This window comes from Eleutherodactylus coqui, chromosome 3 (genome assembly GCF_035609145.1).
Source record: "Eleutherodactylus coqui strain aEleCoq1 chromosome 3, aEleCoq1.hap1, whole genome shotgun sequence".
Classification (NCBI taxonomy): Eukaryota; Metazoa; Chordata; class Amphibia; order Anura; family Eleutherodactylidae; genus Eleutherodactylus; species Eleutherodactylus coqui.
Genome location: NC_089839.1, coordinates 302,519,655 through 303,058,954, shown reverse-complemented (window position 1 = coordinate 303,058,954; position 539,300 = coordinate 302,519,655). Strand labels below are relative to the sequence as shown.

The window sequence follows — 539,300 nt, the reverse complement described above, 5'->3', positions numbered from 1 at the left end:
ATTTACTACATAGGAATAAAAAATATAAACTCACAAACTACAGATAGAGCAAACGGCTTTAACCCTTTCCAATCCACTGTCTGACGTCTAAAGACATTATGATTTAAGGCTGTACAGCTCCAATATTGGAAGATAATCGTCGGGGTTCTCTTACTGTATATTGCCAGCCTCTCTGCTGTTGGAGCCGATCTAACGTGTCACCTCATGCAGTACTGGCTTTAGCCAGCAGATAGCACCGTTTTATAACAGCAGGAAGAATAAGTATCCTAGGAAAACCAGGATACAAATTGGATTGGAAAGGGTTAAAGATTACCATTTGGCGCTCTATAATCTAAAAGATGACCCTTTCACATTTCCAAGTGCAGCACAATAAGTCCAAAGATTTTTACAAAAGATCAACCTTCCTCTTCTCTCTAAGAATCAAAAAATTACTTGATGCCAAAATCACAATTGCAGAAATACTCAAACATATCAACTTTCTACAGTTAGTAAATCAGCGGGCCCAGGTGGTCTCACAAAAATCCCCATCATTAGCGCTATTACATTTGGGTTGTCACACAATTCCATTCAAATATAGAATTTTAGGAAGCAAATGATTTGCCTTATCAAACATGCTCATAGTGAGACATTGGAAAAGTATCGATATTCTCAACACTGGTGAAACAATCGCATTGATCAACCAGACCTACATATATGAGGGAACGTTTCCTTGTAAGTAAGACATTGTCATTGTTTAAGTGTCACAATTAGAGATGAGCGAGCGTACTCAGAAAAGCACTACTCGCTCGAGTAATGTGCTTTATCCGAGTATCGCTGTGCTCGGGGCTGAAGATTCGGGTGCCGCTGCGGCTGACAGGCGAGTCGCAGCGGGGAGCAGGGGAGAGCGGGCGGGAGAGAGGGAGAGAAAGATCTCCCCTCCGTTCCTCCCCGCTCTCCCCTGCAGCTCCCCGCTCCGTGCCGGCACCCGAATCTTCAGACCCGAGCACAGCGATACTCGGATAAAGCAAATTACTCGAGCGAGTAGTGCTTTTCCGAGTACGCTCGCTCATCTCTATTCACAATATACGGTCTGCATGGAAAACTGCAACCAATGTGTCATGAATGATCAAAAGATTGAATAGGATTTCCTGCCTGAATGGTTCCTTTAAATACCCACAGAAGTTATCAGGAGCTACAGAAAAACACCTGACCTTTACCTGGTAGTTAAATACTTTACGGTATTATTTTCTAATAGTTATTCTGTTTCTTTAACCTCGGTATCATGACTATTTGGCTTCAGGCCCGCATCCAGAAAATGTACCACATATAGCTTGTGTTTTTATTTTATGAACATTGCAGCTGATCTTCACTTTGTATCTGATGTCCTACTGAGTCGACATGTTTGTTCTCCGTTCTGAAAATTGAAAAATGTAAAAAAAGCTGCTAAATGAAAAATCAGTTTTATAAACGCCTTTAAATCTAAACAATCATAATATAAATGAACCCTTCAAATATTCTTGTGTTGCAATGGAACAATGGTTACAATCAGCGGGAGGTCTCCTGCTATATCATTATCTCCTGCTGCATTATTATCGCCTGCTCTCTAAGTCGTTGTTGGGGTAGTTGCTACGGCCTGGTGGAGGGTAACAGCAGAGCACACTGCTCAGCCTCGTTGCAGAGAGGATTGTCTGATTGGTTGCCTTCTCTTAAAAATACTTTTGGTTTCTGCAGTGTAGTGCAGTTGATAGCTGTGGCAGCATGTGTTCTATCTAGTATTCCTTGTCCTAGTTTCTAGTACCTCATTCTGGTCCAGTCTTGTCTAGTCTGTCCAGTCAATGTACTGTATATTGCTCCTTGGTTTCCCAGTCTAGTCTGTTTCCTAGTTAGTGATTTGTCTAATCTTTTCTTGTTTATTTCTGTCTGCCTTCGGTCTTTCCAGAATTTACTTTTTTAGCCTTTTGTCTGGGTCCTACTGCCTTCCTGTTCTCAGGGATAGTATTTTAGACATGGTTATCTACAGGGACAACTTAGGGCTTGTTAGGGACAGTGGGGTATGGTGTTGAGGGATAGTGCCAGGAAAAGATTAGAGAGAGCAAGTGTTTGGGTCACCATTTTTCAGGTTAATTCAGTTCCATACCATCTGTTCCCGTCTCCACTGTCAGTTTCATTATTTTCATCATCATTCTCTCCTCATCACCCTCTTATCCTGTCATCTAATGGCGAGTCCCTCGTGTCATTTATCTTTTCACTGCATTGATCTGTGCTTCATATCTATATTTATTGCAACATCCATTTGTTACACTGTTTGGCTCTACTGGAAGTCTTGTGGGTATGGGAGTACTGGGAGATGGGGTTAGTATCCAGGAAAGGCAATGGCTAAAAGTGAAGCTGAATTCTGCTGTTTAGTGTCCAGTTGACCGTATCCCAACAATATAATAATCCACCGAATATTAACATATGTTCCAAATCAGAATTGCATGTTTGAGAGCCTTCCAATTTGCAAGTAGCAAGTGAAAGCTTCCCAGACCCCCTCCTGACTCTGAGAATCCAAAAATCACAAAGCAGCATCTACTAATAACCAAAATGAAAGGCAGAACTCCAACCAGGACTGGACAGTCATTACAATGAGGAGGAGCAGCACTGAGGTATCATCTATCTTCTGCTTTATTACAGTAACGCCCCCCCCTTCCATCTTGGCTTATTGATGAATATGCAGTAATAAGGTCACCTTTCCATTCTGGAAGAGCTAATGCGACCTTTACAATATCGTACGGCTCCGCATAAACCGCTGCACTCCTCAAGTCTGTAATTAGCGATTGTGCAGAATTACCGGACATGACAAAGGGATCTAAATCACAGTGACAATGTTTTATTGCATTTCTCAGCAGATAGTGCTGCACATACTGATATATTACTGGATGTGTATACTTCTGCCATAGGACAACCTCACGCCACTAATGCATTTAACCCATTAAAGACCGTCCCTTTTTTTTTCATTTTCGTTTTTTCCTCCTCACTTTCAAAAAATCATAACTCTTTTATTTATCCATCGACGTAGATGTCTGAGCGCTTGTTTTTGCAGGATGAGTTGTATTTTTTAATGCATTGTAGCAGCTTGGTTTGGTATTGCATTGAATTTAATGGGAGCTGTGCCCGCGCTACTAAACCGGGCTGCTGCAGTACGAATAGCACTATCTGTTTCATGTTATGTCCATACTGACAGCAGTGCCAAGATACAACTGATCGGTTGGGATCCCAAGCAGCAGACCACTGCCGATCATATATTGATGACTGACCCTGAGGATAATAGATACAGATGAGGGCAGCAGTCAGTAGGTGCAATGCAATATCCAAATGTATTCCATCTGTGACACAAAAAAGGACAACTTTCCAACTCAATGGGGGTCTTTGTCAACTTGTAGAAAAGCAGAAAAGCAGTTTTTAAAATCCAGTGCTGAATTCTAGCGGACTTCTTAGCAGTCAGGTGGGTGTACCTGAACCATGCCAGTCACCTGAAGGATTCCTTATGTCATCCACAAACCATTGATGATGCTAATGCCCCAGAAGTCATAGCAGGACTGGCACATGTGCAGAGGAGCCTGATGAGTCTGCCCATAAAAGGGCAAAACAGACTGCGCCGACCTCAATGCTGATCCATTGGGCTTGCTGACACCATGTACATGCATCAATTCTGAAAGTGTAGCACATACGCAGCTTGTAGAACACATGGCGTTTCCAGCTCGAGAGAGCTGCAGACATCAATCAAGAGTCGAGGGGCTTGTTTTAAGCTATTGGAGGGGGAAAGAGCTTGGATCAGTTCTGCAACTGAAATGCCCAATGGAGGGTTACAAGTAATTTATATACTGCACAAGCCACAAGAAAATGGAATTTGTGGGAATGTGGAGTGGCTGTGCAAGGAAAGGAATAGTATGGCTACAATTATCTCTACAGACTACTTTTTGGTGAAGTTTGCTTTATGATAGTAATTTTGGGTGACAGATTTCCTTTAAGAATGGATGCCCAAATTTAGGGTATTTTTACACAAGCTGGAAGATGGCCAAGTGATCATTCAGGGCAAGGGAGTGAGAGTCGCTCATTTGTTGGAGTCGCTTGGTTTTTGCTCACCTATAAGACTAGTAATTATCGTCCCGCGTCAACAGGCAGTCATTCATCTGTGATTGAGTGTCTGTTTACTCTGAATGGAGGCGGGTGGTTGGAAGAGATCTTCAGCATCTTCCACCTCCATTCAGCTAGTGATCATATCTCCCCTGTGTAAAAGCGCAGGAGCAATAGTCGTCGGGATGGCAGTCAGGGGCTTTGGTGCCTAATAGTTGTCCTGTGTCAAAGTTCCCTTAAAGAGTTTGCACAAAGACTGACTTTTATCACCTACCCACAGGATAGGTGCCAAGTTTGATCGGTGGGGGTCTTACCGCTGAAACACCTACCTATCCTGAGAATAAGCATACCATGTACCCTATCCTCCTCACTGCACATCCCCTTCCACAGTGAGGAGGAGACTGAATGGAGTGGTGGATGATCACGGATGGCGCCGATCCATTCATTTCATTAAGCCTGACAGAAATAGCCGAGTACAAGCGGTTGTCTATCTCCGACAGTCCGACTGAAGATGAACAGAGCAGCACCGCGCATGTGCAACCGTCGCTCCATTCATTCTCCTCCACGTTGTAGGGGGGAGTGTGCAGTAAGGAGCAGATGGGGACACGAGACCCCCGTTCTTGGGATTGGTGGTGGTCTCAGAAGTGAGATCCCTGCCTATCAGATGTTTTTCACCTATTCTGTAGATAGGTGACAAGTCAATCTTGTTACAATCCCTTAATATTTGGGGTCTTCCACACAACAACTGATAAATATTCCTACCGGCATCTAAAGATCACAATACTGCAGAAGATAGAAGTTCGCAGCCTGCAGGAACACGGAGCTCCTGATCACGTCCTCGGAGAGACTTTACATTTTATCTCTCTCGTTTATAACAATAAAACACAGCTTTCTGCTCTTAAAAATTGAAGACGCCGCGCCGCTTCCAGCTTCCTCGCTATTACTCTAAACTGCGACCTGCGAATACTTGATGAGCGTCTATAAGTCTCTGGTAAATGTACAATCATTATAGAACAGGTGAAGTCTCCACACGTAGACCCGGGGAGACGAGACTCGTTTTTCATAACGTCAAATTTAACAATAACAAGCTTTTGCGAGCCGTGGAATGTATCCCGCGAGCTGACCTGGTCCATTCTTCTACTGAGAGCTTAGACAAGATATCGCCAATTAAGATGAAAGCCTTCCCGTACTCTATGCGGACCGCCATCAGAACCCAACACAACGAACTAGTGATTATATAATAAGCACCCCCCTATAATCATTAGCACATATCCCCGGATGTTTCATCTCCAGTCTTATAATTAGACATTGTAATCAGCGCTCATTAGTGGCTCCTTTAATGATCAGATAGGGATATTTATTAACGATCCTATGGCAAAAGATCAAAGTCATTTGGCTGTAATTATGTTTAATTAGCTCCCGTGTATTATGTTTTATCTTGGGAGCTCATTTCTGATCTTCTGCGCGGGGTTGGACTAGTTCTCCGGAGGACGGGACCTGGATATCACAATTAGGTGTTTGTTTTACGAATATCAATTTCCTATCACTTCTATAAATTGTAATATAGTGCAGAGAGAATGATGAAGAGGTCTGCAGGGACGACTTTATGCAAATACTATTATTATAGGAGAATCTTGCTCTTTTAATTGGACAGCTGAAACCGTGTTGGATTACTTTGCTACAATGTAATGAGGGCACTGAAAGTAGAGTGTAACTTATAGTCTCATTAATTACTGTACACAAAAAAATCAAGCACTTAGAAGCAGTGGTCGTTTGGCTGCAGAACCCGGCATGCAGTTCCATCTCAGGCAGATCCGTAAATGATGAGAGTTGTGGTGATTAGATGAACGGTCTTGTCACCGGAGGCCCTAAAAGTGGTTCCCTGTTGGCCTATAAGAGGCTCTCGGAGGCTCCTTGTGTGTAGTGACCTCTTCTTCCTCTTGTGTAGAGCTTGTTGGCCACCAGACGTCTCTACGACGCAGAGAAGAGATTTCACCCCGTTACCAGAGTCTGAGAGGGGCGCATTATTGCGATGTGAGAAGCTGGATGGGTGTATCAACAAATTGCCACCACCACCAGGGCCGTTCTGTCCAGACTGTTAGGAGGTGTTGGGACCAGTGGATGTGTGAGGGCACACAAGGTGACCGGGCTCAGGACGCCCCCTACAGACCACCAGTAGAGAGGAGCATCTGACCAGACTGTTAGGAGGTGTTGGGACCAGTGGATGAGGGCACACAAGCTGACCGGGCTCAGGACGCCCCCTACAGACCATCAGTAGAGAGGAGTGTCTGACCAGACTGTTAGGAGATGTTGGGACCAGTGGATGAGGGCACACAAGGTGACCGGGCTCAGGACACCCCCTACAGACCATCAGTAGAGAGGAGTGTCTGACCCGACTGATAGGAGGTGTTGGGACCAGTGGATGGGGGCACACAAGGTGACCGGGCTCAGGACACCCCCTACAGACCATCAGTAGAGAGGAGTGTCTGATCGTCTGACAAGCACAGGGAGCTTAAACTTTTTTGTTGTCCGCCATCCAGAGACAGGGGCGCCATTGTTACACCCCTGTGTCATTCTGAACCATTTCCAGGCACTTGTCTGAAGGATATTTGATCTCATGACGACCATTACATGACACTCACCCACTGTCGCCTCCCTTTGCATGGGTGTTGTGAACGACAAAACGAAGTGGAACTGGGTTGTCTTCAGCGATAAATCCAGGCTCAGTTTGGGCACTGACAACGGTCAGATTTATCGCCGATACAACATGTATGGGACGATGTGGGATGCCAATTTTGACAGCCTAGGAGCTTGCACAATCTGAAGGCTCAGTTACAACAAATATAGAGTGATATGCTGCAGGATATCATACAGAACCTAAATATCTCCATGTCGCCCGTATCACATCTTGTATCCAAGCTAGAGGCGGTACCTGCCTGTATAACATCTTGTATCCAAGCTAGAGGCGGTATAACAGGGTCCATTACTGGTAGATCTGACACAGGTCCATACAAAGGAAAACACCATGTGAAAACTACCAAATTGTGCAGATGGCAGTTGTTGATAGACAGGCAAATGAAGCACAGATCTGAGCAGTGGTTGGCATCAGTCACCCCACTAACAACTGTAAACTGATTGCTCGAAGCTGAGTTGCATTCTCAGACCCCTATGCAGGGTGTTCCGTTAACCCGATTTCACGGTCAGTAACGGCTAACCTGGTGTACTGCTAGATGCAATTCTCTGTAGTGATGAGTCTCGATTCTGTCTGGGGCAAAGTTATAATCATCAGTATATCTGCCCAAGAATGGCCCGACCGTGCTGTGATTTCCGAGTGCCACACAGTTCCAACCCCTGAAGTCATTCTTAGGCAGTTATGACAGCGGGATTGAGTTGGTGGTTGTTGAAGGCACAATGACTTCCAGCATGTGGATAGAGTAATACACCCCATTGTCATACCCTTCATGACCACCATCCAATATGGTATCTTCCAACAGGATAATGCCGTCCACATACTGCATCCATCACAAGACAAGCCTTGTAAGGTGTAACGACCATGGAGTAGGCTGCGCGGTTCCCAGATTAATCCCCACTAGAGCTTGTCTGGGACGCTATAGGTATATACATTACCTCACATGACCACTCATCACAAACTGTACAACAACTGACTGTACAAGGCATGCAGGCATGGAAAGACCCCAACAAGAGTGTATAGGTGCTCATGGTGAGCACGCTGCTTACTGAAACCTGCTCTGTGTACGAGGATTAGATCCATAGATAATCTTAGGAAAGTTACAATGTTCCCAAAAACATTTGACTATTATGGCCAGTCATGCCTCTCTTCACCTTGCTCCCCCCCCCCCCCCCCCCCGCTGGTTGCGGCCAGTGACATTCTCAAAAAGCTTAAACAGCACATCTTAAATACCCAGCCTGCTATGAAATCTTTGACTGGGAGCAGGGGCGTAGCTAAAGGCTCATGGGCCCGGGTGCAAAAGTGAATCTTGGGGCCCCCAACTTATCTAAACCCCTTAACGCAGCAGAGACATAACTTGAAGCTCCTGAGCCCCAATGCAATACCTCTAACAGGGCCCCCAACTATAATGCTTTATTCATAGTACTGGGCTCCTTATATGGAGAAGAGAGGCCTTATGGGCCCCCTAAGGCTCCTCGGCCCGAGTGCAACTGCATCCCCTATAGTTATGCCAGTGCCTGGGAGAGACCTTGCTGATACCTTGTGTATTGTTACTGTGTTCAGTCTTGCCATGGAGAATAACCTGTGACATGTCTTCCACAACCTCACCTTTGTAGCAGAGTTTGTCTGGTCCTCACCCAGTCTTAAGCCTCCTATACAGCTGTTTCTGTTTTAGTTAATGACTGCATTTTAAGCTTTATGATCATTATTACATGTTTTATACAATTCATTAATCATACATTTGACTATAAATTTACAAGTGTCCCTATAGAACTGATACTGGTGTGAAGGGCGGTCGCACCAAATACTGATGGGATTTACATTTCTCTTTTGTTCAGTCATTTTGTATTTTGTTAATTGACAAAAATAAACTATTAACACTTCAGCCAGACGATATATGCTACGGTCTGATGCATTGGATTTCAATGCATCAGATCACATGGCCGTATTCCCGCGGCGCGAAAGCGGCCGGCCGGCCAATATAGCGCCAGGCGCTTTTACGCCAGGCCGAATAGATAGTCCTGGAACTATCTTTCCAGCTGGAATACGTCAGCCACTGCATGTGCTCCTTTGGGAGCCAATGACAGCAGCCGGAGAAGAGACATAGGAGGGAGTTTAGCAGTGTGACTGCTAAACTTCCTCCCTCTTCTCTCCTCCCCTCCGGCTGTTTGCAACGCTGGCTGCGGACAAGGGGCGGGGAGGTGCTAGGGCTTAGCTCCACCCCCATCCCGCCCACTCCCATTGCAAACAGCCAGAGTGAAGGAGAGAGGAGTTGATTCGCCGGGGCCGATGCCATCTGAACAGGCGTACAAACATTAGATTTGCACACCCGTTCATGCATTTTTATGGCGCCAGTGGGTGCACATAAAAACGTCTACGGCCGAGTGAAAGAGGCCTTAACGGGACTGTTGAGAAGTTTGCTAAAATCTCAGAAGTGCCAATATGTCTTAGAATGGGGGACAATTTTGCAATCCCAAAAGAAAGCTAGAGTTTTTGGATTAGTGGACTAATTAATCCTACTAAATGTCATATGGACACTGTGAGCTAATTGCATGTGAATCTAGAAGACAGAGTTGATGGTTTTGCACCTTCTGCAGATCTTATTAGCTTGTCATGAAATCCTTCAGTGTCACAGGAAGACGCTTCCCTAGTTATGAAGGAAATGAGATTCCAGGCTGCTGGAGGAGCCCATCCAGCTAATTAACGCTAATTGCTACCTGGAATCTTCCCAATGCAAGGAAACTAATTTACAACTGGCAGAAGGTGTTTGTGAACTCATTTCCATCTCAGCGGAGAACTTGTGCAGAAATCCTCAGATAGATCTCGTATATAATTGTATCCATCACAACAGCGTGTATCAGATCCAGCGGGCAACGCTTCCAGTTATCCCGTGCCAATTGCACCCGATACATTACATTGTATTCTACATTAGCAATTCCAGTCATGAAGCTGTAGGTGCTGGGAATGTCCAGATGTGATTACGGTGATGTCTCCACATGGGGTACCCCCAAAATGCAAAACTTGCATTAGGGTGCTACTCTTTGAGTGCCAGTATAAGGACACCAGTGGCTGCTACTAGCACTTGCAATATACTGATAATTCCTGAGCTCCCCTTGCGACTCCAAGTGCAGCCCAGCAAAACACGACAACTTGGGTCACAACCAAACATTGCTGTAAAAGGCTTTATTCACACAAGCGTTTTCTCAACGCTATTAGCCGCAAGAAAAAGTAGCCAGAAAATCGGTCAGATCCCGATTATTATTCTACTAATCGCTCATCATAACTGAGGAGTTATTAGATGATCTGCAATAAATAGCAAATACATTCCTTGTCATGAAGAACTTCAAGGAGAGAGATTTATTTGCTGTGAAGGAGGCTTCAGTGCATCCAAAAAAGTCCAGCAAGTGTGAGGACCGTCTCCTAAATGGGATTAGCTACATAATTGGTTCACAACCATTAGAGGACTGGCAGCAGGCGGGCGTTGGTGCATCTGCACACACAGTGAGGGCTCTTTCACATGAGCGTATATCGGCCACCATTTTCACGGACGGCCAATATACGCTACCATCTCAGGCATGAAAGCTCGTGAAGTGGCGCACAAATCTAACGTTTGTGCGCCCATTCAGATTGAATGGGCCGAGGCCACCATGCCGTTGCCCGTTCCCCGTCCCTCTCCCTTGCAGGCTCACCTTCACTCTCCTCCCTGCTGGCTGTTTGCAATGGGAAGGGTGCAGGGTGGAGCTAAGCTCTCGCCAAAAGGGGGGCAGAGGACTGGGGGAAAGTGATTTTTCTCTGATGAAGCCCCTTCAGACTTGGGGCATCTAGAAGAATGATTGTCCGGAGAAGACAAGGCGAGCGCTACCCTGAGTCCGGTGTCATGCCAGCAGTAAAGCATCCTCAGACCATTCATGTGTGGTATTACTTTTCATCCAAGGGAGTGGGCTCACTCACAGCCGAAGACCACCGCCATGAATGAAGAATAGGATCTAAACCTCCTCCAAGAACGACTTCTCCCAACCATCCTGGAGCAATCTGGTGATGAACAATGCTTTCCCCACCATGATGGAGCTCCATGTCACAAGGCAAAAGTAATAACTAACTGGCTCAGTGAACAAGACAAATTGTACCCTGCAGGACAAGCATGGAACACGAGCTGATGAGTAGAGCGCCAACCCAAGGGTATGTTCACATGTTGGGAATTTGCTGCAGTGGAAAAATCCACAGTAAATCCGCATGGAGATCTGAGTGGGAGACGAATTTGCTGCAGATTTTTTCCCTATGATGCACATGTAGGGGGCGATCACACGGCGGAATCCACTGCAAATATCCAACATACATTCTGCCTCTATAAACCGCGGCAAAATTCATCTGCCGCGGATCCACACACAGATATCACCAGTCAATGGGCAAAAGCTGTGTGTTGAATTCCTGAGTGTTTCTGAGTCAAGAAGTAACTTGTCACTTGTTGGCGCTGAAACGCGCTGAATTCTGCGTGTAGACTTATTTCTACGGCAAAAACTGTTGCATTAGGCGACGGATTTTGCTGTGTTTTTTAGAAGAGGAATTTGCATGGAAAATTGTGCAGCAAATTCCACTGGGTGAGCGCCCCCAAAGGGTGGAAACATACAGTGCAGCCGGCTGCGCCCAGCCGAACTATGGCACACAAATTAGTGGCAAAATTGGTGCTTATTGGTCAACGTGGGTGGGTGCGGTTTGGCCGTGTTAAGCCAGTTCTACCATTTTTCTACCATCCTCAACCTCATTAGAAATATGTCCAGGACTAACATCAGTGCGTAACTACACAGCACTAGAACCAAACTCAATACAGAAATACTGCACCAGAACCAAGCTCATAACATAACTACAGCACCAGAACCAAGCTCATAACATGAATGTAGCACAGAACTAAGCTCAATATAAAATACAGCACCAGAACCGAGCTCATAACATAAATATAGCACCAGAAGCAAGCTCATAACATAAATGTAGCACCAGAACTAAGCTCAATATAAAATACAGCACCAGGACCAAACTTGATGCATAACTACAGCACCAGGACCAATTCCCTATTGAACTACCAATAACCTCTGGACACAGCTTTTGTCGAAAAAAACTCTGACCAAAACCAGCCAGCATTAACCCCTTCATGACATGGCCTATTTTGGGCTTAAGGACGCAACAATTTTTGGCGGATTTTCTTCTCCGTTTATCAAAAGCCATAACTTTTTTATTTTTCCGTCGACGCGGCCGTATGAGGGCTTGTTTTTTGCGTGGCGAACTGTAGTTTTTATCATCAATGCCAATTTTGGGTACATACACTATATTGTAAAATTTTTTTTTTTTTTTTTAATGATAGCAGAGAGAGAAAACGCATCAATTCTGCCATAGATTTTTATTTTTTTTTTTTACACCGTTAATCATGCAGCATAAATGAGACTTTCCATTTTTTCTGCGGACCGGTAAGGTTACAACGATACCAAAATTCTAACATTTTTTTTAGGTTTTCCCACTTTTCTGCAGTAAAAACCCTTTTTTTTGGAAATCTTTTTTCTATTCTAAATTGCTGCATTCAAAGTCACGTAACTTTTTTATTTTTTGATGTACAGAGCTCTATGAGGGCTTATTTTTTGCGAGACGAGCTGTAGATTTTATTGGTACCATTTTGGCGTACATACGGCTTTTTTGATCACTTTTATTGCGTTTTTAGTGAGGCAAAATGCTAAAAATGAGCATTTTGCCTCAGTTTTTTAGCTTTTTTTTTAGCGTTTTTTTCCGTGCACAGTCAAAAGCATGTGCAACTTATTGTACGCATCGTTACGGACGCGACAATACCAAATATGTGGCGTTTTATTTTTTTTTTACCTTTTTTTATGCTAATCTGAGAAAAAGCATAAAAAATGTTTTTTTTACTCTTTTTTTTTACATTTTTTTTAATTCATTTTTTAAATCTTTCTTTTTTTTACACTGTTTGTGTCCCTCTGAGGGACTTTAACCACTGCCCTGATGATCGCTGTCATAAGGCATGGCAGAGCTACTGCTCTGCCATGCCTTATCGCTTATACAGCGATCTCAGGCATAGGCAATGTAGGACGCCAGTGTCTGGCGTCCTGTTGCCATGGTGACAGGCCGGGCTCTCGCGATGACATCGCGAGTTCCTGCTGGAGACACAGAGGGAGCCGCGCTCCCGCTGTGAACTCTTTCCCTGCCGCGATCTACTTAGATCGCGGCAGGGAAGGGGTTAACAGTGGCGGGCGCATCTCCGATGCCCCCCGCTGTTGCAGCGAGACACCGGCTGTGACTGACAGCCGGCTCCCGCTGCGGGATAGCGCTGGATCATATGTGATCCCGTGCTATCTCCAGGACGTAAGTTTACGCCCTGCAGCGGGAATGGGTTAAAAGCATAAAATGTGGCTTTTTTAAAAATAAAAGACTTGGTGGGGCGGATAATTCATTAATATGATTCCCACAGGCAAGAAAGTCCCAACGTACACAAAGGCCCATGCCTCTTCATACATCCAGTTCATCTCAGGACAATTGTTTCTTAACACTGCTGTGGCATAAGCTTTAGGCTTTATTCACATGAGTGTAAATCGCCCGTGTTTTCACGCCCGACTGATATACACGCCCATCTGAGGCATTGGTTTCCAATGCATTCGTTCACATGGGCGAATATACGGAGCGTAAAAACATTGCACTGTAAAAAATGGAACATACGCGGCCAAAATACAGGACTGATGCTTATATGGTGACCAAAAAGATAGTTCTGGTACTATCCTTTGACCGATATATGGCGGCAGCTTCCATAGACTCCTATGAAATCACCAGCCACCCCGCTGCGAGCCAACGATGCTCGCTCCTGTGCGGGGACGAGCGTCGGGCATCATTTCCCTGACAGTCGTCCCGTGTAAATGGGGCTTTATTATGTTATATTTAGTGAGTGGTGAAGGCTGTAAAATCAAAAACCCCAGAAATGGCGGAATTTCTGGATATTTTTGTCCATCTTCCCCATGAAAAAATGTCATAAAAGTTATACAGCACATTATATGTACCCCAGAGCAGTGCCATTAAAATCTACAAAAAAAGCTCCAAAAAAACAAGCCCTCATACGGCTATATCAATAAGTTCTGGCTCTTGTAATGCACCAATGAAAACAGCTTGGTCCTTAAGGCACAAAATAGGCTGGTCGCGAAGGGGTTAAACATAACAACATAGGGAATATAACAAAACAGCACCACTCTTGACCATAGGCTATGTCTGGTATTGCAGCCCATCTCCATTCTCTCGAAAGGGACTGAGCTGTAATACCAGACACAACCAATGCAAAAAAGTGGCGCTGTTTCTATTCTATCCCAATACAACTCCTCTAAGGACTGATAATAAACCGTATCAGTTGTTGTTGAGACAACCAGAGAAGCTTTTTATTGTATCAGAAGGATATTCGGAAACAGCTGGGACGCCGCCATCGTCACAATACAAGAATGGGGGTGGAAGAACATGTTTGTAGACGATGATGAAAGATGTCAGTGCGCTGCATGTAACAAGACACGCAACTGTTTTCGAGAGATCGCTACCTGCAGTTCAAGTGGGGATGAGGGGGCGGCGAGCACAATAGGAACATAACTCCGGCTCCTGGAATCAAATGCAGCGAATAAGAGACATTTAGAAAAATTCTTTCAATTTGCAAAACGGGAATCGGAAAGAAAAATCCCATTCTTCAGATGTGCAAAAGTGTTCTCAGACAGAAGGCAATTACCCCAGCGGTGCGGGAGCCGCTCGGCATAATAACACCATTCAGAACGGCTTAGCATGGCCAATTATGTGCCTCATTTACTCAAACCTGTCCTGGGTGGCACTGACAGCGCGAATGTTAGTGAACCAGGGGTCAGATAACCAGTGTGTGGCTCAGCGGGCGTGGATTCATTGTGTCACTGACTGACTTGACATTGGGCTATTCATGGTGGCTGTACCAAGGGATGCACTCATTTTCATCCTTTAACACCTTTTTGAGGGATGTGGTCTTGACTGGAGGACATGGGCTAGTCAGCGGTACTGAAGAGAGAGGTACGGATGTGGTTGACATAACACATGAAGGTCAAAACAGGCAGAGTTTATACCATACGGTGAGACAGGCAGAGGGCCAGTTGGCAATCAAGCAAATCAAGAACAAGCCGAGGTCAGGACATGCAGAAAACAGGAAAGCTGGGTACACAGGCAAAGGTAAAAACACAGAGTCAAAGAGGAAACAGGAACACATTTTCAGAACCAAACGTAACCTACTGCTCAGGCACCCTATAGTGCAGGAGGGTGAGTTACATAACTCAGGAAGCATCAGGTTGGGATGAGGCGGCAGGGGTGCGTGCTGGCTCTTTAAGAAGCAGGCTTAGTGTGTGCAAGTACCCTATGGGCAGAACTGACAGCCTAAGGTATAGAATGGCATTAGCCACACAGGGGATGTAGACGGCAGCATCTGGCAGGAGGGGGAGGTTTGGAGGGGCACCATTGGCCATGGATGGCAGCTAAAACACTGTGTTTTACAACCTACAGGCAACTGCATCTAAACCGTCTCTGGCTTCTAGTGTATTAAATGCATTTTATGAGTTTTTTAAAAATTCAGATTTTTTTTTTTTGCAGAAACAGTGCCACTCTTGTCCAGAGGCTGTGTCTGGTATTGCAGCTCAGCCTCATTCACTTACATTTGATACTGGACACATCTAGTTCTAATGCATGAAAAAAATGAAGGAGCTTGGCAAACAGCCTTAAAAGTGTAAAATTACAAATGTTGGTCCTATTTAGGATAAAAAGAAAAAGGAATACAGTGTAAACGAGAATGGTCACACCAGGAGAATTGTGTTGTGCTCCGTAGCATGCTACGCTATTAGTGTAGCATGCTACTGGGCAGCTGCATCAGCGGTGGAGTCACACTACTGGTTCAAAATATTGCAACACAGTTTCCATACTTGGCAATGCTGATTACTATTCAACAACACTGTCTTGGGTTATTGGCCCTCATGGAATCAGGTCGCAGTCTCTTCCAATATTCTCGGTCTTTTAGTTATTCAGCAGGCCTCATGTAAAGGCCCATTTAGACCCAACGAATCTCGCTCAAAATTCACTCAAAGCAGTCTTTTGAGAGTTAACTGTATCGACATGCACGGACATCGTGCAGTTTTCGTGCACGAGTCGTTCCTCGCTCAATTCTAGTTTTCTTGAAATGAGCAATGAACTCTTATCAGCGGTGCAGGCTGTTATCACAGTCGGCAGCGCTGATAAGATTCTTTCATCTTGTGTCCCGCTGATAGTTCACAGCAGGACGCGAGCTGTAATCGCGGAGAACAATACAGCTGTTTGCTTATGCACAACAGCTGTATTGTTCGCTGAGCGATAGGGGCGATGTCCCGCTCCGCCTGCATAGCTCTTAAGTAGCTACTTAGCTACTATAGACTATGCAAAGATGATTGCTCGAAACTGTCACTCAAACTGTCGTTTGAGCGACTTTTGAGCGGTCATCAGTCACGGTAAATAGAGTTTAACTCTGTGGATAATTTCAACAGTTCACAATGGTACACGCTCACAGTCTCTTATTGGCAGGCTTTCACCCTCTCAGCAATACTGTCAGTGCACAACCAGAGCTTCCTTAGCTATGATGGTCTGACTGACTGGGCACACTCAACCCCAACGAGGAGGCTCTAAGGCTTTCCACAAATGACACTCTCAAGTTGCATCAAACCTCTTCCACTGCAGGCTTCCAGGACTTTTCTTGAGGCTCACAACTCAGATCATAACTTACCCTGCATCGACCTCCTATACTTGCTTACTCAACCACTGCGGCCAACACAACATCTTGCGTTCCACACCTCACCTTTTGTACCAAACTCAGTGACTACCCCGAGGGGCGAGCCATGCACTACCATTCATCCATCAGATGCATAAGTCTTTTCAAGCATATTGCCCAATTATGCGAACCTACAATGGCCACTGTGCCTATGACTGAGACTTCTCATGCAATGTCCACACGGACCACGGCAGAGACTGTTACAATACTCTAACTGCATGGTCACACACAACCACTATCATTAGTTGTACAATACACAATAACCCCCATCAGTAATGCATTTCTCATAATATACCTCAGCATTTACATACTAATCATCAATCCTAGAGCATTTCCCCCAATATACGACAGCATTTATATCACTTTCCTATATAAGCACCAACACCTCTTCTAACAAACTCTAGCAAGTCTAGTATTTACCCGACTATGCTAGGTTAACTATTTCATCCCCTTTACACACATCTGTAGTGAACACTAATGGAACATATTCTCTACAACTGTATCAGAGAACTTTATATTCACAAACCACTTTCTTGGCCACAAGAGCTTGCAATCTAATTTTCCTATAACAGGCATAATGACACGCCTGGTCCTGATGAGTCAGGAACCAGCTATGAGTCAGCAGCACTCACAGGTTTTACAAAGCCTTCAAGCCACCAGGTCTTATGAGATCATCCCATCTGAGGAGACAAGCAATCCCCCAGTAGCTGGTAAAGCGAAGATATTATGCAGACATCGCAGCGTCTTGGATAAAGAGTGCGAACGAGCGCATGATAATACGACTCCGTAGGCTGCAGACACTAGTATCTTTGGCAGCTACGTTAAAGGGCAAACAATAAAAGGGTAGCACACAACATGACAGAGCAAGACGCAGACAGCAAGAAGGTCACTAATGCAGTCAGGCAAGTGACCAGATGTCACGGCAGCTGATGTGGATCCGCTGTGCCGCAGAAGTGACTTGACTTGGGGTTGGATATAGGAGCAGCACCTGGGATTCCCCGGTTTGCATCCTTTCACTCCAGCGATCAGGATCTGGTCGTTGCAGCAGGGTCCCTCAGACTGTTACCCTAGAAATGGTCTCAGTTAAGACGCAGCTCATGCACTTGGTCAGGTTATGCGGTACCGGAGGGTGTAGACATGGATGCGGTCATAGAACAGAGTCGAGGGATGTGGAAAACTTTTACAGCGTAGATCAGGCCAAGGGTCAGGTGAGGCAGCAGAAAATGTAGTCAAGTAATGAGCCAAGGTTAGGATCGATGAGGTCAGGAAAGCTGGGTGGCTGAGGCAGAGATCGAAACCAGGTAATGAGACAGAATCTCACTTGCGCCTTCACACAGTATTGAGACCAATTGCTGAGGCATCTGCTGGTGGGCAGAGTAGCTCTGAATAGCCCAGGACCTGTCACGATTGGTTGGGGACGGGAAAGTTGGGCGCACGTGCTGATCCTTTAAGAGGTGAGACAGGTGCGTGCACCCTATGGGGAACAGGGAACTGACAGTAAATGTTATGTCCAACACAGACAACTTAGGGGATATGGCGCTGGCCACTACTTATGGTAGGAAGAGGAAAAGGCCATCTTCGGCCATGGCCAGAGGTGAAGCTAGTGAATGCACAGCAGCTTGAGTTTTTTCAGTAGGAAACACATGCGAACTCCCATTAATCTCTATGGGAGTACATGTATAGCCTTCTAAAAAGAGTCAAGCTGCTGTGCTTGCACTGACTTTGCCAGGAGACAGCGCCGGAACGGAGAACAGGGCAAGTACGAAACGCAACTCTCCAGACTCCACATCACCTAAACTGTAAGCCCTGTAACTTAGTTTCCTTTAATGACAGGTTTCCTATAACGACAATCTGATCAGACAGCTCCCCGCAGGTGGAGGCGACAGCAATCAATCGTAATCTGTAAGAGAAGCAAGCCGCAGGTCTTCAATATCCCTGCAGTGAAGTGTCACTCTAGAGGAAATGCAGCATGACATAGCATCCAATGAAATCAATATGGCTGTCTGTGTAACGCATGGACGTGCCAGGTCCCCCATTCCCCATGACAGTCCTGGATGGGCGATGAGCTTTCCATTCTAGTAATAAGGTATTGTTCAAAACAGATCAGAGATCATCAGCATCAGAGAGTACAGTATAATGGAACAGAGTACTATGCAACTAATGGTTAAAGTATGTTGTTTATGGTTAATATGTAGTTGGATGTTTGTAACAGTCTCTGTCGAGGCCCATGTAGACACATGTGGTCTCAAACCCAGATTCGGCAACCACTGGAGGGTGTACTGCATGGGTCACCATGCCTGACGGGACTTGTTGCATCAGTGAAAGACACATTGTGTCATGCAGTCTGTTCCAGAGGGTGGTATATAATGCAGGGTGTGGCACGCAAGTTGGGTATGTAGCAGCATGGCTGAAGAGCATGAGTAGGTGTGAGCAAGTGGTCCACAAGAGAACCTGAAAGTCTGGGAGCTGTGAGAGATATCCTGGAGCCTCCTGTTTGGAGGAGTGTACCCAGACAGTGGACCGTAGAAGCCGAGGACCTCAGTCACTATTTGCTGTGTTGTTGAAAGCAAAAGAGGAACTTTCTCCACAAGGACTTGGCGTCAAAACACTGTGTAATGCGTTGAGTGTCCACCGTGCCACGAGTGGTCTACGTAGTGCTAAGAGACTGTAACTAAAGCGGTCTGCAACATAACTAAGTGACTGTGCATACACTTCAGAAGCGTAATAATTTGACACGGAACTGTGTTTCTGCTACAGACAGAAACTCGTCCCTGAGGTCAGCGAGGCGTAACCGTGTAGCTGAAGAACAAGTCAGGATTGCAAGTATACAAATCTGTTCCACCGTTCTGAAACTTTGTAACGAGTTGAAGTGAATGTACTGTCCGTTTAGTGACTGTATCACTGATTCAGCCGTCAAGTAAGGCTCATTGTTGGCTATCGGATTCCACGCTTTGTCTCTTACTCCACCCGCACATGAGGATCCCTCACGAGTTGCAGAATTTTTCGTTATGCATTGATTTGCTGTAGTTGCACACATAACCGGTTAATGTTATATAATATTATAGATTTTGCATTTATCGAACAATATTTTTATACATATTATGTCTCTTAGAACTCTTTCACATAGCCGTGAAATTTTTACATGCACCCGCTGGCGCCATAAACACGCGTGAACAGGCGCACAGATCTAACGTTTGTGCCCCCTTACAGATGGCACGGGCACCAGCGCGTATACGCTGAGGCCGGAATGCCGTTGCCTCCCCTTCTTTCCCCCTTGTCAGCTCACCTCCTCGCTCCTCCCCTTCGGCTGTTTGAAATGGAAGTGGATGGGACGGGGGTGGAGCTAAGCAACCATCTCTCCCATTCTCCGCAACCAGCAATGGGAGGGGGCGGAGTGGAGCTTAGCCCCATCCCCTTTCATTGGAAACAACCAGAGAGGAGGAGAGAAGAGGGTGTTTAGCAGTCATGCTGACATATTCTCTCCCATCGGAGCCCATGCAGCGCTCAACGTATTCCGGTCGGAAAGATAGTTCCAGGACTATCTTTTCGGCCTGGCGTGAAAGCGCCCGGCGCTATATTGTCTTTTACGCCGCGGGAATACAGCCATGTGATCTGATGCATTGGAATCCAATGCATTAAATCGTAGCATATATCGTAGCCGTGAAAACGGCGGCCGATATACGCTCATGTGAAAGAGCCCTTTATTAGATGGTTGGTGAGTTGCTCGATCGTTGTTGTGCTATTGAGTTTATAGCTCATTAGATTTTATGATTAGAGGAGTATTCCAGCCAGAAGTCTTTATCATCTTTCTACTGGATAGGTGATATAGGCTATATTGGTGGCGGTCCAACTGCAGGGACCCCACGGATATCCAGAATGGGCAATCCCTGTACTCCACATCTGCATCACCACAACCAGGAGGTATTTGGATGGACCATGCATTCTGCTGCTCTATCCAAAGTCTATGACTCTGATGGAACCACCTAAGCACTACTTCATTTGATCTGCTTCTAGCTGCGATGTTGCTGCCATGACACCCGGACGATACCCAACGATCTCACTGCGCAGGAGGGCGTGGGGCGTGCATTCCAATAGGGACATGTAGGGATAACAGCAGCTATCAGAGTTATCAGGCGGCAAACATGCCTCCTGAGCCAGCTCCTTACATTGTGTGTATTCACTACATACTTTATGCACCCATAGACTATAATGGTGCGTATTATGGGCATGATACACACCAACATGGGGCATGCAGTGAAAAGTGTAGGTCTGAATGGCCCAATGTAAAGCAATTGGATTTTAGCGCTGCGCACTTCGTCCGTAAAAACACCAGCACAATACACACCCGAAATACGCTCGTGGGAGCCCTGAGACCCAGAAGATAATATTCACTATCACACCCAGCAATCCGGTCTTCAACCAGTGAAAGATAAATAAGACAAAATTAATCTCCTACCCCGATAATTGCCCCCTTAATAGGGAATTTCTCCTGTAATGGGTTTTCGCTCCGAGGCTCGCGGCGCGTTCTGTGTGGGATCCTGACAATAATTAGACAAGACGTTTGTTGCTGCTCTTTTATCTGATGTGATTGCTCACTTTAGAATTCCCAGAATTCTCAGTAAAGATGTCTGTTCTCGCATTACAAACACAATAGCGAAAGTTCACCCTTTATAATATATGACGATATGTGACTAATAATGAGGAAATTCTGGTATTTGCAACCCACTCATATACTTGTATAATAGCCAAATCCCTTCTAGAGCAAGGCGATGCTACAGAAAGGCAATTAAGAGGTGACATAGTGACATAGACTACAGACCAGAGCTAAAACGTCTCTACAGCAGCCCTATAGAGAAACATGAAGGTTCAAGAACCGCAAAGGAAATCGCTCCCATGAAGAATAAACTGCTCCCATAGTCATAAGGTTTGAGCTCTTCAGTCATCTCAGGTTGTATAAATGACATTCTTAGGCTTCTTTCACACAAGCGTATATCAGCCCGCTGTTTTCACGGCCGGCCGATATACGCTACGTTGGGGGCGAAAAAACTTGTGAACGGGCGCACAAATCAAATGTTTGTGCGCCCGTTCATATGGCCTAGTGGCATATTAGCCTCTTACTCCCCACTTCTACACGAGACAACCTAAACAATCAATCACAGTGAACCAGCCAAACCAAATAACCAATCACCGGGAATGAGTAAATCCAAACAACCAATCAGGTTGCGAATGGTGTGCATTTACCCTTCCTATCCCCCTATTGCAGGCTTACCTCTCTTCCTCCCCACTCGGTCTGTGCAATGGGAGGGGGCGAGACGGGAGCAGAGCTAAGTGTCGGTCCACCCTGCCTCCTCCCATTGATGGCTATGGACAAGGGGCAGGGACAGGGCAGTCACTTAGCTCCGCCCATGTCCCGTCCCTTGTCCATAGCCATCAATGGGAGGAGGTGGGGTGGATCATCACTTAGCTACGCCCCACCCAGCACCCTCCCATTGCACAGACTGAGTAGGGAGGAAGAGAGGTAAGCCTGCACGGGGAAGGGGAGGAGAACAAAGGGAAGTAGTTTAGCAGCCACGCAGCTAAACTCCCACCTACGGCCGCTGCCATGGGCTCCCATAGGAGCCCATGCAGCGGCTGACATATTCCAGCCCAAAACATAGTTCCAGAACTATGTTTTGGGCTCAATGTAAAAACACCCGGAGCTATAATGGCCGGCCGGGCGTTTTTACGTTTCACAAATACACCCATGTGATCTGATGCATTGGAATCCAATGCATCATATCACAGCGCATATCGGCCGGTCATAAAATGGCCGGCCGATATGCGCTCATGTGAAAGAAGCCTTATGTTGAGTAACCACAAATTAAATTAGGGACTTTGAACTAGTTCCCCAAGGACTCATGGGTGTAATATTACATACCTTTCTACATACATTATTGTTTTGACGAACACCACGACTGCCATAAAATGGAAAATATCAATCTACAATATATCAACTTTTTCACAAGGAAAATTTTGAGCTCAGTAGGTTCTGGCATAAAAAAAAGTAACAGAAGTGATAGAGTGTATCAGAAGAAGGGTCAAGAATAGAGATGAGCGAGCACGCTCGGATAAGGCAGTTACTCGAGCGAGCATCGCTCTTCTCGAGTAACTGCATTCTCATCCAAGCAGGCTGGGGGGTGGGGGTCGGCGGGGGGTAGCAAGGGGGAGAGAGATCTCTCTCACTCTTCCCCCCCCCCCTCCCGCTGCCCCGAGCCTGCTCGGACGAGAATGCAGTTACTCAAGAAGAACGATGCTCTCTTGAGTAACTGCTTTATCCGAGCGTGCTCGCTCATCTCTAGTCAAGAACTTTGAGGAATATGACTCACAAATTAAGTCTATTGTTCTAATTTAATCAAGAACTGAGCTTCTTGGACATCACCGGGTACATAAATGTCCTTGAAGGATATTACTTTCATATTAAATAATGGGGAATAATATTGCAGGTGTTTTATTTGAGTAGTTCCTTAGCTCCCCAAGTATTCATAGATGTACACTAAATAACTACTTTATTAGAAACCCCAATCTAGTAGCATGTTGGACCTCCTCTAACCTTTAGAACCGTGGCAATTTGCAGGACTGTTGGCCCGTGCGGACAGGAAGTTTCTTGTAGTTGCTATAAATTATATAGAAGTGTTTATAGTTTTCAGCAAGTTGGCAGAAATAACTAATGAGTTTTCTGAAGAAGAGTCAAGACCTTAAAGGAGAAGACTTCTTAAAGGAATCTCATTATATTATGGATTTGGCTCCTCAGCCATCTCAGTTTGTATAAAGGTCCTTTATGGATATTATCATCTTGAGTTAGTTCCTCAGCTCCCCAAGTATTCATGGGTGCAAGATCCCATATCTATGTTCATTTTATACATATACTTTTGAACAATGCAAAACATTTCTTTATGATGAAAAATGGTCTTCCCATACAGTACAAATGGGAAATCTCATGCTCAATCGCTGCTGCCAAAACAAAACCACTTCAATATTTAATCTATACACTTTGTAAGGTTACTGGTGTAGAAAGACCTTACTAAATCCTAGCTTTACATTACATGAAGTGACTCAGATTATCCCTGCAAGTTTCCCTTAAGTAACCTTTCTGCACATTAAAAATTAAGTGACATTTCTGCCCAGACTGGCACAGGATGGCGATTATGTATGCATCGCGTAGAGTTCGTACAAGTTTCTGTTGCTGACTATACTTTTTTTTGCATACCAATTATGTACTTTCTGCGGCGTGCTTATGTCAGTGCTGAAATGTTAACATTTGCATCTCAGCGTCGGTAAATGGGTCATTAATGGCTTCTCTGTCCTAGGGGGACAGTCATTGACAAATGAACCAAACCTAAGTGGATTGTCTGATTTAGAGAGGAAATGTTGTCACTGTAAAGTGGTACCTGATTCTGGACCTTCATCTATTAGACAGAGAGGAGAACAGCTGTACAGTATCCTAGCAAAAGTAACTAGACCCCTGAGCAAGAATAAAAAGCAGTATTTATTTCCATACGTTAATACGTATTGGGGCTCCTTTAGCCTTAATTACATCTGATATTCTTCACTTCCTACTAACGTATGAAACACTTCAGCTGGTATTTCCCTCTATTCATCCTGCAAATGTATAGCGAATTCTCTAAAAGAATGGTGCAAGGAGTGTTGTCATTGGACAGTTATGCAATGGAAGAATGTTCTATGCAGTGACGAATCATGCTACTACATTTTCACAGCAGATGATGGTACCTGGGTGTGGAGGATCCTGGGAAACGCTGCTTGTCTGAGTTTGTTACACCAACAGTTGCATACGGCGGAGTTTCTATTATGGTCTGGGGATGTTTTACATGATACAGTCTCAGTCTGTTGGTTGTAGTGGCAAGAACCATGAACACTGAGGTGTACTCTGACATTCTAGGCAATAATGTGCTGCCGATACAGCTGTGCTACATGGTACATGCATTATGATCCCCAAACATCACACACAGCTCTACTACATCCATTCTGACCCAACCCATGACACACACACAGCTCTTCTACATCCATCCTAATTGCTCACACAGCACATTACACACACAGCTGTACTACATGCCACACACAGTTCTACTACATCCATCTTGATTCCCACACATTACATACACAGCACATTACACACACAGCTCTACTACATCCATCCTGACTCCACACATTACATACACAGAACATTATTCACAGAGCTCTAATACATCAATCCTGACCCCACACATCACACACACAGCACATGACACACACAGCTCTGCTACATCCTAATTCACACACACAGCTCTGGTACATGGTACATCCATTATGATCCCCACACATCATTCACACAGCTCTACTACATCCATCTTGATTCCATTACAATACACACACAGATCTGCTACATCCTGATTCACACACCCAGCTCTGCTACATGGTACATCCATTATCATCCCCACACGTTACACACACAACTCTACTACATCCATCTTGATTCTCACACACTACACACACAGCTCTACTACATACATCCTGACCCCACACATCAAACACACAGCACATGACACACACAGCCCTGCTACATCCTAATTCACACAAACACAGCTCTGCTACATTGCACATCCATTATGATCCCCACACATAACACACACAATTCTACTACATCTATCTTGATTCCCACACATTACTCATACAGCTCTGCTACATGGTACATTCAATATGATTCCCACACATCACACACACAACCCTGCTACATCCATCTTGATTCCCACACACTACACACACAGCACATGACACACACAGCTATGCTACATCCTGATCCCCATACATTAGACACGCAGCTCTACTACATCCATCTTGATTCCCACACATTACACACACAGCTCTGCTACAAGGTACAACCATTATGATCCCCACACATAACACACACAGCTCTACTACATCAATCTTGATTCCCACACATTACTCATACAGCTCTGCTACATGGTACATTCATTTTGATTCCCACACATCACACACACAATTCTGCTACATCCATATTGGTTCCCACACATTACACACACACAGCACATGACACACACAGCTTTGCTACATTCTGATCCCCACACATTACACACACAGCTTTACTACATCCATCTTGATTCCCACACATTACACACACAGCTTTGCTACATGGTACATCCATTATGATCCCCACACATCACACACACAGCTCTACTACATCTATCCAGACCTCACACATTACATACACAGAACATTACACACACAGCTCTACTACATCCATCCTGACCCCACAATTTACAAACACAGCACATGACACACACAGCTCTGCTAAATCCTAATTCACATACTTCACACACACAGCTCTACTACATCCATCGTGATTCACACACATGACACACAGCACATTACACACACAGCTCTACTACATCTATCCAGACCTCACACATTACATACACAGCACATTACACACACAGCTCTACTACATCCATCCTGACCCCACACATTACAAACACAGCACATGACACACACATCACACACACGGCTCTACTACATCCATCCTGATTCACACACATGACACACAGCACTGCTACATCCACATCCATCCTGATTTCCACACATCACCAGATGCCTGGATACGGTGATCTGCCCCATGTCAGGTGATTCCTGACTCCACCCACACAGGTGGTCACATGATGGTGATATTATCACAGGTCCTGGTAGCTGCTGTTGACTTTTCCAGTATACAGTAATTTCTACCAAACTGCACAATGGCTCCTCCCACAACAGTGAAATCACCGCAGGTCCTTCAGCCCACTGGATCTCTGAGGTGACGGTAGGTCAGTATCTTCTGTCAGGACTGCTGAGTTGTGTCTGACATAATAGCCGTTTAGTTGTATTATCATTGTGTTATTTTTGTCCTCCTCTTTTCAAGAGCCCTAACTGTGTTGTTCAGGCTCTGTGTTTTATATATGTTGTAGAACCTTCGATGACGTCACCAGGGTGGTGCTGGCAGGGGTAGCGCTGATGTCACCAGGGTGGTGGTGGTGGGGGTAGTGCTGATGTCACCAGGGTGGAGCATCAGAAGCACTTACTAACTGACAAGTGATCCTTAGTAGTTTGATGACCGCTTTCTTCCAAACACAGAGCTACGCCTGGCCACAGGTGTAGGTCCATTGAAGTGAATGAAGCTGAGCTGTACTACCACACATGACCTGTGGACAGGAGTGGGCCCATTTTTGGGGAAAAGCAGCCATGTTTTTCTAATACTGTTGAACCCCTTTAAGTTGGGCACACATCTTAGATAAATGTACAGTCACTGGGAGTACAACTGCTCAGATCTACAGGGATCATGAGAACAGCACACTCCGAGTCCTCCTAGTGAATGGAGCAGTGGTATGTACGTATGACCACCGCTCCATTCACTGTCTATGGAGATAGCCAAGAACTGCACTTGGCTATCTTCGTTATGTCGAATTCACACAGCCATGAGTTGCTCCCAAGTTCATCGGGTGCATTCAGTATTGGACAGCACACGGACGCACAGTATGTGGATAGTGAAGAGAAAACTCCAACTCAAGTCCTTTAGCTTCTTTTGATTTGGGATCTTTAAGGACAAGCAGCAGATGACACAAGGCAGCTTATTCAGAGCATCATCTGCTTTCTCTGTTTTCCTAAGCTGAGCCTCTCCGCATGAAGGAGCGTATTATATTTTTTCTTTCAAGACCGCTGTGCTGTAAACGTTGCGTCTTCACATGGTGAACAAGCAAAAGAATCAAACAGATTTGTGTTGGAAAAAAATTATGAAAAAACCAAAAAGTCAGAAGGAAGGAAAATGACGAGGAGGGAACATGGCGGAGCGCAAAGATGCGCAGATGGGATTGGGAAATACACTGGATGGCCCCTATATTAGAGCCCCGGCCCTCTCATGACTGGCTCGGCCCTGGATAGAAATTCTCTTGGTGACTCCGGAGTGAAACATAAAATCACGTGACAAGTTTTCCATGGATCAACAGATGCCCGACAGGTCGCCCCAGCAATGATAATTCCTGAGCTTTTACACAGGAGCGAGCATCACTGAGTGAATGGAGGCGGATTGGTCCGGGGATCGTCCCTGCTCACCCGTCTCCATTTATAATAAACAGGCAGCCGTTCATAAGTGATAACTGCCTGTTCACTCCAGCCGATCCAGCATGCAGGAACTGAACGACAAATGAGAAGTGAACAAATTCTCGCTCGTCGTCCAGTCGGGGTGTTTACACCGAAGGATAATTATTCAGATTCCCGCTGGATGCATGAATCTGAACGATTTATCACGTCGTGTAAAAGGGCCCTAGTCAATGGCAGTTTAGGGTCTCGGACATCCCCTTTAACGCTCCACTGAGGCTTTTTTCTATACATTAACTATGGAAAGGGCGACGGAAGAGGAGGATGATGAAGGCACGATCGCCGAAGTAGACAACGCTCCCAATTCCTAAGGCTGCTCCAATTATGGCAAATTAACAACAAGTCACAAGAACTAATTCATGAACGTCAAAAGAAACGAAAATCAGCAAAATACATTTACTGTACGGCTGCGACTCCAGAAAAGAACTTTATTTTTAAAAGAGCCCCACGGAGCAGATGGCGAGGAAGAATAGCGCACAAATGAATCACAGAGAGCGACAGACAACAGACACTCAGCTGTAAATTCATCACTGAGGAGAAAAAAAGCAATTAAAAGTTTTACAGAAGAATGAATCTCCTTCCATCTGCGCACCTCGGGGGGGACGGACCGATAGCCCCCTATTTAACAGGATGACGAATCGGCGGCTGTGAGTGCATTTTAATTACATTGATAAGAAAGTAATAAGATTCGTCGGCCCCTTGTTTACTGCGTTTAGCATATTCCATCTGTGAACTGCATGATAAATTGGGCGGCTCAAAAATCTGCCCCATCCATCCCATGAAGGGAACATCAGACACTTGCCCCCCCTGTTCCATCCCCTGTCGGGAGGTGGGGGTGCGATTCTCAGCCGCTATCTTCCTTCTGATGTTGAGGTGCGTCAGAGTCCTTGGTAGATTGGGATTGTCCCTATAGGGGTTGTGACTAGAGATGAGTGAGCCTACTCAGTAAGGCAGTTACTCGAGCGAGCATCGCTCTTCTCGAGTAACCGCTTAGTGATCCGAGCAGGCTCGGGTGGACTGGGGGAGGGTGGGGGGAGCGGAGCGGGAGGAAGAGTGAGAGAGATCTCTCTCTCGCTCTTCCCCCCGCTCCACTCCGCTCCCCCCCAGTGCCGCAGTGATTGGTTCTCAAGTGCCACAGCTCAGCCAATCACTGCGACACTCGATGAACCAATCACAGCCTTTCAATGCGATGGCTCTGATTTGGCTGAGCCGTGGCTCTTCAAAATCATCAAAGCAATCGCTACTTGGTGGCAGTGTTTTTAAACCTCGTTACCAGCATGTGATCTTCTGTCAGCGCTGAGAACTGCATGGAAGCCTGCCGGAACTGTGGGGATCAGCGGGAGGGACCCGGAAGGTGCCTGCTAGGTAAGTATTAGAAGACATGCCCAAAAAAGTAGACAGGGTCTTATTTTCGTGGAAACACGGTAGCATTTTCCACTTCTACCTCTTTCACAGCTGCTTTCTAACATTGGTCTGCATAAAGAAGCATGTCTGAATACACCAATTTGGTTATTAGGTCAGTGTGATGTTCCTATTCAATCAGTAAAAAATATGCCTTGAGTATGGACAAAAAATATCCACCTGTAAATGGGCAATTAGTCATACATTTCCAGGAGGAATAACAGAGGAAGTTCTAAGAAAAAATGTTGCAGAATCATTTTCTATTGAACTAGCTTACCCGTCGCGCGTTGCTGCGAACACAGACAGAGAGACATACATTCGTTTTTATATATATATATAGATAACAACCAATCACAGCACAGCAGCTTTCATGTAACCTCAGTAGTATAATATATAACAACCAATCACAGCGCACCTCTAGTTACCTCAGCGGTATAAGGAATAGCAACCAATCACAGCGCGCCTTTCATTTTACCTCAGCATTCTCAATATGCAGCAATTGTCTTGCGAAACGTTCGGCGGATGCATCATTTTGTGGTTGAACACTCATCCCGTTGCTCGTAATGCCTTTTGCTTTCGTGCTTGAAATGGAAATCAAACGATCTTTGTCTGGGGGGCATAACTGTCGACGATGCTCGCACGCGCGCCACCTATCGAAGGATAGTTGTACTATGCCAGTAATCTTCCCAGGAGTGTACTCAACAACTTCCCAAAGTCTCATGGTGATCGGATGAATGGTGTAGTAATGCATAAAGGACAAACAGACATACATTCATATATATATATAGATGACATCAGGAAGTGAGAGAATTACATTCCGTACGTAAAATTTTGACGCTAATTCTTTTGCTCATAGAATTGAATAATCAAGTTGGGACCCATTAGCTTTTTCTATTTATGACATAATCAATGCCCGTGCCAAATTTCAAATTTCTATGACATCGCGAAGTGAGAGAATTAGTGGCAGTGATGGAAATCGAACAATCTACGTGGGGGGTGTAACTGTCGACAATGCACGCACGCGCGCCATTTATCATAGGATAGTTGTACTATGCCTATAATCTTCCCAGGAGTGTACTCAGCAACTTCCCAAAGTTTCATGGCGATCGGATGAATGGTGTAGTAGCGCATAAAGGACAGACAGACAGACAGACATTTATATATGTATATAGAAGATTAAGACCACTGAGACTCTATGGACAAGCCCACACGATCCACAACACTGTTCGAGAAGCAATGCAGCTGCCTCGTGTAATGCCGCTACTGTTAACAAGGCATGCTATACTTTGATACCAGATACTGCAGCCCTCATGCCGGTGGATACCAGATACTGCATCCCCCATGCCGGGCAATACCAGATACTGCAGCCCCCATGCCAGGCAATGCCAGATACTGCATCCCCCATGCCGGGCAATACCAGATACTGCAGCCCCCATGCCAGGCAATACCATATACTGCAACCCCCATGCCGGGCAATACCAGATACTGCAGCCCCCATGCCGGGCAATACCAGATACTGCAGCCCCCATGCCGGGCAATACCAGATACTGCAGCCCCCATGCCAGGCAATACCAGATACTGCAGCCCCCATGCCAGGCAATACCAGATACTGCAGCCCCCATGCCAGGCAATACCAGATACTGCAGCCCCCATGCCGGGCAATACCAGATACTGCAGCCCCCATGCCGGGCAATACCAGATACTGCAGCCCCCATGCCGGGCAATACCAGATACTGCAACCCCCATGCCGGGCAATACCAGATACTGCAGCCCCCATGCCGGGGGATACCAGATACTGCAACCCCCATGCCGGGCAATACCAGATACTGCAACCCCCATGCCGGGGGATACCAGATACTGCAGCCCCCATGCCGGGGGATACGAGATACTGCAGCCCTCCATGCCGGGGGATACCAGATACTGCAGCCCTCCATGCCGGGGGATACCAGATACTGCAGCCCTCCATGCCGGGGGATACCAGACACTGCAGCCCCCATGCTGGGGGATACCAGACACTGCAGCCCCCATGCCGGGGGAAACCAGACACTGCAGCCCCCATGCCGGGGGATACCAGACACTGCAGCCCCCATGCCGGGGGATACCAGATACTGCAGCCCCCATGCCGGGGATAGCCAGATACTGGCAATGGCAAGTAACAATCATTAAAATTGAAGGAGGAAGAATGGAGGGGAAAGGTAACCCTCACCGCGTTGCTCAGACACAAAAATAAATCGGCCGGTCCTTTGAAGATGCGGTTCTGACACTGACGATTACTGACTCGCAGTGAAGCGTATCCAGACGGCCGCTGCTTACCGTGATAATGAGGCCTTTTTCCTGGAAGTAGTTGACCAGCGGGACTGCGTTTTGCTTGAAGTTCATTAATCTCCTCTGAATAGCTTTAAGGTTATCATCCGGTCGGCCTTGTTGCTCGGCGCGTTTCAGGAGTCGCTCCTTCAGTTTGTGATTGGCACAAGCGAGAAATACCACAAGATCCGGCGTGCAGATCTACATGGGAATAAATGGAGTCAATGCGGAAACCGTGACGGGAATAATAAGAGTTGTGTACAGATGTAGCAATCGCTAACATGACCGATACATTGTGAGAACTCGGTTTACAGTGATGAAGCTACGTAATCAGAATGTGTTAAATGTCAAGTTAACGGCTGCTACATCTGTACATGTAATCCTACTTTATAGGGCGGATCTAACTTAGATGATGACAACTTCCACATTTCACATAGCAAGCATCATAATGCACAGAATGGCCCACAGGGATTGTACTAGAATACATGTATCCACTGCTGAGACCCCCACTAATCCCAAGAAAGGGGTCCTGCCGCCCCCCCCCACCCCCCTGTGGGCTCACCGCACCCCTTGCAGTGAGGCGGAGATTAAATAGAGTTGCAGTTGTGCATGCACAGTTCCATTCAGTCTTCACATCACCGCAGGGGGGTGCAGCATGTCCACAGTAATGAGAAGCAGGGGACATGGGACCCCGGTTCTTGGGATTGCTGGGGGTCCCAGTGGTGAAACCAGCATCAATTAGACTATCGATAGGTGATAGAAGTGTGTTCTGGTACCAGGGGTGCCTTTAACATAAGGCTACCTGAGCCAATTGCCTTAGGCGGCATTCAGTAGGACCTTAGAAGGGTGGCGCTAGGGTTGCCATCTGGCCGGTAATTGGGTCTAAAGGCCAGAGCTGGGTTTTTTTGTTTTTTTTTTCACTGGCCATATTAATACTGAGATCACTAAGGGGGGACCCTATTATTACTTGGGCAACTATTACTTTCTTTTGGAGGGGGCTGGGGGTGGTCCCATTTCCCACAGAAAGGCTTGGCACACCCCTGTCTGGTAAAATCCATTTAACGGGTCACAATGTGTTGATTACCAAATTTGGACTGATCTACAAATTTTGCGTTATCTAATAATCAGGCTGAGAATCTAATCAATAAGGTACAAGAAAACAAAAAATTCTGACATTTTGATCTGCAAGTTGGAACATCTTTGCATGACCTACCGAACTCTGGGAGGTAACAGGCGGATCTCATCCTAGCCGGGTATAACGGAACGTGTATCTGTGCCGTCAGCGGCCATTGAGGGCGGCTTCACGCAAACATATCTGCAAATACGCTCACCTCAGCGCAACGTATTTGCGCAGTGAACAAGGTTGAGAAGGTCAATTTGCGCATGCATCTGCACAGAGTACCATGCTTTTTGCGCATGCAGGGCCAGTTCGCATCATGTGTGACACACCCCTTCTGTGGATTAAAAGGCTACTTAGACTAATGAAGTCCAGATGTGTTCTTTATTTCACGGCATTGCGCAGCATATTGAACGTTTCTGCGCATATGGATTGTGGCCTTTTGCACTTCAAATAGACTTCTATGGGGCCCTTTGCACGAAAATACACTGCAAAGCAGAGCAGCGCCTAAAACAACCCGGTGGCAATGAATCCACGACATCAATGGGTCCTATTCTGAGCGCATCGCGTGTGTATACGAAAAACATGCGCAAATACGATTGTGTGAAGAAGCCCTCATAGTGATGCAAATACAAACTGTTCTACAACTTAGCCGAGTTTCAAACATATTGCGACTGCATTTCTGCATCCATAAAAAGGTCGCCTGTTCGGACCGGTTCGCGAACTGTCAGCATCGTAGGAATCTATGATGGTGACCCGTTGGGACAGTAAAACCCCGCGGTGAGGCGAGGACACACATCCGTATGACGGACGCAGAAATGTGACTGCAGTACGCTTGTGCGAAACTAACCGTAAAGAAATAGCCCATGTGTCATGTGATTGGTGCTCAGATCACCTCTGATTAGGGGTCCTACAGTGCCGATAGGGGCGCTTGCACTGCTATAAGGAAGGTATGAACCCAATTTTAAGAACACGTCTGTAACTAAATAAGAGCGGCAGAGCGGCAGCCGCTGACACATTCTGCAATAACCAAACCTGCATCAAGTAAAGGCAGGCCGTGTATTGCAAGGTCCGCCGGATCGCCTCCCTTCTCCGCCATCGCTGTCTGAGCTGTAATCTTCTCCGAACCTCTTGCCTTAATATTTTGAGCATGAAGTAGTTTTCTAAAACCCTTCTGTAAGCAGCGGCGTCCAACGGAGATTGTGGGCAGTGCTAAGAGGACGCGAGACGCACGCTGAGGAGCGTCTAGAAATCACTCATCCCTCTACGTCCACTAAATGATGAATGCTCCCCCGCTGGCGGACACTGAAGGAGAACGCGGGCGATCGCTGCAGCGTACAACCGGGTACAAGATGTGTGTAATATATACAGCTCTGTCTGTATTAGGTCGGACTCACACAACCGGATTTGAATTGCGAATTTCGTGATCACCATCTGCGCGGACGATACGCGGGCAATGAAAGGCGCGGACTTTTGCTGGTTTACTCAGACGTGCGGGTAGGAATTGCAATTTCTGTGAGCGGAAGAAAAATCGCAGCATGCTCTATTCTAGCGCGGATTCTGCGCGTATGGGCTCGATTGATCTCTATGGATGAGAGCGATCCGCAGTGCATACGCCATTAACATTGCGAATGTGCACGGATTCCCTCGCAACTTGCTAGAAGACCAGATACAAAATTCAGAATTTTGGGGGGAGAGAAAGAGAGAGAATTATATCGCCTGGGCGGTCAACTACGTGATGTTATGATGGCATTCCCTGCTTGCGAGCTTTCTTCCACGCGGGTAATACGCTGTCCGTACACGTACATCTGCGTATTAACAAGCGTAAGTTCCGTCCACATCGCTATCGGATGGAACTCAAGCGTGAAACTCGCCCGTGTAAATGCTCTCTCAGGCTGTATTTCCACACACTTTTGCGCCATGTATTTGCGCAATGGGCGTTACATATCTGTGCATGGACGCATTTTACTGTACAAATAGTGCGCATTTTTACGTGCAAAACAAGACACAACCCTGCTGCTCCCTTCTTCCTGCTACAGCAATGATGTCACCAACACTAGGATCATGTGACTTTTGCAGCCAATCACTGGCTCAGCTTGGCTGGTGATTAGCTGCAGCAATCTCATGGTGGGAGGAATTACTGCTGCGGCAAGAAGTGGAGAGCAATGGGGGAGCGGGCACCGTTGGGTTTTTTAAAAATATTTTTCTATTACCCTGGGCAAGTTTCAGAAGATATTTGGGGGCTGGATAACCCCTTTAATACTAACATACATATATCACACACTACTCTGTCTGGTTAAATACTGGAGGACAGGATGGAAGCCAGACAAACCCATTATAGTGAATAGCACCCATCTGGTGGCATTCGGGGCGGCACTTCCGTTTTTTCTGTTGTTTAGCTCCTAGGATCGAGCCAAACAATGGAGAAAGTACATTTAATAGCGCTGCTGTCAATCAAACCTAGAGGGCTTCAGCCTGGAAAACCAGAAGATTGCATAGACAGATGGATACAATTGTAACAAACTCTCAGTGGTGAGAAGCAATGAAACAGTTGTACCAGATTAGACTTTTAAATGGAGCAGCCGCCGAGTATGTGCAATACCGCTTCATTCATTTTCAATGGGGCTGATGGAAATAGCTCCTGCAGTCCCACTGAAGATGGATGGAGTGGTGCTGCGCAGGGGCGACTGCAGCCCCATTCAATCTCCACGTCACTAGGGGGGGGGGGGGTGCACTGAGCCCCCGTACTTGAGAATGGTGGGAGTCTAAGCAGTGAGACCCCACTGATCAGACTCTTTTTACTTATTCTGTGGATAAGTGATAAGTCTATTCTGGTAGAACTTCTTTGAGTGTGCATTCACACGAGCAAGATGCACAATACTTGCACTGAAATAGACCCCATTGCTTCAGGGCTCCTTCACACTGACTCCTTCAGTAGCACCAGCCCCATTGAAAACTAATTGGAGGACATCGTGATCCCCTGCTATGGCAGTGATAGCAGCGGCAGGGGATTCCTTCATCCTCACAGGGAGTCCCCTCATCACTGAACATTGTGACAGCAGCGGCAGGGGATTCCTTCATCCTCACAGGGAGTTCCCTCATCACTGAACATTGTGAGAGCAGTGGCAGAGGATTCCTTCATCCTCACAGGGAGTCTCCTCATCACTGAACATTGTGAAAGCAGCGGCAGGGGATTCCTTCATCCTCACAGGGAGTCCCCTCATCACTGAACATTGTGAGAGCAGTGGCAGAGGATTCCTTCATCCTCACAGGGAGTCTCCTCATCACTGAACATTGTGACAGCAGCGGCAGGGGATTCCTTCATCCTCACAGGGAATCCCCTCATCACTGAACATTGTGAGAGCAGTGGCAGAGGATTCCTTCATCCTCACAGGGAGTCTCCTCATCACTGAACATTGTGACAGCAGCAGCAGGGGATTCCTTCATCCTCACAGGGAGTCCCATCATCTATCTCTTTGCTGTGTTTTTTGAGGAGAGAAACTGAAATTAAAAAAATGGATGCTTGCTTCCCGTTTTTTGAAACCCCACTGAAATCAATGGAGTAAAGAGCAGTAAAGCTTCCATTGGCTTCCATTCTCTCAGGTTTCCACTCTTTTAAATGGAATAATAGCGCAGTCTGCAGAGTTATTATTCCAACCAAAAAAACAAATCTCGCCTATTATTACAAATGGGTTAGAAAACAATAGCATGGCACTCGCACGTGTAAACGAGATGGGATTTTTATTTTTCCAGTTGAAAATACATGCGATTTTCACGCACGTTCAAAAATCGCATATTCTGAGATGTGATGTAATGTTCTCCAGAATCACTATGCAGTCGCAGTGAACATGTCAATTTTACAACCACAATATCGGTAATACTGGGGCCACTTATGGGGTATACTATTACTACTGAGGCTAATAACTGGGTCCACTAACGAGGTCAATACTATTAGTGGGGCCACTATAGGAATTACTATTGAGTTTACTAACAGAGGATCTAGTACTGGGGCCACCAATTGGGTCACTATTACTACTGAGTCCACTAATGAGGTTAGTATTACTACTGGGGCCATTAAGGGAGGCAATATTACTACTGGGGCTACTATAGGGCCCACTATTACTATGGAGGGCACTATTACTACTGTAGCCACTAGGGGGATTACTATTACTACTAGTGCCATTAATAAGGGCATTGTTACTTCTGGCACCACTATGTGAGGCAATATAACCCCTGGGGCCACTATGGGGTCACTATTTCTACTGGGGCTACTATGAAGGGCACTATTACTACTGTTGATACTAGGTGGATCATTATTACTACTGGTGCTATTAATGGGGACACTATTACTACTGTAGCCACTAGGTGGGTCACTATTACTACTGGTGCCATTAATGGGAACACCATTACTACTGGGGCCACTATAGGGGGCACTATTTCTGCTGTTGCCACTAACAGGGTCACTATTACTACCAGGGCCATTAATAAGGGCAATGTTACTACTGGCACCACTACGTGAGGCAATATTACCACTGGGGCCACTATGGGGTCACTATTTCTACTGGGGCTACTATAGGGGGCACTATTTCTGCTGTTGCCACTAACGGGGTCACTATTACTACTAGGGCCATTAAAAGAGCAATGTTACTACTGGCACCACTATGTGAGGCAATATTACCACTGGGGCCACTATGGGGGGTCACTATTTCTACTGGGGCTACTATGAAGGGCACTATTACTACTGTTGATACTAGGTGGATCATTATTACTACTGGGGCTATTAATGGGGACACTTACTACTGTAGCCACTAGGTGGGTCACTATTACTACTGGTGCCATTAATTGGAACACCATTACTACTTGGGCCACTATAGGGGGCACTATTTCTGCTGTTGCCACTAACGGGGTCACCATTACTACTGGGACAATTAAAAAGGTCACTATTACTACTTGGGCCATTAAGGGGGATCTCTATTACTATTGGGGCCTCTAAGGGGAACACTTACTATTGGAGCCAGTACTGGGGACACTGTTACTCCGTCACTTCAGACAATGGTTCAGACATGTGTTGGGTATCTTGAGTATTGGCACTTCCAATGCCGGAAAAATGAGTGCTTCTTTTTGCACGGGGGGGGGGGCGCCACTTCACAATTTGCCTCAGGCAGCACGAAGGCTTGGGGCACGTCTGATTACGGAATATTTGCGGTTATGGTAAGCCCTTTTTGCACAAGTTCACATAAAACGTTCAGCTGTTTGTGTCCCATTTAAATGCTAATTCCCGCTCCGGCACATATAAATATCCGTCGCTATTAACCTCCAGCTCCTCCGACGCGCTCCATCTCCAAAACACAACCTTCCTGCAGACGCCGTCCGCCTGGCAGAGAATAACCCATCAGATTCTTCACACGTCCCAAAACTTTCCACATGGACGAAGAGAAATGATTGCGAATGTTTAGTGACCTCATGCGGATCTCGTCTCGCAGCGACTGACACATCATCTCCGCGATCCCCCCTTTGATCTTGAGCATCACAGACTGAAGGAGACATGGAGACGTCTAAACATTCCGGGCACATCCCAGGAGAAGAGCGAAGCGTTACTTGGCACCAGCCTGCCAGGATGAGATAACCTTCGCCTGGTAAATACAGACACGGCGTGCCGCAGCGACGGCCGGCGGGATGCAAACACTGGCAATAAGGCCGCCGCTCGCCCGTTTCCTCCGCGGCTTCTTCTACTGCCAGGATTTGTGTTCCGCATTATATTACGTTCGTAATATCGCAATTAGCTGTTCAGTCTGTTTCCTTCTTGTCGGCTCGTAATCCTGAAATGACCGTTGTTACAGAAACAGATGTCACCGTGGCGCGGAGTCCGAAGGAAGTCAGATCCGATATCGCCATTACCGTATGCATTAGTAATGGGATAATCTCTTCCAAATCGCTGTGCAGAATAGGCCGTTCTTCCTGTAATAAAGGCTGTGCTATTATGTGTGCAACCTCCTCTACAGGAGATCTGTATACTGGTGTAGCAGAGCCGAGTTGGTCACATAGCACGATCTCTGCTGGACAACGTTTTGCATTCTCTCAGCTCTGCCCTGATATAGCCATAGATATTCTTCTTTATCGTGTGATCGCACGGAGGATGCTGGAGAGACGGTGAGCCCGGAGGTATTGGGGTGTGGATCCAACACCAATTATAAGACAAACCAGTAAACTGGGTGTACCACAATCCACGGGAAAGGGGATAACTTGCTGATTGGTGTGGTCTCAAAATCAGCACTCCCATGTTCACTATGTTGGTCGCTCTCCTCCAGCAGTGACATCAGCATGCATGGTCACCGCTCCATTCATTTCAATCGGGGCTGCTGGAAAGTGGGTGCCGCTCGGCTATCTCCACAGTGCCAATGAAAGTGAATGGAACGCTGACGCTCCTGCATGACCAACGCTCCATTCAGTCTCCTCCTCACTTCGGGGGTGCAATAAAAGGGACCCATGTTGTTGGGATCATCATGGAGACCCCCACCAATCAGCAAGTTATCCCCTATACTGTGGACAGGAAATAACTTGCAATTGTGGTACAGACCCTTTAAAGGCGTATTTCCAAAATCGACTTTTATCACTTAACCACAGGATAAAAGTTCGACCGATGGGGATCTCACCGATCCTGAGAATGGGGATGCCATGTTCCCCTCTTCTTGTCACTATGGGCTTGCTGTAGTGATGGGGAGACTGACTGGAGCAGCGATTGAGCATGTGCAGCGCCTCTCCTTTCATCTCAGTGGGGCTGATGGAGATAGCGGAGTACGAGCGCTCGGTTGTCTCCAGCGGTCCCATTGTAAATTAATGGAACAGCACCATACGTGCGTGACTGCCGTTCCATCCAATCTCCTTCTCCACTACATACGGTGCAATGAGCCTGCAGTCAGGAGGACAGGGGACCCCGGTTCTTGGGATCAGTGGGAGTCTCAGCAGAGACCCCACCAGTCAGACTTCTATGTTATAGGTGAGTGATAAAAGTCAATTTTGGGGTTGCCACTTTAAGTATTTTGTGCCAGGATGGCATCCCCTGTTCGTACCTGCTATTAGGACAGTGTCTCCCACACAGGACCCCTCTCTATGACTGGAAAGGAGAGCCACTCCATAAGGACTCCTTCACACGAGTATATGTGCAAATGTGCACGCTTCAGCACAACGCATTTGCGCTTTGAAGGAGGTTGATTCGCGTGTGTGTCGGTGCATTGTAATGTACCTTATGCGCACGCAGGGCATGTTCATCTGCATGCCGTAAATGAACAAGACCTGATTTAAATGGCTGTTTAGCCCAATGAAGTATAGATGTGATATTTTTTCTGCGGAATTACGCAGCATATTGTGCATTTGTTTCCGAGCAGGATTCCCCATGTGGAGTCTATGCATGCCCGTGGACATGAGGCCTAATAACATCATATTTTCTGCAGATCCAGAGTATTCGACCTGTGTAGACGTACCCTGAAAGTTAAAGTTGTCAGGATCTGTGAATGTGGAGCCGCTGTGCCACACACTGGCTAATCCAGAGGTGATACCTGAGAAACCCCAGTCAGTCTTCACCCTTTCACCCCACTAGTTGGGATCTGGACTTTTCACTGAGGGGTTCCCAGGCCGTTATACTAGAAGTGGTCCCAATTATGTGGCTGCTGATGCAACTAAAGACCAAGGTGTGAACAGAGGGGGTCAGGACTAGCAGAATGAAATCAGCATGGTATAAACAGGCCAGGAGTAGAGGCAGATAGGAGAATGGTCAATAAAGCACAAGGAGGTCAGGAGTGGAGAATGCAGAAAAGTTAGGAATAGCTGAAGTCAGAAACCAGGAAATCGGCAATAATGAGAAGCAACTTCAGCTGGACAAAGAGACCAAAACCTTAGGAACCGTTCTTATGGGAAAGGTCCATCATGATTGACAGGGGACAGAATAGAGGGGTACGCCCTGGCCATTTAAGACTGCAAACGTGCGCCCACACCCTTCAGGAAGCAAAGAGGGCCAAGCAGGAGGTTGTAGCCAAATGCCAAAGAGAAAATGTGCCACGGCCGCCAGTGGAGGGAGGTGAGGTAAGACAGCGGCCGCAGATTGTAACAAAAGTCTACCTTGAAATACACTTTATTTCTGAACTAGGTACAATCCCTTCCAGAAAGCAGCCCTTGAGGCAATCATCTGATCGCCGGGGGTCTCACTCTTGGCACCACTGACAAACAGATGATTGCTCCTCGAGGATTCCGGAGCACCGGGCATTTCAGATGAACGGATGTTTTTTTTACTACTAGGATGACTTGAGTCTGCAGGACATGAACTGCTCATAAAGAGTGGCTAATGAAGAGGTGCCTAGCAGGAGACCCCATCTATGACATCCATATGTCCTAGAAAACACACTTCAAAATGTCATTCTTCAGGCTACAATGTATTAAGTGGATGTACCAAGATCCGCTTTAATCGTCTTTCCATGGTGTGATCTCACTGCTGAGACCCCCACTGATCCCGAGAATGGGGTACTGTACTGTACCCCCCCCCCCCAGTGAGGAGTAGATTGAAATGGGACTACGGGAGATAGTGGTGCGTCAGCCTTACTGAAATGAATGGAGCAGCACCATGCATGTGCGACCGCCACTTGTTCGTCTTATATCGTATCCTGGCATGCTTACGAGCAGCTTATTACACACGATTCAGGCAGGACATCACTAAACGACCACAGAAGGAGCCTCATAAGGATAATCGTACATCTCCTTGCTGGTAAAGCCGGTATCGGAGATCAACCTGATTTGTTGCACATTGCTTCCTGCAAGAATCTCACAGCGCTATTGAAGAAGCGGATGAGAGCGGCGCTCACCTGGTCCTCGAAGGACAGCGCCTGAGCCACATCCCGAGGAAACCCGTCTATAACAATCCCCTCCGACTCTGGAATTTGCATTAATTTCTGTTTGATTTCAGTGATGGTGGTTTCCTTTAAGAGAGCGGAGAAGTGAAAGGGTCATTAATTGCTGCAGTGATTAATGCATTACGGTTAAGCGACTGGCAGAGGCGGCGCGGCGTTACCTGCGGAGCTAATTCTCCCGTGGTTATTATCTTAGCGATTAGACTCCATTTTCTGTTGCTACTCGTGTTGTGAATCTTTTTCCTCAGCAGTTCTCCTACTGAGATGTATTCAAATCCGTAGCGCTCTGCTATTTTCAGGCTCTGGGTCCCTTTACCGCTGCCGGGCCCACCTAGAAGGAAGAAAGACCCATCACTCATTAGTCTAGAATTAACCACATGAATACAAGCCGATTAGGGGCAGAAGAAAGAACTCGTCTGTGTGAGAGGGCGCTGCCAAGTAATGCCCACATACGGGGATCCGTCCATAACAATTACATGGATTACCCAGAACAAGTAGCGGGCTATTAGTGTAACCGTAAGGAAGAATTACAGGCTGCAAATGTACCCTGTAGTAGAAAAACTGAATGCCCCTTTATTAGAGCCCCCGGACCGCTCACGATTGGCGCTACCTACCTTGTATGAAAACTCTCCCCGTGACCCCGGAGTGCGGCATAAAATCACATGACAAGTTTTCCGTGGATCAGTTTCAGTGTGATGGGAAAATCCAGCGATCGGAGCGACTTCCAACAAGGCCAGTCATTGGCGCTAGACTAGTTGGGGCCTCACTGCCAACCTTGTAGGGTTTTCTCATGTAGCGATATGGGTAGTATACCAAAAATGGTGGGATGGGGAAAAACACCCATCAAAAGAGAGCAACTCGTAAGTGAAAGGGGTTAGAGGAGGATGTCAGGAATTGTTCTGATGAGCAGGCGCTGCACAATGTGACTATCACACTAGTGCTCTAATTAATGTGTCCAAATGCACAACTCATTGTTTCTTAGCACGGATGGGCTATAACAGCAGATGACCAGATGCAGCGCCATTGTGTTTAGGGCCCCTTTATATGCAAACATAAAAGCTTGAACTGCCAAGAATTGAACAAAATTCAACTGAGCTGTCGGCATTTTTGAACAACGAATTAATTGCTGTAATCATCTGTGTTTTCCTCCACGAATTGTTTGCTCAACTGGGCGTGTGTTTAGGCGACTGTTACTGCAAAAGCACTTTGTCCAGCTGAGCAAACATCTGGCCGGCACATCCTATTGTTCTCCTTGCAGCTGAGTACATTCAGTACATTCATTACATTGAACAAACTGCATTCAAACTGAAAGAATTTCCAGTGACCAAACGACGGATTGTATAGCACACTAAAAACCTTGGCTAACGATAATTGAAATAATGCACGAGTGCCCATGTACACATGTAATGATTATCACTCATTTTCGGCCGTTTGAACAAATTTTGAGTGATAATTGTTGCGTGTAAGAGAAACAGAAAGACGAGACTCCAGGGGGCAAAAGAACTCAAAACTTGTATCACTGAGCAGCGGAAAAACATCTCCTGGTCAGATGGATCCAGATTTCTGTTGCCCCGTGCTGATGGGAGGGCAGAATTTTGCACAAGCAGCATGAATCTCTGACCCCTCCCTGTCAGTTGGGCAGAACATGTCAGCACCACCATCTGATCTGCCGCAACTACAAGAAGCTTCCTGTCCGCAGGGGCCGATATTCCTGCAGAAGGATTTCATCACCGTGTGGCATCTACACCACGATGAACTGCTGCGGTTCTCAAGGGGAAAGGAGGTCCAAGGCGCTACTAGATGGGGGTCTCTAATAAAGTGGCTGCTCAGTCTATATGAATGTAGATCCTGCCCTCGTATACATAAGATATAGATGTGATGATTGGAAGGGATATTCTTTCTGCTGCTTGAATCTTCCTGTACTGCTTCACCTCCACTTTGTTCAGTTGCCCTAAAGAGACGTCATCTGCTACAGAGTAATGTATTTGCTCATGTCTTAATTAGCGCCTTTGTGACTAAACTAATTTTGACTCGGTTAATTAGCTGATGTCACACATGCCCTCAAAATGAAGAAATTAATTAAGGACAATGTGTAGTCACATGCAGTTCTGCCCTCGCTGACATAGAGGCGTGAATGGATAAGATTAGCGCAATCATCCTCTAAAATCCTCTGCGCTCGTACGGCTGGATGAAAACATTATTATTTCCTGACCTTCCAATTATCTCCATTGCCGTCCTTACACTGTGACACTGGTTCTGTCTCAAGATGTCTTGACCTCATTGACATAATTATCTAAGTGGACGGGTCACATGCTCCACCAGATCAGCACGCTCTTCTCCTGCTGCCGTCATCGTTATTTTACCAGTTTGCTGTACAATCTTCTTTCGTTCACGACAAACATAGCTCGGTCCTCCATAATATAATCACTTGACCGGTCACTGGCCCCCACCACTTCAGCACGCTCCTCTCCCGCTGCTGCTATCATTACCACAATCTAGATGACCACCGGATACTTTACCCCCATTCATCTCACAATACTGCTGCTTCCACATCCATTCATTCTAACCCAATCACAGGTCACTGACTCCCTCAAAGTGTGAGAGCTCCTCTGCTGCTGCGGATATTATTTCCCGTATCCACAGCATTCATAACACTCCACCATTGAGATTCTAACCCCTGTTCTTACAAACATAATCACATGAATGGACAGGGCACTGCTTCTGACAAGATGCGCACACTCCTCCTCTGCTGCTTTTGCCATTTCCATCACTGAGCTATTACACAATGTACTACAGCAGTGATGGCGAACCTTTTAGAGACCGAGGGCCCAAACTGCAACCCAAAACCCACCTATTTATCGCAAAGTGCCAACACGTCAGGGGGCGGGGCTTATCACAGCGTATGATTTTACCCCTGTCATTCTAAAAAGGACAGGGCCGCTTCAAAATAGACAGGGTGCAGATTTTGACTGCTTTTTGGATGTGGAAATACTGCCGAATGTCCTCAGCGGAAATTTCTGTAGAAAATTCTGCAGCATTTCTGCATCCAAAAAGCAGTCAAAATCTGCACCCTGTCTATTTTGAAACAGCCCTGCCCATTCCCGCTACATGTAAACATACCCCAGCGGTAATAGCAACACCCCACGGCGTACACCAGCGGTAATAGCGACACCCCATGGCGGCCCCCAGCGTAATAGTGACATCCCACGGCGGCCCCCAGCGTAATAGTGACATCCCACGGCGGCCCCCAGAGTAAAAGTGACATCCCACGGCAGCCCCCAGAGTAAAAGTGACATCCCACAGCGGCCCCTAGAGTAATACTGACATCCCATAGTCGGCCCCTAGAGTAATACTGACATCCCATAGTGGCCACCAGAGTAATAGTGACATGCCATAGCGGCCTCCCCTCCACCCCCCTCTGTCACTCAGTTGTGGTGCGCTCTCCTCCTGCGCCTCAGCCTCTGCAGCTCCCAGCATCGCCACTGTCCACTGTGCCAGGCCCAGCGCTCCCTCTGCCGGACTTTCCCAGCCTCGGGCCCGCCGCTCTCAGCCTTGCCGCAGTTCTCCGCCACCAGCCAATCAGAAGCTGGGGGTATGAATCAGTTGCTTGACAGGTGTATTATGTCGCCACCCTTTACTTGTGGTGGTGACATAATACACCAGTACCGAGGAGACATCAGGGGAAGAGGATCCCGGCTGCACACTGACGTCACAGTGTGCGCCAGGATCAGCACTACTAGCAGTGTAGCTGGGTGAATGCCAGCAGGGGAGCCGTGGCCCCTGCCAGTATTCACAAGTGGTGAGCGGCCGATGGCGGTGCATGCCAGTAGGGAGGGCTCTGCGTGCCGCCTCTGGCACGCGTGCCATAGGTTCGCCACCACTGTACTATGGTATGCACAATACAGCGGTTAAATGTAGCCCTGATCTTCTAAACATAATCACATGAATGGACAGGGCACTGCTTCTAACAAGATCAGCACACTCTTCTCCTGCTGCCGTCATCATCATTTTATCAGTTAGCTGCACAATTTCCTATAGTTGTGCATTCACGACAAACATAGCTCGGTCCTCCGTAATATAATCACTTGACCGGTCACTGGCCCCCACCACTTCAGCACGCTCCTCTCCCACTGCTGCTATCATTACCACAATCTAGATGACCACCGGATACTTTACCCCATTCATCTCACAATACTGCTGCTTCCACATACAGTCATTCTAACCCAATCACAGAAAGTACATTGATTTGCATTGGTCCATTCACATTTGCACATATTCATTGCATATAATACAATATATGTTCTATTTTACCGCGGTTTATGTGCAATACAGCCCTATTGTTCTCTATGGGCGCACAAAAAAAAAGCTGTACATACGTAATTACATTGCATATGGGTGGCGTTTATACGCAACGTCGCTAAGTGGCATGGCGGGGAATCAATAAAAATAATCAAGTCAGACTGCGCACAGCGGCGTGCGTGAGATACACTATCATGCGCACTGGAAAATAGTTCATCCGCCGGCTCACACAGCGGTTCTACAACTAGCGTTTTACATCACGCTGTCTGAGCGGCCTTACAAGCATCGGGGTGGAGCCCGCAGCGGCGGCAGAGCCCATGATGGAAAGCTCCGGGGAAATTTGGCCAAATTAATTATAGTTCTTAAATCAAATGCATATAAAACGGGTCTCGCTGTAATTTCTTGCGTTTCTTATGTCGGGGATACTGAGAATTACACTCAAATTACAGCAGCTTTTAAGCCAATTTAGTGCATATGGCTTTCACATTAATTGTCAAGGAACTTAAGTGGATTTCTGAGACTTTCTTACAAGCTGCGGTTTAATGGGATTAGGAATGTTATGAGGTCAATAGCCGCCATGTCCAGAGAATGGATTTAGTAAATGCGCTTGACTGCATGATGAGGGTATTGTAGCGTCAGGCCCCCCATACTGAGACCTCCCCTCAATAAACCCTGCTGAATGAATAAAGATGTTATAGAAGGTTTTCGATCAAATTGGGCACAGCAGCCATTTTATTAACAAATAACCACAAGTAAGGAGGGGAAAGGTCCTTGGAGCTACAAAGTCTGGCACCCAAAAACGTATTAAGAAGAACCAATATTTACTCCAGCTGACATCCACTTGGGGACTCCACCAGCCACCATGATGGCTGCCTTAATTAAACCGCCTATTTAGGACTCGTGCGATTCCCTCATGACCCAGACCAACTACAAGTACTCTATAAATTAAGGGGACCGCAAAACTCATGAAATCACCTTCCACCAATTTACAACCAACTCCAAGGACCCCCCCCCCCGCACACCCTCCACACAGCTGCCATGACATCATTTTGGTGCGATACAATAAAAAAACTTGTTCAATAGAATCCTAACTCTGTCACCATGGGAAAAGAAAAAAGGGAATAGAGGGCAGACTGCACCATCTGTTACAGTCGGGAGCGAGTTCAGAGCCTTGTATTGTAACCCGAGCAGGTAGGTAGTATAGTCAGGACTTAGCCGGAGGTCAGTAACTGTAGGTATCGGTTGCTGTACAAGGGAGGAGGCAGGTGGTGTAGTCAGGATTTAGCTGGAGGTTGGTAATGGTAGGTAGCAGAAATGATGTAGGGAGGAGGAGTAGAAGAGCTTGACTAAAGGCAAAGATCACAATAATCATGCACTGGGCAAGGTTAGGCAGGGGAGCTATCCAGTAGGCTGAATAACTCCTATAGAGAGTTCCCAGGTTTGAACCCTGACACATGACTGTGTCTAAATCACTATCTCTGAGAGCAGGAGGGGAATAAGACTCTCCTGTTCTCAGTGGCTAAAGAAGCAAATTCTCAAATGGCCCAAGAAAGACAGAAACAAAACAGGAAAATATTAGACAAACTAGAAACACAGACTGTACTAAAAAACCAAGGAGCAAGACACTGAGTGGACAGACGAGACAAGACTGTACTAGAACTAGGTGCTAGAAACTAGAACAAGGAATCCCGGATAGAACACATGCTGTCACAGCTATCAACCGCACTGCACTGCAGAAACTAGAAGTACTTATAGAGACAAACCAATTGGACATTCCTCTGTAATGAGTAATGTGGTCTGTTGATCTCCTCCAACAGCTCAGAACAATTGCATCAACAGTAACTTGAAAAGCAAGAGAAACAAAGGAAAAGAAAAGGGATTGAAAGAGTTTGGAAGGAAGAGCATGGCAATGGAGTGCTCAGAAGGACCAAAAAATGTAAATGTTGGTTATAGGCTATAATTTGACCAGATGACCTACTATCCCCTATTGAGACAATTTGCCTGCATCTGAAAATGCATATTATGTACAATGGAATGACTAATGAATGACCAATGAAGTCTGAAAAATGAATGGCCCACTCTAACATGGCCATCAAAGAGATGATCCAGATACTCAACCATCAGTTTGACGTCAGTAAGATCTGGCCCAGCCTTAGCATACGTTTAAAGAGGTTTATAACCTATCCACTCTATAGGTGCTAAATATTAGATCAGTGTGGGTCTGACTACGGCCGGGAGGAGGTTCTCAGCCCCATAGACTATGATCAATGCGGCGGTGCAAATGCTCAACTGCAGCTCTATTCCAACGCCTTCTTGCCACAATCATGTGATTGGAAAGCAGGAACTGGGATCCGCCGTTCCAGCAACGGTTGGGGTTTCAGTGACTGAAGCTCCACCGATTTAACACTGATTATTATCTGTCCATCAAATAGGTGATATATAGGGTATTTCACGTGATATTTCCATTATTATTCCAATTTTTTTCTCGCCGAGTGACTTTTGATCTGCGAGGACAATAATTACACAAACCACCAAAGCCGAGACATGGGCCGCCGTGTTGTCAGCGCTGTATCTACAAAGTTACATTACAGAGAGGAGCTAATTAAACATTCAATTAATAAAAAATGTACGCCATGTTCAGGACTTCGGGGACATCTTTGGGCCTTACACCAAACATCAGTCAGAAATTCTTCCACGTAACCTTAAAGGATGCAATAAAATATTTAGATGGAAAGGGCTTCAAATAACCGCTCTATAATTAATGGCGTGTCCTTCAAGCCAGAGAAGGAACCCAAACTCCCTGACTAGGCCAGATAACTTGTCTACGGTTATGCTCACATCTGCGCTAGTTCATTGCACTGAGGTTATCATCACTTTTGGCGGTAAGAATAGAGTAGCATGCAGTGATACTCTTACGGTCTAAGTCAGGGGTGTAACTATAGGGGGTGCAGGGGATGCGGTTGCATCCAGGCCCAGGAGCCTTAGGGGGCCCATAAGACCTCTCTTCTACATATTGGGAGCCCAGTACTATGAATAAAGCATTATAGTTGGGGGCCCTGTTACAGATTTTGCACCGGGGCCCAGAAGCTTCAAGTTACGCCTCTGGTCTAAGTCCTTATTCACATGAGCATTTGTATTAGCCACATAAAAAACGTTGCGCCGGAAATAATAGGACATAGCAAGACAAAATGGAAGAAATTGCAAAAAAGTCTAACATCCATTAGAGATCGAAGGCTTTGGTCATAGCATGCACTAATTTTTGGTGCAAGTGATGGTAAATCTATCTGTCTGCAGGAAGCCCCTCCTCTCTCACTAAACCTCACCCACTTTCGAAAAGTGGCGTGCATCATAATATACAACTTTTTGGCCATATAGGTTGCGTAAAACCTCCCTCTATTACGTTCAGTTTCCATATACTACTTGCTTCCCTGCAGCACTTTATAAGTCAGGCTGAGTCTTCTAGCTTGAGAATGAATGGGGTCTAGTGGAGTGAAGGTTCCTTCAATGTGATTTTAGACTTTTTCAAGGAGACTTTAAATAAGGAATCTCTGGAAATAAACTAATCACATAGTCTCCAATCACAAGGACCCCCAGCCATCACATGTAATCCGTAGAAGAGTATAGCAACGAATGTTCAAGTCCCCAGCAGCGCCCCCACAAGGAAGCTGAACCATTGCACGACGCTTATTCCATTAAGTTAAGTTGTTTTAATGTTCTTAGTCTTGAACCATTCACCAAAGTCAAGAAATAAAAACTTCAAGGAGATAAGATGTCCACCTACCGATCACCAGTATAATTTTGGGGTGTGGTCTTGAGGGATCGAAAACTTCATACTCTTCAATAAGTTCAGCCGTCTCTGAGAGGTCACTGTCACTTTCTATGGAGAACTGGTGAATAGGCGGCAGCCGGTCATATCGCCGATAAGGAAAATTACTACTTTCCGGCAACACTAAGGAAAGAGAAGAAGGTGAATGAGCACATAAATGACCCATATAGAAAGATACAGTGAAAAGCTGTCGCATGTACAGTTCCCTCAATGACAGGACTAGCCTTAACCCCTTGAGTGGCGGGTTTCCTACCACCCTGTCGTGCCCACCAGGGCAGGTTTTTTAAAATGGTCTAATCATTGAATTTCAACTAATTTTGCAGTTGCGTCTCAAGAGCCATAACTTTTTCATTTTTCCATTGACATGGCCATATGAGGGCTTGTTTTTTGCGGGACAAGTTGTGATTTTTTAAACAGGGGGGAGGGAAGAAAGAAAAAAAAGGGCCATGTCATTAAGGGGTTAAATAATGTATTAACTTCCTTCTCTGGGTCATTACGACACATGGATACCACATGTGTGATTGTATTTTTGATTTTTTTTTTACAAAGTAAAGGGAGACAAGTGTTTTTATAATTTGTTTAAATAATTTTTTAACTTTTATTTTTTTTAATTTTTTTTTTTTTGTCCCTTTAGGGGACTTCCACAGGGACCCATCAGGACCCCTGATCACATTCCGGGGGTCCGATGGCGACAGCCCTTTACATGCTGCAGTGACAGCCCTTTACATGCTGCAGTCACATAGACTGCAGCATGTAAAGGGTTAACACAGCAGAGATCAGAGGTTTTCTCTGATCTCTGCTGTAAGAGCTAGTACCTAGCTGTCCTCTGACAGCTAACAACCAGCTCTCCCTGCCACAGAGACCATCGGCTTGCTTCTGACAAGCCGATGGTCTCTATGGCAACCTGTAAACAAAGCAGGAGATTGCCGACATATCGGCAATATCTTCTGCTGGTTTTTCAAAGCCCTTGCTTTGTTCTCTGTGGGTCTGTGCAGGCAGAGCACAATGTCACAGCTTGTGGCATTGTGCTCTGCAGCTCCCATAGTGATACATAGCCCGGAAATCTTCCGGGCTATGTTGCTATGAGCAGTGGAGCTCGTCCCGGAAAATTTCCGGGCGTGCCACTCAAGGGGTTAAATGGGTTGCATCAAGATTGGCTTCTATTACCTAACCACAGGATGGGTTCTAAATGTCTGATCAATGGGGGTCTCGCCTCTGTGTCCCTCCCCTGCCCCCCCACTGATCCTGAGACCGAGGGTCCAGCATCCTCTTCTTCTCATCATTTCAAGCTCGCAGTGACGTGGAGATGGAGTGCTGGTTCCACATGTGCGACACTCTTCCATTCATTTCAATAGAGTCTGAAAGAAATAGAGTGGCACTGCGCCTGTGCGTCTGCTGCTCCACTCAATCTCCTCCCCACTGCCAGGAGTGCAGTGAGGAGGTGAAGAAGACACAGGACCCCACTTCTTGGAATCGGTGGGGTCTCGGCTGTGAGACCCCCACCAATCAGACGTTTATCACCGATCCTATGGATTGGCTATAAAAATTTAATTTTGGAATTTGCCAGACAAATACTAATAGGTCATCAATAGTTGATTGGCAGCAACCAATCAGCTGATGGGGTGCCTAATGTCAGCGCCATAACACACAGGGGTACAGAGGGGAAGCAGTTAGCTCTGACTCCTATGTAAGGCCGATGATATTAATTAAAGGCGCAACTGCGCCTGCAATTACCATCACTGGACACTACACAAGTGTCGGAGCTAACTCCATATAGCATGTAATGCTACATCTCCCCTGTGCTACTGCATTTGCTATAGTGTTTCTAGAAGTCTGTCCTATTAAAGTAACTAGAGATGAGCGAGCGTATTCGGTTCGGGTGTTTTTGCACTCGAGCACCTCTTTTTCCGAGTAACTGACTACTCGGACGAAAAGATTCTGGGGGCGGCGTGGTGGAGCCGGGGGTAGCAGTGGGGAACAGGGGGGAGCTCTCTCTCTCCCCCCCCCCCCCCCACTCCCCTCTGCAACCCCCCGCTCACCCCCGGCGCCCCCCGAATCTTTTCGTCCGAGTAGTTAGTTACTCGGAAAAAGAGGTGCTCGAGTGCAAAAACACCCGAACCGAGTACGCTCGCTCATCTCTAAAAGTAACGCAATATTTATCCCGTGTGGTGAACGACTCCAAGAACATTTTTTATAAACGGTAATCAAAGAGTTGTATGTACTCAAAATGCTACCAAAAAAAGTTACACTGTGCAACACACTTTTTGTAACCAATAAGCAGGTAGGTGGCTCACAGTAACTTTAGTGCGCTGAATTCAAATATGATATCCGTTTTTTTCTGCCATGTCAGGTTTGCCAATTATGGGGAATAATGTAATCCAATTGCCGCTGTATTGTATTTTTTGGAAATCTGCCGATACAATTAATCCAGTCGGCTCGCCATTAACCTTGCATAATAAAAAGAATAACAAAAGTGATTGTGCAACTATTTCGCAATCACTGTTAAACACTGCGCGCTGACTGAACACTATAAGGGTAGGTTTATGTAATATATAGGGTATGTCTCCACGTGCTGACTGAGCACTATAAGGGTAGGTTTATGTAACATATAGGGTATGTCTCCACGCGCTGACTGAACACTATAAGGGTAGCTTTATGTAACATATAGGGGATGTCTCCACATGCTGACTGAGCACTATAAGGGTAGATTTATGTAACCTATAGGGTATGTCTCCACATGCTGACTGAACACTATAAGGGTAGGTTTATGTAACATATAGGGTATGTCTCCACGTGTTGACTGAGCACTATAAGGGTAGGTTTATGTAACATATAGGGTATGTCTCCACATGCTGACTGAGCACTATAAGGGTAGGTTTATGTAACATATAGGGTATGTCTCCGTGTGCTGACTGAGCACTATAAGGGTAGGTTTATGTAACCTATAGGGTATGTCTCCACATGCTGACTGAGCACAATAAGGGTAGGTTTATGTAACATATAGGGTATGTCTCCACGTGCTGACTGAGCACTATAAGGGTAGGTTTATGTAACATATAGGGTATGTCTACACGTGGCGGAAACATTGAGGATCATCCACCAGTAAGCTGTAACTAATGAACTGGGTTTTTACAGGTCGTTGGTTAAACTGAATAAAAGAATCAAAATCATAAAACAAAAATACATGTTTAGTATCGCTGCGTCAGTAAAAGTCCGATCTATCAAAGTAACACATTATTTACTCCACATAGAGAACGTCGTCCGTTTGTTTTTTCATTTTACTCCAGTTTGAACTTTTAAAAGTTTTTCAGTACATTATATGGTACATTAAACAGCACCATTGAAAAATACAACTTGTCCCGCAAAAAACAATCCTTCATACAGCAACGCCGATGGATAAATAAAGGAGTTACGATTTTTTAAAATAGAGGAAAAAAAATGCTTGGTCACTAAGGGGTTAAATAACTTGTAAATGGGACGTGCGACTATTATTCCGTTTTACCAGTGGAATCGGCAGGTTTTAGTTTTACAGAAACAAATCAATTACTATGAATTTCCGGTTCTGAAAAATTTTTTAAAACTTTGTCGCACAGTATACCAGGAGGTCCCACAAAAAAACAGACCTATTTTTCTGGAAAAAACTAAATTGGAACAAAAGGGCCACGTCATTAGGGTCTCAAATATTAGTTATTTTATCACTTACCATTTCGGAAGAACGATCTTCGAGCTTGTCCACCATTGAGCGGAGGCAAGTTTCTTTTGTCCGGTCCCACAAACGTGTCCCACTTGACTTTTTCTGATCCTCCCAACTCCCTCACTTTCTGCAGACAGGTTTCCAAGTAATCCACGGGGTCGTCAGGTCTGTAGTACATTAATCCATTCAGAAGCCCCTGAGTAAGAAGAGACAGAATAGTCAGCATGAACCTCGGTTATACTCCACGCGCTCATCGTAATCCGCAAGTATTACCGCTTCTATGCGATTAACACGTCATAAGTGAGATAACGCGATTATAACGGAGAGACAGAAAATGACTTCTTAGATCGCTGGAATTTACAATCGAGACCTGATCTTCGAGGTTCGGATGGAAAAACGGTCTAGTTATTAGCAGTGATATCGGATCGGTGGTCTTCAGCATCTCTTTTGGCCGGGGATTGGAACATCCCCGCCTCCTAGAAGCGCTGACTCTGATTGGCTGAGTGCTGTGAGCTAGCACTCGATGCACCAGCCACAGCCATTGACAGCGCTCAGCCAATCAGAGGCAGCACTTTCAGAAGCAGGGATTTTTCAATCCCCGGCCAGAAGAGATGCTGAAGAGCAGTACCGGGGACCAGGAAGAAGCTGAAGTGGAGCCGGACAGCACTTCTAAGCTGATGTATTTTTTCCTGCAGCCAGGGCTTTGATAGTAGGATTTCCTACTGTCAAAGTTGCATCACACCGCATGAAAACCGCATTTTCGTGCGATGCGATGCAACAGAGAGAAAGTCTCCATCTTCCCTCCTTGTTTATTGCAGTGCACAAACTTGCGTTTTTCGTGCGATGTGATGCAATTTAAACACTAGAAAGTCCTATTAACTTTCTCGTTACAAAATGGCGGGCCGCAGCGACCTGATGCTTCATGAATCCCAAGAAAAAAGCATCCCTGACACTAAAAAATTGCGTGTACAGAGCAGCGATATCGCTGTCGCCTGTGTGAAAGAGGCCTTAGGCTGCATCCGCACGGGCCATTTTGTTGCGCTATTTTGTAGCAATACGACAATGCTACACATTACATGTATGCGGAGCCCGTGCTTTCCTGTGGGCTCATCCACACAAGCGATGTTTTGTAGTCTTATTCATTGCGAGACTACAAAATTGTGGCACGCTCTAAACAGCTGCAGTTTGCTATTTTTTGTAGTCCATGTTTCCCTATGGAGGCTGCTACTTTCTCGCATCGCAGCGCACAAACTTGTGACTTTCATGCGATGCAATTTTAACATTACGAGGTCCCATTAACTTTCTCGTTACAGCGATCTGATGCTACATGAATCCCAAGAAAAAAGCATCCCTGACACTACAAAATTGTGTGTACAGAGCAGCGATATCGCTGTAGCCCGTGCGGATACAGCCTTCGGCTCACTGTGTATAACCATGCAGTTTTTATGTGCAGGATACGCAGTTGGAAATCTCATAGACTTCAATGTTGTCGCTCACAAGAGCCGCACAAAATACGTGTGCAAAAAAAACATGCAGCATGCACGGTCTTGGTGCATACTACACGCACATACATACTAAGATCGTGTATGGGGATTCCGCTACGTGTAAACATACCCTAAGGGTGGACACCCACTGGCGTTTTTTCTCCAGTGCGCTGCGAGAGTAAAGTTAAAGTCTCGCATCGCAGTGCGAGAAAAAAGCTAAGATATAGCTATTCATGAATGAATAGCTAAGGGCAGTGTGTCATTGGCTGAGCGCTCAGCCAATAGCTAAGCAGTAGCTGCTATTGGCTGAGCCCTCAGCCAATCTGCACAGCCCTTTCAGGAGGCGGGGATTTTTAAATCCCCGACTGCTGAAAGAGCTTAATAGCAGTGCAGGAGAGCCACCAGGAGGACGCATCTGAGCGCCAGAGAGGTGAGTACATTTTTTTTTTACACACTTTTTGCTGTTTATCGGGGAAGGGCTTATATTTCAAGCCCTTCCCCGATAATCATTCCATGGGGCTTGCCAAAGCAGTGCTATCAATGGGATCGGCAGCAGTGCCGATCCCATTGAAAGCACTGGGATAGAATGCCGCGGACTTCTGCCACAGCTGTGACAGCTGTCACAGCTGTGGCAGAAGTCCGTGGCATTCTCCCTATGCTTTCAATGGGGCTAGCGGCGCTGCTGGCCCCATTGAAACCACTAGCGATATGCCGGTTCTATACCGGCGTCTTTCTTGTGCTGCGAGGCGAGAGTTTTCTCGTGCTCTCGCAGCGCAAGAGAGAAAATAACGCTAGTGAGTGTCCACCCTAATGCTGAGTCCACATGGGGATGATCTGCTGCAGACATTCAGCAGGAGATCAGCAGCAGAAAGTCTGCCTTAAAACCTGGTTTCGATGTGAGTTTTATTGCACATTTTTGAGTGGGGTTCACCCTCACATTGAATTCCGCAGCTGAAACGGCGATAAAATTGACATTCTGCTGAATAAAGTTCTGCATATCAATTTCGCACTCATTTTGTCCAGAATTTTCACACCGTTGTGGATGAGATTTTCATATTTTCATCCAATTTGCTGCTACTGTAAATCCGCCTGTGGGCCCTCGGGCTATTAATTCTCAGTTGGCCCCTTTCTATGTCTGCATTGGCTGTGATAGAAGGGCACTGGGTTAGCTATGATCATGAGCCAGCAGCCAAAACCTCAGCGATGTCACCAACAACAAGTGAACTCTTTTGCCCCCTTTTACCTATAGATGCCACATTTTGCCACGTTTACATGCCACCTTTTGACATAGAGTATGCTCTTATAAACATGTAATAAAATTACAGGGGCCACGGAGTCTGGAGGGGCCTACAGTGTACAGGGGTTCAGGAGAGGAAGGGGACCCGGGCTACTGATTAATAAACTTAAAAAGCGACATATTTAACTGCCCGGCAGCTGAAGTCAGCACCCCTGTCCCCGCTGACTTCCAGGTTGTGTGATCATTTGACACGTACATAATCGCTGTGGATATTCCCCGGTCTTAGCATTCACATGATCACACAACGCGGAAGTCAGCAGGGACAGCGGTACCGACTTCAGCTGGTGGGGAACAACAGGGGATGGGACTATGTAGTTGTAGTTGTTTTTTGTTTTTTTTTCAATTAGACTATATAAAATTAAAATCTGAGGCCCAACTGCTGCGCCTGATCCTGCAGCCCGGGTCTACTTCCCCTCCTGGAACCCTGTGCACTGTGGGACCCCCAGATGCAGTAGACCCAGCACCCACCCAGGCCTGCAAGATGCTGGCGCCGGCCCGTCTACATTCCTCGCACATGAGGAACAGGCGCCGATTTATTAAGGAGCAGCAGGAGATGTTTTATGAACTGTATGAAGACATTTGAATTTCATCTTTTCAATAGAGAAACTACATTTACTGCTTGAAAAGTGGCGCTGAAAGGTAAGAGATTTGTGGACAAAAGAGAAATCATTACATTCATGGATTATTATTAGCGAACGCTGCGGAACACGAAAACGTTTCCTGCAAATATTTTTTAGACATTTTCATTATTTGTCTCCATGGAAAAGTAACGACTTAAAGCGCAACTGACAGAAAATGCTTTTTTGTTACATTATGTGTTCAAACCACTCAATTCAGAGACTATAATAAAACCTGCGCGGCTACGGGTGATCCTGCTGGATTGTATCAGGGCTCATCAGTATGTTCACACGGGACGGATACTCTGCGGAATCCCGGCGTTCAATCCAAAGTGTTTTGAAATCCCAACTAAATGAATGCGTTTTACTAATTTTTCGCCTACATGGAGAGACAAGTATCCGCTGTCTAATTGTGCTTGCGGAGCGGATTTTAATGTTGTGGAAAAGCGCCGTATAAGCGATATTTTCTGTACGTTTTTGCAGTAGAAATTGATGTAGAGGTAATATAAAAGCCAGACCTCCATGCGTTCCCGCAAGGGTTTGGTCGCATTGTGAGTTTTAGTGCAGATCCACATGCAAAAATGGTGGATTCTGATGTGGATTTCACAGTGTGAATGGAGTTTTAGCATATCTGCAGACGCCAGGATTTACCATGTGAAATCCACCTTAAAAAAAGGTTTCAAAATCCACGGCTTTCCGGCGTTCCCTTACAAGCTGGTAGTCCACACCATGTACAGCCGCATGGGTTGCACATAGCCAAGGTCGGCTATAGAGAATATGTGTAGGGGATCATGTTAGTCTCTGATAGTCCATAGATTGGCGTGCTGTGGAGTTAGGGCCCTTTTACATGGGACGATTACACTGCTCAACAGCATTTTTGCATCTGGTGTGCGATATATCAATTCTTATGCATTTTTAGGTGTAGGATCTGAATTTACCTTTAGAAATTATGTATCACGTAAGGTTTTTATGTAATTTAGATTTTTTTTAAAGAGTTTTTGTGTTTGTGCTCCTTTTCTGGTGAATTATTTATATAATTAAATCAGTGACTGAGCTAAACTCTGTATTTGAATGTAATACACAGTGGATGAAGTTCTAAAAATGGTCACTAGATGGCAGAACAATGTAGTTGAGCAGGAAGGTTACCGACATGAGCCTATCTGTACTGCTGTTTAGTGTTTGTTGTAATCTGCATAAAGCACTTCTCTTCATTCTTACTTCAGCATATCGGTATTTTTTGAGTTTCATTCACAAATATATTACCAGAAAAACATTATTGAGTTCTGAGGGTTATTTTTTTTTGTATTTAAAACAAAACAATATTTGGCAGTACCGTATTATTGTCTGTGTAATAGTTCTGTGTATCTCAGAAATGTGACGTGATAGATAGAATCTGACTCTTCCACGGAACTCAGCACCCCAAAATTAGTTGAATCAACCTGTTGACCAGTGTTATCCTTCAAACCGTTGAATTGTGTGGATATGAACGATAGTTCTTCAATGTAAACATGGCCAACAGTTGTACGATGAATGATAATTCATTCACTTATAGTTCATCATTCATTTCATGCAGGCATAAAATCATCGTTCGTCGTTTGCCTATCGTTCCATATACAAGGCGATTGTTCAGTTGTTTGCAAACCATTCCCAGGACTCCCCTGAAAGACCAACGATGGACTGAATGAGCTGTGATGAAAAAATGGTTATGAACAACTTGTTCATTCATTCCAATGTTTAATCTCCACTAGTTCTAGAGTTGAATACTATCATATGGTGTCATACAGTTATGTACTATTCTAATTCTGTTCCAGATTTTTAAAAGGGGTTACCTAGCTGTAAACTACATATGGCCTATCCCATGACGGGTAATGAATAGTAGATCAGTTGGGGTTCTGCTTTTTGCAGAAAGAAGACAGCACCATTCTTACTGCAGTGACCAGGCTTGGTATTACAGGCATTGAAATGAATGGGAACTTGGCCTGCAATACTAAACTAGGCCACTACAGAAATCAGCTCAGTGAATGAACACGCTGACCTTGCCACACAGTTGATCAGTTGGGGTTAGGAGGGACCCAAGGTAAGGATAGGGCATAAATAGTTTACATTTTACCCCTATCCTTAAAAATCTATGAAAACACCCTGTAATTGACTAACAATACATAACTGGCTGTTGTAAAATCTGCAGCAAAATGTCATGTATTTATGTAGCCTAAGGGCTGATGTACATTATATATACATATCACACAGTTCCCTAATACAGTGGCCATAAACTGCTATTGGCCCATACTAGATCTCCATGTACCTCTGATTTAGTACAAAATCCACAGGATATAAGATATCTTGGGCTATTGGGGGAATAAAAGAATGCAGACTATCTGTAAGCAGAGATATGGTGAGGGAACACTTAGCTAACTTACATGAATTCACGTCTCAAGGTCCAGATGAATTATATCCTAGGATACTAAAGGAAGCAGCAGAGGTAATTGCTGAACCACTTGCCATAATCTTTGAAAATTCCTGGAGAACAGGTTTTCGGCATTACGCCCGCTTTGTACAGTGACCTTGAGTACTTGCGTGTGAATTCGCTTTGTTCCGTTGCCATGTATGGACGTGACGCAGTGTCATGGATCAGGTATTACTCCATGGAGTGACGAGCATACATCTGTGGGTCGGTGGCTGGAATGTATTAAAGGTTCTTAAAAACAAACCTTAGGCGTGAACTAATTACTAAGTATAAATATATACAAGGTCAATACAGAGATCTGGCTAATGATCTGTTCTATAATTAGGGCTATGGAGAGAACAGGGACATTGTGCTGCATCAGATAAATTTATCCTACATTACTTATCCTGTACTGATCCTGAGTTCCATCCTGTAGTATACTCCAGAGCTGCACTCACTATTCTGCTGGTGGAGTCACTGTGTACATACATTACTTATCCTGTACTGATCCTGAGTTGCATCCTGTATTATACTCAGGAGCTGCACTCACTATTCTGCTGGTGGAGTCACTGTGTACATACATTACTTATCCTGTACTGATCCTGAGTTACATCCTGTATTATACTCCAGAGCTGCACTCACTATTCTGCTGCTGGAGTCACTGTATACATACATTACTTATCCTGTACTGAACCTGAGTTATATCCTGTATTATACTCAGGAGCTGCACTCACTATTCTGCTGGTGGAGTCACTGTGTACATACATTACTTATCCTGTACTGATCCTGAGTTACATCCTGTATTATACCCCAGAGCTGCACTCACTATTCTGCTGGTGGAGTCACTGTGTACATACATTACTTATCCTGTACTGATCCTGAGTTACATTCTGTATTATACTCCAGAGCTGCACTCACTATTCTGCTGCTGGAGTCACTGTATACATACATTACTTATCCTGTACTGAACCTGAGTTATATACTGTATTATACTCAGGAGCTGCACTCACTATTCTGCCTGTGGAGTCACTGTATACATACATTACTTATCCTGTACTGATCCTGAGTTATATCCTGTATTATACTCAGGTGCTGCTCTCACTATTCTGCTGGTGAAGTCATAATGTGATATTTTCATATAGACCTTCACATACTATGCATACACATAAAATGAAATTATGCAAAATCCTAGCTTCCTGCAATCACCACTAGATGGAGCTCAGGAGTTTACTGTGTACATTTATACACTGAACTTTATAATACATATGCTTGAGACACCCCCTAGTGGTAGCTTCAGGCAGGCACAATTTTATCCTTTAACTCTATGTTCATGCAGAGAAGTTGAAGCTTTGTATATAAAAAAAAATGGTGCTCTGGCCGCTGTACAGCTGTATTCTGAAATTAATCAGCACAGACTGCTCTACCCCAAAACAACCCGGTCTTAAACGTTAAAGACTCACTTTAAGATCGGAGAAGTTCTGTAAGTTTGCACAACAACAGGCTGTAAGCGATTGACTTCATCATCGGATGGTCGTCTGGTTACAGGATTTACTTGACAGCCTGTTTCTATTCTGCAGCAGGGAGACCTGTGATTATATTCTGCATTATCCTCTCAGATGTCAGCAGCCTGCGGCTCCAGCTACATTAACGATGGCTCCCCGCTGTCCGGGAAAGACATGATATGCCTGCAGGGCCTTATTAGCAAGTAAGATGACCGTATCGCTACGTCTGGGCAGTTATGAAATAAACACATTGTGAAGGATACCTGGAGACGCTTGTAGAAGGAGCCGTTCCAGGGATGAGATGTGAGGGAACGGCTATATATGTACACGAGTCTCTTAGTGTATTCATAGGGCTCAGCATGGTTGGGCGCACACTTATACTTACATTGAATGGCCCCTTTATTAGAAGCCCCCATCTACAAGTGCCTTGGACCTCCTTCACATCTGCAGCAGCTCATCAGAGGTATCAGAGGACCTGGGGTGTGCCAAGAAAACCTTCCCCCCAACATTACTACATCTCCACCAGCTTCACAGGAAGGGGTCAGTGATTCATGCTGCTGGTACTGTTGTACCTTGATGCCACCGGAAGCTAGGGGCTGAGCGTGCTTTGGTGGAGTGAACGCCCCCTGTCCGGCCCCTAGCTTCCGATTGGCTATTAGTGCGGCAGGGAGGACATTGACAGCGGGCCTGCTTATTTCCCCCCCGATGCCGAACAACTCACACCTCTCCCCGCCGCTGTACTGCCACTGCCATTTCCGCTCCCGTCCAGGTTTCGGCCGCTGCAGGCGGGAGTGCTGTAACTCAGCTTCCCGCAGCTCTCGTCGGCAGACTGCCACCTCAACTTGCGTTCCCCCTGGTCGCCCCATCCAGGCTTCGGCACTGCAGGAGGGACCGCTATCACTCAGCTCCCTGCAGCTGTCCCCGGCGGACTAGCATCTCCACTGGCGTTCCCCTTGGTTGACCACTGCCGACGGGGAGCGGTGTACATTTGGTGTGGCCACTCCACATGCCTGGCATGTAATTGGGGTCCCCGCTCCTCTCCCCCCCCCCCCCCCACGGCCGGACTGTGTCACTCACAGTAGCTGCGAGGGACAAGTGTCGGCGGGGAGCGCTGTACATTTAGCACACGCTCCTCTTTTCTCGTGGTCACGTTCACCCTGCGGGCGCTTCAGGTGGCTGCGCTGTCACTGGGGTCCCTGCTCCTCTTCCCCCCAACTGGACTGTGTCACTCACAGCCGGGGACAAGTACATCAGGCCAGCAGCAGGGGCACAGCGCCGGAGCCCTGAGTGCAGACAATCAGGAAGTGGGGACACCTACCACTTCTGGTAGTGACATAATACAACAGTACTCATGCTGCTTGCACCAAATTCTGCCCTCCCATCAGCACGGTGCAACAAAGATCTGGATCCACCTGACTAGGAGACGTTTTTCAGCTGCTCAGTAATACAAGTTTTGCGCTGTTTCACCCGCTAGAGTCTCGTCTTTCTGTCTCTCGTAGACACAATGGTGCTGGAACTGGTCGTCTGCTCTAACACCCCATCTGTACTAAGAGCGCCTTCACACAGGTGTATGTAGAATTGCGCACGATTCAGTGCAATGTATTTGTGCCCTGAACAAAGCTTTTTTTTTTGCGCGTGTATCTCCATGCAGCAGGCCCATTTTGCCCCTGCAGGGCAGGGTTTTTTGTGCATGGGACACAACCACGCCCCGATTTAATGGCTAGTTAGCCTAATTAGTTCCAGAGGTGTTCTTTTTTCCAGTGGAATTACGCAGCATTTTTCCTTGTGTATTGCACTCGCATTAGTGCACCCCCCCATAGACTTCTATGGGGACTTTTAGTGCGCAAATGTGCACAAAAGTAGAGCATGCTGCTTTTTTTTTTTGCACAAAAAGGGGAGACATTAACAAACCCATTTATATCAATGGGTCCTATTCTCTATGTATGCATGCTCATGTTTTGCTTGCACAAATACACTCGTGTGAAACCGCCCTAGAAGAATTTGGGAATATAAGTTTATAACAACTTTTGACACTTTGAATAGTGGGTTAAATTCTTCATGAGGATTTATGTGTGAATGGGAGGTATAAGACATCTATAGCAAAGATAACACTGCTGGCCTGGTGAACCCCCCAACACTAATTCAGGGACCATAAAACTTTCACTCCCTTATCAGTGTCTAGTTAAAAAAGGTTTGTTTCTGTTGAAGTATTCCTTTAAGTGCAAACCAATCATATCCATGTCTGTGCCTTGTCATAAGCACTGGCGTAACTATAGGGGATGCAGGGGATGTGGTTACACCTGGGCCCATGAGCCTTAGGGGGCCCATAAGGCCTCTCTTCTCCTTATAGGGAGCCCAGTACTATGCATAAAGCATTATAGTTGGGGGCCCTGTTACAGGTTTTGCATTGGGGCCCAGGAGCTTCAAGTTACACCTCTGGTCATAAGTATGTGTGTATAAATAATTATGCCTCTTCGTATCTATTTCATTTAAGCCTGAAGAAGAACCCTGCGTTGGTTCGGAAACTCGCTGTAACATCATGTATTTTTGCTAGCCATTAACCCCTTGAGTGGCAGGTTTCCTACTACCCTGTCGTGCCCACCAGGGCAGGTTTTTTTAAATGGTCTAATCATTGAATTTCAACTAGTTTTGCAGTTGCGTCTCAAGAGCCATAACTTTTTCATTTTTCCATTGACATGGCCATATAAGGGCTTGTTTTTTGCGGGACAAGTTGTGATTTTTTAAACAGGGGGGAGGAAAAAAAGAAATGGGGAAAAAAGAAAAAAAGGGGCCATGTCATTAAGGGGTTAAATAATATATTAACTTCCTTCTCTGGGTCATTACGACGCACACGGATACCACATGTGTGATTGTATTTTTGATTTTTTACAAAGTAAAGGGAGACAAGTGTTTTTATTATTTTTTTTATAATTTTTTTACATTTTTTTTTTTTGTCCCTTTAGGGGACTTCCACAGGGACCCATCAGGACCCCTGATCACATTCCGGGGGTCCGATGGTGACAGCCCTTTACATGCTGCAGTGACAGCCCTTTACATGCTGCAGTCACATAGACTGCAGCATGTAAAGGGTTAACACAGCAGAGATCGGAGGTTTTCTCTGATCTCTGCTGTAAGAGCTGGTACCTAGCTGTCCTCTGACAGCTAACAACCAGCTCTCCCTGCCACAGAGACCATCGGCTTGCTTCTGACAAGCCGATGGTCTCTATGGCAACCTGTAAACAAACCAGTGCAGGAGATTGCCGACATATCTGCAATATCTTCTGCTCGTTTTTCAAAGCCCCTGCTTTGTTCTCTGTGGGTCTGTGCAGGCAGAGCACGCTGTCACAGCTTGTGGCATTGTGCTCTGCAGCTCCCATAGTGATACATAGCCCGGAAATCTTCCGGGCTATGTTGCTATGAACAGTGGAGCTCGTCCCTGGAAATTTTCCGGGCGTGCCACTCAAGGGGTTAAAAGGTATGATATCTACAAAATTACGTGATTTCTCTTGCTGGGAACAATCACAATAAGCCGCCCTAAGGAACGGCAAGTTGTACATTAGGACAAGTTAGCTGGAGCTCCAGCATCGTATTTGGCTGACTGTGCAGCACCTCTTGGTCAGAGTGATTCCTGACATCCTCCTCCGACCCTTTTGGTGATGAGTTGTTTCCGCACACAGAATCCCCTTTGTTGGATATTTTTCCTCAATCATGCCAATCTCTGGATACTCTCCACACTGTTACATGGAAACACCCCCTACTCCCCCGCAGTTGGCAGTAAAATCCCATCCCCGGCTAGTCTAGCACCGATGACCGGCCTCATTGAAAGTCGCTCCGATCACTGGATTTTCCCATCTAATGTGGATTCACACTGAAACTGATCCACAGAAAACTCGTCACATGATTTTATGCTGCACGCCGGGGTCACGGGGAGAATATCCATACAGGGAAGCGCCAATCATGAGAGGGCTCTAATAAAGGGGCCGGGGGCTCTAAGGCACCATTTAGTGCTTAGGTGTGAGGAGGATCCTAATATCAGGATGAACAAGCCGCAGTCTGTACACGGATACTGCAATACCAAGTCTGGTAGAAACTCTGAACCCTGAAGTTGCCTCCGACGCAGCACATGCATAGATAAGACCAACCTAATATGTCTTGGCCGTGTTCATGGGCTTTTACATCATCTTTTGCCGGCAACATGACCAAAATTATGGTTGGAAGAATTCCCAGTTCTTTAGTTAACAGGAGGAGATATAACTTGAATTTCCAGGGCTATAATGCAAAATATGCAACAGTTTCCCCCAACTATCATGTGTCATTTATAGTACGGGGTCAGAGGGATATTGTGGCCCCCTTTGGCTCCAGCGCCCTGAGTAACTGCACTTCACATGATTGTGCTTATTAGAAGGCCACAGCTGGCGGAATTCTCCTGTCATGGATTTTGTTGCAAATTTGTGTCGATCCCGCAGCAAAATCTTATTGTGGGACGTGAGGATTTGCTGCTGATCCACTGGGGATTTTGTCCCCGTACATTGGGGAGGGAGGGGGGGGGGGGGGGGTGTCTTCGACATTCTGCAATTTAATGACTTGAGAATCTACAGCACGCTCAATTTTCTCTGCAGACTTTTTTCTCTAGAAGAGACTTACGTTTTCAATTCCCCATCCACGTGTATTTACGGTAATTTGCAGTGCAGAACACGTACCGCAAATCCACCACGTCTGAACTCGCCCTCAGGCTAGATTCACACGGACAATTTTAACATCCAAGTTTGAAAGTGCCTGAACTCGGACTCATTAAAATCAGTGAGTGTACTTGTAAGCGGTCGCGGGTCGTCACAGGTCCCAGATGGCGTCGCAATGACAGGCAGAGGCAATACGAAGCAATTTTACTGAATCAACAGTTTAATTAGCACTTTCGCTCCACAGGGGGTGCAAATCCTTTAAATGTTCCGTAAACATAAACCGGAAGTCACCCACCAATAACAGGTATCTCCGTCCTCGTATTTCGCAGCATGCGGGTAATTTGCACCGTAGATGCCCGGGTATTTTCTTCTCCTTCCTCTGGGCGACAAGGAACTTCATACCATCCAGTGACTCACATCTTAGTAGTAATACTCCAACGTTGTACTCCATAGTATTTCAAAGGTCCATAACATCACTACCTCGCGGACTACGCACTGTAGGCGCCAGAGTACATCCTAAATTTCAGAGCTCCGCCCCACTGCGGACTCATGCACCTAGGTGCTAACAGACAGGTACATTTTGGTCACACATCTCTCAATGGCACATAGCGCTGTTAACCCCGAAGTGTCCTGTCCTCCGTAACACTGCCTTGCACATCACATTAATGAACCTCTTATGCAATTCCTGCCTCTTGTCATTCCTAGGTCCACCATGCTGTCAGCGGCTTTCAGGGACCGAGTCCTCTGTGGGATGGGAGACTCCTTCCCCTTCCATGCGGTCTGTCTTGGCCCCCCGATCGTCAGGGTGATTCTGGTCATCTGTTGAGCGCTGCCTTCCCCCACTATGGAGGCAGCACTAGAGTTCCCACACTCACTGGCCGCTGCCATGAACTAAACTGTCCTACTTTTCTGCTGCATCTGCCACACAAGACCTGCTGCTGACTGGCACACACACACTGCTGCTCCTGGCCTTTGTGTCTGGGACTGAAGCTGTGACACAGCTACAGCCCTTCTATATGCCCCCTGTAGGTGCTAGAATCTCCCGCGCTTAGCGGTGGGGAGAGGGCGGGGCTTCACATGTGCCAACATTGGTTCTCACGTGTAAGGGAATCTTCTCCTGCGCCTTCGCAAAGGGCCTTCTACATACTTACATACATAATGTTTTTCACGGACCAAAGGTCTATGTAAGAGATCGCAGCATGTCCCATTCTGATGCCATTCTAGAACCAGAATTACCCATTCAATTCACTTGGTGCGTTAAAAAAATGGAATGCACTTATATGGCATGTGTCTGCATTCCTTTTTTCCATGAACCCATTGACTTCAATACGAGTATTAAATTACATCAATTGTGCCACCTTCCATTTTTTCTTGACACATCTAACAGATTACACTTGGATGACACTCGCATGTTAAGAACTGAAGAAAAACTGTTGGAGAATGCATGAACACCGACACTTAAAGTGACCCTCCAATTCAAGGACAGAGGGGTTTGTAACATTGTCTGCTGTTGGTCCTATGCGCCATTCTTCAGTGGATCTGCTGGTTCCGGGCCCCATTTTTGGCCATCCAAGATGGTCAGTACAATCTTCGACTACCTAATCCACGCTGTGCATAGGTATCGGGTTGGACTACCATTGCACTACACCTGCTATAGCACCAGCCAATCAGAGCGGAGCATGAAGTGTCTCGGACCACCGAAGCACCGTGTTAGAAGAGTGCGGTGGCCATTACTGACGAGCTCTTCTCACGCAGGTGCGTTGGTCTCACTCGTCCATTGATCCAGGCATCCAACTTAAAACAATCTTTATGTTGCAAGTTCTCAAAAACAAGTGAAGACGAGATCAGAAGATATGGAGAATTTAAAGGGCCAGAAAACCATCCGCTGATGGCGCAATCTACAGCTCTGAGTGATAGAAAGCAGTAGAGGCCTAAAATAAGACTCAGTTAGTCTACTGATGATGGGGGATGGGCGCACAATAAGATATATATGGCGGAACAAGCCAGACGCAATACAAGAAGTACGCAGAATATACTTAGTAACATAGTGTGAAAGGCAGCTCTCAACCTGCATTGGGGTCACTTCAGGGTTTCCATCTCTTTGCTCCATTTTTGGAGGCGAGAAACTGAAATAAAACTTAATACAAAGATATAAGACGGGTTTTTTTTGTCTCCTGGATTCCTGCAATATTCCGCCGGACGCCAAATTATGGGGACATTCTTCCCTAGAAACTGTGCCTGGTACATGCAGTGGGTAATCCGTTGAATGGAGGCACAAGGATGCCAAGTGTGCACAGGATGTCTTACAGCTCCCAAAAGTGTCGTCACCCAGCTTTCTCTTTGTCACCAATAGTGATCCGCCTCTTCTATTAAAGGGGTATTCGCACCCTACTTGTTGGTTTCCGTAACTCCCATAGAAGTGAATGGAGAAAGCCACGTGGCCACCACTCCACTCATTGTCTGTCGGGACCCTCATTCTGGATTAACGTGCGGGTCCTGGGAGGGGACCAGCATCTACCAGACATTGATAGCATGTGCTGGTTCTTACACCATAGTGTCTACAGTGCCAATACCTCTTTAACTTTCTTGGCAGATTTGCCATTCAAGTCTTGAGTCATCAGCTCTAGTGAAAGCAACTGTTCCACCCAAAACCCAAAAGTCACCAGTAATAGTTGTTCTCTGCCATCATTTCGTAGTTATATTACTTTCTGGGAAAGCAGAGTGACAATCAGTATGGTTGTCATTAGAGCTCCAGCTTTCTCACAGTCCTGACTGGTAATTCCACAGTATGGTTTACCAATAAGGTGTATCACTAGTACAGAATAGAATGTACAGACTGGCACATAACGGGTATCCTGGCACAGCATTCATCGAGGACATTTAGGAATAAACCACAATGACGAGGTGACACTGGCATCATGAATATGTCATTTATCATTGACTCTGGATGACACAGAAGGCAACGAGCCGTGCAGAAATGGTTAATCCACAGTAGTATATATTGAGCACTGGCTGACACGGTGTATACCGAGCTGCTAGACACACTGGAGTTATATTCTATCACAGCATGAAGTATATTTACAATCAACATTGAAATTGCAACACTTTTCCTTGACTTTTCCTTCTTGTTGCAATTTCAATGTCGAGGAGTGTCTACAATGTATCATGAGCCGCTCAACAGAGGAATCAGATGGCACATTATGGTGTACTGGCACATTGCCCTTTAATATGGCACAAGGATTAGTCAGATACTAGGGCAAACATCATCCTAAAATCCACTGCTACCTATACAGCATTGTACTATAGGGTGGCTGATACAGGTATAAGGTTGTCACACTAGTTGTGTAGGCTACATTGCCACATAGGTACTAAGAAGGGTACACAGTCATATTGGCAGTAGGTAGGCGACATAGTATAGTTATATTGGTAGTAGGAGGACTACACTGTCATAGTAGCACTATAAAAGGTACATAGTCATAGTGGAACTAGGTAGGTTACATTGTCATAGTGGCACTAGGTAGGTTACATTGTCATAGTGGCACTAGGTAGGTTACATTGTCATAGTGGCACTAAGTAGGTTACATTGTCATAGTGGCACTAAGTAGGTTACATTGTCATAGTGGCACTAGGTAGGTTACATTGTCATAGTGGAACTAGGTAGGTTACATTGTCATAGTGGCACTAGGTAGGTTACATTGTCATAGTGGCACTGGGTAGGTTACATTGTCATAGTGGCACTAAGTAGGTTACATTGTCATAGTGGCACTAGGTAGGTTACATTGTCATAGTGGCACTAAGTAGGTTACATTGTCATAGTGGCACTAGGTAGGTTACATTGTCATAGTGGAACTAGGTAGGTTACATTGTCATAGTGGCACTAGGTAGGTTACATTGTCATAGTGGAACTAGGTAGGTTACATTGTCATAGTGGAACTAGGTAGGTTACATTGTCATAGTGGAACTAGGTAGGTTACATTGTCATAGTGGCACTAGGTAGGTTACATTGTCATAGTGGCACTAGGTAGGTTACATTGCTGTAGTGGTACTAGGTAAATATATGGTTATAGTGGTACTAGGTAGTTACGGTTGTCATAGAAGCAGTAGGTAGGTTACATTGTATAGTGACACTAGAAAGGTTACAATGTTGCATTTATACTGTCATGACATAACATGCTAGATTGGCAGAAAGTATAATTTGAAGAATGCAGTTCCATGTGGAGTAAGGTAGGTTACATTGTCATAGTGGCACTAGGTAGGTTACATTGTCATAGTGGCACTAGGTAGGTTACATTGCTGTAGTGGTACTAGGTAAATATATGGTTATAGTGGTACTAGGTAGTTACGGTTGTCATAGAAGCAGTAGGTAGGTTACATTGTATAGTGACACTAGAAAGGTTACAATGTTGCATTTATACTGTCATGACATAACATGCTAGATTGGCAGAAAGTATAATTTGAAGAATGCAGTTCCATGTGGAGTAAGGTAGGTTACATTATCATAGTAGCACAAGGTAGGTTACATGGTCATAGTAGTTCTAATAGATATATTGTCACAGTGGTACTAGGTCGCCATGGTTGTCATAGCGGCACTAGAAAAGGTACAATGTCACAATGTGGCTTTTATGCTGACATGACATAACATGCTGGATTGGCACAAAGCCTGTTAAATTTCAAGAATACATTTGCAGGGGCGCCAGGAAGGGTACATTATCATAGTGGCACTAGGAAGGGTACATTATCATAGTGGCACTAGGAAGGGTACATTATCATAGTGGCACTAGGAAGGGTACATTGTTATAGTGGCACTAGGAAGGGTACATTATCATAGTGGCACTAGGAAGGGTACATTGTTATAGTGGCACTAGGAAGGGTACATTGTCTTTAGTGATACTCCGTAGACATCATGTCATTCTGGTAATAGGTGGCTACATTGTGATAGTGGCACTAGAAAGGGTACAATGTCACAATGTGGCTTTTATGTCAGCAGGGCATAACATGCTGGATTGGCACAAAGCTGATTACATTTGCAGTGGCACAATATAGCTTAATGATAGAAGTACTCCGGTGCATAATACAATATAATGCTCCAGCAGCCCCTTACATAATGCATCAGGTGGACTAGTAAAAGAAATACCATAGCGGAGAACTAGAAGCCCCTTACCTCAAATAGCTGGGGGATCTCTCTCCTGGTCAGGTACTCCTTGGGGTCAGTGCTGTTCATGTCTGCAGACAGTTGATGTGGTCAGTCCTCTAGTGTCCCCTCAGTGTCACCAGTGTCCCCAAACTCCCAGCAGTGTCCAGGCATCAGTTGCAGGAATCAGTGTGTAGACATTTGTCAGCAGCTCCTCCTGTCCCAGTAACTCCCAGTGACTCCCAGTCCTCCCAGTGTCCCCAGCAATGTGTGCAGAGCTCAGCAGCTTGTAGGCAGCGCTCACACATGCAGCCAGACACAGGATCTGCCAGCCCTGCCAGCCCTGCCACCCAGCAGCGATCCTCCCACATTCCCATCCACTAATGTGCGTCTCCTGCCTCATCAGGGGTCACTGCTTCACAGTTTTGGAGCCTGGAAGATAACAATAGAAATCTCTGCTGTAGCTGAGCGATCGGCGCAAATCTGTTTGTGTAATTAGGGCTGGGAATTAGGATTTGGCATTGTGATGTTAACCCTTTAATGATGAGCTTATTTTTTGCCTTCACCCCTTAGGGACATGGTCCTTTTTTTTTCTTGCATTTTCGCTTTTCCTCCCCCCTTTTATTTATCCATCGACGTAGATGTCTGAGGGCTTGTTGTTTGCGGGATGGATTGTACTTTTAATGTAGCATATAATGTAATGAAAAACTTTTAATATAAAAATTCTAAGTGGAGTGAAATGGAAGAAAAACGAAATTCCGCCATCTTTGGGTGCGTCTTGTTTCTGCGACGTACAAACTGCAACAAAAATGATCTGATCCCTTTATTTTGTGGGTCAGTACGATTACTACCATACCAAATATATAGGTTTCTTTTTTTTTTGCTGGACTACTTAAAGGGGTTGTCCCGCACCGAAACGGCTTTTTTTTTTTTTTCAATAGGCCCCCCGTTCGGCGCGAGACAAACACAAGGGATGGGTTAAAAAAAAAAAAAGTTTAGTACTTACCCGAATCCCCGCTCTGCGGCTACTTCTTACTTACCTTACCAAGATGGCCGCCGGGATCTTCACCCACGATGCACCGCGGGTCTTCTCCCATGGTGCACCGTGGGCTCTGTGCGGTCCATTGCCGATTCCAGCCTCCTGATTGGCTGGAATCGGCACACGTGATGGGGCGGAGCTACGCAATGACACGTAGAAGGGGCGGAGACAGAACTCCGCTCGTGCCGAGACCCAAGAGAAGGGAGAAGACCCTTCTGCGCAAGCGCGTCTAATCGGGAGATTAGACGCTGAAATTAGACGGCACCATGGCGACGGGGACGCCAGCAACGGAACAGGTAAGTGAATAACTTCTGTATGGCTCATAATTAATGCACAATGTACATTACAAAGTGCATTAATATGGCCATACAGAAGTGCTTACCCCCCACTTGCTTTCTCGGGACAACCCCTTTAAATTTTTTTTCAAAGATATTTACTTTTTTAAATTATTTTCTGGCGCCATCTTCTGACAGCTATATTTTTTCCCTTTTTCGTAGACATAGTTGGGCAAGTGCTCATTATGTGCGGGACGTCCTGTAGTTACCGTTGGTACCATTTTGGAATACATACCACTTTTTGATACCTTTTTAATATATTTTTTCTTGGAGACGGGGGGACCAAAATAGCGCAGTTCTGGTGTTCTTCATTTTTTTATCTGACGGCGTTCACAGTGTGCGGTAAATAATAAATGCCTTTTATAGATCAGGCTTTTACGGAAGCAGCGATACCAAATATGTATTTTTGTTTTATTATTATGTAGATTACTAGATTGCTCCGATGTTCGCTACGCAAACATAAAATGGTGGGAGAAATACTTCTAAATATTTTAAGAACTGCTCCTTCCAGTGCTGCTGTGATTGGCTGAGCTGTGCTGGATGAACCAATCACACCCGTCGTGGAGGCATGATCTTTTAATTGGATGATCCGCTGCTGTCTGGCGATGAGCCACGCCTTTTCTTTCTGAAAGGTTCTGGGCCAGAGGGGGTGTCAGGCAATGATGGGCGGGACGTCAACGGCCTCTTCTATCCTTTTGTCACAGGGGTTGGCTGGAGCACATGGATGAGTCGTGGCAGTCTAAATTAAATTGTCCATTCAACACTGCCCCTCTCCTTCAGTGTCGCCCGCTGTCCCTGCAGCACCACCCGCTCTCCTTCAGCGCTGCCCGCTGTCCCTTCAGCACCGCTCCCTCTCCTACAGCACTAACTGCTCTCCTTCAGCATCGCCCGCTGTCCCTTCAGCACCACCCCCTCTCCTACAGCTCCGCCTGCTGTCCCTTCAGCACCGCCCCCTCTCCTACAGCTCCGCCTGCTGTCCCTTCAGCACTGCCCCCTCTCCTACAGCGCCACCTGCTGTCCCTTCAGTACTGCCCCTCTCCTTCAGCACCGCTCGCTCCAGTGTAGCACCACCTGCTCTCCATCAGCGCTGCCCGCTGTCCGTTCAGCACCGCCTGCTGGCCATTCTGTGCCGCTTTCTCTCTTTCAGCGCTGCTCACTGTCCCTTCTGCGCCACCTGCTCTCCTCCAGCGCCGCCTGCTGTCCCTTCTGCACCACCTGCTCTGCTACAACACCACCCGCTGTCCCTTCTGCATTGCCTGCTCGTCTTCTGCGCCGCCCGCTGTCTCTTCTGCACTGCCCGTTCTCCTTCAGCGCTGACTGCTGTCCATTCTGTGCTGCTCGCTGTTCCTTCTGCACCACCCGCTCTCCTTCAGCGCTGCCCGCTGTCCTTTCTGTGCCGCCTGCTGTCCCTTCTGCACCGCCTGCTCTCCTTCAGTGCTGCCATACTGTTTTTCAGCGCCGCCCGCTGCCCTTTAGTAGCGGCTGCTCCAGATCAGCATCGGCCGCTCTGCTTCAGTAACACCCGCTCGCGCTTGCTTAGCAATGGTTCACTGTCCCCAGGCACACGCCTATAGACTTAGCATAGGAAGTTTGGGCTTCCCTCACAGGTCACTCGCTGTACCAATCTCCAATTTTAGGATTTTATGGCGCCTGTGAGGATGTCATTAATCTAATGACACCAAAATCGGCCAACAAAAGTCAGACAAAGGGGTCAAAGTGTGGTGCAGGGAAAAGCCTGTAAGCTTATTTATATTAGACTAGCTTACCCGTCGTGCGTTGCTGCGAAGACAGACAGACATACATTCGTTTTTATATATTGTGAGACAGTGACTGACAAAGTGCTGGAGGGTGGATACGTGCCACCGAGCGGCCTGGGCTCGGTGGAGGAAGCCAGCATTTCTGTGTCAGTAACGCTATGTTACTGACACGTTGTAGTTTTGTAAGTGGCTCCAAGCCGCATAGTCCGGGCCGGCTTTTCCTGGAGTGGTCAAAGCGAAGGGTGGGATGGCCACTCCCACGTACCAAGTGAGGCTGGTACCAGGCCTTATAAAGCCTGGGCCTGCAGGTTAGAGAGAGAGAGAGCGTCTGGCTGAGAGCCAGAGAGAGGGCTCTGTGGAGCAAGGAGCCCGGCTAGCCCAGCGTGTGGGCTGAGAGAGCCAAAGGCGAGGTTGCCAGGGTGATGCCCCTAACCTCAACACCCAGGAGGGTGTGGTGAGACCTCCACAGGTCTGAGGACCGGACTGGCTGTGTGCAGCAAGCAAGAAGTATTCTGACAGTGAGTAATCAGGAACAAGCAGATGTATAGTGAGCGCTCAGACGAGCAGGTGTTTATTTCCGTTTTGATTTTGTTTCTGCTGCAATAAACCCAGGCAAAGCCTGGACTAAAGAACGTTGTTGCCCGGTGTCACTGTCTCTGGCTGCGGATGCCCACGCTGCTACTGCCCCTAAACGCTAATCCCTCACATATGGTGGAGGATGCGGGCAGCGGTCTTAAAGAGACATACACCAATTAATGGACATTCTGCTGCGACAAATGGAGAACCGTTGCTAAGGGCAGCCGCCCAAAGAGAGATTGTCTGAGCGTGCCATAACCCCATGTCCCGGGTGGACGCTGCAACAGTGCAGCAACCAGATACAGCCAGTATGGAGGAATGGCTGAAGCAATGGATGCCAGAGATAATGCTGCAACAGGAGACCATAGCTCAGCAGCGGAAAGCACAACAGGAGGCCATGGCTCAGCAGCTGAAAGCCCATGGAGAGGCTATGCGGGTGCAGCAGGAGGAAAGGCAATGCCTAATAAAGCAGTTGGCTACACTGACAGAGTCACCCAAGACTACAGGGAATGAGCCCCTTATACGACAAACTGAAACGGATCACACGGCTGTGTTGAGAGAACAAGCCCCTAAGTGTGAAAAGTTGAAAACACAGTTTGAGAAAGAAACTAGCCTTCAAGAGGTGGAGCAGCTGAAGACAAAAAGTGCAGCTCTCTTAAAGGAGAAGGAGCATTTTGAGAGGTTGGCTAAGGAGGAAGCTGATCGCCGAGTGTTGCTGCAACAGATGAATGTTCAGTATGAACAGCGCTTAAAAGAGATGAGAAGTAAGAAAGAAAAGTTAAAGGGATATCTTTCATCAGCCCATGAAGAGATACAAGATCTCAGAGATGTAGCCAGAGATGAGGCTGAACGCAGAGTATGTCTGGAGGCACAAGCTGCGCAGTATGAACAGGACTGTAAGAAACTGCAAATGAAAACCCAAGAGTTGAAAATGCAGCTAGCAAAGAAAAATGGTGACTGGGATTGCCAAGTAAGTCAGCTCAAGGAAGAGCTGGAAATACAGAAAGCTGCGTGCAGTAAGACCAAAAAGCAAGCAGAGTTCTTGGAAGACTTACTGGGTCACAAGGAAAACCAGGAAGTGCTGCTTGAGAGACTGGTGTCCCAGCTATAGATGAGCTTGGATGAGGAAGCTGAAGTACATGGAACCCAAATCCAGGAGCTGGAACGGAGTCATGCTGTAGCTGTGGGGAAACTGTCCAAGCTGTTGAAGCAACTTGAAAAGGTGAAAGAAACATTGGAAAATGAGTGTCTTGAGCTGTCCCAAAAGGTGAAGGGGTTGTTGGAAGACAAGTGTGCATATGAATGCAAGAAAGACACAGTAGAGATGCAGCTTCAAGAGCTACAAATAAAAATAGCCGAAGGTGACCGTGTGCAGACAGCGTTGTCTGAGCAGGTGAGCAGGCTGCAGGAGAAGCTGGAAGCTCAGACTGAAGAGTCTCAGAAGTTACTGCAAGAAGAAAAGCAGCAGAAGCTTGGCCTCAGCGCACACCTGAAGGCTATGCAAGATGAGAAAAATGTGCTCCTCAAGCAAGTAGGGGAGGATGCAAAAGCTAAGAGAAACCAATCAGAGCAGATTGCAACACTTCAGGCTGAGGTGGTGGATCTGGAAGATAGACTGGAGAAGAGTGCTTTGTGTCTGGATTCTGTGGAAGAGCAGAAAAGAGAAATACAAGGAGAATTAGAAACTACAAGGCAGCAGTGTGAAGAGAAGACAGCTGCCTGTGATAAGCTCGAGAAGGTTAAAGTACATCTTCAGCAAGAGATAGAAGGTGCTTCTGTGAAGCTTGGTCTCCAAAAGGACCTTGTGTCCAAACTAAGAAAGACACAGCAACTATGTGAACAGCAGCTCACAGAAGAGAAAATCAGGTCAGCAAGATGTGTCACTGAATGTGAGCGTGCTGAAGAAAGGGTCTGTAAGAAAGAGACCGAAGTGTTAACTTTAACGCACACCCTGAAAATGAAGCCCAAAGGTGTGTTCCAACGACCGGTAGCAGAAATGGAGATCCTGCTGGAGAATATTAAAGGGGTTGTCCCGCGGCAGCAAGTGGGTCTATACACTTCTGTATGGCCATATTAATGCACTTTGTAATATACATTGTGCATTAATTATGAGCCATACAGAAGTTATAAAAAGTTTTATACTTACCTGCTCCGTTGCTGGCGTCCTCGTCTCCATGGTGCCGACTAATTTTCGGCCTCTGATGGCCAAATTAACCGCGCTTGCGCAGTCCGCGTCTTCTGCTTTCTTTTATGGAGCCTCTCGTGCAGGATGCTGGCTCCGTGTAGCTCCGCCCCGTCACGTGCCGATTCCAGCCAATCGGGAGGCTGGAATCGGCAATGGACCGCACAGAAGAGCTGCGGTCCACGGAGGAAGAGGATCCCGGTGGCCATCTTCACCGGTAAGTATAGAAGTCACCGGAGCGCGGGGATTAAGGTAAGCGCTCCGGTAAGCTTTCTTTACGTCCCTGCATCGGGGTTGTCTCGCGCCGAGCGGGGGGGGGGGGGGGTTGAAAAAAAAAAAACCCCGTTTCGGCGCGGGACAACCCCTTTAAGAAAGAGACTGAAGCGCTAACCCTGAAGCGCCCCCTGAAGGTAGTGTCAGGCAAAGCAGAGCTTCAGCAGTTCTCAGAGAAGTTGTGCACGAAGATAAAATGCTGTAAATCAGATAGCCAAGCAGCTGAAAGAAGTGTTCTGAGACCAGACATGTCTAAAACCCAGTTCAGACAGAAAAGAAAAAAGGGGATTTTGTTAAAGAATCTGAAAAAGTTACAAGTAGTAAAGAGTGCCAATTTATGTTTACAAAAGGAGACTACTGAGGCTCAGAAGGTCTCACAAGTGGACGCAGAAGTCTTGAAAGAACTGCAGCAAAAGAATAGTGACGTACAAAAGCAAACCCCAAAAGTGAAGAAACTGTTTGTCCAAGTGGTAGAAGCCTATCACAGGGATGCTGGCTCCAAGGACCAGCTCATCAGTGAACTGAATACTACCAAGAAAAAGTCAGAGTCAGAGGTAAAGGAACTGGAAGAACACAGAGACAAGGTTCTTGCACTAGAAAGATACCCCCGAGCCTGGAGCTTTGACCCTGGAGGGCCAAGAAGAAAAGACTTTGAGCATGGGACCGAAGCCCAACACCCAGGCCTCGTCAAGGATGCATTTCAGGACAGCTAAGTGTCCGAACCCACGGGCTCGAACAGAGGGGGAGGGTATGTGAGACAGTGACTGACAAAGTGCTGGAGGGTGGATACGTGCCACCGAGCGGCCTGGGCTCGGTGGAGGAAGCCAGCATTTCTGTGTCAGTAACGCTATGTTACTGACACGTTGTAGTTTTGTAAGTGGCTCCAAGCCGCATAGTCCGGGCCGGCTTTTCCTGGAGTGGTCAAAGCAAAGGGTGGGATGGCCACTCCCACGTACCAGGTGAGGCTGGTACCAGGCCTTATAAAGCCTGGGCCTGCAGGTTAGAGAGAGAGAGAGCGTCTGGCTGAGAGCCAGAGAGAGGGCTCTGTGGAGCAAGGAGCCCGGCTAGCCCAGCGTGTGGGCTGAGAGAGCCAAAGGCGAGGTTGACAGGGTGATGCCCCTAACCTCAAAACACAGGAGGGTGTGGTGAGACCTCCACAGGTCTGAGGACCGGACTGGCTGTGTGCAGCAAGCAAGAAGTATTCTGACAGTGAGTAATCAGGAACAAGCAGATGTATAGTGAGCGCTCAGACGAGCAGGTGTTTATTTCCGTTTTGGTTTTGTTTCTGCTGCAATAAACCCAGGCAAAGCCTGGACTAAAGAACGTTGTTGCCTGGTGTCACTGTCTCTGGCCGCGGATGCCCACGCTGCTACTGCCCCTAAACGCTAATCCCTCACAATATCTAGATAACAACCAATTTCAGCGTAGCTTTCAAGTTACCTCAGCGTTATAATATATAACAACAAATCACAGCACACTTTCATGTTGCCTCAGCAGTATAATATATAGCAACCAATCACAGCACAGCTTTCATTTTACCTCAGGATTCTCAATATCCAGCAATTGTCTTGCGAAACGTTCGTCGGATGCATCATTTTATAGTTGAACACTTATCCCGTTGCTCGTAATGCCTTTTGCTTTCGTGCTTGAGATGGAAATCAAACTATCTTTGTCTGGGGGGCATAACTGTTGACGATGCTCACACGTGTGCCACCTATCGTAGGATAGATGTACTATGCCAGAAACTGTCGCAGGAGTGTACTCAACAACTTCCCAAAGTTTCATGGCGATTATATGAATGGTGTAGTAAAGCATAAAGGACAGACAGACATACAGTCATTCATATTTATATATATATATATGACATCAGGAAGTGAGAGAATTCGATTCCGTACGTAAAATTTGGATGCTAATTCTTTTGCACATAGAATTAATTAATCGAGTTAGGACCAATTAACTTTTCCTATTTATGACATAATCAATGCTCGTGCCAAATTTCAAGTATCTATGACATCGGGAAGCGAGAAAATTAGATTCCGTACGTAAAATTTGGATGCTAATTCTTTGGCGCTTAGAATTGAATAATCGAGTTGGGACCCATTAACGTTTCCTATTTATGACATAATCAATGCTCGTGCCAAATTTCATGTTTCTACCACATCGGGAAGTGAGAGAATTATTGGCAATGATGGAAATCGAACGATCTACGTGGGGGGGGGGGGTAACTGTCGATGACGCTCGCACGCGCGCCATTTATCGTAGGATAGTTGTACTATGCCTATAATCTTCCCAGGAGTGCACTCAACAACTTCCCAAAGTTTCATGGCGATCGGATGAATGGTGTAGTAGCGCATAAAGGACAAACAGACAGACACGCAGACAGACAGACAGACACGCAGACATACATTCAATTTTATATATATAGATTTGATTATAAATATGGCAAAAGGTTTTTTTTTTACTTTTAGTTTTTTTCAAAAATTTGTTAAACTAATTTTTAGTTTTTTTAGCCCCCAGAGGGGACAACAACTTCCGCTGCTTTGATCGCTCCTGCAATATAATGTAATTGCAGAGCATTACATTACAATCTTGCAGGCAATCTAGCAAACCACGCCACGGGCATGGCTAGATAGGCAGTTAGCAATGACAGCCCTGGGGCCTTTAAGAAGGTCCCAGCTGCCATGACACCCGCATAGCAACCAGCGATCTCATCGTGGGGGGCAGTGCAGGACCCCCGAACAGTGGTCTGGGTATTTAAATGCTGCTGTCAGAGTTAACAGCTCTGATGAGCTGCTGCGGGCGGGTAAGAAACAGCCGCCACCCGTGGTGCGTGGTGCCAGATCGACCTGCGCTCCCCCTTCATACATACCCCGAAGCTGCAGGACGTAACTGTACAACCCGCAGCGTTAAGGGGTTAAAGAATGCTCGCACTTTTAAAAAAAATGTACAGTGATTTTCATTGTCCAGTTGAGGTCGCTGTGTGCGGTTGTTTTTGGGGACGAGTTGTTCTTTCTGATGACCCCCCTCCGGGTACATGGAATGTGTTTTATAACTTTATTAATTTTTTTGGAGGGGAAATGGAAAAACCATTCAGAAATCTCGCCATAGTTTTGGGGTTTTGTTTTTGCGGCGATCACCTTATCTGATCAGCCCAATTACTGCGACACCGAGTTTATAGAGATTTCACATTTTTTACCACTTATGCACAATAAAAACACATTTTTAAAGAAAAACCATTGCCTCTGCATCGCCGCATTCGGAGATCCAGCACTTTTTTATTTTCAATGAGGGAGCGACTTCAGCACCAAAATCTGCATTAAAAGCTTCTGATTGAGATGCGCCTTTCAGCTGCGGATCTGCTGCAGAACGTCCGCTACAGATATTGTGCAGCAAACACGCCCCGTGTGAACATGCCCTTAGGGCTCGTACCCATGGGCGTATGTGTAATGCGCTGCGGGGTCTTCCTGCAGCGTTTCAGCCATACGCTGTGCCGGCAGAGGCCGCATGGCTGCCTGTAAACTGTGCATGCTCACGTATCACACGCACACGGACATGCGCCGTTAAAACGTCTGACGCATGTGAAAACACTGCGCATACGCAATGTATTGTATATGGACATACGCAGCCCTTACAAGGGTATAGGCCTCACGCAGCATACGTACGCAGAGAAATAGAGGCGCTGCGGTTTATTTCTCTTGTGTGGATACGCAGTGCGAATACGCCGGTGTGCATGGAAGAATATAAGTCCGTTGACTCGAGTCATCGTGTATCACTTGTCCGTGCAACGCACATGTAACGCGCGGTGAAAACATGGCAGTGGACATGAGCCCTTGGTGTGCGCTCCGATGTTACAGGTACGGGCTGGCAGTTGCGATTCCACTCAGCCGCGCTTGCCAGTGGAAGCACCATCGTGCAGCTCTTGGCAGCCACAACTGGGCGGAGTCTCAGCCCCAAGCCAGTACCCGTTATGCCCTCATCGGCACCTCGAGCGACCCTCCTCTTGTGGACAAACAAAGATGGCTGAACCGCTCCTCTGACTACCTGATGCATGCTGTGTATTTGCCTGTCTCGGTAGTCTGTGATTATCAACTGATTAATTGTGAAAACAGCGATTTTCTGCTCTAGTCGTCCCATGTCAACGAAGCGACTAGCGAGCAACTTCTCGCTCCGTGTAAACAGGAGTTGTTCAGTCTTTGTGGCTGACAGTCATCCTTTAGCACAAATGCGCACGCTTCAATGCAACGTATCTGCGCTAAGAAAAGGTGCGTCTGTGCATTGAACGGTACTTTTTGCGCACGCAGGGCCTGTTCATATGTGCGCACAATGTACGCCCAGATTTGTCCTTTTCACAGAATTGCGCAGCGCATTGCGCATTTGTGTTTGCATTGTGCACACATTTGCGCACCTTCCATAGACATCTATGGGGACCTTTGGTCAGCAAATACGCATAAAATAGCATGGTTAATTCCACAAAGTCGCAGCATTGAGACGCGCAAATACGGATATGTTCATGGGTGGAGGGCCGTAGACCTGCAGATTTTGGTGGGGATTCTGCAGCTGTGGATTGGGCGGCGGCCTGTGGCGTAATTACGTCCCGTGCAAAAGGTCCCTTAAGGAACAATTATTTCTTTGTGAAGGAGCTCTGATTTATTTCCTAAGACGGAATTAGTCGGTGCGGACCTTTCTGCATCACAGTGTTATCCCTATGGGGCTGGAATTCCGCAACTGTTAAAATCTGCGCGAGATTAAATTCTGTAACGAAAGCACCAGATATTCCGCAAGATGTTCTGAAAGAACGCACTCCGCGGTCAAAAATGGAACAAAATCTGCACTAATTGATAAAATCCACATCTGCGCTGCGTCTTGCGGACAAAAAATCAGCTCATTTTGTAAATCAGCTCAAAGGATTTCATATTCGCGCATGTTTTGCATAAAATTTGTGCGAGTTTCTCGCTTGTGTGAATAAGCCCTCGGGCTGCTATTCTCCAGCTCCGCTGACTGCGACGGTCTACTCAACAGCATGATGCATCCGGGTGCGAGCGGCAGTCAGCGGAGGCCTGCCGTGTAGCAGCATCGTTAGGATGGTGATCAGCGGAGGGTCGTTAGTATTCGCACGCACCTCCTGCGTAGTGTAATAACACAGAATAAGGGCGCACTAACACGGGTGGCTTCTGGCCGTGAAATATACAGCATTTTCATGGACTGAAACTTTGCGTATTTGGATGTAATTGCGTTTTTGTGCGCGCCTATTCATTGCGTTCCTAACACACAAAACGCAAAAAGGCCCCGTTGACTTCTCCGGGGTATGAACTGTCTGCGTTACACACCTAATATGCGTCAAACATACGCTGTGTGAATGCGCGTTATACTCACCTGCCCTCGCTGTGGTGGCTGGTCACATGATGTCTTCACTTCCGGGTACATGTCCCAGTAGTGATGTGACTGCTGCAACAACTTTGGCGCAAGCAGCATGAACCGATGACCCCTTCCTGTCAGCCGGTCAGAACATGTGAGCACCTCCATCTAATGTGCTACAGCTACAGGAAGCTTCCTGTCCACAGGGGCCGATATTCCTGCAGGACAATTTAATCATCGAGTGGAATCTACGCCACAACGAATCGCTGCGGTTCTGAAGGTCAAAGGAGTCCAACATGCCACTAGATGGGGGATTATAGATATACGTATATCTAATGCTATCGGCGCCCCCTGTATATCTACTGCAAAAAAGTTGCAAATGTTTGCGCACATGGGCATTTGCTCGCCGTGTGAATGTAGCCTAAGACTGGTGTCAAAAATGCCGGGATTAGTACATTTTCCCCTTGGCATTTACATGCATACTTATAGAGCTGAAGAGGGGCCTGCAGGCCCCCCAGATGTGGATCCCAGATGGGCCCCCAGCAATGTTAGCAGGACCTCCTGTAACGGTGTTTGTTAAAGATTAGCGCAAAAATACATTTCTGTCTGTCCCTTAATGAGAAGGAACAAACGTACCGGATGTATCTCGTACCGTACGCGGGTAACAGGCTATTAGGACTACAAACGTGCGCCAAAGAGGAGCCTGGTAGCGGAGATCATCCGCGCTAATTAATAGTCAGATCAGTAAACTGTTACATGTCTGAGCTCCACAGATGATCATCTTCTTCGCTCGCTGCTTGATTCATCGCTGGCAGTGACGAGAATAGCGCGGAGGAGCCAAGCTGCGAGATGCAGACACTTCCAAGGCAACTGCCGGCTTCGGTGGGAGACGGGCGCAGGAACATGTCTGCTTCATGCACTGAAATCTTATGAAGTTTGGAGCTCTGCTACGATGTATCTTGGCGAGATTATTAACCCCTTAGTGTGTCTGCAATCTGCCTTTTTACGGTGGTCACTACTGGGCTTTAAACCTGCACATACATCTTTATAATCACTGCTGACGGCCAGGCTCCTGCTCTAACAGCCAGGAATGGAGAAACCTCCGATCCAGGCAGTTTAACTCATAAATAGCATCAACAAAGGTCAATAAAGTTGGTAAAGGGTTGGTATATAAATGGGAATGGTTGGTCTGGGTGAGAATGTGTGTAAGTGGGTAAGTAACTGGTCAGTGATAGAAAGCAGAGGGAGTTATTAATGGTACATATTCTGATTGGGTCACCGTTACTAGTGGGGTACCATAGGGGGCAGTATTAGAGGGATCACCGTTACTAGTGGGGTACCACAGGGGGCAGTATTAGAGAGATCACCGTTAGTAGTGGGGTACCACAGGGGGCAGTATTACAGGGGTCAGTGTTACTAGTGATGTACCACAGGGGGCAGTATTAGAGGGATCAACGTTACTAGTAGGGTACCACAGGGGGCAGCATTAGAGGGGCCACCGTTACTAGTAGGGTACCACAGGGGGCAGCATTAGAGGGGCCACCGTTACTAGTAGGGTACCACAGGGGGCAGTATTGGAGGGGTCACTGTTAGTAGTGGGGTACCACAGGGGATAGTATTAGAGGGGGTCACCGTTACAAGTAGGGTACCACAGGGGGCAGTGTTAGAGGAGTCACTGTTACTAGTGGGGTACCACTGGGGGCAGTATTAGAGGGGTCACTGTTACTAGTGGGGTCCCACAGGGGGCAGTATTTGAGGAGTCACCATTACTAGTGAGGTACAACAGGGGGCAGTATTGGAGGGTCACTGTTACTAGTAGGGTACCACAGGGGGGCGGTATTACAGGGGTCAGTGTTACTAGTGGGGTACCACAAGGGAAATATTGGAGGGGTCACTGCTACTAGTGGGGTACCACAGGGGGCGGTATTACAGGGGTCAGTGTTACTAGTGGGGTATCACAAGGGAAATATTGGAGGGGTCACTGTTAGTAGTGGGGTACCACAGGGGGCAGTATTGGAGGGGTCACTGGTACTAGTGGGGCACCACAGGGGGCAATATTGGAGGGGTCACTGTTAGTAGTGGGATACAACAGGGTGCAGTATTGGAGGGGTCACTGGTACTAGTGGGGTATCACAGGGGGCAGTATTGGAGGGGTCACTGTTACTAGTGGGGTACCACAGGGGGGCAGTATTGGAGGGGTCACTGCTACTAGTGGGGTACCACAGGGAGCAGTAATACAGGGGTCAGTGTTACTAGTGGGGTACCACAGGGGAAATATTGGAGGGGTTACTGTTAGTAGTGGGGTACCACAGGGGGCAGTATTGGAGGGGTCACTGTTACTAGTGGGGTCCCACAGGGGGCAGTATTTGAGGGGTCACTGGTACTAGTGGGGTACCACAGGGGGCAGTATTGGAGGGGTCACTGTTACTAGTGGGGTACCACAGGGGGGCAGTATTGGAGGGGTCACTGCTACTAGTGGGGTACCACAGGGAGCAGTAATACAGTGGTCAGTGTTACTAGTGGGGTACCATGGGGAAATATTGGAGGGGTCACTGTTAGTAGTGGGGTACCACAGGGGGCAGTATTGGAGGGGTCACTGGTACTAGTGGGGTAACACAGGGGGCAGTATTGGAGGGGTCACTGGTACTAGTGGGGTACCACAGGGGGCAGTATTGGAGGGGTCACTAGTACTAGTGGGGTACCACAGGGGAAGTATTGGAGGGGTCACTGTTAGTAGTGGGATACCACAGGGGGCAGTATTGGAGGGGGTCACTGTTACTAGTGGGGTACCACAGGGGGGCAGTATTGGAGGGGTCACTGTTACTAGTGGGGTACCACAGGGGGGCAGTATTGGAGGGGTCACTGTTACCAGTGGGGTACCACAGGGGGCAGTATTGGAGTGGTCACTGTTACTAGTGAGGTACCACAGGGGGCAGTATTACAGGGGTCAGTGTTACTAGTGGGGTACCACAGGGGGCAGTATTGGAGGGGTCACTGGTACTAGTGGGGCACCACAGGGGGCAGTATTGGAGGGGTCACTGTTAGTAGTGGGATACCACAGGGGGCAGTATTGGAGGGGGTCACTGCTACTAGTGGGGTACAACAGGAGGAAGTATTGGAGGGGTCACTGTTACTAGTGGGGTACCACTGGGGGCAGTATTGGAGGGGTCACTTTTACCAGTGGGTACCACAGGGGGCAGTATTGGAGGGGTCACTGTTACTAGTGAGGTACCACAGGGGGCAGTATTACATGGGTCAGTGTTACTAGTGGGGTACCACATGGGGCAGTATTAGAGGGTCACCGTTACTAGTGGGGTACCACAGGGGCCAGTATTGGAGGGGTCACTGGTACTAGTGGGGCACCACAGGGGCCAGTATTGGAGGGGTCACTGTTAGTAGTGGGATACCACAGGGGGCAGTATTGGAGGGGTCACTGCTACTAGTGGGGTACAACAGGGGGCAGTATTGGAGGGGTCACTGGTACTAGTGGGGTAACACAGGGGGCAGTATTGGAGGGGTCACTGGTACTAGTGGGGTACCACAGGGGGCAGTATTGGAGGGGTCACTAGTACTAGTGGGGTACCACAGGGGAAGTATTGGAGGGGTCACTGTTAGTAGTGGGATACCACAGGGGGCAGTATTGGAGGGGGTCACTGTTACTAGTGGGGTACCACAGGGGGCAGTATTGGAGGGGTCACTGTTACTAGTGGGGTACCACAGGGGGGCAGTATTGGAGGGGTCACTGTTACCAGTGGGGTACCACAGGGGGCAGTATTGGAGTGGTCACTGTTACTAGTGAGGTACCACAAGGGGCAGTATTACAGGGGTCAGTGTTACTAGTGGGGTACCACAGGGGGCAGTATTGGAGGGGTCACTGGTACTAGTGGGGCACCACAGGGGGCAGTATTGGAGGGGTCACTGTTAGTAGTGGGGTACCACAGGGGGCAGTATTGGAGGGGTCACTGGTACTAGTGGGGCACCACAGGGGGCAGTATTGGAGGGGTCACTGTTAGTAGTGGGATACCACAGGGGGCAGTATTGGAGGGGTCACTGTTAGTAGTGGGGTACCACAGGGGGCAGTATTGGAGGGGTCACTGGTACTAGTGGGGCACCACAGGGGGCAGTATTGGAGGGGTCACTGTTAGTAGTGGGATACCACAGGGGGCAGTATTGGAGGGGGTCACTGCTACTAGTGGGGTACAACAGGAGGCAGTATTGGAGGGGTCACTGTTACTAGTGGGGTACCACTGGGGGCAGTATTGGAGGGGTCACTTTTACCAGTGGGTACCACAGGGGGCAGTATTGGAGGGGTCACTGTTACTAGTGAGGTACCACAGGGGGCAGTATTACAGGGGTCAGTGTTACTAGTGGGGTACCACATGGGGCAGTATTAGAGGGTCACCGTTACTAGTGGGGTACCACAGGGGGGCAGTATTGGAGGGGTCACTGGTACTAGTGGGGCACCACAGGGGCCAGTATTGGAGGGGTCACTGTTAGTAGTGGGATACCACAGGGGGCAGTATTGGAGGGGTCACTGCTACTAGTGGGGTACAACAGGGGGCAGTATTGGAGGGGTCACTGTTACTAGTGGGGTACCACAGGGGGGCAGTATTGGAGGGGTCACTGTTACTAGTGGGGTACCACAGGGAGCAGTATTACAGGGGTCAGTGTTACTAGTGGGGTACCACAGGGGAAATATTGGAGGGGTCACTGTTAGTAGTGGGGTACCATAGGGGGCAGTATTGGAGGGGTCACTGGTACTAGTGGGGTAACACAGGGGGCAGTATTGGAGGTGGGTCACTGGTACTAGTGGGGTAACACAGGGGGCAGTATTGGAGGGGTCACTGTTACCAGTGGGGTACCACAGGGGAAGTATTGGAGGGGTCACTGTTACCAGTGGGGTACCACAGGGGGCAGTATTGGAGGGGTCACTGTTACTAGTGAGGTACCACAGGGGGCAGTATTACAGGGGTCACTGTTAGTAGTGGGGTACCACAAGGGTTGGTTTTTATTAATGAGCTGGTAGAAGGATTATGCAGAGAAAACAGAGGAAAAACAGGTATTTAAAAAAAATCTGTACTGCGCATGACTGATGGTAAGCTTCCGCGGTCACCCCAATTATACAAAAAGCAGGGGTCGCCAGCCGTGGTCAGAGTCGATTTCCGCTGCGGGCTGCCATCCGCCCAGGTGAGAGCGGCCTAAGTTGTATATTTTGGTCGGTGACAGAAGCCATCTTGAAGTTTACTGTATTATGAGATTTCAGGACCATGGACCGAAAAGAGGAGAAGCGTAAGCGCTCATTATTCACACGTTGTATGCAATTACGACCCGTGAAATATACAGCATTTAACCTGCATGTATATATGTGTATTTGGTGCGCGTATTCACTGCATTTTTCACGCCTGTAAAACAGAAATGCAAAAAGGACCAATTAACTCCTTAGTGACCACACTAAAGTGTTTTAACGTCCTGCCATTGCAGGTTGTGTATGGAGGGAGATCGCGCTGTGACCTCCCTCCATACATCGCGGCTGTCATCTATTTCTTACAGCTGACACCTGCGGGCAACATCTCCGACAAGCTGCGCTGCCGATTGGGGCTATTGTCAAATCTGACAGCGGCATTTAAATCCCCCGAACATCGTTACGCCCCCCCCCCCCCGCTTCCCCCCGCGATGAGATCGGGAGAGCCATACCTTTCAAGCCGTCCCCGTAGGGTGGATAGACTGCCTGTCAAATCGCAGTATGATGCAATGCTATGGCTATGACATCATACTGCAAGAGCGATCAAAGCATCTAACAGAAAATGGAAATATAAGAACAATAAAAGTTATAAAAGTTAAAAAAAAACACTTTTGCCATATTTACATTAAACAAAATCAAAATACTAAAACAAAAATACATATTTGGTATCGCTGCGTCCGTAAAAGTCTGATCTATCAAAGTGATACATTATTTACCGCGCACGGCGAATGTCATCTGAAGAAAAAATAAAGAATGCCAGAAAGGCGCTTTTTTGGTCACCCTGTTGCCAAGAAAAAAATCTAATAAACAGCGATCAAAAAGTCTTATGTATTCAAAAATGGTACCAACAGAAACGACAGGACGTCCCGCACAAAACGAGCCCCCACACAACTAGGTCGACGACAAGATAAAAAAGTTATTGTGCGCAGAAGATGGAGACAGGAAATAATATGAAAAAATTAATTCTCTTTAAGAAATATATATAAGTAGTGCAGCAAAAAAAAAAACTATATAATTTCGGCATTGAAGCAATCGTACCGATCCATAGAATAAAGTTATCATGCAGTTTGTGCACCGAAGAAACAAGATGCACCGAAAGATGGCGGAATGGGCTCTTTTTTTCATTTTACTCCACTTAGAATTTTTTAAAAGTTTATCAGTACATTTAAGGGGTTGTCCCGCGGCAGCAAGTGGGGGTATACACTTCTGTATGGCCATATTAATGCACTTTGTAATATACATCGTGCATTAATTATGAGCCATACAGAAGTTATTCACTTACCTGCTCCGTTGCTGGCGTCCCCGTCTCCATGGTGCCGTCTAATTTCAGCGTCTAATCGCCAGATTAGAATCGCTTGCGCAGAAGGGTCTTCTCCCTTCTCTTGGGTCTTGGCACGAGCGGTGTTCTGGCTCCGCCCCCTTCCACGCGGCATCGCGTAGCTCCGCCCCATCACGTGTGCCGATTCCAGCCAATCAGGAGGCTGGAATCGGCAATGGACCGCACAGAGCCCACGGTGCACCATGGGAGAAGACCCGCGGTGCATTGTGGGTGAAGATCCCGGCGGCCATCTTGGTAAGGTAAGAAGTCGCCGCAGAGCGGGGATTTGGGTAAGTACTAAACTTTTTTTTTTTTTAACCCATCCCTTGTGTTTGTCTCGCGCCTATTGAAAAAAAAAAAAAGCCGTTTCGGCGCGGGACAACCCCTTTAAATAGCACCATTGAAAACCACAACTCGTCCCGCTAAAAACGAGCCCTCATACAGCGACGCCGATGGATAAATGAAGGAGTTATGATTTTTGTAAAAGGGAGTAGGAAAAAACGAAAATGGAAAAAAGAAACAAAGCTTGGTCAATGTCCTTTCGCTGTCCGGACTCCATGAGTAAACAATCGCAGCGTTGTTTTACCACTCGCTGAGACGCGACGCACTGCTATTTTTTTCACGCCTGTAATAGACACGTGTAAAAAATGCAGGTCAAAATACACCAATGCAAAACAATGGCGGCCCGTATAAGGGATATGCAGAAGAGCGTATGCGCAAAAACACTCGCCACAGCGCAACGTATTTGCATACGAACGAGGTTTTTGAGGTACATTTGCGCGTGTCTCTGCGCACAGTACTGTACCTTTTGCGCACGCAGAGCCAGTTCACATGCCGCAGATTAAAAGGCTACTTATCCTAAAGAGGTCCAGTTATTTCCCTCGTGTTTTGCGCAGAGTTTCACGCTTCCTCTTGCATATTTGCGCACCTTCTGTAGACTTCTATGGGGCCTTTGATGCACAAAACACAAAAGGGGGAGCGGGTCTTACTTTATTCCGCGCGAATGAAATCTGTGCACAAAAGACGCTCGTAAAAACGATGGGTCCTATTCTGTGTTTATAGAGAATACACGCGTGATACGGGCCGAATATACAGCCCTTCGGGTTCGCATACGCCCCGGGGAGCCCGCTACACCTGCTGATTTCCATGGGACCAGCTATCTAGGATATATATATACATACTTGGTATTGTCGCATCTGTAAATGTACGATTCATTAAAATAGCGCATTATTTATCGCCATCAGGAAGAAAAACACGAAAGACCAGAAGTCATCAAGTCATTTATGTCGCAGGGTTTACGCTATTAGAAGATCCCCAAAATGGCAGAATTCCATTTCTCTACAGTTCATTCCATTTTTTTTACTCATTCATTATACAACGTGTCAAACTGAAGGCCCGCCGGCCGAATCTAGGCTGCCATGTGGCCCGCAAAGAGGTCTGAACCAAGAGGGATGCAGCCAGTGCTGGGAGCGGGGGCCATCTTGGCTTCTGAGCTGCGGCGCGCCTCCACAGCGCTCTGTTGAGCAGCTCACAGTTGGTGGCTCAGCTCCGACCCCCCACCTGGCACCCCGGCCACCCGCCATGGTAGGAAGCGCCGTGCTAGAGAGGTGGAAGGGAGGAACCCATCATAGCGCAGAGAGCGCCAGAGCCATGTAGTTACATTTTGGGCTCATCCACACGGCGTAATCGTGAAATACGCAGCGCTTTCATGGGCCAACATTGTGCGCAGTCACTACTAGTCGCTGGATATTTGGACCTTCTTGCATTTTTTTGCGCATATTCACAGCATTTTTCATAAAAACCGCAAAAAGAATTCAACGCGGTCCCGTCGATTTCTCCTGCCTTCATGCGTAAATCCGCAATTATCGCGTATATTCCGTGTATTTACGGAATCTCAGAGACGTTAACGGGGAATTTCATTCAGACCAAGATAGAACGCTGCGATTTTATTCCCACTTGTAAAATACACGGATGAGAAGCGCGTCTGCTGCCCCGATGCCTCCACAGGCTGTCCGTGTTACACGTACTCCGCAGCGCAAAATACGCCGGTGTGAATGAGCCCTAACACGGTCCGCTGAAGGCAACCGTGAGGGCAAAAACACATGGGTGCGTGCGCTAACACGCTCGCCGATACGGAGTGTATTAGCACATGAACCGCGGTTTGTATCAGACGATTCGAACTCCACGCTATTGTACGCAAGTTTTAAAAAAAACAACACAAGATAATCGGTCCGGCCGCATCTTTTTCGCACGTAGCGATAACGCGCGACAATCCTGAAAGCGAAACCATTGAAATCAGAGGTTTCGGTTCGTGCCGTTATGCGGCCGTGAATTTCACGATCGTATAACAGGAGTAACAGGACCATCTGTTGCAGCCCTAACATAGTAACATAGTATGGAAGGCCGAATGAAGACAATGGCCATCTAGTCCAGCCTGTCTATCCTACTGTGTTGATCCAGAAGAAGGCAAAAAACCCCAAAGGCAGGAGCCAATTGGCCCTTTTGGGGAAAACATTCCTTCCCGACTCCCTAATGGCAATCAGACTAATCCCTGAATCAACCCCTAATAGTTCCTACCTGCCTGTATACCCGGATTAACAAATAACCTAAGATTTATATCCTATAATGTCCTTCTTCTCCAGAAAGACATCAAGTCCCCTTTTAAACTCCTCTATGGATTCTGCCATCACCATGTCCTCAGGCAGAGAGTTCCACAGTCTCACTGCTCTTACAGTAAAGAACCCCCTTCTGTGTTGGTGATGAAACCTGCTTTCCTCTAAACGTAGCGGATGTCCTCTTGTTACCGTCGCAGTCCTGGGTGTAAACAGATCATGGGAGATCCTTGTATCATCCCCTCATGTACTTATACAGAGTTATTTGGTCGCCCCTTAGCCGTCTTTTTTCCGGGGTGAATAATCCCAGTTTTGGTGCCTCTCTGGGTATTCCGGTCCCCTCATTCCATGTATTAGTTTAGTTGCCCTTCTTTGAACCCCTCAAGCACTGTAACATCTTTCCTGAGCGCCGGTGACCAGAACTGTACGCAGTATTCCATGTGAGGCCTGACTAGTGCCTTATATAGTGGGAGGATAATGTTCTCGTCCCTCGCCCCTATACCTCTTTTAATGCACCCCAAGACTTTATTAGCTTTTGCAGCAGCTGACTGGCATTGGTTGCTCCAGTTTAGTCTACAGTCCACTAGTACCCCCATGTCTTTTCCCTAGCTGTACCCCATTAGTGTATATTGGTGACATCCGTTCCTCCTGCCCATGTGCATAGCCTTACATTTATCAACATTGAACCTCATTTGCCATTTTTCTCCCCAGCCCCCAGCTTATCTCGGTCCGTTTGTAGCCGCACATTGTCCTGATACTGATGAGGCCCTCGGTGACGACGCGTCTGACGCGCCTGCACGATATGGTACAGTAAATAGCGCCAATGGAAAGTAGACCCTGCTCTGTGGAGCCCCGGGGGCTGCAGCCAGCGAAGAAGGAAATATCGAAAGTGCGAGGCGATAGTAAACTGAAAAAAAAAAATATGGCCGCAGCAGGAATGGGTTAATGCCGTATTTACACGGCCGACAGAGAGCGGCGGCGGAGATTTTCAGCATACAACAGCGCCCATTCTCGCACGAGTCACACGAAAATTGGACTGTCCTCAGTTTTTTCATCTTGCACTATCGGTGTGATAGGAATCGCACATGTAAATTAAGGGGTTAATAGCGCGTCCTGGGCATCATGTCCACGGGCGGATCGGATTCTGCTGACCCATCTGGGTCTTGTATTTCCTGCTCTGTGGATGTGTGCGCAGGTGTTGGCCAGTGCGCATGCGCAGTTTTTTGTTTTTTTTTTACTTTTGCTTTCCTGTGGAATCCGCGCCCGTCCGCAATTCAGTTGCCAATGTGCCGCAGATCGGATGGCTTCATTGACCAGGATCCATATTGAAATGGCGCGCGCTGCAATTTGTTTTCCGGACCAAAGATCCGCAAAACAAATCCGCCAGCTTTATTTCATTTGCCGGCGCCCGCGATTCCCAATGGGCGGCTTTATTTGTGGATTCCGCAAATCAAACCCCTCCCCCCCCGGCGATCATTGCGCCTCACACAGAAATCACCCTTTTTTCGCGGCTGTGTAAATACGGCCGACTGGTTTCGCACGAGCGTATTCATATCCACACGGACGCTTCCAGACATTAAATTGACTAATGATGAGTCTGATGAGTTCCAGAGGTTTTTTTCCTGCCCGATTCCGCAGCGTTTCACGCATCTCCCAGGTATTCCGCACACATTTGCGCATCCCCGCAGACTTCTATAGGGAATTTTGGCGTGCAAATGCGCAGGAAAATAGAGCGTGCTGTTTTGAAAGACTGAAATGCGCAGGGAAATATGCTGAACGGGTTCTGTTTATTGCGCAGCCGCCCATGCGAGTGTTTGGACACTCCTGATGGAGCTCCTGATTCCTAGTGATCCCTTATGTACAAATACTAGTGGAGGAAATAATTGGTGCAGTTGCCCCTAGCAACCAGATTGAGTACAAAATAAAAGTCTCGATCTGATTGGTTGCTCTGGCTTCACTGGCCGCCATATACGGGACTGAACGTCTCATCTCAGCTGTTGTGGAACCTCAGATTCTGGGATTTGTTGTGCAGCAAAAAAAAACAAAAAAAAAACACAGAACCGCAAGGGGCGCTGATGAGCTTCCACCCCCCAGCATGCACCGCGTTTTGTAGCTTGACAACAAGCAGCCGGCGACGAGCGTCACGTGACGTACTCAGCTGGTCATGTGACCCGGAAGTGAGCGGTCTGACACCGGGAAAAGATGGCGGCGCTCAGCAGCGGTTGCCTGGTGACGGTGTGCGCGGCGCTGGTGGCTGTCAGCGCTCAGTATACCGAGGTGAGAGCCGGGAGGAGGGGGCCGCCATTGTACGCCGTGTGGCTGCATGTATATATATATATATATATCTGCTCCTATGTTATCAGCCCTGCTGCCCCAGAGGCTGACGAAGCGACTGTTGCTTTACATGTCGTTCACATGTGGCGTTTTTTTGGTGCAGATTTCAATTGCGGTTGAGCCTGGCCACAGACCCCTGCGGTCCGCTCGTGGGGCGGAGTTGCTACAGAGGTTTCCGCGCCTTTTTGTACCTCAAAGAAATGCATCAAAATCCAACGTATTCTGCCGCAGTTTCCGCCGCCGATCCACGTGCGCAATTTGCTGTGTTATTCGGTCAAACCTGCGTGTGGAATTCCGATGCAGAAAATCGCATTTCCGCCTAAAGAGGCGACTTCTGGATCCGTTGCCGCAGACCGTGACACGGTTTTCTGAGGTGGCGTGTACGTCTGCGCGGTGACCGCACTTTCAGGCCGCTCACACTCGTGCACTTTTTACCGCGATTACCGCGGCGTTTTGAACGGTCTAACGCTTCCACTGATTTCAGTGCTTTCTGATTTTCTGCTGTATTTTGCCGCGTTTTGTGTGCTGTTTGTCGCACCTCATCACGATAACGGGGGATGGGGGGCGTTAAAAAACGCCGTCAGGTGCAGTAACCTGCCCCGAAACCGGCTGTAAAATCGCAGCAATCAAAATTGCGGCGTTTTGGCGATGCCGTGTGTGAGAGCGGCTGCAGGCGCGGGCACACCGAGCGGAAAGGCTGCAGATTTTCCACAGTATTTTCACATAAAAAAAAACGTCAAAATCTGCATCACTTTGACCATAAATGGCGGCCTACGTCGCTCCGCGCCCCTCCCGATATTGGGCGCTTTTGTACCAGAGCGCAGCATCTACTGCTGGCGATCATGTGATCCTGCTTCTACATCACGTGACCAGCAGCGGCGCTCAGGAGTCGGGGTGCGCTGTATCGGGAGGGCGGCGCGGATTTTGAGGGTTTTGATGTGGAGACGCTGCTGGTTTCTGCGCTGCGTGTGAGCGAATTCTTATACAGACGACGGCGTTTTCAGAAACGTTTTGCAGGCATGAAAATGACGCCTGCAAAATGTGATGAAGCAAAGACATTTATTTTGTGTTTTTCATGCGTTTTTTTTTTTCTTGCACACGAGAGAATCCAGACCTCGCCTCCTTGCACAGAGTTTTTATACGCATAGGAAGAACGGGGCGCGGCCCAAAGTTTGCACGCTAAAAAGATGCCTTTGAATGGTTCAGTCCAAATCTGTTCCGTAGCGGCGAGTGTATTTCCGCAGACGTTCGTCTCTCGATGCCCCCATTGAATCTTCTACAATGCCTTCTTATGGGCTGATGCCCGCGGACGGGTTTCTGCTGTGTTTCCCGCAGCTCTTAGGTTCTATTGAGCCTAATAGTTTTCCTGCTGCCAACGCTCACATGCGCAGTTCTGCCACGCATTTCCTCTGCAGGAAAAAAATCGCGACGTTCTTTTTCACCGCAGATTTTTGCAGCGGGAGGTCTCCATTAATATAGTATTAATGGAGACCGTGGGAATCTGTGGCGGAATTCCGCGATCACTCGTGTTTTTAAACGTGACGCTCCCGCAGCGGAGATCCGCGATGCTCGTGGGCAGGAGCCCCGAAGGGATATTTCAGGACTTTAAATTATAAAAAAAAATTCTATTGCTGACTGCCATGGAGCGTTCGATCAGCTGATTCCTGGTGCGACTGTCACTGCAGTCAGCGTTGGCTATGGCGCGGCGGCCCAGGTGGTACTGCCAGCGCAGCTCCCATTGAGTTCAATGCAATACCTGTGCTGCTTGCTTGCTGTGAATTGTGTATTTTGCATTTCATCTGTTTGCATCGGCACGTTCATTTCTGTACCATCCCACCACTCCAAGCTGAACTCCAACTATCTCCCTCTGCTTAAATCCTCTGTGCTGCTTGCTTGCTGTGAATTGTGTATTTTGCATTTCATCTGTTTGCATCGGTAAATGAAACTTTACTTTTAGTCACCTCTGCCATCCACCTCCCCCAAATGGCATCTTTCACCCATCCTTGCAGTGATGCTTTCCTTATCTAAGGAGAGCAATAAATTTCATACGCTACGGCTTTTCCGCCCGCTGTCCATGCGAGTAGCAGTTATCTATTGCCCCCCAGGTGCTGCTCGCCTGTTTTTGGACCACTTTGCTGCCTGGCTCCCCCACTTCCTATCCTGTGAAATTCCAACCCTCATCTTAGGTGATTTTAACATCCCCATAAATGACCCCAACTCCCCATCTGCCTCTCAGCTTCTATCACTTACCTCCTCCCTTGGTCTCTCTCAACTCACAGGGATGGCAATACCCTGGATCTGGTCTTCCTCTGGCTCTGCTCTGCTTCCAGCTTCACTAACTCCCCTCTCCCGCTCTCGGATCATAACCTCCTCTCTTTCTCTGTCACGCTCCCTAACATCTCTCCAGACCCACCTACCTATCGTACCTACAGGAACCTTAAGGCCATTCACACCCAGGACTTTGCTGAATCCCTACAGTCCTCTCTGTCCCTTATCTCTCTCCTCACCTGCCCCAACCTGGCTGCCGCTCGCTACAACACCGCTCTCAAACATGCCCTGGATGAAGCGGCGCCCCCCAGGACCCGAGCCATCCGATGTAGAACGTGGCAACCCTGGCTCACGCCTCAAACGCGCTTCATCCGGCGGTGCTCTAGAAGTGCTGAACGGCTGTGGAGGAAATCGCAAACGTCCGCAGACTTCCTCCACTACAAATTCATGCTCAGAACCTACAACCTCGCCCTCCACCATGCCAAACAAGTCTACTTCACCTCTCTAGTCTCCTCACTATCGCACAACCCTAAACGGCTCTTTGATACTTTTCACTCCCTTCTCAGCCCTAAACCGCAGCCCCCTGTGACGGATCTCAGTGCTGAAGAGTTGGCTGCTTACTTCAAAAAGAAAATAGACGACATCCGTCAGGAAATAACTTCCCAATCCCAGACTAGCCCTGACCCTAGTCTTGTCAGCACTGCATCTAGCTCCTGGTCACTGTCTGTACTCAGACCAGCGACAGAGGAAGAAGTCTCCAAATTGCTCTTCTCTGCTCGCCCCACCACCTGCGCTAGCGACCCTCTCCCTTCACACCTCCTCCGTTCCTTCTCCCCAGTGGTCATCTCCCATCTCACCACTATATACAACCTCTCTCTGACCTCTTCTTTCAAACACGCCATCATATCCCCACTGCTAAAGAAGCCGACTCTGGACGCGACTGATGCTGCCAACTACCGGCCCATCTCAAACCTCCCCTTCATCTCCAAACTACTAGAACGCCTGGTTTACTCCCGCCTTGTAAGCTACCTATCAGAGCCCTCTCTCCTAGACCCCCTACAGTCTGGCTTTCGACCTCATCACTCGACAAACTGCCATTACAAGGGTATCCAATGACCTACTGACAGCCAAATCGAGGGGCGATTACTCCCTACTGATCCTCCTCGACCTCTCCGCAGCATTTGACACTGTTGACCACAAACTCCTCCTCAGTATGCTACGCTCCATTTGCCTAAAGGACACTGCCCTCTCCTGGTTCTCCTCCTACCTATCTGACTGCTCTTTCAGTGTCTCCTTTGCTGGCTCTACCTCCCCTCCTCTTCCCCTTGCTGTTGGGGTCCCCCAGGGCTCGGTCCTTGGCCTCTTCTTTTCTCTATCTACACAGCCCCTATTGGACAAACCATCAGGAGTTTTGGCCTCCAATACCACCTGTATGCTGATGACACCCAGCTATACACCTCTGCCCGTGACATCTCTGCGCCTTTACTCCAAAACATCACTAACTGTCTGTCCGCTGTCTCTAACACCATGTCCTCTCTCTACCTAAAACTAAACCTCTCTAAAACTGACCTGCTGGTATTTCCACCCTCCACTAACCTCATCCTGACATCTCCATAACTCCCAGCATGCCCGCTGCCTTGGGGTCATATTTGATTCTGATCTCTCTTTTGCCCCCTACATCCAATCTCTGGCCCGAACATGTCAGCTGCACCTCAAGAACATCGCAAGAATCTGCTCTTTTCTCACCGTGGACCCGCTAAAAACGCTTACTGTTGCCCTCATCCACTCCCAGCTCGATTATTGCAATTCGTTGCTGATCGGCCTCCCCTGCCCCAGACTCTACCCTCTCCAATCCATCCTGAATGCGGCAGCCAGGCTCATCTTTCTGTCCAGCCGCTACTCGGACGCCTCTGTCCTGTGCCAGTCACTGCACTGGCTGCCCGTTAAATACAGAATTCAATTTAAACTCACTACCTTCATCCCTCCACAGCGCAGCGCCCCCCTATATCGCCTCCCTCATCTCAATCCATCACCCAGCCCGGGGTCTCCGCTCTAACGAAACCAGACTGAGTGCCCCTTTAATTCGAACTTCTCATTCCCGCCTCCAAGACTTCTCCAGAGCAGCCCTGGTCCTCTGGAACGCGCTACCAAAGGCTACCCGGGCAATCCAGGACTCGCAGAACTTCAGGCGTGCTCTAAAAACGCACCTCTTCAGGGAGGCATACCGCATTCCCTAAACAAACCCCTCTGTTCTCCGCCTGATAACATGCTCCCTGACCTACTGACTGCAATCCCTGCTAGCCATCATAAACCGCTCCTGCAGTCACACCGATTCTGCCATCACACGGCTAAATATCTGACCATTGTCTATGTGTATATCACCCCTCACTCTCCACCCCCCCATACCGTGCACATCTCCACCCCGCCATACCGTGCACATCTCCAGCCCTTTACCTTCTGTATCACCCCACTATTCGTAGTATGTAAGCTCATTGGAGCAGGACCCTCACCCCTATTGTTTCCATCAACTGATTACTATATGTAACCGTGGTTCTGTAATGTTTGTACTTTTGTCATTCTGTACCCCCCCTGTCTATGTAAGCGCTGCGGAATATTTTGGCGCTATACAAGTAAAGATTATTATTATTATTACCAACCCAGGCCGCTGTGCTATTGTCAACGCTTCCTGCAGTGACGGCCGCACCGCGAATCTGATCATCAAAATATACAGGAGCTGAATCTGGTGTAAAGAGCGACTGCGGCGTTATGTGGCGCTGTAATGTCACACGGTGTCCCCGACAAGGGCTCATCCTCTCTTGCATGTCTAGTGAAGACCTGATGCTTCTCACAGCTGAGGCTTTGTTACAGTTGTGTCCAGACGATTCTCTGCAGTCAGACTCGCATCTGGAAAACCGGTTGCAGAAATCTGAAGCCTTCGAATTTCTGCCACAGATTCGTATTTTACATCAACATGCAGCCTGAGCTTCATTCAGTGGGGCAAACCCACATGTAGCCCCCCATCGTGGTTTGTGCGGGTAAACTGCGTCAGGAATGGAAATATCAGATTTTTTTCCCCACGATGCCCACTCTGTGCGGGCGCGTCGGCAGCCTACCTGCACGCGGGCACATGCGATTTCACAGCGATGGGAGGAGTTTATGGTAAAAAACGCCTTCAATCACTTCTATAAAGTGGAAATCCTCTCCGCCGCGTCAGAGGATCAGCAAGGGATTCCCATTCTTTCAATGAAAACGCTGCACCACGCTTTCGTTCAGATCGTACGCCGTGTGATGTGGTTTCCTGTGCCACTGAAAACTGGGCGCTGCGTTCCGAGGAACGAGATAAGGCGGGGCGTGCCGCCGCTTTTTTTCCTGGATTTAGTTTTTTGCACCTGAGGAGAACACAGTGAATACAAAAAAAAATCTGTATGAACCAAATCTGCACATATCCATGCAGTAAAAGTGCTGCGTATTTATTTTACGGAGCGAGATTGCATTCATCCACATGAACGAGCCCTTATTCACGCGGCAGGATGTGCGTTGGATTTTCCGTCAGATTTACGGCAGACGCGGTGATTTCTGCAGCGGATTTAGCGTTTCAATGACCAAATCTGCGTGTGGAATTCCTAATGAGGATTTAACGTGGAATCGGTTTTAAGAAGTAACATCACTTCTGTTTTTTTTTTTCTTTTTTTTGCACAAGTTTGTAATCTGCCGTATAGACTTCGGCCCAGATTTACGTTCAGGTGACTGCAACCCTTAGCTGGGGTGAATTTGCCGCGGATTTGCTAAGGAATTCGCTGTAAACCTCCTCGCTGCGAATACACCTTAGAAGCTACTGAAAGCAGCGGAAAGTGTCTCGGACCACCAGTGTACCCCACGTAGTGAGAGGGGTCTCCAGCAGGACAGCACAATGCGGTGGTCTCCGCCTCACGCACTAAACACTGTGATTCCGTCCAGCGCTCCTTCTTTGCCCAGTTTCCTGCATAGAAGAAGGGAATGCAGGACGGAGATGGGGAGGCGGAGTCGCGGTGTGAAAGGCGCCTGCTGATTGGTGCAGAAGTTGGTCTCTAAGTTTTGATGTGAAGTAACTTTTCTCTTTCTCTTGTAGAACCGCGCAGAACATTTCTTTAGAAGCGGACACACCAATAACTGGGCGGTGCTGGTGAGTATTACCGTTTCCTTTTTTTCTTTGTAGGAAGATGCGGTTCAGTGTCGCGCTATGTGTCACTAATGGCGCCATAGATGGCTGTGCTTCCGCTAAGGATTCTCTTCTGTTAAAGTTCCTTTACACGGGCCAATTATCACCTAAGTTCGTTGGGCTTTAATCGCCCATATAAAGGTACCCTTAGCCAGAGCAGAGGGCCTCAGCTCCCCCTCATCCTCAGCCCTGGGGTCGTTATACTGAGAGAAGCACTTCCGATGGTTTATCATTATTGTCGTTGTTTCAGTAAATTCAGATACAGATTTCTTTTAAAGGAATTTTCCAACCTTAATAGGCTATTAATATTGTATTGGTGGGGGTTCGCTGCTCGAGACCCCCGCTGATCAGCTGATTGAAGTGATGCGCAGCTGAATGCCGCGGTTCTACTGTATGTAGAAAGTTTGTGACTGTAGGAAAGTTTAACTTGACACTTTAGGGTGAATGCACACGGGCGGCTTTGAATTGCAGATTCCGCAGCAAATACCACCTATAGCATGCAATGCAAAAACTATTCCTCACGCACACGAGCGGAAGCCAATCGCGGTTTCCGCTTACGAGTGAAAAATCGCAGGATGCTCCATTTTCCGGAGATTCCGCACGGATGGCTTCCATTGAAGTCAGTGAAAGCCGACCGACCTGCGGCATGTCCACAATCGACATTGCGGACAGGCCGCAGATTCCAAAATCTGTACTGCACATGTCCAACAGCGAGCCGTGCGGACCATACGCAGTACAGAGAAGAAGAAAATACAGGTACGTGTGGATGCCAGCTGGACACGGGTGTCGGATTCCGCTGCGGGCTCCTGCATGCGGAATCCGACCTGCCCGTGTGCATGCGGCCTAAAGCATCCCGCTGATCCTGGACAGATGAAGATGGCCACACCGCTTCTCTGACTGCCTGCTGCACACATTAGTAAGACCCTGCAGGCTGGTGACTGGTGAGCACTGCTCTCTGCACAACCAGCTGGGTTGGCTCACATGCCCAGTCGGCACTGTTTTGCTGTCTACTGATTTTCTATAACATAGGTTTAGCTTGAATTATGTATATTTCTACCTTTTGTAAGTCTTGCATGTGAGCTTCTTCCCTTCAGAAGACCTCATTGCTCCATGCTGTGTTCTTCTCTGGTGCGCCCTGCAGACAGTTGGGCATACCTGGTTGATGGGGCTTTTGAAAAGGGTTATTCTATCATTCATCACCTTGGACTGATCTGTACTGGTTCTGTTTTCACACCTATGGGAGGCTAAACCTCATCTGTATAGCAGGGTGCTGGTGGAACGGCGCCCCCAGAGGGTCCGTCTAGACCTGCAGATTTCTCATTTGAACGGGCAAACAATGTCCGATTTATTTAACCCCTTCACAGCAGGGTACTTTGGTCTTAAAGGACCAGACACTTTTTAGGGATTTTACCAATGTGGTGGTTTTACTGCCCTATTTTCAATTTTTTTTTTCTTGAGCTACCAAAATTATTTTTGCTGCATTTTTCCATGACGTGAGTTCATTTTTTTTTTTTATGTCTTTTTTTTCACAGACTTATTTTCCTGTTTTTTTAATATTAATAAGTGTACAAAGTAGAGATGAGCGAGTAGTGCCTTAGCCGAGTATCTCCCCGGTCATCTCTAAAGATTCGGGGGCCGGCGGGGGGCAGGGAGCGGCGGGGGAGAGCGAGGAGGAACGGAGGGGAGATCTCTCTCTCCCTCTCTCTCTCTCACCCGCGCCGGCCCCCGAAATCTTTAGAGACGAGCGGGGAGATACTCGGCTAAGGCACTACTCGCTCGAGTGATGTGCCTTAGAGAGTATACTCGCTCATCTCTATTAAAAAGCTAAAAGAAAAAATGATTTAAAAAAAAAAAAAAGTATTCTTGTTTATTTTTAAAATGAGTAAATTTACGCTAAAATAAAATTCAGGAATGGGTTCCCCATTTTGTTTCGGACATTTTGATTCATAATTTGTATAGTTTTGGATTACAGGGAGCATATGGTGACGATTTTGGTTGGTGTCGGCGGTGGGTCTTTTGTTTTTTATGTATACATTTTTATATTATTATATTATGTATTTTTACCATCTATGTCCCCCATGATGTCATTTAAGACCTCTGGGGAACATTTAGAATTTTTTTAATTTTTTAATTTTTTTTTTTTTTAACTTCATACTTTTAGGCCTCATGCCCATGGCCGTGACGGACTCCGCCAGTGGAATTCCACAGCGGAGTCCGTAACCCCTCCCCCAAAGACACCATACTTACCTCCCGGATCCGCTGTGTGAAGTCCCGCATGATACTGCCGGCGGTGGGTGGGGAAGAGTATTCACGTTATACTTCCGCTGTGCTACTGCAGAAGTATAGCGTGACGGCCGGCTTTCATTGACGACAATGGAAGCCGGCCACGGGTATTCCCGCAGCATTTAGAAGATGCCGCGGTTTATTTCACGCAGTGGAATTCCGCTGTGTGAGCATTGAGCTATTAGGTGCAATAGAACTTAATAACTGCGGGACAACGCTGCGGATTTCCGTCGTGTAAAACGCGGCAGAAATTCAGCCGTGGGCATTAGCTCTTACCCTGTAGTTGAGGCATCCATAGGAGCCCAAGTTACAGAGGAAAACATCCCCTAGTAGTGACATCACTAACAGAGCTGATCAGGGTCTGCTAGGACCCTGCAGCTCTTCTGTAACAGGGGGCACCCAGTGGTCACATGAGCACCATGTAGCATGAAAAGGAGATTGAAGAAGCGGTTAAAAGCTGTGTCTGACCACTGAAGACCCCGACCTGCTCCTGCTTGATTGCAGGAGAGAATCTTTAATCCCGCGCCGGAATTAAAGCCCAGTACCAAGCACTAAATTTACGGTGCTTGGTACTTAAGAATTTATTGTTAAATCGCTGGCTGCGTTCGCACGGATTATGTTTATTTTTACTCGTTTGAACGCTAATTGTTCCGTGTAAAGGTGCCGTTCGCTTTTAAATTGTTGATCTATGTTAAAATTCTTGCCATTTGCTGATAAATATCCCATGCCTGTAGCGATGGGTCTGGATGACCTCCAGATAAAGCGGTGATATCGCTGCAACTTACCATCAGAGATTTCTCAGGGAAGGTTAGTACATTTATGATGCCGTAAACAACAAAGCCTGACTTGGCGCGAAGGCTGAAGTAGGCGCTGTGTGGCTTTGCTTTCTGTTAGCTGCTGTAAATAGACTGTAGTACCATTCGTCTCTCATAGATGGCGCTATATATGAAGCTTCCAGGCTTTGTAGAGTCCTAGTCTCAGACTATGTAGTCTCTGCCTTCTCTTTGTGCGGGCAGGACATGTGATGGAGACATTATATGGAGCTTCAGGTACAGATCAAACACGTGGGCTTCTGCTCCCCTCATCCGCCACGGCAGGCGCTTTTGATCTTATGGTTGCTGCTCCTCTGTAGCGACCCGCTGGGATCCAGGCGGCACGTTGGGAGGATCACACATTTAAAGAAACGGGAGCTGCTGTTGGCGCACCGCAGTCCGAGCAGGGAAGTATAAACTTCTTTACTTACAGCTGAGGCAGGAAACCACCCGTTTCAGGACCCCGCACTGCACCCGCTTCAGGTAAGTTCCTTTGTGAAGAGCGGTGACTTACCTGATGGTGTTCAGTAGGTCTCCGCTCTTAGTAAAGACGTTACCTGCTTTGTCCGTGGTGTGCGCCAAAAGCAGCTCCTGTTTCCTAAACTGCGCGATTCAAGTGTTGATGAGAACTTGAGATCTTCGCTATTTTGTGGAAGCCTTTACACTGGCGGACGATCTGCCAGCAACGGACCCCCATGAGTGTTTCTGCAGGTTTGTCGGGGGTCCTCAGCTGCAGTAGGGTGATTAGTACTGCTGACCATACAATCATTCCCGCACATACAGTTCTAGTTGTTGGCGGCAGCACACTCCTTGCTTACACGGGGCGGTGTGCTGCTGGCAGCGGCATCTTTTACATGGCAACGAAAACCCTGTCACCCAACAAACGACCTTGTGCTCACTTTTTTCAAATGTTTGGCGGCCCTTCACACGGGCAGATGATCCAGTGAGCAAACATCCATGTAAAACAGGGGTCCCCAACTCACTCCAGTCCTCAGGGACCACCAACAGGTCATGTTTTCAGAATATCCTATGGTAAGAACACCTGTGGCAATGTCTGAGGTGAAGACAATAATTACATCACCTGTGCAACACTGAGGAAATCCTGAAAACATGGCCTGTTGGCGGTCCCTGAGGACTGGAATTGGGGGACACTGATGTAAAAGACTCTCCAGGTCTCGTGTTACAGAACCATATAGGATGTGTAATACATCACCTATAGCACTCTTGGGGCCCAGAGGTGGCGGTGCAGCAAGTAGTATGTAGATCCGGCACAGTGTGTTCTAATGGGCCATCAGCTTCCGCCATTTGATCTGCAAGGGCTTCTGCACAAGTACCCTATCTGGTCGGCAACTTACTAACCTTCAGTACTTTTCTTTTTCAGGTTTGTACCTCTCGGTTTTGGTTCAATTACCGGCATGTGGCGAATACTCTTTCCGTGTACCGAAGTGTTAAAAGACTTGGAATTCCTGATAGGTGAGAGACTATTTTTTTGGCATGTACAGTATGGATTATCCTCTCCATATAGGGGACTTGTATATAACATTTAGGGGGTTTATTTTGGGCTTTAGTTTTTTCAGTGTTTAACACCTGATAACTTTCCTATCTGATCGACACGATTACTGAGTTTATACAGATCCATCTGTTACTGCTTTAGCATAAGAAAAACACATTTTTAACTCCTTCCCGCTCCTGGACGTACCTGGTACGTCATGGCAGCCTGGTACTTCCCGCAACATGACGTACCTGGTACGTCCTGGAGATAGCACGGGATCACATGTGATCCCGCGCTATCCCGCAGCGGGAGTCGGCTGTCAGTCACAGCCGGCGTCCCGCTCCAACAGCGGGGGGACATCGGAGATGCGCCCGCCGCTGTTAACCCCTTCCCTGCCGCGATCTAAGTAGATCGCGGCAGGGAAAGAGTTCACAGAGGGATCGCGATCCCTGTGTGTCTCCGGCCGGAACTCGCGATGTTATCGCGAGAGCCCGGCCTGTCACCATGGCAACAGGACGCCAGACACTGGCGTCCTGTATTGCCTGTGCCTATAATCGCTGTACAAGCGATAAGGCATGGCAGAGCAGTAGCTCTGCCATGCCTTATGACAGCGATCATAGGCACAGTGATGTAAGTCCCTCAGAGGGACTCAAATAGTATAAAAAAAAGAAAAGAAAAGTGTAAAAAAAAGAAAAATGTAAAAAAAAAAATGTAAAAAACCCCTTTTTTATGCTTTTTCTAATATTAGCATAAAAAAAGGGAAAAAAAACTAAAACCCCACATATTGGGTATTGACGCGTCCGTAACGACGTGTACAAAAAGTTGAACGCGCTTTTTATTTTGTACGACAAAAAGCGTAAAAAAAAACGCTAAAAAACAGAGGCAAAATGCTAATTTTTAGCATTTTGCCTCACAAAAAATGCAATAAAAGTGATCAAAAAAGCCGTACATTTCCCAAAATGGTACCAATAAAAACTACAGCTCGTCTCGCAAAAAATAAGCCCTTAAAGAGCTCCGTACATAGAAAAATAAAAAAGTTACAGGACTTTGAATGCAGCTATAGAGAAAAAAAAAAGATTTCCAAAAAAAGGGGTAAAAGTGTAAAAACCTAAAAAAATATAACAATTTTGGTATCGTTGTTACCGTACCGACCCGCAGAAAAATTTTAGTGTGTCATTTATGCTGCATGATTAACGCTGTAAAAAAAAAAAAAAATCTATGGCAGAATTGATGCGTTTTCTCTCCCTGTTATTAAAAAAATAAAATAAAAAATTTACGATATTGTCTATATACCCAAAAGTGGCACCGATAAAAACTACAGATCGCCACGCAAAAAACAAGCCCTTACACGGCCGCGTCCACGGAAAAATAAAAAAGTTATGGCTTTTGAAAAATGGAGATGGAAAAATACCAAAAAATCGCTTGGTCCTCAACGCCAAAATAGGCCATGTCATTAAGGGGTTAAAGAAAAATAATTGACTGTGCTTCGCCGCATTTAAAGACGCAGAACGTTTTTATTTTTCCGGTGATAGAGCGATATGAGGGCTTGTTTTTTGCAGGATGAGTTGTAGTTTTTGTTGGTACCATTTTGGGGTACACATGACTTGTGGATTGCTTTTTATTGGGAGGTAAATAGAATAAATATAGCAATTCTGGCATTACTTCTTAAAATTCTTCTTACAGCGTTCACCAAGCGAGATATATATATATATAGCAAAATATTGTCATTGGTTGGGACTTTACTGGAGGTGAGCGAGTAGTGCCTTAGTCGAGTATCCTCCCGCTCGTCTGTAAAGAGGGAGAGGGGGGCGGGGGAGAGCAGGGAGGAACGGAGGGGAGATCTCTCTCTCCCTCGCTCCCCCCCCCGCTCGCCACCGCAACTCGCCTGTCACCCGCGCCGACAGCCGAATCTTTAGAGACGAGCGGGCAGATACTTGAGTAAGGCACTACTCACTCAAGTAGTTAGCCTTAGCGAGTATACTTGCTTATCTCTCGTCTTTACGAACGCAGTAAAACTTTTTTTTTTTGCTTTTTTTTTTTTTTTTCCAAAGGCTTGGGATGGTGTAAAATAATCAAATACATCACCCACCTTACTGATCCCTACTACTCCCATTCCAATGGTTCCTCCTTCTGTCCTTACTCCCTGGTTCCACTCAGTATGGACATGTGGCCGCTGCAGTCAGCTGGCCACAGCGCTGACCCCAGTCAAGATTGACCAGAAGTAGAGACTGGCTGGAGACCAGAGAAGTGTTGGAACAAGAACATCAGGGAATTAGTAATATGGATTAAAGGGACACTCCAATAAAAGCACATTTCTCCATACCTGCACATCTCTTTTAATTGTCTGTTACTCTCGAGGTACCGTGTTTCCCTGATAATAAGCCCTAGCTAAACTACATGGAAAAAAACAAAACCTCAATACTCGCCTAGCTCGCGGCGTCTGAGTCCCTCGTGCTGATCTCCGGCGCTGCAGCAGGCTTCCGTGTCGTCTGCGCTAACATATCACTCTTTCTGGTGACGGGGCTTTGAATACCCCACCTCCAGCAAGCGAGTGCTGTGATTGGATCGAGCTCCAGCCAATCAGAGCTGGTGCTCGATCAATCAGTGAATGACATCACTGAATGGCTGTAATTGTTTCATTGACCGCCGGCTCTGATTGGCTGAGCCAGCAGCGCTCGTGATCCAATCACAGCACTCACTTGCTCAAGGTGGGGTATTCAAAGCCCCATCACCCGAAAGAGAGTGATATGTCAGCGCAGAGGACACGGAAACCTGCCGCAGCATCGGAGATCAGCGCAAGGGACTCGGACGCCGCAGGCCAGGTGAGTAAAATAAGACACTGTGCCTCTTTTGGGGCGAAAATTAATATAAGACAGTGTCGTATTTTGGGGTAAACACTGTATTTTCTATGTAGATTGCATTCACATCCACGCTGTGCATCCTCCTGTTTGATGCTTATCAGACAACATCTTGCTTTTCATTTTTTCTACTGTTTTCTATTCTGCTATGCCGTGCTAACCATTTCATGATGCTTCAGCACAGCATCACATGACCAGCTAGAAACAGTACCATCTCTGCCTGCTGGGAAGGCAGTGTTCATATCATTAGCTTATTTGGGAGAATATAGAGGATAAGGATCATAAATGTACAGTCAGGAGAATGAGCGATCCTCTCCATTATTATGGGGTGCACACTGGAGTATGTAGGCCATCCATTTTTCACATCTGCAAAAAACAAACTGAAACACGTCCAATTCTTTTTTTTTTTTTTTTTTGTCAATTTAAAAACAAAAAACAGCACGCTGACTTAAATTGGAGAGTCTCTTGCATGAAGTGGATCAGAATTATTCATTCAATTACTTTTTTCAGGCAGCCTTGCTGGTGTGTTGCTACATTGAGTAATATGTGGCTAGTGTGCCAGAGGCCTAACTGTGGTAGGAGTTTCTGTCCCCCCCCTGTGGAGAGCCTGTGTGGTACAGGGCATGCAGCGACATCATGTGACTGAAATAGTGACTCCTGGAGAGAACAGACATACAAGTAATGCCCAGACGGTCACCATGAGATAACATGAACTACCTGAAGAGGATTTTCAGATACAAAGGAGTGACTAACTGATTATACTTGGGGGACTAGTTATATAACGTAAGAAAATATTTCACCGGTTTGGCTTTATTTAGAGAATTTTAAGGATATTTTAATTAGCTGGAAAAACTCTACTATTATAGTGCAACTGCAACCTCTTGCCTCTCTCAGTGCATGCTGGGCATTGTAGTTTTGCAATGTTGGGGAGCCACAGACTTCGGCCCTGAACACGTATCAATGCGCCGTAGTGCGATGAGCCGCTGGGGGGTACAAGGTCTCTGCTGTTCTGTCACCTTGAGATTTTTGCATTTAGTTGAACATTGCGAGCCGCGAGGAAATAAATTGTTATAAGAAAATACACGGGGACATCACTAAAGTCATCGCCGCCTCCTAAACGCCAGAAGCGTCCTTTCTAGTCTTTGTGTTGCTGCAGAACAGTTTTTGGAACAGAAAGTACAGAACGTTCCTTCAGTCTTTTATTATCTGCCTGTCAGCGGATAAAAGGAAGCTGCGCCTCTTTCCCCGGGTAATCACTTGAAAGGTGAATCATAATCCGGCAGCTTCCTCCAGAGGACTCGTTTCTACATACGTACAGCGCAATGTTTTCATTCCCAAGTCCTATCGTATCAGATCAAATGCCTCCGCAATCCCCCGTCCGCTTGCAGCCATGATTGGGGGCGCTCCGGCCACCTTTTATTTGAAGTTATCCACAAAGCGTGAGTCAGGAGTCGGGCAGCGGCATCTCGCCAATTTACTTGAGATATTTTTGGAACAGATTGCTGGAGAAGCAGCAAGCCAAGGAGACGTACAGGAGAACATCGCCTTCATGTACCGGAGCGTCTCGCAGGTTCTAGACCACGGTGAATAGAGATGGTAATTGGCACATTCAGGAGACCTTGGGAAAACTCTGGAAAATATCTGCTTTAACCCCTTCCAATCCACTGTCTGACGTCTAAAGATATTCTGATTGAAGGCTGTACAGCTCCCATGTCGGAAGGCGTCCGGCAGGGTATTCTTACTGTAGATTACTGGCCGCTCTGCTGTCGTGGGGCCTCTCCAGCATGTCCAATACAGCAGTACTGGCCCTAGCCAGCAGATGGCGCCATTGTGTAATGGCAGAAAGAGAGAGCCCCCTAGGAAACCCTGAATCCAAAATTGGATTGCAAAGGGTTAAACCTCTTCCCAATTATCTGTGTATTATTTGCTGCTACCAGGGCGCCACTGTTCCTGGTCGCTTATGAGTCTTATATTGTGTTGACAGGTCCTGGCAACACCCGACAGGTCCTGACAGTGCCATATATATATGCGTTACGTCTCACTGGGTGCCCAGGAACCTTTCTAAGTGTTGTAGAGCAGAGCCCGCCTCTGGAGGGGTCTACAACCTGCACATCTGTCTAGTATCTATCACTACTAGGAGGCATGCCACTGGTCTTTATGGCACAAATCCATGGAAGGCTGATGCACAGAAGAAGGCTAAATTAAAGGGGTTGTCTTACTTCTTGCTGCTTTGCTGTAGGAAGCAGGCGGCTCTTTACTCTTCACAGTGACCTGGGTTGGTACTGCAAGCTGAATCCTATTGAAGTGAATGGGACTCGGGCTGCAGTACCAACCCAGGCCACTGTGCAGTCCACGGAGCTATCTATTTCCTGCAGCATAACAGCTAGAAGTGGGAAAACCCCTGTAAAGTCTGAAACTATTGATGACCTATCCTCAGGATAGGTGATCAATGGGAATACACAGCTTTGGACCCCCTAGTTGTTGTCAAGCACTTTCAGTATGGATGAAGCCGGAAACTGACAGCTCTGTTTACATTGTAGTGGCCTGGGTTGGTATTACATTGAATGCAGTTAGCCTGCACTACCAGCCCGGTTGTTACCGCATGGACAGAGCCGTCATCTTCCAGCACTGTTCACACTGACTGCCACCTAAAGAATAGCTGATTTTCCCAGATCCAGAGCTGCAGACTACTGATGATTAACTATTGACGACCTATATCAAGGATAGATCATTAATAGAGATGAGCGAACGTTTCGAGTAATTACTCGTTCGAGCATCGCTATTTTCGAGTACCTGGCTACTCGGGTGCAAAGATTCTGGGAGGCGCCGGGGAGCGGGGAATGGCGTGGTGGAGCAGGGGGTAGCAGTGGGGAACAGGGGGGAGCTCTCTCTCTCTAACTCCCCCCCCCCCCCTCCCCTCTGCAACCCCCCACTCACCCACGGCGCCCCCCGAATCTTTTCACCCGAGTAGAGAAGTACTCGAAAATCGCGGTGCTCGAGTGAAAAAGAGGCGTGGCCGAGTACGTTCGCTCATCTCTAATCCTTAATCATTTCACACCTGGACTACCCCTTTAAGCCTCACAATGGGGAGCTCCTTTCAGAAGCGGGCTCTGAGATGACCAGCTGATCTACTAAATTGCAGTCCTGGCTGGAGCAAAATTGGTGCCAGTCAGGCGATTTACTTTGCAGCGACCACTGCAGGGGAAATGTACTATGTGGCTAGTCAGATAAATGGCCGTCCATGGTGGGTCTGCTGCAACGGTATCTCCTATTACAGAGAGGGTCTCTGATCTGCAGTTAGGGAAACCCTACATGGTGTACCTCCCCCCCCCCCCCCCCCCCCAATATGACATCCATACACCCACATAGGATATATAGACCTACGTTGTCAACACCTTTTTATAGAAGGGCCCCATCCAACCTACCCGAGCCAGTTGGACCAATCCAGGAGCCAATTTGAAACTTGTAGCCGAGCCGCAAGAATTTCCATAGCTATCAATTGGAACTAGCCACAAGCTGTAGGCACCTAGGAGCGTCGCCTCCGCCTGACCTCTTATCCAGATGTATTTTACATGCATCTGTGTGAGTATACATATATTTTTATGTTGCATATAAAAGGGTGAGGTAATGGAGAGATGCCAGATGTTAAAGGGGATGTCCGAGACCCGAAGCCTCTATTCCACTCGTTGGGTTGCACAGAACAAACTTGCAGTCAAGTCGCTGTTGTAAAAGCTGCCTTTAACCTGGTTGGAACTGCGATCCGTCTAGGTGGGGCCATCATTTCATTTACATGTGCCGATCTGGACTAGACATCAGCTCACACTTCGACTGAAAGGACGTCCCCACCGAGGCGGACATACCCACACGCCAAGCTGCAGAGACTCATGGGGGTCTGTACATGTGACGTCAGTGGGACCTGGGAAATCGAAACTCGTCGCAGCAGCAGATTTGTTCACTAACGTAAAGCCAGGGTAATAAATGGTGGTTTGGGGTCTCGGGCACACCTTTACGTATTATCCATTGATTACTTACAGACACGCCATTTATAAAGCCTTTTTTTGTCCTAGTTCCCCGTCCCTTTCACAGGGGCTCTTGGCGCTCATCTGTTCTGCAGCCCAAACAATTATGTTTTAATTGCATTCTAATTAGGATGGCGAGTCTCCCAGCAACAGAACGATGCGCCGTATCATCCGCCATGAAGAATTTAGGAGATTCGTCAGCCTCCTCTCGGTATTGTTTGCTGCGCCTCGCCAGTCGCTCCATGTTTTGCGCACACTGCGTCTAATTATAATAAAGCAATCAAAACCAAAATGGCTCCAATTAAGCGGCTACCCAAGAGAGAAACCGTAGAAGGATGTGAAGTGATTGTTATCGCTCTGTAGGTCTGCAGGGAGTAAGGAGGTATTCCCAGGATTCACATGCAGGAGGCGCCCCGTTGTCTGATTGATTGGAGCAATTTCTGCATGTTTTTGGGATTGTGGTAGAATATCGGAGCATGCCGTATAAAGCACGCGCTGTGCTCTAGATAGCGGTGCCAACGGTTAGCTACCCGCGGTCACTGACACTGGGTCATTTTATGATTGCAGCATCTGCAGGGCGTGACCCACTCTCCCGGGTCGGGAAGGGATCCTTTCTACATATGGAGAGAACCGAGAAGCGAGGAGACTTGTAAGGCCATGCATGCTCCTCTGGGAAATATGCAAATGGCAAGATGGAACAATACCTCTGCAGCGCCACCTATAGGAAGGCAGCATTCCTGCAAGTCAATGTTAGGCCCAATGTCCATGGACGGATTTTTTTTTTTTAATGAATCCGTGCGGGTCTCCTGCAGCTCTTGCCGCCTATTGAGAAGCATCGAGCATCTGCACTTCATTTAAGTCCTGCGGATGCCACGTACGGATAATAAATCGCAGCATGCTCCATTTGACTACGGATCACCTGCGGATCTGGCTCCATTCATCTCTATGGAAGCTTAGGATCCGCAGTGCATCCGCAAATACATTTAAATACATCTGTGGATCCGCTGTGGATTTGAAGGTTAGAAGCAATTAAAAACGTGGGGTTGTGGAAAAATGCGTGATTTCCTGCAAGAAAAAAAAATCAATTTTAAGATGACCCGGAAATCTGCATGAAATATGCGCACGTGCCGTGGATGTGAGGCCTTAAACAAGTCTTGTAATAACGACTGGGAGTTGTTCCATCTTCAGCAGCTGGTGCTTCATAAAAACATCACAATTGGTTATTAGAGAACATCTTCCTCCAAAAAAACGGAAACCGTACTGCACCTCTACCCATTGGGGTTCCATCGCAGACCGTAGTATCTCTGGGGTCTTAAACTCCAGTCAGTTCAATAAAAGGTAAGTGTATCATCCAGCAATGTATTTGGCGAACCTCCCCCCCCCCCCCCCCATTGGACAACCGCTCTCTCTTCCAACGCCCCAATAGCTATGCGCGTTCTGATCAGTTGTGTGTGTGTCAGTGTGTGTCAGGGGAAAGAGAAGAATAGGATTCTGCCAGACACCTCGATTGGCTTATCTCCCTGGTGAGCAAAAGTCTGGTACGTTGAACTCCAACATGCTGGATCGTTCTTTCCCTGTTGGCAGAGGCCTGCCAGGCTGCCCCCTGTACGTGCTGGCTGTGTCTTCATTAGTGTCTGTGAGCTTGGCACTTTAAGACTGTGAATCTAATTCCATAGCTCCTAAAGGGGGTTTCTTTTCCACTGCCCAATGATCGTCAATGAACATTCGCTACAAAGTACGTTCACTCAGTCATTGCCCCAACCTTGTGGGAGTAGGGGATGAAAATGTATGAGCAATTGTATTAAAGAGGTTGTCAGGTTGTAAACTTTCGATGGCCTATCCTTGTTAGATCAGCAGCAGTCCACCATTAGAGACCCCTGCCAATCATCTGTTCTCTGGGCAGGTGCACTCATGCACTGAGCTGGCTTCTGCAGGAAGTAGATGGCTCCATTTCCACAGCAGTGGCCAGGCTTGCTATTGCAGGTCAAGTCCCAATTGAAATGAATAGGCCTGCAATACCAAGCCTGGCCACTACTGTGGGAATGGAGCTGTCTGCGTCCTTCAGAAATCGGCTCAGTGCACGCGTTGGCTGAGCCAACAACAGATCAGTGGGGGTCCTGGGTGATGGACCGCTGCTGATCTGCTATTGGTGACCTATCCTGAGGAAAGGCCATCAATAGTTTACAACTGGACAACCCCTTTGACGATAGTTTATACCCCCATATATACTGTGTTGGCCTGTGCACAGGCCATTTTAAATGAGCACTGATTTCTCCATTCACAACCAAAGCTGCATTTGAAAGTCTGCTGGTTTCCAGTATTCTGGCTGCATGGCCTCTGTAAGCTCCTGTGTCTAGGACTGGTTCCCTTGCGGTGCCATGTTGGACTGGACTAGTTTAAGAGTCTGAAGACACATAAATGAAAGCCATGTCTGCTCAGTGCATTACAGGATCTCGGCGTCGTGGATGAATGCGAGACCCCAAAAATACCGCCACAGTTGCTCCAGCCGGCGCGGTCACGTCGCCCTGATCTTCCGCATGACAATAACTTGAAAGAAGACCTTCCTTTGTGACGGCGGCTTTCATGCACTTTGATGTGAGCGCCGACTGAACAAGGAACCTATTAAAGCCTCCTTGGCTGGTTACCGCTCCGCACAACACATTCTTATTTAATGTATTCTCTTTCTTTTTTGGCGACCGATTAAATTAATTTGCCTTTTCCCAGGCGGATGAAGGAGGGAAGTCGCTGAATTTTGCATTATATTCTTTGTTCAAGGGGAAGAATAGAAGTTATTTTTTCCTTGTAGTGCTAATGAGCCCGGCACCGGCGAGGAGTTCTGGAATTTCGGATGTGGTCCCGTCCAGAGGAGACGAGCCCTAACATTCACTAGCGGACTAATAATGTGCAGTACTTGCAGTATGCGCTCGGATTGGTGGCTCCCACGATCCCTGGTAGACCAATGTCAAGTGGTGCTGATAGATTTGAAATGCTGAAAAGGGAAATCCGCCTTTTACCGTCGCCTCATTTTTACATCTGTAATTCTATGCTGATTAATCTCTTCATAGGAGGGACGAATGGGCAAACTGCCCGTCGGGCACCATAAGGAGCACCCTGTGGCCTCCAGGAAGAATTGGTAGTATTAGGGGTGACGTACATCTAGGTAGTTAGACAGAGAGGCTGCTCTCTCCGTGCCCATCAGCCCCCCGCAAATGTTATCTTGGGATGGCGATGGGTAGGGGATTAAAGGGTTAACAGCTCCAATGAGCGGCGCGACTTATCGGAGCTGTTGCCGGTGGGTGTCAGCTATAAGAAACCGCCAGTACCTGTAATGTATGGAGCGAGACCGCCCCGCGATCTCCATGCATACCCCCGAACGTGCAGGACATAACTGTACACCCTGCAGGGTTAAGGGGTCAAAGGGAACCAGATCATGGTTTTTGTTTTTTTTTAATACTCTCCTGTTCCTGTAATCCAGCACTGCTCCCCTCTGAAGTTGTCGTGCGGCAAAAAAATCTGTCTGTCTTCAGAGTACCGTGCACGCTCTCCTATACAAGTCTATGGGAGAGCGCTAGACTCTGAAAAGAGTCAGATTTTCTTGCCGCACAACAACTTCAGAGAGGAACAGCGCTGGATCACAGGAACGGGCAAGTATTAAAAAAAAATCACTGACCCGGCTCCCTATTGCGTCCCCTAACAGCACCAAGTTGCTGTTCAAGTCATAAGATAACCTAAATACTCTTTATATACACGAAAAGCCCTTTAACATGGGCCCATTACCAAGCCTGAACATTCCTCTGATTGCCCGCCTGACGATTGGGTCATGTACAAGGACTAATGATCAGCCTATGAACGACTGAATGCTCAATAACTGGCTGACCGTTTAGTTTAAGCGAGCATAAAAATGCTTACTGATTGGCTGAACCTTTTCCCATGTGAACAGGGAGGTGTACAGCCAGCCAATGGGGACGAACGGTGATAATTACAATCATTCCATACTGCCCTTAAGCCTATTCTCAGCCCGTATAAAGGGAAATCAAACGAGCGCCTGATCGACATGCATTTAATCAGCATCGTTACATCAGGCGGAGAACTCCGTCTGTGTAAAAGGACCATCCCTACGCACTGGCCAAGTCTCTCCATGTCCGTTCATCCTGATTTTGCACCCTTGTAGCTCCAGTATTGCCGGGAGGTTGTCGGGGTGGCCCTGCACCTGGGAACTCGTTACACACGCCTGTTCTGTGTGCTCTGCACTCGTCGCGGGAGCCGCCTGCACAGTAGCATTCGTGTTAATGTGCATGTGACCTTTTACTGCAGAGACACGAGGAGAGTATGCGCTACTGAGTGGGGGACATCTGCGCATGCGGCGCAAACTACTGTTGGATGGCCCCTGGCAACAGGAAGAAAAGCATGATGGAGTTTCTGCGGCGGGGTGAAAACACTTTATATTTGCAAACACTTAGGATTTGGGACAACCCCTTTAAGGAAAAACACGTCTGATGCAGAGTTTTCACCCCAAAGTAACCTGTTTGTTATATATGCGCCCAGTGTTTTGTTCTAGGACTGTTTGTGTTGGTCGGCTCACCAGTATGGCTCTCGTGTTGTTCCTTTGTATGACGCTCCCTCCTCTCTCCCCTCTTACAGTCACATCATCCTGATGCTTGCGGACGACATGGCGTGTAACTCCAGGAACCCCAAACCAGCCACAGTGTTCAGCCACAAGAACATGGAGCTGAATGTCTACGGAGATAACGTGGAAGTGGACTACAGGGGTTACGAGGTAACAGAAAATGGGGCAAAAACTCACTTTTTTTAAAAATAGGCTTTAATTGCGTATGTAAATGCTCCCAGCCCTGCCGGTTGCTCTGTTTCAGGAAACTGCAGTGGTTCCAGGTAAACTGGGAGAGGATTTGGGGAATTGCAGGTTGATGCCAGGTTGCAGGTTGATGCAGTTTCTTTGCCATAAACTGGAGTGGTTCCTGGAGGGAAGAACATCAAGTTGCACTGAGAGAACTTGAGTGAAAGCTTTCCTAAGACTAAAGGGAACTTGTCATCAAGTCTTTACATTGCAATCCATGATGAACCTTTAACATCCCTGCTAATGAGATTTCCTTCTTGCTGTTTGGTTCTGCACTCCGCGCCCCGCTACCTTCACATTCTGCTTTTGAAGTTTTGTAGCGCTGTATTCCAATGAGCTGAGAGGACATAAACGTTTCCCTCCCCCCTGCGCCGGGCTCATCCCTCTTCTTCATTGGCATGCATACTGATTTCTTGGCTGTAATTCTGCGCAGGTGTATCAGTTTCGTGCAGAGGTTGTTGGATCCAGTGACGCACCATGATATGCCATCACCTCTTAGCATGGTGGTAGCCATGTTAATGCCAGGGTCATTCAAGTTCTAAGGTGGTCTCCTAATATTTTTTCTAAACAACTGCTTACCCCAGAAACCCGGCAGTCTCGTCACTTCTCAACATAACAGGGAGATTAACGCGCGCATTTTTCACGAAGTCGATGCCGTGATTGCATGATCAATTAGGGGTGGAAAATCATTGATGCCAGAGTGGTAAAACGTGCGACCGTGGAGAGCATTCTTCATAGTTGGAAAAGGCCATAGATCGCTAGGTGCAAGGTCAGGTGGGTAGGGAGCGTGAGGAACCACTTCTAAGTTGTCATGAAGAAATCCTTGAATAAGGGACCCCGATGAGCCAAAGCGTAGTCCTGATGGATTCGCGGTACGAAGCCTTGTATGAGCTGTGAAGGCATCATGCACTAAATCTGCCAAAACACTCACTCAGGAGGTCTCACGGGCCATTGGGACATCCATTGGTACCAGAACCATCCATAGGGAATGGCATGTGAAGGGTTACCATGGACGAGCGGCTGCACACAACATCACAGCAGTGAATGCACAGCGGCGCCTGCGATGGGACTCGGAGCGTCAGACTGTGAGCGGAAGCAAGTGTTGTGGACCACTGAATCACAGTAACAATCTTCCGATCGGACGGCCGCACTAGGGTGTGACTGTTGCCTGAAAAGTGGTATCTACACGGCTGCAATGCCCCAACAGTGAGGTTTGGAGAAAGTTCGGTTATGGTGGTGAATGTTACTGCTGGGAAGGACGAGGACCGTTGGTTATAGTGAAGCCCACCCCAACCCCAATGGGTACAGAGACCTCCCAGACAATGTGGCATTACCTACCCTGCGGTAATACTTTATAACTCCACGTCTCTACCAACATGACCAAGCACCATGTCATATGGCACGCAGTATTTAGGCATGTCTCTACCAACATGACCCAGCACCATGTCATACGGCACGCAGTATTGAGGCTTGGTTTGAGAAGCGGAACATCTGCTTTGCAAACTTCATCGGCCGTCCCAAAGTCCGGATCTCAATCCCATCGAGCATCTTTGTTTCGAACTACAACGCCGCAGTCATGCGTCCAACACGCCAATCATCCCCCGTATCACTGGCTCTCCTCGAGGAATGGGGGCAAATCCCTGCATACATCTATGGGGGATTTGGTGGAAAGCAGCGGCGGAGGGTTACACAATCTTTGTAAAAAGTGAGTAAAATTGAATTTCATCATTTTATGTGTGTCACAATACTTTGCACATTGTACTCTTGTCTGTAAAATGTTGACAATGTGCAACATCTGTGTAAATCGGACAGCGCGTGAAGGGGTGTCACGTGTGCACCTCTCATATGCCTGTGTGTCTCCGTTTCGCCTGTTTGCACCCCCTCCATCTAATGTATGTGCAGGTTATCCAGATCACCACTCAGTAGGTTCCCTTGTGTTCTCCATTAATCCAGATCTGATTACAAAGCTTCTTATCCACGTGTGATGAGCGTGCTGAAAATCGGATTTAGTGAACTTTCTTCAGCTAATCCTCATCTCCCACACAGAGAAGGAAGAAAAAGAACTTCAAACTTCAGCTTCCAGAACGTCATGGAAAGAAAAAACTTTTTTCCTCCCACCGTGTTTGCTTTAATCCGAAAATGCCAGAAGAGCTGCTGCAGCCCCTCACCCTTCTGGATGCCTTCCTCATCTGTAATTACATATGCAGTGATTCAGTGTGAAGGTTTGCTATGAGACAGTCTTCCATGACTCACTCCATCTTACCCCGTGCTTGCAGCGTCTTACATGGCGGACGGCGTTCTTAAGGTTTACAATGAATCTATTGACCTAGAGCCCTCGAGTAGTCGTGGTGGTGAATGCAATAATCAAGATCCCCAGCTTTACGGATTCCCTCCAGGTTTTCCTCCCCGCGAACATCTTCAGGCTTGTGTTAAAATCTGCAGTTACTAAGAAACAAGTCCCTTAGATCCAGATTACAGCGAGATCCATTCGCCCGGCTACCGGCCACAGCGATTTATATTTATATAATCTCTAAATGGTAATTTTAACGGGGACTTGGAATATTGATGACCCATCCACAGAATAGGTCATAAATATGGGATTGGTGGGGTCTGCTACTCAGGACCCCCACTGAGCAGCTGTTTTGAAGTTGCTGCAGCGCTCAGGTGAGTGCCGCAGCCACTTCACTGCATACCAGGCACACCGTACATTGTATAGCGGCTGTGCCTGGTACTGCAACTCGGTCCCATTCACTTGAACGGGACTGAGCTGCTCCCAGCCCATGTGACTGATGAACATGGTGTGTTGGGCCTAAGAAAAGGCTGCAGTGTTTTTCCCAATGCTGCCACCTTTTCCATCAGCTGATCAGCGGGGGTCATTAGCTGAGCAGCTGGCGAAGCAAGTTTGGTCTGGGGTGAAGCTTTTCATTGATCAGTTAATGAAAGCAGTTTTTAGCCTAAGTGGGTATATGTTTATCAAATGGAAAGAGGGGAGAATATCTAAAAAAGAGTATATTGCGGTCTGCAGAAACTGTAGGGCAAGTGTCAGAAAAGCTAAAGCTAATAATGAATTGAGTCTTGCAACAGAGGCCAAAAGCAATAAAAAAAGGATTTGGGGGGTATGTCAAAAGCAAAAGAAAAGCCAAAGATGCTATTGGATGCTTACAAGATCAAAATGGTGAATTGGTTAAAGGGGTTCTGTCACTAAAAAAGAAAAATGCTCTACTTATCTATTCCTCCCCCATCAGTCTACTTACCTGATCTTCACCTCCCTTATCTTCTCCTGTAGTCCAGGGGGTCACTTCAGCTGTAGTGGAAACCCAATATATCTATATTTTGGACTGTGGACCTTTGTAGTGGACAGTGAAATTGTTTTTATTCTGTATACTAAATGCCAGTACTTTTCCATTACTGATACAAATATAGATATGCCTTCTTTTATGTATCCAATGTATCTACTTCCTTTAATGAAACTTCTGTTCTTAAAACGCTGACAAGATAATATATAGTATAAACACGTTACATTTTCCATCTGTTTTGTGACTTTAGAAGAAGTAGAAATCAGACATAGATAACCGCAGTCTGAAACAGCTACCGCAATAATAACCCAAGCAGTTTTCCTGGAAACTTATGCAAATAACACTGGAAATTTGTGCAATTAATAGTTCAAGCTGTAATATCCAATCATATCGAAGGAACCACACGTGGGTCCAAGACAACCCACTCATCTCGTTCACCACCTGATGGCCAATCACAGATGACCGGAGGATGGAAGAATTGCAAGATGCTTATCCAATAATTAAAAAATACGTTGTATCTATGTAATCTTTGACCTGCCCAGATGGGCAGATATGTTAAACCCTTTTAAAAGAGGCTGCGCGCCCAACAATAAAGCAGAATTGAGGAAGCTTATACATGCTGAACCTGTGTCAGTGTGAAAACTTCTTATGCGCATAATCAATTCAGAATTAATATGGAAGGGTGTAAATATTCCTAATTGAGTAAGTCGTTGGACACAAAGTAAATCCACGACACAGCTCCAGCTGCCTGATTCTTCTCCTTCCTATGAGGTTACGTACATTTGGTTGGCAGCCTTCCAATGTATGTTATGTCACAGCTCACAGGCCAGCAGGAGGACTGCCTATCTTCTTCAGAGAATGGGTCACGCAAATAGATTACAATTCCTTCCTAGGCAGTGAAGCTACAGCACAGGAATGTGACCTTCACTGACCCAGCAGGAAGGAGTTTGTGATAAAGCAGCCTTCATAACAAGCTGGACCCAGCCTGCAGTGAGCTGATCTGGGGCACTAGAGAAGCTCAACTAGGAGAAGATGTGATAAGGAGACTGACCGGGAAGGAATAGGTAAGTTTTAGAGATGAGCGAACGTACTCGTTTCGAGTACTGACGCACCCGAGTACCGCCATTTTCGAGTACTTCAGTACTCGGGTGAAAAGATTCGGGGGGTGCCGGGGGGCGGGGAGAGGCGTGGCGGTGCGGGGGGTAGCAGCGGGGAACAGGGGGGAGCCCTCTCTCTCTCCCTCTCCCCCCCCACTCCCCACTGCTACCCCCTGTGCCGCCACGGCGCCCCCCGAATTTTTTCGCCCGAGTACGGAAGTACTCGGAAATCGCGGTATTCGGGCGAAAAAGGGGCGTGGCCGAGCACGTTCGCTCATCTCTAGTAAGTTTAGATAATTGCCAGATGAATCTAATCTCCTTCTATGACAGAATCACCGACTGGGTTAATCAGGAAAATGTGGTGGATATAGTATGACATACTTTATTGAAAAAATGACCAAATATGGGATTGACACGGCAACTGTTAGGTGGATTCACAGCTGGCTGAGTGATCGTACTCAAAGAGTGGTCATAAATGGCTGCTCATCCAAGTGGAAGAATGTATCAAGTGGGGTATCACAAGGCTCTGTCCTGGGCCCAGTGTTGTTCAACATTTCTAGAAATGCTCTGGAGGAGGGAATTGAGGGGTAACTGATCAAATTTGCAGACAACACGAATCTTGGAGGGATATCTAACACTAGGGAAGAGAGAGAGGATTCGGCAAGATCTAGAAAAGCTTGAACAGTGGGCAGCAAATAACAAAATGGTATTTAACTAAGCGAAATGCAAAGTCTCTTAAATATTGGCAAGAAAAATGAAGAAAGCACAAACAAAATGGGAGGAATTGGGATTAGCAGCAGCACATGTGGTAAAGACTTGGGTATACTAATAGGTCATAGACTGAACATGAATCAACAATGTGATGCAGCAGCCAAAAAAGGCAAACACAATTCTGGGATGTATTAAGAGAAGCATAGAGTCTAGATCATTTGAGGTAATTATCCCCCTCTACTCTTCCTTAGTCCGACTTCATCTGGAATACTGTGAACAGCGGGCAGTGACTAACAGAATGGTATTTAACAAGGAGAAATACAAAGTCCTACATCTGGGCAACAAAAATTAAAAAAAGAACATACAGAATGGGAGCAATTAGGCTAAGCAGCAGCACATGTGGAAAAGACTTGGGTATACTAATAGATCATAGACTGAACATGAGTCAACAATGTGATGCAGCAGCAAAAAAGGCAAACACAATTCTGGGATGTATTAAGAGAAGCATAGAGTCTAGATCATGTGAGGTAATTATCCCCCTCTACTCCTCCTTAGTCAGACCTCATCTGGAATACGATGTCCAGTTCTGGGCATCCCACTTTAAAAAAGACAGAGACAAACTAGAGCAAGTTCAGAGAAGAGCTACCAAGATGGTGAGCGGTCTGCAAATCATGTCCTATGAGGAACGGTTAAAGGATCTGGGAATGTTTAGGCTGACAGTAAACTTAATAGCTGTCTACAAATATCTGAAGGGCTGTCACAGTGCAGAGGGATCAGCCCTATTCTCATCTGCACAAGGAAAGACTAGAAGCAATGGGATGAAACTGAAAGGGAGGAGACACAGATTAGATATTAGCCAGTGAGGGGGATCAATGAGTGGAACAGGTTACCACGGGAGGTGGTGAGTTCTCCTTCAGTGGAAGTGTTCAAACAGAGGCTGGACAAATATCTGTCTGGGATGATTTAGTGAATCCCGCACTGAGCAGGGGGTTGGACCCAATGACCTTGGAGGTCCCTTCCAACTCTTCCATTCTATGATTCTATGTTCACACAGGGTGAGTTTTCTGTGTGCACCCTCCACAGGGAAAATCCACAGGGGAGTACTCTTGCCTGAGGGATCGCTGACTTCGAGACCGGAATGGGCACCAGCCGTGTAGAGACGTGTAAATGTCTTTAACCCTGGCTCCTGCCAGTCTTTATTCTGCTGCGCTGGTTCTCACTCTCCTTCTCCTTGGTAGGAACTGGCTTTTTATCTCGTTCCTGCTCCACCCCTTGGTTAACCCTCGACCAGAAGTCCTGTCTCTGTCCCTCTACAGGCCCTTCTGTGTACTGCACTACTACAATACAGTAGCAGCAAAGTGGATAAGTTTTTAAAAATATCCGTATAAACCTAGTTCAGAAATTGGCGTGTGGTGTGGATTAAAAAACCACAGCATGTAATTATAGCATCAGATACGCTGCGAATTTTGGCCAGTAGGCTTCAATCAAGAGGCCGAAATCCGCAGTAAGCTCGCACCAAATCCATAACAGCAGCTGCCAATTTATATTCTTTTCCACAGCAGATTTTCTACCTGGAGAATAAGCAGATAAACCGCAGGACAATCTGCACCAAATCTGCAACAGCCGCGGATCTGAAAAGCAGATTACGATTATTATTATTTTCTTTTTTTTGGTTGTGGAAATTCTGAAGATTCTCTGCACAGAAAATCTGCAGCAAAGAACTGACCATGTGACCTATAAACATATTGCCTTCTCTTTTCAGGTGACTGTGGAAAATTTTCTAAGAGTCTTGACTGGCAGATTACCGCCCAGCACGCCTCGGCTCAAGCGCCTCCTCTCAGATGACCGGAGTAATATTCTCATCTATATGACTGGTAATACAGCTATTGACTGCACTGGTTTTCCATATGGGCACCGCAGAGCTTCGTACGGAGGGGTTGTCCAATAATGAGCTATTGATGGCTTAGTATAGGCCATCAATAGCAGAATTATGGGGATCCACCAATTGAGATCCCCGCTGATCAACTGTTTGCTGGGCTGCTGAACTCAGGCACAGGGCTGATTTTTGCAGAGAGCAGACAGCTGTGTCCCCACTGCAGTGGCCAGGCTTGTTATTGCAGCCCAAGTTCCCATCCAAATTGCTGCAGTCCCTCTAGAGAGAAGGGGTTGCAGCAACTGAAACCCACCTGTTCATGGAGTAGTGCTGCAGCTGCGTGCGCAGGTCTTAATCGGGTGCAACATTGTGCAGAGATAATATAATCGACTTGACTAGGACTGGAGCCCCTTCATTTTATGGAATCGGCGAGTTGCCTTCCACCACTGATCAGCAAGTTAAAGGGGTAGTTAGGGTCTTATCTATTGATTACCTATCTGCAGGATAGGCTATCAATAGTTGATCAGTGGTGATATACCGCAAAGCACCCCTAGCAGTCAGCTATATTCCAGCCCACTGATGATATGTTACAGGGCCGGAATCTCCATACACATTGCAGCGGCTCTGATTGTATTGATTTCAATCGGAGCTGCACCTGCAGTACCATCTTTGGCCACTGCAACACGGAAAGAGCTGTCCGCTTCTGGCCCTGTACATGGGAACAGCAGCCCAAATAACACCTGACTGCTGGAGGTCCTGAGCAGTGGATCCCCATTTATCAACTATTGATGATCTATCTTGAGGATAAGTCCTCAATAGTTCAGACCCTGACACCCCCATTAAGCTTTCCAGAACCTAAAGGGAATGTACGGAAATAGTCTCTTATCACTTGTCCACAACTTGCTGCAACCCCGCAGTGACGTGGAGGTTGAATGGGGCTGTTTTTTTTTTTTTTCTTTAGCATGTGAATGTAGTTTCTTGAAATCAATCCCCTTGGCCCGTACTGTAATACACTGCACATCTTCGGCACACGTATGCATGGGGAAAAATGCTCAGTGTATATGCCATATGTGAACTTATGTATATAGTGCGAGAATATCATTAGAGGGTTGTTTCGGGCTTTTACAACTAATGACCTATCCTCCGATCCTGACCGTAAGAGGAGCAGGAAATATAATAGAAGCTCAGTGCTCCCATTGAGAGGTTTTTCAGGCATCTGCGGCTGTCCGTGTCGGAATACACCCGGGTCGGAGTGGAAGCCACTGCTCCGACCTCTATGTAGTGGATGGAGCTTGTAATTGCAGCCGCAGTCCCCATTGATTTCGATGAGACCCCAGCTTGTAATTATGAGAGCTGGCCACTACACAGTGGTCGGTGCTTCTGCTCCGACCCCTGTGTATCCCGCCACCGACAGCGGGTGCAGTCTGGAAAACGCCTTAAAGCTCCTAATAAACATGACATGAGTTTATATCCTGGCTGGGGGACACTTAATGCAACAGGAAACTTATGTCCTGTGGAGGGTGTGGGTTCAATAGTGACTGATAGCTGGCCTCTCATTGCAACAGCTGGGATCCATGAGAACATCAATCCCCACTCTTATTCTCTTATGCCACAATCAATGAACATTACGGAGGGTCGATGGGTTGCCATGGCAACCGTATGGCATACACTGGTGTTTAGGGGTTAAGAAGTATGTATATTGTTTATGTGCATGAATGTATGTAGTCGTGTTTGTAACTTTACGTTTATTGTCTATCTGTATATTCCTATAGGTTGGTATGTGCAGATGAACACATTTTATGGATGCCACTAACGGACTGCACATTTCTTCCTGGCCGGTTCTGCATGGAGTCACACAGTCTGCTGCTCTATTCCATGCAGGAAAAGCAGCAGCATGGCTGAAAACACTCAAGTGGAAGTCAAATTGGCCTCCATTGGGTGAATGTGGGGGGTCTATGGGTTCATTTATCATATGAACCGGGAGTTTTCCTGGCCTATATGGTAGACATATATTGTAGAAACAGTGTGAAAAAGATATAAGCATATGTGTATCTTACAGTGTTTATTCTCACGTATCTGCTCTGATACTGAGGGTTCCCCATGATCACCAACTATACCTCTAGGTCAGGGGTGTCTCCTGAGGGGTCCCTATGATCACCAGCTATACCTCCAGGTCAGTGGTGTCTCCTGAGGGGTCCCCTTGATCACCAGCTATACCTCTAGGTCAGGGGTGTCTCCTGAGGGGTCCCCTTGATCACCAACTATACCTCTAGGTCAGGGGTGTCTCCTGAGGGATCCCAATGATCACCAGCTATACCTCCAGGTCAGGGGTGTCTTCTGAGGGATCCCCTTGATCACTAGCTATACCTCTAGGTCAGGGGTGTCTTCTGAGAGGTCCCCATGACCACCAGCTATAACACTAGATCAGGGGTGTCTCTGAGGGGTCCCCATGATCACCAGCTATACCTCTAGGTCAGGGGTGTTTTCTGAGGAGTCCCCATGACCACCAGCTATACCACTAGATCAGGGGTGTCTGCTGAGGGGGTCCTCATGATCACCAGCTATACCACTAGATCAGGGGTGTCTGCTGAGGGGGTCCTCATGATCACCAGCTATACCACTAGATCAGGGGTGTCTCCTGAGGGGGTCCACATGATCAGCTATACCTCTAGATCAGGAGTGTCTCCTGAGGGGTCCCCATGATCACCAGCTATACCTCTAGGTCAGGGGTGTCAAACTCATTTTCATTGAGGGCCACATCAGCATTATAGTTGCTTTCAAAGGGCCTTTTGTAATTGGAAGACTGTATTTTAAAGGATATATTAAAAAGTAAGGGGAGGAGGACAGACTGACCAGAGACAGGCCGCAAGGCCGAAACGTCGCTACTATTTTGTGATAGGAGACTAAATCATCATTTTACTGCATCCCTACATGCTGCCAGTTCAATACCTTATTTCTTCTGGACTTTCGTTGAGCTGACGGTTTGAGGCTCTTTTACTGGCTCGGCATATGGTCTGACCGAATTCTGGTGTTGCTGATACAATTTGTACTTTTTGGCCAGATCCAAGTTCTAGTCCAGAATAATTGGGGCACAAGTCCCCCAACAAAGACACTTGTCTCTAAACTGCAAGGTAGTCAGAGAAAAGGAAAACCTATGGAAGTTAGGAAATTTTTAGGAACCTTTCATCAGGTTCTGCTAAGGTTCTGTTTCGTGATGACAGCAGGTGGTTCGGTGGCGGCAGCTGGTTTGGTGATGGCAGGTGGTTTGGTGGCGCCAAGTGGTTTCAGGTGTTTCGGGGTGACAGCAGGTGGTTTGGTGACGGCAGGTGCTCGCAGGTGTTTCTTGCTGACGGCAGGTGCTCGCAGGTGTTTCTTGCTGACGGCAGGTGCTCGCAGGTGTTTCTTGCTGACGGCAGGTGCTCGCAGGTGTTTCTTGGTGACGGCAGGACGGAGCCGATACTATCCTTTTTTTTTTTTTTTTTCCTTTTTTCTATGAAAGCAGGTAATTTAAGGATCTCCTGGTCTTTTTTCCCTTTAAGGCTTGGGCCTGCTGTCTAAAGTCCTTAGCCTCAGCCCTTAAAAGATGGATCTCCTGTAGTAAACGCTGGTTATTCTGTAGATAATCTTCTTTATTTATGCTGCTCTCGGGGATAGATGACATCGGTTCTTGTTGTTGTGTTAGACTTGAGGCTTATGGAAGGAATATATTTAGAATGTCCTTGAGTCCTTTTTCTGATCCATTTGTGTCCTGAACAGATCCTTCTGTCAAGGCATCTATATCAAAACCATAAAAAGTTGCAGTAAATCCCAGTAATACCCTCCGCTAACTATCTATAGATACGAGGTGACATGTCTGATGCTGCTGATCCCTCGCAGATAAATGTTATAATAAATTCAGTAATGTTCAGGTGAATATTGTGCGCTGCGCGGAATACATGGGAGCAGAGAAAAACAATTACCAGTAGGATCAGACTGTTTTATGTCAACCAATCAGAGTCAACCCCATTCACAGAGACGGCAACACTCTCGACCTAATTTCCCTTCGCCTCTGCTCTGCCTCCCACTTTGCCAACTCCTCCTTCCACTCTCGGATCACAACCTCCTCTCCTCCTCAATCAGGCACCCTAGAATCTCCCCAGACCCTCCCACCTACCACACCTCTAGGACAGACTATCTACACCCAACAGTTCGCGGACACCACTAAGTCCTCCCTGTTCCCATCTCTCTCCTCTCGTGTCCCAACCTGGCTGCTGAACACTACTCCACCACCCTCAGATGAGCCCTGAATGAAGCTGCACCCCCCGCAGACTTTCTCAACTACAAACTTAGAAGTAATAGAAGGGAACACAAATCGGCGCCTCATCATAGAAAACATCATCCTCCAATGTATGTCTCCAAAAAAGTAACCGGCACTCACCTGGTACTCAGCAGATTCCCCCCCCCCGAGGGATATCCGCTGGCACCTAGTATCCTTGATTGCCTTTTCACCTCTTAAATCCTTGGTCTGTATTCGGTAAGGAAAGCACACAGGATAACCAGGGCTTAACACAAATCACCACAAGAAAGACAAAAATCTTCCCCGCGCTCCAAGGGTTAATCATAAGATGCAGAACACAGGTCCGTAAATTGTCAAAAATATTTATTTTGCTACGCGTTTCGGCGTTTAAAAACCGCCTTTTTCAAGCAACATATGGAAGCGAGTTACAAGTGTGGAATAGCGGGAACTGCAGTGTCAAGATGAATAGCGGCAGGGAAGTGGTGGCCATCTTGGAAACCAGCGAGGCAGGGAAGTTTAGTTGTTTGTTAGTGGCGGCAGGTGGTTTTAGGTGTTAGTGGCGGCAGGTGGTTTTAGGTGTTAGTGGCGGCAGGTGGTTTTAGGTGTTAGTGGCGGCAGGTGGTTTTAGGCGTTAGTGGCGGCAGGTGGTTTTAGGCGTTAGTGGCGGCAGGTGGTTTTAGGCGTTAGTGGTGGCAGGTGGTTTTAGGCGTTAGTGGCGGCAGGTGGTTTTAGGCGTTAGTGGCGGCAGGTGGTTTTAGGCGTTAGTGGCGGCAGGTGGTTTTAGGCGTTAGTGGCGGCAGGTGGTTTTAGGCGTTAGTGGCGGCAGGTGGTTTCAGTTGTTTTTTAGTGGCAGCAAGAGGTTTCAGGTGGTTTGGTGGTGGCTGGTGGTTTCAGGTGTTTCGTGGTGACAGCAGGTGGTTTGGTGGCGGCAGGTGGTTTCAGGTGTTTCGTGGTGACAGCAGGTGGTTTGGTGGCGGCAGGTGGTTTCAGGTGTTTCGTGGTGACAGCAGGTGGTTTGGTGGCAGGTGGTTTCAGGTGTTTCGTAGTGACAGGTGGTTTCAGGTGTTTCATGGTGACAGCAGGTGGTTTGGTGGCGGCTGGTGGTTTCAGGTGTTTCGTGGTGACAGCAGGTGGTCTCAGGTGTTTCTTGGTGACGGCAGGTGGTCTCAGGTGTTTCTTGGTGACGGCAGGTGGTCTCAGGTGGTTCTTGGTGACGGCAGGTGGTCTCAGGTGGTTCTTGGTGACGGCAGGTGGTCTCTAGTGTTTCTTGGTGACTTGGTGACGGCAGGTGGTCTCTAGTGTTTCTTGGTGACGGCAGGTGGTTTCAGGCCAACACCATTAGGTCCTCCCTGTTCCCATCTCTCCCCTCTCGTGCCCCAACCTGGCTGCTGAACACTACTCCACCACCCTCAGATGAGCCCTGAATGAAGCTGCACCCCCGCAGACTTTCTCAACTACAAACTTAATTCACTTCCCTCGTTTCCTCACTATCCCACAACCCCAAACAACTTTTCGATACATTCCACTCCCTCAGTCACAAACAAGAGGCTCCCATAACAGATCTCAGTGCTGGAGAGCTAGCCACTCACTTCAAAGAAAAAAACGAAAACATCCAAAAAGAAGTCTCGGAAAACCGCACGGCTAACCCCGACCCCGGTCTCTTCAGCACTGCATCCATCACTCACTCACTGTCCATACTAGAACCAACGACAGAGGAAGAAGTCTCCAAACTGCTCTCTGGTGCTTGCCCCACCACCTGTGCTAGCAACCATCTCCCCTCTCACCTCCTCTGGTCCCTCTTCCCAGCTGTCATTACCCACCTCACCACCATCTTTAACCTCTCCCTGACCGCTGGTATTTTCTATTTTCCCCTTTTCATTCAAACACTTCATAATTTACTAACTCCTAAAAAAAAAAAAAACAGCCCTTGACCCGAGCGATGCTGCCAACTATTGACCCATCTCCAAACGGTTTAACACTGTTGACCATGACCTCCTCAGTATGCTTCCCTCCATCGACCTAAAGGACACTGCTCTCGCCTGGTTCTCCTCCTATCTCTCTGACCATTCTTTTGGAGTCTCCTCCTCCTGTCTGGTCTCCTATATATTAGGACAAGTACTAAGGGTGCACTGTGTAGTCATGTCTGGGTCTCCTATATATTAGGACAAGTACTAAGGGCACCCTGTGTAGTCATGTCTGGGTCTCATATATTAGGACAAGTACTAAGGGTGCCCTGTGTAGTCATGTCTGGTCTCCTATATATTAGGACAAGTACTAAGGGTGCCCTGTGTAGCCATGTCTGGCCCCCCTATATATTAGGACAAGTACTAAGGGTGCCCTGTGTAGCCATGTCTGGGTCCTCTATATATTAGGACAAGTACAAAGGGTGTCCTGTGTAGCCATGTCTGGGTCCTCTATATATTAGGACAAGTACTAAGGGTGCCCTGTGTAGCCATGTCTGGCCCCCCTATATATTAGGACAAGTACTAAGGGTGCCCTGTGTAGCCATGTCTGGGTCCTCTATATATTAGGACAAGTACTAAGGGTGTCCTGTGTAGCCATGTCTGGCCCCCCTATATATTAGGACAAGTACTAACGGTGCCCTGTGTAGCCATGTCTGGCCCCCCTATATATTAGGACAAGTACTAAGGGTACCCTGTGTAGTCATGTCTGGTCCCTATATATTAAGACAAGTACTAAGGGTGTCCTGTGTAGCCATGTCTGGGTCTCCTATATATTAGGACAAGTACTAAGGGTGCACTGTGTAGTCATGTCTGGGTCTCCTATATATTAGGACAAGTACTAAGGGTGCCCTGTGTAGTCATGTCTGGTCCCTATATATTAGGACAAGTACTAAGGGTGCCCTGTGTAGTCATGTCTGGTCCCTATATATTAGGACAAGTACTAAGGGTGCTATGTGTAGCCATGTCTGGTTCCTATATATTAGGACAAGTACTAAGGGTGCCCTGTGTAGTCATGTCTGGTCCCTATATATTAGGACAAGTACTAAGGGTGCACTGTGTAGTCATGTCTGGGTCTCCTATATATTAGGACAAGTACTAAGGGTGTCCTGTGTAGCCATGTCTGGGTCTCCTATATATTAGGACAAGTACTAAGGGTGCCCTGTGTAGTCATGTCTGGTCCCTATATATTAGGACAAGTACTAAGGGTGCACTGTGTAGCCATGTCTGGCCCCCCTATATATTAGGACAAGTACTAACGGTGCCCTGTGTAGCCATGTCTGGCCCCCCTATATATTAGGACAAGTACTAAGGGTGCCCTGTGTAGCCATGTCTGGTCCCTATATATTAGGACAAGTACTAAGGGTGCCCTGTGTAGCCATGTCTGGGTCCTCTATATATTAGGACAAGTACTAAGGGTGTCCTATGTAGCCATGTCTGGCCCCCCTATATATTAGGACAAGTACTAACGGTGCCCTGTGTAGCCATGTCTGGCCCCCCTATATATTACGACAAGTACTAAGGGTGCCCTGTGTAGCCATGTCTGGGTCCTCTATATATTAGGACAAGTACTAAGGGTGCCCTGTGTAGTCATGTCTGGTCCCTATATATTAAGACAAGTACTAAGGGTGCCCTGTGTAGTCATGTCTGGTCCCTATATATTAGGACAAGTACTAAGGGTGCCCTGTGTAGTCATGTCTGGTCTCCTATATATTAGGACAAGTATCAAGGGTGCCCTGTGTAGTCATGTCTGGTCTCCTATATATTAGGACAAGTACTAAGGGTGCCCTGTGTAGTCATGTCTGGGTCCCTATATATTAGGACAAGTACTAAGGGTGCACTGTGTAGCCATGTCTGGGTCTCCTGGTGTTCCCTATGTAATAGGACAAGTGCTGATGACCACGTCCTGCCATGCTGCACTGACCGCATACCGGACAATCAGCTGATGGTCCGGTACCCCGGCAGATCCCATAAACCAACTGCTGAAGAGGATCGGTCGGGGGTTGTAAAACGCATATTCTGGGTTTTTACGTGTTTTGACATGTACAGTCCTATGTCTTCTTTTTCCCCTTGTGTCTGCGCCTCTTACATCCTGATTTCTTGGTCTCTCACAGGACACGGAGGAAACGGTTTCCTGAAATTCCAAGACTCCGAAGAAATTACCAATGTGGAGCTTGCAGATGCTTTTGAACAGATGTGGCAGAAAAGAAGGTAGAAGCATAGTCAAAAGTAAAAGCCTAATAAGCTGCTTGTGGCTCCTGCGCCTCCCCCCTCCCTCCCGCTCAGAACGCAGCAGCCAATGAATAGTTTTATTACAACATAATCTCTCTTCCATTAACTTTTATTAAAACTTTCATTTTGCACACAATTAATACAAATCCCACCAAAATAGGTGAGGATCCAGAGTGCACATAAGATATTCTGATACCACTTGAGGCTTAGTGACTAGAACTCGGCTGTACGGGGTGAGCACAAAACGGTCACCTATAGAATGGAAATCTAGGACGGTTTTTGTGCTCCCCTATATAATGTGGCATGCTTGGAAGTGAATGTGAGGTCACTTAATAGCATCACAGAAGCCTAAGGAGCTGCTTCTCCTCCAACACACAGATTACTGACAGATCCATTCATATAGCGAGATCATGCCCCCTGGCCGTCTCTGGCCTCGCCCCCTGGCCGTCTCTGGCCTCGCCCCCTGGCCGTCTCTGGCCTCGCCCCCTGGCCGTCTCTGGCCTCGCCCCCTGGCCGTCTCTGGCCTCGCCCCCTGGCCGTCTCTGGCCTCGCCCCCTGGCCGTCTCTGGCCTCGCCCCCTGGCCGTCTCTGGCCTCGCCCTTTCATACTGCCTCTGATATGTCTACACTGCTCAAATAAATTTTGCAAACACTTAAGCCTCACCATATAACGCCAAGTCACTTCCACTTCTGGGAGATCAGCCTGTCCAGCCTGGAAGCAGTGATTGTGCACCTATTTTACCTGCTCTGGTGCAAATGAAAGTGACAGCAAGACTCCCCCAAAAAGGGACGAGGAACAATCCCTCTCTCGTTCCTGACTGATTCTTCTCTAGTTTTGCTGGGGTCCTTGTCACTACTGGTAGATGAGGGCTACCTGCAGCCCAACCAGGTTGTACTGGTAGTCCTGCTCCTTCAGGATGGCATATGCCATTAGAAGAAGGATTGCAGTGCTCTCCAGCACAAGAGCATGGAGCAGATACCAGGACACGTGCCATTACATGAGGAGAGCTGAACAGAACCGTAGACAGGCATCAACCGGGCATCAGGACTGGAGGAACAGGAGGAGGGTTGTCAAAGCCCTACAAAATGATGTCCAGTGGCTGTTGACCGAACTGTCATATAGACTCCATGATGGCCCACATCCTGTAGTAGGACCTGCAGGCACAGCCCGGTACCGGGCAGCTCTATTGGCATTCACCAGAGAACACCAGAATTGCCAGGTGTGCCGGTGGCGCCCCGTTCCCTTCACAGATGAGAACCCCAGCCAATCAACTGTTGATGACCTATCCTGAAGATGGGTCATTATTAGTATTAGACAGCTATTAAGTCTCCTCTCAGGCTTCTCTTCTGCAAGCTAAACATTCCCAGATCCTTTAACCGTTCCTCATAGGACATGATTTGCAGACCGCTCAGCATCTTTGTAACTCTTTTCTGTACTTGCTTCAGTTTGGCTGTCTTTTTTAAAGTGGGGTACCCAGAACTGGACACAGTATTCCAGATGAGGTCTGACTAAGGAAGCGTATAGGGGGATAATGACCTCACATGATCTAGACTCTATGCTTCTTTTAATACATCCCGGAATTGTGTTTGCCTTTTTGGCTGCTGCATCACATTGTTGACTCATGTTCAGTCTATGATCTATTAGTATACCCAAGTCTTTTTCACATGTGCTGCTTAGCCTAATTACTCCCATTCTGTATGCGCTTTCTTCATTTTTCTTGCCCAGATGCAGGACTTTGCATTTCTCCATGTTAAATACCATTCTGTTAGTTGCTGCCCACTGTGCAAGCTTTTCTAGATCTTTTTGAATACTCTCTCTCTCTTCCCTAGTGTTAGCTATCCCTCCTAGCTTTGTGTTGTCAACATATTTGATCAGTTTCCCCTCAATTCCCTCTTCCAGATCATTTATAAAATTGTTGAACAACACTGGGCCTAGGACAGAGCCTTGTGGTACCCCACTTGATACATTCTTCCACTTTATCATCTTCATTTGCATGTAAATGGACCTCCAGGAGCTGTTTGCAGAGCCCGGCTTATGTTAATCACACTCCCATCTGTGCAAGCAGCTGCATTGTTCTCTTTGAGGCTGCCAGCAGAATACAATGTTATCTGCTGGCTCTCGACAGAGAGAACAGCCTGTGGTCTACTGGAGATAAATGTGTTTGCTTTATCTCAAGTAGCTGAACGATGGATTTTAAGTACACCTTAAAATCATCGTTCAAAAGAAAAGTGAACGATGAACGCATTTACGGGTAACGATTATCTCTCAAATTCGCTTCCGTCACGCAATGAAAACAACGCAGCATGATCTATTTTCCTGCACATTTGGATACCCAAAGTACCTATAGGAGTCAATGGGGATGCGGAAATGCACGCAAAACGCCGTAGGAGATGTGTGAAACACTGCGTAATTGTGCAGGAAAAAACACATCTGGAACTCATTAGACTAATCGGCCGATTCAATCAGTGCATCTTTGTTTGCCGTGCGCAAATTAACATGCCTTGTGGGCACAAAAAATACCGTATAATACGCCAATGTGCGCACAAAAAGGATCGCTCATTCCCCAAATATGCCTGCGCTCGTATGAAGGGGGCCTTATGCACTGACCCGCGGTGTCTGTTGATGGGTCCACTAACGGATCTCTTACCAATCTGGACTCGCCGCAGGTATAATGTGAACAGATGCTATTTCTGTACCTTCTCCGTAATATCTGCTTTTACTGTCCTCGTGAGAAGAATAATTGAAGCCGAGGTTGTCATAGAAACATCGCAGGGTTTGCTAATGTGTTCTAAATAGGAATATATTGTCTTTTCCTCTTATTATTAAAGAGATTGTGCTGTCAGAAAATGACAGTTTTTGGCTGCTATTACCTAAGCGCTAGTAGGTGCTGCTAGCCTCGCCGGTAAGTACAGGTGCAGCCCGACAATAACTATCTTTGCACACGCGTTAATGACACTCTCGTAATAACGGCTTTTGAATCGGGTTTTTATTACACATGGGGCAAAATTGCTATTGGAAATACTCCGGTCTTACATGGTTTGCACCACTTTCCTTATGTGTTTTTTAGACACTTTTGGAACCTATATAAGACTCGTCTAAAGAAGTGGGTGTGGCCTCGTGAAAAGTGGCGTGGCTTAAGTGCACTAAATCTGTGCCAAAGTTTGGCACAGTATTTGTCATTAAGTGAGCCAACTAATTGATGGTATCACGTTTTTAACTAAATGGGCTAAAGATACACCATGTTGATAAATCAGCCAACACCTCATACTTATCAGTATTTATCAATGGCATGCAGTGCGGCTGTCAGTGCTGGGGGAGTCCAGGCTGCCAGTGCGGGTCACCTCTGGGGTGCAGGGCAACCCGGTGGATTTAGATATGGCATCATTAATAGGTTGTAAGCCTGCATGGTGCACTACATGTACCGTCCGGTCTGACACCCAGTATCTACTTTTCTGTGCAAGGGTCAACGCTAAGCAGCCGCCCGCCTCGGTATAAGGAGGGCTTGTGAGTGGCTGCTCATCAGTGTCCTCACATGTGTTACTGGCTCCTCCATGTAGCACTCTGGCCATCTGCATGTTGGGGGTTACATGGTTTATATGCCGGCCCTCTTGTTTATCAGTGAGTGTATGGCCGTTTTCTGTGTCTTTTTTGCCTGATGAATCTACAGCATTATAAGACTATTATACAGGATTACTAGTTCTGCCCCGATGTCTGGATACAAATCTGCCTCACCATCTTTTTTTCAATTCTTGGAGGTGTTTTTGTTGGATCGCCACCGATCTGAAGGAAGGGCCATCAATATCAAAGTCCCTGGTGTTACATAAAACCACCTATTAGCTATTTTAATGAATGCAGTCCTCCAACACAATGGCTTTTATTCCTCCAAACTGCAAGTTGTTTTCTCTCCTGGACAGAAAAATAAGGCTTAATTCACGCCTGCGCAAAGTATTCCATTATTCGGCACTGTCAATGGAACGGAACAATTGAAAAATGGAAGCCCTGTATTCAGCATGAACTCACCTGATGGAACCTGTCACTGTAATGGAGTCCATCAGGCTTCTGCCGCCCAGTATCCTCCTGGACACAACGTTGCAGAATACTGTTCTGTTTTGTGCTGCAGCCTCTGAGCTGTTGTGAATTTACTGTAATGTAGCGGTTTTATTTTACTCTCTGATGCTGATCCTTGTGTTTTTTTTCCAGGTACAATGAATTGCTCTTTATCATTGATACGTGTCAAGGAGCCTCGATGTACGAGCGGTTTTATTCACCCAACATCATAGCTCTTGCAAGCAGTCAAGTTGGAGAAGACTCTCTGTCTGTGAGTACATCCCATTGTCTGGCATTAAATGACAATACAAGCGCCACAGAGGTGCCCACCCAACTTTCCCCAACTCCTGCATTGTAATTATGCCAAATTATCACTAGTAAGTATTTCCTTCTCCATGGCGGTGCAGATTGGCTTTTTAGGGGTCTGGGAAACCCCTGTGATTGCAGGTCTCGGATGCTAATAAGCGCTGCTAAATAGATTTTCTTTGTTTGTTTTAAGGAAAATTGCACTTTAGAGGACTTGTCGCCTCTCTACTGACGTGTTCTTCATAAAATAACAATCCACAGTGTTGTACTGTTCCTTCAGTTATTCCTCCTGGGTACTTATGAATGCATTGACAATCTGGTGTTACCCTTCCTCTTGTCCCTGTCTGATACTGTCAGCACTTTTTGGACAATGTTAGTCTCTGTAGGGACCAACCACCAACTAGCGACACCCAGTTTTCAATTTATTAATGACTTTCCAGGAGAAATAACTGAGGAATGGCACATATAGAGGTCTAAGAAAAGATGCTGCACAGTTGGTATTTCATGGAGAACACAATAATAAAGCAGACCCATCAGGAGGGAAGCCTGGCCTTTTCCTAAAGGGGTTGTACTAACTTGTACAACTTCTCTGACAATATGGGGTCCAGGGCGAACAGCTGACACTGCAGCGACCACCGCAGGGGAAATGTACTATTATGGCACGGCTATCCTGTAATATCAGGCTGGCACAAGGTCAACAGAACAAGTTCTTATACGGAGCGCAAAGCTGCAAGGGCCAGAGGGCAGTATCTCCATACACACGGGCAGCAGTGCAGCTTGTCGGGCAGTTTAGTGACTATATGGCTCCATACACAGACCTGGTGGCTACGTGAGCTATAGACGTAATGGGGATAGCATACGCTGAAGGGGAGGATGGAAGCAGGCCTTCATATATTGGGGTTTTGCTCAGTAGTTTGGGAACCTTGCAGCGGTTTTTCCTTTTTTTTTTTTCCCACTTCATCATATTTTTATGTATTTCTAAAACATCTGGATCTTTTCCTCCCTCAGCACCAACCGGATATGGGCATCGGAGTTCATCTCATGGACAGATACACCTTCTATGTCTTGGAGTTCTTGGAGGAAATCCACCCCGCCAGTCAGAACAACATGAATGATCTGGTAAGATCTTCTGCTCTTCTCTCCAGGTTCAGACTGTCCGAGCCTTAGGCAGCTTAAACACAGGACAGTTATGCCTATTGCCCTGTGTATGTCCGTGGCATTTCAGAATAAACATGCTCTGAGTCAAAGAGTTGGGCTGCACCATCATTGCCCACCTGCAGTGTGTTGATTCACAGCTTTCTCCATAGACCCTAGTAGTGTCAGTCAATATGCTGTGGGTGTGGAGAGGCCAGCACGGCCCCTTTGACTTGGAGTGCCGATCTGAGTCAAACTTTAAAGGAGTTCTGTCATCAGAAAAAAAAAATTCTATACTTCCCTATTCCTCCCCCGTCAGTCATCTCCCCGCCGATCTTCTCCTGTCTGCTGCAGTCCCCCGGGTCACCTCACAGCAAGCCGGCCGATTCTTCTTCTTCCGATGACAAAGCGTCCATTTTCTGCAGTCTCCTTCCCGCAGGGCAATGTACGCTACATCACTAGATACATAGCGTTCACAGCCCAGCAGGGAGTGCCAAGCTATTGCTGAGACTGCACATGCGTGCTGTCTCTCTGTAATAGTATATGAACTCTCATGGTGAGACAGCGTGCGTGCGCAGTCTCTGCAATAGATCGGCATTCCTTCCTAGGCAGTGAACGCTACGTCACTAGTGACGTAACCTACACTGACCTGCCAGAAGAAAAATGCAGAGCATGGACACTCCGTAACAAGAGGATCCGGCCGGTTGAAGGTGAGGTGACCCGGGGGTCTGGAGAAGATCAGCGAGAAGAAGATGCGGTAAGAATACAGCCTGGGGGGAAATGGGTAAGTATTGATTTTTTTTTTTGCTAAATGACAAAGCCCCCTTTAAAGTGTGCGAATTCTGAAACGCTCCACGGGTAACAATAGGCCCACCTGTCCCAGCCTCATGCCTCCCCTTGTTTGGGCAGCATGAACCTGGTGATAGATTCCCTTTAAAGGTGGTGTGCCATTTTGAAAAGCCGTTCTTTATCCACAAGATAGGGGGATAACTTTGGTGGGAAGGGCACAACTCTGGAACCCCCTTTTGTTCTCAAGAACGTTGCTCTGGCGCATCTTGAAATGAGGGCAGCGGCCGCTGCAAGTACGCACTTTCTCCATTCCAATGCTTCCAGCACTTGGCTATCTCTGGCAGTCCCATTGAAGTTAGTGAAGTGGCAGTGTTCATGCATGACCGCCACTGCCATCAATTCAGGATGTGCCGGAGCCCCGTTCTTGGGATCAGTAGTGGTCCCAGTGGTCCGACTCCCACCAATCTGTAAGTTAGCCCCTTTCCTGCGGATTGCAGTTGGGTTTCAAACTCTGCAGAACACCTTTTAGGCTCTTAAAGGGCTCCTCCTCTTTCTTGACTTTAATATTAGGAATAAGGAATTTATTGAGGGACATTTATTAAAGACTCGACCACTAGTTGATCTCCCTGTGCAGATCTAGATATATAAGGCTCCTTGTACAGCGGATGGAAATTTGTCTTTTTGGGTGTAGAACGTTCTCTTTTGCTCCTGTCATACCTTCTTTGATATAGGTTAGATAATTATAGCACGGGTGACTCAAGAAGAGTCAGGCTGCTATTACACGAAGGCCATTAACGCTCGTGTAATAACGCTAATTGCCGGGCTTCACCTGTGCTTGCAGGTTCAGCCTAGCTGTTGCTGGGAAAATGTGAGCACTAGCGGCTGCAGCCTTAGAAACGCTCCTCTGCAACAGAGAATTTGTGACGGGCGACACGTTGGGCAAGATATGATTGGTCTCCTGTCTGAGAAAGCAGTCAGAGAGGCTCAATGTATTGCATACCTCCGTACCACTGCCTGGTATTACATATCGCAGTATGCGGAGGATATGGGCCCATTTGGCCATCCCCGTAAGCCCCGGCCCAACAGTAACAGAAGTTTGGAATAAAAGCCTTCTTATGAGCATTCCTTCTCTTTTGTACGTCTCCTCCTTGCAAGTTGCTGAAGGGGTTAACCTATATAACGAGCTGGTATTTGCCGTCTTCTGACACGAGCCACGGCTGATCTGCGGAGGCCGCTTCTGCTCTCGCTCTTGGCTCATGCAGATTTCGCAGCTCGCAGCCCACACGAACAGGTTTTATGTTATCTTGCGGATCTATAATGAACTCCCAAAGTGAGAATCGCGTGAGGAGGTGTGAACACAAATCGCATTCTCTCTTCTCGGTCCCTGACCTATTTCTGCACACTCGTTTGTTCTCTTCTATAGGATTTAGTTTTATTGTTGATTAATTGTTAAACTTCTGGGAAAACTCCTTCCGTTCTACACGTAGCTGGGTCTGATGGGAATATGGATCGGAGTTGTAGAAGCTGGAATCGGCACAGAGGCAATAGTTTCATACATATCCCAGATTCGGGACATGGAAAGTGGCAACCACCCCATTGCCAGCTTTGGCGTGTATACTCTAAGTCATCAGTTCATGGAGGCTGAGATCTCAGGGGCATATTGTGACCTAGACCTTGCGGTCTTTGTAAATGTGTGTACTTAAAAGTTGTACCAAGATTACAAGTTATCCCCTATCCTTCCACAGGGCCTCACTGCTGAGACCCCTGTCAACCTGGAGAACATGGGTCCAATGGCCCCCATCCTTCTCGAGGTTACTGCACCACTTCCCGCAGCGAGGAGTAAGCACAGTAGCACTCCATTCACTTTCAATGGGACTGTGGAAATGCCTGAGCAGCAACCGCATGGGTATTTCCATTAGCCCCATTGAAATGAATAAAGGGCTATCTGCGCATGCTCGGCCAGCGCTCCCTTCATGTTGTCGTCAGTGAGTAGAATAAGCGACCCCTGCTGTAACAGGAGAACAGGGACCCTCTACTCACAGGCTTCAGCAGCCATAGAAAAATCACTGCTGAAGCCTGTGAGTAGCTGAGTGATCACATGACCAGCCGCCGCTTCTTCCAGGTTCTGGGCGGCAGTACTGGATGAGGAGCCACACGGATAGGTGAGTTTTCAACTTTTCTTAATTTTTAAACCCTTTTTTTAACTTTTTTTTTTTGTTGTTCCCAGAAAACTCCTTTAAGGACTTGTTCTCTGTTCCTTACTATATTATTGCAGATTCACTAAAGTTGGAGTCGCCCCTTTAATATCCTATATGAGCAAAGTCATCAATTTAGCTTTTACACATCATCCATAATGCACCTTGATGGTTTTCCTCACTTATTAGGTAGAAGCCGTAAATCCTGCAGGAGGCGGCGGCGGCCGTATTTCTTGTACTACTTGTGCTTAAACAGACATTGAATTTTCCCCCTGAAACAGAAGGAGCCGCGGAGCGGAGATGAAAGCGGGCATGTGGCTCAGTACTCACATGAGAGGGAATTGATAAACTGCTTTTAGCTGTCAGCCTTTGAACGTGGCGGGTAAGAAGCCGCTGCTGTAAAGGGGCCCTCCGCGCCGGGCGAGACCTCCAGCCGGGTGCTGTCAGATGCTTCCAGGTTTCAAACGGTTGAGCTGCCATTTATCTTCAAAGGAGCCTCCCACCTCGCATCCCACGCCGGCCGGCGAAGTGACAGGAGCAAAAGTGCATTTATAGGTTTAAGTATTTACGGCCGGCATGAGGAGCCTGAAATCTTTATAACGGGCTGATTTATTCCGCTGCATCTGCAGCTTTATTTCATCTCGGAGTTTGGGCCGGCCATTAGGAGTAACACCACGACTTAGAACCGGGCGCCGGGCCATGAACACGTCTTGTATGATTTATGGGAAGGCTGCGGGACAAAATGGAAAAGAGATGCTGCTAAACCAAAGTGACTTCCCCTCCCCCACCTTGATGAGTTAATGGGCGCCACTATATAAATACCTGAATATAAATAAGCCTTCCGAGGAGTTGGAATATTTTGGGTCCAACCAAACAGAGGAGAAATAGAAGCGCTACAGATAAGAGCTAGAGCAATCACAAGCTAAGCGAGCGTGCGAGGCCCCCTTCTAAGTGTGCTGTGTCAGAAGTGTGTGACTCGGGATCACCGTCTTTGGAAGAGTAACTTATTTAATTACTGCTTATTTGAAATTATATGATCCCAATTTAGAATGCGCCCCATGATTGACAATGCCATCCAGTGTACAGCTTGTGCCATGTATGCCATCCTTGACCAGATGGGTGCATACTGCTGTACGAGTGATCAGCGAGTTGCATGTTTGGAAGACTAATTTCTGGATCTAAATGAGTAGCTTGCAACACTGAGATCCATTGGCAATATGAAAAATTGGTTGCTATTCGCTGGGGTAGATGTGGGGGTGGAGGGTAGATCGGGAGAGCAAGATGAGCAGGCAGCTAGTTGGGTGACAGGAGGAGGGGTAGAGGGAAGAGATCCAGGTAGGCTAGTCCTGAATTGGCACAGTTGGCAGATGAGAAAGATGCCATTACAGGATTAGCACTGCTGCTGCACGACAAGCCCTCTGACCGCCAGGGGAATGTCCAGTAAGAAGAGGAATAGGAGCGCAGGGCAGGCTAGAAAGGTCCTGGTAGTGGGTGGGCAGACAGGGCAGTCTGCCACAAAGTCCGGGATTGTCGAACATTGTGTTGTCTTCCTGGCGCTCGAGTTCGACACATCGTGAATTGGGTTAACAGATTACTGGGAGGGGCTAGTGAGGATCCAGTGGTTATTTTACGCATTGCCACCAGTGACAAAGTTAGAGGTAGGTAGAAGGTCCTTTTAAAAATTATTTCGGGGGAACTAGGATGTAAGGTCAGGGCAAGGACCTCTAAAGTAGCTCTTTCTGAAATGCTACTTGTACTGCGTACCACACCAGAAAGGCAGCAGGAGATAAACAAGTTGGTCCAGAGTTGGTGCAGGAAGCAGGGCTTTGGGTTCCTGGAGAACTGGGCCGACTTTGCTGTTGGTTGAAGGCTCTACCGTAGGAATGGGCTGCATCTCGTTGGGAACGGTGCAGCTGAGTTGGGGGAGAAGATGGCTAGAAGGTTGGAGGAGTGTTTAAACTATGAACTGGGGCTGAGGGCAACCAGAGCGAAAGAGGGGAAGACTGTGTAGAAAGTGACCTGGGACTAAGAAATGGGAATGAAACGGTGGGAGGGGTTAGTATAGTTAGAACTGGCCGAATAGTTAGTAGGGATACATGTAATATAAAAAATTACTAAAACCTTAAATGTATGGTGACTAATGCTAGAAGTCTGACCAATAAAATAGACGAACTAGAAGTAATAATGTCTGAGGAAAACTACGACATAGTGGGAATAACTGAGACCTGGTTGGATGAAAGCTGTGCCTGGGTGATGAACTTACAGGGTTACAGTTTGTTGAGAAGAGATCTAAAAAAAACAGAAAGGGGGAGAAGTTCGTCTTTATGTAAAATCCTGTTTTAAAGAGGTCGTATCAAGATAACAACATTAGGGTGACTACCCACTACAGTTTTTTTTTCACTGCAAAATTCGCAGCGTTTTTTTTTCTGCAGGGGTCTATGGGACTTGTAATGTTAAAATCGCGATCGCGGAAAATCACGACCAGTGGGGACCCTGACATGGAGAAGGACTTGGGGAGTTTAGTTATCTATAAGCTTAATTGGAGCAACCAGTGTCTGGCAGCTGCTGCCAAGGCAAATAGGATCATGGGGCGCATCAAAAGACATCTAGGGGCACATGATGAGAACATTGTTCTTCCTCTTTACAAGTCACCGGTCTGACCACACATGGAATATTGTGGACAGTTTTGGGCACCGGTATTCAAAAAGGACATATCAGAGCTGGAGCGGGTGCAGAGGCGGGCAACTAAAGTAATAAATGGAATGGGTGGACTACAATACCCAAAGAGCTCATCAAAATTGCCTTTAGTTAGTTTAGAGAAAAGACTGCTGAGGGGCGACCGAATATGTATAAATATATCAGGGGTCAGTACATCTATTCATACCCAGGACTGTAACAAGAGGGCGCTCTAATCACTATGTACGAATATATCAAGGGTAGGTACAAAGATCTCTCCCATGATCTGTGTATACCCAGGACTGTGACTGTAACAAGGGGGCGCCCTCTACATCTAGAAAAAAGGTTTGTACACCGACATAGGAGGGGGTTCTTTACTGTAAGAGCAGTGAGACTGTGGAACGCTCTGCCTGAGGACATGGTGATGGCAAATGTGATAAAAGAGTTCAGGAGGGGCCTGGACGCCTTTCTTGAGCAATACAATATTATATGTTATAATCACCGATAACTTCAGAAGGGTCCGTGATCTGGGGTGTAGTAGACATGATGATTAGTTAGCGTAAAATGTCTATTGATTTGTAATAAACTAGAAGTATTACGCAGCTGTAGTGATTTAACTCTGTAGAGGCTATAATGGCTGCATAATTTCATTATGGTAATTGCTGGACAATGACATGGTGAAAGCTGTGTGTTTTATAACTTCAGCCTAATACAAAGTTCCACAGCAGCCTCTACGAGTTAGTCACAATATTATGTATGCTTGTATTCATTATTGGGTGTTTCCCCAGCTCTACCTCCTCCCCACACCGAAATTTCCCCCCCACACTGAAACTTCTCAAACAAAGACTGCCAGGTACACTGGAATTCCTTTAGCTCGACCACATGCTGAGAGGACACAGGTACACTGGACTTGAGAGAAGGTGGGGGACAGAGGCGGGGAATTCTACATGACCCAGCGAATAAGAATATGTATACGTTACTGATGTAATCTGCTAAACGCCCATAAAGGTCAGGTGTTCTGTGTTACAATAAATTGAGGCTTTTGGGCATTGTATGCTCAGAACCATATTGGACATGAGACTGATACATTGCGTCTAACTTGGGCAGTGTGCGCATACTGTATTACACTATACAATTAGAAAGCTACAGAATACCCTGAAACCTGCTGGAGAAAAATATGATCCAGTACAGGGGATTATTCCGAATGCCAGATTGGAGTCAGGAAGGAATTTTTATCCCTTAAATGGGGAAAATTGGCTTCTACCTCATTAGGGGGTTTTTTGCCTTCCTCTGGAGCAACATTGGGGGGTAATAGTTTGAAATGAGTGGACGTATGTCTTTTTTCGGCATTACATACTATGTTACGTTTACCGGAAGGATTACTAGATGTTGGAGCATTCTTGTGATTGTTAGTAAATGCTATACACTGAATGGCCACTTTATTAGAGACCCCCATCTAGTAGCAGGCTGGTTTCCTTTGCCCTTCAGAAAGTGAGGTTGGACTGATGCAGCCTGCATCTCTGTAGGAGATCCGTCAGTGAGGTTGGACTGATGCAGCCTGCATCTCTGTAGGAGATCCGTCAGTGAGGTTGGACTGATGCAGCCTGCATCTCTGTAGGAGATCCGTCAGTGAGGTTGGACTGATGCAGTCTGCGTCTCTGTAGGGGATCCGTCAGTGAGGTTGGACTGATGCAGCCTGCATCTCTGTAGGACATCCGTCAGTGAGGTTGGACTGATGGGAGTCTGCATCTCTGTAGGAGATCCGTAAGTGAGGTTGGACTGATGGGAGTCTGCATCTCTGTAGGAGATCCGTAAGTGAGGTTGGACTGATGGGAGTCTGCATCTCTGTAGGAGATCCGTCAGTGAGGTTGGACTGATGGGAGTCTGCATCTCTGTAGGAGATCCCTAAGTGAGGTTGGACTGATGGGAGTCTGCATCTCTGTAGGAGATCCCTAAGTGAGGTTGGACTGAGGGCTAAAGGCCCATTTACACATAACAATTATTGCTCAAAATGTGTTCAAATGAACGAATATGAGCGAAAATCGTTCAGTACAAATGTGAAAAAAAGCGCTCAATTGTTGTTAGCGTTTGTTTAAGCTGACTTTTCAGTCAGCTTAACAAAGCCTCGTTGGCTCGCTGGCTTGTCATTCCGTGTAAAAGCTCTCCGCTCAGGGCTTCCCATAGGAGGTGAAGCGCTGAGCGAGATGCGGATGAGAAGACAGCGGTGACATCAGCGCTAGTGCCGTCCTCCAAAAGACTGTCAGCCCGTGTAAAAGGGCCTTTAGTTCCCCTCTGCTCTCTCCTCTCCTGCACCTTCTAATCGGCTCATTTATAACATTTATCTTTGTTGTGATCATAAAAGTGCTGAAAACTAAACCAACTGTTGGGCCTCGCTGACGGATCTCCTATGGAGGCCTACACTGCGGTTTTTATATACAGTGACCTGTAGAAGCTGCAGAAGACCTTTTTAATCAAACCCTATTGCAAAAATGATTGTCAGCTCAAAATATATGCATGTCAGTGAAGCAATACAAATAACCAGATTTATTATTAACGACCCCCGAAGGTGATGATAGCATTTATATATGTTCACCGCTATCCGGTGTAACAAATTGTACTTTAGAACCCATCAATCTGCTGTTTTTAGGAGATACTTTGTTTCTGGGGTAGGTTTATTATCGGAGTTACTCCTCTAGTAGTTCCATGTTTACATAGACAATGCAACAGCGCCCCCAGCTGGGATACAGCGGTCTTGCATCTCTTGTGCACTGTGTAGTTCTATGATAGTTTTATGTAAGAGCTGAACTCCAAGTCCTGCAACCACGTATGTTTAGCCCGGCTCTTCCACCAGAAGGTTCGGCCCGAGCTCATTCCATTTTCTGGTGGGTTTCTCTTTGCAGTTCCAAGTCTGTCCCAAGAGCCTGTGTGTGTCCACGCCCGGCCATCGCACCGACCTGTTTCAGAGGGACCCGCAGACTGTTCTTATTACGGATTTCTTCGGCAGCGTGAGGAAGGTGGAGCTCACTGAGAAAACGGCGGTGCTGAAGCCCCATCTAGAGGCTGCAAAGAAGAGGTACTTTAAGACTTTTGTACTTCCAGATGACATTACAGAAGGGAGGTGTCGCTGCTTAGGATCACGGATGTTCTTGTGCATCATTCTCCAAGTTATTTTCTGTAACCCTGGACCAATCAGACTTCCCCTCTGCAATCTATCCTGAATGCAGCAGACAGTCTCCTCTTTCTGGCCTGCATCTGCCCCTCCGCCCGGTGCCAGGCACTGCACTGATGCCTCCGCCCGGTGCCAGGCACTGCACTGATGCCTCCGCCCGGTGCCAGGCACTGCACTGATGCCTCCGCCCGGTGCCAGGCACTGCACTGATGCCTCCGCCCGGTGCCAGGCACTGCACTGATGCCTCCGCCCGGTGCCAGGCACTGCACTGATGCCTCCGCCCGGTGCCAGGCACTGCACTGATGCCTCCGCCCGGTGCCAGGCACTGCACTGATGCCTCCGCCCGGTGCCAGGCACTGCACTGATGCCTCCGCCCGGTGCCAGGCACTGCACTGATGCCTCCGCCCGGTGCCAGGCACTGCACTGATGCCTCCGCCCGGTGCCAGGCACTGCACTGATGCCTCCGCCCGCTGCCAGGCACTGCACTGATGCCTCCGCCCGGTGCCAGGCACTGCACTGATGCCTCCGCCCGGTGCCAGGCACTGCACTGATGCCTCCGCCCGGTGCCAGGTACTGCACTGATGCCTCCGCCCGGTGCCAGGCACTGCACTGATGCCTCCGCCCGGTGCCAGGCACTGCACTGATGCCTCCGCCCGGTGCCAGGCACTGCACTGATGCCTCCGCCCGGTGCCAGGCACTGCACTGATGCCTCCGCCCGGTGCCAGGCACTGCACTGGCGACTTTGCACTGTGTCAGTCACTGCATCGGTTGCCTGTCTCCATATTGCTCTTCACAGTGCTGCACCGCCCTATATCTCCTCCCTCGTTGCTTTCTACTACCATATATCTGCTCTCTGCCTGTTTACAATTAGTCACTTTGTTTTATTGAGCGCAAACAAAATGACTAGCGACTAACGAGCGATTTCTTGCTTGGTGCCTATCAGGACCTGCGTTTACACTGAACAACTATCGCTTGAAATCAGTCATTTGAGTAATTTTTTTGGCAGATAGGTGGCGCTCACCCTCATACAGCTCATATCTGTACGTACACAGATGGCGTCGGCGAGCGGCTCATACAGCTGTATATATAATACCGCAGGTCAATTTGCACTTCAGATTTTTTTCGGCAGCATGTGGATGACATTTCTTAAAGTCTCCCCCACTTGGCTTGTTCCATGATACGCTGTGGGTGTCTGCAGACAGATCCACAGTGTTTATACTGGGAGTGGAACCTCCTTAAAAGTTAGAAAAGTTTTTAAAAAGTCCTTTCATCCCTCTTTCACATACCGTTACAGGGGCTACAACCGGTCATGCTAGTGACTAGTCTACCATTACACCCTCCTCCTCCCCCCCCCCTCCCCCCTCCTCCCCCATTTCTCGGTCCTCACCGAGGCGTCAAAAAATATATCCAAACGTTTGGAATTGCTAACCTTCCAGACCGGCTATCGTTGTGAAGGGTCTGCAATTTAATTACATAATGATCTCCTAAATATCATATGAAGTCTAAGAAAATATTCTGATGGGATCCAAATTTGAGTTGTGAAGTATCTAACGGGCCTGAGGCACCGAACCATTCTAACAAGGTTTCCCCTGCCAATTCTTGACAATGGGAGACGATGCCAGACTGTAACCATAACCTCAAACCTTTGTACCAATGGAAGCATATTGGCATCCATATAGTCTTGAGGCTAAAGGCCCATTTAGACATTGTGTGTAAATGAGCGCCCATCGTGCACTATTCGGTCATCACTGACTTTAAGCAAGCTTAACCCCTTCCTGCTATGTGACGTACATTAAAGGGGTTGTCCCGCGCCGAAACGGGTTTTTTTTTTTTTCAATAGGCCCCCCGTTCGGCGCGAGACAAACCCAGTGCATGTGTTAAAAAAAAAAAACAGTTTAGTACTTACCCGAATCCCCGCGCTGCGGCGACTTCTTCCTTACCTTACTAAGATGGCCGCCGAGATCTTCACCCACAATGCACCGCGGGTCTTCTCCCATGGTGCACCGTGGGCTCTGTGCGGTCCATTGCCGATTGCAGCCTCCTGATTGGCTGGAATCGGCACACGTGATGGGGCGGAGCTACGAGGACCAGCTCTCCGGCACGAGCGCCCCATTCACCAGGGAGAAGACCGGACTGCGCAAGCGCGTCTAATCGGGCGATTAGACGCTGAAATTAGACGGCACCATGGAGACGGGGACGCCAGCAACGGAGCAGGTAAGTGTATAACTTCTGTATGGCTCATAATTAATGCACGATGTATATTACAAAGTGCATTAATATGGCCATACAGAAGTGTATACCCCCACTTGCTGCGGCAGGACAACCCCTTTAAGTCATGCAGCGTCAGGGTATGTACGAAGAGAGATCGCGGGGCGACCTCTGTTAATACAGAGCGGGCGTCAGCTGTTTAGCTGACACTCACGGGCAATCGCTGCAATCTGGCGTGTGGCTGATCATGGCTATTAACCCTTTAAATGCCGCTGTCAATTCTGACAGCAACATTTAAATCCCCCTAACGATGTTGCTATAGATTGTGGCATGTAAGAGGTTAAACTGCCAGGATCTGAGGTTTCTCCACATCAGGTGGTTAGAGCAGGAGCCTGGCCGTCAGTCAGCCACGCTACCACCTCAGGGTGCCTTCACACTTGCGATCACGATATTGCAGCGTTTTTTTAAACGCAAATGTCAATAGGACTTTCCAATGTTAAAAACCCATAAAGAGATGTATGTGCAGATTTATAGCCCATTGGTGAGGCCGATGAAATATAATTCGGATTCATTGTATGGTTTGTGTGGGGTAACGCCGGGGTCGCTGTATATTACGCCTATTCATGTATAAATGTGTGATTGTAGTCAAAAATATAACTTCAAGAAAAATGAAGAGAAAAAGTAAATCCCCCTCTCCAGTTCCGGCTCCAGAATGCACAACTTATGTGGGGATGGGGCTCCCCAGCGCCAGGAGCAACGGGGATGGGAAAGACGGTGAGATTTTACACCTGGACGGTCATTAATGTCATATCAGGGGGAGATGAACTACAGGACGGGTACCGCTGTGTTGGCCTGGTGCGCCCTCTTGTGTTGTGTTGTTGTATTACATATACCAGTGAAACCCCTCGTGAATGAAGAACGGTGTTGAAGAAGGCGACCGTGGTCAACGGATCTTAACGGGTCGGCCTCTCTATTGCTAACATAGGATCATGATGCTTATAGCCTTTTTTTTCTCTGAAGTTGCAGTCCATTTCTATATTTCTGTAGTCACATCCTTATCCGGCCAGCTTTCTGTCTCATTGCTAAAACTGGTGCAGATGGAGAGGAACGTGATGATATGTCATTCATCTGCCTCGTACTGCAAACAAAAGGCAGTGTAGATGGGTGTAAGTGGAGGCGGCTGAGTGACGGATCTCCTCCTGCGCCTCTCCATCCGCATCCATCATATAGATGGGGGGCGTTGACCAAGTTATTGTCGTTTTATCTGTCAAGTGGGGGTATAATCTGTGGCCGATGCCACTGCGGGGGGCGACATGTACCAACTGCAGCCGACCATTGATAACGGATGGGTTGATATTGGTGGTTGTAGTAGGGTACCGGCCATCTGACCTCTGTGCTCTGTAAGCCAAAAGTCACAGTGTCCACGTTGTATGGCGGTTCGCATGACAATCTGCGGTGCAGCCCTGATACACTTTTGTATCTGTTCCCGGTGTCAAAGGCGGAAGTGCCGGAAGTGTAATAGCAGCTTCAGTTCTGTTGATTGTAATGGGTGTGAAGCCAACTAGGCCACTTACGCCCCATCCACTGAGCAGCGGGTCCCTGCGGTTAACTGAGGATAGGACATCAATAGTTTTTGACCAGAATACCCCATTAATGACCGGCTGCATCCCTGCACACCACTGGGGGGAGCTCTAGCACAGGGCCAGACACTCATAGATCAGTACTACCCTGTTTCCCCGAAAATAAGACGCGTCTTATATTAATTTTTGCTCCCAAATATGCGCTACGTCTTATTTTCAGGGGGTGTCTTATTTCGCTGCGGCAAATCCGTCTGTGGCCGCTAATCCCTCAATTTGCCAGCTTTGTGGACGAAATTTCTCAGAAATCTCGTCCACATGGGACAGCAAATCTGTCACGGCAAAGCTGGGAGAAGCCGGTGTTGTGCTGCGGGTTCACCGGCCACAGAAATGGAAAAGCATGCAGCCAGGTCGCTTCAAAACAAGCGGCTGAGTGCCGTGGGTTTTGAAGCAGCGCTTTCCTGGCGGAAATCTCGCTGTTTATCGCTGTGGCCAAACTGCGAGATTTCCGCTGGAAATACGCTCTGTGAGAACCCAGCCTTAAGAATCACACAGGGTGCCTGACTCACACACAGAGCCATAAAAAAAGGGCTGTAAAGTAACGTACCTGTCTGCAGACAGAAGTTCCTGTACCACTTGTAAGCAAGGATGGTATTGCAGCTTCCGGCCACCAGGGGGAGCTCATCACAGCAGACATGTACAGCAGGAACAGAACGTACAGTATGGACTTTTCCAGCCAGCAAGGGGAGCTCACAACAGCACACTCGTACAGCACAGCAGGAGGTAGGAGACAACGGGGATGGCAGCAGGGGACAGGCCTCTCGACTTGCCTGCACACTTTACTATGCCTTACTATCGGGGGGTGCCTTATATTTGGGACTTCTGCAAATTTCAGGGGGTGCCTTGTTTTCGGGGAAACACGGGTAGTTAGGAGTTCTTATTTCCTGATTTGCTGATTTTGTAATATTCGTTAGAACAATCGCGAAGCTTTATGATGCCGTCACGTCTGCAGCCGGTCTTACGGGTCACCATGGTACATCCTCTAAAATAATCAAGAGCCATGATTACTGATATAGCACTGACCTCAGGGCTTATTCGCACGGGTGTTTTTCGTGTTTACAACTGACTTGGCTCTGACCCGTTAGTCCGTGGCTCTTAGACAGGCATTTATTTATTATTTTTAATGAATGGGCTGTAAAGAAAAAAAATCGCAGCACGTCCTGTTCTGGTCCAGCTTCTCAGATGACCGCCATCCGTTCAAGCCAAGGAATGCGCAAAACAGAGTCCCTTCACGTGTCGGCTTTCACTGAACAAGAAGAAAAACCGCTGACACTGACATTAAAGACGGACACACGCGATGCATACGGGAGTCACGTGGACCTGCATGCGCATTAAAATCGGTCTGTTTTTCATGTGCTGGAAGACCCTACAATGCTACATGGCGTTTAAACCCCCCACTCCCCCCATCCCCAGTATTTTTTACGTTTTCTGCATATCCGCCCATGCGTATAAGTTTGATCATCTTATAAAGCCGATTAACCTTACAGATCTGCAGAATCTATTGGTGCTATCTGAATAAAGGTTACTGACTAACAGCCATGTAGCCCGCCTGATTATGTTTCTCCCTGTCATTTATTACTTTAGCCACTAGAGGGCGCTCCGTTATCGTGTATTGTTGATGTTTCATTGGGTGTCACTCTGTGATGTTCTGCTTCTCCGGCGCTGACCATAACGTTTTCTACGTTCTTATCGTCATACATGCCGGGCGCTTCTGTTCTTTGAATCTCATCCAAGCGTTTTACTGTCGTATTTAGGCTTTGGAAATCTGCGGGAAAAACCTGCATCGTTGGCGCCCCTCGTTGGCGCCCCTTGTTGGCGTGCCTCTAGGGCTCATTCACACAGGTGTATTGTCGGTCCTTATTACATGCGTATTTTTTACACGTAACATGGACAGTCAAACCCCATTGGCTCGCATTGGGGGGCTCAAACATGCTTTTCTCACACATGTGACAATAAATCGGGGCGTGCCCAGTGTAGGTGCGATTATTTACCAAAATGGCTGCAAGACTTGAGGCGCGTAAAAAAAACTGTGAATTTGCACGATGCGTGCGGATTCACTGCATATTTCGCATGAAGCTCAGACCTTAGTCGCTCCCATTGAGTTTGCAAACCCCCTTTAGGGTGCGACCACAGACTGTATTTTGGTGCAGATCTGTGCCACACGGGGCGCTGATGCCGATCCGCTGCCAACTCCTCTGTAACATCCAAACGGATGGTGCAGATTTTACCTTAGATTTTAATGCAGAGTATCCGCTGCAGAGAGACCTCGCCATATCCACAACATGTGAACATACTTGAAGATGCTGCAAAGAGTCACCATGCCGCCCCAACCTAACAGCCAGCAATATGTTTCTAAACTTTCTCGTATGTCTTTTACAAGGGAGTTTTAGGCTATGATGGGAACGCTGTCTTTACTCCTTAAGGAGATCAGCTAGGAGGTGAGTGAGGAGACTTTTATAAGGCCAGTCATACTCCTCTGGGTGATATGCAAATAAGGGAGATGGAACAATACTTCTGCAGCGCCACCTATTGGAAGGCAGCATTCCTGCAAGTCAATGTTGGACTATTTCTATAGAAGCCCTGTAACAATGACTGGGAATTGAAAGGCAAGCCAGAATCCATACACGGACAGCTGTTTCAGGGTGTTTGCCCCTCATCAGTGTGTAGAGGTATTGTTCCATCTCCCTTATTTGCGTATTACCCAGAGGAGCATGAATGGCCTTATAGGTCTCCTCGCTCACCTCGCTGCTCTCCTTAAAGAGAAAAGGTAGCGTTCCCACCCTATGTCACAGGCCTCTCACTAGCCAAGCCACAAACCCACTACACACTGATGAGGGGCTAACATCCTAAAACTGCTGTCTGTGTCCGGCCTTATGGCTCTCTCTTTTATGTCTTTAGCAAAATTGCTAAAAAAGAATAAAAAAGATAAAAGTCTTCTGCATTTTCCCCACTTTTTGTTTTTAAAAAATTGATTAAAAAGTAGATGTTTGGTATCGTTGCATCTGTAACAATCCGTACTATACATTGGGAACATGTCTTATCCTGCATGGCAAACGCTAGATTGAAAAAAAGGGAAAAAAACAAGCAAAATTTTTGTTCATTTCGCCTCCCAAAAAAACCACTTTTTTTTTTAAAAGCCCAAAGTGACACCAATAAAAACTACAGCTTGTCACACAAAAAACGATCCGTCACAGAGCTGTCGATGGGAAAATAACAGTATGGGTGCCTTCACACTGGCGAGAAAATCTGGTGGTTTTTTTTTCTTGCGCTGTCAGTGAGTTAAAACGCTCAGTTATGAAACCGATGAATTTCAATGGTTTCATTCTCACTTGCGATGTTTTCACTCCAGCGATGCTGCATGAAAAAAAGTGAGGGTGATGAATGAGTGGAACAGGTTACCACAGGAGGTGGTGAGTTCTACTTTAATGAAAGTGTTCAAAGGCTGGACAAATATCTGTCTGGGATGATTTAGTAAATCCTACATTGAGCAGGGGGTTGGACCCGATGGCCCTGGAGGTCCCTTCCAACTCTACCATTCTAGGATTCTAAATTGCAGCACGCCATTCTTTTCGCAATATCGCCCATTGTTCTCAATGAGACCTTCTTGGATCCTGACATTTGTGCACCTCTAGAGGGGAATGGCGTTGTACATATGTGACTTCCACTAAAGTCACTTCTATGAGATGGAGGATGATCGCCGAGAGCATCGATCTCCCTCCATCCCATAAAAGTGAATGGAGCAGCTGTCGCATGTGCTTCATTCTCACGGGATGTTTAGGGTGTGCTGTTCTTGGCATTGCGGGGGGCCCCAGCAATTGGAACCCCACTAATCAGATATTTAACCCCTATTCTGTAGACCGCAGATAAATGTCTTAATTTACCCATAAGGGCGCCCACCCACTGGCGTTTTTTTCCCCTGCGAAATTCGCAGCTTTTTTTTTCTCTGCAGGGGTCTATGGTACTTGTAATGTTAAAATCGCGATCGCGCAAAATCGCGATTTCGCGGTAAATTGCGATTTTGCGCGATCGCGATTTTAACATTACAAGTCCCATAGACCCCTGCAGAGAAAAAAATGCTGCGAATTTCGCAGGGAAAAAAAACGCCAGTGGGTGGGCGCCCTAAGAGTAGAGAAGCTTCAGTCACCCCAAAATAAAAGGCTAACTCACAATCGGTACTGGTGTATCTTGTCTCCACCAGAGTGATGGGTGGAGATATGGGCTGGCTGCAGCTACAGGGAACGGCCATAGCTCCAGATTGGCTTATGGATACACACATTCACCTAGGTGTCGGCACTTTGTCATGCCAACAGGACGCCAGATACCAGCGTCCTGCTTTGACATGCAGGAGAAGCTGCTGCCAGTTAGGGATTAGGGTGAAGGTTGATTTTTACACTTGGGGTTAGGAATAGTCGAGCGGCTAGAAATGCTGCTAACTCGGCCACAGCGGGGAGCCGCCTCGTCCACAGTGGGAGGCAGCCTCCCACTGTATCAGCAGGTGTTAAGTGCTCAGCACACGTTTAACACTGCAGCGCGGGACCAAGCAGCATAGGTGCTGGAAGGCAGGGGTTAAATGATCGGCCTGATGTAGAGAGTTCAGCGGGCCCCGCAAGAGCAGGAGGATCACGGTTGCAGGAATTTAGCAGAGCGCGGGAGCAGCTCACCTTGCTGCACTGTGTGGCAAAGTAGACAGTTCACCGGGGCCAGGAGCAGCAAGAGGATCACTGTTGCAGCAGGTTATCATAGCTGGGCCGCAGCTCACCTCGGTGCAGATGTATAACCGCTAGTCAATCTAGAACTGTGAGCGTTCCCTGTAGCTCCACCCACCCAGCCCATGTTTGCACCCATCACTCTGGTGGAGACAAGATACACCAGTACCCACACAAACTGCCCCATCAATGAGTAGGTTAATGGGAGGCCACTTGGTTCAGGAAGGGTATTGTTTCTCCTTAGGGAGAGCACCTAGTAGGTGTGAGTCGACGTATAGGCCCAACTATGCTCTTCTGGGAAATATGCAAATAGAAAGATGGTACAATGACTCCCCTGCACCACCTATTGGAAAGTAGCATTCCTACAAGTCAATATCAGACTTTTTAACAAGACTTGTATTGTGACTGGGAATATAAGCCAGAGTCTTCTCACGAAGTAAGAGAGATCGATGTTTACTGTTTCAGGGTGATCGCCGCTCATCAAGGTGCAGTATGTTGTTGGCTTGGGTGGATGAGAGGCCTCGATGTTGGTCAGGAAAGGGTATGGGTTCACCTTAGGCAGAGCACCTAGAAGCTGTGAGGAGGCTTATAAGGCCATGCGTGTTCCTCTGGGATATATGTAAATGGAGATGCTGCCTTCCAGTCGGTGGCGCTGTTGAGGCTTGGTTCCATCTTCCCATTTGGGAGGTTTCTCCTAACTGGTTCTCTCTGCTTTGTTCTTCCTACAAACACTTTTGGACTGTCAGACTTTTTGGATTATCAGATGTTATTTGTAGCCATTGTTTCTCCTTTGAAAAACCAATTTATTTCCTGAATGCCAGGCGGCTGATGGCGGCTGATGGCGGCTGATGGCGGGTGATGGAGGGTGATGGAAGAGCCGGTTGACCTGTCATTTGTTCTGCATGCAGCCTGCAAGTGTGAGCAGTTTATGGAGAGATTTACAATAATTGGGTCCGGCGAGCAGCCTGGCATTTTATCATAGTGCGGGGAATAATGACTCGCTCCTCTTAGAAGGGAGATATAATGTGTGCGCTGGACGGGAATGGACGACCCGACTCCTGGCCTGCCGCCTAATGGGGTGACGACATTCACATCCCTATAAACATGGCACTTCTAGTGGTACGGATCTGCATTAGAGGGGTTTTGTTGGGACTTCTCTATGGACTGTTACGGCCATCTATAAATCGCTGGGGATCTGACCCTCGGGACCACCAGCAACATGCAGAATGAAGGGGGAGTGGCGCCCTCTACTGTTCCTTCACTGCAGCAATACAACAACATTTATATCGCCACTGTACTATAGATCTGCTCACTAGTCATAAAGAGGTCACTATTTATAGATCTGGAAAGTTCTTTTTTTGCTCAGTTTTACGTAATTTTAGGAAAGCTGAGTGGCAGAAAATATGGCGGCTTCTACAGGGATTGCCACTCAGCTTTCCCAGGCGACTGATTGGTACATTTGCCTCGTTCTGCAGTAACACATGAGCGGAGGTGAACTGGTCCATAGAACGGTAAAAAATATATATATCGCACACGATTCCCTGTATGTAAATTCCCCCTGTGACCCCGGAGTGCGGCATAAAATCACATGACAAGCTTTCCGTGGATCAGTTTCAGTGTGAATCCACCTTAAATGGGAAAATCCAGCGATCGGAGCGACTTCCAACGCGGACGGTCATCGGTGCTGGACTAGCCGGGGCCTCGCTGCCAACCGCGGGGAGTTCTCTCATGGAGTGAGTATACCAAGAATGGCGGGATCAAGGAAAGGGGATTCTGTGGGTGCAAACAACTCACCACCAAAATGGTCAGAGGAGGATATCCAGGATCGTTCTCCCCAACAGGCGTCCTACAATGGAGAGCGGCTGGATATGATGTTGGAGCTCCATCTGACTGACTCGCCGTTCCTTACCACAGACGGGCTATAGCAGCGGACGACCAGTGCCAGCGCCATTGTGTCTAAGAGGTGCAGAAAGATAAGACACCAGGGGGCAAAAGGGTGCAAAACTTGTATCACTGAGCAGCGGAAAAACAGCTCCTGGTCAGATGGATCCAGATCTCAGCACTGTGCTGATGGGAGGGCAGAATTTGGTGCAAGCAGCATGAATCGATGACCCCTTCCTGTCAGCTGGTCAGAACATATCAGCACCGCCATCTAATCTGCAGCAACTACAAGAAGCTTCCTGTCCGCAGGGGCCGATATTCCTGCAGAACAATTCGAACAGCTAGCGCGATCTACATCATGATGAATTGCTGCGGTTCTGAAGGGCCAAAAGAGGTCCAACGCGCCACTAGATGGGGGTCTGATGAAACGGCTAGTCAGTGTAGCGCTGTCTAGTCTGAGCCTGTGTATATGCAGCATTGTAGCAGAGACCCCGACGCCATGAGTAGTAGCAGTATAATTCCGCACTAGTTTTGCCGGGTCATTTCCCCAGATGGAGTTGCTGAGACGGCCGTGCTTCCGTGTCGCTATAGGCGAGGCAGTAAATCATTCATCTAGCTGAGAGCTTCGGCTTTCGGTCTTTGCCTCTTATCTCTGTCCCATTTGGTGCACTTATAGGCCAGTTCTGCACTTAGAGAAGTTCCCACTTAAAATCCTCTAAGCAGAAGTAGTAATGTAGCCGCAGCCTCCTGGTTATTAAGAAATGAGGACAAGTAAGACGGACATCGTGTGTCTCCACTGATGGCATGGTGTCATCTGGCCATGGTCTTTAGGGATTCTAGATCTGGAAGCAAGGGTTGTACCACTTCTAGCTATTAATGACCTGTCTTTTGGATAGGTCATCAATAGTAGATCAACAGGAACCTGCCGCTTGGGATCCTCAGCGATCAGCTGATCGCCCAGACCGGTGCCTATGTGTACAGAGCTGTTTTTTTGCTTGAAACGGATAACTCTGTATCTTGTGCACTGGCCATAGCTGGTATTGCATACGGAGTCCCATTTGCTTCAGTGGGACTCGGCGTGCAATGCCATGTGGCACCTTTGTGGGTTACAGACCAGATCTAGAGAGGGAGTTTAAGTACTCCATGATGTGGTTGCTGTCTGGCTAGAGGTACTTGGATAGAGAGGCACTATTATTGGGGCCACTAAGGGGGGTGCTTACTATCGCAAACACTAAGGCGGTCACTATTACTACTGGGGCCATTGAGAGGGGGCAGGATTATTGGGGCCACTAAGGGGGTCACTACTACTACTGGGTACACTAGGGGGGACAATTACTATTGGAACTACTGAGAGGGGACAGGATTATTGGGGCCTCTAAGGGGGTCACTACTACTACTGGGTACACTAAGGGGGGACAATTACAATTGGGACCACTGAGAGGGGACCCTGTTACTACGCGGGCCACTGAGAGGAGGCGCCATTTCTACGCGGGTCACCGGAGAAGGAGGCGCCGTTACTATGTGGGCCACCGGAGAGGGAGGCGCCGTTACTACGTGGGCCACCGGAGAGGGAGGCGCCGTTACTACGTGGGCCACCGGAGAGGGAGGCGCCGTTACTACGTGGGCCACCGGAGAGGGAGGCGCCGTTACTACGTGGGCCACCGGAGAGGGAGGAGCCGTTACTACGTGGGCCACCGGAGAGGGAGGCGCCGTTACTACGTGGGCCAACGGAGAGGGAGGCGCCGTTACTACGTGGGCCAACGGAGAGGGAGGCGCCGTTACTACGTGGGCCACCGGAGAGGGAGGCGCCGTTACTACGTGGGCCACCGGAGAGGGAGGCGCCGTTACTACGTGGGCCACCGGAGAGGGAGGAGCCGTTACTACGTGGGCCACCGGAGAGGGAGGAGCCGTTACTACGTGGGCCACCGGAGAGGGAGGAGCCGTTACTACGTGGGCCACCGGAGATGGAGGAGCCGTTACTACGTGGGCCACCGGAGAGGGAGGCGCCGTTACGCCTGGTGCAACTGGAATAACGTAAGTAAAATCCTATGCTGTGATAAGCTTCGCCCCCTTTACCTTAGCTAGTACATATTTGGTGATATAGGCGGCCCCCCTTGTGCATCAGTGTCTATAGTAGAAAAGTTTCCTGCAACCGAAAATCCCGCTAGGTTTGTATTTCTTGCGATAGTCGTGTCGCAGCGCGACCACAAAGACCCATCAGATGTCATATTGCAGAAGGACACTGCAAGCCTTATGCTGCGCCCCACACTGAGGCTTGATGTCTTGTGACCAACGTGGCAGTATAGCGCCTAATGTGGGTTAATATCCGGACCGCCTCACAATCCATGTGACTGATCCTAATAAAGAAGAAGCGCGGACCGTGTGACAGGCTGAATTACTACAAGGAGAGGCCTAATTGTGCGTAGGCGAAGCTGGGACCCCGACACCTGGAGTCTCAGCGGCTCGATACCGAGCCAAGCCGTTTATCATGGAGGACACCTGAACACTCCACAACACACAAGTATCCCACAAGAATCAATTTATCCGGCGGAATATCCGCCAAGCGTCAGCTGATCCTATAGGCGAGCCGCTCCTGTTTGTGTTTGCTCTTGCGTCTGTGCATGGAGCCTAATTAAAACCCAACATATTCACATAAACAGCCTCATTAAGTCGTGTGCTCGAAAGCAAACCACGTCAATAAAAGTGTATAAATCTATCCCTTATGGTTTATTAGAGCGGCGGGCTGACGGGGGAGCACATTCATAGCGCTACGATTTATTGCCGCCGTATGGGCGACACTGGTTTTATGTCGGTTTTGTTTGATTTTATGTGAAACACTAATTTAAATGTTTGCAAGTCGAATCGCGGAAAGTGGAACTTTTCGAGTACCTGGAAAGGAGCCTCATACTGCGCACATGTGGGGACTTAAAGGGCTTGTCGAGAATGGGTAGCTTGTGATCAGTAAGTGGTTTTTGTTTTTGCTCTCCTGTCGGGGGGACCAGTAATGTACCTACCGTAGATTCAGACCATTCTAATGCTATAGGACTTAAAGGGGGCGTCAAGGATGAGAAAAACATGGCTGCTTTCTCCTAAAATGCAACTCCATTACTTTCACTTCAGTAGAGTTGAGCTGGACTACCAGACCCAGCCTGTGGACAGATGTGGCGCTGTTTCTGGAAGAAAGCAGCCATGTTTTTAATCCTAAGCAACCCCTTTTAAGCGTTATACCAGAATTACAGATAAGGGATAACTTGCTTTTCAGTGGGGGTCTCACTACTGCTCTCCAGATCAGGGGTCCCATGTCCTCCTCATTACGGGGTTAACACACACCTACCCTCCTGCAGTAAAGAGGAAACTGACGACAACGAAACAACCCCTGCGGTGAAGGGCAGAGGGAGCCATGGGAGTTCCCTTCTGGAGATTGCCGGGGTCTCAGTCGGTCCCCCCTAATAGTGGTACGAGGGACAGTGACAGCTCAGCGGTATGTTCAGGACATCCTGCAGCCACATGTGTTCCTCTCATGGCGGCTTCCAGCAGGATAATACTCGGCCGCACACACAAGGGGGTCACAGGAGCCCCCACAACATTGTCACACTTCTGTGGCTGCCCAGTCACCAAATTTATCACCAATACAACATGTAGGGGACCATCTGGGAAGACAACTTTGACAGCCTAGGAGTCTATGTGATCTAGAGGATCAGTTACAGCAAATATGGAGCAATGTGCCCCGGGATAGCATACAGAGCCTGTATGCCTCCATGGCTGCCCGTATCACATCATGTATCCAAGCTAGAGGATGCCCAACAGGGCTCTACAGCCTCTATGCCCGCCTGTATCACATCTGGTATCTAAGCTAGAGGCGATACAACAGGGTACTAGAGCCTCCATGCCTGCCTGTATCACATCTGGTATCTAAGCTAGAGGCGATACAACAGGGTACTAGAGCCTCCATGCCCACCTGTATCACATCTTGTATCCAAGCTAGAGGCGGTACAACAGGGTACTAGAGCCTCCATGCCCCCTCATATCACATCTTGTATCCAAGCTAGAGGCGATACAACAGGGTACTAGAGCCTCCATGCCCCCCGCATCACATCTTGTATCCAAGCTAGAGGCGGTACAACAGGATACTAGAGCCTCCATGCCCACCTGTATCACATCTTGTATCCAAGCTAGAGGTGGTACAACAGGGTACTAGAGCCTTCATGCCCGCCCGTATCACATCTTGTATCCAAGCTAGAGGCGGTACAACAGGGTACTAGAGCCTCCATGCCTGCCTGAATCACATCTTGTATCCAAGCTAGAGGTGATACAACAGGGTACTAGAGCCTCCATGCCTGCCTGTATCACATCTTGTATCCAAGCTAGAGGCAGTACAACAGGGTACTAGAGCCTCCATGCCTGCCTGAATCACATCTTGTATCCAAGCTAGAGGTGATACAACAGGGTACTAGAGCCTCCATGCCTGCCCGTATCACATCTTGTATCCAAGCTAGAGGCGGTACAACAGGGTACTAGAGCCTCCATGCCTGCCTGTATCACATCTTGTATCCAAGCTAGAGGCGGTACAACAGGGTACTAGAGCCTCCATGCCCCCCCGCATCACATCTTGTATCCAAGCTAGAGGCGGTACAACAGGGTACTAGAGCCTCCATGCCCCCCGCATCACATCTTGTATCCAAGCTAGAGGCGGTACAACAAATGAATTATGCTTTTGCTCTGATATTGTAATCACTTATAACAACGTTACAATCACCCAGAGAAAGTTTCATTCCTCTCTGACAACTTGTAGGGGAGGGAGGGTACTGACAATGAGCGTGTGTGTATATTTCCTTCTAAAGTAGGGAGTGATGTTGACAATGAGTGTAAAAAGTTCTGTCTCTTTGAAAGCATTGATGGAGAAAAATATTACCAAAAACTGCTTTATTGTGCAAAAGTAGAAAAAAATAAAAAATGTCTATTATTTTGGTATCCCAAGAAGGTGATGTCCTTTATACTGAGGGCTGATTCCTTACACAACAATGGGGTGATGTGCCGCGGCTTCCTGCAGTGCGGTCAGCCGATGGCCGGAGTGTTGCGGACCCTCTGGGGGGCGCTGTACATTGTGGCCCTTTACCAATCGCTTCATCTGCACAGATCTAACAGGACTCTTTGTGTAACAGAGACGCATATAGACGTTCTATATATAAACCCCTCTAATTATCTGCCATATTAACGGCCCCCTACGTTGGATAATTGTATCCAGCTCGCTCCGAGATATGTCGGCGTATAACCTACTGAAACGCGCTGCCTGCTGTTTGGGATACGGATATTATGCCGCATTGTAGCCCACAGTGTCTCCGGCGTTATGCAATTATTTCCATCTCTCTTTTCATAACAGTAACATTGAGATTTAGTCCGTGCGCCAATTGGTTCAGGGATAATTGCACTTCACAGACGGAAAAACCTGAAAAGCCTCCGACTGTTCTCATCGCCTCGTTATTTTATTAATGGAAGCCGGCATCATTGAAGTATATTAGGCAGCGCCCCCCGTCTGCATCCTCGGACCGTGGGGGCTTCCATCTGTACTCAAACCTCGTTGTCTCTGATAAATATTTCCTATGGCAAGAAAAGCTGAGCGCTGCATATTCAGTCAGCTAATTACGGGCGGGATAGCGGGTCAGCCTGTACTTATGGGGGCTGTACAAGATTAGAGAACCGTGGCTGCAGCCTGCTGAACCAGCCACACTTGGCCATAGTGATGTAACGCGTACGCAGACTTATGTATGGGCGCTGGCTGTGACAGAAAGAGGCCATGTTTATCAAATCTCATAAGAACATCTAATATAATGAATCACACACAATTGTGGGAAACACTAACGCTAACGGTCTCCATAGATCCATTATATAGACAAAACTTTTGTCGTAGTTAGTCTTCCCTGCTTAAAGGGAACCTTACATTACTTATCCTGTACTGATCCGGAGTTACATGCTGTATTATACTGCAGAGCTGCACTCACTATTCTGCTGCTGGAGTCACTGTGTACATACATTACTTATCCTGTACTGATCCTGAGGTACATCCTGTATTATACTCCAGAGCTGCACTCACTATTCTGCTGGTGGGGTCACTGTGTACATACATTACTTATCCTGTACTGATCCGGAGTTACATGCTGTATTATACTGCAGAGCTGCACTCACTATTCTGCTGGTAGGGTCACTGGGTATATACATTACTTATCCTGTACTGACCCTGAGTTACATCCTGTATTATACTCCACAGCTGCACTCACTATTCTGCTGGTGGAGTCACTGTGTACATACATTACTTATCCTGTACTGATCCGGAGTTACATCCTGTATTATACTTCAGAGCTGCACTCACTATTCTGCTGGTGGAGTCACTGTGTACATACATTACTTATCTGTACTGACCCTGAGTTACATCCTGTATTATACTCCAGAGCTGCACTCACTATTCTGCTGGTGGAGTCACTGTGTACATACATTACTTATCTGTACTGACCCTGAGTTACATCCTGTATTATACTCCAGAGCTGCACTCACTATTCTGCTGCTGGAGTCACTGTATACATACATTACTTATCCTGTACTGATCCTGAGTTACATCCTGTATTATATCCTGTATTATACTCCAGAGCTGCACTCACTATTCTGCTGGTGGAGTCACTGTGTACATACATTACTGATCCTGAGTTACATCCTGTATTATACTCCAGAGCTGCACTCACTATTCTGCTGGTGGAGTCACTGTACATACATTACTTATCCTGTACTGATCCTGAGTTACATCCTGTATTAGTATTCTGCTCCAGAGCTGCACTCACTATGCTGCAGACATCAGAGCTGAAATCCTGCAGCATCTATTGTTGGTGTAATGGCTGTACATGGCTTATTCTGATGATTTAATCCCCGCGGTATTTACTGTAATCAGACGCCGTATACCAGAAAGGAGCTCTGATGGGCAGTTAGGGGCTGATCTGTCGACAAGCTTGTTGATGGTTTCTAGTAAAGATCATCAGACTTGTGGCTATAGTTGGAGTCTGGATCGGTACAAGATATAATGTATCTACAAATCATCCGCACTGTCATATGTATGTGTGTAAGGAGTCCATGCTGCAGAGCAAAGAGTGCGATCCCCTGTGACACCCCTGACCAAACTCTCATGTAGTTGGGGTTATACAGCGACACATTGTGAGACACACAGAACCTGCATCTGAATGGAGCCCATCACCTCCTATGGCTTACTCTGGCAGAAGCGATTCTTTCCTCGTACCAATATTGCAAGATTGAAAAATTGCAGTGTCCTATTTTTCGGCGATCCTGCTGTGAGAATTGCCCATCAATTCCTATGGGAGACAAAAAAAAAATGGAATTGCGCACTCTTGTAAATGCGATTTTCATGTGCGTGCGATGCGCTTTTTCCACTTCACATGCATGAAAACCGCAGCTACATCTGCTGCATGTCACGTGTCCTTGGTGCAAAATGCGTCGCGCCTGCTTGAAAGTTGTGTGTGTATCGTGGGTAAACAGCGGCCCTATTTCCACCCTCATTATGGCGCTCACCTGTAATTACAGCCTGAGTATATTCTTCGGTCCGCGTTCATCGCCCCCCCCCCCCCTATTATCCTGTATATACAGACTCCTCAGGCTTCCAAACCGTCTTCTGAAGCACAGAGGAGATGTGAGGACCGTCCTATGGAGTAGATGGAATGTCTTGTACATTCCAAGTCTGTGTACCGATCTGTGGTCACCCATAGAGGGCAGTCAGGTGGACCCCACCCTTAGTTCACGCCGAGAACTAAGCCGAGATCCTGCAGTCTTATATGATACTAATTACGCCGTTAGGATATTTTTTTATCACACTGGAGTCCAACTTTAAAGGGAAAGTGTCATCAGTCATATTATGTAAGAATCTTAGTTGTATTTTTTAAAATTTTTTCCAGGCAAAAACTATTGAGGATATATCCTCAGAATAGTCCACTACGATGGCAGGTAGTCGGCGCGGTCCAAGCATCTCAGCGGGCGGGCTGGACTCCGTCACGTTCACTTTATGGTATCCTCAGAATAGTCCACTACGATGGCAGGTAGTCGGCGCGGTCCAAGCACCTCACCGGGCGGGCTGGACGCCGCCACATTCACTTTATGGTATCCTCAGAATAGTCCACTATGATGGCAGGTAGTCGGCGCGGTCCAAGCACCTCAGCGGGCAGGCTGGATGCCGCCATATTCACTTTATGGTATCCTCAGTATAGTCCACAACGATGGCAGGTAGTTGGCGCGGTCCAAGCACCTCAGCGGGCAGGCTGGATGCCGTCACATTCACTTTATAGTTTCCTCAGAATAGTCCACTCTGATGGCAGGTAGTTGGCGCGGTCCAAGCACCTCAGCGGGCGGGCTGGATGCCGCCACATTCACTTTATGGTATCCTCAGAATAGTCCACAACGATGGCAGGTAGTCGGCGCGGTCCAAGCACCTCAGCGGGCGGGCTGGATGCCGCCACATTCACTTTATGGTATCCTCAGAATAGTCCACTATGATGGCAGGTAGTCGGCGCAGTCCAAGCACCTCAGCGGGCGGGCTGGACGCCGTCACATTCACTTTATAGTTTCCTCAGAATAGTCCACTCTGATGGCAGGTAGTCGGCACGGTCCAAGCACCTCAGCGGGTGGGCTGGACGCCGTCACGTTCACTTTATGGTATCCTGAGAATAGTCCACAACGATAGCAGGTAGTCGGCGCGGTCCAAGCACCTCAGCGGGCGGGCTGGACGCCGTCACATTCACTTTATGGTATCCTCAGAAGAGTCCACAACGATGGCAGGTAGTCGGCGCGGTCCAAGCACCTCAGCGGGCGGGCTGGACGCCGTCACGTTCACTTTATGGTATCCTCAGAATAGTCCACTGCGATAGCAGGTAGTCGGCGCGGTCCAAGCACCTCAGCGGGTGGGCTGGACGCCGTCACGTTCACTTTATGGTATCCTCAGAATAGTCCACTGCGATAGCAGGTAGTCGGCGCGGTCCAAGCACCTCAGCGGGCGGGCTGGACGCCGTCACGTTCACTTTATGGTATCCTCAGAATAGTCCACTACGATGGCAGGTAGTCGGCGCGGTCCAAGCACCTCAGCGGGCGGGCTGGACGCCGTCACGTTCACTTTATGGTATCCTCAGAATAGTCCACTGCGATAGCAGGTAGTCGGCGCGGTCCAAGCACCTCAGCGGGTGGGCTGGACGCCGTCACGTTCACTTTATGGTATCCTCAGAATAGTCTACAACGATGGCAGATAGTCCGCGCGGTCCAAGCACCTCAGCGGGCGGGCTGGACGCCGCCACATTCACTTTATGGTATCCTGAGAATAGTCCACAACGATGGCAGATAGTCCGCGCGGTCCAAGCACCTCAGCGGGCGGGCTGGATGCCGCCACATTCACTTTATGGTATCCTCAGAATAGGTCACCAGTTGTTGATCGATTGGGTTCTGCCGCTCGGGACTCCAGCTGATCAGGTAATTGGGCACCTGCTGTCAGGGAAGCGGCGCAGAAGCACTTGGCTTCGACCTTTGCGTAATGGTCATCAATAATATTTCCCTGGAAACCTCTAATTTAGAATATCGCGCTCCTGTATTTGAAGAAAAAAAAATCCTAAAATCCTGCAGTTCTCACCCAAGCAGTGGGCCTAATGATATTCTGCCACGTCCTGTTCTGTAGAGAAAACCTTCTCAGCAGTCATCTCATTATCACAGACAGGATTATAATGAAAGGTGCCCCTATAGGTAGAGAACACAGGTTCCACCATTCACAATAGTTGATGGTCACAGCTCACCTCCTCTCCTCCCCCTGCACAGGGCATGCCCACAGGACTCCTATAGAAGGCTGTATGTGACATCGCAGTGTACCTCCTCCCCATCCCTGCACAGGCCACAGCTCATGCCCACAACACTCCCATAGAAATCTATATATGATGTTGCAGCTTACCTCCCCCTCTCCCTGCACATATCACAGAGCATGCCTGCAATGCTCTCCTATAGAAGTTAATGGGTCAGATTCTGCCCAGACAATGAACAGATATACAATCAGAAAGTAACAGATTAGACAAATGTTTCACATAAGAAAGGTTACATGGTCTTAAAATTAAAAAAAATAGTATCCTCTCCTGTCCCGGCTGGTTCCTGTAATAGTGGCCCTGCTGCCAGAACCCAGAAGGCGGCGGCAGACGGTCATGTGCCGTAGATTGTGCATGCGGCCATAGAAGGATCACTGCTGAAGCGTCAGGTGCGCAATATATGACATGTGACCGCCTGCCTCCTCTTCTGCAGGATCGGGGCTGCCGCGCTGGAGGGGGGGCGTCGGGATAGGCCAGTATTCCTTTTTTTTTTTTTTTTTTTTATTTTATGTCCCAAAAACCCCTTTAGTAGTAAAAATATATGTAGGTGATACATTCCGTTTTGAGTGATTCAGCAAAGTCTGATTTGTGGCCCTTGTCCAGTGTGACTGCGTACCGGTCTAATCATTCATATTCAACGGCCATTCATCAGGACTGAACGCTCATTCATCTGACGGTCAGGCTGTGTAGCGGGGCGAGCCATCAGCCGGTGAACTCGCCTCATTTATCCTAGCATGAAAGTTGTATTTGGTGGTCCATCTGCCTGTGTGAACAGATCTACAACCAGCCATTACAGCAGCCATCCGTCACCCCATACGCTGATTCTTGGGCCGTGTGCTAAAGAAAGAAATGAGCGCCGATCAGCGTGTGTCTGATGGCGCCAGTTACAGCAGGCCAAGAGAATGCGGCTAGGAACATGAGGCAGATGGCATGGCGAATGGTAGATTAGCGCCTGGGGACCAGGGGAAGTACACAATGAATCCTGGGGAGAATCTTCAATATGTCTTAGGTCCTCAATCGATCCAACTCAGTGGAGAGCCTCATGTTAAAGAAAGGTGAGACCCCCCCCCCCCCCATCGGAAATGGGGGTAAAGGTAATAGTTAGACGAGAAAACTGCGCTCAGACACGAAGTGAAGGAGAGTGGAGGTGAACTTACCCGGTAGAAGGGAGGGAGATCGGCGGAAGCTGAAGTAGCTCTCTCCCCTCTAGATGTCCAGGAAGACCTTGTATAACATCACATGGGATCCACATCCAGGTCTGTAGATTTGGAAAAATCTGTTTTATTAATGGTAAAAACACTACTACACTGGGGGTCTATAAGAACAGATGGCCCACTCTATAAAGTCCAAGATAACGGCAACGCGTTTCGGCTATCTGGTGTAGCCCTTTTAAGCACATATAAAACATATATAGGAGACTTAATGAGGCAGATGGCGGGATTGTGGTCTGTAAGACCAAAAGCAGAAGATCTCATTCTTTATTGCAAAACCTTTGTCTGCATGTGTGTATATTTAGTTATGTATGTATAGATATAGATGTATGTGTAGATATATATATATGTATGTGTAGATACATACAGTAAATCTAAGTTGCATATATTACAACAATAAACATATACGCTCACCTGCATGATTTGGCAAAAAAAGAGGTCGGCGCGCAAAAGCCTCAATAAAGAGAATTTACATTTTACTCAATAGTTATATTAAAATATCCCCTCCAGAAGCGATGAGTTGCCAAGCGGGCGCAGGGCATGAGGTGGGCACTACTGTCCTGGTCATGTGACTGTGTAGTATCAATCTGTCCTCATTGGTAACATTGTGACCGCATTTGATATCTCTATTAACATGGCCTGCTGGGCGCCTTCCGTTTTTGATGCGTTGTCCTTTTTGTTTGGGAGCTCCTCTCTTCTGTTATGTAATATTTTTAATATAATTTTTCTTTTTGTTGAGGCTTTTGCGAGCCGACCTTTTTTTTTTCTTTTTTGCCTCCATTCATGAATAATGTGAATTTCTTGAGTTTATTCTTTATGCACGGTGACATGACGGGACCAATCTGCACGAAATGTGCCACATAGCTTAATTAAGGACTTCCGAAGGTTTTAGGCCAGGTTTCAGCTCTCTAGGACCTTCAGTTTTCACCAAATTTGTATGAAATTGGAATACAAACGCAAATATTACAGGGGCTCACAGGTTACTGGACAAAATGATAACTTGTATTGTAGTTACTCCTCCGTAACTGTTGGGATCCAGTGCTGCATCTCTGCCGTAGTCCCGGTGATTCTTGTGACTGATGATGTCACAGGAAATCAGGCGCCCAGGATGGGAGCAACAATGCCTAGAGTGCTGACGCTGCAGCCATCCCCTGATTTCTGTCTGACATCTTTCACAATAATCACCGGGACCACAGCGGGATGCAACACTGGATCCTGGCGGCTGCAGAAGGGTAAGTATTGGTCACATTATTAGGCTCTTTTTGAAGTGGGATCGTCCACTAACCGGATTACCCCCTTTAATTAAAATCTAATCAGGACGCCGTAGGCGAGACGTCAGATTTCTGCGTATAACAACTCAGCCATTTTTATTTACTCTCCAAGAACGGACTGTACTTGTATTATGCTGGGTTCATATCAGTAGCAACAAAGTTTCTAACTGCACAGACAAAGGGCAAACCGTTACACGAAACAGACCCATGGAAGTGCGGGTAATTCTGTTAGTGAGCCGTGGGTAAGAGCGGCGGAGTGGCCTCCGCTCCTGTTGTGCCGACACACATTCAGGCCTTCTGAGCTCACTCGCTGCAGCGCTGAACGCTTCTCACGGTTACTGCCGGAAAAAGAGATACCTTTTTTGTTACAATATGATGAATAAAAACCCCTCAGATTCTCCAGTGATCGGAATGAGTTTTCACACGATGGAAGATGATGTCACTGGCGCAGACGCCGCCGCACTTTGCATTTCCCAATTTCTTATCCAGTTTAGCAAAGCAAATATTGTATCTGTCTGCAGTGCGTCGTTTCATCTGCTCGGATAATCATTTTCCCAATTCTCAGTACTTGCTAATCCTCTAAATCTGAATGTGCTGAGATCATCTCTAATCTCCGTTTTTGCTCAATATTTACACTGCGCTAGTGATGAACATGCAAATGTGTGGAAAGGTGGAGGTTTGGTTACACGGAAAGCAAGGCATCCTGGTGTAACGATCATGCTGTGGGCTTGTACTTGCCATTAGCAAAAGCTCCAATAGTGTGTTAGTGTGGGTTTTGTTTAAAAAGATCCTTTTAGGCCATAGCTGAATTTTTAACAAGCTTTCTGAAATCCACCAGGCTCTCCTTACCCTCCTTTACAGCTGTTTGCACCCTGTTTCATGTCTGCAAGTTCTGGTTTCCAGGTGGTCTTCACTATTTTTCTGTTGTTCTGCTGTTTGCAATCTAGTTTCAGTGAGTGGCACGTAGCAATTCTAGCATTCTGCCAGTAGTTCACTGTCCTGACTTCCTTGCCCTTAGTTCCTATTCTGCATTGCACAGTCTGGGGTTCAGCAGGGAGTCAGTATCTGAATACAGGCCCCTCTGGTTTACCAGAATGATTCAGACATTTTGGCCAGATTGTGAGTAAATCCAATATAATTTGTTTACATACTCATACATACGCTGTAACAGCAGGAGAGGCAGAGACTGTGGAGATCATTATCACAGTATCTGCAAATCTGAGAATGTGGCCTCTGTGTGCACAGGAGCGCCTCCACTAATTGCTAAGGAAATGTCCATGTCCTTGTTACTACAGCAGTTGTGTACCTAACAACAGACAGTGGATTGTAGAGAAGCTGGAAGGCAGACCACTTCAAATGTGATTTAAAGTGGTAGAGCAACAAAATATTTTATGCAAGTATATTACACAAATCATGAGAATTTGGGCTCTGGTACATGGGTGTCAATACGCTCTGGATTACATTAAATGGATTTCTCTGCCTGGAAACCTGTATGACCATCACCCCAAGTGTGTTTACACTGTTCCACCACATCGCCTACATAGCCCTGTCTGCAATTTTGAGTGGTTAGAACGGCGGGCAGATTCCCTCTGAATGGTAAAATCTTAGCTGCCTGCAGCCACCACTAGATGGAGCTCACTGTATGCATATGTATACTGCTCCCACTCCATAGCATAGCTAATCTGTGTGTGTAAACTGCTACCCCTCCATGCGGGTTATCATGATAACTACATTGAGTGACTCCTATAATAGACACCACTAACCTTTCACAATTGGAGCTAGACATTAGAGCTCCGACAAGTTTTTCGTGAATCCGCTTCAGACTAGCCAGGACCGGGATTTTAATGCCAAGTGTGTGGGGTTTCCTCATTTCACTGTGTGAGGAGTATCCCGAGAAAGGCGCAATTGAGGAAAACATTCGGTAAAAGGTGATTTTGTAGACAGAAAGGGGTCAGAGGAGGATGTCCGAAATTGTTCTTTTGAACAGGCGCGGCACAGTCAGGAGCAGCTGAATAAAACACTGGTGCTCCAACTAATGGGCCTAAACCTACAACTCATCGTTCCTCGGCACGGATGGGCTATAACAGACACAATGGTGCTGAAACTGGTCGTCTGCTAAGAGAAACAGAAAGGTGAAACTCCAGGGGGGCAAAAAAAACACAAAACATGTATCACTGAGCAGCCGAACAACATCTCCTGGTCAGATGGATTCAGATGTCTGCTGCACCATCCTGAAGGGAGGTCAGAATTTTGCACAAGCAGCATGAATCGATGACCCCTTCCTATCAGCTGGTCAGAACATGTCAGCACCTCCATCTAATGTGCAGCAACTTCAAGAAGCGTCCTGTCCACAGGGGCCAATATTCCTGCAGAATGATACACCACAACTTATTGGTGCAGTTCTGAAGGCCAGAGGAGTCCAACCCGCTACTAGATGGGGGTCTCTAATAAAGTGACAATTCGCTGTATATTAAGTGGCACCCTGCTTTTTCTAGAAACGCCTGCAAATGAGAAAAGAATAGAATTGTGAAGAATCTGTCAGAAGGAATTCTAATGACCTGTAATTGCCTTAATTTTAGGATTCTGAACGTTCTAATACATGGAATACACTATCGCCCCCGGCGGGACGGATGCTGCAACTTTGGGAAAGCTGAGTTGTAACCAGTTTGGCATCTGCTCCAGCTCCCACTCTGAGCCGTCGCCCAACAGACTTGCCGTTCAGGGGTCCAGATAAGCTGGGTGTCCACCCTTGCAGGAGTTGTAGTGCAGCCATATTGCTCGCCGTCCCAGTAATGGATACATTGAAATTCGGTTTTGAATTGTATCAAACAACAGCCGCCATACATTGTGGTGAGCGTGGTCTCCCCGCCTGCAGCGCGCTGAAGTACCAGACCGCAGCGATGGATGTTGTGTTATTTCATGTGACATATTTTCCCGTCGTTTTGTTAGATGTTTTTTTGCAGCTTCTTTGCTGCCGCGTTAACTTTTGACATTTTCTCCCCAATAACCAGCTGTTACTTAGTAACTTGTGAAATGCCAGCAGCCATGTGAGGGAAGCGCAGGAGAGCGTGTCGTGTGTAGTGACCGCACGCTCGTCAACTGCTAATTGTAGACTTGTGTTCTTCATCTGTTCCCTCTCTTTCAAGCTGGTGAATAGAAGGTCATCATATTGCTGCAAGCTGTAACTCTCCGCATTGTGCAGTGGGGATATTTATCATTTAAAGGGCCAGCGTCACAAACGACAAGTAGCATCTCCCACCAAAAACTGCAGTTGTCTGCAAGACGTGCATGATTAGTAGTGCAGCTGGCGAGGCGACTGGATGGCAGAAGACACTCCTGTAGATGTCTTCAGCAGTTGTACGGCGACCCCAGCAACTCTACAACCCTGAATGACGCCTCAAATCCGGAAGCCGATTGCAAATTGTGTCCGGAGATGGTGGTAATAGTTTGCCAGTGTCATAGTCATGCCTTGACTCTCTAGGGCGTACGTGTATGGTGTACCCTATCTAGCGGCGGGGTTTGTATGGAGTAGGTCCAGGAGCTGAGCCCACTCCATACACAACAGCAGCAATCAGCGCTCACGCCAGTTGTGATTGTTAGCCCTTTAAATTCCGCTGTCAATTCTGACAGGCATTTAACCCCTTAATGACATGGCCTATTTTGGCGTTGAGGACCAAATGATTTTTGGTATTTTTTCATCTCCATTTTTCAAAAGCCATAACTTTTGTTTATTTTCCCGTCGACGCGGCCATATAAGGGCTTGTTTTTTTTGCGTGGCGAGCTGTAGTTTTTATTGGTACCATTTTTGGGTACATTAACTATATTGTAAAACTTTTATTATTTTTTTTATGATCGTAGGGAGAGAAAACGCATCAATTCTGCCATAGATTTTTTTTTTTTTTTTAAAGCGTTAATTATGCAGCATAAATGACACACTACATTTTTTATATTTTTTTTTTTTTAGGTTTTTCCACTTTTCCACAATAAAAACCCTTTTTTAAAAATTATTATTTTTTTCTAAATCGCTGCATTCAAAGTCCTATAACTTTTTTTGATTTTTCCATGGACTCCGCTCTCTGAGGGCTTATTTTTTGCACGACTAGCTGTAGTTTTTATTGGTACCATTTTGGGGTACATACTTTTTTTTAATCACTTTTATTGCTTTTTTTGGGAGGCAAAATGCTAAAAATTAGCATTTTTGCCTCAGTTTTTTAGCGCTTTTCGCCATGCAGGATAAAAAGCGTGTTCAATTTATTGTACACATCATTACAGACGCGTTGATACCAAATATGTGGGATTTTTTTATGCTAATATGAGAAAAAGCTTTAAAAGTTTTTTTAACCTTTCTTTTTTTACATTTTTGTTTTTTGTACTTTATTTTGCTCTTATTTTTACACCGTCTGTGTCCCTCTGAGGGACTTACACTGCAGCACTGATGATCACTACAATAAGGCATGGCAGGACTTATCCTGCCATGCCTTATCGTTTACTGCAGCGATCTTAGGCAATGGCAATGCAGTATCTGGCGTCCTGTTCCCATAGCAACCAGCCGGGCTCTCGCGATGTTATCGCTGAAGTCACAGAGGGAGCGCGCTTAGATCTACTTAGATCGCGGCAGGGAAGGTGTTAACAGCGGGTGGGCACATCTCTAATGCCCCCTGCTGTCGCAGCTGGAGGCCGGCTACTAGTGACAGCCGGCTCCCGCTGCGGGATAGTGCGAGATCTGCTATGATCTCGCGCTATCCCTATGACGTAAGGGTACGTCATTTTGCGGGAAGTACCCTGCTCCCATGATGTACCCTTACGTCATGGGGAGGGAAGGGGTTAAATGCCTCCATGGCCCTCCACCCTGCAATGAGATCGTAAGGTGCCGTTTGTTTGTCATGATAGCTGTCAGGAGCGGCGGCTCTCGGGGTCTCCGTGCTCGCACCACCGGTCCTATCAACCGAGATGATTGGGTGCGGCTCAGGGGAGCCCCGGTCTTGGTGACCTCCCCTGGCCGCCGGGGTCCCGGACACTGGCTCCGGGCGCACGCTCCCGTGCTCAGGGGGCGGCACCTGGGTAATCGAGTTGCTGGGGATGCAGCGGATGCTATCCCCGTTGCCATGACATCCTGACTAGCATGATCTGCACTTGCTGCTGGATGTCTGGGATCTGCACTCGCTGCCTTTTGCCTGGGTCTGGCTGCTGGCAGGCTCCCCACCCCAATTAGCTGCTGGGGGGGGAGTTCTGACAGCATTTAAATGTGCCCGTTTCCTCCCAGCATTGCCAGTGTATGTTTGTCTCCAGGCTACACCCGCGTTATTCTGATCTGATTTCCCGTTGTGACCCTCTGCTTTTGGACCTGACTTTGACCTCGCCTGGTCCCTGGTACCGCGTATTCTCCCGTTGCCGACCCGGACTTCCTGACTTGCCTCTGTGTCTGTTTGTCTCTGTATTTGTTTGTCTGACCCCCTGCCCTCGCTTCCCTAGTGAGTATAGGGACCGTCGCCCAGTTGTCGCCCTGGGGCCTAGCCCAGGGCGGCAAGTAGGTAGGGACAGGGGTTGCGGGTAGCTTTTAGGGACTTCCAGTACCCGGACCCCAGTCCCTTGACAGTAGCCCAGGGAGTCCCTGAAGTTTTTTTTTTTAGCCGCCCTGTTTTCAAAAAAATAAATAAAAAGCGGCCAAAAAGTCGCATGTAGCCCAAAATAGTTCCAACAGAAAGAACAGATCATCCCGCAAAAAACAAGCCCTCACACAACCCCATCGACAGAAGGATAAGGTGGCGGCAGAAAACTATTTTTTTAACCATATTTTAGGGGGTTTTTTTTGTTTTTTTTAAGCAATACTAGTGTGAGCTGGAAGGTTTGGGCATGTTGTGGCCTTCAGTGCGCACGAAAATCAAGTCTATGTCAGCTGTGAGCTTGCATACGTTTACGTTATGCTTTACACAAATTACTGGTGTAAATGGTATTAAATCTGCTATTCTTGAGAGCCAAGGACTCTGCTACTAACCCCATCCCACTTTTTAGCAAAAAGCAAAAAAGTTTAATTTTTTGCGCAAATGTGATGTGTGCCAAAACTTGCACCTTCTTTCTGACAAATCACATAATAAAATCCTTCTCTGTCCAAAACCTCCTGTTGTTTTAGGTCTATAGTTCCTGTGCAGACTCGTGTCTCCATAGTTACAGACTACAAACAAACCTCGTGTAGTCTGGCCCTGGAGTCGCGTCACTCCCTCTTTTCTCATGATTTACCGTCGCAGGAATGGAAGTTGGTGGAAGACAATGGCAGATAACTGCAGGATCAGACTACACGTAGTCTGTTACCATGGAAACGCACAGTCTATAAAACAGAACCTATCCTACCCTAGCTTATAGTCTGCTGCAGTATCTGTAATCTGCGGTTCATTAATTGTTAGGGAGCAATGAAACCTAAAGGGGTGGACCAGGGTCACAAGTTCTCCGCTAACGACAGAATACGGGATAGATTACTGATTGGTGGGGGTCACACTGCTGAGACCCTCACAGATCTCAACAACAGGGGTCCCATGTCCCCCTCTGCCTGTCGCTATGGGGGTTGCTTCTTCTCCACAGTGATCTCAGAGGCGCTGGTCAGAGCTCCAATCATTTCAGTGGGGCTGACAGAAATACCTGAGCACCCTTCGCTTGGCTATCTCTGCTATCCCTCTGCTAGTGTCAGTGCACTTCTGCGACCAGCGCTTCATTCAGTTTCCTGCTCGCTGCAGGAGATGCAGTAAGCCTGCAGTGAAAATAGCTGGGGAATGCGGGGCCTCCATTCTTGGGATCGGTGGAGGTCTCGGTAGAGACCCCCACTGATCTGGACCAACCCATTTAAAGCCACATAAAAATTAAAGGGATTCACGAATGGACTCAGTCGTTGCATTCGTTTCAGTGGGACGGCTGGAGATAACGTAGTGCTTGAATTCTTGAATGAATGGAATGGAGGTCCGACTGCCGGACCATTCATGAGAGAACATCCAGGACTCCGGTTCTTGGGGAGGGGGGTGTCCCAACGCCTTTAACCACTCACAGATCAATCCTAGAGCCAGAGTCTAGCGTACCTTGGGTCCTGATGTGCCGCCTTTCCCTCCTCCTGATTGGCTGAGAGTTGGTGAGGCATACGGAGCACTATAGCAGTTATTGTCCCTGGAGACCCCGCATTACAGCGGCACCGAATGCATGTTCCAGTAATGCAGTTTCACGTCCCTCTCAGTTGCCCCTCGTATTTGTGAGCTGACTGTTTGTCTCTCTTTGGGCTACAGATGGATAATTTTTGCAAATCTGCATCTACTAAACACCAACCTCACGAAAAACCAAGGAGAATTTTGGTTTCCCATTCGGTACTTAACCCCTTAGTGCCGAGCCTATTTTCATCGTCACATTCCAAGAGCCATAAGTTGCTGACGGCCGTCTGGGGGCTTGTTTGTTTGCGGGTCGTGTTGTGTTTTGTAACGGCCGCACTCCGGGGTGCGTGTAATGTGTTAAACTATTAGTACGTTTTATCTGGAGGGGAGGGATTGAAAAAAATAAATTCTGCTGTTTTTGGGTTTTGTTTTTACAGCAATCACCATTTGGTAAAAATAACATGACTATCTGATGGGCGCGATGACTGCGATACCGAGTTTATACAGACTTCTAGATTTTTATTCCTTCTGCACAATAAAAGCACATTTTTAAAGAAAATTAATTGGATTGCCGCATTGTGAGACCCAGAACACCTTTATTTTCCGGCGGCGGAGCTCTGTGGGGGCTTGTTTTTTGCAGGAAGAGTTGTAGTTTTTATTGGTACCAGTTGGAGGTACAGGTGACTTATGGATTGTTTTTTATTGTGTTTTTGGGGAGGTGAACAAAAGAAAAATAGCGATTCTGACGTTACTTTATAGAATTATTTTTACAGCGTTCGCCATGCGAGATAAATACCAAATATTTTCATAGTCTGGGTTGTTCCGACGCAGTAACGCCTATTAGATCGGGATCACATGACCGTATGTGATATCCTGTGTAACTTTATTGCATATGACCATGTACTCACGCAGGCGGTCATGCGCAGTAGGCTTTTTTTTTAAATTTATGTTTCCCGCGCCGTTGCTATAGCAATGACACAATTCTGACCCACTAATGTGAGCGGAATTGTATAATCCAGTGCATTGTTCAGCATATTACTACAGATCATGAGTTCGTGGAATCCGCAATTCAAATCGACTTGCGCGAGACAGGCCTTTATGTGCTGGGTTTTCAAAATTTCTTTTGGTATTTTACCCATTTAACCTCTTAAGGACCGAGCGCGGTAAAAATACGACGTGTGGTCCTGGGCATTAATCACCGCTGATAGCAAATTTACAGCGCAGGATTAAAGCCTCTGCTCCTGCAATCAAGCAGGAGCAAATTGGGTCCTCAGCTGTCAGACACAGCTGAGAACCCAGAGGAGAAGGGAGGAGTTGCTTTTAACGGCTTCCTCCTTCTCCTTTCCCTAGTACACAGCATTCAATGAGCACTATGTACTAAGAAATTAAAGGAAGTGTTTCTTCCACTATGCGACCCAGCAATCACATGACTGCTGGGAGCCCCCTGTTGCAGCAAAGCTGCAGGGTCCTAGCAGACCCTGATCAGCTCCACCAATGACTAGTGTCATTACAGGGGAATGTTTTCCCCTGTAACTGGGGCTGTTATGGGTGCTGCTCCTATGGATGCCCCAGCTACAGTGGAAAACTGTCAATTAAAAAAGACAATGTAAATGTCCCCCAGAGGTCTTTATATAACATCATGGGGGGCACAGATCTTAAAAAGTTACAAAAATAAGTAAAAATGAATTTCAGAATAAAATAAAAAATATATACGTAAAAAAGATAATGACCCTGCCTATGCCAACCAAAACAGTCGCCCTGTAATCCAAAACCATACATATTATATATCAAAATATCCGAAACAAAATGAGGAACCCGTTCCCATACTTTATTTTAGAGTAAATTTACTCATTTAAAAAAAAAAACTATACATGTTAAATTATTTTTTTCTATCTTTTCAACCCTAGTAAAAAAATTTTTTTAAAAATGGGGAAAAAAAGTAAATGAAAAAAAGATATTAAAAAATCGCCCTATATGTCACGGGGGAAAAAACGCTGCTAAAATAAAGTGTCTGGTCCTTTTTTAGGTACAAAACAACCAGGTCCTTAAGGGGTTAAAAAAAAGTTCTTGTGAGGGAAAATGTGTATTTTTTTTATTTACTGGTTTTTTTTTCATTGAATTAAACTTTTTTTTGTTATACAATTTTTTTTTTTAGTCCCTGAGGGTAACTGAAATATGCAATGTTTTTGATCGCTAGGATAGTACACTGCATTACTTATGTTACAGAATCATCAGAGGGATTTCATAGTATTTCATTGCCTGGTCCAAATTATAAGAGAAGTCATGTACACGAATCACTGACACATGACAGTCGGTATCATCCTATAATGAAGCTCTTCTGCGTTAATTAAAAAGCAGACAATGTATATATAAGTTCTCTTACCTACGATCAGAAATACATGCCCCCTGTAATCATAAGAACTCATGATTGGCTCTAGGTGCTAATGGTTTAACATATATTAACAGCTCAAGGCGTATCACTGCCAAACATGTAATTCCCAGGAATAGAAACTGGATCCTAATATACAGCGTTCTAGAATTTTCTATATGTATGGAGAGTTAGACATCTCTAGTTATCTTTAGACCTTCCTAAGCCGTGACCGGATATGAGGGGAGGATGAGCCTGCATCTACATATTAGTGGGTACTATTGTATCTTGTCACCACCGGAAGTAGGGGTGGAGACAAGATTTAGGCTGCTTGACAGGCCGGTGACACCCCCAGGAGCTGATTGGCTGATGCAGTTGCTCACTGTCCCTGAACCGGCCCTGGCATTTGGGTGTCTGTGCTGGCCCTGCTGGCCTCTTGGCAATGTGCTGCGGTCCTCTGTCTTTCCGGTGTGGAAGTGAGTGATTGCCTCCCATCTACAGACCTTGAGGCAGTAGATCCCCTGCTGTTCTGCTTGTTCCCGACAGCGGTGTCAGTGTGGCCGCTATCCCTGCCCTCAGCACTGTCAGCGCTCTCTGTGCTGCCATCCCCACTGTCAGTGTGGGCACTGCCACACTCCCTGCTTCACTGTCGTCGTCGGCTGTACCATGGAGGGACAGACTATGGAGGGCTTGAGGATGACAGTGGTGAGCAGAGGTGCGAGCTTGGTAACGGAGCGGGAAGGAGAGTGACAGGGCTGCCAGCCTACAGCGGCGGGATGCAGCAGTTGACTGCTACTCTGCTCCCCTGCCTCCTCTCCCTTCAGCAGCTGGCACCCGCGCCGCTTCTCAGAGGCAGATGGAGAGCGGAGTAGCCCTCAGTGGCCGCATCTCGGTGCCACAGCACGGGGGGAGGACAGTGTGGCCGGTGGCGCTGGGGTCATCTCAGCACTACAGCATGGGGGAGGACCATGTTCGCAGCGGCAGCAAGGTGTATCTTTCCCGCCTGATTGAGTATCTTGCCGGCTGACCAGACAACAATACAGCCAATTGGGAGCTAGAGGGCGTGACAGGTGCGTTCCTCTATGTAAGGGCTGTCAAACCCCTACCTCCCGGTGGTGAACAGATACAATGATACCATATCAGTGTACAACAGGAACTTGAGTTAACCATTTAGATGCTGGTTATCCACTAAAGAGGAAGATACACCAGTATATATGTGTGTGTGTGTGTGTGTGTGTGTGTGTGTGATATATATATATATATATATATAATGTGTGTGTGTTTGACTAGGCTGATAGGAGAAACATGTATTATTACTATAACACTTTGGTAGTGCATTCTACTAAGCCTGTGATAGCAGCGTATTAGACTTTGTGGGAAGTGGATCCAATAGGCTGAGTTACATGGCAGACATTGAGGCCTGTTTCAGGCTTCCTGTTGCCATGGGAGTCCATTTTTACCTTATAATTTCACTGCAGGGTGACTGTGCCCCCTACCCTTGTAATTTATTTACATGCTGCAGTTACTATTGATTGTGGCATGTAAGGAGTTAAAATCTGAGATTTCACCACTGCTGGTGGTTAGATCAGGAGTTTAGTGGTCAGTAATCAGCTAATCCATCACCTTAAAAAGATGTAAGTGCAGGTTTAAAGCCCATTAGTGGGGTTAGTAAAAAGGCATATTGGTAGTCACTAAGGAGTTAAACGTCACTCTCTCTACTCTTGGCAAAATGTCTAATAACATCTTCGGGAATTGTGACTTAAAGGGACACTAGCTTTTCAACTTATGCTCATATAATAAATAGCCTGAGTGTGTCTCATAAATCTTGTAAATCAAGTTTGAAGTGGCTGCCACTAGGGGGCCTCCCTTCCACTTCTTCTGCAATCCACTGCCTGTTGCTAGGTACTGAGCTTCTGTAGTAACACGGACGCCAGGACATAGGGAAAGGGATATCTTCACAGGCTCGGTCCCTGCACTTACAGAATAACGGACACAGTGGGGTAGATTTACTCTTCAGAATTTTGTTCCAGAAAACTGCTGTGCATTCTTTGTGGCACATTTACTATGGGGGTGATTTACTGAACCCAGCATAATTTACTGAGCCCAGCATTTCCAACGCTTTGTGCTCTGAATACACAATGAGATGCACGCCTCTTCGCCTCTTCTTGTATTAAGTGCTTCCTTGGCACCTCCGTGTGCAGTTTCTGGCATATATAAATTTGTTGGCACTTGGTGGCCACACCCCCTCCTAAGCAGTAAGAAGAAAAGTCACAAATGTTTGCACAATTACCTACTTGTGCAAAAATGTGCAACTTTTTTTTGCATAGAAACTGGTGTAAACACATCTACAAATGTTGCCCTCTGTGTTTATGTATTTTTAGGCATTTTTGAACACTTTTTTTTTTCTGTCCAAAAAAGGGGCAGTGTCCAAATTGTGCCAAAAATTGTGTAAAATTGTCAAGAATTGCACCAAAATTTTGGCTCAATTTTTGGTCTAAACTAAGCGAACGAATAAGCGGTTTAAATGTAAACTAGACAGTCCTTAAATTCAGCAGATTTATCATTCAGGTGAGCTACTGTGATAAATCTGGTGTATTTTAAGACTGTCTAGTCCGAGTTTGTGCTGTCTAACTTTTAGACAATATTAGTAAATAAGCCTCGCTGTCTGCAGTCTCCACAGTCTCTGCCTATCCAGCGTGTGTGTATGCATGCATTACTTTGGGTTTACAATCTATTTGTCCAGAAGGACATTTTTAATCGTCCTGGGAAAGCAGAGAGGCGGGCATTCAGATACTGACTTCCATTTGATTCGACCAGAGAGAGTGCAGTGCAGCATGGGAACTAAGGGTAAGGAAGTCAGGACAGTGAACTGCTGGCAGAATGCTAGGCTTGCTATACGGCCCTCCCTGAAAGTGAATAGCAAATTGCAGAACAGAAAAAATGGGGAGGACCATCTGAAAATCAGTACTTACAGACACTAAACATCAATCAGTGAGTAAGGAGAACCTGGTGGGGTTTAGAAAAGCTGTTGAAAACTTAGGTACGCTGCAACCAAACGGTACATCTTCACCCATGTCTTTTCTTTCTTTTTCAGCGTTTCCACTGAGGAGTCGGTGAAGACTGAGCTGGTGACATACGCCAACCAGCTCCCCGTATCTGAAATCATACATCAGGTAATAATTGTATTCTGTTAATGTGACCAACAATTCTAAGCAAGCGTCATGATCCAATCCTGGGAGATCTTCAATGAGTTTTCTGCCAAAAGAAGATTTTTTTAAATTTTACTTTACAAGTAGTTTGTATCTGAGATGGACATAAACTGAAAACTGTGCAACATGCACTGAATATATAATCAGTACAGGATAAGTAATGTATGTATACAGTGACTCCACCAGCAGAATAGTGAGTGCAGCTCTGGAGTATAATACAGGATGTAACTCAGGATCAGTACAGGATAAGTAATGTATGTACACAGTGACTCCACCAGCAGAATAGTGAGTGCAGCTCTGGAGTATAATACAGGATGTAACTCAGGATCAGTGCAGGATAAGTAATGTATGTATACAGTGACTCCACCAGCAGAATAGTGAGTGCAGCTCTGGAGTATAATACAGGATGTAACTCAGGATCAGTACAGGATAAGTAATGTATGTACACAGTGACTCCACCAGCAGAATAGTGAGTGCAGCTCTGGAGTATAATACAGGATGTAACTCAGGATCAGTGCAGGATAAGTAATGTATGTATACAGTGACTCCACCAGCAGAATAGTGAGTGCAGCTCTGGAGTATAATACAGGATGTAACTCAGGAGCAGTACAGGATAAGTAATGTATCTACACAGTGACTCCACCAGCAGAATAGTGAGTGCAGCCCTGGAGTATAATACAGGATGTAGCTCAGGATCAGCACAGGATAAGTAATGTATGTATACAGTGACTCCACCAGCAGAATAGTGAGTGCAGCTCTGGAGTATAATACAGGATGTAACTCAGGAGCAGTACAGGATAAATAATGTATGTACACAGTGACTCCACCAGCAGAATAGTGAGTGCAGCTCTGGAGTATAATACAGGATGTAACTCGGGATCAGTACAGGATAAGTAATGTATGTACTTAGTGACTCCACCAGCAGAATAGTGAGTGCAGCTCTGGAGTATAATACAGGATGTAGCTCAGGAGCAGTACAGGATAAGTAAAGTATGTACACAGTGACTCCACCAGCAGAATAGTGAGTGCAGCTCTGGAGTATAAGACAGGATGTAACTCAGGATCAGTACAGGATAAGTAATGTATGTACACAGTGACTCCACCAGCAGAATAGTGAGTGCAGCTCTGGAGTATAATACAGGATGTAGCTCAGGATCAATACAGGATAAGTAATGTATATACACAGTGACTGCACTAGCAGAATAGTGAGTGCAGCTCTGGAGTATAATACAGCATGTAACTCCGGAGCAGTACAGGATAAGTAATGTATCTGCACAGTGACTCCACCAGCAGAATAGTGAGTGCAGCTCTGGAGTATAATACAGCATGTAACTCCGGAGCAGTACAGGATAAGTAATGTATGTACACAGTGACTCCACCAGCAGAATAGTGAGTGCAGCTCTGGAGTATAATACAGCATGTAACTCCGGAGCAGTACAGGATAAGTAATGTATGCATAACATTATTCATTTTTCTTCTGTAGAATATTTTTATCTGTCCACAAGCGGCAGCGCTATTCTTGGCATCATAATGACACAAACTTGGTCGGCGCTCATTGACCCCGTTTGGATCTGCTGTTCTGATTCGGCATTGTATTCTGGCTTCATGTCCTAAAGTTTTAAAATGCTGTTTATGTGAACCTGCGCTGCAGGATGAGCAACGCTTGTCATGTTTATTGGAGACGTATCTCACCAGAATATGGCCTTACTTTATCCCATTTCCACGGCAACAAAAAGTACTATTCACATAACTGTAATTTTCTCCTTTTTTTACTAAATGATACATAGGAGTATTTTCTTATTCTCTGTGTGCGCTTTGTATATTTTACCTTAAAAGCGGGGGTCATCTCTGAGCTGTCATATAACATAACTGCGTGTTTAGAGCGATGTTATAAGGGCGGTGCAGAATTCAGATTATTGTACCCCCCACTGATCCTTATAATAGATAGACAGCGCAGAGCATTTTTCTGACTTATTGCTTTATTTTAAGGAGCAGCATAATCATTCGTCATTCAAAAATGAACCTCTATTTTCCGTTTTGGATGATCCTCTTTTGTTAGCTGGGACTTTTAAAACGACCCTCTGGGCCTGGAAAATAAAGATGGCGGCGCTGCTTGTCTGCCTCCCTGCTGCACACTCGGCGGTAGTCTATGACCCCGCATGCTGCTCTGACTGGTCACCACGGCTCGGGGGGGCAGCACTGGTTAAACAAAGCAGATGTAGTGTTTAGAGTATTGAAGCATCCTAATACACAGTGTTCATCAGGTAGTCAGAAATGCGACCGGTCCGGCCATCTTTGTTTCTCCAGGCCTGGAGGGTCACTTTAGGAATAAGCAGATCACAGGATGCCGCACTACTGAGACCCCCGGCGATCAGCTGTAATTTGTTGGGAAACCTTGCAGTAAGTGTTTACAGGGGGTTTCTGGGACATAAAAAATAAGTTAATTTGAAATTAAGAAAAATTGAACACTCCCTTTTCATGGCGGCTCCCCGTCCAGTCCTGCAGCCCGGTGCCAGCCGCATGGAAACCGGAAGAAGTTGTGGGCGGTCATGGGCTGTACATTGCACGTGACGACTCAGTCTTCAGCAGCCATGGAAGAATCACCACTGCTTCCTCCGGGTTCCAGGCGACAGGCTGCAATGCTGGACGGGGAGTCACCAGAATAGAGGAGTATTCAATGTTTTTTAACTTATTTTTTTTAATGTCTCTGAAAACCCCTTTAATTTCCCTGCAGCGCCACCGCAGGATAAATGAAGTATTACACAATTCACATTGAAATCAATGAGCTGTCCATATAACTCCAGAGCCAGAGACACTATAGCAATTTTCCACTCTGGCTAATAGATGAGGGTCCTGACAAGCGACCTCTTCCCCTCTATTAACTCTCCATTCTCAAACAGGGTATTTGGAAATGAGTTTTCTAAATGAGACAAGCTCTAATAATAAACGCGATGCCACAATTAAAGGTAATTGTTGAAGAGATTAGAAAAATATCAGCCGGAAAAAGGATTTAAAGCACTTATAAGGCTTAGCAATCGCAGAGAGTCATACTGATAGCTGTAATTTTCAAGTAAAACCGCCTAATTCCAGGATTATTGGCCGGCTGCCTCGGGGTACACAGACTGCCATTGACGTTTTTGGGAGTTATGTAAAGCAAGTGCTTTTGGTCCACTTGTGTTTTGCATGGGAATGTGGTAAACCGTGGAGTACCGATAAGGTGCAGTAATCTAGAGGCGGCCGTACACATCAAGAGTCACTTCTCAACATAACCTCTCGACATACACACTTTCACAACATTGATGCCGTAACTACATGGCCGATGCAAACACTTCTTTAGGGGTCGGTTTTGCCCACTGGAAAATCACCGATGCAAATCGGCACAACTGGAAATCATGTGGCCACGACTCATCCATTGGGACAATTGACGGAATGAAGGCACCTTTCATGCCATCATCATGTGTCAAGATATCCTGACATGGTGTCGCATGCATAGTCTTGTGATCGTCGGTCAAGATTCAGGGCACCCACCTGGAGGAGGAAACCACCGCGTCTTCAGGTCTTAGCACAGGTCCTACTGAAATGCTGACTTGGCAATGTCTTCCACAGTCAATCGGCGGTCATTCCTAATCACTTACCCCACTCACTCGATCATGTTGTCGGACTGATCGTTGCATGGCTGAGGCTCCTTTGATTTGCTCTCACAGGATGTTCTGCTTTCTTTGAACTGTTGCACCTACAAACACATATTTTTACATCCATGACACCGTCCCCACATGTCTCATTCCACTGACCATGGAATCCTATGGAAATGCCAACTTTTCCAAGCCGTTTCTTCTACCATCAATCGGGGTCCTCCATAACCACTTGCTCCACCCATGCAGTCCTGTTGTCAGACTGGCTGGGGCGTGTTGGAGGCTCCTTTGGTTTATTTTTGTATGCCGTTTGATCTTCTGAGGACTGTCACACCCACAAACGTGCATTTTTCATGTTGAGGACTCCTTCATCACATGTCTCGCTCAACTGATTAATGTTGATAGATGTAATTCCACGGAAGTGAAAATAATGGATGATTACGCGCTGATCTTGAAATAGGAACATCATCATTTTAAGTATTGGAAACCCTTCTAACGCCGCTGTCACGTGGGTTCTGGGCACGGAACGATGCCGCCACCCGTGTCCCTCATCCCGGAAGAATGCCCTGTCTTCTTATAAAATGTGTCCCATGTTTCTACCTTCTCCAATTGCAGGAGACCTTAGGACTTGAATGCATTTGGTAGCTGAATGTCTGCCCTTCATTTATAGGGGTGTCTGGTTACTTTTTGAAAATGTAATGGCAGATACAGATGTGTGAAGATGACAAACACAGTAGTTCATAATGGCCCCGGCGATCCAGTGCTGTAGCACCACCATTCACCCCATGTGTCAGATGCCTACTGCCTGCCGATTAGAGCCCACAGCATCACTGACCGTTCTTTTGATATCAGTACACATCCTGGGCACCGTGATGCCATGAGCTCCCAACGGTGACATGTGGCCTCTGATTGGCTGGCTACCGATGTCAACAGAAACATGGACAACTGCGGAGTTACAATGTTGCATCGCTGGGGCTGCAGATGGGTAAGTGCTGCTGTATTTGTTATTTTCACATACCTACATGTGCTATTACATTTTCCTAAACCCCTTTACATGACTTGTGAGCTGCCTTACGCCATCATCATAGTGCGCCTACATTATTTGCATAGCGTGTCAGTCAAACTGGAGACTGCAAGGGGGCATACACAAATAGCGTAAGGTGCCGAACAAACACTTGGCTCGTTATACATCTGTATACTACCTGCTTTTTGTCTTTTCTCCTTATTCCGCTACTAATCCTCTTCTTTTGGGACCTCCCTTCCTTATTCCAAATGGCCATGTCTCTTGGTAGTCAGACACTAAGTGCTGCTTTTGGATTGGCCTGTACTGCTGATGTCATCCGCACTGGCCAATCAGAGTAGCCTGCAATGTCTTAGACTACTGAAGCACCTCTAGTTCTCTGTGAATCTTGTAGCCTAAAGGCTCATTCACATGGGTGGATGCAATTTCGGTATGTGAAAAACGCACCTTCTCAATGCGGACCGAGTAAGGACAGAAAGTACGTCCATGTGAATGGGCCCTAAGAATAGTCATAGCCATGCTGAAAAACCGGAAAGGGACCCAAGAAAGAAGTGGATTGGTGGCAGAACTGGAAGAAAGGATGGAAAGCATGAGTTAACCAGGACACCCCAATCAGCTGCTAGCCAGGCCCCTGAACAAGTATATGGAGCTAATGTGTTGCTGGGAACACCCAACGGTGCGCACACTGCAGTGGCCCAAGATGGTATTGCAGGCAGAGTTCCCATGCAAGTGAATGGGAGCTTTGCCTGCAATACCTTTCCTGGCCATTACAGTGTGTACGAAGCTGTGGGTTCCCAGCAACATGTCGACTTTATATGACCAAAGCTGACCGGTAGGGTTTCTGAGCGACAGACCCCCAAATCTGTATTCTTGATGATCTGCCTGAGCACAGGTCATCCACAGTTTAGTCCTGGACAGCCCCTTTATCTTGTGTATCTCCAGTCCTCGACCAACATATTGTAACTCACCGCCAACACAATTTATTTTTCTCTTCTTCACGGTGGATATCTTCGTTCCTCCCTGTGAATCGCTAATGTTGTAGCTCTCATTGTAATACAAGGACTCCGTATTGAGCATAAATATCCCTTTATTGCAATCTCTATTCTCTTCCATGCAGCACAAATTGTCCTGCTCACTATTTAAGCAGCTTTTGAGCAATTCCTGTGATTTATGGAGACCGGAGAGCGGTACAATAAGTCAGCGGTGCTATCACCATACAAAAAAGTGATTTAAAACCTGCACAGAGTCAACTTGTATTAATGCCAGGAGTGGGCACCACACACGCAGGAGAGATATGGCGTGATATATGAGCCCACCACAGTGTAGCAAATAACGGGAATAAATATGAAGCGGTCATGGGTGCCTACATAACACCACAGCAATTGTTCTTCCCATGATTTACTGATAACCTGAGTCCAAGACGTTGCCAGGATTGTACGAGCTCCTTGCTTTAGATTGCATAGAACTGAGTGTCTGCAGAGCCGGCTGCCGTCAGGGCATGCTGGGAGTTGTAGTATCACAGAAGCTTGGGGTAGGGGGGAGGAGGGGGCAGCAGATTGAACGTAATCGCTTTATATGATGATTTACAGTTTAAATTCAAGTTTGGCCAAACTAAGCGTACAAGTAGCTGCAGAGTCCACTATGTGGGCAGAAGTATTGGGACGCACAGAGAGGATGAGGAAGCTTGATTTTATTTGCATGTTCCAATACAGAAGATGGGTGGAAGGATTTGCCTTGAGGCGAGCTTTAGATAGTGATGCGGGGATGTTGGGCGCATGGATACGCCCATCTAGTTCATCCCAAAGATGCTCGACGGAATTGAGATTCAGACTTTGGGCGGCCAATGAATTTTACAAACGTTCTGTTAGAGATGTCCGTACTGATTGGTTGGTGACATCCCACCACCCGACCCCCGTTGTCAGCTCTACACCTGGTGACATCCCACCGCCAGATGTCGTCAACTCTACACCTGATGACATCCTACCACCCGACCCCCGTTGTCAGCTCTACACCTGGTGACATCCCACGCCAGATGCCATTGTCAACTCTACACCTAGTGACATCCCACCACCCGACTCCATTGTTAGCTGTACACCTGGTGACATCCCACCACCCGACCCCCGTTGTCAGCTCTACACCTGGTGACATCCCACCACCCGACCCCCGTTGTCAGCTCTACACCTGGTGACATCCCACCACCCGACCCCCGTTGTCAGCTCTACACCTGGTGACATCCCACCACCCGACCCCCGTTGTCAGCTCTACACCTGGTGACATCCCACCGCCAGACACCATTGTCAGCTCTACACCTGGTGACATCCCACCGCCAGACACCATTGTCAGCTCTACACCTGGTGACATCCCACCGCCAGACACCATTGTCAGCTCTACACCTGGTGACATCCCACCGCCAGACACCATTGTCAGCTCTACACCTGGTGACATCCCACCGCCAGATGCCGTTGTCAGCTCTACACCTGGTGACATCCCACCACCTGACCCCATTGTTAGCTGTACACCTGGTGACATCCCACCACCCGACCCCGTTGTTAGCTGTACACCTGGTGACATCCCACCATCTGACCCCGTTGTCAGCTCTATACCTGGTGCCATCCCACCTCCAGACCCCCATTGTCAACTCTACACCTGGTGACATCCCCCCACCAGACCCCATTGTCAGTTCTACATCTGGTGACATCCCACCTCCACACCCCCATTGTCAGCTCTACACCTGGTGACATCCCACCACCAGACCCCGTTGTCAACTCTACACCTGGTGACATCCCCCCACCAGATCCCATTGTCGGCCCCACACCCGGTGACATCCGGGCACCGCGCGAGCCCACACCCGGTGACATCCGGGCACCGCGCGAGCCCACACCCGGTGACATCCGGGCACCGCGCGAGCCCACACCCGGTGACATCCGGGCACCGCGCGAGCCCACACCCGGTGACATCCGGGCACCGCGCGAGCCCACACCCGGTGACATCCGGGCACCGCGCGACCCCTGTGGCATCTGATGGTTTCTCTTCTGGGATATTATGTGTGATCCTCTCCTGTATTCCTAATACACATCCGATTTGTATATCCACTTCACCTGACAGCACAGGATCGGTGCATGTACAATGGTGCTCAGAGGTGAGCGTGCCCTTCAGACACGTCCATTAAACTTCAGTCAGTCAGATGTCATCAGAGACAACTTTATCTCCATCAACTCCTCCTGAATGTGACTGTCTGAGTTGTGGGAGCTCCTGTGGTTGTACATAAGAGACCTTCTCCGTGCCGCTGCGATGTCACATGCTCGGCTTATGATGTCATATCTGCCCCACAATCTCCGGTGTAAGGGCGCTCTCCGGCTTTTACACTCTCTGTTTGAACGTTTTATTTATGCTCTTTGTTGGTTCTTTAATGGATGCAGGCAAAGGTTGGGGAATTAGGTTAATTAACTTTGTTGGTGGCCGTAGGCCAAAGTACTGCGCTTGATGAGCAGAGATAATGGAACTTATCACCAGTAACAGTCGTGCCGGATGATGCCCTTTGGACATGCATTGTCATTGAGGATTGTTCAGTATACCCTTGGATGACCTCTGGCTGCGATGGATGGATGGTTTTCTGGCCAGAATGCTTTTTTGGCCACTTTTTATTGAGGTAATTAAAGGGACACTAACCTAAAGTTCATTTTATGGATTGCAGTATATAGTTTCCGGTCATCGGCTATTTCAGACATTTCTTCAGATGATCGCAGTTATCGTCGGTGCATCTAGAATGATGTTCCCTAATGAAGCCTGATGTGGCCCCTGTGAAGGCCCGGGTGACGGGTGCCATTCTCCTCAATCGGAGTCGTTCACTGGGTTGGACTACCTGTCCACGGGTTGTGTCTGGCATTGTAACTAGTCTCTATGGAGGTGAATGGGGCTGAGCTGCAATACCGCTTCCAAGCTGTGGACAGGGGTGGTGTCTTTAATACCCCTTCCAATTTATTACAATGTTTTCTTTAGCTATGGTTTTTTTTAACCCCTTAAGGACCAGGCTGTTTTGTACCTTAAGGACCAGACATTTTTTACGGATTTTACCCATGTGGCGGTTTTACTGCCTTATTTTGTTTCCTTTAGCTACGAAAATTATTTTTACTGTGTTTTTTCCCCCGTGACATATAGGGCAATTTTTTAAAAACATCTTTTTCGCTGACTTTTTTTCCCGTTTTTTAGTTTTCTTGGTGGTAAAATGCTAAAAAAGTGATTTTTAACATTTATAGTTCTTTTTTTTTATTTAGTATATCTATGCTAAAATAAGTACAGAACGGATTCCTCTATTTGTTTCGGACGTTTTGATACAATGTTTGTATGGTTTTGGCTTACAGGGAGCATATGGCGATGGCTCTGGTTGGCGTCGGCTTTAGGTTATTTTCTTTCTTATTGTTGTTTTATTCTGTAATTTTAGTTTTACTTGTGTATGTAATTATATTTTTACTATCTATGTCCCCCATGACGTCATGTAAGACCTCTGGGGGACATTCATTTTTTTTTCTTTATTTGACACTTTCCCACTGTAGCTAGGGCGTCCATAGGAGTCCCAGTTACAGGGGAAAGCAAACTTTATAGTGACATTAGTCACTGGCAGAGCTGGCCAGGGTCTAGTCTGACCCTCCAGCTCTGCTGTAGCAGGGAACCCCCCGGCGGTCACATGACCCCCCCCCCCCCCCTCCATCCCCCGCTCCCGTAGTGAAAGTTACACGTTACTTTTACTTTCTAGCACACAGTGCTCATTGAGCACTGTGTACTCGAAGAAGGAAAAGGCAGGAAGGGTTATAAACCCCTCCTGCCTTCTTCTCTGGGTTATCAGCTGTCAGTAACAGCTGATAACCCGTCCTGCCCTCTAATTGATTGCAGAGCCAGGAGGCTTAAAGCGCTGCCGTAATTTTACTATCGGCGGTGTTTAAAGCCCAGGACCAGGCGCCGTAAATTTACAGTGCCTGGTCCTTAATGGGTTAAAATGCCCCTAGATTAGTTGTCACTGATGCCTGTAGTCACTGAGACATTCCCTTAGGGTGCGTTCACACGTAGCGCAAATGCAGCAGATTTTCCACAGTATACAATCTACAGCATTTCTGTATCAAAAACCGCATCCAAATCTATACCATCGGTGCGGATTTTGACTTTGAATCAGCTGCAAGTCTGCAGCCATTTTCAGCCCGCACAGCGCTCCTCTCACCTCCAAATACACGGAACCCGGAAGAAGCGGCGTGCGGTCACATGTCGTTCATTGTGCATGTGACCACCCACCGTGATTCTTCTACGCCTGTGAGTGGCTGAGCGGTCCTGCCCACATGACAGCCCGCCGCCACTTCCCGGTTGCGTGCGCCAGGCGCTGGGGCTGGACAAGCAGCTGCCAGGACAGCGGAGTGTTCAACTTTTCTTTATTTTAAGCCGTTTAACTATTTTTTTTTTTTATGTCCTGGAAAATCCCATTAAAGGTGCGTTCACAGGGGCGAGAAAACCGCGCATTGTAAGATGCACGAAACTCATCTGATGGGCCAACCACACCAGAAGCTTTGGAATACAACTGACTGCCCGCTGCAGAAATCCAGCAAGGCAGATGGAAACTTTTGATACATTGATGTCTATGTGACATGCAAAAGACCAGGACCAATGGATGGCTTAGCATTACTTCTTCACTAGCTGTGAGCTCCCACAATGCACTTCTCTCTCTAGAAGGACCGCAGAGTTAACCTTCAACCATGAATGAAGAAACCCTCTTGGGGCTCAGTCAGCGCAGGATCAGTAGAGCTAAGGGTTTGCAATTTTACTTAACTCTTTATATGGATGTAAACGGGAAAGTTCAAAAATTCTTGTTTAAAAAAAAAAAAAAAAAGTTTTCCTTTAAGTAAAAAAACCAAAGTGTCCCCTATCTGGCGTTACACATATCAAGTATGTTTTTTGTGCGCCGGGCCCCGCCGCTTGTCGCAGAGCCGGTGATCTGCTGTGTTTCCGAGCTGTAAATGACCCAGCAGCCTGTAAATGTCACATTAAGAATTCTGTCTCCTCGCCGGACTCTCTGTCTAAATGAATTAAACAGCAGTGGAGGCATTGAGTCGATACGCGCCGAACAACAAGTGTGAGCAATGAAACAGTTTGCGGGTAGTCGGGAATAAGTAAATAGGAACTTCACGGAATGGTTCCCCAGAAGCCTTCGCCACAAAGAGGGAAACGCAGGGTAACCTTTCGCACGAAATGTCAGAGCCATAATTTTAGCGTAATGAACTAATAACGGCGTGCTTCGTTACTCCAGTCTGACTGCCAGGACTGGGAATGTATTCGGTGATCTCGCTGCACCGATGACTTACATTTACTAATCCCGTACAACGAGAAAGTCACAGCAACAACATATGGTCGGGTTCAGGAGCGCCAAGATGATAAAACACCCTCAGCCGTCGGCTCGTCCTCTTCTGTCACCATTTCTTAGTTACTGAAATCCAGTATGGCTGCCAGCACAAGTGGCACAGAGGTCACTTCCTATTCTTACGTCGGACCCCTCTCTATGTATTCAGGGGGTGATGTAAGCACCCGGCCCTTCTTAAATGTAGGTTTAAATGTGTAGCCCCGTCTTATAATGTTATGGCACGTCTGTAGGTTGTCTGACCTTTGACTCCCTCGATCCTGAGAATGACGTGACTAATTGGTGGATGTGAATACTGCTGCACAGAGAACTACTACAAATCTCTATTCAAGGACAGCTAGGCAAAATCAAAAGTAGTATTTATTTACATATGTTAGCACTTAGTGGGGGCTCCATTGGATACTCTTCGTGGCATATTTTTTTAATAATATCTGATACAGTTCAGCTGGTATTTCCCTCCATCCATCCTGCAAACATTTGGTAAGTTATCTCAAATAACATGCATGCTGTTCATATTTCCTAACCTAATGTTTCAGTTTCTCCCAAAGACGTTCAGTTGGGTTCAGGTCGGGACTCTGTGCAGCCGATCCAATCATGGAACATCGTCAAACCAAAGTAAAACATTTTTGTATTTGTTACGGCGCGTTGTCTGGTTGGAAGTATGGCCGACCATTCCTAGAGTTTTGCCACATTAGCAGCACATATTGTTGTCTAGAATGTCAGGGTCACCTCCATGTTCATGGTTGTTGTCACCGTAACCAACAGACCGAGACCATGCCACGTTAAACCTCCCCAGACCATAACGGAACCTCTGCTGTACTTAAAGGGGTTGTCCCGAGAAAGCAAGTGGGGTTATACACTTCTGTATGGCCATATTAATGCACTTTGTAATGTACATTGTGCATTAATTATGAGCCATACAGAAGTTATTTACTTACCTGCTCCGTTGCTGGCGTCCTCGTCTCCATGGTGCCGTCTAATTTTCAGCGTCTAATCGCCGTATTAGACGCGCTTGCGCAGTCCGGTCTTCTTCTTTTCTGAATGGGGCCGCTCGTGCCAGAGAGCGGCTCCTCGTAGCTCCGCCCCGTCACGTGCCGATTCCAGCCAATCAGGAGGCTGGAATCGGCAATGGACCGCACAGAAGACCTGCGGTCCACCGAGGGTGAAGATCCCGGCGGCCATCTTCACAAGGTAAGTCAGAAGTCGCCGGAGCGCGGGGATTCGGGTAAGTACTGGACGTTTTTTTTTTTTTATGCCTGCATCGGGTTTGTCTCGCGCCGAACGGGGGGGGGCTATTAAAAAAAAAAAAACCCGTTTTGGCATGGGACAACCCCTTTAACTGTTAACACAACACACTCAGGCAGGCGGCGTTTCCCAGGCGTCTTCCACACCCAGGTACATCCATCTGATTTGCATAGAACGTTCGTCCATTGCTTAAATGTCCAGTGACGATGCTCCTAGAAAATACTACTTTGGATTCTTGCTCAGGAGTCCGATTACTTTTGGTAGGTTACTGTAAATAGGACTGTGTTGTTAGTTCCCTGCACGTCTGGTCGTCAGGGGGGTCATAGTGGGGAAAACAGATAAAGCCACAGAACTTAGAGGACCTGTCACATCGTCACAACTGAAACTGGCGGCCTACCTTCACAGCCCCCGCTTTATTGATTTTAGCACTTTTTTTTCGTCTAGCTCCCTGTTTGCCCACACTGTTGGTCTCCGCACCCAATACAGAAAAATTATCAGATTTGCTGTCTCCATCGCCCAGTGTTATGTTTTAGGAGTCAAAACTAATGACATTGACAGAAGGCAAGAAAAAAATTGCGGAATCGGTAAAGAAGTGACTGTAAAAGTATGCTATTGGTTTATGTTGTGAGAGGATATGGCCAGTCCTTACTGAGTAGCGCTGCCGGAGATGGTCGCAGAAGTTGTATTCCACCTGTTCAGTAAGTAATGGCATATTTCCTCCGATATCTTTGTTACAGTGAGAAATCCCACATTCTGTATATAATTATATAATAATCCAGTTTTTACATTAGCCATTAGAATATGAGTTCACATTTCCTATTTTCTGCAAATCACATTTCAGCTTTGGCCTATAGATTGGGACAGGGCTAGCAGAGTAATCTCGTAATTAGAGGGCAGGGGCTTAATAGCAGATGAGAATTATGTTGTACTACTAGACAAGGCAGGATAGCAACATTATACACACAGATACGGCTCTGTATGCAGTCATCTGCCTGATCTCGGAGGAATGGACTGTACTCCATCTTTTTCTGGAGTGTGTATTCGTCTATGGACATTTATCTGCCTATTTATTCCCATTGATTGCTGTTGTTATAAAGCTCCTTGGGAAGTATGGGCCTCCAGAAACCTGTTTTTAAAGCCATAGTCTTTGAAGTATAATAGAAAGAGTTCTCCAAATTTGGACCTCCTTTTTAGCTTTAGTAAGCCCATTGCAATTAGCTGCTCTTGTTCTGGAGGACCTCTTGCATTCAGGGTTGCCACCTTGCTGGTAATTGCCCGGCCGATACTGGAAGGCCAATGCTGGTATTGAATTTGTACCGGTCACATTAATAGCCGAAAGTAGTGTTGAGCACGTGCAGTAGAGGCCACTGTTAGGAATCTGCGGGAAAGACTGTCGAGACTTTGAAGACTTAACTGATACATTGATCTACAATTTTCTTAAAGGGGTTTTGTCATTAAAAGAAAAATTATCTAAACTTACCTATTCCTTCCCTGTCTCTCTCCTTATCACATCATCTCCTGGTTGAGCTTCTCTAGTGCCACAGATCAGCTTACTGCAGGCTGGGCCCAGCTTGTTATGAAGGCTGCTTATCACAAACTCCTTCCTGCTGGGTCAGTGAAGGTCACATCCCTGTGCTGTAGCTTCACTGCCTAGGAAGGAATTGTAATCTATTTCAGAGACAGCTGGCATGAGCAATCTCTGAAGAAGATAGGCAGTCCTCCTGCTGGCCCATGAGCTGTGACGTAATGTACATTGGAAGACTGCCAACCAAATTTACGTAACCTCACAGGAAGGAGAAGAATCAGGCAGCTGGAGGTGAAGTGACCCCCTGGACTGCAGGAGACAGGAGAAGATAAGGGAGGTGAAGATCTGGTAAGTAGACTGATGGGGGAGGAATAGATAAGTATAGCATTTTTCTTTTTTAGTGACAGAACCCCTCTAACAAAGACTGTCCCGCAGTTGGAGGAGGAGCAAGCACAGGAAACAGAGGGAGGTGGCCTCTAAATTATTTCTTCCTCTTGTTTGTGGTGAGAATGGCAATGAGTGTGTTGGGAGTGAGCGGACTAAGGTCAATTCCTCGCTCTTCTCAGCATTTGAATCACACAGATAGCACTAGTGCTGTACATTCTCCAGCAACCCTATTATTTGATCTGTCAGCGGCTCGCTCTCCTGAGTTCGGACCCTGAGGCAACAAGTAAGAGCATGGGACAGCAGCAAAGCAAAGTTGGCTGATTCATTTCAAAGTAGTTAATGGTGACACTGTAACAAACAAACTTCGTGTTAGAGCAATGCTCTGGTTTTGGAACAAAATCTTGTCCTGGGACCAGAGGGGGCGGTTATATAACCTGCTTTGCCCCTCTGATCCGCTGGTTCTGGGTCCCGTTTTCAACTGTCCAAGATAGCCAACACAACCTTGAGCCTACCTAATCGGCATGTGCTCTCTCATTGGCCAGAGCTGCTCGCATGGCCGGTGCTGGCCAATCAGAGAGCAGTGCACAGTGTGCATTAGGTAAAAAGCAAATTGTAGGTAGGAAGAAAATTGCAGTGACCATCTCGGACAACTGAAAAGAATCGGATGAAAATCAGCAGAGATCATACAGTCCCGGAACAGAGTTTTGTCTAGAAAATAGGTAGCTTTAAGCCATAACCCCAAACCAAGCTCCAAAAGGCACACCCTTTTTTTTGGTAAGAAAGGTGGCAACCCTACATGCTTTATAAAGGTAACTCCCTGAGTTTTTTTGAGTTTTTGAGAAATAACCCCCCCCCCCCCCCCCAATGATCTCCTTATTTTTGAGGATCTCTGAAATGAACGGAAGTACACCATTTGTTACACCCCGTTTATAATGGTTATTGTGTCTTACGTAACGCTGTGTCCTCTGCTGAACTATCAGGCGAGATAATTCTAGAGGGGCAGCAAGTTAAATAAAGTGTACAGTAAGTTCAACATTTTTCTTAGAACACTTCTCCGATAGACTTGAGATTGTAGATTTTACCTTCTTTTAAGATTCTGCAGCTTATTTTTAACCAAGGCTTCAGACGTCTCGCTGAGAAGCCTTACAGACTCTATCAGACCCGCACTGCGTGCCGGAAATAACCATCGCAGCCTTGTATGTATTAAAAGCAGAAAATGCCAAAGGTGTTGGTAGTCGTTTAGAGAAAATCGGGAATCGGAGCCTTTCTCTTGACACTACATCTTGAAACATTTCACGGATTGTCAGATTAGGGCAATTTACTAATAATTGCAGCAGTCGCCAGAACTGTTGCTGGGGATTACTGGCATAAACGTGAAAGGCTCCCCATGTCGTCCATTCCTGACTTTCTGGACTCTCTTTTTCACTTAGTAACTTGTTTTCCTGGAACCTTCCGCACGTGCTGGACACCTTCCTGTCTCATCTTCTGGCGCATGTGCAGGTAAAGTTGTGGCATGTTCACCTCTCTTTATGGTGCATGTGCCAGAAGCCGAGGCAGGAGAGGCGCACAGGACATGGGTAAGACCCCAGCACTAAGAGCGCTGACGTTGGCAAGAGGCTGAGTTTCACAAGTGACCTCCTTACTCAAAGGCGTAATGGCGCCACCTCTTTTACTTGAGGCGGCACATTTGTATAGCTGCTGCACTAGAATAAAAATAAGATTTTAACTTTTTGTCAAATTGCTAATTTCTGCTTAAAACATGTATGGTATCCTGTTGCTATACTGATTTACACTGTGGGGCCAATGTTGGATACCTATTTTTTAGTGACCGTTTCCCTTTAAGTCCCTGTAGGGCCTCTTCGCTCCTTGCAAGTTGTCCGATGCTTATACTGTAAAGCCCATTTTTGATGGATAATTTGAAGCCCTGTTAACCATCAAGCAAAACTACAATTACTTTTTCCAAAATTGTATTCTGCGCAAAGCTGCTTTAGTACAAAAGGTGATAACAGAGTCTCCTCAAAGCTGTAGAAATAAGGGTTCTGTTATTCTATTCAACTACTGATTAGTGCTTGAGATTGCACTGTGGCTTTCTACTGGGAGAGGGGGGAGAGAGCAGCTTCATTTGCTGTCAGGACACAGAACTCTACAGAGTTACCGCAAATAACTCGGGGAAAAAAATGAAGATTTTACATGAAACTGAAATAGTTTGCACTTTTTTGTCTTTACTACCTTTTTTTAACACCTAGCCACTGCGATAAGGTAGTGATATGCAGCAGTCCTAAGTAAAGTGGAATGAGAAAGGAACAAGCTATGAATTGTCATCTGGGGCTGCAGACCTCTGCCTCTCTTGTCATAAGCTATTAGTGACACCGCCATATTACATCTGTAACAGTATCATCCCATCTGAACCATAATTGCTGACATTTTCAGGAAAACACGATTCTAATTTGGAAGGAACGACGTACCGGGGAGGGAATAAAAGAAAAAAAAAACCTTGTTTTCTCTAGAAATGCTATCCTTTTATGTAACATAATATATTCTCCATCTAAAAACTTCATTTGCTTTAAATTAACTTATATTTCCAGTGAGAAAGCCTGAAAGAAGCACAAAGGGAGGCTTAGCGATTTAGTCTTCCATCAAATAAACCACATAATTAAAAAAAGGGAAGATGGCAAAGAGCTGCTTGAAAGCGTAGTGCTCCCTCCCACGGGGACTTCAGATTAGAGAAATTAGAAAGACTTTGCACAGAAATTGGCAGATAGAATTAATTTTTGCTTAAGCAGGAAAGTGTCAAAAGCCTATTATGTTAATTTTTCAATTTTGCCTCCGCTAGTCACACATTCTAAAATGGACGCATCCCGAAGAACACTGTAATTAATGTCTAGCTCTGCCGCAGAACACGATAAAAAAAGTGTCAAGAGCTGCGCACACATCGCTGGGTGTCCACATTATAGAGATGTCATATCATCCGTTTCCTTATTACATTTTCATGGGGCAAAAATGTACTTTTGTTGTTAACCCCTTCTCATTGGGTATTTGCGTGCGGAGCGGACTCGGGAGCATGGCTGGTGTCAGCCATCTGTGACAGCTGACACCTGCCAGCAACCGCCGCAATCGGCGCTCAGAAAAATATATACGCGATGCAAAAAATACATTTTTGTTTGTTCATTTCAATAGTATTTATGAAGTTTCATTTTTAAATACCAGCAATAACTAACGTATTTAATAACAGAGACATACAGTTATAACATCCCAGTAGACCTATAGTGAGGGTGGGTTCACATCTGCGTTGGAACCTCCGGTCAGATGCTCCGTCCCAGATACGACACAAAGTCCCAGAAGAGAAAACGTTGCATGCAGTGCTTTGGCTTCCAGCTAAAAGCCGGGCAGCTGATTGGGAAGCAAATGGACCTCATGATAGTCATTGGAGTCCGTCCGGCACTGTTCGGTTCTGTTCTAAGATGAAGCTATTCGGTCATGGGGAATCCCTTTTCCTGCTCCACGAACAGTGCATCTATTGGTTTAACCCTTTCCAATCCAATTTGTATCCTGGTTTTCCTAGGGGGCTTACTCTTTTTCTGCTGTTATACAACAGCGCTATATGCTGGCTAAAGCCAGTACTGCATGAGGTGACACGTTGGATAGGCTCTGACAGCAGAGAGGCTGGTAATATACAGTAAGAGAACCCTGACGGACGTCTACCAACATCAGAGCTGTACAGCCTTAAATCATAATGTCTTCAGACGTCAGACAGGGGATTGGAAAGGGTTAAACTAAAGAATGAAAAGGAAAGTAGGTAAGTAACTAGAACCAGGTAAAACAAATAAAATGGTTGTAGACACAGCTCCTACGGATCATCAATATGTGACCGATGCGTAATATGGATAATATGACACTCCACTAGATACACACTGATTGTAAGATATTCCAGAATGTAGGTGTGTTATCTGCAGATATTTCATTGGTCGCAGTGATCGTTTCTCCTATATTTGGGATGTCAGTACTTTCCCAGTATCTAAGAATAACCACATTTATGATCATGCAACACTTTGCCTCCAAGGATCCAAACCTTTTGAGGGTTTAGGCGGGAGTTAATATTCAGCAGAGCTGAGGAGGGAGATTTCTGGAATGCTTGACCAACTAAGGAAGATAGTAATTGAAACACGGAGTCCCCGTACTGCTGGAGGAAAGGGCAGATCCACAATGTATGTAGTAATGATGCCGACACAATGTCTCCAACAGTCAGCCAAGCAATCAGGATATATCTTGGACAGACTGATTGGAATATAATACCATATTAGTGGGACTTTCATTAAAGTTTCTATCTGAGTGCTTTATGGGTCAGACGGAAGGCTCGCTTTCCTTCTCTGCTGCTCAATTTTTGGCCCAACTCTCTTTTCCACTCTTTCAGAGAATAGTCGGAAATTGGCACGATCGTGTAGTAATGCATATATAGGCTTTGATCATTTAGTTCTTTTAGAACATACGCAAAATATATTCGAATTAAAGTAGAGGTTTATGTGTATGTAGGAAATATCGTATTGGCCCCCTGGGGTCCGGTAGTATTGAGCTATGAGTTGCTTGAACGGAATGAGAGATTCCTCCATCAACAGATGTGTGAGTGTAGAGATACCGAACGACCCCAATTTGAAATATTCAGGTTTGGATGACATTGAAGCAAGTCTAGGGGGATGTATTCTATCAGGAGAAAGCTTTGTGCTTTGACTGGGCATGGAATTTTTTCCAAGCTTTTAAAGATGTTTGAATTAGTGGAGAGGTAGGGGGGGGGGGGGGGGGGAATGCCACAAGGGAACTAGAAGTAAAGATTTGATTGCGATGGAAGTTAAATGATGTTCATTATGGACTCAATGTTTCTGGTTTTCAGAGCTCCGTCATGGGGCTAGTTGGGAAACTTGTTGCTGTATAGTAGTCTTGAATCTCTGGGGGGCCTGGACCACCTACCCACCCGTCCGTAGTGACTATAATGCTGGTCACCCGAGGTTTGTGTTGCATCGAAACGAGTTGAAATTGGATTCTGTTGAGGTCTATGGGGGAAAAAAAGTTGTCCTAGATCAATGGGGAGGGTACGGAGTATAGTAATTTTCGCAGTTAAAGCATTTTGAAGGTAGCGATTCTTCCCATCCACCATATCTTGGATTTAGACCGTCTTTAGGAGTCTTTCTGCAAATACGTTCAACATAGGATTAAAATTGAATGATAGTTTTTGTTATGTAGAGCGGTTACTGTTACGGCCAGGTATTTTATACCTTCATTTTGCCAATCAAAAGGATTAGAGATGAGTTTGGGGCAATTTCATACTAGTTTGGGGCGATTTCGCAATCGAGCACTGCGTTTTTCAAGTAACTGACTAGTCGGGTGAAAAGATTCGGGGGGCGCCGTGGTGGAGCAGGGGGTAGCAGTGGGGAACAGGGGGGAGCTCTCTCTCTCTTCCCTCCCCCCCACTCCCCTCTGCAACCCCCCGGCGCCCCCCCAATCATTTCGCCCGAGTAGTCAGTTACTCGAAAAAGGCGGTGCTCGATTGCGAAATCGCCCTAAACGAGTTACGTTCGCTCATCTCTAAAAAGGATGTTTGTTATAGCTAGTATAGTAATCATTGGAGATATTCATAGGCAAGATTTTATAATCTGCAGAGTGTTACCAAGAGATGGTTTGGGGTCTGTGTATAATGATAGTAGGGGAGAGCCGTCTCCAATCTGTATTTCCTTTATTGGGGTATTTTCTCTGAGGTCTTGGGCTAATGACTATAATGACTATATGAAAATCAGCAGGGAAAGATGGCAACCCTGTATAGTGCTGTTAGTAATGCTGAAGTCATCGGTGAATCGAGGGCAGACATTTTTTAATTTGATGTGCTTGGAAACGTAAAAGGGTTATCTTTTAGATAGAAGGCCGAGTAATAATCCCGAAAGCTAGTTGCTATATCTACAGGGTTTGTGAGTTTTCCTTTGTTGTTTTCGTTAAGTAGATATGGGATCTGATTTGACATGCTGGGCTTTAGGCTGGATTCACACAAGCGTATATCGGCCACGTTCTCACGGCCGGCCAATCTACGCGGCCCATCTGATGCATTGCTTTCCAATGCTGGTGTTCAGATGGGCGGTTTTCCGCTGCGTAAAAGCGCCCGGCCAGCCAAGATAGCGCATATGGTACGCATTTCAGCCGTCTGGACCTATCTTCCGACCGGAATACAGCGGCCGCTGCCATATACTCCTATGGAAGCCTATGAGAGCGGCCGGAGAAGGGAGGCAGTTTAGCAGAGTGTCTGCTAAACTCACTCCCTTGGCCAGCCAAGATAGCGCATATGGTACGCATTTCAGCCGTCTGGACCTATCTTCCGACCGGAATACAGCGGCCGCTGCCATATACTCCTATGGAAGCCTATGAGAGCGGCCGGAGAAGGGATGCAGTTTAGCAGAGTGTCTGCTAAACTCACTCCCTTTTGCCAGCTCCTAGCAAAGGGAGGGGGCAGGACGGGGCAGAAGATGAGCCCGACGGTATTCCAGGGCCTCGGTGTATACTCGCCACACCCGGGCGGTCTGAATGGGTGCAGAAACGGGAGATGCGTTTTCGGCCATGTCACAGCGGTCATATGAAAGACCCCTTAAATGGAGATGCCAGCAGCTTTCCAGATTTATAATTTAGCGAATCGTATTGGGTTTTAACCCTCTCTTTTAGATCTCATATTCTTGTAGTAAGTGACTTTGAAGTTTGTGTCTGTATTGAAAGAGCTCTTCTGCCTGTTGAAGTGTCTGTTTCTGTTGGGTTTCGAGGACCTCTTATTTTATCACATAAGTGGCTTGGGGTTTTGGTCCGTACTTTCTCTATGTAGTGACCTATTCTAATAAAGGAACCTCTTATGTATGTCTTGTTGGCGTTCCGTAAGATGTGGGTTCATGACGGCGAAGGTGTTATGAGTGAAGTAGTCCTTAGTCTCTCTCCAAATTGTTTTTATGTTCCACCAGCGATAAGTCATTCCTACGCCAAATACATGTTGGTGGTTGGTTGTATTGTTCAGCCAAAGTCAATGAGATAGCGGCATGATCGGACGAAGTGATGGTTTCAACTGTCATGTCTTGAGAGATTAGTGCAACTGAAATGTGCAGGAAAAATAGGCGCATGCCAACGAACCCATTGAAATCAATGGGATCTACTCACTGGGTATTGTACACAAGCATGCCCATGGGGATATGGCCTACCTATCATTGAGTGGAAGGAGTAATGTCTCTCACAGCTGAGCGTTGTTCACCAAACGTCCGAAGCTTTTCTCTCCACCATATTATCTTAGTCCTCATAATTGGCAGTAAATAGAGGAAGCATATTTTCGTGGAGTCCTTTGTAATAAAGGCAGTCGAAAGATGTCATTATGGGGGCTGCTTTCTTGTGCCATGTGGTCCATGGTTGATACCTGGTATGTAAAAATGGAGGAAGAAAAGGAAAAACAAAGACACAACAGTAAACAGTCCCTCCTATAAATAGGAAGGTAGGTAGAACGACTCTTCTGGAGCGGCCTACCGTATACTGAATATTGAATGAATCCTAAACTCCCATCAGCAGGGCAGATGTAGCAATTAACACCGAACTTGTTTGCGAGACGTCAGTGGGCCGTTCCTCCGGAGATGTTGACTAGTTTGTCCAGAGTCTCTAGTGGGCAGGGACATGCCCAAGTTCCATTGGCACAAGTGGTCGATTCCTTCGTCCAACGATTTGATAACTGAGGTTGTTGTGGGTTATTATTAACCCTTTCCAATCCAATTTGTATCCTGGTTTTCCTAGGGGGGCTTACCCTTTTTCTGCCGTTATACAACGGCGCTATATGCTGGTACTGTTGGTATATGCTGGTATAAAGCCAGTACTGCATGAGGTGACACGCTAGATAGGCTCCGACAGCAGAGAGGCTGGCAATATACAGTAAGAGAACCCCGACGGACGTCTTCCAACATTGGAGCTGTACAGCCTTAAATCATAATGTCTTGAGACGTCACACAGTGGATTGGAAAGGGTTAAACGCACAGAAAATCCCCGTTTATACGCAATTTTGTTGCCTCTAATTGTTGTGGTGACAGAGCAAAATGTCTGGTCTGAAAGCCACCGGCTGCTCCTTTCAATTTGGGCCCGTTGTGCATAGAGACATAATATTTGAGCCACAGCGGGTATGTTTCTGAACAGGGGACAAACGGGGATCCATTTTGGGGTGTAAATCCTCATTTTCATGTGCACTATAGGAAAAAAAACACTGCCTTTAAAATGACCTATTTGCAAAAATATGAAATTTTATTTTTTCTCCTCTAACTTGCATTAACTCCTGAAAGGAAACCGTGGGGTCAAAATGCTCCTGACCCCCTCAGTGAATATATTAAGGGGTCTAGTTTTTAAAATGGGGTCATTTATAGGGGTATCTATCATTCTGACACTTATGAGCCATTGCAATCTTGGCTTGGTGTAGGAAAATAAATGTCGATAATCAATGTTAACTTTGTACGTCTCCTGAATGGTTTAAAAAAAAAATAAATAAATAAAGTTTTTCAAATGTGCTTCCAAAATAAAGTAAACAGATGGAAATATATATCTTAGCAAAAATGTGTACAGTATGTTTGCACATATTTGACATATTTCAATTGAAAATGTTAAAAAATTTAAAAAAAAATTTAAATGTTCCCAATTTTGGCACTTTTAACAAATATACACAAATTCTATTGGTCTATGTTTACCACCTAAATTAAGCACAACGTGGCGTAAAAACAATGTTAGCATCACTGGGATTCGCGAAACCTTTACAGAGTTATCCTATGTTGAAGTGACACATGTCAGATTTCCTAAATTTGGCTCCGTCACTAAGGTGCAAACAGGTTTGGTCACTAAAGGGGTTAAAGGGGTTTTACTATTACTTAAAATTGCTTCACAAGCGCTCTGTCCCTCCCGGTCCAAGGGCCAAGCGATTTTCGTTGTCGCATTGCGAGAGCCATACCTTGATGGCACAGCTGTATGAGGGCTCGTTCTTCTTGGGACCAGTTGTGTATTCTAATGGCCGCACTCGGGGGTCCATATAATGTGTTTGTCGAACTTTTTATTATGCTTTTTAGGAGGAGAGATGGAAAAGAATCCAGAAATTCCGTCATGTTTTGGGGATTTTGTTTTCACGGCATTCACCGTTCGGTGACCACAACATGGTGATTTTCTTATCAATGACTGTGATACCGAGTTATACAGATCGCTTTATCTGCTGTTTTACTACACATTTGAAAAAAAATCTATGGACTTCATCGCTGCATTCTGAGACCTAGGACGTTTTTATTTTTCCGGCCACGAAGCTCTGCGAAGTCCTGTTTTTGGGGGGAAGAGTTGTAGTTTTTATTGCTACTATTTTGCGGTGCACTTTGTGACTTTTTGGATTGATTGTTATTACGATTCTTGGGAGGCAGACGAGAAAAATGGCAATTCTGGCAGCAGTTTTTAAAACTATTTTTACGGCGTTAAAATGGGTTTTTGTGGGGAAAAATGTGTATTTTTTTTAATCGACATTTTTTCTTTCAATCAAACTTGATCTTTTTTTTGACACAATTTTTTAGTCCCTGAAAGGGACTTGAAGATGCAGTCGTTCGGTCGCTAGGATTGTACACTGCATTACTTATGTACTACATTCTACTAAGCCACTGACATCACTGGGAGGCGGAGCCCAATAGGCTGAGTTACATGGTAGATGTGGAGGCCTTTGTGCCATGAGAACCCATTGGAACCTTGTGATCGCACTGTGGGTGACAGAAAGGGCGCCCTCCCCCTGTCATCTGCTTACATGCCGCAGTTGATATTGATTGTGGAATTTTAGGGGTTAAAGGGAACCTGTCACCTCCCCTGACAGCACTATAACTTAGTTTATGGTTCTTTGGGGATGTAACAGGGAGTCGGTGAGGTATTATTTTACACTCGCCCGCTCCCTGATTCCTGCGGTGCCCGTTGCTGAGGATTGCTCACATGGCTCTGTGAAAAGAGGCGGATTGTCATTGCCATGCACAATCTTCAGCGGCGTGCACTACAGAAACCAGCGAGCGGGTGAGTATGGAAGACACCTCCCCTAATAGCACCATAACTTAGCTCATGGTGCTGCAGAGAAGTGACAGGTTCCCTTTAAACTGCCAGGATCTGAGATTTCTGTTAGAGCAGGATCCTGGCTGTCAGTAGTTCGCCGAGCCATCGCCTTATGTATGCTCAGGTTTAAAGCCCATTAGTGAGATCACTCAGTAAAAAGGCGTATTGTGGGCACAAAGGGGTTAATGTAAGTAAATATTCTCCAATATTTCTGTTTACTGACAGCAATCAGATATATTGAAAATGGCGAGTGATTGATCTGCAGAATGTTGGAAGGTTGTGGAAGGTTTCACTGTGCAGCGGCCGCGTTGTGTTTCCGTAAGGCTGGCCGCCTTGTTTGATGCGTTTCGAGCACCAGGTAATCTTGTATTTTCTATTGTCTGGCGCTTTGATGCGCCGCAGCGTTTCTTGTGTAATTAATGTTCTTTAATTAATGAGCTTTTGTTTCTGACATCTGTTTTCTGATCTGAACATGATGCATGAAGGTTTGTGAGCGCTCGCAGGGAGCAGCAGAATATTTTACATGTGAAGTCTTTTTTTGACTTTGCATCATAAAGCGACTTTAATTTCGCGCACAAAATGAAATCTCGCTGTTACCGGCGGTCGCACACCGCTCCTTCCACGCAGGTAGTTGTAGCGCTGCGTATGAGCCGAACACTCTCCATATCAGCGGAGAGCAGCCGTCTCCGGTCTCATGAGCAGCAAACGCTCGCTACCATATATAAATGGCGGGTGGATACTGCTCCTGCATGCTGATTGTCTCCATGTTATTTAACCCCCCGTCACCACCGTCCTCTCTGCAGAACACAACTTTCTCAACATGTTGGAAAATACCTGCCTGACACTAGTTTCTTTATGGGATTGTTTAGTTTGCACAGAAAGGCCCCCTGCTTACCTCCTTAGCAATAAGCTGATCGAGGAGTATTGTGCTGCTGTGGAAGTAACCCCTTCTTTAAAACCCCTTTTTAAGAAAGAGGACTTGTAACTGCTATCTGCGATCACTTCGATAATACACTGCAGAACTTCTGTACTGCAATGTATTATGTCATTTACTTGACAGCACGTCCTGTGGCAGACCCGTACACCACTGTTAAGGCAGCCCATCAGCTTTCTATGAGAGAAGACCCCTTCAGAGCTTGCCTCTGCACCCCCTATGGCTGCGCCCCTTTGCTCTCTGTACTTACTATACGGCCTAGCTAATATACTGGATTCTATATGATTTCCTGTCCCTTTTTTAGTTACCTAATTATGCATGTGAAAATAGATTTTTCAAAATGGGTGGCCACTTAAAGGGGCGTAAGCACTACCAATCGAGCGGTCCCTGCCCGGTCAGATATTACATGGTCAAAGCAGAAGAAATGTATCGCAGGCCACAACTTCCTCTATTCTATGGGGGTTTACGGCTGATCGATGGGCTGATATCAGTTGAAAAGGGTAGATGTGATAAAAACCCCCTTTAAATGTAAACAATGGCTATATGGAGGGGGGGGGGGGCAAAGCTCACAAACATTTGAGTCCCGAATTACAGTGCATTCCTAAGCCCTAATATGCCAGAATCAGACATTTTTATACCCAATTTGAATAAACCCCACCCCTGTTTGTGAGAGAATTATGCGGAAAACTGGACAGTTTGCAGGTATTCCCGACCGCCGGTCCCACTTCCCGCGGCTTGTCCTCTATACTTAGGAATAGTTTTATTGGCAATATATATTGAATGACCTTCAGAACCACAGCAATTCATCATGGCGTCCATCCTCAGAGGACCCGGGGTGCGCCAATAAAACCTTCCCCACAACCTTACTGCACCTCCACCAGCCTGACAGGAAGGGGTCATCGCTTCATGCTGCTTGCGCCAAATTCTGACCTCCCTTCAACACGGCGCAGCAGAAATCTGCACCCATCTGACCAGGAGATGTTTTTCTGCTGCTCACTGATACAAGTTTTGTGCTCTTTTGCCCGCTGGAGTCTCGTCTTTCTGTTTCTCTTAGACACAATGGCACTGGAAGCGGTCGTCCGCTGTTATAGCCCGTCCGTGGTAAGGAACGGCGAGTTGCGCGTTCACATGCTTAGTTGGAGCTCCAGCGTTGTACTCGGCTGCAGTTTCCATGATTGCGCAGCCCCTGTTCATCAGAGCAATTTCTGACATCCTCCATCTTTTTTTTCTTAAGCATAACGGCTCTGGAACTGGTAGTTTGCTGTTATAGCCATACTTACTAATGAATTGTGTGTTCGGACACTTTAATTGGAGCATCAGTATAGTATATGGCTGCTCTTGAAGTGCAGCACCTGTTGATAAGAACGATTCCTTACACCCTCCTCTGACCCCTTTTGTGGTGATTTGTTTTCCTATTTCCTTGATGGCGCCATTCTCTTTGTACTCTCCACATCCTTACATACGAAAACCTATAAGGTGGGTGGCATTGAAAATCCTGGCCCTGGCTAGTCTACCACCGATGACCAGGCCTTGTTGGAAGCCACTCAGCTTGATTTTCCCATTTAATGACTCCACAGAAAACTTGTCCCGTGATTTGATGCCGCACTTCGGGGTTATGGGGAGGATTCCCATACAGGGAAGCTGTGATCGTCAGAGGGTCGGGGGTCTAATGAAGCGACCATTCAGTGTACAACTAATTGCACATTCACAGACCCCTCGTGTGCCATTCTTTTGCCCATTTGAAAAAACTGGCCCTTCACCAAGGGGAAGCTGGCAGTAAATGAGTCCAGTGCCACTAGTTCTGTTCGACATGGGATGGTTTTCTAGGTTCGCCGGCCCTTTATTGTGTACTGCGTTGTTTTCTGAGCCTTGTTTTTAATTACCGATGCTCCGCCGGCCTGAGATTACCGCTGCGGCCGTCTATCAGCGCTATATGTACTTTTTTAATTGACTTTTGATTCACACAGATCTTATCTGGATTGTAAAGTATTGTGCGCTGCCGGAAAACCTCCCGTCCTGGTCTCCTAAGGTCAGCGTTCTGGAAGGATGTATTTAGTCTAGTTACGTTTTATCTGTCCAAATATTTAGACACCGAGTCAGAGCTGATATCTAGTTAACGTCCTTGATGGTCGGCGGCCCCCACTTCTCCCCCATCAGATTATGCAGCAATCTCCCTACCAACATTTAACGTCTTAGGTTCTCCGCTCCTCGGCTGCACTTGACATTTCAATGCTGATTATCCCAAATTTTCCACCATGTTAATGTTATTTATAAAGCTTCCTTTAGGAACATGTATCTTTTCCGATGGCCTGGAAACCCTTCCAGAAGATACCTGCCACCCTATGACAGCCCATCCAGATGAATAACACGCAACGAAAACTACAAGACCACAAACACAACTTGCATCCATTGTTTATTGCTTTTGACTGAGGTCAGATCCCCCCGATTGTGAAAAATGGGAACACGTGGATAGGAGATGGGGAGCGGCATGGTAATGGCTGATTGTATCCCTGCATTCACTAGCCTTGTCTGTACTTTAAAGGCTACATTAACCTTTAACCCCTCAGAGTGCTTTAACACCTGCATCGGGGATTCCGCTTACCTGCTCCATTTGGGGAACAGAAGAGAGGAATCCCCATGGACTGAACAGAACCTCGCCAGGCGGACCCCACTGACTATAATGGGGTCTGCCTGCTTTTCGCCCCCTTTCCAGTTTTGGGATGGAAGAAAGTGCTCTATAGAGTTTTTTTTCTTTCAGTATTTGCAGCCGGATCTGCAACGGAACCTCTGTCCGGAAGTTCTGACACAGATGTGAGACCGGCCTTAGTGTCGGGTATATTTTGTTCTTAAGGACACAACTATTTTGGGGGGATTTTAATCTAGACTTTTCAAAAGCCATAACTTTTTGATAGTTTTTTTTTTACGGTTTTTATTCTTTTTTTTATGACCTTGTAGGGGACTTGAACCTATGATCGTACACATAATGCATTGCAATACTTCTGTACAATGCATTATTACTAATCATTGATAATGTTGATAAATTTGGCAAACTCGGATGCCATTGTTTGGTGCTCGGTTGCCATGGCAACATATTGACCATCCACGATTTCATAGTAGAGGGCCGATGACGTCACAGTGATAGTGCCCTCCTTCTATGAACCCTTTACATGCCGCAGCATGTAGCAGCTACCAGCGGGGATTGGTGTTCTTACTGTTGGCATAATTGGGCCATTAGATATACTGTGTGTATTAGGTGTGGTTGGTACAAGCTCTGAGAATCAATACTCATATGTATGGATGATCCTACTCAGGCTTATTGGTCATCAGTTCATATGTGTGCAGTTCCATTCTCTCCCATTTCTTTGGACGGTTACCAAACCTGCTTGACCACCTCTCCATCAGTGTCCCCAGTTATTGGTATTGGTGGGGCCTTTAGGCATTTATGGCCTGACCAGTCGATGTCCCATGCAAGTTTATAGTGGGAACAGTTAATGACTGCGGCCCGAGAGCTCATTAGCTCCAACTAAAAATAATGCCTGATTAATTAATTTGCTATTGAAACCCAAAGAGGCCTCCATGCAGCAGCTGGGATTTCATGGAGACCCATAAAGGCGACGGCGGGCAGATGTGAACAGCAGGTTTTTACTTTTATAGAACTTTGAAATGACTTCCATAAAAATTTAGGAAAATCAAGAAGAAACCATTTTTTTTTTCAACAGTAGAATAATTTTTGGTCTTATAAACTTTTTCATATCTCATTTCTTCATGTGTAACTCGCCTGTTATGAAGTACACCGTCTTACCCATCAAAAGGATGACAGCAGCAGGAGAGGAGGGGGTTGATCTTGGTGAAGGCAGTGACCTTGTCCTCTCATTTCATTGTGTCTGTGAGGCCAGGCCCTAAAGTGGGTGGTGAAAGAATACTGTGTAGCCAGTCAGATGATGGGAATGGTAACAGCAGCAGGAGAGGAGTGGGATCACCTTGTTGGGGGCAGTGACCTGTTCAGCCGTGTGATTATGTAAAGGCACTACCACCAGTGGTCCATAATTAATTTGATGCAGGGTACATCTGAAGATTCTCTTGTGCCTTTGGATGCCAGTCTAACACTGATCAACAGCCGTAGACCCCAAATCACAATGTCCCATTAGAAGTGAAAACCACACTGCCTGAAAAAAATGTATAGTCACGCGGAACCCCAAGAGCCAGTGCCATGGCCCCCCGTATCTGTAAGTTACAGTAGCCATATAATTGTCTATGGACACATAAATGCCTTAAGGGGCTGTCTAGCCTTTTACTATTGACCTATCCGTAGGACATGTCAACAATAGTTGTTCGTGGGCAGCCGCCGCTTGTGATCCCTGACAATTAGCTGATTCTCGGGCCAAATCAGAAGGATTTCATCACCTGGTGGAATTTATGACATGACGAACTGATGCAGTTCTGAGGGCCACAGGAGGTCCAACATCCTACTAGACGGGGGGTCTAGTAAAGTGTCCATCCAGTGTGCATAGTTCTGATGCAGAGCTAACTTAATGGGGTTGTCACTTAAGGACTACTCTTGTCCATATACCAAGTCATGGCAGCCCCCACTCTGTACATATTACATGTAGGGCCATTCATTTGAATAATTGGCACATAATGCCACATCACTCCTCCGACTGCCCCTGCGGACTGATGTGGCATTCCCTGGAGATAACCGCTGACCACCAAGGGGCTAGTGAAAACGTACATCTGGTTTCTATGTAGGAAGGCATTGCTCAAGGGCAAGTTTCTTTCATTATGACTTTTATATAAGTTTTATGACTATCCTATAGTTAGCAATATTGAATATCTGGCAGCTATTTGATATCACTAGAATGCCAGATTAACCCTTTCCAATCCAATGTCTGACGTCTCAAGACATTATGATTTAAGGCTGTACAGCTCCGATGTTGGAAGACGGCCGTCGGGGTTCTCTTACTGTATATTGCCAGCCTCTCTGCTCTTGCAGCTTATCCAACGTGTCACCTCATGCAGTACTGGCTTTAGCCAGCAGATAGCGCCATTGTATAATGGCAGAAAAAGAGTAAGCCCCCTAGGAAAACCAGGATACAAATTGGATTGGGAAGGGGTGAAGGAACATTACTGGATTGGCTCACCAAGTGGGATCCGCTCACGGTCTGAGAACATTTACTACATCAAAAGACCCTTCAAAGACTCCGGAACATAATTGGGCTCCGGTAGACCCCATCGCCTTACATTCTGCAATAAACTTCAATATACGACGTGATTAATATGGCGCGTACCAAGTATCAGGAGGATGCCTGAGGAACCTTACACACGAGACGGAGCGCAGATGCAGATTTTGTCAATCGGTGCGGATGTTTGTGCGTTAACTTCGAAATGTGTTCTGCCGAACGTCTTGCAGAATTTTTTTTTTTTTTTTTAATTATTATTCTGCAGCCTTTTAATTGCGCAATTATATCTCCCGTATGTTAGAATTCCACAACAACAATTCCACAAGACGTCCTGAATTCCATTGCAGAATTTAATCTTCCGGTTTTGAAGTAAAGACGCGCAGATTTTAACAGGTGCGAAATTGAAGCCCCATAGGGATTACACCGTGACGCAGAAATGTCCACGCTGACTAATTACATCCTGTGTGAAGGGTCCCTAAGGGGTTAACAGTGGCAGGCCTAGAGATGAATCATCCCGTGGATGGGCCCAGCATTGTCTGTTCTCTTCCTTCATACCTGCTGCTGATTGATGTCCCACTTACGGGGCGTCTTGTTTCCCCAATTAGTGTTGTGTTGTAGGAGCCGCTTCCTCTTTTATATTTCTATACGTTTCCTGGTAATAAAACGTCGCGGCGAATGGAGATGTATCCGACTTGTACCAGCATTAGCAAAATGAGCTGCTCTAGCGGGACATTAAATATGTATTGGCTGGGATCGAGGGCCAACGAAGAGATCACAGGGCCCGACTTCTTACAGCTACGGGGCCGTCATTTCATCTTTAGGTCCAAGATTCTAATTAATTTCTCAATCTATCTGCATAGGGGGCAGTATACATGGATGGGCCGCTTTATTAGTAGCGCCTTGGACCTCCTTCAGTACCGCATCAGTCCAGCGTGGTGTAGATCCCACTCGGTGATGACATTGTTCTGCAGGAATATCGGCCCCTGCGGACAGGAAGCTTCTTGTAGTTGCTGCAGATTAGGTGGCGGTGCTGACATGTTCTGATCAGCTGACAGGAAGGGGTCAGCGATTCATGCTGCTTGTGCCGAAATCTGCCCTCCCTACAGAAATCTGCATCCATTTGACCAGGGGATGTCTTTCCGCTGCTCAGTGATACACGTTTTGCGCTGTTTTGCCCGCTGGAGTCTCGTCTTTGTTTCTCTTAGGCACAGCAACGTTGGAACTGGTCGTACGCCATTATAACCCACCCACGCTGAGGAACGGCGAGTTGTTTATTCGGACACGTTATTGGAGCCCCAGCATTGTATTCAGATGCTCTTGACTGTACAATGCCTGTTCATCAGATGATTCCTGACATCCTCCTCTGACCCCTTTCGGTGACGCGTTGTTTCCGTCAACACATGATCCCCTTTCATTGGATGTTTTCCTCGATCACGCCATTCTCGGTATACTCTTCGCACCGTTACACGAGAACATTCCCCATGGTTGGCAGTGAAATTTTTTTCCCCCTGATCACAAAACGTGCTGATTTGGTGCAGATCTGCAACAAACAGATTTCACCACTTCAATTCAGTTCAGTTGAGAAGGTGGAATCTGCAGCAGATCCGTACCGAAACCCGCGACAAAATGTGAGAACGCACCCTTAGAAGGGAGTCCTTCTGATCTGGTTCCTTCCATCCTTCCCTTCACGCGGAGAGACGGCGCTAATCACGGTGACGGCCGCTTCTCTCTCGCCGGATGATTGTATTGAGTGCAGGAATGTAATATCGTGTAATTACGGAGCATTCGCCGCCGCCGCGCTCCGGTCATGTTTTAGGGCTTCAGTTTATGCTAAAAATGTTTCTCTTCTCGATATGTGCAGATAAATGAGCTGCGGCACTCGCTGCGCCGCTGTTCTCCGCTCGCCGCCGGGACCTTGCCTTATTTGTTTTTTAATGTTGGTGATTCAGTAATATCGACCTACCTACAGGCCGCCGTCCCGCGGAGCGCCGCTTCTGTGGACTCAGGGGTTTTTTCGAAGACAAAAAAATTGATTTTATAATTTAAAAATGTATTCGTGATCTCCGCTCTCGCCGGTCTGAAGATGCAATCAGCTCATTAAAGAATGGCGCTGCGGCTCAAGTCAGACATGCCTTATAAAGGATGGAAGGAGGCTCGAGCCTTGTTGTTTCTGAGACTCGTCTCCTGCCCGGCTCTGGTCCGGGGGGTTCGGGGACTTCTGGACTCTGCGCAGCCGCTCTTGTGCCCCTTTACCCCGGACGATTCACACTTAAACGGACGCAGGAGCACGTGACGTCACTGCTAGCTGTTCGCGCTTGTGCAGAATGTTTACACAGGCGGATCAGCGCTGGGAATCGCTCAATTTTCGTTCAGTGCTCACCTTCCTATATGAAACACGGAGCGGCGAGCGTTCAGACGCAGCGAGAAGTGAGCGAACCGGCGATGATTAACTAACCGACAAACGAGAAGGGAATGAAAAGTGCACAACGGCGCATGTTTAGACATAATTACCGCGCACTTTTTATTCGTTTGGACAAATACTGAGCGGCCATCGTTACGTGTAAATGTCGCACCAACGGCCCTGCTGCTTTTTTATTTTTTTTGAATACTTGCCAGGCTGTGATTTTCGGGCCGTTTTATTGGTGATCGGTGCGGGTTTACATCTGTGTGGTTTTTGTTCTTTCTCTTCTTTAACCCCATAGTGGCGCACAATTTTGGAGCGAAGGACGCAATCCTTTTTTTGGCATTTTTATCTCCACATTTAAAAAGCCATAACCTTTTTTATTTTTCCCTTCACATGGCTTTTTTTGTTGCATGGCAAACTGTAATTTTTTATTGGTACCATATTTTGCGGCATATACCCTGTTTCCCTGAAAATAAGCCCTAGCATGATTTTTAAATACTGTCCAGGCAGCTATACATGTAAAAAAGACATATTTTTGAGCAAAAAGTAATATAAGACCCTGTCTTATTTACGGTGAAACACGGTATAAGGACAGGATAATTTTTTTTTTCTGTGGGTCGGTACGATTACGACAACACCAAAATTATGTATATATTTTTTCTGCACAATTAAAACACTACAACAACTAATGCATTCCCTATGGTGTGTTCACATGTCCGTGTTTTACAAGCATGCCCTTGTAAAGATAGGACATGAGTGCACCATAGGGAATGCACACATTGCCTTCAATGGAGCCGCGACTGCTGCTGGCAGCTCCATTGAAGACAATGGTCTGCCGGCACCCCTGAAATATTTTTCAGGGAAGAGCTTTAAATTTAAGCTCTTCCCTGAAAAACAAGAATTTTAGTGTTAAAAAAATAAAATTTTATATATATATTGTAATATGCTTACCTGTCCCCCGCGGGGATGAAGAACACATCTACCACATGCGGAAGATGTTTTTTTTTATCCCTGCAGGGAATAAAGAATTCCCTGCTGCACCTGTCACAGATGTGACAGATGCAGCAAAGGAATTCTTCATCCTGCGGGGAATAAAGAATTCCCTAGTGCAGCTGTCACAGATGACAGCTGTGGTAGGGGATCCAGCTGCCGGCACCCCTTGTTTTTCAGGGAGGGGCTTTAAATATAAGCCCTTCCCTGAAAAACAAGCCAAAGTAGTGTAAAAAAACAAAAAAAAACATACTCCCCTTTCTTCAGCTGCTGGGGCTCAGCTGTGCCTGCGCTGTCCTTAACTCTGCAATGAAGTTCTTTGAGGAGGCGGGAAATTAAAATCCCCGCCTGCTGAAAGAGCTGCTTCTGATTGGCTGAGGCACTCAGCCAATCATAGGCAGCTCCCGCCTGTCATTCATTCAGCGATGCATCAGCCTGCTGATCAACTGATTGGCAGGGATCCTGAGCAACACACCCATTATTGCTGACCTATCCTGAAACAACTGGACACATCCTTTAAATCTTCTTGGCCAGCATTGACCGTTTTGTTGCAATATGTCTTGCGTTCCCCTGTTTTCCCTATAGGTAGGGGGCTGCAGAGGTGGGACCTCCAATTATCTGGCCGTTATGGTCAGACTTCCCCATTGGGGATTGTATCTGTAGTCCGGTAATGGAAGCCTTTCTTCTGCCGCACAGATGACTTTCCTCCTGTAGACGCTTTAACACATCGGACAGTAAAGTAGCCGGCTCTGCCTAAAGATCAGCCAGTGCATCGGAGCGCAGAACGCCGTCCGCGGAGTCGGGCCGAGATTTAGTGCGCATTTATTTAAGGTACAAATCATGATATTGTGTAAATGATCAAACCCCAGAGAGCCGTAATCCTTAATCCTACACCGGAGCCTAAGAAAAGCTGGGCCTTGTGCCCATTCCCCGTAATCTACTCCGTCTTCATAAAAAATGAATATTTATAGGGAGGAAAAGGCATTTTTTTAAGTCATTAGCTGAAGTCTTAGCTTGGCTTAGGGTAATGAGCAGCGAGGCTTTCCCTGCCACAGTGATGGATCGCTCTCACAGGCTTCACTGACTACGTCTCGCCGCACTGTTATACCGGTGGACGGGAGCCCAAAGAAGCCTGTTTCTTGTAGAGTTCACCGTAAATGCTTTGTAGGACATTGCTCAAAAGAATTTGGGAAGACGTAAGCATACTAGTATCACCCCAAGTCACTTCCACTTCAGACATGTCCGTCTGTCCAGTCTGGAAGCAGAAGTGATTGTGAATCCATTTCACCTGCTTTGGTGAAAGTGACAACAGGAGGGCCGGAGAGGTGACAGCAAGACCCCCCAAAAAGGGCCGGGGGACAATCCCTCTCTCCTTCCTGACTGATTCTTCACTATGGGGTCTTTGTCACTACTGGTACATGCCGGCTACCTGCAGCCCAACTAGGCTGTACCGGTAGTCCTGCTCTTCCAGGATGGTACAGGTGCCAGAGCAAAAAGGATTGCTGTGTCCCCCAGAACAGGAGCATGGAGCAGATAGCAGGACACGGGCCATTACATGAGGAGAGCTGGGCAGAAGGGCATCAATCGGGCATCAGGACTGGAGAAACAGGAAGAGCGCTGCTAGAGACTTACAGAATGACCTTCAGCGGCTACTAACCAAACTGTTATAGAGTCCATGATGGCCCGACGTCTTGTAGGAGGACCTGCGCTCACAACCGGCAAGCTTGGTTGGCATTCATCAGAGAATACCAGAATTGGCAGGTTCTTTAGACAGACAAGAGCAGGTTCACACTGAGTACATGTGACAGACATGGGAGAGTCTGAGGATGATGGAGATGATAGATATCCAGTGTATAGTTGAAGTGTTTCCTTAAAGGGGTTGTCCAGTTAAAATCAACTGTTTTAAAATTAGAGCCTAATGGATTAAAACAATAAAATAAGCGCTACTTACCCATCCTCAGCCCCACCGATCCAGCACTGCAGCCCCGTGATCCTACCAGGCTCTACTAACAGCACAAGTCAGGTGACTGCCGCCTGCCAATCAGAGGCTGCAGCCTCACCGCCCCTGGCATCAGCACTCACATCCTAGTTCCAAATTGTGATGCTGCAGCCTCTAATTGGCAGGCGGCAGTCAGCTGACTTGTGCTGTCAGCAGAGACTGGGAGGGTCACGGGGCTGCAGTGCTGGATCGGTGGGGCTGAGGATGGGTAAGTACCGTTTATCTTATTGTTTTAATCCATTAGGCTCTAATTTTAAACAGTTGATCTGTAGCCGGAGAACCCTTTAATATTCTTTGCCTGGTATATGTACAGATGGTTTCATGTGGCTGTAATACGGATGTATTTTAGGTTCGGTATTGCAGTAGTAACACCCAGATTGCACACGGCTCTAGTGACCCACACGTATATCACTGCACGGTTCTACAATATCGCCCTTTGTTACCGAACAGCACTTTTCCCGTATCGTAGCCCTTCTTTCTGACTGGCGTGTTGTTGCTCTTCTTCTCGGTGGGGGTCCCGCGCCCGCTCACCCGCAGGCTTTCTGTAAGTTTGGCACGCAGTCATTCATTTTGAAACCTTCCCACTGATTTGAACCGGTGACCGGAGCACCGCAGACATCAGAGAGCGATGGGACCCGGATCAGAGCGTTGGTGTGGGGGGCTTCTGCTCTGTTGAGGGTAGTCAGGGTTAGTTGGTGGGCAGTCGATGAAGCGCTCTACATTATGCCTGTTGCTCGGGGTCGATGTATTCTCTTTTACACAGAGGACTGGGGAGATTATTGTATAAGACACCCGTTACTTGGATATCTCCGTATACAGGGTCTTGTCAAAAAGCCGGATCCAGCGCTATATCTGAAATAGCATTAGTGTACTTGAATAGGAAGGCGTGGATGTACTACACAATGGTGCGCGGGCCTCTAGGGGCCCTGGAACATGGATTTAAATTATGTATTTTGGCTCCCGTAAGAAGGAATAAAACCCGATTGCAAAGTTAAAGAGGAAGGCAAAAAAAAGCAATGAGCCAGAAGCCAATTTAGCCCATTTGGGGGAGAAAATTCCTTCCCGACTCCATAATGGCAGTCAGGATAATCCCTGGATGAACGTTTTGATAGTTCCTACCCAAATGTAAGTCCCGGATCAACAACCCTGCTGGTTATTTAATATCTTTATCCTGTAATATCCTTCCGCTCTAGAAAGACATCTAGTCCCTCTTAAACTCCTCTATGGATTTTGCCATCACCACCTCCTCAGGCAGAGAGTTCCACAGTCTCACTGCTCTTACAGTAAAGACTCCCCTTCTGTGTTGGTGATGAAACCTGCTTTCTTCTAGACGTAGCGGATGCCGTCTTGTTACTGTCGCAGTCCTGGGTATAAACAGATCATGGAGAGATCCTTGTATTGTCCCCTCATGTATTTATACATAGTTATTTGGTCGCCCCTTAGCCGTCTTTTATCGAGGGTGAATAATCCCAGTTTTGGTGCCTCTCTGGGTATTCCAGTCCCTTCCTTCCATGTATTAGTTTAGTTGCCCTTCTTTGAACCCCCTCCAGCACTGTAACATCCTTCCTGAGCACCGGTTACCAGAACTGTACGCAGTATTCCATGTGGGGCCTGACAAGTGCCTTATATAGTGGGAGGATAATGTTCTCGTCCTTCGCCCCTATACCTCTTTTAATGCACCCCAAGACTTTATTAGCTTTTGCAGCGGCTGACTGGCATTGGTTACTCCAGTTTAGTCTACAATCCACTAGTACCCCCAGGTCCTTTTGCATATCCCTTTTCCCTAGCAGTACCCCCTTTAGTGTATATTGGTGACATCCGCTTCTCCTGCCCATGTGCAGAACCTTACATTTATCCACATTGAACTTCATTTGCCATTTCCCCCCCCCAAGCCCCCAGCTTATCTCGCTCCGTTTGTAGCCGCACATTGTCCTCCGTTGTATTAATTATCTTGTAAAATTCCGTATCTCGTCTGCAAATATTGATATTTTGCTGTGCAGCCCCTCTATCAGGTCATTGATAAATATATTAAACAGAATGGGGCCTAATACTGAACCCTGTGGCCCCCCCACTAGTGACTGTGGCCCAATCAGAGTATGAACCATTTATTACCACCCTCTGCTTTCTATCTCTGAGCCAGTTCCTTACCCACTTACACACGTTTTCGCCCAATCCGAGCTTCTCATGTTATATATCAGCCTATTATGAGTAGTAAGCAGATTTCTACATTCTACTCTTCAGCTTTGAAATTAGTTTTTTACTCTCTCTTATAAGGGCAACAGCAGGAAAATGAAATGCACATTCCGGGGCCCCCAGGGGCCAGTGCGCAATGCCATCGTGTAGCGCATCCGTGTCTTTCTATTCAAGTACACCACTGTTATTTCAGTATAGAACACCAGTATGAGAGCCGGCTGTGGATTACAGTCTTTATAAGGCTACAGTATATGTACATATAGGATGTGACGGAAACTGTTATATAGTCAGAATCCAATTATCTGGCATCCAGCGGTCCAGAAATCCTGCTAATGCGGACCCTGCCGGTCCTAAGCCTGCAAAAGTATCACTTAAAGGGGTATTCGGCCAGATGTCTAACATCACTGAGCTCCGGTATTAATGTTTATATGCAGACATCAGCGTGTCTACGTAGTAGAGCCCCCGGCACTGCCCCATTATGGGTCCTCGCAGACCCTCGCTGCTCCTCGTAGTTGTCGGGTTTCCGATACAAGCGCCATTGATTGGACTACATTGCCCAGCTCTCCGTAATCAGGAGTCTGTCTGTAGCTCCCATCACACATTTGTAAAGTTGCTCAAATTCCAGCACTAAGCCTGTTCTCACCTGAAGCATCGCAGCGCTGCGGCGCATGGAAGCGAATCTTACTATACGGCCTTATCCACGCCAGTGCCCGATATGGGTGTATGAAAAAAAAATAGATTTAATGCGAGTGTGTGTCCGTCTGAGATGTGTGTGTACCGCATGTCCGTCTGAGATGTGTGTGTACCGCATGTCCGTCTGAGATGTGTGTGTACCGCATGTCCGTCTGAGATGTGTGTGTACCGCATGTCCGTCTGACGTGTGTGTACCGCATGTCCGTCTGAGATGTGTCTGTACCGCATGTCCGTCTGAGATGTGTGTGTACCGCATGTCCGTCTGAGACGTGTGTGTACCGCATGTCCGTCTGAGACGTGTGTGTACCGCATGTCCGTCTGAGACGTGTGTGTACCGCATGTCCGTCTGAGACGTGTGTGTACCGCATGTCCGTCTGAGACGTGTGTGTACCGCTTGTCCGTCTGAGACGTGTGTGTACCGCATGTCCGTCTGAGACGTGTGTGTACCGCATGTCCGTCTGAGACGTGTGTGTACCGCTTGTCCGTCTGAGACGTGTGTGTACCGCATGTCCGTCTGAGACGTGTGTGTACCGCATGTCCGTCTGAGACGTGTGTGTACCGCATGTCCGTCTGAGACGTGTGTGTACCGCATGTCCGTCTGAGACGTGTGTGTACCGCATGTCCGTCTGAGACGTGTGTGTACCGCATGTCCGTCTGAGACGTGTGTGTACCGCATGTCCGTCTGAGACGTGTGTGTACCGCATGTCCGTCTGAGACGTGTGTGTACCGCATGTCCGTCTGAGACGTGTGTGTACCGCATGTCCGTCTAAGACGTGTGTGTACCGCATGTCCGTCTGAGACGTGTGTGTACCGCATGTCCGTCTGACGTGTGTGTGTGTACCGCATGTCCGTCTGACGTGTGTGTGTGTGTGTACCGCGTGTCCGTCTGACGTGTGTGTGTGTGTACCGCGTGTGTTTTTTATATCAGTCTGCGATCCATGTCGGCCGTTTTTTTTCCTTGCATACGAAAAACCAAAGTTTTTTTTTCTATAATTGCTTAGCAGCGAGCAGCGATATACGGAGCGCAGTCAGATGTTTTGCATGTGCTGCTTTTCTTTTGTACCCGTTGACTTGAGCGAGTGACTGGCGTCCGATAAGTCAGGTCAGATTAGCACATGCGCCAATTTTATTTTTGACAGTCCAGGTAATAAACACGTTTGTGCAGCCATATTGGCTGTACGGTATCCGTGTACCGCGTGTTCCATATACAGACAGCACACAGGTGTGAAAATTACAGTAAGCCCCGAAGCTAACGGCACGCGGCCGAGGATCTCACGCCAAAATGAACCCTATTCTTTTTAACATATAAAAATGGCTGCAAGCCCGATCTATTCGCGTTCCTCGAACCGCCATGCCCATTGATTTCAATGGGACCTTTAATGCCTCGTCAGGCGTACAATGCGAGCTTTCCCATTGAATTCGGTAGGAAACAGGTCCGATCCGCTATTGCGCATGAAGATTGGAACTTCACGCATGCAATACGTTTTTGCCTGAAAATCACCTTATATCTTCGGGTAAATCGCACGTTCACAAGCGTGATATCGCGCTCCCCGAGTGTAGGTAGCCTAAGGATTCGCACAGGGTGTAAAATATGGCACAAACAATTCAGCGCAAAATCCTGGTGATCTATTTGAAACAAGTCCTTGCTGCGTGTCCGATCCGTGTGCACAGAGACGTGTAATGTGCATGGTCTGTGCAGATCAGGCGGTCCGCTGCCCGAGTTCCTGGGGCGCAACAAGTGAATAATCATGACGCCGTGGATTCCGCGTCCGAGTCCATCCGGTCTCCGGATCCCCTTGTGATTCCTCGCTGCACTTTATGTTGCAGATTTTTCCACCTGTGGATGGATTTGAGATTCACGTTTGGAAAAAAGTATCGCCGTGTCGCAGCGCACGGATTTGTCCCGACGCGTGGAATCAATCCGTGTGCAAATCCACAACATTTCACAAGGTGAATCCGCTGCGCAGTTGTTATTCTTCTTGCAAAACCCGGTTAGAAAATGGGATGTTGTTCCTCCGGCGTTGTGCCTGCTCTCTCCTCCGCTCCTCGTTACGCCGTCTTCCTCACTATCCATGCATGAGCCCCGTTATTTCTTGACCTGCATCGGGGGCTTGTAGGACGGTTCTGCTCCGCAGGCGTCATGTTTAATTACCAGTGTCAGGCTGGTGTCACGGTAGCGGTGGAGGGTCACCGGCTGCCGGGGGATCCCTGTGCAGATGGCAGCGCTTCACAAAGGCCGACATGATGGCGAGTGCAGACCCGGCGCCGATAGGCAGTCCTACAAGACTGATGCTCCATGTCAGCCAGCACAGCGATGGGAATACGGCGATCACAATTCATGAGTCTTATTGTAAGAGACGCTGAAGACGTCTCTTGGAGATAAAAGCAGTCGTGCAATACAAATGCAATTGAAGCGCCATAATGACCCCCGGCAGCGCCGCTCAACCGCCTTACATCATCACGGGGTTCTACGGCAATGCGATTGTACTTCCGCAGAACTGCTGCACATCCTCTATGGTAGCCTGAATATGTGTCCACAATACGGGCGTCTATGGCGAACAGGTGGGGCTACATGTCTGCACATCCCCTTCTGGTCAGGTCATGATGGCGGAGTATGGGGTCCGCTTACACCAAACTATATATCATGTGAGCGAGCGGCGATGGCGAAGTCTTGAGGTCTGCTTACACCAACTATATATCATGTGAGCGAGCGGCGATGGCGGAGTCTTGGGGTTCGCTTACACCAACTATATATCATGTGAGCGAGCGGCGATGGCGGAGTCTTGGGGTTCGCTTACACCAACTATATATCATGTGAAAGAGCGGCGATGGCAGAGTCTTGGGGTCTGTTTACACCAACTATATATCATGTGAGCGAGCGGCGATGGCAGAGTCTTGGGGTCCGCTTACACCAACTATATATCATGTGAGCGAGCGGCGATGGCAGAGTCTTGGGGTCCGCTTACACCAACTATATATCATGTGAGCGAGCGGCGATGGCGGAGTCTTGGGGTTCGCTTACAACAACTATATATCATGTGAGCGAGCGGCGATAGCGGAGTCTTGAGGTCCGCTTACACCAACTATATATCATGTGAGCGAGCGGCAATGGCAGAGTCTTGAGGTCCGCTTACACCAACTATATAGCATGTGAGCGAGCGGCGATGGCAGAGTCTTGGGGTCCGCTTACACCAACTATATATATCATGTGAGCGAGTGGCGATGGCGGAGTCTTGGGGTTCGCTTACACCAACTATATATCATGTGAGCGAGCGGCGATGGCAGAGTCTTGGGGTCCGCTTACACCAACTATATATCATGTGAGCGAGCGGCGATGGCAGAGTCTTGGGGTCCGCTTACACCAACTATATATCATGTGAGCGAGCGGCGATGGCAGAGTCTTGGGGTCCGCTTATACCAACTATATATCATGTGAGCGAGCGGCGATGGCAGAGTCTTGGGGTCCACTTACACCAACTATATATATCATGTGAGCGAGTGGCGATGGCGGAGTCTTGGGGTCCGCTTACACCAACTATATAGCATGTGAGCGAGCGGCGATGGCGGAGTCTTGGGGTCCGCTTACACCAGCTATATATCATGTGAGCGAGCGTCGATGGCGGAGTCTTGGGGTCCGCTTACACCAACTATATATCATGTGAATTAGTGGCGATGGCGGAGTCTTGGGGTCCGCTTACACCAACTATATATCATGTGAGCGAGCGGCGATGGCAGAGTCTTGGGGTCCGCTTATACCAACTATATATCATGTGAGCGAGCGGCGATGGCAGAGTCTTGGGGTCCACTTACACCAACTATATATATCATGTGAGCGAGTGGCGATGGCGGAGTCTTGGGGTCCGCTTACACCAACTATATAGCATGTGAGCGAGCGGCGATGGCGGAGTCTTGGGGTCCGCTTACACCAGCTATATATCATGTGAGCGAGCGTCGATGGCGGAGTCTTGGGGTCCGCTTACACCAACTATATATCATGTGAATTAGTGGCGATGGCGGAGTCTTGGGGTCCGCTTACACCAACTATATATCATGTGAGCGAGCGGCGATGGCAGAGTCTTGGGGTCCGCTTACACCAACTATATAGCATGTGAGCGAGCGGCGATGGCGGAGTCTTGGGGTCCGCTTACACCAGCTATATATCATGTGAGCGAGCGTCGATGGCGGAGTCTTGGGGTCCGCTTACACCAACTATATATCATGTGAGCGAGCGGCGATGGCGGAGTCTTGGGGTTCGCTTACACCAACTATATATCATGTGAATGAGTGGCGATGGCGGAGTCTTGGGGTCCGCTTACACCAACTATATATCATGTGAGCGAGCGGCGATGGCGGAGTCTTGGGGTTCGCTTACACCAACTATATATCATGTGAATTAGTGGCGATGGCGGAGTCTTGGGGTCCGCTTACACCAACTATATATCATGTGAGCGAGCGGCGATGGCAGAGTCTTGGGGTCCGCTTACACCAACTATATATCATGTGAGCGAGCGGCGATGGCGGAGTCTTGGGGTTCGCTTACACCAACTATATATCATGTGAATGAGCGGCGATGTCACTCATTCATACGAGAATTGCTTTGTCTTGAGGGGCCCTTAGAGCTCGGCCATGTGTGCAGTCCGGTCTCTGCTCCCTCTTAATGACCTGCAGATGGTAAGGAGTAGAGTTGGCCCTGTAACCTGGGTAGTGGGTTCCACTGATGGCTGTTTCTTTCAACACCCCACCCCTCAATTCTTGGGGAGGTGGGGTGGTTGTTACGCAATTTTAAGTATACCTGCCCTTTTTAACGTGTTACACTTATACCATATATTTCCTTACATTCGTGACCATTTTTAGACTAAAAATTTTTTTGAAAAATGGTCGTTTGAGTGATTTATCGACTGATAGTCGTCCCTTGAAAAGCCAGTTTTAGAGGTGATAAAAGTCTGATTAGTGGGGGCTTCACCACTTAGACCCCCATCAATCCAGAGTACGGGGGTCCTGTGCCCACATCACCCCCCTCTTCTCACTGTGGGTTCGCTGCACTCACCCTCAATGACATGGAGACTGACGGGAGCGGCGGCCGCGCCATTCATCTGCATCTGGAAGAAACAACCTCTTCAAATAATGTCTTGTAGTTGGAACACGAATAAAAACCGTATGCGCACAATTTATGGAAACCTTTAGCTTTACGTCTCCATGCATTTCCTCACGACTGCAGTGTAAAAAATAGAAGTATATTTCGCGCTTACGTCTTTTTTTCTGGAACAGAAAAGTGTGGTATGATGTGTCTTTCTATCCAACAGGAAAAAAACTGCGTAAAGCTAGTCAAACGCACGCGGTTCAGAGCTACATTTGGCCAATTATAGTCTGTGGGTATTTCACACGATACGTTTTAATAGTATTTTTGTATTAAAACGTGTGTGTGTGTGTGTGTGTGTGTGTATATATATATATATATATATATATATATTGTGTGTGTGTGTGTATATGTATATATATATATATATATATGTGTGTGTGTATATGTGTGTGTGTGTGTGTGTATATATATATATATATATATATATATATATATATAATATACTCAAAGGACGGCTAAAACCTGATGTGAACGGCTCCTCAGCAGCTGTCAGACGCCTCCGGCGGTGACTTATCTTCTGTGAGAGCAAACGGAATGGGCATATGGAGATCCAACATGTTAGACCCTTCTTTGCACTAACATCTGCCGTCGGTTGGGAGTTGGGACACCGCCATACTGATTAGATGGTTAACTGGTCTCAGTGGGGTCTGACAACATTCATTTCATGTGTATGACTGCAGAAGACTACACACGTTTGCATTAAGTCGGTAGCCACACCATACTGTTATAATTCGCAGACGCCATCTTACCTCCCCTCCCCGCCACTAGTGGCCGCAGCGCGTGTTCTCTGCATGTCCTCTGCGGGTATCCAGCTCCAGCCCTTGGATACTGGCGTAACTATAGGGGATGCGGTTGCACCCGGACCCAGGAGCCTTAGGGGGCCCATAAGGTCTCTATTCTCCATACATGGAGCGCAGTACTATGAATACAGCATTATAGTTGGGGGCCCCATTACAGGTTTTGTTTTGGGGCCCAGGAGCTTCAAGTTATGCCTCTGCGTTAAGAGGTTAAGAGAAGTTAAACTTTTGCACCCGGGCCCATGAGCCTTTAGCTACGCCCCTGCCCTCAGACATGCTGGTGCTCCTAAAGATCCAGCATGTACCTTCCTATATAGCTCACTGCCAATCATGGAGCACCTCTGGTTAATTCAGGCACCTTTCTGGTTTGGCTGAAGGTATTATTGTTTGTGTCAACTACCTGGTTTCCGACTTTAGCTACACCTGACCGCTGCTATCCCCACTCCTGACCTCGGCTTGCTGTAGTGACCATTTTCCAGTCTGCTGCCGACTCCTGGCCTTTTCTACATTATTGAACCTGCTGTGTGTATCCTGATCTCTGGCCTGTCCCTCGTATTGAAGTTACACCACCCGCCCTTGACTTGGGACTCTCTGTCCTCATCTCTGCTTACATGCTCCGGTTCTGCAACTTGGCCTATTGTAGAGTCAGCTGACGCACAACTGGGACCACTTCTAATGTAATGGCCTGACTGGTGGGGTGAAAGGGTGAAGACTGGGGTTCCTCAGGTGTCGTCCTGGGTTTGGCCCACAGTAAAACCAGTGTGTGGCACAGCGAGTCCACATCCGCTGATCCCGACATACGCCCCTCCACATTTCAATCCCAAATTGTGCTTCAACCTAAGCCAACAGCCTAAAAACTATCTGCAAGCTTGTATACATCAAGTACACTTCTGCCACCCAGAGAGGACTATTGGCTATTTTGCATACGGCAGTATAATATTTATCTAGACTTTTTGCATAATTGCTTTTTTTTTTCATTTTGGATGTTGTGTAATAAAAAAAGTCGCAAAATTGTACACACCCCGTGATATCGTCTATGAAAGAGAATATCCATGCCAATGTATCTACTGTAGATGGTCGGTCACCACTGACAGTTGGCCAACTGTCCTAAACCGGGATTAGGAAAAGCGATATATATTCTTTTTTATGTAACATAGTAACATAGTTCGTAAGGCTGAATGAAGACAATGTCCATCTAGTCCAGCCTGTTTAGCCTCCTATTTTGTTGATCCAGAGGAAGGCAAAAAACCCCAAGAGCAGAAGCCAATTAGCCCTTTTGGGGAAAAAAATTCTTTCCCGACTCCCTAATGGCAATCAGACTGTTCCCTGGATCAACCCCTAATAGTTCCTACCTGCCTATATACCCGGATTAACAATTAACCTAAGATTTATATCCTATAATATCCTTCCTCTCCAGAAAGACATCAAGTCCCCTTTTAAACTCCTCTAAGGATTTTGCCATCACTACGTCCTCAGGCACAGAGTTCCACAGTCTCACTGCTCTTACAGTAAAGAACCCCCTTCCGTGTTGGTGATGAAACGTGCTTTCCTCTAAACGTAGCGGATGCCCTCTTGTTACCGTTGCAGTCCTGGGTATAAACAGATCCTGGGAGATATCTGGGATATCCTGGGATCTATATGTAGAACCCCACAGAGCGGTACGAGATGAGCATCACCTCTCCCCCTCCCCGGCCACTCTCCTCATCACCTCTCCCCCTCCCCGGTCGCTCTCCTCATCACCTCTCCCCCTCCCCGGCCGCTCTCCTCATCACCTCTCCCCCTCCCCGGCCGCTCTCCTCATCACCTCTCCCCCTCCCCGGCCGCTCTCCGCTGCATTACATCTTTCAGTTTCACTGCAAATTAAAGTAATTTGTTTACAAGGGTCAGGTAGCACTTAGTGTGAAAGTTTGTCTCCAATCCAGCATACGAAAGATTGATTAGAGCGAGCGCTGCAGTCTGCAGACATAGGAGGGTAATTACTGGAATTTAGACGAGAGGCTTTTTTATGCAGAGCTGATGAATCTGAGTGCTACAGTTTTGCTTCGACGAGATCCCGGTTTAAAGAGACAACATGCTTTATGTCCATAGTGAACTTTTCCTTCGTTTTTTTATGGTTAAAAGGGTTTTTCGACACCCCTGTCACCCTTTTTTTGTTCGTTCCCCTGTTCGTTCCTCGCCGCCAGCTTTGCTCCCCACTATCTATTAACAAGCAGTGATGACTTCCCGTAAACCTGCTGTAACAGCCAATGACAGGGCTTAGGCAAGATTGCTGAGCGCTGTCATTGGCTGCTGCAGCTTGTTTGTAGGCGGGCTCATCATGCCAAGTGATGTCACTGCAGAGGCTCGAGTCGGTGGTGGAGGACAAACAGGGGAGAGGCGAGTAACCGCTGATTGTGACAGGGGTTTCCTTAACTCAATAAGCACCTCTGATACTATCAGAAAAGGAATGAATCTCGGAGGCGGGGGTGGGGGAGGTTTACATCAGTGGAGATTATGAGATATGAGAAACCCAGAGCAGAGGTAACACACTGGCCTGGTGACCCCCTAACATCAATTTAGAGACCATAAAACTTTCACGTCTTTGGTCACAGGTCTAATTAAGTATTTACTGTTCTGCTCATCCCTTTCTGGTATTTATCTAAGTTCTATTAATCACATCATATCTGTGCCCCCTTATCCTGTTCTGGAATTCGTTTCAAGTGCAAATTAATCACACCATGTTTGTGCCCTCGCATGTGATTGTGTATATTTTTTTATCTAAATAACACGTTCCCCGAAAATAGGACCTACCCTGATAATAAGCTATACCCTGATTTTCGGGGGAGGCTTGAAATATAAGCCCTCCCCTGAAAATAAGCCCTAGGTACACTACATAAAAAAACACTACTCACCTAGCAGGCGCCATTAAGGTCCCTCTCTCTGGCGCTCCGGCAGTCTTCCATGTAGTCCTCAGCGCTGAGAGAGCAAGAGATTGCTGTGGTTGGTTCAGGAACACTGCCTCAGCCAATCGGAGCCGGCGCTCGATGAACCAATCACAACCATTCAATGAATAACATCATGTCTTTTTGCTGGTCATTACAATGTATCATATCTACAAGATTACTGAGAACAATCATACTTTGTTCTACTGGCGACACGGTACCAAACTTTTTTTGTTTTGACATTCGACACTTGTTGAACATTTACAGGGACCAAACAATGGATATTAGAATAGTGAAGCGGTGGGTGGCTAGTATCAACAGTGGTGACAGCGATGTGAAAGACCAGCCACGTTCCAGATGGTCCCGCATAGCTGTCACACCACGAAAATAAGAGCATTTCAGAAGGACCCGACAGATGAAAGTGTAAACAAAAGCTAAAAGCCACGCTTGCCTTTCAAATGGCTTCCTCCGTCTAATTCTGATCCTCGATGGTCCGATCCTGGAAGTGACTGCAGAGATCATCTGGCGTTCAGCACTCACATGACCACTCAACATTCATTGGCTTCAGCGGGCATCTGTGCATGAACGGCATGTGACTGGTAATGCCAGTGATTGGTGAGCGCTGTACGTTGCGTTACCATGGCAGTCAATTCTGGTATTAGACAACGGGGAGTGGAGTAGCGGCACTGACCAAATGCTGTAAATATAGGATGTGACATAATGCGGCAAAATCCAATCATCTGGCACCCAGTAGTCCAGAAATAATGTTGGCACCGTCTCTATATAGATGTATGCATGCTTGTAGATAGCAGGCTTCCTGATACAAGCACTGCCGATCATACTACATTTCCCAGCTTCCCTTGCTCTCTGATTGTGATGAGGAGTTTGTGCATTCAAAGTAGCACACATTGCGCATGCGCAAGCGTGTTGGAAGGCCGTCACTAAGACGGGTCTCATCCTGAAAGTATTGTACAACTGCCCAAGCATGAGCACCTTTCTGTAAGGCCTTACACGAGCGGGACTACTTTCGTTGTGTGGAAGCGGACCGATTTTAATGCGTATGTCCATGTGATGTATTGCGTGTGCCCGTTTTTTAGATCTTTTTTTTTTCTCATGTGCAAAAAAGTGAAGGCCCAATTTTCTATCTTCCAATTGCTTAGCAGTGACCAGTGAAATACTTCTAAATGTGTTCGGTTTTTTTGCGTATCCGTGGACTTGAGCCGGTAATCGGCACCTGAGAAGTTAGACCAGATTAAAACATGTTGCCCTCTCCCCGATTACAGTATGACTTTGTCGAGGGTTAATTTGTTCAAACAGACTGGTCAGTTATGTTGTCGGTTCCGAATTGACCTAAGCAGGAGGAGCGCTCCTTTTGAGAGTCTAAGTACTGACCATACACACGGTATATGATGAAGTAATGAACTCTAAGTCTTTATTGGCATAGTCTCAGTTTATATAGAAGATCGCCCACGCAGGGATGCGACCTCTGGTAATACAAGGAGTAACCTCATGATAAACTCATGACTTCTATATCTGACAATAAACTTATGACATTTAGGCTTGATATATGACATTCAAGAAATAGCTGATTTCACATGTAAGAGCTAGCAACTTCTTTGCGGTTAGGCTATGTCTTCCGAGACATCTGGCCTTAGAACTTCCTGATTCCACTTAGATCAGACGTTTGGCCTATTACTCAATAGTCATGAGTCCTTCAGAGCAGAATAGAATATTTGCAGTATTCAACCTTCTTGATTCAAATAGATTACTAAGCAAAATATATTAACTCCTTTTTGATTAGTGACATTTATTAATTTCTTTACAGCCCCTATTGGCCCTTATCATTCCCCCATTTTGGACATCAGGAAGTCACACACAGGAATGACAATTATGGGGAATTTTGAGGCTGAGTTGATCCAGAGGAAGGCGAAAACCCTTTTAGGAAAAAGCCAATTATCCTTGTATAAAAGGGAAAAATTCCTTCCTGACCCCAAATATGGCGATCGGAACAAGTCCCAAGATCACAGCCGACATCTGACTTTTTAAAATGCATTATTGTTTTCATGAATCTAAACAAATCTCTTATCATTTATGTGAAACCTAAAGTGTATGTTTGACCGCATCACAATGGACAATATTCATATACATTAAGAAAGGTATTCTCCTGGAAAACATTGCTCTCCTCTACATCACTATCATTATGCACTATTGAATATATATCGCGAAGTGTCTTTATTGGAGTGGGGATAGACAGTAAGCAAGTCCGTAAAATATCTTCCCCACTCCGCAGGTTGGGCATGCACATGTGGGAAATATTCAGTACGTCTTTTGCAAAGTATTCCCACATGTTGGGGTGTCCTTCCGCCCAAACAGTCCATCTTCTTCTTACATTGACAGTTGATGAAGAATTGTCCCGAAAAGAGAGTAGTCCAAGAAAACAAAGGGTAAATAATACACCTATCCAGACTATCAATGCTGGTGTCCAGGTTGCCATCCTCCTCCCCCACCCTGGGTTGGGCTTACTCTCCACCCCCCTCGTGGTGCTGAGGCGTTGGAACTTTCTTGCAGTGTGAGGCATGGATCCAAGTGGGTTTGCCTTCTAGCTTGACCGAGGTGGGAGTGGTTAACAGCACTTGGTATGGTCCGTCAAAGCGAGGTTCCAAAGTCTTTCTGACGTGTCTCTTTACCACCACCCAATCTCCGGGATTCAGAGAGTGGGATCCTTCCAAACTATCAGGGTCTGGAATAGAAGAGAAGACTAGGTCGTGTGTTATTTTTAGCTTTTGGCATAAGTCCTGCACAAAGGAAGTAACTTTATCATGACCCAGGGATAGAGCTTGGGGGTGATACAGTCCTAACCTGGGCACGGAGCCAAAGAGAATCTCATAAGGAGACAGTCCTGTTTTCCTATTTGGCGTGGTTCGTACTGAGTAGAGTGCCAAAGGTAGGCACTCGGGCCAAGGTTTTCCTGTTTCAACCATGGCTTTCTGTATCTTAAGTTTGAGGGTGCCATTGAGCCTTTCTACTTTTCCGGAGCTCTGCGGATGATAGGGGGTGTGAAACGCCTGTTCTACTCCTAAGGCGGACATGACTTTCTTCATTACCTCACCAGTGAAGTGAGTACCACGGTCGCTCTCAATGGTCTCTGGTACCCCAAATCTGCACACTAACTCTGACACAAGTTTCTTTGCAGTGGCCTGGGCAGTGGCCTTCGTGACCGGGTAGGCCTCAACCCACCCAGAAAAGAGGTCAATGCATACCAAGACATACTCATACCTTCCTGATCTGGGCAGCTGGATGTAATCTATCTGTAGTCTCTGGAAGGGGTACAAAGGTCGCGGAGTGCACTTCCGAGGGGTCTTTACTACTTGACCGGGGTTGTGTAGTGCACAGATTTCACAAGCCTTGACGTATGCCTTTGCCATCCTGTCAAATCCCGGAGCGTACCACATTTTCTCCACCAGGGCTACCATGGCATTACGAGAAGCGTGCACCTTTCCATGAGCCAAAAGGGCCATACTAGGATAGGCAGCCGCAGGTAAACACATACGGAAACCCATCATCCAACCTTCATTTCCTTTTACTGCCCCTGCACTTGCCCAGCGCTCCTGCTCTTGCCCTGAGGGGAGTAGGTCCACCTCCTTCTGTGGTGGGACAGAGAGGGTCTGGTCCTCGGCAGGGGGATCAGGATCCTCCTCCGCTGGGCAGGACCTGGTCTGAACTCTGCACACGGGTGCCCTCCAGTCCAGCAGGGCTGCAGCCTTTGCTGCTCCGTCTGCCTTCTCGTTGCCTCTGCTTTCCAAGGAGTCCCCTCGGGTGTGTGCCTTTACCTTTATTATGGCTACCTGCTTCGGGAGCATGATAGCTGACATTAAACTACTTACTGCCTCACCATTCTTTATCGGTCTGCCTTGAGCTGTTAGGAAGCTCCGCGCGCGCCAAATCGGCCCATAGTCATGCGCAACGCCAAACGCGTACCTGGAGTCCGTGTAGATATTAGCAGTGACTCCCCGGGCTAACTTGCAGGCCTCGGTCAGAGCGCACAGCTCCGCTTCCTGTGCTGACATATGTGGGGGCATGGCGCGGCCTATCAGTACTTCATTCATTGATACTACAGCAAACCCTGTCACAAATCTGCCCATCTCATTCTGGTATCGTGATCCATCCACAAACATTTCAAGGTGGGGGTTCAGGAGAGGCTTATCTGTGACATGAGCAAATCCAGCTGTCTCCTGCTCCATCAGAGCAGCACAGTCATGCTGGTGCTCAGTGTCAAAAGCTTCCTCTTCGCCTAGGGAATTGACAAAAAGTTGATCCCCTGTGCTTACTCCCCCTTTTGAATCAGTGTCACCTAATGGCAGTAAGGTGGCCGGATTCAAAGTTGTGCAACGTTGAAATGAGACATTGGATGAAGAGTGTACTGCAAGTTCCATTTTAACCTGTCTAGCAAGAGAAAGATGTCTACGGCTCACTTGTGTCAGAATTCCATGTACGTCATGGGGCGTGAGGACCACAAGAGGGTAGTCTAGGACCACCTCAGAAGCTTTCTCAAGTAGTGCTTGTACAGCCAGAACTGCTCTTACACAGGAGGGTGAACCCCTGGCTACTGCATCAAGATGTGCACTGTAGTATGCTACAGGGCGCTTTTTGTCACCATGCTCTTGTGTGAGGACGGCAGTAGCATGTCCCGCCATCTCAGTCACGAACATCTGGAAGGGTTTATCATAGTCTGGCAGACCCAGTGCTGGAGCACTGGTAATCTGTATTTTCAGCTGATGGAAAGCTGACTCGGCTTCCGGAGACAAAGCAAATGGCTTGGAACTCAGGCAGTCGTACAGAGGCTGCATGGTCATGGAGGCAGAGCGAATCCATGGCCGACAATATGAAACTAACCCCAGAAATGTCCGCAACTGAGCATGGGAGGTAGGGAGTGGCATGTCCTCCACCACCTTGGTACGTTCTGGCGTGAGGTGTTTTGTACCAGGACCTAGGCAGTGACCAAGAAACACAACATGAGATTTGCAAAACTGTAATTTGTCTTTACTGGCTTTACACCCACTGTCTGCAAGAAAACAAAGGAGGCTGAGTGAGGCCGCAACGCAGGTAGGTCTGTCCGGTGCACAGAGTAGGAGGTCATCAACATACTGAAGCAGGGCCACACCTGGTGGGACCGTCCATGCATCAAGTACAAGCCTCATACATCGGGTGAATTGATTTGGGCTGTTTTGTGCCCCTTGTGGTAGGACAGTCCAGCAGTACTGTTTTCCTCGGAACGTGAAGGCGAACAGGTACTGGCAATCGGGGTGGATCGGGACAGACATAAATGCATTGGCGAGATCGATCAAGGTGTACCAACAGGTTCCGGAAGGTATGGTGGACAACAGAGTGTAAGGGTTGGGGACCAAAGGTGTTTCTAGGATGGTCACCTTATTGATTTCTCTTAGATCGTGAACCATCCGGTAGGTATCAGGTTCACCTTTCTTCCCTTTCTTTTTAACCGGGAAGAGTGGCGTGTTAGCGGGTGAGACGCAAGGTTTTAAAGCATTCAAGGCACATAACTCTGTAATAGTGGAGGCTATTGCGTCTTCCTGTGCCATGGCTAGGGGATATTGGCGGATCATGGGGGCTTTTTCCCCATCTTTGAGATATACCATGACTGGGGGTACGTGGAGATGGCCCAAGTCTGTCTTCCCTTTTGCCCAAAGGGTCTCTGGCACTGCTGAGAGAACCTGTGTATCTTCTGGGGTCAACACATATACAGTACAAGAAGGAGGCGGAGTGACCAAGTCTGCTGCCATGAGACAGAATACTTGGTGGTCGGCCGCAGAGGTACTGACATGAGCCTCACCGGAAGGATGGAGCTGAATACAGCACCCCAGGGGTCCCATCACATCGGTTCCCATGATGCAATCCCCAGCGGGTGACACCAGGAAGCGAGTGAGGACTCGTGACCCTTGAAAAGAGACTTCTATGGGCTCGGTCTCACGCATGGGTGTTGGTTCACCGGACACTCCAACGGCTATGGCTATGGAGTCTGAGAGGGGAATACTAAGGTCATTGACTTGTGAGGTACTGACACATGATTTAGTAGCCCCTGTGTCAATTAAAAAGGGCACCTCCTTCCCCTGGATTTTTAGAGGCTGAAAAATTTGTGGCCCACGTGCGTCAGTAACTATAAGGGACACGGGGGAAGGAGTGCCAGACCTTCATTGGTAATTGGTATACCCGTTATTTCCCTGTGGGCGGGATGATGTGGTAGTGGCCGTACTTCCCTGTTGCCCCCTTTCGTCTGACATGTTCTGTCTAGGGCGTTTAGGGGCTCTACAATTACGGGCCAAGTGTCCAGTCTTCCCGCAGTTATAACACTTACGGGTCTCCCGCCTGGGGTCGTTAAAGGAGATGTCCCGAGGCAGCAAGTGGGGTTATACACTTCTGTATGGCCATATTAATGCACTTTGTAATATACATTGTGCATTAATTATGAGCCATACAGAAGTTATAAAAAGTTTTTTACTTACCTGCTCCGTTGCTAGCGTCCTGGTCTCCATGGTGCCGACTAATTTTTGGCCTCCGATGGCCAAATTAGCCGCGCTTGCGCAGTCCGGGTCTTCTGCTGTTCTCTATGGGGCTCCGTGTAGCTCCGTGTAGCTCCGCCCCGTCACGTGCCGATTCCAGCCAATCAGGAGGCTGGAATCGGCAGTGGACCGCACAGAAGAGCTGCGGTCCACGAAGATAGAGGATCCCGGCGGCCATCTTCAGCGGTAAGTATTGAAGTCACCGGACCGCCGGGATTCAGGTAAGCGCTGTGCGGGTGGTTTTTTTAACCCCTGCATCGGGGTTGTCTCGCGCCGAACGGGGGGGGGGGTTTAAAAAAAAAAAAACCCGTTTCGGCGCGGGACATCTCCTTTAAGTCGGACTGTGTCCCCCTCCATGGTGTAATGTTTAACCATAACACCCTTTGCGTGGTTTTCTGTGTCCATGACAAATCCTACAGCTTTCTTATATAGATCACGCGGTCTGGCCTGTCGCCAATCGGGGGTACATGCTTTAACGCGTTCAGACAGGCGCTTATCTATTCCTTGCATAAAGGCTTCACAAAAAGCAGCATTACGTATTGCTTTTGGACAATCATATAAACCCAGATCTCTGCCAACTTCCTCTAAACGGCCAAAGTAACATTCAATAGACTCGCCCTTGTTCTGTCTACACTGGGTTAGGGCTGTACGTCTCTCTTGGGCTTTATCCTTAAACCAGGTTTTAACCTTGTCCACATATTGAGTACCACTAGGTAATGTCTGGGGGTCATCTGGGCGATCTTCAAGACCACAAAATTGAGCAATACTATTGTAAAGGCCCAGAGGACATTTTACATTCATAAGACATTCCATATCTGTCCAAGTGGCAGAGTAGTTTTTCTGTATGACTTCCAACTTTCTATGGAAAGCTGCTGGCTCTGTCTGGGGATCGGGCAGTTGCTGACACAGTGCCATCTGGTCTGTGGCGCTCCAGGGTCGCCATGTAGTGACTGTAGACCCGGGAGTTGGTCTATGTGCGTCCGTAGGTCTGTCATTAGAAGACGATGGTCTGTCAGTGTCCTCTTGTCTGACCGTGCCCAATGGTGGACTCGGTCTGTTTGTTTCTCTATAATGGGTAGTGGAGGTTGTAACTGGGAATAAGGGAATCGGTTGTCTACACTGATCCCTGGGACGTGGAGTCCCACATACTGTACAGAGTTCTTTAAAACAGGCATTCTGTTGACCACAACGTGGACAGTCCCAAGCCGGACCTCTATTTACTTCAGGGCCCGGGGATCTTGATTGAGGGCTGTATGGAGGTGTATCCATCTGGGCAGTAGCCTGTGGATACGTAGGAGGCAAGGGTGGCAAATTGGGATACAGAGAATTAAAGGGATTATTTGGAGACATTGGTGGAACGGCCGGGACGACAGGAGAGACTAATGGAACCGTAGGGGTTTCCATGGGAACGTCTATTGGTGGCCGGGGCATAGGACAATAAACTAAAATGCCCTCGCCTCGGGACTCGGAGTCCCAGTGTTCGTCTTCTGCTGTTTTAGAGCAGTCCAGAATAGCCTTCATGCCTTTTTCTAAACCCTTATTTCTTATTTCCTTTCTATGCTTATCCTCATATTGTGACCAAAATTCATAATTGAATGTTCCCGCCTTCTTAAGGCCTATACGTTTGTAAACTTTATCGGCTTGTCTGCAAATGACCTCCCCTTCTCTATCTTTAATTATCTCAATAGGAGTCTGATATATCTTAGATTGTTCAGACCCCATCTTGACCACTTCCGACTATTCTTCACTAAGTATACAGGACGTATATTTCACACAGTAAACTAAGATAATCACTGAGACTATCTGGGAACACACAGTTCCCTGTCCCGGAATAGATTTACAGAACTAAAACGTGGTCAACTTCAAACACTAGGATTCAGGGGAGACCAGACTTCGCCTCTTAGGGAACTTTTAGTAATATTATAACAGATCCAGAGTAACAATATGACTGCCAGAAATGAGACTATAACAATAACAATTATTTCAATCTCCAATACAGACAACATGACTCTTTAAGTCCCAATGAGTGAGTTCTTCCGTCTAGGACAGTTAAATGAACTTATTCACTCTAAAATATGGACGGGGCAGAAAATATAGGAAACAGGCAACAACATACCTCTAGTCCGTTAGAGACACAGATCAAAAGAATCCAGACTGTATAATAGTAAGATAAGCTCTTACCTGTACACCGGTGTTTTTAGTCTGGGGTCTCCGAATCCAGTATCCACGTCAACGGGCCAGGAGTTTGTTTCAGTCTACTGGTTGCGATGTCCCGTAAAGGTAAGCCCCGCCCCCTAGTTGGACGCCAAGAACTGTCGAGGGTTAATTTGTTCAAACAGACTGGTCAGTTATGTTGTCGGTTCCGAATTGACCTAAGCAGGAGGAGCGCTCCTTTTGAGAGTCTAAGTACTGACCATACACACGGTATATGATGAAGTAATGAACTCTAAGTCTTTATTGGCATAGTCTCAGTTTATATAGAAGATCGCCCACGCAGGGATGCGACCTCTGGTAATACAAGGAGTAACCTCATGATAAACTCATGACTTCTATATCTGACAATAAACTTATGACATTTAGGCTTGATATATGACATTCAAGAAATAGCTGATTTCACATGTAAGAGCTAGCAACTTCTTTGCGGTTAGGCTATGTCTTCCGAGACATCTGGCCTTAGAACTTCCTGATTCCACTTAGATCAGACGTTTGGCCTATTACTCAATAGTCATGAGTCCTTCAGAGCAGAATAGAATATTTGCAGTATTCAACCTTCTTGATTCAAATAGATTACTAAGCAAAATATATTAACTCCTTTTTGATTAGTGACATTTATTAATTTCTTTACAGCCCCTATTGGCCCTTATCAACTTGGAAAACCCCTTTAAGGCAGGGCTCTTGTATATCGGCTGTCTCCAGACGGTGTTTATAGATATGCCGGAGTGAGACACATCTGATGCCATCTTGGTCCACGTTTTGCATTGGTCCAACTTCCATAAATGGATAGAAAAACCCTGCATACAATGTTTTTCTATCAGGTGCTCTTTGGTAATCTGCCATCAAAACTGATTCACTAGACGCCATGAACCATCCCGTAGAAAGCTGTGGGATCAGTTCCGGCATCAGTTTGCATCTGGTGTCACCCTACAACACCGGGCGGAAGAATGGCTGGATGGCCGTATATATGGTAAACTGGCTGACAAACTTTCCTCATCACTGAGCTCTCCCCCTCTGTAATATTTGGTTGTCACTCTTTGAACGGTTCTTCAGCTCTCTGATAACTTTTTTATGCGCTAATGCCCTTTCCAATACAAGACGATGCATGGCTTCCCAGCTTTTGATGCAGCAGCCTGGCATTGAGTGCTTTAATTAGTTCATCATCAATAATCCTTCTCCATTGTTGACTCCCCCCAAGTTACAAATAGCAGAAATGTCACAGGCAGACAGTTCAGGGTCTCCACCTCGAAGATTGTTTTTGTTTATTTTTATGATCCTTTAATAGTTTATGGCGGACCATGAATGACAAGAAGGTCGTCCATGACACCGCGCCGCCATCACTTCTCAGCCTCTCCGTGGGTCTTACTCAGACTGATGAATTGGTGTCCTCCTATCTGTTTTCCTGTCCTGAAACGTCATTAATCTGTCAAACCCTTCCCTTTTACCTCGTGTCGTGTCATAAAAAAAAGCCGGAATTTGTTTTAGCTCAAGTGGATTGATATATTTAATCTTTCACGCTGCTTTAGCGATATCATCACCATCCGTCTTTTTCTACCGATGACTCGAAATATGAAGAGATTTCGATGAATAAACAAGAAACTTTTTTTTTTTCTTCTCGGCTTAATTAATAATTGCAGAGAGGTTTCCGGGCTAAGTGCGCACATCTCCTTGTTTGCATCTACACAGTGAAATTTCATTAGCTGAATGTTACTCTTCAGTCTGCAGCTCCCATTGAACTGAAGAGGTGTAACCGCTAAATTTCCATAATAACCTTAATGGAAGCTGAGGAATCAATCTCAATGTAAACCGTAATGTTGTGGGGGAGGAAGCAGCAAGGGTTTCGCGTACCAAGCTGATCTTTGCTAGAAAACTACATAGAAATTGATATTAAAGGGCAAATCAAGCCAAAGCTTAAAGGGGTATTCCCACCAAAGCAAGATATTCCCCAGCCAATGGATAGGGGGTAACTTGCTGATCTGTGGTGGTCCAACAACTGGGATCCCCATTGATCCAGAGAATGCATCCCGTAGTGTGGGCATCGGAGGACTTGCATATGTACCTCCGCTCCTGCTCCAGTCACATCAATGGGACTGAAGATAGCAGAGCACATGGACTCGATATGCAGCGGTCCCATTGAAGTGAATGGAGAGGAGGGGTACATGTGTGTTCTTTCACTTCCCAGACTTTGGAACACATAAAGACTGCATTCTCAGGATTGGTGGATGTCCCAGCAGCTGGGATCCCACCAATCAGCAAGTTATCCTCCACAAGTTGTGGATAGCGGTTAACTCGCTTTGGTAGAACAACCCCTTTAAAGGAGCAATCACGTGAAGAACATTATCTTATTTCAATGCTTAAAAGGGGTCCCACCTCTGGGACCTCCACTGATCACTGTTCTGTAGAACCAACACCTTCTACATTGTACAGAGATTATCATCATCTATCGTATATTAGTCCCTGTCTCCAATGGGGTCACAATTTAACTTCGCTATAGACACACACTGAAGGTCCTCTTAGATGAACCAAATTTTCGGACCAACGTAATGAGCGCTGATTGACACATATGTAACCCAGTGCTACTTCCATTTTCTTTTCCTTTGGACAAGAATCAGCTAATGGAGACAGACGATCGATGATATAATCCTTCGTCCCCATAGGCCATGTAACGCTGATCAGCAGACGGTTTCATGTTCACTAAAACTGAATGATCCACCAACAAACGAGTATTCGTTCCTTTGTCTGCTGATCAGCGGTCCGTTTACACAGCCTGATTGGTGGTTAAACGAGCTTTCAGAGGAACATTTGGGCCTGTGTTTAAAGGACTTTAAAGGGGTTTTCCAGTGAAATAGTATCCTCCGGATAGGTCATCAATAGTTGATTGGCTGGGGTCCGTCGCTCGGGACCCCGACTGATCAGCTGAGCGGGCGCATGCTGTCATCGCCGCAAATACACAGAGATCGGAGCGGAAGCCTCCACGCCAACCTCTGTGTAGTGGCCGGTGCTTGTAACTGCAGGCTCGGCTCTCGTTGAAATCAATGGGATCTGTGCCTGCAGTTACAAGCACCGGCCACTACATGGGAAGTTGGCGCGGAGGCTTCTGCTCCAACCTCTGTGTATTTGGAGCGGAAGCCTCCATGCTGACCTTTGTGTATTTGCGCCGCTGACAGCATGCACCCGCTCAGCTGATCGGTCGGGGTCCTCAGCGACGGACTGCAGCTGATGAACTATTGATGACCTATCCTGATGATAGGTCATCAATGGTATTTAACCAGAAAACCCCTTTAAATAATTAGGCCATTTAGGCCATTTCTATATTTTTGGAGTGAGAGAAGAAATAAAAAAAAAAAAACAGGGGAAACCTACAAATATACAAACTCCATGCAGATGTAGTCCAGATGCAAACATAGCACCCCGATGCAGCAAGGTAGCCATGCTAATGGTTGAGCCACCATGCTGCCCATGCCCCCTCGGGCTTGTGCTCCTGGTCACGTTGTCATACAAGGTTTAATTCATTGAAGGCTATCATTCTTTTTACAATACCTGAAAGTTCTTCAAGTCTTCTTTTTGTCTTCTAGAAACCAAAACCAAAAGAATGGCACCCACCTGGAGGGTTCATCCTTGGACTATGGGCGCTGATTCTACTCGTCTTCTTCAAAACCTATGGCATGAAACATATGAAGCACATCTTCTGAGAGGAGCACAGTGACCACCGAGGCTCGGGGATATACTGCACTGATATTTATACCATCCTGACCATGGCTTCTGGTCGTTTATTGTATATGTTTGGCATGAGTAGCAAGGAAGAAACCCAACGGGAAGGTCAAGAAGATAAATACCCAGACTATCATGGACATTTACTAACGGCTGTATGCTAGGATGCTAGCGCAGAAAAAAATCATACATTTCGGGGAAAATTAAACTATTGTACTAAGACCAGTGTTGGAAATGCCAGTCTTAGTAAGTTTCCCCCTTTCGTGAATCTCCACCACACAAGTCTGAGGGTAACTATTTTGTGGGCTATGATGTCTTCAGCACCAGACATTAGTGGATGAGACCGATCATTTCATGGGTCAAGCCTTACTTGGCTTCTTAAAGGGGTTGTCCAGGACTTTACTACTGAAGACCTATGCTCAGGATAGCTCATCAATATTTGATTGGCTTGGGTCATCACCAGGGATCCCCACCAATCAGCTGATTCTCAGGCCCGCTGTCAATATTGCAGCAGCCCGGTTTAGTCCTACAAGCACATCTCCCACTGAATTAATTGCAGATGAGTAATAAAGTAATGCCACCACAGCACCACCTGTTAGAAAGTAGCTTCCTTATGAGTCAATATCTAGCCTTTTAAAAGACCTTGCAACATGGCTAGGGATGTAAGCCGGACTAGAACACCCAAGTAAAGACAGCTGCTTCGGGGTTCTTGCCCCTCATCTTTGACCCAGTAGGGTTCTGGGTGGCCAGGTGAGAGGCCGGCAGTTACTGTGGAGAGCACCATGAGGGTGTAGGGAGTCTTACAGGCAGTAGGTGGCACTGTGGAGGATTATTCCATTACTTATTTGCATAGCTTTTTCCCAGGGAGCATTGCATGGCCTATAAGTCTCCCTACACTATAATTTATTGCGTATAGTTAAAATTTGAAGGATTAATGAATAAAAGCCGCCCCCACCCCCATTCCAATTTATAAATCGCCTAATTCTGAGACTTTATAGGTAGCGGAGACGGCTGAGCTGACAGTCTCTCTCATGGCAGAGCTGTATTTTACAACTTTCGGTACATTTCCAGGGTTGGCATGCTATATTGAGAGCTTTCTCAGCAGAAACAAAAATAGAAATATTGATTTATCATGCTAAGTACAGCATTTCGGATCAATCCAGAACCCGAGGTAATTATGTATCTAGGAACTGGTGAGCAATTAGAATTTAAAGCAAGACTTAGCAGCCCGTGTAAAAACCTCATTTGATTTATTCGCTGCTCATCAAACCAGAATGTCCAGCGCGGTTTTGCCTTCTCAAGCATTTTTTATTGCTCCTGTTTGCTTTTAGTGTTATACTGTAGAAATATGAGGGTTTTCCAGTGCAAACGGTGCAGTTTGTAAAAATACCAGGTGAAAGAATCTGCTGACTCGGCAGGGAAAGTACAAGGTGCAAGGACGCTAGCCAAGGGCAGCAAAGTGCCGCCGTGTGAATTCACGAGCCAGGGCAGCGGTCCACGTGGGCCGCTCAAGAACTGACACATGCTGCGATCCGTAGCACTTCCTTCAACCCGGTGGTCGGTACATTGTCATCGGTGGCTCCCAGGTTCTACCAGTTGTTCTTTCCTTGTGCAAATAAATTGGGATTCCATTTATTCTGTCTTTTATGTGCAGTTTATCTCCAAATGCTTTTATACATCTATGCTGCACTACTTGCAGACGTTGAGCTCGTGATTGATGGCCTTCACACGGCACGGGATGCATTGTGTTGATATCACTTGATATAGACCATGTGACAAGAAATTTGTCTAAGGGTGCGTTCACTGGTAACGGATTTGGTTGTATTTTCCGCAGTGCAAACATCCGTTGCAAAGTCCGCATGAAGTTGGGTGAAATGTGCCATCTGTATCTGCGCCAAAATCTACACCAATGCTGCAAATTTTGCCATAAATTGTAATGCGGCATCTGAGGCAGATTTTAGTGTCGATTTTTCCACTGCAGGGAAATCCACACCAAGTCCGCTAGTGTGAATGCACCGCAAGCCTCCATTCATACGAGTGTTTAAAGCATTTTTTCCATCTGTGGGCCGTCACTTATGTAGTCTGTATGTCAATGTTTTTACTTCCATATGTCATCCATTCTTCATTTCCCAAAAAACTGAAACAAACCAAGTCTTTTTTTTCCCTGCATCTTCTTAGGAACAGACCTGTGAAATACAAAAGTGTCCGAGTTCTGTTCTTTTTTTTTTTTTTGCGTCCCCATTGACTTGGATAGACGTGTCCCATTTACAGATCGGATCAAAACTAGTGCATGCTTTGATTTTGTTTTTTGCTCGCAGTCTGTACTAAAACTGATGTGTGAATTGGCACATTGACTACTATGACTTTGTGGTCAAAGCCTAGTCTGTTGTAGACCTAGACAGCACATGGACTGGAAATATATTTGTGTGAATTAGTTCTAACATTGTACTCGATAATTCTTATAGTTTAAAGGGGTTTTTCTTTTTTTTTTCTTTACCTGGGATGAAGAAAGATTGCCAAGTGCATCAAACTCCTTCCATTTCATAGAAGTGGATGGAGCCGTGGTAACTCATGCGCACCACCACTCCTTTCACATCGGCAGCTTGGGGTACGCAAATGTTATGCTTGCTGGGGGACCTAGTAGTTGAACCCCCAGTAGTCAGACATTTATTCCCTGACCTATGGGTAGGAAATAGATTTCCTTAGCTGCAAAAGCCCTTTAAAGCTGATTGTGCCATTTCATGCAAGCCATGGAATGGTGTTAAAATACAGAATAAGTCCTGGTCACCTCTGTAAGTGTTGTCCTAAACCATCTTGCACTCACAAGAAGTTCATAGTGTTCACATGCTGTACATTCTGCGTGACCGCTACGGAGCGGTGGTGACCAGATCTTGTGTGCTAGACAGCGGGACACTTGAAGGGGTTGTACCAAAATAGACTTTAGATGATAAAAGTCTGATTAATGAGGATCTCGCCACTGAGACCCCCACCAATCCCAGGAACAAGGGTCCCGTGAATGGAAAGGTGGTCGCACAGCACCTTCATTTCAGTGGGGCTGATGGAAATACAAGAGTAGAAGCGCTCTGCTAGCTCTAGCAGTCCAATTGAAGATGAATGGAGCGGCACCACACATGCTTAGACAGTTTCCTCTATGCAAAAAGGTGCATGGAGACAGAAGACAGACCAAATCGGGACTGCACCATCTACGAGAATGTGTGCTCTTTGTCTCACATTAACAAAGACAGAAACTATGAGATGGAGACCAGAGTTGCATCTTACACGTAATCCCTATGGTGCCTTCCAGGTTCCATCCTGACTTCCATCCCCAAGCTGTTTTCCGTATGGAGGAACCAGAGCTGTTTTCGCGAGACTGGCCTTATTTGTCTGGAGTGACTTCCTGAATTGTTAGCATTTAGACAACAGATGCATTTATGAGACATGTAGAGAAAATTTGCGCCATTTATTTACAGAAGGATCAAGAATACTAACCAAAATATAGTATGAAAAAAATCTGTATTGTCAGAACAATACGTACAACCAACAAGACCATCCTGGTAAAGTGAAGTAGAAGCGCTGTGCGTCCGTGTGAAAGTGCCGTACTCAATAAGAAATGAATTCTTAGAAAACTATTGGATCCAAAGTGGAGTCTTACTGTTCGCACAAGTAGTGGGCGGTGGGTCACTGGCAACACCAACATGGGGGCAAGGTCAATGTACATGTTCCAGCTCTTGCCTACATAATACAATATTATACTAAAGAGATTTCTGTCCACTTGGTTGGACGGGTGGCCGGCTCCAGGAAAGTGCTTTAATGCTGAACCACTGTGTAACCCAACCTGAGGGCAACCATGTTTTATGGGGCGCTGAACCAACAGCTCGTCAATTCACTAGATGCTCAACGTTCATATCTCATGTACCCACATCCATTTTCAGTCTACTTATGGAGCTAACTTCTTATAAAGCTCCTCCATGCTCCGGGGATTATCGAGAAATATACGATTCAGCCGTTTTGATGCCTCTACTTCCAGACCATGGAAGGTGTTGGCACCACTGGATTGGGTGAGAATTTCATAAATCTCCACCATTTAACATCTTGTCATTTTTAGTTCCATCATTCTGTCCAAATTAATTTTTTGATACATTATATACTGTATTTTTTTCACATGTTCCTGTGTCAAAGTGTCATCACCGCAGTGGGACACCGAGTAGGCAGAGGGGGAAGTGGGTGGGGGATCTGTGAGGTTTTTTGCCTGTTTTTGTTTTCACACCATGCTGAGCCGTTTTCAAGATATTTTTTCAGGCTCAACAACTGCTTTTAAAGTGGTAACCCAGAGGCTGTAATACTTGTCTGGGCCAGCAGTGCCTGTACCTAAACTTCCAGCCAGGTTCAGACACAGGGTCACGCGGTATGGACCTTCCTTCACATCACATGTCTCAAGGTGCCAAGACAGCTGAGCTAAACTGGACCAGATCAGGCATTTCAATCTCTAGATAACCCCTTTAACTCTAGTTTTCGGATATAGAGAACCAAAATTAATACATATACAGATCCTGACTACAATAGAAATGTAGGAAGAGATTAAACCACACATGAATTTGGTTCCAGTTAGATTAAGAAAACAAAGTGACCTACAAGGTTAGACATTCACTATAAAAACTGCTTCTAATCGCCCTAGAACCATAGCCCCAGTGCTCTGATTGTACTCCTCCACAGGATGTACTACCACATCCAATCACAACCTCACTAGCTGTAGTGGAATTGACAGGCTTGGTTCAGCATGGTTGCATCCACTTGGGTTCCCGTGACAGCTCTGAGTTTCTTAAACTCCTTTGGGCCATCTGTCTTCTCAGAACATTGGCTTTACATGGTTTTGCCTTCCAGAATGTGACTCCGGTTTCCAGTCTGGTTGAAAAAAATGGATATTAAAGGTCCGTGCCCAGTTGGCAAAAACTCTTTTCTCCGTGATGAAGCGGTGGTGGCTTCCTTTACGCCCTCGTTCATGGGAGATGTACATGGTACATTCATCTGGTCCTAAAGGTTCATAGTAATGGTAAGGTACTGACGTGTGGTTGGCAGCCCTGTGGAGAACAACAAGAAGGTAAAATGACTGATAAAGTAATATACTAACCCTTTCATGACAACTAACATGATGGCGTTAGTGGCCAACAACTACTGCAGATGTTAGAGCTTGGGTTAAGCACAAGCAGACCTAACTCTGCTTGTGGAGAGTGCCCATTACTTTCCATCTAGGGGTGTTGTGGACAGCCCCTATTTAAAGTTAATGTCTCATGACAGATGCACTATTCGACGCAATATAAAATGAGTTGGCAGAATTGATGGAGAACATCAAGTAAAAAAGTTGCACTCAACCTAAAAATAAGCCTAAGAAACGCAATTATTTTGCAGTTTCCCTATACAGTAAAAAAAATTCTGATGCCTACCAGAAGAGACGCTGAGGCAGCTAACTGGTAAGTGTTTTGTTTTTTTTTTGTCTGTGACAGCTACTGGTGTTACATCTACACTGCTCAGTATTGCTGTATAATGTCCTCAATGCTGCTACTTATGATGTTGTGTTACAGAAAGGGATCCTATGTGTGCAGTGTATAAAGACATCATAGCAAATGGTCTACACCCACCAGCTCAGAGAGATAGAAAAGAGATCCTGTTCAACTATTTGTGCAGTGTATGGAGACATCATAGCGGCACTACCAGCTTGGACAGATAGAGAAGAAGAGATTCTGCTCTCCTATCTGTCCAAGCTGGTAGTACCACTATGATGTCTTCATACACTGCACAAATAGCTGAACTGGATTTCTTTATGCATGCAGTGTAGGGAGACATCATAGCAGCAGTCTACAAGTACCTTCTCAGAGACTGAGAGGAGATCCTGCTCCCCTGTGTGCAATGTATGGTTCTGTCATAGTAGTAGTCTACAACCACCAGCTCAGAGAGATAGAGAAGAGATCCTGCTCTGCTGTGTGTGTACTGTATGGAAACCTCATAGTGACACCACCCGCTCAGAGAGATAAAGAAGAAGAGATACCTGCTCTCCTGTGTGTGCAGTGTATGGAGACGACCTAGCAGCAGTCTTCACCCACCAGCTCAGAGTGACAAAGAGATCCTGCTCCCCTATGTGAACAGTGTAAACTCCATATCTGAACATAACTCACATAATTTCCCTATACAGTAAAATAAATTCTGACGCCTACCAGAAGAGAGGCTGAAGCAGCTAACTGGTAAGTGGTTTTTTTTTTGTCTGTGACAGCTACTGGTGTTACATCTACACTGCTCAGTATTGCTGTATAATGTCCTCAATGCTGCTACTTATGATGTTGTGTTACAGAAAGGGATCCTATGTGTGCAGTGTATAAAGACATCATAGCAAATGGTCTACACCCACCAGCTCAGAGAGATAGAAAAGAGATCCTGTTCAACTATTTGTGCAGTGTATGGAGACATCATAGCGGCACTACCAGCTTGGACAGATAGAGAAGAAGAGATTCTGCTCTCCTATCTGTCCAAGCTGGTAGTACCGCTATGATGTCTTCATACACTGCACAAATAGCTGAACAGGATTTCTTCTTTATGCATGCAGTGTATGGAGACATCATAGCAGCAGTCTACAAGTACCTTCTCAGAGACTGAGAAGAAATCCTGCTCCCCTGTGTGCAATGTATGGTTCTGTCATAGTAGTAGTCTACAACCACCAGCTCAGAGAGAGAGAGAAGAGATCCTGCTCTGCTGTGTGTGTAGTGTATGGAAACCTCATAGTGACACCACCCGCTCAGAGAGATAAAGAAGAAGAGATACCTGTTCTCCTGTGTGTGCAGTGTATGGAGACGACCTAGCAGCAGTCTACACCCACCAGCTCAGAGTGACAAAGAGAGCCTACTCCCCTATGTGAACAGTGTAAACTCCATATCTGAACATAACTCACATAATTTCCCTATACAGTAAAGAAAATTCTGACGCCTACTAGAAGTGATGCTGCAGCAGCTAACTGGTAAGTGGGGTTTTTTTGTCTGTGACAGCTACTGGTGTTACATCTACACTGCTCAGTATTGCTGTATAATGTCCTCAATGCTGCTACTTATGATGTTGTGTTACAGAAAGGGATCCTATGTGTGCAGTGTATAAAGACATCATAGCAAATGGTCTACACCCACCAGCTCAGAGAGATAGAGAAGAAGAGACACCTGCTCTCCTATGTGTGCAGTGTATGGAGACGACCTAGCAGCAGTTTACACCCACCAGCTCAGAGTGACAAAGAGATCCTGCTCCCCTATGTGAACAGTGTAAACTCCATATCTGAACATAACTCACACTTCTTAATCAAGAGAAACGAAATGGCTGAGAGACAGAAATAAAATCCTCTTTATATATACGCTTAAAACACAAGCGATTTAATTTCCTCAGGAATATAAGATATATTGATGTACCCGCCTCTGAAAGACGAACTGTATAATAATATTGAGCTGTAATCATAATCTGGAACCTAAAAATTTACATCCTGAATCAATATCTGGAGCGAGTGATGAATATACAGCCAGTCAGGCATATAGCAGAATATTAAGACAGAACTAGAGTCTATTCACAGACACAGAGCCAAGAATGGAATCTTAAGCAGGAAACATATGCAGAACATCTGTCTTTTTCTCTTTTTAATGAATTCACAATATTACATACAAATTTAACGTTGGTTGTTGTAAGAAAAGGAAAAGATTGAAGAAATGCAAAGAACTTGTCAATTTTAGGTGTATACTAAGTAGAAAAAAAGGAAAATCAATGGGAAGTGATAATGTTCATAAAGTGGCAGCTAATGCAGGTAGAAGGGGAGGAGTGGTGGGGAAGCCTCTTAATACGCCTCCCCTTTCTGTTTTCACTAGTGGCAGGATTACCTATAACTCCTCCTCTTCTGCCTGCACTACTTACAGGATTACCTATAACTCCTCCTCTTCTGCCTACAGTAGTTACAGGATTACCTATAACTCCTCCTCTTCTGCCTACAGTAGTTACAGGATTACCTATAACTCCTCCTCTTCTGCCTGCACTAGTTACAGGATTACCTATAACTCCTCCTCTTCTGCCTACAGTAGTTACAGGATTACCTATAACTCCTCCTCTTCTGCCTGCACTAGTTACAGGATTACCTATAACTCCTCCTCTTCTGCCTGCACTAGTTACAGGATTACCTATAACTCCTCCTCTTCTGCCTGCACTAGTTACAGGATTACCTATAACTCCTCCTCTTCTGCCTGCACTAGTTACAGGATTACCTATAACTCCTCCTCTTCTGCCAGCACTAGTTACAGGATTACCTATAACTCCTCCTCTTCTACCAGCACTAGTTACAGGATTACCTATAACTCCTCCTCTTCTGCCTGCACTAGTTACAGAATTACCTATAACTCCTCCTCTTCTGCCTGCACTAGTTACAGGATTACCTATAACTCCTCCTCTTCTGCCTGCACTAGTTACAAGATTACCTATAACTCCTCCTCTTCTGCCTGCACTAGTTACACAATTACCTATAACTCCTCCTCTTCTGCCTGCACTAGTTACAAAATTACCTATAACTCCTCCTCTTCTGCCAGCACTAGTTACAGGATTACCTATAACTCCTCCTCTTCTGCCAGCACTAGTTACAGGATTACCTATAACTCCTCCTCTTCTGCCAGCACTAGTTACAGGATTACCTATAACTCCTCCTCTTCTGCCTGGACTAGTTACAGGATTACCTATAACCCCTCCCCTTCAGCCTGCACTACTTACAGGATTACCTATAACTCCTCTTCTTCTGCCTACAGTAGTTACAGGATTACCTATAACTCCTCCTCTTCTGCAAGCACTAGTTACAGGATTACCTATAACTCCTCCTCTTCTGCCTACACTAGTTACAAGATTACCTATAACTCCTCCTCTTCTGCCTGCACTAGTTACAAAATTACCTATAACTCCTCCTCTTCTGCCAGCACTAGTTACAGGATTACCTATAACTCCTCCTCTTCTGCCAGCACTAGTTACAGGATTACCTATAACTCCTCCTCTTCTGCCTGCACTAGTTACAGGATTACCTATAACTCCTCCTCTTCTGCCTGCACTAGTTACAGGATTACCTATAACTCCTCCTCTTCTGCCTGCACTAGTTACAGGATTACCTATAACTCCTCCTCTTCTGCCTGCACTAGTTACAGGATTACCTATAACCCCTCCCCTTCAGCCTGCACTACTTACAGGATTACCTATAACTCCTCCTCTTCTGCCTACAGTAGTTACAGGATTACCTATAACTCCTCCTCTTCTGCCTGCACTAGTTACAGGATTACCTATAACTCCTCCTCTTCTGCCTGCACTAGTTACAGGATTACCTATAACTCCTCCTCTTCTGCCTGCACTAGTTACAAGATTACCTATAACTCCTCCTCTTCTGCCTGCACTAGTTACAAGATTACCTATAACTCCTCCTCTTCTGCCTGCACTAGTTACACAATTACCTATAACTCCTCCTCTTCTGCCTGCACTAGTTACAAGATTACCTATAACTCCTCCTCTTCTGCCAGTACTAGTTACAGGATAACCTATAACTCCTCCTCTTCTGCCTGCACTACTTACAGGATTACCCATAACTCCTTCTCTTCTGCCTGCACTAGTTACAGAATTACCTAAAACTCCTCCTCTTCTGCCTGCACTAGTTACAGGATTACCTGTAGCGGAGGCATAAGGGGAGGAGTTATAGGTAATCTACAACTAGTGCAGGCAGTGAGAAGTAGTAATGTATATTCCTGTAACTAGTGCAGGTAGAAAGGGAGGAGTTATAGGTAATCCTATAACTAGTGCAGGCAGAAGAGGAGTAGTTATAGGTAATCCTGTAACTACTGCAGGCAGAGGAGGAGGAGTTATAGGTAATCCTGTAACTAGTGCAGGCAGAAGAGGAGGAGTTATAGGTAATCCTGTAACTAGTGCAGGCAGAAGGGGAGGGTTTAACTAGACTGAGCAATTATATTTTAGTTTTTGTGGAATTTAGTTATTATGGAGAAACTTGTTCTTCATCTCATGCACTCACTATTTTCATAAGTGTGCCCCTGCTAACACCATAAATGGTGGCATGATGACATTACATACCAAATCATACAGCTCCAAGGCAGAAAGAAATGCAGTCAAAATATTTTGCAGTGCTTGCGTCACAAAGTCAACACCTTTCTATAGAGTCTTTTGGGGCATATGGACATTATAGGGGGTGAAGCTGGTCCCCTACTTGGGACCTACTTCTGTTAGCTAGAGTTGAGAGCCACTAACAAAAATAGTGTCTTGCTCTGTTGGATTCAGACCAACCACGTAGTACAGTTTGCCCTTCATGGCCAGCATGCAGTACTACATTTATCCAGCAGCAGGCACTATCGTGGTCAACTGTAGCTTTCTCTAGTTGACTGAAAACTGTTTCTGCATTGCATGTGTATTGTAAATACAGATATCGTATATTTGGCCATGGCTTGGCCGTTGTCTGCAGGTAGTCTTGATTTATATCCCCAGATAACGAGGCACAATGTGAAGACTTGCCATCGAGCTGTAGAAACTGTTCTCACCAACATTACAACTTATATCTATATTAAAGAGGACCTACCATGTCCTTGGGTCAAGGGGCTGCTTGCATAGCCTTGTGGTTGTGTCCGCACTGTCCTGTTCTGTTGGATTCAGCCCAACTAGATATTACAGTGTTTGCCCTTTATGGCCAGCATGTAATACTGCTTTTACCCAGCAGCAGGTGCTATTGTGGTCTGTTGCAGCCTTCCCCATTTGAACGGAAACTTTCTGAAGTAGGACCCACACCAATTGGCTCAAATCCAGGCCGGCTTCAAATAAAAAGGGGATCTTTCTGATGATTTTCCCATTCAACCACCAATCTGCTCATTTCTGGGGCCCCTCTTCATTCTTCCAAGGTGGTCGCAAGGGTTCTTAAGACTACCCGATGCACACTGAGCTCCGGTGATGCATTGGCAGACTAAGACATATTGTAAATATGGTAGAATTCATTCAATGCAGAATCTGTTGCATATTTCCTTTCATAGGAAAGTTTAGAAATGTTTTAGAAATACATTCTATTCCTCTAAGCCCTTATTTATCAAAAACCTTGAGAACTAGGATGTGGAAACAGCAATAGAAAATCCGTTATTGCCTTTCCTCTCCATTATAATAAGTATCCTTAACCCTTTCCAATCCACTGTCTGACGTCTAAAGACATTTTGATTGAAGGCTGTACAGCTTCCAATGTCAGAAGACGTCCGCCAGGGTATTCTTACTGTATATTACTGGCCGTTCTGTTGTCAGGGGGCCTCTCTGGCAGGTCACATGCCACAGTACTGGCTCTAGCCAGCAGATGGTGCCATTGTAAAATGTCTGAAAGAGAAAGCCCCCTAGGAAACCCTGAATCCAAAACTGGATTGCAAAGGTTTAATTTACTTCTTCAAGGCTTTTAGTTGGAGTGAATCTGTGCCGCACTATCTGCACATGCTCAGTAGTAAAGCTCCTCCTCTACAGACCAGAGGAAGAAGGCGCGGGGCCGTGGGCAGACCTGATCTCAGCACTGCTAGAGAGAACAGGAAGACACTTTTAAGGCAATTAAAAGCGCGCCTAAACTTTCAATACATTTTGCAAATCAATAGTCCGGCGTATGTTGGGTCGGTGGCACATTGCGTCGGAACTTCCGGCCGAAGGTTCCATCGCAGAGACGGCTGAAAATACCGGAAGAAAGAGTTCTGCAAGCAGCGCTTTTACTTCCGTCCAACAGCTAGGCGGAAAACGGGCAGGCCCTATTATAGTCAATGAGTTGGAGCTGTTCGGCCGCAGGGATTCCCCTTTCCTGCTTTCTTATGGGAGCAGGAAAGCACAATCCCTGCCGCAGATATGAAACTACCCTACCCTCTGTAGAATTTATCACTTAGAAGACATGAACTTATATATTTATGAAGGAGTTGGAGTCTGGGAAAATTGAGTCAAAGGTTTGGCTTACTGACTTAACTGGTTGGCAAAATGAAAATGGGCACCCTGAAGATGCAGGTCGGGGCAGTATGGGGAGAAGGGACAACACCAGGTAATGTAACTAACCCAAATATGGCTTCAGCCTTATGGAGTTAAATGATAAAAACCAGAATTTAACCTCCGATTTCCCCACCAGTCTCTAGGCTGCCCTTACTCTGCGCTCCGGGGCCTGTCCTAGACAAAAGTTCAATAACATCTGCTGTCCACGCCATTAAGGACACATACATTAGATGTATGGCTGGAAGTATTAAATCTTCATCTCTCCCCTCGCGCCTCGTCCGCTGGTTCATTGACTTCATAACATTACTTCCAATACCTTTGAGACGTCCTTCGTATGAACAGATAAGATATCCACTTAGTTCCATGGCGGTGATTAGACTGAATTGGTTCTCTCCTAATTAATACTTATGGTTGACAACCATTAAAGTGTTCTAATCCTAGCGAGGCAGCATCCTAAATAAGGATTAATACAGAGATCATGACGGCTCGGACAACGATTACACGTCTTCAGTCGATGGGAAACCAATCCTCCTAGTGCATGTGATGTAGGAGATGGAAGTATGTATTTAGCCCCTGGTATAATGACTTGCTGTGGAGTGTAATAAGTAATATATTGATTTAGTCCTTTTTGATAAATGTCATTTCGAGTCCGCCGTCTCTCTGCTGCGAGCCGGTGCCGGCGAACGATGAAACGACGGTACGAAATGAAAATATTAGGATCAAAGAGAAGAGGTCAAGAGGTAAAAGTCTGATTGAAGTCCAGGTGCTCCATTTTGGCGATCAAAGCCCTTCATCCGCCTTGCTTTGGTCAAGGTCACTTATGAAAATGCTGAAGACTTTGGTGCAAAGAGCTAAAATGTACTTTGTATTCGAGCTGCTGGTTTTATGTTTTGTCTTTTTTCATTGTAAATACAGATAAAGTGGCCTCACTTGGCGGTTGTCACCGGCTATTCTTGATGTATGCCCCCAGATAACAGCGCACATTGTTGGCACGTGCCATCGAGCAGCAGGTAACATTTTCACCAACGTAACTTATATCTGTATTCGGATGGTCTGTTATTTCCTCGGGGAAGGGGGTCAGTTGCAGAGCTTTGCAGCCATGTCTCTGTTGACTCCATCACAGCTTTTCTTTTACTCCTACTCCCCCCATATTGACCCTTTCCAATCCACCGTCTGACGTCTAAAGACATTCTGATTGAAGGCTGTACAGCTCCGATGTCAAAAGACGTCCAGCAGGGTATTCTTACTGTAGATTACTGGCCGCTCTGTTGTTGGGGGCCTCTCCAGCATGTCACATACCGCAGTACTGGCTCTAGCCAGCAGATGGCGCCATTGTATAATGTCAGAAAGAGAAAGCCCCCTAGGAAACCCTGAATCCAAAATTGGATTGCAAAGGGTTAAGCCTCATTGGATTCGGCTCCTGGCGTTTTGAATATCTCAAGTGGGCGGTTTCCACTGAGCATTAGGACTGCCCACATGAGATATTCAAACAGCATGGGGTAACGATGGGAGTAGTGAGAATAGAAAAGCGGCAATAGAATCTGTAGGGACATGGCTGCAAAGCGCACTTGAGTTTTCAATAAGTTTTCTAAAGTTCCCTTAGGTTCTCTTACCCTCATCTGCTGCTGTTTGTACCGTTTCAGGTCTGTAAATTCAGATTTTCAGGTAGTCTTCCCCATTTTTCTGTTGTTCTGCTGTTTGCAATCCACTTTCAGCGAGGGTGCGTGTAGCAAACATTTTTCCAGTAGTTCCCTGTCCTGACTTCCTTGCCCTGACTTTCCATTCTACATTGCAGTGTCTCTGGTACAATCAGCAGGGAGGCAGAATCGTCCCAGGATGATTCAGTCATTCAGAGAGATTCTGGCCAAATGGTTAGTAAACATACTATAATTTGTGTGTAATGTGTGCACAGACACATACACACGCTCCGACAGCAGGAGAGGCTGAGAGATCTGTCAGCCTGCAGGCACTGAGTGCACAGGAGCTGCCTGTGAAGATAGCCCTTCCCCCTGTTGCTATGGAAACGTCCCTGTGTCCTTGTTACCACATAAGTTCTGTACCTAAAAACAGAGCGTGGATTGCAGAAAAGCTGGAAGGGAGACCCCTAGTGGCCGCAACTTCAAATATGATTTAGAGTAATAAGGTAACATTTTTAATGCAAGTATATTACAGAAATAATGAGCCTAACTAACACAAGGCGGCAGATGAGCAGAAGTTGTCTAAAAATGAAGAGGACCGGCAAGGATGAGGGCTCTCCAACTGCCCTCAGTGTGATTCCACTATTACTTCCGTTGTGTTCTTTAACCCCTTAACGACCAATGACGTACCGGTATGTCATGGAGTGTCGGGGTATGTATGAAGAGAGGTTGCGTGGCAACGTCTCTTCATACAGTACGGGCGTCAGCTGTTTATAACAGCTGACACCTGCAGGCAATAGTTGCGAGCATCCAAGCGGCCGATCGCGGCTATTAACCATTTAAATGCCGCTGTCAATTCTGACAGCGGCATTTAAATCCCCCGAACATCGCCGCGGTGAGATCGGGGGAGCCGTGCAGCTGTCATGGCAGCCGGGGGCCTAATGAAAGGCCCCAGGGCTGCCTTAACAGACTGCCTATCAAGCCATCCCCGTGGGGTGGCTTGATAGACTGCCTGTCAAAAAGCAGTATGACGTAATGCTATAGCATTACGTCATACTGCAGGAGCGATCAAAGCATCGCATATTGTAGTCCCCCAGGGGGACTTCAAAGTAATGTAAAAAAAAAAAATCAATAAAGTTTATTTTAATTGAAAAAAAAAAACTTGTAAAAGTTTAAATCACCCCCTTTTCGCCATATCTATTATTAAAAAATCTAAATAATAAAATAAAAATACATATTTGGTATAGCCGCGTCTGTAAAAGTCCGAACTATCGAAGTAGTGCATTATTTTCCCCGCACGGTGAACGTCGTCCGAAAAAAAAAATAAAGAACGCCAGAAAAGCACTTTTTTAGTTACCCTGTCTCCCAGAAAAAACGCAATAAAAAGCGATCAAAAAGTCGTATGTATTCCAAATTGATATCAGAAACATCTGGACATCCCGCAAAAAATGAGCCCTTGCTAAACTATGTCGACAAAAAAATAAAAAAAGTTATTGTGCGCACAAAATGACGACAGAAAATAATTGAAAAGAAAGAGGAGTATAGTAAAAAAAAAAAACTATACAAGTTTGGTATCGTAGTAATCGTACCGACCCGTAAAATAAAGTCATCAGGTCATTTTTGTTGCCGTTTGTGCGCCGTAGAAACAAAACGCACTAAAAGATGGCGAAATGTGGGGTTTTTTTCAGTTTACTCCACTTAGAATTTTTTAAAAGTTTTTCTGTACATTATATGGTACTTTAAATAGCACCATTGAAAAATACAACTCGTCCCGCAAAAAAACAACAAGCCCTCATACAGCGACGTCGATGGATAAATAAAGGAGTTACGATTTTTTTAAAGGGGGAGGAAAAAACGAAAATGGAAAAAAAAAGGGCCGCGTCATTAAGGGGTTAATAATTATCTCTACGTAAACTATATGTTTTTGCTAATTAAAACCAGATAGTGAAACATTGTTATTTTTTTTGTTGTAGATTTTTTTATTCTATTGTCTGTGCGTGACTATGCAGACAGCAATCTTGGCCGAGTTGCTGTTAACAGCATTTTAGAGGTAAGTTTTACTACAGTTTCATGGATCATAGGCACAATGGGACGGGACCTACTGACCTGGGAAGGAATTGTGTGCATGCGCTGTGCAGGAAGGGGAGGAGGTGAGCTGTGACAATACCCACAGTGAATGGTGCATCCTGTGTTATCTACACTTATTGTCAAAACATTAAGCACCCAGGAGTTGTTGTCAGAAGCAAATTAAACTTTCTCAGTGTGATTGTAATGCTGATATAAGTGAGGGCCCCTTCACACTGGCGATAATATCGCACGATGCGAGAGTGAGTGAAAACGCAGAATTATGAAACCAATGATTTTCGATGGTTTCCTTCACATTTGCGATGTTGTGATAAAAAATAATCGTGGCATGTCCCATCTTTCTGCATTTTGCGTTTTTGTCATCACATCGCAGAGCACAGCCGTGATTTGTGTGCAATGTGTTTTTAACATTAGAATGTTTCACTCATCCATTGCTCCACTCCATCTGAATTTGATTGCTCCGCCTTCCCTCCACTGAATCTGCTGTGATACCTTTAAATCTGTCATAATCTGTGCGCAATGGTATGTCCCATTGCTTCATATAAATTGAATTGACTCTATTTGTACTATATGTATTTTCCTCATCACCTCCCCCAAATAGTTTTCTCCCTGTCTCATCTTAGTGTTGCTGGACAGTTTGTTTTTGTAAGAGGGCAATAAAGCGCCCCCCCCATCTTGTTCATTAGCCATCTAAAGGTGGGGTCAGCTGGTTGACTAGTGAAATGTAACAAGCCACTCCCAGCTGAAGTCCTATAGCCAGAACTTTAAAGTCAGTTCTACCCTCCATGCCTCCCCTGAAGTGTCCAGCAACAAGTGTTTGATGCTGTTGAATGATGCAGTTATACAGCGCAGTTGGACAGTGCAGGAGACAGGTAACATGCACACGTGCCCAAAGCTTGGAGGGAAATACTCTCCTCTTAGCACTGATCTCCTTCACTATCCTCTTTTCAAGCCTTCACACTTTCCTCCAACGCCCAGCCCCAACACACTCCATCCACATCAGCCCTTCCCTCCTCTCCTCACCTATGTATGGCTCCCATGCACTGTTCAACTTCCTAAGACGCCTTCAACCCCCTAATACTGCAAAGAAACACCTCAGCCACCCACACAAATCCCCTAGCCATGTGCTCACCCTTGCTACTCTGCTACTCCTAGCTGCAGGGGACATCTCCCCCAACCCAGGCCCACCCCGTACTGTTCTCTACCAAAATGCCCCCCCTGCCCCATTCAAATGCGCCCTATGGAACTCCCAATCTGCGTGTAACAAACTCCCAACTATCCATGACCTTTTCACCAGTAAACGCTTGAACTTGCTCGCCCTCACGGAAACCTGGATACAGCAGTCCGATTCTACCTCCCCCGCTGCATTGTCCTATGATGGCCTGCAGTTCTCCCACACCCCCAGATCGGATGACAGACGCGGTGGAGGAGTAGGCATCATCCTCTCCCCAAACTGTACCTTCCAGGTCATTCCCTCAGCTCCCTCGCTTACCTTTCACTCCTTCGAAGTCCACACCCTGCGACTCTTCCGCCCACTGCCTCGGCGTGTTGCAGTTATTTACCGCCCCCCAGGTCCTACCCGCCTGTTTCTAGACCACTTTGCTGCCTGGCTCCCCCACTTCCTATCCTGTGAAATCCCAACCTTCATCCTTGGTGATTTCAACATTCCTACTAACGACTCTAGCTCCTCATCTGCCTCCCGGCTCTTAACACTTACCTCCTCCCTTGGCCTATCGCTAATCTCTGACTCCCCCACTCATAGAGATGGTAACACTCTCGATTTAGTTTTCCTCCGTCTCTGCTCTGCTTCTCACTTTACTAACTCCCCACTTCCACTCTCGGATCACAACCTTCTCTCTTTCTCCATCAGGCACCCTAGCATCTCTCCTGACCCTCCTATCTATCGCACCTCTAGGAACCTCCAGTCTGTCCGCACTAAACAGTTTGCCGAAGCTATTCAGTCCTCCCTATCGCCCATCTCTCGCCTCCCCTGCCCTAACCTGGCAGCCGAATACTACCACACCACCCTCAGCCGTGCCCTGGATGAAGTGGCACCGCCCGTGACGCGAGCTGTCAAACGTAGACCACGACAACCCTGGCTCACGTCCCAAACACGCTTCATCCGGCGGTGCTCTAGGTGCGCCGAGCAGCTGTGGAGAAAGTCAAAGCTGCCAGCAGACTTCCTCCACTTCAAATTCATGCTTAAAATGTATAACCTAGCCCTTCACCATGCCAAACAAGTTTATTTCACCTCCCTTGTCTCCTCACTATCCCACAACCCCAAACAACTCTTTGAGACCTTTCACTCCCTCCTCAGCCCCAAAGAACAGGCCCCTGCGACAGACCTGACTGCTGGAGAACTAGCTGCCTATTTCAAAGAAAAAATCGACCACATTCGAAAAGAAATCTCTGAAAGCTGCATGGTTAGCCCTGATCCCAGCTTCATCAGCATTACACCCAGCACCTACTCACTATCTACGCTAGAACCAACGACAGAGAAAGAAGTCTCCAGGCTCCTTTCCACTGCCCGCCCTACCACCTGCGCCAGCGACCCTCTCCCCTCTCACCTCCTCCGCTCCCTTTCCCCAGCTCTCATTACTCACCTTACCACAATCTGCAACCTCTCCCTAACCTCTGGCACGTTTCCCTCCTCATTCAAACACTCCATTATATCCCCTCTGCTTAAAAAACCAACCCTGGACCCGACTAATGCTGCTAACTACCGACCCGTCTCAAACCTCCCCTTTATCTCCAAATTACTGGAACGCCTGGTCTACTCCCGGCTTACTCGCTTTCTCTCTGACAACTCACTCCTCGACCCCCTCCAGTCTGGTTTCCGCTCTCTACACTCGACCGAAACTGCCCTTACAAAAGTAACAAATGACCTGATGACTGCAAAGTCGAGAGGTGATTACTCTCTACTAATCCTCCTTGACCTGTCTGCTGCATTTGACACTGTCGACCATAATCTCCTTCTCACTATGCTCCACTCTATTGGTCTAAAGGATACTGCTCTCTCCTGGTTCTCCTCCTACCTCTCTGACCGCTCCTTCAGTGTTTCCTTTGCTGGTTCTATCTCTGCTCCACTTCCTCTCGCTGTCGGGGTACCCCAGGGCTCGGTCCTTGGACCCCTACTTTTCTCTATCTATACTGCCCCAATTGGACAAACCATCCACAGATTCGGCCTCCAATACCATCTCTATGCTGACGACACCCAACTATACACCTCCTCTCGTGAGATCTCTGGACCATTCCTCCAAAATATCACCGACTGTCTGTCCGCTGTCTCTAACACTATGTCCTCCCTTTTTCTCAAACTAAACCTCTCTAAAACTGACCTCCTTGTCTTTCCACCTTCTAACCGACCTCCCCTCAACATCTCTATTCCAGTGTCTGGCACCATCATAACCCCCCGACGGCATGCCCGATGCCTTGGGGTCACACTGGACTCTGACCTCTCCTTTGCCCCCCATATCCAATCTCTGGCCCAAACATGCCACATGCACCTCAGAAATATTGCTAAAATACGTCCGTTCCTAACCACGGACACGCTAAAGACGCTCGTGGTTGCGCTCATCCACTACCGGCTTGACTACTGCAACTCGCTACTCATTGGCCTCCCCCGCACTAGACTCGCTCCGCTCCAATCCATACTAAATGCAGCAGCTAGGCTCATTTTTCTATCCAGTCGTTATTCAGACCCCTCTGCATTATGCCAGTCGCTGCATTGGCTGCCCATCCACTGCAGAACTAAATTTAAACTCCTCTACCTCACTCACAAAGCTCTGCATGGCGCTGCGCCACCATACATCGCCTCCCTACTGTCAGTACACCACCCAGCGCGCTCACTCCGATCGGATAACACCCTCAGACTAAACACCCCTGTAATACGAACCTCTCATGCTCGCCTACAGGACTTCACTAGAGCAGCACCCATCCTCTGGAATGCTCTACCCCAAGGCATCCGGACAATTCCCGATGCACGAAACGTCAGACGTGCCTTAAAAACGCACCTCTTCAGGGAAGCATACCAAATCTCCTGACCTAGTCCCTCGCCCCTCCCTATGGTGCCCCACCCCGTTTGCCTTCTAATAAATGATCTGTACATGAAATGTCCTATTGCCTGTGTTCCCCACCCCCTGCACCTCCGGTACCCCCCCAACCCATTTGTGTCTAACCCAATGTATCTCACATTGTAATTGTTGTATTGTTTTGCATTTATCCATGCCTGAAAGAGCTGCGGAATAAGTTGGCGCCATACAAATAAAGATTATTATTATTATAAAGTCCTTATGACTTTTGCACTAAAAAATCGTGTGAAAAAGGTGCGAGAAAATCGCAAGCAGCAGTGATGTTTTTGCAAGAAAATGCAGCACTGGCACTCAAAAAGCGCAGGAAACAAAGTCATGATTTTACAGCAATTTTCTTGTAGCAATCTTGATCGCCAGTGTGAAGTGATTACACTCTGGGCTCCTGGTGGTCTAAGTGATGTATTGCGGAAAACTGAACACTTGAAGGGACACTCTAAAACCCTGTTGTACCACCTCTAGCTTGGATACAAGATATGATACAGATGAGCATGGAGGCTCTAGTACCCTGTTGTACCACCTCCAGCTTGGATACAAGATGTGATACGGGTGGGCATGGAGGCTTTAGTACCCTGTTATACCGCCTATAGCCTGGATACAAGATGTGATACGGGCAGGCATAGAGGCTCTAGTACACTATTGTACCATGTCTAGCTTGGATACAAGATGTGATATGGGGGGCATGGAGGCTCTAGTACCCTGTTGTACCTCCTCTAGCTTGGATGTAAGATGTGATACAGGCGGGCATGGAGGATCTAGCACCCTGTTGTACTGCCTCTAGCTTGGATACAAGATGTGATACAGGCAGGCATGGAGGCTCTAGTACCCTCTTGTACCACTTCTAGCTTAGATACAAGATGTGATACGGGGGAGCATGGAGGCTCTAGTACCCTGTTGTACCTCCTCTAGCTTGGATGTAAGATGTGATACAGGCGGGCATGGAGGATCTAGCACCCTGTTGTACCGCCTCTAGCTTAGATACAAGATGTGATAAGGATGGGCATGGAGGCGCTAGTACCCTGTTAGGCCGCCTCTAGTTTGAATGCAAGGTGTTATGGGCCGGCATGGAGGCATACAGGTTTCATATAGTATCCTGCAGCATACTGATCCAAATTTGCTGTAACTGAGCCTCTAGATCATACAAACTCGTAGGCTGTTGCAGTTGTCGTCCCAGATGGTCCCATACATTTTCTATTGGTGATAAATCTGGTGACCGGGCAGCCGCAGAAGTGTGACAATGTTGTGGGGGCTCCTGTGACCCCCTTGTGTGTGCGGCCGAGCATTATCCTGCTGGAAGCCTCCATGAGAGGAACACATGGGGCTGCAGGATGTCCTGAAATTACCGCTGAGCTGTCATTGTCCCTCGTACCACTATTAGGGGGGACCAACTGTTGTATGTGATGACCCCCAGACCATCACACCCGCAGGGGGCAATGTGCCGCTCCACTGCAAAGGCAGGATTGTGGCGCTCACCCCAAGGTCTTCACATACAAACATGGCCATCATCAGTGCCTAAACTAAACCTGGATTCATCACTGAAGACAACCTGGTTCCACTCCATAGCGTCAAGTTTTGTTATTCACAACACCACTGCAAACGGAGGCGATGGCGGGTGGGTGTCAAAGGCCGTGCACGTAATAGGCAACTTGACACTAAATGTTCTTCAGCCAAAGACCTGGAAATGGTTCAGTCAGACACAGGGGCCTGGAACAATAGGGCCACCTGTCTCTGGATGGTGGATAATGACACAGAGCTGTTTGTGCTTGTCAAACGCTCCTCTCTGCTAGTGGTCTGTAGGGGGCGTCTTGAGCCCGGTCATATTGTGTGCTGTCACGCATCCACTGGTTCCAACACCTCCTAACAGTCTGGTCAGATGCTCCTCTCTGCTGGTAGTCTGTAGGGGACATCCTGAGGCCGGTGACCTTGTGTGCCCTCACACATCCACTGGTCCCAACACCTCCTAAAAGTCTGGTCAGATACTCCTCTCTACTGGTAGTCTGTAGGGGGCATCCTGAGGCCGGTGACCTTGTGTGCCCTCATCCACTGGTCCCAACACCCCCTAACAGTCTGGTCAGACGCTCCTCTCTACTGGTGGTCTGTCGGGGGTCCTGAGCCCGGTCACCTTGTGTGCCCTCACACATCCACTGGTCCCAACACTCCCTAACAGTCTGGTCAGAACGACCCAGTGGGGGACAATTCATGGATACGACCATCCAGCTTCTCACATCCCAATAAAGCACCCCTCTCAGACTCTGGTAACGGGGTGAAATCTCTTCTCTGCGTCGTAGAGGCGTCTAGTGGTCAACAAGCTCTACACAAGCAGAAGAAGAGGTCACTGCACACAAGGAGCCTCTGAGAGCCGCTGTTTACACTGAGCGATCAGCATTCAGGGTTTTATGCAGCTTAAAATCCCGAACGCTGATCGTTCAGAGTAAACAGCAGCCGTTCACTACTGAACAGCAGCTGCTAAGGTGAATGGAGGGGGGCGGGGGAGAGTGAGGAAAGAAATCTCATCTAGCCGTCCCGGCCCCCCTTGCTTTCGCTGTGTCAGAGAGCCAGCAGTATTCGCTCCTGTGTGACAGCATGGGAGTGAGTACACACAGGGACAAGGGTCAGCCATCGTTTGCCCGACATTCGTCCCGTGTAAATGGGGCTTTATTTTGACACAAGTGTGTGTAGGAGTCGCCTCTCAGTGTAATCCTGTGATGATAATGAGTAGACGCCTGAGACGTTCTCTCTATAGAACAAGAAATGACATTTTATTATTAAGCTTAGTGGTCAGTGTGAAAACTGCAAGATTTCAGGGTATTTATTTATAACTTAGATTGCGTCATTGAAAAATAAATCACCAAAGATTCTTTAAAAATATACTTAAAGGACCACTCCAGCATCCAGCACATTTTTCTATCTTTGTCCCCCTCGCCCAATTGCCCATCACACTCTGGAGGTCTCCTCTGTGTATTGCAGCTACTTCAATTCAGTGCAGCCCCGTCTGATGCTTATCAGGCATCATCTTGATGGTGAGAGATTTTGTTTTCACTTTCACATCAGCACAGTATTAGCTAGTGGTTGTACCATTTCTGCCTGCTAGGGGGGGATTTTAATTACCATTACCTTCTATATTCACCTCAATAAGCTACAGACCATAAGTCAGGAGGATGAGCTGTGATCTCCTCTATTATACGTGTGTGACAGGAACCTCTAATAATGAGTAATGGTGATAGGAGAGTCTGTGTTCCTCTGTAGACAGTTTCTGTGGTAGATACATGTAACAGCATCACATAGACGGATAAATTGACTAGAAAATGAACACATAACCCCAAGTAGATCTGAGGTGTACAGAATTGAGATCACATGACCATCTGAGGAAAAAGAGGCCTAGAGTTTCAGACAGAAAGAAATGACTAACCAGGGTAATGCTAGCTGACTTATATATACTGGGGAGATAGCTACATAATGAATATGAAAAACTGTCATCGGGGTAGCCCTTTAATTTACACAATAGGCCATTTTTTATGACAAATGCCCTTTAAATTTTTTTAATTTTTTTTCTTCCCATACGATAGAAATAAACAGCATCTGGTTGGACTCTGCCTAGATGTACACATAGGATAAGTAATTACATACCTGCAGAAATCTGGTGGAACCATCCCATACACATTGATTGTATCGCAGAGCTCTAATGCAATTGACATGGTGAACCATCCCGTACTGAGCCAAGTGTTGGAAACCTTCCTGCAAGAAGAAGCCATAGCCGTGTTACTATACAAGACATGGAGAGACTATTCACAGTGAAACAACTCCTTCTAGAGTACAAAGAGTGTACTATGTGCTGGTATCCTGCCAAGAACACAGAGCTGCAGGCTATATGTAGGTCAGCCATGAGGAGGCACATCAAACAAAATGCGTTAAGCATGCTTATTATTCCATTACCCCTATTTTGACATATTTGGAGCGATTTACACCATTTTTGCAGACACCATGGATAACTCTCGCCAAGTATTTTGACTTTAGTGTGTTTTTGAATGCGCTCCCTTAGTAACCTTCTAAATAAAGTTCCAAGCAAAGGACCGTTCACATCAATGGCCATTTGCTTAACCCCTTAACGACCAGGCTGTTTTGTACCTTAAAGGGGTTGTCCCGCGCCGAAACAGGTTTTTTTTTTTTTTCAATAGGCCCCCCGTTCGGCGCGAGACAAACCCAATGCATGGGTTAAAAAAAAAAAACGTTTAGTACTTACCCGAATCCCCGCGCTGCGGCGACTTCTTCCTTACCTTAAGCAAGATGGCCGCCGGGATCTTCACCCACGATGCACCGCGGGTCTTCTCCCATGGTGCACCGTGGGCTCTGTGCGGTCCATTGCCGATTCCAGCCTCCTGATTGGCTGGAATCGGCACACGTGACGGGGCGGAGCTACGAGGACCAGCTCTCCGGCACGAGCGGCCCCATTCACCAGGGAGAAGACCGGACTGCGCAAGCGCGTCTAATCGGGCGATTAGACGCTGAAATTAGACGGCACCATGGAGACGAGGACGCTAGCAACGGAACAGGTAAGTGAATAACTTCTGTATGGCTCATATTTAATGCACGATGTATATTACAAAGTGCATTAATATGGCCATACAGAAGTGTATACCCCCACTTGCTTTCGCGGGACAACCCCTTTAAGGACCAGACACTTTTTAGGGATTTTACCCATGTGGCGGTTTAACTGCACTATTTTTTTTCCTTCAGCTACCAAAATTATTTTGCTACCTTTTTTTTCCGTGACATTTAGGACTATTTTTTTAATATCTTTTTCACTGACTTTTCCCCCCGTTTTTTTGTTTTACTGGGGGTAAATATACTACTTAAAAAAAAAAACTATAAATGTTATAAATATATTAAGTAGTATATTTACATTAAAATGAAGTATGGGAACGGGTTCCACATTTTTTTGGGATGTTTTGATATATAATATGTATGGTTTTGAATTACAGGGCGCATATAGCGATGGTTTTGGTTGGTGTCGGCTTTGAGTTATTTTCTTTTTTATGCATAGATTATTTTTTTCTGTAATTTTGTTTTACTTCTTTATGTGAATTTTTTTTTACTATCTACGTCCCCCATGACGTCATATAAGACCTCTGGGGACATTCACATCCATAGGAGCACCAGTTACAGGGGAAAACATCAGAGTCTGCTGGGACCCTGCAGCTCTGCTCTGACAGGGGATCGTGGCGGTCATGTAACCGCCAGCTCGCATAGTGGAAGAAACACTTCTACTTTCACTTTTTAGTACACAGCACTCATTGAGCGCTGTGTACTTGGGAAAGGAGAAGGCAGAAGGGGTTAAAACCCCCTCCTGCCTTCTCCTTTAGTTTCTCAGCTGTGACTAACAGCTGAGAACCCGACCTGCTTCTGATTGATTGCAGAAGCAGGGGCTTTAATTCCCCTGCCATATTTTTACAATTGCCCTGGGCCAAGCGCCGTAAATTTACAGCGCTTGGTCTTTAATGGGTTAAAATGTTGTCAGGTTTCCAGTAGCAGAAATCTCTGTGTAGTACCAAAGGGATGTGATCACTAAAGAGACATTTGATTCTGAAACTAGAGTCCTTACATTCTGAAAATCGGTAGTTCTCGAAATTAGAGACGGCACTAGCGTTAACTCTTCACATGTTTCGCTTACGAATCAGAATAGCATTTTGACTGGATTTCCCCAGAGCAGAGCCGTGACACAAGTACAGTGTTCTTCCGACTTCTATTGACCTTGGGCTGCAATTCTTTGACGTTTTGATGGCCTCTCCTTGGCCATTGTAATTCATGTGTGTATTCACCTATAGAGTGACGCTACAGGCATCCTGAAGTCAACCAGTGTCCCCTGTTCACATGCCCTACGATTGCCCATTACTATACCCAGCTATTGCTGAAAGCAGAGCCGTAGTGTCCTGCGCTCTGAGCTTCTGCACTGTGGAAATTAACCATGGCTGGCCCAGGAAGCTGTTTGGCCTATACAACCTCTGCCATGTAGCAGATATGGGGTCAATGTTGTGGTCAGAGTCACAAGCACCGGACACTGTGTGGCTCAGGAGCTTTTCCAAGCCAATGGCAACTACATCCTGAAGAGCAAGGACTGGGCCCTAAACCCAAAGCACCACAGTATCCGTACTTGGCAACGTTGGCTCTAGAACCTGGCAACACTGTCCCAGCTTGTCAGCCCTTGCAGGATCACGTTACAGTCTCTCTATGTACTCCACAGACCTGACGTGACAACATGAACATACTCAACAGTTCATAATGGAAGGTCCTTACAACTTCTACGGTCGCCTTTCTCACTCTCACCACATCCGGGCCGGAGCTCACTCAGCTTGACAATCCAGACTATCCGGGAACTCTCAGCTCTGACCAAGAGGTTCCAGAGCTTTCTTGAAGCTCACACCTTGAGGCTGCATCCAACCTCTTCCAGAACAGGCTCTAACGCTCTCTCGTGGCTCTCACCTCAGGCTGCACCCAATCTTGTATGGACCTCTTGTACTTGCTTGCATCCTCCACCATTGCAATCAAAGCACTCCACTGTTGTGCTACACTGCCATTTTTACCAAACACAGGCACCATCCTGCAGAGCAAGATGTGACCTACCATCCATCCATCAGACATATCCAGCACAGTGGCCGGTTAGCTAAACCTTCAAAATGGCCTCTATGACTAGGATCAAGACTAATCACACAATGACCACGAGGACCACAACAGAGACTGTTACAACACTCAGACTAAACTTTGCACAATAAACGTCAACAGTTATACAATTCACCCCTTAGTGTCCAAACCTGTTTGTGCCTTAGTGACCAGGCCAAATTTTAACACAGAATGACACCGTAAAGGTTTTGCATATCCCAGTGATTCTGACATTGTTTTTTCGTCACATGTTGTACTTCATTTAGGTGGTAAAAATAGACTGATAGAATTTGCATACATTTATTAAAAGCACCAAAATTGGGAAAATTGGGAAAAAATTGTCACTTTTTCACATTTTCAACTGCAATCTCAAATATGTGCAAACATACTGTACAAAATTTTGATAAGATAACAATTTCCATCTGTTTACGCTTTTCTGGACGCACATTTAGAAGATGTACAAGTTTAACATTGATTGTTAACATTTTGAGGAACATTTTGTTTTCCCACACCAAGCCAAGATTGCAAAGAGTCAAGGGTGTCAGAATGATAGAGACCCCCACAAATGACCCCATTTAAAAAAATACACATTTGAATGTGTTCACTGAGGGGGTCAGGAGTGTTTTGACGCCGCTGTTTCTTTTCGGGAATGAATGCAATTTAGAGGAGAAAAAATAAAACTTGATATTTTTGCAAATAACCCCCTTGAGTGGCGGGTTTCTTACCCCCCTGTCAGACCCACCAGGGCAGGTTCTTTAACCCCTTGAGTGGCGGGTTTCTTACCCCCCTGTCAGACCCACCAGGGCAGGTTCTTTAACCCCTTGAGTGACGGGTTTCTTACCCCCCTGTCAGACCCACCAGGGCAGGTTCTTTAACCCCTTGAGTGGCGGGTTTCCTACCCCCCTGTCAGACCCACCAGGGCAGGTTCTTTAACCCCTTGAGTGGCGGGTTTCCCACCCCCCTGTCAGACCCACCAGGGCAGGTTTTTTAAATGGGCCAATCATTTAATTTCAACTAATTTTGCAGTTGCGTTCCAAGAGCCATAACTTTTTCATTTTTCCACTGACACGGCCATGTGAGGGCTTGTTTTTTGCGGGACAAGTTGTACTTTTGATGGCATCATTTTTGGGTATATATAATGTATTGCATAACTTTTGTAAAAACATTTGTAGGTAGATTGGGGGAAAAAAAAGAAATTCAGCCATTTGTTTTTTGGATTTCACTTTAACGGCGTTCAGCGTGCAGAATAAATAGTGTGATAACATTATTCTCTGAGTCACCCGATTCCGGCGATACCGAGTTTATACGTTTTTATGTTTTGCTATTTTTGTACATTTAAAACATTTTTTTTTCTTAAAGGTTTGGTTTTGTGTCGCCACATTCAAAGAGCCGTATTAATTTTATTTTTCCATTGCCGGAGCCCCAGAAGGCCGTGTTTTTTGCAGGATGAACTCCAGTCTTCATCTATCTAATTTTTAGGAACATGTAAAATTTTGATAGCTTTTTATTTCATTTTTTCTAGTGGCAAGATGAACAAAATCTGTAATTCTGGCATGTTTTTTATTTTTATTTTTTACTGCATTCTCTGAGCAGTATAAATAATGTATTACAGTAATTCTACAGGCCGGTACGATTATGCCCATACCAAATTGTAATAGTTTTTTTTCTTTTTTGCTACTTTTTTACAGTAAAAAAAAACAACAAAATCATTATTTTTTTTATCGTTGCATTCAGATACCCCTAGCATTTTACATTTTTATCATGGGAGCTGTGTAAGGGGTTTTATTTTGCGAGATGAGTTGTACTTTTTTTAGTACCATTTATTGATCTGTGCAGAATTTTGATCACTTTCCAATCCATTGTTTGTATGGTGAAGTAGGCTAAATTAGCTATTTTTGCCACGTTTAAATTTTTTCCCATGCTGTGCACCCTGCAGATTAACCTCTTTCTGCTCTAGGATGTACATTTATGTCCTGCAACGTCGGGGTATGTATGAAGAGAGATCACGGCGTAACATTTCTTCATACAGCGCGGGCGTCAGCTGTTTATTACAGTTGACACCCGCGGGCAATAACTGCAATCGTACAGCATTACGTCATACTGCAGGAACGATCAAAGCATCGCTAGTTGTGGTCTTCCAGGGCAGCTTACAAAAAAAGTGAAAAAAAGATCAAAAAAAGTTTTATTAATTGCAAAAAAAAAGTAATGAAACTTTAAATCACCGCCCTTTTGCCATATCTCTAATAAAAAAATCTAAATCATAAAAGAAAAATGCATATTTGGTATTGCAGCGTCCATAAAAGTCCGATCTATTAAAGTCGTCCATTATTCACCCCGCACGGTGAACGTAATCCAAAAAAATAAAGAACGCCAGAAATGCACTTTTTAAGTCACCCTGTCTCCCAGAAAAAATGCAATAAAAAGTGATCAAAAAGTCGTATGTATTTCTTATTAGTACTAACGTAAACTACAGGACATCACGCAAAAAATGAGCCATCGCTCAACCACGTTAACGGAAAAATTAAAAAGTTATTGTGCGCAGAAGATGCAGCAGAAAATAATTTTTAAAAATTAAATCTCTTTGTAAAAAAATACAAGTACTACAGCAAAAAAAAAAAGCTATACAAGTTTGGTATCGTAGTAATCGTACCGACCCATAGAATAAAGTTATCATGTCGTTTTTGTTGCAGTTTGTGCTCCGTAGAAACAAGACGCTTTGAAAGATGGCGGAATGTCGTTTTTTTTTCATTTTACTCCACTTAAAATTTTGTAAAAGTTTTTCAGTACATTATATGGTACTTTAAATAGCACCACTGAAAAATACAACTCGTCCCGCAAAAAACAAGCCCTCAGACAGCGACGCCAATGGATAAATGAAGGAGTTATGATTTTTTAAAAGAGGGGATGAAAAAATGAAAAAGGGGGAAAAAAAGGGGGCCGCGTCAATAAGGGGTTGAATAATGTACTAACTTCCTTCTCTGGGTCATTACGGATGACCACATGTGTAACTTTGTTTGTAATTTTTTACAAAGTAAAGGGAGAAAGGTGGTGTTTTTGCGTTTTTATTTATTTTATTTTTTTTACTTTTTTAAAATTTTTGTCCCTTTAGGGGACTTCCACAGAGACCCATCAGGACTCCCTGATCACATTGCAAGGGTCCAATGGTGACTGCCCATTCACATGCTGCAGTTGCATAGACCGCGGCATGTAAAGGGTTAAACAACAGAGATCTGTGGTTTTCTCCATTCTCTGCTGTGTAAGAGCTGGTGCCCGGCTATCCTCTGACAGCCAAACACCAGCTCTCACTGCCACTGAGACCATCGGCTGGCTTCTGACAAGCCGATGGTCTCCGTAGCAACCTGTGAACAAAGCAGTGCAGTAGTTTAAAAAAAGAAGTATGAAGATGCTGGCAGATCGGGAATATCTTCCTGCTTTTTTTTAAAGTCCTGCACTATTGTGTGTGGGTCTGTGCAGGCAGAGCACACTGCAACAGCTTATGAAACATAGCCCAGATATCTTCCAGGCTATATCGCTATGGGCAGTGGACCTGCCACTGAGGGTGTAAAAAAACAGGATTTTTTTCTGTAGTGCACATGATAATGAGGATTTGCACGCGAAATGCATACCCGTTTGTCCTGTGTTCAGAAACATACCCATTGTGGCCCTAATCGTATTTCCGTATTCACAATGGGGCCCAAACCGAAAGGAGCAGCTGGTGGTTTTCAGAACAGATATTTTTCTTAAAGGTGCTTCAGGCCCCATAGCCCACTTGTAGAGCCCTTGAGCGCCAAAACGATGGAGAATTCCCACAAATGCCCACATTTTGACACCTAGACCCCTTACCCCACAATTTTTTAATGAATCTGAGCAAAGCAGAAGGAAAAAATTAAGATTTTCATTTTTTTGGCAATTGTGTCGTTTCAAAAACAGCTTTTTTTTGCACAGCAAACACATAAATTAAGACTTTCACCCCAAAATGGATCCCCCCATTTATCCCGTGTTCAGAAACCTACTCATTGTGGCCTTAATATTATGTCCGTATGCACAACGGGGCTCAAACAGAAAGGGGCATTAAACTTCAACTGTCTTTTAACTTTTACGTAATCGCCATTATCCATTGGATAACGTCGATCACATGCTTGGCTGAAAGATATTTGGTTTCATGGTGCCCATTATGTGTATTGCCTTTGACATCCACCCGCCATCACCTCCATTTGTAGTGGTGTCATGAAGAACAAAACTGGACTACTATAGAGTGGAATCTGGTTGTCTTCAATAACTAATATGGGTCTAGTTTCGACAATGATTGCAGCAGTGTTCACAGCTGGAGCAACACACTGCCCCTACTGCTGGTATGATGGCCTAGAGGACCATCGCATCCGATAGTCAGTCACCCCTAGTAGTGGAATGAGGGACAACGACAGCTCAGCGATATGTTCAGGACATCCTGCAGCCACGTGTTCCTCTCATGGCGGCTTCCATGAGGCATTTTCCAGTAGGATAATGCTCGGCCACACGCACAAGGGTGTCACAGGTATTCCTCCACAAGATTGCCACACTTGGGTGGCCTGCCCGGTCACCAAATTTATCGCCAATAGAACATGTATGGGACCATCTGGGATGCCAACTTTGACAGTCTAAGAGCTTGCAAGATCTAGAGACTTAGTTACAGCAAATGTGGAGCGATATGCCACAGGATACTATATGGAACCTGTATGCCCCTATGTTCACCTGTATCACATCATGTATTTAAGCTAGAGGTGGCCTGACAGGGTACAAGAGCCCTCCCTTCCATTCATTAAATCATTTCAGACAGATATCTGTCCAGCCTATGTTTGAAGACTTCCAATAAAGGAACCTGTTCTACTCATTGATCACCCTCACTGTCCAAAAGTTTTTTCTAAACATTTCCAGATCCTTTAACCGTTCCACATGACAGGGACTGCTAATCATCCTGATAGCTCTTCTTTGAACTTGCTTCAATTAGTCAATGCCTTTTTAAAATTGGGGTGCCTAGAACTGGACAAAATATTCCAGATGAGGTCTGCCTAAGGAAGAGTAGAGAGGGATAATTACCTCACGTGATCTAGACTCTATGCTCCTCTTAATACATCCCAGAATTGTGTTTGCCTTTTTTGCTGCTGCATCATATTGTTGACTCATGTTCAGTCAGTCATGTATAAGTATACCAAAGTCTTTTTCACATGTACTGCTGCTTAGCCTAATTCCTCCCATTCTGTATGTTCTTTTTTTCATTTTTCTTGCCCAGATGTAGGACTTTGTATTTCTCCTTGTTAAATACCATTCTGTTAGTCACTGCCCACTATTCAAGATCTTTTTGAATTTTTTTCTCTCTTCTCTAGTGTTAGCTATCCCTCCTAGCTTTGTACTGTCTGCAAATTTGATCAGTTTCCCCTCAATTCCCCTATTTAGATCATTTATAAAAATGTTGAACACCACTGCACCCAGGACAGAGCCATGTGGTCCCCACTTGATACATTCTTCCAGTTGCATGTGCAGCCATTTATAACCACCCTTTGAGTAAGATCATTTAGCCAGTTTTAAATCCACCTAAGGCTGCCTGTCCACGGGCGTTGCGGTATCCTGCGGCGGAGATCCGCTGCGGTAGCCACCACCCGGGAGCAGGAGCCGGCAGACGGATCTCCGCTGTCAGCCTATCTGACAAATAGGTTGACCGCAGAGAATCGTGGCAATTCGCAGTATGCTGTGATTTGCCACCCGTGAGCGGAGGATCACTAGGATTCTCTGCTCGTGGACAGGGGGTCTGTGCTTTTAGTAGCAAAGCTATGGAAAGCGTGCACTGCATTCCCCGCGGCTGGATTATCGCCGCAGGGAACGAAATTCAATAACGCCCGTGGACAGGCAGCCTAATAGTTGCCTTGTCAATCCCATATTTGGTCCTTTTTTCCACTTTGTCAAATGCTTTAATAAAGTCAAGATAAGCTATATCTACTGCACTTCCCTGATCAACCCAGTCGGTGATTCTGCCATAGATGAAAATTAGATTAGTCTGGCATGACCTGTTTATTACAAACCCATGCTGGCTCTGGTTAATTACTCTATTCTCATCCAAGAACTTGCATACATGCTGTTTAATAATTTGTTCAAAGATCTTTCCCGATATAGAAGTCAGGCTCACAGGCCTGTAGTTTCCTGGGTCCACCTTCTTCCCTTTTTTGAAGATAAGGACAACATTTGCTCTTCTCCTATCTTCTGGGACTTCTCTTGTTCTCGAGGAATTTTCAAAAATTACAGTGAGTGGTTCAGCAATTACTCAATTCTCAATTCTCAAAATAATTGTTAACCAATTCACCATTTTCATCCTGTAAACATCCTAGAGCATCTTAGACTGTTCTTCTGCTTTTGACATACCCCCAAAATCATTCTAATTGCTTTTGGCCTCTGTTGCAAGGCTCAATTCATTATTAGCTTTTCTGACACTTGCCCAACAGTTTCTGCAGACCACATTATATTCCTCTTTAGATATCCCCTCCCCCTCTTTCTATTTGATAATCATTTCTTTTTTACATTTTTAGCATGTATTTAAGTTCTGTGTTCATCCATCCTGGCCTCTTTAAATGCTTCCCATTCTTCCTTTTTTTAGGGATTGTTAAAGATTGTTCTTTGAGAATCTCATTTTGCAATATTTCCCAACCTTCTTGGACATTTCTGTCCTTAAGAACATCCAGCCATTGGATTCTTCCTACCCTCTTTCTGAGTTAATTAAAATCAGCCTTTCTGAAATCCAGCCTTGAGGTCTGAGTTTTCTCAGGTCTTCCTCCCCTTGTTATCCGCATCCAAGGATATCATGACCACTGCCTCCTAAGGTCCCAGCCACTCTTACCTCCTCAACCATTGCCTTCCTGTTGGTAAGCATTAGGTCCAAGATAGCAGATCCCCTTGTTTTCTCTTCGACCTTTTGGAAGATTAAGTTGTCAGTAGAGATGAGCGAACGTGTTCTTAACGAACACTTACGCACCCAGACACCGGCTTTAGCGAGGACTTCAGTGTCCGCGCGTAAAGATTCGGCCGGCGCCGGGGGGCGGGGAGAGGCGCGGCGGCGCGGGCGGCAGCAGCGGGGAACAGGGGGGAGCCCTCTCTCTCTCCCTCTCCCCCCCACTCCCCGCCGCACCCCCCCGCGCTGCCACGGCGACCCCCGAACTTTTTTCGCCCGAGCACGGAATTGCTCGCAAAAGTTCGGTGCTCGGGCGAAAAGGGGCGGAGCCGAACACGTTCGCTCATCTCTAGTTGTCAGCAAGAGCAGATAAGAATTTGTTGGATCCATTACTTTTACCTGAGAGAGATTCCCAACAAATGTCTGATAGGTACAATCTCCCATGATCACTATGTTGTGCTTTTTTGAGAGCTTGGCCATCTGATGTAGAAAGAGTTCATCCATATCTTCTGCTTGTCCAGGCGGTCTATAGTAAATGCCTACAATGGTGTCCTTTCTGTTGTTCTCTCCTTGTATTCTTACCCAAAAAGTTTCGACAGAACTCCCAGCTCTGAAGCATGAATCTCTGTGGAGATTAATGTTTTCCTAACATACAAAACAACACCACCTCCCCTTTTATTAGGTCTGTTTCTTATAAATAAGTTGTATCCTTCAAGCCTTGTATTTCAATTATGTGCATCATTCCACCAAGTTTCCGTGATGCCGATGACATCATGTTTCTCTTCCTGTGTTCGGAGCTCCAACTCCTCTTCTTTGTTTCCCATGCTCCAGGCATTTGTGTAAAAACATTTTAGTTTGTGATCCGTGTCTCTTGCTCTTCTACTTTCCTTCTGAATATTTCGTTTTTGTTATTTCTGTCCACTTCTAATAGCAAGGGTCTCAGATGTATTAATTAGCTATATATTTTTACCTGGCCTTTTACTTCCCTTCCCATATTGTTCTAGTTTAAAGCTCTCCTAATGAGTGAAGCAAGACATCTGCCAAATATATTCTTACCTGTCTTTGTAAGGTGCCACCCGTCTCTAGCAAGGAGTCCATCATATAGGTAATTCATTCCATGGTCTAGAAATCTATCAACGTAGCCAGTTGTTCACCTCTAAAATCCTATTATATCTCCTTACTCCATGGCCATCGACTGGGAGAATGGATGAGAAGACCTAGTCCCTTCACCTTCCTGCCGAAGTCTTCAAAGTCTCTGCAGATAGTTGCAAGGTCCTTTTTGCAGTGTCATTTTCCCTACAGGTATTAGTAGGCATGGGTAGTGGTCTTTAGAACACATCTTGTATCCAAGCTAGAGGTGGTACAACAGGGTACTAGAGCCTCCATGCCCACCCATATCACATCTTGTATCTAAGCTAGAGGCAGCCCAAAAGGGTACTAGAGCCTCCCTGTCGGACCACATCATATCTTGTATCCAAGCTAGAGGCGGCACAAAAAAGTACTAGAGCCTCCATGCCCCCCGTATCATATCTTGTATCTAAGCAAGAGTCGGTACAACAGTGTACTAGAACCTCCCTACAAGGGTTCGCTTTTATGCAATAGATTATCCTTTTGCTCCGATATTGTAATCACTTACCTATATCAACATTACAATCACAGAGCGAAAGTTTCCTTCGATTCCGACAACTTCTAGGGGAGGGATGTTACTGACAATGAGTGGATATTGGGTGCATCTCGGCTCCTCTGTGCCTCCAAACAGAATTCTTTACCAGCTAATTTACACCAATTTCTAGAGTAAATTACATGTGTATTCCTTTTTGGGAATGTGGCAGGTGTGAGCTAACGTCATTACATTTTAACACAAGAAACAGGCATAACAACCTTTGTAAATGGGCCGCAGGTTGCACTATATAACTCCTTGCACAGTTTGTAGTTCATGCTGAGATACATTATAACACATATATACTATTTTCTTGCTCCTGGGAACAAGGTCTTGGCTCCAGCATGCACCCTAAAAGGACAGGAACTCTGCAGTAATGCCCCTCAGACCAGAAAAATGGTTCCATGCCAACTGTTCCCCCTAATGATATCACGCCGCTGCATGCCGCCGCGTCTGTCCCATTGCTATCCAAATTACAGGGATACAGACAAAAACACCAAGTGCAGAAGAAAACCCTGCATTAGCTAATGGTCTGAACACTGTAATTACCCCGTATGAAAGGAACTTTCTTCACATTTGTATCCATATCCAGGGAAATGTTATCCGCTCCTGTAGATGAAGAGATGCCGTTCTTCCTGATGGCGATCACCATGTACTATAAATAATGTGTTATTTTAATAGATCGGGCTTTCATGGGCACAAAGGCACCAAATATGCTTAAAGGGGTTGTCCCGCGCCGAAACGTTTTTTGTTTTTTTTTCAATAGCCCCCCCGTTCGGCGCGAGACAAACCCGATGCAGGGGTTTAAAAAAAAAAAACGGATAGTGCTTACCTGAATCCCCGCGCTCCGTTGACTTCTGACTTACCTTGTGAAGATGGCCGCCGGGATCTTCACCCTCGGTGGACAGCAGGTCTTCTGTGCGGTCCATTGCCGATTCCAGCCTCCTGATTGGTTGGAATCGGCACACGTGACGGGGCGGAGCTACGAGGAGCCGCTCTCCGGCACGAGCGGCCCCATTCAGAAGAAAGAAGACCGGACTGCGCAAGCGCGTCTAATCGGACGATTAGATGCTCAAAATTAGACGGCACCATGGAGACGAGGACGCCAGCAACGGAACAGGTAAGTGAATAACTTCTGTATGGCTCATAATTAATGCACAATGTACATTACAAAGTGCATTAATATGGCCATACAGAAGTGTATACCCCCACTTTGTTTCGCGGGACAACCCCTTTAACATGGCTTTGTTTCTATATTTTTATTCTAAATATGGGGAAAGGGGGTTTCCAACTTTTACCATTTATTCTTTGTAATTACATTTTTTTTTTTGTTTCAACGGTTTTTATTAGGATATTTTCAAAAATGATACGGAAACCTACATTCTTACGTCCCCACGCAGGGGGCTACATATTGTCGTCTTAGCGTACACTAGATTTTAATATAACATTTTACTCCTAGTATGGAGTATTGGGAGGGGATAACAAAGGGTATAAAACAGAGGGTCGTCGAGGATCCACATCAGCTCCCTGGCAAGACCTAATAGAAATATGGGAGAATTTTAGGTAGAAGAGGAAATGTGACGTAGTCCTGGGAATGCAAGATAGCTAATCCAAGGTTGCTAAAGTATCCGTCTGAATACCATAATTGTAGAAACTCTGTTGATCACCTCTGGAAAAGAAAGGTTCGGGGATTTCCACCTCGAGGCGATGTGGATCCTTGCGCCATACAAATAACCTGTATGAACTTATGGGATCTGAATCTAATCCTAGGAGAGCGATCCCCCAGGAGAAAGACTGTGGGGGATTTAGATATCGGACCTACAAACATCTGGTTTAACAAGTTATGTATTTGCGTCCACAGTTTCGCCACCTCCGGTCAGGACCACCAGATGTGAAACATACTGCTCAAAACCCGACAACCTCGGAAACAAAGTGGGGAGGAGGATGGGAACGGGTGGTGCGGTCTCCGTGGGACCAAATACGTTCTGTGTAGAATTTAGTTTTTTCTTTTTTTTACTCTTATTTTCATTTTTAGTCCCATAGGGGACAGGAGCTTACAACTGTTTGATTGCTCATAACCTATAATGTAATACTGTAGTATTACTTTGTACTACATTTTTACAGGCATCCTATTAAGCCTCGCCACAGGCACATCTTAATAGGTAATCATTCATGACACCCAGACAGCACTCTGCAGTGTAATCCCCGGGAAGGCAGTTGGGGACGTCTAGAAGCCATTTAAATGCCGCTGTCATAATTCACAGGGGCAGTTAAATTATAAAGAGCCGCAATAAGATTGAACTCCGACCACGGTTGTTCCAGAAGGGTGTCCGTTGTCAAAAACAGCTAAAACCTGCCGCATATGGCACAAGCTTGGCTCCCAAGCCTGCTCCATATTAACCCTGCACACGTCCACCATACACGTACGTTTGATATCGCCAGGGGGTTAATGTCATAAGCATATTGTATTTTCCAGATACTTATATCCCTGGTGGTCCTATCGAAGTGAATCAAGCAAGGGTGCGCATGTGCAAGCAATGCTCCATATGTTCAGGGTCACTGTGGACCCCTGTGATTCCGAACAGTTGGTTATGTTAGTTAAACATGTATTCTATATCATCTACATACAATATGTTTCTTATACTCGTCCCTCAATTTGTATAACACAGGATTGTAGTTCTTGGTCTAGTAAAGTTTGTGCACCCCTGCTCTAAATCAATAGTAACCTGTGTGTTCAGCAGCGCTCCGTTTTGCACAGGACATAACTCCGAGGCATCGGGAAATTGTAATGAACCTTCTCTCTATGTTCAAACAGAATAATTCAGCCTTTAATTGGATGGGAGATTGTACGGCGCGGCGTCCGGCCTCAGCACTCTGCGAGGTAATCTGTGTACTGAGCGCCGACATCAGTATAACAGGGCTGCTGGCTAATCAATACTACACATTAATATAGCACCGGGCAGGAAGAATAGACGCACGTGGAAATCCGGGGTCGGAAAGCAAATCCAGATGTCTGCTTAGTCATATGAGGTATAGGGTGAGGATTAAGCTATAGGCAACCGTGGTATTTGGACACAATATGCTACTTTATACCCAATCTTACCAAAAGTATTTGTAGCCCCCATCAGTAGAATGGATCGTGTCTTATTAGCATGCCAGGTGTCCTAAGCCATGCTACATAAGACCCTTGGGGTGCCAGCCATAGTTTGTGACGAGAACTTCATGCTTTTGGATATACTGGATATGCCGCTGCACACAACCGTCCATCATGAAGTGCAATGCATCGGCCGGTCTACCATGGTGCAAGGAGCTTCAACATTGGGTTATTGGACAGTTGAGCAATGGAGGAACGTTCTATGGAGGGATAAATCACACTACTCCATTTTCACATTAGATGGTGGTACCTGAGTGAGGAGGCTCCTGGGGAACGCCACCTGCCTGAGTGTGTTGTGCCAACAGTTAAGTACGGTGGAGGTTCTGTTATGGTCTGTGGATGTTTTACGTGGCATGGTCTCTGTCTGTTGGTTGTAGTTACAAAAACCATGAACACGGAGGTGACCCTGTCATTCTAGACAATCATGTGCTGCCAACAATGTGGCAATACTCTGAGAATGGTCGGCCATACTTCCAACCAGACGACAGGCCTCATCACAAATCCAGCGCTGTTTAACGTTGGTTTGAGGATATGGATGTTCTACGATTGGACCAACTGCGCAGTTACCAGCTGAATGTACTGAACATCTTCTTAGAGAGCACTCCCCAGACGTTTGCAGGATGAATGGAGGGAAATACCAGCTGAAGTGTATCAGACATTAGAAGAAAGAATTCCACGAAGAGGATCAGATGTCATTAGGGCAAAGGGGCCCCACAAAGTATTACCATATGGAAACAAATTCTACTTGTGATTCTTGTTCAGGTATCCAATAACTTTTGGCAGGACAGTGTATTTTTCATATTGCTCTTTATAGTCGCTCTTTGCAGGCAGCAGAATGCTTAATGCAGCTGCCAAGGACTGGAGGGCAGGGGACCAGGAAGGGGTTAAGTGGGAGCGAGCTTAGTGGGAATGGGTGGAGCTAGAATAGGAAGTGGGTGGAGAGTAAGGCAGGCAAGAAGAGAATAGGGAAGAGAACAGCAGTAGAAGGATCATGAGGAAGACAGCGGAAGAAGGAGAGTTGGAAGACACCTGCCCACAAGCCCTAAGGGGTAACGGGCAAAGGCTCCTTCCGCGGACATAGGGAGGCTTGAGTTATTGGAAGTTGTCACAGCTGTTTTAGAGGCAGAAAACTTTCCATGCTACCTGTGGTTTATGAGGAGGGTTAGCAAGCCCCATGAGATCAGCGCTTACGAACGCCAGTTTTGTTTCCGGGTTCAAGAAATTTGGATTTATCGTAGCATGGAAAGGGTAAAAAGTTTTAAGGAGAGTTTTAAATGTTACAAAAGTTTGGTTAATAATGCTGTAGCCTCCCCCCCCCCCCCCCCCCCACACACACACATAAAAAGCCAGAAGTGGTGCGAGTTTTAGTTATAATTCAGTAAGAGGGCGAGACGGTTGGGGAAGGACCTGCAGTCTGCGCTGGCTGTCTGATACACAGACATTCGGGGGCCTCCAGAGAAAAATGTGAGCAGGGATTTCAACTTTTGGGGGATTTCAAGGTTTCGGGTGCATTCACACCGGTAAATTCCGTCCGATAGCGATATGGATAGAACTTGAGCGTAAAAATAACACGTTGATTGTAAGATCGCTGCATTTCCTATTTTTGGGTGATTCCTAGCAAGGACTTGCCGATTATGGGATCTTTAATCTGAAAGGGCACCTCCACCAATCTGCTACTGATGTCCCATCCTAAGAATAGACCATTGACCGTTTACATCTGGAAAACTCCTTTAACTAGAATTTTATTATCTAGTGTTTAAAAATGATTATTTCTAAACCAGACAACCCTTTTACCTATTCCTGACGCACGCCGTATATGTACGGTGCATGTTGGGCATGTGTGTATGGAACGGGCCCGGCCACCGAACATGCTACAAACACAATGGGTGTCCGCCATCTTTGGCAGCTGACACCCCATCAGTAACAGCTGCAATAGTGCCATTTAAATGACCCGATGGGCGTTTAGGCGTCGCGAACGCCGCTTCCCCTGCAGCATGATCAGATGGTGCTGTTCGGTTCTCATAGCAGCCAGGGACCTTTGGAAGGCATGTGATGAAGGGCCAATCATAGACTGCCTGTCAGAATGTGGTATAATGTAATAGTATGGTATTATAGTGTATGAGCGATCAAACAATCACAAGTTCAAGTCCGCTATGCGGACTAAAAAAAAATTAAATCTACGGTAAGTAAAAAAAAGTTTTATTAAATATTAGAAAATATTAAAAGGTAATAAAAGTTGTAAAAACCCTCTTCCCAATCTTTTCATCAAATATTAAAAAAATATAAAAATTTGGTAGAACTGCGTCCAGATTATCAAAATATCACAATATTAATCCAAAACAGAAAAAATATACCCAATTCCAGAATTGTGGGGGGTTTTTTGGTCACCCTATAAGCAAGAAAAAAATGAAAAAAAAGTGATCCAAAAGTTGTAAATACCCCAAAATGGTATTTATAAAAACTACAGGTCATTGTGCAAAAAACGAGCCCTCACACAACCCCATCGCTAAAACAATAAAAAGTTATGGGGGGGGGTAAAAAACAGCGGCAGAAAGCCTCCGTTAGATCCTCCCATGAGATTAAATTAAATAAAATGACAGGACTCCAATTAAAGTGACCCTGACGTATGGAGACGGGATAGAAGAGATCAGAGTGCGGAACTGTATTACATTGTTGCAGTATTTCCTGAGCTGCAATACCAGACAAAGCCTATAGACAAGAGTGGCGCTGTTTTTTTTGAACTGCTTGATCAGAGATGAGTAAATGTTTAGGAAACCATGCTTGTCACACCAAACCGCGCCAATCTACTGTTTTACATTGGGAATCACATTCTTTTCTGCACGTACAATTGTTTCGGTTGACCGACACTTATATCTTATGCCAGAAATACACATTTTTATAGAAATTGTACAATGCAGCATCTTCTCGTTTCTTCTCATTTCTGTCTCTGATTTCCCAAGTCGGTCCTAACATGACTATAAATATTAAAGGGGATTGATTTATTGACTGCAGAGCTGGGAGTTTGCATAAGTTGTGAGACTAAAGACATCATAAAGACGACCAAGAGTCAATGTTGACATCAAATATCATCATAAGCCGTGACAAGTCTTGCTTTTGTCACTGATTGGAAAACATCTTTTTGGTGCAGAACATGGAAATACCACCTTAAAATGCATTAGATCTTATTTTCGGTCCTACCAGAATGCATTTTAAGGAGGCATAAAAATATCATACCACCTTAAATAGCAGTAGATTTCCTTCTCTACGCCATTCGATGTTTATAAATTCTTCATCTTACAAAATCTGCATCATTTCAAATCGAACAAGTCCCATCGTCCAAACATCCGTCCGATACTACCTGAATGTCTTTTAAGGTGGTATAATAACATCATGCTACCTTAAAAAGCATCTTACTGGTATCAGACACTTTGTGTGTGTGCATTATATAGGCTGGCAGGAAACCCCCAATTGTAGAGCCCATAATACCAATGATTACCAGGGTTGCCATATTTCCTTTTCCAATTGTAGATATAAAAAGCAAATAGTCCTCCAAAGAGAAGACAGCTACTTGCACCATGTGCTGGCCCTAGGTTAGATGGCACCCAGTGCTGAACTTTTGTCACCTCAGTCATAAGAAAAAAGAAAAAAAAACTATATATATATTGGACTGATAGGCAGTCTGCCTGTATTCTGCTTGCACATAAAGAAGCAAGATAATAGCATACCCACACCAGAACAGCTCAGAGAATAAATGCAGTACCAGAATCAAGGTAGCATAAATACAGCACCAGAACCAAACTCATTACATACATACTCTGTCAGAACCAAGCTCATAACATAAATACAGCACCAGAACCAATATCAAACTCAGTAGATACAATACCAGAACTAAGCTCAGAACAGATGTAATGCCAGAACCAAACTCACAAGATAAACGCAGTAGCAGAACTAAGCGATTGTGTTGCTTAGGTGCCAATGGGCTGACAGTGGAAGTTGAGACGGGAGGAGACAGACCCAGGAGGATGATGATTCATGTACCTCCGTAAGACGCTGCTACACACAGAAAGGCGATCATCCAGTCTGGTAGAGTTAAGAGGGGCAATAACCCTCAGCCTACATCCACCTAGTGCCCCCCCTACAAGCTGGTGGCTGGCGCCCTGTATGATTGTACAGGTCCCATGTAGCTATGGCTGGCCATAGACTTCGCTACACTGTCACATAGACCAGAGCCTATGATGTGACCTCAATATTTGATAACCAGAAATCACCATTTGTAGACGGGTCTATTTGGGGTTTTATGGATCTCTTCTGCTCAGAGTTGGGATCTGAGCTTTAATCAAATGTGTCGCGGCTTTATGGGAACACCAAGCCTGTTTAAAGGGAAACCGTCACTAGCTTCACACTACACAAACAGCGGGTAGCATGACGTCCGGGCAGATGCCCACAGACAGGGCAGTAGGTTTTATTTTGAAACGCTGCATTTCAGAAAAAAACTAATTTAAAAAGGGACAGGAAAGGGGAGAAGAGTCACAGGGGCATCTTGGCATCTCCCAACCCAGATTGGCTAGCTTGACAGCAGTTTGTATATAAAGAGAGAACTGTCAACCTAGCTGATCTGGGCGGGGAAAGCTAACGGGGAGCCACACTCCTGATGGTAAGCACGAGTCTAGTGAGAAGTTCTCATTAAAAGATTCATCTGCTTTGGACAATGCCTGTTTTTAAGAGTATCCCCAACACTGTCCTCATCATGAGGTTCCAGATGTTGCGAACCCCAGTGATCAACAGTAAGCCTTGTCGTAAACTGGCAATAATAACAATTAATAATCTTTATGTGGTGCCAAAATATTCTGCAGCACTTTACAAACTAGCAAGTGTTCAATTTCTCTGCAGCACACCCGCAGGAAAGATGAAGTATTACACTCTTCTCATTAAAGACAATGGGATGTCCATGTAATGCAGTGACGTGTGTGGTCCTCCAAAGCGAGAGGCGCTCTTTGTAGCTACTATAATGGAGAATCAGGCAGCATAAGGTATAAGAATACACCCTGGGCGCTCAGGGCAATCACTGACTGGGTGCAAACACTGCCCATCTGGCGCCTCCATTACTGACATAAGCCAAATGCTCAACCTAATAAACAGAGCCAATGTTATTAATGCGTCTTCCCTGAAACCTCCCCGTAATGGTTCCTATACATCCATCTCCATTTCTGATCAATAATTAACAGTGAATTCCCCTTGAATATTAATGCGAGTCAAAACTCAATGTAATGTACAATAAAAAAAATGGAATTAAAATGAGCGCTTGGCGGTTAGCGATGGGTGAAGAGCGATGACATGGTTCAGATAATTCACGGCGCTTCGTTCTGTTGCTCATTATCAATTATCCATTTATCTGACAAGTAAAATTGTTCTGCAATAACCAAAGTCGCGGAATAAAACGCCATCACTTTACAGAAAGCTGTTTATGCTTAATAGTCGCTATTCCCTCCTTTATAGGGCAGTTTAACCCTGTAACTTCTGGAGGTTCTTGGCACCTTGACTGCTCTTGGTGGGAAAAAGGATCGAAGACTCAACGATCGTCAATCTTTCCTAAGTAATATGTCACATGATAAGACCAGATTGTATCGGCTGCCTCATCTCCATACATACTTGGCTGTACACAATGGGGCATAACATGGTCGGCCTTAGCTATGTGCGACCTGTTTGGCTGAAAAGGGAGATGGCCTCCAGTTTGTAGAGGGAGCACCAAGCAGATGTAGCATGAGGGCAATCACCCTGCTTAGGTCCGGCAGATCAGATGCATCTGTGTAGCATCATCTACATGAATCATCTTCCTCCTGTCTCCTTCCTGTGACGTTCCGAAGCACCAGTCAGCCCATTGGCACCACTGCAACACCCCTACTTAGTTATGCTGCTGTATTTATATTCAGAGCTTGGCTCTGATGCAGTATTTGTTATGAGCTCGGTTCTGGTGCAATATTTATGTACTGAGCTTGGTTCTGGTGCTGTATTTATTTTAGTGGGCGGCACTTGCAGCTCTTGAGACTCTCCAATTCACTCAATCACTCCAGGAGGTCCAGCAGATGACCTGCGGCAGTGATTCTCCATCCTATCCCCCAGGTCTTGAATACTCCTATCCAGTATCAAGGTGAGGAGCGGAGATGGTGGTCTCATCATGCACAGTTGACACTTTGTGTCCCTCACCTAATATCAAAAATAGGCCTGTGGCCGCGAGCTCCAGTCCCTCTGATGCCAGTGCTTGCACCAATGCATTCCCGCGCATGCACCTTCACTTATCCATTCTGGCCATGCACAGTGAAGCGAGCTACCTTGGTCCCGATCCATATGTGCATTGCAGCTGCATCGGACCTTGTGGGTGTTTGGCAGCGTTAGTATTGCGGCTAGCTTATAGGATGCCTAGCTTCACTGCATGGGTCCGGAATGGATAAGTGAAGGCGCATGTGCAGAACTTTAGGGCTGCGGGCACTGATGGCAGACACACTGGAGGCGGTCGTTCAAGGGGGAACAGGGGTGAACAAAGGACTCCATGACTCAGAAGCCTACAGCACCGCCTTGATGACTCCAGGGATGTAATTAGCATACAGAACACAACATTATACAAGTAAGTTTTTGGACAGAAAGCAACAATGGTGATTTCAACAAAAGCATAGATGCAATACATGTTATAAGTGCTGTAGTGACATGAAGAGGGTTTATTAGGCCAAAAACTGGTGACAGGTTCCCTTTAAGAAGATCATGGCACAAACTAAAGATAGACTTTAAAGGAGACAATACATGATGACAACTCCTATCCATATGTCCCATTAGGTCACATAGGTAGTGGCCTACCTGTAGGGGTCACAGGCGTCTCAACTGCAACCGGGTCCCAAAGACTGGGGGGCCCACAGGCCCTCTTTGTATTGCTGCACCTCCAATCTTCTTTCTCTGCTACAGCATGGCACTTTCTCTGGCGCTGAGCCGCAGGAGTTGAGTAAGCGGCCTGCATAGGCTGCAGTGTGCCAGTATCATGCTGTGTAGAAAGAAGTGAAGGGGGCACAAAGTGACCACTTTAACTCCCAGGAGGGTGTCTGGAGGGGAAGCATAGAGGCACCACTTTTACTACTGGGGGACAATGACATATAGTGGGACCACTTTTACTGCTTTGGAGATGGCACAGAGGTACCACTATTACCCCTGGGGAGCAAGCCAAAGTTTTGCTCTCGGACCCGTGAACCTTTAGCTATGCCCATGCATATGGACATCATTGAGAGGAGTGCTTACCCCCTAAGGGCCAGAAGGGAAAGACACAGTAAGCGCATCTCCCATCCTGACAGGCATGCGCCGTCCAGGGAAAGCGTCTGGTGGCCAACTGGGTTTTTCCAGTAGTATTGGGTGCGGCAACCATAAAAAAAGGGTTGATGCGTCAACTTATGCTTCATTTCTGTATAAAACTAGACCCTTTCTGATGAGCCTCCTGTGGGGTTGGCCCTCAAGTTTATGTACCTGAGACTCCAAAACCATATCAATGCTACAACAATCCTCCACAGCGGCACCTATTTGAGGCAGCTACCTTCCAACAGGAGGCGCTGTGGAGGATTATTCCATCACTGATTTGCATAGATTTCTTTCCCAGGAAGCATTGCACGCACTAAAAGACTCTACACCCTCATGGTGCTCTCCACAAGGAGAAACATTACCGCCAGAATCAAAGCCGGAACAAACAAGAAAATAAACTTTCATGGAAATATTGTCTTGAAAGCCTTCCTACCTGTCTTTTCCGGTCTCCTTCTTGAAGAGGTCATCAAACTGCAGCATCTTGTGGCGGGTAATGATGTGAACTTTTAATCGAGGTAGTATCTTGTTAATGAGCTGCAGGTTGTTGTAAACTAAGCCTTTGCCGTCTCGTCTCATGTAGCTGCTGGGTCCCCAAAAAATGAAGACGGTGCCTTGGCTCATGTTGAGAAGTTCGTTGCGGTTTCGGAGTATCCTCTGTATACTGGAGTGTGCGATGACTCGCAGGCTGGTCTTGTTGCCAACATCCTGCCCGTAGCCCCGTGTGGGCGCATCATTCATACGTATTACACACTCCGTCTGGTCGATCTTATTACCCAGTTTGCTGCGGAGCAGGTGTCCCGAGCTGGTGACGAGCGCACAACTCTTGCAGTGCATTTTCAGGGGCTGTAGAGAGAAATGTTTGCAGCAGTGAAAACAAACAGCGAACCGTAAAAATCCCGAGGCGAGCGCTCATATTTCACAGCTGGAAAACGGCGCTTTATATTCTCCTAAATAGACGAATGTCCCTAAAGGCCGTTTCACCAAAGGCGCTTGGAAGGCAGGTGACTACCCTGAAAGTACACCGAAATGATTCTAAAGGTGATTGAAGAATATTCCGCTCTGGACAAACGCTACAGAAAGTGAAAAAAACGTTTATTTTCGCAGTCGGTCGGTCGGCATCCGAGATGTGGAATTTAGTGGCAAAAACTAGAGGCGATTACATATGTATCGGAATGAAAAGGTTGCGGCTGTTGAGAAAGACGCCTTTACATTGGGGCACCCTATAGAGCCGGGGGCTCATTCACACCAGCGGCCTCCATTGGAGATTATTGCTACAATCCTGGACTCAATAATGCAACATGCTGCGCAATTTCGGTCGAGAAAATGCCACATGGCATAATGAAAGCCGGACAAACCTCAATGGCGTTCATTTGTTTCCATCTTGTGACAGAAAGACTCACATGATAGAACAGAAAAACGGAAACCCTAACACCAATGTGAGTCCTAAAAGGCGCCAAGGTGTCAAAAAATAGGCTGGAAATTTCTGGTGCCCCATTAATGTCTCAAAACCGACACTTTGCAAAGTCTTTTCAATTGTGCCTACTAGCATCAATGTTAGATCGCTAGGGATCCACCACTCAGGACCCCCACCAATCAGCTGTTTGAGGTGATTGCATTTCTTGCTCTCATTGCAGTTCATACCAGACATAGCGCCATACATCATACAGAGGCTATACCTGGTATTGCAGCTCAATCTCATCCGCTTGAATAAAACTGAGCTGCAGAGCGCACCTGAGCACCACGGCCTCTTCAATCAGCTGAGCAGTGAGGGTCCTCAGCGGCAGACTCCACCAATCTGATAATATGGCAATCCTAAAAATGGAACTGTAATGGTGTTCAGGCCGCATAGCTCTCAAATGGGATTTTTAGATACAAGTTCCTGATGGATAGACCACTTCCCATAAGTTACATATATGAATGACTCTTGCTGGAGGCCCATTTACACACAAAGATAATCTTTCAAACGATTGAAAGATTTTGCGATTCATTTGCATAAAGTGTTAATGGCCATTAACACTTTATCATATCCATTTGCATGTTTATCATATCCATTTGCATGTAAAAGGACCTACATGAGCTGTTTGCAGAGCCCAGCATGTGATTATTCAGACGCCCGCCTGTGCAAACAGCTGCATTGTTCTATTTGTGGTTGCCGGCAAATTACAATGTTATCTGCAGGCTCCCAGGGAGAACACAGCATGCAGTCTATTAAAAGACACTTTATGTCTCAGTGTCTGAACAGTGGATTTTAGGTTCTCCTTAAAATCATCATTCAAATGAAAACTGCACGATGCCCACATTTACATGGAACGATTATTGCTTTGCGGAATATGCCGTTCCTAAATTCAGCACCAAAATCTGCTAAATTGCCAGCAGGATTCTGCTATATTCAATTCTACACCAAAATCCACACGTTAGCCTTCAGATTTGGGGGCTGAATACTCCATCCTGAATAACGGGTCTCTTGGGGTTTGCTGACGTGGTGAAATCTGACACATTTTTCCGTGTGGCCTCCGACTCTACAAACCGTGGCAGGAATCTGCAGTTGCGCTGTGGATTCCTGCTGCAGCGGACACACACGGGGCTTAAGCGCTCTTCAGTTGGAAAATCCACATGCGAAATTCCCAACATGGAATCTGCATCAAAAAGTGACAGCTCTCCTTTTTTTACGCATGTGGATCTGAAATCTGCATGCGGAAAAAAACTGAAACATACAGAATAAAGCACGGATTCCCCCGGAATGTAATGGGAATTTACAGTGGATTTGATGCAGAATCATCGTGGGTAGAGATGAGCGAGCATTGTCCTTAGCGAGTACCTGCCCACTCGGAAGAAAAGGTTCGGCTGCCGGCGCGGGTGAGCGGTGAGTTCGGGAGTGAGCAGGGAGGAGCGGGGGGGGGGGGGGGGGGGGAAGAGAGGGAGGAGAGAGAGAGATCTCCCCTCCGTTCCCCCCTGCTCTCTCCCGCCGGCACCCGCATCTTTTCTTCCGAGCGGGCAGGTACTCGCTAAGGACAATGCTCGCTCGACTAATTGTCCTTAGTGAGTATGCACGCTCATCTCTAATCGTGGGTTCTGCGGCGAATTCTGCGGCAGAAATCCACCATGTGACCATAGCCTTACACTTGCACATTTTTTCTGCTTTAAGGACTTTTTACAAGTTTATTGCAGGACGCAAGCAAATCCGCAGCTGCAGAATTACGCACCAGCTCTTACTGCGGATTTTGATGCGGAATTACAGGCAGATTTTAGGCAAATTTTAATTTTGCATCAAGATTCGCAAGTAGCCTGCAAATTTTGCTACGGAATTTACTGTGATTTGCAGCGCGTCGTGCGGCCTATTCCGTCCCGTGTGAAACACATCAACTTCAAGAACTGACTGATTACTCGCTGCCTACCTGACAGGCGCCCATCGTCACTAGATAATGATATTCACGTAGGGGATAAGACTAACACTAGTTCTATGACTATCGGCCCCCGTAGATATCATAAGAATCAATCCCATCAGTCATCTCCATACACCCCCCTCCGCCAACCCCCCCACCCCTCCCCCCCCATAGAGCACACGCACCCGTCGCCGCTGTTTGCTGATACGCTGTCAACACTCCTCTGGTATATTCTTAACTCTCAGCTGCGTAGAAGCCAAAAATAATCCGCTTTTAAGAAAAAAACCAAAAAGCTCCATAAATCTATAGAGAGCTCAATTATGCCAGACGTCTCGGCTCTCATAGAAATGTCACTTTCAAGTCGTTTCTGCCGTCTTTAAGAATATCCTGCAATTAAAACATTTTCTTTACTTCTGTCGGAGCCGCTGCAATCAGCATCTTACACAGACGCGTCTCCGCGGTTTGATTTGCAAAAAAAAGACTCTTGACATCTTCGCTAATGAACAGCCTCCAACTACACGGAGAGACGCTAATTTTTATTTGTTGTCGAGTCACAGGGGAAGTCAAGAAGATGCAACACTTTAAAGAATAAAGAACATTTCCAATGAAAATTTTTTAAAAAATCACCCAATCCACAGCCGGGCAAATTCACCGACATCTGGCAGCAATGGTAAAAGACAATAGTGAGAGCATAGAAAAAAATGGCCTAAGAGGTCCTCATGGATCTCTGATTGCCGTTATTGAACTTTCACTGTCCGGAAATTAATACAGAAAGTGTAATAGAAAAATGTAGAATTGTTATAATACAGCATATAAAGCTTAAAGGGGTTGTCCAGTAATGAGCTATCCCATTTCAATAGGAACCTGGCCTGCAATACCAAAACTGGCCACTGTAGTGGAAATGGAGCTGTCTGCTTCCTGCAGAAATCAGCTCTATGCCTAAATGCAGCAGCCCAGCAAACAGTTGATCAGTATGGGTTCCAAGTAGCAGATCACTGCTGATCTTTTATTGGTGTTCTATACTGTGTGAATATCAGACTGGTAGAGTTGGAAGGGACCCCCAGGGTCATCGGGTCCAACCCCCTGCTCAGTGCAGGATTCACTAAATCATCCCAAACAGATGTCTGTCCAGCCTTGGTTTGAACACTTCCATTGAAGGAGAACTCACCACCTCCCGTGGTAACCTGTTCCACTCATTGATCCCCCTCACTGTCTAATATCTAATCTGTGTCTTCTCCCTTTCAGTTTCATCCCATTGCTTCTAGTCTTTCCTTGTGTAGATGAGAATAGGGCTGATCCCTCTGCAATGTGACAGCCCTTCAGATATTTGTAGACAGCTATTAAGTCTCCTCTCAGCCTTCTCTTCTGCAAGCTAAACATTCCCAGATCCTGTAACCGTTCTTCATAGGACATGATTTGCAGACCGCTCACCATCTTGGTAACTCTTCTCTGAACTTGCTGCAGTTTGTCGATGTCTTTTTTAAAGTGGGGTGCCCAGAACTGGACACAGTATTCCAGATGAGGTCTGACTAAGGAAGAGTAGAGGGGGATAATGACCTCACGTGATCTAGACTCTATGCTTCCCTTAATACATCCCAGAATTGTGTTTGCCTTTTGGGCTGCTGCATCACACTGATGACTCATGTTCAGTCTGTGATCTATTAGTATACCCAAGTCTTTTTCACATGTGCTGCTTAGCCCAATTCCTCTCATCCTGTATGAGCTTTCAGAATGAGGTATTAGAATTGATATCAGATGACATTTGAGGAAAAATAAAAAAATAACTAACCAAGGTAACACTAGCCAACTTATATACTGTATATACGGGGGGCATAACTACATACTGAGCAGGTAAAAAAAAATCACCGGCCCTTTAAACAAATCGCTCTCACAAGCTGCAGCATTGCAATTGTTTGCTGTAGATTTTTACCCCGGGTTTCACTCTTCGCTGTGAAAAGATCAATTTCTGTTGTGGATTTCGCGGTGGATTTGCCCCGAGGTAACTCCAAGGCCTCGTTCACACGGGCGAAATCCACTTCAGGAAAATCTAACATGAATTTGCCACATAAGGCAAAATCTCGGATTTCTGCAGTGGATTTTCATTTTAGATGTCGCCAAATCAGCATGCAACGCATTAAATCAGGAAAATCTGCATGCGGAAACCGCATTGCGAGATCAATAGCGCTTTTTACAAGACGCGGATTTCAAAAATATGCATCAGTTTCCGCACACAAAAATACTCAGTGTGGATGAGGCCTAGAGGCTTGCAGCTCACATTATTTGACAAGTTCTCTTTAACCCCTTCCTGCTGCAGGACGTAAGTTTATGTCCTGGCTGGGAAGAGGTTTCTGCAAATGGATGTGAACTTATATCCTTTGGATGGCGCCGAAACTGAGCCCACGCTATCGGCAACAGGACCTGGATGTGACTGACAGCCGGCCTCGGTGAAAACGCTGACCCTCCGCTGTTAACCCCTTACATGGTGTGATCACTATTGATCCTGACATATAAAGGGTTCACAGAGTAAGGGCGCACGCTCTGTGACATCATTGGCCCGCCGTGATGGAAACCAGACGCCAGACAATAGCATCTGCCATGGCATGTGATTCATAATACATTGCAGTACAGAAATACTGCGATGTATTATCATAGCGATCATAGCTACACAGGTTCAAGTCCCCTACAGGGACACAAGAAAATGTTTAAAAAATTTATATATTAAAAAGAGAAAAACCTGTAAAAAATAGTAATGAAAAAAAACATGTTTTCTACACTTTCCTCTGTTTGTGTATAAAACAATTACATAAATTAATAAAAGCACATGTTTGATGACAACACGTCTGTAACAACCTGTACAATGCATTTAACACACTATTTATCCAGCACGGCAAAAAAAAAAAAAGAGAGACGAAATGCTAATTTTGTTCATTTTGCCCCCCAAAAAAACACAATAAAAGTCATCAAAAAGCAGCATGAACCCCAAAATGGTACCAATAAAAGCTACAGCTCGCCACGCAAAAAAAATAAGTTGTGGCTTTTAAAAAGTGGAAATAAAAATTCCCCCCAAAACATTCTGTCCTTAGGACCAAAATAGGCCGCGTCACAAAGGGGTTAAAGACCCAGAGATCTCCCAGCCGTTACTCCCAATCATGAGATGTAGCTATAGGGGAAAGGGGGGGGGGGGGTGTCAGATTTACCATTCAAAGCTGGGTGACATCTGCAGCAGCTATGATGGGGACCAGCCTGAATGACACCCAGCTTTCCCAGGAACAGATAGAACTACCAGCTGGCTGAATACAATATTTAACAACTTGACGGCTGAGGAAATGCAAGAAGGTATAGATAGCGGTGATATAAAGGGACATAGCGGTAATGTACAGTGTCGGGTTATGTGCTGCTGACTGAGGACATGTTTTGCGCACATCTGTATCAGTGTCGGCTCCACTTTAATTGTAGCCGCTCGCACAAGTGGCCGTTTTGCCCTCAGTTAATTGACTTTCCATTGTTCTGTCATTTCCAGCTCCGCCGTTCTTCCTAATTCCCGACTGACTCAGCACAAGAGCGTTATAAGCCTTTCTAATAATGTGCGGCGCTGTTCAGGGACATCGATTGAACCCTCGTGTGATTCCAGCGGCGGTGGCCATTGTGTCTTCTTCTCCTCTACAATAGCGCTGATTGTAGGGCAACAACCTTCCTCTCCGCATCCCCTACAATAGATGTATGACAGAAGTGTAAACCGTAAGCGTCTATAAACCTCGCATTTACTGAGCCAGTTCTGTTCTGCTCCCAATAAAAGTGTCCGCCGAGAAAGATCAGTATCAATCATGGCCTTATTGGAGCGGGAGTTGGGATACAAAGATAACCCAAAGCTATCAACCAGAGAGTAATGGCCAAACCAACAGAAGCAATCAGCAAAGAGAAATGCGTCAGCGCAAGGTGAAACGCGCTACTAATGTGGGCAGATAGATCATTATGATGGATACGGAGGGGTCCGTGCAGGATGGGAGGGGTCCATGAGCGGCGGGAAGGAAGAGATGGACCTCTCGCTATTCATCAGGGCTCCTGCAAAAGGCCAATAAAGCCGAATGGCGAATGTCATGATCTCTGCTCTTTTGTCACTGCCGGCCACGCTGAGGAGAAGATCTAATTTCCAGCTTTTATTGGACTAAATGTTTGCAATGGTTTCAATCCAATATAACTTCCCTCCGAGGAAATGGACAAATCAATAAATACTCAACTCTTTTTCACTTTTGCTCCTTCAGAAAGTGTCTCCGAGCAGCGGAGGCCGCCATTTATCTGTGGACGGAGGCTGCGGACATAATCTGGGAAGCTGTGATGTGATTAAAGGGATTGGTCATTTTTATATCAAGTCTTTTTAAAGGGGTATTTCTATCACATAATGGTTGCTGTAATATCATGATCCAACCACTAGGAGTCCCGCCAATCCCAAGAACAAAGGGGAAGAAGCCGCCTACTGTCATATCCTAGCATTACGCCATCACTGTATAATGAAAAGGCGTATTTTGGTCTTTTTTTACTGATGACTGACGGGGTCCTCCACTTGGGACCACGCCCATCAGCTGACACCCTGCCCACTGTCAGTACAGCAGGCCGGACATCATTGTCAGTGGTCAGGGGAAGCAGGAGGAGCACCGACGAACTTCCTGCTCAATACATGATGCTCTGACCACAACACAAGCAGGAAGCAGCGGGGAGCTCCCGTTGATTTCAAAGGGGATCAAGTCGGCACTCCTCTGCTTCCTCTGACCATTGAAGACGACGTCAAGCCCGCTGCAGTGACCGCAGGCCGGACGATCAGCTGATGGATGGGGGACCTGAGCAGTGGACCCCTGTCCATCAACTACTAATGACCTATCCAGGGGTTAAGTCATCAGTTAAAAAAAGACCAGAATATCCCTTTAATTAGTTCATTTTCTACTATGACTATCAACCCCGTACCATTTCAAAATCTCTGCTTGCTGTTAACTCCTTAGTCATTGCCTTTTACAATGCATCGGAATAAGGCCAACACAGGTCCCTTGCCAGGAGAATGGGGGCCCGGCTGTCTCATGAAGGCCAGGATCCATCTTTAACAACCGGGAGTGGATAGGCCTCCTATTCCAGCCATTTAATCCTTTCGGTCACTCCCACATGCTGCTTTTTACCACGATTAGCGCAACGTCCCGAATGCCGCGCTAACCGCGGTACAACACAGCTATAGATTTCAATGGGACCATGCAGACATGCGCTTGAATGCAGAGTTTCTAAGACTGACTTTCAAGTGCTGTTTGTTGTATTTTCTTGCTTTTTTAGCGCTTTTTACCGCACCTCATCGCAATGATGGGGTGCGTTAAAAAGTGCTGTCAAACGCTGTGACATACGTTCAAGCCACTCAAAATCGTGGAAAAATGCAGCGATTTCAAGAGACGTTTTCGGAACGCATATGTGAGAGTGACCTTAAATGCTGCAGTCAATGCTATATAGGCATGTCAGAGGCTGAGGAAGGGTCTCATATAGAGATGAGCGAACACCAAAATGTTCGGGTGTTCGTTATTCGAAACGAACTTCCCGCGATGTTCGAGGGTTCGTTTCGAGTAACGAACCCCATTGAAGTCAATGGGCGACTCGAGCATTTTTGTATTTCGCCGATGCTCGCTAAGGTTTTCATGTGTGAAAATCTGGGCAATTCAAGAAAGTGATGGAAACGACACAGCAACGGATAGGGCAGGCGAGGGGCTACATGTTGGGCTGCATCTCAAGTTCACAGGTCCCACTATTAAGCCACAATACCGGCAAGAGTGGCCCCCCCCCCCCCTCCCAACAACTTTTACTTCTGAAAAGCCCTCATTAGCATGGCATACCTTTGCTAAGCACCACACTACCTCCAACAAAGCACAATCACTGCCTGCATGACACTCCGCTGCCACTTCTCCTGGGTTACATGCTGCCCAACCGCCCCCCCTCCCCCCCACAGCGCACACCAAAGTGTCCCTGGGCAGCCTTCAGCTACCCTCATGCCACACCACCCTCATGTCTATTTAGAAGTGCGTCTGCCATGAGGAGGAACCGCAGGCACACACTGCAGAGGGTTGGCACGGCTAGGCAGCGACCCTCTTTAAAAGGGGCGGGGCGATAGCCCACAATGCTGTACAGAAGCAATGAGAAATATAATCCTGTGCCACCGCCATCAGGAGCTGCACACGTGGGCATAGCAATGGGGAACCTATGTGCCACACACTATTCATTCTGTCAAGGTGTCTGCATGCCCCAGTCAGACTGGTAATATGTACCTTAACAGTAACCGCGTTGGTGGTAATGTGGTGGTGACTGCGGACCTAGTAGCGCGGTTGTATTTTGTTGGTTTTCGGAATGCGGCCAGGATTAAGTGGGCCGTGGCGGGGGGATGGTGTGGGGGCTCTCTTGTTGTGTCGGTAAAGGTGAAATTCTTGGACTGCCACCAGACGAACCAATGCAAAGGCATTTGCCAAGAATGTTTTCCCTGTTGGAGGAGGAGGGGGATGTTTTTGAGGCACTACGTGTCCTCTCCACGTGTCCGTGGTTATATGCACCTTAACAGTAACCGCGTTGGTGGGAAATGGCCTCGCCGCCATCATGTCTTTGGGAAGCCTCTGTTTCCACACCCCAGAGACATACCATTAGCAGCGGTATAGGCAGAGCCCAGAATTCGTAACATTTCAGCCGTAGCATTAGGACAGGCCCCACTAACATATCAGTAGCAGCATTATAGGAGGAGCGCAGTCTTCGTTCCATGTCAGCAATAGTAGCACTCAAGACAGGCCCCAGTAACAATTCCGAAGCAGCAGTATAGCGGGAGCGCAGTCTTCGTTCCATGTCAGCAATAGTAGCACTCAAGACAGGCCCCAGTAACAATTCCGAAGCAGCAGTATAGCGGGAGCGCAGTCTTCGTTCCATGTCAGCAATAGTAGCACTCAAGACAGGCCCCAGTAACAATTCCGAAGCAGCAGTATAGCGGGAGCGCAGTCTTCGTTCCATGTCAGCAATAGTAGCACTCAAGACAGGCCCCAGTAACAATTCCGAAGCAGCAGTATAGCGGGAGCGCAGTCTTCGTTCCATGTCGGCAATAGTAGCACTCAAGACAGGCCCCAGTAACAATTCCGAAGCAGCAGTATAGCGGGAGCGCAGTCTTCGTTCCATGTCAGCAATAGTAGCACTCAAGACAGGCCCCAGTAACAATTCTGAAGCAGCAGTATAGTGGGAGCGCAGTCTTAGTTCCATTTCAGTAGCCTTAGTATAGCCAAGGCCCAAGTTACATTTATGTAGCTAAAGTGTAGGCCAACCCCACACACCTTTCTGTACCATGAGTGCAGGCGAAGAACATACAAATTGCTATGATTACACTGTAGGTGAGGGCCCCAAAAAATTGGTGTACCAACAGTACTAATGTACCTCAGTAAAAATTGGCCATGCCCAACCAAGATGGCAGGTGAATCGCTTTGGTTAATGTGGCTTAAGTGGTAACTAGGCCTGGAGGCAGCCCAGTGTAACGAAAAATTGGTTCAAGTTAAAGTTCCAACGCTTTTAAGCGCATTGAAACTTATAAAAATTGTTCAGAAAAATTATTTGAGTGAGCCTTGTGGCCCTAAGAAAAATTGCCCGTTCAGCATGATTACGTGAGGTTTCAGGAGGAGGAGCAGGAGGAGGAGGAGGAATATTAGACACAGATTGATGAAGCAGAAATGTCCCCGTTTTGGATGGTGAGAGAGAACGTAGCTTCCATCCGCGGGTGCAGCCTACGTATTGCTTACGTATCGCTGCTGTCCGCTGGTGGAGAACAGAAGTCTGGGGAAATCCAGCCTTTGTTCATCTTGATGAGTGTTAGCCTGTCGGCACTGTCGGTTGACAGGCGGGTACGCTTATCTGTGATGATTCCCCCAGCCGCACTAAACACCCTCTCCGACAAGACGCTAGCCGCAGGACAAGCAAGCACCTCCAGGGCATAGAGCGCTAGTTCAGGCCATGTGTCCAGCTTCGACACCCAGTAGTTGTAGGTGGCAGAGGCGTCACCAAGGATGGTCGTGCGATCCGCTACGTACTCCCTCACCATCCTTTTACAGTGCTCCCGCCGACTCAGCCTTGACTGGGGAGCGGTGACACAGTCTTGGTGGGGAGCCTTAAAGCTGTCCAGGCCCTTAAAGACTGTTGCACTGCCTGGGATGTACATGCTGCTCGATCTCCGCACCTCCCCTGCTACCTTGCCCTCGGTACTGCGCCTTCTGCCACTAGCGCTGTCGGCTGGGAATTTTACCATCAGCTTGTCCGCAAGGGTCCTGTGGTATAGCAACACTCTCGAACCCCTTTCCTCTTCGGGAATGAGAGTGGGCAGGTTCTCCTTATAGCGTGGGTCGAGCAGTGTGTACACCCAGTAATCCGTCGTGGCCAGAATGCGTGCAACGCGAGGGTCACGAGAAAGGCATCCTAACATGAAGTCAGCCATGTGTGCCAGGGTACCTGTACGCAACACATGGCTGTCTTCACTAGGAAGATCACTTTCAGGATCCTCCTCCTCCTCCTCCTCCTCATCCTCCTCAGGCCATACACGCTGAAAGGATGACAGGCAATCAGCCGGTGTACCGTCAGCAGCGGGCCAAGCTGTCTCTTCCCCCTCCTCCTCATCCTCCTCATGCTCCTCCTCCTCCTCCTGTACGCGCTGAGAAATAGACAGGAGGGTGCCCTGACTATCCAGCGGCATACTGTCTTCCACCGCCCCCGTTTCCGAGCGCAAAGCAGCTGCCTTTATGGTTTGCAGGGAATTTCTCAAGATGCATAGCAGAGGAATGGTGACGCTAATGATTGTAGCATCGCCGCTCACCACCTGGGTAGACTCCTCAAAATTACCAAGGACATGGCAGATGTCTGCCAACCAGGCCCACTCTTCTGAAAGGAATTGAGGAGGCTGACTCCCACTGCGCCGCCCATGTTGGAGTTGGTATTCGACTATAGCTCTACGCTGTTCATAGAGCCTGGCCAACATGTGGAGCGTAGAGTTCCACCGTGTGGGCACGTCGCACAGCAGTCGGTGCACTGGCAGCTTAAAGTGATGTTGCAGGGTGCGCAGGGTGGCAGCGTCCGTGTGGGACTTGCGGAAATGTGCGCAGAGCCGGCGCGCCTTTACGAGCAGGTCTGACAAGCGTGGGTAGCTTTTCAGAAAGCGCTGAACCACCAAATTAAAGACGTGGGCCAGGCATGGCACGTGCGTGAGGCTGCCGAGCTGCAGAGCCGCCACCAGGTTACGGCCGTTGTCACACACGACCATGCCCGGTTGGAGGCTCAGCGGCGCAAGCCAGCGGTCGGTCTGCTGTGTCAGACCCTGCAGCAGTTCGTGGGCCGTGTGCCTCTTATCGCCTAAGCTGAGTAGTTTCAGCACGGCCTGCTGACGCTTGCCCACCGCTGTGCTGCCACACCGCGCGACACCGACTGCTGGCGACATGCTGCTGCTAACACATCTTGATTGCGAGACAGAGGAGGAGGAGGAGGAGGGTGCTTTAGTGAAGGAAGCATACACCTCCGCAGATACCACCACCAAGCTGGGGCCCGCAATTCTGGGGGTGGGTAGGACGTGAGCGGTCCCAGGCTCTGACTCTGTCCCAGCCTCCACTAAATTCACCCAATGTGCCGTCAGGGAGATGTAGTGGCCCTGCCCGCCTGTGCTTGTCCACGTGTCCGTTGTTAAGTGGACCGTGGCAGTAACCGCGTTGGTGAGGGCGCGTACAATGTTGCGGGAGACGTGGTCGTGCAGGGCTGGGACGGCACATCGGGAAAAGTAGTGGCGACTGGGAACTGAGTAGCGCGGGGCCGCCGCCTCCATTATACTTTTGAAGGACTCCGTTTCCACAACCCTATACGGCAGCATCTCAAGGCTGATGAATTTTGCTATGCGGACGGTTAACGTTTGAGCGTGCGGGTGCGTGACGGCGTACTTGCGCTTGCGCTCCAACAGTTGCGCAAGCGACGGCTGGACGGTGCGCTGAACTACACTGCTGGATGGGGCCGAGGACAGCGGAGATGAGGGTGTGGGTGCAGGCCATGAGGCGGTAGTGCCTGTGTCCTGAGAGGGGGGTTGCATCTCAGTGGCAGGTTGGGGCACAGGGGGAGAGGCAGGGGTGCAAACCGGAGGCGCTGAACGGCCTTCGTCCCACCTTGTGGGGTGCTTGGCCATCATATGTCTGCGCATGGTGGTGGTGGTGAGGCTGTTGGTGTTGGCTCCCCGGCTGAGCTTTGCGCGACAAAGGTTGCACACCACTGTTCGTCGGTCGTCAGGCGTCTCTGTGAAAAACTGCCAGACCTTAGAGCACCTCGGCCTCTGCAGGGTGGCATGGCGCGAGGGGGCACTTTGGGAAACAGTTGGTGGATTATTCGGTCTGGCCCTGCCTCTACCCCTGGCCACCGCACTGCCTCTTGCAACCTGCCCTGCTGATGCCCTTGACTCCCCCTCTGAAGACCTGTCCTCCTGAGTAAGCGTTGCACACCAGGTGGGGTCAGTCACCTCATCGTCCTGCTGCTCTTCCTCCGAATCCTCTGTGCGCTGCTCCCTTGGACTTACTGCCCTTACTACTACCTCACTGCAAGACAACTGTGTCTGATCGTCATCGTCCTCCTCACCCACAGAAAGTTGTTGAGACAGTTGGCGGAAGTCCCCAGCCTCTTCCCTCGGACCCCGGGAACTTTCGAATGGTTGGGCATCAGTGACGATAAACTCCTCTGGTGGGAGAGGAACCGCTGCTGCCCAATCTAAGCAGGGGCCCGAGAACAGTTCCTGGGAGTGTTCCCGCTCCTGAGCAGGTGTCATTGTAGTGGAGTGAGGAGGCTGGGAGGAAGGAGGAGCAGCAGACAGAGGATTCGGATTTGCAGCAGTGGACGGCGCAGAACTGCGGGTTGACAATAGGTTGCTCGAAGCACTTTCTGCCATCCAGGACAGGACCTGCTCACACTGCTCATTTTCTAATAACCGTCTCCCGCGTGGACCCATTAATTGGGCGATGAATGTGGGGACGCCAGAAACGTGCCTCTCTCCTAATCGCGCAGCAGTCGGCTGCGACACACCTGGATCAGGAGCTCGGCCTGTGCCCACACCCTGACTTGGCCCTCCGCGTCCTCGGCCGCGTCCACGTCCTCTAGGCCTACCCCTACCCCTCAGCATGCTGTATTACCAGTGATTTGATTTCACAGGCAGGAAATAAATTGGCGCAAGACTGCAGGCCAAATATAATTTTTTCCCTTTTTTGAAAACGAAAGGCCCCACTGCCTCTAGTGAATGAATAATCTAAGTTTAATAACTGTGCTGTGGCCCTGCTAATGTGTCACAGAACGTGAGGGTAGCAGAGTTATTATAACTCTGGCAGAGCTGGTATTTTTTTCCCAATTAAGGAAAGCAAATGGCGAAGCCAGCAGTAAAACGTAGCTGGGTGCGTCTGATTTTTAAATGTTGCACACGCAGCCGACACGTACACACAGCCCTTAGGACAGACAGAGGCAGGACAAATAGATTTTTTTTCAGTTTTTTTCCACCAAAAGGCAGCACTGCGTATATTCAATGAACATGAGAAGTTTAATAACTGTGCTGTGGCCCTGCTAATGTGGCACAGAACTTGAGGGTAGCAGAGTTATTATAACTCTGGCAGAGCAGGTATTTTTTTTCCCAATTAAGGAAAGCAAATGGCGAAGCCAGCAGTAAACCGTAGCTGGGTGCGTCTGATTTTTAAACGTTGCACACGCAGCCGACACGTGTCCACCGCCCTTAGGACGGACAGAGGCAGGACAAATAGAATTTTTTTCACTTGTTTTACAAGCAAAAAGCAGCACTGCGTATATTCAATGAATAATAACTGTGTTGTGGCCCTGCCTACACAATTCTTTCCCTGCAGTATCAATGGAGGGTGCAATGCTCTGCAGAGGCGATTTTGAGAAGAAAAAAAAAATGCAGCACAGCTAACAGCAGCCTGGACAGTACTGCACACGGTTAAATATGGCCCTAGAAAGGACCGTTGAGGTTCTTGAAGGCTACACTCACTCCTAACACTCTCCCTGCCTATGCAGCACTTCTGTCCCTAATGCCGGGTGCAACGCTCTGCAGAGCCGATTTTGAGAGAAAAAACAATTGCCACTGCTAACAGCAGCCAACACACAGCTATCAGTGGCCCTAATAAGGACCTTTGGGGGTCTTGAAGCCTACACTAACTACCAATTCTTTCCCTACAGAAGCTCCGGTATAAACAGCACTGTCCCTCATCTAACTCACACGGCATCTGAGGCGAGCCGCGGGAGGGGCCGACTTTTATATTAGGCGGACACCTGATCTCCCCAGCCACTCACTGCAGGGGGGTGGTATAGGGCTTGAACGACGCAGGGGGAAGTTGTAATGCCTTCCCTGTCTTTCAATTGGCCAGAAAAGCGCGCTAACGTCTCAGGGAAGGAAGTGAAAGTAACCAGAACACCGCATGGTGTTCGTTATGAATAACGAACATCCCGAACACCCTAATATCCGCACGGATATCAAGTTCGGACGAACACGTTCGCTCATCTCTAGTCTCATAAGCTAAAGTAGTACTAAATACTAAAGTACTGCAGTGTATTATAGTAACAATGGTTCCAAATCACATTAAAGTGATTATAAAAATAAAAAGTCAAGCAAAGTAACAAAAATAGTAAAGAAACTTTTTTATTTTAAGTATAAATTTACCGTTCTCCCCCATACTGTGTTAAAAAAAAAAATCACAAAACTGATATTGAAGCGTTTGTGATGAGTCACGTATAAAAGCTGGCACATTATTTAACTTGCACGGTGAATGTCATGGAAAGAGATCTCTAAAAATCAGGGTTAATTTTATATATATATCTATATAAATAGAAAGCGTTCAAACAGTCGCATGAATCAACAAATGGGGTCAATAAAACGTACAACTTGTTCCGCAAACCCCCCTCGCGCAGCACCAATAACGGTGGGGAAAAAAGCTAGCGGTCTTTTGAATACGACAATACAAAAAACAAAAGCATTTTTTATGAAAGTGTGCAAAAGTAGCAAAACATAAAAAACCTATAAAACTTGGTGTCACCATAATCACGGTGACCCGGAGAATAAAGTTATCACATGGGTTACTTGCACAGTGAACCCTGAAAATATCAGATACAAAGAACAATGGCGGAAGTTCTTTTTTCTATTATAAATCTCCTCCCCCGCCCGCAAAAAAAAAAGATAAAAGTTATACAATAATGTCATGGAATATAAAGTGTTAAGTTTCAGAATGCAGTAAGTGTATGTTTCTTACCTTGTATTGGACCCTTAAATAGAAGACTAAAAACCATGCTTTGTAGTGCCGGGAACTAGGATTTTAAGATAAGAAGTCAACAGACAAATTAAATAAGGCTAAACTATGTTAACAGAGAGGACACACAACTAGAGCAGAACTATTGTCTAATGCAACAGCAATATCCTGACTTAGGTAATTTCTATGTCTGAGACGGGCCTTAAGAGCTTTGAGACTATTTGGTAGATGTCAATAAGCCTTGTGATCAATCAGTATTTTCACCTTTGTAACAGTAAGCTACGTAACACTAATCTTTGTACCAGGCAACATTTCGATACGCCCTCGTCTTTCTGTATAAGAGTTGGCAATGGTCATAATAAAGTAGAATTCATTGATTCTCACTGGAGAAATGTCTTGACATACCATGTAGTGATTTCATGCTATTGATAGATAATTGCTAGCAAATCTCCTCATCACGGGCTTCCATATCTACCAATTTGGCACCTGGCAACGAGGTCATCCGATCGGTATCGGTGTGGTCCGATAACAATACATTATACGTTCATCAAAATGATGCCTTTAAAAATATAACTTGTCCCACAAAAAACAACCCCCGTACGGCTATGGCGGTAGAAAGATCAAAAAGTTACAAATTTAGGAATGCGATGATGAAAAAAAAACACAAAGATTGGTTGGTCATTAGGACCTAAAATTGTCCCGTTATTAAGAGGTTGATGAAGGAAAACCTGTTTTAAACATCCCATTTATATCCAGTTATGATCCCGTCCAACAAACGGAGATGAAGGTTCAATAAATGATACTAAACAATTAGGGTTTTTTTTTATTAGCACAGGTTAAAGAATTTTCTCCTGATTCCTTTTATAATATTTGTTATGCCCAATGCCTGTGGCCAGCGGTGCGCCAGGTGCCATACTACTCCTCTTTCTGCCTCCTCCTCCATAAAGGGTGCATGTGTGTGCTCACCCCGCCTCTTAAAGGGCCAGTGCACACATCCAGCCCAAATACTATATTGATGCTTCACATGTTGTTTAAATAGGTTTTCCAGGGCTAAACTCTTGACAACTTATCCTTAGGATAGGTCATCAACATCCTATTGGTGGGGGTCTGCCGCTCCAGATCCTCGTTGATCAGCTGACTGAAGAGGCCGTCGCTCTCAGCCAAGCACCGCAACCTCTTCTCAGGCCAGTGACGTCACGTTCATCGGTTGCATAGCCTGAGAGATGCTTAGTCCCATTCAAGAGAATGTAATTAAGCTGCAATACCAGGTATAATTGTGATATAATCCCATCGATCCCGAGTGACAGACCTCCATCCACCTGGTATTGATGGCTTATCCCGAGGATAGGTCATAAATAGGTTAGTCCTAGAAATACCCTTCAAGGTAACCTCCCCGACTGGAGGATACCTAAGCAATAGGGTTTCTAGTGATCTAAGTGAAGGAGTTCCAGTATCTGCTTAGCCCTCTGCCTGTGAACCCAGCTTTCCCAAACTCCACTTTTCCCAACCACAGACTGATTTTTTACTACCACCTACCTGATTGCCACTTGCCCAGACCTCCTGTCTGATTACTGCACTGTATCACCGTTCCATTATGGCACCCAGGATGTCAGTGGTGACGCCAGGAAAACAGGCGGTGATGCCTCTGACTAGCTGCAGTGGTCTCCTGACTTCTGCTGTTGCTAAAGACGTCACAGGAGCTGGTACACTTTTTCCCAGAAGGAGAAGAGTGGTGAGTATAGTTTTATAGTTACTTTGAAGCATGGGCAGCTGTTTATTTTATTTTTTTTAACTTGGACAACCCCTTTACATGATATAATTCTGTCTGCCTTCTTCCACCACTAGGGGGAGCTGAGTACTGATTTATGCAGCTTCCATAGAATTCAGTATGCAGTAAGCCTCTGAGCTCCCCCTAGTGGTGGCTGCAAGCAGACAGAACTTTACCATTTACATCTACGTCTATATAGAGGATTTGGAGCTGTGTATAAAAAAAAGAAAAATGAAGCGCCGACCGCTATAACAATATATTAAGGAATTAATCAGCGCAGAGCGTTGGATCTAAAGATGACACAGCGTGAAAAGTAAAATATGGATCTCATTTAATTATGACATTAATAATTTCATAAAGAGAAGAATTACATTTCGTTCCACAGCAGGTTATATGATGAAAAGGCGAAGTCAGAGACGATCACCTCTGGGGCTCACCGGGGTCCTAAATTATTTGCAAAAAGGGAAACCGTCCCGGGAATGAAGTAAAAAAGCCGAGGCAACAAACGGCAAATAGCTGAACATGTTCCTTGGATTGAGAACAAAACTCCAACAAATAATGGACTGGCATCTAATCACACATCTCTGTATTGATTGCCCTGCAGAGTGCTCGGTACAGGACAGTGCCCACAATGTGGCTGGCACCCGTCCTAACGTATGTTTTTGTCTCCGCTGAAGTGGGATAGCAAATTACAAGTGAAATGAAATCAATCTGAATCGACTTTCTATTGTTTCCCTCTGAGTTGACCGTCATGGACTTAATTGAATAATGAGGCGAAGAGTTAAAATAAAAACGCCATTCCGAAACGGTCTTAAAAGTCATCGCACCTCATTTACAGTAACTTTTAACTTGGTTCAAGTGTTTCTGGGATCTAAAGGCCGTATTCACCCTCATAACCAATTTCTTTATTGTTCCTGTGCATTGAAAATGAAAAATCCGAAGCACTTTTGCAAATAGTCTTTATAAAAAAAAATTTAATCTACCGTTTTGTGTATTCAGCTTCTATGCAAGTCTATATATCTCCATGGTAACAGTCTAACAAATGCAATATGGTCTCATCTTTTTACTTTCCTCCATCTGTCTCCGAATTCTTGCTGACCAAAGTAATGGAAGAAGTAAGGGACAGATAGAAAGCAGTATGACTACACAGAGTTGGTTTGTAGTCTGTTACCATGGAAACACATAGCTCTGCATACAAGCTGTAGACCAAATGCAGCAGGATATTTTTTATGAAGACAATGTACAAACATTATACTATTATAATTGAGCAGCAAGCTTTATATTTAAAGGGCTAGTCCGGTGATGTTTTTTATTCATTAACTATGTTAGCTATCCCCCGCCCCCCCCCCCCCCCCCCCCATATATATAAGTGAGCTAGTCTTACCTTGGTTAGTTATTTCTTTCTTTTTCCTCAAATGGCAATGTGATCTCAATTCTGATCAGCTCAGATTTGCTTGGGGTTATGGATTCATTATCTAGTCAGATTCTCAGTCTGTGTGATGCTGTTACATGGATCTACCACAGAAACTGCCTAGAGGGTAAAACAGGCTCTCTTCACACAGTTGCTGTTGCTGATCATGCAGGTATAATAGAGGAGATCACAGCTCATCCTCCTGACTGTATACTTATGGGCTATAGCTTATTTAGGTGAATAGAGAGTGTAATGATAACTAATCTGTACCCACAGTAGGCAAAAAATGGTACAGCCTAGCTCAGTGATTCCCAACCAGGTCCTGAGAGAACCTGCCAGGATTGTCGCGGCTCCCAGGCTGGAACTCATTCAGCCGCCACTTACATGTTCCTGCCTTCTCATCCTCTTCTAGCTCACTGCTCTCGTTGACAGTAAACCAGGAAGTCCCGCCCTCCACTATCTGTGGAGGCAAAAGTTGCTATCTATGACACACTATTACTACAGGGGCCACTGAGAGTTGCACTGTTACTACTGGGACCATTGAGAGGGGCACAATTACGACTGGGGCCGCTGCGGAGTGTCACTATAACTACTGGGGCCACTGTGGGATGTCACTATCACTACTGGGGGCCATTGTGGGATGTCACTATCACTACTGGGGGCCATTGTGGGATGTCACTATTACTACTGGGGCCACTGTGGGATGTCACTATCACTACTGGGGGCCATTGTGGGATGTCACTGTTACTGCTGGGGCCACTGCGGGGTGTCACTATAACTACTGGGGCCACTGTGGGATGTCACTATTACCACTGGGGCCACTGTGGGATGTCACTATTACTACTGGGGCCACTGTGGGATGTCACTATCACTACTGGGGGCCATTGTGGGATGTCACTATCACTACTGGGGGCCATTGTGGGATGTCACTGTTACTGCTGGGGCCACTGTGGGATGTCACTATAACTACTGGGGCCACTGTGGGATGTCACTATTACCGCTGGGGGATGTAACCGTTACCGCTGACGCTGTTACTAGTGGCCCCCTTGTGCTATTACTGTAGGACTCACTGGAATAAGGGAGGTAAAAATCATACGTCGTGATGGGCTACGCATGGTCTGGGCCCATATAGAGTAGAAAAATGAAAACCAATGACTCTTCCCTTTTTTTTGGAGGGGAGGGGGATTTAAGGCCCCATAAGTGCTATGTAGGTCTCTGGCAGGTCGTGTCACCGTCACTCATCTATTTACTGATTGTACATTTAACCCCTTAAAAGCCTAGCTAATTTTGGCCTTTATTGGGCTTTCCAGCCATAAACAATGGCTTAGATCTCGGGGGTCCGGCACGACGCTTTCTGTTATATATAATTTGTGAGCAAAATAAGATAAATTCGAAATCTGAAATTTCCCTTTTCTAGATAAATGAGGTTGTGCGGCTCCGAAGAGATGAGTCGGCGGCTACGTACAACAGACAGACCCTCCGCTGGTAATTTAACGATCCATCTAGTAGTAAACCACATGTGTCACGAGTGGTAACTACGACGGTGTGATGTGAATGTGGATGGGGTATAACTATGTTATTCCACAGGATGCCGGAGGGGATTATTAAGCAGGCTGCTATCTCTACACAGAGACTTTCTTGAAACAAAGCCGGGTTGTCATGACGACCTGGTCTGTGGAATACGAAATGAAGGAAAAAATATGAATTTATCAGCCGTACTTGTAAAGTCCTTTAATTAGTTCTAGATACTCATTATACCCTAAATAATGATTGCAGGCAATATGTCACTGCGCCTTCTTACCCCGTCACTCTCTTAGCACTAATCGTACATGTCTCAGCAATCAGACACGTCTGCACCTTAACGTCCGAGCGGATGCAGATCTTACATGGAAAATAATCTGGTAGCAGCTAAAAAGTGCACCCAAAATATCGCGGATGCCCCTCAGAGCATCAGCGTTAGATGCCCCATCCATGGTGATTCTTTTCGCACTTGAATTGTGAACATACTTATGTGTGAAGTTAGAGGAAACTGTTACTAATTTAGCAAATGCCTCAAACTCAGATATCTTTAAAGTACCTGCCCCATGAGAGTGTGTCACAGCAATAACCAGAGCGATACAGATGTTCCCAGAGAGTCTGCCACAGATGCCCCCAGACAGCCTGCCACAGATGTCCCCAGACAGCCTGCCACAGATGTCCCCAGAGTGCCTGCCACAGATGTCCCCAGAGAGCCTGCCACAGATGCCCCCAGAGTGCCTGCCACAGATGTCCCCAGAGTGCCTGCCACAGATGTCCCCAGACAGCCTGCCACAGATGTCCCCAGAGAGCCTGCCACAGATGTCCCCAGAGTGCCTGCCACAGATGTCCCCAGAGAGCCTGCCACAGATGTCCCCAGAGAGCCTGCCACAGATGTCCCCAGAGAGCCTGCCACAGATGCCCCAGAGAGTCTGCCACAGATGCCCCCAGAGAGTCTGCCACAGATGTCCCCAGAGAGCTTGCCACAGATGTCCCCAGAGAGCCTGCCACAGATGCCCCCAGAGTGCTTGCCCCAGATGCCCCCAGAGAGCCTGCCACAGATGCCCCCAGAGTGCTTGCCCCAGATGCCCCCAGAGAGCCTGCCACAGATGTCCCCAGAGTGCCTGCCACAGATGTCCCCAGAGTGCCTGCCACAGATGCCCCCAGAGAGCCTGCCACAGATGTCCCAAAAGAAGCCTGCCACAGATGTCCTCAGAGAGCCTGCCACAGATGTCCCCAGAGAGCCTGCCACAGATGCCCCCAGAGAGCCTGCCACAGATGCCCCCAGAGAGCCTGCCACAGATGCCCCCAGAGAGCCTGCCACAGATGCCCCCAGAGAGCCTGCCACAAATGCCCCCAGAGAGCCTGCCACAGATGTCCCAAAAGAAGCCTGCCACAGATGTCCCCAGAGAGCCTGCCACAGATGTCCCCAGAGAGCCTGCCACAGATGTCCCCAGAGAGCCTGCCACAGATGCCCCCAGAGAGCCTGCCACAGATGCCCCCAGAGAGCCTGCCACAGATGCCCCCAGAGAGCCTGCCACAGATGCCCCCAGAGAGCCTGCCACAGATGCCCCCAGAGAGCCTGCCACAGATGCCCCCAGAGAGCCTGCCACAGATGTCCCCAGAGAGCCTGCCACAGATGTCCCCAGACAGCCTGCCACAGATGTCCCCAGACAGCCTGCCACAGATGCCCCCAGAGAGCCTGCCACAGATGCCCCCAGAGAGCCTGCCACAGATGTCCCAAAAGAAGCCTGCCACAGATGCCCCCAGAGTTATGCGCTGCATGTCACAAGCAATGACTGGAGCCATTACGCCAACATCAGTTACAATCATTGAATTGTCCATGCCTGTTTCCCTGAACTTGCTTACATTCAGCCAATGGATTTCATCACTAGTGAATATTTAACCCTGCAGAGAACACTCACTGTTGCCCCCTACTGATGGACAATTCTTCTTCCGCATTTAAGAAGCTGGAAATTTTAGGTTTGTGAACTTTTCCACATACTGTGTAAATTTCACTTATGAATCAATAGGCCGACGCAGTACTCCTATCACCTGCCATGATTTACTCAAAGGGCCTCTCCAACCACGACTGACATTTACTTTTAGATTGCATGTCTTATTTTATAATCTCTTGAAGACTTGATATCTGAGATATCTCTGGAGAAGACAAGTGGGTGGAATTACACTGTCCTACAAAAGTAATTGGACAAAGGAGCAAAAATCGCAAGCACTATTTGTTTCCATATGTTCATACTTAGTGGGGCTCCTTTGGCCCCGATGACATCAGATACTCTCCGTGGCATACTTTCTATTCACGTTTGATACACTTAGGCTGGTATTTCCCTCCATTCATCCTGCAAACATAAGGCAAGTTCTCTCAAAGAAGATGGGTGCTGTTCATATTTCCTGACCCAACATTCCAATTTGTCCCAAAGATGCTCAGCAGGGTCCAGGTCGGGACTCTGTAGCTGATTCAATCGTGGAACATCATCAAACCAACGTAACAGCGCTGAATTTGTGATGACGCACATTGTCTGGTTGGAAGTATGGCCGACCATTCCCAGAGTATTACTACATTGTCAGCAGCACATTATTGTCTAGAATGGCAGGGTTCACCTCCGTGTTCAGGTTCTTATCACTACGACCAACAGACAGAGACCATGCCACGTAAAACATCCACAGACCATAAAGGACCTTCTGCCTTACTTAACTGTTGGCACAATACACTCAGGTACGAGTCGTTCCGCAGGCCTCCTCCCCACCAAGGTACATCCATCTGATATGACGATGGAGTGGCGTGATTCGTCACTCCATAGAACGTTCTTCCATTGCTCAACTGTCCAATGACAATGCCACATTGTAGACCGGCCGATGCATTGCACTTTGTGATGGATGGATTGTGTGCATCGGCTTAACCCGTATATTCAATGGAGTTCAGTTCCCATCACAAACTATGGCCGACACTCCAAGGGTCTGCAGCTTATGTAGCATGGCTTAGGACACGTGACATGCTAATAAGACGCAATCCATTCTTCTGATAGGGGGTTTAAATACTTTTTGTAGTCAAGTGTATTTCTAAGTCTGGCCAGAGAAATCAAGGGATATGATACCCGGACTGACTGGGGCACTGATACACCACAGGCAGGTGGGTATGGTTCAAGGTCCTACCCAAATCAACCCAAGTAGGATTTTCCACAGGGGTGCAGCTTTAGCAGGTGCAGAGGTTGCAGTCTCACCTGGGCGCTGGAGTCTGAGGGAGCGCCATTGGCCTTTTGGCACCGGTATTATAAATAACACATGGTAGGTGGCGGACCTGTTACACATTTTGCGCAGAAGGCCCAGAAGCGTCAATTTCCGCCTATGGATTTACAGATTTGAGAACACTTATAAAAACAAATGTGTGCGCAGCAATTTCATCTCGAGGAGCCGTGAACTAAATGATGCAGAACTCCGACTCCACTCATCAGATGAAATCTCTTTTTTTGCTTCTGACACAAGAAAGAAACGGAGTTGCGAGGCTGACTGACACGGCAAGCCTGCAGATCACACAATGATCCTGTTATGTAGAGCAATTGCCTTCTGCATTTGAAGATATAAAGATTGGAAGCTGTGGTTTTGGATGACAGAGAGACAATTATTTTCATTGATATGAAGCCTGGAGGAATATGCACAGGCGGCCTTGATCCTGCAATTTGTACGTTGTTCTCCTGGATGGCTGGAGTCAGCCGGCTCACTAGATGGATTGCAAAATGGTTTGTCTGACTTACTGGCTAAATGGAAAGTAGAGCGCTTGTGTAATGTGCTGAAATGGGTCTTGAGATGGGAATTTATGGTCCTAAATCAGATTTGGTTGCATAAAACTTTTTTTTCAAAAAGTTTGAGGCAACACATATCATTGACCTTACAGAGATATTCTATGTTAAAGTGACGCATATCGTAGAATTGGAAGGGACCTCCAGGGTCATCGGGTCCAACCCCCTGCTCAGTGCAGGATCACTGAATCATCCCAGATAGATGTCTGTCCAGCCTTTGTTTGAATATTTCCATTGAAGGAGAACTCACCACCTCCCGTGGCAACCTGTTCCACTCATTGATCCCCCTCACTGTCTAATATCTAATCTGTGTCTCCTCCCTTTCAGTTTCATCCCATTGCTTCTAGTCTTTCCTTGTGCAGATGAGAATAGGGCTGATCCCTCTGCACTGTGACAGCCCTTCAGATATTTGTAGACAGCTATTAAGTCTCCTCTCAGCCTTCTCTTCTGCAAGTGGAAGAGATTGCCTTCAAAGCTGCTATTTCCGTCGGATCGGTGAATATCATACTGCGTGAAGACCTGAAGATGCAGAAAGTTTGCCCCAAGGTGGAGGCCGTGAATATTGACTGACGATCACAAGGCTATGCATGTTGCAATGTGTCAGGTGATCTTTATATGTCATTACGTCATGAATAGAGATGAGCGAGCGTACTCGCTAAGGCAAATTACTCGAGCGAGTAGTGCCATTTTCGAGTACATGCCTGCTTGTGCCAAAAGATTCAGAGGTCAGCGGGGGAGAGCGGAGAGGAACAGGGGGGAGGTCTCTCTCCCCCCCCCCCCCCCCTCTCTCGCATAGCAGGACTTAGGAGTCCAGTGGGCGGTCTTATAAGTGATTGACAGCCTTCCCTGTATGAGTAGACCGCCCACTGGATTCCTAAGCCCAGAATGAACAGGAAGTGAGATGAATATATAACAGGTTGTGCTGAATCTTTTCCCATATACCTATATACCAATCTGCTCAGAATGGACTCTATTTTCAATGTGTTGGGTTCCCTTTAAGTTAACCCATAAGATACACGGATGAATATGCAGTTAGCCTCAATTCATGGAGGAGAATCCACAGCATAACCCGAGTTCCACAAGCAAGAGAGAAAACTTTTTCAGCATTTCAGGGTTAATGTTTTATAAGAGTTTCTCTGTGAACAGAAGCAATTGCTGAAATGACCACTTATATTCAACCCTTAAATCTTAAAGAAAGAAAAAAAATTAGTGGCTGCCTCCTAACGAGAAGTACAATTTAGGCTCACAAAGGAGATTTCAAGTTCTCCTGAGTCCTTTATATCCACCTCTCACTCGGTATGAAGCGCGGCCGCTGTGTATTATAATGTAAGGGTTGATTTACTATTGACCCGCCAACAACGTACATTGTAATCTACCGCTTATTGTGCGCTGTATTTAGCCTATCAGCTCACTGGGAACTAACAACGTTATTCAGGCCCTTTGTGCCTCGTGTTTGTCAGTGAAGTTATTTAGGGTGTAAGCCGAAGTTTTCAGGGTCAGTCAGCTTTAGTCACATTTTCCTGGCATTTATACTATAAATAAGGATTCTATTCCACCATTTTTAATTCTGTTTCCCATGAAGGAGTCTAAGAAAACTGAGTGAAGACGCACAGGGGATTTATAATGACGCCATATTGGTTGTCGCACAGCTTTTCAATATTTTTCTGACCCGATTCAGCAGAATCTCAGCCTCCTTATGGTGCAGTTTGCTGATCTTAATTTATGGGAATATCTCCATGAAAACTACAATGTAACATAATGTGCAGATACACTGACACTATAGAATAATAACAACTGTAGAAACTAAATGTACAATGTAACAGACTGGATGCGGAAAGGAAGGGAAGAGATAGATAGATATGAGATAGATAGATAATATGAGATAGATAGATATGAGATAGATAGATAGATATGAGACAGATAGATAGATATGAGATAGATAGATAGATAGATGGATAGATAGATAGATATGAGATAGATAGATAGATAGATAGGAGATAGATAGATAGATAAATCGATATGAGATAGATAGATAGGTAGATAGATATGAGATCGATAGATAGATAGATAGATAGATAGATAGATAGATATGAGATAGATAGATAGATAGATATGAGATAGATAGATAGATAGATAGATATGAGATAGATAGATAGATAATATGGGATAGATAGATAGATAGATAATATGGGATAGATAGATAGATAGATAGATAGATAGATAGATATGAGATAGATAGATAGATAGATAGATAGATAGATAGATAGAATTGATTAGACAGAGAAAATATTCCAACTTTAAGTCCCTCCTACTCATGTCTACTTGTTTAATTGTGAAAAGACGAAAGGAAAAGAGGAAGAAAGAAGGAAGAAGGGAAGAAAGAAAGGAAGAAAGAAAGAGGAAAAAGAGAAGGAAAAGTAAAGAAGGAAGAAAAAATAAGAAGGAAGGATGGATGGAAAAAGAAAGAAGAGAAAGGAAGAAGAAGAAGAAAGAAAGAGGAAGGAAGGAAGTGTGAAAAAGGAACAGGACGGAAGGAAGGAAGGAAAAGGAATGAGGAAGGAATTGGAAGGGAAGAAGGATGAGAAAAGAAGTAAAGACAAGGGAGGAAGAAAGACAAAGGAAGGAAGTAAAAGGAAGGAATAGGAATGAATAGAAAGGAAGGAAGAGGAATAGGAAGAGAAGAAGGATGAGAAAAGAAGGAAATATGAGGAAGGAAGGAAAAGGAATGATGAGGATGGGAAAGAGGAAGGAAGTGTAAGGAAGGAACATAAAGAAGGAATGAAGAGAAAGGAAGGAAAGATGGAAGGGGAATGAGGAAGGAATAGGAAGATAAGAAGGAAAGAGGTGGATGGAAGGAAAAGGAAGGAAAAATGAAAGAGAAAGAAAGAGGAAGGAAGAGAGATGTGAGAAGGAAGATGAAACAGATTAGTGATAGACAGATCCATACAAAAGTGAAAACAACATAAATTGACCAACAGCAACTCAATTAATAGTTCCACATGGTAGATGAACAAGTTATCAAACTAAATCTCAGCTACGCCAACCATATGGCAATCTTCATAGATTAAAGCCAAGAAGCTAGAGAGGTGTCTCCAGATATACGGAAAAACAGACAGACAGCAGCCCTCTATCAGATGACAGTCGCCCCCCTCTGCTGCAGACGTCCCGGACTATTCACAAACACAATTCATGTGATGTCAAATACTCTTGTAGAAAAAAACCCAAAAAGTATCATAGAGGTGACATCTTTATTGGCGAACCACAAAAATTATATTTCCAAGTTTTTGAGACTACTCAGGTCTCTTTCCATTACACCACGCCTGACGTAGAGACCCGAGTAGTCTTGAAAGCTTGCAAATGTAGTTTTTCTGGTTAGCCAATAAAGGCGTCACCACGACTGTCACTTTTGTCTTCTTTATACAGGAGTATTTAACATCACAGATTTTTCTGGATGACGCGGTTCCCTGCTGTTCTCGCCGTACGTTATATGCTGAATGACTTGCAGAGAATGAAATATCTCTAGTACTATAGTCCATGCGGTGACCTGTAGGTTCATTGTCGTAGACGCACAATGGCTGGAGGACTTTACTTATCGCTTTCTTCTGCGCTGAAATTTTATGAACACAATCATTCCATGATACAATATCTCATAGTTGGAGATACCAGTATATGACAAAATCCATATAGGGTTGGAGGTGCAAAAGTAAACATTCTTGTAACTTATTGCTAGACTGTAGCTTGCACCCATAGAAATGGATTCAGTCAACATTGGATATCTCTAGAACAAAGTGTTCCACCTGTAACGCATTGCCATGGCTTCTAGATAAGTATTAAAATCACATCGCAGTAGGACCCACATTGAAAGTGATATCGAAGACCTTTCCAAGATTGGAGGTATCTCCCTCACCTTCCCCCCTTTTCCCTGTCCTGAGTAATCTGGGCTTCTCCCCCGGGTATGAAGATAGGGATACTTCAACATTGGTGAGATAATCAAAAAAACTAAGAACACCATTTCCTCCAGAGATATTGTCTCTGGTTGGTACAGGATGCCCTCCTACCTCCGCTCCATGATGCCTTCTGTATCTCCACTTGGCTGGACATGCGTGGGAGAACGGGGTACTCCGATGCGTATCTTTTGGCAGTGTCCTGTATTGGCTGCTTCTGGTCGGAGGTCTGGCACATTACATCCGAATTTACAAATCTCCTATTGCCTAAATCACCGTCGTTCTTTTGCTGGCCTTAAGGGACATTCTAATATCCACCTCTAAGTGTTCTGTGGTATGTCATTGGGTGAATGCGGCTCGGGTATGTATCCCGAAGCTTTGGCATGAGTCAGGGCCACCTCGGCTCGCTTTACGGCATCTCTTAAAGTAACACAGAACAAATTTCTAAAAACATGGCTTTATTGGAATGAATTCCAAAACTCCTCCGAATATAGATCTTTATATTGTGCCCAATACACATATATAACTGCGGGTCCTCTTGGCTGCCTACTTTATTTCTCTGCCCCTGTACACCCCTACAAATAAAGAACTTATAAAACAAAAAATAAATGGATTCAGTCGCACACTTTGTGCAGCTATGGCTACAACAGCAGCACTCGGGAGGAAGGGAAGAGTGACCATAGCGGTATCGGACGGTGACTCAAGGGGAAAATGGTGTGCAAATCAGATCCCATTGAACGTCAGTGTAATGCTGGCCTAGAATGAAGCCCATCCACGGGTCCGATGCCATATCTGCTATATCTGCATAGTATGAAGTGCGTACGGTATATCCCTGTCCTGTAGAAGTGCATCAGATATATATTGCTGTCCAGGGCCGTGAAGCATCTCTCGCTCGTCTTGGCTCACCCCCGGCCATACAGCCAACGAAGTAGGACTCTGCTTTATGATACAGTTCAATGCAATTTAAGGGAATGAGTCCGGTCTTTCTAGAGGCGTCTCTCGGTAATGTCATGCAAACAGTTGGTAAATGTATGTAAATTTATGCGGGATTTAGGCCACTGACCGGAACTGTTCTGTTGGATGAATCATCTCTTCGCTCGGAGTTTGGCCTTTCCAAGTCATATTAGTATACAGTAATATGCAGAGAAATGAAGTTTTCTGGGCAGCATCACAAGTGTTCATATGTTTGTCTATTACCGCCGAACATTTACAGGAAGTTAAAGCCTTACCGAACTGTGCCGGACATATGGATTATTAGCCGTTGTGTAATACACAGCCCATGACAACATATGGATAAGCTTCTGTTGGTTATAGAGGATGCCATAGGTAATAAAGAACGGGCGCAGTATAGAGGAAATATACCGATATTTGCCATTTTACTGATTTGGTTAGTTCTGACCTTAGGTTAGATGGCACCCTGCGCAGAATTCATTTTTTAGCGCCCCCAGTCATAAGAAAAAACTATATATATAGCACTACTATGTAGCCTGCCTGTATTCTGCTTGTGCAGAAAGCAACAAAATAGCAATATACCCATATCGACTCAGCACAGCAAATAAGTACTCTACCAGAACCAAGCTCATAACATGAATACACCACCAGAACCAAGCTTATAACACAAAATGCAGCCCCAGAACCAAGCTCATACCATAAAATAAAGGACCAGAACCCTAGCTCATACCATTAATACAGCACTAGAACCCTGATCAGCACACAAACACAGCACCAACACCAAGCTCATGACATAACTGCAGCCCCAGAACCAAGCTCAACACAAATACAGCCCTAGAACCAAGCTCAGTAAATAGATACAATACCAGAACCAAGTTCGGTAGATAGATACAGGACTAACCAATAAATACAGCACCATGCTTAGTACATAAATACAGTGCTAGAACTAAGCTCATAGCATAAATGCAACATCATAACCAAGCTCAGTACATTAATACAGGGTTAGAGCCAAGCTCAGAACATAAATGCGACACTAGAACCAACCTCCCTACACGAAACAGCACCCAAACCAGGATAATAATATAAATACAACCTCAGAACCATGCAGATATCATAAATATATAATACCAGAATCAAACTCATAAACACAACACAAACCAACCTCAGTACATAGATACAATACCAGAACCAAGCTCAAAACATAAATATAACCACAGAACAAAACTCAGTATATAAATACAGCAGCAAACGTAATATATAATACTATCCTAGAGCCAAGCTCATAACATAAATACAGTAGAAGGACTACAGATGAACACATTAACACAAGCAAAACGTGTGCAAAAACACCCAAAAAAACACAAAGAGAGAAACTTTATTAAACGGACCAGTTAAGAACACTTAAAACCATCCAGAACACAAGGAAGTGTCATATAATGACTACTACCCCTCCAATCACCTCAAGTAGCCCAATACACAATGTTAGCATGTGGTTACATGAATCCAATAAATGGCAAGGACAACAATATACAGCGGTGCCTTGGGTTATGAGGTTAATTCGTTCTGTGACGGAGCTCTTAACCCAAAACACTCAAAAGTCAAATCAATTTTCCCCGTTCAAAATGAATGGAAAACCCATTAATCCGTTCCGGATCGCGAAGCTCTCCTATTGATTTCAATGGGGATGGCGTTGCCCCATTGAAAGCAACAGCACGCCGGCACCCCGGAAGTGATTTATATTTAAAGCCCTTCCATGAAAATCATCCCTAGCTGGAGTAAAAAACTATATACTCCCCTGTCTGCCGGGGCTCTGGGGCGTCTAGCTGCCGCTTGTTCTCCCTGCACTGCTCTAACGCTTTTCAGCAGCGGGGATTAAAAATGCAGATAGAACAAGCGGCGGCTAGACATGCCTGAGCCCCGGCAGCAGCGGACAGGGGAGTATATATTATTTACTACAGCTAGGGATGATTTTCAGGGAAGGGCTTATATTTGAAGCCCTTCCCCAAAAATCACTGCAGGGTTGCCGGCAGGCCATTGCTTTCCATGGGGCCACCGGCAGCAGCGACGGCCCCATTGAGAGCAAGGCTTGTAACCCAAGTTTTTCTCTTAAATCAAAGCAAAAATTCGGGAGAGAGCCTGCTCTCAAGTCAAAAAGCTTGTAAACTGAGGCCCTCAACCCAAGGTATCACTGTATCCGCAACCAGGAGCCTGGAGCAAAGACTCATTTAGCTCCCAACGATAAGATGCCTGCCAAGGTGAGGAGCACACCCAGGGACGCCCCACCAGGCGCCAGGTTGGCAGAAATGGCCACCTGCCTAGTGCTGGAGGAAATCAACATTATATTAATATCCTGCCCAGTAATATGAAGCGAATGGATACCCGTCCCCTATGAAAAGCAAATTATATAGGAATGCTATAATCTGGCTAAATCTATAGTACCATTACACTCCTGACGAAGCCGCGGACCAAAACTGCGCATATTCACTGTGTATTTGGACATTCCTGCATTTTCACGTGTGCAAAAAAAACAACGCAAGAAGGTCCTATAGATGTCACCTGCATCCATGTGTAAATACGCAGTGCATACTGATATATCATGGGTATTTACTGCATATTTACACAATCCCATTGACTTAATGGGTAATTTTGCACCATAACACGTAACACGGAGCAGAATAGGAAATGCTCAGATTTTTTTCTTCAGTTGTGTAAAAAAATAACCACATGTGAAAAGCGCGTCTGAATACCACAATGCAAATCAATGGTGTGTAAACTGTTCTTATTGCGCAACTAAAAAAAATACATCCGTAATATGGAGTGCAAGTACGCCTGCTTGAATGAGGCTTATATTCGGCCCTTTGAGGGCACTTTGACAGCTCTGGTCTAAACCATTCAATCTAGTATATTTTTCATCTCCTTCATTCTGCACATTGCAGGAATGTTTTGGAAACCATCAGTAGGATGCTGTTCTGTGAGTTGTACAAATGTGCTGGAAACAATCAGTAAGCTGCTGTTAACAGATCTGTTATCTTCTCAGCATTACAAGAGGATTCGGACTATCTTCTGACTTTGCCAACAGATCCGTCCAAAGTCCACAAAATATGTGAATAGAGCATAGGGGGTGAGCAAACAGTTCTAGGTGGTCTCTTCCTGCTTCCACACCCCTAAAAGGGGCAAATAGAACTTGTTTGCCCCCAAACTCCTTTCCATGATCCTTGTGTGGGTTCCTCATACCCTTGTTTGTCAGTGATGTAGAGCCTGTGGACTGGTGTTCATTAAAGGGGTTTTCGGAGCAAAAACTGATGACCTATTCTCAGGACAAACCATCCACTTTTAATCGCCAGGGACCCTCCGCTCCAGATCCGGGAGATCAAGCGATCACCTGGTCTGCTGTCAATGCAGTAGAGCCAGATGTCGTCATCGGGGACGGGAGTGGAAGTGCCATAGCCGGCTACACTTCCAAGGTAAAGAATAGGAGCTGGAGCCTCCTATTCTGCTTCTGCGTCCGACCGGGTGTCACAGGCGGAAGTACAGTAGGAGGCTTCGACTCCCATTGATTACAATGGGAGTGAAGTCGGCTATGGCACTTCCACTCCTGTCCCTGACCTCAGAAGCAGGCCGGGCAACCTGCTGATCGCTGGGACCCTGAGGGGCAGGTCCCCTGCAATTAACTATTGATGACCTTTCCTGAAAACAGGCAATCAATAGTTTTTATACGGAAAACCCCTTTAACCATTTCAAGACCAGAGATGTTTTGGTTCCCGCCTTCCAAGAGCCATACCTCTTACTTTTTCCACCAATGCAGGTGTATGAGGGCTTGTTTCCTGTTGGATGAGTTACATTCTCCAATGGTACCATATAACATACTGAAAAACTTTTTAAAAATTCCAAATGAGGTGGAAAAAAAAGGAAAAAACACAAATGCAGTAGTATTGAGGAGGTTTTGTTTTTACGACGTTCATGGTGCGGTAACATCAACATGTCATTTTTACTCTGTGGGTTGTTACGATTACAGATACCAAATTATATATTTTTTATGTTATTTTACTGTCAAAAAAATAAAAATGTTTAAAAAAAAATGCTTTTGTCGCCATATTCTACCCAATGGCACTGTGTGGGGGCGTTTGATTGTTTGGCGGGATGTAGTTTTTATAGGTACCAGGTGGGGGTACAGATAACTTTTTGATTGCTCTTAATTACTTTTTTTTGGGAGATCAGGTGAACAGAAAAGTCCAATTCTGACACTTTGGGTGCACTTTGGGGAGGAGGCTGGAAGCTCAGAGCACTGCTCCCGGCTCTGCCAGCCTCCTCCCCCTGCAGAGAGAGACGACATATATCGGCTGGACGTGAAAACCCGGCCGATATACGGTCGTCTGAATGCACCCTTACTGATAGCATTCATTGTGTGGGGTAAATAATGCAATATTTTATTCGTTTGTAGTTTTACGGACGCAGTGATACCAATTATGTTTATTTTTTTATGGTGTTTACCCAACTTTGGACGTTTAATATTTGTTACTTAAATAAGCTGAATTTAACCTTAATTAAACTAACTTAATTGGTCTCACTTAATCACTTGTGCAATATACCGCAATACTTTTGTATTGCAGTATATTGTACTATTAAAGGGGATGTCCCACTTCTAGCTATTTTGTTGCAGGATGCAGACAGCTCCGTCTGTTGTGCAGTTGTCCAGGTTGGTACTGCAAGCAAAGTCCTATTGAAGTGAATGGGACCAATCCAGACCACTGCGCAATGTATGGAGCTTTCTACTACCTGCAGCAAAACTGCTAAATATGAGACAACCCCTTTAAGGTCAGCCAGAGACAGGGCTTACTAGGCTGAACTCCATGTAGGTCAGCCAGAGACAGGGCTTACTAGGCTGAACGCCATGTCAGCTGGGTATCAGCTGTGATTTACAGCCAGCTCCTGCCCTGTATGGAGACTCCGAAACCTGCTCCATATTAAACCCCCACAAACATCTAATGTTAAGTAACATCACATTGTGTGACCTAAGCTGGACCCCTCCCACCAGGGGCCCCATATCAGCCCCACACGCTACCTCTACGGTGTGTATCCCATTTCCTGTTTTTTTTCCTGCTCCATGCAGTTTTTTTCTACATATACAGGGTGTGATGTTGGAATTTGTCGCCTCGGCCGTTAATCGTTAATTTCACGTTTTTTTTCATTTGAAAAATGGCCACTGCAAATAGATCAATTACTGCTGGTTATACTTCGGGCGCGTTACATTGTTCTCCTGTCGCTGCTAATTTATTTTTTCTCGATTTATCAAAGTCTCGCAGCTAATGTGAGCCTTGTGTTGTCTTAATGATATTCACCCAGCAAACGGCTCCCTATAAGTCACCTGAAAAATCACAACGTGAACTCTGCTCCCAACATCCAGTCAACCACTAGGCTCAATCTAGATGTACAGATGTCTGCATGAATCTGTTTTAGTGTGAATCCACATTAGATGGGAAAATCCAGCGATCGAAGTGACTTCCAACGAGGCCGGTCATCGGCGCTGGACTAGCCGGGCCGGGATGTCACTGCCAACCACGTCCAACGGTGTGGAGAGTATAGCGAGAACGGCGTGGTCAAGGAGAAACATCCAGCAGCAGGGGATCCAGTGGACAGAAACAATTCGTCACCAAGTGCTTTCTGGTTCTGAAGAGACCTTCACCAAGTCCATCAGCCACCTTAAAAAGTCTGTGTGGTCTTCCAATGTCTGGAGGAACATAATTTTACAGGGTGTCTCAAAACTTTGGAAACACTCATATATAAAGAAGATGGTTTGGCAGGTAGTGATGTAATTTTGCATACAAGCTGCTGAGGAAGGGGGAGAACCTTTTAAGCCCAGTTACCAACATGACGGCCATTTTGAATGCTGCCATCTTGGATTCAACTCTCATTTTTCCAGCGGGAAGGCAGGTGTGTGATATATCAGACTGGCAGAGGTGTTCACCAGAAAAACAACGGTGTACTTTGTAAAGTATAATTTTACTCGTTCTCATGGTAACAGTGATTTTTCTTCCTTATAGGCAATGTGAATGATGGCGATATCTCAGGTAGAACGTGTTGAGATCGTCCTTATGTCAGGTGAATAAGGTAAACATGTCATCACTAGAGATTTCACTCAACACTAGAGATGAGCGAGCAACCAAAGCTTTTCGTAAAATTCGAGAGCTCTACTCCAGTAACGAACCCCATTGACTACAATGGGAGACTCAAGCATTTATTTTTGTGGGCCGCCGGGTCCCGAGCTTTTTTTTTTTTTCCTTGGTTCTGCCAATTTGATAAATCACACACCTACAATCCCAATGAAAAATATGAGTTGAATCCAAGTTGGCGGCACTCAAAATGGCTGTCCGATTGGTGAAATTACCCAACAGGTTTCCCCCATTGCGTATGCAAAATTGCATCACCGTCTGCCAAACCATTCCCTTTCTGTATGGGTGTTTCCACCCTCTTCAGACCCCCTGTATATTTCTATGGCTCACAACTAGCGGCTCTTCTTGACACATCGGTAAGGTTTCCTTCACCAAGACTTCTGAGAGACGTAGAGATGCAAAGTCTTATCGTTTTCTGCATATTTCTCTCACACGCGCCTGAAGATACACGTCTGAATCAATATTCCCACACAAAACATCAACACTCATTTCCAACCATCCATAACAGTTGACAAAGGAGTGAAATATCGCTTGTTAATTCAGAGTATTCGTGTTAGAAATGTCAGATTTCTTAAAGATTAAAGGAAGATTCGTTATGTTTGCTGACGGCTAAGAGCCATCATGACAGATCGGCTCTCGACGTGGGCAACTGTGGGAAAAAGTTATGATATAGGAACAAAATCTGAACTTTTTAATCAGAGAACATTCGTCCTCAATTCCCTCTGCTTGGCTTCTGCTTCAGGTTTAATGAAACTCCTGCAATTTTCCAACTATCTAATGCACATTGTGCACTGCTTTCTTATTGGTCAGCACTAGAGATGAGCGAGCATCGCTCTTCTCGAATAACTGCATACCCTTCCGAGGAAATGCGGGGTGGTGGCGGGGGGGAAAGTGAGAGAGATCTCTCTCTCCACCCCCCCCCCCCGCCCCCCCCCTCCTGCGCTCACCCCCGACGCCCCCTCACATTTGCTCAGGCAAATATGCAGTTCAGTTACTCGAGAAGAGCAATCCCTGCTCGAGTATCTGCCTTTACCGAGCGTGCTCGCTCATCTCTAGTCAGAGCTGATCATGTGAGCAGCTCTGACCAATAAGAAAGCAGGTGTAGTGCATTGGGAGTCCAACACTATGAATGCACAGTGGGCATTAATAATAATAATCTTTATTTGTATAGTGCCAACTTAAGTAGTCAGAAGACTGTGTCGGCTATTTTGGACAGCCAAAAATGGAGCCTGGACCCGGTGGATCTGAAGGATGGCAGAGAAGAAAAACTGCAGGTAATATATGTTCTTACCCCTGTGGTTATGGGACCGGATTTTGGCCCCAAACTGGTGGCTCGCTTTAAGTCTCTTCATGGGAGTGGATGAAAAATGAGTCTCTTTAGGACTGAACACCGAAATAGGGAGCACTAAACCTTAAGACAAGAATAACTGGGGCATTAACACTATAGGGGGGGGGGGCACTAAACTGGAGACAACTAGGAAATAAGACACTTAAAGGAGATGTCCCGAGGCAGCAAGTGGGTCTATACACTTCTGTATGGCCATAATAATGCACTTTGTAATGTACATTGTGCATTAATTATGAGCCATACAGAAGTTATAAAAAGTTTTATACTTACCTGCTCCGTTGCTAGCGTCCTCGTCTCCATGGAGCCGACTAATTTTTGGCCTCCGATGGCCAAATTAGCCGCGCTTGCGCAGTCCGGGTCTTCAGCAGTCTTCTATGGAGCCGCTCGTGCCAGAGAGCGGCTCCGTGTAGCTCCGCCCCGTCACGTGCCGATTCCAGCCAATCAGGAGGCTGGAATCGGCAGTGGACCGCACAGAAGAGCTGCGGTCCACGAAGGTAGAAGATCCCGGCGGCCATCTTCAGCAGGTGAGTATGAAGACGCCGGACCGCCGGGATTCAGGTAAGCGCTGTGCGGGTGGTTTTTTTAACCCCTGCATCGGGGTTGTCTCGCGCCGAACGGGGGGGGGGGGTTAAAAAAAAAAAAAACCCGTTTCGGCGCGGGACATCTCCTTTAAGGAAGGGATTCCCATTACACACATTTATGGTATGTCAACAGAATATGCTAAAAATGTCTGGCAGATGCAGAACCCAACTTAACCAGCATCTATGAAACAAAGGCATCCGGCAGGAAGAGGGGGAGGGGTTGGAGGACCCTCAGGGTCTAGTGCCCCTGGTGGTCTGAAAATACCGTAAACTAAAATTGCAATAATTCTCACATTTTTCGTCACTGAATACATATCTGGAAGTAAAACATTGCTCAAATCCCCGGATGACTTTGATGCTGCAATTTTACAAAACTCCAACCCCCCTTGTATTATTGTTGGGAGAGCTTAATAAGAAATCCACCAGGGAATACATTTTTGGATGGAGAGAAGAACTTCGCAGCGCTGGATCTTACCAGAAAGGATAACACAGATTTTTATGAAACTCCAGATCAATAATACGTGACTGCTCTTCTGGAAGATTAAAGGTTGGCTGGAATTGAAATATATTCTATATCTTTGAGAGCAGCTTTAAAGGTCGGCACCTCGTCTTCCGCCTGAAATGGAAAGTAGGCATTTCCAAGAGAGATATTTGTTTTAGAGGTTCACTTTGGGACTCCCCTCCCTCTCCAGTAACTGCCCCCCTGAGTAGTAATCCAGCGGGGGTCTGAGCTCTCAAACATCTCTATTACTCTTTTAAGTAGTCTTCCTGGTCTCTGCCGATCCTCTCAAAGTACAGAACTGCCAAGGAAGAACAAGTGGTCTTGGTGGGAGATTTATATCTGCAAAGATAGGAACAGAAATTGAAGGCCCAGGGAAGACCTCACCTTCGACATTAGATGAATTGCATCTTTGAGCAACAAGACCCACTTTGGAACTTTTTTTTGTGACATGAAGTGAACTTTCTCTGTAGTAACTTGTATCTCCATAGAAGGCCATGAGCAAAGACTGTGTCCAGAAGTTAGGCTCCTAAGATCCATTGCACAATCTGCACTGGGGCCCACCACTTTCCAGGTGCCATATAAAATATTGATGTATTCCTATAAGGCAAATGGGCCTTTGGGCCCCTCAGGCACTAAGGCCCAGGTGCGATTGTTACCTCTGCATACCCAGCTGCACGCCTTTTGAAGCCAAGGTGGCGCTGTGGAGGATTATTCCATCACTCATTCGGATAGCTTTTTCACAAGGAGCATTGCATGGCCTATAAGACTCCCAACATGCTCATGGTTTCTTCTCTTGTGGTGCTCTTCGCAAGAAGAAACATTACCCTTATGGACTCATGTTGATGGCATCTTACTTAGCCAACCAGAACTACTTTGCACAGATGAGAGGCAAGAACTCAAAAACAGCTATATGTACATGGGTACTCTGGTTTGGTTTACATCTCTAATCATGAGCAGGGCCTCGTCAGATATTGACTCATAGGGTGGCAACCTTCTAACAGGTGGGGCTGTGGAGGGATTATTCCATCACTCATTTGCATAGCTTTTTCCCAGGGGGCATTGCATGACCTGGAAGACTCCCAAAGCACATGTGGTTCTCTCCTGAAGTAAAAACATTATCCTTCCCCCCCAATGCCAACAACCCGTAGCAACATAATAACCAGTCTTCAAACATGGTTGACACATTACATAGACTGTGCTTCCAATATGTGATCATTAATAGGATTGGGTTGTGTTGTCCTTTTGGGACCTATACTAAGGATTCTTATAGGTCTGGAATGACTTGAGTGTTTATTAAAGGGGTTGTTTCAAGGCAGAATAAGTGTCTGACCAGTGAAAGGGTCCAACCTCTGGGACCAGTCACAAGAATGGCACCCTCCATCCCCCATATGAATGGGTGCTGCCACTCCATTCATCATTGTTCGGCTAGCAAAGAGTAGCAGAATAGAGCGCCCAGCTACAGTATCTCACCCAGCCTTATACAGATGAGTGAAGCAGCAACATCCATAGTCAACTGCTGCTTCCTTCATACCTGTTGTTCATACCCTGTTCTTGTGATCAGTCAGTGTTTGGATAAGTTTATATCTTTGGACCAACCATTTAAGTTTGTAAGAGGGAAGGGTTGCCTATCTCCCCCTTACTACTGAGTGGCTGAATGTCTGATGCCACTTGGGAGCCACACTAGTTTAGAGTCAAGTGTTTGTGTTGGGGGAGTTGTGTCCCAATTTTTCTGAATAAGAACCTTGCTCTGGTCGATCTATTCCCCCCCCCCCCCCCCCCCATCCCTTCCTTTTTAAAATATCCTTTAAAAAAAAAAAAAGACAGCCTTACAATTACAATCGGCCCCTTAAAGGCAACCAAAATGCTGATGTGGTCCTAGGAGAAAATGTGTTTGACGCCCCTGCTCTACAAGAACAAAACTCGTTGCGTTCCTCTTCTAGCCTGAAGTTTTGGAAGACTTGACTTCCCATTAATTCTGCATGAATTCTATGCCAATAAAAAAGGAATCTAGACACTCATTAAGACACATCATGAAGATTAAGAACCCTTCCATTTAGTGTATATTCAGGTTATTACTCACAAAATATGTGATTAATGTGTAGACAAATTACCGGCAAATCCTTCGGAGCCTTCGAGTTGCTCAATCAAGTATCCTGGAAGCTCTTTTAGGTTATACTCTGACCTCACCTGAAAATCCCATCTATATCCCGTTGCGCTGACCCCCAGGAGCAGCCCCCCCCACCTATCGTATAACAGTGGCGCATTGGCTTCTGTGGGATTTCGAGTTACCTCTCCATCCGGGCTAAAAATCCCATCATATTTTTAATTTCCAGACAATAATTTCAAATTAACTTGCTGCATTCAGACGTAAAATTATTATTCTACTTGAGCGATGTTTTAGAAAACAACAACTGTCTCGCCCGGCACAACTTAATCAGAAACACAATTAATGACCTTAACCCTTGGATGCTTCCCGCACAGACTTCAATTACCCGGCAAAGCTATCCCTGAGATTTCCATGGACCGGCGGCGGCACTTGATTTAATTTCCAAGTAGCAAAGAAAATAATAATAATAAAAAAAGAATCCAGAATTGTTTTTATCTTGCAGACGCGGCATTAAAGGCTTCCTGAACCTACGGGCAAGATTCATCCATTTGGCCTAATCCCGCCGGTCCAATTAGTGAAGGCAAATTATGTTTGCCACGATCATGGAAGGTCTGTGTACAGTATGATTTGGGGGATATTTGCTCAGCGTGTTTGCACATCTCTGCACCGGCCCTTTTTATATTCACTTTAAGAGATGATGAATCTGTCCAATCATACGAGGCTGCAATCAGTAGAGTTATTACAGCCATTATAACGCACCAACATATTACATGAAGCCAGGGATGGGCTGCAAGTGTAGCTCCCAACCGTCCCGTATTCCTCTCTCCGCTTACAACTCCCGGGTTAGTTTATCCGTTTGTACTATACAGTAGGCACATATCCGTCACTGACTCCCCCAGACTCCTGCCCTATGGCACTGGGTAGAAAAATGGGTGGAGTTTATGCAAATTTGCATAAAGTGGGCATTCCTGGTACTTTTGTAGGCAGATAAGGGCGGAGCTTAAAAATGTCCCGCGAATGGAAATGCAAATATTGGGAAGTATGGGCTGTGTGTGTCAAGATGTCTGTGGGAATGTTGATACCCAACGTTAGTCACCCCAACATATACCATCGGCTAGTAAACCCTCATAAACACAAAACTAGTATGTCTCACAAAGACAGTGCCGCTGATAGCAGTGGCATTGAGTGTATCCCCCCGCCACTTGCAGTTGGGGATTGGCCACCTGCGACAAACATCATTGGTTCCGATCATGTTACCGCTTCTGTTGACTGGGGGAGTGGTGTGGAGAGGGCAGTGACCAATCCCCAACCACAAATGGCGGAGCAATACACTCAATGCCGCTGCTGTCGGCTGCCTTTTCTTGGTGCAGATTGTGATGTGGTTTTTGACTTTTTGATTTTTAATCACACAACTGAATCACTGCATTCACTTTAATGAGTCCAAGTGATGTCCGAATTCCATCACCTGCAATCTCAGACGGAACTTGGACGTTCAACTAACTCATCCGTGTAAACGGTCCCTAAAATGGGATCCCTATATGCATTACACTGGAAAGTAGATGGGGAAAACCTGGGATGATAGCAAATGTTTTTGGCACGATGCAACAAAATATGTATTTTTCATGATGAAATAACCACCAGGTGGCGCTGTTCCATAACTTTATTATTAAAAAAAAAAAGGATTGGAAAGCCTACACGAAGTATATTCTTCCGCTAAAATACAACAATTACCTACTTTTTTGCTACTAAGACAACAGACAATGTTGGCGTTCTAAATCTAGAAAGCTCCCGTGTTATATGAACAAGTCGAAAATCCACTTAAATGACAAAGTGTTTGATTGTTATGAGATTGCGGCGGTAATGATTATATTATCTATCAAACTTGGCAAGTTACACAATCTAAATTCTATTTGAAACGCTTTACTTTACAGAAAACACTTTCTGCGGCGTGCGATCCGCGCGCTGAAAGATATGACCTTGTCCTGCCCTGCCCATCAGTACACGTCCCCGGTGAGGCTTCAGAACAGAGTTGGCACAAATTGTTTAAGACAGGAAAATGAGTATTTGGAATTGGGGCTGTTAAATTTCCACTCTTGATACGGCCCGCGATTGTTCCACATCCTGACAGATCCTAAAAAGTTCCCTTGGGATTATAAATTATCTTCCAACGTGGTGACGGGGGGGGGGGGGGGGGGGGGGGAGGAAAAAAAAGTTCTAAGTGAGAAATGCGCGTTTTATAACATGGATTGTATTGATGTCTGCATGAAACTTTAAGGTAACCTTGAAGAAGTCACATCTACTGTACAGCAACTAAATTTTTGTGGGTCATATGGGGTTCTTCGTGCTGTTGCTATGGTAGGCAGTTTCTTCCAATTTGGCATTGAATCGAAATTTTTTTTTTCCTCGCCGTAATGGCGAGAAGAAGGGAGGTGGGGAGCGGTCACCTGCGTAGATCATTTCCCGTGACATGGGATTTTTGAAGTAATGATGTGTGACAGTTTGACAACTACCATCATCCGCAGTGTCACAGCCGTCGGAAGCAAAGGCAGCACAAAAGGATCCATTTACTAAGAGTCCTCAAAGTGAATTTCTGGCAAAGAAAGGAAATAGCTTGTCAATGGCCCTCCTTCTAGAATGTGGAGCCTCTCTATAATGGGTTGCTGGGTCTAAGAAAAAAACATTCTTAAATATTTTATAAGGATATTCTGGGTTAATAGAAGGGGCTCCCTCTTTCTGGACTGCCGTAAATTAGCTGGAGTGGCTACGAAGAGCATTGGAGGACTCATCACATGAACAGCCCATTGATTTCAATAGGCACCGTGTAATGCTTTATTTTTCCTGGGGTGGCGCTGCAAGGAAATTATTCGATTGCTGCTACAGATTAAAGGGTTTTTCCGGGACATTAAAAAGAAGAGTTAAAAAGAGTTTGAATACTCACTTATCCCAGCAGTACCACGTCCAGCACTGCATTTGGGGTAGGTCATTCTCATCACCACTTGGGGTCCAAGAGATCAGATCCCCAGTGATCAATAACAAGAATTTATTTTTTTCTGGGTTAACCATCCCTATAACTTTTTTAAGGAGGTTTTCGGGACATTAAAAAAATGATACAAAGTTATAATGAAGAAAAATCGAATCCTCGCCTCTTGTGGCGGCTCCCCGTCAGGCACTGCAGCCCCTTTGTCCGTCGCATCGAACCCAGAAGAAGCGTCAAGCGGTCATGTGCTGATCATTGTGCATGTGACCACTCAACCATTCACAGGCTTCAGTGGTGATTCTTCAATGGCAGCCGAAACGCAATGAACGGCACATGACTGTTCTTCCGAGTTCCATGCGGCGGACAACGGGCTGCAGTGCTGGACGGGGGGCCGCCGTGAGGAGCGCGTGTTCAATCTTCAAAAACCCTTTAAAGGATTATAGAATTTATAAAGGGATTATCTCAGCAGAAACATAAATCCTCATAATTGATCACTGGGGATCTGATCTCTGGGACCACCAGTAGTCATGAGAATGGCACCCCTGATTTTCCTGGGAGAATGGAGCAGTGGTCACGCATGTGCATTCACTTCTTTGGAACTCAATGAGATAGTCAAGTGCATTGCTCAGCATAGACCCGTAGACAGAGGTGTAACTAGAATCTGAGATGCAAAATCTGTAATTGGGCCCCCTACCTGCCATGTGCTATTCATAATACTGGTGTCTTCTTTTATGATGGAGGGGCCTTTGGCCCCTTAAAGCTCTGGGGCCCGGTAGCAACTGCTACCCCTGCAACCCCTATAGCTACACCCCTGCTCATAAACATGAATTGGACGGTTGCCCACAGCTCCATTCTCACCGGGGATTAAGAGATGTGCCATTCTCATGATCACTGGTGGTCCTAGTGGTGAAACCCCCATTTATCAAACATTTATCACCTACCTGTCCGGTGGATAGGCAATAAATGTTTTTGGTGGAGATAACCCTTTTAAGGCCATATTCAAGCAGCCATGTCCATTTTGCGCCTGCGAAAATTGGAAACAGAAGACCTCAGAAGGCACACGGACCCCTGTCCATGGGTTGTCCTGTGTTCATAGACCCACACATTGTGCATGGCATTCTCATTAATGAAAACGGATGACAATAGGGCATGCAGCGATTTTTTTTTTTAATTTCGGCCCATGTGAAAACTCACCCATGTAAATAGCCCCATAGTCAATAATGGGTCGGTGTGCTGTCCGTAGAATACACGGGCAGAACATATGCCATCTGAATGGGCCCTAATGTTGACAGCCACTCTCATGACAAATTCTGGGGGATGTAGAGGTAGTCACAGTCCCGCCCCCTTCTTAAAGGTCAACTCCACTCCCACTTTTATAAGTATCCAAACATGAAATTCATCACCTATCCTCCACATCCGCCGATTTCCTCGCTCTCTCTTAGACACATGCAGAGATCCTCACAAAATAAAAGCCAATCTTGACAACTTTTTGGACGGATATCAGATAATTGGTAGCTTTCAAAAGCAATTATATAATTACATAGATTAACACTGAATGGCGCAAAGGGAAACATCCTACCTTTTTTTAATTCCTGTGCCAGAGACGGATAGAGAAGACTTGGGAACACGTAGCGGCACATATAAGCCGCGCTAATGCTTATCATCATGTAAAGCAATTACCCATTCTGCCGATCCTTTATGCCGTAATAATGGGATCCGGGAGACGTGGCGCAGTAATAGTTTTATTCCATATTTATATTTGCAGAAAATCTTTTCCATACAAAGCCCTCTCTGAATGATATTATCCATCATAGCGCCGTGGGTCCGGAGGACGAGGAAGATAAAACCGCCAAGTGAATCTCTGCGCTCGTGTAAGACTATTATACAACGAGCCGCACAAGATGGATTATTAGGAGCATCTCAGCACGATACTGAAGTTCATGATATAATCCAGGCTCGCCTGATGGATTGTTTGTCATTTCCCACTTCTGCAGCCTGCTACAAGCCATTCACGGACGATGTAGGGTTCACGCCAGACTTTGGCGCTGGCAGACGTCCCGATACAGAATTGCAAAAAAAACCCATCTGATAATGGGATTATTGTGTGAATCAAATTTTTATGTTTAATGTATTTTTTAAGAATTTTTTGGTAATTTTTTTTTTCATTTTCGATGTCACTATATTTAAAAAAAAAAAAAATTACTAAAATCGTTTTCACGCTGACCACTAAGCTTAATAAGAGCCTGACACTTCCTGCACAGAGCATGCCCACAACACTCTCCCATAGAAGTCAATGGGGCAGCTCCAGACTACAGGTTCCTATGGCCATGTGGATGCTGTAAATCATATGGAGATAGAAGAATAAAAGAATCTACAATAAAAAGTCAACGCAGATAAAAAAGTATCAGTATCCGATTCAAGTTAGTAAAAGAAAACCTCGTTGATATATTGCCTTAACCCCTTGAGTGGCACGCCCGGAAATTTTCCGGGACGAGCTCCACTGCCGATAGTGATATAGCCCGGAAGATTTCCGGGCTATGTATCACTATGGGAGCTGCAGAGCACAATGCTACAAACTGTAGCAGTGTGCTCTGCCTGCACAGTCCCACAGAGAACAAAGCAAGGGCTTTGAAAAACCAGCAGAAGATATTGCCGATGTGCCGGCAATCTCCTGCTTTGTTTACAGGTTGCCATAGAAACCATTGGCTTGTCAGAAGCAAGCCGATGGTCTCTGTGGCAGGGAGAGCTTGGTGCTTGGCTGTGAGAGGACAGCTAGGTACCTGCTCTTACAGCAGAGATCAGAGAAAACCTCCGATCTCTGCTGTGGTAACCCTTTACATGCTGCAGTCTATGTGACTGCAGCATGTAAAGGGCTGTCACTGCAGCATGTAAAGGGCTGTCACCATCGGACCCCCGGAATGTGATCAGGGGGTCCTGATGGGTCCCTGTGGAAGTCCCCTAAAGGGAAAAAAAAATTAAATAAAAATTAAAAAAAAAAAAAAAATTATAAAAAAAATTATAAAAACACTTGTCTCCCTTTACTTTGTAAAAAATCAAAAATACAATCACACATGTGGTATCCGTGTGCGTCATAATGACCCAGAGAAGGAAGTTAATATATTATTTAACCCCTTAATGACATGGCCCCTTTTTTCTTTTTTCCCCATTTCTTTTTTTCCTCCCCCCTGTTAAAAAATATCACAACTTGTCCCGCAAAAAACAAGCCCTCATATGGCCATGTCAATGGAAAAATGAAAAAGTTATGGCTCTTGAGACGCAACTGCAAAACTAGTTGAAATTCAATGATTAGGCCATTTTAAAAAACCTGCCCTGGTGGGCACGACAGGGTGGTAGGAAACCCGCCACTCAAGGGGTTAAAGGGAAAGCGTCGCCCAAGTTTTGTAGTAATTAAAAACAAGAAAGTGAAACATTTTGTATTTTCTGATTGCAGATTTTATCTTCTATTGTCTATATATGACTGTGGGGGCGGCCATCTGTTAACAGCATGTAGAGATCTGCCTTTATAGCGGAACGCATGGGCCATAGACACAATGGGCAGAACAGGACCCATTGACTTCTATAGGAGAGTATTGTGGGCATGCTCTGTGATATGTGCATGGAGGGGGTAAGCTGTGGTCAACATCTAATGACTTCTAACAGAAAGACTTGTGGGCTTGATCTATGGCCTGTGCAAGGAAGGGGGTGAGCTGTGATCATCATCTATAGGCTTTTATTGGAGAGTGGTGTGGGCATACTCTGTGACCTGTGCAGGGAGGAGCATGAGGTGTGACCATCACCTATAGGCTTTTATTGGCGTGTGGTGTGGGCATACTGTGTGACCTGTGCAGGGAGGGGATAGAGGTGAGCTGTGACATCCCCTACTGTGAATGATGGATCATGTGCTATCTATATATAGGTGTTACTGCTGGGTAATCACGCTGTGATGATAATGAGATGACCGGGAATTTTCCTCTACAGAACAGGAAGCATCAAACTATTATTTGGCGTAAAGGTCAGTGGTAGAGATAAGCGAGTATACTCGCTAAGGCACATTAGTCGATCGAGTAGTGCCTAAGCCGAGTATCCTCCCGCTCATCTCTAAGGCCTCATGTCCACGGGGAAAATAAGAATTAAAATCCGCAGCGGATTTTAACTCTTCTCCTGCCCGCGGATCCGCACCCCATAGGGATGCATTGACCACCCGCGGGTAGATAAATACCCGCGGATCGTCAATAAAAGTGATTAAAAAAAAAAATGGAGCATGAAAAAATCTGGACCATGCTCCATTTTCATGCGGGTCTCCCGCGGGCACGGCTCCTGCGGGCTTCTATTGAAGCCTATGGAAGCCGTCCGGATCCGCGGGACACAAAAATCATATTTTACTTACACGCTCCGGTTCTTCTCTTCTCCGCGGCGCCATCTTCTCTCCGACGTGGCCGGATCATTTTGCTTCGGCCCGCCGCATGCGCGGGGCACGTCACCGACGTCATCATGCACATCCGCCGAGCCGAAGAATGAAGATCCGGCCGCGACGAGAGAAGATGACGCCGCCGCGAAGAGAAGAAACGGAGCGGATGGGAGGTAAGTTTATTCTCATTTATTTGTATTTTCAGCGCTCATGTCCGCGGGGCAGGAGGGACCCGCTGCAGATTCTACATGTAGAATCCGTAGTGGGCTTGATTTTCCCCGTGGACATGAGGCCTAAAGTTTCGGGGGCCGGCGGGGGGCTGGGAGCGGTGGGGGAGATCGGGGAGGAACGGAGTTGCTCACCTCCGCAACTCACCTGTCACCCGCGCCGGCAACCGAATCTGTACAGACGAGCGGGGAGATACTCGGCTAAGGCACTACTCGATCGTCTCTAGTCAGTGGGAAAATAGCAGGATTTTAGAAAAAAAAAATGTGTCCAGCATTTCACGGCGGAGGGTCTGCGCAGAGTCACTGATGCAGGTGTGAATAGAGGGTCTGCACAGAGTCACTGATGCAGGTGTGAATAGAGGGTCTGCACAGAGTCACTGATGCAGGTGTGAATAGAGGGTCTGCACAGAGTCACTGATGCAGGTGTGAATAGAGGGTCTGCACAGAGTCACTGATGCAGGTGTGAATAGAGGGTCTGCGCAGAGTCACTGATGCAGGTGTGAATAGAGGGTCTGCGCAGAGTCACTGATGCAAGTGTGAATAGAGGGTCTGCGCAGAGTCACTGATGCAGGTGTGAATAGAGGGTCTGTGCAGAGTCACTGATGCAGGTGTGAATAGAGGGTCTGTGCAGAGTCACTGATGCAGGTGTGAATAGAGGGTCTGCGCACAGTACTGATGCAGGTGTGAATAGAGGGTCTGCCCAGAGTCACTGATGCAGGTGTGAATAGAGGGTCTGCGCAGAGTCACTGATGCAGGTGTGAATAAGAGGGTCTGCGCAGAGTCACTGATGCAGGTGTGAATAGAGGGTCTGTGCAGAGTCACTGATGCAGGTGTGAATAGAGGGTCTGCGCAGAGTACTGATGCAGGTGTGAATAGAGGGTCTGTGCAGAGTCACTGATGCAGGTGTGAATAGAGGGTCTGCACAGAGTACTGATGCAGGTGTGAATAGAGGGTCTGCACAGAGTCACTGATGCAGGTGTGAATAAGAGGGTCTGCGCAGAGTCACTGATGCAGGTGTGAATGGAGGGTCTGTGCAGAGTCACTGATGCAGGTGTGAATAGAGGGTCTGCGCAGAGTCACTAATGCAGGTGTGAATAGAGGGTCTGCGCAGAGTCACTAATGCAGGTGTGAATAGAGGGTCTGCGCAGAGTACTGATGCAGGTGTGAATAGAGGGTCTGCGCAGAGTCACTGATGCAGGTGTGAATAGAGAGTCTGCACAGAGTCACTGATGCAGGTGTGAATAGAGGGTCTGCGCAGAGTCACTGATGCAGGTGTGAATAGAGGATCTGCGCAGAGTCACTGATGCAGGTGTGAATAGAGGGTCTGCGCAGAGTCACTGATGCAGGTGTGAATAGAGGGTCTGCGCAGAGTCACTGATGCAGGTGTGAATAAGAGGGTCTGCGCAGAGTCACTGATGCAGGTGTGAATAGAGGGTCTGCGCAGAGTCACTGATGCAGGTGTGAATAGAGGGTCTGCGCAGAGTCACTGATGCAGGTGTGAATAGAGGGTCTGTGCAGAGTCACTGATGCAGGTGTGAATAGAGGGTCTGCGCAGAGTACTGATGCAGGTGTGAATAGAGGGTCTGTGCAGAGTCACTGATGCAGGTGTGAATAGAGGGTCTGCACAGAGTACTGATGCAGGTGTGAATAGAGGGTCTGCGCAGAGTCACTGATGCAGGTGTGAATAGAGGGTCTGCGCAGAGTACTGATGCAGGTGTGAATAGAGGGTCTGTGCAGAGTCACTGATGCAGGTGTGAATAGAGGGTCTGCACAGAGTACTGATGCAGGTGTGAATAGAGGGTCTGCGCAGAGTCACTGATGCAGGTGTGAATAAGAGGGTCTGCGCAGAGTCACTGATGCAGGTGTGAATAGAGGGTCTGCGCAGAGTCACTAATGCAGGTGTGAATAGAGGGTCTGCGCAGAGTACTGATGCAGGTGTGAATAGAGGGTCTGTGCAGAGTCACTGATGCAGGTGTGAATAGAGGGTCTGCGCAGAGTACTGATGCAGGTGTGAATAGAGGGTCTGTGCAGAGTCACTGATGCAGGTGTGAATAGAGGGTCTGCACAGAGTACTGATGCAGGTGTGAATAGAGGGTCTGCACAGAGTCACTGATGCAGGTGTGAATAAGAGGGTCTGCGCAGAGTACTGATGCAGGTGTGAATAGAGGGTCTGTGCAGAGTCACTGATGCAGGTGTGAATAGAGGGTCTGTGCAGAGTCACTGATGCAGGTGTGAATAGAGGGTCTGCGCAGAGTCACTAATGCAGGTGTGAATAGAGGGTCTGCGCAGAGTCACTAATGCAGGTGTGAATAGAGGGTCTGCGCAGAGTCACTAATGCAGGTGTGAATAGAGGGTCTGCGCAGAGTACTGATGCAGGTGTGAATAGAGGGTCTGCGCAGAGTCACTGATGCAGGTGTGAATAGAGGGTCTGCGCAGAGTACTGATGCAGGTGTGAATAGAGGGTCTGCGCAGAGTACTGATGCAGGTGTGAATAGAGGGTCTGCGCAGAGTACTGATGCAGGTGTGAATAGAGGGTCTGCGCAGAGTCACTGATGCAGGTGTGAATAAGAGGGTCTGCGCAGAGTCACTGATGCAGGTGTGAATAGAGGGTCTGCGCAGAGTACTGATGCAGGTGTGAATAGAGGGTCTGCGCAGAGTCACTGATGCAGGTGTGAATAGAGGGTCTGCGCAGAGTCACTGATGCAGGTGTGAATAAGAGGGTCTGCGCAGAGTCACTGATGCAGGTGTGAATAGAGGGTCTGCGCAGAGTCACTGATGCAGGTGTGAATAGAGGGTCTGCGCAGAGTCACTGATGCAGGTGTGAATAGAGGGTCTGTGCAGAGTCACTGATGCAGGTGTGAATAGAGGGTCTGTGCAGAGTCACTGATGCAGGTGTGAATAGAGGGTCTGTGCAGAGTCACTGATGCAGGTGTGAATAGAGGGTCTGCGCAGAGTCACTGATGCAGGTGTGAATAGAGGGTCTGTGCAGAGTCACTGATGCAGGTGTGAATAGAGGGTCTGCGCAGAGTCACTGATGCAGGTGTGAATAGAGGGTCTGCGCAGAGTACTGATGCAGGTGTGAATAGAGGGTCTGCGCAGAGTACTGATGCAGGTGTGAATAGAGGGTCTGCGCAGAGTACTGATGCAGGTGTGAATAGAGCCCAAGGTGAAACATTCATCACATAAGAACCATCAGGATCGTGTAGTGGCATGTAAAAACCAGGCTAAGGTTGACTGTCCACGGGTGTTGAGGTATCCCGCAGCCCGGGAGCAGGAGCTGGCAGACGGATCTTCGCTGTCAGCCTATCTGACAGATAGGCTGACCGCTGAGGACCGCGGAGAATCGCGGCAAATCGCAGCATGCTGCCATTTGCCGGCCGCGAGCCGAGAATCACAATGACGGGGGAAGGGCTCTCCATAGCAACGCTATGGAGAGTTTTCACTGCGTTCCCCGTGGCCGGATTATCACGCAATGAAAACCCGCCCGTGGACAGACAGCCTGAAGGCGAGCATATATGAGTATAATATATGACAATGGCGACCATACGGCATATAACACACGATATCACGCTAGGGTTATATATGGCTGACTAATATATTCTGCTCTCTTTGGCACTTGCATTATGCAGTTTTAAGATGCCTGCGCACGGGTAGATTTGAATCCAGAGCGGGCGTCTACCTCCGAATTCCACAGTGAATACCGCCCATAGCATGCTATGTAAAACCGCTCTACACAAGCGGAAAGCAATTGCAATTTTCCGCTTGCGGAGGAAAAATTGCAGCATGTTTTATTGCTGTGCGAATTCCACACGGACGGCATCCATTGAGGTCAACAGAAGCCATCCGACCCGCGGCCCTGACACAATGACATTGCGGAAAGGTCACGGATTCTGCGTCATTGCCTAGCACGCCCGCGGGAAAAGCCAGGATTTAAAGGAAAAAAAACGGTACTGAGCATGTCCAACGGCGGCACGGACCAACCGCAGTACAGGAAAAGAAGAAGAAGGAAGGTACCCGCGGATGCCGGCCGGGCACAGGGGCGGATTAGCTGTGGGTCCCGCATGCGTAATCCGAACCGGTAATGTGCAGCCCGTCTTAGACATACACTCCTACGTTACCTGACACTATGGCTTCCTTTAGGGCTCAGTCAGACGTGTGAGAAAAAAAAAACGCACAACACGTGTAGAAAAAAATTGCGTGACCGGGTGCATTGGACTCACTTGTCCTATCTTTTGCAGGTGCGAATTTTATTCGCATGTAGAAAACGCACATGTGACCGCTTTCATTGGGAAGCATTGCAAACGCGCCTAACATGCGTGCACAGAAACGCTCGTCTGACCGAGCCCTCAGGCCGGCTTCACACGGACGCATTTGTGCGCACAATACGCAGAGAATTAGCATAGAATCTATTGATTTCAACGGGTTCGTATTCATTCCTGTATTTTGCGCACATTTCGGAGTTGAACACGTTCAATCTTTTCTGTACACCGGAGGTCCCTATAGAAGTGAATGGGGAGCTGCAGATGTGAGCGCAATATGCAAGATGCGTGAAACACTGCGCAATACCGCTGGGAAGAGAACACATCTGGTCCTCAGACGAATCAGCCATTTCAACGCATCTTTGTGTCCTGCAGAAAAAGTAAAATGTGCCGATTCGCACGCAAAAAGCCTTGTTCATGGGATAAAAACACTGCTCTAAGGTGCGCGCAACTGCACGAGGCACAGAGTGTTAAGGCAGCAGAAATGCAGTCCTGAAGGTTGCGAGTTCAATCCCCGCTTGGTTCAGGTAGCTGGCTTAAGGTCGACTCAGCCTTCCACCAGCTTGGTGGGGGGTAATAAATAAATTACCTGAAAGCGCTGCGGAATAAGTTGGCTCTACACATAAAAACAAGATTTTTTTTAGTATGTCCGTGTGAAGCCGGCCTTACTTTTGTAGCACTTTATAATTACTATTATGATAACATATGATATTGCGTGTTATATCCCGTATGGTCGCCAGTGTCGTACATTATACTCATATATGCTCGCCTTTAGTCCGGTTTTTGACATGGCGCTATACGAGCCTGATGGATTTAATGTGGTTCTCTAATAAAGCTTGAGATGTTTTACTTTATGGTGATTCATGTCGTTTTGTAGCACTGGTTATGAACCAGGAGGCTCAGGATGAGCGATGCTGCAGGCAGGGGAGCGCCGCACAGCGTGGGGTTCGGACACCATGAATATACTTTAATCATAACCCGATTATTCTTGGTGCCTCCATAGTAAGGATTGCTGGTACGGCAGCAGATAACCTCCGGTGGTAGAACTATCCAGAGAGGTGGATGCGGCGCTCCATCCCTGCAGTCATTTGCATCGGTCAGGACTGATAAATAATGCAATGGCCATTTCCCTCCCGCTATAAATCAGTCCGGGTTACAGTCTGCTTTACCAGCGGCTGAATTTTGGTTAAAACCTTTTTAAAGGGGAAGCTCTCGATTAACACTTAAAGGGGTTTTGTGGGACTTTTCTTTTATCCTCTCTATCGATGACCGACTGGTCATCACTAGATGGTTGGAGAGGAGCGGTCAGTGCAGGAAGCAGAGAACGCTGACCATAGCACAGAGACCCAGGTGGGTATTGCAGTGCAGCTCCCATTGAATACAATGCAATTCCAGCCTGGGGCGCTGCACTATGGTCAGCACTTTCTGCTTCCTGCTCTGACGGCAGGGGCAGCAGTCTCTGGAATCAGCTGATCGGCGGGATCTAAGTGACGGGTCCCCACGATCATCTGTTGAAGATATCTCAGTCATCAATAGAGAAAATAAATATTGCGACTGGGCTGCGGGTTGAGGCCGTCCGTGCGGAATCCGCTGCAAAATAGAGCATGCTACGATTTTTCCTCCGCAAGCGGAAAACGCAATTTGTTCCCATGAGTGTGAAGCAGAAAACAAAAGTACACACCTTTCAATGCATGCGGACGCCGACCGCGGATTCTGCAATAGGAATCGGGTGGAATGAAGCCGCCCTCAGGCCCTTCTTACACGGAACGATTATCGTTGAAAAAAAACGTGGAATCGTGCGAATTCGAACGCTAAATGTTCAGTGTAAGCGCGGCCAGCGATTGAACGATGAACGAGAATTAGTTTGCTTCTCACTTGACAGTCATTTTAGACAGACCTAAAATCAATCGTTTGCTCGTTTGCACATTGTTGCAGGTGAACAGCGATCGTTAAGTTGTTCTCATTAATTGGTAGAGCGAACGGGAACGACTGAACGATATGCGCAGCCATTTGTAAAGTATTTAAGTGCGCGAGCGACCTCTGCCATCTCCGTTCATGCAAACGATTTATCGTTCCGTGTAGAGTAGCCTTAGTTTCCGAGGTCGAGTATCTGCCCCGGTCAAGTAATCATCACGCAGGCGCTCTGCTCTACAGCCGTGTGTCTGCGCGATTGTCACATGACCACGACAGATCACATTGTCGGAGATCTCAGAAAACGTGGGAAATTGATGCAAAGTGTAAAATATGTTCGAAAATTGTAGTTTTACATTTGACAATGCTTTGTTAAAAACCGTATCACCTCTTTAATCCCTACGGATTTGGCACATGTAGAGTTAAACACGCCTCCTGGTTGCGGACTTCCAACCGTGACAGCAATGAGGAGCGCAAAGCGTAGCGCACTCATTGATCTCAATGGGAGTGAAGCCGCTATGACACTTCCAGCTATGACCAGCGGTGAGAACGTCCGGCTCCTCTACACTGACAGCGGGACAGACAATTAGCTGATCGGTTGGGATCATCGTCTACGGATTCCCACCAATCAGCTACGGTATTAATGACTGCTCCATCAGTTGGAAAAGCCTGGAATATCCCTTTAACCGTTGCAATCCTATTGTGGATTCAGGGTTTCCTAGGGGGCTTTCTCTTTCTGCCATTTTACAATGGCGCTATCTGCTGGCTAGAGCCAGTACTGCAGCATGTGACATGCCGGAGAGGCCCCAAACAGCAGAGCGGACAGTAATATACAGTAAGAATACCCTGGCAGACGTCGACATCAGAGCTGTACAGGCTTCAATCAGAATGTTGGAAGACGTCAGAATTGGAAAGGGCTAATCTTCCATCTGTTGAGGGAGCGGAGTAAGGACCAGGCTCACACGGGCGGACCAGATTCTGGCTGTGAGCCCGGCCGGCAGCCCTGCCTACCTGTTTCTGTACTGCGGCGGCTCACCATTAGTCATGCACAGTATGGTTTTTTTTCTTGCGCCACCACTTAGCGATGACGCGGGTACCTGTCACCAATACGCAATGTTAATTTTGTTTTGGCTGCTGTTTAGACTCTCTTCCCCCCCTTAACTTCAATGGAGGCCGTCCGCAGCAGAATAGAGATTCCGCTTGCGGAATATGCAATTCGTATACATGAGTGTCAGCGAGAAAAAAAAAATTTACACGCCTTTCAACATCCGTCATTTTGCCATGGATTCTCCGCATGGATGCCGATGGCAGATTCCGCAATTGCAAACCACCCGTATGAGCCCAGCCTAACACATCGCTGCAGGATCGGACTGTATCGGGTTAGTTTACAATCTAGCATAGGAGCTGTGTACACAAAACGGTGTACAATGGTGTCCAGACTATTTTCAAAGTTGCCTCATTTTTCGTATTCTAGATGCATTGCTGCTTTATATAAGTAGGTTACAAAAATATCCCAACCCTCTAACCGCCAGGAGCCTCCGGTGTGTTCCATCCTCCAATATACAACAAACGGCATATAAAGGCGCAGCTTGCAATCACGTAACTGCGAATGACAAACAGTCCAAACCGACGGAAAATAAAATGTCGATATCAATGAAAATCAGCAAACAGATAAAAGATAAAGCAGCCACTGAATCGGTTTGATGACAATATTTTGGCGCCGCAGCGGCGGCAATCACTGCCGTATTAAGCGAATAGTGGTACGTCTGAGCACTGCGCCGGAATTTTAATTACTGCTCGCTCTGTGCGGTGGGTTGTGATCCCTCATCTCGCTGTTGGTAAACTGTCTCCAAATGCACATCTTAATTTAATGGAGCTGAAATTTTCAACATTTTCCGTCTGTTTCATTTGCAACATTAGATGGGATATAAAATAAGAGGAAGAACGGCGAATATTCATGACGGAATCTCCCAGGGATGAAGTCCAAACAATCCGGCTGATACAGAACGTTAACATTGCGAGAAATTGATCAAACGACACCCACTGATTGATAGAAGCATCCAAGTGATCAACGGCGATCTTCACGGAAACTTGGCAGCAAGTGTTTCCTTTTCCTACAGCGCCGCCACAGGAAGAACGAAGTTCTGCATGGTGTCCACGGAAATCAATGCGCTGATCATGTGATGCAGATGTTAGATGCAGCTCTTTAGTGTTGATCTAGGCACAATGACAATGTCCTCAGGATAGAGCCTCAGGTGTCAACTATAGGGATTCGACTCCTGGAACCCCCACTAGAGATGAGCAAGTATACTCGCTAAGGCACATTACTCGAACGAGTAGTGCCTTAGCCGAGTATCTCCCCGCTCGTCTCTAAAGATTCTGGGGCCGGCGCCGGTGACAGGTGAGTTGCGGCGGGGAGCGGGGGGAAGAGAGGGAGAGAGAGATCTTTCCTCCGTTCCTCCCCGCTCTCCCCCGCCGTCCCCGAAACTTTAGAGACGAGCGGGGAGATCCTTGGCTAAGGCACTACTCGCCCGAGTAATGTGCCTTAGCGAGTATACACGCTCATCTCTAATCCCCACCAATCAGCTAGCCACCAGCTTGTAGGGAGGGGGGAACCAGGTGGATTTTGGTTTAAGATCATCACCCTCCTTAGGTCCTCCTAGCCAGATAATCTTCTTTCTCCATGTCTTAGTCTGCTTTTATGATCCAAGCAAGCAAAATCAGAATTTGGCGTATTCATAGTATGTAAGGTTGAATAAAGACATATGTCCACCCAGTTCAGCCTATTACCCCCCCCAATGTTGATCCAGAGGAAGGCAAAAAAAAAAACAATTAGGGAGAAGCCAATTTTCCCCATTTAAGGGAACTTTGTAGTTATGAAGAGGATAAAGAGAAAAACTAACTGGATGAAATGAGCCATGAATGTGTGCGGGCATGAGAAGAGGATGATCTCTGACATTTAGCCATCTCTTCTACACAATGCCGTCCCGTATGCCTTATTGGGACACGTCATTCCTCTCTGACGAAGTTAAACAAATTCTTCAAAACCCACACTTAAGACTTATATCCATGTGCTTCCAGGAATTAGAATTATAAGATAATATGCAGAAAGCGATAGTGTATCACTAGGATATGACGATACTTTCTGATTGGTGGGGTCTAACTGCCGGGTATCCAGCAATCCTGAGATAGTAGGGGTCCCAGCACTAATTTAGTACTGCATCCCCTCCACACTTGTTCCCTCCTGCACGGCGGTACATGTGCTATATAGTAGTGAATGGGGCCATGATGCAGCTCCCCGTAGGGTAGGACGGCACAACTTGGCAGTATGTAGAGACCAAAATTAAAACTACCTGCAGTAAACCTCTTGGGACTAGAGATGAGCGAACCTACTCGGTTCGGGTGTTTTTGAACTCGAGCACCGCTTTTTCCGAGTAACTCACTACTCGGACGAAAAGATTCGGGGGGCGCTGGGGGTGAGCGGGGGGTTGCAGAAGGGAGTGGGGGGTGGGAGAGAGAGAGCTCCCCCCAGTTCCCCACTGCTACCCCCTGCTCCACCACGCCGCCCCCCGAATCTTTTCATCCGAGTAGTGAGTTACTCGGAAAAAGCGGTGCTCAAGTTCGAAAATACCCGAACCGAGTAGGTTCTCTCATCTCTACTTGGGATCATAGATTGGTTTACAGGCTTAAAGGACCTTTCCTGAACAGTCATGTGACCAGCCATGCAGCAAGGGAGGGAATATCGGGCGTCTACTGCGTGTTCAACACCATGTTCAAGTTATGCAGCTGATGCCCCCTATCCCCTCCCTTGCTGCGCTGCACGGCTGATCACATGACTGCTATTCAGGGAGGGTCCATTACCTGGTAAAGTTTACCGCTAGTTTGACATAACTATGACTAGCCTCTTAATATCAGTCATGTGACAGTCAGTGGCCGCCAGAAATCCTCCGCTGGACGCTTGTGGCCCATTGGCTGTATGTCGTGCAGACTGCTGTAGAGCATTGGCAGGAGCAGCTATGTGAAGGGGATGCAGCGCGGTGGCCCCTTCATTCTCAGAGTCGGACCTCCACCGAGCAGACAGTTATCTCATATCCTAGCGATATCCTAGCATTTTCTATGATGGAAATAACCTTTTCAGTATCTTTCCACCTCGCCAGCAGATGTTTTGAAGCCATTGGTCTTGCATGCCTGACCACATCGTTTAAAACCGTTTATTACACATGGCAGCCTTGGTGCACGCGGAGCCAATTGCCCAGAAAGCAGCCTATTAATGTTAGGTTAATGTAGCGTTCCAATGTGACTTGCACCATGTGCTAGTTAATTTCTATGTGATCCAATATGTCAGCTGCATTAACCTGGTTTTCTGTGGTTGAGACAAGATAAACCAGATACAAATACTCTACCCCAGCATGGGTGGACGATACAGACGTGGCTATATTCACAATGTCTGGAGCCTTCGTTCCAAAGGATTGGACGAGATGAACACTGCTACGTGCTCTTCTTTCCATCAAAGCAGCAGAACCTGATGCACCTCATTGAAAGTCAATGGGGTCCATTGGGCACCACTGATGGACCCCATTGACTTACAGTACAGTGAGGTCCAACGGGTTCTGTTGTTGCAACGGAACAAGCAATGTGTCATCGTTTCCATTACGAACAGAAACCACAGTAGAAGTGGGAACAGAGTTTCAATCATCAAGAGTTTCAGAGATGGACAATATTCTGAAGGAGCAGAACATGAATGAGGAGATGAGCAACGCTAAGGAGTCAGTAACATCAAGCCTGTCCAGCAACGCTATAACAAAGTATTTCCAGCTTCACAACTAATTGTTTTCTATTTTTCCAATGCAGCTACATTGACAAATGAAGCAACTTTGAAAAGTCTCTTATGTCTCCATGGTAACAGACTACAAACAAACCTGGTGTAGTCTGATAATGTAGTCATATTGCTTTCTATCTGTCCCCTGATTTTTGTCATATATTTGCATAGCTTTTTCCCAGGGAGCATTGCATGGCCTATATAAGGCTCCCTACGCCATCTTGACGCTATCTACAAGGAGAAATTTCATTATCATAGACCCTCATTAAAGTCCACTCACCAAGAGCCTGCTCTGCACTAACAAGGGGCAAACACCCCAAAACAGCCTATCTACAGATGGCTTATATCTTTAGTCATGTTGCAAGATGTGTTGAAAGGTTGGACACTGATTTCTAAGGAAGTCACTTTTCTATCACCTATGTACATACCATTTCTCCAGGGAGTATTACATGGCCTATATAAGACTTCCTACACCAACCTCCTGTTCTCCACAAGGAGAAATTGTATGCCCCCAGATACACTTGGTAGGATAGCCAGAATTAGGCGACAGATGAAAAAGAGTACGACTTCAGGTTCAGACTACACAGGGTTTCACTGTAGTCTGTTACCATGGAGACACATTGTTCTGCACAGAATCTGCAAACACAGGTCAGAGATTTCCACTTCATATTCAGTTCATGGTTGGATACTATTCACATGCTATCATTATCATTTGAATTCATTGATTTAAAGGGAACCTGCCGTCATCATTTCACTTGTAAAACAAAATTCACTAGTGGCAGGGGATGAAAAATAAATCACTGCTAATGCCCCCTCTTTTCTCCTGGCACCTCTGTAATTAGATTGCAAAGTTATCCCGCCCACACTGTATGCAAATGAGAAATGAGGAGTCATAATGAGTCAGGAGCTGCCAAGCTAAACATGCCCCCTCATTTGCATATGGCAAGACAACTTTAGGGCATTGTGTGAAACTAGAGCTCAGTGTGAAACGAGAAGGCATTAAAGGTGATTGGTTTTTCAGCCCTTGCTGGCCAGCGACGTCAGTCTTCAGGTACGATCACATGGTGGATTGACAGGGGTGGAAAAATCCACTGCGGATGTCATGCCTAAAATACGCACACACTCACCCGGATTTTAGGTGTGGTTTTTGTATTAGGGCGACTTCATCTCAGCAGAACTTTTTTGCGCTATGTACAAGTTTTTTTGCACACATATCAGCGTATTTTAATGTACGTTTTGCGCTTGCAGGGCATGTTTATTTGAGTGTGGCAAATGGAAATGCCCCGATTAGAGATGAGTGAGCATACTCGCTAAGGCTAACTACTCGAGCGAGTAGTGCCTTAGCCGAGTATCCTCCCGCTTGTCTGTAAAGATTCGGCTGCCGGCGCAGGTGACAGGTGAGTTGCGGCGGGGAGTGGGGGGCAGAGAGTGAGAGAGAGATCTCCCCTCCATTCCTCCCCGCTCTCCCCCGCCGCTCCCCGCCCCCAGCCGGCCCCCGAATCTTTAGAGACGAGCGGCAGGATACTCGGCTAAGGCACTACTCACTCATCTCTAGACCCGATTTAATTAGCTTTGTTGCCTAACGAGTTCCAGATGTGTTATTTATTTTTCACGGAATTGCGCAGTCTTTCATGCATTTGCGTACCTCCCATTGATTTCCCTGGGGGTCCCTTGTCACACCAATGCGCACAAAAGTTGGTTCTATTTTTTTGAGTGTGTGAGAAATGTGCACCCAAAAAAAGGAAATGAGAATAAACCCATTGACTTCTATTCCCTATGTATTGCGCACACAAATACGCTCGTGTGAAACTGCCCCTAGGCATGGATTTTGATGCAGATTTTGAACTCCCATTAACTTCAATGTGAAAATCCACGTCAAAAACGGACACGCCATCTTCTCTTTTTCTGCAACGCAGATTTTAAATCCACGTGTGGAAATATCTGTGTCGTGAAGACAGCGATACGGATTTTCCATCACTATCAATGGGACGCCTATTGAAGTGGATTTTGGTACAGATTTCACAATGAGAAAATCAGCGCCAATTTCCATCATGGCCTGTTGGATGCTCGCACCGGGTTCCCTTTACTGATATAGAATGTTTGCCTTCATCATTGTTAGAACTTACTTGAAGGTCTAATCAAGTTTTTGGGAAATTTCTGTTAAATTCTAAAAGGTTCACAAACTTTCTAGAGCCATGAAAAACCGATCGGAGATACAGAGGCGGCAGGTCGATAACTTTAATTAATCATTACTTCAGAAATGCAGCATGAGTCATTACTGTAAATGAGCTGAGAAGCAGATTTCTTTACGCCGTTCCAGGTATTTTTGGCAGTGATGTACAGAACAAAGCCCTGAGCGCGGTCGCCTGGAATGTAAAGGTCTAAAAATAAGCGTTGCTATAATGTGCCGCGCGTCTTTCCCGTATTCTTGTCGCTGTAGATGTATATTTTTTTTTCGCCGTAAGTGTTACCTTCATTCAATAAATACAAGTTAGCCGGGTAAACGTATCACCTGACTCTCTCCTCTTTGGATAATACACTTAAAATTGATGTTTGGTGTCAACCTAATTACTATTATTCTGTTTGCCGCTGACCTTTGTGTCGCCAAGGGCAGAATACGGCACATTCTCATTCTGCATCGCAGCCAAGGCTCGCGGAATACTTTGTATTACATTTAGATGGAGATGGAGGTAATAACAAGTTCTAAATAGAAAAACACAGAGGAGCCAATAAACCCATCGAGGCACTCCGTCTATGTAATGTAATTGTATAGAAGGCCATAACGGCTTCATTCATAGGGCGGAATGGAGGAATATGCAGATTATTACGCCCTAATAGGCCCCATCAAACTTATATCATGTGATAATGGAAACGCAATAAGTTCTAGTATCCTGTGTATTGCAAATGGGCGTTTTGATTGCCCAGCGTGGGGCACTACGCTTCTGTGTTGGCGACATCTGCAGATTGCTGGCATCATAAATGTTAGGCTCTTAGATTGGAAAACACTGGATAAAATGCAGTTGAAATTGGACATTGGAGATACGTGCGTCAACAACTATTTAGAAGGGCCAACTAATACAGAAAAACAACTCAGATGCCTAATTAAAGTGATCTTATGGCCCCAGGGGCAAAGGTTGTCCATAGACAGAGGGGGGAAGTTATATTACCTGGCGTCGGCCTTTCTTCGTGTTCTGCCACCAATGTGGTGTTCCATGATGGCTGCGGCAGTTTCGACATCACAATACACTGTAGATCTACAATAAGACACGGCATGCCGCAATGGGATTGGCCAGGATTGCTCACCGGTCCAGCGCTGGCCAATCAGAGCAGTGAGTAGCACCGTAGACTACCAAAGCCCCACAATGTGCAACAGGTAATCAGAGAAATGGCGTGGCCACCTCAAAACACCACAGAGGGGCTGAAGGAACATGCGGATTAGTGACAGAATCAGAGAAATGGGAGCATCTGGTAATATAACTCCACCCTCCAATCAAGGGATAAGGGTGGCTTTAAAGGGGGATTCTCTGGATAACTAGCTGATAGGTGGGGGTCCAACCTCTGGGTCGTCAATCCCACAAGAGACCATCAAAATTAATGGATCAGCAGCGCACATGATCAGCCACCACCCAGTTCATTTCAGTGGGAGTGCCGAAAAAAAGCCGAGTTCAAGCCACTAATTTTGACAGATAACCTAATGTCACCGGAATACCTCTTTAAGGAATTTTGAATTAATGGCAAGTTTAGGACCCTCACCTATGAGCCCCTTTGTGACACACATACAACTATATACATCCTAACTGCACATGCCCTGTTAGCATGTATATAGGCGTCCACTGCATTCGCTGTGAAAGGAGCCGGCTTGGGAGTTGAACGTTCTCCATACACAATAGGTATTGTCTGTTTCTGACAGCTGACAACCGCCGGCAACAACTGCAATCAGAGATAACTCTGATTGTGGCTATAAACCCTTCAAATGCTGCTGTCTGGGTGCCATGGCAGCCGTGGGGCTTCTGAAAATTCCAAGGGCTGCCATTATGGTTTGTCTATTAAAGATGCGCCTGTGGCCTGTCTTTACTAGGCAGCCTGTTAAAGTATAGTATAGTGCAATACCATAGTATTGCATTATATTATACAATACATCAAACAATCACAGGTTCAAGTTCCCTATGGGGACTAATAAAAAAAAAGTAAAATAAAAGATAAAATAATATTTTTTTTTATTTTTAGAAAAATGGAAACAAAATCTTTAACATTTAGAAAAAAAAACTTTTCGGCAAAAAACCCCCAAAAAATAAAAATTGGAATTGTGCATCCGTAAAGATCCATTTTTTTAAAATATCACATTACTAATTCGCCATGGTGACCTGCGCCAGAAAAAAAAAAACACAATTGCACTTATTTGGTCATTCCGTCCCCATGAAAAAATGTTAATAAAATCAAAAAGTTGAACATTCCCCAAAAATGGGGCCAATACAAGCTACATATTGTCCCACAAAAAATAAAGCCCTCACACAGCCCCATTGATGGAAAAATAAAAAAGTTATGAAAGGTAAATATATATATATTTGGTATTGCTGTAATTGTATTAACCCACAGAATAAAGAGAACATGTAACTTCTACTGCACCATGAAAGCCGCAATAATAACCCACCTCCACGCCAAATGATTCAATTGTGCCCCCCCCCCCCCTTAGAAATGTTTTAAAATATTTTAATTCATTATACGGTGAGTTAAATACTACTCGCCCTGCAAAAAACAAGCCCTCCTGTAGATACGTCACCTGAAAAATGAAAAAGTTATGATTTTTTGAAAGTGGGGACACCAGAACTGCAAAATATGTCCTGGATGCAGACGCATCAATGACCCTTGGTCATAAAAGGGTTGACCACAGTGTAGAACAGCCACTTAGAGCAACTTTATCCTTGGAGGAACCAACCTTCACTTATTTCAATAAGAGTTGTATAATACTTAATTTCCCATATGATGGCACTATTGCAAAACTACATAGTTGTTGCTGGGTTCTCCTTTCTGCCATGGGACCCAACAGCAAGATACCCCGAGATCAACTTACTGTTTGGGGACCATTGTCCGAAAGTGCAAAACCCCTTTAAAGACTCCCTCACAAAGTGCCTTGCAATAGAGGACAACATTTATATCTCCTCTGCTGAGTAACACACTTGAGTCGTCAATAGGAGTGGGGGGAGTAAAAGTACCATCAAGGTGGTTGTAACTCCCATTATCCAAATGTAGACTTTATCTCTCGGATGGTGTACCTTCTGTTTTGGCATCCACTTGGCTGAATCACATCTCCATGACTTTATTCATCCACTAGTTAGTAGCCATCCTCTTTTACTGTCAACTCATCTGAGCATAATTATCCTTTCCAATGCACAACGTCTCATGTCCAAACCAAGAAAGTTTCAATCTCCTTCCAAGGGAACACCGGCCTTGGTTTGGTCAACTATCCACTTGTTGGTTATCCTTGCTGCAAACAAAGTGTTCACCACGTCTGAAGCTCAAGGACATCAAGACTTTATCGGGTCTTGATTTGGTCAACTATCCACTTGTTGACTTTCCTTGCCAGCAACAAAATGTTCACCACCACCAAACCTCAAAGACATCAAGACTTTATCTTGGTCTTGGTTTGGTCAGCTATCCACTTTGTGGGCAGTAAGGAAAACAAACAAGTCTTCAACCCCTTCAAAGCTCAAGGACATCAACACTTCACCAATCCCAGTATTGTCTGGACTTGCATCCATAAAAAACTACAGGAAACAACTCACCCTGATGAATTCTCATTTTAAACACAGTTGAGTGACTAGCAAGAGCGCCTCTCTCTCTTTTTGGAGGACCAATCACATCCATGTATTACATCAACAGTCCCTTGATTTCAATGAACATAATGTAATACTCAAGTTCCCCTGTGGTGGCACTGCAGGTAGATTGAACACTGGCTTCTAGATTGACACTCCAAAAACAACTAATCATGGGGTGGTCCCACTCTGTAATCATCTTATTTTCTATGGTTCAATGGATCCTGGTAATAAAGGTAGGCAATCCCTTTAATACATGCCGACTGTTCCCTGAAGTAATCATACAGAACAATGAATTTCTACCAATTAAAGTACTGGGATTCTAGCAAGATAAAGTCCATTATGACCCTTCGGCAGACAATTTATGAAGTATTTTCCAGTCGTTGACTTGCGGGGACGTAGACAGAGTGGGTTCATGGCCCTAAAAAGATATTTTGTGTTGGAATTACTGATTAAATTGTACTAATGGCTGTGCGCGGCCCGATCTTTATGATACGTTTTATCACTGTGTGTGGGAATACCTTTGCTACCATGGCAATTTATTTCATCCGTAAAAAACATAAGACTCTGCTAAGACTCCGGCAGAAAGCTGACTTGTGTTTCAATCTTTTCGCGGTCTGTACCGGGTTATGTGAGATGGAATAACGAGATAAGACTTAGTTGAGCTAAGAAGTAAAAAAATACGGCAAAAGTTTTTTTACAGCCTGGATTCATCTCACCAGCGTCATTGTGCTGCTGGTCACCACAGAATCTTTAGCCCTTCAGTCACTTTGACATCACTGTGTTCTTTCTATGGGTTTGTCATCAGAACGGATCCACAGAAAATATATTTAATTATCTTAAGATCCAAGATCTGCAGAATAGGGAATAAGTTTCTGATTGGTGGGGGTCCCAGCAAAAGAACGAGGGTCCTGGGTCCCCTCAAATAAATGGAGCATGTACACTGCTTCTCAACTCATCTCTATGGGACTGCAGAATAGAAGCAGAGTACAGCATGTGGCTATCTACAGCAGTCCCGTAGAGATGAATGGAGCAGTAGCACACATGGTCCACCGCCATTCCATTCATATGAGGTAACATGGGACTCCCCGTTCTCGTTATATGTGGGCGCCACATCTAAGCAGACATGTATCCAACATCCAACGGCTAGGTGATAAGTTATAAGCACTGATGGGCTGACAGCACTGCCTTAGAACAACCGGGAGAGAGATAGAGCCAGGAGGAGGATGATTCATGTAGCTCCATGGGATGTTGGCACATGAAGGAAAAATCTGGGCTGGTGACTCTTAGAGGGGTGATTGCCTCCAGCCTAAATCCACTAAAGCTGGTGGCCGGGCCTGGTTCGACTATTGCATATAGCCAAGACTGGCCTTGAGAATAGCAAAGCCAGTTTAGCTGGTTCTGTAAGTCCAGACCCCTGCATTATACTGGCTGGGGGCAGTGAGGACCAAAACTAAAGATAAGTGAGGGTCCCAGAGTTGGAACCTGCATCTAGTAGACTTTTATACCATACCCTGTGGAGACGTCTCAGATAGGAATACTCCTTAAAGTTGAATGTCCCTCTTTGGATACCCCGCTCTTATGGTATAACATATAGTGCCCAAATAATACAAGCATACGTGGTGCAAATAGCCATACCATAGGGTGCTACAATAACACCGTCATAAAGGTACTGTAATGCAGTGGGTCTCACTTACATAACGATGCATTAGTATGAATAGCATATTAGGTTTTGCTACATCCAACCAACTGGGCTCTGCTACATTTAGCATATTGTGTAGACTTAAGTAGTAGCTTTAATAGCAATTTAACAAGTTTCTCGGAAAGGCATAAAATTCCCCTAAAATCCTAATTAAATGAGCCTTTTATGAGCCATTATTTTTGCCGCTGAGTACGTTGTAAAGAGATGACAGCTCTGGACACACTGAAGCTGGAGAACTTACAATCTAACGTCTGGGGCCTGACAATGGATAATTCAATGACATCTTGTGTGACTGTATCCTGACACCGGGCCCCGCAGGACTTTGTACCAACATGAAGCAAATTGATCTTTCTAACATTTAAATTGATATTGATTTCCTAGCACAACTATCAGAATAATCAGCGGCGTCACAATACGCACATTGTTGGATACAAAGTAACGAAAGATGCCGCTGCCAACCTGAAACTTTGCAGATACAGAAAAGCGAACTCCACGGCGGATCGTCTGAAATTTTTTCTGGGTCATCAGAGTCTCTTATTCCTCACAGATATAAAAACGGCGCTGGCCCCCTCCATGGTCAACATAATGGGGCAGATTCATCAGTGCTATCAAATGGACAAACCGCTACTGTGTAAAAGCACATTATTTAAAGGGGGTTTCTACCTAAAATGTAACCTCGTCCAAATATTAGTAAATTGTAAGTTAGAACAGCAGCCAAAGTTTGGTCATGATGTTTTAGTTACTTACGGAGATATTGGTACTTTTCAGTGTTGTTGTGGCAGCCATTTTTTTAAAGGGCTACGCTGCGTAAACTTTTTAGAATTTCCTTGGGATGCAGTTGCCATAGAAGGTATATGGGGACAGATAATATATTTACTGATGCCTTTACTGATGAGACAGCCGCTCTGGTCCACCCCCCCCTTTGTCCCACATGACCTGTGGTATGACCAGCCGGATCCTCCGGGACAAGTAGTCATGGTCTCTAGTCATTCCAATGAGAGTCGCTTTACAGCTCTCATAGGAAGGAAGAGAAAAAGTCACTTCTGGTCCACATAGAAGGCGCATTAGGATTTAGCTAGCCATAGTGGAAGTTACATGGGTCAACGGGAGACCAGACCAGAACGACTCATCAATGCAAAGATTGGCAAGTATACTATCTGCAGTGATATGCCCTGTATGCAAATTGCACCCAGGAACAATGATAAAGCATCTACTTAAGTGGCCCTTTAAAGGGGTTTTCCTCTGGATGGGCCTTCAACATCAGATTGGTGAGGGATCATCACTCAGGATCCCCGCTGATTTCCAGATTGAAGAGGCAGCAGTACTCGAGGGAAGACTGCGGCCTCTTCTCAGGCCTTTAATGTCACATTCATCAGTCACATGGCCATTCAATGGAATCGGAATGACCTGCTATACCAGGCACAGCCACTATACAATGTACGGCACTGTGTCTGCTGTGCTGTGCCCACTTCAAAAAAGTCATCAGTGGATTTCCACTGGTTTGATATTGATGACCTATACTGAGGATAGCTTATTGATAATCTTAGTCCCAGAAACCCCCTTTAGAGGTGGCAACAGTAAGTGCAGATATATTGGTTGTCACCTTTTAATAAGCTTCTCAAAAAATGAAGGGAAAAATTGTAATTTTGCTATTGCATGAACAGAGAAAAAAATGCAACAACCAATATGGCTGCACTTCCTGTTGTCAATCTTTAAAAAAAAATGGAAAAATAATGGCCCAATAAAACACTTATATATGGGGAACCGGGGGAACGCACCAGAGGACTCGTGTCCATAGCCTCCAATATGGCCGACTATGGTTTCTACTTCCTGTCCTTAATTAAAACAGCACTCCGGAGCTCAAACTGCTGCTCTAACAGGGCGAATACAGTGCAAACTGGGAGAAGAACATTTGGAAGCACACGAAGATTTATTATTGGGGGCGCAGAGTCCTCGCTGCAGGCTCTGTAAGTGAGAACCTTAGAGTCGCCCTTGTTTTCTCTTCCACGAGTGATTATCATTTTCCCTTTCTAATCTGCTGATTGTTCTTGTCCATTAAAGGACGCTGAAGCGTGAATTCCGCCTTATGTGCGGCGGACGACTTCACCTTCCAAAAATATCTGTTTACAGGAAAGAAAGGAGGAAAAACGACTCTTATTTACTAAATCTAATTACGTCCCGCAGAGTGATTTCATGTGTAGCAAATCATGGAGCCTCCGCTCCCTCTTCAGGTGGCTCGCGAAGAGAACAGAAGCTACGTGACTCCATAAAGAAGCGGATGGAACAGCGCTAACATCCAAGCCCAAATGTGAGGAGTTATCTAACTGTAGAACGTCGCGCCGCGTATTTGATGCACTATTGTGGTGCTTTCCTTTTACGGCTGAAATTATCGTAAATGTAAATATGTTCTCGCGCCGACTCCGAAAATGTTATTGAACATCTTACTTACAGGGAAGACAAGTGCATAGAAATCATACAGACCCGCACAGAGACACTCAGGAGGGGCTCCAGCACGGAGCTCTATACGCTTCACAATGGCCTTATTAAAGTTATAGGGGTTGTTCAGTTTAGGAAACTCATTTCCATACACCCCATTAGGCGATTCAGAGTTATTAGAGGGGGGTCCGCCATTGGGGCTCCTCCTTTCTAGGCCAGAGTTGAGAGCTATTACAATGAACATTTCTCGCTCTGTCTGTCCTGCATTACACAGACAACCCATTTATTTTAAAGGACACTGTGTAATGCTTAATTCCACCTGAGGAGGCACTGTAGAAAAACAAAACACTTACTACCAGGCTTTCCTGCAGATTACAGCAAATCACTGAGGTCCCAGCAGGGAAATACTTTGTGATCAGCTTATAGTCAAGGGACTATTTTAACGAGTAAGCATTGTCCAAAGCAGAGAACCCCTTTTTGTTCACTATTATGTTTTTGTAGCCCAAAATTCAGTGCTGATTAATTTAAAGAGACTCTCCAGCTTCAGGAAAAAATACTAGGACCAAAAGGGGGTATAGTACATGCAGCTGTTCTACTCTACTGCCCATCCAATCCACTGGCTCTGGTCCCCATTTAAAGCCATCCAGGATGCCTGCTCTCTGATTAGCCAGTGCTTATCACGTGAGCAGCTTTGGCCAATCCAAGAGAGGAGTCTAACACTACCGATGGATTATGTGGATTAGGTAGTCAGAAGATTGCATCGGCCATCTTGGATGGCCGAAAAGGGACTCGAACCGGTGGAGCCAAGGGACAGCAGAAAAGACTGCTGGTAATATACCATCATCTCTCTCCGGTTCGGGGAAGATTGCGTTAAAGATGAACCTGTCATATGATCATAAGTCAGTGGGGCCTACATAGCAGCTGCAGTCCATTGACAGTGAGTGGTGTAGAGTGCCCACTTGACAGATTAACTGTGCTGGGAGGCAAATTTACAAAGAGCCCATATGGGAGAATGGAGGGGAGTATGAAGAAAAGAAAGGCAGTGATAATGTCAGCCTGGTCATGACTGTAGAGTTATGCAGACAGCCCCGCTGCCTTTATGACCTGACAAGTCCTTTTTAATATAAACTGTCATCTATACTAAAATGCAGCCATCAGAAAATAGTCCTATAATTTTCTGAGTATATAATGAAAGATAATAAAAGGTGGTGCTCCCCTTTAAGGGAACATGTCACATGATGAATGCAGTCCAATCAGCAGGCAGCATGTTATAGAGCACGATGAGCTGAGCAGATAGATATACAGTTTATGGTGAAAGATACAGTGTAACTTGTATTTTATTAATTTCTTCCTCTGCTCCTTTTGGACTCAGGAGTCCAGTGGGCGGTCCTACTCATACAGAGAAGGCTGTCCATCACTGATAGGACCGCCCACTGGATGCCTAAGCCCAAAATGAGCAGAGGAATAAATGAATTAATGCCAAGCTATACTGAATCTTTTCCCATACACTGTATATCAATCTGCTCAGCTCCTCATGGTCTATATAACATGCTGCCCACAATCGGACTGCATTACTGGCGTGACGGGTTCCCTTTAAGGAATTTCTCTGCACCATTAATATCCATTCAGCTCTTTAGCGCTGAGGACAGTGAATAATTAACGCTGCTCTATTTGGGTGTATGCCTTGGAAAGTCACATAAATTGTCAACTAACCTGGATGCGGCGTTTTATCACAGCGGGCCCCCGTTGTTAGCAGGAAACGTGTCTACAGCAATTAATTGTTTAAAAGAAAAACAAAAAAAAAATCTGAGGACAATTAAAACAGAGTCTGATGACACAAAGACGCGAGAGGCTGCTGTTACTTTTCGTGTTGCTTCCAAACAGGAGTTGACATTTGACACTTCATCGTATTGTTCATGAATACACAATGGATCCCCGCATTTTTCGGCAGACCTTCTTAGCTTGAAACTTCTAATCAATACTCTCCTGTTGTGTGTGTAAATGCCCAATTATACCCGGGCGAGGTCTCCCGTTTACCCCGTGCCATCATCTTCCAGCTGCTTTCTTCTATATTTTGCATTTGCTGGCACATCACCAACCTGCTGCGGCTCGGGACCGCTCTGCCTCTGACTGGGTCTAGATTTGGAACTAGGATTTACTTTAAAGTAAGATCTGTATCCAATGCCTATAAAAAGTACTCACACCCCTCTTCCTATGAACACCTACCTTTGCCATTTTCAAGACCTCTAAAATATTACTGATGAGGGGCTGAAAACTCATTCTGACTTATTCACAGCGATAAGTCAATGAACGGGTAAACGATCATTTCTTGGCTGGTTGCATCTTTTGTGCAACCTTAAAAAACTCATCCTTCTGGGCAGCACATCAGCCCTTGTGAATGAGGGGTGTGCTGCTGGGAACAATTCGAAAAGCACTCTGGCAAGTGCCCACTTGGTGAGAAGTATTTAATAGCACTTTACCGAAGAAGAAAAGGTCTGATTCTAGTAGGCCATCAGTCTATCGTGAGACTGCTAACACTGACCTTCAATGCCATGCTGCCTGGAAGTAGGAATAACTTCTAGGTAGAACAGTACGGGAGTTCAGTGTAGAGGTGGCTGGGAGTGAAGCTGTTCTTCAATAAAGTGTAAGCAACTACTCATCACCAAGAAGCTCACTACAAGTGGACCCCCTCCAGCAGAGTGCTCACTACAAGTGGGACCCCTCCACCAGAGTGCTCACTACAATTGAGACCCCTCCACCAGAGTACTCACTACAAGTGAAGCCCCTCCACCAGAGTGCTCACTACAAGTGAACCCCCTCCACCAGAGTGCTCACTACAAGTTGGCCCCCTCCACCAGAGTGCTCACTACAAGTTGGCCCCCTCCACCAGAGTGCTCACTACAAGTTGGCCCCCTCCACCAGAGTGCTCACTACAAGTTGGCCCCCTCCACCAGAGTGCTCACTACAAGTGGGCTCCCTCCACCAGAGTGCTCACTACAAGTGAGGACCCTCCACTAGAGTACTTACTACGAGTGGATTCCTCAACCAGAGTGCTCACTACAAGTGGACCCCCTCGACCAGAGTGCTCACTACAAGTGGGCCCCCTCCACCAGAGTGCTCACTACAATTGGATCCCCTCCACCAGAGTGATCACTACAAGTGGACCACCTCCACCAGACTGCTAACTACAAGTGGACCCCCTCCACCAGAGTGCTCACTACAAGTGGACCCCCTCCACCAGAGTGCTTACTACAAGTGGACCCCCTCCACCAGAGTGCTTACTACAAGTAGGACCCCTCCACCAAAGTGCTCACTACAAGTGGACCACCTCCACCAGAGTGCTCACTAAAAGTGGACCCTCTCCACCAGAGTGCTCACTACAAGTGAGCCCCCTCCACCAGAGTGCTCACTACAAGTAAGCCCCCTCCACCAGAGTGCTTACTATAAGTGGACCCCCTCCACCAGAGTGCTCACTACAAGTGAGCCCCCTCCACTAGAGCACTTACTATAAGTGGGCCCCCCTCCACCAGAGTGCTCACTACTAAAAATCTGAGTCAATAGCAGAAGAACGGTTATTTGTCCCCGTCTATCAGCCTATGGAAAAGGCCAGTCGAATGAACGCTGATCTTGATGATCAGGGTGTGAGGAGCAGTGATATCTGCTTTTGTAAAAGGGCCATTACAATGCTTTAATCCAACTAATGTGCCTGAACTTGTGTTTGTGCTGTTTTAAAAAGTTTGCATACACTACTAGTTTTCCTTCACAAACACTTTTTGTGCAGCCTTCTTTCACCAAAAATGCATTTTAAAAAAAATTGTGTGTTTTTTTTTTTTAATGGCATGGGTGTACATACAAATGGTTTTTGGATAGTATTTTTAATATAGATTGTTCTAGTATTTCTCATTGTTTATACAGGAGCCCAAACAAGATCAGTTTGAAAGAATACGCCAAACGTACAGTTTGCTGCGGCTGCAATAAATGCCACTGACCCCCAAAATGGATGGCAAGCAAAAAGGAAAAAAAAAACTCCTCAAAAAAGGAATTTTTCATAGTCCGCTTCATAATTCCCTATTGACCTACTACAACCAACACCTGGCTACAGCATTTTTTTGGCAAAGTAAAAGTGCGCAAAATGCCCCCTGAAAATGCTCAAAAACGTATTTACTGCAAACTTAGACTAGACAGTCTTAAAAAAGATTTATCATAGTAGCTCTGCTGAATCATAAATCTGTCTAGTCTAAGTTTCAACCATCGTTTAGTTGGCCTATTTAATGTTCATTTTTGGTGCATCGTTAGCCACGCCTCTTTTTTTCTGCAGGAATGTTCCTTTGTCGGACCCAACGAAAAAAAAAAGTGTCTGTAGGGGTCTGAAGCGCACAGTAAATATGACATAAAGCGCATTTGAAAGTTTTCTGGAAATTCGCACCAGAAAACTATTGAATTATCAATACTAAATAAGCCACAATACAGAGGCAGGACTACAGCTATACACATGAGAGAACGGTCATCCGAAATGGTCAACTCTGGCCATTCTGGGTGACTGTCAGTTGAAAAAGCAATGTGAAAAATCATTCACAATAGCCATTTTTGTCTATTGAAATCCATGGGAGCTGTACCTGCAATACCAACCCAGGCCACTGTACTACAGACAGTGCTAACTGCTTCCTGCTCTGTCTATGCTGACAGCAACACTGGGAATCAGCAGGGATCCCAAGCGCCAGACCCCCACTGATCATCTATTGATGACCTGTCCCGAGTAGACAAAACGCCATGTGTTATAAATGTAAACTAGAAGGTTTCAATTTAAGGACAGCAAGCAGATATCTTGATATTCACAAATAAGTGAAACACTTATCAAAATAAAGCTTTGGATTTTTAATACATGATACAGTTGTTTCAAACTATTACATTTATACAATTTTGTATGGTTTATGGGTTTTATTTGTCATTTACCAAAATAACGTGACATCAAATTACCCCCCCCCCCCACTATTATTTCTTATAACAGCTTCTTAATGAGGGTTGTTATAAAGGCGTGTACAGAGTGGCGGACCCAGCCAGTCCTACAGTACACAGTAGGGCATATATTTAAATCACTGGCATGCAACACCAAATTTCTCCAGTAGTGGCTGCTACAGCGTAGTTGTATAAATTACTACATCTTATTGTCTGGGTTGCAAGAGAGACCGGCGTCGATCAGCTGATCAACGAATGTGGAAATTTTTTAGAAAAGATCCTTAAAAAAAAAAATCAGTTGTTGTGATTGTAATGAATCGTCCTATACGAATATTCACTTTTTGCTGCAGTTTGGAAATGCAATAATGGGGCAAATCCCTGCCGTACAATTACCGGCACGTATGAACTCAGCCTTAAGCTGTGTTTCATTTATATGCAAATGTATATAAGTATTCCTCAGCATTTTCCACATTGTCCTATATGCCTGAGGAAGCGAACCTCCACTTTAAAATACGCCGTAAATAAAGATTCCTCTATCTTTTACAAGGTGAGCGGTTTTCTTCATTTATTCATCACATATAAGTGGATTTCACAGAGAGCAGCGCACCCTTCCTGCTTCTCTCTATTTTTCTGCATCAGTAGTACTGACGGCGAGGCTGCTCTACACTACAGGCTGCGAGCGAGCTGCCGACTTCACGCTTACAGTAAATGCCAGCCAAAAAGGTTTTACAAAATCATTATTTGCTGAGGGTCTCTCTGTGTTTTTGCTTTGTTTTCTACTTTCACAGTTGTTTGGACCTTTTCTTCTGTGCTGCTTGATGCCCACTGCTGAGTAATGCACTTTACAAGTGGAGTGGGGGAAGGGAAGTGACAACTGCTTTGAGCACATTATTGATTTAGAAAAAAGAGTTGTTAGTTTTTAAGCCTGTTAAACAATACATAATACTGCTTATGTACAAGAATATAACTACTATAATACTGCCTCCTATATACAAGAATATAACTACTATAATACTGCCTCCTATGTACAAGAATATAACTACTATAATACTGCCTCCTATATACAAGAATATAACTACTATAATACTGCTTCTTATGTACAAGAATATAACTACTATAATACTGCCCCCTATGAACAAGAATATAACTACTATAATACTGGCCCCTATGTACAAGAATATAACTACTATAATACTGCCCCCTATGTACAAGAATATAACTACTATAATACTGCCCCCTATGTACAAGAATATAACTACTATAATACTGCCACCTATGTACAAGAATATAACTACAATAATACTGCCCCCTATGTACAAGAATATAACTACTATAATACTGTTTATGTACAAGAATATAACTACTATAATACTGCCACCTATGTACAAGAATATAACTACTATAATACTGCTCACATGTACAAGAATATAACTACTATAATACTGCCTCCTATGTACAAGAATATAACTACTATAATAGTGCTCCCTATGTACAAGAATATAACTACTCTAATACTGCTTATGTACAAGAATATAACTACTATAATACTGCTTATGTACAAGAATATAACTACTATAATACTGCCACCTATGTACAAGAATATAACTACTATAATACTGCCACCTATGTACAAAAATATAACTACTATAATACTGCCCCCTATGTACAAGCATATAACTACTATAATACTGCCCCTATGTACAAGAATATAACTACCATAATACTGCCCCCTATGTACAAGAATATAACTACTATAATGCTGCCTTCTATGTACAAGAATATAACTACTATAATACTGCCCCCTATGTACAAGAATATAACTACTATAATACTGCCTCCCATGTACAAGAATGTAACTACTATAATACTGCCTCCTATATACAAGAATATAACTACTATAATACTGCTTATGTACAAGAATATAACTACTATAATACTGCCCCCTATGTACAAGAATATAACTACTATAATACTGCTCCTATGTATAAGAATATAACTAGTATAATACTGCCTCCTATGTACAAGAATATAACTACTGTAATACTGCCCCCCTATATACAGGAATATAACTACTATAATACTGCCCCGTATGTACAAGAATATAACTACTATAATACTGCTCCTATGTACAAGAATATAACTACTATAATACTACCCCCTGTGTACAAGAATATAACTACTATAATACTGCCTCCTATGTACAAGAATATAACTACTATAATACTGCCCCCTATGTACAAGAATATAACTACTATAATACTGCTTCTTATGTACAAGAATATAACTACTATAATACTGCCCCCTATGTACAAGAATATAAATATTTTAATACTGCTTATGTACAAGAATATAACTACCATAATACTGCCCCCTATGTACAAGAATATAACTACTATAATACTGCCTCCTATGTACAAGAATATAACTACTATAATACTGCCACCTATGTACAACAATATAACTACTATAATACTGCTTCTTATGTACAAGAATATAACTACTATAATACTGCCCCCTATGTACAAGAATATAACTATTTTAATACTGCTTATGTACAAGAATATAACTACTATAATACTGCCTCCTATGTACAAGAATATAACTACTATAATAGTGCTCCTTATGTACAAGAATATAACTACTCTAATACTGCTTCTTATGTACAAGAATATAACTACTATAATACTGCCACCTATGTACAAGAATATAACTACTATAATACTGCTTATGTACAAAAATATAACTACTATAATACTGCCACCTATGTACAAGAATATAACTACTCTAATACTGCTTATGTACAAGAATATAACTACTATAATACTGCTTATGTACAAGAATATAACTACTATAATACTGCCACCTATGTACAAGAATATAACTACTATAATACTGCCACCTATGTACAAGAATATAACTACTATAATACTGCCCCCTATGTACAAGAATATAACTACTATAATACTGCCCCCTATGTACAAGCATATAACTACTATAATACTGCCCCTATGTACAAGAATATAACTACCATAATACTGCCCCCTATGTACAAGAATATAACTACTATAATGCTGCCTTCTATGTACAAGAATATAACTACTATAATACTGCCCCCTATGTACAAGAATATAACTACTATAATACTGCCTCCCATGTACAAGAATGTAACTACTATAATACTGCCTCCTATATACAAGAATATAACTACTATAATACTGCTTATGTACAAGAATATAACTACTATAATACTGCCCCCTATGTACAAGAATATAACTACTATAATACTGCTCCTATGTATAAGAATATAACTAGTACAATACTGCCTCCTATGTACAAGAATATAACTACTGTAATACTGCCCCCCTATATACAGGAATATAACTACTATAATACTGCCCCGTATGTACAAGAATATAACTACTATAATACTGCTCCTATGTACAAGAATATAACTACTATAATACTACCCCCTGTGTACAAGAATATAACTACTATAATACTGCCCCCTATGTACAAGAATATAACTACTATAATACTGCTCCTGTGTACAAGAATATAACTACTATAATACTGCCTCCTATGTACAAGAATATAACTACTATAATACTGCCCCCTATGTACAAGAATATAACTACTATAATACTGCTTCTTATGTACAAGAATATAACTACTATAATACTGCCCCCTATGTACAAGAATATAAATATTTTAATACTGCTTATGTACAAGAATATAACTACCATAATACTGCCCCCTATGTACAAGAATATAACTACTATAATACTGCCTCCTATGTACAAGAATATAACTACTATAATACTGCCACCTATGTACAACAATATAACTACTATAATACTGCTTCTTATGTACAAGAATATAACTACTATAATACTGCCCCCTATGTACAAGAATATAACTATTTTAATACTGCTTATGTACAAGAATATAACTACTATAATACTGCCTCCTATGTACAAGAATATAACTACTATAATAGTGCTCCTTATGTACAAGAATATAACTACTCTAATACTGCTTCTTATGTACAAGAATATAACTACTATAATACTGCCCCCTATGTACAAGAATATAACTACTATAATACTGCTCCTATGTACAAGAATATAACTACTATAATACTGCCCCCTATGTACAAGAATATAACTACTATAATATTGCCCACCATGTGCAAGAATATAACTACAATAATACTGCCCCCTATGTACAAGAATATAACTACTATAATACTGCCCCCTATGTACAAGAATATAACTACTATAATACTGTCCCCTATGTACAAGAATATAACTACTATAATACTGCCTCCTATGTACAAGAATATATCTACTATAATACTGCCTCCTATGTACAAGAATATAACTACTATAATACTGCCCCCTATGTACAAGAATATATCTACTATAATACTGCCTCCTATGTACAAGAATATAACTACTATAATACTGCCTCCTATGTACAAGAATATAACTATTATAATACTGCCTCCTATGTACAAGAATATAACTACTATAATACTGCCTCCTATACAAAGAATATAACTACTATAATACTGCTTATGTACAAGAATATAACTACTATAATACTGCCTCCTATGTACAAGAATATAACTACTATAATACTGTCCCCTATGTACAAGAATATAACTACTCTAATACTGCCCCCTATGTACAAGAATATAATTACTATAATACTGCCCCCTATGTATAAGAATATAACTACTATAATACTGCCCCCTATGTACAAGAATATAACTACTATAATACTGTACCCTATGTACAAGAATATAACTACTATAATACTGCCCCCTATGTGCAAGAATATAACTACTACAATACTGCCTCCTATGTACAAGAATATAACTACTATATTACTGCCCCATATGTACAAGAATATAACTACTATAATACTACCCCCTATGTACAAGAATATAACTACTATAATACTGCCCCCTATGTACAAGAATATAACTACTATAATACTGCCCCCTATGTACAAGAATATAACTACTATAATACTGCTCCTGTGTACAAGAATATAACTACTATAATACTGCCCCCTATGTACAAGAATATAACTACTATAATACTGCTCCTATGTACAAGAATATAACTACTATAATACTGCCCCTATGTACAAAAATATAACTACTATAATACTGCCCCCTATGTACAAGAATATAACTACTATATTACTGCCCCCTATGTACAAGAATATAACTACTATAATACTGCTCCTATGTACAAGAATATAACTACTATAATACTGCCTCCTATGTACAAGAATATAACTACTATAATACTGCCCCCTATGTACAAGAATATAACTACTATAATACTGCTCCTATGTACAAGAATATAACTACTATAATACTGCCCCCTATGTACAAGAATATAACTACTATATTACTGCCCCCTATGTACAAGAATATAACTACTATAATACTGCTCCTATGTACAAGAATATAACTACTATAATACTGCCCCCTATGTACAAGAATATAACTACTATAATACTGCCCCCTATGTACAAGAATATAACTACTATAATACTGCTCCTATGTACAAGAATATAACTACTATAATACTGCCCCCTATGTACAAGAATATAACTACTATAATACTGCTCCTATGTACAAGAATATAACTACTATAATACTGCCCCCTATGTACAAGAATATAACTACTATATTACTGCCCCCTATGTACAAGAATATAACTACTATAATACTGCTCCTATGTACAAGAATATAACTACTATAATACTGCCCCCTATGTACAAGAATATAACTACTATAATACTGCCCCCTATGTACAAGAATATAACTACTATAATACTGCTCCTATGTACAAGAATATAACTACTATAATACTGCCCCCTATGTACAAGAATATAACTACTATAATACTGCTCCTGTGTACAAGAATATAAGTACTATAATACTGCCTCCTATGTACAAGAATATAACTACTATAATACTGCCCCCTATGTACAAGAATATAACTACTATAATACTGCTCCTGTGTACAAGAATATAACTACTATAATACTGCCCCCTATGTACAAGAATATAACTACTATAATACTGCCCCCTATGTACAAGAATATAACTACTATAATACTGCCCCCTATGTACAAGAATATAACTACTATAATACTGCCCCCTATGTACAAGAATATAACTACTATAATACTGCCCCCTATGTACAAGAATATAACTACTATAATACTGCCCCCTATGTACAAGAATATAACTACTATAATACTGCCTCCTATGTACAAGAATATAACTACTATAATACTGCCCCCTATGTACAAGAATATAACTACTATAATACTGCTCCTGTGTACAAGAATATAACTACTATAATACTGCCCCCTATGTACAAGAATATAACTACTATAATACTGCCCCCTATGTACAAGAATATAACTACTATAATACTGCCCCCTATGTACAAGAATATAACTACTATAATACTGCCCCCTATGTACAAGAATATAACTACTATAATACTGCCCCCTATGTACAAGAATATAACTACTATAATACTGCCCCCTATGTACAGGAATATAACTACTATATTACTGCCCCCTATGTACAAGAATATAACTACTATAATACTGCTCCTATGTACAAGAATATAACTACTATAATACTGCCCCCTATGTACAAGAATATAACTACTATAATACTGCCCCTATGTACAAGAATATAACTACTATAATACTGCCCCTATGTACAAGAATATAACTACTATAATACTGCCCCCTATGTACAAGAATATAACTACTATAATACTGCTCCTGTGTACAAGAATATAACTACTATAATACTGCCCCCTATGTACAAGAATATAACTACTATAATACTGCTCCTGTGTACAAGAATATAAGTACTATAATACTGCCTCCTATGTACAAGAATATAACTACTATAATATTGCCCCCTATGTACAAGAATATAACTACTATAATACTGCTCCTGTGTACAAGAATATAACTACTATAATACTGCCCCCTATGTACAAGAATATAACTACTATAATACTGCCCCCTATGTACAAGAATATAACTACTATAATACTGCCCCCTATGTACAAGAATATAACTACTATAATACTGCCCCCTATGTATAAGAATATAACTACTATAATACTGCTCCTGTGTACAAGAATATAACTACTATAATACTGCCCCCTATGTACAAGAATATAACTACTATAATACTGCCCCCTATGTACAATATAACTACTATATTACTGCCCCCTATGTACAAGAATATAACTACTATATTACTGCCCCCTATGTACAAGAATATAACTACTATAATACTGCCCCCTATGTACAAGAATATAACTACTATAATACTGCCCCCTATGTACAAGAATATAACTACTATAATACTGCCCCCTATGTACAAGAATATAACTACTATAATACTGCCTCCTATGTACAAGAATATAACTACTATAATACTGCTCCTGTGTACAAGAATATAACTACTATAATACTGCCCCCTATGTACAAGAATATAACTACTATAATACTGCCCCCTATGTACAAGAATATAACTACTATAATACTGCCCCCTATGTACAAGAATATAACTACTATAATACTGCCCCCTATGTACAAGAATATAACTACTATAATACTGCCCCCTATGTACAAGAATATAACTACTATAATACTGCCTCCTATGTACAAGAATATAACTACTATAATACTACCTCCTATGTACAAGAATATAACTACTATAATACTGCCCCCTATGTACAAGAATATAACTACTATAATACTGCCCCCTATGTACAAGAATATAACTACTATAATACTGCCCCCTATGTACAAGAATATAACTACTATAATACTGCCCCCTATGTACAAGAATATAACTACTATATTACTGCCCCCTATGTACAAGAATATAACTACTATATTACTGCCCCCTATGTACAAGAATATAACTACTATAATACTGCCCCCTATGTACAAGAATATAACTACTATAATACTGCCCCCTATGTACAAGAATATAACTACTATAATACTGCCCCCTATGTACAAGAATATAACTACTATAATACTGCCCCCTATGTACAAGAATATAACTACTATAATACTGCCCCCCTATGTACAAGAATATAACTACTATAATACTGCCCCCTATGTACAAGAATATAACTACTATAATACTGCCTCCTATGTACAAGAATATAACTACTATAATACTGCCCCCTATGTACAAGAATATAACTACTATATTACTGCCCCCTATGTACAAGAATATAACTACTATATTACTGCCCCCTATGTACAAGAATATGTACCTTCACATCCTGTCAGACATACAAATCTCAAGGACCTGGACAGTATTTATATGACATTTTAGTAAATCCCTTTAAATGTACTTTTCAGTCGCGCTCTTGGGTCACAGACAGATGCCAAATAATCGCCTTTTGCATGTAAACCCGCATAACATATTAGAAGTCATAAATCTGCGTTATGAACATAAAGGTGTCTTGTATTGCTGTGGTGCGGCAGCGACCCGAGGAGCGCGGGACCCGGGGAATGTGCTGCACATCACTATTAGTGGAAATAATGAATTCTTGCATCCACTTAACATATAGGCACAATCGGAGAATTTCTTTCCATTAGCCATAAATCAGCGGCAGGAGCGCCCCCTCTGAACTGTGAGCGCGGCGCCGGCATCCCGCCTTACCTCCGCTATAATCACCATTTCAGAAAGGGGAATTAAAGCTGCATAACAATCCATATCTGTTTATTCTAATGAAGCGGGCCGTGATGTTCCCTCTTTGTATTCCGTATTATCTGCTCTCAGCAGCCTCTAATGGGAGTAGTAGTCCCAAATATTGAGTTCACAGAGGTATTGGTAAGCGGAATTTTCCTGAGCTGCCATTTAATCTGACTGTAGACCTCAGGTGAGATCCCATAGGGTGAAGACCACAAGTACAGGCATGTCCCCCAACTGCCCTGAATTTGACGGGACAGCCCTGGATTTTGGGGGCTATCCCACCGTCCCAGGACGCAGGGGACCCATACTGCCGGGGCGGCCAGGAATAGCGTAAAATATAACATCTGCTCTGGACCCCCACTCCATCTCTACAGTTAGCCACTGGCTTCAGCCATACCAACGCTCAAGCCTGAGATCGGCCGCTGTGATCACGTGATCCTGCTACCCACAAGACCGGTTCAGACCATAGAGATGGGGGAAGTGAACGGGGGGGGGGGGGGGGAAGGATAGGCTGTTTTATATTTAACTATATAAATGGGGGCTTAATCAGCGGGGCAAGTGGGGACATTATTGCCAGGTGGACATGCAGGGGGTTTATTAATTTGTGAGGGGCACTAAGGGGTACAATTACTGTGAGGGGGGGGGGTCAAAGAGAGGCGCTATTACTGTGAGGGTGTTACTAAGGGGTGTTATTACTGTGACTCACTGAGTTTCTGTTATTACTGTCAGGGGGTCATTAATGGGCACTATTACTACAAGAGGTTCACTAATGGGCACTATTACCACAAGAGGTTCACTAATGGGCACTATTACCACAAGAGAGTCACTATTACTGTCAGGGGGTCATTAATGGGCACTATTACTACAAGAGGTTCAGCAATGGGCACTATTACTACAAGAGGTTCACCAATGGGCACTATTACTACAAGAGGTTCACTAATGGGCACTATTACTGTGAGAGGGACACTGATGGGCACTCTTACTATAGAGATTCACTATTGCTGTGTGGGGGTCAGTAATGGGCACTATTAGTGTGATGGGGGTCTCTAATGAGGGGGCACTATTACTGTGAGAGGGACTCTGAAGGGTACTATTACTGTGAAAGGTTCACTAATGGGGACTATTACTGTGAGAGGGACACTAATGGGCACTCTTACTATAAGAGAGTCACTATTACTGTGAGGGGGTCATTAATGGGTACTGTGAGTGTGAGGGGGTAACTAATGAGGGGGCACTATTACTGTGAGAGGAACACTAAGGGGCTCTATTAATATGAGAAGATCTCTAATGACCATTACTATGGGAGGGACACTAAGGGGCACTAATACTGTCCAAGGGACACCGAAGGCTATTATTATTGTGAGAGGGACAGTAAGGAGAATTGTTATTGAGGAGAATCACTGAGAGGCACTATTAGGCACTATTACTGTGAGTGGGTCATTAATGGGCACTACTACTGTGAGAGGTTGATTAAACTGAAAGGGAGGAGATACAAATTAGATATTAGAAAAACTTTCTGACAGTGAGGGTGATCAATAAGTGGAACAGGTTACCACGGGAGGTGGCGAGTTCTCCTGCAATGGAGGTCTTCAAACAAAGGCTGGACAGGCATCTGTCTGGGATGATTTAATGATCCTGCATTGAGCAGGGGGCTGGACCCGATGACCCTGGAGGTCCCTTCCAACTCTACCAGTCTGTGATGAAGGGGTACTATTACTGTGAGAAGTTCACTGAGGGGCACTATTACTGTGAGGGGGTCATTAATGGGAACGATTACTGTAAGAGGGACACTGAAAGGTACTATTACTGTGAGAGGAACACTAAGGGACCCTATTACCTTCAGAGGTGGCTTAGAATAAAGGAAGTGTTGGCCTAGTGTAAAAGTAAATTGTCTGCCGGCACTATTCATGCCTCAAGAAGTGCTTCTCTTTACATTGGTTAAACGTTGGGCAATATTAAACGTTGGGCAACAGCACTTAACCGCACCTCGGTCAGAGGGGAGGTATATTCTGGGCAGACAATGCGGCATCAAAAAAATAGGTCTGGATCCAAGACCTTTATTTAAAAAATATGCGCAAGCAGACAACATTTTGACTGACTGCTTGTCAGTCGAAACGTCGTCTGCTTGCGCACTTTTTTAATAAAGATGGGCACTTAACCATGTGAGTACTGTGCTTTCTGGAATCCCTGATGCGGCTCTAACAACATAAGGACTTGGTTGAAACGTTGGGTGGTATGGGCACAGGACCAGCAGGGGCATAGTGGTGCTGGGGGGTTTCATTCTATAAATATATCATAAAAGTTTATCTACCACATATATTCCATGGTTATTAAAGGCAAAAGTCCATTGTGCCATTCTAGGTACACAGTTTTACCCTGATTGATTTTTCAATATGTCTGTTTTTCTGAATTCATATTCTGACTGCCTGCAGCCACCACTAGAGGGAGCTCTGTATTTCTACAAATAATATTAAACTGAATGAAAAGTGTAAAAATTTGTGTGCAGTGAGCTCCCCCTAGTGGAGGCTGCAAATAGCTCATATATAGTTTTGCAGCAGGGAATGAAAGCAGTTCAGTGCTCAGCTCCTCCCATCACAGGTCCCATAGTAGTCCCATGTTTTGTCTCTATGTCAGCTACTGAATGCCACTGGATTTCTCCTTTCTGATTACGAATATTGGTGGCATATTGAATTGATCGTTGGGACCCCCTCGAGTGCCAATAACATAGGGAGCGCCTGGGGAAGGCATGATAAGAGCTGCAGTTTTACAATGGCTGGAAAGACCCTATTTGGAGCCCACTGAACTGGAGAAGGCATCACTAGACCGCACATTACTAGTCCAACTCTGCTGTTCACATGCAAAATACTAAAAGTTATTTCAGGGCATCAACTAGAATTGGATCCTCTTCACACATCTTGGCAGCCTGATCTAAACAACATCGATTCAAGAACCTCTTCCAGCCAAATCCACATTTCCTCCTGTCTTTTCTCTGTCTTACCTTCTTAATTAGAGGTTTGTTGCATGAAAGTTACAAAACCGCCTCATGTCGCAGAAATCGCCTGTCCAACTTCCCCTAAGGGTATTTATGGCGTTTCCAAATTACTAGAATCTCCGAAGACCAGAAGAATAGCAAACTCAGCTCTGCTACATCTCAGTCATCTATCCTACACAGATGATATGAAAAACCCAAGAAGCTCTACCTATATACGTTTCTCTTAAAGGGTTTGTCCATCTTTGCAATCAAATTCCTTTTTAAGTGCTCCGATGCATTGGAAACAAAAAATGAAGCAGGTTTGTAAATAGTCTCGATAAGAAAGTTTCCTACCGTTTTAGGTATACAGCGCCTGTGCAGATCTATGTGTCTCCATGGTAACAGACTACAAATAAACTTTGGAGTAGTCTGACCCTGCAGTCATACTCCCTTTCTTCAGACCACTCACACACACCGCTTTTTACAGTGTTTAGTGTGAAGTTTCAAATGCCACGCTAAATGCTGAACAACACCTCCGTTAATTTCAAAGTGGCGTTTCTAATGCCGCAATTTTTGAACACTGTCTGCTGTATTTTCGTGTGTTTAAGCGCTTTCTAACCACCCCATTACAATGGTGGGGTGCGTTAAAAAACGCTGGCGAACGCTGTAGAATGCATTTGCAATCGCAGTAAAACGCTGCGTCTTCGAATGCGGCGTTTTGCTAACGCCTGTGTTAGTGCGGCCAGAGTCCCGTAAATCTATGACCACTAGCAAGACGTGGGGACACATGGGAAGGAGTATGAGTGCATGACCAGACTACACAAGTTTCTACATAGTCTGTAACCATGGAGACACATAGATCAGAATAGGTGCTGCATACAAAAAACGGTAATTCTGTAATTATGACCATTTGCTTTACGTTTTAATTTTAGATGCACTGGAGCTTCAGAAAGACATCTGGTTGCAAAGATAGAGATATCCATTAAGCTGCCTCCACAGAGCGGATTACGCCATTGATAGGACAAAAAATCCGCATTGAATCCACATTGATGCTACACAAATTCTTGCCAAAATTGTCAGCAAATCCGCATCGGTGGATTCCAATTGAAATTGGTGCTGCAGTCTAGACATGTGAGGTGTTACTTCTGGGTGCGGAGCTCATGTGGAGTCAATTTAGCCCCATTGACTGAGGCGGACGCACAGCTGCAGTAGCGCTCTCACTTGTGTAAATACGGGCATATTGGCGCTACCTATTACACGTGCACGTGTAATATGCAGTGAATAGAACCCGCTTGGATTCCAATGCATTCGTTCACATGGTATTTTTTCATGCGATGTTCAATCACAGCATGATCTTTTTTGGTGCGTATTATGAACGGGACTGCGCAAATAGTTAGCGAGTATGCCAGAAAGCTGCATATTCACTGCGTATTTATGCAGAAGATCAATGGGCCCTTCAGCGCACGTTTTTGTGTGAGTGGTGAATTTGCACGCACAAAAAACCCAGAAAGCGTGGGCGAAATACACGGGCAAATGAGATTTTTACTTGCGTAAATACTCGGCGCATTTACACAGCCAGACCCGCATACGCCCGTGTGGGCACGTGTAGGCAGAGAGCGACGGGATCTTTCAACCTGTCCTACAGTATTAGGAGCCATGGAGTAAGTACATTGTAGGGTCAAAGGTTATAGGTGATTCTACTTGGGCTTCTTTGAAGGGCTGTCTCTCACGAGCGTGTTGGTATAGCGTATTCTTCACGGGGTTTAGCACGTGAAATATGCTGTACCAATCTCCCATAGGCGGCCATGTTACCGCTCACACAAATTGCACAAAATACGTGAGCAAGAAAAAATACACGCACATACATGCGAAAATAGTACATGACAATGGCCAGCACGCAGCAAGTACACAATGTCTCGCTGGAGAAATGCTGCGAGATACGTTCATGTGAGTCCAGCCTTAGGGCTCATTCACACAGGCGTATACGTACAACACTTCGGATTTTCGAGTGTTGTATGCATTACAGCCCATACACTTAGCCGACAGAGACTACGTACGGGCTGTGATTGGCACTGCACATGCCCGGGAATCTGGCGTCACGAACATGCACAGTGTGATTTATTTTTTCTATTCAGAGCAGGAATGCTGCCCCTTCGCAATGTCTGCGTACGCACAGTGTTTCATATGTAGCCCATTTAAGGTGATATGCGGAGAAATAGAGCATGCTGCGATTTGTCCACACGCCAGTGTGAACAGAAAAATGAAAGTCCATTGACTTTCCTTGCCTTCATTCACCGCGTGTCACGCACAGGAAATATGCGTACGTCTTTGTGAATGAGCCCTTAGACTCATAGGGCAGTAAAACGACCACATGGGTAAAATCCCTAAAAAGTGTCTGGTCCTTAAGGGGTTAAACATTAAACTTTAGAATCGGGTTATTTACAAAGTGCAACGCTAAAAAAGGGATCTGCGACCACAAGAGCTTTGCTGATTTTAATCTTGGCCCCGTCCTAATGCCAAGCTGTGCGGGCCTGATATAGAAGACAGATGGCTTCTAAACCGATATAGAAGGGGGTTCTTTACTGTAAGAGCAGTGAGACTGTGGAACTCTCTGCCGGAGGACGTGGTGATGGCGAATACGATAAGAGGGGCTGCACGCCTTTCATGAGCGTCACAACATTACATGTTATATCACTGATTACTTCAGAAGGGTCGGTGACGGAGATTATTCCGATTGCCAGATTGGAGTCGGGAAGGAATTTTTTTACGTCAATGGCAAAAAATTGGCTTCTACCTCATTGTTTTTTTTTGTCTTCCTCTGAATCAACATTGGGGGGTAATAGGCTGAACTGGACAGACATGGGGCTTTTTTCCGCCTAAGATACTATGTTACTAATAATCCGGCATGGAGCAACAGTAGCAGATAACACACTCAGCTCTGCTACATCTGCGTCTTCATCCTACACAGAACTGTACAACAAACCAGCAGAATCTATTAACTACAAAAAGTGTCAAAGCCCGCTGAGCAAAATGTGTGATCGCGGGAAGCCGCTAGATGTGTTTCTGCTAAATGAAACTGTGTCCTTCACAGCCTCTTTTCTCCCGTCCATCACCGTTTTTTTCAGCTCGGTCTCTGCGTGCGCCGCTCTAGAAGTATGGGCTCCGGTGTCATAATCTGCAGACTCTTCCGTTCTAATCAGAAAACTGCTGCTAGAAGCGTCTTTATCTAACATCAGCCTAATGTTCCAAATCACATCATTTATGGAGACGGGAATCCGTCCAGCGATGAAGTAAATAACGAGTCTTAGTAACAAATGCCGAAAATAAGAGCATTAAAATGTCACGTAAACCCATCCATTAGTCGCTGACCAATAATCCGGAACCAACATCTTTGTTTTGTTCCTTATGCTACTCTGTAAATTACCCTCTTACTGACCGGCGCTCCTAATCAGGAAATACCACAACCGCCATCCGATGCAAACCGCCGGTGCAAACAATCATAGAAATGTCATCTAATGGGCTGTGATGGAAAACATTCCTGCATGCAAAGAACCGTGAAAAAGCAACAACTAATATAATATACTTATACAAGGTGGCGCTCTCTATGTCTAGAGGAAAGAAGGGTTCTTTACTGTAAGAGCAGTGAGACTATGGAACTCTCCAGCTGAGGACGTGGTGATGATGAACTCACTAACAGAGTGCAAGAGCGGTCTGGACGCCTTTCTTGAGAGATACAATATTACATGTTATATCACGGATCACTTAGGATGCTCTGGTAGTCTCAAGATGGTGGTGGCCATCTTGGCCGCCTGAAAACAGAACCAGAACTGACAGAAAAAAGGGCTAGGAAGAGAAAAAGTTGCAGTTAGATAACCCCACCCCCTCCTGATCACAGAACAGAATTTTGTCCCGAAACTAGAGGGTCACTTTAAAGGGGTTGTTTGAATATTTTTTTCATACTCGACCCTCCCCGCTCCATAGTAACTCTGCATTATACCTACGTTTGCCCAAGACGTCCATTCTTGTTGGTGGTGCAGTTGGAGCGGCGGGTGATTAGGAGGGAAGTACTGACTCATTTATTATTTTTAGGCCAACTTTAAGGCCTCCTGTCCGCGGCACACAAGGATTCAGAGAGCCGGCAGCCATGGGACATTTTCTTATCTCTTCGGATCCTGCGCGAGCCTCCTCCATCCCGGCCGGATCCTCTTTCTTCTGCACAGCGGATGCATGCAGGCGCACCGGCTGGCGTGCCTTGTACATGTGCAGTGCTTTTTTTTCCGTGGCATGTCTGCGCCATCAGCTGTGGGTGTGCCACGGGTCAGACGACTTTCATTGACTTCAATGGAAGCTGTCCACGCGGGAATCTGCAGAAAATGGAGCATGCTGCAATTTTTTTGCATGTTTTAAATCTATTTGCAGATGCCCATGCAGCCCTATAGGCGCCCTGACTTGCGGATCATCCGCGCAAATCAAAACCGCCCGTGGACATTGGCCCTTATCCGTGTTTTGCAGATTGATGTCCTATTCCAAAGAAAGTCCATCAATATCTGATTGTGGGGGTCTGCTACCCAGGACCCCCACTAATCAGAAGATTGAAGGGACTGCAGGTTTCTTAGACTCACTTCAATGAGACAAGCCAGCAGTATTCAGCAGAGCAGCTTGAGCGCAGCGGCCCCTTTGATCAGTGGGGTTGCGGGTAGCACCCTCCCATTAATCAAGTATTGTTAGCCTATCCTCGTGGGCCATCAATCTCTAGAATCGCTTTAGTGGCTTCAGAAATGCACATAACCCCCACATGTCCCCCTATGAGCTTCCTAAAAATGTGTGTCCATCTGCAAAGATTGCGTCATTTTTAGGCCTAAAGTGCTGATTAATCTCATAATATATGTTTAGAGCAGCCGGATCTCCGTTTTTGTGTTACAGAAGTCCAAATACCTAAGTTTTTCTTCTCACAGTTAAATGATAAAATTCTGATTTAGTGCAGCCACCACTAGGCGGAGCATCGGAGGTCACAGATTAATCATCTAGCTTAATTGGCACTCCCCCTAGTGGTGATTGCAGGAATCCAGAATTTTATCATTTGTTGATGGTGAAGTACAAGGAAGCAGGGGGAAGGAGTTTTCTTTTTCACTATTTTAGGGTCATTTCTGCCCCCTCACCTGATTGCTTGTCACACTCTGCAGAACTCCTATGTATATTGCAGTCACTTCCTTGCAGTATAGTCCCCAGTCTGATACTTATCAGGGACCATCTTGATGCTCAGATTTCTCCCAACTCACTTTCTCTATGTTTTGCTAACACTCCCATAATGCATCAACACTGTATCACATGATCAGCTAAAGCCACTACCATCTCCGCCTGCTGGGAGGACACTGCTATTTCCTTCTATATTCACCTAAATAAACTACAGACCATAATTATACAGTCAGGAGGATGAGCGGTGATCATTGGATAGTTATACCCCCTGGCCACCAGGACTCGGGTGCACTTGCTGACTCTACACCCTCTATAGTTGCACCCAGTCACTGACATTTCTGATACAGCAGTCCCTCTAGTGCTGGAGCCGGGAACAGTCGTGTTTTTCAGGTTGCAGTATATCCCTCAGGCATTGTGGAGACGTATTATGATAAAACATCAGATATTGTGCCGCGCGTCTGCTGACAGCAGATCATTAGTGACAAGCGGCATCTTTATTCTTCTTCCAACGCTAGTCACGTGATTTTTGGGACAGCCAAATTTCAGACCTCATCTACATTTTCACTGTGTAGCTATTTGCAAACAACTGTGCAGTGAATGAATTGTTTCCGTGACTCCGACGACTGCCATTTACTTGCACAATTTTAGACACTGCGGGAACTTCAATGTCAGACATTTTCCTGCAGGTTACAGCATATTCTGACCAATCAAACAGCTTTTCATTATTGTTAGCTCTTACTTGTTATGCAAACACACAAAGAGCGTCCCAGGAAGCGCTGGAACTGCCCTCGTATTGGTCACAATTGTTTGATGATCTCAACATAAAGCAAACCTGGCAAACCAGTAGAGTCCTTAAATACCGACACTGAATGGAGACTTTATTAGAGCCCCCCCATCTAGTAGCACATTGGACCTCATCGTGGCATAAATTCCACTAGATGATAAAATCATTCTCAGGAACATCGGCCCCTGCGGACAGGAAGCTTCTTGTAGTTGGTGCAGATTAGATGGAGGTGCTGACATGTTCTGACCAGCTGACAGGAAGGGGTCATCAATTCATGCTGCTTGCGCCAAATTCTGACCCTGATCAACATGGTGCAACAGAAATCTGGATCCATCTGACCAGGGGATGTTATTCCGCTGCTCAGTGATACAAGTTTTGCACACTTTTGCCCCTAAGAGGCTCGTCTTCCTGTTTTTCATAGACACAATGGTGGAGATAGATATGAGATAGATAGACATAAAACAAATAGGAAGTGTTATCATAGGAACATGGATAGAAAGATGCTGAAAGCTTTGGGTCTATAACCTCAAGAACTGATAAGGAAGAGACTAAACATCAATGTGTGACGGGGCATTAAGGGTCTCGTATATGTCATATCTGGTTGGGTATTAGTGTAGTATGTCTCCACCGGAAGTATTGGTTGGCCAGGCTCACCTACAGGCAACGCCCAGGTCACACCCCAAGCTGGCAAAAGCTCCTGATTGGCGGAGACATACTACACTAGTACCGCTCAGTACTAGTAGGCAGCTCCCAACTCTGGCATTGCTACAGACAGGAAGTTCCCTCCAGGCACTCCTCCCAAGCCGAGGGTTGACACTCCAGCAGCGGGCTGATACTGAGCTCTCCGGCATTACTACAGCCAGGAACTTCCCGGACACTCCTCCCAAGCGGAGGGCTGACACTCAGCTCTGTGGCATTACTACAGCCAGGAACTTCCTGGACACTCCTCCCAAGCGACCAGTTCCGGAACCGAAAGGCTGACACTCCGACACCGGTCGGGATGTGGAGGGGTGACACTCAGCTCCGGCATTACTGCAGCTGCCAGGAAGATCCCTCCGAACACTCCTCCTGACCGGTGCCGGATCGAAGGTCTGACACTCTGGCACCAGTCGGGATGCAGAGGGCTGTCATTCCGGCACCGTTCAGGAGAAGGAGGAGGGCTGGGAGATGCCTACTAGTACTAAGCGGTACTAGTGTAGTATGTCTCCACCAATCAGGAGCATTTGCCAGCTTGGGGCGTGACTTGGGCATTACCTGTAGGTGAGCCCGGCCAGCCTACACTTCCGGTGGAGAAATACTACAATAATACCGTCTGGTTGTCCTCCTTTACTTCCTCCTTAATGTCACACTTGTCTAAGATGAACCTGGATCATTATTTTGTCCATAATGCAGACATCGTCTTTATCTATCATCTAATTTCAACCAAAGAGAATCAGATTGTGGAGAAAAAAATTGGATTCGTCAGCTGGTTTAGCAAGAGGGACCGGGAAGCCAGGCGGCTCCTGCGCTCACATGCCGTCCTCAGTGAAGGTCACTGCCCTTTATGCAAATCTCTAAATTATAAATGTTGAGTTAACACAAGCAAAACCTTACAGCGCAGGTCACATGTAGCAGTCCGCACCCGTGCCGCTCCCATTTCCCAAAATATATTCCCTTAATGGTAATATTCACATTGTAAAAATTCACTTCTACATTAACCCCTTGTTCCAATATCACATACAACTGCAATCAAAATTAAATCAGCCCCCGTTGCAAATTAGGTTTATTTGTCCAGTTCACAAACTTTCAGCTGTTTGTTTTTGTTTGTTTCTTTTGCAATTACAACAGATCACCACAACTAATATAACAAGCGTTTCCTCCAAATTCTACACAAAGTGTCACTTTAATGACTCCTGCAATAGAATCCCTCATAAGAGCACACATTTGCAAATCAGGAATTGTCTCAAGCACACCCTATGCAACTAATGAAAGGCTTCCTTAGTTGTATCAGGTGTGCTTGAGATAAAACACATCAAATACCTGGACTGGTGAGGGCTTTGTTCACTGATGTTTCATTGCATGTTGGAAATATGTCTAAGTCAATAGAGCAGTCCAAAGAGTTATGTAAGAATTAATTGCCTTATACACACAAGGAAAAGGATACAAAAAGATACAAAGGAGTTTACAAGTTCTAAGTTAAAGTTACACTGGCTACTCTACTTAGACGTGGCAGAAAAAGGAAGCTATCACCTGCTGCCACCATGATCTGGTGGCAGTAGGCAAACGGAAACCTCCAGCAGGCATGGAGCTTTCCGTTTGAACCATACAGCACATACTAAAGGCTGAAGGTCTCCATGCCCAAACTCCAAGATGTCCACTTCTACTGACCCAAAAGCAAAATTGCTTTTTATATGCACAAAACTATATAAATAAATCATAGAAGTTTTGAGATTCTGTTCTGTGGAGTGATGGAAAAAAACTGGAACTTCTTGGCCTCTGGATCAGTGGTGTGTCTGGAGGAGGAAGAATGAAGCAGATGCTGAAAAGAACCCCCGGCCTACAGTGAAGCATGGCGGAGGCTTGGTGATGCTCTGGGGCTGCTTTGCTTCTTCTGGCGCTGGAGACCTGCTGCGTGTGGAGGGCAACATGGATCCAATCGCGTATGGGGAAGTCCTAGGATGAAATGTCATGTCTTCTGTGAGAAATCTGAAGCTTGGACCTTCCAACAAGACAATGATGCCAAGCAGACCTCAAAGTCCACCAGGGCTCGGTTTCAGAAGAAGTGCTGGAAGATTCTGGAGTTGCTGTCACATTGTCTTGACTTGAACCCTATAGAAAATCTTTGGTGGGATGTGAAGAAGGAGACCGCAGCACACAAACCCAAGAATATTAGTGAGCTGAAGGCCATTGTCCAGGAGGAACGGGCTAAGATTCCTCAGGAACGCTGCCAGAATCTGCTGTCAGGCTATGCATCATGTCTGAAAGCGGTCAGAACAGCCAAAGGTGCTCCACTAAGTACTAAAGATGCTTGTTGTGAAGGGTGAATAATTCTGAGGCTCCAAGAGTCAGTAAAAGTGGCATCTTGTGGGGAATTTGGAGAAACTTCTTGTTAGATCAGTTGTGTGGCGCTATTTATATTGTTCTTGTTTGATTGCAAAAAAAAAAATCCTAAAGGGGCCCTAACTTTTCTGACAGCTTCTGCTCATCTACTAGCTTGTGTTAGTCTCATCACTTCTATAATATATTTGCATTACAATTTTTGATGCTTTGATGCATTATAAATCACTTTTGAAGTGGCTACCACTAGGGGTTTCCCTTCCAGCATCTCTGCAATCCACTCTCTGTCATTAGGTACAGAGCTTTTGTAGTTACAGGGACACTGGGATTTTTCCATAGCAATGGGGGAGAGATTATCTTCACAAGCAGCTCCAATGCACTCAGAGGCTGCAGACTGACAGATCTGCAGACACTGTGATAACAATCTTCACATTCTCTGCCTCTTCTCTTACAGTGTGTGGGTATGTGTCTCTGTGTGTGTGCACACATTACACACTCACACACATTATAATCAGTTTACTAACCATTTGGGGCAGAATGTCTCTGAATGCCTGATCGTTCTGGGAAAGCAGAGCGGCGGGCATTCAGATCCCCCCTCCCTGCTGACTGCACCAGAGACAGTGTAAGCAGCATGGGAAGTCAGGGCAAGGAAGTGCAGGACAGTGAACTACTGGCTGAATGCTAGGCTTGCTACATGCCCCTCCCTGAAACTTTGTTATGCGTCCTTTTGAAAGTATGCCTTTGTAAAACACCTCTTAAAATCTCCCACGCCGTATGGTAATAGTCGTGGTCCGGTACGGTAGGTGGATCCAGACCGTATTTTTAGGCAGTTATTTTTTCAACAAGCCCGCCCACCTCATCTGCGGAGGACACCATCATCCTTAGAGAACTTTACTTTCTCACACGTGCGCCGGAAGGTTGCAGAGCTGAGCATGCGCAGATGGGAATAATGAATACTTCCTCCCTGCTAATTGGACCGGAGACAGTGCAATGCAGCATGGGAACTAAGGGCAAGGAAGTACAGAACTTACAGACATGAAACAGGTACCAGCGCATGCACAGATGGGAGTAATGAGTCTGCAGATGCGCCGGTCAGCACACACATGAGAAAGTAAAGTGCTCTGTGGATGACGTGGGTACTCGACAGACGAGGTGGTCGGTCTTATTCACAAAACTTCGGCCAGAAGAGATAGTTTGGAACCGCTCACCGGACTTGACTGCGAACATTATCATACAGCGCGGGAGACTGTAAATAGATTGTTATAAGCCCTGGTCTGTTATGTCGGTATGTACAGTTATGTCCTGGTGTGCAGCGTTTATATGGAGTGTGATCACGAGCCAATCCCGCTCCATACAAGGTGGGTGCCGGCTGTCTGATAGCAGACACCTGCGTGCAATAGCCACGACCCTGTTAACCCCGTAAATACCACTGTTAATTCTGACAACGGCATTTAAATGCCCCGATAGTTGTTTGGGGGCCCCACTTTTGCCATATTAATATAAATAAATAAAAGCATATTTGATATCTGCTTCTATGTGTCTTGCAGCCCAAGCAGATCGTATATGGATATTGCTAGCTCCATTATAAGCTACACGGATGGCACAAGTGTTTCTTTAAGTCCTTTGTTATTTCTGTATTTTTTCTGTACAGTGTTGACCTCCTCTTAAAGATGTCTGCCGCCCACATCCATGTCCTCGGTTCCTGGGTTCTGTCCCAGGTCTCTGGGTGGCTGTAGGTTAGAGCACATTTCTGCTTTCAGGATTAATGGATCTGTGAATTGTCCAAAGTGCATCTCAATGTTCCAGCACATGCTGCACTTAAACATAAGAGGCTACAATATAGCATCCAAACAATGAAGGAAGCATAAAAACCTCATCACACAGGATGCCAGGGGGACGTTAATGGCCCTATAATGGGGTAGGTGGGTTTATAAACATACAAGTAGCTCAGATCCCACTAAACCTTGTAAGGGAAAGAAGGGAAGAAAGGGAAAAGAGGAAGGAAATAGAAAAAGGGAAGTGAGGAACAATATGGAGGAAGATAAAACTAAGGAAAAATTTAATGGAAAGATGAAGGAAAGAAAGAAATGGAGGAAGAAAGGGAGAATGAAATGGTAAAAGAAAGAAAGGGAAGAAAGGTAGTGAGGAAAGGAAGGAAGAGAGGGGGGAAAGAAGGAGGGGAAGTGAGGAAGGAAGGATGGGAAAGGGAAGGAAGGACGTGGGGAAAGGAAAGATGGAAGGAAGAGAGGAGGGGAAAGAAGGAAGGAGGGAACTGAGGAAAAAAAGGGAGGCAAGAGCGGAGAGAAAGGAAGGTAGTGAGGAAGGAAAGGAAGTGAGGAGGGGAAAGAAGGAAGGGAAGTGAGAAGAGAAGGAATGAAGGAAGGGAGGATGGGAAAGGGAAGGAAGGATGTGAGGAAAGGAAGGAAGGACGTAAGAGAGTAGGGGAAAGAAGGAAGGAAGAGAGGAGGGAAAAGAAGGAAGGGAAGCGAGGAAGGAATGAATGAAGGAAGGAAGAGAGGATGGGAAAGGGAAGAAAGGATGTGAGGAAAGGAAGGAAACATCCAAAAGCGGAAGGGAAAGAACAAAGGAGGAAAATGAGGAAAGGAAGGAGGCAAGAGAGGAGGGAAAGGAAAGAAGGGAAAGAAGGAATTGAGAAGAGGAAGAAAGAATGAGTATAGGATGAAAGAAGAAAGAGAGGAGGGGAAAGGGAAGGAAGGAAGGAAGTGAGGTAAAAAAGGGAGAATGAAATGGAAGAAGAAAGAAAGGAAGGGAGAGACGTAGGGAGAAATAAAGGAAGGATGGGAAAGAAGGTAGTGAGAAAAAGAAAGAAGCAAAACAGAGTGGAATGGAAAGAAGGGAAGAAAGGAAGAGAGATGGGGAGGGGAAAGAGAAGGAAGGAAAGAAGAGAGATGGGGAAATGGAAAGAAGAGAAGAGGGGAAGTCAAAGGAAGGAAAGAAGAGAGGAGGGAGAAGGGAAGGAAGGAAGTGAGGAAAGGAAGAGAGGAGAAGAAAGAAGGTAGGGAAGTTAATGAAGAAAGGGAGGAAGAGAAGGAAGCAAGAATAGAGGGGAAGGAAGAAAAGGAAGTAAGGGAATAAAGAAAGCGATGAGAGGAAGGATGGAACAGAGGAGGGAGAATGAGGTAAGGAAGGAAGTGATGAGGAGAAAAGAAGGGAAGGAAGCAAGAGCAGAGGGGAAGGAAGGAAAAGCAGTAAGGTAATGAATGAAGTGATGAGAAGAAGGAAGGTAGGAAGGGAAGGAATAAAGAGAGGAGGGAATACACGGAAGAGAAGTAAGGAAAGGAAGGAGGGATCAAAGGAAGTGATGAACAGAGGAGCGGAAAGAAGGAAAGGAAGGAAGGAAAAAGAGACAGAGGGAAGAAAGGAAAAGAATGGAAGAAACAAACCCATATCACCATGGATTCACCAAGCCCCCTGGTATATTCTCAGGTTTGACGACTCGGATGTAATCTTGTAATGTCATAGTAATATCATATACACAGGTCATAAGATAACCCTGTCGGTTGAATTTGGGAACCCCAATATCTATAGTACAGCAAATTAAACTCCCCCTTGTCGCAGCTTGGAATTTTCTACCATTTTGAACCTCTGACATGTTTCACTCTTTAAAGAATCATTAGACTCGTCTCACTCCAGAGCTCTCGATAAGTTATTAATGTCACTTTATTACAAATTGTACAAAATCATAAGCAGCAGTATTCTCCGTGTAAACTAAAGAGGCTCCGGAGCCCTCTGACCCCTAATGGAGCTGTTACGGGGTTGTCTTCTGATAGGTGTCGGGTTTAAATATCTAGGTGGAATCTCCCATAAGACATCTGACAAGAGTTGAACTACAAATCGGACTGATGCAAGAATGTTATGTATCACTCGGTGGGGCTGACTGATCAATAGCAGGGACAATTAGTGGAGCTTTAGAAAAACTGTTAATAAGTCTAGCAATGTCTGAGGGATTTCTTAAAACTTCTCTAGCGCTAAAAATTGTCATAAAAGAGGCACAAGCTCTGCCCCAGCAATCAAGACCAAATCCCACACTTGAAAAAACTATTTTTAGAAATTCTAAATTGATAAATCTGGTTTACAAATGACAAGAGCCCGCACCCCGCTGCACCCCGCTGCACCCCGCTACACCCCTTTATAAGACGGCATTCAGAAGTATCAATATCAGTCTCAAAGAAAGCTCTAAATGCATCATAAATAAGACTCAAGTCACCTAAAACCATGACTTTTATTTGTCTGTTATTGCAAATTATCCCCAACCCGCAGGATATCCACAGTATAGGGGATAATTAGCCGATTGTTTGGGGGGAGGACACTGCTGAGACCCCCGCCTATCTCCAGAATGGGACTCCTGTGTCCCACTCTGTCCGTCACTGCAGGGGTTGCTTCTCCCTCCGCAATGACATCAGAATGGTATCTCCATTCTCGAGATTGGTGGGAGACTCAGCGGTGAGATCCCCATTGATCAACAAGTGATCCCCTATCCTATCAATAGGGAATAACTTACAGTCTTGGTACAACCCCATTTAAGGAGCTTTCATATCACGACCCCAAGTGCCTTTAGGTCCCACTCTACTAACCAGACACCACAAAGAGCAGCTCCCACATGACCACTTCTCTGAATGGGCGCCATGTAATACCACATTTTGCCTACAGTGGCCACTGCATGGTAAATGTAGAATTGGACGCAGCTTTCCCAGGCAGTTATGGCCGATCGCCGAGCGCTTTAGCCACTGGATCCTCAGCAATCAGCTGATTCCCATTGAGAACTCACTTAGGAAAGATGTTGTTCATGAGGCTTATGAATAATCTGCCCCAATGTACTGACATACCCCAATATAATACATCTAACCCATTACAATATGACATGACGCCGCATCTTAGAAGTACTGCAAGTGTGATTAGTTTGTGCCGCCATTTTTCCAATGATTGTTCTTTACAAAGGGGGCGTGGCCTCAAAGTTGCAAAAAAATGCACCAATAGGGCAATTATTGTGCATAAGAAATGTACACGTTTCAGTAATTTAACACATTCTCAGAAATACTTCATACTCTACATTGCAGTTTTCCTCCATAATGGATGGCACCGCCGCCGCTCACAATCCATTACTGCACACAACCTCTACTCTCAAGTGTTCATCAAATGTTACATTTGTCGCTGTTACAAAACAAAGTACCAAAAAGTAGAGATTTGCATTCACTCCCAGAATTCCCCCTAGCCCCTGTATCGAAAGCTGTCAAAGTGAATAACAAGTGTGGGTGGTCCCTGGGGTCACCGGAGAGAGGGAGGTGGGGAAAATCAAATAATAGCAAGCAGCAGAAAATGACATTGCTGGGAAGCTCCCTGTTGCTTTCTTGCACCGCTCTCTGTCTGGGAGATTAAGCTGCTTCTGTAATGCTGAGATTTAATGCAGCATTTGCCTCCCAGTCAAAGGCTACTGGCTCCGGTAAACATGAGATCCTAATGTGGCATCACAGACGCCTGGGCTGGCACTGCCGACTTCTGCTGCCAACAACAAGAATACAGCAATACCAGCTGTAAACCTGGTGCTGATCGCCCACTACAAGTTTCTCCGCCTGTCAAATATCAAATCAATGTTGTTATACGGTTCCCATTCAGGCAGCAATCCCCCCCATGAAAAGTGCCAGCGAGGGTCATTAATCACTATACGAGCAGCACTTAAAGATGCCGCCTGGCAGACTGCCAGCCTGGAATAAGTATATCTCCTCCTTACCTTGTGGTCGGAGACGCTGATGTACCCCTCCAGAACGGGGCTCGGGGTGTACTCCTTGGTGCTTATCCTGCTCTCCTTCCTGATGGCTGCCGATGAATGCGGCGGGTTCTGTTCTTTCACGCTGCCCATATTGCTGTACATGATCACCAGACTGGTACACATGGTGCTGAGTGCTAGCAATACTGCCAGCCCATGGCGCTGCACACAGAAGAAGCATCTATTATATACAGGCTGCTACTAAATGCATTAGCCCTGGCATCTACAGGGCACTGTATACCCTGGCACATGGTTCCAATATACTGTATAAAGTGTGGCATTTAACCCTATAGCACCCTGCATCCCAACGATACCTACTTGTGTTTGCCTTTATCAGGGGGTGAAGGTCCAGCGTCTTTTATTGTAAGGCGCTCAGGAGGGCACCCAATACAACGTCTAGCGGTGCCCATAAAGTACCAATGCCCTATAATGCGAATCATGCTGGGGGATATAACTGCATTTATACTGTGCCCCTTTACTATTTCGGGAAGACCCCAGTATCCTTTATTGGAAAGTGTTCAGCACCGGGGACCCCAAGTTTGCAGTGCTAATTTGCATTTATTAAAAAGTGCGTTGACGCTCGAGACTTTGTATCTCTTCTGCGCCCCTCTTTATCAGGATCAGAGACCCTTCTGTACAAGGGCTGGAAATTTGTTGCAAAGTTATCTTCCATCCTGATGAGTGATCAGTCATCTCTACTATTAGGACCCCCAGGGGACACCCCCAAAGTGCATGCACTTGGGTCGCTACCACCCTCTACAAGAACAGCGCCACTCACTCATCTCTTAAGTTTTAAGTACAGAGACTAAACTTGATCCCAAGCTGAGAATCTGCACGCCAAGCGGCTGATGTCGAACCACAAGTACCAACATGCCTCGTGGGGGTTTTACCTTGAAGATCTGGCTGGTACTCATGGCAGGTAAATGCAGTTGAGTGGATACCAACCTCTATGGACCCCCATAGTAAATGGTACCCGCTGCTCCCTATTGTCTTGCACACATGATGCCAACAAGGTGTCTTGTAAAGTTTTAGCACTGAGGCGGCTGAGCTGCGACCGCTCCCCACCCCCCACCTTGCAGCGCTGCACCCCCACATAGGAGCAGGGAATTAATTGCAATAATTGACTTACCAGCAGTGTCTTCATCTTGTGCCTTGTACCAGGAGATCAGGCGTCCTCAGCTACTGGAGGTAGCCGGCTCTGTGGTCCTATCTGCTGCTTCCATTGTACAGATGCTGTGACATCTCCTTTAGGAGAGGGGGGGCAGGGAGAGGCAGTTGGGGAGGGGGGGGGGGGCAGGGACTGGCAGGGCAGGGGGGCACAGTGGGCACAGCAGCCTTCCTGAGCCTGAGCTGCTGTTGCAGAGATTACAGACAGATTTAAACTGGACCCTCTGCTCTGTCTGCTCCACACTGCTGCCTGCCGGAGCCTGCTGGGTCCTAGTGCTGACGGCTGGCTGCACTTGCACAATGCAAGATTGTAGAAGGAGCTTATTAAATAAGGGCTGGCGGTGCGCAGTAGTCTGAAGGGCGAGAAGTCCAGATGTTTAGTTGTGGATCATTTTTATTTATTTATATGTGTTTATTTAATTTTCGTTATTTGTCAATCCCACCCTGCCCGCGGCCCAGAATATTATTTTACATGTTAGGGGGTCTTTGCGGGTCTTCTACGTCCCGGACGGATCTTCTTTCTTCTGCATGGCGGATGTGTTCCGGTGCGCCGGTTGGTGTGGCGATGCACATGCGCAGTAGGAGTTTTTCTTTTTCGAACTCCTGCTTTCCCGCGGGATCCGCGACACTTCTGCAGTGACAGCTCGGGCAGGCTGCGAATCGGACGGCTTCCATTGACTTCTACGGTTTCCGCAGAAAAATGGAGCATGCTGCGATTTGTTTTCCAGACCAAAAGGTCCACGAAACAAAACCGCATTCTTACATTATTTTGCGGGTGCCCGTGATTCCTTATGGGCGGCTTGATTTGCGGATTTCCCATGCGGTTTCCGCAAATCAAACCCACCCCGGCGTATTTGCACTGCGAGATTCGGAGCAAGCATCCGCCTCCAGATCCTGCAGCAAATACTGCCCATAGACATGCTATGGAAAAGGTTTTTCCATGCCCACAAGCGGAAATCAACTGTGATTTTCCGCTCGCGGGGGAGCGCGGTAATGGGCAGTGCAGAGTGGGCGCAACTCTCTGCACTGCCCATATGTGGCAGAGCACCAGCCGGCACACCTGCAAAGCAGAGAGGACACAAGATGACCGGTACGCAGGGTCACTGCCGGGACACAGGGTCTGATTCCGCTACGAGGTTTCGCAGTCAGAGTCTGATTTGGCCTAAAGAGTGCGGTATCGCTCTTACTCATGTGAATGCTGCCCCAGGGTATATTTTTTGCAGTCCTGGACTGATTTTTCACGCTATTTTCACATGACTTCTATGTGTTTTTGCAATTTTTCAGCACAATTTTATCTATTTTTCCATCCAATTTTCTAAGTGCGTAAACCCCCCCCCCCCCCCCCCCCCCGAGACACACATTGGGTTCTGCGCGCGATTCTTAAGGTGACCATGGTTACATAAAATGGATTGAAATTGCATTAAAAGAGTGCAATCCATTTTTTTAATTAACCTACAGACCTGAATGGGCGATTTTCATCCGAAAAAATGCAACAAAATCCGACATGCTCCAATTTTTTTTCTGGACCAAAATCACATAGCCCATGTGACCGAGCCGTTAGTCGTAAGATGTGTTTCAAGTCTGGTTAGTGACTGGGATCATGTTCATGAAAGAGTCAGATTGTCATGCCGCGCCCCAACTGCAGAGGGCGATAGCGCTGGAGCGGGGGAGTATAATAAGTACCTCACCCGGCTCCTTGTCACGTCCTATAACAGCACCATAACTCAGTTTATAGTAGTGAGGAAATGACAGATTCCCTTTAACTCTTTTGAATAGTGCAGCCAACTACGCTGTTCAATATGTAAGACGCCCCAATAACAACCATACGGGTGTATCATTCGCCCTGACCTGGTGCACTGGCCGGTCAAAGTGAAGGGCTGCTGATTTTTGCAATAGCGTTTGATTTAAGATTTTGCACCATTTCTGCAGCTTCTACATATCCCTGTATTTAGAAGTCCTTTTTCATACGGGCGTTGTGATTTTCAGGCCGCCCTCATCGCGGCCAAACATCGCATGAATGGGTAGAAACCGCAACAAAGTTGCAGCTAAACCTCCCGTTTTCTCGCTCGTTCACACGGCTGAACTGCGGCGTATAAGGTCTCTCCCCCTCCCCTTGCCGGCTGATAGCAGTAATAGAAGCTCCCATAAGAGCCTATGGGAGCTGCTGGCAAGAGGAGGGGAAGGGACTTCAGCAGCACTTGCTACACTAAATTCCCTCCCTCACACTCCCCAGCCTACAGGAGCTGCCGGCAAGGGAAGGGACTTCAGCAACACGAGCCACTGCTTATCTCCTTGCCCCTCCCCTTTTCTGACATCTTTCAAAGGCTCCCATAGGAGTCTACGGAAACGGCCAGTGTATTCTGGCAAAAGATAGGACAAGTCAATTTTAGGAACCGGAAACCCCCCATCTGAACAAATACATTGAGATCCAATGCTGCAGATAGTTGTGATTTTTGGACGGCGTTTTATTGCGGCAAAATAGGGGCGATAAAACGCTCATGTAAAAGAGGCCTGAGGGTGGCGCCAGAGGGGCGAGAAAATGGCGTGATTTTCTTGTGATTTGATGGTCAGTATAAAGCAGATTTAGAAACTAATGATTTACGATGGTTTCCTTCCCATTAGTGATGTTTTCACGGATGTGATGCTGCCAGAGCAATAGATTGTGGCATCGCACGAAAATCGCAAGTTCAGGCTTTGTGATGCTATAAAGATACATGGGAGATTTAAAAAAGCGCAAAACTCAGAATGATAGGGCCGCCACGATTTTTTTTCATGCAACATCGCATGAGTGAAAACATTTAAAATGTAAAGGAAACCATTGAAAATCATTGGTTTTATAATTCAGCGTTTTTCACTCACTCTTGGATTGTGCGCAGTTTTATTGCCAGTATGAAGGCGCCCTGAGGCTGAGTTCACACGGGGCGGATTTGCTGTGGAAATTCCGTCCAGAATTTAGCCGCGGCAAATCTGCCTGCGGCCACTAATCCCGGGGTTAGCCAGCCATGTGCACGAGATTTCTCAGAAATTTGCGAGCGTGTCTGTGCGCAGTGCTGTACGTTTTCCTCTGATTTAAAAGGCTATTTAGCCTAAGGCCTCGTGTCCACGAGCAAAATATGATTTAAAATCCGTAGCAGATCACCCGCATGCGGATCCGCATGCATTGACCACCCGTGAATAAAAAAAAAAATGGAGCATGAAAAAAAACGTGACATGCTGCATTTTCGTGCGGGTCTCCCCGCTTCTATTGAAGCCTATGGAAGCCGTCCGGATCCGCAGGAGACCTAAAATAATAATAACTTACCCGCAGCGGACCGGGCAGGTCTTCTCCTCTTCACGGCCGGATCTTCTTTCTTCGGCCCGGCGGATGTGCCGGGCACATGCGTGCGGCATGCTGCCGGCGTGCCGAGCACATCCGCCGGCCGAAGAAAGAAGATCCGGCCGTGAAGAGGAGAAGACCTGCCCGGTCCGCTGCGGGTGAGTTTATTCTTATTTTCAGCGCTCATGTCCGTGGGGCAGGAGGGAGAGGCTAGGGATTCTCCATGGAGAATCCGTAGCGGGCCTGATTTTCCCCGAGGACATGAGGCTTAATGAGGTCCAGATGTGTCCTTTTCCTGTGATTTTTCCTAGTGTTTCATGCATCCCCTTGCGTATTCTGCGCATCCCCCTTTGACTTCCGTGGGGCCTTCGGTGCACAAATACGCAGGATAATAAAGCGGCTTCTATTTTTTTGCGCACAACCAAAATGCACAAAAAAACCTCATTGATGTGAAAGAACCCACTGACATCACTAGGCTCCATTCTCTGCATACTGCGCACGTATATTGTGTGCGCATAAAATTGCTCGCAAATATGTCCGTCTGAATCTGCCTTAAAATCAGTGGAATTGCGTAGCGGCGCTGGGTCAGTCTATAATATTGTTAGTGGATGTAATATTACAGCGGCTGAACCTACTAAATGGCCATTTTATTATTGTCCCCATCTAGTAGGGCGTTGGACTCCTTTGGCCTTCAGAACAGCAGCAGTGCATCGTGGTGTAGATCCCACTCGGTGATGAAATCCTTCTGCAGGAATATCGGCCCCTGCGGACAGGAAGCTTCTTGTAGTTGCTGCAGATTAGATGGAGGTGCTGACATGTTCTGACCAGCTGACAGGAAGGGGTCATCGATTCATGCTGCTTGCGCCAAATTCTGAACTCCCATCATCACGGTGCAACAGGAATCTGCATCCATCTGACCAGGAGATGATTTTCCAGTGATAGAAGTTTTGCGCTCTTTTCCTCGCCGGAGTTTCGTCTTTCTGTTTCTCTTAGTCACAATGGTCGTCTGCTGTTATAGCCCATCCATGCTAAGGAACGGCGATTTGAGGGTTCAGACACATCAGTTAGAACACCAGCCTTGTATTCAGCTGCTCTTGACTGTGCAGCATCTGTTCATCAGATGATTCTTGACATCCTCCTTTGACCCCTTTCAGTTATTATTTCTGTCCACAGGATCCTCTATCGTTGGATGTTTTCTCCACACCATTACATGAGGAATCCCCATGTGGTCGGCAGTGAAATCCTGGCTAGTCCAGCACTGATGACCCGGCCTCGTTGGAAGTCGCTCCAATCGCTGAATTTTCCCATCTAATGTGGATTCACACTGAAACTGATCCACGGAAAACTTCTCATGTGATTTTATGCTGCACTCCGGGGTCACGGGGAAAATTTAGGTTAGCGCCAATGATGAGAGGGCTAGGGCTGTAATAAAGGGGACATTTAGTAAATCTATGGTCATCACTCGGGGATCCGTTGGCAAGCCACATAGCAGGGGGTCACCAGCCACTGGTTGGGGGCTACTGGACTACAGGAATCATTTCCTGCAGTAACAGCTGTCGGGCCGCAGGTTGTGGGGATCACTTCTCTATAGATGACATGTAATCTATACGCATTCTGCAGAGGGAAGATGCTGGCGTGTCCCCTTTAAGATCAAAGTGTTGGATAATGAATACGTGTTAGAACATCCATCTCATTCGCTGATGTATACAAGGTCATTTATATGAAAAGCAGCTCTTAATGGGTTAACCTATAGCTCCCATTAAAATGCTTTGCTGCTAATTTATGGCATTCTGGCCTGTTAGATCTGCTGCTATTATTAATAATAACATATTATATGACTAAATGATGTGTGGCTGCCCATAAATTACTTCTGGAACAAATCTTGCTGATTTACTATTCAACATCACAAGATAATCGAGTCGCTTTGTCATTGCTGTAAAAATGCAGTTTTGTTATTTCCAGGTGACAACCAATAGGAGGCGCCATTAACCTCCGAAGGAGTATTGCCATGTTGCCTCCCCATACAACAATTGAATAATCAGATTATTAACTATTACAACCTCATAGAGTCATCACAACGTTTTCATGGAGTCCTGAATAGCAAGACTCATGTTGAAATAGCGCCCCCTGTTGTTTCTATACCCAGATATTTCAGGACTAATGTTAGAATAGTGCCACCTGCTATTTATATCACCAAATGTTCAGGGACTAATCTTAGAATAGTGCCCCTTGCTGTTTCTATACATGGGTATTCCAGAACTAATGTTAGAATAGTGCCCCCTGCTGTTTCTATCCCCACATATTCCAGGAAGAATGTTAGAATAGTGCCCCCTGCTGTTAATATCCCCATAAATCCCAGGAAGAATGTTAGAATAGTGCCCCCTGCTGTTAATATCCCCATATATTCCAGGACAAATGTTAGAATAGCACCACCTGCTATTTATATCCCCAGATGTTCCGGGACTAATGTTAGAATAGTGCCCCCTGCTGTTAACATTTCCAGATATTCCATGATTAATGTTAGAATAGTGCCCCCTGCTGTTTCTATCCCTGCATATTCCAAAACTAATGTTAGAATAGTGCCCCCTGCTGTTTCTATCCCCAGACATTTCAGGTACAATGTTAGAATAGTGCCCCCTGCTGTTAACATCTCCAGATATTCCAGAATAATGTTAGAATAGTGCCCCTTGCTGTTTCTATCCCTGCATATTCCAGAACTAATGTTAGAATAGTGCCTCCTGCTGTTAATATCCCCAAACATTTCAGGAAGAATGTTAGAATAGTGCCCCCTGCTGTTTCTATCCCCACATATTTCAGGAAGAATGTTAGAATAGTGCCGCCTGCTGTTAATATCCCCAGATATTCCAGGTCTAATGTTAGAATAGTGCCCCCTGCTGTTAATATCCCCAGATATTCCAGGTCTAATGTTAGAATAGTGCCCCCTGCTGTTAATATCCCCAGATATTCCAGGTCTAATGTTAGAATAGTGCCCCCTGCTGTTTCTATCCCCACATATTTCAGGAAGAATGTTAGAAAAGTGCCCCCTGCTGTTTCTATCCCCAGACATTTCAGGTAGAATGTTAGAATAGTGCCCCCTGCTGTTAACATCTCCAGATATTCCAGGAAGAATGTTAGAATAGTGCTCCCTACTGTCAATATCCCAGCTGTTCCAGGGCTGTTAGAATAACAGTATCACGTTTGCACAAGCCGTGGGGAAAACTACCTACCTGAATGCAACCCAAATATGGGGTGGCTGGAACGGATTGGGACAAGAAAAGGACAGGAGGAACACCATAACAAAAATGAACTGTGAACGGGACTTGCGAGCAGTCATCCAACAATCACTGATGCAGCAAGGGCAAAAATAAGAGGGTAGTCATGGTGGCTGTGCTGCTCCTCCTGGCAGTGTAAGAAAATGCCTGTCTTAGGCCTCGTGTCCACCGGATGTGCAGATTTTGTGCACGGAATCCCGCATGGAATGCAGCACTGCCCGCGGCCAGTGAGCCCTGCTTACCTGCATTCCCCGGTAGCAGCGTCTGCGGGCATCCACTTCCGTGTTCAATGTTCTGCACATGGTCCTCACAGCTCGGGCATGCTCAGTACAGTTTTTAAAATCTCCTGTTTTCCCACGGATCCGCGGCACATCCACAGTGTCAGCTGCGGGTGTGCTGCGGATCGGGACTTAAATGGAAGCCGCCCATGCGGGATCCACAGAAAAATGGAGCATGATGCGATTTGTGCTCCGGACCAAAAGATCCGCAAATCAAATCCGCATATGTTAATCCATTCGCGGACGCCCATACATCTCTATGGGCGAATTGATTTGCAGTTCTCCCGCTCGGGTTCCGCAAATCAAACTCGCCTGTCGACATTGGGCCTAAGGGTTAAACTGCAGCCAGTGGTAAAAATAATAAATAAACTACTGAAAAGAAAAGAAAAAATAGGTAGTTATTGCAACCTGCTACCCGTGGAGTCGGATAGGGTAAGATGTTGATTTGATGTGACAGCAGCCTAGATACGGGTAGGGACCCGTTCTAGGCAGAACCAAAAAATACAAAAAGTGTTACTGTTACATTCATCCTGGACTGACAACAGGAACAGGGTACGGGGGGCAGCCAGAACGGATGCCGGAAACTAGAAATAAGGGTGGCTAGACGCAGGGAGGGTAACGAATACAAACCGGTCGTGCTGGCTAAAACACAGTGAACTCCGTACTGGGAACTGGACACACGGACAGACATAACATAGGGACTGACAAATGACCAAAACACTCACCTTGCATACCTGCACACATAACAGATGGAATTGCTATAAAAGTACAAGGTATTGGTTCATGGATTGGCCAAGTCACTTAAGCCTACAAGCCACTACAAGGCTCTATGTTGTCTTGCGGGTCCCTACACTACCAATATAACATACACCAGAACCCTGCCTGCAAGCAGGGTAATTGTCCTGATAAGGTTTGCCACACTGTCTTCTTCTAGGAACTGGCAATCCCTGATTGGGGCCCTGGAGAGAAGCACCTAAAACACACAGGACACATCTCTGTTCACACACAATTAGCCCAGAACAGGACAGTTCACACCAACACTCTAATGCTAGCATGCAGGACAGAACACATATAGCAAGCATGCAGGAAAACCAAACCATAGAGTGAAGGGATACCAGCTTCCTCTTGCAGAGGGACTGGTGTATATATATATATGCAGCAGACCAGTGGGGATTGGCTGTCAGGAGAAACTCCACACCCAGCCAGCTCAATTATCCCACACCTGTGAAGCTGTGCTTCTGCAACCTTGTAGAACCACAGGCTCCATTAGCACAACCTAACATGTGCCTTCACATTGGCGATGAAATCACACGATTTCCAAGCGTTGCGAGTCTGTGAGAAATCGCAAAATTATGAAGTCAATGGCTCACTTCACATTTGAGATGTTTTCACTCTTGTGATATAGAGTGAATACAAAATCGCAGCATGTTCTATCTTTTTGCGATCCTGTCCATTGTTTCCAATGGGGCTAGTGGTAGCAGTGCTGGCCCCATTGAAAGCAATGGGAGATGATCGCAATCCTCCAGCCTCCCAAGGATGTGAGGCTGTCACATCCAGGGGCTTAACCTTGCTTTTAACGGGACGTTATATCAGGACGTGATTTGCAGCTCGATGTCACTCTCGCCAGTGTACAGGGGTCCTAACCCCGCCCACTCTACCCCTTTTATACTTTTCCTGCAAACCAATCCTGAGCTAGGGAAAATGTGTCTACCCAATCCCAGGCTAGCTAGGGGTGACTGACAGGTGTGAGAGCAGGTTAGTGTGTTCTATGCACAGTCATGCAGGTAGTAAGAACACCAGACATTAACACTTGCAGGCCCATTTAAAGGCATATACACATAATTACACACATAGATAAAAACATACATATATATTACGTTAGCTGGTAGTAGTGATGCTGTGGGACCCCAACTCTGGGGTACTACACTGGCAACCACCAAAACACTTACCAAGAATACCAACACGCATAAGTAGATGGAATAGCTAGAGCAGTGATGGGCAACCTTTTCAGCCCGGCGTGTCAGCTCCCTGCTCCGCCTCCTGGAAGTGATGTCAGCGGCCTAACCGGAAGTCTGTGCCAGAGTTCTGTTGTTTTGGCCTATAGACCTCCGGCACAGAGTGTCTACAGCAATGTTTTATCCTCGGCTACTGCATCTGGTTGTGCAGGAGCCGAGGATGAAACCTCATTTTCGGTTATTGGCATGCGGCCCCATAATTCTCTGTATGTGGCCGCGTGTCAGCAAACATGGCTACGCGTGTTAGTGCTGACACACGTGTCATAGGTTCGCCATCACGGAGCTAGAGTATGTACAAGGTATTGGCTCATACTTTGGCCAAGATACTAAAGCTCACGATCCCACGATAAGGGTCCTCGTTGTTTGTGGGTCCCTACTCTGAAGCCATTCTCACACAGGCCATTTTTTACAGAATTTAGTGCGATATTTCAAATGAATGCATGACAGCAATCTCTGAGTTGGAAGGAGATAGGATGAATAAATGACTGTCACCCTCTAGTAAGAAGGGCTGGAATTTATATGCAGCAGCCTGGGGGTGATTGACCTAGCTGGTGACTGAGGTCCCCTCTGCATACCATACCACAGGACGTTTTTGACTGTCTGACCTACTTTTGGATGTTAGCCATATCCAGGCCGTATTTTTTAATCAATAACCCTTAATACTTCCAGTTTCTTCATATGTTTGATAAAGGGCGTTGAGCCCGAAATGTTGCAAATCGTGTGCCTAATGTGAACATCTGAACTGTCCGAATAAAGCTTATGAGCATTAAAAAGCACTACAGTGTGTGCCATCCAACAGTTTATTTCGATAGAGTCTGGGACGGAGGGACTCTGGGACCCTGCACCGCTCCGACCTGCGTAAGGGAGTGCTACCAAACGCAGTTTTGCCAGGTGGTAATTCGACAACTGGAGAACTCCACACCATCAAATGAACCACGCCTACAGCAGTGAGCTCCTGGAAACCCACAGTACTACAGGTCCCAGGAGCACAACGTGACAAATAGGTGGCACCACTGGCGTAACTATAGGGGATGCAGTTGCACCCGGGCCCAGCAGCCTTAGGGAGCCCATAAGACCTCTCTCCTCCATATAGGGAGCCCAGTACTATGAATAAAGCATTATAGTTGGGGGCCCTGTTACAGGTTTTGCATTGGGCCCCAGGAGCTTCTGGGTTGCGCTATTATATTATTAGCCCTGGAATATCTTGGGATAGAAACATTTTTTGTAAAAAAGTGTAAATACCAAAATGTTTATAATTATGGGCTGGATTTAACTAGAAAGAATATTTTTATGGCACAAGCCCTTTAACAGCATTTAGAGATTTACTTTACAGCATTCTCATGGCCCCATGTATACAATGGCTAAGCTCTGACCCATTGACTTCTATGGGAGAATGTCGCGGGCATGCTTTGTGCAGGGATGTGGAGGAGGTGAGCTGTGGCATTATCTATTGTGAATGGTGGATCCTGTGTTATCTATAGATGGATCTCACCTCTCAGTGTAATCCTACCTGTGATGATAATGACAACAGCTGAGGTTTCCTCTGCAGAACAGGAATTGACAGAATATTATTAGACTTAGTGATGATTGCGCCGGATCGCGGTTGTTGGCTTACGCTGCCATTTGTCATGTTGCACCTGCGCTGATGGCTGAGTGCCGGGCGCTTCCTCCTCCGTGGGTTCCCGCACAGTTTTCTTTTTCAGTGCCATTTTTATTTAACACAGTGACTTGCAGTATATATTAGGGGGGGGGGGGATGTATCTGCATATAACCTCTTGAGGCTGGAGATGAAACGCACGTCAGGGTGTCTCCAGGATCCAATGGTGTGCACTTTTCCTGCATGTGTTTGGGTTCTCCTTCGGGACAAATACCAGGTCACTTCTTAGTATACATTTCATTTTGTATGTATCCCTCGTTTGCACTTGATACATTCATATATGTACTTACTGTACATTCAGTTCATATTATGTGCATGTGTGATGTATTTGCATATGGTATATGGTATAAATGCAGGCTTATATGTGACACACCTACGAGTTTGCTCAGTTACAGCAAATGTGGAGCGATATTCCACAGGGTACCATAGAGAACCTGTATGCCTTCATGTCTGCCCATATTACATCTTGTATCCAAGCTAGAGGCGGTACAACAGGGTACTAGAGCCTCCATGCCCGCCCATATCACATCTTGTATCCAAGCTAGAGGTGGTTCAACAGGGTACTAGAGCCTCCATGTCCACCTGTATCACATCTTGTATCCAACCTAGATGCGGTACAACAGGGTACTAGAGCCTCCATGCACACCTGTATCACATCTTGTATCCAAGCTAGAGGTGGTACAACAGGGTACTAGAGCCTCCATGCCCACCCGTATCACATCTTGTATCCAGGCTAGAGGTGGTACAACAGGGTACTAGAGCCTCCATGCCTGCCTGTTTCACATCTTGTATCCAAGCTAGAGGCAGTACAACAGGGTACTAGAGCCTCCATGCACACCTGTATCACATCTTGTATCCAAGCTAGAGGTGGTACAACAGGGTACTAGAGCCTCCATGCCCACCCGTATCACATCTTGTATCCAAGCTAGAGGTGGTACAACAGGGTACTAGAGCCTCCATGCCCACCCGTATCACATCTTGTATCCAAGCTAGAGGCGGTACAACAGGGTACTAGAGCCTCCATGCCCGCCCGTATCACATCTTGTATCCAACCTAGATGCGGTACAACAGGGTACTAGAGCCTGTCCCATCTGTTGACTATGGGCTTTGACCATATGATACACCTGTTGGGTTGGGATTTCTCCGCAGTGTCTTTGTGTATTTTTGTCATTTGCTTTTATTTAGTCAGTATTTATTTGTGGTCTTCTGGCATTTTACTCTATCCCTTGGGGTTCCCTCGTTTTCTGCCATCTCTGAGCCCCGGTGTCATGCCCCCTCACTTTTCCCTGTGTGCTCCTTTCATGACAGTAATGACATCCATTAGTCTGCGCACGACACTTCATGGATACGTCTCTCGTTTGCGGTTGCTACTGATGAGTCAGACCTGGATCCATTATACTATAATAATTAACAACCGGATAGGATTTGGAGACGTGAAGAATCGTCTTCTCCTGTTTCTGATCTGTCGCTACAGTTTCTTAATGCACCGTGTACCGTATGTGCAGATTTGGTTAATGACGTTCATAACCTATTATCCACGAAGGCTTCACCCTTACTGACTCCAGGCTGACTGCTGACTGCTTCACTGATTTACTGACCCTATTCCTGCTGCTCAAAATATACACCAAATCCCTTTTCCTTTTCCCTCGCGGATATTAAATATAGATCTGTTGAGGAGACATATGCAATTTCACCTGGAAGATTTAAGATTTCCTTCTGTTTATACAGGGCAAACATACTCCATAGCGCAGTACAGAGACTTTCATCAATCGCATCAATCTCCGCCCGCACGCTGGGATCAACGCACAGAAAGACAATTAACTTATCAGTAGATTTTTGGAAAACTGAGAAGAATCTGAATCAAGCTGAGCCCTGTGCTTGACTATCTCCATAGACAGTGAATAGAGCAGGCAGGGGAGTAGCTGGGGTGGGCAGGTGGGGCATGTGCCCCGGGTGCAATAAGGAAGAGGGGCACCAGACCAGCCTGCAGTCAAAGAAGCCAATCAGCAGATTGTTGCAGGAAATAACGGGAAAAGATGTCCAGATCCAGACTCCAGAATGCAGGAAAAACAGGAATAAAAAGGTTATATTACCTAATTTCATTAATTGGTTGGCGTAGGGTAGGCAAAATGTTTCTTCACAGTGGGTGCAGGAAGAGCTAGCTACACCTGTGGGAGCATGACTTGTAGACTTGCATTCACGTGATTCCTGAGGTTTCCAGTAGTCAGACCCCTAATGATCAGACATTTATCACTTATTCTGTGGATAGGTGATAAATGTATTTTGTGGGAAAACCCCTTAAATTAGTGTGGCCATGCCTGTGCTGCAAGGGTTTGCATAGAGGAGAGAGGACGCATTCGCAAAAATTAGAACGTTGCCCAGTGCTTGCCCCCCTCCTTCTCATCACTTGCAGGAGAGAACAGCCTGCCCCTGTCCTTTATACGCACCTAGAAGCACCAGTGTATTCTTATAGGTTCCAGCCCTGGCCTCAGGTCAGATGGCGCCCTGTACAGAATTTTTTTACACGCCTCAGTATAAGAAAAAAATGTATATTTTGCACTTATAGGCGGTCTGTGCGTATTTTGTTTGTGCAGAAGGCAGCAAGATAACAGCAGACCCACAACAGAACAGCTCAGTGAATAAATACAGTACCAGAGCCAAGCTTATAACATAAATACAGCACCAGAACCAACCTCAGTACATAGATATAATAAGAGAACCAAGCTCATAACATAAATACAGTACTAGAACCAAGCTTGTAACAGTAGCAGAACTAAGAATTGTGTGTGGGGCATAGATGGGCTGAAAGCGCTGCCTCAGATAGTAGGAGACAGAGCTAGGAGGATTCATGTAGCTCCACAAAATGTTGCCACGTGGAGGAGGAGAATCATCTGCCAGGCAGACATAAGGAGGGTGATTGCCCCAGTCTACATTCCCCTGATGCCCCCTTTAGAAGCTGCTGGCCGGTGCCCTGCACAACCCACACCAATTGCATGTAACTAAGGCAGGCCACGATAGGTTTACATTCTCTGTTTAACAATCACAATGCTTCTATTCACTGACAGCAAGTGGAGATCTTCCACCATTCTAATATTACCTAGCATCATGGGGAATGGAGCCATTCTGAGCGTGTCCCTGCCTTCCTTTCAGCAGCACATAGTGGCAGCATGGGTTGACTCTGTGGTATATGTGCCCATACCTTGCCAGTTATGGTACCCCATGCCTACGCCTCTGTGTACCATTATCATGCACAGTGCCTGTCTTCTGTATTCAGCAGTATTCGGCTATTATGCCCTGGGAGCGAGTGGAATTATTAGATCATTTCTGTAGAGTTATTTATGCCTCCATGTAGTCACCATAGTGCCACGTTTTGGCCGGACCCTCGGTAAGCACATTAGCGCCTGTGCCCAGCAGCTTTCTCCGTCCTGTTAAGTCTATTGTCTCTTTCTTGTCTGCTCAGCTAATCTGCTCATCATCCTCAGTATCTGGAGCGCAGCTCTGGCCGCCCTACAATCCTCTCACACCACGGAAGTGATGCCAGGACGCGACATGAGGCTCCGGGAACACCTGATGTTTGATCCTCGCCGTTAAACTCCTGCTAGTTATCATCTATTATATATTCGTTATATGTTGGTTTAGTTTTTGCATATTTTTTATCGCTTTGTGTTTATACCGCCACACAGTGAGGGAGGGGGTTAGGAATTTGAAATGTGCTTAGTGCTATTTAGTTTTGTACCACAGTGTAAGCTACTTCCCTAATGGGTTAAAATGTTGCTTGAGATGGGCTGCAAAAAATTACAACAAAATGACTGCATGCAGCAAAATTTGCGCCAAATTTTGATAAAACAGAACTGAGCATGCTCAATGGATACTTGTTGACTATCTAGTGGATCTCACATAAAAAGGGACTATTTCACTGGAGAGTACAGGAACAAAGGAGAGAGACAGAAGCTGCTACATCTATGGAGAAGAGGTAAAGGGACGGCAGAGGAGAAGGGTCTGCAGCCGACCAAGTGGAGTAAAAACTGACCCGGAGTCAGCAAAGAAGACAGAGAGGTAGAGTCACACTTCTGACCTCAGACAAGTTGGAGTCGGTAATAGCAATGATTCCCGCACTATACAACTGTAAGTGAGGCCGGCCTCAAATCCAATTGCAGGTGTGCATGCTGATAGGAATATAAACAGTTAATTAACAGGCCTGTTGCAGAAGATAGATTTGCGTTAGAGTACTGGGACTGTTCCACAAGCCCTAGCTAACAGAAACATTCATGCTGTGTTTCTAATAGACTGCATTGGTAGAAGTGGAGTGTTAACCCCTAATGAAGCACCGTGTGTTATACTGTATTATGTGATCTGTATTGCTGTGCAAGGAGACTGCTCTTGACAAGGCTTTATTAACCTCCACAGGTATCGAAGGAGGCAGAATGCCTTCCCAACACCAGCCTGGCAGGAAGGGGTCATTGATTCATGCTGTTTGTGCCAATTTCTTACCCTCCCATTAGCACTGTGGAATCTGGATCCATCTGACCAGGGGATGTTTTCCCGCTGCACAGTAATATAATTTTTGCACTCTTTTGCCCCCTGCAGTTTCGCCTTTCTGTTTTTCCTATTAATGGCGCTGGAACCGGTCGTCTGCTGTTATAGCCCATCCATGATAAGGAATGCCAAGTGGTGCATTTGGACATGTTAGATGGCTGTCATTTCCTTCACTGTTCATCATAACGATTCCTGACATCCTCCTCTGAACCCTTTCAGTGTTGGGTTGTTTCCATCCACAGGATCCTCTCTTGTTGGATGTTTGCCTCAGTCATGCCATTCTCTGTGCAATCCCCACACCGTTACATGAGAAAACCCATGTGGTTGGCAGTGAAATCCGGGCCCCGGCTAGTCTAGCACCGATGACCCGGCCTCGTTGGAGGTCACTGAATTCACTGAATCTTCCCATTAGATGTGGATTCACACTGAAACTGATCCAGGCAAAACTTACTGTGTGATCTTATGGTTCAAAACGTATTTTATTTTTTTTTATAGAAAAATCGACGTATCGAATCAATAGCTTCAATATCATCAACAACCTCCTATATCTAAACGATTAACCATAGCAGATATAATCAAATAGTAAAATAAATTCCTATATCCCCCACTATGAAAGATTTTGGAAACATACTGGAAATATGGTCCATTTAGACCCAACGATTCTCAAAAATCGCTCAAAGCCATCGTTTGAGCGAGAATCGTTGTGTCTCATCGCTGAAAGAGAACGATGAGCCTTATCAGTGCCGCACGCTGAGTTCTCAGTGGGATACCACTGATACTATTGTTTCAGCTGGTATCCCGCTTGGAGAACACAGCTGGAGTATGAAGAAGACAGCGGTCCAGCTATGTTCTGCATACACGGCTTGGAGCGCTCAGCTGTATACCAGCTGAGCGAAACGAGAAGCCAACAGCTGTATGCAGAAGATAGCGGTCCCCTTGTCTCCTCCATACAGCGTGAGCCTTCATTTACACACTTATGCAAAGTGAACGCTCAAAGCTGTCACTCAAACTGCAGTTTGAGCGACTTCTGAGCGATCATCTTGCCGTGTAAAGGCACACAACGATTATCGCTCGAAAGATGTCTTTTGAGCGAGAATCGTTGTGTCTAAACTAGGCATTATTCAAACACTAAATGCCGCTTCTACAAATATTGTAAAACTAGAAAACGAAAGAACAGGAAAAAAGAGAGAAAAGGAAACAGAAAGAAGACTAAGATAAGAAAGAAAGACAGTAGAGGAGGAGGGGTGGGGGGGATAGGGAAAGATAATCGGTCTGGCCACCATCAAATTCTAGTCTATCACTGTCCAGCCAACCTGATACAAGTTAGGAGTTATTGGGGGGGGGGGAGGGGGGGGGGGGACATAGTTCTTCCATATATCTGATTGTATCAAGGGCCTCCAGCCACATCGCCTTACTGGGGATCACCTGACGTACCGCCAGGATAAAGAACTTCAGAAGTGATCTCTTAGTTTGTGCCAGCAAGCCTGGGAGCAAGGAGAGAAGTTCCAGCTCCGGGGTCAGCCGGATTGGGTCCCTGCTTACCCAGACTTAGAGGGCGCCAACCTCCCTTCACAAACAGGGTCGAATCCTGTTCCATTGCTACCCACCTCTTCTGTGATCCCCTGTGTATCAAGTCTAGTATTCGTCGTGTCAGAGTGGCCTTGTAGTAGAGGGCAATGTTTGGGATGCCAATCCCCCCCATTTCTTTCGGGCCAACAAGGGCCCTCCAGTTACGTCTAGGTCTGTTACCCCTCCATACAAATCGGATGGATTTTCTGATCCAGGTGAGTAAGGCCCCCGGGGTTTGATAGGTATGGTTTGGAGGATATACAAGAACCTGGGAAGCACGTTCATTTTCACAGTGCTAATCCTACCAAACCAGGAGAGGGGTAAAGACCTCCATCTGTCGAAATCCCTCTCTAGCCCCCCCAACAGTGGCTTATAATTGTTCTGAAAAGGGTCTTTTAAATCTGATGTTATTATTATTCCTAAATATTTAATCCCCTTTTTCTTCCATTTAAAGGGAAAAGCTAGCTTCATGGCCTCCTCCTCATTGCCAGGAATATTAATATTCAAGATCTCGGATTTGTTGAGATTAACCTTAAAATTTGAAATCTCTGGAACTCCTCCAATATTTTGGGGAGGGCAATTCTTGGGTTAGATAGGCAAATCAACAAGTCATCGGCATGGAGGGCTATTTTTTGCTCTCCATCTGCAGAGCTTACGCCCTTTATACTCGCATTTGCCCTTAGGGTGTTTGCCAGGGTTTCCATTACAAGAATATATAGGAAGGGAGAGAGAGTAAAACCCTGCCTCGTGCCATTTCTAATATGGATCTGGTGCGACAATTGGCCATTAACACGTACCCACGTCATGTGATCTTATGCCGCATGCCGCGGTCACTGGGAGAATGTTCCTACAGGGAAGGTCCAATCATGGGAGAACCGGGGCTCTAATCAAGAGGCCGGGGACTATAATAAAGGGGTTGGGGGCTATAATAAAGGGGTCGGGGGCTATAATAGAGGGGTTGGGGGCTATAATAGAGGGGTTGGGGGCTATAATAAAGGGGTCGGGGGCTAAAATAGAGGGGTCGGGGGCTATAATAGAGGGGTTGGGGGCTACAATAGAGGGGTTGGGGGCTATAATAGAGGGGTCGGGGGCTATAATAGAGGGGTTGGAGGCTACAATAGAGGGTTAGGGGGCTATAATAGAGGGGTTGGAGGCTACAATAGAGGGGTTGGGGGCTATAATAGAGGGGTCGGGGGCTATAATAGAGGGGTTGGGGGCTACAATAGAGGGGTTGGGGGCTATAATAGAGGGGTCGGGGGCTATAATAGAGGGGTTGGAGGCTACAATAGAGGGTTAGGGGGCTATAATAGAGGGGTTGGAGGCTACAATAGAGGGTTAGGGGGCTATAATAGAGGGGTTGGGGGTTACGATAGAGGGGTTGGAGGCTACAATAGAGGGGTTGGAGGCTACAATAGAGGGGTCGGGGGCTATAATAGAGGGGCCAGTCAGTATTTATCTCCAGGTGATGGCACCGACTGTTCCTTAGCCTCATTATCATGTTGCACAAATATTCACTAATATTTTATATCCTATGTGACAAGCGCTCCCCGGATTTGCATGCAGGAGGAGACGCGTTCGCTTTTCGACTCCATTTTCAAAAAACAATTATCAGATGAGCAATTCATTGTGCAGCTGAACGTCAGCACTAAAGAGCCTCGTAAAATGTTTGTTAAATCCTTGGCTTTGGCTGGAAACATTCATTCCAATTCATCTGAAATGGGCTTAAAATTGTCTTTTAGGGGGAAGAAAACCTGCCAGACACAGAAGGTGAGAGGAGCGCATCATCTACGATGTGAGTGCGAAGCGCGCAACATTCCCAAGTCGTTGGAAAGTGAAGTTATATGCGATGTGGCAGACATTTCAATTCATTTCTTCTGCACTTGCGGTTTTATAGACTTAAAGGGGTTATCCAGCTCCTAAAAACTGATGGCCCGTCCTCAGTAAAGATCGGTGGGGATCTGACGCTCAGGAACCCTGACGATCACATGACTGTAGGGGCCGCGGTATTACGTATAGCAGCCGCCATGAGTATTATACAACCCGCTCCCTTCTAGGAGTCTATACACAGGGGTTCATTGCTGTTTTTTATAACATTTTTTGCTATTTGTACATGTATACTTTGTTAAAAAAAATATTGCCTGTAGACGCTCTTTTCTCTACTTTACATTTTAGATCATTATTTTGATCCCACCTACGGCCTCCTGCACACGGGCGTATTTGCATTGTGGAGTCCGTGGCGGGCGGCCGCCCCCGGACTCTGCAGCAAATACAGGCCATAGTATTCAATGGCAAAACGCCACTTCATCTCCACGAGCGGAAATCGATTGTGATTTTCCTGCTTGCGGAGAATAAATCGCAGCGTGCTGTGATTTTGTGCAGGCTATGCTCGGCCGACTTCTATTAAAGTCAATAGAGGCTGTCCGTCTCGCGGCACTACCATGGTGAGCACTGCGGAAGATTAATTTTTAAATGTGTTGTTCCTAATATGTGATTATAATGGATTCTGTGTTTTGTATCATAATATATATAGTATGTGGACCTTCTCACGCCTTTCCTTTGTGTTGTAATTTAATATATGGTGGATGATACACAATACTGATACTTGCTTGCCGTTTCTACCAAATACTGGCCTTACTGTTATATGGATACCCTGTGTTATTCTTCTACACTAGCATGTGTATTATATGGTTACATGAGTTTCCATGTCTATACAATGTGATAGTATTATTTCTATGCACCGTATGGTGGCATTAGATTCTGTATACAGTGTGTGTGTGTGGGGGGGGGGGGGAGGGGGTGAGTATTTAGTCAGATACCAATTGTACAAGTTCTCCCACTTAAAAAGATGAGAGGCCTGTAATTGACATCATAGGTAGACCTCAACTATGAGAGACAACATGAGAAAACACATTCAGAAAATCACACTGTCTGATTTTTAACAAATCTATTTGTGAAATATGGTGGAAAATAAGTATTTGGTCAATAACAAAAGTTCATCTCAATACTTTGTTATAAATCCTTTATTGGCAATGACAGAGGTCAAACGTTTTCTGTAAGTCCTCAGAAGGTTGGCACACACTGTTGCTGGTATGTTGGCCCATTCCTCCATGCAGATCTCCTCAGGAGCAGTGATGTTTTGGGGCTGTCGCTGGGCAACACGGACTTTCAACTCCCTCCAAAGGTTTTCTATAGGGTTGAGATCTGGAGACTGGCTAAGCCACTCCAGGACCTTAAAATGCTTCTTAGGAAGCCACTCCTTCATTGCCCTGGCAGTGTGCATGGCATCATTGTCATGCTGAAAGATCCAGCCACATTTCATCTTCAGTGCCCCTGCTGATGGAAGGAGATTTGCACTCAAAATCTCACGATACATGGCCCCATTTATTCTTTCATGTGTAGAGATCAGTCGTCCCGGTCTCTTTGCAGAGAAACAGCCCCAAAGCATGATGTTGCCACCCCTGTGCTTCACAGTAGCTATGGTGTTCTTTGGATGCAACTCAGCATTCTTTCTCCTCCAAACACGCTGAGTTGTGTTTCTGCCAAACAGTTCTACTTTGGTTTCATCTGACCATATGACATTCTTCCAATACTCTTCTGGATCATCCAAATGCTCCCTAGCAAACTTCAGTCGGCCCCGGACATGTACTGGCTTAAGCAGGGGGACATGTCTGGCACTGCGGGATCTAAGTCCCTGGCGGCGTAGTGTGTTACTGATGGTAGCCTTTGTTACATTGGTCCCAGCTCTCTGCAGGTCATTCACTAGATTCCCCTGTGTGGTTCTGGGTTTTTTGCTCACCGTTCTTGTGATCATTTTGACCCCACGGGGTGAGATCTTGCGTGGAGCCCCAAATCGAGGGAGATTATCAGTGGTCTTGTATCTCTTCCATTCTCTAATTATTGCTCCCACAGTTGATTTCTTCACACCAAGCTGCTTGCCTATTGCAGATTCAGTCTTCCCAGTCTGGTGCAGGGCTACAATATTGTTTCTGGCGTCCTTCGACAGCTCTTTGGTCTTCACCATAGTGGAGTTTGGAGTGTGACTGCTTGAGGTTGTGGACAGTTGTCTTATATACTGATAACAAGTTCAAACAGGTGCCATTACTACAGGTAATAAGTGGAGGACGGAGGAGCCTCAAAGAAGTTACAGGTCTGTGAGACCCAGAAATCCTGCTTGTTTGTAGGCGACCAAATACTTATTTTCCACCATAATTTGCAAATAAATTCGTTAAAAATCAGACAATGTGATTTTCTGGATGTGTTTTCTCATGTTGTCTCTCATAGTTGAGGTCCACCTATGATGTCAATTACAGGCCTCTCTCATCTTTGTAAGTGGGAGAACTTGAACAATTGGTATCTGACTAAATACTTTTTTTCCCCACTGTATGTACAAAACAACATCATTATTTATGTATATTATATTGTGACATAAGTTGACATGTGTGTATAGTATGGTAGCATTATTTATGTGGGTGATATTATAGGGTGCCATTAGTTGCACTATGTGTATAGTATGGCAGCATTATTTATGTGGGTGATATTGTAGGGTAACATTAGTTGCACTATGTGTACAGTATGGTAGCATTATTTATGTGGGTGATATTATAGGGTGCCATTAGTTGCACTATGTGTACAGTATGGCAGCATTATTTATGTGGGTGATATTGTAGGGTGACATTAGTTGCACTATGTGTACAGTATGGCAGCATTATTTATGTGGGTGATATAGGGTGACATTAGTTGCACTATGTGTACAGTATGGCAGCATTATTTATGTGGGTGATATTATAGGGTGACATTAGTTGCACTATGTGTACAGTATGGCAGCATTATTTATGTGGGTGATATTAGTTGCACCATGTGTACAGTATGGCAGCATTATTTGTGTGGGTGATATTATAGGGTGACATTAGTTGCACTATGTGTACAGTATGGTAGCATTATTTATGTGGGTGATATTAGTTGCACCATGTGTACAGTATGGCAGCATTATTTGTGTGGGTGATATTATAGGGTGACATTAGTTGCATTATGTGTACAGTATGGCAGCATTATTTATGTGGTGATATTATAGGGTGCTATTAGTTGCACTATGTGTACAGTATGGTAGCATTATTTATGTGGGTGATATTATAGGGTGACATTAATTGCACTATGTGTACAGTATGGTAGCATTGTCTATGTATACAGTATGGCAGCATTATTTATGTGGGTGATATTATAGGGTGCTATTAGTTGCATTATGTGTACAGTATGGCAGCATTATTTATGTGGTGATATTATAGGGTGATATTAGTTGCACTATGTGTACAGTATGGTAGCATTGTCTATGTATACAGTATGGCAGCATTATTTATGTGGGTGATATTATAGGGTGACATTAATTGCACTATGTGTACAGTATGGCAGCATTATTTATGTGGGTGATATTATAGGGTGACATTAATTGCACTATGTGTACAGTATGGCAGCATTATCTATGCAAACAGTATGGTAACATTATTTATTCACTTTAGGGAAGCATCATTCTATATGAATGAGGGCATTGTGCCTTAAATTGGAGGAAGGCTTAGATGGGCCTGAACTAAGGAGGCACGATGAGAGACAAGGACCATTAACTTCCTGCCTAGGGGCACAAAAAAACCTGCACATTACAATTCCTGGTGCGAATAATTGAATCAACTTTTTTATTTTAATTGAAAGCGTAAAACATTTGGAGGATCCGATCGGCTGAGGATTTATCTTTGTTCTGCCGACAAAACTTTTTTGGACCATTTAAGAATTCCGAGATTTAATTTCATCATCCTTCAGTATTAGGAGGAAGAAAAAAAAGAGGTCGGCACTAAAATGTTCTCATTTTGTTCTTCACTGACTTGAATTTGTGGCCGAGATTCTAGAGATTTAATTTAGTAAAAAATAATAAGACGACGTCTTTCTTGCCAGAGAGTATCAAAGGGGAAGATAATTAAATGCTCCCAGGGACCACTTCTATCGCCAACTCTCCAGATGTGACCATTGGATTGGGGTTGGCTCTGGCAGGAAAGTAGACTTCAATTACATCAATTCAAGAAATTGGATTCTTTATATCAATTACTTTGTAATGTCGATGGGCCAGGTTGTTGGTACTAAGTGAGTCACAGCACATCGTATCCAGGGGTTGAGATAGTGACCACAGTCAAATAAAATGACTTCCTTGGCTACAATGTGCTGCAGATGTCTCCAAGGTATGTAGCCTGATTCTGAAGGTAATAAAGTACATCAACATAATACATGCCATAGATGTGCATTGCATATGGAAACAACATACTGACATGCCAAAAGTCATGGGACAGGAACTAATATCATGTAGGACCCCCACTAGCCTGGTGAAGTGCCTCAATTCAACATGGCATCAAATTCACAAGTGAATGGAAGTTGTCTGAAGGCTTGTTAAGCTATGCCATCCGAATAACCCTTCACACCCCCCTGGTATTTGTAGGTGCAGGATCTTGGCTACGAATGGACCCCTCCACCACATTCCATGAATGCTCTATTAGTCTCATGTCAAGTGAACATGCAGGCTGTATGTTTTATTGGAACTCTCCAGAATACTCTTACAACCATTTTTGAACAACATGGACCCAATGCATTATCCTGCTGAAATATCCCATCAATGTGGGGGGAACATGAAGGGCTGCAAATGGTCACCAAGCAATGAAACATAGAAGGCACTGAACAATGACATGTTTAGGCAGACCAGTGGACCCGACCCATGCTATGAGAACCCACCCCACACTAGTATGGAACCACCACAGACGTTTGCAGGATGAATGGAGGGAAATGCCAGCTGAAATGTATCAGACGTTACTAGAAAGTATGCCTCGGAGAGTATCCAATGTCATTAGGGCCGAAAGAGGCCCTAAGTATTACCATAAGTCAGGAAATACTACTTGTATGTATAACTCTGCTGTCCATTTATTTTGGTAGGATAGTGTAGTCAGACACTGGGCCCATGATAGTCACAGAAAAAAAACATTCTCGGAAAAATGAGCAAGAAAATCATATAACAAACATGGCCCCCAAACTGAAGGAATGGCCAGAAATCAAATGCCTCCAAACTAGGAGACGTCCGTCGGAGGTTGGGCATCGTGAATGGTTGCTTTAGGAATATTCCATACCAACAGTTGGCCAAAAAAGTTGAATTGTCCATCATGACCGTCTTGATCTGCAGAAGCACCAAGAGTGATAGGTAGTCTCCCTTTATAGAATTTCAAGTATTATCTGTAGCACACCAGGAAAACAAAATTTGCGGAAATGCTGACATTTTCTATAATGTTCCAGGCGTGCCGAGAACATGAGCAAGGGAAGGAAAAAAAACCTGGAACACGCATTGTGAAGCCGAGCCATTCTTCATCCTGTGGTTACACTTGACATTCAAATTAGAGAGACAATGAGAGAAAGGACGAATCACTAAGAGGAAATGATCTGCTATTGTAGCCAAGGGCATCCATGGAAATCACAGGGCCCCACTGCAAACGTCAGCGCCCCCTCCAAAGATGAATAAGCAGCATAGAATTATAACCCTTTGGCAATCTTCCTACCACGCAGTTTACCATCTGGTTGGCATTTAAAGGGGATGTGTGACCTACTATTTCATGCAAGCTTTAAGGTTATGGAATAAAAGATCAGTGATCACAGAGATAGTATTATTACACTGAGTGACCCTTTTATTACAGCCCCCGGCCCTCTCACAATTGGCGCTTCCCTGTATGGAAATTATCACCGTGACCCCGGAGAGCAGCATATTAAAGCCCCCAACTTGTTAATGACTGTAGACGAGCTGGGGGACAATCACCGCGAGGCGTAGAGGCAGCCATGTTGGTTTCAGTTAGCTTCTCAAGGACTTATATTTACTAGTTCCTTGGTTCACATTGTAAGTGGAAATGCTGAGCATCATCTTAGTGAAGTGTTATCCTCAGGTTGCTGCGCCGGCCAGGACTCCGGGGACACATTTCTGCATATAATACAGAAGTGCCATTTATATGATTTAGGAAAATGACTTCTTGTCCAACATCTGTTTCACAATATGGCTGACCGTATAGACTGCGGTAATAACCTTTAAGAGGGTGCGCTGCCCGCGTGTGCCTGCTGATCTGTGCCACATATGTCCAGCTGGCAACACAAGAGCTACTTAGTCAGTAATGAGAGATGGATAGATAAATAGATAGATAGATAGATAGATAGATAGATAGATAGATAGATAGATAGATAGATAGATAGATATGAGATAGATAGATCGACAAGAGAGAGATAGATAGATAGATAGATAGATAGATAGATAGATAGATAGATAGATAGGAGAAAGATAGATAGATATGAGATAGATAGATAGATAGATAGATAGATAGATAGATAGATAGATAGATAGATATGAGATAGATAGATATAAGATAGATATGAGATAGATAGATAGATAGATAGATATGAGATAGATATAAGATAGATAGATATGAGATAGATAGATATAAGATAGATAGATATGAGATAGATAGATAGATAGATATGAGATAGATAGATATAAGATAGATAGATAGATATGAGATAGATAGATATGAGATAGATAGATATAAGATAGATATGAGATAGATAGATAGATATGAGATAGATAGATATAAGATAGATAGATAGATATGAGATAGATAGATATGAGATAGATAGATGATAGATATTAGATAGATAGATAGATAGATATGAGACAGAGAGATAGATAGATATTAGATAGATGGATAGATGGATAGATAGATATGACATAGATAGATAGATATGAGATAGATAGATAGATAGATAGATAGATGATAGATATTAGATAGATAGATATTAGATAGATAGATAGATATGAGACAGAGAGATAGATAGATATGAGATAGATGGATAGATGGATAGATAGATAGATAGATAGATGATAGATAGATATTAGATAGATAGATATGAGACAGAGAGATAGATAGATATGAGATAGATGGATAGATGGATAGATGGATAGATAGATAGATAGATATGAGATAGATAGATAGATATGAGATAGATAGATATAAGATAGATATGAGATAGATAGATAGATAGATAGATATGAGATAGATATAAGATAGATAGATATGAGATAGATAGATATAAGATAGATAGATATGAGATAGATAGATAGATATGAGATAGATAGATATAAGATAGATAGATAGATATGAGATAGATAGATATGAGATAGATAGATAGATGATAGATATTAGATAGATAGATAGATATGAGACAGAGAGATAGATAGATATTAGATAGATGGATAGATGGATAGATAGATATGACATAGATAGATAGATATGAGATAGATAGATAGATAGATAGATAGATAGATAGATAGATAGATAGATGATAGATATTAGATAGATAGATATTAGATAGATAGATAGATATGAGACAGAGAGATAGATAGATATGAGATAGATGGATAGATGGATAGATAGATAGATAGATAGATGATAGATAGATATTAGATAGATAGATATGAGACAGAGAGATAGATAGATAGATATGAGATAGATGGATAGATAGATAGATATGACATAGATAGATAGATGATAGATAGATATTAGATAGATAGATATGAGACAGAGAGATAGATAGATATGAGATAGATGGATAGATGGATAGATATGAGATAGATGGATAGATGGATAGATGGATAGATAGATAGATAGATAGATAGATAGATAGAAGATAGATAGATATGAGATAGATAGATATAAGATAGATAGATATAAGATAGATAGATAGATGTGAGATAGATAGATAGATAGATAGATAGATAGAAGATAGATAGATGTGAGATAGATAGATATGAGATAGATAGATAGATATGAGCTAGATAGATAGATGTGAGATAGATAGATAGATATGAGATAGATAGATAGATATGGGATAGATAGATATTAGATAGATAGATAGATAGATAGATATGAGACAGAGAGATAGATAGATATTAGATAGATGGATAGATGGATAGATAGATAGATATGACATAAATAGATAGATAGATATGAGATAGATAGATAGATGATAGATATTAGATAGATAGATAGATAGATATGAGACAGAGAGATAGATAGATATTAGATAGATGGATAGATGGATAGATAGATATGACATAGATAGATAGATAGATATGAGATAGATAGATAGATATGGGATAGATAGATATTAGATAGATAGATAGATAGATAGATAGATATGAGACAGAGAGATAGATAGATATTAGATAGATGGATAGATGGATAGATAGATAGATATGACATAAATAGATAGATAGATATGAGATAGATAGATAGATGATAGATATTAGATAGATAGATAGATATGAGACAGAGAGATAGATAGATATTAGATAGATGGATAGATGGATAGATAGATATGACATAGATAGATAGATAGATATGAGATAGATAGATAGATAGATAGATGATAGATAGATATTAGATAGATAGATAGATATGAGACAGAGAGATAGATAGATATGAGATAGATAGATAGATGGATAGATAGATAGATATGACATAGATAGATAGATGATAGATAGATATTAGATAGATAGATATGAGACAGAGAGATAGATAGATATGAGATAGATGGATAGATGGATAGATAGATAGATATGGCATAGATAGATATGACATAGATAGATAGATAGATAGATAGATAGATAGATAGATAGATAGATAGATAGATATGACATAGATAGACTTTACACAAGGCATTGCACAGATGTGACTATTTTCCCCCCACATTTTAAGAACAGCAGAATATCGCAGTGGAGTCCGACACGGCATCCCCCAAAGACCCCATACTCACTTCTCCAGAAACGCTGCGCGAGTACCGCCTGGCGAGCCGGCGCGAATGCGCAGTACAACGCATAACGTGCTGGCAGTGGGCGGTGACGTGTAATCACGCGATACCTCTGCTGCACTCTCAGCGGAAGTATTGTGTGACGATGGCTTCCATAGACTACAATGGAAGACGGTTGCGCGTTTTTCCATGGCAATAAGAGCATGCCATGATGTCTTTCACACTGCGGAATTCCGCAGTATAAACATTGAGCTATTAGGCTCAATAGAACTAGAGATGAGCGAACGTACTCGTCCGAGCTTGATACTCGTTCGAGTATTAGCGTGTTCGAGATGCTCGTTACTAGAGGCGAATACCACGCGATGTTCGAGTTACTTTCACTTTCATCTCTGAGACATTAGTGCGCTTTTCTGGCCAATAGAAAGACAGGGAAGGCATTACAACTTCCTCCTGTGATGTTCCAGCCCTATACCACCCCCCTGCAGTGAGTGGCTGCTGAGATCAGGTGTCACCCGAGTATATAAATCGGCCCCTCCCGCGGCTCGCCACAGATGCATTCTGACGTAGCTCAGGGAAAGTGCTGCTGATGCTGGAGCTGCTATAGGGAGAGTGTTAGGAGTGATTTTAGGCTTCAAGAACCCCAACGGTCCTTCTTAGGGCCACATCTGACCGTGTGCAGTACTGTTGAGGCTGCTTTTATCAGTGTTGCACAATTAATTTTTTTTTTTTGTATATCGGCCGTGCAGAGCATTGCGTCCGCAGTCTGCAGTCATTGTACAGAGTATAGGGCCAGTACTGGAGAGGCAGGAAAAGAGATATTCAGGCTATATAGGCAGTGGACTTTTTCCCAAAAATTGGGGAAAAATACTATATTTGGGCTGCCTGTGACCGTCTTCAGTTTACTGCGTGTCTGCTGGGGGTAGTAGTCCTAATTAATACGCAGCTAAGCGTTACAGCAGGCTTGCGCAAAACTGTTTCCTGGATCTGCTGTCTCTGTTACATGATCGCCGTCATCCCGCCAGAGGGAAAGAGTATACATAATATTATACGCTGCCTACAGTATCTATCTGCTGGGGGTAGTAGTCCTAATTAATACGCAGCTAAGCGTTACAGCAGGCTGGCGCAAAATTGTTTCCTGGATCTGCTGTCTCTGTTACATGATCGCCGTCATACTTAAGGCCTACTACTGGCCTTTGGACACTTGACTGCTTCTGCGCTGTGAATTCCACTAGCTCAGTCATACGCACCTACGTCTCACTACAGGCTTGCGCAAATTGTTTCCTGGCTCTGCTGTGCGTTCCATAAGGGAAGTCAGCCTCCAACCACAGGCCAATAAGCGGCACATTTAATTACAGCGTTCTGTTTCTGTACTACTGGTAATACAGCATGCTGAGGGGTAGGGGTAGGCCTAGAGGACGTGGACGCGGGCGAGGACGCGGAGGCCCAAGTCAGGGTGTGGGCACAGGCCGAGCTCCTGATCCAGGTGTATCGCAGCCGACTGCTGCGGGATTAGGAGAGAGGCACGTTTCTGGCGTCCCCACATTCATCTCACAATTAATGGGTCCACTCAGTAGACCTTTATTAATGAGCAGTGTGAGCAGGTCCTGTCGTGGATGGCAAAAAGTGCATCCAGCAATCTATCGACCACCCAGAATTCTGCGCCGTCCACTGCTGCAACTCTGAATCCTCTGGCTGCTGCTCCTCCTTCCTCCCAGCCTCCTCACTCCATTACAATGACACATTCTGAGGAGCAGGCAGACTCCCAGGAACTGTTCCCGGGCCCCTGCCCAGAATGGCCAGCAATGGTTCCTCTCCCACCGGAGGAGTTTGTCGTGACCGATGCCCAACCTTTGGAAAGTTCCCGGGGTCCGGGGGATGAGGCTGGGGACTTCGGAGGAAGAGCAGCAGGACGATGAGGTGACTGACCCCACCTGGTTTGCTACGCCTACTGAGGACAGGTCTTCAGAGGGGGAGGCAAGTGCAGCAGCAGGGCAGGTTGGAAGAGGCAGTGCGTTGGCCAGGGGTAGAGGCAGGGCCAGACCGAATAATCCACCAACTGTTTCCCAAAGCGCCCCCTCGCGCCATGCCACCCTACAGAGGCCGAGGTGCTCAAAGGTGTGGCAGTTTTTCACTGAGAGTGCAGACGACCGACGAACAGTGGTGTGCAACCTTTGTCGCGCCAGAATCAGCCGGGGAGCCACCACCACCAGCCTCACCACCACCAGCATGCGCAGACATATGATGGCCAAGCACCCCACAAGGTGGGACGAAGGCCGTTCACCGCCTCCTGTTTGCACCGCTGCCTCTCCCCCTGTGCCCCAACCTGCCACTGAGATCCAACCCCCCTCTCAGGACACAGGCACTACCATCTCCTGGCCTGCACCCACACCCTCACCTCCGCTGTGCTCGGCCCCATCCACCAATGTCTCTCAGCGCACCGTCCAGCCGTCGCTAGCGCAAGTGTTGGAGCGCAAGCGCAAGTACGCCGCCACGCACACCCGCACGCTCAAGCGTTAAACGTGCACATAGCCAAATTTATCAGCCTGGAGATGCTGCCGTATAGGGTTGTGGAAACGGAGGCTTTCAAAGGTATGATGGCGGTGGCGGCCCCGCGCTACTCACTTCCCAGTCGCCACTACTTTTCCCGATGTGCCGTCCCAGCCCTGCACGACCACGTCTCCCGCAACATTGTACGCGCCCTCACCAACGCGGTTACAAGGTGGTGGCAAGGTCCACTTAACAACGGACACGTGGACAAGCACAGGCGGGCAGGGCCACTATATCTCCCTGACGGCACATTGGGTGAATTTAGTGGAGGCTGGGACAGAGTCAGAGCCTAGGACCGCTCACATCCTACCCACCCCCAGAATTGCGGGCCCCAGCTCGGTGGTGGTATCTGCGGCGGTGTATGCTTCCTCCACTAAACCACCGTCCTCCTCCTCCTCCTCCTCCTATGCATCCTCTGCCTCGCAATCAAGATGTGTCAGCAGCAGCACGTCGCCAGCAGTCGGTGTCACGCGGCGTGGCAGCACAGCGGTGGGCAAGCGTCAGCAGGCCGTGCTGAAACTACTCAGCTTAGGAGATAAGAGGCACACGGCCCACGAACTGCTGCAGGGTCTGACAGAGCAGACCGACCGCTGGCTTGCGCCGCTGAGCCTCCAACCGGGCATGGTCGTGTGTGACAACGGCCGTAACCTGGTGGCAGCTCTGCAGCTCGGCAGCCTCACGCACGTGCCATGCCTGGCCCACGTCTTTAATTTGGTGGTTCAGCGCTTTCTGAAAAGCTACCCACGCTTGTCAGACCTGCTCGGAAAGGTGCGCCGGCTCTGCGCACATTTCCGCAAGTCCCACACGGACGCTGCCACCCTGCGCACCCTGCAACATCACTTTCATCTGCCAGTGCACCGACTGCTGTGCGACGTGCCCACACGGTGGAACTCTACGCTCCACATGTTGGCCAGGCTCTATGAGCAGCGTAGAGCTATAGTGGAATACCAACTCCAACATGGGCGGCGCAGTGGGAGTCAGCCTCCTCAATTCTTTACAGAAGAGTGGGCCTGGTTGGCAGACATCTGCCAGGTCCTTGGAAACTTTGAGGAGTCTACCCAGATGGTGAGCGGCGATGCTGCAATCATTAGCGTCACCATTCCTCTGCTATGCCTCTTGAGAAGTTCCCTGCAAAGCATAAAGGCAGACACTTTGTGCTCGGAAACAGAGGCGGGGGAAGACAGTATGTCGCTGGATAGTCAGAGCACCCTCCTGTCTATATCTCAGCGCGTTGAGGAGGAGGAGGAGGAGGAGCATGAGGAGCATGAGGAGGAGGGGGAAGAGACAGCTTGGCCCAATGCTGAGGGTACCCATGCTGCTTGCCTGTCATCCTTTCAGCGTGTATGGCCTGAGGAGGAGGAGGATCCTGAAAGGGATCTTCCTAGTGAGGACAGCCATGTGTTGCGTACAGGTACCCTGGCACACATGGCTGACTTCATGTTAGGATGCCTTTCTCGTGACCCTCGCGTTACACGCATTCTGGCCACTACGGATTACTGGGTGTACACACTGCTCGACCCACGGTATAAGGAGAACCTTTCCACTCTCATACCCAAAGAGGAAAGGGGTTCAAGAGTGATGCTATACCACAGGACCCTGGCAGACAAACTGATGGTAAAATTCCCCTCCGACAGCGCTAGTGGCCGAAGGCGCAGTTCCGAGGGCCAGGTAGCAGGGGAGGCGCAGAGATCAGGCAGCATGTACAGCACAGGCAGGGGAACACTTTCTAAGGCCTTTGACAGCTTTCTGGCTCCCCAGCAAGACTGTGTCACCGCTCCCCAGTCAAGGCTGAGTCGGCAGGAGCACTGTAAAAGGATGGTGAGGGAGTACGTAGCCGATCGCACGACCGTCCTCCATGACGCCTCTGCCCCCTACAACTACTGGGTGTCGAAGCTGGACACGTGGCCTGAACTCGCGCTGTATGCCCTGGAGGTGCTTGCTTGTCCTGCGGCTAGCGTCTTGTCAGAGAGGGTATTTAGTGCGGCTGGGGGAATCATCACGGATAAGCGTACCCGCCTGTCAACCGACAGTGCCGACAGGCTTACACTCATCAAGATGAACAAAGCCTGGATTTCCCCAGACTTCTCTTCTCCACCAGCGGACAGCAGCGATACCTAAACAATACGTAGGCTGCACCCGCGGATGGAAGCATCGTTCTCTATCACCATCAAAAACGTGGACCTTTTAGCTTCATCAATCTGTGTATAATATTCCTCCTCCTCCTCCTCCGCCTGCTCCTCCTCCTGAAACCTGACGTAATCACGCCGAACGGGCAATTTTTCTTAGGCCCACAAGGCTCAGTCATATAATTTTTGTAAACAATTTTTATACGTTTCAATGCTCATTAAAGCGTTGAAACTTTCACCTGAACCAATTTTTATTTTAACTTGGCTGCCTCCAGGCCTAGTTACCAATTAAGCCACATTAACCAAAGCGATTAATGAGTTTCACCTGCCCTCTTGGTTGGGCATGGGCAATTTTTCTGACGTACATTAGTACTGTTGGTACACCAATTTTTTTGGGCCCTCGCCTACAGTGTAATCCAATTAATTTTTTGCCCACCTGCATTACAGCTGACGTTACATCAGCTGTGCTGGGCACTGCAATGGGATATATTTATGTACCGCCGGTGGGTTCCAGGGAGCCACCCATGTTGTGGGTCCACAGGGAGTTGTAACTACATGTGTCCACTTTTAAAGAACCCCAGTCTGACTGGGGCATGCAGTGTTGGCCGAAGCCCACCTGCATTTAATCGGACGTTACCTCAGCTGTGATGGGCACTGCAATGGGATACATTTATGTACAGCCGGTGGGTTCCAGGGAGCCACCCATGCTGTGGGTGCACACGGAATTCCCATTGCGGAGTTGTACCTGCCTGTGACTATTTATAAAAAAACGCGGTCTGACTGGGGCATGCAGACACCTTGACAGAATGAATAGTGTGTGGCACATGGGTTCCCCATTGCTATGCCCACGTGTGCAGCTCCTGATGGCGGTGGCACAGGATTATATTTCTCATTGCTTCTGTACAGCATTGTGGACTATCGCCCCGCCCCTTTTAAAGAGGGTCGCTGCCTAGCCGTGCCAACCCTCTGCAGTGTGTGCCTGCGGTTCCTCCTCATGGCAGACGCACTTATAAATAGACATGAGGGTGGTGTGGCATGAGTGCAGCTGAAGGCTGCGCAGGGACACTTTGGTGTGCACTGTGGACACTGCGTCGTGCGGGGGGGTTGGCAGCATGTAACCCAGGAGAAGTGGCAGCGGAGTGTCATGCACGCAGTGATTGTGCTTTGTTGGAGGTAGTGTGGTGCTTAGCTAAGGTATGCATTGCTAATGAGGGCTTTTCAGAAGTAAAAGTTGTTGGGAGGGGGGGGGGGGCCCACTCTTGCCTCTATTGTGGCTTACTAGTGGGACCTGGGAACTTGAGATGCAGCCCAACATGTAGCCCCTCGCCTGCCCTATCTGTTGCTGTGTCGTTCCCATCACTTTCTTAAATTGCCCAGATTTTCACAAATGGAAACCTTAGCGAGCTTCGGCGATATACAAAAATGCTCGGGTCGCCCATTGACTTCAATGGGGTTCGTTACTCGAAACGAACCCTCGAGCATCGCGATAATTTCGTCCCGAGTAACGAGCACCCAAGCATTTTGGTGCTCGCTCATCTCTAAATAGAACCTAATAGCTAGTTAAGAGCTTATTTATATATATATATATATATATATATATATATATATATATATATATATATATACGGGAAAACTACATTAAAGGGTGTGTAGATTTTTGCAACAAATTATTTTTTATTGCTGCAGTGCATTTAAAAATTATAGCAACCAAATAATCTTCTTCGCTGAAATGATATTTTACAGTTTTGTGTCTACAGCTCCTATGCAGAGCTAAGTGTCCCCATGGATACAGACTATCAACAGCTGTTTGACATCAACTTTGCTGACTGTTTCCAATGGCGACCAGCAGCCCTGCGATTCACGGCCCGACAGCATGTAGTTATAATGTATTGTGTTCTACGTTCTCCACCCCAGCTGGACTCTGTTGCGGCCCCTACAATAAGGTCAGTGTGATAAAACAGTTGAGATTAGGTGTATAAATCTGCCCCCATGTCCTTTACTGACCTCTTTAGCGCGTTGCAGGACCAGGAAGCAATTGTGTATCCCTTTATTTCTTTCTCTTGATTAATCGTTTTCGCCGCGTGCTGCGAGATTCCTAATGATGAGTCTGTGTGTTTACCGAGTCTAATCAGGGGATTTCTCTTCCCGAGGTAAGCCATAGAAACGCTCCATGATTACCTCATTACCTGCAGATATATGTAAATTCGGCTGCAGTGATCTCATCCCGATTAATGTTTGCTTAGGAGATTTTTTTTGTTGTATATTTAATGAAATACTAAGAAAAATATTGAATTTACCTTTCAATTCTTCCTGATTTTCTGTTCTTGGGTAAACAGCTGATTTTTATCTACGTCCACAATAGAGTGAAACTTCGTATCAGCTTTCGGCTGGTGCTGTGTACGCTGGCGGCAGGGTCAGCACTAGAGATGAGTGAGCATACTCGCTAAGGGCAATTGCTCGAGCGAGCATTGCCCTTAGCGAATACCTGCCCGTTCGAGATGAAAGGTTCGGGTGCCGGCGCGGGTGAGCGGTGAGTGGTGGCAGTCAGCAGGGGGGAGCAGGGGGGAGAGAGAGAGATCAGAATCCCTCTCTGCACTACTTTTCTTTACAAGTGCTTTGAGCAGTTGGAAAAGGAAACAAAATAGGCAAAGAACTGACCAACTTATTGGAAAAAAAAATCCCTGGAGCCGAACGCAACCTTCCCCAACAACGTCGGCTGGCATACCGCCTCAGATGAGTTTCGCAGATATTTACCAATGCCTGTACTAGTAATGCCTTTTTTTTTCTTTTGAGTACTTCCTACTCATATAACTGCTTCCTCCGGTCCCAAGACAAAATTTTTCCTGAAACGGGAGGGTCGCTTTAACTTTTGCTACATCTGTAGGTCTGGTGTTTTACTGTCCGAAAATCCTACTGTCTGTATACTGGATGCCAACCGATATCCAGGTACGCTCTTGGGTTAAAATTCATAAGGAGCGTAACGATAAGCGTTATCATTCTACGCATGTATCTATAAGGTCTATAGGTTAATTCTGAACCATCCCATAAGAAATAGACCCTGGTGGTACGTGATTGGCTTCAAAAGCCACTTCCAATAGGGTTGTCGTCTGCTGGGTCTTTGGGGCTAATTAAGCATAGAATCATAGAATAGTAGAGTTGGAAGGGACCTCCAGGGTCATCGGGTCCAACCCCCTGCTCAGTGCAGGATCACTAAATCATCCCAGACAGATATTTGTCCAGCCTTTGTTTGAACACTTCCATTGAAAGAGAACTTACCACCTCCTGTGGCAACCTGTTCCACTCATTGATCCCCCTCCCTGTCTAATATCTAATCTGTGTCTCCTCCCTTTCAGTTTCATCCCATCCCTTCTAGTCTTTCCTTGTGCAGATGAGAATAGGGCTGATCCCTCTGCACTGTGACAGCCCTTCACATATTTGTAGACAGCTATTAAGTCTCCTCTCAGCCAAAACATTCCAAGATCCTTTAACCGTTCCTCATAGGGCATGGTTTGCAGACCGCTCACCATCTTGGTAACTCTTCTCTGAACTTGCTCCAGTTTGTCTATGTCTTTTTTAAAGTGGGGTGCCCAGAACTGGACACAGTATTCCAGATGAGGTCTGACTAAGGGAGAGTAGAGGCGGATAATGACCTCATGTGATCTGGACTCTATGCTTCTCTTAATACATCCCAGAATTGTGTTTGCCTTTTTGGCTGCTGCATCACATTGTTGACTCATGTTCAGTCTATGATCTATTAGTATACCCAAGTCTTTTTCACATGTGCTGCTGTTTAATTTATCTAAGCCAGGGGTTGGTGCTTGAGTACCCTGGCAGGTCAGTCTGCCCCTGCAGAAGAAGTGTTGGAGTCTCCGGTAGGTAAGCACTCCAAATAAACGGTATTTTATAGATGTGAATAAACTTGACGGATGGCTCATAGCACTCTGTAGGCAATCAATAAGTAAACTAACTGGCACGTGGTGGAAGCAGCATGTTCGTGTCTCACAGGGATAATCATGCAGAGGAAAAAATTACAAGACATCGAATGCAACAACGTTTAAATTGATCTATTGTTCTGCGCACACTGAGACAAGGGACATGGTTTATACGGAGGTTCTTCTCTGCTACTGGGAGTGCGCCATTCATTACTATCTATAAATATTCTGCACAGTAACTCTAAGGGGAGGTAAAGACGTGATAGTGTCGGGGGGTAAGACGACATTACTAGGGAATTGTAGTTAATATGTTAACAAGCGAGGATACGGCGTATATGTCAGGAGCAGAAGAAAACAACTGCTGCATCCAACTGAAGGGCTGCTTGTCATCCTGGGCCGAATGGTGATTCCTCTAATAATAATACGATTCCGTCAGACCACTATATATATATATATATATATATATATACGGGAAAACTACTTTAAAGGGTGTGTATATTTTTGCAACAAATTATTTTTTATTGCTGCGATGCATTTAAAATAAAGCGACGTCCCAAATAATCTTCACTGAAATTATATTTTACAGTTTTGTGTCTACAGCTCCTATGCAGAGATAAGTGTCACCATGGATACAAAGTATCAACAGAATTTCTAGACTTTTGGGTGTTGGTTTGAATTTCCTTTTAGAACTTCCAGACCGAAGGCATAGATGTAAATCCTCGGCCAGCATGGGGCATGTGGAGCGTGCTCAGGCGGCTGTTGGCTGTTTCAAGCCGTTAGCTCCAATCATGGACATTTAACCACTTAAATGCCATGGTTAGTGATGACTGTGGCATCTAAGCCTGTAGACAGAGAAGAGGTGGGACCCCCTCTGTCAGTCCATTGTCACTGTCACAATGTGAATATGGGGTGCCGATAGTTACTGTGGCATAGTTAAGGCCTACCATGGAATTCGGCATCTTAAAGTGACCATCTAGTTTCAGAGCAAAATTCTGTCTCGGAACAGGAGGGGATGTATTACCTGACATTGTTCTTTTCTGCTGCCCCTCTGATCCATCAGTTCTAGGCCCTGCTTGTGGCTGTCATGACAGCTGCAACGATTTTTTATAGCTAATACACACTGTGCACTGCACTCTGATTGGGCAGTGTTGATCACATGATCAGTGATGACCAATCAGAGAGCAGGTATAGTGCATTCATAGTCCATCACTGCCAATGCACTGTGGGGATTAAGTAGTCTAAAGATTGCATTGGGCATCTTGGAAAGCTGAAAATGGGATCTATAACCAGCAGATCGGAGGGACGGCACAGAACAACAGCAAGTAATATTATCCTCTTCCCTCCAGTCCTAGGACAGAATTTTTGCTGTGAAATTGAAGGGTAACTTAAACCTTTGACTGTGGCAGTGCTTAATAGGGTAACGATAAAAGTACAATATGCTGCAATTCTGAAGTATTGCAGTATGTTGTAAAGTGATTTCACGATCACAAGTTGAAGTCCCTTAGTGGGTAAAAAAAAAGGCAAAATACATTTTATAGAGTTTTTAAATTAGAAAAACTAAAATTTTATAAGTTTAACCACTCTTTGCTTTTTCACAAAAAATGATGAAATTAAGCAGAATTGGTATTGACACAACCATAAAACCACAAATTATTAACATAGTGCATATTGCTTTATTTATCTAGGTGGGTATATGGTGCAAAACAAAAAAATGCACTGTGCCAGAATCGCAGGTTTTTTTTTGTCACCCCCACCTCTAAAAAACAATAAATAAAAAGTGATCAAAAAGTCTCATATAGCCTGTAAGGGCGCCCACCCACTGGCGTTTGCATTTTCCGCGGGAAAAAAACGCAGCGTTTTCGCGGCGTTTTCGCGGCTTTTCCGTTAATTTCCATTGACATTTATGGGTGCATTAGGAGAAAAATAAGGACACATATCCAACTGACAGTTCCTATGTTAAAAACGCAAACGCAACGCAAAAAAAACGCCAGTGGACAGGAACACATGTTATCTCTATGCCTGTGCAGGAAAAACGCAAAACGCAAAACGCAGGTAAAAAAACGCCAGTGGGTGGGCGCCCTAATAGTCGGAATATGACAACTGAGAGGTGATCATTTTTTAAGTAGTAGAACATAAAACAACTCCATGCATTTGGTGTCGCCGTATTCTTTCTCACCCGCAGAATAAAGTTACCGAGTCCTTTTAGCTTCACCATGAATGTTGTAAAAACCAAACCCCAAAAAAATGCATTTTTTTTTCTATTTTCCCCCATTTAAAGATTTTTACATTTTCCAGCAAATTATATCAGACATTAAATGATAACATTACAACTTGTCATGGAAAAAACAAGTCCTGATGAAGGTAAAAATGGGATAGCTCTCGGAAAGCGGGGGCGAAAGAAGAAGACTGAAGAATGGCTCAGGAGAGCAGGATCTAACCCCTGCAATGACTTCCCTGTGTCCTGCAGACAGCTGCCCCACAATACCATGGCTTGGACAGTGTTTTATGTCATTGGCCCCGAGGCTACGATGTTAGGGGACCTCACGCTGATCTAATTGCACTTTATGTATTGATGAAATTGTAATTATCGCTTCTATTTGGGGAAAGCTATAAAGCGACGGCGGCTCCTCTCATCTCCATTCACCGCTGATCGCCAACCTGCTGGCTTTTAAATACAGTCAAACGCCCGTGTTTCTGTGTGGACTCAGGTGAGCGTTGCATTAATGATGTCCTCCGGTACTTAGCATGCTGGCCACATACCATTCTGTGAATACAGATGGAGGGACAGCCGAGCGCCGGCCGTATTACTACCCAGCGAAATGTGGACTTAAACAAAGATTTCCAGTGCCAGGAAAACAAACACGAGGACTGCCAATGCGATGGAGAGAGTTGTTTTCATTTATTGTCTGGACCCTGGAAATTCGTATGCAGTGTGGGAGCCAATATTATGCCCATATGTCCTTGTAAATTCACGAGAACTATAAATCCTGCATTTTTGTACATCAAGGTTTTAGCAATGGACCGTGCCGTACCGAAGAGGATTTCCGGGCCCTTATGGGCAAATAAGCCCCCAGAGTTCCTTATTAGGTCATCACGTTCTGTAATTGTTGTACAGACCCTCCAGCTCAGATCAGCTCATCTGCGCAAAACGGCGGATTACAACGAGGAAACCGAGTAAGAAGCTAAATTTCGGCTTCAGTACGTTGAAACGATCTGCTGATTCAAGTGGATAGGCTGATCGAGACACTCTTAATTTCGTGGTGTGACGGCTGTGGATGGGCCATCCAGAACGTGGCTGTTCTTTCACATATAAATGGCTTCCGCTAATAGATTAAACACAACAATGTGTGTGCCACAAATTGCGTGACTTTTCGAACAGGGGTTGCCCAAAGGACTGGGACTGGGATAAGAAGAAGAATGGTTTGCTGCAACACAGCTTTAAAGAGTGTGAAAGAGATTATAGAATGCAGCGTGTCCAATGAGAAAAGTGCAACGCTACATAAAGCAAGGCCATCATAGCAGCAGAAAGGGCTGTAAGCATGGCAGCGAAATGCCTGAGAACTGGCCCGGTGGAATTACCACGGTTGTGGAGAACTACATTAGACTATAGACTTTGAAAGCATGCTGTCTCTTCCAATCAGGATGCACTGGATCCGAAAACCTGAAAGACTCACGGGCTGTGAACAAACACCACAAGTGCGCACAAAACAGTGGTAAACAATAAACAAAACAGACGCCAGGGAAACACTGTTCCTATAAACCCTTTTCTAGGATAGGGACCTGCATATACGCGGATAACCCGCACTAACAAGGGTGAACCTGACCACACACCCAGGCCACCAGCAGACCCTACGGGGGAGAGTTGAAAACCACAGAGAACAAGGTATCAACAATAGTAACCTCAGTACCTAGCTTTGTGAAGCATTAGGAAAACAGGAGATGCAGAACTAAACTGACTTCAACCACAGTCAGAGGGAGACTGAAGTAAACAGCAAAGAGCTAAGTACAAGGCCAGGCTAAATAGTCCTTCCAAATTACCCATAGGTGAGACTAAACAAGCCTCACTTAAAACCACTCCCACCAGATCAGAAGATGAAGAGAACCAAATACAAGACTTGAACGAGATTACTAGAAAGGAACAAATCCCAGAACGGCCGCAACAGCTGATATTAATAAGGCAATAGAAACCATCTTGCAATCGGAATATTCACTCGCCAGTCCACAAGTTGCGGAGAGCGACTTATTGTCTATGGATTGTCTGCAACTCGCTCCAATGGACCGTGACAACAATTAGTGATAACATTTGACTTTCACTGTTCTTATAGCACGCCGTGCACTGAGCTCTTCCCCGTATGAGGTGTGGGCTGTTGTTATTGCTTATTACGCCTACGGCATCTGCTCTTCATCTTAGTTGGACTTAGTTACAAACGAATATCAGTACTGATACAGTGTATTTGTTCTAGAGCTGACTTCTGTTCATTGCGTACCCGGATTCCTTGGCAGTTTTCCTGCTGAAATAAAAATCTCTATTTTTGTATCCCGGTGCTCCGACTCAGATCCGGTCATCTGTGTGGCACAGCAACTGCTGTGACAAACGTCGCTGTCACCACTTTTGAAACGCGTCACCCACTGTCTCGCTGTGCCAACATCCACTGTTTGGTTTCCGTAAATGTGCAGCAAGCGTTGATGAATGTCAATGGATGAAATATTTCCTGCATGGAGGAATTCAGTTACGTATCTTTACTTTATATGCACATTATATCACACGCCATTTTGTCATACTACCTCTCCGCTGCCATCCGTCGTACAGCAACAAAATCTACCAGATATTGGCGGGAAGGTTCAAACGATATTGTCATACTGGAGAAATCCGCTTCTGACGTCATGTGCTAACATAATAAAATGGGAGGCGTTAGTTTCAGAGCAACCCTCATACTAGGCGGGTGACACCCTCCAGTACGTTTAGGACTCTTATTTGTCAATATTAAAAGGGGTTGTGTTAAGATGCATGGGGCGATCATCTGAAATCCGCTACACCAGCAATCAGCGAGGGAAGCCACGCTTAAATTTTCCCTGCAATGCTATTACAATGAATAGTCATCCTGTAATACCAGGAGAGCAGAAGGTCTGCCAGGATGGGAGCTGCCTTTAGTGAGTATCTCTTCATTCTCTGACGTAGTGAGGGGTCCTGAGGGAGGAACCCCCCTCTATGACGTTCATATGCCATTGTAGGGCAAGTATACAGGTGATGCCATTTGGCATAATTTGTCAGGGCTCGAACCCAGAACCTCTTGTGTTCCAGTCGGCAGCTCCCTCCGCTAGGTTATCCAGGACTTGGACAGTTCCCTTGCTGAAACCTAGACTTGTTCTGTATTTCTCAGTTACCTAGTTTCTGCCTTCTGGTCCTGACCCCGCCCCCATTCCTGATTGCACTTCCTATATAAGCCTAGCCCTGCAACTTCTTCAGTGCGTGATTATTGTGTTCCACCACCTTGATCAAGCTCCTTTTCCTCCAGCTCCTCTACAAGCATACCGATACCTCCTGCTGCTGACTTTTGGCTTCCATTGACTGTGCTTCCATCTCATCCATTTGTACTGTATACGGATACCTCATGCTGCTGACCTTTGGCTTCCATTGACTACGCTTTTGTCTCATCCCATTCGTACTGCATAATGATACCTCCTGCTGCTGAACTTTGGCTTCCGTTGACTATGCTTCCATCTCATGCATTTGTACTGCATACCATGACTTCCAGATAATGACTCCCGACTATTCTGACTACTCTCCAGTGACCGGCTCGGCTACTACATCTGCGGCTTCAATCCAGCATTGGTAAGACGTGACACAATTCCGTTAATCACTATAGTTCCTTGATAGTAGCCCTGGATGTTGTACCAACTATTGAGGCAACTACTATAAGGCCTCGTAGGTGAGGATGGCACACCAACTGATGTCATATTAATAGCTGTTGCCAACTTCAAAAAATTACTCTTTGAAAAAGGTCATTTCAGCACTTGGTCCCCTATTTCAGTCTCTGTTGCGATTGGTGCAGCACTGCCAATCTATGGTGGAATAAGCAATCAGCTGAGGGTGTCCATGAGATTTGTAGTTTTGTGGTGTTGGGTAAAAGATTGGGGTCAGCACAAGAGGGGACTTGCTTTTGCTGTGTAATCCTCGCTTTCCTGCTCCATCCGCAACATACACTGATACACTAAAAGTCATGGGACAGTAACTAATATCATGTAGGGCCCTCTATCCTGGCAAAGTGAAGCATCTTGACAATTCCAAAAGTGAACGGAGGACATCTGGTGGGATGTTAAGTCATGCCGTCTGGATAGCCGCTCATAGCTCCGTAGTATTTGTAGGTGCAAGATCTCAGATGTGAATGCACCTGTCCACCCCATCCCATAAATCCTCATGTTGGGCGAATGTGCAGGCCACACCACTTGTAGCAATGCCCCTCCAACTAATTCTGGATAACTTAAGTATGAAGGTATACTGCATCTTCTTCCTAGAATATCCCATTGTTGTGGCAGTACATAAAGTCCATGAAAGGCGGTAAGTGGTCACCAAACAGTGAAATGTGGCGGGCATCGGTTAAACATGTTGCTGCAGCTTGTCAGTTGCGACAGCATTGTGGCCTGGTGGCCTTGACACAGGCCAAGACCTGTCACCTTGTTAGGCGGGTCAAGGGTTAATGCACCATGTGCAGTGACTGCTGGTGCTGTCTTTCTTGCTGCGTGCAGTTTTCAAGTGCAGAGTGGCTTTATATTCTCATCCCTCCTTGTGCTCAGTGCTGCTTATTCCGCTCCACAGTGGAGTTCTTGGAGTTTGAAGCTCTTCTGTGCTGGGTGTATTGCTACATGCAGATAAGTTGCTGCAGGTTCCTTTTCAGTTGTATTTCTGCTTTTCATTTCTGTTTTGCTTTGCTGTTTGGTGCATCTCTCCAGGGGTTCCTATAGGGACAATCAGGGCCCAGGATGAAGACCATGGGGCTGTTTATATCGAGACGATTACTCCACTTCTAGACAGGAACCCTTCAGCCCCCCTGCTAGGTTAGGGCCAGGCTTCCTTCTCCCTGAAGTGGTGCTACCATTTAGCATAGCGTGGTGTGTGGCTATTTCCAACTGTGTGTACATTCCCTGTTGCTGTGCTGAGTGTAGTACTATTGTGTTGCACGGGCTTTACATTTGGGCTACGTATTTCAGTTGTGGTGTACACTGTTTTTCGGTGCATTAATCTATCTACTAAAGCAGTTGTGAACATCACCCTGCATCTGTGCTGAGCGTGGTGCTTGTGAGCTGCACGGACGTGACACATGTTTGGGTGGACCAGGGAACCCAAACCATGCCATGGAGAACACACCTCACACCAGTATGAAACAACCACCATCCTGCACACTACCTTGTTGACAACAGGGCTCCATGGCTTCATGAGGTCTACTCCACACACAAACTCTACCATCAACCCGAAACAATCGGTATCATGACTCATCGGACCACACCACATTGCCACTCCTCTAGGCTCCAGTTAACATCCAAGCAGCCAACGCTGCACTGACCTGTGGGATATGTATGTGGGGTCTCCTGCACTGAATGTGGATAAGATTTCTGCTGGAGTAACTTGGCTGTTTGCATGGACAATTCTAGCCAGACTCATTGGCCACTACACTGTCCATTGTGGGTAGTAATTCTTTCTATGACGTATTGCCAATACATACCAGACACTGTGGATCGAGGAATGTTAAATGTTGCACAACTTTGGAAATGTCCCATCTGTCGGGCACCCACTATAGTGCCCCATTCTCGCTCTGATAATTTATTGTCTTGCCATGGGTACGCTGCCTGGGGTTCAACCTCACTCCCAACTTTTATAGGTGTGGGTGTTCCCAAGCCGTCCCCTGAGGTAACATCACTTCATCATCAATTAACATACTGCTATCCCAGGTGTTACGGTATATTACCCTTGATACACCAGCCTGGGTTGCCCTGGATCTCACCCACAACCCCTGTCCCTGCCCGCTTGTCTCCACTCCTGGCTAACCCCAGGCGGGCAACTGGGCGGCGGTCCTTTCTCTCACTAGGGACCGAGAATGGATGCTGGCGTACCTGATGGAAGGGTAGAATACTGACAGAAAAGGCAGATGAAAAGCAACCAACACGAACGATACCAAGCAGAACTGAGGCAGATGGAAAAAACTGGCAGATGGTAGCAACTAAAGCAGGCAAGCAGATAGAGGGAGGAGACCTACAGAGGCAGACTAGCTAACACACTGAGCGACACCAATAACTGCAAGTGATTGCAAGTCCCTGCCAGACCTTTAAACAAAAGCCTCCGCCCAGGGACGGAAAGAGGGAGACAGCCAACTCCCAACAGATCATAATGAAAGGGAGCTGGTGCACGGCAGCTGCACTCACAGGTGTGCGCACGCACGGCGCCGTGTGCCACCAGCACCACACTGGCCAGGCACCCGGGGGCCCCGGGAGCTGGATAACAAGCCCCGACCGCGGGACCCCGCACACCGCCGCCCCGAGAGGACCAGCAACTGCCACATGCTAACACCAGGACTTTTGCCACATTAGTGTATATATACATAACTGCAACGAATATTCATAGATAAGGGAGTATATATATAGTGCATGCAGCTCTGGAGTATAATACAGGATGTAACTCAGGATCAGTACAGGATAAGTAATGTATGTACACAGTGACTCCACCAGCAGAATAGTGAGTGCAGCTCTGGAGTATAATACAGGATGTAGCTCAGGATCAGTACAGGATAAGTAATGTATGTACACAGTGACTCCACCAGCAGAATAGTGAGTGCAGCTCTGGAGTATAATACAGGATGTAGCTCAGGATCAGTACAGGATAAGTAATGTATGTACACAGTGACTCCACCAGCAAAATAGTGAGCGCAGCTCTGGAGTATAATACAGGATGTAACTCAGGAGCAGTACAGGATAAGTAATGTATGTACACAGTGACTCCACCAGCAAAATAGTGAGTGCAGCTCTGGAGTATAATACAGAATGTAACTCAGCATCAGTACAGGATAAGTAATGTATGTACACAGTGACTCCACAAGCAGAATAGTGAGTGCAGCTCTGGAGTATAATACAGGATGTAACTCAGGATCAGTACAGGATAAGTAATGTATGTACACAGTGACTCCACCAGCAGAATAGTGAGTGCAGCTCTGGAGTATAATACAGGATGTAACTCAGGATCAGTACAGGAAAAGTAATGTATGTACACAGTGACTCCACCAGCAGAATAGTGAGTGCAGCTCTGGAGTATAATACAGGATAAGTAATATATGTACACAGTGACTTAAAGGGGTTGTCCAGCGCCGAAACGTTTTTTTTTTTTTCAACAGCCCCCCCGTTCGGCGCGAGACAAACCCGATGCAGGGGTTAAAAAAGAAAACCGGACAGTGCTTACCTGAATCTCCGCGCTCCGGTGACTTCTTACTTACCTGGTGAAGATGGCCGCCGGGATCTTCTCCCTCGGTGGACCGCAGGGCTTCTGTGCGGTCCATTGCCGATTCCAGCCTCCTGATTGGCTGGAATCGGCACATGACGGGGCGGAGCTACAAGGAGCCGCTCTCCGGCACGAGCGGCCCCATTGAGAAAAGAAGAAGACCGGACTGCGCAAGCGCGTCTAATCCGGCGATTAGACGCTGAAAATTAGACGGCACCATGGAGACGAGGACGCCAGCAACGGAACAGGTAAGTGAATAATTTCTGATAACTTCTGTATGGCTCATAATTAATGCACGATGTATATTACAAAGTGCATTAATATGGCCATACAGAAGTGTATAACCCCACTTGCTTTCGCGGGACAACCCCTTTAACCTTTTTGCGTATAACGTGATATTCAGACTTGCCCTTTAAAGAAACAGGAGACATTTTTTTTACAGAATATGGAGTCATTTAAGGTGTAATAAGGAAAATACAGTTTTTATAATTGAATGTTCCTTTTCTTTCAAAAGTACAAATTGTACTTAAAACATCATTTTGCAGAATGTTATCGGTTTGTCAGGTTGTTGTAGGTAATTAGTCTGTATCTTTTTTTCTCGTTAGCAGAAGCTTTGCAATTATTTCGTTTTTCAATCAGCAGTTTTCTATTATTAGTTGTATTAAAAAGAAACATTTTTTGCTAGTTTTTTGAAGTAGCAGCTATTGTTTGATGAGGAGACAAAGGAGACAAGTGGCGTAATATATTTCCATCTAGTAGATACTGAAGACAGAACTACAGACGGAGGATATGAGGTAGGAGGCCAAAGGAATAAGAAAAGGGAAGAACAAAGCAAAAACAATTCCTGTTGCCGGCCACTTTGTGCCGTGGGCCTCATTCACACAAGCGACCTTGTGAAGCATCGGATTCCAATGCATTCATTGACATGGGCGATTATTAGCCACGTAAAGACGTCCGGCCGGCAAAGATAGGACATCGGCGCCCGAATACGACGGCTGATGTTTTTGACAAGGCTAGAAAAGATAGGTCTTACCTTATCTTTTGGTCGCGATCAGCTGCCGGCTCTCATAGGTTTTTTTGGGAGCTGCCAGCAAAGGGAGGGAGAGGGCTAGTGCTGCTAAACATGTCAGCTGGCTCTATTTCAATAATAGAAGCCATGCTGAGCATTAATGCCGGCTGAAGGAATTCCGGGCTGCCGTGTCTATACGCCGAACCCAGCTGGGAGAATGGATGAGAAAATGGGAATTTTAGCCTTCACTTGGTCGCAGCTTTTTCTCGTTAATGCGTTTTTTGGCCGTAAAATGCATAGCTTGTGTGAAGAGGCCTTAAATACATGAAGTAGTGATTAAACATCAGCTGTAAGGGACCTTTGAGATGGGACGGAACTGAGAAGATGCAGATTAGGGCTTCTGTAGACGGGCAATTTTGTGCGCATTTTTGCATGCAAAAAGCGTAGAGAATAGAATTGATATCATGAAGTTTCCTCACATTCTGCATTTTTGCGCTGTTTTCTCGTGCACAATAATATACGTGACTTGGTCTATTTCTGTGCGCACCCGAGGCACATAGGAGTCGGTTGGGGGTGCGTGCTTCGTTCGCAAGAAGTTGTGCACTGAACTGTGCGATTGCGCTGTGTTAATCAATAACACTGGGGAGTTATTAGGCTGCATGGCGGGTTCAATCACGGCACGGGTGAGCGAGCCCGGCAACGCAGAAAGGTACAGTAAAATGCGCCGATGTGCGAGCTACAGCCCGGAATAGTGCTCCCTTCACCGCGCTACCACGTCCCACTATCTTGAGCGTATGTGCGCCTACAATCGTCTGCCATTTTAACTGCACAGTGTGTTCTGCGGAATTTCTTCCATTTTTTGCGCAGATTTTAATTGCGCAATTGCATCTTCTGTGCGTTACAAATCCACAACAACGATTCCACAAGACGTCCTTCATTCTACGGCTGGAAGCTTTTACGCCGCGGAATTAAGGGCTCCTTCTTAATGGCGATTTTACGCTCAGTTTTGCACGCGTAAAATCACTTGCGCAAACAGCATCCATTGATTTCGATCGGTTCACTCACATGGCGCTTTTTCCGAGCAAAGTTCGGTCACGCGACAACATACGTAGCATGCTCTATTTTTGTGCACCGAAGGCCTCATAGGAGTCTATGGGGTAGGCAGATGCACACATGTCTAGAATAAAATTGCGCACTGAACTGTGCAATTTCGTGGCATTAATCAATAACACTAATTAAGCTGGCCCGCCTACTAAATCAGCTGCCCCGCCTACTAAGTAGGCTGCCTTGCCTACAGTACAGTAAAGGAGTGTGGCTATGCTTGCGAGAGGATGTGATGGCATTCCATTCAGAGCGCAATGGCGCCACGCTGTCACGAACGTTCATATGTCATGCTCGTGCGAAGGAGCCCTAATTGACAATTTTGTCTTGTGAAAAAGGTCCCTAAATGTTCAAAAACTGCCTGAATTCCCAAAAATCAGTCAAGTATAAATGTCACCGAATGTCCACAGCGGGACCGCATGGAAATTCTGCAAGATTTCTGCAGCAGAAAGGCTGTTTCCAACCTGCAGGTTTTCAGCCTGTATTCCACCGCAGAAATCTCTCCGCATAGAGAGAAGAGAGTCCGCAGCGGTGATACGATTGGCAGGACGCGGATATGAATTCTGCGCTGCATGTCAGTTTCCATACAGCTTGTCCGCATTGGACTATCGCATCATGTGAATGAGATTTTTGCAAATCTTGTCCACTTTGCTGCTTAAGCCTCATGTCAACGGCATAAATAGATTTACAGAATCCGTGCGGGTCTCCCGTGCGTGCGATCGGCGCCCATAGGGATGATTGGGCACCCGCAGGTAATGAAATACCTGTGGATGTCATCTTTCCCCGATGTGCGGATCACACGCTCGGGAAAACATCCATTTTTATGCTGTTTTTCTGCCCAAACGGTCCCCTTGGCTTCCATTGAAGCGAATGGAAACCGTCAAGATCTGCGGCACGTCCGCAGCTGTCACTGCGTCCATACTGCGAAAGGAGGAGTTTCAGAAAAAAAAAGAAGGCAGAGCGCATGCTCGCAGCAAGCGCATCCGCCCTGCAGAAGAAAGAAGATCCGGCTGTGACAGAGCAGAGTCCCACAGCGTCCTGACAGGTGAGTATTATGTGTTTTTTGGCCTCATGTCTGTGTGCTAGGTGGAATCTGCTGTGGGATTCTGCATGGGTGAAGCGTGCGCCCGCCGACGGGAGGCCTTAGTCTCAATGCAGGTTAGCACAGAAATTCTGCCCCGTGTGACCCCAGCTTAAGAGCTTAGTGAGATGACGGTATGCGCAAAAACCCTCGCTGCAGTGCAACATATTTGCGCATGAATTAGGCTTTTGATGTAGATTTGTGCGTGTGTCTGCGCTTATTAACCCCGTAAGGACACGGCCTATTTTGGGCTTAAGGACTAGAGATGAGCGAACGTACTTGTCCGAGCTTGATATTCGTGCGAATATTAGGGTGTTCGGGATGCTCGTTACTCGTAACGAGCACCACGCGGTGTTCTGGTTACTTTCAGTTTCCTCTCTGAGACGTTAGCGCGCTTTTCTGGCCAATTGAAAGACAGGGAAGGCATTACAACTCCCCCCTGTGACGTTCAAGCCCTATACCACCCCCCTGCAGTGAGTGGCTGGGGCGATCAGATGTCACCCGAGTATAAAAGTCGGCCCCTCCCGCGGCTCGCCACAGATGCCTTGTGAGTTAGTGAGGGAAAGTGCTGCTGCTGGTGCTGCTGTAGGGAGAGTGTTAGGAGTGAGTGTAGGCTTCAAGAACCCCAACGGTCCTTCTCAGGGCCACATCTAATAGTGTGCAGTACTGTGTTAGCACTGTATTTTTTATTTTTTTTTCAAAATTGGATCTGCAGAGCATTGCGCCCTGCAATAGGGACAGAAGTGGGGGTTAGGCAGGGAGAGTGTTAGCAGTGAGTGTAGGCTTCAAGAACCCCAATGGTCCTTTCTAGGGCCACATCTATCCGTGTGCAGTACTGTCCAGGCTGCTGTTAGCAGTGTTGCATTTTTTTTTTTTTTCTCAAAACCGGCTGTGCAGACCATTGCACCCGGCATTAATACTACAGGGATAGAATTGTGTAGGCAGGGCCAGAAGACATACATTATTCATTGAATAGACGCAGTGTGGCTTGTCCTTCGAAAAACAAGGGAAAAAATTCTATTTCGCCTGCCTCTGACAGCCCTCAGGGAACTGGGTACGTGTGTGCTGCGTGCAGAACGTTAAAAAAAATCAGACGCAGCCAGCTACATTTTACTGCAGGCTTGCGCCAATTTTTTTCCTGCATGGGAAATCCCTGATCTGCTGTAGCGAATAACTTTGCATCACTGCAGTTCTGTGACACATTTGCAGGGCCACAACACAGTTATTAAACTTAGTAGTATTCATTGAATACACACAGTGTGGCTTTTCCTTTGAAAAACAAGGGAAAAAATTCTATTTCGCCTGCCTCTGACAGTCCTCAGGGCTCTGGGTACGTGTGTGCTGCGTGCAGAACGTTAAAAAAAATCAGACGCAGCCAGCTACGTTTTACTGCAGGCTTGCGCCAATTTTTTTCCTGCATGGGAAATCCCTGATCTGCTGTAGCGAATAACTTTGCATCACTGCAGTTCTGTGACACATTTGCAGGGCCACAACACAGTTATTAAACTTAGTAGTATTCATTGAATACACGCAGTGTGGCTTTTCCTTTGAAAAACAAGGGAAAAAATTCTATTTCGCCTGCCTCTGACAGTCCTCAGGGCTCTGGGTACGTGTGTGCTGCGTGCAGAACGTTAAAAAAAATCAGACGCAGCCAGCTACGTTTTACTGCAGGCTTGCGCCAATTTTTTTCCTGCATGGGAAATCCCTGATCTGCTGTAGCGAATAACTTTGCATCACTGCAGTTCTGTGACACATTTGCAGGGCCACAACACAGTTATTAAACTTCGTAGTATTCATTGAATACACGCAGTGTGGCTTTTCCTTTGAAAAACAAGGGAAAAAATTCTATTTCGCCTGCCTCTGACAGTCCTCAGGGCTCTGGGTACGTGTGTGCTGCGTGCAGAACGTTAAAAAAAATCAGACGCAGCCAGCTACGTTTTACTGCAGGCTTGCGCCAATTTTTTTCACCCGCACGCTCAATCGTTAACCGTCCACATAGCCAAATTTATCAGCCTTGAGATGCTGCCGTATAGGGTTGTGGAAACGGAGGCTTTCAAAGCTATGATGGCGGCGGCCCCGCGCTACTCAGTTCCCAGTCACCACTACTTTTCCCGATGTGCCGTTCCAGCCCTGCACGACCACGTCTCCCGCAACATTGTACGCGCCCTCACCAATGCGGTTAGTGGCAAGGTCCACTTAACTACGGACACGTGGACAAGCACAGGCGGGCAGGGCCACTACATCTCCCTGACGGCACATTGGGTGAATTTAGTAGAGGCTGGGACAGAGTCAGAGCCTGGGACCGCTCACGTCCTACCCACCCCCAGAATTGCGGGCCCCAGCTCGGTGGTGGTATGTTCGGCGGTGTATGCTTCCTCCACTAAAGCACCCTCCTCCTCCTCCTCCTCAACCTCTGTCTCGCAATCTAGATGTGTCAGCAGCAGCAGGACGTCGCCAGCAGTCGGTGTCGCGCGGCGTGGCAGCACAGCGGTGGGCAAGCGTCAGCAGGCCGTACTGAAACTACTCAGCTTAGGAGATAGGAGGCACACGGCCCACGAACTGCTGCAGGGTCTGACAGAGCAGACCGACCGTTGGCTTGCGCCGCTGAGCCTCCAACCGGGCATGGTCGTGTGTGACAACGGCCGTAACCTGGTGGCGGCTCTGCAGCTCGGCAGCCTCACGCACGTGCCATGCCTGGCCCACGTCTTTAATTTGGTGGTTCAGCGCTTTCTGAAAAGCTACCCACGCTTGTCAGACCTGCTCGTAAAGGTGCGCCGGCTCTGCGCACATTTCCGCAAGTCCCACACGGACGCTGCCACCCTGCGCACCCTGCAACATCGGTTTAATCTGCCAGTGCACCGACTGCTGTGCGACGTGCCCACACGGTGGAACTCTACGCTCCACATGTTGGCTAGGCTCTATGAGCAGCGTAGAGCTATAGTGGAATACCAACTCCAACATGGGCGGCGCAGTGGGAGTCAGCCTCCTCAATTCTTTTCAGAAGAGTGGGCCTGGTTGGCAGACATCAGCCAGGTCCTTCGAAACTTTGAGCAGTCTACCCAGGTGGTGAGCGGCGATGCTGCAATCATTAGCGTCACCATTCCTCTGCTATGCATCTTGAGAAGTTCCCTGCAAACCATAAAGGCAGCCGCTTTGCGCTCGGAAACAGAGCCGGGGGAAGACAGTATGTCGCTGGATAGTCAGAGCACCCTCCTGTCTATATCTCAGCGCGTTCAGGAGGAGGAGGAGGAGCATGAGGAGGATGAGGAGGAGGGGGAAGAGACAGCTTGGCCCACTGCTGACGGTACCCATGCTGCTTGCCTGTCATCATTTCAGCGTGTATGGCCTGAGGAGGAGGAGGAGGAGGATCCTGAAAGTGATCTTCCTAGTGCGCACAGCCATGTGTTGCGTACAGGTACCCTGGCACACATGGCTGACTTCATGTTAGGATGCCTTTCTCGTGACCCTCGCGTTACATGCATTCTGGCCACTACGGATTACTGGGTGTACACACTGCTCGACCCACGCTATAAGGAGAACCTTCCCACTCTCATTCCCGAAGAGGAAAGGGGTTCGAGAGTGTTGCTATACCACAGGACCCTGGCGGACAAGCTGATGGTAAAATTCCCATCCGACAGCGCTAGTGGCAGAAGGCGCAGTTCCGTGGACCAGGTAGCAGGGGAGGTGCGGAGATCGAGCAGCATGTACAGCCCAGGCAGTGCAACAGTCTTTAACCCCTTAATGACGCGGCCATTTTTCGTTTTCCATTTTCGTTTTTTCCTCCCCCCTTTAAAAAAATCATAACTCCTTTATTTATCCATCCACGTCACTGTATGAGGGCTTGTTTTTTGCGGGATGAGTTGTATTTTTCAATGGTGCTATTTAAAGTACCATATAATGTACTGAAAAACTTTTAAAAAATTCTAAGTGGAGTAAAATGGAAAAAAAACGACATTTTGCCATCTTTTAGTACGTCTTGCTTCTACGGCGCACAAATGGCAACAAAAACGACATTTTAACTTTATTCTATGGGTCGGTACGATTACTACGATGCCAAACTTGTTTAGGTTTTTTTTTACTATACTCCTCTTTTTTTTTTTTAAAGACATAAAATTTTTTTCAATTATTTTCTGTCGTCATTTTGTGCGCGCGATAACTTTTTTATTTTTCCGTCGACGTAGTTGAGCAAGGTCTCATTTTTTGCGGGATGTCCTGTAGTTTCTGATAGTACCATTTTGGAATACATATGACTTTTTGATCGCTTTTTATTGCGTTTTTTATTGGAGACAGGGTAACTAAAAAAGTGCATTTCTGGCGTTCTTCATTTTTTGTTTCGGACGACGTTCACCGTGCGGGAAAAATTATGTGCTACTTTGATAGATCGGACTTTTACGGACGCGGCGATATCAAATACATATTTTTAATTTATTATTTAGATTTTTTAATAATAGATATGGCAAAAGGGGGGTGATTTAAACTTTTACAACTTTTTTTTTTTTTCAATTAAAAAAAAACTTTATTGATTCTTTTTTTTACTTTACTTTGAAGTCCCCCTGGGGGACTTTAAGATGCGATGCTTTGATCGCTCCTGCAGTATGACGTAATGCTATAGCATTACGTCATACTGCTTTTTGACAGGCAGCCTATGAAGCCACCCCACGGGGACGGCTTGATAGGCAGTCTGCTAAGGCAGCCCTGGGGCCTTTCATTAGGCCCCCGGCTGCCATGATACGTGCAAGGCTCCCCCGATCTCACCGCGGGGGGGCCGCGCGGGACCCCCGAACATCGTTCGGGGGATTTAAATGCCGCTGTCAGAATTGACAGCGGCGTTTAAATGGTTAATAGCCGCGAGCGGCCGCGCGGCCGCTCGCGGCTATTGCCCGCGGGTGTCAGCTGTTATAAACAGCTGATGCCCGCACTGTATGAAGAGAGGTTGCCACGCAACCTCTCTTCATACATACCCCGACGCTCCATGACGTACCAGGTACGTCATTGGTCGTTAAGGGGTTAAGGGCCTGGAAAGCTTTATGGCTCCCCAGCAAGACTGTGTCACCGCTCCCCAGTCAAGGCTGAGTCGGCGGGAGCACTGTAAAAGGATAGTGAGGGAGTACGTAGCCGATCGCACGACCGTCCTCCGTGACGCCTCTGCCACCTACAACTACTGGGTGTCGAAGCTGGACACGTGGCCTGAACTAGCGCTGTATGCCCTGGAGGTGCTTGCTTGTCCTGCGGCTAGCGTCTTGTCGGAGAGGGTGTTTAGTGCGGTTGGGGGAATCATCACAGATAAGCGTACCCGCCTGTCAACCGACAGTGCCGACAGGCTAACACTCATCAAGATGAACAAAGCCTGGATTTCCCCAGACTTCTCTTCTCCACCAGCGGACAGCAGCGATACCTAAGCAATACGTAGGCTGCACCCGCGGATGGAAGCTACGTTCTCTCTCACCATCCAAAACGGGGACATTTCTGCTTCATCAATCTGTGTATAATATTCCTCCTCCTCCTCCTGCTCCTCCTCCTGAAACCTCACGTAATCACGCTGAACGGGCAATTTTTCTTAGGGCCACAAGGCTCGGTCATATAATTTTTCAAAAATTTTTTTATACGTTTCAATGCTCTTAAAAGCGTTGAAACTTTAACTTGAACCAATTTTTCATTAAACTGGGCTGCCTCCAGGCCTAGTTACCACTTAAGCCACATTAACCAAAGCGATTAATGGGTTTCACCTGCCATCTTGGTTGGGCATGGCCAATTTTTACTGAGGTACATTAGTACTGTTGGTACACCAATTTTTTTGGGCCCTCACCTACAGTGTAATCATAGCAATTTCTATGTTCTTCGCCTGCACTCATCGTACAGAAAGGTGTGTGGGGTTGGCCTACACTTTAGCTACATAAATGTAACTTGGGCCTTGGCTATACTGCAGCTACTGAAATGGAACTAAGACTGCGCTCCCACTATACTGCTGCTTCGGAATTGTTCCTGGGGCCTGTGTAGGCTGCTACTATTACTTAAATGGAACTTAGACTATGCTCCTCCTATACTGCTGCTTCGGAATTGTTACTGGGGCCTGTCTTGAGTGTTACTATTACTGAAATTGAACTAATACTGTGCTCCCCCTATAATGCTGCTAGTGATATGTTAGTGGGGCCTGTCCTAATGCTACGGCTGAAATGTTACGAATTCTGGGCTCTGCCTATACCGCTGCTAATGGTATGTCTCTGGGGTGTGGAAACAGAGGCTTCCCAAAGACATGATGGCGGCGAGGCCATTTCCCACCAACGCGGTTACTGTTAAGGTGCATATAACCACGGACACGTGGAGAGGACACGTAGTGCCTCAAAAACATCCCCCTCCTCCTCCAACAATGAAAACATTCTTGGCAAATGCCTTTGCATTGGTTCGTCTGGTGGCAGTCCAAGAATTTCACCTTTACCGACACAACAAGAGAGCCCCCCCACCATCCCCCCGACACGGCCCACTTAATCCTGGCCACATTCCGAAAACCAACAAAATACAACCGTGCTACTAGGTCCGCAGTCACCACCACATTACCACCAACGCGGTTACTGTTAAGGTACATATTACCAGTCTGACTGGGGCATACAGACACCTTGACAGAATGAATAGTGTGTGGCACATAGGTTCCCCATTGCTATGCCCACGTGTGCAGCTCCTGATGGAGGTGGCACAGGATTGGATTTCTCATTGCTTCTGTACAGCATTGTGGGCTATCGCCCCACCACTTTTAAAGAGGGTCTCTACCTAGCCGTGCCAACCCTCTGCAGTGTGTGCCTGCAGTTCCTCCTCATGGCAGACGCACTTCTAAATAGACATGAGGGTGGTGTGGCATGAGGGCAGCTGAAGGCTGCGCAGGGACAGTTTGGTGTGCGCTGTGGACACTGTGTCGTGCAGGGGGGAGGGGGGTTGGGCAGCATGTAACCCAGGAGAAGTGGCAGCGGAGTGTCATGCAGGCAGTGATTGTGCTTTGTTGGAGGTAGTGTGGTGCTTAGCAAAGGTATGCCATGCTAATGAGGGCTTTTCAGAAGTAAAAGTTTTTGGGAGGGGGGGGGGCCCACTCTTGCCGATATTGTGGCTTAATAGTGGGACCTGTGAACTTGAGATGCAGCCCAACATGTAGCCCCTCGCCTGCCCTATCCGTTTCTGTGTCGTTCCCATCACTTTCTTGAATTGCCTAGATTTTCACACATGAAAACCCTAGCGAGCATCGGCGAAATACAAAAATGCTCGGGTCGCCCATTGACTTCAATGGGGTTCGTTACTCGAAAAGAACCCTCGAGCATCGCGATAAATTCTTCCCGAGTAACGAGCACCCGAGCATTTTGGTGCTCGCTCATCTCTATTAAGGACGCAACAATTTTTGGCGGATTTTAATCTTCACTTTTCAAAAGCCATAACTTTTTCATTTTTTGGTCGACGCGGCCGTATAAGGGCTTGTTTTTTGCGTAACGAACTGTAGTTTTTATCGGTGGCATTTTTTGGGTACATTGACTATACTGTAAAACTTTTAGTATTTTTTTATGATCCCAGAGAGAGAAAACGCATCAATTCCGCCATACATTTTTGGAGTCTTTTTTTACAGCATTAATCATGCAGCATAAATGACTTAAAGGAGATGTCTCGAGGAAGCAGTGATTTTTTTTTTTTGCCCAATCCCCCTAATTAAACATACATTACTAATTACCCCTGTAAATGACTTTCCTAGCTGGTTTGTACTTACCGTTCCAGCGTTTCAGCAACTTATAAAAGTTTCCCCAAGATGGCCGCCAGCTCTTTCCCCGTCGCTCGCTGCAGCCCGACGTGCGCGCTCCCGAGACGCTGCCAGCTGTGTCTCCATGGCAACCGGACGCCCTGCAGCCGCCGACCAGACGCCGCGCAGCCACCGACCAGACGCCCCGCAGCCGCCGACCAGTCACCCACCGCCAGGCAGCAGGTAACCGGCGCTAGCCCCCGGCTCCCCAGCGCTAGACCCTCAGCCCAGGTGAAGGCCCCGGAGCCCAGCGCTGGGCTCCGGGGCCTTCACCTGTCAGTGAACATCACCCCCGACCCATCACTTACCCCCCTGGCCCAGCGCTAGTTCCCCCCGGCCTAGCGACAGCCCCCCCATCGCAGCGACAGCCCCCCCCGGCCTAGCGACAGACCCCCCATCGCAGCGGCAGCCCCCCCCCCGGCGCATCACAGCGACGACAGCCCCCCCCGGCGCAGCGGCAGCCCCCCCCCCCCCCCCCGGCCCATCACTTACCTGGACGGCAGGACAGCTGGGCGGCTTCTCCGGACGGCAGCTCCAGTTTCTGCACCTTCCTCTAACAGAGGAAGGTACAGAATGGCCGCTGCAGCGCGCTCCCGAGCAGTGACAGCTCATCTGCGCATGCGCAGAAGAGCTGTAGCGGGGAGCACACTGAAGCGGCTCGTGCTGAAAGGAGAAGACCGGACTGCGCAAGCGCGTCTAAAAAAGCAAGCTGCCAGCGAGTTTAGACGGAACCATGGAGACGAGGACGCTAGCAACGGAGCAGGTAAGTGAATAACTTCTGTATGGCTCATATTTAATGCACGATGTACATTACAAAGTGCATTAATATGGCCATACGGAAGTGTATAACCCCACTTGGTTTCGCGAGACCACCCCTTTAATACATTTTTTCTGCGGGTCAGTACGATTACAACGATACCAAAATTCTTAGATTTTTTAGGTGTTTTTAGGTTTTCTGCAATAAAAACCTTTTTTTTTGGAAATCTTTTTTTTCTCTAAATCGCTACATTCAAAGTCCTATAACTTTTTTTTGTTTTTCTATGTACGGAGCTCTGTGAGGGCTTATTTTTTTCGAGACGAGCTGTAGTTTTTATTGCTACCATTTTGGGGTACACAGGGCTTTTTTGATCCCTTTTATTGCGTTTTTTTAAAAATGCTTTTTGCCATGCAACAAAAAATGCATGTTCAACTTATTGTATGCATCGTTACGGACACAACGATACCAAATATGTGGGATTTTTTTATGCTTATATGAGAAAAAGGACAAAAAATGTGTCCCTCTGAGGGACTTACACCGTAGCACCGATGATCGCTATTAGAGATGAGTGAGCATACTAGCTAAGGGCAATTACTCGAGTGAGCATTGTCCTTAGCGAGTACCTGCCCGCTTGGAAGAAAAGATTCGGCGGCCGGCGCGGGTGAGAGGTGAGTTGCGGCCATCAGCAGGAGGGAGTGGGGAGGAGAGAGGGAGAGAGAGATCTCCCCTCCGTTCCTTCCCGCTCTCCCCCGCTGCTCCCCGCCCCCCGCCGGCAGCCGAACCTTTTCTCTCGAGCGGGCAGGTACTCGCTAAGGACAATGCTTGATCGAGTAATTGCCCTTAGCGAGTATGCTCGCTCATCTCTAATCGCTATGATAAGGCATTGCAGGATTTCTCTCCTGCAATGCCTTATCGCTTATTACAGCGATCATAGGCAGTGGTAATACAGGACGCCTGTAAGTGGCATCCTGTTACCAAGGCAACCAGCCGGGCTCTCTGCGATTACATCGCGAGAGTCCGATACCGTCACAGAGTGAGCGTGCTCCTTCTGTGAACTCTTCCCATGCCGCGAACTACATAGATCGTGGCAGGGAAGGGGTTAACAGCAGGGGTCACATCTCCGATGCCCCCCGCTGTTGCAGTGGGAGGCCGGCTATCAGTGACAGCCGACTCCCACTGCCGGATAGCGCGAGATCTTTTCTTATCTTGCGCTATCCTTATGACGTAAGGGTACGTCCAGTTGCGGGAAGTACCACCCTGCCATGACGTACCCTTACACCTTTGCACGGTGTTTCGCGCTTCCCCTTGCTTTTTACTGCACATAACGCAGTAAATTATAGCAGTCTAATCGCGATACAACGCTCACATTGATTTCAGTGGGGCCTCACAGACCTGTGTTCGATTTTCGAGTGCTGTCTGTTGTATTTTTTTTTTGCGTTTTCACGTTTTTTAACACATTTCATCACCCATCACAATGATGGGGTGCGTTAAAAAGCGCTATCAAACGCTGTACCACTCGTTCAAAAATGCTGTTCGAAATTGCGATAAAATGCCGCGGTTCGTGCAGCGTTTATCTGAACGCATGTGAGAGTGTCCCAAGCCCCCCTTTGCACGGGCTTACACAAAATTTGCACTTGCAATAGACAATTGATTTCCATGCGTTCGTTCACATGCACGTACTTTTTCTACACATTTTGGTTGTGTTAATAAAAAAACGCAGCACGCTCTATTTTCCTGCACATTTCACGCTCTATTTTCCTGCACATTTGCGCACCTAAAGTCCCCATAGAAGTCAATGGAATTGCGCAAATGCACACCCAATACGCTAGGAGATGTGTGATTGCGCAGGAAATCAAACTCATCTGGAACTCGCTAGACTAATTAGCCATTTCAGTTGGTACATATTTTTTTGCCGCACACAAATGAACGACTTGCTGGTGCAGAAAGTGCAGGACATTATGCCGATGCGCGCCAAAACCATCATTCATTCTGCAAATGCGTATACACTTGTATAATAATAATAATAATAATAAACAACTTTATTTGTATAGCGCCAACATATTCCGCAGCGCTTACATAGACGGGATACAGAAAGACAAAAGTACAAACATTACAGAACCGCGGTTACATAGTAATAAGTTGATGGAAACAATAGGGGTGATGGTCCTGCTCCAACGAGCTTACATACTACAAGTAATGGGGTGATTACAGAAGGTAAAGGGGCTGGGGATGTGCGCGGTATGGGGGGGGTGGAGAGTGAGGGGTGTTATACACATAGACAATGGTCAGACATTTAGCCGCGTGACGGCAGAATCATTATGACTGCAGGGGGTGGTTTATAATGGCTAGCAGGGATTGCAGTCAGTAGGTCAGGAAGCATGTTATCAGGCGGAGTACAAAGGGGTTTGTTTAGGGAATTCAATATGCCTCCCTGAAGAGGTGCGTTTTTAGAGCACGCCTGAAGTTCTGCGAGTCCTGGATTGCTCGGGTAGCCTTCTGTAGTGCGTTCCAGAGGACCGGCCCTGCTCTGGAGAAGTCTTGGAGGCGGGAATGAGAAGTTCGAATTAAAGGGGCGCTCAGTCTGGTTTCATTAGCAGAGTGGAGAGCCCGGGCTGGTTGATGGATTGAGATGAGGGAGGCGATATAGGGGGGCGCTGCACTGTGGAGGGCTTTGTGGATGAAGGTGGCGAGTTTAAATTGAATTTTGTATTTAACGGGCAGCCAGTGCAGTGACCGGCACAGGGCAGAGGCGTCCGAGTAGTAGCTGCAAAGGAAGATGGGCCTGGCTGCCGCATTCAGGATGGATTGGAGAGGGTAGAGTCTGGTGCAGGGGAGGCCGATCAGCAACGAGTTGTAATTATCGAGCCGGGAGTGGATGAGGGCAACAGTAAGCGTTTTTAGCGTGTCCACAGTGAGAAAAGAGCGGATTCTTGCGATGTTCTTGAGGTGCAGCTGACATGTTCGGGCCAGAGATTGGATGTAGGGGGCAAAAGAGAGATCAGAATCAAATATGACCCCAAGGCAGCAGGCATGTTGTCTAGGAGTTATGTTGGCGCCACACACTGAGATGGAGATGTCAGGATGAGGTCGGTTAGTGGAAGGCGGAAAAACCAGCAGGTCAGTTTTAGAGAGGTTTAGTTTTAGGTAGAGAGAGGACATGGTGTTAGAGACAGCGGACAGTTGGTGATGTTTTGGAGTAAAGGTGCAGAGATGTCACGGGAAAAGGTGTATAGCTGGGTGTCATCAGCATACAGGTGGTATTGGAGGCCAAATCTCCTGATGGTTTGTCCAATAGGGGCTGTGTAGATAGAGAAAAGAAGGGCTTGTATGAAAGGGGCTCGCTGTCGGACTGCGCAGTACAGATTTTTTTTTTTCAAAATTTTTTTCCCCGCGACATCGCTTGGCGATGACACGGAATCCGCGACCTTTCTGCAATGTTACGTGGTGGACGCGACAATGTTTGTATTACAATACGTTGTGGCTGTTAGTAATCCTCTACTATAAAGTAATCTCTAGGCTGTATTTACCGCCGGTGAAGCCACGACTTGCAGAGGCTTTATAATAAATGATGTCGGACGGATTTCTCGGTTTCTGGTTCCAAAAATAGAGAGCAGAGAAATGAGACAATTAGTCTTCACCCTAATGAAGATTTGTGTCATTTATCTATTATTTTTGGCGGTTTCCTGTCTGGAACTTGTAGAGCAAGAAATCCATTGCTGTTTGATTCACTCCTACTTCAATAATGATCAGAGAGGATGTCTGGAGCCGAGACCCCGAGCTTCATCTCCCCAGGGTGTCACCGGACGGACACAGCACTCAACGCTGACATCCCAGTAATGGTTCTCATGTAAAACTACATACAAGCAATGGCGGACAATCATATGGACGGCCACCTGGAGCCCGAGGCTACCCAGGGCTCCGTATGGTAATCTACCACTGGCTCACTACAACACCTGGCTGTTTACCTGCCGCACAGGTATCTGGGGATTGTAGTCTCAGTCAGGCCGCCCCGTGATTTGTTGCCACTTTTGTAATCCAATGTTGAAAGGCGCTCAAATGGCTCTTGGTGATTGGATGAGGCTCTGACATAAAGGTGAGTGTATAGTAATGTACAGCAACCTGGAGGTGCTGCTGGAGCACTGCAGACTGGGAGAGCAATAGATTGCAGGGAGCTCAGGCAATGGGTCTGAGGGAGAGAGAGGAGAAGCAGCAGTACCACAAAGATTGGGAGAAAAGGAGAGACTCTGGACTAAGGAAATGAAGACTGCCTGGAGCCCCAAAGAGGGAGAGAGATCCAGTGGGGTATCGGGAATGCAACAAGGTCCCAAGGAGGCCATGGTAGAGCCACACTTCTGACCCCAGAGAAGCCTTGGCCAGTAGTAGTGACAATTCCCATGCAACGAATTGTAAGTACGGCCGGCCTCAAACAAAATATTAGGTGTGCACATGATTAGGGATGCAATTAATTAACCAACAGGCCTGTTGAATAGGAGGGTGCTACGCCTAAAGAACTTGGACTATTTAGTAAACTTCCAGTGCTTGCACTTACGGACTGAGACATCGATACAGGAACATAAGCCTATATAATAGAGGCATTTCTAGTAAGGGTTTCGGACACTGAATGTTGGTTCATCTGTATCAATAGCACTGGAGTTGTAACCATAAAGAGGAACTGTCTGTTAAACTCAGTAATCTGGATGTTGCAGACCCCAAGCTGATAATTGCAAAGTATTAAAGCAAGGAGGGACAGGCAGAGCTAGGGACAAGGAGCCATAAGGGGGAGGCTGTGTACATAATATGAGGAGACAGAAAGGTGAGAGGTGAGGCAAGTCACACACATACACCAAACACTGGCAAGTACAAAGAGGTAGCCAAGATAGGACAGCTTGGAGGCCATAGAGGCGAAGGTCCGGTTATAGGACTCTTTTTGTAAGAGCAAAAGCCATGGGAGCGGGCTGCCCGAGGGGTGGATGGAAAAAGGTGAAGGTGCAAAAGGTGGGCAGGTATGTCTTAGGGGGATGAAAGCAGGTGGCAGGCAAGGAAAAGTCATTTGGAAACAGACCATCAATGTTCAAAAACCACCCTAACCCGCCCCAGACTGCAGGTCTGAGGAGCCATCAGAGAGGCCAGTGCGAATGTTGTCATGCAATTCCTATTATGTGAGCCAGAATTATGGCACTCCTCCCGGTGAGGCGAAATGACAAACTGGTGCATAGGTAGTACCCACAGGGGCTGGGCAGCAGGCAGAGGCCCAACTCATTTAGCCCCAGGGAGCCAGTTGGCAGACCCGGCCATTTTCGTATGGGATGTTAGTGTCGCGATTAGCATCAGGCTTCCTGTGTAATGTTGTATGTGGTTTGTCGGACACAAGAACAATGTGCGCAGCAAGTTCCCCCTTAATTAATGTTGTTAGTAAAGTATTTTATATGGTGCCCGGAATAATATCCTAGGCCAGTGGTGGCGAACCTATGGCACGCGTGCCAGAGGCGGCACGCAGAGCCCTCCCTGCTGGCACGCGCCACCATCAGCCGCTCACCACCTTAGTGAATGCCTGCAGAGGCCGCGGCTCCCCTGCTGACATTCACTCAGCGCTGCTATCTGTGCTGATCCCGGTGCACACTGTGAGTCAGTGTGCAACCAGGATCCTCCTCCCCCGTCCCCCGACGTCTCCTACTTTGGTTCCGCAAGAGCAGGAGGAGAAGGCATCCAACAGAAGCACACTGCCTTCAGTATGCACCTGGGATCAGGCAGGAGAGGAGCGGCGCTCCCCCGAGGAGGAGGGGTAAGTATGTGGGGCAGGGGGCGGGTATTCTGACTGCTGGGAGAATCGCTGAGGGGGGGGGGGATGGGAGACATTCTGACTGCTGGGAGTATAGCTGAGGGGGGGGGGGATGGGAGACATTCTGACTGCTGGGAGAATTGTTGGGGGGGATGGGAGACATTCTGACTGCTGGGAGTATAGCTGAGGGGGGGGGATGGGAGACATTCTGACTGCTGGGAGAATTGTTGGGGGGGGGATGAAAGACATTCTGACTGCTGGAAGAATCGCGCGGGGGGATGGGAGGCATTCTGACTGCTGGGAGAATCGCGGGGGTGGGGGATGGGAGGCATTCTGACTGTTGGGAGAATCGCGGGGGGGGGGATGGGAGACATTCTGACTGTTGGGAGAATCGCTGAGGGGGGATGGAGACATTCTGACTGCTGGGAGAATTGCTGGGGGGGGGGATGGGAGACATTCTGACTGCTGGGAGAATTTCTGGGGGGGGGATGGGAGACATTCTGACTGCTGGGAGAATCGCTGGGGGGGGGGATGGGAGACATTCTGACTGTTGGGAGAATCGCTGAGGGGGGATGGAGACATTCTGACTGCTGGGAGTATCGCTGGGGATGGGAGACATTCTGACTGCTGGGAGAATTGCTGGGGGGGGATGGGAGACATTCTGACTGCTGGAAGAATCGCGGGGGGGGGGGATGGGAGGCATTCCGACTGCTGGGAGAATCGCTGGGGGGGGGGATGGGAGACATTCTGACTGCTGGGAGTATCGTAGGGGGGGGATGGGAGACATTCTGACTGCTGGGAGTATTGCTGGGGGGGGATGGGAGACATTCTGACTGCTGGAAGAATCGCGGGGGGGGATGGAGGCATTCTAACTGCTGGGAGAATCGCTGGGGGGGGGGATGGGATACATTCTGACTGCTGGGAGTATCGCTGGGGGGGGGATGGGAGACATTCTGACTGCTGGGAGTATCGCTGGGGGGGGGAATGGGAGACATTATGACTGCTGGGGGAACCGCTTGGGGGGAGGGGGCATTATTATTGCTGGCGAACAGCTGGGGGTGGTATTGTGACTGCTGGTGGACCACTGGGGGGGTATTATGACTGCTGTGGGAACCGCTGGGGGGGGGGGGGAAGCGGGCATTATTACTGCTGGGGGACCGCTGGGTATGTCACTCCTATTACTAATGGGGGGGGGGGGGGGTCACTATTACTACTGCTGGGGGACCGCTGGGAGGTGTCACTATTATCGCTGGGGTATGTTTACATGCGGCAGAAATGGGCAGGGCTGTTTCAAAATAGACAGCGTGCAGATTTTGACTACTTTTTAGATGCAGAAATGCTGCAGAATTTTCCACATAAATTTCCGTTGAGGACATTCTGCAGTATTTCCGCGTCTAAAAAGCAGTCAAAATCTGCGCGCTGTCTATTTTGAAGCGGCCCTGTTCTTTTTAGAACGACGGGGGTAAAATCATACGTCATGATAAGCTCCACCCCCCTGACGTGTTGGCACTTTGCGATACATAAATGGGTTTTGGGTTGTAGTTTGGGCACTCGGTCCCTAAATGGTTCGCCATCACTGTCCTAGGCTATCCTAATACTATAGTATACTATAGAGGGATCAGTTTAATTGCAGAATTCTCATAATAACCTTGTTAACTTTCATTCCTTTATTTGTAAATAAATATTGTATATTTTTGGTATCTCCTGATACTATATGAGCAATGACTGATTGCCTGGGTTTGTAACAAGCAAGTCATGTCAGACAGATCTAATTTTCTTATATGACAGACTCACCGACTGGGTTGATCAGGGAAATGCGGTGGATATAGTATATCTTGACTTTAGTAAAGCATCTGACAAAGTATCTCATACCATACTTATTGAAAAAATGACCAAATATGGGATTGACAAGGCAACTGTTAGGTGGATTCACAACTGGCTGAGTGATCGTACTCAAAGAGTGGTCATAAATGGCCGCACATCCAAGTGGAAGAATGTATCAAGTGGGGTACCACAAGGCTCTGTCCTAGGCCCAGTACTGTTCAACATTTTTATAAATGACCACGAGGAGGGAATTGATGGAAAACTGATCAAATTTGCCGACGACACAAAGCTAGGAGGAATAGTTAACACTAGGGAAGAGAGAGAGAGGATTCAAAAAGATCTTGAACAGTGAGCAGTGACTAACAGAATGGTATTTAACATGGAGAAATGCAAAGCCCTACATCTGGTAAAGAAAAATTAAGAAAGCTCATACAGAATGGGAGGAATTGGGCTATTCAGCAGCACATGTGAAAAAGACTTGGGTATACTAATAGATTATAGACTGAACATGAGTCATCAGTGTGATGCTACAGCAAAAAAAGGCAAACACAATTTTGGGATGTATTAATTAAGAGAAGCATAGAGTCTAGATCACGTGAGGTCATTATCTCCCTCTACTCTTCCTTCGTCAGACCTGATCTGGAATGCTGTGTCCAGTTCTGAGCACCCCACTTTAAAAAAGACAGAGACAAACTGGAGCAAGTTCAGAGAAGAGTTACCAAGATGGTGAGCGGTCTGCAAATCATGTCCTATGAGGAACGGTTAAAGGATCTGGGAATGTTTAGCTTGCAGAAGAGAAGGCTGAGAGGAGACTTAATAGCGGTCTACAAATATCTGAAGGGCTGTCACAGCGCAGAGGGATCAGCCCTATTCTCATCTGCACAAGGAAAGACTAGAAGCAATGGGATGAAACTGAAAGGAAGGAGACATTAGATATTAGACAGTGAGGGAGATCAAAGAGTGGAACTGATTGTCACAGGAGGTGGTGAGTTCTCCTTCAATGGAAATCTTTAGAGGCTGGACAAATATCTGTCTGGAATGAATTAGTAATCCTGCATTGAGCAGGGGGTTGGACCCGATGACCCTGGAGGTCCCTTCTGTGATTCTTGATCAGTGCAGTATACAGAATGGAAGCTACATTGCTCGATGATTATGTATGTATCCTGCTTTCCCTCTGTGACTTTATGATGACAGTTGCATCCTCGCCATGTATTGTCAGAACTGGGTTTTCAGCTTCTGCATTGATGATTTGCTCAGTCTCCTAAGATTAGCAAAAGATTATCTGGATTTCTAAAACCCAATGGATATATATAAAGTAAGAGGAAAATCCTTTCATAGTCGGCATAAGTCTCACATTGGAATTTCATTATACCTAGGCCGTTCTGCTGGATGGGTACATGCACCAAGCTGTGATCACAGATCGATAAACACAGCGCTGCTTACTGGGAGTCCCAAGCTTTTACTTTTCATCATCAAGATCTTGTGCCGTCAAACCTGGTTTTCCAGGATAATCCAATGTAGCGAAATGACATTAATAAACCTTGTCAAGAAGTGTTCTTCTCCAGGCGTGACTAGATCCGCTGTAATGCTTAATGGGAATAAGACTTTTCAGATCTATCTATATTTTATATCATCGTGAATTGGATGGGGCTCCTCATTGTATCCACTTACTAAAAATATATATAAATGTTAGGTTTTATATTATAGTTATATGTTTTTTTACATTCTGCTGTGTGAGTTCTGTTGTGTAGGGACCCACTACATGCTTACCTGGCCCCCTCCATAAATATCATACATGTATGTCTTATGTAGATGCTCTATGCAAAACTGTCTTGTCATTCTGTTATGTGTTTTGCACAGCTGCAGCAAATGAGAGTTTAATGTCTGGTGTGTGCTGACTGTCTGGTAAATGTATCAATTTATATCCTGTCACGTGGTATGAGAGAGGTTATGAATGTGAGTGATTGAGAGCGGGAAAGGGTTCAAGTCAAGTAGTCCATCTTCTGGTGCTGAGAGAGCAAAGCACAGAGGCATATGAGGGCACCTTCAGCCCTCATATGTTGAAGATGGAAGAGGAGGAGAGATTTCCCAAAAGCACGGATCAGTATAATCAGTAGAGAGAGAGCGTGAGCCAGTCCTAAGTCTTTCCTACACAAGGCCCAGTGCAGAGGTACTCTTCTACTCAAGTGCTCACACCCAAGCGTCCTGAAGTCTGGAACCGCTGGGTGGAGGTACACGTCATCAATTGTCACACACATAGGTGTCCTGAATTCTGTGATCGCTCTGTGAAGGTACTTATCTTCAAGTCTGTGTGTGTGTATATATATATATATATATATATATATATATATCCCTAATTCTTTCTGCACCTGGAATACTGTCTATTGGGCATCCCTATCCTAGGGGTGTCTGGAAGAGCCCCAGCGCTGCTCTGGCCTTGGCTGCGTGTCCCTCTGGGAGGGAGCGTGGTAAGTGCCGTTGTGACAAACCAGCATCTTACCCTCCCAGCTCCCCATCGTATGCCCTGTAATCGGGGCCACCCTCCCATAGGGGGAGGCAAAAAACCCAATGAGGCAGAAGCCAATTTTCCTTATTTAAGGAGAATACAAAGTCCTTCCAGTCTGGCTTCCAGAATAATCCCCGGATCACCGACCCTTCTGAAACAATCAGGGATATACCATGTAATAATATATCGCTCAAGAAAAGCATCCCGGACCCTCCTTGTACTTTTTTTAAATCTTTTTATTGTAAATTTTCCATATTTCAGGCAAGTAAACATCGCCAACAAACATTATGGTGGAAAAATTGGCCGATCAGGTTACATTTACATCTCAAAATACATGAACAGAATCTTTTTTTGAGAAATTCCTCGCATTAACATATAGATTGGTACATACAGGTTAACGCTGTCAGGGTGCAATTACTTGTACCAATCATCTGACTCTATTATTTTCCAACAATAAGTGTCAATGTATGTGTAACATGTCAGATATTGGTACTGCAAAGGTTTAACCCCTTAGTGACCAAGTCTGTTTGCGCCTTAATGACCAGACCAAATTTTGAAAATCTGGCATGTGTCACTTTGACATAGAATAACTCCGTGAAGGTTTTGCATATCCAAGTGATTCTGACATTGTTTTTTCGACACATGTTGTACTTCATTTAGGCGCTAAAAATAGACCAATAGAATTTGTGTATATTTATTAAAAGCGCCAAAATTGTGAAAATGTTGAAAAAATTGTCATTTTTTTCACATTTTCAACTGCAATATCTCAAATATGTGCAAACATACCGTACAAATTCTTGATAAGATATATATTTCCATCTGTTTACTTTATTCTGGACACACATTGGAAAAACCTCAGTTTTTTTAACCATTTAAGAGACGTGCAAATTTAACATTGAGTTTTAACATCTTGAGGAACATTTTCCTTTCCTGCACCAAGCCAACATTACAAAGGCTCGTAGGTATCAGAATGATAGATACCCCCACAAATGACCCCATTTTAAAAACTACACCCCTTAATGTATTCACTGAGGAGGCTCATGAGTATTTTTACCACACAGTTTTTTTTTTCAGGAATTAATGCAATTTAGAGGAGAAAAAATAAAAATTCAAATATGTCATTTTAAAGACTTGTTTGTGTTTCTATAATGCACATGAAAATGAGTAATGGATACCCCTGTTTGTCCTGTTTTCAGAAACATACCTATTGTGGCCCTAATCTTGTGTCCGTTTGCACAACGGGGCCCAAACGAAAAGATCGGCTGGTGGCTTTCAGAACAGTCATTTTGCTTGAAGGCGATTTAGGCCCCAGTGTACATCGGAAAGAGCCCTTGAGCGGCCAAAACGAAGGAAAACTTCCACAAATGAACCCATTTTGAAAACTAGACCCCTTAGGGAATTTATCAAGGGTTGTAATTTGCATTTTGACCCCACAGTTTTTGAATGAATCTAAGCAAAGCGGGAGGAAAAAAATTACGATTTTCATTTTTTTGGCAATTATGTCACTTTTAAAACCGTTGTTGTTGTACAGCACATATATGAATCAAGACTTGTACCCCAAAATAGATCCCCACGTTTGTCCTGTGTTCAGAAACATACCCATTGTGGCCCTAATATTATGTCCGTATTCACAACAGGGCTCAAACCGAAAGGCGCATAAAACATCAAACGTCAACTGTCTTAACTTTTACGTAATCACCATTATCCATTGGATAACGGTGATCACGTGACCGGGGACTGCTTACTGCGGCCCTCGGTCACTGCTCTAGGCTCTCAGCCACCTTTAGTAGCCAGGATCAAGGAGACTTTGAATTTCCCGGGCCCTCCACAGCTTCTGCACTTGCGTCCGCCATTTTGCCAATGGGCACATGCACCAAAGTTGGGGAAAGGTCCGCGGATAAAGATCCCATTTGGGACATTGCCAGAGGCCTTAGGTAAGTAATTTTACCACCCCCACATGGATCGGATCCGTAATTGGAGGTGAAACTTTTTTTACTTTTACGTGATCACCGTTTTTTAATTGGAAAACGGCGATAACGTGACCAGAGACCGCGTACTGTGGGCCCCCGTGAAATCTCCAGCCTCTCAGCTACGTTTAGTAGCCAGGAGCAGGGGGATTTTAAATGACCCTGGCAATCTGCGGCTTTTGCACATGCATCTGCCATCTTGACGGCGGGCGCAGAAGCCGTGGTGAGGTCCACAGATAAATCCGGGGCCTTAGGTACATTATTTCATCTCCCTCATGGATATGCTCCGTGTAGGGAGATGACATTTAAACTTTTTTTTTAACTTTTTTAAAACTTTTTTTTACTTTACATGATTGCTGTTATCCGTTGGATAGCAGCGATCATGTGACCGGGAACCGCATACAGCAGCTCCCGGTGACATCTTTCTGCTCTCGGCTACACATGAAGCCGGAAGCCAAAGAATTTTAAATTTCCCAGGCCGCACGTGCCTTTTGTGCGTGCGCCCGACGTAAGACGTCTTGCGTGCATGGGCAGAAGGCACCGTTGGGACTCGGAAGGCCAGGACACCGTGGGACATCGCGGAGAAGGCAGGTGAGTACTTTCAGCTGCCCTGATGGATCGGATCCATCAGGGCAGCTGAATCTTTAACTTTTTAAAACTTTATATTGACTTTTATATGATCGCTGGCATTCAGTAAATGCCGGCGATCATGTGACTGGGGGAGGGGATCCGCGGCTCAGAATGGCAGCTCCAGGTTGCCGGCCACCTCCGGGAGCCGGTAGCCTGGAGCTGTCACGTCCTCAGCTTGCAGGAAACATGTTTCTACGTACTCAGGGATTAAGGCCCAGCAAGCTAGGAGATAAAAGACAATGGGTTGGTCACTAAGGGATATATATATAACCTATACTATAACCTATCAAGATCTGATCAATAAATCAATAAGTCAATAAAGGTGGAACCTAAATATAAGTCCTGATGTGTCTCCTTTGGTTCTTTATTCATTATTTCTATGCTATATCATATCAAGAGCTAGGGTTTCTAACTGCCTCTTGGGTATATCTTCTATACGGCTTATAGTATTGCCTTATGTTATTTTTAGTTTTCCTAAAAGATTTGCCCCTTCTTGAATGTAATACCAGGTTGTATTACTGAACGGGTACATGCATTCCAGAATCTCACTTGGATCTAGGAACTTTTCTATGAACACTCGCCATTTCTTAAAGACCTGTGTTGCTTGGCATTCTGCCCACTCTTGTACTCTAGTGATTTCGCAATCACCACATCCTCCGACAGAGAGTTCCATAGTCTCACTGCTCTTACAGTGAAGAACCCCCTTCTATGTCATGTAGAAACCTTCTCTGCTCTGGTCGGAGGTTCCATCGCAGATCCAGCTTAAAATACCAGAAGAAAAAGCGCTGAATGCAGCGCTTTTTCTTCCGTTCAAAAGCCAGGCAGCTTAGCAGAAAGTGAACTGACCCCATTGTAGTCAATGAGGTCCATTATCCGCTATTCTGTTCCATCTTGAAACTGAGCCGTTCAGCAGCGGGAATTCCCCTTTCCTGCTCCCTAAGGATGAATGCCGATAAACGGATTTCTACCGCGTTTCCTGTGGCGGAAATCCACACGAGAATTCCGCAGCTACTAGGTTCTATTGAATCTAATAGCTTTCTGGCTGCCAATGCTCACATGCGGAATTCTACAGTGGATTTCTGCAGTGGGAAATAAATCGTGGCATGTTTTATTTGTTGCGGATTTGGGCCGCTGAAGGTCTCCATCAATATAGCATTCATGGAGACGGTGGAATTCTACGATCACTAGCAGGCACTTTTTGTTTTTTCAGTCTTTGGGCGTATCCCGCAACGCTCATGGGCATGAGCCCTAAATGGATCAGGAAAGCAGAATCTCTAACACAAGTGTGAAACCACCCTTGAACCTCATTTGTCACTTTTATTTTATTTGAAGCCCGGCGAGTGTGCTCTTTTTTTTATTATATAACGACCCCATCTATTAGAATTCTTTTTTTTGTAGTAACACAACCCCTTAAAAAAAAAAAACACGCATACACCTCTCTTGCTGCTCCTGGGTCCTCTGCAATCAGCCCCACTCTTATCACTTCCATGTATTGCAATCACAGGATGCATTTTAGTAAAATGATGCCCCATGAGATGCATCATTATTACTAAAATGGGGCAATGAGGAGCATTATTATTGCTATAATGTGGTCATTAGGGTGGAGATGAGCAAGCACGCTCGGTAAGGGCAGTTACTCGAGCGAGCCTCGCTCATCTCGAGCAACTGCCTTCTCCTCCGAGCGTGCTTGGGGGGTCAGCGGGGAAGAGCGGAGGGGAGGGGGAGAGTGAGAGAGATGGTGGCCATTAGTTATAAAGCCCATCATGGTGGCCATAACTGAATGGAGAAAGGCATAATTAATTAGTGGCACAATACTGTGTGGGGCCTACAGGGAGCACAAAAAGAGGATACTATTGATGTACGACATTTGACAGGATACCCAGGACCTCCTGCAGGAAATAGTGTTTATTTTATGTGCGCACAGATGCTGGTAGATTTACATTCAAAACCCAGAGTGCGTATACAAAGAAATTGTGACAACTTTATACAGAGTGGGCCCGCTTATTCAGTTTCATAACTATTGGTTAACACAAGAGGAAAAACTCAGGAAGGAAGAATTTATCTCCAAAAGAGCAAGGGGGGGGGGGGAGGGGGGTGTAATGTAAGTTGGGCTATCTTCATATCCAATTACAACAGTGTGAAAAGAGAAGACTACAATATACTTCAGCTTTCTGGCTGATAACAGAGAGGCAATAGCAGTTACAGTTCTATGTCCTTGTACCACATTTTCCTCCCTTTGATAGCTATTACTCACTTATAGCCTATCATCTTAATTTATAGGTTTATACCCACATAGACTTGAGTATAGCCTGTGGATGCCGTGCTCCATCAGGGTCTATCCATTTCTTATAGGGAGAATATACTGGATTACAGCATATGATCTGTAAACCTGGTTCACACATGTAGTAGATGGTCTTATTGTATATGCAACCCCCTACTTGTCTCCCCTTACCCATAGTAGTAAGTGCAATGCTGTGGCAGGCAGCAGATTGTAGGCAGTATTGCTTGATGGACACCGGTTGTGCTCTTGGCTTCAGCTACACTGCGACTGGAGGTATATGTCCTCATACCACACTATTACTATTTGGGGCACCATGGATGGTGAGATTAGGTAGAGGTTTGGAAAACAAAGTCATGTGGCTGGAAATTTGAGGAGTCAAAGATATCATCCCCAGTAAATCTCTTCCTGTGGAATCCCTGAGCCAACCCGTACCCCTCTAACAAAAACCTACTAACGTTCCTGCTGTCTGCTGCTAAACTCCTAATCCTGCTTATGTGGAGCAAATTTGAGGCACCTTTCTGTCCCAATGGGCAACGGTCACTTTGAAGAAATTGCAAACTGGGAAGATGGTACAAGACACAAATTTTTAAAGATTTGGAAACCCCGGTATGAATTCATGACTTCAAACAATATCAGCTCTTGACCATGAACCTCACCTCATACGATTTACTAAATCATATATTCCCACATCCTCTATTCCTCCCCAGGAGATCACTCTAACATATTTGGAGAATTCAGATAATTATCTCATTGACCGCATAACAACGACAGATTCATTTAGATGCGACTACCTTAATCGGTTACGTTCTTACTTTATTTGTTTATGTTTTCATTTCTGTTTATCCTTTTTCAAAAATATTAATATTGCAGGAAAGTATAGACCCCTTGTATGTTTAAATAATACAAATATAGTTGTAATTTTGTGTTAACAAATAATTACATTTATAACTTCTGCTAGGGACCTGAGTGTCCCATTTTATGTTGCATCTTCTAGGTCTTTCAACCTGACATTTTGTAACCTACATTGCCAATTTCAGATGTACTCAATAAAATAAGATTGATAACAAAGATATCAGATTCCATGGAGAAGTCATCATGGTGATCTGAAACTAAAGGACCCCTAGAGATGAAGGGCTTGAGTGACGATCACCAAAAAGTTTCCAATATAGGTAACAATGCTCTGATAAGCCGTCCCTAGCATATTAAAACCATAAACGCATAATACGTAATTAAAATAGCTGTAGGTCCAAAGTTATCAACCAGGTACCCTGAGAGCTAATTATCTCATACTAATCCTATCTACCTAATGGTAATTTGAATTGACAAGACCAATATAGAGATTATGTGAAGAAAGACCACTTATAACAGTCTGAGGGCTCTTTCACTTGAGCATAGGCGTTTTTATGTGCGCCCGCCAGCGCCATAAAAACACGTGAACGGGCGCACAAATCTTACATTCAGATAGCCCGAGGCTGGCATGTATATGCCGAGCCTGCAATGTCGTATGGTGTGGGAAGACAGCTTAGCTCTGCTAAACTGCCTCCCCCTTTCAGCCCCCTTGTCGGCTCTTGGCAAGGAGAGGAAGCGGGATGGGGGCGGGAGCTAAGCTAAGCAACTAGCACCCGCCCCGACCTGCCTCCCCCCCCCCTCACTGCAAACAGCAGGCAAAAACTCCCTCCCACCTCCATCAGCTTTCATAGGCTTCCATAGGACGTATTTTGGCTAGGAAGATAGTTCCAGGACTAACTTTCCTGCCCGGCGTAAAATCACTATCTTGGCAGGCTGGGTGCTTTTATGCAGCAGAAAATCCCCCATCTGATCTGGTGCATTAGATGGTAGCATACATCAGCCAGCCGTGAAAACGGCGGACGATACATGCTTGTATACAACAGCCCTCCCTACATGTTTTTTCTACCAACATAGCATAATCAGGGTAAACTTGGTCTACAGGAAACAGCCCATCAACTGCCAGTCTTTAGTAGAAAAGAAGGAATGTCCATGTGTGATAACGGCAGAATCGGATCATGCTATCATCATGCCTTCCAATCAAACCTTACCTCTCGTATATCGCATAACCCATATTGCTTTATATGGCAGCGATCTGGGCAGGATGGAGAAGAATAGGGAAAGTGAAAGACCCCAGTCATGGAGGACATGACCTGTGATCACTGGAAGTAATTGTACTGCAATCACTAATACAGTCTACAGAGTGCCTGTGTGGAACTAGTATGTACCGCTATATGGTCACTGAATCTGGATTTTTTTCCAGTAACAATATGGTGGTATTAGGTGGTCATGATCTGGGAGAAAATTTGGCCCTCATATAGTGTTATTAGTAATATTGATCTTTGTAGTGGTGCTTCAGTAACAGCATGGTGGTATTAGAATCATAGACTGGTAGAGTTGGAAGGGACCTCCAGGGTCATCGGGTCCAACCCCCTGCTCTGTGCAGGATCACTAAATCATCCCTGACAGATATTTGTCCAGCCTTTGTTTGAACATTTCCACGCAAGGAGAACTCACCACCTCCCGTGGTAACCTGTTCCACTCATTGATCCCCCTCACCTTCAGACAGTTTTTTCTCATATATAATCTGTGTCTTCTCCCTTTCAGTTTCATCCCATTGCTTCTAGTCTTTCCTTGTGCAAATGAAAATAGGGTAATCCCTCTGCACTGTGACAGCCCTTCAGATATTTGTAGACAGCTATTAGGTCTCCTCTCAGCCTTCTTTTTTGCAAGCTACACATTCCCAGATCCTTTAACGGTTCTTCATAGGACATGATTTGCAGACCGCTCACCATCTTGGTAACTCTTCTCTGAACTTGCTCCAGTTTGTCTATGTCTTTTTTAAAGTGGGGTGCCCAGAACTGGACCCAGTATTCCAGATGAGGACTAAGGAAGAGTAAAGGGGGATAATTACCTCACGTGATCTAGACTCTATGCTTCTCTTAATACATCCCAGAATTCTTTTTGCCTTTTTGCTGCTGCATCACATTGTTGACTCATGTTCAGTCTATGATCTATTAGTATACCCAAGTCTTTTTCACATGTGCTGCTGCTTAGCCCAATTCCTCCTGTTCTGTATGTGCTTTTTTCATTTTTCTTGCCCAGATGTAGGACTTTGCATTTCTCCTTGTTAAATACCATTCTGTTAGTTGCCACCCACTGTTCAAGCTTTTCTAGATCTTTTTGAATACTCTTTCTCTCTTCCCTAGTGTTAGCTAATCCTTCTAGCTTTGTGTCATCAGCAAATTTGACCAGTTTCCCATCAATTCCCTTCTCCAGATCATTTATAAAAATGTTGAACAACAGTGGACAGAGCCTTGTGGTACCCCACTTGATACATTCTTCCACTTGGATGTCAGCCAGTTGTGAATCCACCTAGCAGTTGCCTTGTCAATCCCACTTTTGGTCATTTTTTCAATAAGTATGGTATGAGATACTTTGTCAAATGCTTTACTAAGGTCAAGAAAAACTATACCTACCGCATTTTCCTGATCAACCCAGTCAGTGATACTATCATAGAAGGAAATTAGATTAGTCTGGCATGACTTGTTTGTTACAAACCCATGCTGCCTCTGGATAATTACTCCATTTTCATCTAAGTATTTGCATACATACTGATTCATGATTTGTTCAAAGATCTTTCCCGGTATAGAAGTCAGGCTCACAGGCCTGTAGTTTCCTGGATCCACCTTCTTCCCTTTTTTGAAGATGGGGTCAACATTTGCCCTTTTCCAATCTTCTGGGATTTCTCCTGTTCTCCAGGAATTTCCAAAGATTATGGCGAGTGGTATTCTGTCACTGTGCGGCAGTGATATGTGATCATGTTGTTGTAGTATTATTTGGCCTTTATAAATGGTTGTTATTGATAATGTTATGATTTCTAGTACTCAACTGACGAACTATATTAACTGCAACTATTGTCTTTTCTTTAGTAAGAAGGAACATTAGTCTCATTACTATTCAACAACGCATTGCATGTTTAACATATTTATGTCACGGTACAGAAATTGTATTCTAACACAACAAATACGACAACTTTCTTTTATTCGTTGTTTATTATAAAACATTCTAAATATTATTGAAAAGAATTGATATCGTGGGTTTTGTTCAGTGACAATACGGAGGTAATTATACGGGTCATGATGACTGCAGTGATACATTGTGTGTAGTTTTATTACACTTTTAAAAAATAAAACAAAAACTTTTATTTTTTTTAACCGTGTACTTTAAAAAAAATAGTTTTTAATAAACTTTACTGCTATTTATTCCAATATTCAATTAGTGCCACTGGGGACGTCACAAATGCGATTGTTTGATTGCTCTTATAAAGCGTTGGTATATATAAAATGTGTATTTACGCATTACTGTGCATGTTGCAATACTATATTTGTTGCTGCATAATCTAAAGCGCACATCAAACACATGGCCCGCGGCCAAATCCAGTTCGCTGCCTCATCTAATGCGGCCCACCGGCGGGAGCTGCCTGGATAACCCCTTTAAAGGAATTCTACTCACCCCACCTGCAGCTCCGATCCCGCAGCGCACTGCAGAGTCTGTGACCGCTGATGTTTGCGCCGAGGTGAGAGCACAGTGGCTACAAACTCAGCAGAGGCTGCCACTACCAAACCGCGGCTGCTGGCCAGGTGACTGTGAAGCCTGTAGGGATGCTGCTTAGCCAGAGGCTATTACCGGGGCTGATATTGGCCTTTGACTGGGCAGCAATTCTAGGACTACTACGGGGTCCTTGTTACTACTGCAGCCAATATAGGGATTACTATTACCATTAGGGCCACTATTAGAGCTCGTGCACACGGGCGTAAGCGCATTTTGGTCATCAAAATACATTGCATATTTGCACGAATGAGTTTTTGGTGCCCAAATGCATTGAATAATTGCGCACCCTCTTTTAAGGTATTACGCAAATACGTAGCAAATATGCAGGTTTCCTGCGTCTATTGCATAATGATGAAAGGCTTGTCCAATTTCTGTTTTTACCTACAATCCCACTCACATGGGGAACCTGAATGTATTTGAACCCCCTCCCCAAATAAAAAAAGTTTTCTGTACTGTCAAATACATAGAAATGTCTTGCAGTGAAGTTTTGTGTGCGTCACTCTTCGTGGTCAATCACTAACATAATCTTAGGTGAACCGTCTAATGCAATCACCGTCAGATGTCTATCAAGCCCGCGTACATTTAATTAAATGATTTCGCTTTAAATCCTGCGGGGATTCAGTCGCCGTACGGACATCTCTCAGTAATCTGTGTGCATAGCCACCGCTCGTGCTTATTTACATTTCATTGGAGGAGCAGCTCCGAGGCGCGGGCTGACACAAAGGTGACTGACTTGAAGTCTTATTGTAAATGACATCAAGAACCCTCCAGCTGTCTACATTCACTCAGGCCAGGCTGCCGGACCTCCTCAGACAAATGAGCTACAGTATGCATTGGCCTTTGTTTTCATCACAGCAGCTGTCAAGGTAGAAGCATCACACCGCCGCCGCCCAGGACCGTAACGCAATGCTGCTGCCTGGAGGCGAGAGCCAATTACACAAGGAAATTGAGAAATAAATGAATGGCATAAGAACGTGACGTGTACTTTGCGCGTCTTCCATACGTAGGCTATTCACTAGCCTTACTGTAGTGACAACTGATATAGCTGGCGCCATGGGGTCAACTGGTACTGGCTATATCTGCCAATTGCATTTTACTGATTTGCACCAGATGAGGCTGCAAGAGGTTGCAGTCAAACTAAGACTCAATGGCACTTTTATTGTAGCAGCATGGGCCATAAAACCGTGGCTGCTATAGATTCTGAGAAAGAAGGAAAGGGGGCGGGCAGGGAAGCATAGACTCTGACGGGTTCTATATCACCATCATATAAGAGGGGTGAGTGGTGACATGACTACTGCTTCACGCTCAAAAGGGTCTGCTCCCTGGATAGCGAACTAGACTAGGCCTTACCCCCTCTCATAAACATTCAGGAAAGATCTTCGGTGCCCGATATAAAAAGGTGCATGCTGTGTCACAAGTGTGACAGCAGCATTGCCTGAGGCACAGGTAGAACAGCAGAGCTGAAGCAGCGAAGGCCGTTGCCCAACTGCCTGTGCAGCGGACGAGCTCCCACTCTAAACTGGGGGAAGATGGTGGAGTAGAGAACTTACTTTCATCACGGGTGGCTCTACCATCCTTTCCTTGTAGGCTGAAAGGGTAATGGGCTCAGCCGACCACAGATCCCGTAAATAATACCTGTGTAAGGAACTGCTCAATACCTGGTTGTCCTCGTGACGCCAGTGCCCCTTTCCAATAATCTACATAAATAACAGAGTCCATAGTCAAAGGAAATAGTTTTCCCCAAAAAATAGAGGCACATGGTTTTCCTCTTTACTTGAGATATCAAAGAAATACAGTTCCAAATCACTGCATGAACAGTCTCAAGTAGGAAGTATACAAAACACTTCCTGTGAAGATTCTTCCCTCAACAAGTTTATATCCAGAAGCCACTCTCCCTCTTGGGTATCCACAGTCTAAGTTATCTGTCGGATCCTGGCAGAGGTACTCCCGATAACAGTTAGGCACAACTTACTAAAGGCTCCTTTTCTCCATAAACTCCATGCTTCCCACTTCTTAGGATGTACCATGCGCACGCCACCGCCGACTACAGGAAAACAGGATCTGCTCCACACACTCTCCAGAGGAAAGGCACTCCATCACCACAGGAGTGAGCCCAGGACATGGGATGGGTAAGCTCCGGAGCTCCTGTCTCCTCACATGGCTTTCCATCTCCACATTCAGAGCCATGAGGATCCAGCTGCATTGTGGCCCCAAACTGGAGGAACAATGCACACAGTTCGAGGGTGACACTTCCTGGCATCCACAGCAGAAGTCAGTTAAGGTCTTCCACCCTACCAACAGATGTGTAAGAGGGGCCCCTAATGTTAGATGTGCACAGCATTAGAGACTGTGTTAAGTCCCCCGCTGGCCTGAGGTAGGGTTTATAGCAGGAGGCATGGAACTGCACCATTTATGGAAACCTCCTTTCATATTGGACTGAGTGGTTGTTTGCACACAGAAGGTAGATGATTCCCTGGAGCTACGAGCCCAGTGTTATTCTTGAGTTAGAATGTTTAACCCATTGTAGTCAGTAGAGTAATGTATAGAGAGAGCCTAGAAATTGTTGATTAATTATGTATTTTGGAGGTAACAGTGCAGCAAGATCCATGATGTATAGAAAGAAAGTAATGTATTATGTAATTGTGAAGCCATGGTAGTATTTGGGTGTCCTGGTGTAACGATGTGGCCCCTACAGGGTGTTCGAGAATGAGGTGCAGATAATGAGGTAAGAGTCAGGAATATTTAAGGAAGGCCTGAGTTACAGTCGGATGTCTTGCTGCTGCCAAATTAAAGGTGATGTTCCCAAGTACTACATGTAACGTGTAAATAAGTCTGTGTGATGTTTGTTGCAACGGTCATCAAGCCCTTCGGTGGAGCAAAATCATCTAAGCATTGCTTTTGTTCAGTAAAGTTGATTTCTGAAAAAAAATGTGTTGTCTTCCTCCGTCTGTCATCTCCATGCCATCAAGAAACCATCACCCTGCTTCAGTCACCTAGCTGCAGTTTGATACAATGTATCAGACCAGATAATCTTGTTTCATCTAAACACAATAGCGGCACAAATCCCATCCTGATCTCCTGACTGACAGCTCCAGCCAGTACTGAAACAATGAAACAAACTGCAGCTGTGCGAGCAAGACTAGAATTTTTTTTCAGTCTCCGAATGTTACAAGAATCTTTTCATTTCACTGGCAACAAGCGAGGATCTTAAAAGGAACTTGTCATCAAGTTTTAACAATGCAATCCGTGATAAACCTTTAACATCCCTGCTAATGAGATTTCCTTATGGCTATTTGGTTTTGCACTCTGCGCCCCGCTAGCTTCACAATCTGCTTTTGAAGATTCCCCGCAAGTGCCTTGAGGATCGTTACTCCCACTGCGTCTGAGGTCAGATGACTGTGGGAGTAACGATCCTCCAGGCGCATGCGCAGTAGGCCGCTGAAGTCTCAGTAAGTAAGGAAGAGTTGAGGTGTGCGGGCACAGGCAGGGTTTGCTGCGGCGCCTGCGTGGGGTTACAGCGAAGAAGATAAATGAGCATGCATGCCAACCAAGAACAGGACGTGCCCGGCGCAGTGATGACGGAGAAATTGGACTCTCTTCAACTCATTAGAGGGAATACGTCAAAAGCACATTTTAAAGGTACCGGGACACGGAGTACAGAACTAAGTAGTGATAAGGCAATCTTACTAGAAGCTGTTAAAGGTTTATTGTGGTTTGGATAGTAAAAACTTGATGACAGGTTCCCTTTAAAAATGGTGAGACACTGAAACACATAGGGGCATATCTATAAAGCTTTGTGCGACAGTTTTCTAGTATACAAAAGTTGCACTTTTGCTGCACATTCTCAAATTGCCACTTTTTGAGCTTTTACACCGAGCCCTGACACATTTTCAAAAAGTTGGTGGGGCCTAGTATCAGAGGTTATGGTCGTGCTAAACTTTCACATTTACTAATGTATGCCAGAAACTGGCATACATTCTAGCAGAAACCTACATAGGTTTCCATCTGGCACAAGGAGGTGACGACAGATGTGATGAATCTATTAGGAGGCGTACGTGGCAGAAATGATGGTACATTGTTTACTTAAACCCAAGTATGAACTGCTGGTCAAAGCAAATATGCTCCAATATACACACTGAATTATTAGAGAAATAAAGGAATACAGTTCCAAATCACTGCATGAACAGTCTCAAGTAGGAAGTATACAAAACACTTCCTGTGAAGAATCTTCCCTCAACAAGTTTATATCCAGAAGCCACTCTCCCTCTTGGGTATCCACAGTCTAAGTTATCTGTCGGATCCTGGCAGAGGTACTCCTGATAACAGTTAGGCACAACTTACTAAATGCTCCTTTTCTCCATAAACTCCATGCTTCCCACTTCTTAGGATGTACCATGCGCACGCCACCGCCGACTACAGGAAAACAGGATCTGCTCCACACACTCTCCAGAGGAAAGGCACTCCATCACCACAGGAGTGAGCCCTGGACATGGGATGGGTAAGCTCCGTAGCTCCTGTCTCCTCACATGGCTTTCCATTTCCATCGCATCTCCACTCTCTCTCCTCACACCACATCCTTTCGCGTCCTTCTCCCGACTACTCACTATTACTACCTCCCCCTAGCACATAACCCATACATCACACATTATGCGCACAGCAGACTAGGAAGGCCAATACACATAAACAAACTATACAGATATATTACCAAACTGTAGACATTAACCCTTATGTGACCTCTCTGGGTCAATACACAGAACACCACACAACATTGAACAGTACAAAAAGGGATAAAGACAATTATACTGACAAAGTCACAAACACCACATAGCAAACAAACGTGCATCACACAAACACTACACATGCTCATGCTGAGCTGAATGGAGAAGGTGCAGTATGGCCAGGCCAGAGTCTGGTGCTATGACCTGGAACCCATGAAGATCTACATTTGTAGTCAGAAAAAGACCAATGGCTGCTGACCTCCAGAGCCATGAGGGTCCAGCTGCATTGTGGCCCCAAACTGGAGGGACGATGCACGCAGTTCAAGGGTGACACTTCCTGGCATCCACAGCAGGAGTCAGTCAAGGTCTTCCCCCCTACCAACAGATGTGTAAGAGGGGCCCCCAATGTTAGATGTCCACAGCATTAGAGACTGTGTTTAGTCACCTGAGGTAGGGTTTATAGCAGGAGGCATGGAACTGCACCATTTATGGAAACCTCCTTTTATATTGGACTGAGTGGTTGTTTGCACAGAGAAGGTAGATGATTCCCTGGAGCTACGAGCCCAGTGTTATTCTCGGCCTCTCATGATCAACTCTTCCCTGCATGTAAATTATCACCTTGACCTCAGAATGCAGCATAAAATCATATCTTAAATTTCAGTGTGAATCCACATTAGTGGGAAAATCCAGTGATCTGAGCGACTTCCAACAAGGCCGGTCATTGGTGCTGGACTATCCAGGGACGGGACTTCACTGCCAACCGTAATGTTTTTTTTTCTGTGTAATAATGTGAAGAGTATACTGAGAATGGCGTGATTGAGAAGAAACATCCAGTGAAAGGGGATCCCGTGGATGGAAAAAACTCATCATCAAGAGGGTTAGAGGAGGATATCAGGAATCATTCTGATGAACAGGCACCGCACAGTATAGAGCAGCCAAATAAATCTGATGCCCCAACTAATGTGTCTGAATGCACAACTCGCCATGCCTTAGCACGGATGGGTTATAATAGCAACCAGTTCAAGCGCTATTGTGTCTAAGAGAAATCGAAACCAAGGGATGCCAGTGGACAAAAGAGTGCAAGAGGACTAGACCACTAGGTCCAATGTAGTGGACAATATTACTACTGAAGTCACTATGGAAGACCAGTATCACTTTTGGGGCCACTATGGGAGATCCAATTACTACTGGGCCACTATTACTACTTGGCCCATTATGTAGGACTCTATTACTACAAGACCCGTTATGGCAGGGGGGTCACTATTAATATTGGGATCACTGTAATTACTGGTGCTACTGTGGGGGACCCTATTACTACTGCGGTCACCATGGGGGTCAGTATTACTACTGGGGCCACTATGGGAAACATTTACTACTAGGCCACTAAGGGAGTACTATTACTGCTGCAGCTACTATGGGGGGCACTATTACTACTGAGGCCACTATTGGGGACACTATTATTACTAGGGTTACTATGGGAGGCACTATTACCATAGGGCCACTATGGGGGATCATATTATTACTGGGGTCACTATGTGGGCACTAATACTAGTGGAGACACTATAGGGGGTCACTATTACTAAAAAGTCTCCCAATGACAATCGGCCCTTTGAATGTAACCATAAGGGCTTGCTCACACGAGCATATATTGGCCATGTTTTCATGGCCGGCCGATATATGTGACCATTTGATGCATTCCATTCCAATGCATCAGTTCAGATGGTCAATTTTTCAGGTGCGTAAAAACAGTCGCCAGAAAAGATAATGCATATAGTGCGCATTCCAGTCGGACGTTTTTACGCCATCCGGAAAAGATAGTCCTGGAACTATCCTCCGGCCGGAATACGGTGGCCGATCCCATAGACTCCTATGGGAGCTGCCGAAAAAGGGAGGTGAGAGGGAGTTTAGCAGAGACTCTGCTAAACTCCCCCTTCGCCCCTTGCTGGATGTTGGCAAAGGGAGGTAGCAGGACTGGGCAGGAAATTAGCACACTAGCTCCCGCTCAGTCCTCTCTCTTTGCTGACAGCCGGCAAGGGGTGGGAAGAGGGAGGGAGTTTAGCAGAGCTAAACTCTCTGCCCCCGCCCGATGGTATCCTAGGCTCAGCGTACACTCACCGCCCCCCGGGCTGTCTGAACGGGCACATAAACGGGGGATGCAGCAGTGACTTGCCTCTTGCTCATGCGATTTTCTGCCGTGCTGTGGCTGTGACCCGGCCAGCCGAAACTCGCAGCACCCTTGTGAAGGAGCCCTAAAGCTGATGTAGCCCTCATTGAAAATGAATTTGAAACTCCTGGACTAGACAATGGTTCTCTTTAAGTGATGCCCACACACCATTTCTGTTATTAATTTCCATCCATGCACCTTCATACCCCCCTCCTCCCACATCCGTCCTCCTCGGCTCTCTCGCATTTTTAATTGCCTACATAAAATAAACTGAAACTTCCCTAAAATCTTACCTTCTCATTAATTAATCAAACTCTGTTCAGGCCTCTAACATTTTATTCAGCAATTTTGTCAATTAAAATGGCTGCATACAGCGGCGGCGCGGGACAATGGCGAAGAAAAAGAGCAAGTGATTTAGAATAACACAGCGCTTTCCATGTGATAATTGGATGGAATGAGTCATATTGTGATAGGAAGCCACCGAAAGTGTGACACTTTGTATCAGGAATTAGCGGCTTTTTAAAGGCCTTGTAATATGGGTGACATAACTGTGAGCTGCGGTGTGGGAACCCAGATCCTTCCAGAACAAGATCCTAATAATCAAGCCATAAGTTATAGTATTAAGATAATCAGTTACCACGGTAACAATATAATTACTGACGTCTGTGTCGGTGTTTAGGTATGCATCATGCAGAAAAGTCTGATAGAAAATCACATAAAAAGATACAAATCCTTACGCTGGGATGGTATCAGTCAGCAACGGGAGCAACAGTTACTCATAGGGACACATACTGCATTAATATCCTCAGAATTGTTAGAAAAAGAGGAGGGTCTGATTGGTTTGTATCTCTATAAATACTTTTGGTTTCTACAGTACAGTGTGGTTGATGGCTGTGACCACATGTATACCATGCAGGACTCCTTGTACCCAATTATAGACCAGTCTTGTCTAATCCACCCAGTCAGTGTGTCCTGCTACATGGTTTTCTAGTTTTAGTTAGTGACATTTCTTTCCTTGCTTGTTTCTGTCTGCTTTGGGTCAATCCGGCATTAGCTTGTTCATCCTCTTGCCTGGGTCCTAGTGCTCTACTGTTTCCAGGGATAGTGTTTTAGACATGGTCATCCATAGGGACATCTGATGGCTGTTTAGGGACAGTGGTGCCTGGTGTTGAGGGAAACTGCCCGGCAGGGATTAGGATGAGACATAGGGAGAACCAGTGTTAAGGTCAATATTTGTCTGCTTTTTTTTTGGTTACCTTCACCCTCTGTCTAATGGTGAGTACCTGTTATAATTTGTGTTTTAGAGCTTATTCAGACAACCACATATCGGCCGGGTTTTCATGCCTGCCCGATATATGGTGTCCCTCTCTGCATAGGGAGAAGACTGGAAGATCCGGGAGCAGTGCACCGAGCTCCCGCACCCTCTCCACCCCTCGTCACTATTTGCAATCGGAGGGGTGGGACAGGGCGGAGCTAAGTCCAAAAGATGATTGATGACAATCATCTCTCATCGTGCAGTTTAAACAGACGCTGTTCCATAGCGAACGGCACCTGTGTTATGTAAATGGAGAGGGGTGGGAAAGGGAGAGGAGAGAAATATCCTGCACTGCCCCGCCCCCCTGCTGGCTGCTCTGTGTGCGAGCCAGCTGTGCTAGCTCCCGTGCAGGAGCACGGGAGGGCGGGGATATAGGGACGAGTGTCGGGCATTATTTGCCTGACACTCGTCCAATGTAAATGGATATAAGATAGATAGATAGATAGATATAAAATAGATAGATATGAGATAGATATATATTAAAATATTGAATAGATAGATAGATAGATATGCGGTAGATACATAGATATGAAATAGATAGATAGGAGATAGATAGATATATGAGATAGATAGATATGAGATAGATAGATAGATATATGAGATAAATAGATATGAGTTAGATACAAGATAGATAGATAGATAGACATGAGATAGGTAGATAGATATGATAGATATGAAATAGATAGATATGAGATAGATAGATAGAGAGATAGATAGATATGAAATAGATATGAGATAGATAGATACATAGACAGATAGATATGAGATAGATAGATAGATATGAGATAGATAGATAGATAGATATGAGATAGATAGATAGATATGAGATAGATAGATAGATATGAGATAGATAGATAGATAAATAGATATGAGATAGATAGATAGATAGATAGATAGATAGGATAGATATTTTTTTATTTAGCCCTCTTAACTTAATTTATGTTGCATTTTCATAGCTAGATATGAGGTAGATAGATAGATAGATAGATAGATAGATAGATAGATATGAAATATATAGATATGAGATAGATAGATAGATATGAGATATGTAGATAGATAGATAGATATAAAATAGATCGATATGAGATAGATATATGAGATAGATAGATAGATAGATAGATATGAGATAGATAGATAGATATGAGATAGATAGATAGATATATGAGATAGATAGATAGATATTAGATAGATAGATAGATAGATAGATAGATAGATATGAGATAGATAGATAGATAGATATGAGATAGATAGATAGGAGATAGATAGATATATGAGATAGATAGATAGATATTAGATAGATAGATAGATAGATAGATAGGATAGATATTTTTTTTTATTTAGCCCTCTTAACTTAATTTATGTTGCATTTTCATAGCTAGATATGAGGTAGATAGATAGATAAATGGATAGATAGATATGAAATATATAGATATGAGATAGATAGATATGAGATATGTAGATAAATAGATAGATATAAAATAGATAGATATGAGATATAGATAGATATGCGATAGATAGACAGATAAATAGATGTGAGATAGATAGATAGATATGAGATAGATAGATAGATATGAGATAGATAGATAGATAGGAGATAGATATGAGATAGATAGATATGAGATAGATATAAGATAGAAAGATAGATATAGGATAGATAGATAGATAGATAGATAGATAGATAGATAGATAGATAGATAGATAGATAGGATAGATTTTTTTTATTTTGCCCTCTTAACTTAATTTATGTTGCATTTTCAGCAATTCACCGACATATCCAGATCTGAGATGATGGATCTCCTAGATGCTCTCGTCATTCCCATTTCACCCTGTGTAGCTTTACGCTGCTTGTCTGATGAGTGTCTGTGTTTTTTTTCCTGTAAGAAGATTGATTGAAGCATTAATGTCTTCTATATTGCTCTACTTTGTGAAGATGTGATAGATTCCTCAATTGTTTGGAAATGAAATCTTTCACAACATTTCATGGCGGTGACATTCATTCCTCACCTGTAAATCGTACCCCGAGTGGGATCCTAATCAGTTTAGATTTTCCACTAGCGAAAATATGAAATTGCAATAATGTAAGACTACCCAGAAATCCCTGTGATGGCGCCGTATAAATATAGGAATACGATCATGTCTGCAGGGCGCTATTAATAAAGGAGGGAAATCAAAGCTTAAAGAGGAAATGTATTTCATGGCTTTATTTTTTTTTAACAGGAGACATTCAGATTTTTTGGGATATGGAGCCTTAGGGAATCGGTGAATTGTGTAGAGCGATAGTGCAGCAGCCGTAGGAGTGTGTGGGGCCATACTGCATGTCTCTATGTCTCTGATCACAGAGATGTACACAGTGATTCTACCAACACAATAGTGAGTGCTGCTCTGGAGTATAATACAGGATGTAACTCAGGATCAGTACAGGATAAGTAATGTATGTACACAGTGACTCCACCAGCAGAATAGTGAGTGCAGCTCTGGAGTATAATTTAGGATGTAACTCAGGATCTGTACAGGATAAGTAATGTATATACACAGTGACTCCACCAGCAGAATAGTGAGTGCTGCTCTGGAGTATAATACAGGATGTAACTCAGGATCAGTACAGGATAAGTAATGTATGTACACAGTGACTCCACCAGCAGAATAGTGAGTGCAGCTCTGGAGTATAATACAGAATGTAACTCAGGATCAGTACAGGATAACGAAGGTATGTATACAGTGACTCCACCAGCAGAATAGTGAGTGCAGCTCTGGAGTATAATACAGGATGTAACTCAGGATCAGTACAGGATAAGTAATGTATGTACACAGTGACTCCACCAGCAGAATAGTGAGTGCAGCTCTGGAGTATAATTCAGGATGTAACTCAGGATCAGTACAGGATAAGTAATGTATGTACACAGTGACTCCACCAGCAGAATAGTGAGTGCAGCTCTGGAGTATAATACAGCATGTAACTCAGGATCAGTACAGGATAAGTAATGTATGTACCCAGTGTCTCCACCACTAACAGAATAGTGAGTGCAGCTCTGGAGTATAATACAGGATGTAACTCAGGATCAATACAGGATAAGTAATGTATGTACACAGTGACTCCACCAGCAGAATAGTGAGTGCAGCTCTGGAGTATAATACAGGAGGTAACTCAGGATCAATACAGGATAAGTAATGTATGTGCACCATGACTCCACCAGCAGAATAGTGAGTGCAGCTCTGGAGTATAATACAGGATGTAACTCAGGATCAGTACAGAATAAGTAATGTATGTACACGGTGACTCCATCAACAGAAAAGTGAGTGCAGCTCTAGAGTATAATACAGGATGTAACTCTCGATCAGTACAGGATAAGTAATGCATGTACACAGTGACTCCACCAGCAGAATAGTGAGTGCAGCTCTGGAGTATAATGCAGGATGTAACTCAGGAGCAGTACAGGATAAGTAATGCAATTTATTAACAAAGTGACTTAACTTTGGAAAAACCTTAACGTTTTTTTTTCTAATATGACTTCAAACGTATTCTCTGCTGTATTTTCCTTTCTTTGCTCAAGGAGGGCTGCATGGCAACTTGAGTTCAGCTAATGCCTACTAATAATGTACAGCACCAGCCCCCAACACATTAGTGGATTCGGATCTTGTCTACAAAACTCCATGTGGTACTCAGGACTGGTGACAATGACAACTTCCTATTCACATTAGAGGCAGCGGGGCTTTGAACGATAGTCGTCCCGTGTAAATGCATGCAGAAGGACTGCCTGCTTACAGTGTATGGAGGCGGGCAAAGGGAGAACGCTCCAAGTTGGCAGCGCTCTGAGCGATGCCAGCAATACTTGCTCCTGTGTAACAGCTCATGTAAACTGAGTCACTTTTCAGTGTAAGGACTATTTTCTGCCACTGTGACTAATAGTTGTGTAACAGCTCAGGAACGAGGTTCCCTGGGACACGCTGTCGGAGATCGTTTGCCCAACAGTTCGTCCCGTGTAAAAGGGCCTTAAAGAGCTCCTTCTAGCTTAGCTTTTTGAAGCCCTGTGATTGTAACATGCATAAAAGGGGGGACATTGTGGGAACAGCCGGGACCTCTGAGTTTCTTGTTTTTTTCACACAGGCGATGTGATCTAATGCTGGACGCATAGAGGCCAAAAATCGCAGGGAGTAACTGTTACATCCCCCCTTTAGCTCCACCACTGGGAGAATGGAGTATTACATGCTATCTGTATAATGTAGGGATGTGTTGGGTCCAGAAAGAGAGAGAGACACTCATAGAATCCTAGAATGGTAGAGCTGGAAGGGACCTCCAGGGTCATTGGGTCCGACCCCCTGCTCAGTGCAGGGTCACTAAATAATATCTCTTTGTAGCTACTCTCTGCTTCGGCTAATTGAAGGGAGTCTAGTATTATGGAATCTGCAGCAAAGTAGCCGTGGATTTTTGCTGAAGTTTTAGAGGCTGAACTGATTTCCGCTGTGTGAACATACCCTAGGGGTGCATTCACATGCTGCGGATTTGCTGCGGATTTTGGTGCAGATCTGCAGCAGAGTTCACCCCGGGTGAAGAGATGAAATCTATTGCGGATTTGCACTAACATCTGTGACAAAATCGCAGCCAATCAGCATCATGTAAACACATCTTTAGGGTGGAAACACAATGTGTGACTGGCCACATACAGTCAAACCATGGCCACACAAATTACTGGCAAAATTGTACGACTATTAGCCATTGCATCTGGATGTGGTCTGTCTGTGTGCGGCCAGCCACATCGTGTTCTTTCATCTTTAACTTGTATATCTATCTAACATAAGTACAGGACCAGAACCAAGCTCATAACATAAATACACCCCTAGAGCTAAGCTCATTACATATATGCAGTATCAGAACCAATCTAAGTACATAAATACAGCACCCAAGCCAAGCTCATGGCTTAAATAGAGCACCAGAACGAAACTGATATCATAAATACAGCACCAGAACCAAGTTCATAACATAAATACAGCCCTAATCTAAGCTTATAATATAAATACAGCACCAGAATCAAAAACTATATACCTTCTCTAGTGGTAACGATTACAATGCAGTTGTCTCCAGTGATCACAAGTAATATTGTGTCTGTTTGGAGTTTTCCAGATTTTGTTTTCTTCTCTCTGGGTCTCCTGCGATTTCTTCCAGCCATGACTCGCTTCTGCACCTTCTCCCCATTCTGCTGCTGAAACCCCTAATGGACTTCTCAGTGTCCCCTATATTAACAATGTGTCACTCTGGCCCACTAGTAATTGTTACGTCTGACTTGGATGAACCAAAACTGGTCCCCCAACAGTCCCCGGGCTATGTTTACACAGTGCAACAAATAACAAACTGCTACAGGTAACGTGTGAAATAAGAGATGGAGAGAAGAACTTTCCCTATATGACTCAGAAAAAGAGATCGTACCTACCTATAGCGGATGTCCGTCCTGAAAATAACGCACCCGACCCACGTTTCTCGGCCACTCGCTGTCCCTATCTGGGACAGAAGTAAACACCAAAGTAAGAATACAACTACCACAAATATCCACACTACTTAACTTGAGATGAGCAGGGATAAACAGGAGACCAAGATCCAGCTCTGATTCCAACAACCTTTCGATGAAGACTGAGAATAATCAGCACAGGTCGACAGCCAAGACAGAAACAATTGCCCTCCCTAATTGCTAGGCAGGTGCAACAGGTAACATTGAACTCCCATAGACACTTCCACCAGTGCTAGAGAAAGCTGACTGGAAAATACAAAACAGCACTAACATAAACAAGACCTGCGTGAATTAAAACCAAAACCTGCCGCAACAATAATAGTGCCTCTGCTGTGTTCCCACTAATAAAACCTTTCTGTGGCCCCAATTAGTTATAGGACTCTCTCTATAGCCCTAATTAGTAATAGCACCCCTGCTGTGGCCCCATTTAATAACCAAACCCCCACTGTGGCCCCAATTAGTAATAGGACACCTGCAATGGCTCCTATCTATATATATAAAGACGAAAGCCCTCACTGACTCACTGACTCACTGACTGACTGACTCACTGACTGACTGACTCGCCAAAAGTTCTCCAACTTCCCGATGTCGTAGAAACATGAATTTTGGCACGAGCATAGATTATCTCCAAAATAGGAAAAGTAATTGGGTCCCAACTTGATTATTCAATTCTAGCGCAAAAGAATTGGCGTCTAAATTTTACGTACGTAATCTAAATCTCTCACTTCCCAATGTCATAGAAACTTAAAATTTGGCACGGGCATTGAATATGTCATATATAGGAAAAGCTAATGGGTCCCAACTCGATTATTCAATTCTAGCGCAAAAGAATTAGCGTCCAAATTTTACGTACGGAATCTAATTCTCTCACTTCCCGGTGTCATAGAAACTCAAAATTTGGCAGGAGCATTGATTATGTCATAAATAGGAAAAGCTAATGGGTCCCAACTCGATTATTCAATTCTATGCGCAAAAGAATTAGCGTCCAAATTTTACATACGGATGTATTTTTCTCACTTTCCAGTGTCATAAAAACGTGAAATTTGGCACGAGCATTGATTATATCGTAAATAGGAAAATCTAATGGGTCCCAACTCGATTATTCAATTCTATGCGCAAAAGAATTAGTGTCCAAATTTTACGTACGGAATCTAATTTTCTCACATAGAAACTTAAAATTTGGCACGGGCATTGATTATGTTATAAATAGGAAAAGCTAATGGGTCCCAACTCGATTATTCAATTCTATGCGCAAAAGAATTAGCGTCCAAATTTTACGTACGGAATGTATTTTTCTCACTTTCCAGTGTCATAGAAACGTGAAATTTGGCACGAGCATTGATTATGTCATAAATAGGAAAAGCTAATGGGTCCCACCTCGATTGTTCATTTCTAAGCGCAAAAGAATTAGCGTCCACATTTTACGTATGAAATCTAATTCTTTCACTTCCTGATGTCATTTTCTATAAAGGAAATGTCGCATGGTTACCTCCCGTGGTGTTTCCTGGGTAACGCAGAGAACTATGCAAAATGGTGAACATATGTTTTTCCGGTATCTCTAAAGTAACCACGACTTCATAAGATTTCCGTGTGAACACCAGATAAACACCAGTACCAAATTAACTCGGGCGAAGCCGGGTATATCAGCTAGTTAGTTATATAACCGGTATAGCCCCATTTAGTTATACAACCTTCTCTGTGGCCCGAATTATTAATAGGACCCCTGCTGTGGCCCTCCAATTAATAATATGCTCTTCTTTGAGAGCCTAATTAGCAATAAGACCCCTGTACACCCCCTTGCAGAGCATCTGACAGGAGACAGAAGTCCTGTCTGTATGTGTGAAGGAAGCTAATGCAAGAGCTACCGACAGCGGAACAGCCCTAAGCACTTGCTGGAGACCTTATTTGGGGGACTCATGCTCCCCTGCCCCCAAGCCCAGCCCTTCCCTGCCATCTATACAGTATGTATTATATTTAGACTCTCAATGACCTCCGATGGCACTTGTAAGAAAATTAAAGGAAGCCTCATTGGCTGTAACTGCATATAAAGTTTATCCTTTGTATTCTGAAAGGTCTACAGCAACAAAGTCTCTTGTGAGATTCCTGACATTTAAAACCCAAGGAAAAAAAATTCCCATTCGCCGTATTGATCCGATTATTTTAAAATCCTTTAGAAGTGACTTAATTCTACGGGTTTTGGTTTAAGAAATGTTCAAAAGAGAAATCAGAAGGGTAAAGGCAGAGGGAATCCTAGGGAGGAGTGAAAGGAAGATGTAAAGAGAACATCTGTGCTTTGTACGGCTGCACAGACGGGACCCGAACCTGGTTCACTTTCAAAAGATTATAGATTGGAAAAGAAATTACAGCTTCCTGTCCTTTTGAAGAGGTTTAAATAGTCTAAATGTACTTTCATTCCCAGTAGATTCATTTGCAATAGAAGTGAATTCTATACACAGCACCTGCGCCCAATTTATGTCAAGGTGCCAAACGTTCTATCATTTTGTACAGATGCAGCAGAGCTGAATTCGTTTAACTCTTTGCCGCTCCATTGTTTGTGCCACAGGATAAAAGATAATGCAGCAGTTGTATGTTCAGTCCTATAACAGATAGCACATTGGGATACCATCCACTGCGCCAAATGACGTTCTGCTACATTGTCCTTCAAACTACACATCCAAAGCCTCACTAGTTCCTGCTGCCTCCAACTCAGAAACAACTTTCAGATACTGTATGATCTTTCCTTAAGCAAGCCAACAAATGCCCTCATCTCCTCTCATCTAGACTACTGGACCAAACTCCTCCATGGCCTCCATCCTTGTTATTGTATCCTGCCGACTACGCCAAATTATATCGCTGCTGCTCTTCTCTCTGGATGCAGCTCCCTGCAGACTATTTCACCTCTTTCCTCAGCATTGCAGCAGCACCTCCAGCCTCTTACATCATGCTCACTGTCCTAGTGGGGCAGCAAATACTGCCTCTTATATGGGAGAGCCTCAGCCAGTCCACAAGTGTCCCTCGAGCATGCTCAGTTCTATTGTGCAGAAATTTGGCACACATTTTAGTACATTCAGTAATTTTGGTGTAATATTTGCACATCTCACAGTCCTTCGCCATAGTAACAGGTTAACCCATATAGCTAGCCCCTTACAATGCCTCCCCACAAGTAATATCCCATTTACAACATGCCCCCTCCATATAGTTCTGACCTAATATCATGATACCTCCCCACACAAAATCTCTTATATATAACCTGTCCCCTTCATACATGTCTTACCCAATCTCCCAATACTAGCATCCCTAGTAAACACTTTAATAGATTTAAAGGGTTTTATGCTAACTTTCCTGGTGATCTGTGGTAATAAATGGGTTAATGCCAACTTTCCTGGTGGTCTAGGGTGGTAAAGTAGTAAATGCTAACATCCCTGGTAGTCTAGGGTGGTACAATAGTTAATGCTACCCCCCACATGTAATGTCCTATATACAACCTGTCCCTTCCATACATCTCTGACCTAATATACTGGATACAGGGGTGGGGAATGCTGGTGGGGTTTGTGCCCAGGATGCTGGATGCCCACATGCCTTAGTAAGTATATTTAGATACAGAGCTTGGGCAAAGACAAGAGACATATACTCCAGTATCCTTTTAGTACAAATGCTGCTTGGAGATACCTGCTCACTTTCCACCCTAGACCACCAGGGATATTAGCATTACCTTTTTTTTTTTACCAGAGATCACCAATAATATTAGGGTTAAACCTTTTAATCCTTTGGGAAGAGAGTATCAACTGTTTACTGCCTAAAGCTTCTTTCCCACGAGCGTTGGATCATATGCACTGTGATCTGATGCATTAGTTTACATGGCCGTATTCCCGTGACGTAAAAGTGCCCAGCGGGCCAATATAGCGCCGGACATTTTTACATCCGGCCCAAAAGATAGTCATGGAACTATCTTTTGGGCCAGAATACACCGACCGCTGTGTAGCTGCTAAACTCCCTCCCTCTGCTCTTCTTCCCTCGTACAGGCTCACCTCTGCTCTTCTCTGCATTTGTTCTTTGCAATGGGAGGGGGCGGGGCTAAGCGTTGTCCCGTCCCGCCTCCTCCCATTGATGGCTATGAACAAGGGGCGGGGGAGGGCAGGAGCTTGCTCCACCCACATCCCGCCCCTTCTCCGCAGCCAGCAACGGGAGAAGGCGGAACTGGCCAGTGCTTAGCTCCGACCCCTCCCATTGCAAAGAACGAACAGGGAGGAGAGCAGAGGTGAGCCTGCATGGGGGGGAAGAAGAGCAGAGGGAGGGAGTTTAGCACCTTCCATAATAGCATGTGCAGCGGCCGACGTATTTTGGCCCAAAAGATAGTTCCAGGACTTTTACGTCTCAGGAATACGGCCATTTGATCTGATGCATTGAAATCCAATGAATCAAATCACAGCGTATATCGTCCGGCCGTGAAATGGGCCGGCCAATATATGCTCGTGGGAAAGAGCCCTTAGACCACTAAGGATGTTAGCATTGAGTCCCTTACCACCCTAGATAACCAGGAATGTTAATTTTAATGTTTCACAAGGAACCACAATTCTTAGTCTGCCTTGATCTGCGGTACCATCAGACAGGTGGTCATATATCAGGGGCCACATGTGGCCACCAGACCAGTGGTCATTGCCATAAATGATCCTAGCCTGTTCTGTAATTGGCAAGTCTACAAGTATTAAATGACCCTTATAAAAAGCGCTTGAGTAAGATGAAAACTTTCCTGCACCCTCCTATCAGAATCCATCTATGATATATCTCAGGTGTTTCTCGTTGACTTTCGGGAAGGGATTAAATAACAGACACATTCACAAAGCTCCGATAATGACACGTCCCATTATAGGATGTTGCTCTAAGTAAATGTAGGAGTCGAAAATTTAACTTAATGTTTAATGTCTGCAATTATACCTAAAGAATAATGAACCTATTAGATGGCAAAATTGGCAATTACTCTGCAGCTTATTGGAATACAGCTGTGAAGCCGTTATATGGCAAATACTTAAGGATAGTTATTAAATAGAATAATGCATAGTGTTTATTCTCTAACAACCGGAGCTTCTCCTAAAACATAATGAGACTTCTGGATGTTACATCTGAGGCAGGAATACAGATCTCAGTAATTAAAGTCTCCGAGCAAGTAGAGGAGTCTGGTGTCACGGAGAAATTACCTAATGGAAGGGGGCATGTGAAAATTACATGTACGGAGTGAAGAATAAACCTGTCGTCTACTTTCTAGGAGGATTTGTAGCCCCAAGGTTCTTGCATTGACTTTGGCTCCACTAAACTTTCGAGAAAAGAAACAGAATCAAAATTATGGGTTTTCGTCATCTGGAGATGAGTTGGAAGCGGCTTTCCTCTTTCTTCCTCTATACAGTGATAGCATCTTTATATATATGATTGCAGTTCACCTTTCCATGGAAATACTGCAAAATATCCTCAGTCCCAATGAACAGTAACTAGCAGATGGTGGGAGAAGCTGCAGCTGCAGTTTTGCAGTTTCTCTCTCTTTCTCCCTCTTTGTGTATGCGACTGTGGGAAGCAGTTGACGATTGGCTTAAAGCCCATTTACACGCAACGATTATTGCTCAAAATTTGTTCAATGTCTTTTGAGTGATAATCACTGCGTGTAAATGTTACCATCGTTTGCTTTTCTGCTGAACGATGATTTTTAGTTCAGCATAAAAACCAGCGGTCTTCCGGCCAGCTGATAGCAGGGATCACACACTGTAATTCTACATGGGAGTGCTGATAACATTGTTTTCAGCTGCTGACCCGTGGGAGAACAATGGAGCTGAATGCAGATAACAGACCGCTGTTATCTGCATACAGAAAAGGGAGCCTCATTTACACACAAATTAAGCTAATAAGCTACTAATGGGCATTAGTGCCCATTAGTTGTTTATGCAAAATAATCAATCAAACTGTCATTCAAGCTATCTTTTGAACGAATTTGGAAAATCCTGTCCTAAGGAATAGCTTTTCCATCCAGCTCTAGGGCATGTTCATATGATAAAAAATTCTGACGAGTATTCCATATCGAAATCTGCATGAAATTTGTGTATATTCCATATTCCATTGGCTTTACAGGGGTTGTGACAAGATGCGTCCCCTATTCATAGGCCCTATGAGCATCGTACAGCAGGGACCCCTACTCAGGAGCTTCGTCTATGATGTAGAACAGATAGCTGCTCAGTACAAGCAGCTCATCGTCTGCTGGACCTTCTGCTGTCCTGGTAGTTCAAACGCCCATTCAAGTGAATACTGAATAGTCTTCCTGTAATACTACATTTTCCCTACAGTGAGTGCTGCATGGGAAATGTGTGAAACATAAAGTGGCCCTGAAAAAAATCACAAGGTGGCCGTAGGTCAGCCAAAATCGGCAGCAAGTGAGGTGAACACAAGTAGGCAAGAGTCAGCAAAGCAGGTTGCCGGTAAGAGGGGAAAAGCCTATTTTGCGGGCACAACAAATCTTCTACAAAGCAGAGAAAACGTACCTCACCAGATCCGAGGGGGGCTGGCTGCAGTGACCACTTGATGTGATCACGCTTCACGGAAGTCAATGGGGGACAGAAGCCGCACAGACTGTTCTTTCTATCTCTTTTCCATTCTTGTTCTGGTATTCACAAATTCTTTTTGGTTTCCCTTGCTCTCTCTCGTTGACTCATTTTCATTCTCTTGCTTGCTGTCTTGCTCTCTCGTTCGCCCTCTGTCTTATTCTTGCTCTCTTATTCACTTTTTTTCTATCTGTATCTCCCTCATTCTCTCTTTCCGTCGTCCTTCTTACTTGTTCTATTGTTTTTATTCTCTCGCTCTATCTTGTTGCAGCAGTGCTGGGATCGCTGCCGGGTTAACGGAGTCCGGTGCGGGTTTTAGACTTGGTTCTGCACCTTCTAGCTTAGTAGGTGTGACGCAATGTGCTCACATCTGTGGATGATTAGCTGGCTATTTAGATGGGATGGATAGGAAGCTGAGGTGCTGTAAATTGTCATTTGCTCGCTGTCTGGGCTGGCAGTTAGTGGCTCCCGTGGACAGTGTGGTGTCCACTGCTCCTTACTCCGGACGGCTCTGTGTGCTGCGGCTTAATCTACTAAAGCTAAGTGCTGGGTTTAACTTTGTTTTGTCCTTTATTAGTTTGGCCAAGTTGGGTTACTTAGGTCCCAAGAACAAGTGCAGGCCCGCATCTATCAATGCGATCAGTCTGTCGTGTTAGGCAGGGCTCTCTTCCTCGTTCGTTACATATTTAGGGAAAGACTTCCCATTTACTATTTGTTGGTTTGTTTTGGCTGCCGCACTGTGAGAGATTATTGTGCATGTCTGCAGGTGCTGGTCCAGCACGTCCTTTGCAGACATAACATCTCTCATTTTCTCATGCATTCTTTCTAATTCTCTCATTTGCTCTCTTTTTCACTCTCTCATTGGTACTTCTTTCATTTTGAGTGTCTTGTTCCCCCTCTCTCTTATTCTTTTATTTGCTCTCTTGTTTGTTTTCTCTCATTCTTTCGTTTACTCTACCTTGTTCTCTCTTTCTCTTGTTTGTCTTCTGTTTTATTCTCGCTCTCTTGCTCACTTTTTTCTCTCTAAAGCTCCCTCGTACTCTCTTTCCGTCGTTCTTCTTGCTTGTTCCATCGTTCTCATTCTCTCTCTCATTTTCTTGTTCATTCTCTTGTTTTCTCTCTTCTTCAGTCTTATTATTGGTACTTCTTTCATTCTCAGTCTCTTGTTCTCTCTCTCTTATTCTTTGGTCCGCGCTCTCGTTCTCTTGTTTGCTCTCTCTCATTATTGCTACCTCTCTCATCATCTGTCTCTTGTTTGCCCTCTTTCTCATTCCTTCACTTGCTCTCTGTCATTTTTTCATTCAGTCTATCGTTCTTTTCTTCACTCTATATCTCGTTCTCTCTTCCTCTCATTCATCCTTTGTCTCATTCTCACTCTCTCTCTCTGTATTAGTCTTACTGTATGTTGACCACACCCCTTTGTATAGGACACTCCCACTTTTGCCACGCCTTAGAATCACCCTGTGAAAGGTTCTCCCAGGTTGACATCTCTGCGTGTTGCCACACATGGATTAACCTTCCTGAATTGGGTTCCACAGCATGCCAAACTGCAAATAGGACTAGGAGACAAAAGAGACTGTGCCTATATGCTGCAGAGACTGTGACCTATCTGAATGCAACATTTGGAGTATCATGGTGGCCTCCTATGTAAATATGTACAGTGAAGTCTGTTGTGCTGCAGAAGAACTTGACATGTGTCCGCCTGCCATCATTTTGGCGCCAATTCCATCGGCGGCACTTTACACGGTCTCCGCCATTACAAGACATCTTTTACTATAAAGCTGCCTGCATTAGCTCACTCGGTGTTTGCTGCGCTTCTGTAAATGATAAATTGTCTCATATTGATCCCATTAAGACTTGAATATGCAAATGGAAAGCGGTAATAGATATAGGACGGCAGGTCGGCGGCGCGGTCATGTGTATTGTATGTGACAGCTCCCCCTGTATACGCACAGTAAGGGGATGCGTTATATGTCTACGTGACATCAAAGAGCTCCTTTAAGCAGCAATATGTTTTCATAAGAGCCTATTTGACTGTGTTATCCGGGTCCTGATGATAAATACGCATTCTGCAAGGCGGTGACACGCTTTTACTTGTACATATTACTTAAACAATGTTATCTTAAGTGGATACCTCTTAGGGATATGTTTGATGATGACAGCGCGCAGAATTACATCCCCCGGCTTGTCGTGGTAATGCTCACTAAGAGCTGCCTGCCTGGAGATGGATTTCTGCATCCATGGTCACAAATACATTTTCATCGTATGGAAGTCACTATGCTATATTCATTAACAGCCGCAGAAGGACGCGCCAGGAACCTATTCAGCACATTCCCATAAATACTTGTACATCAGGATATATCATACAGCGTCACCTCCGGATCAGCATCTCACTAGGACCTGATACTGCGATTCCCAACCAGGGTGCCTCAGCGTACCGGAGTGCTAGAAGAACCCGCCAGGGGTGCCGCGACAACCAGGGTGCCTCAGCGTACCGGAGTGCTAGAAGAACCCGCCAGGGGTGCCGCGACAACCAGGGTGCCTCAGCGTACCGGAGTGCTAGAAGAACCCGCCAGGGGTGCCGTGACACATCCGTGCTGTTTGTGAGAGAATTCTATCTGCATCGAGCAAAAGCAGATAAAACCCAAACTATAAAAAAGTTGGGCCGCTGTGTAAAATGTAAAGAAAAAAAGACGATTTGGAAATCTCATCTAACCAGATTTTATCAACAATTAAACATATTAGAGGGGGAGGGGAGACATTTTTCCATTTGATAGAGAAAAAAAACTCATTTAGAAATTGATGGCAGCAGCACATCTCACAAAAGTTGGGGTGGGCCGTGTCTAACATTGTGTAGCAGCCCGCCTTCTATTTACAACAGTCTGTAAACATCTGGGGAGTGAGGAGACCAACTGCTGGAGCTTAGGGAGAGGAATGTTGTCCCATTCTTGTCTGATGGAGGATTCCAGCTGCTCCTCAGTCTTCGGTCGTCTGTCGGATTTTTCGTTCCATAATGCCCAAATGTTTCCTGTTGGTGGACGGTCCGGACTGCAGACGGCCGGTTCACCCCCAGACTCTTCTTCTGTGAAGCCATGCTGTTGTGATGGGTGCAGTATGTGGTTTAGCATTGTCTTGCTGGAATATACAAGGCCTTCCCTGAGACATTGTCTGGATGGAGTATATGATGTTGTAAAACCTCTATATACTGTCAGCATTGGTAGTGCCTTACAGGATGTGTGCGCTGCCCATGCCATAGGTACTAATGCCACCCCATATCATCAGGGATACAGAACTGTGCGCTGATAACAAGCTGGGTGGTCCCTCTCCTCTTGAGTCCGCAGGACACGGCGTCCGTGGTTTCCAAAAATCTACTATATATCAGCCTCCATACTGCTTCTTGCACCACACTTTGCCCCCTTTGCAGTAACTTTGGCGTATGATGTTGGTGTCATTAGATGACAGACGCTCACCGCTGCCGGAAAATCATCACATGTGAGTTTAATACATTCAGGGACTATCAGGCGGGTTGGAAGTTACAATGTTAAGTCTATGGGTGGCGCTGCAGTGCTTCAGGCATACGCTGGAATGAGTTAAGTGTTGCAAAGCATCACTGCATACACTGCAAAGCTGCACCATACACTGCCCAACCAAGAGCGGTAGAGAGATAGAGAGAGAGAGATAGAGAGACAGAGAGAGATAGAGAGAGTGATAGAGACAGAGAGAGACAATGAGAGAAGGAGTGATAGACAGATAGAGAGAGAGCGATAGAGAGAAAGAGTGATAGAGAAACAGCGATAGAGAGACAGAGAGCAATAGAGAGACAGAGTGCGAGAGCAATAGAGACAAAGTGATAGAGTCAGTGAGACAAAGAGCGATAGAGAGACAAAAATAGAGAGACAGAGAGAGCAATAGACAGAAATAGAGAGATAGTGAGACAGACAGAGAGAGACAGCAATAGAGAGACAGACAGTAATAGTGAGGCAGGCAGAGCGAGAGCAAATAGAGAGACAGAGTGATAGAAAGACAGACAGGTAGAGAGAGCAATAGAGAGACAGACAGAGAGTGCAATAGAGAAACATACAGAGGGAAAGTGATAAACAAACAGAGAGAGCAATAGAGAGAGCGAGAGATACAGAGACAGAGAGAAAATGATAGAGAGACAGAGATAGCAATAGATAGAGAGAAACAGACAGAGAGCGTAGAGAGAGAGAGAGAGAGCGATAGACAGAAAGAGAGAGATAGCAATAGAGAGACAGAGAGAAACAGAGAAATAGCGATAGAAAGACAGAGAGAGAGCAATAGACAAACAGAGAGAGCGATAGACAGACAAAACGAGAGTGATAGACAGACAGAACGAGAGAGTGATAGAAAGACAGAGAGTTATAAAGAGACCCAGAGAAAGTGATAGAGACATAGAGAGTGATAAAGAGACAGAGAGAGAGCAATAGAGACAGAAAGAGAGAGCAATAGACAGACAGAGGAACAGAAAGAGAACAAAAGAGACAGACAGAGAGACAGAGCGATATCGAGACAGAAAGACAGACAGAGCAATACCGAGACAGAAAGAGAGAGAGAGACAGACAACGAAAGAGACAGAGGCAGACAGAGAGACAGACAAACAGAGAAAGAGACAGAGTGAGAGACAGACAGACAAAAAAACAGACAAACAGAGAGAGACCTGTAGGCTTTTTTATATTAGATATCTGCTCCAAATACAAAGTGACCCTCTAAATAATCACCTAATCAGCAGATTTAGAAGTTCACAACCACAACTTTTGAAACAGTTTATGTTTGCGTAGTGAACATCGGGTCAATCCAGTAATTACAAATCTCCATTAATCTCACCACAGAACAGTGTTTCATTTTGCCTCAGACCCATTTAACCCCTTAAGGACACGGCCTATTTTGGGCTTAAGGACGCAACAATTTTTGGCAGATTTTATCTGCATTTTTCAAAAGCCACAACTTTTTTGTTTTTCTGTCGACACGGCCGTATAAGGGTTTGTTTTTTTCATGGCGAACTGTAGTTTTTTTAGTGCCATTTTTGGGTGCATAGACTATATTCTAAAACTTTTATTATTTTTTTTTATGATAACAGAGAAAACGCATCAATTCTGCCATAGATTTTTTTTTACAGCGTTAATCATGCAGCATAAATGACACAATACATTTTTTCCTGCGGGCCGGTACAGTTACAAGGATACCAAAATTCTTTTTATTTTTTTTAGGTTTTTCCACTTTTTTGCAATTAAACCTTTTTTTTGGAAATGTTTTTTTTTTCTAAATTACTGCATTCAAAGTCCTATAACTTTTTTATTTTTCCATGGACGGAGCTCTATGAGGGCTTATTTTTTGCAAAACTAGCTTTATTGTTACCTTTTTGGGCTACATATGGCTTTTTTGATCACTTTTATTGCGTTTTTTTTGGAGGTAAAATGCTAAAAATTAGCATTTTGCCTCAGTTCTTAAACAGTTTTTTTTTACGCTTTTTAATAATAAAAAGCGTGTTCAACTTATTGTACGCATCATTACGGACAGGACGATACCAAATATGTTGGATTTTATTTATTTTTTATGCTGGTATGTAGAGATGAGCGAGCACACTCGGATAAAGCAGTTACTCGAGCGAGCATCGCTCTTCTCGAGTAACTGCATACTGGTCTAAGCAGGCTCGGGAGGGGGGGCGGAGAGGGTGAGTGGGGGGGGGGAGGAGAGAGAGATCTCTCTCACTCTCCCCCCGCTAACCCCCACCATCCCCCACTCACCGCCGCCACCCCCACTAACCTGCTCGGACCAGTAAGCAGTTACTCGAGAAGAGCGATGCTCACTTGAGTAACTGCTTTATCCGAGCGTGCTCGCTCATCTCTACTAGTATGAGAAAAAGCACAAAAAAGTTATTTCTTTTCACATTTTTCTTTTTCGTACATTATTTTTATCTTTTTTTTTACACCATTTGTGTCCCTCTGGGGGACTTACACCATAGCACTGATGATCACTATGTGAAGCGCGCTCCCTCTGTGAAGCCTTCACATGCCACGATCTAGATAGATCGCGGCAGGGATGTCGCTGCTCCAATGCATCCCCGCTGTTGCAGCTGGAGGCTGGCTATCAGTGACAGCCGTCTCCCGCTGTCGGATAGTGTGAGATCTCTTCTGATCTAGCGCTATCCACAGGACGTAAGGGTATGTCCAGTTGCGGGAAGTACCACGCTGCCATGACGTACACTTACGTCCTGTGGAGGGATGGGATTAAATGAGCTTTGTCCCAGAGAAGATGCCAGCATTTCTGGATTGTGTTGATACATGGCTTCTTCTTTGCATGATTTAGCTTTATTTTACATTTGTGGATTGTATGGCGAACAATATGTTCCACAATTTTGCAGTTTTTCCTACATTGGTGAACCTCTGAGCATCTTTGCTTCTGAGAGACTCTGTCTCTCTAAGGACTTCTACCCACTAGTGTTTTTTTTTAATGCAAATGTAAAATTCTAATGTTCAAATTGCATCGCGCAAAAATCACAGGTTTGTGCTTTGCGATTTTTGTGCAATACGATTTTAACATAAAAAAGTCCCATTGACATTTGCGTTTAAAAAATGCAGCGATATCGCAGCATTAACAAAACGCAAGTGGGTGTTCACCCTCACACGCTCTTTTTATATGTGAATTAGTAGAAAATTGACCCTTCAGCTGTTTTTCATCAGTACCACTTACTTTGTGCTGTATAAAACCACCTTTACTTTTTGAGGGTAGATTCAGACGACCGTATATCGGCTGGGTTTTCACGCAGAGCCGATATACTGTGTCCTCATCTGCAGGGGAGAGAGGATGGAAGAGCCAGGAGCAGGAACTCATCTCCCGCCCCCTCTCTGTCTCCTCCCCGCCCCCTGTCCGCCCCTCTGCACTATTTGCAATGAAAGGTGGTGGGACGGGGGCGGGACTAAGTTCAAAGAATTAGTCCCCGTCCCGTCCCGCCTCTCCCCATTGCAAATAGTGCAGAGGGGCGGAGAGGAGGTAGAGACGGGGCAGGAGCTCAGAGCACTGCTCCTGACTCTTCCAGGCTCCCCCCACCCTGCAGAGAGAGACGGCGTATATCGGTTGGGCGTGAAAACCGAGCCGATATACGGTCGTGTGAATCCAGCCTGAGTCTGTCAGCGCTGCCTCTAGCTGTAATCAGTTCTCAGGGTGCGATTATTGTAGGCAGGAGGTAATGGTAAAGCTCTGAATGTGATCATATTTACCACTAAGGAAGTTTGAATTAATATAGGGGTCTGTTGTGCCAGTGCGATTCATTTAGGGGTCTGGTGACTGAACTAATATTGCTGTATAGGGTCTGTATCAAATTTGGGGTCTGATATCTGAAGTCTGAATGAATTTTGGGGTCTTATTTCCTAGACCTGAATTAATTTTACAGTATGGGGTCTGCTGTCTGCTGTATTAGTTAATGTTTGGATCCTGCCTGAATTGGTTGGGGGGTCCCCAGTATTAAAAAGGTTGGAACTTAAAGGAGTTTTACCATTAAAGACATTTATGCCCTATTAGAGTAGGTTTCATCTGAATAAAGGTCACCTAGATGAGGCGGATGGGTCCACACGTTTTGATCAAAACATGCACTAAGAGCCTTGTATTTTTATGCAGTTAGTAAATATAGTGGGCTGAGACATGTAGACATGTGGTTTGCTTACAAGCAGATCTTGACATGGATTTGCCATGGAATTATTGCAGATTTTTAAAGGATGAAATCCACAGCACATGTATTTTTCTGTAAATTCAGGGGCGTAACTAATGACTTATGGGCCCAATCAGTTGATCAGTGGAGTTCTTGGGAGGCAGACTCTAACAGACCAGACATTGATGACCTATGGTGAGTAGAAGCCATATATTCCTCAATCCTGGATGACCCCTTTAAACGATAAAGACTGTGGGGGACTACCCCACTCCTCTCACCCGCTCCCTCTTAGCTTATAACAAAAAACTCCCCACACCAATTGGATTTTTAAAATGGGGTAGGTCACAACTTTATTATTAAACTTCAATTAGCTTCCAACTTTATTAAAATCTAATTCTAACAACGCTTCCACGCTTGATAAACTAAACTCTTGATTCAGTTGATACTGAAAGGTGCTGGAAAGCCCCACTAACTCAGGCTTGTAAACCACCTTTTCCTCCGATCCAAATGCTGGCATGGAAAGCCGTATCCGCCATCAAGGATGCAGCGTACTCTCACGCTTGACTCCGCCTCGCCAATACCAATGCTGCCTACAGACCATCCTGCAACTGCGATAGGAATATATCCAGGCCTAACTCATTAAGGTGTACCCCATACTCTCTAAGCACATCCCAATCCCTCCTTTTGAGCTCCCAGTGCCTTACAGCTATCCCTCTGAGTTACTGCACGAATTTAGAAATGTTCACATTCACTACCTTGCGAACCCTATGTAACGCTTCAGGATTCCTCACTCCCCTCCATGTTCTTCTCCCCATGATGTCCGACCACACCAATATCAAGTTCTGCAAGCTTCATGAGCACCAACAGCTCACCGAGCTTTACTTTTCCGATGTCATTGCCTCCCGCATGTATTAGCAGCACCAATTTCTGGGGGTCCAACTGCTGATTCTTGACACTTCCTTTAACAGCCTCGAGTATTGCAGCCCCTGTATCCCATGCCAGTGGACTGTCACATTTTTCAAACCAAGACTGCTTCTGATCGGTCGCACCGCTATTCTCTTCTCTGCCCAATATATGAAGTGATGTCCCATGATCCATACGTGCCAACCGGCTGTAGTAACACAATAACCCAAACAGCCAAAACTGTACCATCTACCACCATGCGCGATTGCCTTATACTATCACTAAATTGGGCCTAACGTATGACTTATAAGTTTCAGACTTCCACCTGCCCAGTTTTTTAACTCCTTCCACGCCTATTCGACACGCATCAGCCGATGTGGTCACCCCAATCCTGAAGGAATGCGTACCAAACTCCCTTGGATCCAAACCCAATTTACCCAAACAGGACCTAAAAACTGCAAAAAACTGAAACCTCGTCAACGGAACGCCCGAAGCATGTACCAAAAATTGATCCCCCTCTGCGCGCTACGCAACATACCTCTTGATTGATCTAACTGGGCACCATTGCAATTCTACAGGATTGACTGATAGCCACTCCCCTATACAATAAATGTCAGTTTTTGACTGTCTCACACACTTTGACCGTCCCAATGCCGAACTATCACATCCTTCCACTGCAAACCGCCCGGCTTTACCTTGCTGCTAGGCACCAATTCACCAATCCTAAGTGCTGCGAAAAATGCTTGCGCGAAACCCGCCTGGAACAACAGAACATCCTAAATGTTCACATACACCATCTTTAACCAGGCTGTTTTGTACCTTAAGGACCAGACACCTTTTAGGGATTTTACTCATGTGGCGATTTTACTGCCCTATTTTGTTTCCTTAAGCTACCAAAATGATTGTACTGCTTTTTTTTTCCCGTGACAAATAGGGCGATTTTTAAAATATTGTTTTCACTGACTTTTTTTTCCTGTTTTTTAGTTTTATTGGGGGTAAAATGCTAAAAAAAATGATTTTTTTACCATTTATAGTTTTTTTTAAATGTAGTATATTTATACTAAAGTAAAGTATGGGAACGGATTCTTCTATGTGTTTCGGATGTTTTAATATATAGTATGTATGGTTTTGGTTGACAGGGCGCATACGACGACGGTTTTGGTTGACGTCGGCTTTGTGTTATTTTCTTTCTTATGTATATATTATTGTATTCTGTAATATTGCTTTTCTTATGTATTTAATCATGTAATCATGTTTTTTTTACTATCTATGTCCCCCATGACGTCATATAAGACCTAAGGGCGACATTCATTGTTTGTTTTTTTTATTTGACACTTTCACACTGTAGCTGGAGCATCCATAGGAGCCCCTGTTACAGGGGAAAACAACCCCTGAAGTGACATTAGTCACTGGCAGAGCTGGCCAGGGTCTAGTATGACCCTCCAGCTCTGCTGCAGCAGGGAACCCCGGCAGTCAAATGAGCCCCTCGGGCTCTCATAGTAAAAGTTATACTGTACTTTCACTTTCTAGTACACAGCGCTGTGTACTCAGAAGGAAAAGGCAGGAAGGGTTAAAAACCCCTCCTGCCTTCTCCTCCGGGTTATCAGCTGTCACTAACAGCTGATAACCCGTCCTGCCTCTAAGTGATTGCAGAGCCAGGAGGCTTAAAGCTCCGCCGTAATTTTACATACGGCAGTGCTTTAAGCCCAGGACCAGGCACCGTATATTTACCGCGCCTGGTCCTTAATGGATTAAACCTCTAAAGTCCTACACAACAGACAAAAGGAAACTGGGCGGTGGCTATCATCATGCCCCTGTTCCTCCCTCCAACCCTTTACATGGCTAAAAATAAAATCTTTCGGCACATCCACTTTACCATGGAGGCTCAATAAAAAAGCTATCCCTGCCAGATGCTTTCTCGCCACTCCCACCGAGACACCCCTAGATTTCAAACAGACAAATCGAGTGTCCCTTCTCTTGCCCGTTCCGTCTCCGGTATAACCCCCCCTCCTTCCCTGGTAAATGTCAGCCAAATCTTATTGTAACTTCTCCAAGTAGTTTCTACTACTTATGACGGCACCAACTTCAGAAGTTCTCCTCTGCTATCATCCACAAGGAAGGAGGGCAATGTACCCCATCGGCATCCGTCAACGGATGAAATTCCCTGAATATCTGCATCTACGAACGAGAAAGAGCGTCAGCCATCCTGTTCTGACACCCAGGGACATGTTTTGCCTGAATAGTTACATTGCATTGCAAACACCGTAGGACCATATGCCACAGCAATACCAAAACTGGAGGCGATATTTGACTATTGTCTATTTATCACCTGGACCACCGATTCATTATCCAACCATAAACCTATTCGCTGATTCACCAACTTGTCACCCCATACATCCAAAGCTACCACCATGGGAAAGAACTACAGCAAAGTTATGTTCTTGACCAACTCTGATTCCTTCCACCTCCCTGGCCTGGGAGCCCTGCACCAGTGGTTGCCAAATATTACTTCACAACAGACCCGCTGCGTCTGAAAACAACTAATCTCTTTGCTGGTTAGCTCCTCCTTTTGGCACATCACATATGATGCCTGTCTCATAAATTAACATCCATTCCAGAAAGGAACTAAACTCAAAACAATAACACAAGGTGGAGCATCCCATCGGCAAACACATATCCACAAAGAACTGAGCTTCCAACTGGCAACGCAGAAGGTGAAAACCGGCCTGGGTGCACCGTTATTAGGAGAAAAGCCGATTCCATGACAGCTTTTGCCAACTGAGCCCCCTTTCCCGCTCGACGCACCAAACTAACCGTGCGATCAAAGAACGCATATGAAACTGCCGCCTGCTCCTTGGAAATTCCGTCATTCACCGACTCCCCAGCAGGGAGCGACAAATAATGGATCATTTTCCTGCCTCCTTAGAAACTAGACCCAACAGAAACACGCAGAAATTCGTGAATGGCGGCCCCCGAAAAGGGTCCCGCTATACAACCTAGCTCGACCTCTTTGAACAATTTTTCTCTAACTAAATCAACATTATCTAACACAGGCTTCAAATTTGCGCATAACATTAAAGGGGACTGGGGCATGTGCGGAATATAAAACCCTTAAGAGAAGCTCACCCGGAGCAGGCTTGCTTCCTGTGGTACCTGTCTAACCATGGCTGCAGGTACCTGCTCCTCACCGGTGTGCGCTTGTCCACTGGAAAAGCCAACTGCAGTCGTGGCCCTTTGCCTACGGAAACATCACTCTGCCACATGCAAACCTCCGCACATGGAGCATTCGTGGCGGAACTTGCATGTAGCATGAAACTTGCAATGACCCTCTTGAAAAGCCAACAGGAGCCATTGGGTCTCGGGGCTGCAGAAGCGGATTATCTACCACCAACTGCGACTCCCCCTGGAAAGGGTGCCTTCTGCGGACGCTGTACCAGAATTAACTGGATCCACATGTCCGTCGCTCTTTTCGCCCAATTGATGCCTTTGGAACCCGATGCCTTTGCTCCAATGGCTCCTTCTTCTTCTCTCTTCAGTCTCCTCCTCTTCCTGTCTCTCCACCCACCATTTAAACCCCGGTCGCTGTCCCTCCCTAATTTTAACCCCTACGCCTCCCAGTCCGAGGCAGCTGCGTTATTCACTTTGCTGCCCGACATTACTGTATTGCTGAAAATTGAAATATGCTTTGAATACGGAGTCCAGACAGTAATAGAAAGGGTTAAAAAAAATTGCAATATTATCTCATAATGCAAACTTGTGCAAAAATGGTATATAATTAGTGAAGACCCCCCAAAAAGCACCCATCTTACTGCTAGAGGCAAGGAGAATGTATCACAGATTTATTACAGTTCGAATATCGTCTAGAGGGACGGCTCCTCCGGCCAAATCCCGGTGAATTTGCTATAAATTGGCTAAATGGTCCTTGTGATTTATCAATAAATGTATTTGGATAACACTAATTACGGAAGCGGATTTCTGCTAAAAGGAGCGGCGACCGTAGGACTGAATGCGGCGGCTCTGTCAGACTCTGTTCATTTTGTAAAACACTCAGCGACACTTATTACCCATTCATTTGATCAATGTCTTTTAAAACACATTTCCACCTGGCAGGGAGTTTGCAGATATTTTTTCACAGCACTTGAATAGAGATACTTAATGGTTTAGCTCTCAAAACGACAAATTTTGTCATTCATTGTGATTTGGGAGAAAATCCCTATTGACGGCTGTGAGAATTCCATCATAAATTGTTCAAAAGCGTGTCCACGATATGCAGAGCAAATCCCCGAGTAGAAGAGAACTGCGAATGTACATGTGGGACTGCGGCGGTGGAAAATTACAGCTTTATATCATGTAAAAATACCCTCGTGTCGAGTCCCTCTCAATAACGGAACTTACCGTCTGGTAGGAGGACATACAATATGCCGTACCCCTCCAGGACCGCGAGCCTCGAGGAAAACTGCAATCATTCCATACACCGACTGACGACTTTATTAGCGTTATCTCTAATAGCGCGTTGGATTCCTTGGGCCTTCAGAATCGCAGCAAAACGTCATGGCGTAGATTCCACTAGGTGATGAAGAATATTGGTTCTTGCAGACATAATAGGGTCACTCCACATCCGTAAATGGCTCAACCAACACGGAGTCTGTGGCTGATGGCGGCGTCTTACAGGCGCTAGAAGGCACCATTTTGTAGAAGCATCTTACAGGTTTTGTGTGGGGAGAAGGATCTTTGGGCACGTCCCCTCCATAGGGGATAATACAGAGCTAAGCCCACATAAAGAGCCAGGTCCTGCAAGGGCTGTGGGGAGGATAGAAAAAAGACAGGACTGCATCACAGGAGCAAAAAGGGACTGCAGAGAGGACATGAGAGCAGTGTGTGCTCCACAGCACCCAACAGAAGCCCAGCAGACATAAGTGAGGACATGAGAGCTGTGTGTGCTCCGCAGCACCCAGCAGAGGCCTAGCACACATAAGAGAGGACCTCAGAGCTGCGTGTGCTCCACAGCACCCAGCAGAGGCCCAGCAGACATAAGAGAGGGCATGAGAGCAGTGTGTGCTCCGCAGCACCCAACAGAGTTCTAGCAGACATAAGAGAGGACCTCAGAGCTGCATGTGCTCCGCAGCACCCAGCAGAGGCCTAGCACACATAAGAGAGGACCTCAGAGCTGCATGTGCTCCACAGCACCCAGCAGAGACCCAGCAAACATAAGAGAGGAAATGAGAACAGTGTGTGCTCCGTAGCATCCAGAAGACCTAGCACACATTAGACAGGACATAAGAGCAGTATGTGCTCCCCAGCACCCAGCAGATACCTAGCAGACATAATAGAGGACATGTGAGCAGTGTGTCCTTCACAGCACCCAGTAGAGGCCTAGCAGTCATAAGAGAGGACATTAGAGCATTGTGTGCTCCGCAGCAACAAGCCGAGGCCTAGCAGACATACGAGAGCACATGGGGGCAGTATGTGCTCCCCAGCACCCAGCAGAGACCTAGCAGACATAAGAGAGGACATGGGAGCAGTGTGTTCTTTGCAGCACCCAGCAGAGGCCTAGCAGACATAAGAGAGGACATGAGAGTGGTATGTGCTCCACAGCACTGAGGAGAGTCCTAGCAGACATAAGAGAGGACATTAGAGCATTGTGTGCTCCGCAGCAACAAGCAGAGGCCTAGCAGACATACGAGAGCACATGAGAGCAGTATGTGCTACCCAGCAGAGACCTAGCAGACATAAGAGAGGACATGGGAGCAGTGTGTTCTTTGCAGCACCCAGCAGACGCCTAGCAGACATAAGAGAGGACATGGGAGCAGTGTGTTCTTTGCAGCACCCAGCAGAGGCCTAGCAGACATAAGAGAGGACATTAGAGCATTGTGTGCTCTGCAGCAACAAGCAGAGGCCTACCAGACATACGAGAGCACAAGAGCAGTGTGTGCTCCGCAGAACCCAACAGAGACCTAGCAGAAATAAGAGGACCTGGGAGCATTGCTCGCTCTGCAGCACCCAGCAGAGTCCTAGCAGACATTAGACAGGACATGAGAGCAGTGTATGCTCTCCAGCACCTAGCAGAAATAAGAGAACATGGGAGCAGTGTGTCCTCTTCAGCACCCAACAGAGGCCGAGCAGACATAAGAGAGGACATGAGAGCTGTGTGTGCTCCCCAGCACCCAGCGGAGACCTAGCAGACATAAGAGAGGACATGGCAGCAGTGTGTCCTCTGCAGCACCCAGCAGAGTCCTAGCAGACAAAAGAGAGGACATGAGAGCAGTGTGTGCTCCACAGCACCCAGCAGAGGCCTAGCAGACATAAGAGAGGACATGCACCCAGCAGAGGCCTAGTGGACATAAGAAAGGACATGAGAGCATTGTGTGCTCCACAGCACCCAACAGGGGCCTAGCAGACATAAGAGAGGACATGAGAGCTGTGTGTGCTCCCCAGCACCCAGCAGAGGCATTGCAGACATAAGAGAGGACATGAGAGCGTTGTGTGTCCACAGCACACAACAGACATAAGAGAGGACATGAGAATAGTGTGTGCTCCACAACACCGAGGACAGGCCCAGCAGACATAGGAGAGGACATGAGAGCAGCATGTGCTCCACAGCACCCAGCAGATGGCTAGCAGACAGAAGGGAGGACATGAGAGCAATGTGTGCTCTGCAGCACCTGGCAGAGGCCTAGCAGACATAAGAGAAGACATGAGAGCAACATGTGCTCCGCAGCATCCAGCAGAGGCCTAGCAGACATAATAGAGGACCTGAGAGCATTGTGTGCTTCATGGCACCCAGCAGACATAAGGGAACACATGAGATCAGTGTGTGCTCCACAGCACCCAACAGAGGCCCAGCAGACATAAGAGAGCACATGAGAGTGGTGTGTGCTCCACAGCACTGAGGAGAGTCCTAGCAGACATAAGAGAGGACACGAAAGCAGTATGTGCTCCCCAGCACCCAGCAGACATTAGAGAGCACATGAGAGCAGTGCATGCTCCACAGCACCCAGCAGAGGCCTAGCGGAAATAAGAGGTCACGAAAGCAGTATGTGCTCCCCAGCACCCAGCAGAGGCCTAGCAGACATAAGAGAGCACATGAGAGCCGTGCGTGCTCCACAGCAACCAGCAAAGGCCTAACCGACATAAGAGAGGACATGAAAGCACTGTGTGCTCTGCATCAATTAGCAGAGGCTCAGAAGACACCAGAGAGGACATGAGAGCAGTGTGTGCTCCTCAGCAGGCATAAGAGAGGAAATGATAGTTGTGTGTGCCCCACAGCACCCAGCAGAGGCCTAGCAGACATAAGAGAGGCCTGGGCACTTTCATAAGAGGCGACGATAGGGCCCAAATGATGAGGCTATAGCAGGTGAACCAAGAAGGCCAAAAAAGACACAATGTGATGATTCTATTACCAATAACCTCTTATGTGGCATCAGGGCCCCCTCGTTTAAGAGGGCCCAAGTGTGACTACAAACTCTGTCCCCTGCCGTCTACCCCGGTCGCCATCGATGTCCGGTACCGCTTCTGACCTGATTCCATATTCTCTATCTCTTTCTAAGATGAATGATGAGCAGAATATTAATCTCCTCACATTTGCAGCGGAGAGTTTCCAGGGAGCCATTTTTACCATATTGTAATGTTAATAGATGATGCCAGGTGAGGCGGATATTCATTCCAGTAAAATTCACACTGCAGATGATAATGGAAAATGAATGACGTCCATCATAAATTATTAATATCACAATGTGATGGCGTCTGGAGCTGTACGAGCCGTTGGCAGGTAGCTGTATAGAGCAATGAGGAAGGCTACAACCAGTAATGAATTCACGGCTGATTACACTGCAACGGACCTTATACTGCTGTAGAAACTGACGCCATTATACGTCTCACCCAGTGCCAGCTATAGTGCCCCAATAACACATCTTGTCACGGTCCATTCATATCACCGCCAACCATGAACAGTCATAGTGTCCGAATATCAGAGCCAATCAGAGCGCCCCATAACAGGGCCAGCCACAAGACTTCTATAACAAAGTCAAAAGCAGTTCTCTCAAAACAGAACCTGTTATGATGTCCCCATGCCAGAACTGGCTACAGTTCCCACATAACAGAGCCAGCCACAAAGCCTCCTTAAAGGAGATGTCCTGCGCCGAAACGGGTTTTTTTTTTTTTAAACCCCCCCCCCCCCCGTTCGGCGCGAGACAACCCCGATGCAGGGGTTAAAAAAACCACCCGCACAGCGCTTACCTGAATCCCGGCGGTCCGGCGTCTTCATACTCACCTGCTGAAGATGGCCGCCGGGATCCTCTGTCTTCATGGACCGCAGGGCTTCTCTGCGGTCCATTGCCGATTCCAGCCTCCTGATTGGCTGGAATCGGCACGTGACGGGGCGGAGCTACACGGAGCTACACGGAGCCCCATAGAGAAGAGGAGAAGACCCGGACTGCGCAAGCGCGGCTAATTTGGCCATCGGAGGGCGAAAATTAGTCGGCACCATGGAGACGAGGACGCCAGCAACGGAGCAGGTAAGTAAAAAACTTTTTATAACTTCTGTATGGCTCATAATTAATGCACAATGTACATTACAAAGTGCATTATTATGGCCATACAGAAGTGTATAGACCCACTTGCTGCCTCGGGACATCTCCTTTAACAATTTTAGCTACATTAGCCCCATAACGGAGCCACCCAAAGAGCTGCCATACTCAGCTACATTGCTTCCCATAACAGAGCCTCCTTAACCATTTTAGCTAGATTAGCCCCATAACGGAGCCAACCAAAGAGCTACCATACTCAGCTAAAATGCTTGCCATAACAGAGCCTCCTTAACCATTTTATCTACATTACCCCATAATAGAGCCAGTCACAGAGTCTCCATAACAGTTTTACCGACATTGGCCCCAAAAGTGAGTCAGCCAACGTTTATAACACGTTGGGCTTAGATACATCACCTCAGCTATAGTATGCCTCTAAATATTGTAGTTACCATATAATAGTCAGATACCAGTTGTACACAGTGTAAGTGATTACAGTGCAGGTACCTTCAGTAATCACAGGTGACGTCTTCTCTTATATCGTTTCTGATGATGTCCACTTTCCTTTTTGTTCTCTATCTTGGTCCAGGCTGTCATGAAGAATTCTTCCAGCCATGACTCATCTCTACACATTCTTCCCACCCTGCCACCACCCACAATGCTCCTTTCAATGCCCCTACTAGTAATAGTACTCCCTCTGTAGCCCCCACTTAATAACAGTGCCCCCGCCCCCTTTGTGGTGCCTGCTTAGTAAAAGTGTCCCCCTTTGTGGCCTTGCTTAGTAGCAGTAGATTTGAGCCTGTCCCATTTGCTGAACCAGCAGTAAGAATCTTCATACAAGCTCTCAAAGTTACAGGGATGCCGGCTGGAGTGCTCTGAGCATCATCCAACTCCTTCCCCTCCTGCAGCCTGTACTCTGACAACAGGAGGGGAAGGAGTTGGATGATGCACACAGCACTCCAACCAGAATTCCTGTGACTGTTAGTTTATATGAAGGTTCTTACTGATGGTTGGGGAAGGGGAATAGAGCGGAGGTTCAGTGGTTGGGATACGGGGCACAGAGCCATTCAGCTCCGGGCCCCCCTACCTGTTGTCACATGCCATTTATAATCCTAGGGTCTTATGTGGCAAAAGTGGCTTCAGTATCTCCTATAGCCACATCCATCCCCAGCAGTGGATCCTGGGCCCCTTTATATCTTTTGGCCAGGAGTGTTAGAGGGAAATGTGTAGACACATAAATGCTCTTCCATACACATATACGATGTTGACAAAAGTATTGGACACATATAGAAGGTGATGAAATTCAATTTTATTCACATTTTTCAGTCCGGTGTTGGGCCGCCTTTGGCCTCAATGACTGCAGTAATCCTCGTAGGCACAAAATTCCCATAGATGTATAGAGGAATTTGCCTCCATTCTTCGAGGAGAGCTTCAGATAGTGATGCGGGGGATGATGGGCATGTTGGACATACACGGACACAGTGTTATAGTTTGCTCCAAAGATGCTCGATGGATGGGATTGAGATCTTTGGGCTGGCTAATGAAACTTGCAGACATTCTGCTCCTCAAACCAAGCCTGGTGAGCAGGTTTTGCAGTTCCTTACATTGCAGGGATAAGATACTTTTTGTGTGTTGGAGGGCAATGCACTCCTGATCATAAAGTTTGGAGGTTTCCTCTAACATAGGGGGGGGAGGTTACGGCCATATGGTTTTTAGATGGTCACGTGTTCTGACAATGGACAAGATACAAATGCCCAACACAAAACCAGACTATAAGATCCCGGGGACATTCTCGTATCCCACGTCCGATGTTGTGCATCTGATCCTGTGCCGTAAATGTCCTGTTAGGGGGCTTGATGTTGAAGAAACAGGACAAAAACTAAAAGCGAGGATGAGGTTTCACCGTCACACAATTAACCCCTTAAGGACATGGCCTATTTTGGGCTTAAGGACGCAACGATTTTTAGCGGATTTTCTTCTCTATTTCTCAAAAGTCATAACTTTTTTATTTCTTTGTCGACACGGCCGTATGAGGGCTTGTTTTTTGCGTGGCGAACTGTAGTAATTGATAGCAGGGAGAAAAAACGCATCAATTCTGCCATAGATTTTTTTATTATTTTTTTTACAGCGTTAATCATGCAGCATAAATGATACAATACATTTTTTCTGCGGGTCGGTACGGTTACAACGATACCAAAATTCTTAAATTTTTTTAGGTTTTTCCACTTTTCTGCAATAAAACCCCTTTTTTTGGAAATCTTTTTTTTCTAAATCGCTGCAATCAAAGTCCTGCAACTTTTTTATTTTTTTTATGTACGAAGCTTTGTAAGGGCTTATTTTTTGCAAGACGAGCTGTAGTTTTTATTGGTACCATTTTGGGGTACATACAGCTTTTTTGATCACTTTTAATGCGCTTTTAGGAAGGCAAAATGCTAAAAATTAGCATTTTGCCTCAGTTTTTTTAGCGTTTTTTAAAATGCTTTTTTCTGTGCACAGTCAAAAGCATGTGCAGCCTATTGTACACGTCGTAACGGACGCGACAATACCAAATATGTGGGGTTTTAAATTTTTTTACCTTTTTTATGCTAATATGAGAAAAAGCATTAAAAAGGTTTTTTTTTTACATTTTTCTTATTCATTTTTCTTATCTTTTTTTACACAATTTGTGTCCCTCTGGAGGACTTACAGTACTGCACTGATGATCGCTGTGATACAGCAATCCCAGGCTATGGCAATACAGAATGCCAGTGTCTGGCGTCCTGCTGCCATGGCAACCAGCCAGGCTCTCTGCAATTATATCGCGAGAGCTCGGCTTTTCAATGGGTTCCTTCACATTAGCGATGTTTTGTAGACTGCTACATTGCGAGAAAAAAAATCACGCTATGCTGAATATTGCTGCGATTTGTGATGTTTTGTAGCCCATGTTTTCTTATGGAGCCTTTCTTTGTGTTCCATCGCATCGCACAAAATCGCGGTTTTCATGCAGTTCAATGTAACTTTTACAGTAGCAAGTCCTACTGTTTGTCCCTAAAATAAGCCCTAGCTGCAATAAAAAAAAACAAAAAAAACAATACATTACCAAACAGGCACTGTCCGCTCCGCCACTGAAGCTCTGTCGCACTTCCTGGTTTAGGAGGTTCAAAAATCAAGCGCTGCAGCTCAGCTAATCAATGCAGCGCTCGATAAACAAATCAAAGCCATCGCATTGAGGAAGAACCCTGAGTAGGTTCGAAAGCTCGCTATAAGATCATATATTTTTGTTAGCCATTAACCCTTTGCAATCCAATTTTGGATTCAGGGTTTGCTAGGGGGCTTTCTCTTTCTGCCATTATACAATGGCACCATCTGCTGGCTAGAACCAGTGCTGGGACATGCTGGAAAAGCCCCCGAACAACAGAGCGGCCAGTAATATACAGTAAGAATACCCTGCCGGCCGTAATCCTACATCGGAACTGAACAGCCTTCAATCAGAATGTCTGAAGACGTCAGACAGTGGATTGGAAAGGGTTAAAAGGTATCATATCTACAAGATTAATTGGTTTCTCTTGCTGGGAACAACCACATTTTGCTCTACTGGCTAAAGGTCCTTTTACATGCAAAGACTATCTTTCAAATTGCCCAAAGACTAAAAGATTTAGCGATGTATTTGCATAAATGGTTTTAATGGCCATTAACACTTTGTCATCTTCAGGACCTCCAGGAGTTGTTTGCAGAGCCCAGCCTGTGTTTAAACACACTCCCAGCTGTGCAAACAGATGCTGGCACATTCCATTGTTCTCCTCGCGACTAGTTTAAACATGTCGCAAATAGAACATCTTGCAGTCTTTTGAAAGATGAACGAATTGCATTAAAATGGAATGTATCTGCTCGGTCTTTCAGCGGCTGAACGATGGATTTCTAAGTGAACTAAAATCTATCGCTCATTTTCGGCCGTTTGAAAGAATTTTGAGCAATAATCGTTGCGTGTAAAAGGGCCTTAATGCGGTACTAAACTTTTTTCATTGAATCTATCCTATTGTGCCTGAAGAAGAACCCTAGTTGGTTCAAAAGCTCACTGTAATATCATCTCTTTTTGTCATCCATTAAATGGTATCATATCTACAAGACTACATTTTGCTCTACTGGCTAACACGGTACCAAACTTTTTTCTTTTGGGTCGTATAACAACGCTGCAATAAATTCTAAGATGGCTTTATGCATTCACTGCTGTGATGTTGTGCGCAGCTGCTCCTCCATGGTAACCCTTCACATGCAGCGTCCTACGAATGGTTCTGGTGGTAATGGATGCTCCAATGGCCTGTGAGAGGGCAGACATTGTGCGTGACGCCTTCACAGCTCATACACGGCTTCGTTGTCTATGTTCTGTCAGTTTTCCGAGGTCTCCCAAAAGGTGGCCACACCTCACACATCAGATGGGTTACATCTCCCAATAACATGGCCAACAGTGAATGTCAAGAAGCTTCGATGTCCCGTAATGATTGGTTGATGACATCCCACCACCAGACAACATTGTCAGCTCTACACCTGGTGGCATCCCCCCGCCAGACCCCCTTGTCAGCTCTAAACCTAGTGACATCCCACCACCAGACCCCTTGTCAGCTCTACACCTGGTGACATCCCACCACCAGACCCCTTGTCAGCTCTACACCTGGTGACATCCCACCACCAGACCCCGTTGTTAGCTCCACACCTGGTGATATCCCACCACCAGACTCCATTGTTAGCTCTACACCTGGTGACATCTCCCGCCAGACCCCGTTGTCAGCTCTACACCTGGTGACATCCCACCACCAGACCCCGTTGTCAGCTCTACACCTAGTGACATCCCACCACCAGACCCCTTGTCAGCTCTACACCTGGTGACATCCCACCACCAGACCCCCTTGTCAGCTCTAAACCTAGTGACATCCCACCACCAGACCCCTTGTCAGCTCTACACCTAGTGACACCCCACCACAAGACCCTGTTGTTAGCTCTACACCTGGTGACATCCCCCACCAGACACCGTTGTCAGCTCTACACCTGGTGACATCCCACCACCAGACCCCATTGTTAGCTCTACACCTGGTGACATCCCCCCGCCAGACCCTGTTGTCAGCTCTACACCTGGTGACATCCCACCACCAGACCCCATTGTCAGCTCTACACCTGGTGACATCCCACCACCAGACCCCATTGTCAGCTCAACACCTGGTGACATCCCACCACCAGATCCCATTGTCAGCTCCACACCTGGTGACATCCCACCACCAGACCCCCGTTGTCAGCTCAACACCTGCTGACATTCCCCCACCAGACCCTGTTGTCAGCTCTACACCTTGTGACATCCCACCACCAGACTCCATTGTCAGCTCTACACCTAGTGGCATTCCCACACCAGACCCCATTATCAGCTCTACACCTGGGGGCGTTATCATAGTTTCTGTACTGGGATATGATGTATGATCCTCTTCGTTATACCTGATGCTCACACATCTGATTTGCATATCCCCTTCGCCTGACAACACAGGATTGGTTTGGGTCCCAATACTTTTGTCACCGTAGTGTAGCTGGTTTTCACGTGGCACGTATGCTGTGTGAGTGGAGGGTTATTGCTGTATCGTGCTTGGAGTAGATATCCATGGAAGTGTAGTTATTGGGGACAGGAGGTGATGTTTCCAATCTCACTCGATGGGATGCTCAGAACATAAACCTTTTCTCTGCCCTTGCTGACTGCAAATTGATGTCTCCACAGCGCAAAAGAAAAAAGGCTGCATCCACCAGTGAGGTTGGTAAATGAGATTTATTGTAATCAAGCCATCGCCGGCGCGGCTCTCCGAGAGACGGCAGAGAGCAGCACAGCAGGTGAGAAGGGTTCATGTTAATTGGAAAGTGCTTAATGAAAACAGTTGTATTTCGAGTTTCTTTTATCACAGTTGCCGGAGCAGGAGAGATCTTCTCTATCGCTTCGTCCATATGAGCCGACTGCGAGAAGCAATTTCACTTTCATGTAGAAAATCCAACAGGCCACTAATAACCGGTTTATTTTACATACCAATTGGCTGCCGACAATCTCATCCTTCAAGGTTAAAGGTGTCGAGTGCAATTCAATATTTATTGCTCTGCATCTTAGAACTTTTCTTCAAGACGTTTCCCGGGAGACTCGCAGATTGCAGCACAACCGGCAGCATTGCTTAGTGGCGATGATTTATATGTAAATGTCTGATATTCTTTATGAGTGAAAGTTATACAATTTTACAATGTAACGTCTGTAAAAATTCTTCTTGGTTTTCAAGAAGTCTGTTTTCTATCATTTAATAGAACATCATTATTTCCTATCCTGGTCATGTGATGGACTCGCAGGTGCGAGGCTCGCTACCGCTATCAGCGCTATGTGACGAGCCGTGAGCCTGTGTGTCCAGGGTTTTATTCATTAGAAGTAAAGCATTAAGGTTCTATTAAATGATAGGCTGGCCTTAGCGAGTCCGACTCGTGCACCGCCACCAGTTTATGAGGGGGGGGGGGGGTTGGCACCGGTGGATTTAGGGTGGGGCAATCGCTGGCCCTTGATATGATTTACTTCGTCCATGTGGTGTGCCGTAATGGGGGACTCGTAGGAAGATCTATCAACAGGCCTGAGGCTCGGTTTATGGGGACCATGGGGTTAACGGGCTCACTGGCCTCACTTACCGGGCTTGGGGCATGATAGGCTTATTAGAAATTTCAGGCTTCAGCTCCCCATTGACTAGGAAACAGCAAAACTACATTCACAGCATTTACCAAATCCTCACCCTTCTGTTGTGGGTTCAAAAGAGGAAGTCACTCCATTACAGCAAAAGTCAAACCCTTTATTTGAACCGATATGTAGACTTTTTTCTCCGGAGCTATGCTGGGCGATTAGATCGGGCTACTGGTGGTTGGGTGCCAAAACCTTCCTCCCCACAGAATGTGTACAATGCTTGTCTCCTTCCAATTTTTAGCCTTGTCTCAATCCAAGCATGCTCACGGATGTAGCCTGCTTCTCGTCTGCGCCACACCGGAACTCTCTTGTTTATATCCAGACTAGTAGTTATCAGGAAATTATAGTACCAGTGTTTCTGGTGGCGCAATGCACCACACAGCTTTGCTACATGTACGTCACACACACAGCTGTTGTACATGGGCGTGTGACAGACACACAGCTGTGCTACATGCCATGCGCCTGACACACACAGCTCTGCTACATGACATGTGCATGGTACAAACACAGCTCTGCTACATTATGTGCGTGTAACAGACACAGCTATGCCATAGTACATGCACATGTTACAAACTCAGCTCTGCTACATGGTATGCACGTCCCAGACACAGCATTGGTATATGACATGTGCGTGACAGACATGACATGCGCATGGTACAAACAGCTTTGCTGCATTATATGCACGTGACAGACACAGCTGTGCCACAGTACATGCACATGTTACAGACTCAGCTCTGCTACATGGCATGTGCATCACAGACACAGCTTTGGTACATGACATGCGCGTGACAGACATGACATGCGCATGGTACAAACACAGGTCTACTACATTATATGCACATGACAGACACAGCTGTGCCACAGTACATGCACATGTTAAAAACTCAGCTCTACTATATGACATGGGCATCACAAACACAGCCTTGGTACATGACATGCGCCTGACAGACATGACATGTGCATGATACAAACACAGCTCTGCTACGTGACATGGGCGTCACAGACACAGCTTTGGTACATGACATGCACATGGTACAAACACAGCTCTACTACATTATATGCGCGTGACAGACACAGCTGTACCACAGTACATGCACATCACAAACACAGCTCATCTACGTGACGTACATCCATGCTGACTGCACACATGACACACACAGCTCTTGGATACAGTGATGAGTAGGTTAGTGTCTCCTGTGAGGACCACTGAGTTGTGTCTGACACAATAACGGCTTAGTTGTATTCTCAGTGTTTTAGGACCAGCCATAACGGCATCAGGGGGCGGAGAGATGACATCACCAGGAGGCGGGGCCTGATGTTGCCAGGTGGTGGGGCTATGGTGTCGCCAGGGGCGGGGCTTTGACGTCGCCAGGGAGCCAAGCTATGAGACTCACTCACATTTTTACATACATATAAACAGACAACTGGTTGTTAGAAGTTTGATAGCATTATTGGCAACACTTGTACCGCCATCCCAGTCATAGCACCCTCAGCTGGCCACCTCAGCTCTAGCACTTGAGGGTGGAAACAAAGCCAAACAGAACTAAGAACAGAATGTTGCAGAACACTAAACATTTAATTAGTGGAGCTACATGAATCATCCTTCTCCTGGCTCTGTCTCCTCCCCTCCAGCACCTTGGAACATTAGAGGGGAGCAGACAGACCTGGGAGGAGAATAATTCATGTAGCTCCACAAGACGCTTCTGCACAAAGGATTTTGATGCAGACTTTGCTGCAGATTTTGATGCTGATTTTCCACAAATCTGCCACGTGTGCATGCCCCCTCAGGGTGTCTTTACATGTAGCGTAAATGCTGCTGATTTAGGACTTAAACAGACTAACCTGTGTGCGGAAGGTTTTGCGCACATGAAAATCACGCCCGCAAAAAGTGACAAAGCGAAGTAATTGATTTCCATGGTTTCGTTTTCACAAGCAGGTTTTTCATGTGCAATCCCTACACGCGAGGAAGAGATAGGCATTGCCTCATTTTTTTCACATGTATCTATATATAAAAAGACGAAAGCCCTGACTGACTGACTCGCCACTAATTCTCCAACTTCCCGATGTCGTAGAAACAAGAAATTTGGCACAATCATAGATTATGTCCAAAATAGGAAACGTAAAGAGGTCCTAACTCGATTATTCAATTCTTGCGCAAAAGAATTAGCGTCCAAATTTTATGTACGGAATCTAATTCTCTGACTTCCCGATGTCATAGAAATTTGAAATTTGGCACGAGCATTGATTATGTCATAAATAGGAAAAGTTAATGGGTCCCAACTCGATTATTCAATTCTAGCGCAAAAGAATTAGCGTCCAAATTTTACGTATGGAATCTAATTCTCTCACTTCCTGATGTCATTTTATATAAAGGAAACGTCGCATGGTTACCTCCACGTGGTGTTTCCTGGGTAACATAAAGAACCATGCAAAATGGTGAACATATGTTTTTTCCTCCGTATCTCTAAAGTAACCACGACTTCATAAGATTTTCTGTGTGAACACCAGATAAACACCAGTACCAAATTAACTCGGGCGAAGCCGGGTATATCAGCTAGTTTTTTATAAGTGCTAGAAAAGACAAATCCTGCCCTATTCTTCTGCGTCTTTCAGGAAGGAGCTCGCCTATAGGATCGCTGAGGGTTGAGTGAACGACCAACAACAACATTCCGCGTGCAATACCGAGTTTGAACTGTAAACAAAGAATAGAAGACTTTTGACTTGTTCATGCGCAAACACGCTCCGTAGTGAGCGGCGTATTTGCGCCTGCGTTCATCTGTTTAAGCCCTTAGAGACGTTTAACATGGGATGGAATTCTTCTGCAACACACAGAGATATTTGCACTGCAGAAATCCGCACCAACATACACATGCCTAAATGCGGATGTGGAATTGTCGGCAGAATTCTGCCATTAATTCCATTCAATTCCACATCAAAATCGGCATGATAGTCCTGCAGATTGTGGCCCAGCAGCAAATCCCACTGCCAGTTCTGTCCTGTGTAAAAGAGCCCTTAGTGGTTATCCCCCCCCCCCCCCTAGATTGGATCCATGCATAAATATGCAATTCCCCTTTAAAAACATGGTTGCACTACAGCATTAACCCACTCATTGCATCTGGAACACGAGACAGAAGCAGCCCTGGGAACGAGCGCTCTTGACTTGTCTGATTTATCCAAATAAAACCCTATAGAAACAATCACAAGAAGAGATTATTTCTCTAATGCGCTGTATTATTTGCCTCATCTCTCTAATTGCATCCAAGTAATCTGCGGAATTGAGAGGTAATGAGCAATATTTCTTTAAAACGCATTAAACAATACTGTCAAAATGCAAATTTATTCATTAAGTATAAATGAGTTTGGTAAATATTCATGAAGTGTTGCTTGCTGTGTATAATTAATCCCGTGGACTATATGTCCAAAACCATTTAGAAGTGCAGAGAAAATTCCTCCGCAGACAGATCCCGACCAGGGGAGCGAGGAGGAGAAGAGATTAGAACCGGCTCCTCAGTGGGTAGCACAGTCTCTTGTGTTTGTCTACAAAACCCCATAATTAAAGGGGAATGTCTTAATTATCAGGAAACAGACCTTTAATAGGACAGGTTCACTTAAAGTGATGCTCCAGTTTTCTGTCAAAATTCTGCCCAGTTGAGAAGTGGGAGGATAGATTACCTGCAGTTTAACTTCTCTGCTGTCCTCCGATCCACCAGTTCCGGATCCCGTTTTCACCCATTCAAGATGGTCACCATAATCTTCTACCTACCCAATGCACACTGCTCTCAGATTAGCACTAATCACATGAGCAGCCCAAGCCAATTAGAGAGTAGTTATAGTGCATTAGCAGTGTAACATTACCAATGCACCATGGATGTTGGGTAGACTGAAGATTGCACAGACCATCTTGGACGGCCGGAAATGAGACTCGGAATCGGCAGATCAGAGGGGCAGCAGAGAAGAACAACTGCAGATAATATACCCCTTCACAGTCTGGTCCCAGAACAGGATATCATCCTGAAACCACAGGCTCACATCAAGGGCTCTTTCACACGAGCATATATCGGCTGGTGCTTTCACGGCCGATATACGCTACGATGTGAGGCGTAAAAATTCGTGAACTAGCGCACAAATCTAACGTTTGTGTGCCCGTTCAGACAGCATGGGCCCTGGCACATATACGCCGAGGCCGCCTTGCCGTTGCCCCTTCCCTCCCTCTTGCCGGCTCACCTCCTTTCTCCTCGCCTCCGGCTGATGGCATTGCTGGCTGCAGACAAAGAGTGGGAGCTTAGCTCCGCCCCATCCCACCCCTTGTCCGCAGCCAGAAATGGGAGGAGGCGGGATGGGGCGGTGCTTAGCCCCGCCCCCATCCAATTGCAATCAGCCGGAGGGCAGGAGAGAAAAGGGAGGGAGTTTAGCAGTCACACTGCTAAACTTCCTCCTACCTCCCTTCTGCGGTCACTGTCATTGGCTCCCATAGGAGCCCATCCAACGACTATCTTCCAGGACTATCTTTTGGCCCCGATGTAAAAACGCCCGGCGCTATATTGGCCGGCCGGGCGCTTTTACGTCGTGGGAATATGGCCATGTGATCTGATGCATTGGAATCCAAAGCATCAATCACAGCGTATATCGGCCGACCGTGAAAACGGCGGGCCGATATACGCTCATGTGAAAGAGCCCTAAAGGAGTTGTGTCAAGATATAAAATTATCCCCTATCAATTGATGGGAGTCCTCGCATGAATGGAGCGGTGGTTCATTTCATTGGGAGCACTGGAAATTGCCAAGTACAAGTGCTGAGCATGCACGACTTCCGCTGCATCCATGTGAGGACTTTTGGGACCCTTGTTGTGAAAATCTGTAATCAGACCCAACAATCATTAATTTATCTCTCATCCTGTTAACAAAGTTAACACTATAAACTGGTCCGATGGGCATTTGTTTTAGGGCTCTCCCTCTCTGCCTCCACAAACCACGACCCTTGACCCCTGATTGAGATCTCCAGCTCGCTTGTGCCATAAATTCAAAATTGGTGCATGATCAGTGATCTGCCCTGCTGTGGACAATTGACTCACTGATGCCACACACATGCACTGATTCTGAAGGGCTGCTCAAGGTCTTCAGCTGTAGGGAGCTATGGGGTGTGGGTTAGGTTTGTGCTGATGGAGGGGTAGTTGCATCCAATTTGTATGAAGAGACATAATGGTATGGTTAGCTTTCTCTGTAAATCCCCTATCTTGGGTTAGGTTTGGTAAAGGCGTCTTCCACACATACTGGAATTTGCTACTCAACCAAGATCTACATTGTTTAAAGTTCGGATTTTGATGCAGAGTTGAAAATGGCTTCATTCTGCTGGCAGTTCCTCATCAAAATCTGAATGTAGACATGTGGATTTTGGTGCGGACATCCATGGCGGCAAATTCTGGTATGTGTGAAAGAACCCAATGGTGATAATTTTAGGTGTCAGACTTTCTTTAGAGGGAAAGTTGTGTCTGAACTGAGTATTAATACCAAAACAGATTACCTGTCCAAAGGGCTCTAGTCATGACTACAGGTCTCCATTAAACCCTCTAAATGTCACCCAAAAATGTTAACCAATGGAAAGGATAAGCTCCACCTTCCAGACTTCTCATACACAGAAATCTTCCTAGACTTTGTCATGTGACCCCTCTTGACTCTGATTGGCTGACAGATTGATGGAGAAAGTGTGATGGACTCTTTTTTACCCTCGGAAGTAATGGTGCCGTCCAGTTCAACATGAGTAGGACATTTATAGGGCATGCATTAAGGTGCATCTGTAGTCCACAGGAAAACTTTGAATTGCTTTGAACCTCAATATTCTCCTGTGGACTGCGGTTGTTACTCAGTAGTTAAAATTAAAAAATGCTACATAATGCCACCCAAATTCTGATTGCATGGTAGTTCAATGGCAGAAATGCATTCCCTTATTTACAGTCTCAAGTAGCACAGCAAGAACCTCCTCAACGTACTCTGTGCCAGTGGTCTCCAGCCTGTGGTTCTCCAACTTCCCACATGCTGGAGAGCCACAGGTTGGGGTCTCCTTCTGTCAGAAGAAGTCTACAACCTCTTACAGAAGTAAAGGACCCTTTTTAAAACTAGCATGTGAAGTGTTTCGTCCTGCTCAGCCAGTGGAAAATATGACAACCTGTTCCAGTAGTTCAGCGTCAACTCTCAATATCTGTTTACTATGTTTGAACTTTACCCTGATATTGCCCAGAGCATACAGATATTGAAGTTGACACCAAAAATTTCGGACAGGTTCTCCTATTTTCCACCAAGTTGAAACACTTCACATATAATTCATAATAAAGCGATCCAATGGTCCCAGGACTGTGCATTATCAGTACAAGGCATTTTATGCTGCTGTCTGATTGGTCAGTGCTGATCACGGGAGAAGCACTGGCCAATCAGCAGGTATAGTGTACTTGCTAGCAGTCTAACAAACTGCCACTGCACAGTGTGCTTTAGGTCAGGATTGGGACAAGGTGATTCGGTGCCTTCGGCAGATCAAGCAAATTAGTTCCGCCCCACCCAACCCCTAGAATTTTTTTTTTTTTTACTTTCTTGAAAAAAAGGGATTTAAATACAATTAAAAAAAAAACAGATACAAGCAGTTTAAATATTTAATCCAGAAACCCATTTTACTTTTCTTCTCCATTCAGCCCAGACCGTCCTGGCGATTCCTCCTGGAGACTGCACACTTTGCTGCAGAGATATGTTTGGCCAGTGGTATAGCTAGAGTGGGTGCAGACGTAGCAGTCACACCTGGGCCCTGCAGCTCCTCTGCCACAAGTGAAGACACAGGTATAATAAGTGACAGTTGGTAGATGGAGGGCCATGTTACAAATTTCCACTGAGAAATACAGAGCTCTTACCAGAACCAACAATTAATGCAGATATGTGTTTCATCTGAATCCAGCGAATGAGGGATGAGCAATACAGAAGATGCTTAATGGTCCTAGGGACCGATGGAAGAGCTCATTTTATAGAAACTTGTGTTGCAAAAAAAAATTCTTTACCAATAAAATTGCACCCCGTCTGACCTGTGGCAATGCGGCGTCCTGGACAGACACCTACCCTCAACTACCCGTCGTCCCGGCCCTGCTTTGGGTAGTCAGAAGATTGGTGGCCATCTTGGAAGTGGTGGATACAAGGGACAACTGCACAGAAGACAGACACCGGGTAATATGACACCAACCTCCAGCGTTATTGTATCCCTGGACTGGAGGGTCGCTTTAAAATGAATGCTTGCTAATAATAATGGATTTCAGTTTTGCTATAATGAAAAGTTCTGCTGCTATGTGTGCCTTGTCATGGGCAGAATATTCTGCAGGACACTGTGGAATATCCGCTGTCAAATCTGCAGGTCTAAATTTGATTGAAATGTGATTGTTCCAAGCAAGAGAAACCAAGTAATCTTGTAGATATGATACCTTTTATTGGCTAACAAAAATACATGATGTTACTGCGAGCTTTCAGACCTCTCAGGGTTCCTCATCAAGACATAATGAAATGGATCCGAAGAGGCATGCATATTTATACACACATACTATGGCAAGGCACAGACATGGATGTGATTAATTTGTAATACTACAACAGAGATGCAAACATAGATGTGAAGGTTTCAAACTTTTTCATTAAATTTGGATTTTGATGCAAAATTTTGGTGCAGATTTTTTAACACTTTCTTCAACTTCCTGCGGACTAGTCTATTCCATGTGAAAGCTTTCTAACATACTTTGTGTTTCTATTCCCCTGTCAGTGAATGTGAACGATTTTATTTACACCTAGTGACTGAAAACCTGCGGAGACGTAATACTTCAGCTGAGAGTTTACTTCATTTGTATCCAGCCTACATAATCAGTTATAAACTAAGCACATCCGCTGCTCACGGGTTTCTCTTGTCCTGATAGTTTGCTACAATGTATCAGTACACGTAGAATATACGAGACTGGAGATCAGGCTGTTAATCTCACAGCAGATTGTCTAGAGTGGATACAATTGTAGCAAACCCTCAGCGGCTAATGCAAGGTAAATGTAGCATTGCGGGATGGCCATTAAGATGTAATACAAGGACAGATAAGAGTCAACAGAGAGGCAGGGGCGCCCCTACTATGAGGCAACCTGAGCCTGCTGCCTCAGGTGGCAGCCTGCAGGACCTCAGAGGGGTGGTGGGCTGCTACCAGCCGGTATTCATTTTTTACTGGCCATATTAATGGCTGATGAAAAATAATCCCCAGCTGCAAGCCGGCTGGACAGCAACCTAATAAGAATTTCATTCACTGGGACCGTAGACCTGGTCTGGTGGCCATGACAACTGACCTCTTCCACATCATCTGCGTTGCTACCCGCAGACACCAGGGGTCACAGTAGCCGCAGCCACCTGACCACGGCCATGGGTCGAGTAAGTGAAATGCTTGTTGGGTTGCTGACCGGCTGAAAATCCACTACAGAGGTTACTATTCTACTGGAGCCACAATGGGGGTCACTATTACTACTGGAACCACCATAGGGGTCACTATTAATACTGGGGCCACATTGGGAGATGCAATTAATGCTGGGGCCACTGTGGAAGACACTATTACTACTGGAGCCACTATGGGGGTCACTATTACAACTGGGGCCACCAAGGGTGACACTATTGGAGCCACTAACAGAGCCACTATTACTACTGGAGTCACTAAGGGGGGCACTTACTATTGGAGCCACTAACAGAGTCACTATTACTACTGGGGTCACTAAGGGGGGACACTTACTATTGGAGCCACTAACAGAGTCACTATTACTACTGGGGCCACTAAGGGGGACATTATTGGAGGCACTATCACTAATGGGGCCACTAAGGGTGGCACTTACTATTGCGACAAGTCTCAATGGTTCACATATACAATATATTGAGTATCTTGTTTATTGGTTCTCGTACTTTCAATGCCTGTAAAATCAGTGTTTTTGTGTGGGTGCGGGGCGCCATTTTACACTTCCACTTCGCCTCAGGCGGTATAAAGCCTTGGCGCATCCCTGATAGAGGGGTCCTGAATGGGGGCACCACTCTATGACATTGACATGCCTTAATATCAGTAAGGGATGTATTCTTGGGACAATCACTTCACTGAGAGTAAAAAAAAAAAAAAGATCCAATTCACTGACTGCAAGCAGAAATATAGAAAATGTAGAGGAACTGGAACACAAAGCACTATAGTAAAGTTTTACTGGTCAGTGGAGTGTCAGATGAGAATGGGAGGGGGAGGCTCACGCAATCTGCCAGTTTTGCCTTGGGCATGAGAATCCATTGTCCTGTGACTGCGGCGACGCTGTGGAGTGTTTGATGGCTTTTTCTCACTGGATATATTTGTTACTGACAGAACGAGCCGACAGAAGAGTAATAGAGAGAAATGTTAATGTCAGTCAGGAAATCTCTGCAGCTGACCGGCCGCCATGTACCGGTGAAGGTTTGCTCAGCTGATAATGACCGTATTACCGCACCTCGCCATTATATTCCTGGTGCAGCAATGTCACATCACCCTAGAATAGCAGTGTGATTTACCTTCTGGCGCCCCTCCACTCCGCCTGAACTTTGTATGTGTGAATAGGACATCCAGTACTGTTTATTTTTTTTAACCCCTTTAAGACCAGATATTTTTCATTTTTTCTTTTCGTTTTCTGACTCTACCTTCCAAGAGCCATAACACTCTTATTTTTCCGTCGACATAACCTGATTAAAGGCTTGTTTTTTGATGGAATGGCTAAGGGCTATGTGTGATTGGCTGAGCGCTCAGCCAATAGCTAAGCAGTAGCTGCTATTGGCTAAGCCCTCAGCCAATCTGCACAGCCCTTTCAGGAGGCGGGGATTTTTAAATTCCCGACTGCTGAAAAAGCTTTATAGCAGGGCCGGGGAGCCAGCAGGAGGACGCAGCTGAGCGCAGGAGAGATGAGTAATAACTTTTTTAATTTTTTTACACACCTATTGATGATTATTGGGGAAGGGCTTATATTTCAAGCCCTTCCCCGATAATCATTCAGCGGGGCTTGGCAGAAAGCATTGATTTCAATGGGATAGGCAGCAGTGCCGATCCAATTGAAAGCAATGGAATAGAATGCCGCGGACTTCTGCCACAGCTTTGACAGCTGTCACAGCTGTGGCAGAAGTCCGTCGCATTCTCCCTATGCTTTCAATGGGGCTAGCGCTGCTGTCGCTGGCCCCATTGAAACCACTTGCGATATGCTGGTTCTATACCGGCGTCTTTCTTACGCTGCGAGGCAAGAGTTTTCTCGTGCTCTGGCAGCGCAAGAGAGAAAAAATGGCAAGTGTGCGTCCAACCTAAGAGTCTAAACTTGGACTAGCCCATTGGCATCCTCAGATTGCATCCTGGGAGGGCTGATGGGGAGCCCCTATCCAGTCAGTTTTGACCACAGAATCTAAATAGCTGATTGTTGCGATCAGCATAAACGCCCTGGCTGTCGCTGGCTACGCTCCTGCAATGCCCTTTGAATATGTTGTTGAGATTTATAATCTGATTTCTGGCTCTGACTCCTGAAAACTCCTCTGTCTTCGCTGGTGACAAACTCCTTATTGCCAGCTGATGACTGTTCTGGGGATAACAACATGGGGATTTCTCTGCAGTCGTGTCCAAACTTCTTAAAGGGGTTGTCCCGCGAAAGCAAGTGGGGTTCAGCACTTCTGTATGGCCATATTAATGCACTTTGTAATATACATCGTGCATTAATTATGAGCCATACAGAAGTTATTCACTTACCTGCTCCGTTGCTAGCGTCCCCGTATCCATGGTGCTGTCTAATTTCAGCGTCTAATCGCCCGATTAGATGCGCTTGCGCAGTCCGGTCTTCTCCCTGGTGAATGGGGCCGCTCGTGCCGGAGAGCTGGTCCTCGTAGCTCCGCCCCGTCACGTGTGCCGATTCCAGCCAATCAGGAGGCTGGAATCGGCAATGGACCGCACAGAGCCCACGGTGCACCATGGGAGAAGACCCGCGGTGCATCGTGGGTGAAGATCCCGGCGGCCATCTTGCTAAGGTAAGGAAGAAGTCGCCGCAGCGCGGGGATTCGGGTAAGTACTAAATGTTTTTTTTTTTTAACCCATGCATTGGGTTTGTCTCGCGCCGAACGGGGGGCCTATTGAAAAAAAAAAAAACCGTTTCGGCGCGGGACAACCCCTTTAAGGTGATCACCAGGGGAATTCCTTAGACACTGCACCCCAGTCTAGCCTGTGTCAAGTCATCTGTGGAACCTCGCAACTACAGTTCAGATCGGCATCATAACCGTATTCACCTGGTATTGAATGGCGTAGCAGAGAGAGAGATGGGTTCAGACGTGGCGAGATTACTCCATCATGGATTTTGCTGTACACTGTATGGCCACTTTATTAGACCCCCATCTAGTAGCGGGTTGAACTTTTTTTAGCCTTTAGAACTGCAGCAATTTATCGTGGTGTAGATTCCACCAGGTGATGAAATCATTCTGCAGGAATATCGGCCCCTACGGACAGGAAGCTTCTAGTAGGTGCTGCAGATTAGATGGCGGTGCTGGCAGGAAGGGGTCATCGATTCATGCTGCTTGCACCAAAACCTGACCTCCCATCAGCACGGTGCAGCAGAGATCTTGATCCATCTGACCAGGAGATGACTTTCCGCTGCTCAGTGATACAAGTTTTGTGCTGTTTTGCTGCCTGGAGTCGCACCTTTATTTTTTCTTAGACACAATGGCGCTGGAACTGGTCGTCTGCTGTTCTAGCCCATCTGTGCTAAGAAACGGCGAGTTGTGCATTCAGACACATTAGTGGGAGAAGCAGCGTTGTATTTTGCTGCAATTTGCTTGACTGTTTGCAGGAATGATTCCTGACATCCTCCTGTGACCCCTTTTGGTGACGAGTTGATTCCTTTCACAGGACGGATGTTCTTCCTCCATCCTCCATATACTCTCCACATTGTTACACAATACAACCCCTATGCAGTTGGCAGTGAAATCTGAGCACCGCTAGTCTAGCACCGATGACCCGACCTCGTTGGAAGTCGCTCCGATCGCTGGATTTTTCCATCTAATGTGGATTCATACTGAAACTGATCCACGGAAAACTTGTCACGTGATTTTATGCTGCACTCTGGGGTCACGGGGAGAATTACCACATTGGTAATGCCAATTGTTAGAGGGCTTCAATAAAGGAGCCAATCAGCATATGTGCACAGCAAATCGATGACGAAATGTTGCTGCAATGCAAGGTGTGAAATCTGTGGTTTCCACAACCTGCTGTCTATGGGGGGGGGGAGTGAATCCTTTTTATCGGCGCTGTATCTCGCCCCTTCCCATCACACATTATAGCAGAGCAGACACTGGACTGATATCTTTCTCGCTGCTCAGAAGAATGTGTGCCGCGCTCTGAGATGTCGCCTCGCTGATCTGTGGCCTTAATCAACTAAAAAGCTTTTTCATTTTTTTGGCTTCTGGCTGGAAGCATTTACTGTTGTTCTGAGAACTCCTCATGTCAAACTTCATTTATGTAATGGCAGCAAATGAAAGTCAGTTCAATACACTCAATTTATCTTCCTGGTCAGCAGCTATGGATGCAAAGTCCATCAATTCGGAATATGGGAGAGAGAGAGAAAAAAAGTGCTGATGGCTGCGCGTGTCGCTGCTCAATATCTGAAAAATGGTCTGACCCAGAAACAATCATCCCCGGGACCTGGAGAAAGAATTCTCTTCTCCAGCGGGGTAATATCTTACAGAAAATAGAAGAAAGGAGTGAATTATAAACAAGCGCGCGGCGGCTGTCATAGGAAACCTGGTGCAGCGTACTCTATATGGCGGCTCATGGAGTCCTTATAATGGACCTGCAGGCACATCCCGTAGCATTATAACACCTTCCGGAGGCGCCATATTCTTCCCTAGAAGCAATGCCTCCATGATACAGTATGCTGTGGGGCATGCTACAGTATCCATGTGCCTCCATATAAAATCAGAAGCACATGGAGGTACAATATGGGCAGCAGCAGGGTCCATAGATAACGCTGGGTGGTACGTGCCAGTGTTGCAGGTTATGTGAGGCGAGGAAAGATGGAGGACGCACATTTTTATCAAAAATAACTTTTACTGAACAATAGGATTATTTATAAAAAGTCGCTCCGTCGGAGGGTTCAGCTACTTAAATGTTGTGTAATAACTTGTCGTGACATCATGCATCCGTATTTTGCTTGTTTGCATCATCCGGCGTAACTCTCCGATGCCTACATGTCCTCCTAGTTGGCTGCAACAAGGCACGTGCCTCATGGGCTCTTCCCTAATAAGGCTGGTTTCTGTCTCACTAGCTGCAGCGCCATCTATGTTGCCCCGTAGGAATTGCGTCTTTTCACAGAGAACGCTAACACGTCATAGACATAATTTCTTCTTTTCCACATTAATAACCTGCGGCTTCGCTCCTGCGCCAGATGCGGCTCTACATACTACATGCACTATCCTGTGCCTTGCTGCGCTATCACCCCCCTTTTAGAAACATTTTACATGCCATCTTACTCTATACTTTATTACCACATAACATAATAACTATGCTGCAAGGCCTTGCATTTACCCCATTTTGGCGCCATGTTAAACTACATAATGTTAACACAGTCCATTGCGTGCATGATCCCAACCTGGCCAGGGATTTAACAATACACAGTCCTAGGAGAGTCAGTGCAGTCACTGCTAAAAATATGTCATCCACTTCAGCCCTCAGGTCATCAGGGCTCCTTAATCGGGTGACATCAACTTCTTCTGCCCCTGAGTTATCAGGACTCACTGGTGGTCTCTCTCAGTCCACTCCTGGCAGTTTCGCAGCATAGGAAAACTGTCTGCTGCACTGGTCTGGCATGGGCCTCCGCCACTTTACGAATTCATGCTAGTGACTGCTGCAGCCCCTGCCCTTATATAGTAGAAGCCTGAGAATGTTCCTGATGATTCTGGAAGGTGGGCAGAACCTAGGCAAGGCCTTGCCCTGTTGTCTGTTGCCTTCCCCCTGTTGGTGATGTAATCTTGGGTTGGTGACAAAGGTCCTTTTCACTGCATCAGAGCAGAGCACAAGGTCCTCAAACACGCCACCATAGACAGTCAGCAATCAGTAGGGTTAACCTGTTATTCATACAACATGGGTCCACAATACGGTAACATGCATAAAGTTGTACTCAGACACAAAGTGTTATTTTCTTAGTAGTCAAGAGACCAAAGTAAATACAAGATGCTTACCTTGTTGTGCAAAAAAGAACATCTGACTCTGGAGAACCCAGGATATCCATGTGTTATGTGGACACAGTCTATTGATTTCAATCTATATCATGTAATGCTTCCTTTCTCCTGTGACGGCGCTGCAGAGGAATCGAACACTTATTGCCAGATCCCTCTCCAAAGTACAGGAAGTGGTTGGGGATTCTGGCAGTCAGGCGCTCTATGATCGGCTGGTGGCTCCTTCAAAGTGGAGAATCCCTTTAGTTGGACGTCCTATCCTCACGGCTTGTTATATAAAAGTACATAGCGAATTCTATGACAAATCGATCTATCATGAAGCCTCCTCTCCCCTCCCCCTGAGTATAGCATCTGCTGCGCACCACGTATTCCCTTAAGGAGGTTTCTATTGATTGGGTAATGATCAGTACACAGAGCGGCTCCTCTCGTGCTGCACGTTGTATTTACTCGCCAGAGTCACTTCAGCTTTTTCTATTAAATCCCCACACTTCAAATGAATCGTATTGGACGCTCAGCGAAGGCGAGTTTGCAGCTTATTGTGGTTTAAGTGTCTCTAATTCTTCGAGGACTGGAAGCGAACGAGTTCAGATTAGTCCGCTAATTTCACCACAAACTTTTCTTGGACTGTTACAAAGTTAAAACCCCAAGAATATCAATATGTGCAGCTGATACAAAACTGTGTGAAGTAATTAACACAAAAGAGGACAGAATGCGGCTCCATACAGATCTATCTACAGTTGGATCTGACTAAGAAGGTGGATTGGGCAGAAAAGTGGAAGATGAGGTGTGAGGGCTCCTAGCCGCTAGCGATATGTTTTCTTGTGATGCGAGAGCGAATGAAAACGTATGATTATGAAAGCAATGATTTTCAATGGTTTCATACTCATTTGCGATGTTTTCATTGAAAACAATGGGCGATGGCACAACTTTTTCTTAGCTCTGCAAGGGTTAAAGGGGTTGTCTCGCGGCGAAAGCGTTTTTTTTTTTTTTTTTTTAAATGGACCCCTGCATTATGCCCTGTGAAAAAGAAAGCATGTGTTAGTTTTTAACAAGCACATTGCACTTACCTGCATCAGCGTTCTGCAGCTTCTTCTTTTCTTCTTTTAAAGATGGCGCCGCTGGTCTTCTCCCATGGTGCACCGTGGAGTTTCTTCTTTTGTCTTCCGCGTTCCACTGCCGATACAGCCACCTCATTGGCTGATCGTCACCACGTGACGGGGGCGGAGCTACGACGACGACGCAGTGACCAGCTCTCTGGCACGAGCGGCCCCATTCACCAGGCAGAAGACCGCACAGCGCAAGCGCGTCTAAAAGAGGAAGAAAACAGCGAAATTAGACGGCACCATGGCAACGGGGACGCCAGCACCGGAGCAGGTAAGTGTATAACTTCTGTATGGCTCATATTTAATGCACGATGTATATTACAAAGTGCATTAATATGGCCATACAGAAGTGTATAACCCTACTTGGTTTCGAGGGACAACCCCTTTAAGTGAAGACATCACAAATGAGTATGAAACCATTGAAAATCATTGGTTTCATAATCATGAGTTTTCATTCGCTCTCGCTTTGCAAGAAAACATATTGCTAGTGGGTAGGAACCCTAAGGCCGCTTGCAGACCGCCGGGTCGGCTCACCTTCTTCCGCATCTTTTCCTCTCTGTGATGTGCCAGTTGCCCCCTAGCCGGCGCATACGCAGAGTGGAGTCGGCACGTCGGGAATTACATTTCTGTGCGGGTCTCGCAGAGAAATAGTACATGCCGCGATTCGTTTTCCGCGTGTTTTCACGCTGAAAAATCACGGACGTCTGCATAGGATTGCGTTTCGCAATACAATCCTATGCAGGCGGGCACGGGCGGAAATTCTGCGGGAAATACAGCCGTGTGCACGGGGCCTATCACTGATAACTGTAAGGTTCTGCACATGGGCAGGGAAATACATGTCACCATGCGATTGTTATCAGTTATCAGTAAGAAAACCAAGTAATCCTGTAGATATGATATCTTTTAATGGCTACTAAAAATACATGATGTTATTGCAAGATTTCGGATACTCTCAGAATCCTTCCTCACCACTGGGAAACACTGACATGGGAAAAGACTTCGGGATTTTAGTTAACTGTAAGCTTAACTGGAGCAACCAGTGTCAGGCAGCTGCTGCCAAGCAAATAGGATCATGGGGGGCATCAAAAGAGGTTTAGGGGCACATGATGAGAACATTGTTCTTCCTCTTTACCAGTCACCGATCAGACCACACATGGAATATTGTGGACAGTTTTGGGCACCGGTACTCAAGAAAGACATATCAGAGCTGGAGCGGGTGCAGAGGGGGCAACTAAAGTAATGAATGGAATGGGTGGACTACAACACCCAGAGAGGTTATCAAAATTGGGATTATTTAGTTTAGAAAAAAGACAGCTGATGGGGTGACCTAATAACTATGTATAGATAGGTACTGGTGCAATATGGCTCCACCAGATGCATGGGTGCAGACATGAGTTGGCTGGCCTGACTTACAGGGAACGCCCAGGTGATGGCACAGCTGCGGATTGGGTGCCACAGACACAACTCCCCAGAGAAACATGTAGTGCCCCCCCACCCCCCCGACAGCCCTCTGCTACCAGCCGCACTATCACCGTGCATGGCACCGCTGCCAACCCCGCTGTCACTATCGCTGCCCTCCGCTCCAAACCCAGCTCTCGGTGTCGCTGCCCTCCGCTGCCAACCCCACACTTACCATTCATGTGTCCGCTCCCAACACCGCTCTCACTGTTGCTGCTCTCTGCTCGCAACCCTGCTCTTATTGTCGCTCCCATGAAGGCTCTAACAGCAGCTGCAAGGTGGGTGTGGCCTGGGCATACCCTGTAAGTCAGACCGGCCAACCCATTTCTCCACCCATACATCCGGTGTCGACATATTGCACCAGTACCGTATAGATATATCAGGGGGCAATACAGAGATCTCTCCCATCATCTATTTATACTCAGGACTGTAACAAGGAGGCGCTCTAATAACTATGTATAGATATATCAGGGGACAATACAGAGATCTCTCCCATCATCTATTATACCCAGGGCTGTAACAGGGGAGGGGGGGCTTCTACATCTAGAGGAAAGAAGGTTTGTACACCGACATAGAAGGGGGTTCTTTTCTGTAAGAGCAGTGAGACTTTGGAACTCTCTGCCGGAGGACGTGATGATGGTGATTCGATAAAAAAATACAGGAGGGGCAGACGGCTTTCTTGAGTAGTACGATATTATATGTTAGTCACTGATTACTTCAGAAGGGTTGGTGACGGGGATTATTCCGATTGCCACATTCGAGTTGGGAAGCAATTTTTTTCCCTTAAATGGGGAAAATTGGCTTCTACCTCACAGGTTTTTTTTTACCTTCATCTGGATCAACATTGGGGGGTAATAGGCTGGACTGGATGGACAGAGGGGTTTTTACCCTAAAATACTATGATACTATGTTAGGAAATGTTCTATGGACGCACCTAAAAAATCAGGTGCTTGAAGGAACGTGTACAAGACCTAGTGTAAAAGACAACACAATATAGTACACGGGATGTAAAGGGACATCAGGATGCTTAGTAGCCATCGCCAGATACTGTATCACATTCTTTACAAAACAAGTTCAGGGAGGGATAAAATAGCCCAGTATTTTTGTTTCCCACAGTTCAGCCAATCAGCACCGAGCAGTGGGAGAAGCAAAGTTTATAAAAGTTGTTGCAGTGATCTAGAAGTTTCAGTTTTCAGTCCAGATGAGATCACTGTAGTGTGAACAAGTTAAAGGATCAAACCCTTGGTTTAGGGATCCGTAACTCACAGCCAACTTCAAAATGTAGGCCACCGATGGACAGATAGTTTATAGAGTGGGCTGCAGACTCCAGGGCCGGGGTGTAAAAACACACAATAGACAGTATGGAGCAATCACTGTGGCCACCATCAGGACTGATTTTGATTGGATTGTAAAAAATTGTGAAATGTTGAACTGTTAAAGGGGTTGTCCCGCGGCAGCAAGTGGGTCTATACACTTCTGTATGGCCATAATAATGCACTTTGTAATGTACATTGTGCATTAATTATGAGCCATACAGAAGTTATAAAAAGTTTTTTACTTACCTGCTCCGTTGCTAGCGTCCTCGTTCCCATGGAGCCGACTAATTTTCGCCCTCCGATGGCCAAATTAGCCGCTCTTGCGCAGTCCAGGTCTTCTCCTGTTCTCTATGGGGCTCCGTGTAGCTCCGTGTAGCTCCGCCCCGTCACGTGCCGATTCCAGCCAATCAGGAGGCTGGAATCGGCAATGGACCGCACAGAAGAGCTGCGGTCCACGGAGGAAGAGGTTCCCGGCGGCCATCTTCACAGGTAAGTATAGAAGTCACCGGAGCGCGGGGATTAAGGTAAGCGCTCCGGCAAGCTGTCTGTACGTCCCTGCATCAGGGTTGTCTCGCGCCGAACGGGGGGGGGGGGGGGTTGAAAAAAAAAAAAACCCGTTTCGGCGCGGGACAACCCCTTTAAGCTTTTGGAATAAGTAAAAGTTAGCTGACCTGTTTTCTCCATCATGACTCTCTGGACTTTCTTTCATTAGGGTTTGCACTACAACATACCAGGGAGCAAAGACCAGCCCTTCACCTTCACCCTATATTTCACTTTGTGGCTAGCCGGTTGGGGAGTCATATCCCCATAATGGCCACCATGGGGTAAAGGACCAGCTATCCAAAACATCATCCCCAATTCACTTTACGACATATCTATCGATCTGTGAGTGTAGATATAGCAGGTTCAGAGGGTGCATTTCCACTCTGGTTATGGAGGGCCCAACAGTCTCTCTTCCTCATATGAGAAAACCAGTACTATAATTGAAGCATATAGTTGTCGGGCCCTGTTACAGTTTTTGCATTGGGGCCTAGAAGCTTCAAGTTACATCTGCCTATCTTCTATCTATCTATCTATCTATCTATCTCATATCTATCTATCTATCTCATATCTATCTATCTATCTCATATCTATCTATCTATCTCATATCTATGTATATCTATCTTTCTCATATCTATCTACCTATCTCTCATATCTATCTACCTATCTCTCATATCTATCTATCTCATATCTATCTCATATCTATCTATCTATATCTATCTCATATCTATCTATCTATATCTATCTATCTCATATCTATCTATCTTTCTCATATCTATGTATCTATCTATCTATCTCCTATCTCATATCTATCTATCTCATATCTATCTATCTATCTCATATCTATCTATCTATCTCATATCTATCTATCTATCTACCTATCTGTCTCCTATCTATCTATCTCATATCTATCTATCTATCTATCTATCTCTATCTATCTATCTCATATCTATCTATCTTTCTCATATCTATGTATATCTATCTTTCTCATATCTATGTATCTATCTATCTATCTCCTATCTATCTACCTATCTCTCATATCTATCTCTCTCATATCTATCTATCTCATATCTATCTATCTATCTCATATCTATCTATCTATATCTATCTATCTCATATCTATCTATCTTTCTCATATCTATGTATCTATCTATCTCCTATCTCATATCTATCTATCTCATATCTATCTATCTCATATCTATCTATCTATCTCTATCTATCTCATATCTATCTATCTTTCTCATATCTATCTCATATCTATCTATCTTTCTCATATCTATGTATCTATCTATGTATCTATCTATCTATCTCCTATCTATCTCATATCTATCTATCTATCTCATATCTATCTATCTCATATCTATCTATCTATCTCATATCTATCTATCTATCTATCTATCTATCTATCTATCTATCTATCTATCTATCTATCTATCTATCTCATATCTATCTAGCTATCTATCTCATATCTATCTATCTATCTATCTATCTATCTCATATCTATCTATCTATCTCATATCTATCTATCTCATATCTATACACCTCTTCCCGTGACATCTCTGCACACTTACTCCAAAACATCACTAACTGTCTGTCCGCTGTCTCTAACACCATGTCCTCTCTCTACCTAAAACTAAACCTCTCTAAAACTGACCTGCTGGTATTTCCACCCTCCACTAACCGACCTCCTCCTGACATCTCCATCTCAGTGTGTGGCACCACCATAACTCCTAGACAGCATGCCCGCTGCCTTGGGGTCATATATGATTCTGATCTCTCTTTTACCCCCTACATCCAATCTCTGGCCCGAACATGTCAGCTGCACCTCAAGAACATCGCAAGAATCCGCTCTTTTCTCACTGTGGACACGCTAAAAACGCTTACTGTTGCCCTCATCCACTACCGGGTCGATTATTACAACTCGTTGCTGATCGGCCTCCCCTGCACCAGACTCTACCCTCTCCAATCCATCCTGAATGCGGCAGCCAGGCTCATCTTCCTGTCCAGACGCTACTCGGACGCCTCTGCCCTGTGCCAGTCACTGCACTGGCTGCCCGTTAAATACAGAATTCAATCTAAACTCGCCACCTTCATCCACAAAGCCCTCCACAGTGCAGCGCCCCCCTATATCGCCTCCCTCATCTCAATCCATCACCCAGCCCGGGCTCTCCGCTCTGCTAATGAAACCAGATTGAGCGCCCCTTTAATTCGAACTTCTCATTCCCGCCTCCAAGACTTCTCCAGAGCAGCACCGGTCCTCTGGAACGCACTACCAAAGGCTACCCGGGCAATCCAGGACTCGCAGAACTTCAGACGTGCTCTAAAAACGCACCTCTTCAGGGAGGCATAGCACATACCCTAAACAAACCCCTCTGTACTCCGCCTGATAACATGCTCCCTGACCTACTGACTGCAATCCCTGCTAGCCATCATAAACCGCTCCTGCAGTCACACCGTTTCTGCCGTCACACGGCTAAATGTCTGACCATTGTCTATGTATAGAATCCCTCACTCTCCACCCCCTCATACCGCGCACATCTCCAGCCCCTTTACCTTCTGTATCACCCCATTACTTGTAGTATGTAAGCTCGTTGGAGCAGGACCCGCACCCCTATTTTTTCCATCAACTGATTACTATATGTAACCGTGGTTCTGTAATGTTTGTACTTTTGTCTTTCTGTATTCCCCCTCTCTATGTAAGCGCTGCGGAATATGTTGGCGCTATACAAATAAAGTTTATTATTATTATCTATCTTTCTCATATCTATGTATCTATCTTTCTATCTATCTCATATCTATCTACCTATCTATCTATCTATCTCATATCTATCTACCTATCTATCTATCTATCTATCTCCTATCTATCTATCTCATATCTATCTAATATTTATCTATCTATCTCATATCTATCTATATATCTATCTCCTATCTATCTATCTATCTCATATCTATCTATCTATCTATCTATCTATCTATCTATCTATCTATCTATCTATCTATCTATCTATCTATCTCATATCTATCTATCTTTCTCCTATCTATGTATCTATCTATCTATCTTATATCTATCTACCTCATATCTATCTATCTATCTATCTATCTATCTATCTATCTATCTATCTATCTATCTCATATCTCTATCTATCTATCTATCTATCTATCTATCTATCTCATATCTATCTATCTTTCTCCTATCTATGTATCTAACTATCTCATATCTATGTCTCTTTATCTATCTATCTATCTCATATCTATGTCTCTTTATCTATCTATCTATCTATCTATCTATCTATCTATCTATCTATCTATCTATCTCATATCTATCTATCTATCTCATATCTATCTATCTTATATCTATCTATCTATCTATCTATCTCATATCTATGTCTCATATCTATCTATCTATCTCATATCTATCTATCTATCTATCTATCTCATATCTCTATCTATCTATCTATCTATCTATCTATCTATCTATCTCATATCTATCTATCTTTCTCCTATCTATGTATCTAACTATCTCATATCTATGTCTCTTTATCTATCTATCTAGCTCATATCTATGTCTCTTTATCTATCTGTCTATCTATCTATCTATCTATCTATCTCATATCTATCTATCTATCTATCTATCTATCTCATATCTATCTATCTTATATCTATCTATCTATCTATCTATCTCATATCTATGTCTCATATCTATCTATCTATCTCATATCTATCTATCTCATATCTATCTATCTATCTATCTCATATCTATCTATCTCATATCTATCAATCTATCTCATATCTACATACCTATCTATCTCCTATCTATCTATCTATCTATCTATCTATCTATCTCATATCTATCTATCTATCTCATATCTATCTATCTATCTATCTATCTATCTCATATCTATCTATCTGTCATTTCTTCCTTCTCCTCGGTCCTATCTCTGCTCCCATTCCTTCTGCGCTCTGTATTCCTCCTCCCTCTTCCCCGCTGCTCCCATTTTTCATGCTTATTTCTGATAAGATGTAATCTGGAGACTGCCATATTTCGGGGGTGACACATTGCGCCATTTCCTTCCACTGTAAACAACAACAATTTACAAAGTGGCTGCATTAACAGATGAAATGTTCCTTTTAAAGTGAAGATTTGATGCCAATTCATGAATGCAAATGGTTTAGTACAGTCTGTTATACAAATAGCTGCCGCCTGTGGGAAGCAGTAAGTCATCTGCGAGACACTTGTGGCAAACAACCCGTGGAGTTAGTGAACTTGGCAGCGAGATACAGATGACATTTTTCTAAGGATGAATTGTTATTGAATAATCTATTTGATTGACTGAGCACAAATGGGCCCTGGGCTCTGCATGGCATCACGGAGGCATGTCCTTACACATCGCCCAGAGGTGCCCGCAGTACTACCGCGCCGGCTGCTCTTGTAAGGGAAGATAAATAGCCATTTACCCATTTAATTCTTTTTTGCACATTAATATGTCACATCCCATCCAGGCTCATTACCAATGAGAACAAAATGGCAGAAATATCAATCTATACGCAAATTAAACAAGAATTCCAAAATATCATAAAAAGTTCTGTTAAAATAGAAAACAAAATTTGGGGCAGCAGCTATTGTCCCCATTGCCCTCAGTCCCCACCCCGATAACATCCCTGTCCTGTCATCAGCCCCCACCCCGATAACATCCCTGTCCTGTCATCAGTCCCCACCCCGATAACATCCCTGTCCTGTCATCAGTTCCCACCCCGATAACATCCCTGTCCTGTCATCAGCCCCCACCCCGATAACATCCCTGTCCTGTCATCAGTCCCCACCCCGATAACATCCCTGTCCTGTCATCAGTCCCCACCCCGATAACATCCCTGTCCTGTCATCAGTCCCCACCCCGATAACATCCCTGCCCTGTCATCAGCCCCCACCCCGATAACATCCCTGTCCTGTCATCAGTCCCTACCCCAATAACATCCCTGTCCTGTCATCAGCCCCCACCCCGATAACATCCCTGTCCTGTCATCAGCCCCCACCCCGATAACATCCCTGTCCTGTCATCAGCCCCCACCCCGATAACATCCCTGTCCTGTCATCAGCCCCCACCCCGATAACATCCCTGTCCTGTCATCAGCCCCCACCCCGATAACATCCCTGTCCTGTCATCAGCCCCCACCCCGATAACATCCCTGTCCTGTCATCAGCCCCCACCCCGATAACATCCCTGTCCTGTCATCAGCCCCCACCCCGATAACATCCCTGTCCTGTCATCAGCCCCCACCCCGATAACATCCCTGTCCTGTCATCAGCCCCCACCCCGATAACATCCCTGTCCTGTCATCAGCCCCCACCCCGATAACATCCCTGTCCTGTCACTCATGGGCAACATTTATAGGAATTGAAATATCTGGAAGAAAACCATGCAAACAGAAAAGAGCAAACAACTCGATGGCAGGATCCGGTGCTGCACAGTGACAGTAGTAACTGCTGAGCCACCATGATGCTCCTTCACTGGAAAAAACTTGGAAGAAGATTTACTCCTCTGATAAGGCTACTTTAGTAAATACTTAATGCAATAGCAATAGTGGAGTAGCTTTTCTTAGTATATTTTTTCGGTGTTGTTCCTCTGTTATTCCTCCTGGCAGTGTATGAATAGATTGAATATTACCATTTTCCTTGTAGGCTAGGGAAGTAATGTTTCTTGTTGTGGAGAGCCCCATGAGGGTGTAGGGAGTCTTATAAGCCATGCAGTGCTCCCTGGGAAAAAGCTATGCAAATGGGTGATAAAATAATCCTCCACAGCGCCACCTATTGGAAGGTAGCTACTTTATCAGTCAATATCCGACCATATAACAGGCCTTGCAACATGGGTTGGGAAGCCAAATCAGAAGACTGCTGCTGCTTCAGGTTCTTACCGCTGAGCAGTGCATAGTAAATGAGGGGCAAGAACCCTAAACGAAGGGGCACAATTACTAGGAAATGGCACTAAGGAACATCAGTACTGTAATGGGGGGCTAAGGGGGCATCACTTCTGTGAATGGGCATTATGGAGCATCACAGCTGTCAGGAGGAACTAAGGGGACATCATTACTATGATGGAGCGCTGTGGGGCATCATTATTATATGGGGCATTATGGGACATCATTACTGTGAAGAAGCACTATGGGGTACCATTACTGTGAGGAGTCATGGTGAGTTGGCATTTATACTGTGAGGGAGCACTATGGAGCATCAATACTGTAATGGGGCATCATTACTTTGATGGGCACTATAGGACATCATTACTGTGAACGGGCATTAAGGGGCAACAATTCTGTAATGGGGCACTAAGAGAATATCACAACTGCAATGGGGCAGTAACAGGACATCATTTCTATGAAGGGGCAATATGGAACATCATTTTTGTGAGGAGGAACTAAGGGGTGCAATTACTGTGAAGGAGAACTAAGGTAGTGCTATTACTGCGAGGAGGCATCAATACTATGATAGGGCACTAAGGCGACATCAGTAGTGCGATGCGCACCAAGGCACAGTATTGCTACGAGGGAGAACTGAGGGGGTATCATTACTGTGAAGGATCATTATGGGGCATCATTACTGGGAGGGGGCACTAAGGGGGGCGCCATTACTGTGAAGGGGAATTGAGATAGCATTATTACTGTCACAGAGTGCTAGTACTGCTATGGGGTACTTAGTTGGCATTTCCGTGAAGGAGCTCTATGGGGCATCAGTACTATAATAGAGCACTAAGGAGACATCATTTCTATAAAGGGCATTATCAGGATCATTACTGTGAAGGTGAACTGAGGGGGCATCATTACTATGACAGAGCATTATGAGGAATCATTACTATAAAGGGGAACTGAGATGGTCTTATTACCGTGAGGGGTATCAATACTATAATGGGGCACTAAGGGAACATCATTACTGTAATAGAGAACTATGCAGCATACTGTGAGGGGCATTATGGAACATCATTACTGTGATGAGCCACTAAGTGGATACCATTTCTGTGAGGGGCACACAAGGGCATCATGACTCAGTGGATACTATTACTGTGTGTCACACAAGGAGGCACTATAAAAGTATGTAAGGCACATATGGTGACTGCGGGGGGTTCTGAACATTTACAAAAAACCTGCAGACAGGGAAAGGAGAACTACAGGCAGGAGACCAATCATGGCAGCGCCAACCTTACGAATGTGCAGCCATTGACCCTACTGAAGGTGGCACTAAGAACCCGATATTGGAGGCTTGTGACTCCCACGAATCGTAATATTACAGTGACCCTCCAATCCAGAGACAAAATGTAAAGTCAACAGGGGAAAAGGAGTAACATCACCTATTTGCACCTGTCTGCCATGGATCGCCAGACTCCTTTGCAGTAATCCAAGATGGCCACAGACTACTTGGCATTGACACTTCGAGACTCTTCGGCGCTCTTTGATTTGCAGCACCTGCTATGGGTTTTATATATGAGCTGCAATCTCTATCAAACCCTATCAGAGTTTTTTGGGCAGACAAAGGGGGGATGGGAGGGGCAATCATTGGCTTGCTTCTACCCTGTTTCCCTGAAAATAAGACATACCCTGAAAATAAGACATTGCATGATTTTCCAGAATTTTTGAGGATGCTTGAAATATAAGCCCTACTCCAAAATTAAGCCCTGCTAACAGTTAATTAAAAAAGTCAATTAAATAGTGTCCAGGCAGCTATACATGTAAAAAAGTTAAACCTTTTTGAACAAAAATTAATATAAGACACTGTCTTATTTTCAGGGAAACACGGTATTAGGAATTTAATCGATCCCCTTAAAGAGTCCCATCCGGTGTCATTATGATTTAGTCTTGTGTTCTGGTGTCTCACAGTCAGTGCAGGGACCAATTTTCCTGCTGTCAGCACCGGCCGCCTGTATTATAGATGTAACATTGCATTTATCCACTGATGTAAATTGGTGTTACAGTGAGATCTCCATATGGTGCCGCCTCCGCCGTGACTTTACCTTTCTACGTCTTGTTTGCAAGGGGAAAAAAAACACAGACAATTCACATATTTTGACTTAAATACGGCAATAGCTCTCCCTCCTGCCGGCTTCCATGACAGTCCTCAGGCTGAAGTGATAAAGCCTTGTAGGACAGGTTGTAACTTACCCAACAAAATATTCCACTGTTGTTGCTGCCGAAGCAAGAAAACACATAATGAAATAACAGAATCTCATTTTTTTCCTGACAGCAGCTTCACAATAGCGACAGTATCTGCATTATCTAATACGCTGCTCTGAAGCTGACGGTGATTGTGATGGGGCAATAATCACACGGCGGTGGAAGGCGGCCCGAGCGCCGCGTTCTGTGCAGGAAAGATCCAGAAATTTGCGATAATAGCGTTCTTCTGAAGAATAATCTAAGAAAGCTGCGAGACACCAGATAAGCCCTAAACGAGATACATCTATATATAATATACTGTACTAGACTGACTATATGAATGGCCACTTTATCAGACACCCCCATCCAGCAGCGCGTTGGACTCCTTTGGTCTTCAGAACTGCAGCAATTTGCAAAGATTCTACCAGGTGATGAAATCCTTCTGCAGGCATATCGGCCCCTGCGGACAGGAAGCTTCTTGTAGTTGCTGTAGATTAGATGAAGGTGCTGACATGTTCTGCTGCTTGTGCCAAATTCTGGTCTCCCATCAGCATTGTGCAACAGAGATCTGCATCCATCTAATCAGGGGATTCTTTTCTGCTCTGTGATACAATCATATCTCTATCTATCTCTCTCATATCTATTTATCTATCTCCTATCTATCTATCTATCTCATATCTATCTATCTATCTATCTATCTATCTATCTATCTATCTATCTATCTATCTATCTCATATCTATCTATCTATCTATCTATCTCCTATCTATCTCATATCTATCTATCTATCTATCTATCTATCTATCTCATATCTATTTATCTATCTATCTATCTATCTCATATCTATTTATCTATCTCATATCTATCTATCTATCTATCTATCTCATATCTATCTATCTATCTCCTATCTATCTATCTCATATCTATCTATCTATCTCATATCTATCTATCTATCTCCTATCTATCTATCTATCTCATATCTATCTATCTATCTATCTCATATCTATCTATCTATCTCCTATCTATCTATCTCATATCTATCTATCTATCTCCTATCTATCTATCTCATATCTATCTATCTATCTCCTATCTATCTATCTCATATCTATCTATCTATTTCATATCTATTTATCTATCTCATATCTATCTATCTATCTATCTATCTCATATCTATCTATCTATTTCATATCTATTTATCTATCTCATATCTATCTATCTATCTATCTCATATCTATCTATCTATCTCATATCTATCTATCTATCTATCTATCTTCTATCTATCTATCTATCTCATATCTATCTATCTCATATCTATCTATCTATCTCTTTCATATCTATCTATCTCTTTCATATCTACCTATTTCATATCTATCTCTCTCTCATATCTCTCTATCTCATATCTATCTCTTTAATATCTTTCTATCTATCTATCTATCTCATATCTATCTATCTATCTATCTCATATCTATCTCTCTCATATCCATCTATCCATCCATCTCATATCTATCATCTATCTCTCTCATATCTATCTATCTAATATCTATCTATCTATCTATCTATCTCATATCTATCTATCTCATATCTATCTATCTCATATCTATCTATCTATCTATCTATCTCTCTATCTATCTATCTATCTATCTATCTATCTATCTATCTCATATATATCTCTCTCATATCCATCTATCCATCCATCTCATATCTATCATCTATCTCTCTCATATCTATCTCTCTCATATCTATCTCTCTCTCTCATATCCATCTATCCATCCATCTCATATCTATCTCATATCTATCTTTCATTCAGCATAAAAATCATCGCTGAATCGAGGGCTTCTTACTGTCACAGATTTACTGTAGCTGGTTTCCATAAAATAAGCAAGGGGAAATGCACATAGTGGTCAGCTCTAAGGCCCTTTTACATGCAATGATTATCGCTCAAAATTCGTTCAAAGGGGGAGTCGTGCACTATTTGTTAAATTGTTGTTTAGAGCTTGTTTTTATCCAGCATAAAAACCATCTTTTGGGTGTTCTTCACAGTGTACTTATTGTGTTTTGCTTTGCATAATAATGGGTACACTGTTTACTCTGTCAGGAGGCGAACAATGGAATCTGCTGCAGATGTTTTCTCAGCTGGGCGTTTATTTATGCAATAACCATGGCATAAACACACGCCCAGCTGAGCAAACAACTCTTGGAAGAAAATACAGATGATTAAAACCATTATCTGCACATGCAATTTATTCAAAAATGTTGGCATTTCCCTCAATTGCGCTGTTGTTTAAGCGATTATC

The 539,300-nt window shown here is 45.9% G+C and overlaps 3 protein-coding genes across 3 annotated transcripts in view; 1 reads left to right on the top strand and 2 right to left on the bottom strand.

Annotated features, from left to right (window-relative positions):
• The window catches only part of AK5 (adenylate kinase 5), a 180,219-nt gene extending 109,503 nt beyond the window's left edge, over positions 1 to 70,716 (bottom strand). Inside the window, exons 1-6 of the mRNA XM_066597808.1 lie at positions 70,519 to 70,716; positions 53,345 to 53,531; positions 49,597 to 49,764; positions 41,678 to 41,847; positions 41,472 to 41,585; positions 31,512 to 31,703 (exon numbers count right to left, since the gene is read on the bottom strand). Coding sequence (XP_066453905.1) covers positions 31,512 to 31,703; positions 41,472 to 41,585; positions 41,678 to 41,847; positions 49,597 to 49,764; positions 53,345 to 53,531; positions 70,519 to 70,578 — 891 coding nt within the window. The 5' untranslated portion in view covers positions 70,579 to 70,716. The remainder of the gene's footprint in view (positions 1 to 31,511; positions 31,704 to 41,471; positions 41,586 to 41,677; positions 41,848 to 49,596; positions 49,765 to 53,344; positions 53,532 to 70,518) is intronic.
• A 22,631-nt stretch (positions 70,717 to 93,347) lies between these two features.
• PIGK (phosphatidylinositol glycan anchor biosynthesis class K) lies at positions 93,348 to 243,254 on the top strand. Its single transcript, XM_066597806.1, has 11 exons — positions 93,348 to 93,454; positions 99,888 to 99,941; positions 104,454 to 104,545; positions 116,083 to 116,218; positions 123,163 to 123,274; positions 131,625 to 131,721; positions 135,943 to 136,060; positions 137,104 to 137,214; positions 145,790 to 145,962; positions 181,446 to 181,524; positions 241,484 to 243,254. The coding sequence occupies exons 1-11, from the start codon at positions 93,380 to 93,382 to the stop codon at positions 241,598 to 241,600; spliced, it is 1,164 nt and encodes a 387-aa protein (XP_066453903.1). The 5' UTR covers positions 93,348 to 93,379; the 3' UTR covers positions 241,601 to 243,254.
• Positions 243,255 to 245,078: 1,824 nt separating this feature from the next.
• Positions 245,079 to 389,255, bottom strand: ST6GALNAC5 (ST6 N-acetylgalactosaminide alpha-2,6-sialyltransferase 5). Its single transcript, XM_066597805.1, has 5 exons — positions 389,166 to 389,255; positions 388,001 to 388,198; positions 287,618 to 288,027; positions 265,093 to 265,200; positions 245,079 to 246,697 (listed from the first exon to the last, which is right to left on the bottom strand). The coding sequence occupies exons 1-5, from the start codon at positions 389,178 to 389,180 to the stop codon at positions 246,466 to 246,468; spliced, it is 963 nt and encodes a 320-aa protein (XP_066453902.1). The 5' UTR covers positions 389,181 to 389,255; the 3' UTR covers positions 245,079 to 246,465.
• Between the last annotated feature and the right edge of the window lie 150,045 nt (positions 389,256 to 539,300).

Excerpts from the sequence above, each read along its gene's own strand:
- PIGK (XM_066597806.1), top strand. The coding sequence starts at position 93,380 with ATGGCGGCGCTCAGCAGCGGTTGCCTGGTGACGGTGTGCGCGGCGCTG. Across the intron at positions 99,942-104,453 it reads CCAATAACTGGGCGGTGCTG|GTTTGTACCTCTCGGTTTTG; the intron begins GTGAGTATTACC and ends TTTCTTTTTCAG. Across the intron at positions 181,525-241,483 it reads TATCTGAAATCATACATCAG|AAACCAAAACCAAAAGAATG; the intron begins GTAATAATTGTA and ends TTTGTCTTCTAG.
- ST6GALNAC5 (XM_066597805.1), bottom strand. Across the intron at positions 288,028-388,000 it reads TCAGCGTCTCCGACCACAAG|CCCCTGAAAATGCACTGCAA; the intron begins GTAAGGAGGAGA and ends TTCTCTCTACAG. Across the intron at positions 265,201-287,617 it reads AAGGAGACCGGAAAAGACAG|GAAGGTTTCCAACACTTGGC; the intron begins GTAGGAAGGCTT and ends TTCTTCTTGCAG.